The sequence below is a fragment of the Pseudorca crassidens genome, chromosome 9 (genome assembly GCF_039906515.1).
Source record: "Pseudorca crassidens isolate mPseCra1 chromosome 9, mPseCra1.hap1, whole genome shotgun sequence".
Classification (NCBI taxonomy): Eukaryota; Metazoa; Chordata; class Mammalia; order Artiodactyla; family Delphinidae; genus Pseudorca; species Pseudorca crassidens.
The window spans coordinates 13,289,341-13,719,220 of NC_090304.1; the positions used below are offsets into that span (position 1 = coordinate 13,289,341).

A 429,880-nucleotide genomic window follows, 5' to 3' on the forward strand; every position below is an offset into this window, starting at 1 on the left:
CAAACCTGGGGGAGCAAAGGCTCTGTGCTTCCCTCACCTCAGACTGGGGCAGCAAACAATAGCATTATTATAACTGCAATTTACTGAACACCTACGACGTGCCATTCACTCTGCGTGTATTGTCTCCCTGAATCCTCAGTCTGTCCCTTTGAGATGGATACTGTTAGCCCACGGTCACACAGTAGCACAGATGGCAGAAGCACGATTCAAACCTGGGTGTCCTTGAACCCAGAGCATGTGATAGCACCTCTCACTTATAGGGTCATGGGAATCTGCCTTGGCATTTACACTTTGCATTCTTCTCAGCCAGGACCATATAATACTCAGCAAGGGGCACTTGGGTACTCACTGGGGCAGAGATTGTGACAGGGTGGGAGTCTCCCAGCCTCTGACCTTTATCTGCCTCATGCGGTAATTCCTTCGTCCGTCCTGTGTCACTCTCCCTTACCAGGGGCTCTGAGGGCACAGGGCTCTCACAGGCTGCACCAGTTGCCCGATTCCACCTCACACTCCAACATCTGCCCTTCCTAGACCCCCAACTCCTACCAGGCGGGATCAGCTTTCCTCTGAAAGACCCGTGTCTGCCTCACCCGCCAGGCCCATAGGTCTACAGGGACGCCCTCCTGTTCTGCTCCCTGAGTTCTGAAGTGGAAGCCCTGTGCTGGTTACTTTGCAAAGGGAGGAAGACACTCAGGGATGCTGCTCAGGGATCTCTAAGGTGCGCCCCCCCCCATATATGCAAATCACTCCATCATATGCAAAGCACTTCACAATATACAAATGATTTCACAATAACACAGTCAGCATTCCTGCCTCTAGGAGCTGAGGGCTGCTGGCCACCAGCAAGGGGATGGGCAAGACCCAGCTAGAAACACCACTTGCTGCCTTCTCACTGCCCTTTCCTCTCACCTGGCCTGGAATTTCCACCATCAGACTCCCTAATGTATTGGGGGGTGGGGATGGGACTCTAGAGGATGACCATGAGCCGGGAGGGCCAAGTAGAAAGACAATGGGTGGACTAGTGTGTGGCCGTTAAAAACAGCGAATTAGGGGCTTCCCTGGTGGCGCAGTGGTTAAGAATCCACCTGCCAATTCAGGGAACGCGGGTTCGAGCCCTGGTCCGGGAAGACCCCACGTGCTGCGGAGCAACTTAAGCCCGTGCGCCACAACTACTGAGCCCGTGTGCTGCAACTACTGAAGCCTGTGTGCTCTAAGGCCCTGCGTGCCACAATTACTGAGCCCATGCACCACAACTACTGAAGCCTGCACACCTAGAGCCTGTGCTCTACAAGAGAAGCCACCGAAGTGAGAAGCCTGCACACCGCAACGAAGAGTAGCCCCCGCTCACCGCAACTAGAGAAAGCCCATGCACAACAACGAAGACTCAACGCAGCCATAAATAAATAAATAAATAGGTAAATAAATAAATAAAAAGAAGAGTTCTGGAGGAAAAAACAAACAAAGAAAACCAGTGAATTAGATCTGCCAGGGGCTTCCAAATATGGACGAGTGAGAAAAGAGAGATGCAGAAATTTTTTTTACTATAACCCACTAGTTTAAAATAATAACAAAAAGGAAACTTGTATAGGTACAGGTGATTATAGGTATTAGCATATATAAGTCCATTTATAATTGTGAGTAAATAAAAAATATAGAAGATCTCACGTCAGCATGGTAACATGGATTCCATGGTGGGGGGAGAAAAAAATATAAAAGGAAAATTTGTAAAAACATGTTAAAACATGTATATGATCATAATTTATGCAATTATGTAAAAAAAGTTGTAAAAGCTTTTATATATATCATATGTAAATTAAATATATGATATATATATTAATTAACTCCCTATGCCTCAGTTTCCTCATCTGTAAAATGGATTGCTATATCAAGTAGTTGTGTAAGTTGAATGAACACAGAAAACACTTAGAACAATGCCTGGCACATGGGAAGTTCTACTTAAGGATTAGATGTTATTATTATTTACATGTGTGGACACGTGTATAAAGTATTACAGTAATGAAAAGAACAGATAAAGACACAGGGTGGGGGCCACCCCTCTCCACTCCTCGCTGAGCACAGATGAATGTTTTCCAACACATTTATCAACTAGTTTGAAGGCCTCAGGGTCTTCCTGGGTCGTGGCACCGGGCAGACAAACCACAGCAGGGCAGGGTGAGCCTGGACACTGCTTGGCTCTGCGTGGTTGGGAGGCGTCTGGGATTGGAGGGGCTGCAGACCTATTTCTCTGATCTGGCCTTTCTCAGCAACCAGGTCTCAGCCCCCTATTTCTAGAAGGTGGGACTGCTTCTGGGCCTACTGACCAGGCGACGGCTGTGAGACCAGCACAGCCTGGCGTTGGCATTGCCAATGCTCTGACAACCCTCCCCCTCCTCTGGCGGTCAAGGGCTAGAGGCTCTGGGATGGGCACATTACTTCTGCTTCCAGAGTATGGCCTTCTGTGAGAAAGCAGGCCTTCATCTTCTCAGGGCTTTCTGTGGGGGTCTGCAGGTAGACTTGTAGAAGGGCATCTGAGGCTCAGGGTGCCCAAGGTCGCCCTGAGGAGGTGAGGCAGAGCTGAGTGCCCACCCAGGGCCCTGCTGCTTTTACTGTGGCCTCCAGCTCTGCCTCTCCAAACTGGATCTGCCCCTCTGGAACCCCTGACCCTAACGCTCCCTCAACTTGTTCTTCTCAGGGCAGCCTTAGCTCCCTCGTGAGTTCCTGGGGTGCTTTCTCCCCTGAATTTCCAGCCCTGGCCTGATGATGCCCCCGTGACTCCACAGCAGCCCCTTTCCCCCACCCTCAGCAACTCTTCCTTGGGCAGCCCAGCCTCACTGCTTTCTGTCCAGCCTGTCTTTACAACCCCCTTTGTAACTCCCACCCTACCCCTGGCAGGCCTGACCTGTTCGTCCCCTTCCGCCGTCTCTCTCTGTCGATTGAAATCCTGCCCGTTTACAAGGCCGCTCCCTCTCTGAAGCCTTCTGGGTCTGTCCAGGCCCTCAGTATCGTGTCTTTGGAGCCCTGAGCCCTGTACCCTGAACACAATGGGACTTCTTCACCCTCCCAACCCCCATTCCCGCTGTGGGCTTCTGGAAAGAAAGACAAGCTCTTGCCTATACCCTGAATAGAAGTCTGTCCAAATGAATTTAATATCTCCCTTTCCCCTCTCCTGTCTCAGGAGCACAAAGTGGGGTGAAATTCCTGTGCGCCGTGCACAGTAATCTGAGCCTTCGCAGGGCTTTATTTAATTTATGTTTATTCATAGATTTGCTTACTTGTTACCCCTTCCCCATCCCATCTCACTGCTTCCTTCTTGGGAGAATCAGAGTGTTAACAGTCCTTTTTTTCCCCTAAGAAACATAACAGACAATATTCTGTCCAGTTTGGCCTTTCTTTTTAAATAAGGAAAAAAGCTCTTTTAAGGTTTTCTTTTACGTTATTCAGTGATGTTTACAATTGTTCTCATATAGGTCCTGCATAACTCTTAATAAGTTTACTTTTAGGTATTTTACATTTTGTGGGTATTTAAAAGAACATATTTCCCATTACGTTTTAAATGTAGTGCACAGGAAGGCAAATTATTTTTATGTATCCCTTTGATACCTGGTAAGCCAACTACATTTTCTTACTGGTTCTAATCATTTCTCAGTATTACTCTTGAGTCTTTTAGGTGGGTAATCATGTCAGCTCCTAATAACAAAAGTATGAAAAGGAAGGAACCAACAATGTTTTTTATAGAGGTATGGTTTGGCTTGGTTTTGAACTTCATAGGAAGTATCTGTCTTCTGGGACTGGCTTTTTCACTCAACGATACGGGTACTAAGGTTCATTCATGATACGGGGTGAAACTGGTTCATTTGCTTGCACTACTGAACGATGTGCCACTGTGTGAGTGAATCCTCTGTAATTTATTTCCCCATTCTCTTGTCCGTAGGCATTTGGGTTATTCTCTAGATTTTTGCTGTTCAGAACAGTGCAGCTTTGAATGTTCTCGTTTCTGTCTCGGAGCACATGCCCAAGTTTCTCTTGATTTTAAGCCTAGAGGGGGATCTGCTTATAAGATAAGGCCAGATTGTTTTCCCCAGAGGCTGTAGGGAGTTGCACTCTGACTAACAACACACTGGAGATTCCGTGGCGCCACCTCTTCTCCAGCACTTGGTGCTGTCAGACTCGTTCATTTTTGCCCGTCAGACGGTATAAAATAGCATCTTATTGGGGCCTTCATTTGCATTTCCCTTATCACCAATGAGCTTGTGCATCCCTTACGCGTTCATTGGACAACTGTGTTTTCTTCTTCTGTAAAAAGGCCTGTTCACGTCTTTCATCTATTTTTCTGTTGGATTACTTGTTTTCTGTTTTTTCCCATGGATTTCCAAGAGTCCTTTATGTGTTTTTGATGTTTATCCATTGCGGTTGTACGTGGCAGACGTCAGACGTCTCACATCTCCTCCAGTTTGTGGCTTGCATTTCACTTTCTCAAAGGTGTCTCCACTTCTCTCTTCCCTCCCACGCTTGGGCCTGGGACGCTAGTGCGCGTGTGTGTGGATGGGGGGTGTCGCGCCCCTCAGAACGCCGTGCAGAGCAACCCCACCGCTCCTCCTGTTCCTTGGGGCTTTAAGGGACCCTCGTCTCCCTCCCAGATTTGGCTGAGGCGGCCTGGATGGGAAGCCCCTGTCTGGTCTGCTTGGGGTGGGCACGCCGCAGCAGGGAGGGCCTCGCTGCGATGGTGCCCGCCCCCCCCAGGAGTTATTTATCACTTCCGGCTCCTCACCTGGGGGCCGGGCGCCTCTCTGCTCCGCTGGGCAGCAGCCCGCGGCAGCTCGGGCGCTCCCTGGGGGCGGGCGGCCTCGGGGGAGGGGCGCTCCGGGCCGGCCCCTCCGGAGGCGGAGGCGGGGGCCAGGCCTGCGGCGGGGGCTGGGATGGGGGGGCGGAAGCTGCCCGAGCAGATAAGGGCCGAGGTCGGTCCTGCGGTGAGACTGTGCGGGACGCTGCCTCCGCCGAGCCCGCCCCCGCACCCTCTGGTCCCAGCTCCCCGAGCCACGGTCGGCGCAGCGGCCCCCTCCCTGCAACCCGGGGATCGGCATCCTGGGCGTTGATCCCAGAGAGCAGTGAGAGTTGGTGCTCCGGCCTGCTCGTTCCGTTCCAAACCTCAGTCATCGCAGCTGGAACATGGGGGTAGGAGTCTCCAGTTACCCCCCAGGGCCGTTAGGGATGGAACAGGTGCAGGCTGGTGAAATCCCTCTGTAGATTTGGGCCTTTTGTAAAGGATCGGTACCCTGAGTTCCTCGCATTGCCCCTGCTGTACCCGCTGACTCTCCAGGCTTCATCCCCGTTGTATAGATGGGAAATTGGGGGACTTGCCTTAAGTCACAGAGCCAGCCAGCAGGAGGCAAGTGGGGAGGGGAATGGAACTCCACAATCTGGGGGCCCTCTTTAAGAAAAAGATTACAAAATCACAAATACAAATTTGCTGAGGGCCTTGGAAGAAGCCCAAGTAAGTGAGAAGCGCAGGTCCAACTTCTTGGTTTCCCGGCCTCACCCTGCAGGCCCCCTGGAAGGGCTTACACCCCTCCTCCAGGAGACGGTCAGACACCAACACGGTTGCAGGGTGGGTTCAAGATAGTACAGCAGGGGCCTGGAGGAGTCCGCACTGCAGCTGGGCCCAACCCTTGCATATGCCTGGGCAGCCCTCTGGCCAGCCCAGCCCAACAGCAGGAGCAGTCAGGCATTTTGGGAGTGCGCCACCGCTGGGCAGGGCCAAGCCCTTGAGCACCAGCCAGTCAAAGTTGACTTGCCGCTCAGGGCCTCTGACCCTGTGGGCTGGCAGTGGCAGGGAAAATTCCTAGGAAAAAAGGAAGGGGGAACCTGCCCGAGGCAGTGTAAGTGCATCTGACTTGGAGTCACATGGGACTGAGGTTTAAGCCACTGCAAGGCCATGTGACCCTGGGAAGACTCCTTCATTTGGGTGTCTTCATCTGTAAAATGGGAGTAATAATAGTACCTACTTGTCAGCGCTGTAATGAGGCTTAAATGAGGCCATGCATGACGAAGCTTGGCGTTTAGAAGCAAATTTCCCTTCTGTGAAATCTCCAGGTCAGGAGAGGCATCTTTCTCTCCATATTAGGATTAAGTCACTTACCCAGGGGGTGGTCTCTTGATGGCAAAGTTGAGATTTAAACCCATGAACGTCTGGCAGCAATGCCCTGGTTCTAACCGTCAGGGAACACTGCCCCCTGGGGCCTGTCTCCCCCGGGAGTTAAGTGCCACTCCTAGGTGTGCATGTCCAGGGCAGGGAGCCAAGGGCAGCATTTGAGTCAGGAGGTTGCTCACCTTTCTGGATTTTATCATCTCTTTGCTCTCATGGGCACCTGAGGCTGGAATTTTTCTAACTCTGGCATCCTACAACCTGGACCAGGAGAAGCAGGAGACTCTGGTGATGGAGACAGGGCAGGGGAGCTGGGAATAGGCCATGACCATGAGCCTGGGCAGCAGTGGCATCCCAAAGGACTCAAAGTCTTCTTCCAAACAAAGAGGCGCTGCTTTGCCTCATGGTTTGCGTAGGATTTCTCCTGGGTTGGTGGACAAGAGAACTGAGTTCTCAGCTCAGAGCTGCCCCTCTCTAGCCAGCTGACCCCACACCAGTCACTCCTCCCCTCTGAGCCTCGGTTTCCTCGTCTGTGAAATGGGGATAAGAATACCTGCAGCTGCGAGGATTACAATATGTTGCGTACGTAGAGTGCCTAGTAAATGTTACTAGTTGTTAAAACAGGCGGTCTGAGGATGGAAGAGGGTGTCTTGGGAGGGCAGGAAGTATGCAAGCAGAAGTGGGGAGTCCTGCCAGGGCAGGAGTTTGGGCTTCTAAGGTCTCCGTCTCACAGATGGAGTGCCTTGGGGTTGGGCTGGGAACCCCAGCGCCGGTACTCTCCCAGATCAGGACAGGTCAGAGTGAGGTCAGGGGCTCTGGGGGTGCAGAGAAGAGCAGGGAGCAAAGGTTCTCAAGCAGGTGAAAGGGAAAGGAGGGAGGAAGTGGGGGCTTCTGGGAGGAGACTGGAGTGGCGGTCGCTGTGTGATGCCGGCCACACAATCACCCCGAGGCCCCGTTCCATGACCTCCTTTGTCCCTCATTGCAGACTTTCAAACTAGGCATTTCCCACATGGGGAAACCGAGGCTCAGAGAGGTGAGATCACTTGCCCAGGGTCACACACTGCAGGCTCCCCAATCTGTCTGGCTCTGCAGCCTGGACTCCAACAGTCACAGCCACTTTCTTATCTCATCTGCCTGACAAGGTTGTGAGTGAAGCAGCGTGATCTCAGAGGCTCAAAGGGATCCCAGACCCTGCCGCTGTTTCCCAGGAGCCCCAAGCTCTAGGCTGGCAGCTGTGCAGGAGACATCACCAGGAGACCCGGGACAGGGGCCCAGGAGGATTTGCTCACGGTGAGAGCAGAGAGCCCTGGAGTAAGGGAGCAAGCACGCCATCTCGGGAGGGTTCAAGTAGAGGCATCCTGTGTCTCCCCAGCAGCTGGGAATCTGGAGGCATGACTCATAATGGGGCCAAAGCTAGCCAAAATTTTTATGAAATTCCTTCTTTTTATCTTAAAAATTCATACAGATTTGTACCCTTTTAAATATGTGGGCTTCCCCCTCCCCTTTTCTTAAAATAAGTTTCCACTCTCAGTCTCTATCTGAGTGGACACTCCAGGAAGACATGGTGCCTCCACTGGCTGTGTGTATCTGTTGCCTGCACCGTGGACCCCATACCCTGGGCCTCTGGTTTGGTTTGCGAAAGTGCAGGGACAGAGTTGAGGTCAAGGCCCTGCCTGTTTTCGGTCTAGGGCCTTCCCCACCTCTGCTCCACGCTCCTGCCTCTTGCTTTGGCTCTGCCATCTCCTCTCACAGAGGTTTGTCCATCCCAGTCCAACTCTCCCACTGGGTGTTCTCAGAATGTCTCACCCCCCTCTTCATGCCCTGAGGGTCCTTGTCCGGAGGGACACTACCCGTCTTCAGCCCTCTCTGCTGGCCAGTCTGACCCTTCACCTCCCCAGAGGAGTACTCGACTTGGGGAAGTTCCATGCCCATTTGGAAGAAATGGAGGTGCAGAGCTGAGAGATGCTGGACCTCCAGGATGCACAATGAGAAGGGCTGTTGGATGCCCACGGGGATCTCTGGGCAGGTGGGGTGCCTCAGCCTGGGGAGAGGGCACCAGATCTGGGCCCCAGCCAGGGATGCAGGAGGGAGGAGGGAAGGCCATGGGGTGCCGGGGGCTGCCGCCTGGCAGGTCCCTGTGCCCAGGGTAGGGAAGTTTCTTATTTCTCCTGCTCCGACTTCCCCCTTTGATTTATTATAGCCATGAAATGCTCTACTCTCTTCTCTTTTCCTTGCTGTCCCCGGGGCTGGAGGAGCACAGGCCTCCCAGTCATGGGGCCTTGGCCTTGTTGGACTCCCATCTCCTTCCAAAGGTTGAGCCTGGGGGGCCCAGAAGTGAGAGGTGAGTCAGGGCAGGCAGGGTGGGACGAGGAGGGGCCCCGACCCCCCAAAGGCTAGCCTGGGCAGGACCGCAGGGGCCGGCACAGTCTCGGTTGGGAAGGTCTGGGGCCGGGCAGAGGCTGTGGCAGGTGTGGACTTGACAGCAGACAGCTCCCTGGGGTTGTGGAGGTGGCAGGCTCTGGGCCAATGGCCTCTCAAGTCCTGGCAGGTCTGAGGGCTGCGCACAGAGTCCTCGAACGCTACCCACCAGGTCAGAGAAATGGCTTCTCTGCAGCCCCTGACGCCATCTTCGGATTTAATGGTGGCCAGGGCAGGCCTGGCCCAGGTGCATCTGGGGATGGGGCTGACAACCCAAAGGAAGGCTTGAGGCCCCCGTGCCCAGACCTGGGGCTCCTCAAGACCACCGCTGGACCTCACCCCGTGGCCTAGTCCAGGCAGGTGAGGGCTGGAGTCTGTCTGTCCGGACCCTTGGCGGACCTGGCGGCCAGAGCGTTCCTGGCCGCTGCTGTGCAGCGCCTGTGGTAACGGGGCTGTTGGCGTTTTGCAATGGCCGGGGGTGGGGAGGCTGCACACACATGCTTCCTGTGGTGACTGGGCGCTTCCTGTTTTCTCAGGCGCCGGACTTGCTACTGCCGATGTGGAAACAGGGGCAGCTGCAGCCCGGGTGGCTCCAGGTCGGGCGCCCCGACCCTGCCCAGAGGGGCCTAAGTGGGCCCATCACCCCAGGCCCAGACCCAGGGCAGTGGATGGCCCGAGTTAACCCCCCACTGCAGGCCCCCATCCTTCCTGTCCCCAACAGCTTCCGCCAAGAGGAAGGGGCCAGGCAGGGCTATCACTCAAGGCTGAGCAGGTGGTCCAGGAGGTCAGAGGTCCAAGGGTGGGGGCTCTGGTCTCAGCTCTGTCCTTTGCTCACTGAGTGCCTTTGGCCATCCCTGACCTGATCCAGGCCTTGATTTCCTCTTTTTTGTGGTGATCATGGCACCCATCATCTAAAATCCCTCACCCATTCCTGCCCCAGTTCTGACCTCCCTTGATTTTTCCATCCCAACAGCCTCAGCTTTGGGGGCAGGGTGAGCACTGAGGCTGGGACCCCCAGAGGGGGGCTTGGCATAGGTCTTGACAGAGAGGGGCTTGGAGAGACTGGGGAGAGGGAAAGGCACGCCAGGTGGGGGAACCAGACTTAGAAGAAGGCATGGAGGTGGGAAGGCCGGGACTGGGTTTGGGAGATGGGGTGTTGATGGGACAGACGGAGAGTGGTAGGCGACAAGGTTGATCTGGAAGGATTCAAAGCAGGAGAAAGATTTTAGGATCCTCTTTATTCCTGAAAACGTTAGGAAAGTGTCTGATACCCCCTCACATTCTTCCTCAGAAGAAAGGCAAGGGGGTGGGGGGCAGGGCCAGCCCTTCCCAGCCATTCACCAAGGAGATGGGTGCCCATGTGTTGTGGTGCAAGGGCCTCAGGAGGGATCTGAACCTTTCTCCAGGTGTCAGGTGCCTGGAGTTCCACCATCAGGGCCAGGCCTTAGGATTTGGCATTGCCCTGTTCCCGAACATGTTTTGTTTTGTTTTTAAGTTGCTATTGCAAGAAGGGGAGGGGAGATGACTTGGCTTCTTGTTGAGTTTGTGGACAGCATCTGACCTCTGGAAGAAGAGTTTCTTTGCAGGAAGGCCAAGGCCTGAGCCCGCTGGGGACTGACCAGTCCACGGACCCAGTTCAGCCACACGCTTGGCCCAGGAGGTTCTGAGGTGCCCACTTCACAAGTGGCCCCTCCTAAATCTCTAGGCCTTCCCATCATGGACAGCCAAGGGCTGGTTCCAGCCAAGGAGGCCTTGAGGAGCCCGAGACCCTGAGGCCCAGCCTGAGGGGCCATCAGGCCAGCCTGGCCCCCACCATCCTGTCCCCTGCCTTGGTGCCTTGGGTCAGCCTAAGTGCTGAGTTGGCGGCTCAGCAGCTGCTTCTGCCCACGGAGGCCCAGTTATAAATAAGCCCAATGTGGCCAAGTCATCAAGTTCTGTCCCAGCTGCATTACCTCAGTGACCACAGGTTGGGGCTGCCCAGGCCCACCAGAACCTGCCTGCCCAGGCCAAAGGCTGGGCCAGCCTTGTTGCCTGCAGGGGTCCTCAAATCCAGGGTTGGGGTGTCTGCAGCTACTCAGACCTGGACCGCCCTGGACACGGGCCACGGAAGGGGCAGGGCCCATCCCGCCTGCCCAGAGCCAGCTATTTACAAACCGAAACCGGGAGGAGTGAAGCGGCTGCGGCCAAAGTGGCTCCAGGCCCCCAGCCCCCGGTCCCGCTCCATCCCCGGCAGGCCCATCCCCCTCCTCATGGCTTCCTCTTTCCTTCCCCACACAGCTCCCCGACCTCCCACTGCCCAGCCAGGTCTTTCTGGACAACGTGCCAGTACTTCATGGTGACCCCCGGCCCCATGGCCACTTGCCTGGAGGGGATCCCCTTCTACTACTCACCCCCAAGACCCCATCAGTCTGGGCTCCTAGTAGCAGCCTCCTCCCACCCGGGCCCAGCCCACCATGGCCTGCCCAAAGCACATTCCCACAGTTCTCAGTTCCCCTTCGTGGCTGGAAAAGCTCCAGCACCAGTGGCCACCGTGACGCTGCCCGGCCCTGCCTGAGGGTAGCTTCTCCAGGGGACCTTGACCTTCAAGGGGGCGCCAAGTAATCTGGGGAGCTGTGGTGGAACTTGGGGCACCTGGGGCCTTAAGGGGGCATGTTTCTGGGCAGGAGGCTCCAGCCATCACTCTCTTTGAGTTCGGTTTCGGCCCACTCATCCGGCTGGCGTGGGTCACAGGCCCTTGTGCAGGTCAGAATTGAGCTGGGACAGACGGACGCTGGGCCCGAGACCACGGCACACGCTGCTTAGGAAGTGGCAGGCAGGATGGTGCCGTAGCAGGGGCCTGTTCCAGGGAGAGACAACAGACAACATAAGTAATACTCACTTCTAATAATAGACGAACTCCCTCACGATGGTGCAGAGGATGTCAGTTCTTTCTGTCCCCCGAACAAGCCTGTCCCATTATCTCCATCATAAATGGACATGGGCTCACAGGGGAAGTCACGTGTCCCAGGCTACACAGCTAGAAAGTGTCTGGACCGAGATTCAAGATTTCCTGACATCCAGTCCCCTTCTGTCTCCGTCTGACTGCCCCTTGCTCCATCTTGTCCCTCAATCTCCTGCCCGGGAGGACAGGAGTTTCCCAGCACTGTGACAAGGCAGGAGCGGGGCTGGCCCGAAGCTTGAGGGGGAAGCAGGCCTTGGACAGCAGAGTTACCAGATGGGGTTCGTCAGTGCCCAGTGCCGCCTTCCCTGCCCCATTCCTTGCCTCCCACTAAGTCCCAGCTGAGGCACAGCCCTAGCCCCCCTCAGCCACAGTCAGCTGGCTGCCTTTCACCTAACTTCTCTGAGCCTCAGAATCCTCTTCTATGAATTGTCATTCCACAAACACAGAGCACCTACTCGATGCCAGCCCTAGGCTGGGTGCAATCTCTAGAACTAGGGTATGGCCCCTGTTCACAGTCTTGTGGAGAAGGCAGATGAGTTACAAGATCCTGAGTACTCCAAGAGGGAAGCTGCAGCTGTGAGACACCAAGAACAAGTGATGAGTGCTTCCTGGGGTGAGGAGGGTGCCATTGGGGTGGGATAGGAAAGAGTTCCCCAACAAAAGCCGGGGGACTGGCTCTCCATGCTAAGTCACACCCCTGTGCCTTGGCTCTGGTAGTTACCACGGTCCGAGTCAAGTGCCCTTCTTCCCTCTGGGCCCGGTAAACTCCTATCCATCTGTCAGGACCCATGGACACACCACAGCATGACCAGGCCTGGCCTGGCCTGATGGCTCCCCACCTCCCTCTTCCCACGCAGGACGTGAGCACACCCGGAGGTCAGGCCTCCTCAGTCACTATGCCCTCACCAGCCCCACCCAGGCAGGCATCTGCTCCCAGGCTCAAGCCCCCACCGTCCTCTGCTCCGAAAAGCACCGTTTCCCTTTTCTGGGTGACCACACGCCATACACAGGGAATTTCCATCTCAGCCTGTGGAGCTTCTGATTCACTCAGGCTCACTCAGGACTCCTTCCGGGTCCACGCCTCCTACTTCTGCACCTTGGGCTGCCCCTCACACCCACCCGGGACCCCTAGGCAGCTTCAAACTAATCTTGGCCTCCACAACCTGGAAATCAAGTCAGCCCCTCACTCACCGGCCCCCTCAGGGCCCTCCCACTCCCATCCTATGCACAGAGACCCCTGCTCCTGGCACACACGCTGGGGCAGCTTTGGGCTGAGAGCACAGGCTTTGGAGTAAGATAAGCCTGGTCCAACCCTGATTTTGGCCCTTTCTGCTTTGTGACCTGGAGCAGTTTAAGTATATGCTCTGAGCCCCATTTCTCATCTATAAAATTGAGGTGATTCCTGTCCCATAGCTTTGTTGTAAAGATCCAGTGTGCTGGGCCCATGATGGGAGCTCAATAATGATTACTTTTCCTTCTTTGAAAAGGCCCCCTCATCCTATCACAAGGTCCCTACTCCAGACCTGGGCCCCCTTTCTCTGGCTGGCTTTCCCCTCCCGAGAGCTGGTTGCTCAGGCAGGGAGAAGGAGAGAAGTATGGGCAGAGCAAAGGAGGGCGAGATGCTGCTGTCTCAAGGCTCTCCTCCGCCAGCTTCTCGACTCCTCACATTTCTCAGTTTTTCCAAGGAGGCTTTGGAGAGGCCAGGAGGCAGGAGCTCCAAGGAGCTGAGGGCTGCAGAGCTCCTGAGCTCTCGGGGACAGGGTCGAGCCTTCCTCCTCCCGAGGAATGCTGGGTGTGCACGTCACACACGAACATCTCACGTGTGGGCTCCTCTAATTCTCACGGCCCGGTGAGGTGCATCCTGTTATTGCCCCCATTTTACAGATGAGGACACCGAGGCTCTGAGAAGTGACTTGCCCTCAGCCACGCAGCAAACAAAGGGCAGGGGTAGGATCCGAGTCAAGGTCTCTGGAGCCATACTCCTAAACTCCACAAGGCTCAGTAAGCATTTGTGGAGGCCGACGAGGGAAACGTGGACTAACTGAAACCCTACTGTATACAAAGGGAAGACTGACACAGATTGTCTCTTTCTGCCTTCTGTACAATGCTGCGGTCTGGGTCTCTTTGGCCCCTCTACAGAACTGAGGCATCTGAGCTTCGGGGAGGGGAAGGAGCTTGCCCAGAGGTCACACAGCCAATCGTAAGGAAGGATCCAGGGGTACCTAGATAGAAGAGGACGGTGTCAGGGGCTTCACAGAAGAGGGGGCCTGGAGGGGGAAAGTGGCTCCTGTCCTCAGTGAGTGAACCGGCAGTGGGGGGGGTGACGCCCGTGGTGAGCAGGAGGAAGTCGCTGTGGGTGGCGGTGGGTTTGAGGTGCCGGAGGCTGAGTGATGTGGCCGGGAGGTGAGCTCCCCGTCTGCAGGTCTGGTCAGCAGGAGACAAGGGTCTGGTGGCGGGGGGGCAGCAATGGGATTCAGGGCACGCAGGAGGTCAGGCCGTTCTGGAAATCTGTGCCTACTGGCCACTGGGGCTGGGGAGTGGGGGGCAGGAGCTGGCGCAGAGTGCAAGGAGGGACTCAGCAAGGCTGGGGAGAGGTGGAGGTGAACAGGGAAGGGAGGATCTGGGGAGACAGCCTGGAGGAGGCGAGCCGTCAAAAATGGAGGGAGGTCTTAGGGTGTGGGAGCGGGTGGGACTGTGAGCAAAGGCCGTGAGACATTGAGAAAGAGGTTCTGGGAATGTTGACTAGTGTCTTCTGGCTGGGGGTGGGGGTGGGGCTGGTCCACTTGGGGTGGCGGAGGGTGGAAATGCTGGCCGGACTCCTGGGTGCTGGGGGCTCCAGCACAGGCCTCAGAGCTTTGAACTTCAGCCTGTGTACAAGCCAGGGCCAAGGGCAATTTTTAGGTGGGGAAACACCCATGGGAGAAACTCGAGATAGAGGCAGCAGCGGAAGCCCATGTCCCAGGGCCACTCAGAGTGGCAGTTACCTCCCACCCCCTGGCCAGCTGTGTGTGTCCTTGGGCAGCCCCCTCTCCAGCTGAGCCACGTGACCTTTGCCATTAAAATGGCACTGATGGTAAATTCACAGGGTCATGGGAGGTGGGGTGAGTTAATGCTGGTTGACTGCATCACCTCAGCCGATGCTGGGCCTTTCGCCTTGCCTCGTCCTGGCTCGCGGCACTTGGTGAGAGCCTGCGGTGGATACCACCGGGGTCTCCAGCAGACCTGGTTTAAGCCTCGCCTGTCCCTCGATTGGCTGAATCATGGGCCCCTTCCGATCCTCGGTTTCCTTAACTGTACCACAGGGATGATAACGGCCCCAACTTCAGATCTGAATAAGAAAATGAACTCTGCAGTGGTGGTCCTGTTTTCCCGGAATCAAAACCAAATTCCACACAACACACAACGTCCCCCAGCGCCCTACCTGACCAGACCCTCACCTCCCTCACCTCCTACCACTGGCTCTTTTCACACTGGCCCCTTGCTGGTTCCCCTGCCTGGAGCTCTTCTCCCAGGTGTCTGCTTGGCTGGCTCCTTCACTTGTTCCCAGGGTTTGTTCAGGTGTCCCCTTCCTGCCCTTCCTGCCCTCTTCACTCTGCACACGGCCCCCCCTTCCCCAGCTGGCTCATCCTCTTTCGTATAGCGTTTGCCGCCTTCTCACCTACTCTGCATATCCCCTGCCTTCCCTGCTCCAGAACAAGCCCCAGGAGGACAGAGATTTTTGCCTGTTTTGTCACCTGGCCCGTAGAGGCCCTGAGCAAATATTTGTTGGATGTCCTAATGCACTAAAGAGCCAGCCCAGCGCTCTGACCAGAGCTCGAGGAGCTCGGAGGGGCCCAAGGAGCCTCTCCCAGTGTCTCAACTGTGAGAGGAAGTTGCAAGACGGCCATTTCTGTACACGGGCTCAGCTTTTTTTGGTCAACTTGCCCAGCTCGTGCTCTGAGGCCTGAGTTTTCCCACACGTCCCGTCAAGCCCCATGGGGACCGGTGGCTAGGAAGCGGGGGTGAGGGGAATGCTGTTCCCTCCTCTTAGAGCTCTTTGGGCTGAGGTTGAGGGGTCTGTGTGTGGAGGGGTCATGTCCCCCAGGTGGACACAGCTTCGAGGACACAGTGCCCATGTTTCCTGTTGCCCATCTACCCTGTGACTGCAATAGCACCCAGCCTACCCCATCAGCCACCCAGCCCAGTGGGGGCAAAGGGCACCTGGTGCTCCACCACCCAGGCCTGCCTGACCTCCCTGTCACTCTGCAGGGCCAGCCCTACATGGTCACCCACTCGTCCAGTGGAGTGGGGAACAACACTGTCATGTGCTGCTGGTAGGAGGGTAAAGTCGATACAACTTTTATCCAGGGCAACGTGACAATATCTCTATATTTATCTACCTATCTACTTCAAAGTTTCAAATGCCGTACAGGACTTCCCTGGTGGCGCAGTGGTTAAGAATCCGCCTGTCAATGCGGGGGACATGGGTTCGAGCCCTGGTCCGGGAAGATCCCACATGCCGCGGAGCAGCTAAGCCGATGCGCCACAACTACTGAACCTGTGAGCCACAACTACTGAAACCCGTGCGCCTAGAGCCCGTGCTTGGCAACAGGAGAAGCCACCGCCATGAGAAGCCCGTGCACCGGAACGAAGAGTAGCCCCTGCTCGCCGAAACTAGAGAAAGCCTGAGTGCAGCAATGAAGACCCAGTGCAGCCAAAAATAAATAAATAAAATTTTAAAAATGCAGTACACAAAACTAATACAGTATTATATGCCATTTATACCTCAATTTTTAAAACTATGTCTCCTTTGACATTAAAAGAGGTGAGTCAAAAATTTCTGTGACCCGGCTCAGCCAAATAAATGAATAAATAATTTTAAAAATTCTGTGTATACTTCAATAAAAAAATAAAAATTTTAAAATTAAAAAAGTTTCCTGCACCTACATTAGAGCATCTAAATAATTATCTGGTCTCTTTCCCAATGAGTTAAGATCGAAAGCTATGCCATTTTCTTTTTTTTTTCCTCTGTGTATTTGTGCTTTTTTTGAATTTTATTTATTTATTTTTTATACAGCACGTTCTTATTAGTTATCTATTTTACACATATTGGTGTATATATGTCAATCCCAATCTCCCAATTCATCCGCCATTCTCCATATTACTTATAATTGAAGAATTTTTTATTTCTATTTTAGGTAACTTCTGATCCTATTCATTAGTGTCTACAGGGAGGTGCACAAGGTTTTTGACTCAGCCTGCATTTGGTTGTGGTGATTTTCTTTTCACTATCACTCTCTTAATAGTCAAAATTAGACTTGGAAAATTAAATATAGAGAAAGAATTTATAGCATTTTACTTTCTTTCCCTTTGAACATTTACTTCTGCAGAAGTAGGACTTTCTCCTACATAGTTTTCATTTAAGGTGGAAAAATATATTTTGTTCTTTACTGTTGCAGGATGTTTTCTAGAAGCAAGCAAACGTGAAAGCATGAGAACTGCCACCTGGAGCCAGCACTACAGTCCATCCAGCCCAGCAAACGACCTTTAACTCAAATCTTCCCCCAACTATTCCAGTGGACACTCCCCTCTAGTGTCCCTGGAAAAAAAAAAAAAACACAAAACCACTGCTCTTTGACCCAGTATTTCAACTTTGGGGAATTTATCCTAGACCTACACTTGCATATGTGTAAGTTAACAAATTTTATCTATTGCAGTATTATTTGTAATAGCAAAAGACTGGAAACAACCTGAATGTCCATCAGTAAGAGACTGGTTAAGTAACTTTTTAAACAATGGAATACTATACAGCAATGAAAACAGACCGTGACTACATGCAACAACATAGTGAGAAAGAAGAAGTGGGATACAAAAGAACATTTACACTATGATTCTCTTTGTATAAAGATTAAAATCTGTTAAGGTAAAAACTAAACTATATTGTTAGAGGTGTTTACATAAGTTGGAAAACTATAAAGAAAATGAGGACATAATTACTGAAAAAGTTAAGATAGTGTTACTTCTAGAGAGAGGGAAGGGATTTGGGGGATACTTCTGTAGTGCTGGCAACGTTTTATTTTTTGACCTGGTTGGTGGTTACATAAGTGTTCACTTTATAATTATTTTTTAAACTGTACATAAGTGGTTCATGCAGTCTTTTGTATGAATGAGGTCTCTCATGATGTTAAACTATCACAGTCCATCCAAACAGTGGAATACTATATAGTCATTAAAAAGAACAAAACAGCTCTATATGCATGGACATGGGATGGATTTAGGGGGAAAAAACAACCAAAGTGAAGTGCAATGTGTTTAGTATTCTACTTTCTGGGTGAAATTTAAAAAAGACCATGTCTGCCTCTATGTCTTTGTCTGCTTAGACTATCTCTAGAAAAATACCCAAGAATCAGGTAACAGGGAACTGGACAGTTGTTTCCCTTTTTGTACCTTATGGATTTCATACCATGTGTATATATTACCTATTCAAAAAATAAAGTAATTTAAAAAACTGTTTCACTTCTCATTCCCTGGAACACCTAAGATTTTTGGTCTGAAACCAATTTCTTGCCCACGAGAAATGCGAACCACAAGCCAACTTGATGCTCCTGGGGACCTCCAGCAAGTTGGGGACCCTCTCTGGTCCCGTTTCCTCTGCTGCAGAAGGAGGCCAGGCCTGTGCTCCCCTGAGGTCCTGTCGCTACCCAGTCCCTGCTGTCCTGTCTCCTCTCCCCTCCCTTATCCTCCCCTCCCACCACCCCCGCCCCGTTCGCTCTTTCATTGCCTCACTTCTCTCTACTCCCTTCTTTGACTCTTTCTCCTTTTATTTTCCTTTCTATTCCTCTCCAGTTCTGGCTGCCTTTCCCCTCTCTGCCCTTCCTTGCTCTCCCCATATTTGGCTTCTCTTCCTCTGCCTCTTTCCCCTGCCCTAGGATCCAGCCCTTCCTAGAGCCCCAGAAAGCAGGTTCATGCCCCAGCTCTCCACTCACAGGTTGTGTGACCCTGGGCGAGTCACTGACCTCTTGGGCCTCAGTGTAACAGACGGTTGTCCTGGTTACGTGAGATCACAAGGGTGGAAGCACTCAGCACAGTGCTGGGCACTCAGAAAATAATTTCCCCCCCTTTTAAAAAATTTTTTAATTTTTAAAATGTTTTATTTTTGGCTGTGTTGGGTCTTCGTTGCTGCGCGTGGGTTTTCTCTAGTTGTGGTGAGCAGGGGTTACTCTTCATTGCGGTGCGCAGGCTTCTCAATGCAGTGCAGAGCATGGGCTCTAGGTGCGCGGACTTCTGGAGTTGTGGCACGCAGGCTCAGTAGTTGTGGTGCACAGGCCTAGCTGATCTACGGCATGTGGGATCTTCCCGGACCAGGGCTCGAACCCGTGTCCCCTGCATTGGCAGGCAGATTCTTAACCACTGTGCCACCAGGGAGGTCCCTGTTGCCCCTTTTTAAGGAGCTGTTAGCCGTGGGGTTGTGGATTTTCAAACCTTCTCGGCTCTGCTCAGAATTGCTTAGAATCTGGGTCCTACTATTCCAAAGGCTTAGGATAACATCAGTTCCCTAGGAATTGGAATCTCGGGAAGAGGCCTCTGGTGTACTTTGGGAGGAGGGGCAGTGGGAGGAAGGATGGGAAGGACTTGCTGTGTGAATGGACACAGGATGCTGGAGCTGCACAGAAAGTGGGAGTCGGTTCTGCCCATTTCCATAGATTTGGGGTCCTGGGCCTTTTATGGGTTTCCTTACCCAGGCCCCTTGGGCTTGACCAGACTTGGGACAGTGGAATCTCTTTCTTCTCCTGAGGCCCCTTGAGACTTAGGGCTCAGGAACACAGAGTCGACCTGGTCTGCTCCCTGTGTCCACGGAGGGCAGCACCACACTCCCTGCTTATAACCAGCAAAGGCTCCGCAGTCCCCCCTGGATACCCACCAGGCTCCTGGGCTTGGGACTCAAGGCTCTTTGCCTTCCTGCCCTGTCTTGCTGCCAGCCACAAGGAGGGCAGCGCACTGTTCCCTCGTTCTCTCCCAACTCCTTGCCTTTGCTCAGGCTGGTCCCTCAGCCGGACATGCTCTCTCCCTCACACGCTTTCCTACCTGTGGCCCTGACCTGATTAACTGTTCACTAATGCACCTGGTGCCTCTTGTGCCCCTGCCTCCCAGAAGGACCATGCCGTCTGCACACATGTGTGTTCTCTCTGCAGGCCTGTGAGCTCCTGGAGGCCCAGGGCATGCTTCCTTCATGTCTGTGTCCCCTTGCCAGGCCAGCACATGGGAAACCCTCAATAAAAAGTTAGTGATTAGGGGCTTCCCTGGTGGCGCAGCGGTTAAGAATCCGCCTGCCAATGCAGGGGACAGGGGTTTGAGCCCTGGTCCGGGAAGATCCCACATGCTGCGGAGCAACTGAGCCCACGTGTCACAACTACCGAAGCCCACGCACCTAGAGCCCGCGCACAGCAACGAAGACCCAGTGCAGCCAAAAATAAATAAATAAATTAATTTTTTAAAAAAGATTAAATGAATGAATAAGTACATAAATAAGCATATAAACGAAACAAACCAAGATAAGAAGGAATGAGTGAAAGAATGAATGAACACATCAAGCAAGACCTGGTTCTCATGCAGTAGAGCCATCCCCACACACAGCCAGTCAGCTGGGACTAGACCTTCTTTTTCTTTTTTTTTTTAAATTAATTTATTTTATCTTTGGTTGTGTTGGGTCTTCGTTGCAGTGCGCGGGCTTCTCATTGCGGTGGCTTCTCTTGTTGCGGAGCATGGGCTCTAGGCCCATGGGCTTCAGTAGTTGTGGCACATGGGCTTCAGTAGTTGTGGCGTGTGGGCTCAGCAGTTGTCGCTCGCGGGCTCTAGAGCGCAGGCTCAGTAGTTGTGGCGCACGGGCCTAGTTGCTCTGTGGCATGTGGGATCTTCCCAGACCAGGGCTTGAACCAGTGTCCCCTGCATTGGCAGGCAGATTCTTAACCACTGTGCCACCAGGGAAGTCCCTAAGCCTTCTTGATGGGAAAGTGGGGACAGGGATGGAGCTGATGCCAAGTCAGCCCGCCTCTCCCCTCCTCTTGGGGAGGAACCTTGGTCAGGTACCTAGGGAGTCCTGAGGGCCAGTGATGTGGACCCCTTGGAGAGTCCCAAGTGTGGGTGCAAAAAATCAGTGAAGATGTAGGTGAAATAGATCTAATGGTGAACCCAGACCTGTGAATCCCTGGTCTTTGCTGCAAGTAAAGAAACACTTGGGCGTCTGGGATTCCACTGACAGGAAGGAGGCTGGCTAGTCTTAGTGGGAAGGGGATATAAAGCAAAGGGTTAGACTACACAGGGGAGGAAACTGAATGCTCAAGAAGTTCTTCCCCAAGAGAAGAGGACTCACCAGAAATCAATGGATCAAAAAATGTCTCTGGGCTTCCCTGGTGGCGCAGTGTTTGAGAGTCCGCCTGCCGATGCAGGGGACACGGGTTCGTGCCCCGGTCCGGGAAGATCCCACATGCCGCGGAGCGGCTAGGCCCGTGAGCCATGGCCGCTGAGCCTGCGCGTCCGGAGCCTGTGCTCCACAACGGGAAAGGCCACAACAGTGAGAGGCCCACGTACCACCAAAAAAAAAAAAAAAATGTCTCTATTCATCCTTCTGCCCTCCAGACTAGATCAGGAATTCCCTGAAGGCAGGGATCTTGTCCAGTATCTTTCTCTTCTCCCAGCGCTCAGCATAAAGCCTGGAACTCAATTAATATTGGCAGGATACATGGATGGATGGATGGATGAATGGATGGATGGAGAAGTGGATGGATGGATGGATGGATGGATGGATGAGTGGATGGATGGATAGGTGAATGAAAAGGACCAATGGATGAAGAGATTGATAGCTGAACATCAAGTGGATAAACAGATGGAAATATGGGTGAATAACAGATGGATGGGCTGATATACGAACATATAGATGGCTACTTGGACAAGTAGATAAACAAATGGGTGGGTGGATGACAGACTAACAGATAAATGGATGAACGAATGCACAGTTGGATAAACTGGTAGACAAATGTGTGACTGGCTTTGTGGGGGGATAGATGGATCGACAAACAGACAGATAAACAAATGGATGGGAAAATAGATGGATGGATGGACAGACAGGAAAAGTCTGTAAACTTGGAAGACTAGATTGATATTAAGGCATTGTTAAGGGGAGGGGACACTGAGAAATCTAGGCTGGGAGTAGAGCACCTAGGGGTTTGGAAGAAGCGGTGGTCCTTAGGAAGCTGGGAGGGGAGGGTGTAAGAACCCTTCTGGTGGAAGGGAAGCTGGTGGAGGGAAGGGGAAAGCGGTGCTGTGCTGAGGACCCTGCCCGGGAGCCCAGCCCCAGGCTGGATAGAACCCAGGGGTTGTGCCACCTACGGGCCCAGGAAGAGCCAGGCCTGGCACTCTGCTGGATCAGAGCCCTCAGACAACCAGGCTGACCCCAGAAAGCAGAGACCGCAAGAGGTCACCCACCCTTAACAGCTCTGACCCCAAGGAAGTGACTGTTGGCCACGTGGGGGTCTCAAGAGAAGCAGGTATTTGTGGGGTTAGGGGTTAGAGGTTAGAGAGCCTCTGCAGGGCCCGGGTGCAGGAAAGGCCTCCGGTGGTGGAGGCAGCCTTCCTCCCTCCCACTCTTCCTCCCACCCTAGCCCTCAAGGCCGCCCCTCACAGTCCCAGCTTCCTCTGGGCAGGGGGCCTGGCCCCCATGGCCTCCCAGGCCAGCCCCTGGAGCACCACCTGCCCCAGCCGGCCAGAGACTTCCTGTAGCGCAAGAGATTTATGCAAACGGGCTGGGGTGGTGATGTCACCCCAAGGGGACTATCTCCCAGCGGCAGGCCTTCGATAAAATCAGGAACTTGCGCTGGCCCTGCAATGTCAAGGGAGGGGGCTCACCCAGGGCTCCTGTAGCTCAAGGGGCAGGCCTGAGCCCTGTACCCGCCCTGAGTCCGTCCAGCCCCCGACGGGGCACCCCATCCCCAGGGGCTCCGCACTGGCCCCCACCAAGGCAGGGGACCTGACCGGCTCGGAGCTCGGCTGGATGTTACAGGCGTGCAAAATGGAAGGGTTTCCCCTCGTCCCCCCTGTGAGTATTGGGGCTCCTCCACCAGCCCAACCTGTGGCCCTCGGACGCCCACCCGCCTGCCTGCCAGCCCGCCGGCTGCCCTCCCACTATCAGTGGGAAGTTGGTGTTTCCTCCCTGGAGCTCCCGGCCTGAGACCCAGCAAGGGGGCCATTGGCTTTCTCGGAGCGTGCCCTGGCGGGCTGAGGGCTGAGCCCATGGTGGAGCTGTGATCGGTGGGGCCTGAACGGTTATTTATAGATGGGGCTCGGGTGGCAGGCCGGAGCTCCACGGCAGGGTGCAGGGCTGAGGATGGTGAGGGTGGCGGCAGGGAGGTGGTGGCGGAGGAAATGGGGAGACTGGTGTGGGGGGGGATGCCAGTCCCCAGGACGGTACGGGCTTGAGGGCAGGCGGCAAGAGGCCAGAGGTGGCCTGGGTGCTTCTGGAGACTGAGGCTGCCTTAAGCCTGGGTCCCCACCAGCCAGCCTGGGGCCTGGTACAGAGGACACGGTTGTTGCCCCAAGGGTCTGGGGCTTGGGCCCTGGGCCCTGAGTGGCAGAGGCAGGGGTCGGGGCAGGCGCTGGGCCGGAGCAGTGAGGGGAGCAGAGGCTAGCCACGCAGTTAGGGGTGGGCTCTGGCTGGGGATCAGGGAGTGGAGGGCAGGGGCTGGTGCTGGGGACACCCCGGGGCTGAGATTGGGGCTGGGGTGGGAGCTGGGGGAGGTCAAGGGGGAGCCTGGAGTGGGGGCAGGGCTGAGGCTGGAGGTGAAGAAGCAGGAGTCCCGGGGGACCCCGGGGAGGGAAGGGCAGCCGTCTGGGGCAGACCCCCTCTGCTGCTGCCCTCAGTGACAGTTGCAGCCTTCGGCAGGTGTCAGACCCGGGCCCTCTGAGAGGACCCCTCTCCCTTTTCCTACCCTGACCCAACTCAGCAGGGGTGGGGAGCCCTGGGGGGAGACGGGAAGGGCTTGGCAGGACCTGCCCACCTGACTCAGCTTTCCCGGCCTGGAGGCAGCTCCCTTCCCCCCGCCCCACCCCAGCGGGGCCTCAGAGCCTGGGGGAGGCACCCCGGGCTTGACATCCCGCTGTGGGGTTGCGCTGCCTCCAAGCCCAGTGCCAGGCTCCTCCCTGGGTCGGACTCAGAACCAGCCAGCCCTTCGGCACCTGGCCCTGGCCCACCCTCCCCCGACCTGGGGGCCAGCAGTGGTGACAGAGGTGGTCCCGAGGAGGACCAGCCCTGCCTCCAGAAAGCCACAGGCCCTGGGGTTTGGCCACCCTGTCTCTGACCCTTGACCTCTGAATCCCTGAACTCCAGCTAGAGCGGGGCAGGAGGCACATCCCCTTGGGCTCCCACACCGCGCCCCAGCCCAGGGGCTACTCAGAGTGGGTCCTTGGAGGGTGGGCTACCAAGGCAGCCCTGGTTGCCGAACCAAGCCCTGAGGGCCGGAGTTACTGTTGTGCAATCCTCGGGCTCACACTGTGTGGGCGAGGAAAGGCCTGATGACTGCTGGGAAGCCTCCGGGAGCATTCCCTATGCCAGTGGGGGGGGGGGGGGGAAGACCAGGGAGCATCCCAGGGAGCGTGTCAGGAGGAGGGGGGAGGAGGGAGAGGCCCCCAAACCTGCCCCTGCCTGGGTGAGTCCTGTAAATTCCATCAGTGTGAAAGGCCACTGCTAATGGTGGTGGCCCTGGGCACCGGCTAAGAGAGAGAGTGGGTGTCAGGGCGGGGCTGTAGCAGGACGACAAGCGTGTGTGCCGTGGCGTGAGTGTGTAGGTGGAGTGAGAGTGACCGAGGAAGGGTGTGGGTATGAGTGTGTGGGTTAATGCATTTGCAGGCAAGTGGGTGGATACGTGTGTTAATCCCAGTGACGCTGCGTGTGCCTACAGGTGGGTGCATAATGGGGTGTGTGTGTGTGACGACAAGCGTGTGTAAGTGTGAGTGACCCCCAGAGCGAGTGTGAGGGCTGTGAGTGGACGGGGGGGTGAGAGTTCGCATGTAAGAGTGTGGGTAGAAGTGTGTCACGGGGAGTATGTATGTGTTTGGGGGGTGTAGGCATATCAGTGTGACCGTGAGAGGGTGCGTGCGTGTGGCTGGGACCCGGGCACACGCTAGAATGTGAGTATGAGTATGAGTGTGAGGTGACGGGCTGTCCTCTCAGACCTGGTCCTCTTTTGACCTCTGACCTCCAGGGTCCCTGTCACCCCCTTTCTGCAGGAGCCAAGGCTCTTGCTCCCCTGGGTCCCCCTCTACCTCTCTCTATGGCCTCTCCCAGTTCCAAGCAGAGAGAGGGCTGTAAGCCTGATACAGACGGTCTCCCGGCCACATTCCCAGCCCTGACACCCTCCTCTCTCAGCAGCCATCGGAAGATCTAGTTCCCTATGACACGGATCTCTACCAACGCCAAACGCACGAATATTACCCCTATCTCAGCAGTGATGGAGAGAGCCACAGCGGTGAGTACCGGGCCCCGGCCCAGCCCCACTTCCCCAGCCTGGCCTGCGCGCCCAAGCACGGCTGGGTTCCGGGGAGAAGGGAAAGAAGCCTCATTCCCAGGGCTTCTTTGGAACTCTGAGAATCAGATCCAGTTAGCTCTTGGGGATGTGAATTCACTATCCTGACCCCCGACAGTCCTGCTTCCCAACACCCCACACCCCCAGCCTGCATTTATGGGGCACCCTTGGTGTATCCAGGCACGGGTTAGCTTCTTCTACATCTATCTTCTTGTCCAACCCTTTTGGCCTTTTTACACACGAGGAAACAAGCTAAGCAGCTACGGGACTTGTACAAGGTGGCACAGCTGGTCAGGGGGCTCCAGCTCTGTCGGTCTGCTCCAGGCCCAGTGCTTTTCCACCTTCCCCTCCCCCAATTCCCCGTCTTCCTCTCCGTTCTTGTCTCACATACACACACTAACCCCTCATCTCCTTGCTGGGGCAGCCCCGCTCCCTGCTGTGTGTGGCTAGCAGAATTTGTCTATTGACATTTGGGCTGGATAATGCTATGTTGTGAGGCCTGTCTTGTGCATTGTAGGATATCTGGCAGCATCTCTGGCTTCCACCCACTAGATGCCAGCAGTACTGCCAATCATGACAACCAAAAATGTCTCCGGCATTGCCAAGTGTCCCCTGGGGGGGCAGAACCGCTCCTATGTGAGAGCTGCTGAGCTGAAGGAAAGGCTCTGAGGACTCCCTCATTCAGTAGGGGCTGAAGACCCCAGTCTGTTCGGGGCGGGGGCGAGGATGGGGCCTGGGCCAGGGGCGTTTTCCATCTGGGCCTAACTGTGCTCCCCCAAGGCTCAGCCTTGTTCCTGAAGCAAATTCAGGGGAGGAGAGAGAGGCCTTCAACGCCTGGGACCTGGGCAGGGAGATAAGAGAGGTTACCTGAGGTGGATCTTGGTATAGCGATGAGACATCTCTGAACCAAAGGCCAGGTGGCCTAGTTAATGGGTCTTCACTGGAGGATTCTTCGGGGGGTCTGAGACCTGGGCAGGCCAGACACTGGGGTTTCTGCAGTCCCAGAGGGACAGGTGTGCTATGTGCCACAGCTGAGGAAGGTTTCACACCTGAGGGCCACACCTGGGAGCCATTCACACCTCCATTCTGCTGGCATATCTATGGCCGTTTAAACCTGACGGCCACACCCAGAGATGCCATTTGTGGTGAGTCCTTATTTAGGGCCCTCACATCCAGATGCCAAACCTTGCGAACGGTTTCAACTGGAACTCACACCTGACAACTACTATAAAGACTATACCTAGAAGCCGTGTCTTGGGAGTAGGTGGTGGATGTACTTCAAGGTCATATATGGGAACACACAGGCTTCTTTCAGAGCTCTAGGGCTAGAAAGTCTTTAAAAATACCCTTTTTCTCATCCGTTTAAGCTTGTTTATAATTCTACAAGAAATGCATCCTCTCTGTGGAAAATCCAGACAATTTAGAGAGTGTCCCTCATCCAACTCTATCCCCAGATCCCCCCGCTGCCAGGGTCAAGGGCTGGGTCTCCCTGATCCAGAAACCTGCGCACACACCCTTCCACCAAGCAGTTCGGGACCAGAGAAAGTCCCTGTTTGAGGACTGGCGCCCCCTGGTGGCTTCAGGCAGCAGGACAGCTCGGGTCCCAGCAAGCTCAGGGCTACTTCTGACCCCTTCCAGCATTAGGGATCCTTTCTCCTCTGGCCTGACCCCTTCGCGGTTTCATTGGGTTTGGGTGCATTTCTTTTGGGTCTATTGAAGCCTCATTTTCTCCTCCTGTGATATGGGTGTGCTATGGGTTTATATATCTAGAAACCAGCTAGGCCTGGGGTGGGCTGATGGAGTGAGCACTTTAGAGAAAGCCAGTGCTTTCCTGGCTCAGTGACCAGGCAGATCCCTTATATCTGGGGTGGGGCTCTAGGAGTGACTCCTAATTGGATGTGTGAGCTCCCCATTTGGGTCCTTCAGACCCAAACCCTTCATAGACTCCTTCAGTGTCCCCAGGTGTTCTGGTCCCTATTCACAACCCCCGCCTCCCCGCCACACCCCTGCCATCACGGCCCACCGGGCCATCTGTTCTGTCCCTTCTTAATATCTTTTGGAAGGTATTCTCTGAAGACTCAAGAGTAGAGACACCCGCACATTCTTCCACCTGTTCCTGCACGTCCTCTGCATCTGTATTTTTAGGTGGTGAGGCTTAGTGAAAAGGCACTGGGGCCAGACCTGGGTCTAATCCTGGCTCCATCACTCACTAGTGTGTAACCTTGGAGCAAGTGACTTAACCCCTCTAAGCCCCTGTTTCTTCATCTATAAAACTGAGGTCATGAAAACACTCCACAGAGTTGCAATGATTAAATGAGGTTAACACATGTAATATATGAGGTAATATACTGAGTACAAGGCCCAGTAAACTTTCAGGACATAGTATGTTAGCTTTACTGAATCCCCCCAGGCGGAAGGGATGAAGCAGCTGAGAGAGTAGAGAAGCACAGAAGGTTCTGTGACAGATCAAGTGGGTCATTTTCCAATGCCCCAGATGACAGCCAGCCAGGCACCCACTCATCCATCCATCCACTCCCCTCCCACCCACCAGCCACCCACCCATTCTTCCAACACTTATTGTCCAATCCACTTGTCCACTCATCCCCTCATTTGTCCATCCACCAAATAACCTCTGATTATATGCCATTCGCCAGAAACTGTTCTAGGCACTGGAGGTTCCATGATGAGCAGGCCAGGCAAGGCCACTGCCCTTGTAGAGCTTACAGTCCAGTGAGGGAGAGAGACAGTGAAAAATCAAACTAACAGACATGTACTAATAAGTCCTATGGAAAGTAGAGTAACGTGATTCGGAGTGTCTAGGTGGGGGACACTTTAACTGGGTGGTCAAGGAAGGCCTGTGAGGAGGTGGCAGCTGAGTGGAAATCTGAGTGCAGGGAAGGAACATGAATGTCAAGGCAGGTAGGGACAGGTGTTCTAGGGAGAGAGAACAGCAAGTGCAAGAGCAGGAGGGACCTCCCCCGAGGACCAGAGTGGCCAGTGAGCACAGGGGGGCAGAAACAAAATGAAGCCAGAGGGGTCTGCAGGGGGCAGATCACCCAGGGCGTGATGGCCGTGGCAGAAGTTTGGGTTTTATCCTGCATCTAATGGGAAGCCATTGGAGGGTTCTGAGCAGGGAAATGACATGATCTGAATAATCTTTGTGTGTGTGTGTGTGTGTGTGTGTGTGGTAAAAATCTAAATAAATTGTGTTTAATTTTAATTATTAAAACAAGAAATACCCATTGCAAACAATTTTAAAATACAACAGCATAGCAAGTGAAATATTAGCCTCTTCCCGTTCTTATTCTTCCCTGACAGCACCTTGGTCTATCCTTGCAGATATTTTATTTGACATGTATAATCCTGTATGTTTGTAAGTGTATACGTCCACATGTGCATATTCTATCCGTTCAAAAGTGGACTGTAGTGTCATACTGTTCTGCAATCTGCTACTTTTTACATAAACTTATCATAGTCATTCCTCCATGGCATACATAACAACCAGAGATAGATAAAAGCTATTTCTCTAGTCTTTCTATTACAGGGCTATGTAAGTGTATATATGAAGATTTGAAATAGAGACTTAGAACAGCCTTTATTTATTCATTCACATACATTTATTGAGTACTTTCTATATGCTAGGTGGAGATGAATCTAGCTTGATTTTTTACTTTGAGGCATCTGTTCACTTGTACTATGAAAGATGAGAACTTGACTTTCTAGGTATTTATAACACACACACACACACTCACACTCACACTTCTCCACATATACCAAGATACTTATAGTAACTTTTTCCCTTCTTTATCATTTTATTACTGTAATGGGCATACAACGTAAGTGTATAAGTGTAAGGTGTGACAGCATAATGACCTCACACACATGTACATTGTGAAATGATTACCACATAAGTTTAGTTAACATCCATCACCTCATATACTTACAAAAGAATTTTTTTCCCCTTGTAATGAGAACTTTTAGGCGAAACTCTCTTGACTTTCAAAGTTGCCACACAGCAGTGTTAACTATAGTCATCGTGTACACAACATCCCCACCCAACACCTGGAAGTTTGTACCTTAGACCACCATCACCCAATTTCCCCTGTCCCTCTCCCCACCACTACTTCTGGCAACCACAAATCTGATCTCTTTCTCTGAATTTAGCTTTTTCTTTAGATTCCACCTATAAGTGAGATCATACAGTGTTTGTCTTCCTCTGTATTCTAACTTTTGTTAAATCAGTATCTGAATTTTCCATTATTAGGACCATGTGAATATTACTCACAGCTGAGCCACATGGCGTACTTTGATTACCTGTACTTTCTCGTCGCTGTGTTTCTGAGGGTCAGTGTAGCAGGGAGATGGAGACCTCACGCTGCAACCAGGCTGCTGGGAGTCACACCCCAACTCCTCACTACTGGGTGGGGTGACCTGGGGCAAGACATCTCACCCCTCTGTGCCCCAACTTCTTCTTTCTTTTTATAAATTTATTTATTTATTTTTGGCTGGGTTGGGTCTTCGTTGCTGGGCGTGGGTTTTCTCTAGTTGCCACGAGGGGGGCTACTCTTCATTGCAGTGCGCAGGCTTCTCATTGCGGTGGCTTCTCTTTTTGCGGAGCTCCGGCTCAGGCACACAGGCTTCAGTAGTTGTGGCACACAGACTCAGTAGTTGTGGCTCACGGGCTCTAGGGCACAGGTTCAGTAGTTGTGGCGTACGGGCTTAGTTGCTCCGCGGCACGTGGGATCTTCCCGGACCAGGGCTCGAACCCATGTCTCCTGCGTTGGCAGGCGGATTCTTAACCACTGCGCCACCAGGGAAGTCCTTCAACTTCTTCTTAATGATACCTACTTCACAGGATTGCTGTAAGGAAGGAATGAGTTACTACAGTTAAAATGCTTAGAACAGTGAACACTATATAAGGATTTATTGCTCTTCTCATTATACTCTCCTAAGAAAGGATGTATGGGAGGTAAGGTTTTGTTCTTGTTGTTTGTTTTACCTGGTGTCTTTATGCTCTCACTTGATTAACAGTAGTTTGGCTGTGTACAGAAATCTAAGTTGAAAATCATTTTTTTTCTCACTGAAATTGAAAGCATTTCTCTACTGTCCTCTGGTTACTAGAGTTTTTCTTAGGAAATCTGATGTCATTCTATGTCCTCTTTTTGAATGTAACCATTTTTGGTGATTTTTTTGTTTTTTGGTTTTTTTTTTTTCTGTTTGGTTTTGTTTTGTCTCTCTGGAAGTTTTCAGTATCTTCTCCCAATACCTAGTGGTTCCACTGAATAAGCTTTTAAAAAGATCACTCTGGCTGCTGTGTGGAGAGTAGATGGAGAGGAGACAAGAGTAGGAACGGGGGGAAAGCACAGTAGAAAACCACTGGAATAATCCAGGCGAGAGATGACGGTGGCTTGGACAAGGGTGGTGGCGAGAGAGACAGAAAGGAGCAGACAGGGACTTCCCTGGCGGTCCAGTGGTTAGGACTCTGTGCTCTCGCTGCTGAGAGCCCAGGTTCGATCCCTGGTTGGGGAACTAAAATCCCACAAGCCACACAGCGTGGCCAAAAAAAAAGAAAAGGAAAAAAAGGAAAGGAGCAGACAGATTTAGGATAGATTCTGAAGGTAGAGCTCACAGAATTTGCTATTTATTATTATTATTTTTAAACTGTGATAAAATGCACATAATTTAAAATTTACTATCTTAACCATTTTCAAATGTACAGTTCAGTGGCATTAAGAACATTCACATTGTTGCGCAACCGTCACCACCATCCATCCCCAGAACTCTTTTCATCTTGCAAAACTGACACTCTGTACCAATTAGACAATAACTCCCCATTGCCCCCTCCCCTCAGACCCTGGCAACCACCATTCTACTTTCTGTTTCTATGAACTTGACTACAGTAACTACTTCATATTCATGGAATCATGCAGTATCTCTCTTTTTGTGACTGGCTTATTTTACTGAGCATATAATATCCTCAAGGTTCATCGACGTTGCAGCATAGGTCAGAATTTCCTTCCTTTTTAAAGCTGGATAATATTCCATCATACGTTTATACCACATTTTGTTTATCCATCCATCTCTTGATGGACACGTGACTTGCTTCTACCTTTTGGCTATTGTGAGCAATGCTGCTGTGAACATGGGTATAAAAATATCTTTTTGAGATCCTGCTTTCAGTTCTTTTGGGATATATACCCAGAAGTGGAACTGTTGGATTATAAGGTAATTCTATTTTTAATTTTTTGAGGACCCACCATACTGTTTTCCATAGTGGCTGCACCATTTTACATTCCTACCAACACTGCACAGGGATTCCATTTCTCCACATCCTTGCCAACACTTGTTATTTTCTGTTTTCTTTTGTGTGTGTGTGGTACGCGGGCTCTCACTGCTGTGGCCTCTCCCGTTGCGGAGCACAGGCTCCGGACGCGCAGGCTCAGCGGCCATGGCTCACGGGCCCAGCCGCTACGCGGCATGTGGGATCCTCCCGGACCGGGGCACGAACCCGCGTCCCCTGCATCGGCAGGCGGACTCTCAACTATTGCGCCACAGGGGAAGCCCCCTATTTTCTGTTTTTTAAACCATTTTTTAAATTGAAGTATAGATAATTTACAATGTTGTGTTAGTTTCAGATGTACAACAAAGTGATTCACTGAGTTATATATATTCTTTTTCAGATTCTTTTCCATTATAGGTTATTACAAGATATTGAATATAATTCTCTGCACTATACAGTAGGTCCTTGTTGTTCTGTTTTTTGATAGTAGCCATCCTAATGGGTGTGATAGGATTTGCTATTTGCAGTGGGATTGTTGAAGGAAATGGAGTTCCAAAGTATGACCCTTCTCTTGTCCTTCTATCTTTCCAAACACTTATTCATCTTTTCATACAATAGACCATCCACCAATTTATTCACATATTCATCTAATCATCCATTCATTCACCTTTCCAAGTGTTCTTCCTTCCCCCCACCAAACCCTCCATGCATCTCCCACTGACTTATACATCTAATAAATATATGCTAAGCATCTTTTACATGCCAGGCACATTGCTAGGTGCTGTAGAGTGAATAAAACACAGGTCCTATATCTTTGTAACAAGGGAAATAACTAAAACCTTAATAGTTAGGATACGATGTAGAAAGTAACAAGAAACATGAGACCCGGAACTCTCTGCTCTCTGGCCCTCAGTTTCCATATCTGAACAATTTGCAGGAGGGCTGGGCTTAAGGAGCCCTCGTCCACTGGTCTGTGATTTCCTGTGAAGGTTTTCTTCTCATCCCTTGCTTTCTTAATTCCTCATCTTCCTTCTCTTATCTTGATCTTACTTCTCCTTCCCTGGGGTGAGGCCTGGCTTCAGGCTGGGGTTTCTGCTCTGAGGAGAAAAGGTCAACTGAATGACACTTAAGGCTTGAATTTTGTGTGTGTGGCGGGGAGGGGGGCGGGGGGTTGTTTTAAATATCATTTTATTTTTGTCCTAGTGACATGCAGGTATTAGTGACACCAAAAAACTGAGTTAGAATAGGAATGTGTGGGCAGGACTTTGGTCCCAGATTGGGAGCTGGTTTACAGGGAGAAAGTGAAAGATTTTGGTAAATGGGTAATTGTTGGCTGGATGAATGAAGGTTCAATGATGGATGGGAAGGATGGATGGATGGATAATGGATGGATGGATTAAATGATGGATGATGAATGGGTGGATGATAGATGGATTATGGTTGGATGATGGATGGGTGGACGGATGGGTGATGGGTGGATGATGGATGGACGGATGGATGGGTGGAAGGACGGATGGATGGGTGGACGGATGGATGATGGTTGGATGATGGATGGGTGGATGGACGGATGGATGGGTGGATGGATGGATGATGGGTGGATGATGGATGGGTGGATGGATGGATGGATGGGTGGAAGGACGGATGGATGGGTGGATGATGGATGGGTGGATGGATGGATGATGGGTGGATGATGGATGGGTGGACGGATGGGTGATGGGTGGATGGATGGATGATGGGTGGATGACGGATGGGTGGATGGACGGATGATGAATAATGAATGAGGGGTAAATGACGGTAGACAGACAGATGGATAAGAGCAGCCTGTAAATTCTCTCTGTCACCAAGGGCCTTACTTAAAGCTTTCCTTAGCAGTCTTTTTCCTGAGAGGTGGTATGGCGTAGTGGTAAGAGTTTAGTTCCTGGAGTCATACATAGGTGGGTTTGGATCCTGACTCTACCAATGACTGTCTATGGACAAGGGACTTAATGCCTTTGAGTCACAGTTTCCTCATATGCAAAAGGAATATCATAATATAGTGGCCACCTTGTCAGAGCTAAGGTGAGGATTAAATGAGATAATGTGGATTAAGTACTTAGCATAGTGCCTGGTACATAAAAAACACATTAAAAGTTAACATTTATTGGTCACTTAATCAAATATTGATTGAGGCCTAGTACGTGTTGGGTGCCTAACAGGCTGTAGAAGGGAGGGTCCAGAGCTATCTCCAGATATGCAAAGCACACTACATTCTTTTGAGGAGCAGAGTTCATGCTAAAGGGGCAGAAGTTGCAGGATAGTCTGGGTGACCTCTTGAAGTGACAAAAAGGGATAAAGCAATGCATTCATGAGCAGTCATGCAGAAATGAGGTCCAAAGAGCCCAGGAGTGCTGACCTTTGCATTAGGATGGACTCCTGGCATTGTGTTCCTTCAGAGGGCCCCATCCTTGGAACGCCTCTGCCTACCAAACAGACAGCATTTATTACATAAATGCTAAGCCCTCAAATCAAGGGTAAAGGCAAGCTTTCCGTTGGGCTTTTTGAAACCTTAATTGTAGCCCAAGAGTCTCTGTTGCAGCTTTCAGGGGACCCTGGGGCAGGTTTCCAGAGCCTCAGTGAGCCAAGGAACCTCCTTAGGATCCTCTTAAAGGCCAGATTCCCAGGTCTCCTGTTGGCGCTGATGATTCCGTGGGTCTCCAGTGGGCTGGGGCTTTTCCAGCCCCCAAAGTGACTCCAACGAGGGTGTACTGAGACCTGCTATGGAAAGTGCTGGCCTCAGGCTGGGCCCACCAGAGTGAGCCCATGGGTCTCAGGAGGAGCTAGAACAGAAGTGGGGAGCAGGAGAGAAAGACAGAACACAGGGGCTCCCCAACCCAGAACTGGAGTAGGTGTGAGCATGTGGGGTTGGTGGGCAGGACACAGCATCCTATAACAATCTGGGCACTTCAGCCTGGGCAGGAGAAGGCAAAAATGGGAAGGGCCAGGAGTGGGGCCAGAGGGCAGCTCTACAGCTAAAGAGGAACCTGGATCCACTCACCAAATCCCAGGGCCCCAAAGAGCCCCTCGCTAAAAGACAAAGCGAACCCTCCCAGAGCAAGTGGAGAATTTCTGGGTCTTGTTAACTCACGGCAAGATGAAAGTACAAATTCAATGTTGCTGTGTTTTGTTTTCCCTTCAGATTTGGATAATTTTCTGAAGGAGAGTCAGAGTTCTTAAGAGGATAGGATTTACTCATTCATTCATTCATTCCAGAAATGTTTGTTCAGTGCCTACTGCGTCTAGGCACTGGGAATACAGAGGCGAACAAAACCAGTCCCTGCCCTCGGTGCAGCGCTAGGCCCCCAACTCCAGCCTCTGGGAGAAAGTGACAGCCAGGGCCCTCAAACTATTTCTCTGGGCCACAGGCTAAGGTGGCAGGGAGCAAGGGAAGATGAGGAACTCACACATATTAAAGCATCTGCTGTTTGCTCAAGTGCTGACTTAGGCTCTCTAAAGCGAGCATTAAACATTAATACTACTAATTACCATAATGACGATGATAGTTAATGTTCTACCGAGTCTTCTTTTGTGTCCTGTTCTGTTCTAAGTGCTTTACGGGCATTAGCTCATTTAATCCTCACAGCAAGCCTATGAGATGGGTGTAATTATTAGCTCCATCTCGCAACTGAGGCAACAGGCATAGAGAAGTAGAATGACCTGCCCGGTGTCGCTCAGGGCTAAGTGGCAGAGTCAGGATTCGAACCCAGCTCTGGCCAAATCATGTACTTTCTCTCTCCATGCGGCTTCACGGAGGTGGGAGCCTGGATTGTGGGTTCAAATGATTCCACACGTGGACTGGACCTCAGTAACCACTCAGTTGGGTCTCTGACTTTTGCAGTGGGGAATCAGAGGCTCAGGGAGATAAAATGTCTTGTCCAGGGTCACACAGCAAAGCCACCACAGAGCAAGATTCGAAAGTGAGTCTTCTGATAACCAGTGCAGAGCCAAAACAACACATGTCATTTCTTAGGGATGTGTGAGTATGTGTTTGTGAGAAAGAAACAGAAAGACACACACACACACACACACACACACACACACACACGTACACGCACACCAGGCAGGTGATGGTCCCCCTACGCGGCCCTGTGTTTGTCCTGGAGACGCCAACCTGGCTTAGCACCCTGTACACTCCCTCTTTGGACGCACGAGAAAATCCCTCTTGTCACTTTATCACCACATCTTCTTTTGGACCCCAGGAAGTCCTCAGACATGTGGCAGTTTTTGTTCCTGGAAATGGTGCCCAGAGAAACCGTGTTGAAGGCCGGCTCCAGTCCCAGGCAGGGCTCCCAGTGGCACGTAGCTATTCCCCAAACTCAAAGCCACCCTACCGCAGACTCTGAAAGCACCCACCAGGGAGTTTCTGGGAAAGCCTCGGGTCCCCGCATCTTTGCTGGAACACAGGTGGAGCTGCCCAAGGACATGGCCTTGAGGGAGCGGCACCGGGAGCCCAGACAAGTTCCGGCGTGTGAGGAATGTCAGCCCTGTGACTTTGCAGTCACACCTTGGCCACGTGACAAGGCTGTGAGCTGTGACGGTGGGCAGCCAGTCAGCTCAGGGACCGCGGCTGGGTCTTAAGGGGAGGAGAGGGGACTCAACATTCCCCAAGGGCTGGCTCTGGGCCTAGGAGGTTTTACAACTGTGAACTCATGTGTATCCTCCCGGTAACTATTAACCCCACTTTATAGGTGAGTCAACGGAGGCCAGAGGGGTCCATGCACGCGTTTGAGGTCACACACAAAGTAAACGGCAGAGCCAGGATTCGGACTCTTTGGCTCAAAAGCCTGCGTCCTTGTGATCGCACGCGTGGCAGGGTAGAACGGTTGTTGAGAACACAGCCTTTGCCTCGGACCTGGGTCCCAGCTCTGCCACGGATGAGGCCTTTGACTGCAGGCGTGCTATGTAGCCCCTCCAAGCCTCAGTATCCTCATCTATAGAATGGGGGTCGGAAAACAACAGGGTGGGGCGTGAGGTGATTAATGTCAACTTGCCGTCCAGCCTGGTCCGTGGCGATTATTATACGGTGACACGGGCCTGGCATTATTATTCTTTAATTAGCATAAACCTTTCCTGCCCTGCCCCCCAGACCATTACTGGGACTTCCACCCGCACCACATGCACAGCGAGTTCGAGACCTTCCCCGAGAACCACTTCACGGAGCTGCAGAGCGTGCAGGCCCCGCAGCTGCAGCAGCTCTACCGCCACATGGAGCTGGAGCAGATGCACGTGCTCGACACACCCATGGCGCCCACCCACGCCAGCCTTGGCCACCAGGTGCGTGCGGGGCCACCCGGCCTGGCCCAGCCCAGCCCGTGGCCTGCGGTGAGGCCGGCGCTTCGCAGGAAGCTGACGCGGGCTCTTACTCAACTCGGCTTCCTGCCTCACAGCGCCAACGGCGGCCAGAGCTTCAACGGCCGCCTCCTGACCCCCCGACTGACCCCGTGACCCCACACCCCTTATCTCCTCTCGCCCCACCATGGACAGAGCCCAGATCATCCCCGCGTCCCCACTGATCCTCCCGAGCCTGAAGGCCCGGCCCTGGGCACCTCCCGACCCCCATTCGCTGACCCCTCACGGATCCGGCACCCAAGTCCCTGTGCCCTGACCTCCACTGACCTCTACGGCCCCTCCTCCTCCCCAGCGACCCTAACCCCAGTCAGTGACCTCCACTGACCTTCACGACCCTCACGGACCTCCACCGCCTCTTGGTGCCCTTGCCACTCGCCTACACAACCCCGTTCGCTCCACTGCCTGACTCTCTAGCACCTCTTCCCCCCAGGGCTGCTGCCGGTCCGTGCGCTTCCTTCCCCGGGCCACGCCGCCCTGAACCAGGGAGATGCGTGGGAATTCAGGGGCCCCTTGTCCCCATAACCTGCCCCCTGTGTGGGGTGACCCCGCCTGACCTTCAAGGTGCCCAGCCTTCTCCCAAATCCCTCTGCCCCGCGCCAGCACCCCCTCTTCTCTCACGCAGTCGACCCCGACCTGGCAGCCCTGAGCTTTGAACTGCCCCTCAGTGACCTCAACCCTCCTTCCGCCGCCTTTCCAGGTCTCCTACCTGCCCCGGATGTGCCTCCCGTACCCCTCCCTGTCCCCGGCTCAGCCCAGCTCGGATGAGGAGGAGGGTGAGCGGCAGAGCCCCCCACTGGAGGTGTCTGACGGGGAGGCCGACGGCCTGGAGCCAGGGCCTGGCCTGCTGCACGGGGAGACAGGTAGGGGGCCCAGTCCCACCCCTGACCCAGCCTGGGCCCAGCCGTGACCCGGTCCGTCCGTGCGCCCCGTACCCACCGCGGCCAAGGCCGACGGACTCGGCAGTCAAGCCACAGAGCTGAGTGCGTGTGTATGGGTGTGTGTGTGTGTGTGTGTGTGTGTGTGTGTGTGCGCGCGCGCGCGCGCGCGCGCATGAGTGTTTGACGACATGTGTCTTCACGTGTGTTTAATGAGGGCGCCTGGGGCAGTCTGTCCCCGCGCACGTGTCTGAGCACGTGTGCCGAGGCCGAGCGTGGCAGTGGGTGTGCGCATGCTCGCTGGTGACCTTTCCCCAGAGACCACCCCGGGGGGTCCCACGTCAGGGGGAGGCGGACTGGGTCCCCGCGTGGGCGCTGACCACCTCCGGCCGCAGGCAGCAAGAAGAAGATCCGCCTGTACCAGTTCCTGCTGGACCTGCTGCGCAGTGGCGACATGAAGGACAGCATCTGGTGGGTGGACAAGGACAAGGGCACCTTCCAGTTCTCGTCCAAGCACAAGGAGGCGCTGGCGCACCGCTGGGGCATCCAGAAAGGCAACCGCAAGAAGATGACCTACCAGAAGATGGCCCGCGCGCTTCGCAACTACGGCAAGACGGGCGAGGTCAAGAAAGTCAAGAAGAAGCTCACCTACCAGTTCAGTGGGGAGGTGCTGGGCCGCGGGGGCCTGGCCGAGCGGCGCCACCCGCCCCACTGAGCCCAGGCCCGAGCCCGCCGGGCCGCCAGGCCTCCCCTCTGGCCATAGCATTAACCCCCCGCCCGGCCGGACACAGGGGGGAAGCTCCCAGGGGCCAGGGGCAGGACTGGGGCGGGCCAGGCCTCGCCTCCCCGCCCACCCCCTCCTCCTCCAAGCCCCGCCCACACCCCTGCTTCGCCTCCCACCAGGACTCCAGCCCCGGCTCCAGAAAGCCACCTGGGCGTCTGGCCCCAGCAAGGGTCAGCTTCCTTAGTACCAGGGGTGCTTCCTTGGGAGTTCGAAGTCATCGTATTTGTGTAAATTGAACCTTCCTCTTTAAGCATCCCTTTCTCTCCACACCTCTCCCCCATCAGCTTCCTCAGGAATACCAGTTATTAAAGTTATTCTCAGTGAGTCCTCTTGCAGCACAGAGAGTCTCTTTTAAAATTTTTTGTGCACCTTGTCTGCTCCCCGCCCCCCATCTGATCTCTCTTTTTCTCATCTGTCCATCGGGCATTTACCAAGGATACTACCCAATGCTGGTTGCTGGGGACGTGAGGAAAGATGACACTTCGTGCCTGACTAGGAGTCAGAGCCGGTGGAAAGAACGAATCCTTAGTTGTTCTTAGAGGAATAAATCATTAAAAAGCCCTCTGCGGGCTTCCCTGGTGGCGCAGTGGTTGAGAGTCCGCCTGCCGATGCAGGGGACACAGGTTCGTGCCCCGGTTCGCGAAGATCCCACATGCCGCGGAGCGGCTGGGCCCGTGAGCCATGGCCGCCGAGCCTGCGCGTCCGGAGCCTGTGCTCCGCAACAGGAGAGGCCACAGCAGTGAGAGGCCCGCGTACCGCAAAAAAAAAAAAAAAAAGCCCTCTGCGCCTGATAAATTCTCTTTTCTTAATGCCTCAATGAAGCTTAAACTCATAACCTTTAGATTATGACCCCAGTGATGGTGATATTAATTAACAATGACAACAACACTGGATTTTCGGGCCATTTATTACATGGTAACCTTGAGAAGTGGAATCTAATATCATCCCATGTTATAGACTGGGAAACTGAGGCTCATAGAGGTCAAATAACTTGTCCAAGGTCACACAACGAGGCTTCCTGGGTGGGATCCCTGATCCCACCCCATGTGGGCCACCATGGCAGTGTGAGGTGGGAAGCTTTACGTGTCCGGAAGGGGGTCACGTGCAGCTTGGTCAGGAGCAGGAATGAAGCCTCGGAGCTCCCGTTGGCCGCAGACCGTCCTCATGGCATCCATGCTGGCAGGACCCTGATGCGGGTGAACTCCTCCCACGTACCCTAGTGCCTGGTTGCTCTGGCTCCTGGCGCACAGCAGGGGAGAGCCAGAGAAGGATGAGCAGGGAAACCTGTAAGCGTCTTGCTTCCGACAGTAGCAAGAAGAGGTGGCCGACAGCCTGGGAGTGAGGGAACTTTCCTCAGCAACCTGCAGACCTCAGAGAATCCAGATTCTGGGGCCATCCGTGTTGGGGCAGACACCCACACACACCTCCTCGCCCCGAGCGCTCAGACTGGGGAAGCCCAAACATGACACCCCCTACGTGGATCTCTGAGCCCCAAGAGAGGGAAAGTGGTGCCCAGTCCCCTTTTAAAGAAGGCCCAGGAACATGAGATGAGGTTTAAATATGGTTAAAATGGAAGAAAAGAATGGATTTCGGTGTTAAAAGGGATGGTAAGTTTTGACCATGTGGACAATCCTTGGGTACAGAATTCCTCCCTCCGGACTGTGAGGGACAAATGACCTTCCCTGATATTGGGTCTTGCTTACAGTAGGTCACATGTAATTTGCTTCTTTCTGTGTAGCAACTGATGTTCCTGATGTGACCTGAGCGGGGGCAGGGGGAGGGTGTGTGGAGGCAGTCACAGGGGGCAGAAGGTCACAAGGGAACACTGACGGGGGAAGCCAGGACCCCGGGCAGCCCAGCCCAGGGCTGTGCATGTAACCACCGCCCAGCAAGGATATGTTTGACCCATCAGCCTCAGGGTTATGGGCCCCACACGCTCCCACCGCACAATTTGCCTGTCAGAAGGACGTACAGACAGGGCTTGGGGTACCCCTGAGGTTTATTGAGGGCTGGGGGGCAGAAGCTGTCATATTGGGCTGGCAGGGGAGGGGATGGGGCCAGCCAGGAACAATGGGGTCCCATGTTCTCCTGGAGAGCCCTTGATCTCTGGAATTTGTCTATATTTAGCAGGTGGCTGGGCAGGGTGCAGATAAGGAGGGCCTGGGGAGGGGGTGGCCCCTTATATAGTAGGGAGACGGATCCCTGCTCAGATTCTCTTTCGGTGGCCCGTGCGTGCTCCGTTCCTGGCGTGACCTCTCCCAAGATGCCTGAGCCAGGGAAGAAACCAGGTAGCTCCAGGCCTGGGGTTGGGGCTGAGCGTGGGGCAGGGAGGGCTGGGGACATCTGCAATTGGGGGCGGGCCTCGGAGCGAGTTCCTGAGGGGGTTGTTGAGGTCGAGGCCTCTGAGCCCCAGCACAGGGGCACCGTCCTCCTGGGTCCTTTTTTTGATTCTCAGTTTCTCCTTCTCATCCTTCTGATGAGAGTGAGAGTAAACCAGGGTCAGGGGCACAGAGTGGGAGAGAGCCAAGGCAGGAAGTGGGCCATCACCCCACTCTCAGGACGCAGAAGACCCCTTCCCTGCCTCCATGCCCATCTCCTGCAGCAAGGTTAGGCCTGGGCTTGCCTTTTGGGAAAAGGCTGCTGCAGGAAGGACCCCAGGATGACTCTAGACTTGAGCCAGGCTCCCTGAATGCTCTTGGACAAGTCCCTCCCCTTCTGGGTCTCAGTTTCCCCATCTATACAAGGAGGGGTTAGGTTGGTTCCTTCCAGCTCTGAGACTGTCTGCTTTCTGAGCCTGCACCCCTGTGGCCCGCACACCAGTCATGACCCCCGCAGTGGGGTATTGCAGCCCTTCTGCTCTGGGAGGGGATGGTCAAGAGGCCCCTGATCTCCAGCCAAGGGCAGAGAAAGTCACAGCCCAGAGTCCCAGTCCTGGCCTGTGCCCTCACCAAGGTCGTCCATGTCAGGGATCGTCCCCCCAGCCCCAGCTCCCTCCCAGGCCAGCCTTATCTCGGTTGCCGATTCTCAGCCTGAAGCTCTTAGAGGACAAATTTAGCCACGTCCAAGTAGGCAGAGTACTGGTCCCTGGCCAAGCGTCCCAGCTGGTGGGGTGAAAGGGGGATGGGCTTCCACAGGCTGAGAGGGTGGGGTATCCAGGGACACACCTAGCAAAATTCTTGTATGGAGGTTGGACCACAGGCCTGGCTCTCCTACCTACTGGCTATGTGATCTTGGGTAAGTCCCTTAACCTCTCTGAGCCTCAGAGTCCCCATCTGAGAAATGGACATAATAACTGCACCTACCTCATAGAGCCACTGGAGCATTAAACGAGGTGATGCATTAAAGCGCTTATCGTCGTATTTAATAAGAAGCGCTATAGGGGTGGTGTGCATGGGCAAGCCAGGGGCCCCTGCAGATTCCATTTGCCCCTCAGTTTCCGCCTTCAGCAAGAAGCCACGGTCAGTGGAGGCGGTCACAGGCAGCCCTGCCGTGTTCGAGGCCGAGACAGAGCGGGCAGGAGTGAAGGTGCGCTGGCAGCGGGCAGGCAGGGACATCAGTGCCAGTAACAAATATGGCCTGGCAGCCGAGGGCACGCGGCACACGCTGACAGTGAGGGACGTGGGCTCTGCCGACCAGGGGTCCTATGCAGTCATCGCTGGCTCCTCCAAGGTCAAGTTTGACCTCAAGGTCTTAGAAGCAGGTAAGACCTTGGGCAGCCTTCCCTGAAGTTGGAGCTACTGGGAGCAGGGGCAGCCCCACCACCTCTCCTTCGACCAGAGTGCAGGAGATGTTTTCTCACTTTCTTACCTTTGCTTCGGCTGTGCCCTCAGCCAGCAATGGCCTTTTCCCGTTTTCTGTAGCAAGACCTTTCTGAGTGTCCCCACGTGGCTCCCTGGCCTGTCTTGGCCGTTATGGAGTTGGGGGAAGTTCAGAGATGAATAAGACATAACCTGCCTTCCCACTGGACATGCCCACGCAGATGGAAACTTGGTGGGCTGTGTGTGCTGGCAGGGAAGCCCCATGAGCTTATGGGTGTGGAGGGAGCCCCAGCCCAGCCTGGGGGGCTGGACCAAGACCAGGGCCTGGGGAAGGAGAGGAGGGATGTTCAGGCTGAGCCCCTGGAATGTGCGCACAGACGGCCAGTGAGGGCGAGGAGAAGGTGAGAGGCAGGCTGAATGAACCTTTGTACACACTGCAAAGGCGGGAAGGACCAGGGACAAGAAGAGGGGGTCTCTGGTTAGAAGCTGCTCCACGACCCCCCATCTGATCCCCTCCAGGGAAGGCAGAGCCTGTGCCAGGCCCTGCTCCCGCCCCTGCTGAGGCTCCTGGAGCCCCTGGAGAAGCCCTGGCCTCGGCCACTGAAGTGGAAGGAGGCTCCCCAAGGCCTGAAGGTGAGAGGGGCGGGTCAGGGAGGCTGGGTCAGTGGATGGGGGTGTCCCAGGGCAGGTCTCAAAGGCCTCTGTCCACAGGGTCAAGCTCAGCAGCCCCCGATGGACCCAGTGTCCCTGACGATCCCATCGGCCTCTTTGTGATGAGGCCACAGGATGGCGAGGTGACCGCGGGTGAGTGCAGGGCTGCTGCACCCAGGGTGAAGTGGGGAGGGAGGCAGCAGGGCATCCCCGATTGTCACCCCTCTCCTGCAGGTGGCAGCATCACCTTCTCAGCCCGCGTGGCAGGGGCTAGCCTCCTGAAACCACCTGTAGTCAAGTGGTTCAAGGGCAAGTGGGTGGACCTGAGCAGCAAGGTGGGGCAACACCTGCAGCTGCACGACAGCTACGATCGGACCAGCAAGGTGGGACCTGCGGGGCACGGGGGTCACGGGGATGCATGGAAAGGGGACCTGGAGAGCCCCTGGAAGGCGTGGGGGCCACAGAGAGGCAGGGGGCACCATGAGACTTGAGGCACAGAGGAGGTGCACAGAAGGTCATGGGGAGCCTGGGAAGCTGGTTGGGGGGCCAGAGGCACACAGGGAGCATGGGGAGGCTCAGAGGAGGGTTATGGGGAGGCACAGGGGACCTGTGGGACGTAGGGGGCTCGGAGGGCATGATAGTCTCAAGGGGGCATAAATAAGACTTGGGGGGCACCAGTCAGTGAGGGTGTAAAGGCCCCAGATGGATGGATGTCAGAGCTCAAGGGACCCTCAATGATCAACCATAACAATTCTTCACAATACAGACAAGGAAACCAAAGCTTGAGAGTTTATTGTTGCTGGTCCCAGGTCACTCAGAGCCAGGCCTAGAACCTGTGCTTTGACTCTCAGCCTTTGCTCCTCCCACACTTCCACAGTTCCAGCCCAGGCAAGGGGGCGTCTGGCAGGGCAGGGTAGACATGTACAGTTGTGTGGGCTGTGCACTGAACAAAAGTGCCTCTTTTTTTTTTTGGCCGAACCACGTGGATTGCAGGATCTTAGTTCCCCAGCCAGGGATCAAACCTGGGCCCACTGCAGTGAAAGCGTGGAGTCCTAACCACTGGACCACCAGGGGATTCCCCAAAGTGCCTCATCTTAAGTGAATGCCATGTGCCTTGTAGCCACCCTTGATTTACATTGTATCACCACCCTGTGCCAGCAGATGGCAGTCAATGTATCTTGAGAAGGGGCCCCTTTTTCTATTTATACAAAACTGTATGGATTAATTTAAGCCCTGAGGGGTGAGAAGGTCGGTGGCCCTTAACCACCCACAGTCTCCTTTAGGGGTGAAGGGCCGCATCTCCTCGCTTCCAGTCTCCCTTGACACCTCACCTCCACAGGTCTACCTGTTTGAGCTACACATCACAGATGCCCAGGCCACCTTTGCTGGTGGCTACCGCTGTGAGGTGTCCACCAAGGACAAATTTGACAGCTGCAACTTCAACCTCACTGTCCATGGTAAGGGGCCCTCTGGTATCAGTTCTGGGTTTGGGCTCCACACGTGTCCTGTCCCCATACCTGCCTCCACTTCCCAATACTAAGGAGGATGCTGAGCCCTGGCCATGCAACCACTGACCACATGCCCAATACTGAAAGAAACCCATCGAGGCTTCCAGGGGTGGGGTGGGGCTTGAGCCCAGATCTCATCTGGGGTCTTAGTCATCTTGGTGTCTGGGATCCTGGCACAGGTGAACAGGTGAAGGGTAAGTTGAGAGATGGGCGGGAGATGAACCACCTCAAAGGTACTGGGAACGATAAACTGCCCCACGTCCCTGGTACCTTGACCCTGGCTGGGAAAGGCTGAGAAGATGGGGTCCTGGGGCAGATGCCCACTGTCAAGGGGTCATGGATGGGCAGGTCTGCAACACCAGGAGATCCCAGGGCAGGGCTTCTGGGATCGTCCCCTCTGAAGCCTCCTCCCCTGACTCATCCCCGTCTTTGAACCCAGAGGCCATCGGCCCCGGAGACGTGGACCTCCGATCAGCTTTCCGCCGCACGTGAGTGGCCACCTCTCGTCAGGGCCTGGGGGAAGCTGGTGCTGGGGTCTGAGGCCCCTTGGGGTTTGGGCCAGGGGTAATGTGGGGGGACCAGGACAGGGGGTGATACGGGGGTCAGGGCTTGGGGTGATGTGGAGGGCCAGGATAAAGAGGATGGGGATGGAAGAGAGTAAGCTCCCCTGGGCAGGTGAGAAACTGAGTCTAACCCCCACAGGAGCCTGGCTGGAGGAGGTCGGCGAATCAGGTACCCGTTCCTACCCACCTGTACATAGACCCTGGGGGTCTGAGATAGACAGGGAGAAGCCGTTCAGCCAGTGTCCCTTCCTCTCACGTCCATCCCCCCACCACGACCCCACCCCCTGCTCCCAAACCCCTTCTATGGCTCAACTGTGGCCTTATGGGGGTTCCTCTCCATAGTGATGGCCATGAGGATGCTGGGACTCTGGACTTCAGCTCGCTGCTGAGGAAGAGGTGAGCCCCTGGGTAGCAGCTCTCAGAGCAGGTGACGTGGCCCAGTTTCAAATTCTGGCACCGTGGTTTTCCAGCCGTGTGGCCCTGAGCAGGTCACCGCACCTCTCTGAGATGGTTTCCTTGCCTGTCAAATGGGACAATCCAGGTGTTGCGAAGAGTCAGAGGGCTCAGCAGAAGTTACATCCTGTGAACTAACATCCTCACACTGTTCCCATGACCTCCTACACTTGAGTCTGCGACAGCTCATCTCAATAGGCTCTGGGGACCCAGAAGCTGGGAGAAGGCTCCAAAGCCTCAGAAATTGCCCACCTAGCCCAGTGCAATTGAGTTGTGTCCTCAGTGTCCTGTCCCTCCCTCTCCTGGACCCTGCAGTATGGTCGATGCTGCTGCAGCCCAGAAAATGAGCATGGGGGTTAAGTGCTTTGGGGAAGCAGGGCACTGGCAGGACTCTGTAGCCGTCCCCACCAGGGCGGATGACAGATGACAGGGCTGGGGATCAGACTGACCTGGGTGAGGATCCCTGCTGACTGGGGAGAGTCTCTGAGCCTCAGGTTCTCCTGATACCCACCTGCCGGAGCTCAGGAGGAATAAACAAGGCCACATGTGCCGTGTAAACGGAGAGGTATGAGTGCAGGGAAGAGGGTGGAGGTGAGGACCCACGGGCTGCGGTCCACGGAGGGATGACCCATCCCTTCGTTACCAAGTCCAAGCTCAGACTGCTTGCCACACGACAGGCCAATAAATTGAGAGACAAGGTGTTGGGGCAAGGACTAGCGATTTTATTGGGAAAGCCAGCAAACCGAGAAGATGGTGGACTAGTGTCCCAAAGAACCATCTTCCCCAAGTTAGGATTCGGGCTTCTTTTCTACTAAAAGGGGAGGGAGTGTGGCTGGTTATTGCAGACTTCTTGGTGGAAGCCTTTGTTCTTGCAGCCGGCCATGTAGGTCTGGTCACAATGTTCCTGTAAACCTCCAACAAGACAAATGTTATTTTCTGTTCTGTATTTTTTTATCTCTATACAAATGAAAAGTGCTATATACCTTTAAAGTTCAAGCCTGGGAGGCAAAGCCTTGAGAATGGGCTATCATATATAGTTTGGGCCATAGGCAACATTCTTTTACAAAGGTGCAGAGCCAGCATGACCAAGAACAGGCAACACAGTACAAGGGTTAGAGCTAAAGGAATAGATCCAATATGGAGTCAGGTTTGTTCTTCTCTGTTACACCTCTAATGTGTCCACTGCTTTTCTTCCCCACCTGGAGCAGCAGCTTCCGGACCCCGCGGTGAGTGCCCCATGAAGCTCTGCACCTGTCACCCCTACTTCAGCCAGGAGCACCTCCCAGTCCCAGCGCCCCCCCCCCATACTGAAGCCTTAAGCCCCCTTGAGCCCCAGCACTGGCCCAGTACCCACTCCAGCTCGAGCTGTCCCACCAGAAGGGAAGAGGCAGAGGGGCAGGGGCAGCTTCCGCTTGGGAGGGGAGGAGAGGAGGCTGCAGTTTTGTCTTGGCCATGGGGACTGCCCTGAAGCCTCGCCACGTGGACCGTGTGACACAGGGACTCGAGGCTGGAGGCCCCCGCGGAGGAGGATGTGTGGGAGATCCTGCGGCAGGCACCCCCGTCAGAGTATGAGCGCATCGCCTTCCAGCACGGCATCACCGACCTGCGAGGCATGCTCAAGAGGCTCAAGGGCATGAAGCGGGAGGAGAAGAAGAGCACAGGTGAGACCCCTCCCAGGGAGAGGAGAGGGCGAGGTGAGCGCCTGCGCAGACGCGCGCGCGTGCACGCACGCGCACGTGCCCACGGAAAAAGAGCTGCGTCCAGCGTGGCCCAGAGACGCTCAGGAAAGGAGAGTCCAGGTGAAGCCCCCCTCGTGTGGGGAAAAAGCGGGAGGGCCCAGGCAGGCACCTTGCCGCACAGAAAAAGAAAAGGGCCAAGTTAGCCCAGAGACGCCACAGGAAGAGGACGGAGCCCGGACCAGCCCTCCTCCCCCAGCCAAAGCCAGGCGGCCTCTTCCTCGCCTACCCGGCTTGGGAAAAAAAAGCCTGCTTAATTCTCCCAACACCCAAAAAAGGGGAAGAAGCCAGTTTAGCCCAGAGACCCCCGACCCGCGAAGAGAAGAGCCTGGTTAATCTTCCTCACAGGCAAACAGAACAGGTGGGTGTAGGTTAGCGCCCCTCGCCCCCAGGCGGGTCCGAGGAGAGGGCTCAAGGGGTTGATGGGTTGTCAACCCATCAAGGGGTTGACAAGGAGCCCTGGAAACTGAGCTGGGACAACAGAGGCGCCTGGCAGGAGGGCATAAAACCGGGGGTTGTTGGTAAAACAGTGGAGAGGAGGCCCGTTTGTCCCATCACCCATTCTCCTGCCAAGCTTCTGTCCTTTTGGAAAGCCCCGGACCCTATCCCTGAGCTGAGCAGGTGAAGAGGACTCCAAGGAAGACAGGAAGACAAGAGACAAGGAGGTGACAGACAGGGGTAGAGAGACAGAGTCACAGCGGAGGCACAGAGAGAGACTGGGGAGGCAGGAGGAGGAGAGGGGCAGGACCTCGCCCTCCTCGCTGGGCGGCCCCGGGAGCAGGGGGCTGAGGGGTGGAAGCGCTCAGCCTTTCAGAAGAAGCTGCAGCCGGCCTACCAGGTGAGCAAGGGCCACAAGATCCGGCTGACCGTGGAGCTGGCCGACCCCGACGCCGAGGTCAAGTGGCTTAAGAACGGACAGGAGATCCAGATGAGCGGCAGGTGCGGGTGGGAGTGGGACCCGGGGACACTGCAGGGTGAGGAGGGGCCCTGGGGGGCTGCTCCCCGGCCGTGCTCTCCCTGCCTCTCCCTCCGCCCATGCTCTCTGGCCAGCTCTGGATCCCTGTCTCTCTGGGTCTAACTCCCCACCTTTCTGTTTCTTCCTGGCTCTATTCCCTGCTCATTTTCTCTTGGTCTCGCTCCTCCCATCGGGACGCTCCAATGGCCCCTTCTGCTCCACAGCAAGTAAGGCTCCTGGAAGGCTTGGGGCGTGGGCACGGGGGTCCCGACGGCAGTTTGAGGGGGGGCCCAGAGCCCAGGAGGTGCGTCCATGGCTCTCCTGCCCACACCCCGGCCCCGCCCAGGTACATCTTCGAGTCGGTCGGCGCCAAGCGCACGCTGACCATCAACCAGTGCTCGCTGGCGGACGACGCGGCTTACCAGTGCGTGGTGGGCAGCGAGAAGTGCAGCACCGAGCTCTTTGTCAAAGGTGGGCCTGGCGTCCTGAGACCCTGAGAGGGGAGGGGCCCACAGAGCGGCCCACCCATCACGCTCTCTCTGCTCGGCAGAGCCCCCCGTGCTGATCACATGTCCCCTGGAGGACCAGCTGGTGATGGTGGGACAGCGCGTGGAGTTTGAGTGTGAAGTGTCTGAGGAGGGGGCCCAGGTCAAATGGTGAGTGCCAGAGGCGGGGGGCTCGGGGCGGGGCCGGGGACCTGGAGGCATCCCCAGAGGAGGCCCTGGCACCTACTGCCCACCCTCTGGCCAGGCTGAAGGACGGGGTGGAACTGACCCGGGAGGAGACCTTCAAATACCGATTCAAGAAGGACGGCCAGAGACACCACCTGATCATCAACGAGGCAACGCTGGAGGATGCTGGGCACTATGCACTGCGCACGAGCGGGGGCCAGGCTCTGGCTGAACTCATCGTTCAGGGTGAGGCCCTGGGAGGCCCCCTCAGCACTAGCGCCCCAGCCATGTAGGAGAATTGGGCAAACCCGGGAGCGAGGCCTGCATGGCCTTGGACAAGTAACTTCGACACATCAGGCCTCACCTTTCTCATCCGTAAAATGGGGATGCTGAGGTGACCACCTGGAGGGTATTTGGAGGTTCAGATGGGCCTGGTTAGTGTCACCCACCCCGGCACACATGAGATTCCTTTTGTACACGGCACCGTCACAGGCACACATGCATTGCACTCATGTATTTTCACAAGCCCGAGGGATCTCCGCGGGGATTCACGCCCTCACACACCCTCCCCAGCTCACTGGCTCTGCCCTATGTCCCCCAGAGAAAAAGCTGGAGGTGTACCAGAGCATCGCGGACCTGACGGTAGGCTCAAAGGACCAGGCCGTGTTCAAGTGTGAGGTGTCGGATGAGAACGTGCGGGGCGTGTGGCTGAAGAACGGGAAGGAGCTGGTGCCTGACAGCCGCATAAAGGTGTCCCACATCGGGCGGTGAGTGTGCCAGAGACAGACACACAGAGAGACAGAGAGAAACAGAGACTGACAGAGACAGGGAGAGACACAGAGAGAGAGACTGAGATAGAGACACAGAGAGAGAAGAAGATGGTGACAAAGACAGACAGATGGATGGAGATAAGCAGAAAGAGACAGACACTCAGAGACAGGACCGAGACTGAGCCAGAGACAAAGTCAGACTGAGATTGAGAGACAGAGGGAGAAGCAGATGAACAGAGAGACAGACACACAGAATCAGGACAGAGACAAATAGAAAGATACAGAGAGAGACAGACAGAAGTATGGAGAGGCAGACGCATACAGAGAAGAAGGGTCCATCGGAGACGGAGAAGGAGGGAGACAGAGACAAAGACGAAGCAGTGAGAGATACAGACAGGCTGGGAGCGCCCCCCCCCCCCGCCCCGCCAACTCATGACCAGGGTAGAGTAGGAGGCCTCGGAGGATGGCTCCGGCCAGGGGCCCTCATTCTCTCCCACTCCCTTACGCATGCCCCGAGCATCTGGGCCCAAGTTCACGGAGACTAATGAGACCAGCCCCTGCCCAGTCTCCAGTGGCCCAGCCGAGGGGACACATCTACACTGCTTACCTCTGAAAGCATGCAAGGGAGCTGGAAAATTCAAACACAGAGGAAGAGAGCTAGAACACCACTGAGCTAGGGTGGGTGCGGGCCCCCTGGAGCCCTGGCTGGGGTGTCCGGTGAGCCCAGGGGTGCATGGCCCAGCAGGGCCCCTTGAGCCATCACTGCCCCGCAGGGTCCACAGACTGACCATAGACGACGTCACGCCCGCAGACGAGGCGGACTACAGCTTTGTGCCACAAGGCTTCGCCTGTAACCTGTCTGCCAAGCTCCACTTCATGGGTGAGCGGGTGCTGAGGGGCATGGGGGCCCCTGCCACTGGGCCCTGCCTTCACCCTGGTGCCACTTGCTCTTGCATCTCTTGCAGAGGTCAAGATTGACTTCGTGCCTAGGCAGGGTGAGTCTTGGGCCCCTGGGTGCTGCCTACCACGCCCTGCCCGTGTCTCCCTTCCACTCACAAGCGGAGGGAAGAAAGGAACCGGGAGTGGGGACCCTGAGGCCCAGCCCCAGCTCTGCCACTCACAACCACGGGCCACCTGCAGTCCCTCTGAGCCTCAGTTTCCTCGCCTCTAAAATGGGGATCCTGAAGTGGCTCCCCTATGGGATGGTAGGAACAATGACCTGACATGGTGTGTGTGAGCTTCCAAATGACATCACAGAGGTGAGGTTTTATTATTAAATCTGCTTTACAAGTACCTTTCCTGCTTCTAGATTAAACTGTGTAGGATCCTAATTTCAGGAGAACAGTCCAGGCTGAGGCATGCTGTAGGTCAGGGCTTTCTAAACAGGGTTCACTTAATACGATACTCCATTTTACAAGGGTTCCATGGTGAAATAAGCTTGGGAACCTCTTGTTGATTCAGAAGGTGCATTAGCATGTCAACTGCTCTAAAAAATCCTGCTTAACTTTGTTTAACCTCGGGTTTCCTAATTGTTTGTCCATGGAAATTTTTTTTTTTCTAGGAAGGCATTCCCAAACACAAGTTGAGAAATGCTACGCTAGGTGACCTGATGTTATGAACCTCCCTGGAAACTTCCTGGGGAGATGGAAATGTTTTAGATCTTGACTGGGTGGTGGTTACACAGGGTGTATACATTTGTCAAAACTCATCAAGCTGTATGTTCAAGTCTTGGCATTTTAGCGTGTGCAAACTATACCTCAGTAGAATAAAAACAAAACAGCCAGGGGCATGTGCTCCTTCTAGCTTTCCCCTCTTTCATAGGCCTTAGGCCCCTTCCTCTTTCACTGACCTGTGCCATCTCCCTGCCAGAACCTCCCAAGATCCACCTGGACTGCCCAGGTCGCGTGCCGGATACCATTGTGGTGGTGGCTGGGAACAAGCTACGCCTGGATGTTCCTATCTCCGGGGACCCTGCTCCTACTGTGATTTGGCAGAAGACCATCACAAAGGTACTGTGGATCCCTCCCCCACTTCCCCACCTGTAAAATGGGTGCATGGGACTAGTGTATGGTGGGACCTGCTCCCCCCCCTCCACATGTACACGCCCTGGCCGCTGACTAGGGGCACAGAGGCTCAGCAGGCTGAGAGGTCGGGGAGGTGGGCAAAGGAGGGACAGGGGTAGGGGTTGCTGGGCAGGGGTTCCCTCCAGGCTGAGCCAGACCCTCTCCCCTCACTTCTTCCTTCCTGCTCTGTTCCCAGAGGAATAAGGTCCCAGCCCTCGATGCATCAGGGGATACAGGTGCCAGTGACGAGTGGGTATTTGACAAGAAGGTGAGTGAGGCTGAAGGTGGCTCATTGGCCCTTAGTCATTTTCTGCCCATGTGGTATCCAAACTCAGGTGAGGTCTCTGTGAAGGTGCTCCTGCCCCTGGTAGGGTCTCCACGGGGCCCTCATGCCCCAGACAGACACACGTTCACACCTTCAACATTGCCAGGAAGTCCTCCTGACTGGGGGCGCTCCCTGGCTCTTGTCTTCCTGAGCTGACCTTGACTTTGTGCTTCTTCCCAGCAAGGGAGTGGGGTCCCTGGCACTTTTCAATAGGAGTAGCTGCAGGGGCACCAATCAGGTCAGCTTCTCGTCCTCCACTCACTCCTGGTTCCTCTACCCAGCTGAGGTCTTTCAGGATCCTCACAATAGCTCTGGGAGGTCATGTTATTCCCATTCAGCAGATAGGAAAACTGAGGCATGGAGCAGACAGGCGATTGTCTAAAGTTCCATGACAGAGCTAGAGCTAGAACCTGTGACCCTTGCCCTGGTGTCGTGCCCATGGCAGGTGATAAGGAAAGGGTCTTGGATTAGATGCTCACATGGGTGCAGTTTCCACACAGGCTGTGTCTCCCCAGCAGACCCAGCGCTGAGCTCCGTTCCCATCTCAGGGCTGTCAGCTGTTGCAGAGGCTGCAGAAGCCCCTGGGTTCTGACTTGGGTCCTTCCCCCCAACTCCTACTCCCCCACCAGCTGCTGTGTGAGACCGAGGGCCGGGTCCGAGTGGAGACCACCAAGGACCGCAGCATATTCACCGTTGAGGGAGCAGAGAAGGAAGACGAGGGCGTCTATGTTGTCACGGTGCAGAACCCCGTGGGCGAGGACCAGGTCAACCTCACAGTCAAGGTCATCGGTGAGGCAGGGGTCCAGGTGGGGAAGCCACAGGAGCAACCAGGGAGGACCCATCCATGCACACATTTAGTCTCTAAACAAACACTGTGGGCTACGTTCTTAGATCCGTAGAGGGGTCTGGGGCTAGGACCGGTGAATATGGGCAGTGCGGAGCCGTAACAGGTTGTTTGCAGGCTGGTGATGTGATCAGAACTGCATTCTGGAAAGATCGTTTTAGGCTCTGGGGGCAGTGGGGGAGGCCTGTTGGTTGGGGTGCAGTGGGGATGGGCAACGTTGGCCTCGGCCGGGCAGGGCTGATGTGGGTCCCCTCTCCCCAGATGTGCCGGATGCTCCGGCGGCCCCCAATATCAGCAACGTGGGCGAGGACTCCTGCACGGTGCGGTGGGAGCCCCCTGCCTACGATGGCGGGCAGCCAGTCCTAGGTGAGCCGAAGGCACAGGGGACATAGCCGAGGGCAGGGGGTGCGGGGGTGCCTGCGCTGTAGACCAGAGCTCCCACCTCCCCTCGCCAGGCTACATCCTGGAGCGCAAGAAGAAGAAGAGCTACCGGTGGATGCGGCTGAACTTCGACCTGCTGCGGGAGCTGAGTCACGAAGCGCGGAGCATGATCGAGGGCGTGGTCTACGAGATGCGGGTCTACGCCGTCAACGCAGTGGGCATGTCCAGGCCTAGCCCCGCCTCCCAGCCGTTCATGCCTGTTGGTGAGCCTGCCCTGCCTGCCCCGACCCACGCCCTCCTGTTCAGGGGCCCCAGTAATAGCAGCTAGTGTGTCGGTGGCGCTTACACCCGTGGTCTCCTTTAATCACCTTCATTTCACAGGTGAAGAAAGTGAGGCTCTGAGAAGTTAGATGACTTTCTCGAGGTCACCAGCTGGCAGGGGGTGGAGCTGAGAGACCTCTCCAGCCTCACTTTCCACATCTATAAAATGGGGATAATGACAGTATCTACTTCATAGAATTGTTAGGATGAAATGAGGTCATGCAGGCGGAGCATCTGGCACACAGCAGCTCAGTAAATCATTGTTCCCTCTTCCCCACTCCCTTCAGCCAGCATTTGTTAACCAGGGAAGAGGGTGAGGGCAGTTGGGTCCCTCGGAAAGGGCCCTGGACCGGGAATCAGAGATGGGGTTTGCAGAGCCAGCTCTTTCATCCCCAGGAGGGATATCTGGAGTCATCGTCTTCCCCTGTGCCTCAGTTTCCACATCTGTATAATGGAGGTTGAGAAGGTAGAACAGACACCGAGGGTGTGGCACTCTCGAGGACACCTGTCCCTGTTGGGACATGTGAGTCTCAGGGGGAGGAGGGTGGCTGTGCGTGGTGGGGCAGACACAGCGAGGGGGGCACAGTGTGGTGAGATGGCAGGAAGAGGGTGCCTGTGGGGAGAAGGGGCCAGGCCTCTCTTTAGGAAGTGACTTCCGGTTTTCTTAGCTCTTAGTCAACTCAGTTACTCATACAGGGTCAGGAAATGTCCATGTTTTAGGCCAGTTTTTTCTTGAATTACATTTAAAGAATTTCCTCCACCATCTGACAAAAGTGGCTCTTTCTAAGCATGTTGGTGTTGTTTTGGGGCGTCTTTTCCTGTTTACATCTCTTCTGTAATCGCTGATGCTGCTTGGGTGTGTGTTTGTTTGTAAGCCTGTCTAGAGACATGTCTTTTAATGGAGCTGAAATATTTCTCAAAGTGCTTGAAAGCCAGTCAAAGGGGGAGGATTTCCCTGGATTGTGGTCCTTCAGCTGCCCTGGTGGTGCAGACTCGCTCAGACCCCTCTCTGGCCTCCCCTCTGCCCAGGCCCCCCCAGTGAGCCCAGCCACCTGGCGGTGGAGGATGTCTCTGACACCACCGTCTCCCTCAAGTGGAGGCCCCCAGAGCGCATGGGAGCTGGAGGCCTCGACGGCTACAGCGTGGAGTACTGCCAGGATGGCTGTGAGTGCTGCAGCCCAGCCCTGGGCCCTCCGCCTCCCAGCACCCTTCTCTGAACTGCCCTCCAGGCCAGGCCAGATCTCTGTCACCCTGCAGGGCCCCTGTCTGCAGTGGAGGCCCCAGTCAGCCACCAGGGATGTGGGCGGCAGGATGCGGACACTGCCCATGGCCTTGCCTCTTCATCCCCACCCCCGCCCCCAGGCTCGGAGTGGGTGGCTGCCCTTCAGGGACTGACCGAGCACACATCGTTGCTGGTGAAGGACCTGCCCACGGGGGCTCGGCTGCTCTTCCGCGTGCGGGCTCACAATGTGGCGGGGCCTGGAGCCCCTGTCACCACCACGGAGCCTGTGACGGTGCAGGAGATACTGCGTGAGTGCTCCTCGTGCAGGGATGAGACCTGCCACTGGCACCCTGGCCCCTGGGGTCCAGTGGAGGTGGGGGCAGTCAGGGAGACCCTACTTGGCGGGAATAAATGCTGGGCAGGGACAGGAGGGGGTCGGTGCCTATACCCGTGCCACAGGCCAGATGTGCAGAGAGGGCCTCCCTCTTGGTTTTCCATATCAACCCCCAGTTCTGGACCAGGGAAAATGTAGGTCATTGTACCATCATCTTCGAGCTCTGTTTTGTGGGTCTCTGAGCTCCAACAGGTAGGTATTGTCCATGTGTTAAAGACTGAGCAGTGAGGTCGCTTGTCAGATTGGCCCATGTGGGATCCACTTTCCATTATTTTGCCAACAAAGAGTCAGTCCTTTAAGGATTGGTTCTTAGAGTGGCAAGAGGCAGCAAACTGGGATGGAAACAGCAGGGGGCATGGAGTCGAAAAGCCTAGGTTTGCATCGTGGCCTGCAACTGGCTAGCTGTGTGACCTCAGATAAGTTCCTCACGCTCTCTGATCCCTGCCTGTTGTAGCAGGGTGGAGAGGCTCGGGTGGAAGCAGGAGCTTTGGGGCTGGGGTTGGGGAGCTAAAGGAGAGGAGGGCCCGGCAGGCGGCATGTTTCCTAGTTGCGGCTCTCCAGGCCTTGCCTCCAGCGGAGGGCGCTGTGGCGCTCCTTGTGCCTGCGGCTGTGGGGGCCCCCGCCGAGCCCCTCACTCGTACCCACAGAGCGGCCACGGCTCCAGCTACCCAGACATCTTCGCCAGACCATCCAGAAGAAGGTTGGAGAGCCCGTGAACCTCCTCATTCCTTTCCAGGTAGGGCTGGCCCCCTTCCCTGCCACACACACACACCCCCCCGCCCCTGCCGCGTGTGTTGTCCACGCCCGGCAGACAGATGTCTCAGCGAGACTGGGGCAGTGGCCGTTAGGGAGAGCCAGGCTCGGGCGTGAGCTGTCCTCCCGCACAGGGCAAGCCCCGGCCTCAGGTGACCTGGACCAAAGAGGGACAGCCACTGGCAGGCGAGGAGGTGAGCATCCGCAACAGCCCCACGGACACCATCCTGTTCATCCGGGCCGCATGCCTCGCCCACTCGGGCACCTACCGGGTGACTCTGCGCATCGAGAGCATGGAGGACAAGGCCGAGCTGGTCCTGCAGGTCGTTGGTACGTGGCGTTGGGGCTTCCCTCTGAGTCCGAGCATTTTTAGTCCCTGCGCTGGACTGCCAGGGCCCAGGGCTCAACCTGGAGCTTCTCGTCTTCCAGGCCTGGGGCCCCTCCTCTGGGATGCCCAGAGCCCCTGCAGAAGATGGCAGGCCAGGTCCTGGCAGGGGCGAGGGGGCCCCTGGAGCCTGGTGTCCCCTACTCACACTCAGGCAATGTCAGGAGGTTTGGGCTTCCCACTGGGTCTGTCTCCTGCAGACAAGCCAGGTCCTCCCCAGGATATCCGGATCACTGAGACATGGGGTTTCAATGTGGCTCTGGAGTGGAAGCCACCCCAAGATAACGGCAACACAGAGCTCTGGGGCTACACGGTTCAGAAAGCTGACAAGAAGAGCATGGTGAGCCCAGGGGCCTGGGCCCCCCGCACGCACCCTCTCTGGGTCCAGGCAGACCTGGGCCCCAGCTGCCCCTCCCCGGTATCCTTAGACTGGTCCCCTCCACAGGGAAGGTGCTGACCCCAGGGGTACCCAAGAGAGGCCCCTGGCAGGAAGTAGGGCCTGCCCCAGAGAACCCCCTACCTTTCCTCCACACCCCAGGAGTGGTTCACTGTCGTGGAGCATTACCGCCCCACCCACTGCGTGGTGTCAGAGCTCATCATCGGCAATGGCTACTACTTCCGGGTCTTCAGCCATAACATGGTGGGGCCCAGTGACAGAGCCGCCACCACCAAGGAGCCTGTCTTCATCCCTAGACCAGGTGCTGTACCTTCACTCCCACCCCCACGGGCGGGGGCTGGGGCAGGGGGGCGAGCCTGGCTAGGTGTGGCCCTCTTGGTACCAAGTTCTGTCACCAACAGGCATCACGTATGAGCCACCCAACTACAAGGCCCTGGACTTCTCTGAGGCCCCAAGCTTCACCCGCCCCCTGGTGAACCGTTCGGTCATTGCCGGCTACAATGCTACCCTCTGCTGTGCTGTCCGGGGTAGCCCCAAGGTAGGGAGCTTTGGGCCCTGATCCAGGCCAACCCAGGAGACCTGGCTCGTAGGCCCCTGCCTCAAGCAGTCCTCCCCGCAGCCTGTCCCCCTGTTTTCTCTCCACTTTTGGGTATCAGGGCCCTCCCTGAACAGGGCCTTGGCATTCCTCATTGGCTCCCTGTTCATACTCGGCCCTGGGCATAGTTTGAGACTCCAGTGGGATCCCCAGAGTAGAAACACAAGTGCCTAGTCTCCCTAAGTTCCCTCCAGGTCCTCTCTCAACCTGAGAGATCTCCCTCCTTCCCATCTATAGCCCAAGATTTCCTGGTTCAAGAATGGCCTGGACCTGGGCAAAGACGCCCGCTTCCGTATGTTCAGCAAGCAGGGAGTGTTGACCTTGGAGATTAGGAAGCCTTGCCCCTTCGACGGGGGTGTCTATGTCTGCAGGGCCACCAACTTGCAAGGCGAGGCACAGTGTGAGTGCCGCCTGGAAGTGCGAGGTGAGGAACCCGCTGGGCTAGGGCCTGGGGTGGTGGCAAAGGCCGGGTGCCAGCTGCGACTCTGGGCTTTCGCTTTGCTGTCCTGGCCCAAGCAGCCGCTCTGGCTGAAAGAGCAATGACTCTGTCATGTCCAGATGGTGTTGGCTTCTGGACTTTGTTGCCAGAGCTGCTTGCCTGAGCCTTCCCGAAGGCTGGGGGGGTGTGTGTGGGGAAACACATGTAGTGCTGGGAGGTTCAACACATGCATGGCATGGCCTCCTCTCCTGCAGTGCCTCAGTGACCAGGCTGGCTCCCTGGGGATGGCCAGGTATGTACTCCACATCACCCTGATACCCAGGGCCCAAATCAAAGGCTGACCCCTGGCCCTTGGTCCAGGGGCAGCCAGCAGGAAATGGGGGTGGCTCTTAGTAGGATTTCAGTCCAGCTCATTCACAAGAGAGCCTGTGTCACAGGTGCAACTGGAGCCAACCCATGTACCAGGAGCCTGGAAGGAAGTTGGACAAGCCACCTTCTGCTGTTGGATGTGTGTGCAAGTGTGTGTGTTGGAGCTGGACTGGGGGAGCCCCAGTAGGGCAGCGTAGTTATGATGAGCAGGCATGGGGGGCACTCCGCACAGGCTAACCTGTCAGAGCTCCATCTGGAAGCTCCTCAGATCCTTGGGGCGAAAAGTGTGCGGGCTCAGGAATGGTGGCTGGGGACAGGTCTCTCTGGCCTGCCGTGTTTTCTCAGTGTATGAGGGCAATAAAAGATCGGTGCAGTCACAGAGACCTGACTCTTCTTGTCCAAGATGCTTGTTTTCAGAAAAAGCACGGGAAAATTTACTTGATCTTGAGAGCAAACTGAAGGCAGGTATTCTTTCTCCTAGATGAATTAAATGAGGACCATTGTGGGATCCTAAGTTCATAAAACATTAATACTAGAAGGAACCTCAGTCCTCCCCACCTTCAAATGAGGAAACTGAGGAGCTGTGACAGAGGAAAGTGTATTATTAGCAAAAGAGCCAGAATCCCCAGGCTCTCCCGTCTTTGTCCTGGTGACCCATGGTCACAGCAGCCTGGATGGGGGGCAGTGCTAGTATCAGTGTGGTTCTGTGCCCGTAAGGGCCTGGAGTGAAAGTGATCAGCTGCTTTGGGGTCCCGGTGGGCAAAAAGCCCACTGCCCATTCACACCCATATCGCACAGGAAGAGTGATCCTGTCTAGACAAGGCACTGGGAACCAGGAAGGTGTAGGGGCCAGGGCCCGACTCTGCTCTTCCTTCCCCCGTGGGGTGCCAAAATCCCATCACCAGTTTGCTTTTGGGAGGAGGAAGCCAGCAGCTCTCAGAGGTGCCCTGATAGAGTGAAAAGGGTCCTTCCTGCCCAGGGAGTGGTTTCTCCATGGCATAGAAAGAAGTTCCATGAAGGCTGGTCCAAGGTTGCTTCTCGGAGTCCTACCCAAACCAAGACACTCCTGGCCAAGAGCCCAGAGCCCTGGGCTCCAGGCCCCGTGGGAGGCTCTGGCCGAGTCACAAAACCTCTCTGGAGCACACGTGTAAGGGGCACCGGGAGCTGAGAGCCCGGGCCTTGGTTTTTCCTTTACTACTAAATGAATCTCTGCTTAGGTGTCAAGCCCTGTTTGGCTGCTCCCTCTAGCGACCAACTCATAGCACAGCAACCCTCTGATGGGGCCCTGGGAAGGCCCCTCCCATGGGGCCTCTCTGAGAGCACAGGAAGCTGGTGAGCGCCACTGGGCCAGAGGGGTGGGAAGCGGGGCCTTCAGCACACCAGATTGGATGGGCATGAGCTCACCTCCCTGATTCCTTCAGGCCAAAGGTGCCTTTTTCGAGTCCAGGGTCAGCCTTCCTCAGCCCAAGAGGAGGCGTCATTTAACGCATGGCAGCCAGGAGCCCAAGGGGAGTTAGTTAAGGACCTTTATTTCACATTCACACATCTGTACATTTTCTATAAATAATGTGGAGCTGAAATATTTACAGTCATCTCGTGCCCACTCCCAGGCTCTCGCTCCCTCTGGCAGCCAGTGCTGTGATGCTACCCGCAGACACAGAGGTGGATACTGAACTCGGCCTCTCCCCACACCACCAGGTTCCTGGGCGTGGCAGCCTGTGGTCCCTGGGACTCTCCCAGCCCCAGTCGTTTTGCTCTCCCCTGCCGAAGGCCAGGCAGACCACAAGGGAACTGCTGCTCAGCAAACAGCAGCCGGTCAGTGCAGCCCCACTGCAGTGGTGGAGACCGTGGTAGCAGCAGCCAGGTCTGTGCCCGTGGGCAGTCGCTGCCAGCTTGGGAACTGCCTGGAAGTTCCAGGGAGGAACTAAGGAAGCAGGGAGGTTGCCACTCGCTCTGCTGCCCCTTGACTCCCCCGTTCCTTTCCCCACCCACCCCTCGTCTGGGGGGACAAGCCTCAAGCTTCCCTCAACTCCCCACAGTGGGACTGCTCCAGGCACCCAGTGGTGCCGGATCACAGAGGACGGAGAGCCCAAGTCCTGCTCTGGAAGGTTATAATGTCAAGGATGAGAAACTACAACACAAATGTCTCAATGACACGTAACAGCGGGCTCGCACTTGCCTGTACTCCGAGTTCTTAGAAGCCATTGGCCCAACAGACAGACACACACGTACTTTTGAGCCCCGAGGGGACAGGAGGATGGTCTTTTGGGGGTGGAGAGGAAGAAGCTGGAAGAGACTAGCTCAGCCCTGTGAGACACACTAAGACACCGAGACACACAGAACTGGGACCCATCTGAGCCTCAGCGAGGGGGCTTGCAGAGAACACACACGCATCACCCACTTCGCAGTCACAGCAGCACGGTGCACTTGGGAACAGCGAGAGGCAAGGGACGGCCCCTGGGCTGGGGCAGCCTTAACCCCTCTCCATCAGCTAGAGACGGGCCGGGGTGGGGTTCTGAGATCTTCCTCACTGCTACGGACAGCAGCCACATATGAGAAGAGACACAACACAGAGTAGCAGATCTCGTGGGCCTGGAGGAGAGAAAACCAGCCAGATCAACGTCACGCAGATTCCTACGTCTTCACACGTGGAGATCTGCCAACTGGGAAACTCCTGCCCTAACTCTGGGCTCAGGCCTCCAGACTAAAGAGCCCCAAGCGAGGCCCCAGAGCTGGCCCGTGGGAGGGGGTCAGCATGTGTGCCTCTCCCAGGCTGAAGACCTGCTTCAGCTCCAGCTGCATCCCTGGCATCTAGACTAAATTCTCTTCTCAACCATTCGTAACTGCCCCTCGCCCTGTGCTCTCAGAAGCCCACCCCACGCCTGCTGGCACGCCCCCGGGAGCCCTTCGCAGACTGGCCTGTCGGCACACTCACCATTGGTGTCTTGTACTTGTGGCTCACCACTTCTTTAATTTCAGGAACTAAAACCGGACGGGCAAGAGACAAAACAGAAGGTTCAAAACTAAGAGCAATAGCGCCACACTCCCCCAGGCGGCAGCGCCCGGCACCAGGGTCCCCTTCCCCTGTGGGCCTCACTCAGCCCCGGCCGGGTGAGAGGACACTGGTCCCGACTCCTCAGCCTGACATCTGAGGTCTGCAGTGGCTCCTGGCTCCATGGCCACGACTCTACCGACTTTGAGAGCCCCAGCACAGGAGCAGGCTAGTCTCTCACCAGCCTGGTCGCTGCTACCATCCAGGGCCCGAGGACCACAGCTGACATTCCCAGGTTTTGGCTGGGAGGGAAGCACTGCCTCTAGCCTGTGCCTCACCTTGCTGAGACACCCGAGAACTCACCCCTGTCGCCAGCCCCATGCTCTGGTCAAGTTAAACACGTTCCCTGTACTCCCAGCCCCTGCACTGAGGGTCCTGAGGCTGGATGAAGAAATGGCATGATACTAAACCCACCAGACTCGGAAGTTTCCTTCCCTGATGGCAGGAGAGGCCCAGGCCTGCCTGTGTGAGGGAGAGCGTCAGAGGGCTCTGGAGCAGACACACCGAGCAGAAGAGACAGGTGAGTACAGCACCCGGGGAGGGAGGTGACAGGGAGCGTCAGGCAAAATACACACGTGTCCACAGCCCGGAATGCGAGCCTAAGAGTCACCCCGGCCCCAGCCATGCAGGGGTTCTGCTTGGCCAGAGGAAGGAGTAAGGTCCCCCAGCCTCAGCCATCATCATGGCCCCTGGAGACGGGGAGCAGGGGCATGGCATCCCCTGGGGGCCAGAAAAGGTAGGGTGAGAGTTGGCCACACCTTCTTCTGACCCTGGGAGGTAGAATTCAGGGGGCCCCAGGGTTAACAGGGAATAAACTCATCAAAGGTAGAGCAATGAGCCCAGGTCCTTCTCCTGAGTTGGAAGACTCCCCCAAACGTCTCTCTGGCAGGAGAGAGAAAGGAGCACACGGGAGAAAACTCGGAACCAATGAGCCAGCGCGAGGGTGGACGAGGTTGGGAAGGAAGAGGGTGGGGAGAGAAGGGAGGAGACAAGTTGGTGATGCGAGCAGCTGGCTTGGGCGAAGGGAGCCTGCCCACCCACCGCAGGGCCCAAGGCAGGGGCCTGGGGAGAGGCAGCACGGCGAGGTCACTTTACCTGCTGGAGAACGAAGGTTTTCATAGCAGCGATGAGGGGCACGAAAGAATGAAGCACAAACACAGCAGGAACTCAAAGCCCCGGGGTGAGAACCCAGACACCACTCAGTCAGCGCTTGGCTGGGGGGGGAGCCTAGCTCCCGGCTTCCAGCTACCACTGCCCTCTGCCTCTGAGGCCACTAGGCTCGCCTGCCCCCTAGAGTGAGCCTGCCTGCACCGCTGCACGCCCTCCTGCAGCCCAGAGGCTCGATGGACCCTGGCGTGGCCCCAGGGTGGCTGGACAGAGCACTGGGCTGCTAGAGGGACCGAGGCAGGCGACATGAACACAGCAGAGCTAGGGAATGGCTCGTCTGCTCTGCCCCACCAGCTGGCCAAACAAGGGAAGGTGGCGCTGCTTCGAGGAGCCTCTTCACTACCAGCGCTCATCTCTAAGCCCGGCGTCTAAGCCACTGCTCTTCGGGCCACTCTCAGGCAGCCACCGACCAACTAGCTTTCCCTTCTCCTCCCTTCTCTCAGGTCAGGACTCCCTCTTCCTCCCTATCACTCCTGCTTCTCCTGACCTCTCTGCAGAGGCTCTTCTTCTCTGTCTCTAGTCCCTCCTCTGGAGCTCCGAGGTTTGAGTTACTGCCATGTGAGTCCAGACCTAAGAGCAAAATAGTGTAATTACCAAATTCCTCCAGGACAAAGACGCCTCGAACTGTATTGCACTTTTTAATGTGATTCAGCTCTATGAAAACCTGCAAGAGAGGGAGGGAGGGAGGGAGGGAAGGGGTAAGGCCCAGAGGCTCCCCCACTGCCCCGCAAAGCCCACTCTCCCAGCTATAGCCCCACCCACACAGAAAACCTATTTCCCACAGGGAGGATGGAAGAATACACACACACACAACTCAAAAGCGCTAAGAAGCGAAGACGGCAGAAAGGGCATGTACCTTCCGCTCCTGGCCGGAGGAGAAAGCATGGGAGAGAAAGGAAGGTGTTAGTTTTAACCGTCAAAGCCAACGCAAAGGCCCCTCTGCTGGCCTGGGCTGCCTGCCCACACCCTCTGCCCAGGGCAGTGCTTGTAGGACACTGTGCCCCAGGGGCCCCCCCTCAGCCCATCAGCTCTCTACCCTTCCATGCATCCTCCTCCGGCGCAGAGGGCTGGCACGGGCGCAAAGCTCCCCTCAGACTGTCCTTGGGAGGGAGGTGTTGGCATCTTCCTTGAAACAGGATTCAGGCTCTCCCAAGAGTATGTGGTGATTGGTAGTACTAACAGCAACCACTTGTGAGCACCTGCTAGGAGTTCTACAAATACTACTTGTTTGTCCTTACGTCTACGTGGCGCAGGATATAGTATCACCCTCGTTTTACAGATGAGGACACTGTGGATCAGGAGGTTTATTTGCCCATGGATGACGAAGCTGGGCTCCAAATCCAAGTACGTCCTGACTCCAGAGACCATGCTTTTCCCATCTGTTACCCCACACTGCAGAACTCCACCGGGGGTCCAATGCTTCCTCAACTCCAGCTGACTGTTATGTGGTAGAAGACAGACCCCAAGGCCATTATCTCATCATCAGTCAGGGTTTGACTTTCTCTCTCTCTTCAGGATCTCTCTTCTGGGGCAAAGCCTTAAACTACAGACCAACTTGTACATACTTTGTAACGGTTAGACGGTAGGTCAGTCCAAAGGGGGTGTACCAAGCGGGAAGAGGGCATCTGGGTTTCATTTAATGAGATCTCTTCTTCAGAAGGTGAGGCATCAGGGGAGGCCACAGCCCTAAAGTGCAGTCAGAAGCCTGGTCCCCGAGAAGTGCTGGCACCTTCATGGTCTAGAAAAGTCCTTAAGTCAACCCCTCTTTGGGTGGACCCTAAGGTCTTATTAAGTATACTATTTAATGTATCACTGTGACTAATCGTAAATATACTACTGCAAGTATACTGCCAGGAAGCCTGGGCAGCTGTCTCCCATCACACCAAGTTGCCCAGCTGGATTCCTGAAAGAAGGAGAACTAAAATGGCAAGTGGTAGGAGGAAGCCCCAGAGTCCAGATGTTCACCGCCCCTGAGTGTCTGCTGCCTGGCCAGGGGCCGTGGTCGCATCTGGCTCAGGGCCTCAAGGAGACGAACCAGGACATCAGGGGAGGGGGAGGGAAGGCACTTGTGTGAAGACTCAGGACAGGGAGCGGACCTGGGATGACGCGCTGGCCTCAGAAAGGGATTAGCTTAAGGAATGTCCACTGAGAGAAAAAGTAATGCTGTGTTAGAACCAAGAGAAACAACAGTCAGCTCCTACGGTGGGGTCACAATGAGGGCAAGATGGGTCCTGAAGGGCTCCCCAGTCAAAAGAAGGGGAGTGGGGCCTGTGGAGCTGGGGACAGAGTGGGGACGTTCAGAGGAAGGAAGAGAATAGGAAGAAGAATCGGCAGGAAAAAAAAGGCAAATAAACACACACACTCCAGATGGGACAGACACAAGCCAGCCACACACACACACACACACACACACACACACACGCACGTGCCGCGCTTCACGCGCACCAGAAACACGCGAGGGGATCAGCCGGTATAGACTCTCAAAGCAAAACCACCAAGCAAAAGCACACCCTGGGATAAGGGAAGGCGGACACTGTGCAAAGAAGGGCCAGGTGAGACGCTCCCACTCACACTGTGCTGAGTCTAATGGGCAGGGGCAGCCGGGCCACCATGGCTCCCTCTCTCTCCCCTCCTCCCCGGCACAGGCTCCCTGCCGCACCTTCCGGGTGGTTGCCAGTGTCACTGCGCCCTCCCCTCCGATTGTTCTCTCCGATCCAGCTGCTCCAATTCTCTCACTAGCCCCGGAGGCCTCTCTCACGCTCACTGGGGAAGCACTGGGGACCTGGACACTGATCCTACTGCAGATGGAACACCGGGGCTGGGAAGCCTCATGCTGCCACTTGCACCTACCTGGTTGTGCATGAACTTGAGATTGATCCCTTCTAGGGTGACCTGCAGCAAGCCACCCTCGCCAGTCTTCATGTCCTGCACAGGGAACTCGCCACCCAGCTCCGGCCCTGTGGCGAGGGAGGAGGTCGTCAGCTAACTGGAAGGTGGGGAGTCCCGCCGCCTGACCTCCTCATCAGGCCTCCACCGCTCAGGACGGATGAAAACCAACAGAAGGCACGCGCCCAGGGAGCCGTCCTCCGCTCACCAGGTTTGATGCTCTGCTGTCGGGCGGCAGCACGCTCCATGCTGTCCTTCACGCAGTAGTACAGCTCCCGACACTGCGGCACAGTGGGGAGAGCTGTCCTGTCGTACAAGCTCTCCAGGCTCCCCACCCTCTACTCTAGAATGGCTGCTGGAGGCCTGGGCCGATGCCAGGACCTCAGAGACAGCTTTACGTGTTCCGCGCCACAGCCAGAGGCCAAAGTGGGGCTCCAGCGTGGATTCTGAACGTTAACTTCCCTGCAGGAGCTCCGCACTTTCCCTCAACGCCCAACCCCCAACGCACACCGAGTTCACGGGTACCTTCTTAGTATAGAATTTGTTGAGCTGGGTCTCAGAGCCGTTTCTACGCCACAAGCATAGCACCTTGGTCTTGGGACAGTAGGTCATGTTGATGAGCTTCTCATACCACCAGCGCTCGTACACTGTCCCGATGTTACTACGCAGCACCACGCAGTCGTCACACACCTGCAGAGGCACACGGGGCAGTCGGTGGCCCTGGTCTCTTCCCACCCCAGGCCACACTGCACGCTGCTCCCCACGGGGAAAGATGGGACAACTGGTCCTAGGAGCATCCCCAAGGTCAGGTTTTCTGTCTTATGCTCAGTCTCTCTTACGTGGAGACACAAACACTGAACTGCTGGACACATTGTCCACTAGTAGGTTTACCGACAGAGGAGGAGCCGTTGAAAGGAACTTGTGGGCAAGGAAGGAGGCTCACTTCACTTCAGTCAGTGTTCATTACTTCTTGCGTGTTCTGGACTTAAGTACGCAGAGGATATCTTATGCCTCCACCTTACAACCTTAGGAATCATCGCTATGGACAAGCACAAAGGCAGGGGATTAGGGCAGACTTAACCAAGGAGAAAAAAAATGGAACCAACACATTTTCTAATCCTGGCTCGGCTCTAGTTCTGCCTAAATCTTTTCAAAAGTTAATTACACAAGTGACACACGGACATTGCTTATTGCAAAAAAAAAAAAATTATACTACACAGGATGATATAAACTAAAAGGCAAAGTTCTCCACGTCCTCTTCTTGCTCAACATTCTCCCTCAGGTGGACATACCTGTTCGTATGCCTTCAGTTATGGTGGAGACATTATAGCACGATGGGTAAGAGCACAGGTCTAAGATCAGACTACCTGGATTTAGATTTAAGGCTGTCTCCTTACTTAGCTGTGTCACCTTAAGCAAGTTAATCTCTGTCTATATTTCCTCGTGTGTAAGATGGGGATAGTAATAACTTCATGGAGTTACTGTGAAGATTAAATAAGTTAATGTGCATAAAATTCTTAGAATCGGACTTCCCTGGTGGTGCAGTGGTTAAGAATCCACCTGCCAATGCAAGGGACATGGGTTCGAACCCTGGTCCGAGAAGATCCCACATGCCGTGGAGCAACTAAGCCCGTGCACCACAACTACTGAGCCTGAGCTCTAGAGCCCGCAAACCACAACTACTGAACCCCCATGCCACAAGTACTGAAGCCCGTGCACCTACAGCCCCGTGCTCCACAAGAGAAGCCACTGCAATGAGAAGCACGCACACTGCAATGAAGAGTAGCCCCCGCTCGCCGCAACTAGAGAAAGCCTGCACGCAGCAACGAAGACCCAATGCCAACCAAAAAATAAATAAATTAGTTAATTAAATAAATGTTTAAAAGAATTCTTAGAATAAAGCCTGGCACATAGAATGTACCCTGGAGTTAGCTGCTATAACAACAATACAACTATGATATAAGAAATATAACAATAATTATTATGACCACATTGATGATTCTCACATCTTTCTCCACATGAGACCTGTCTTCCTGAGTCCTGACCTCTCTCTATCTGGATGTTTCACTGGCAGCACTTCAAACTCATCATGTCCAAATCTGAACTCCACATCTCCTCCTGGGCAGCTCCTCCTTCTAAGTTCCCTATTTCAGTAAATGGCATCACCGTCTCCCCCCGCTGCCCAGGCCAGAAATGAAGGAGTGATGCAAGACTCCTTCCATCAAGTCCCACCATTCTACCCCAAATACCCCTGGAACACACTTCCCCTCCCCGACTCCAGCCATCAAGTCCTACTCTTCTTCAAGTCTAAGCTCAAAGGTCACTTCTGAAGGTCGCCCACGACTCCCAGACCCTCTGCTATGTATTCCCATAACACCTGCCCCCTGAACATCTCGCAATGCTCATTATATTTTATGACACTGGGTGTTTAATTATCTGACTTCCCCAATGGCTTGTCAACCCTGTTAGGACAACAGAAACTATGTCTCCCTTATTCACTGATATAACCCCAAACCCAGCAAACGAGTGCCTGGCTATGATATGCGCCCCATAAAAATTAGGTGCATGAATGAGGAATATACAAAATTACCAGTTTTAATCTACCATCTAAGACTTTACTGGGGCTCAAAAGCTTTAGGAAGAAGAGGGCCAACGTAGCTGAGTAGGAATTAGAAACTTGGATTCTAGCCCCAGTTGAACTCTGTGGTTCTCTCCATGTGGAAAATGGAGAATACCACTCCACTTTCCATAACCCTCTAAGAACACGATGGAAAGGAGAGGGACAGGTGTTTAGAAGAACATATGATTTCTAGGCTAGAGAGACGATGGTAACAATGTGTCATACCTGCCTCTGCTGCTGGTAGAGGTGTAAACTGGCATAGTCTTTGGGAAGGCAATTTGGCAAAATCTATCAAAACCGTAAATGTATATAAGCTTGACCCAGAAATTTCACACTAAGAACCTATCCTATAGAAATTCTCAAGGGAGTGTGCAAGGATTTATGTTCAAGGATAGTCAGTGAAGCGTTGTTTAAAAAAAAAAGTGGGAGGGACCAGTTAAATAATGACACTTCCATATAACACCTCATGGTTAAGCATCCATTAAAAACAATAGAGACAGATTTCTATAATATGTAGACATATTATAGGTATGCCTGTGATACATTAAGTGAAAAAAGCCAAATTATTAACAATATTTGTAGTTTGATATCACTTTTATAAACACTGAAACAAAATTCCATATAAGCTATATTTATACAAATATGCACTTTTTTAAATCTGAAAGGATTCATACCAAATTCTTTAACGGTGGTTACCTCTGAGACATGGCACGGGAAGGAAGTAAAGGAAAATTTTTACTTTTTACTTTATTTTTACTTCTATATGGTTTGAAACTTTTATGGCATATACTCTATTACTTTTGTAATTAAAATAAAAGGCAATAAAGATGATTTTTTTAAGTCTTTGCAAATTGCTATCCAATTACTCATGCAACCAGTAGGCTGTGCTGAGAACAGCTAAATCTGATAGCATCACGGTAGCCAGGCACTGATGGAATGAGCAAGGTACCCTTGCTTTGCAGTACAAGGGGGAGCATCTATGAGATGATGGACCCACCCCATGCTCCAGGGCCCTTGTATGAGGCTCCCTGTAACAGTGGTGAGAGAGAATCCTATACTTCAAGGAATCCTCTGGAGAAATTTACTGTGGTGCAGATGCCCTAAGTAGCCCTCAGTTCTGATAGGCACCTAGCCAAAGTCTAACGCTTCAAGGTGACATGAAAATGACTCCCTTCTCAGCTACATCATCATGTATGTTTCTGAGCAGAAATCCCACCCTACGTTTGACAAACTACCACTTCAAAAAGCTGTGAATGTGAAAATCAAATTCAACTAAGCCAAAAGGCAGCAGAATATTAGCTAATTTCACTACTTTATAGAGGAGCAGTACTTGGTCCCTAAAATTACTTAGAAAGAGATCCATTTGAGAATTAAAAACACAGAAATGAAGAAAACATGGCCAATTTCCTTTACAATACTGGATTAAGAAAGGGTTTTTCTAACTATGACTCAAAATCCAGAAGCCACAAAAGAAATGACTGATTAATTTAACTACACGATTAATTTTAATTAATTTAAAAAATCCTGCATGGTGAAAAATACCATAAGCTAGGGACTTTCCTTGTGGTCCAGTGGTTAAGACTCTGTGCTCCCAATGCAGGGGGCCCGGGTTTGATCCCTGATCAGGGAACTAGATCCCACATGTTGCAACTAAGATCCCGCATGCCTCAGCGAAGATCCCACATGCCTCAACAAAGACCGGGAGCAGCCAAATAAATAAATAAATATTAAAAAAAAATACCATAAGCTAAATCAGAAAACTAATGAGGAAGTTTGCAGTGGATAGGTCAGGTTGCCCACATGTGAACCCGTTGATCACTAGGACAGAGCCAACCATATGAGGCGACAGGAAGTATACAGCACCACCTCTTCTTGCCAAAATCCTGAATCTGAAACTGACCAAATCTCTAGATTGAATTACTAGCTTGTACAAATACAAGTGATAGAGAAACATGTTAAACAACACTAAGGAGATGCAATCAGCAAAAAATCTAAAATGTAATAGGGCACATTTCTTCAACAAAATAAATGGCAACGTGGGAGAGAAACTATTATATGTTAAGAGATACTTTGGAGTCATATCAACCATAATTATAAAGGCATTTTCCCTTTGACCCAGCAATTCCACTTGTGGAAATTCCTGGATAAACCTGTACATGTGGGAAATGAAGCAGGCACAGCATCACCCGGAGTCGCGCTACTGGCAACAGCAAGAATTTGGAAGAAAATCAAGGGTACGTAAATGCTGACTGGGTATATAAACTATGGTACAGTCACACGGCGGAACACTATACAGCTGTAAAAAGAAGGAGAAAGCTCTTTTTGTAGTGATACAGAAGATCTCCAGGCTAAGTTTAATGAAAAAAAAAAAGGTACAGATCAGTAGATATTATGTGCTACCTTTAGGTAAAAGAGTAGAAAAATAAGAACTTAAGCTCATATTTTATTGTGTCTGCATAGAAAACCACTGGAAGATACAAAGTGGTTATAAATAAAAGTGGTTACCTCCAAGAGGAAGGGGTGAGGTGGATGGGAAACTGAGTGGAAGGGGATAAGAATGAGAGCAAGACTTGCCAGTGTATACCATTCTATGTTGTTCTGACTTATGGACAATGTGACTATGTCATCTATGCAATCTATATATAAAAGAAATGATAGGGATGGACTTCCCTGGTAGCACAGTGGTTAAGAATCCACCTGCCAATGCAGGAGACACGGGTTTGAGCCCTGGTCTGGGAAGATCCCACATGCCGCGGAGCAACTAAGCCCGTGAGCCATAACTACTGAGCCTGCGCTCTAGAGCCCGCGAGCCACAACAAGAGAAGCCACGGCAATGAGAAGCCTGCACACAGCAACAAAGAATAGACCCCACTCACTGCAACTAGAGAAAGCCCGCGCGCAGCAACGAAGACCCAACACAGCCAAAAATAAATTAAAATTAAAAAATAAAAGAAAAGATAGGGAATCATCTATTATATTAATTTATTTGCATAAGAGCCTAACAATTTAATGATAAATGGATCATGAAGATGAATGAGATAAGTGGGAAAAATATTCTGGCATCAGTTCTAGGAGTTCCCTGTGACTCTCAAATATTGCTTTGGGCCCCTAGCATGAACCAGCACCTACCTCCATGAAAAAGATATCTCCATTTGTGTCTGTCCCCGCATGTACCACAAATGTCTGCTTCTTCATGTGCCGGCTGCCACTGGACCGGATAGAGAGATCTCGTCCATTCTGAGGAAAGAGAGATCCTTTAGGGACAGCCAAACATCCCTCTCCCACGGCCCTCTGGGCCAAGAATCCCTCATTCAGCAATTCAATTCTTATCAGCTTCCTTAGAGCGGCGCCATCTGCTGGCCACTGGCCGCCATGGATGTGTTCTCAAACTTCCTGGTCTCAGGACTCCTATCCATTTTAACTTTATTGATGACGCCCCAAGAACTTATGTCTTTGTAAGTTTTACTTATAGGTATTTACCACACTAGAAATTAAAACTGAAAAAATTTAAATGTTTATTAATTCATTTAAAAGGAATTAATAATTCATTAATAAATCCATTACATGATAACATAAATAACATATACTTTTTAAATCATCGTATCTTCCAGAACAACAAAAAAAATGTGGTGAGTGGCACTATTTTACATTTTTTGCAAATCTCTTTAATGTTTGGCTTAATGAAAAATAGCTGTATTCTCATATCTGCTTCTACATTCAATCTGCTGTGACAAGTTGCTTTGGTTGAGGTATATTAAAGAAAATCTGACCTCACAGATACGTATCTGGAAAAGGGAGGAGTATTTTACTAGGCTTTCCAGATAAATATGCACATTCTTCTTTGATGCTATACCAGAACCTCAAGAAGTTTCTTAAAGTTAGTAGCAGTGTGTAATCTGAAAACACATCAATGAACACTTTGTCCTTTGTTACATTAAAATCCATTTGTCTGCGTTACACTTGGAGTGGATCTTTTATCCACAGTTGAATTTGTAACATCACACATCAGTCATCTGGAAAATACTGGTTCGCCCAGTTATGCAGCTCTTCCAAATGTTGATGCATTTCATTACACAATATCAAAAAATCACATTCATCATCAATCTCACTGGAAAAGTCTTTAAATATTGGGAAGCTTCATGCACAAGAAGTTTGCCAAATACCCAACTCCAAATAACAGTAATGTTAGTCATTCTTTCAAGTAAAAATGATGTCCCATGACTGGCTGCAAAGCTGTCAGTTCACCTTGGAATTCAAATCGTCACAAATTCCCTTTCCTCGAAACAATCATATTTTCATTTGCAGCAATATGCTTTATGTATATTTCTCATTTTGTCACATAGAATACTAAGAAGATGTATAATCACTGATCAGATTGAATAAAACTGATGATTTTAACTGCATCATCAAGGACATTCACAAGTGAAACTGGCTTTTTGTTTTGTTTTTAACTGAGAGTGTGTGGAGGTGGGGACACCAGTACGGTTTGGTGCCACCATCTTCACCGTGTTCAGGCACTAGTGGTTTTACCCACCATTGCATTTGCACCCTTAGTGCAAATGTCAACCCAGTAAAAAAGGCAAACAACATTTTAGTATTATCATGAAAACAGTATTCACCTTGTGGATCCACAGGGGTCCACAGACCACACAAACGTTGAAATGGCTGCACGGGGATGGTTTTAGTGCAGAGAATCCTATCACAGAACAGAAGGGCAAAAGCCTCATCTAGAGTCAAAGCCCTATTTTCAGAACTAGGGATTTTGAAAACATATGAGCCAAGAAATGACCTACGCGGAAGCCTCTGCCTTAGGCCATGAGGCCCACGCCTGCGAGGCTGACTAGCGCAATGCAAGGGAGCCTAAAGGACGGCCCAGGTGTGCTCACCAGGTTTGCCAGCTGGTCAAGCACTTCGTTGATTTGCTGGCTGTACACAAGCCCAATATGCGACTTTCCCATCAGGCGCCTCACCTTCTTCCGGATATCATTCTTATTTACCTGAAAAGCCAAAACAGGATCTTAATATCTTTCCTCCTGAGAAAAGTAGAATTCTAAAAGACCACATCACTGAGGATAAAACATTCAACTGTGTGTTCTGCCAACAGTCTGAGGAGAAAAACCCTGGTTCTGTCTCCAGGTGGCTTCTGCAGAAAAGTGGCTCTTAGAGAAGTTCTGGTTTAAGTGGACGGGGACTCACGGGGACACATCCTCCCTAACCCCCCAACCAATACCATAACATTCACCTCTAAAAACCCCTGGGGCTCCTCAGAGTGTGATTCTTAGATAGTAAGACTTAAGAGTAGCAATGTTCTTCACTCAGTTGTCACCAAGACACCATCTTAGGGTTAAAGATCACCACCCTTTCCCAACCAGAGTTTAACTGGTACCCCTGGAGTTCAAGAGACCCTTAAACAGAAAAGGAAACAAACCAAGAGTGCCTGCAGGGTATTCTCTGCATTTGATCAACTAATCCCTTCACATTTAGAGAGGCTGGGAGAACAGGAGGAGGAGAAACCCAGGAGCTCATTCTCAAAACAACTCTCTTCTACCCACCAAGTCCCTTTCAGAACAGGACTCTTCTATTTGGTAACACAGTTCTCCCACAGCTGTAAAAACCAAGTATAACCAAGTCAAACTAGAACCTACCATTGCTTTTTCAATGAGTAGCTCTTTTTACATCTATGGCAAAGTCTATATGATAAAGGACTAATGCTGAAAAGTAAATTCTGGGCATTCTTTCTAAAGTTGCAGAGCCTACTATGTAAAAAAAAAACTTTTTTCCACTGTATTCTGTAGGGAGTTCTACAGGCATCCTAAAACTATTCAGCAAAGGAAGCCCATTTAAAATTCAGAATAAACAAGTGGCATGCAATCATCAATTACCTTTACAACATTCCTTAGCACAACAGCCCGGCAGCTTCAGATAAATGAATCATGTGTGAGCTGCAGAGAGGCCTCAGACTTTCAATGAAGAAGAGAGCCCCAGCAGGATGCTCTGACTGCTTCCCAACTGCCCCAAGATTTAGGCAACAGGAACAAGCCTTGCCCTCCACTATCAGCAGTAGCTGGGCGTAAGCAAAATAGACATTACCTTCATCAGCAGCATGTAGGAGATGAGGTTGTGCAAGAGCGTGGCCAGCAAACGATCTTCATCATCCTCTAGGCGCTTCCGGTCATGTTCTCCTAGGGACAGGTACCTGAGCAGGAGACCAGGACAAGTCAGCCCCCAGGTGGGAGAACACAGAATTAACTGGGAAGAGGCTGAATTTGCATTTTCCCAAGGGTTTCTAAGCCTCATACCTGTCTATCATTTCCTGGGGACCCTGGTCCATACCCATCCCTTCTCTCTCCAACATCACAGCATCTAAGAATGCATCTTCCCAGAACTGCATTTGGTCCCATAAAGTAGAACGCTCTTTGCCTGTGTGGAAGAGAGTTTTTTTAGGGGCTTATATAACATATAAAGAATATGGCTGCCGAACTAAAACAGAGTAAATTCCAGAAAAAAGGAAGTCATTACAAATTCCAGGGCAAAGGAAACACGAGGCTCTTCACCCCAGATCTAACATTCCTGCCACCAGCCCCAGCTGCCTCCAAGTGAGGCCCAATCCCTCCCGAGGAGGAGGGATGAACAGCACACAAAGAAAGGTGGTTACTTATAGAAAAGGTCTCCATAGCGGCATCCTCTAACTGGTCCCACATCGATCCTTTGTCCCTTCCTGCCGATTTGTGAGCAGGAAGGACCATGGTAGCAAGAAAGTAAAAGAAGACAGAAAGACAGAGGCTGTTGGTTAATACCAAACTTCAGTCTCTTCTAGTTTTCACCCACTGTTTTTTCCCCAGTAAGTCGCTTGCTTCAGATATAAAAATGTCCTCTAACGTCAGCACTGAGACCAGCAAAAAGCCAAGCAGCTACTTGTTCAGTGCCACCCTCTTCCCGGGCTGAGTCCAGCTTCCTTCCAGTGCAAGTGGCCTTCGCAGTCTATTTCTCACCTAGGAGTCCCTCGTAGAGATAGACTCGCTGGCTTACATCTTCAGAAAAGCGAACTGGGCTGCCCACCAGCTTCTCCTTTACACTTGGCTTCAAGCTGTGGGCTTTACCCTAGAGGGAAGAGGCAACAGGTCAGCTGCCAGAGGGAACAATGAATAGGGGCAAAGGAAACCAAGCAGCTCATTAAGAGGCTCACACACACTAGGCACCATCATTAGTCACATATATTCCAGTAGCCCTGCCTTTGCTACTCTGCTTGCCTCCATCAGAAGTCAATCTGATAATCCTGCTTTCTGTTACTGCCTCCCAAAACATGCAAGCAAGTTTTCATTTCTACTTACCTTTACCCTTTAGTCTCTGTAAGACTCTTTCCTCTTCAAAAAAAAAAAAAAATTAGGTAAATTCTCTGTAGCAGCGTGATGCCGTGAAAAGAACACTGGGTTTGAAGTCTAGACTGAGCAATGTTCAGATCCCTGACTCTTACTAGCTGTGTGATCTTAGGTACAACGCTTAGCTTCTCTGAGAGTCATTTTCCTCACCTGTAAAAGGTTATAATACCTACCCAAAAGGACTATTCTCATTTAATATGAGAAAATACATATACATCACTTACTAGTGCCTGGCACATGGTTGGTATTTGATAAATGTTAAGTCTTCTCTTCCACCATCTCTTAGAAATATCTTCCCACATAGAAATACCACTAACTTCATCTACCACTTCTGCAATATTAGACTTTCTATTAATTCAAAAAAGATCTTCGGCTGGGTGAGAGGTAGTTTTCATGCCTGCTTCACAACACATGCAACAGCATAAGCAGAGAAGCCACTGAACAAAGGTTATCACTAGGCAATACCTAATTAGTGTGTCCAAATGCCAGCTCCCTGGCTCACAGCACAAGACTTTGCTCAATGAACCATATCACCCTAAGATAGCTAATTTCTTACCAAAATAGCCCTTTTTGAGCCAAGAAATTTAGGTAACTGCTCTCAGCGACACAACTGCACAAAGAGCCTTGCCCAGAAGTACAGGAAAAGTAAGAATTTGGCCCAGGAAGGTGCCAGGAAAGGTAGCACACAGCTGAATGGCTTCTTGCGAGACTGCTACTCCATAACATCTATCTCAACCTCCAAAATGGAAGCACACTAGGAGGATTTAAAATACTCTTGGGGCTTCCCTGGTGGCGCAGTGGTTGAGAATCCGCCTGCCGATGCAGGCGACACGGGTTCAATCCCTGGTCTGGGAGGATCCCACATGCCGTGGAGCAACTAAACCCATGCGCCACAACTGTGGAGCCTGCATTCTAGAGCCCATGAGCCACAACTACTGAGCCTGTGTGCCACAACTACTGAAGCCCACGTGCCTAGAGCCCGTGCTCTGCAACAAGAGAAGCCACCACAATGAGAAGCCCGTACACCGCAACAAGAGTAGCTCCTGCTCACCGCAACTAGAGGAAGCCCGCGCGTAGCAATGAAGACCCGACTCAGCCAAAAATAAATAAATAAAATCAATAAATGTATTAAAATAATAATAATAATAAAATACTCTTAATTAAAAGGGTCTGTTTAGACTCAGGGAGAGTTAAGGTCCATTAGCTTGAATGGCTCTGCTGACTCTCAATCCTATCCCCTACCTCCACCTTGGGATGTCACTTGCTCTATTAGAAACATGTATACAGAAGGCCCTGGCGGTGGGAATGATCACCAGTGTTAAATAATTTATTTCATTTCAATTTCGTCTTCCATTCTCCCCACAGACCAAAGAGAAGAACCTATGAGTTCGTGTAGAGAATATCCATTCTCAACTCTGCCTAACCAAGTGGTGAGTGTATCAGAACTCTTAAAGCTGCCTAAAGAGGCCTGTATACACTGAAGGGCAGTGGGTCTAAAGGCAAGGACTAAAAAGAATTCATTTAATTCCAACTGATCACTGGCTTATTGTATAACCTAGGGCAAGATCTTTTCTTCCTAACGCTTTGTTTCCCTCACCTGGCAGAAGAGATTAGTTGTAGCAATATACTGAATTGCAAACTTCTTGAAAATGGGAATCATGCCTTATCATGCTTGTTTCTTTAGTACAGAATCTGGCATTTAGTAAATCACTTAATAGATGTTTATTAATGAAGGAAAGCTTCAAACATACTACATGAAATGAAGGAATATACTAAAATGAAATGCTATTTTAAGGTGCTATATAAATAAAGCAGTGACCAGAATAAAACTAGACTAGTCCATAAAAATAGGTAGACTGGTACAAAATGAGAGCTGCAACTGCCCTGACATTGCCATAAAGGCATCACTTTGCTTATTTTAAACACGGGGGTTACTACCACATAGGAGTCGAAGCCCTTATCTGACTGGGCAGGAAGCCTAACTCATCAATGATTCAGGAGAAGGTTCTAAAAGCCCCAGATCACGGAGTCAAATGACTCTGAAAAAAGCTAACTTAAGAGACATTTTCTTTAAAGTCAAATATATGAAGGTTATCCATTCCTTCCTTCCTCTTTTCCTTCTAATTGCCTCCTAACTTTTCATCCTTTTCTAACCCATCCCCATCCCACTGAAAAAAATGGTCTTCTTTTGTTAGTAAACAAACTTACAAAGATGGCACTGGTGGCAGAGTTGGTTTCAATTTCACTATCAGACAACGTGCCTCTAGAGCCTGCCAAGTGGGTGCTGCCCTCACCGCCTGGTCCATCACCTGCATTGCTGCTCAGGTCACTGTCCGCTCCAAGGGTCTCTCCAGAGCTATTACTCACCTGGAAAGGAAAAAAAGGTGGTAAGGGATATTCCCCAGGATGTGTCCCAGAAATGCCAAGCTGCTAGAGCTCTCTGCTACCATAAAAAAAGTATCCAACTGCAAAGGTGTGTCAGACAGCCTCTGGAAGTACCTTCTTTACAAGATGAGGAGAAGCCCTGGGTGAAATCTCGGGGTCTGATCCCACAAAGAAAGACCTGTGACAGGTAGACATCTCCACCAAGAGACCCAACCTGACCTGAGACTAAGGACAGCCCCCAAAGCAGAGAGCAGCCCCCTTCTCCAAAGGGGGACCCACACCCCACCCACCAAGATGCCAGCGTGGTGTTCCCCTACCACGGTGCTAACTTCGGAGTCCTGACTCGAGCTTCGGATCATAACGGCTGGACTCACACCAAGGACAGAATCTGGATCAGTCCTCTGAAACAAGACACACGGACTCAGACACATTCGGGAGGTGTCCAATCTAGTCTCAGTTTCCCTAAGAAATACTGTATCTTCTTCCTTCTCTCCATCCCCACCCTTCTATTGTCATCCCTAGATAGGTCATGAAAAATGAACATTTTTCCTGAATATAAAATATATATGACTTACAGAGCGAGAAAAATAATGAATGTTAAAGAAGTACATGCTCACTACAGAAAATACACGAAAGAATAAGGAAATAAAAATAAGCCATAAACTTACCACCTACGTTAATCTCTGTTAGGTCTTTAGCATATTTCCTTTGTCTTTTCTATGTATGTTTTAAAAATAAAATTTGAATCACACTGTATATAGCTTTGTAAACACTTTCCCATGTCACCAAATTTTTGAAAATACAGTCATTAGCGGATACTAATATTCTATTACATGGATATATTACACTTATTTCATCATTCCCCTATGACTGGATATTCATGTTGTTTCAATGCTGTGATTTTGTTCAGTTTTGATCTTAAAGAAGTATTCTGAGATAGCAAATTTTTAATGCTCGCAATCCTCAACAAGGCTGTCACAAACCTGGGGACCAGACGTCAGGCTCACACCACTGTCTGCGCTGACTTGGGACTTCTTCTCCTCTGTCTCACCAAGGTCAAAGGTGGGTTTGATTACTTCAGGCCCTGAGTAGGGGAAGACTTGTGTTACTCAGTACAAGAGGCTAGGGGCAGGCTGGCGAAGGGAGTGGGACAGCAGCACAGCCTGGCCCCAGACCAGTTCAGCATGTCCCAGTCACCTTTCCAGGGACTGCCACCCACTCAGGCCGCACTGGACGAAGTCCCCAGATGCCTTAAGAACCAAGTAGGAAAAATTAAACCTGGTCTCAAAGGGTTCTGCAGCCATTTTCTCAACCTGAGAAAATTCTGACCAAATCATCTTAAAGCAGAAAAGCTCCACAAACAAACATCGGAACCACATTCCACCGCACTCAGAATCAGAGAGCTTCACTCGTGCCTAAGACCCTTTAAGGGTCCCCAGGTCACTCTGCTTCCCAAACAAATATGTCTAAAGGGGCTAGAAAAGGAAGAGCCCAGTGAGATTAAAAAACACCAGCTGTTTCAGCGGACGCTGCCTACCCCCACCCTGCAGCTTCTGTGTTTGACATTAGAAAACCACCCCCGTATTTCCCGCCCGCCCACAATGGTATGGCAGAAGGACAGAATGACAGAAGGCAAGAAAGCGTGCCTAGGCAAGCCACCAGAGAGAGCTGGGAAGCTACAGACTCAACACGGAGGGACAGCAACCATCCCTGCCAACTGTGCCCACAGGCCTTCTCATGGGGTGAGGGAGACATCAGCCAATGAGGGGCACTGAAATAGGCAAACGTTCTCCCCACCAACTCGGAAGCAATAGAGAACCAAGCTCTGAGGGATTTTACACAGGAGATGCCCTGATTACTGCCTGATTACTACAAGGGGAGGGGCAAGAAGCAGCCTACAAGCATATACCTGTGAGTCACATACCACCTACCTGCTTTCATTCCAAATACCCGCCCCCAAGAGCAAATTTGGGGTGGGGCTGACAAACGGAGCCTGCCCCAACTGGGCCTGGGGAGTTGGCAGGTATGGGAGACTTGGGAACAGGAGGGGGCATTTGTTCCTTACTCTGTGTTTCCAAAGCTTTTTGCTTTTTCACTTCCTGGTGCTTGTTCCACAATTCTACCCCAGATGCAATGTGAGCAGGAGAGAAAGACAGAGAGAGTCAGAGGCTGGTCAGACAGACGAAATGGAAACCCACCCACCCAAGATGATTCGGTCTCAGGCACAGGATTACAAATCAAGAGATAAAAAGAGATCTTCATTGCGGGGGAGGGGGGTTAAAAAAAAATCAAGAGATCTAACGCCTTCCCCCCAGGTCAAGAACTAAATTCCTATCCTAACCTCCATGTGGCAGTAAAAATCTCACAGAATGTTAGAGCTGGCAGAGCCTTTAATCAAGCTCCTTCATTCTGGCAGGAGGAAACTGATCCCAAAGAGGCTGGAGCACGTGCTCAAGATCAGGTAGCTCAGGACCAGTTTAAACTTCCACCACAGCACACCCTCTGCCAAGTGAGCTAGGCAACAGCAAATTTTAAAGATTCCAGATAAGACAGATGATTACCTCAAGCAGCCAAAGGGTTTCAGAAGCATGAGCACAAACCTGTTTGATTCACTGGATTGGAGAGAGGCCACTCAAGGTAGGCAGTTAGCATCCCTTCTTGTTGCTACCAAAACCCCCCAACTTACCCTCAGCATCAGTGCCTGCCCTACCAAGAGACCCATCTTAGCCAGTCATCGGGAAAAAGGCTTCTGGTAGAGGTGACAGAGAACACTAAATGGTCAAGAAGAGCATCTTAGCAGGGGTTAAGAAGAGAGAGTACCGATCATAGCAATTCTCTTCCTGCAAGAACTTTAGAGTCTACTTAGTGCAATCTCCTTGTTTTCCAGATGAGGTGATAGAGACCCTGAAAGGGGAAATGATTTGCCCAAAGTCACTTTCCTAGTTGGGGGCAGATACAGGACTAAAACTCCAGACCTCCAGACTGGCAGGTCAGTACATTTTCTAGAACATCACAACAGGTAGGAGAAAAGCATGGTTGACCGCCTCTAGGACAATATTTTGCTGGTTAGAGAAACACAGCTCTCCTAAGAAGGAAACTGGTTCCTCATTACCATTTATGGGAGCAAAAGGCAACTGCTAATGGATGTGGCAAAGAGGCACCGGCTAGAAGCACATTGCCCAGGGACCTAGAACCCGAAAAAGACACAATCTAGATGACTCAAGGTCAGGCAGGGAGTGAGTCAAACAGAGGTGACACCCAGAGAGCTCACCAAGGCTCTGCCTTAGTGGGAACGGAGAAACACCAAACGTAAGCAAGGTCTTATCAAGTCCAGTAAGGACATGTTTAAAGAAAAGCTGACTCAGAACTCTGTACCTCCAAGTCCAGAACCCAGGGAAATGGGGTTGCCGGACATGCCCCAAAGGAGCAAATTTGAGGGCAGCATAATGGTTGGATGGGGGAAAACTGGCTTTAGAGACCCAGACAGTCACAATTTTATAGCCCAAAGATGCATCTATGAACTTCCTTAGAGCTTCCAGGAGCTCATGTGGCCTCTCCATTACGTGAAGAAATCCAGATGCAAATAAAAGAGAGGGACGGGGAGTACAGCTCAGACTCCTGCACTAAGCCTCGCTCGGCCCTCTAAGCAAAACTGCCATTCTTCCTCTAAGATGTAGGTGAGGGTGGCTGTAAATGAAGCATAAGGGATAGAGAAGTATAAAGAAATGCCATTAGAAAGGGACACAAACCTATTTTCCTGTCTACAGAGCAAAGCATGGGGAAGAGAAAGGCGGGATTCTGGATGAACTGAAAGGAGGGAGGGACATTAAGAAGCCAGAACTCCTCTGCCACACCCAACACAATACACACCGATAGATGCTACAAAGTTCTCCTCCTTTAGACTTCTGGTGTCCAGTTCCTTGGGACTCTTTCCTGAGGCACTTGGTGCCCGAGGTCCCAGCTGGGGGACTCTCAGCTGTGCCATGGCCTTTGGGTCCCCCCGCCAAGCCAGGCCAGGATCCTTGCCAATTGGTGTATTTACGCTCTCTGTTGGACTTCTCTTCCGCTTGTCTGGTTCTGAGGAAAAGATCAAATATAGGAAGAGGTCAAAAGGGACAGTGAGTGAGAGTCAAGGTGTGGGAATGAGGTGGGAGAAGCAAGGATAGAGGAGGATGTGGAAGGGAAGAAGTGCAAGGAAAGAAAAGCTGACATCGTTCTTTTCCGTGACAGAAAAACACCCACTACATACATACACGCACTAGAAAATAAAATCCCAAAGCCTAACAGGAAGCAGCTTGACACTGCGAAACTCATCAAGGGGCCGAGTTCATTCTTTCAGAGAAGAGTGGGAGAGCCGTGGACAGCATGCTGCCTTGCTGGTCCGATCCCTACCTTTACTATAGTAGTGGGTCTGGGCGATCTCCAGAAGCGCAAAGATGCTGGCCATGCCACCCAGACCTGCGTGGGCGTAGGACTGCTCCAGACTGAGGACCGTGCACTTGAGCAGGTCTAACATGCCCTTGTACACCTTCCGACCGATCTCCTGCAACAATAACCCAGGGGCAAGAGTTGGGACAACTGCCTCTGGCGCCCATGTCCCTCTTCCCAGTTGATTCCAACTCCCAACCCCCAGCACTGACCACATCTGGGATGATGTCCTGCTGGGCCTCGTCCTCTGACTGCACCGTGCGGCTCAGCTTGCTCAGGACAAAGACTCTAAGCTGCTCGCTCTCCAGCAGCCGTCGCACCTTCTTCGTGTTGAGCCAGCCAACTCCCTGGCCATCCAGCACGCTGTGCACCACCTCCTTCAGGAACTGCTGGTTCTCACTGGAGGGTCCACATACCACTTCTGTGGTCACTGGCTCCTTTGCAGAGCATCTCCCCCTTTCACCAGGTTAGATGTTTGCCTCCAAGGGCAAAACACAAAGCCACGTCTCCAAATATCCAAGTCCACTGCCAACCCTACCTCTCCAGGCGGCCTGGTTTGCCCGAGCGCCCACCACTGCTGGTACACTCTGCTCAGCACCATGAGCTATTCCTGCCGCATGGGGATTGCGTCAGGAGGGGAAGGGATTTCATTTACCCACTGAGAGCTTCCCTCCCTAGTGTTTGGTACAAGGATCACTACCTCTATCTGAGAACTTTTACAACAGCTCTGCCATTTATTACCTAGAATTGCTGGATCGACCCTGGGGTGACGGAGGCTCTCTTTTCACTGTTGGGCTGTGTTTAATGACCGATGACTTCTGGTCCACTAAGGCCCTCCTGTTTCCTACAGCCAGGAAGGTAGAATGAGAGATATCACAACTGTAGTCAGGTAGCTGGTGTCAGCACAGCCCTGGGTAGCCGTGTTCCACACCCACTCCCTGGCAGGGCTGGCTGAGGGCAGCACTGGGGCATCACACATAGGTAGAAAGCAGCCATGGCAATGTGGAGGAAGTGGGCATGGAGACTCAGGCCACTCCACATGCACCAGCAGCGCACCCCGTGGGCAGGCGTGGGCATCCCGGGGCACGGGGCAAGTCAGGTCACTCGAGTGATGCCGCTTGCTCCATGAGGAGGATGGCCCTCAGGCAGGCACAGGAGATGCTAGGAAAAAAGATCATGCATAGCTCACGGGCAAGACCCACCTTCACCACTCCCGGGGCCGGCTTCAGTAACAATCTCCATTAGAGTATTTAGCCCAAATACTGGGACACAAAATACACAATTAGTAGGTGCACCATGATACCACAACCCCTGTACCCCTCAGCGGAGCTGTAAGTCAGATAATCTGAGCATCCTCCCAAAGCTTAGTGCACATAACCTTAGTTCTTAGGCACCTCAGAGCTGGAAGCCAAGTGGCCACGAGACGACTGAGGCTCGAGGAAAGACCATCCTTAAGGCTATGGCCTCTCAAAGCCAGAGGCAGGGTAATAACACAAGGAGCCTTTAGGTCCTAAACAGGCACATGCGTGAAAGGGGACCATGGGTTTTCATGAAACATCTAGCACAGGGGTCCGGGGGGCTGCAGGTATGCAGAGGGAAGAGACCCAACTTGTAGATGCTGTCATGGGAAGGGGGGTGGGGGTGAGGATGGGAGCTGGATGGGAGTGATGAGTGCAGCAAATGAAGTGAAGCAACAGCATGCAATGAAAGCGTTTCAATCGCTCTCCCCTTTAACTATATCAAATGAAAGCCAGTGACGCTAACACCTTTCCATCCCTCACCTACTGAGCCTGTGTAGACTCACTCTACAGGGCTGGTTAGCTCCCTACACCTCTAGCTATGATGTCCTTTTGCCCATCTAGCCTACGTTCCCATCCCCACCAAAGAACATTCTTTAGATTCCTGACACTTTTAACACTGGGAAGAGAGGTCAGTTAAAAAATACATGAAGCTGCTTCTCATTGTGCTTCCTTCTGTGATTAAATATTTTAGCACAAAATCCAGAATAAATAAACAGAAGTCAGAGTAAATTCAGAAGAGCCCTTCAGGGCTTCCCTGGTGGCGCAGTGGTTAAGAATCTGCCTGCCAATGCAGGGGACAGGGGTTCGAGGCCTGGTCCGGGAAGATCCTACATGCCACGGAACAACTAAGCCCGTGAGCCACAACTACTGAGCCTGCGCTCTAGAGCCCGTGAGCCACAACTACTGAAGCCCGCGTGCCTAGAGTCCGTGCTCTGCAACAAGAGAAGCCACCGCAGTGAGAAGCCCACCCGCCGCAACAAAGAGTAGCCCCTGCTCTCCACAACTAGAAAAAGCCACGCACAGCAACGAAGACCCAACGCAGCCAAAAATAAATAACCAAAATAAATAAATTTATAAAAAGGAAGAACCCTTCAAACTGTCAGAGATCACAAAACGAAAATCAAATAAGGTCTTAATTGCCCCTAGAAGCCAACCAATGCTATCAGGCCCATTCATAGGGCCTAAGTTGACATGAAGCCAAAGTAAGAGGCTTCTTGACTCTATAAAACTGCCAGGCTCTTCACAACCATTCCCTGGGGGGCCAGCTCTTTAGGACGGAGTTTGTCCTAAGTTCACGCGGTAGGAACCTGGCAGATGACTGGTGGCAGCTGATGAGCCCTGTGTTAATTACGTGCCTCTGACAAAGGTTCCCCCCAGAAGCAGCAGTAATCCCCCAGTTGCCATTATCCTATATGATATAACAGGGCCTTCTCTTTAGCTACAAAAGACAGTTTTCCATCTGAAAACCAGCGAGAACTCATGATGTGCAGTGAAAGCCATGGGAAGCGATATGAGAGGCAATGGCCGGACCAAAGGATTCTTCATACATGGGGCTCCTGACAAGCACCCACAGGCCTGAAACATTTCCCAGAGGATCTTGGTTGGGCAAAAGGAGGGCTGGAGTTACCTTTCAGACTGGGGAAGGGCGTGGTTTTCTCTCGCGCTCCTTTGGTAGGCAGTGTGAGATTTGAAAGACTGAAGCTCGTACTGTGGTTCCGATACAGACTGCCTGTCAAGGGGAGCGAGGGAGAGCACTGAGTCAGAGGGATAAAGAATCAGAGCATTATGCTCCAATGACCGTATCATCCTCTTCGCCCTCCTCCTTTTCAAATGCAATCCCAGAACCTCTGACCTCGCTGAGAAAGGATCACGCCGGGGCAAACAAAGGGGGCCACTGCCAGGACTGCTCCTAACCCAGTAACAACTTTCTCTGACGGCTTCCCACGATAACATCCAAGTCTCTCCTCTACTGCTGACCCAGCATGAACGCCGGCAGTTAACGCGCTTCCGGGCTGATGTGGGTGCTGTCCCTCCTGGGCTTCTAAACTCACCATCACAATTATCCCCCATGTCGGCTTTCTCCGGTCCCTAGTCTGTCTTTAGTCTTTAACTGACACCACCCCTCATTTCTGGTAATTTTCTCTACGCACAAGTCAATGTCACATAGATTTCAAGGCGCGTTGATGAAAAAGTCCTTTCCCAGGCAAAGAAGATATTAGATATATACCCAAGTCAAATCTGACCAGAGTATTTCCACAAAATATATGTACAAGTGTATGATTTTTAATATAATGATTATTTTTCAGTTAACAGCTAGCTGTCTTACCTGAAACAGACTAAAACCTCCAGGTATAAAGATAACGACTAATCTGTCCCTGTTCTTCGTTGACCTCCCCTGAAAATACCTTATTCAGTATCACCCAAACGACCTTATCCGGAGCTCGATAATGCCAACCCAGCCCTATATCTGAAGCTCTAAGCCATACCTGCCGTGGTCAGGCCCTGCTGGAGCGAAGATGGGACAGAAGCGTGAGAGAGCTGAAGGCACTTACTGGCAAAAGACATGATGCCCCCGAAGCCCTCAGTGCTGTTGTTGGAGACGGTGGAGGTGGGCGAGCTCGCTCGAGAGTCTGACTCTGCATCTGAGTCACTTGCCAGTTTCAAGCTGTTGGGCCGCAGCAGCTTTTGAGCCCTTGAATGCACAGTGGCGCCTATAAGCCCCAGGCAGGGGTACCTCATCTTGGGCGTGTGGGCCTGATGCTACACTGCGGTCACCTCTCCCTCCCCACAGTTTCTAAATGCCTAGATCAAAGCACGACCCTCTGGGGACGCGGGACCATGAGAGCCTTCAGACTGCTCAGACTTTCTGGTTAACCCTCGCCCAGGGTCCACTGTAGTGAGGTCCTTCAGTCACCCATCTAGAAGGCAACCCCAGGCTCTCACCGACTGCCACTGACATGTTGGCTGAATCGGGGAGTGTAACCTTCCCCCTGCTCAGCATCATCTTCCTCAGGGGGAAAGCCATACTGGGGCTCGAAGTATGGATTATCATAGGTTCGCCGGCGCACTGACCCCTCTCCAGTTTCTGTCTGACGCCTGTCCACGTTCGCTTTGCCAATGCTGGGAGGCACGCTGGGGAGGGACCTGGAGACGCCTACCGCTGCCTTATCATCCATCTCCGTTGAGTCGGCAGGTTCCTAGGGGACATATTAAATAGAAAGGAGTCACCTGGTGCCCTGTGATGCCTTCCTATGTTCTCAGTTCAACCCAGGCCTGTCAGGTTGCTAGCCTAAGGGGTAGCTGTGAGAAAAGATCTTTGTTATACCCCTGTTCTCTATCTCCACAAATTATGCAAAGGGGATCTCGGCTAACCCCTGAACAAAGCTGGATGTCCTTCTGGGGTCAAACTGTATCTCACAGGCTCTAAACTATAGGATCTACGGAGAGGAAGAAGGGGGAAATGTGGAGAAAGTAGTAAATTAATTGAATAGCTTCATCCTAGCTTTCCTAACAGAGCTGAGGCCCATGTCCCAAGTAACAGTCCTCCCTTATCCACTCCTCCAAGTCCTCACGTACAGAACTGGTTCCATGGATAACGGTGCTGGGGCTACTGCTGGCGGTGGTGCTGGAGCTGGAACGCAGAGGGGGGTTTTCCTGAGAGTTCTCGCTGTCTGGGCCAGGTTCCTCTGCTTCCTTCTGGCTCTGCAGCTCATCAATAGCTACCTCACTGGCATCCCCCAGTGCCGCGTGTGTCAGAGGATCCACGTCTGCCAAAACCCAAGGATTATGTGTATGGCTGATTCACTTTGCTGTACAGTAGAAACTAATACAACATAGTAAACCAACTATACTCCAAGGACTTCCCTGGTGGCGCAGTCGTTAAGAATCCGCCTGCCAATGCAGGGGACATGGGTTCGATCCCTGGTCCGGGAAGATTCCACATGCCACGGAGCAACTAAGCCCATGCGCCCACAACTACTGAGCCTGAGCTCTAGAGCCCGCGAGCCACAACTACTAAGCCCTCGAGCCACAACTACTGAGCTCACGTGCTGCAACTACTAAAGCCTGTGCGCCTAGAGCCTGTGCTCCGCGACAAGAGAAGCCACCGCGATGAGAAGCCTGCGCACCGCAACGAAGAGCAGCCCCCGCTCGCCGTATCTAGAGAAAGCCCAGCCAACGTGGCAATGAAGACCCAATGCAGCCAAAAAGATAAAATAAAATAAAAAATAAAAAAAAGTATACTCCAATTAAAAATTCATTTAAAAAAATTTTTTTAATTAAAAAAAAACAACAACAAGGATGGCAGGTACAGACCATACCATCACAGAACCCCAAACCCTGTCCCAAGCTGGCCAATTTCTCCAAGTACACTTACTAGGAGTATCACCATTGATGTCACATTTCATCATCTCACTGACAAAGTCACCAAGGGAAGAGTAAGAAGAGCTTGAGTCATCATAATCCATACTATCACTGCCGCTGCAGAGTGAAGAGCAAAAAAATAAAACAGAAAGAAGGGGCAGGGAGGAGAATCAGCATTAGGAAAAATAAACAGAGGAGCACTCTTAACTCAAGGCCAGGGAGCAAGATAAAATAAGGAAACTAACGCAAAACAATCAACCAAAATATAACCCAAGGCTTCAAGGACTGATGTCTAAATCCTATGAAATTCTGCAATTGTGCTAAATAACGGCTAGCAAGAGCCTCTTAGACTTCAAGAACTGTCTTGCTGCCATAAGGGGCTGCTCACCTGTCATCAGTAGGGTCAGAGTCAGAGTCGTGCTCCGGCGGCACGCTCAGCGCCTCGGCCAGGTGGGAACTGCTGTCATACACTCGATAGTGGACAGGCTGCAGCTGGTGGGTGTACCACTTCGGCTTGTCGCCTATCAGGGCTGGATCGAATGTGTCTACCCATGGAGGAAAAAAGGAGAGAGTCAGCAATAAGGGAAAAAATCAAGCAAAACCTAAAAGAAAGGTGGGAAAAAGTCTAAGGCAAAATCAGAATGGCAGGGGCAGGTGGAAGATTAGAAAGGGAAAAAGCAAAGGGAAGAGCCATCAGGAGGACAAACGCAGAAGGAGGGGCAAAGCAGAGGTAGGTGGACTCACTGTTGTGAATCCGCTGAAAGGCATAGTTGGTGGGGTTGAGGATCCATTCTCCAAAGTACTCCACAGCCTGAGTCCTGGCCAGTTTCTCAGCAAAAGGAGTCTGCCGGGGACGTGAGGCTAGAAAGGAGCCAGCTTGGAAAGCCACCACGGGCCGGGGGAAGAGACGCAGGGTACGCGTGTGCATCTGAAAGCCCTGCAGCACGTTGGGGGAGTTGAAGAAACGGACCATGGCCACTCTGGGGAAGAAGGGGATGGTGAGATGACCTGAGTCCCTCGCCCTGCAGAGCAAGGAGGCCTCAGACTACCTCCCACAGTCATCCTTTCACGGGCTTCCAACAGCAAGGGGAGAGGTATCTTAAAGAATCATCAATCCCCTTCTTCACACGAGGTCCAAGAGGCCTGCGAGTATGATTATTTCTTCTGTTTGCTTTTACTGAGGTGGCAAATGTAACCAAATATTATATACATTGTATACATAAAGAACCTCTGGCTCAGGGAGGTAATCTGCCCCAAGGTCACTGAATGAGCAGAGACCCTCTTAAGAGCTTGTGACTGTGGGGATGGCTTGGCTGTACCTGGTTGCGACATCCACAGAATCCACGTCGTTGCCATAGATGAGTGGGTTGAATTCAGTGGAAGGTGTAGACTGCAGGTCATTAGAAGGCCTTCCCAAGAGAAGAGGGATCTCCTGGCCTTCGTGGAATTTCTCCAGATTGAGGATGGGCTGGGTGTTGAGACTCATGCTGGCGAGGGCCTGCGGAACAATAAGTCCCTCAGAGACGGCAGATTTCTGGGGCAGCCAGCCAATCTCAATTCCTAGAAAAGAACCTTCACCTTTGAAACAAAAATCCAAATATTTTAACCTTTAGAAAACAATCTGAATTATGAAATCTTCAGCTTAAGCCAATCTGACTCAAGGCAACGATCTAAACCTGAAGTCCGAGGCAACAGTTTTCAAATTTGTTTTAGCTACAAAATCTTGTTTTTCAATTGAAATCTACGTAGAAGTATAAACAATCGAAACATGTAAAAGTAAAGCTCCTCTGAAGGACATAAGGAACCCAGAGCCTCATATGCTCGGGGGTCCCAACCTAAATCAACCCTCAGCGGCTCCGTGGGGCAGTTTGAAAACCACTGGCCTAGCCCAGCAGTGTTTCTTAAATGTTAATGAGCATAGGAATCACCTGGGGATGTTGTTACAATGCAGATTCTGATTCAATATACTTGAGGTGATTCTGCCCTTTTAACAAGCCCAGGTGAGGCTAATGCTGCTGGTTCGTGGACCACACTTTGAGTAACAGGGGTCAGGATACAGGATCTGTGAGCCCCCAAATCTTAGCTCCTACAAACATTTAAACTCCAATATCATATATCAACCTCTCCATCTCATTAGTCATACTAAAGCAATCATCAAGAATGAAAAACACAGCAAAGGAAGACAGCTAGAGAACTTTCTGAACTTGCAATCCTCACCGGGACTCTGCAGTAACAAGATATCATATTACATCAGTAGTGATGAAGCAAGTGAAAAAGAGAGAAGGATAATACAAAAATCACCCATTTATATCCAAACAGATTTCACCTAGAGGTATTTCTTTCTTCTTTTTTTAAAAAAATTATTTATTTATTTATTTATTTATGGCTGCGTTGGGTCTTCATTGCTGCGTGCGGGCTTTCTCTAGTTGTGGTGCGCAGGCTTCTCATCGCGGTGGCTTCTCTTGTTGCTGAGCACAGGCTCTAGGCGCACAGGCTTCAGTAGCTGTGGCACGTGGGCTCAGCAGTCGTGGCTCGTGGGCTCTACAGCTCAGGCCCAGTAGGTGTGGCACACGGGCTTAGCTGCTCCGTGGCATGTGGGATCTTCCTGGACCAGGGCTCGAACCCGCATCCCCTGCACAGGCAGGCGGATTCTTAACCGCCGCACCACCAGGGAAATCCCCACCTAGAGGTATTTCTAAGAACTGAGACAACACAGACAGAGATTCCTGAAGACCCTTCAAATGACAGATTCCTAAAAAGAAATACAGAGCTATCTACTGGTGGTCCTACATAACACATACAGCAGCGCAGAGGACCAGGGCCTCATCACACTTTACCTTCAGGTACTGTGTTCAGCATGCAGAAGAAGAAGAAAATCAATTAATGAAAAATGTATTTAAGGGTTTTTACTCAGAGAAAGGAATTTTTGAAGAAATGATTCTATAGGGACCAGATCAATTCAAGAGGAAACCATAAAAGGAGCCAGATTATCCAAACTACTGACTCCCTCCTGTAACACTGAGAGAATGCTCCAAGGCCATTAAGAATGGCAGATGGGACAAGCAGCAGAAAGTGAAGGGCTGTTTTATACAGCATTACAAGGATGAGAGGGTGGGAGGGGGCACACAGGGAATTAAAAGGAATGTAAAAAGCCCTTTCTGAGATTCACCCTGCAACCCAGAAATGGGATACATCTCCTTTTAAGCCCACCCAAGGCTAAGAAAATCTACTCCACTTGAAGTCTGAAAGGAAACTGGCTCTTACAATAAGAGCTGTCTGCCTACAGCAGTCCTATAGGTGCTTGCTTTTCTTTTCTTTTCTTCCTTCTTCACCTACCTGTTTTAAATGTTTTTTCAACTCTAGTGATTCTGGTTCTGGAAGGATAGGTAGCACTTCTGCATTGGTGGGGGCAATCACCTGCACCAGAAGAAAGATAAAAGGCATGACCTTAGAATTAGCTGCTCCAAAGTTTCTCTTACATAAAGGTAAGTAACAAGAATAGGAAGTTATATATACGGTATTATTATATATATGCAAACACATATATTATATACACACATATAAAATACACACATACACACGTATATGACACCTATACACACCTGAAAGGAAATATTATACCTAAATGTTATTGGTGACTATCTCTAGATAATAGGATCATAGTTTTTACTGACTTCTTTATACTTATTTGCATTTTCTGAAGTCTTACAATGAACACATATAAGGGCTACCTACCAAAGTTTGAATGTACTCACACTGCAGAATGTTAATATACTTTTTTAAAGTCTGCCGTTTCTTACTAGAAACTACACTCCCAGAAAGCCATTAGATGACCTACACCACAGTAATGATCCTGCAACCACAACTGCCCTACTGCTCTTGGAAGATGTGGGGAAGCATTTAACTCCAGCAAAACTAAATCTTATAATTCTTTGAGTCCTAACCAAGGCTTATTAAGCCAATAAAGTAAAAGCAGTATTTTTTAAAAAGTTGTTTCAATGAGTCTCATAACAGCAATCACCCACAAACTTAGGAACTTCCTGGGAGTAATCTAGAAAAAGAGAACACAATCCTATTCTAGACCCTACAATGCCTCAGCAAAGAGCCTCACCCTACTGCTGTCCAGATCCACTAGCCACACGTCGTCAGGCATTTTGAAGTCCAGTTTGTAGAGGAAGAAGCTGGCAGGGACGCCGATGATGTACGGCGTCGGAGCCAACAGCAGCTGTGGAAAAGACAAGAAACAAAACCAAAACCAACTGAGATCACATATTGAGTCACGATTTTTCTAGATAAGGAAAACGCAGGTCCACAATCCCTCTTCCAAATCCTTGAAGGTAGACGTGTTTCAAAGTTCAGAATTTTTCAGATTTTAGAAAAGTAATAGTGCATATTCTACATATTATGTAGCACCTGCAGTGGTGTAGCCAGCAGCCTATAATCATTATATTAACTGTGATAAATAAAAAACATAAATAGCATAGGTTTTGCCACCAGATCAGTTCAGATTTTGTAGACAAATAAGTTATAACAAGGAATTCAGGACAAGTACTGATTTACAACTTCTCTGGGCATTGAGCCTTCGCCCTCAGAGCTGGACAGAGTTAGAACAGAGGTGACAAAGCCAGAAGACACCTTGAGACTCACCTGTTCTGCAGACGCCATGCAGGTGGGCAGCAGTGGAATAACAGGAAACATATACTCCAAGGGATAAATCATTGCCACAAATGCCATCACAGACATGGAGAGTGCGTTGTAGTCTCGGGACTGCAGCACCACCTGCAACGAGCCACACCACAAGGGTTACCCGACAGGAGAAGGTCTGTGAGAAAACTGCTTCCCACACTACAATTTAGTTTCTGTTTCACCAAGTCTACGGCTCTGGGAGCTTAGTTTCCACACTTATCACTGCCTCACACCCCATCCTGCCTGCCGCCTCCCAGCGCAAGCACTGCAATAATTCTCCCTTGAATCACTCCTTGTCATCCTAGTTCTTGTACCCCCAAATTCCAGGGTCACTCATTGGAACAGAACGACTGAAATTTTCAGAGAATCAGGCTGGTATAGTTAAGAAGAATTCAAATGAGTGTCAAGCCCTCTGAATATATCCCACACGATACTAGTACCTTAATTCAACCCACACCAACTGAGTACCTGTTGTATACCTGGTATCGTGTTATCTCCTGGAGACAAAATGATGCAAAAGATGTAGTCCCTATCCTCAGAGAACTCATGGGTCTAGCCTCTGCCACATTTCAAAGCCCTTTCCCTAGAACAGTCTAGAAAGCTGGCCCTCTCACCTTGTGCTCTAACAGGATGCAGGTTAGCACCTGAAGACAGGCATCCACACCCAGAAGTTCCAAGGGAAGGTGCAGTGGGAAATCCACTAGGGTGAATCGAGAGGGGTCTGGAAGCGCAAACGTCAGAGCTTGCTGGAGCTCCTGGGGCAGGACCTCAATGTCCACTCGCTTCTGCCCTGAGACGGGTACTGGGGAGTGCAGCAATCGATAGATCCAGGCCTCAATCTCTCGAAGGTCGTGCAGAAGGGCACTTGACTTCTCCTCCACTAACAACGACCCAGTAAAGATGCGCCACATGGTGTCCCTGAGCAGCAGACAGCAGGAAACAGACGCATAAGCACTAGGAGCCGACACCCCACTGCAGCCCAGCCATAGAGGGTCTAATGACAGAAACTGGAGGAGCCCACCCTTTGGTCTCAGCTAGGATCACAGGGTATACATACGAATAATGACAAGGGCAAAAATGTATACACAGCAAGACTCATCGTCCTGCCCATCATGAAACACCAAACTCCTCAGCATCACTCCAAACACGATCATGGAAGGAAGTCTAACTCTGCAGTAGTCTTCTGCTTAGCACGGACTAACACAAAGTGCTTAAGGAGGTCTGAAGGACCTCAGGCTTTAGAGGAAAATTCCTACGCCCCTCACAAGCCAATGACACCTCAACTCTAGATGCCGCCCCTCTCTTCTGAGCATCAGCAGAGAACCGTACCTTTGTATGCCTCGAGGGATGCCCAGTTTCTTGCCCAGCAGTCGCTCACTACAGCAGTCCACCAGGCGTTTGAGGGTGTACAGACACTCCCGGAAGGTGGAGAAGAAGGGGTAATGGCTGAGCACACACAGGGACGTCAGAGTGCTGTTGCGGGAACGGCTCTCCGCCTTGGCCCGGTGTTTGCCCCGAGGAGACTGGTTCACATCCGGGGTAGAGTCGGCACTGGGAGGCTGCAGGGACGGGCCACTCTCCAAGCTCTCGGTGCCAACCTCTTCTGAGATGCAGGTGGCATGGGGTCCTTCCTTCCCACGGGACCCTGCCCCGGCCTCCCCCTTTTCCTTAGGCACGCGCTTTTGGAAGGAGCGGTAGAAGTTAACACAGATGCCATAACGCGTGACTCCGGTGTCCTTGTCGGTGAGAGTGAAGACAAAAGAGGTGTCCTCGCGCAGGCTCATGCGCCGTTGTCGCACACTCAGGCAGCCCTCCGGCTGGCAGAAGAACACGACATCCGGGGGCAGGGGAAATTCGGCGTGATCCTCTAATGGGTATCGCCGTAGCAGTTCTGGAGTCTGGGCCACGCTATCACTGCTCGGGTGCCTGGAGAACAGAAAGACAAATTCAGCAGTCTGAAGGCACAGAACGCTCTTTCAAATTTTAACCACAGTCAAGAAATAAATGCTCTTTTGGATAAAGAAACCTAGCTGCCGGACCTTGGAAAACATGCCACATTTAGCTGTAGGCTAAATGAGGTCTGTGCTGCCATGAAGATGCCCACCCTGAAATAAAAGGAAAATGGCGACAATAAAATTATCACTAACACTTTGAGATGACTAGCATCTTTCAAGGTGTATTAGCTAATGAATTCCCAAAACAGCATATGTAGAGAGAGAAGGAGCACAATGTACTTTTCCTTTGTACGAAATAAGGAAACTGAAGTGTATAGAGTATATTTGCTCAAAATCACAAAAACGTTAGTTAAGAGCAGAGTTTTGCTCTGTCTCTGTTCCTCCAGGCCAACACTCTCAATCTACCTGTTTTGTTTCCCTTACTGGCAGCAAGGTTCCCATCAGGGTGAAATAATAGAAGAAGAATGAGATATGCAGGGCTTCCCTTAACCTTCCCACAGGTTAAGACTCTGTGCTTCCAATGCAGGGGGCAAGGGTTCAATCCCTGGTCAGGGAACTAAGATCCCATGTGCTACATGGTGCGGTGGGGGGGGTGGGGGGATGGGGAAGAATGAGATACGCAAAGCAACGTGGAAACGGGGAAGGGAAATCATCACAGATTTTGTGGCTATCCCGGATGACAAGACAAAAATCAGTCACTTCTTGGTTACCTGGCCCCTACGATCACTAGGTAGTCAAGTAACCGAGGACAGGACTTCTTCTTTTGCACCATGGTTCCGATTCATCAGTTCATCTCAGAGAAACTTCAAGGCACCAAGCATGGAATCAATGTTCCCAGGAGGAATTCTGATATAATCTGAAAATCCAAGTCTAATAGGAAAAAAGTACTGATAAGATCCATTGCTGTGCCTAAGGGACTCATCCCTCTCAGCTTCATCCCAGCCAGGGACATAGGTCAGAAGATCTTCCATTTTAGTACTAAAGATAGGAGAACATGACACTTTTCCTAGCCTAGAGCTCTGTCCAGGCTTATGAGCTCACAGAGTCAAATGTCAAGAAGTAGGATAAATAATGGCTCACCTCTCCGTCCCTACAAACCAGCTCATTTCCAGCCTCACCCCTGGGGCTGTTTCTGTTTCTGAAAAACAGGCCTAGTCAGTCTAATCTGGACTCAGTTATTATGATAACAAAAATTAAGTCACTTTCAGGACTGCTCCAGGGTGGATCAGAATCAAACCAGACTCTCTAATCAGAACTAATCTGCACTCCTAGCTCTAGGTGGAAACCTAATTATTCTCTGTTCCAACATTCTGCATTCAGCTTGATGTGAAATTACCACATAGTCTATACAGTTAATTGCACTCAGACAGTAACAACAGCTGGCTACTCTACCCCATGCGTTCTCAAATGAAGAATATCTATGCCCCAATTGCTTCATCTAAACCATTTTTCTCCCCTCTTCAAGCAAGAAAGGGGCCCAGTGGCTACTGCTACTAGCTCTGCCCTTGGTGCTGAATCACAGTCTTCCACTTATATTCTGGTCCCAGGATTCGAATTAGTAATACAATATACACAGATGAGGCCTTGTCCTTCTTTATCTTACAAAGATGAAGAATTAGATGCAGAAATAACAGTATTCCTGCAAGGACAGGGAGAGGTGCTCAGAGGAATTTCTAAGCCATAGTCCAAAAATTAGAAAAAGCTTACATGTCTTAACTGTAATTTATTTCCTGTTGGGTCTCCATACACTCCTCTAAATAAAATGTTTCACTCCATGACAAGGTTACTTTCAGTGCTTCCAGTATTCCCCCTCTGTGCTCCACACTAAGACCCTGTTCACTGTACACACAGAGAGAATCCCATTACACTACACACACCCTCACTCTCTTCTTTGCTGCCGTGTGCACTCCCATACATACAATGTACACACTCCCTGTATGCTTAAGGCTCTATTTGACGTAGATGAGAAGCTCTATCTTTTTTCTCTCCTACTTATTAAAAAAAAAAAAAAACTATTTACAACACCTCTCAAACCCTCAAAATACTTCTCCCTCCTTTCTCTTGCTCCCAATAGAGGACCTGCAGGTAATAGGATTCAGTTTTGTCTCCATAGCAACTCTGGCTCCAGCACTATTTATAGCAGAGTCACCGCCCCTCCCCTGCTTGGGGACCGCACAGTGCTATCAGCTGCTACTCCAGAGCTGGCCAATGCCCATAATAGGTCATCCTCCTTGAATCCAGAGACACCTCTTCCACTGATAGCACTTACTAATTGTTAGGTTATCTTCTCCCCCATGTGCCTTTAGTTTGCACTTTGTCTTAATTCTGGATTTTGAAAGAGATATCTCCTTTCTACACAACGAAAATGAAGTTCCCAGGCTTGCAAAATACTCATTTCTAGGCAACACTACCACCCCAAAAGCCCTTTGGGACTCTCCACTGCTAAGGACTCATAAGCATACTGCAGAACGTGAGGCATTGCAGTATGAACTGTTAGAGAGCAGAGTTCAGCTCCTCCCAAGCAGAATGAGAAGGGGAGGGAAACACAGAAATGAAATGGGAGATGGGTAAAAGCATAATTCATTCTCTAAAGAATTATATGGAAAATGCCTAGTGAGTGCCAAAGTATCTTAAAATAAAACAGAGTTTACAGGACCAGAGCTCAAGGCTAAGCCTTAAAATCTATGTTTATGTTGAAAACCAGGAGCCCTTTCCAAATAAAAATCTCAAAGATCACACCTGAAGCATCTTCTAATATATTAGGCATCAGGCCTCTATCCTTGGTGGGATCCCAGCCCCCTCTCCACTGAGAATCACCTGATAAAACTGAAATCATTATCATGCACTACAGTGCTCACCTCCCTCCAAAGCCACAAGGACCCAGAGATCTTGTGACTGTTCTAGCCACTAGTGATAGGATGGATTTTTAGTCTCAACTTATAGCTCATCAACAGCCACTGCCTTTGGTTTTTCAGATTGCAGAGATAACCAAGGCTTTTCTTCCCATTCTCTCCCCTCTCCCCTCCTCACGAAGACTCTAAATTCTCTCGCATTACCTATAACTCACTCTGTCTTCACATCCACCCACTCTGCCTCTTGCCTCAGCTACACTTAACTAACGTACAGCTCCTCGTTCCTAGCCCCTATATTCCAAAGGCATCAAGCTCAAAATGCATATCTATCTGCTGAAGTTCTACACGACTACCATCCACTCCATCCACAGACCTTTAAATTATCTATGTCTTTTCAGCTTACAAATGGCCACATTAACCAACCCTTTGGATTCGCCCCTCATTTTGGGCAGGATGTCATAGTAAAACCACAGGAACCAGAGAGCGATATGACATCTTTGCTGACGTGAGCACAACAGGAGGCTCTCTCCCCTCCACCGCCTCCCCAGGCAGTGACCTTGCAAGCGCATCAGCACAGACGGGTCCAGCGTGAGAGTAAAGAGGCAGGCAATAGACAGGGTTGGAGAAGAGGGGAGGGCAGGAACAGGAGGACTAATTTAGAGGTGCACGAGGATGGGGAGGGAAGCAGTTGCAGGAAAAACTGAACGGTGTCTCCACTCTCCAACAAGCCAATTTTGAAACACCAAATTAAAAAAAAAAAATTTTTTTTTTAAAGAACCAAAAGTGCTTTTCAAACCCTAACCAAAAATAAGGCGCGCGGGTGCGCGCACACAAATATACTCACGCACATACACACGCACACACACGAGCCATGTGGCTAGCACGGCTCGGGCCCCCGAGCTGGACAGCTCTGGCCGCCCCCTCACCTGCTGGACAGTTCTCCCCCGCCCCCGCCCCGGAACCAGGACCGCCCGCCAGCCCCGCAGGAATCTCGCCCTGCAGCCGCGAGCTGCGCCTAGGCTCGGAGCCCGAACCCCCTCGGCGGCCCGGACGCCCCCACCTCTAGCCCCACCCTCTTCCCTACGGACCCCTGCTGTCCCTCTCGAGACCTACGCCCCCTCACACTCCTTTAGGGCCTCCTTAGAGGCCCCTTCGCCCTAGAGCCCCTGTTTCCTCCCAGAGTCCGTTTCTCCCGGGGAGCCTCGTCCCAAACACCCTTCCGGGGCCCCCAGCGGCCCGGACCCTCCTACCTCCCGAGCCTCGGGGGACCGGCCGGGTTCGGCCAGACGTCCCCCGGCAGCCGAGCGTCAGTCGCTCCTCGGCGCGGGCGCCGCTCCGAGCGCACGCCAGTTCCGCGTCTGCACCGTGAGCCGTGTACCACTCCGACTCGGTGAAGGAGGGGGAGGCTGAGGGGCCAGGGGCCGGACCATCCACCCCCGGGGGGACAGGGCTGCACCAAGCCGAGCGCTGCAGGGTGGAGCCGGACCTCGGGAGAGAGATGGCTACGCACACACCTATGCTTGTGGGAGTGGGAACGCGATGGGGAGCGCTGGGCCAGCCCAGCGCCTCTACGTGACAAGGGGAGGACCCAAAGGAATACTTTTTGTTTGGGTTGCGCGCAAACATTTTAATTCGACACGGAAACAGAGCTCATTTCGATGAACTGCGGATGAATCTGGAATCGACGTCTCAAGATAAGCTGCCCTAGGACTTTCTCACCGTTCCCCTCACCTCATCTACCTCCCCCGCTCGCGCTTTGGAAGTGCCCAGCCGCGTGGGCAGGAAAGCCTGCGGCCGCGGCGGTGGAGCCTACCAATTCAGGGGCGGCGGGGGGACTTGAGGCCGGAAGGCGCGGCCGCGGCATCTCCTCCACCCGGTGCGCTCCAAGGCAGAGGGCGTGAGCGGTGCCGCGGTGCGCGCTGGGAGAGGGAGTCCAGCCCTTCCGCGAGGCTAAACCCCGGACACAGCAGCCTACCCCTGGCCTCAGGGAACTTTTCTCGCTGTCCCACAGGGCCTGCGGGCCAAGAGGAAGGATTGTTGTACCTTCTTAAATATCAATGGAGAAACCAAGGCATTATACCCGCGCGCACGAACACAGGTGCACGACTGAGGCGTTAGTTCCGAAAATCCAACACCCTCTCCCTCACAGAAAGGCAACACGATCCCACCGGGATCACTGAAGGGGGGCAACGGCGCGTCCCAGCCTCAGCCCTTCATTGACCCTTACATCGCAATGGGGCTGGTGAAAGGAGGTCCCCACTCACTGCCAAGGCTGTCACTTGTGACTTGTCTCCCTCCTCTGAGTTTGGAAACGGACCCGCAAGGACACAAGCTTCCCTCCTGTGTTGTCGGGCCCCACCCCCATTCCAGAAATTGGTTTCTCTCATTCTGAATTCGTTTTGGCCTTCCTGTACAAACAGTGCCAGGCCTATCGGTGAGGCAGCCCGGAGGCATTTATGGCCAAGCCGCAGGGTGACAGTGGAGAATTTATCTTGGGGCCCTATGGAGAAAACAGGAAGTGGTAGAGGCAGGATGGGCAGGGCCCTGGAGAACCTTGTGCAAAGTGGCCCCCAGGTTCATCCATTGGGCCCGGTTAGTACAGTCTTCACATGGAGCACCGTTTTACCAGGATCCCTACTACCCAGCAGCCACAAAACTCCCAACCCTTTGACTCTCCTTTAATGCCACTTGAGGATCTCCTTTGCCCAGCCCTCAGGAATGTTTGTCCTTCTCAGTCGGTTCCACCTCTAGGAGGCAGCCACCAGCCTCAGCCATCCAGCTCAGAAAACAGAAGATACAGCGGAAGATCGGTCACTCGTGCACATCCCAGATCTCAGAGAGCAGCGGGGGAAGCTTTTTATCCTGCAGACGCAGCGCAAATACTTGCTCTGAATGGACACTGCTCAGTGTCCGGAGGTTCACCAGTTTCATTAGCATCCGTGGGAACATGAGTCGGTCCTGGGAAAGAAGGACAAGTACAGCCTTTGTCTCTCCCCAGGGAAGGGGAGCAAGGGTGGGGGGTTTGTGGGAGAGGTAGAGAATTGTCTGTGCACGATGTAGTCAGGGAGGGATTCTTGAAGGGAAAGTAGTTGTGTCAGGGGATGAGCCTGTGGAGAGGAGAAAGAGGGCACAGTGGGGAGACTCACATGGGGGTGGTGGATGGAGACGTAGGCATGCAGGGCCTCCACATATGTGTGTTGCAGCCTCTCTACCTGGAGCTGGTCCTGCACGTTGGGCCGGTCTATAGGTCACCAACAGAGTTGAGTAGCAGGTCTGGCCAGGGTCTTATTTCCATACCCCAAATCACAACCAAAAAATAGGGACATGCCCTACCCAACCTCTCCCATCCCAAAGTAACACAACAAGGGCCTCCACCCCAACGATTCTTGCCCTATGGGGCCTGCAGCCCTCTTTGGTGTGAGTCTCTTGCTCGTTTTCCCTCTTGCCCCTCCTCCACACCTGCAGAGAAGATGCTGATGGCAATGAGCAAGGCAAACTCAGCATCATTTAGTTGCAGCTCATTCATGGCTCTGGAGAACTCAAAGATGGGGTTGATGAACTCCACCTGCAGCCCTGGGGAGGAAGAAGAGAGGCTGGGTTGTGTGGCACGGGCAGCACTGCTCAACTGAGGAGACTACCAGGAACTCAGTAAGAAGCCTCCAGGGCTCTGCTGTATAACCTTGGGTAAGTTTCTTAACCTCTCTAAGCCTCATCTGTGAGGCGGGAATCATATCTGAGCTTATAAAACTGTTGTGATGGTTAAATGATAAAGCATACAGACCACTTTGCACTGCACCCAGCATACAGAATGTGCTGAGTTAAATGACAATAATTCTGTTAGAATTCTTTTTAGAATGCTTGAGGGCCCCACATTACTAGAAATAGAAGCAACCCTTATGTTTGTTTATGAAAAGACTGCTTCACTGGCAATTGGCCTTACTTATTTGAATACTAGCAATACATTTCTTGTTTCACATCACAGGGGAAACAAAGCAATGTGGTTGAGGGTGTGGACTCTGGTGTCAGACTCCCTGGGTTTGAGTCCTAGCCCTACCATTTACTAGGCTGTGTGACCTTGAGTAAGTTATTTAAGCTCTCTGGGCCTTGGTTTTCCCATCTCTAGAATGGAGATAATAATAGCACCTACCTCATAATGGGTCCTTAGAATAACGAGTGGCACATATGGTAACTCCATGTAAATGTTTGTTAAATAAATAATAAATTTTAAAAATAGAACCAGCCTTCTTACTGAGGAGACCGAAGTTCAACAAACCATGACCTGAAGTGGTGACATCTAAAGAACACTTCTCCCAAACACACTGTCAAAGTCTCCCCAGCCCATGCCATCCCCTAGTTTTCTCAGATGTCTTTTAGCAACCATCTGCTAACTTCCATTCCAGGCTTCTTGATTAGTCACTTCCTGTGCTTTCACCCCGATGTTTATCAAGTGTGTGTTGATCCATTTAATGGACAAGCCCCATTTAGAAAGCATTTCTTGGTGAGGTGTCCAGCCTTGAATTGTGCTGAACAGCCCCTTCATCCAGAGAGGACGAGCAAGTTCTAGAGTTACGCCCCCTGCGAGGGTCGGCTACTGCTCGCTGAGTGGACGCCCCCAGTGTGATCGGTTCACATCGTTAGTCACACACGCGAGCAGCATATGGTAGTGGAAGTAAAGGAGGAGGGAGAACTGACCAAAGAGCAGCCCTGTCTCTTCTCCCCGCACTGAAAAAGTGAGAAATGAAAAACAAACATGATGACATAAAAACTGCTTATATAAATGAATCTATAAATAGATACAGATTCAGACAGCACAAGTCCGCAAGTGCTGAAGGAACACGCAGACATGAGAACAGGGAAGAGTTCAGAAAGGAGGATGTTATGAAGGAGAAGGCCGTGGTTAAGAAGGACTGGGGTAATAACCATCTGGGGAAAAGGTGATTGGGTAGAGAAAGGGTGCAGGACTGGGCTTTTAAAACTGGAAAAAGTCATTACATCACTCCTATTAGGTGCCTATACATTCAGGCAGCACACGGGGCACTACAGCAGGCAAGAGGTGTCAACACAGCCCTGCCGTACCCTATAGTGAAGGGAGGCCTACCTAGAAAGCTCACTGGGTGGCCTGTGATGGGACAAGAGCTGGCCTGGGTCACCGGAAACCTCTGTGAGCTCTGCACTGGAAACCAGTATTCTCCAAACCCGAGGATGGAGTCAGCATCAGCCACATTTTACAGACCCGCCCACTCAGGTGTTAAAGCACCAAGTCTCTTGTTCAGCCTCAGTCCTGTCCCTCCGAAACACCTTCCACCTTCCATCCTTTCCCAGCCCTCCTCCCACAACGCAAAGCAACCATTGAATATGAGGAAACCAAAACTGCTTAGCCTGCAAGCAAATGTCACCTAGAGAACAGCATTGTGAACTAATTCTTGGAGAAAGTACTCCAAGATACTCCAAGATGGGGATAGAAGTGTTCACTCTTATCCTAAAACTGCCTCATCTGGGCGCATCTGCCATGTTTTAATGCCAATTCCATGGCTCCTCGGAAAGCACAGCTGAAGAGGAGGAAATCAGTCCGCATGATCCTTATAGAGCACATCTGAGAAAGACTTTTCAATTTTGACTACTAAAAGGCTTGGTGAGGTTTTCAAGTTTCTTTTCCTAGCTGTAAAGTCTTTTCTTCAAGCAAAATATTATTCAGAAGCACAATATATAACGCAGATTTAAATGGAGTTTCTGGTTTGGCTGAAGTTAGGGTGAAGGACGTTTTTCCTCTAAGGAGACACTTCCACGGAAACCCCCCCTCAGGTTCCTGGTAACACAGTTTGAGAACCACTGGCCTAATGCAACAGAGGACAGGAATCTATCTGGGGCAGTTAAGGGAGACCTATCAGCATTCCAACTTTCTGTCTTGGAAAAACAAGTGGATCCTTTGTAGCCACTCAAACCCTGGGCCTGTAGCTCTGTAGTCACTATGGGCCCCACGACAAAATGCATCTGTTCATCCAACCCAGTCCCTTTGTGATCTCAGTTCTCACCTGCTTTGGCAAAGTCTTCCCGGTTATAACTGAAATCCTTGAGGAAGGTAATACTCTCACTTCCAGGGTTGTACCTCCGAGATGTCTCCAGAAGCATCACCTGCACACAAATATTGGGCTGGTCTCGGCCCAGGGCCCCTTCAAGGGAAGGTCGAGCCCCTCATCCCTACTTCCCAGTGCATGTGGCTTCCCAGCTGTCTGGCGGGGGCCCCCTCCCACAGACATCCTGCTCTGGTCCTCCCTTCACCCTCGGCCTTGCCAGCCACCTCAATTGCAGAGGTCTTCAGGAGGGCGATCTGGTCCTCCCGGCTGAGCTGCAGGAAGCCCGGCAGCTGTTTGGCAAAATCAACGATCTCCTGCACAGAGACAATGGCCAGCTCCGTGAAGTGGGCAAAGCGTTGCTGACGGGCCTCCCGACTCTGGGGATCTGGTGCCATGGGCCAAGGCTACCCCGAAAGGCAAGGAGGAAAGAAACAAACCACTCTGAGTCAGGCATCAAGAAGCCAGCTGGTGCTCTGGGCACAGCGACCTCTCCCCAGGCCCCTCCGGTACCGTGACTCGAAGCCGGTCTGAGAAGGAACGTCTGTTACACTGCTGCTGGGCAGCCACCAGCTTCTCAATCATGCCCAGCTGCTCCGGGCTGAGCTGGGGCAGGACTTGGGGCGGAGAGGAAGCCCTCGGGGGCACGGATGTGGCCTGAGCCTGTTCCTCCTCTTGCCGCTTCAGTTTCTTCAGACGGATCTGTTCTTCTGACAGAACACCTGAGAACAGAGCCAGATGTGAGGAGGGGAGAAGAGGAGGAGACAGGAAGTGGGGATGGGGCAGAGGCATAGTTTGAGCCTCCAGAAAAGCAGAGAGTGTTAAGTAAAGACAAGGAAGAGATTTTAATCCACACTTAGGGACCGTGTAGCAAGGCCCATAGGCTCAGCTGCCTTTCTGCCCCCAGACCCTGGCACCCAGACATGCCCTCTTCCCCATCGGCCTAACCACACCCCTCCCCCAGCTTCAGTCCCCAGACACTCACACTCCTCCCGCATGCCGGCCTGGCGGCATTTGCGAAGGCGGCACTCCTGGCACTTGCGACGCATGTAGGTGTCCATGGGGCAGTGGCCCCCACTGTGGCAGACGTAGCGCGCCCCTTTGATGACACTGCGGCGGAAGAATCCCTTGCAGCCCTCGCAGCTCAGCACGTTGTAGTGGAAGCCGGAAGCCTTGTCCCCACACACACTGCACAGCTCATTCCCCAGCATTTTGGGGGCTGGCCCCTTTTTCCGCTTTTGTGGACGAAGCTCTGGGTACAGGAAAGAGCCTTAGTGTTCTTCTTCAGGGAAAAGGCTAGGTGCCCAGCTGGCCACTGCCCTGAGCACTCAGTGACCTTCATTTACTTCACTGTACAAAGTCTATCCAGTCTCTCTATTCTAAGAAAGTAGCTCTCGTATGCAAAGTGCTATTTATGTCCTAGGTACCGTCTGAGCCCTTTATACGCACTGATCCTTACAACCATAAGAGATAGGTACTCTTGTTATTTCCATTTTACAAATAAGGAAACTGAGGCTCAGAAAGGCCTAAGAAACAAAAGTTACACTCGGATCACTTAGGTCTAGTTGACTCCAAAGCCTGTGGACTTAACCATGATCTTATAAGGTAAAGAGCCCTGAAGTTACCCCTCCCGGATCCAGGGAGCCCTTACCTCCTCCAAATCCAGCAGCTCCTCACCTGTGGACTCTGGAGGGGCCTCCACCCCGGGGAGCAGGGCTGTGGGCTCTGTTGCCTCCAGCCCCACCCGTGAAGTGCTCCCAGCAGATTGGGGTGTGCTAGATTCCTCCCTGAGGGTACAGCTGCTGCTTCCCAGAGGCTGGCTGCTTGCATCTCGTGCATCTGGCTCCCACAGCTCCACTGCACAGTCTGAACCCCGAAAGAGAGGCACAAGGGCGTCTCAGGGCCCCAGCATTCTCCTGGGAAACTGCAAACTTATCTCCACCCATAGAGGGCAGTAAAACGTCGGCTCCGGCTTTGGGACCCTGCGATTTGTGTGGGCTCTAGGGCTAATCACTTGTAGTCCCCCGCACCTCAATACCTTAAATAAGGATGTTAACCTTTGTCCCCTTTCGGGGCTGAAGTGCATCCATCTCAGAGGTCAGACAGAACTCTTGGAGGCCAAGCTGGATAAGCATTGGACATGCCAAGCCTCCCCAGCAGCAGGCCCGGATTGAGAAGGACGGACGAGTATCTGCAAGGGCCAGGCACCAGGACCAGGGCAGAGACAGTGTGGGCAGAAGGGGGGCAAGCAACACCAAGAGTAGCTCTGGACTGCTCTCCACGGAAGGGCAGAAGGTAGGCAGTGAAGGAGGCTGATTCCCGTGGGAGGAGAGGAGTTGGGGCCTGGGCTCAGGGGAGAGGGCTGGAGTGAAGAAGCTTACCAGGAGAAACATCAGGCACAGGGGCCTCCAGCCACAAAGACATCTCTTCCTGGAGCCCTGGACATTACCAAGGGACTGTCCTGCAGGAATGGTCCAGGTTACACTCTTCCCAAACTGGGTTCCCTCCCCTCCTGATCCTGCTTTTGGTCTGTACTCACATATCAGCTAACATTTACTTGCCATATATGTGTCAGCTGTGCTAAGGCTTTCCATGCCTTCCTCACAAAATCCCTATGAGGTCAGGGCTATTCTCAAGCCCAATTTACAGATGAGGAAACTGGGGCTCAAAGACATTAAGAAAATAGCCTATGGGCACACAGTTAGGCAGTGGCAGAGCCAAGACTCCGACTCTGGTCTCTCTGACATCGAAGTCTGATTTCTTGGCTACCATGCCACCTTCTCTCCCCAGGACACCCTCCAGGCCATCAGGGAATGTTTGGGCACAACTGCCCTGCTTCTGTCAGAGCCCCTTCCCCCGCACTCTAGCACTGGGGACCGCCAAAGTTGGGCAGAACCAGGACATGTGATCGAGGCTCCCTCCACCCAGTGAAACACACTGCTGGTTAGACAACCTCACTCCTGCCACCTTCCAGGGTCCCAAGACAAAACTCTTGCCTCCAGAAGTCACCCCAATTCACATCCAGGACCTCCTGCCCCTGACCCCCTCAGAAGTTATCATGGGACATAAACAGAATGCTGTCGCTGTCCGAGCTTCCGTCACCATCATCCTTTTCACTTCTCCCCAGAGACCCCTTTCTAAACGCACAGGACACCCCGCCGCCCCCGCCCCCACCCGCGCCCCAAACACACAGGCAGAGTCCCAGGCCAGCGCTGAAGAGCAGACCCACCGAGTGCCCAGGCCGCCAGGCTCTGGCTGGGGCAGTCTCTGGAGCCCCCTTTCTGGGAGAGGAGGATGGTGCAGTCCCTGGTCCACAGGCCTCAGCGGCCGGGGAGCCGGAGCGGAGCAAGAGAGGGTCCGGGAGCCGGGAGCCGACCGACCTAAGCCCTGGCCTCCTCGCCCCCGCCCACGGGCCGCTTCCCCACCGTGCTGACTCCGCCCCCTGCCGGCCTGCCACCCTCTCGGCCCGGCGCCACCCCCGACCCCTACCCCCAAGCCCGAAGGCCGCATTTTCCTGCAGATCTGCCCGGCTCTCCCCTTCCTCTCCTCACCCTGGCGGCTCTGAGCTGCTCTTACAGGCAGCTCCCAGGCGCCCCCACCCCACTCCCGGCAGCCTCCAGAGTCGTTTCCTCCCTTCCACAGACACCTCGCGGAGCAAAGGTCCCGGCCCGGCCCGGAATTGCGACACCGAGCCCAAGCTTGCTTTCCCGGCCTCCCTCCTCCTCCTGTACCTCTGGAAAGGGGCCAAGAAGCTCTCCCCACTAGCCCCAGGCCTCTACCAAGCTGATAGAACTACAGGGGTGGAGACAGGCAGGTGCTGGGCCTTCCAGGGAGTCTCTGAACGTGGATGCCCTGCGGAGGCCAGAGAAGGGAGGAGGCCGGAGGGGGAGGTGTGTGGGTGGTGGAAAGAAGTCGCTACAGCAATGGATGGTCTGGGACGGAAGACGGTAGATCTGGGTGCCAGTCCAGGATGGATCTGAGAGGGTATGCAGGTACCCTCATCTGGGGAAGGGTTCTGTCAGAAGTGAGGGCAGGATCTGTCCAGCATCTACTGAGACTGTAGCCGTGCCTTCTCGCCAGAACATGAGGTCCATCCCTGAAGGTAGACACCTCGTTTTACTGATTTTACCTCCCCTGAAACAGGGCCTGCCATAAAGTAGAAACAGAGTAGGTACTGTGGTTCTGTTTGTTGAATGAATAAGTAAACAAGAAAAATAGTATCATCCTCTTCTATCCCATACTTGTTGGCTCTAGTCAATTTCATCATTGCTTTAGTGCTTGGGCTCTGAGCTCAAATTTTGGGTTCAAATCCAGGCCTTGCCTCTGCCTCTTATTTGCTGTGTGATCTTGATTAAGCAAGTTACTTAATGTCTCTGAACCTCTGTTTCTCTATCTTTAAAACTGGTATAATAATAATGGTTTTTGCCACATAAGGTTGTGAGAATTAAACAATGTATCAGAGCACACAGTAAGAGTACTAGAAATGGAAGCAGTAATTAAACTCCCAATCCTTTCAGCTATGGGTCTTCCCATCACCTTGAATCTGTACACTGTTAACCTTCGTGTGCTTATTTCCATCTACAAACCCCTCACTATCTCTTCTGGTCCTTAGAGCAGCCCCAGGAGGGAGGGAGGGTACAATAACACTGAGCTCACGGGAGAGTCTTTTCCAAGACCACACACAGTCAGTGGCCAAGCTGGGATCAGAATCCAGATGTCCTCACTCGCGTCCCTGTCCTCTTTCTTTCTCCTGTGTCAGAGTCCAGGATACATCTTGTTGCCTCTCAGCTCTGCTGGACCAGTGAAGCGAGATGGACGAAGCTGGGGCTGGTGGGCTGCAGTGGGAGAGGCAAGGGGCCCTGGGGATGCTTCAGTCCAGATGTGGGAGGCAAGGAGCTGAGGTTACTGCTGGTTGTTCCCCCCCTACCCCACTCCCAGTTTCCTGCTCACAGGCTCTTCCTGTTTTGCTGTGAACTTCAGTTCCCATGGGCTCCACATGAAAGCACAGAAGGACAGGGGGCCAGGGCAAGCGGCCAGAGGTACTGAGACAGAGATGAACAGGACACCAGGGAAGAGGAGAAGAGAGCGAGTAGGGAAAGAGTGGACATGGGGTGTGGGGGAACAGGACGGGAGAAGGACAGGGAAAACAGAAATAGAAAGGAGCTCGGTGAAAGATGGGAGGAAGCACAGGGTGGGGCAGGAGGAACAGGCAGAGGTTAGGGAGCAAAACTTGAGAAGACAGCAGGCTGGATGGTGTTGCAAAATCCGTCCATGTATTCATCTCCACACTTCAGAAAAGCCCCTCTGACACCCCATCTCAAAGTTCTGCCTCCAGCTTTCGCTCTTGTTCCCTCTCATCACAAGGTCATCCCCTCACAAGGCCCCCACCCTGGTCCGGGCATCTCTGAGTCATGAGCACAAGGCTCTCCATGTCTCTTGCTTATGTTCCCTCCCTGATTTTTACAAGGCCCCAGCTGTCCTGGGAAAGTAAAAACCAGGGACCGTATCCCCTGGGAAACTAGAACTATCCTGTCTTAGCACCCACATCATCGTTCCAGCGTCCTCCTCCACCTTTCCGCATCCCCAGAAGCTCCAGCACAGAGGCAGAGTCAGCGATGTCACTGAAACACTTGGTTCAAGGAACTTGGGATGGAACATTGGTCTGGGGGCTGATATCTATCTTCTGGGAGTTGCGAGAAGACCCATTCACTCCTGATCCTCAGCTCCCTCTCCCGACACCCTGGTCTCCCCACAGGACAGGACCCAGCAGTACACACAAGCCGCATCGGGAGCCCTCTGACCCAGGCTAGAGCCAGTTGCTGAACAAGCAGGTTAGGGCGCCATCTCCCCCACACAAGGGATTCAGCCTCAGCCTAATCTCAAGTAAGGGAGGAGGAAGCATTACTGCCAGAGTTACCCCTTCAGGTTACGGGGGTTCAGGAGCCTCCCCCGCATGAAGATGGGAAGGGAGAGCAAAAGGGGTGAAGACCAAAACCTGTTGGTGGTATCTCCACAAAGGTTCTAGAGATTAATGACTGGGACTTCTTCCCCAAACCAGGGCAAGTAGTCAGGTGATCTGCAGTGGGAATCACATGTCTCATTTTGCCAGACACCCCCCACCCCCAGCCGCCACTGTGCAGTCCCACCAGCCCACTGGAGGTGTTAGGTGCAAAGCCTCCCAGCCCCATGGGGCCTTTCCTATGTTTTCTTGGCTCCTAGAAGAGGCAACATGCCTGGGAACTCCTTTTAGGGTCTTCCAGGTCACACTTCTGACCCCCAGAACCTCCAGAGGCTCCTCCTTGCAGCAAAGGGAATCTTGAAGCAAAGATAGGAGCATTCACCAGCCCACAGTTATATGCACAACTGGATGGCACTCCCATGAGGCAGGCCACAAGGTACAGTTTGCAGGGATGGACTGGGGCAACGGCTTCTTGCTGCCTCCATCACCATTCTGGAAGGCTGCGAAGTGTGGGGGTCATCTTGCATGCTGCTCAAGTGACTCCTCCCCAGCCTCCCAATCACAGGAGACAGAAGAACCCAAGAATTCCTGCTTCCCAGGTCTATGAGTTCAGAGATGATATAGACAGCAGAAAGAAGAAAAGTAACATTTATTAGGCCCTACTACATACATTTATCTTTACATGTATTATTTTATTTCTCCTCATGTATAATCCTAGAAGAGAATACTAGCAAGGGGTCAAATATCAAATTTGAATACATGTATAGCTGACTCAAAACTCAAACAAAAAATGCCCACCTCTCTGTATTACACAAAACTGCCCCCCCCAGATAGGAAAAACAGTCCACTCACCTGGATTTAGGTTTGCTTCTGCCAACACAGGGTGCAGCAGTAGTTCCCAAACCTGGCCTCATTTTCAGAGATTCTGATTTATTTGGTCTGAGGTACGCCCATGTATCCATCTATCTAACTATCCATCTACACATCTATTCTTTTTGCATCTGTAGTTAGAAACCAAGGTGTGGGGACCACAGAATCATCTGGCAGAAAACATGCAGAAGCTGGGGGTCAAGAAACCAGGGCTCAGCTCTTGGCTCTACCATGTACTTGTGGTGTAATCCTTACCCTTCCTGGGTTTATTTCTCACCATAAAAAGTGAAATAGGGGCTTCCCTGGTGGTGCAGTTGTTGAGAGTCCGCCTGCCGATGCAGCGGACACGGGTTCGTGCCCCGGTCCAGGAAGATCCCACATGCCGCGGAGCAGCTGGGCCCGTGAGCCATGGCCGCTGAGCCTGCGTGTCCGGAACCTGTGCTCCGCAACGGGAGAGGCCACAACAGTGAGAGGCCCGCGTACCGCAAAAAAAAAAAAAAAAAAAAAAAAAGTGAAATAATATCTTCTCCATCAATCCTTCCTACATCGGATGCTTGCAGGCACAACTAATATAGAAATACTTGAACAAGTGGGAAGAAAAGCAAAAGATGAATTTAAGGGATTTTTGTTCTACTTGCCAAAATTTAATAAGCTCGGGATTTACATTCTGAAATCACAATGCTCTGGCTAGTTTGCAAGGAGAGTAAGGGGCATATTAAAACAAAAGACTCAAAAAGTCCCACTAATATGTAGAATTTTGCCAATTAGCCATGTCCCATCCAACCCCACCAATGTGAAAAGGTTTCCTTTGCTAGAAATCTCTTCATTGAAAGTATCTGAGGGCCACTGAATACAGTTAAGCAATGCAGCTTGAGTAGCCTGTGAGAAATAAACCATTTTAAGGGCTATTTGACTGGAAATCAGAAAGCTTGAGTTTTAATCCATTCTCCTAAACTGCGTGACCTTGGACAAGTCACTTCCTCTCTCTGGGTTTGTTTTCTTATCTGTGAATTAAGGGGACTAGGTTAGATCAAGGATTCAGAGATGCTGATTTATGAAGCCTCATAATGGTCTTCATGAACCTCTTGGGATTGTATGCAAAATTCCATTTGTGTGTGTGGACATTTTTCTGGAGGAGAGGGGACTAAATTTTCATGATTCATAAAGGGGCCTGTAACAAAGAAGAAGTACAATTCTGCAGCTCGTGGAAGGAAAAGCACATTCACAGAAAGACAGACAAAATGAAAAGGCAGAGGACTTTGTACCAGGTGAAGGAACAAGATAAAACCCCAGAAAAACAACTAAATGAAGTGGAGAAAGGCAACCTTCCAGGAAAAGAATTCAGAATAATGATAGTGAAGATGATCCAGGACCTCGGAAAAAGAATGGAGGCAAAGATCGCGAAGATGCAAGAAATGTCTAACAAAGACCTAGAAGAATTAAAGAACAAACAAACAGAGATGAACACTACAATAACTGAAATGAAAAATATACTAGAAGGAATCAATAGCAAAATAACTGAGGCAGAGAACAGATAAGTGACCTGGAAGACAGAATGGTGGAATTCACTGCCACGGAACAGAATAAAGAAAAAAGAATTAAAAGAAATAAAGACAGCCTAAGAGACCTCTGGGACAACATTAAATGCAACAACATTCGCATTATAGGGGTCCCAGAAGAAGAAGAGAGAAAGGACTTGAGAAAATATTTGAAGAGATTATAGTCGAAAACTTCCCTAACATGGGAAAGGAAATAGCCACCCAAGTCCAGGAAGCACAGAGAGTCCCAGGCACGATAAACCCAAGGAGGAACATGCCGAGACACACAGTAATCAAACTGACAAAAATTAAAAGACAAAGAAAAATTATTGAAAGCAACAAAGGAAAAACAACAAAATAACATACAAGGGAACTCCCATAAGGTTAACACCTGATTTCTCAGCAGAAACTCTACAAGCCAGAAGGGAATGGCACGAAATATTTAAAGTGATGAAAGGGAAGAACCTACAACCAAGATTACCCTACCCTGCAAGGATCTCAATCAGATTCAAAGGAGAAATCAAAAGCTTTACAGACAAACAAAAGCTAAGAGATTCAGTACCACCAAACCAGCTCTACAACAAATGCTAAAGGAACTTCTGTAAGTGGGAAACACAAGAAAAGAAAAGGACCTACAAAAACAAACCCAAAACAATTAAGAAAATGGTAATAGGAACATACATATCAATAATTACCTTAAATGTGAATGGATTAAATGCTCTAACCAAAAGACAGAGGCTTGCTGAATGCATACAAAAACAAGACCCATATATATACTGTCTACAAGTGACCCACTTCAGACCTAAGGACACATATAGACTGAAAGTGAGAGGATGGAAAAAGATATTCCATGCAAATGGAAATCAAAAGAAAGCTGGAGTAGCAATACTCTTATCAGATAAAATAGACTTTAAAATAAAGAATGTTACAAGAGACAAGGAAAGACACTACATAATGATCAAGGGATCAATCCAAGAAGAAGATATAACAATTATAAATATATACACACCCAACATAGGAGCACCTCAGTACGTAAGGCAACTGCTAACAGCTATAAAAGAGGAAATTGACAGTAACACCATAATAGTGGGGGATTTTGACACCTCACTTACACCAATGGACAGATCTTCCAAGCAGACAATTAATAAGGAAACACATATTAACTAATATTAACAAATTAAAGAATAAAAACCATATGATCATCTCATGCAGAAAAAGCTTTTGACAAAATTCAACATCCATTTATGATAAAAACTCTCCAGAAAGTGGGAATAGAGGGAGGCTACCTCAACATAATAAAGGCCATATACAACAAACCCACAGCAAACATCATTCTCAATGGTGAAAAACTGAAAGCATTTCCTCTAAGATCAGGAACAAGACAAGGATGTCCACTCTCACCACTATTATTCAACATAGTTTTGGAAGTCCTAGCCATGGCAATCAGAGAAGAAAAAGAAATAAAAGGAATACAAATTGGAAAAGAAGAAGTAAAACTGTCACTGTTGGCAGATGACATGATACTATACATAGAGAATCCTAAAGATGCCACCAGAAAACTAGAGCTAATCAATGAATTTGGTAAAGTTGCAAGATACAAAATTAATGCACAGAAATCTCTTGCATTCCTATACACTAACAACGAAAGATCAGAAAGAGAAATTAAGGAAACAATCCCATTCACCACTGCAACAAAAAGAATAAAATACCTAGGAATAAACCTACCTAAGGAGGTAAAAGGCCTGTACTCAGAAAACTATAAGACACTGATGAAAGAAATCAAAGATGACAGCAAGAGATGGAGAGATATACCATGTCCTTGGATTGGAAGAAACAATATTGTGCAAATGACTATACTACTCAAAGCAATCTACAGATTCAATGCAATCCCTATCAATTTACCAATGGCATTTTTTACAGAACTAGAACAAAAAATCTTAAAATTTGTATGGAGACACAAAAGACCCCAAATAGCCAAAGCAGTCTTGAGGGGAAAAAACGGAGCTGGAGGAATCAGACTCCCTGACTTCAGACTATACTATAAAGCTACAGTAATCAAGACAATATGATTCTGGCACAAAAACAGAAATACAGATCAATGGAAAAGGATAGAAAGCCCAGAGATAAACCCACGCACCTATAGTCAACTTATCTATGACAAAGGAGGCAAGGATATACAATGGAGAAAAGACAGTCTCTTCAATAGGTGGTGCTGGGAAAGCTGGACAGCTACATGTAAAAGAATGAAATTAGAACACTCCCTAATACCATACACAAAAATAAACTCAAAATGGATTAGAGACCTAAATGTAAGACCGGACACTATAAAATTCTTAGAGGAAAACATAGGAAGAACACTCTTTGACATAAATCACAGCAAGATCTTTTTTGATCCACCTCCTAGAGAAATGGAAATAAAAACAAAAATAAACAAATGGGACCCAATGAAACTTAAAAGCTTTTGCAAAGCAACGGAAACTACAATCAAGACAAAAAGACAACCCTCGGAACGGGAAATATTTGCAAACGAATCAACGGACAAAGGATTAATCTCCAAAATATATGAACAGTTTATGCAGCTCAATATTAGAAAAACAAAAACCCAATCAAAAAATGGGCAGAAGACCTAAACAGACATTTCTCCAAAGAAGACATACAGATGGCCAAGAAGCACATGAAAAGCTGCTCAACATCACTAATTATTAGAGAAATGCAAATCAAAACTACAATGAGGTATCACCTCATACCAGTTAGAATGGGCATCATCAGAAAATCTACAAACAGGGCTCTCCTGGTGGCGCAGTGGTTGAGAGTCCGTTTGCCGATGCAGGGGACGCGGGTTCATGCCCCGGTCCGGGAGGATCCCACATGCCGCGGAGCGGCTGGGCCCGTGAGCCATGGCCCCTGAGCCTGTGCGTCCGGAGCCTATGCTCCACAACGGGAGAGGCCACAACAGTGAAAGGCCCGCGTACTGCAAAAAAAAGAAAAAAAAGAAAATCTACAAACAACAAACGCTGGAGAGGGAGTGGAGAAAAGGGAACCTCCTGCACTGTTGGTGGGAATGTAAATTGACACAGCCACTACAGAGGACAGTATGGAGGTTCCTTAAAAAACTAAAAATAAAATTACCATATGAGCTAGCAATCCCACTCCTGGGAATATACCCAGAGAAAACCATAATTCAGAAAGACACATGCACCCCAATGTTCATTGCAGCACTATACTTACAATAGCCAGGTCACGGAAGCAACCTAAATGCCCATCAACAGATGAACGGATAAAGATGTGGTACATATATACAATGGAATATTACTCAGCCATAAAAAGGAACGAAATTGGGTCATTTGTAGAGACGTGGATGGACCCAGAGACTGTCATACAGAGTGAAGTAAGCCAGAAAGAGAAAAACAAATATCGTATATTAACGCGTATATGTGGAACCTAGAAAAATGGTACAGATGAACTGATTTGCAGGGCAGAAATAGAGATACAGATGTAGAGAACAAACGTATGGACACCAGGGGGGAAAGTGGCGGGGGTGGGGGTGGTGATGGTGTGATGAATTGGGAGACTGGGATTGACACACACACTAATATACATAAAATAGATAACTAATAAGAACCTGCTGTATAAAAAGTAAATAAAATTCAGAAAAAAAGGGGGGGGGGCTTGTGACTAAATAAGGCTAACTTTTTGACTACCTAGTCTTCAGCTCTCAATTTCTATTCGCTTCTCCATAACAATTCTGGAAGTAATGTTTAGATCCTGAGGTATATATAAATAATTCAATCTGGAGTCATGGGGCAAGATACTGACCCTGCTTTCTTCCATATATTCTGATCACGTTTTATTTCTCCAGTGATCTGAGGTGGTTTGCTATTAGGGGGCAGATCTAAATCAAAGCATCCCAAGGGCCTACGATCTGACCTCCTGGAGCTGTGAGTCCCCCCAAGCTGAGTCACAAAGCCCTGAAGCCAACTGGCTGCACCTGTATCCTAATGGTCAGTGCCAAGAGGGCCTCTCTGATTCTGTGGAAACCCCACCTACTCCCACCGTATATGCTCCTTCCCCTTACCCCTATATATCTCCCCACTGGTCTGAAATTTCGCCCCTACGGATTCACTGCTTTGGTTTTGCAAAGTCTGAACATCCTGTGCAACCCAACTCCTTTGAGAAGAGGCATGACATCTTGATTCTAATTAACTAAAACTTGGAAGTGGACGGGTGGGAGGACAGGGAAAGGACTGGAAGGGGGAGTGAGAGGAGTCCTGAAGCTTTGCTCAGGAAATGAGCATTGGCTACACTGGGACCAACCTCAGGGACACAGGAGTCCAAAGGGCTGTTTACACGCTGTGCCCTACACCCAAAACAAGACTTCTTCCGGGGAAGAGAGCCCGTGCCAAGGCTCAAATTCCACCCGAAGGAAGGGGTGTGGAGAAAGGCGCCCTATACCACCCCTCGCCCCAATTCTGCACCCGCTCTCGCTCTAGGTCAGGCCCGGCAGCACCCCGGCCCGAGGGGGTCGCTTGCTGTGCCGGCCACGGTCCGGCCTAATACAAGAGCCACCTTGGTACTGGGTCTCCGCGGGCAGAGGCAAAACCCACGCTCAGTGTTCTCTTTACCAAGACGAGGTCTTCAAGCCCTTTCTGCAGGGCGAGGTCGCGCTACATTCCCACGCTTCTCCGCCACGGCGGGATCGCGAACCTCCTACAGGAATTCCCTACATGATTCCTCCTCCCTCCATCCCTGTCCCCACCTTTAGCAAGACGGCGGCGAGAGCACTTCCGGCGTGTGTCCTTAAGGGTGCGTCCGGGCGGCTGCTGCAAGTGCCACTCAGCGGGTTCCAGCCTCTTTGCTGCACAGACTACAGCGGTGATGGCGGGCAGACAGTTCGGCTGGAGCCGGGTGGCTCTTCTCCAGCTCTTCCTTGGTGTTAACCTGATGGTGATGCCACCTACCCAGGCCCGGCGTCTGCGTTTCGTTACCTTGGTAATGAGATGGGGTCGCCAAGGGCTCGCCAGTGCTAGGAGGGCACCGGCCTGCGGGTGGAGGGATGGGCGGGGCTTTGCTGGGGTCTGGGGTCCATTGGAGGAGGAGCTGGTTTAAGAAGAGACGACCGGCCTGCGGGGTTGGAGGCCAGGGTTCGCAGTTTTTGTGAAGCTCTGGGGTATTTGGGGGGGCAGGGTGTACGGAGTTCAGTATTAGAGGATAGGTCGGGTGAGTCTGCCTTGGGACAGGGATGTAGCTGAATGGTAAGAGGCTCGCGAAGAAAACCTTTGGTGATTTTTTTTCCAGTTTCCCCCACCATCTGCATTGCTTTTATTTCTTTTCCTTTCCCACCTGTACTTTTGATTTTCCCAGGGTCTCCAGTGACATTGCTTAGCCAAGTTAGAACCTCTGGAACCTGGAGGAAGTTACTGACTTCTGAGTTGGGGTCTTTTGCAGTTGGTAGAGTTAAGGCTTCCCAGAGTGAGTGACGGCTCCTTCTCAACATGGGGCAGAGTTTGGCTCTGTGTCCACATCGAGGGGACCCTTCTGACCTGTAGGCTAACCATTTTCTTCCCTCAGCTGTACCGACATGGAGACCGTTCGCCAGTGAAGACATACCCCAAGGACCCCTATCAGGAAGACGAATGGCCCCAGGGATTTGGTCAGCTAACCAAGGTGGGTCAGAAGCCAGCTCTCTCTCAGGATGAGCTGTAGAATGAGTGACCTCTAGAGCAGGCTGCAGAGCTTGGGGCCTCATCAAACTGCCTTTTCCCATGTGGGTGCTCATTTTGACCACATTTCTTAATCTTACTTTCATCTGTGCCTAGATTAAAATGGGCATACATAATGCCATGCACAGTCGGCCACTTAATAAATGACTCCTGGTATCAGATTAATCCACTCCTACTTTCAACCAGGAACTTAGAAAGCAATAGTGGCTAGGCCCTGTGGTAATTGTGAGCCATCCCTTCCCTGTGGGCCTCTTAACCCTTGGGTTTGCCCACAGGAGGGGATGCTACAGCACTGGGAGCTGGGCCAGGCCCTGCGACAGCGCTACCATGACTTCCTCAACACCTCTTACCACCGGCAAGAGGTAAGGCTGGGAGTTCTAGAGGCAAGGGAAATGGGAAGTGCTGTTCTCACCCTCTGCCCTCAGGGAGACTACGGGTGAGGCTGGGCACGCCTCCCTCCATGCACTTTTAGTTACAGCACAACTACAGGACAAGACATCCAAGGGCTGTCTAAAACAAAACCCTAGAGGCTGAGTTGCCCCTGCTTGGCTTGGAGAGAGGCAAAAGTGATCAAGCATCCAAGCTGACTTAAGGATCTAGCAAAGTAGTTTCTGACTCTGTGAAGTAACTCAGGCTTTCCATCCAAGACACTTACTGAGTACCTGTTATGGGGCAGGCACTATGCTAGCATTGCACATAATGGTGCGCCATACAGATCTGATCTTTATGCCTAGATGTTGTTATTGTTTCCTTGAGGGCCAGCCGTATCCTGATCTTGCCCTTTCTCACAGCTTATTCCTCCCTTTTCACAAGCAAATATCTCTGTTCCTTATTTTATTTCCTCTCCTGGTCTCTAAGACAGTTATAAAGGGAGGTGTGATTGAAGGCAGTTTCTGCCCTTAAGGACCCAGGCCTAGATAGGGAAACAGGTGTTGTAATAAACCAGGCAAGCAGACAGACCTGAGAGCCTTGTTGACTAAGCACTTTGGACTGGGAGGGGCTTTGAACTAGAGCCATTCCCACAGGAGTTCTTCACAGATGGGGGACAGCTACGCCCCCAGCTGAGTGGCCCTTGGCTGGGAAGAGGGATGAGGAAGGCCAGAGAAGGGGAGAGGGCCAGATGCATGGTTGATTTATAATTTGCTAGGTGACCATCAAGAACAGAACCACCCCTGGAGCCCCAGTGAGGGGCCAGAGCTCTCCCACCCCGCTCCCACAGATGAGACTTATGTTGTCATCTCTGCAGGTTTATGTGCGAAGTACAGACTTTGACCGGACTCTCATGAGTGCTGAGGCCAACCTGGCTGGACTCTTCCCTCCCGACGGGATGCAGCGCTTTAACCCAAACATCTCTTGGCAGCCTATCCCCGTCCACACTGTGCCCATTGCCGAGGACAGGGTAAGACCAGCCAGCTCTTCCCTAGAGGTGGTGACAGGGACAATTCTGGCCGTTGGCCTGCTGATCCCCGACTCCTTCTCTGCCTCTGCTTCCCCGCTTTGGTCTGCAGCTGCTGAAGTTCCCATTGGGCCCATGTCCCCGTTTTGAACAGCTGCAGAACGAGACCCGGCGGACACCGGAGTATCAGAATGAGAGTATTCAGAATGCAGTGAGTGGGGCTGAGGTGGAGGTCACCACACTGTCCTTTCCCCCAGGGCAGGACTGATCCCCTGATCCATTTTTCATAGCAATTTCTGGATATGGTGGCCAACGAGACAGGGCTTACGGACCTGACACTGGAGACCATCTGGAATGTCTACGACACACTTTTCTGTGAGGTGAGCCGGCTCAGGGTCCCCGGTGTGACCACTCTTCTCTCATACCTCGACAGGCCTAGGTGACCAGGCCAAGTAGAACACAGTGCCTGGACACCATGCTTACTGGGGAGGTCCAAGCAAGCCACCTCTTGTGAAACAAGGGAACTTCCCTCACGGGTGAAAAAGAACCTCAGAGTGGGAAACAGTTTATCAGTCGTCAGCAGTTCCTGCTTCTGTCCACCCAAAGCTCTCGTGGTATCTGACTCCATTCTGCTGAGTCACACTTCTCGCTCCCAAGCCTGCTTTCCTGTTCCCTGCAGCCTATGTCTCCTGGTTCCAGTCCCTCTGCCTCTCCTCTCCCTCCCCTCTCTCACACACACACACACACAGGTACTGTCCCACGTGGGAAGAGAGCTGCTCTCCGGAGAGGCTCTGGCCTAGGCTGGGGAGCTAACCTGCCCGCTGCCGTACACAGCAGACACACGGGCTGGTCCTGCCGCCCTGGGCCTCGCCCCAAACCATGCAGCGTCTGAGCCGGCTAAAGGACTTCAGCTTCCGCTTCCTCTTCGGGATCTACGAGCAGGCAGAGAAGGCCCGGCTGCAGGGGGGTGAGTGACAAAAGCAGCATGTCACTCCCCTGTCAGAACCCTACAGCATTAGACATCTGCTACTGGGGGCTTCTTACATGCTTACTTCTCTGCCTGAGGTGTTCTCTGCTCTTTCAGAACCAGATCCCCCTAGTTATCCCGTCAGCCATCCAGTCTCCCCAGTTCTGCAGATACTTAACATGTTTGTCACTGTGTGAGTGACCACAGTTAGGTTTTTGTGCTTTTCTGCCATTCATATCCTTAAGTTTCACCCATGTCAGAAGACCCTCCCTTCCCTCAAATGACTTCCTACGTCCAGAGGACCACCAGGGGCCACTCTGAAAGGACGCTGAGAGTAATACACGTCAGTTTCTTCATCTGAGCACCCAAGGGAGTGCCAGCCGCCAGACCTTTCCAACATCTAGAAAGTTTTCAGAGCCTACACATGACAGAGTTCCCCTGGCCTGGAGCCCCCATCCTGTGTGCTCTGAAGCAATCTTAAGTTTATATTTATTCCCAACTGGAGTAATTCTTCAAACATGGGCAGGGCCTCGTAGCTCCTTTATAAATAAATGGGCAGGTTTCCGCACCTGTGAGAAATATAGATATCTTGTTTTGTCTTGCTTCCTTCTGTAAATTTGGAAGTTATTAGAGAGCAGGGGCTGCTGTAGAGTTTGCGTGGTTCCCCTGAATCTAAAGCGTTCTCTGTGCTGGTGATCAGACCCAGGACTGGCAGAGGGGGAGAGGACCTCAGATAGGTCTAGTCAGAAGACGGTGATGGCTGTAGCCACTGACACTGGGGACTCTCTCCTTCAGGAGTCCTGCTGGCTCAGATACGGAAGAACCTGACCCTGATGGCAACCACCTCCCAGCTCCCTAAGCTGCTGGTCTACTCTGCGGTAAGCTTCCACGGTCCCCAGTGTGCTGACGTCACGTAGGAGCTGGATCTCTCCTCTCTTCAGCGCCTGGGGGTGTGGGGGGCAGTGCTGATGGGGAGCCCTTCTCTCTTACAGCACGACACCACCCTGGTTGCTCTGCAAATGGCGTTGGATGTCTACAATGGTGAACAAGCCCCCTATGCGTCCTGCCACATATTTGAACTGTACCAGGAAGATACTGGGTGAGTGGAGCTATGGGTCTGCCCTGAGGAGAGGTGCTCACGTGGGGACTGTGGGCAGCTCCCATCTTGTCTCCTATCAACCCTCAGGAATTTCTCAGTGGAAATGTACTTTCGGAATGAGAGTAACAAGGCCCCCTGGCCGCTGATCCTGCCTGGCTGCCCTCACCGCTGCCCGCTGCAGGACTTCCTTCGCCTCACAGAGCCTGTTGTGCCCAAGGATTGGCAGCAGGAGTGCCGGCTGGCAAGCAGTCCTGCAGACACAGGTGAGCTGCTGCCTGCCTCCATGCTGGCCGTGTCCCAGAACAGCTTACAATTCATATCCACAGGTCTCGAGAGAGCTGATGCACTTCCAGCCGTCCTGTTGCAGGGATGGCAGTCCTTTAGCCAGCTCAGACGCTGCATGGTTTGGGGCGAGGCCCATCCTATCCCTAGACAGTTAATTTCCCACCCTGAGACGTACTCCTCACCCTCAGGCAATGCCCCTCTTCTTATACTAAGAGAAAATAAAAGCAACCGGGAGAAAACTGTCTTGTCCTCCCACCACCAGGTGTTCCAGCTTACTCGCTGGTACAAGCCACCACTTGGAGCCAGCCTTTCCACTTACACTCTGGGTCCATCTCTTCTCACCTCCACACGGACCCCGGTGCTCAGTGTTACTGCTCTCCTGGATCAGTGTCATCTCAAAGCCTAAAAAAACCTCTTTGGCCCACGTCCTTCTCCAGCTGCCACTCCTTTTCTCTCTCCCCTTTTCGGGTGTAATCCTTCAAAGGGTTGCCTAGACTCTGGTGTCACTACCTCAGTGCCCATTCTCTCAGACTCACACTGGACAGTCTTATGTCACCTGCCACTCCATGGAAACCACTCTTGTCAAGGACGAATGACCTCCTCTTACCAAAGCCAGTGACCAATTCTTAGCTTCTCTCACCTCTCAGCAGCATTACAGAATCGATCACTCCTTCCTTAAACACTTCCTTGGCTTCTCTGGTTCTTCTCCTAACTCATAGGCAGCTTCCTTTACTAGCTTCTCCTCCCCACTAACCAGTGGATGGCCCAGGGCTCAGCCTCGCTCTTTCCCCATCCATGCCTGCTCCCAAGGTGAGCTTACCCAGCCTTATATTACCATCTCCATGCTAAGTTCTGTCTTTTTATGACTCACAGATTCATGACCTCTTCTCTGAGCTGCAGGTTCACATATCCAGCTGCTGACTTGAGGTCTCTACGTGGATGTCAACTAAGGCATGTCACAGTTGAAGTCTAAATCCAAATGCTCAAAAATCAATCAATCCATCCAAATGCTCTTCCCCCAAATCTGCTCTTCCTCCAGCCTTCCCCACCTTAGTAAATGGCGCATTAGCCACCTAGGTGTATAGCATAACCCAAAGCACTATTCTGAATACCCTCTTCCTCAGACCCCACCTCCAGACCACTAGCAGATCCTACCAGCCCAATCTTTGAAGTACACGCTCTTGCTCCCTAGCCCTGTCTGCCATCATCTCTTGCCTGAAGTACTGAAAAGCTTCCTAACGTTCTTTCTGATTCTGTTCTTGGCTCTACCAGTGTTTCAGCACAACAGAGTTAATTTTTTTTAAACATAAATCAGTTCACATCACTACTCTTCTCAGAATCTTCCAGTGGCTTCCCATTACATTTGGAATAAAACCCAAGTTCTTGGGCTTCCCTGGTGGCACAGTGGTTAAGAGTCCACCTGCCAATGCGGGGGACACGGGTTCGAGCCCTGGTCTGGGAAGATCCCACATGCCGCGGAGCAACTAAGCCCGTGCACCACAGCTACTTAGCCTGCGCTCTAAAGCCCGCGAGCCACAACTACTAAGCCCGTGAGCCACAACTACTGAGCCCGCGTGCCACAACTACTGAGCCCGTGTGCCTAGAGCCCGTGCTCCGCAACAAGAGAAGCCACTGCAATGAGAAGCCCGCGCACCACAACGAAGAGTAGCCCCTGCTCGCTGCAGCTAGAGAAAGCCCACATGCAGCAACAAAGACCCAACACAGCCAAAAATAAATAAGAAAAATAAATTAAAAAACAAACAAAAACAAAAAACCCAAGTTCTTTACCATGGCCTCCAGGCCCTACTTGGTCTGGTCCTCTGCCCTCATCTCCTGTGCTTGTGTATTCTGCTCTAGTGATACTGACTTTCTTGCTGGTCCTAGAACATGCCAAGCAAATTCCCTTTTGCATTTGCTTCCCGTCCACCCACCCCACCCCCTGACCCCTGGCCTCAGGACACTCTTCTCTCAGATCTTTTGTATGTCTCAGTGACTCCAGGTTCAAATGGTCACTTTCTCAGTGACACCTTCCCTGACTGACCTACCTCTCCATCATTTCCCCCTTACCCTGCTTTGTTTTCCTTTATGGCATTTGCCACTAATCCATCATGTCTATCATTTGCCTGTCATGGCATCTCCTCTCCTAGAATGTAAAATCTACAAGGGAGACTTTGTCTTGGCCCTCTGTGATATCCCCATTGTAAGAACAGCACCTGGCATGTGGTAGGCACTCAGGTATTTGCTGAATGAACACTGACATGACCTTTCTCTCGCCCTCCCTGCCCCGTGCCCAGAGGTGATCGTGGCCTTGGCTGTATGTGGCTCCATCCTCTTCCTTCTCATAGTGCTGCTCCTCACCGTCCTCTTCCGGATGCAGGCCCAGCCTCCTGGCTACCGCCACGTTCCAGACGGGGAGGACCATGCCTGACAACCACTCAGCCCCCTTCCCTCTGCCTCCTCGGGGAGGTGGGCTGGGCCTTGCTCCTGACTGTTGCTGCTCCCCAGCCCATGGACAGGAGACCCTGGGTTGGGCCTCCCTCTGGTCACCCCAGCCTAGATGAACAAGTGGGGCTCAGCTTGGCCTGTGGCACCTGTCACTCAGCATTCATGTGCCTGACGTTAACCAAGTACTATGTTGGACGCTGGCTTTCTCCAAACAGGATTTGCCTCCTGCATGCTCCCTTCTAAGGACCTGAAATGTAGACGAGTATTCAAGTTTCACTCAGGACCTAGGATAAAAAGGCTGAAGGAGTTGCCACTTGATCTACTTTGCCTCTCCATCAAGCCCTGCTCACTCTCTCTTCCAACCCAGAGTGTTTGGCAAATGGCCCAGAGGACACAGTCTTGCCTCTCAGTGCTTATTTTAGTGGGAAAAACTGCAAAACACTGGGGGTACAAACACTGGCCACCAAGGAACCAGATCACCCTAGAGCCAGCCAGCGAAGTTTTCCTTTGTCCAGCTGAAGCCACCATTAACTGGAGTCAGACATAATGCTTCCAGCATCTTTGTCACCCCTGCACCTTGAGCAGGTCGGAAGGATGTGGGTACTTGGGAGGGAGTCGGGGGAGGTGTGGGGGGGTGAGTTGTACAGAATCACGAAACTACTATCCCTCTCATCTAGGCTGGGATCTCCTGGGATCTGCCAGGGATCTCCAGCTGGCAGGTTGTGAGCTGAATAGCTCCTGACTGTGGCCCAGAATAGGGCTGAGACAGCTTCCAGAGAATGAAGGTTTTGGACTCTTAGTGCTGTTTTCTGTGCCTTTTCTTCATTTTGGGGACCTGAGAAGCCCTTTGACCAGGTCAGTGCTGGAAGACCCACTCAGAAGCTCAGTCGGGTATGGTTTTATTGGCCATGTGAATAGTGAACACAAATCGAAAACCACTACCTGATCCTCTGCCACTGCATGTCAGAGAGGAGAAAAGAGAAGCTTGGCTCCAGGCTAGATATAGCAAGGACCCTTGGGGCAGCTGGGTCGCCAACTCTGGAGTTTCTGGAGCTACATCCAGAACAGTACATGCCAGTGTCCCAGTCCCAGTGTCGCAGTCCCAGTGCCCCTGCTCCAACCCTAAGGACTCGGATACCTCTGGCCCTTTAACACAAAGCCGCCTCTTCTCGCAGAACTTGTTCCCATGGGGCTCCAAGCCCTTGCTTGGCCCCCACCTTCATTAATGTCTCTCATTTACGCTTCCCAGCTTCCTCCTGGCTCCAAATGAGAATGTGATAACCTAGGAGGAGTGAGACCAGTCTGACTCGCACCATCCATTATCAGCCTCTGAAAACTTGGGGCTGGCGTGGGGAACCTAGGACTTGGTAAGGAGATACCAGGAAACTGGGCAGCAGCCAGGCATTGCTGTGACCAAGACAAAGCAAGAGGGATGGAGGGCCTAGGCCAAAGAGCCCGCTGTCCCCTGGTCATCATCTTTACTGACTATGACCCTGGGGTGAATGGAGCAGCACTAAGCTGAGGTTAACCTGCCCTGAACCTTGGGGAGTAGGGTGGGCTTTACCAGCCTGAGATTCACTCACCCATCACAGAGGCCAGTGTGTCCCCCATGGGATTGAACTCATTGAGCTGCAGAGACAAGGGGATAAGCATGAGGAGGGAATGAGGGTACTGGGAGAAGGGCACATAAGGATTAATTTCTGGTCATTTTTGATCCAATAAGGTAAGGTGAATCCCTGCTTCCTCCCATTATTATTTGAGGGCCCAAGCCTCACCGACATGATACCAGAAGATTCTGGGTCATACAGCTGATACATCATCTTTCCTGAGCTTCCGTCAAACACATCGATCGTCCTTAATTCATGGGAGGTACAACTTTTGAAATTAGGATCTGGGTATCGGCCCACGACAATGAGGTTGTACCGAGGATGCCAGGTTGCCTAGGAGATGGAGAGGCAGGTCACAAGAGTAAACGCAGAACACTGTCAAGAGGGACATCAAAAGTATCTTTGCCACTAACAACACTTGTTCATACAACTGCCAACAATTTAATAATGGAGATAAGACCTACATGAAACAACAGGAATGGTTTTCAAGTGCGTGCGCATCTACCGTTGCAAATTTAAAATCCCCAGCTGGCCTCCCTGACCCTTAGGACACCTTCAGGCCTTCTCTCTCCTTTGCATTTCCTGAGATCATACCAACTGATAAATGTTTTAACATCAGCCCGACCCAGACATGAACCAAAGAGGTAAGCCTACAAAGCGAAAAGCCTCCGGTAAGCAAAACCAAATAGGACCTAATAAGTTCTGAAGTAATCCCACTACTCTCCCTCCTCCATCAAAGTCAATGAGTTGAGTAGAAAATGGCTAGTGACTGAAGAAGGGGAGGACACCTGTGTTCCTCAGATCACCCTGCTCAAAACAGATCTGGCAGCTGTTGGAATGACAGAACTTGATGGGATTTTCCCAAGAAAGCTTTTCAAGGAAGTTCTGAAGGAGAAAAGACATGGTTAGCAGGAAGGAAGAAGTGCTACCGGCAGTGGCTTGGAAATAAGTCACAAACAAGTCACACCTGGGATGCTGTTGGTTGGGCTGGCTGGATACCAAGTGGGAGATAAGGAAGGAAGGATCCATGGGGAACACCAACTGCTAAAGGACCCTGATGTTACTGAGAGCTTGGATTTGATCTGAGGTACGTGGGGGCCACTCTACTACCAAGTCATCACTGTTTACTGAGTACTTACTAGGCGCTAAGCATGTTGCCACGTGCTTTAAGTATAAGGATTTATCCTCACAACAACCTTGTCAGGCAGATACCATTATTCGCTTTTTATAGACCAGGAAACTGGGATCCAAAATTTGAGTAATTTGCTCAAGGATTCTAACCCCGGGGGTGTCCGCCTGCCTGAACTATGCTATACTGACTAGAGAAGTACAGGCATGAGATCTGGAGGTCTGAAGAGGGGCTGTGGTTCTAGGAAAGAATATATACTAGTAAAGCAGAAGGACTGGCAGAGTTCAGACTGCTTGGGGCATGAGCAGGAAAGAATCACAGGACTTGAAGACTGTAAGCCTTAGGGACTGAGGCCAGAGAAGCCGCTAATGAGGGCTAAGATTAGCTTGCAGATCAGCTGCACACACAGGTAACTGAAACTAAGGGCAGAACCGAGGGTTAGGATCTCAGAAAGTGCCCACAGTGAGATCTGGGCTGCGTGGAAAAAACTCAGGGAAATAAGCTTATCAAAGAGACATGAAGAAAACTCAGCAAAATGGGATCACAGAGCTGGACAAAAGGTGCAGAGAGAGCCAGAGAATAAGAGATTGCTTTGTGTCAGCACAGGAAGAGGTCTAGCATTGAAGGCTTCTGTATCTGCCCCCTTCTCCCCACCCTGGTAGACCTGATCCATCCCACGATCACAGCTCCCTTCCCTCCATTACTTACCTTGATGGGTGTCAGGTGCTGGAAGTGGCGATGAGGGTGTGGGATCAAGCTTGGGGGGCAGTCCCACTGGGAGGCAGAGTAAACACGGATCTCACTCTTCTGGTCAGTGGTCAGGAGCTGGGCACCGTCGGGACTGAAATGAGCTGGCAAAGTGAAAAGCCCCTGAGCTCAGGGAACCACGGGCCCCCTGTTGTCCTGGCCCTCACAGGCCTCTTGCAGGGGCACCCTCCCTCCCTCTCCTTTCTAGAGACAGGTGGAAGGGAGGTGAATCTGGGCTGCGAACAAAAACATCCTAGAGGCTCAGCAGCTGATACGAGCAGCTAGAGTCAGAAAGGCTTCAGGACTTCAGCTTGGCCGATGCTATCAGGGGTATAAAGGTTTGGCCTAGTGGCTTCTACACTTTGAGGGAAAACCCCTGAAGCGGTCGGGTCAGCAGGGTCTGCAGGAAGGACGAGGTCTGGTATATCACACCTGCGTTGACGGGATGCCTGTGCAGCAGCGAGTAGAGGAAGCTGGATTTCCCTCTAACCTGGCGCAGGTCCCAGATTTTCACTGTTTGATCTACGGAGGCTGTGGCCAGGAACCAATCACAGCACGGGTTCAGGGCCACGTGGGTCACTTTCTTTTTGTGCATTCTCAGATTCCAAAGCTGCAGAGAAGAGCTCGGTTCAGGTGGGGGGTGCAGAACCGAGGCTGGGGGTCAGGGAGGGAAGGGGAGGACCTAGGCTCCAGAGAACGCACCTCCCTGCCGTCCATGTTCAGCAGGATCACGTTCCCCACGTTATCTCCTGTGACCACCACTCGGCTTCTGACAGACACATCCAGGCTGCAAAACCAGAAGCTGGAGGGAGAGACTGTGCTGTAAGGTTCTTGGGGACAGAGGCAAGTTCCATTTATTCACTGTTGCAGCTCACGTATATTAGACAATAAATATTTGTTGAATGAATGAATAACTTGTCGTGGACTCCCAGTGAGGAGCACTCAGACTTGTCTACCATCCCCACAGAGGTTGTGGGGGTGGTGGGGCTCAGAAACTTGTCCAGTTACTGCCGGGCCCAGGATCCTCAGCTACTCAGAGTCCCTGAAGCAGCCAAACCCAGAGCCATAACGCAGGTCCCCAGGCGGGCTTGCCCCCTTCAGCCCTGGGTCCTGAGGAAGACTCAGGTATTGCTTTCTCCCTTCACCCTCCACCCTTGGTCGGGCCAAAGGAGATGTGACACACCAAACAGGGACTGCCCAGCTCTGTTCCTCACAGCTGGCTAGAAAGGAACTTCTGCCCCCTTCTGAGCATTCAGGGGGAAAGGCACACACAACTCAGAAGCTGTATCTTGCTCTTTTGTCCCTCAGACTACGTGATGTGAAGAGATGGGGTTGGAGGGTGCTTCAGGGATCCTGATACCCAGCCAGGAGAGCTCAGATTCACATTTTTTTCCCTCAAATCCTTGCTACACTGCCTTTTGCATCCCTTGTAAACATCTTTCAGGGGGAGGGCTTCTTGTGGAAGAGTAAGTCTATTCTATCACCTGTCCTATTGCTCCTGTATTTCTTACCCCTGTGGGGCAGCCCAGTGCTAGTTAGACCCCCACACCCCCAAATACTTAGGGAGCAGAGTCATGTCTCTGGCTAGAAATCAAAGTGACAAGCATTTTGTAATTTCTCCAGCCACTTGCTCTTGGGGAGTCCAGAGTGCTTTATGGACAGGATTATATCCATTTAAGCTTCCATCAAGGAACTGGTCAGGTCATTACATCCCAGTGAATGCAAGGAATGGAATCTTAAGTTCTTCATTCCTGGTCCAGGCTTTAAGTGGCATTCTAGACAAATGCCATGTTGACTTGTCCAGTGAGAATCAAGGTCTAGTCTAATACAGGAATGACTGACATAAGAGCTGAAGCTCCAGAACCGCTCCCTGAAGCAGTAACCCACCTGGCCCAGAGTAAGAGCAGCTAAAGAAAAAGACTGAGAAAGAGAGGGAAACGTGGAAAGGAGCTAACACCTTTCCTTTCTTCCCCGTGCCAGGTTTGGGTGAAAGAAATGGGACCTGGATGCTCTCGCCAGAACTACACCGAGAGCCTAGAAGCCCTTTCCCCTCTGAGTTAAACTACTCACTTGCAGGTGCCTGAGCTGGCAAAAACTCGGAGAGTGTTGCCTTTAAAGTCTTGCAGCCTAGTTGTTCCCTCCATTGAGGAGGTGAAAAACTGGTTGGTATTGAGAGGGTTAAACTTCAGCCCAGTGATGCTCCCTCCAGCTCCAATCTAACACAAGGAAGAAAAAAGCCAGTGAGTGACAACGGCCCAGGAAGAGGACCAGGCCTGGGTGCACATACTCCGCTCAGACACAAGAGCCAGCCAGACTGCACTTGGGGCCAGGCCAGCTTAGATGCCTAGACAGTAGGATGCTCTCCACAGTACTGTTTCTTAAGGTTTTAGTTTTAATTTCATACTTTTTAATTAACATACAATAAATTTGTTGTTTTTGGTATACAGTTCTATGAATTTTAACACACGTATAGATTTGAATAACCACCACCAAAATTAGGGTGCGGGACAGTTGTGTCACTTCCCCCAAAATCCCTTGTGCTCTCCCACTGTAGTCCCATCCTCCCCCCGACTCCTATCCCCTGGCAACCACTGATCTGTTCTCCATCACTATACAGTTGTTTTGCCTTTGACAGACTGTCATATAAATGAATTATACGGTATGCAGCCTTTTGAGACTGGCTTCTTTCATTTCCCTCAGTGTAATGCCCCTGAGTTTCATCCAACTTGCTGTCTGTATCTATAGTTCATCCCATTTTATTGCTGAGTATTCCATTGTGTGAATGTACCATAATCTGTTTATCATATAACTGCTCTTTTCAGAAGAGCTTCAGCTTGGAACAGTGGCTGGGTTAGGAGGGCTGATGTCAGATCTGAGCTCCTTCCTGTTTTTTCCAGACATCTCAGACAATGATGATGAAAATAATCATGACATCAGTAGCATAACCTTATTAAGTGTTTATTATATATCAAGCACTGTTTTACGAACTTTACATCCTCAAGGCTCTTCCTCCACTTCTCCCGTATGCTGTTGCTATCCCAGCCTTAGTTCTACAAGGCCTCTTACACAACATCCACTTAACTCAATCAGCATACTAACTGGTACTTTCCATTCCCTCTCTAAAACATTCTGATGCCCATGGTTCACCAAACCCTGCTGCTATATGATAATCTGCTCCCACTAGCTGAGTTCTATGCTTACGAAGGGTTAGTTGTGTTTGTTCTTAAACCTATGTATGCCAGTTGTAGTTTGTGTTGTAATCATGTAATTTAATTTACATGATGTGATTTATTAAACATTTAAACTTTAAACACTTAAAACATTTCATCAAACGTAATTTAATTAAACTGATGAAATATGTGCAAAAAGAAAGACTATTGTTATTTCTGTGAAATCCATATGAACACTTTGGAAAAACTAGATAAAAATGATTTGCTAAAAAAAAATGATTTGCTAAAAATAATAGTTGTTGAGTTAAGCATGGGTGAGATACTTATAAACAATTAGGGTGGGAAACAGTAATAAAAATTTAAAAAGAATCTGCAATCAGATTGCTCCACAACTAATTTTAAGTTATGTCTCCACTTTTGGGGAATGGAAACTAGACCCTATAAAAAAGGCATTATGGATATGGTTTATGTAAGACCAGGTGAACCCTAATCAGTGAACACTTACTCCAAGAAAAGGACTGGCCCTATGTCAAAGCGTTAGTAATAAACACATGTAAACAGTTTAAGGTAAAACGCATGAGCGTTCTAGCAAGGGTGGGCTAAATGGTTATGACCAGCTCTTGCACTGAGAAGGACTAACCAAACCTGGACAAAATATGAAAAAGAGATATGTTTGAGACTTCCAATTCCAGTGATGGTGGGTTAGCTGGTGTCAGGCCAACCTTCTGTCAAGAAAAACTAGAAAAGACAGAAAAAATACATGTTTTCAAAGGAAAGTCTGAAGTCAACGAAGAGCTATCAAGGCATCAAGGACTTGAAGAGAAGAGAGAGAGAAGAGAAGCAGAGAGGTACGCCTGACATTTCGATGCTGCTTTTCCTCTTGAGTCGTATGCAGATAAGAAAGTGGTGGCTGAGAAGCTGAAGAGAGGTTCTGTCCGTCTCAAGAGGGGCAAAAACTGGAGTTCAGACCTCTCAAGGAGGAGAGGTCTTGGGAAAAACCCAGCTTTTAGCTAGGATCCCCGAAACCCTAAAAATAAGAGCAAACTGGAAACAGACCATCCCTCACAAAGACTGAAGTCCAGATTCAAATCATTTCAATCGCTGATCAGATTAAGATGATCTGATTCCACCTGACCTGCCTGCCAGAGGAAAGAAATTCTTTCTGGAGGAAAATAACAGCACTCAAAACTTCAAATTATATCTCTACAAGTTTTTATATGCAATATTTGGCATCAAATCTAAAATTACCCAGAATATCAAATAACCAATAACTAAGAGAAAAAACAATAGTTGAAAGACACTCACAGGAGATCCAGGTATTGGTGCTATTAGACACAGGCTTTAAAATAATTGTAATTAGTATACATTTAAAAAATAGGCCTAATTTAAAAATGGACAAAGGGAATTCCCTCGCGGTCCAGTGGTTGGGACTTGGCGCTTTCACTCCTGTGGCCCAGGGTTCAATCTCTGGTTGGGGAAGTAAGATCTGGCAAGCTGCACAGTGCAGCCAAAAAAAAAAAAAAAAAAATGGACACAGGATTTCAACAGACATTTCTCCAAAGAAGATACACAAATAGTCAGTGGCACATGAAAAGATGCTCAACATCATTAGTCATTAGGGAATTGCAAATCAAAACCACAATGAAATACTATTTCACATCCACTAGGATGGCTATAATCAAAAAGACAATTACAAGTGTTGTAAGACAGCCTATGGAATGGGAGAAAATACTGCAAACTATATATCTGATCAGGGGTTAATATTAACAATATATAAGGAACTCAGACAGCTCAATAACAAGAAAACAATCTGATTAAAAATGGGCAAAGGATTTGAATATACATTTTTCCAAAGAATATATACAGATGGCCAACAGGTATATGAAAAGGTGCTCAACATCACTAATCATCAGGGAAATGCAAAACTACAATGAGATATCACCTCACACCTGTTAGAATGACTATTATCAAAAAGACAAGTGATAACAAGTGCTGGCCAAGATGTGGAGAAGAGGGAACTCTTGAATACTGTTGATGGGAATGTAAATTGGTAGAGGCATTATGGAAAATAGTATGGAGGTTCCTCAAAAAATTTAAAATAGAACTACCATATGATCCAGTAATTCCATTTCTGGGTGTATATCAAAAGGAAATGAAATCAGTTTCTCAAAGAGTTCTGTCCTCCTGTGTTCACTGCAGCATTATTCACAATTGCCAAGATACGGAAACAACTTAAGTGTCTGCTGATGAATGAATGGATAAAGAAAATGTGGTATGTGTGTGTGTATAATGGAATATTACTCAGCCTTAAAAAAAAGGAAATCCTGCCATTTGCAACAACATGGATGAACATGGAGGACGTCAGACACAGAAAAACAAATACTGAATGATCTCAATTTCATGTGCAATCTAAAAAAGTCAAACTCACAAAGGCAGAGAGTAGAATAGTGGTTGCCAGGGGCTGGGGTGGGGGGAGGGGAATGGGGAGATGTTTGTCAAAGGGTACAAAGTTTCAGTTATTCTTGAGATCTAATGTACAGCATGGTGACTATAGTTAATATACTGTACTGTATTCTTGAAATTTTCTGAGTAGATAAGTGTTCTCAGCACGCATGCATGCATGCACACACAAAAAACTATGTAAGGTGATGGATGTTAATTAGCTTGATGGTGTAATCATTTCACAGTACATACATGTATTAAAACATCATGTGGTACACCTTAAATATGTACAATTTTTGTCAGTTAAGTGTTGGTGAGGATGTGGAGGAACTGAAGCCCTCCTACATTGCTGGTGGGAAAGTGAAATGGAGCAGTTGCTTTGGCAAACAGGCAATTCCTCAAAAAATTAAACATAGAGTTACCATATGACCCAGGAGATATATACACCCAAGAGATATATACTCAACAGAAATGAATATGTTGATGTAAAAACTTGTATGCAGATATTCATAGGAGCATATTCATAATGATAGTTAAAAAAGCTAAATATCAATGACTCAAACATCCATCTCAAGGAGCTGTAAAACAAACAAGAAGCTAAAACCAAAGAAAGTAAAAAAAAAGAACAGAAATTAATGAAATAAAACAAATACACTGTGGAAAGAATCAACAAAGCCAAAAGTTGGTTCCATGAAAAGACTAATATAATTAAATTGATAAATCCCTGGTGAGAATGACCAAACAAGAAGGCACAAATAACCAATTTAATGAATGGAAAAGATTATCAATATACATCTTAGACATTTTAAAAGATAATAAGAGGACATCATAAACAATCTTTTGCCAATAAATTTGAAAACTTAGAGTTAATAGTCAAATTCCTAGAAAAGTACAAACTTGCCAGACTGACAGAAGATGAAAAAGAAAAATCTGAATATGCTGGTATCTATTAAAGAAACTGAGTCACAACTAAAAACTTTCTTGCAAAGTAAATTCCAGATCCTAATGGCTTCAGTGGTGAATGTACTAAATATTTAAGGAAGAAACAATCTTTTTTTTTTAAACTTTATTTTCAAACTATCTCAAACTCATAGAAGAGTTGCAAGAATAGCACAAGGAACTGTTTTTCCGGAACCATTTGATAATAAATTGCCAACATGATGTCCCATCACACTCGAATACTTTATTGTGTACTTCCTACAAGAATACTCTCTGACATAGCCACAGTAAAACCGTAAAACCACCAAAACTTAGTGGTATCTAAAGTAGTTCAAGCTCATAGAAGCAGAAAGTAGAACTGTGGTTGCCAAAGGCTGGAGGGAAGGGGAAATGGTGAGTTGTTATTCAGTGGGCACAGTTTCAGTTTCACAAGATGAAAAAGTTCTAGAACTCTGTTGCAAAACAATGTGAATATAGTGTTAGTGCACTGAAAAATGGTTCAGATGATACATTTTGTGTTATGTGCTCTTCCCACAGTTTTTAAAAGAAGCAGTATCACTTGCTAGAAATATAACTGTAAAGGTAAGAGTGAAAAAAATAACATTTAAATGAAAAAATCGACTATAACTAATAAACCAAAACAAACAAAAAACAGTGTAGTTTACCACATTAATAGAATAGAGGAAGAAAATCATTGCTGACCTCAAGAGACAAAAAAGTATTTGATGAAATTCAATTATAATTCACGATAAGAGCTTCTGGCAAACTATGAATAAAAGAGGAACTTAATCTGATAAAAAGTATTTAAAAACAAGTTTTAAAAACAAACAAGCTCTTAGGTATATACACAAAAGAACTGAAAACAGTTCTAACAAAAACTTGTACATGAACATTCATGGCAGCTGAATCGTAACAGCAAAAGGCAGAAACAATCCAAATGTCCATCAACAGATGAATGACAAAACAAAATTTGGTGTATTCATACAATTGAATATTATTCAACTACAAAAAGGATAACATGGTTGAACCCTGAAAACATTATGCTAAGTGAAAGGAGTCAGACCCCAAAGGACAAATATTTATTGTATGATTCCACTTATATGCAGTACCTAGAATAATCAAATTCAGAGACAGAAAACAGATTAGTAGGGCTGAGGGGAGGGGTAATAGAGAGTCATTGTTTAATGGGTACAGAGTTTTGGCGATGAAAAAGTTCTGGAGATGGATATTGATGATGGTTGCACAACAATGTAAATGTACTTAGTACCACTGAGTTGTATGCTTTAAAATGGTAATTTTCATGTTATGTATATCTTATCACAATAAAAAGTAGCAGAAACCTTGTTTAATGACAAAAAATAAAAGCCTTCTATAATCAAGAATAAGACAAGGGGCTTCCCTGGTGGCACAGTGGTTGAGAGTCCGCCTGCCGATGAGAGGACACAGGTTCGTGCCCTGGTCCGGGAGGATCCCACATGCTGTGGAGCGGCTGGGCCCGTGAGCCATGGCGGCTGAGCGTGTGCATCTGGAGCCTCTGCTCCACAGCGGGAGAGGCCACAACGGTGAGAGGCCCGCATACCGCAAAAAAAAAAAAAAAGAATAAGACAAGGATGTCTGTTATAGCCAACATTCAACAAAGTAGTAGAGGTCTTAGCCAATGGAATAAGGCAAAAAAAGAAGTGAAAAAATGGTAAAGTGAGAATTCAAACTCTCATTTATTTGTAGATGACAAAACTGTGTAGGAAAAAAATTTAAATCCTCAGAGAAACTATTAGAATTAGTTAAGTATGAATTTCTACTTCCAGCTATGATGGAGTGTCAGAAACCAGATATATCCTCCTGCCTTACACAACTAAAAAAAAATGAAAAAATACATGAAATGAGTTTTCAGACATTGGGCAACAGGCAGCACAAGACAAGAGGGCAAGAAATGAGGTAGCCCTGCAATTGTCCCAGCTTGCTGCTTGGAAAGAGTATCCAGGCTGCAGCACAGGGAGAGAGGACCCAAACAGCCTAATAGTCTCATTAAGCTGAGATGACAAGTTGGGAAAGCCAACAAGGCAAGAATTTGTGGGGGAAAATGCTGGAGGGGGAGATATACAGAGAGAGCATTCTGGAGATTTTCAGAGGGGTCCCCTCAGGCCTTGGAGTAAATATTGTTGGGTAAATATGTATAAGGAAACTACATAAGGCTGAGGTAAAACCACGAGAAGTGAGTAGAAGGAGAAATCGTCAGAACAGTCTGTATTCTCACCATCCAGAATGAAAAAATTCTTAATATACAGAACATTGAGTAGAGTCCTCAGAAGGGTACTGCCTCAGGGTGAGGTCAACTCACATCTAAACTACAGGCTGCCTTAGACCCATGCTAACTGGAGTAGGTTGAATAATGGTCCCCCAAGATGTCCATGCCCTGATCCCTGGAACCTGTGAATATTACTTTAGATGACAAAGGGACCATTTTTAAAGCAGCCAAAAGAAAAAATGAAAAATCACATGAAGAGGAACATAAGAATGAGAGCAAACTTTGCATCAGAAATTATCTTTAAAGTACTAAAAGAAAAAAAAAAGCCCTATGAACCTAGAATTCTATACCCAGCAAAATTACCTTCAAAAAAAAAAACACAGAGGGGAGGCAAAATAAAGACGTTCTCAGACAAACAAAAGGAAAAAAAGCATCACCAACCAACCTACATTACAGGAAATGTTAAAGGAATCTCTTCAAGCAGAAAGAAAATGGAAAATGTTACCAAAAGGAAGTCTGCATCATACAAAGGAATGAAAAGCCCTGGAGATGGCAAATATGTGGGTAAATATTGAAGTTTTTTCTCATTTAAAAAATATCTTGGGACTTCCGTGGGTCCAGTGGTAAAGCATCCACCTTCCAATGCAGGGGACACAGGTTCGATCCCTGGTTGGGGAACTAAGATCCCACATGCCACGGGGCAACTAAGCCCGTGCGCTGCAACTACAGAGCTCGTGCGCCTCAACGAGAGAGCCTGCCTGCTGAAAACTAAAGAGCCCATGTGCTCTGGAGCCTGAGCGCCACAACTAGAGAGAAGCCAACGTGCCACAAGAGAGCCCACACTGCAATGAAAGATCTCGTGTGCCTCAACGAAGATCCCGCATGCCCCAATTAAGTCCTGACGCAGCCAAAAATAATAATAATAATAAAGTAAATATTAAATAAAAGTTATAAAAATATCTTTAGGGACTTCCCTGGTGGTCCAGTGGCTAAGACTCCACGCTCCCAATGCAGGTGGCCTGCGTTCGATCCCTGGTCAAGGAACTAGATCACATGCTGCAACTAAGAGTTCGCTTGCCGCAACTAAAGATTCCACATACGGCAACAAAGATCCCATGTGCCACAACTAAAACCCAGTACAGCCAAATAAATAAATAAATATTTATAAAAATAAATTTAAAATATCTTTAAAAGATACCTGTCCTGCAATCCAGCTATTCCACAACTAGGTATTTACTCGAGAAAAACGAAAACATATATCCACACAAAGACTTGTACATGCATGTTCACAGCAGCTTTATTTGCAACAGTCAAAAACTGGAAAAAGTCCAAATGCCCTTCGACAGGTGAATGGATAAATAAACTGTGGTATATCGATACACTGGAAAACTACTCAGAAAGAAAAAAAATACTACTGATACATGCAAAAATGTAGATGAATCTCAAATATTTATACTGCATGAAAGAAGCCAAAAAAAAAAGAGTATATATTGCATGGTGCCATTTATATAAAAGCCTTGAAAATGCAAATTTATCAATAGGGATAGAAAGTGGATCAATGGTTTTCAGGTGTCAGAACAGAGGGAAGAAAGGGATGGATTTCCAAGGTGTGTGAGGAAACTTCGGGGGTGATGGATATGTTCATTATTTTAATTGTGGTGATGGTTTCATGGTTGTATACGTATGTCAAAACTCATCAAATCGTACACTTTAAACATGTGCAGTTTATCATATATTAGCTATATCTCAATAAAGATTTAACAAAAAACAGAAACAAAAAGATAATTGTGTAAAGCAAAAATAAAAATGTAGGGTTTATAACATACGTAGAAGTAAAATGTAGGACAATGACAGAAGGGAGAAAACAGAAGTAAATATATAGTTGTAAGAGTCTTACAATACATGTGAAGTGGTATAACATTATCTGAAGGTTCTGTCTTACATTAAAGATGTACATTGTGGGGAATTCCCTGGTGGTCCAGTGGTTAGGACTCCTCACTTTCACTGCCAAGGGCCCAGGTTCAATCCCTAGTCAGGGAACTAAGATCCCACAAGCTGTGTGGTCAAAACAAAGAGATGTACATTATAAACCCAAGAACAACTACTAAAAGAGAGAAAAGAGAAAGGAAAAGAAGTGTAACTAATAATCCAATAGTGGAGATAAAATGGAATCATAAAAAGTACTCAACCAAAAAGAAGACAAGAAAAAAAGAAAAATGGAGCAAAGCAATGGGACAAATAGAAATATAAGATAACAGACTTAAACCCAATCATATTTATAATCATATTAAATGTAAATGGTCAAATGCTCCAATTAAAAGGTAGAGATTTGGGGCTTCCCTGGTGGCGCAGTGGTTGAGAGTCCGCCTGCCGATGCAAGGGACACGGGTTCATGCCCTGGTCCGGGAAGATCCCACATGCCGCAGAGCAGCTAGGCCCGTGAGCCATGGCCGCTGAGCCTGTGCGTCCGGAGACTGTGCTCCGCAACAGGAGAGGCCACAGCAGTGAGACGCCTCCGTACCCCCCCCCAAAAAAAAAAAAGAAAAAAAAAAGGTAGAGATTGTCAGATTGGATTTTTTTTTTTTGGCTGTGCCACCATGTGGCTTGTGGGATCTTAGTTCCCCAACCACGGACTGAACCCAGGCCCTCAGCAGTGAAAGCACCAAGTCTTTTTTTTTTTTTTTTTACATCTTTATTGGAGTATAATTGCTTTACAATGGTGTGTTAGCTTCTGCTTTATAACAAAAAGCACCAAGTCTTAACCACTGGACCACCAGGGAACTTCCCACAGGTTAACTTTATTTTAAATGAAATTTTTAAAAAAATTACTGAGATATTGACATATAACACTGTATTAGTTTTAGGAGTCCTAACCATTGGACCACCATGGAATTCCCAGATTGGATTTTTTTTTACATGCTATCTACAGGAAACTCATTTATATACAAATACACAAATACATTAAGAATAAAAGGATGAAAAAAAGATATACAATGCAAATACTAATGATAAAAAAGCTGCAGTGGCTACATTAATATCAAACAAAGATTTCAAGACAAGAAATATTACCAGGGGTAAAGGGAGACATCACACAATGACAAAGTTGTCAATTCATCAAAATGACATAATTTTAAACGTGTAAGCACCTAATAACAGAGTTTCCAAATGCTTGAAGCAAACACTAAAGGAAAATAGACAGAACCACAATTTTATAGTTGAAGATTCCAATATTCCTCTCTCAATAATTGATGAGACATAAAATCAATAAGGATACAGAACATTAAGAAAAAAAAAGATACAAAATATTTAAACAACACTATCAACCAACTTAACCTAACTGACATTTAGAGAATAATTCACCCCAAAACAGGGACTTCCCTGGCAGTCCAGTGATTAAGACTCCATCCTTCCACTGCAGGCGGCATGGGTTCTATCCGTGGTCGGGGAACTAAGATCCCACATGCTGCACAGTGCAGCCACAGGAAAAAAAAAAAAAAATTCACCCCAAAACAGAAGAATACACTTTTTTTTTCAAATGCATATGGAAAACTCACTAACATAGTCCGTATGCTCAGCCAAAATACAAATAAAAAATGTAAAATGACTGGAAATCACGTAAAATGTCTTTTGTTCGTAACAGAATTGAACTAGAAATCAATAACAGGGAGGTATCTCAACAATGCCCAAATATTTGGAAATTAAACAAAATAATTCAGAATAACCCACAGGTCAAAGAAGAAATCATAAAGAATTTGGGGGGCTTCCCTGGTGGCGCAGTAGTTGAGAGTCCGCCTGCTGATGCAGGGGACACAGGTTCGTGCCCCGGTCCGGGAGGATCCCGCATGCTGCGGAGCGGCTGGGCCCGTGAGCCATGGCCGCTGGGCCTGTGCGTCCGGAGCCTGTGTGCTCCGCAGCGGGAGAGGCCACAACGGTGAGACGCCCACGTACCGCAAAAAAAAAAAAAGAATTTGGAAAATAATTTGAACTGAATGGAAACAAAAACACAACAAAATCTGTGAGATGCAGTTAAGAAATAGAGGGAAATGTATAGCATTAAATGGTTATATTAGAAAAGAAAGGTCTCAAATAAACAATTCAAGTTTCTGTCTTAAGAAACCAGAAAAAGAAAAGCAAATTATACCCAAAGTAAGCATAGGAAAGAAAATAATACAACAAAAGTCAACAAAAAAGAAAACAGAAAAACCACAGAGAAAAAAAATCAATGAAACTAAAAGCTGGTTCTTTGAAAATATCAACAAAATTGATAATCCTCTAACAAGACTGATTAGGGGAAAGAAAAAAAGAAGACACAAATTACCAATATTAAGAAATATGAGGGGGCTTCCCTGGTGATGCAGTGGTTGGGGTTCTGCCTGCCGATACAGGGGACGCGGGTTCGTGCCCTGGTCCGGGAGGATCCCACGTGCCCCGGAGCAGCTGGGCCCGTGAGCCATGGCCACTGAGCCTACGCGTCCGGAGCCTGTGCTCCGCAACGGGAGAGGCCACAGCGGTGAGAGCTCCGTGTACCGCAAAAAAAAAAAAAAAAGAAATATGAGGGAGGACATTACTACAGATCCTATGGATATTAAAAGGATAATAAGGGAATACTATGATCAACTTTACACCACTAAATTCAAAAATTTAGATAAAGTGGACAAATTACTTGAAAGAAACTACCAAGCTCCTTCAAGAAGAAATAGATAACCTAAATTGCCCCGTATCTATTAAGAAATTGAATATATAGTTAGAAACCCTCCAACAAAGAAAACTCCAGGCCCAGATGGCTTCACTAGTGAATGCTATTAAAAAATTTAAGAAAGGAATAGTACCAATTCTATACAAATTATTCCAGAAAATTCAAATGGAGGGAATACTTCCCAACTCTTTACATGAGGTCTACATTACCCTGATACCAAAACCAAAGGCATTACCAAAAAAAGGAAATAAGATATATATTTTTAAATTTTATTTATTTTAATTTTTTAATTAAATTTAATTTTTAATTAATTAAATTTTAATTTTAATTTTATTTATTTATTTTTGGCCCAGTAGCATGTGGGAATCTTAGTGCCCCAACCAGGGATCGAAACAGTGCCTCCTGCAGTGGAAGCATGGAGTCTTAACCACTGGACCGCCAGGGAAGTCCAGAAAATAAGATATTTTTAAGTGGTCGTCATCTGGTACAAGATGACTAAATAGGATATGATCTAATAAGTAAAATACAACAGATTCTAGGATAGAATATTTACATAAAAATATAAGTAGAAGAACGGGTGTGTATAACAGTATATACACGCACATAAAGATGCCTCAAATGGGGATTTCAGGTAATAGTTACTTTATTCTTTATACTTTTTTCTGTATTGCCTGAATTTCTTGCAATGAGCACAGGTCATTTTTACAATGAGAATAAAATAATCTTCATTTTGAAAATGTAATACATGTCCCCTTGCCAAGGGCCTGAAAGATTGAGATCAGAGCCAAGGTCAGATGACTAAAGAAATGACAAAATGAAGCACTGCTGCTCCCTCAGTCACTGGTCTCAAATCAACTTTCTGCTGTCAGTTCCTGGGAGTAAAAACAGACAGTTCTCCAGACCACCTACCCTTCTCCTGCTACAACCTAGTTCCCTACTAGTCACAGAGTTCAAATGCCCAGACCAATCTCCACAACAGTGTGTAAGGAAACTTCACTTAAATGCACATCACAATAAAGGGTGATATAAACCAAAAGCAGCTTCAGCCTGACACAAGTTCAAAGCAGTTATCATTCCCCTTTTTGTCAGGAAACTCTTCCCCTAGGACACTCTTAGGCTGTTTCTTCAAGTTCTCTATTCCCATGTCCTGGATGCCTAAGGAAAAAACCAATCTCCTCCTGCCTGAGCTCTGGGTTCTGACTTCAACTTAAAGCTACCCCTCCTGGGGGTCACCTGTCTCACCAGCTGGGTAGACAGACCACCAAGTAATCCCCTGGCTGCCTTTCTTTGGGCTTCAGGCACTTATTTTCTTGAACACTGATCTCATACCTTGAATCCTAATCTTCAAGCCTGCCTAACCTGGCCTTTTCTGATGAGCTGCTCTCCAAACCCTCCACTTAAAAGAACTCATCCTGGGTTTACCTTTGGCCTCTAAACCTGAGGTAGAAAAACAGTGAGCTAATGCAGAATCCAGTTCACAAATGTGTTTTGTTTAGCTACAGAGCATGTTCAATTTCACTTAATTCCCAACATTAAAAACCAGGATATTTTAAATTGAAACCCCTGAGTACTGTTGGCGGGAATGTAAAATGGTACAGCCTCTATGGAAAACAGTATGGTGGTTCCTCAAAAAATGAAAAATAGAGTCACAATGTGATCCAGCAATTCCACTATGGGTACATAACCAAAAGAACTGAAGGCTGGGGCTCGAAGAGATATCTGTACAACCGCGTTCACAGCAGCATTATTCACAAAAGCCAAAAGGTGGAAGCAACCCAAATGTCCATCAACAGATGAATGGATAAACAAAATGTGGTACATACATACAGTGGAATATTATTCAGCCTTAAAAGGGAAGAAAATTCTGACACGTGCTGCAACACGGATAAAACTTGAGGACACTGTGCTAAGTGAAATAAGCCTATCACAAACGTACAAATACTGTCTGATTCCACTTGTATGAGATACTTAGTCAAAATCACAGAGACAGAAAGCAGAATGTGGTTGCCAGGGTCTGGAGGGAAGGAGGAATGGGGAATTAGTGTTTAATGGCTACAGAGTTTCAGTTTTGCAAGATGAAAAAGTTCTGGAGACTGGTTACACAAGAATGTAAATGTACTTAAAGCCACTGAGCTGTAAACTTAAAAATGGTTAAGATGGTAAATTTTATATGTGTTTCATTACAATTTTTTAAAGTCAGAACATTTCAGTCTTCATTTGAAAAAGTCAGATCTGATACCTCAGGACCTAGATTCCCACCTGTCAACCATCTCCAATTTACCACTAACCACCATCCTACATCATTCTTTTATCTGTCTGGCTTCTTTACGCATGTGAATTTGTGGCTCCTGCTCTAAACCCAGAGCATCACCTTTCACAGTATAGCCCTCCAATGTCAGTCCCCAGCTGGGCAAGCTAACGGTCTTGTCTTTGGTGGAGGGGCCAATACCCTCACCCCTCAGTGACTGATGACAAACACTAGCACAATTAAGAGCACCCCTAAAAAGCTCTATGCCAAACCTTGCCCCAAACACACTCTGCCTTTCCTCCTTTTCTCTCCATTTATCTAAATATTGTTCTTCCTCACTCCTCACTCATCTATGAAACCTCTATTGACTCTAATTCACAAGAGGTTCTTCCTTCTCTCATGTTCTGTATGTAGCATTTAGCATCTGTACTGCTGTATTGTTAGTTATCTTGTCGGTAGACATCCCACCTATCCAGTTATACTCCAAGCCCCTCATTCATTCAACAAATACAAAGCAGCTATCTAGGCCAAACATTGTTTTAGGTACTGGGGTTACAGTGGTAAATCAGAAAAACAAGGTCCCTGCCATCATGGAGCTTACCTTCCAGTGGGTAAAGAAGTAAAACATTTCAGATATTGATAAACATTGTGGGGGAAAAGTGAAGCAGGATAATGAGATAGGGAGTCATCAGTGATTAGGCAGAGCGGTCAGTAATAGCCTTTTTGAAAAAATATATTGAGCCGAGACCTGAATGATAAGAGGGAGCCAGCCATGAGAAAACCATGGGAAAGAGCACTCCAGTCAAAGGGAACAGCAAGTGCAAAGACTCGGCTTCAGGAATAGAAATAGCCAGTATGGCTAAAGCATAGGGAATGAGGAAAGACAGTAGTACAAGATGAGGTCAAGGAGGTAAGAAAGGGCTTAGATTCTAGGTGATTTACGAGGGTGATCAATATTTCATACTTCCTAATATTTTAAGGGCAGGCGTTCAATAAAGAGTTGAGTATCATCACCATTGACCCGTTTGAAAATACCCACAGTTATTTTTGATCCCAATTATCTCCTTGTTACCGGATGACTTTTCATCCCTTCAACACACACTTCTTCAGCACTATCGTCTGGCACAGGGAACTGCTCACCCCTTTAATGAAGGTGGGTTTGTCCTTTATGCCAAAGTTCCAGAGCAAGATATCTCCCCCTTTGGAACCCACAGCCAGGGTGCTGGGGTGAGTTGGGTGCCACGCCAGGGATGTGGCCCTCCTGTCAAAAGGGGCAGCCTTTTGGAATATCCGGTAAGAAGCCAGAGAGTTCAAAAAGGACTGCTGGAGACCCTGATACAGAGAGAAAAAAATTAAGTTGAATTAAAACGTAAGGGTAAATTGCCAATCTCTGACTCCCGCATAGATAAGTGGGGTCAGGTCCTCCCACTAAAGGAAAAATAACTGCCTGACTCTGTGCATAAAAATATTTGCAATATACATGATCTAATCATGGAAAGCAAGGAGGCAGGGTGCATTCCTGCTGGGACGCCCTACAGCATAGGACTTCTACATGGCTGAGTGCCCAGTGGGCACTTCTACATGACTGAGTGCCCAGGAGTCAACAAGATGGGGGTGATCTGACCACTCCGCCGACCCACTGAACCAACCCAGCATCTAATTTTGGACCATCCAGCAGTAAAAAAAAAAAAAAAAGGCACCATGCAAACCCTTGAGCTCTTCAGCCAGGAAACGCCTCACCTGCTGTAGTGATGGCCAGGCAGCTGTGCCCAGCTTATGCTGGTGGAGGGCCCTGACGATGCTGCATGGTGGCGGGACCCGCAGGCTAGCCAACCCCGCCCAAAGGCAGCCTGAGTCAAATCTTCTGCTAGGACCTGCCAAGCAGAACAGACACATATTTTCCGCTCCAATCTCACTCAAAGATTTTTCTGCTGAAACATCCCCAAAAGAAAGCCTTGTTCCTTCATTCGGCATAGACAATCTCTCTTATCATCTCCTAAGGTTTTTCCACGTTCTGCTCAGTCTCACCCAGCACAACAAATAAATAGTGAGTAGGAATTCAGCCCCTTCCAAAAAACATTCCCCAAAATAGTACTTCTGAAGTGAAACTATGATCTTGCGGGGTTCCTGAGAACTGAGCCAAAGAAACACATGAGAACTGCAGAACTCTTCCCAGTTTGGGCTGGAAAACTAGCGATAGGGTTGGGTGACAATTTAAAAGTTATATATAAAGCACAATAAAAAGATTTTAGGACAGCATAGAAGTGACTTTTTGGGAAAAGCAGTTTCTTTAAATCCTATATTAAAATAATGTAGAGGTGACCAGTGGTTGGCCCTAAGTCCAATCTCTTCTCCTTAAAACCAGCAGATCCATAGGGTCCGGTGTGGCGCTAAATTCGCTAGGCTACTTTGGGGAAGGCAGATCCACCTAGAATAGGAATAAAGCAACTCTGGATTACCAACATGTATTTGAGGACCTGATCTCTATGAATCCCGCCTCGTGACAACCAATTCTTTCTTCTCATGAACAAAAAAAACACTTCATCAACAACCCCCTGTCTTTGGAGTTCCCTACATTCCTTATAGCCCCAGGTTCAAGCCCCAATAAACCCCTAAGAATGAGTTTTCGAAGGAAGGAAGGAGGGAAATGGGAGGGTTTCCGCAGTTAAACCAAGGACATACAGCTAGCAATCGTGACTAGAGAAATTAAGTACACACACCACTAGGCAAAGTAGGATTATCTTAAGCAGTCCTCAGTGTGTAAAAATTCTGGTACAAACAAGGAATTTGAAAAGTCCATTGTGTCTGTTGTAATGGAGCTCATCTGCCTCTTCCTGTCACCTGAGGGAGGTTAAGCGCAAGCTCTAAGGTGTCATAGGACCTGCAGACAAAATGCAGAGCCTGAGGCGTTCATGATTTGGGACGGCCTCAGGGACCCAGGCGCACCCACCCCCCACTCCAGCCTCCTGTGTGAGAACCCCAAATGGCGGAATTAATTAAAGCAGCAGGCGCAGGCAGTACCGGGGCCCTTCAAACAGAGCTTCTTGGCCTCGGGCTCCAGCTCCCAGGGGCTTCTGTTCCTCTTGCTCTTGGGGCGCACAACCACCTCGGGGGTCTTCTGGGTTTCTGGGCGTTTCCTGGGAGCCATGGCGTCCTCCGTGCGAAGGGGTACTATGCCTTATGCCGAGATGACCGACGAAAGATTGAGAAGCTTCTGGGGAAAAACAAGGCGGGGACCACAGAACCCGCGGAGCCACAGGTAGGCCAACTAAGCCAACTTCCCGCCAAACAGGCTCACCGGCAAGGCGGGGACGCGCGCGGAGAGATGGGAAGTGTGTGAGGGGAGGGCCTCATCCGCTCCCCAGAGAAAAGGGATACCGCCTACGTGTTGGCCCTGAGCTAGTCCAAGTCAGCTGACCTGCCAGAAATAAACATGGCCGTTGGTGTTCGGCCTCGCAACTTGAAGCCTCTTCAGACGCGGCGCTGCCAGGCCTCTGGGCCCCGCCCCCGCCCCAGACCGGATGCTAATCAAGGCTTCGGCTCCGCCTTCTCCACCTTCTACTTGGCGACCACGCCCTCTCGGGTTGTGTGATTGGCTGATCCGTGAGTAGGCTTTGTAGAAAGCAAACCGCATCCCGGCGGTGGAAACCGAGCTGATTCTGCCTGCTGGCTTTGCGGTCGATGTCAATTGCTTATACTTCTCCAGCTTTGACGAATCCCAGCGTCTCTGTGGAGAGTGGTTGAAACTCGCAGCTTTTAATTAAAGTTTCCCCAAACCTGCTTAGTGTCCTCCTAAGGAGCAACCCGGGGCAGTGATGATGGGCCGGAGAGCGTGCGGCTAACTGCCCAGGCTGAGGTCTTGTGCCAAAGACCATTGCAGTGAGCCTCATAGGCGTCCCACCCGGCCCGACAGGAGACAGCTCTGATGCACCCCGCTTTCTGCGTCGAGCCAGGCAGGAGATGGGGTTGGTCGGGAACTGCTGGTCCTTTCCTTCCACCATCTAAGTCAGGTGCCAGGTGCTTTGGGAGAGTGACAGGAGACAAAAATGCATTAATGGTAGATCCTGCATTCAAGGAGCTTTCAGACAGGTAGGGACAAGAGAGAGTGCCAAAAAAAATAATAACTCTTGGAAAGAAATGATTGCTCCTAAAGAAAAATTGGAAAAAGCTTTCTTGATGGGAAGATCAGCTCAGGGTGTTAGAAATGGCAGCCAGCAGGGGAAAGGGCAAGCTAATGGCTTCTCCCCTGCAGGCCTGTAGCTGTGTTTTCAGAGCTGTGTTACAGAAGCAAGCTGCCCTCTCCCCCTTACTCAGACCAGCCATTCGTTTCACCTCAGCGGGCGCTCATTTCTGGAGGATCCTGAAGTATGAGAAACAGCCCTGCCCCTAAATAAGGTTTACAATCTACTAAGAAGAAAAATACATGCTAGGGCTTCCCTGGTGGTGCAGTGGTTAAGAATCTGTCTGCCAATGCAAGGGACACGGGTTCGAGCCCTGGCCCGGGAGGATCCCACATGCTGCGGAGCAACTAAGCCCGTGCGCCACAACTAATGAGCCTGTGCTCAAAGGCCGCAAGCCACAACTACTGAGCCCACGTGCCACAACTACTGAAGCCTGTGCGCCTAGAGTCCGTGCTCCACAACAAGAGAAGCCACCGCAATGAGAAACCTGCGCACTGCAACAAAGAGTAGCCCCCGCTCACCGCAGCTAGAAAAAGCCCACACACAGCAAGGACGACCCAACACAGCCAAAAATAAAAACAAATAAATAAACTTATTAAAAAAATATACGTGTGAAACAAGTCAAACAATTCAGGCTAGAACACAGTTGAGTACTAAACTGTGGTATGCCAACCAAGACTTTTAGATGCATTCAGAAAAGATACTCTAATGGAGAAAGTAGTATTTAGGAAAGCCTCACGGGGAAGATGGGGTTTTGTGGAGTTTGCTGGGGAACGGAGAATAGCATCCTAAGAGGAGAAACAGATTGATGAAAGTTAGGAATGGGTGTGGGTTATGAGAAAGAGAAAAGCAGCTCCTGGCATCTGGGTGCTGGCCTGGTATTATTAGCTAGGCCTTAGTGTTCTGTAGAAATAATTTTGCAAATCATCAGCACAGACAAGGCCATTCTGTGATCACGATAGATCAACACAAAAACATAATCACTGATGTTTGAACACAGGCAAAAGTATGAACATTATTCTAACCACAGAAATGACCAAACATCCCCCTGTTATTTTGGCTAATATGAATGACTGCAGATTCTTTGTTAATCACAGCCTTAGCTTTGCTTCATTCTTACTGATAGCCAATCACAGAATCACCCCTGTTTCCTGACAGCCTCCAATACAGAGCAAAACCCCACTTCTCTGATCCGTTATACAAACCATCCAACACAAGCCAATCCTATTTTGTTTTTTGGGTTGTTTTGTTTTGTTTTGTTTTTCTGGCCGCAACGCACAGCATGTGGGATCCTAGTTCCCCGACCAGGGAATTCGGGCCCTTGGCAGTGAGACCACGGAGTCCTAACCACTGGAATGCCAGGGAATTCCCTCCTGTTTCTTTCTAATACTTTCTTCCAGAGATGTCCCACCCTTCCCCATGGTATGCATCCTCTGTTGCAATGAGCAATAGACCCAGAGTTCAACTACAGGAGTGTCCCTGATAGTATTTGGCTTGGGGGCATTTATAGGTAGATTAGGAGGCAGCTTGAAGAGGAGGAAATTGATCACATTAAGGATTTGGGCAAAGTAAGAGAGGACAGATAAAGGGGGAGGTTGAATGGCAAGCAGAAGAATTCATTCTACTGACGTTTATCAAAAACCTACACTGTTCCTGGCATTATTCCAGTCAAAAAGAATGCTGACTTTGCTGTACAGTAGAAATTAACACAACATTGTAAATCAGCCATACTTCAATAAAATTAAAAACAAAAATGCTGATATGAAAAATGTTCTTTCCCCCCATGGAGTGTGCCTTTTTTTTTTTTTTTTTTTGCGGTACGAGGGCCTCCCACTGTTGTGGCCTCTCCCATTGCGGAGCACAGGCTCCGGACATGCAGGCTCAGCGGCCATGGCGCACGTGGTGTGTGCCTTTTAACAGACAAATAAACCTAAAGCTACAGTATTGTGTGACAAGCTGGGTGAGAGAGGAAGCGTTCGATTCACGTGGGGTGGGGGTGGGGTACAGAAAAAGGATGCTTGAACTCAGCTTGGAGTGAGGTAAAGAAGGGGCAGTGTTGGGACTTCCCTGGCGGTCCAGTGGTTAAGACTCCTCACTCCCAATGTAGGGCACGCGGGTTCGATCCCTGGTCAGGGAACTAAGATTCCACATGCCATACGGGCATGGCCAAAAAATTTAAAAAAAAAACAGTCAAGGAAATGTTCCCAGAGAAGGTGACACTTAAGCTGAATCTTGAGAGAAGACTGAGGGAGGGGAGAGTGGGAGAACATTCCAGGCAGAAGGAGTAGAAAATGGAAAGGCAGGAGGGTTATAGCCGTTCATGAGCAAAGGAAATGTCCTGCTTAATGCCAGATTTTCCCACCATCCCTTTTTAGGATCGAGAAGTCTTCCATGATGGATTAAAAAACAAACAAACAAACCACTGTGAGCAGTGAAAACCTGCCTTGCACATACCAGTAAAGCGCTTTGCCTCAGGTTGTGTGTTGGGCCATTCTTACCCTGAGTTTTGCTGTTCACTGCAAAGCAGCTGCTGAGGGACTTGATGTCATCCATTCCCATCTGATGAACCGTCGGGTGCAGGGTGGATAAAAGTATTTAATACATTTTTTTTGACGCAGCTAATCTGATAATGAGGTGAATGGTACAGTATTGCTCTGGTTTCATGCCACGGAGAGGCTGTGCCATGACACCACGTTTACAGATATCTTGGTTCTAACTGTGACACTACTTTTGACATAAGGCATCACAAGGCAATTCATTCAAAAGCTGCTGGTGATAACAAATCAGGGTCTCGTGTTTGCACTGGAAGCTGGGCAGACCATGAGCGTGACCCTAAATAATGCCAGTTTCTTTGATCTGCAAAACAATATGTGGCTTAGGTGTTTTCTGGAATAAATACTATGGCACAGTGGAAAGAGCATTGTACTTAGACTGTGTATGTGATCTTGGAGTCATCATTTCACTTCTCTATGCCTTAGTTTCCTCATCATAAAATAAAGGGGAGAGAAGATGTGGTCTCTCAGATCCTTTCCAGTTTTAAAATCTGTGATTCTATGACTTGCCGTTAAAGCAGCAGAAACCAGTGACTGCTTTCAACTCTGGCCTCCCTGTGGGAAGTTTCCATCTAGTAGGAACTATTTTCCTGTTGCAGGCTGATACATGACTCTGATTCTGATCAAGCTGTCGATGGATCCAAACATTCTGCTGAGTCTGCAAAACCATCCATAATCCACACGGATGGTGTGTGCAGGCTTCCCACACACAGTTACTGCATGAAGTGGTTTGCAAATGACAGCCTCAAGGACTCTGCAGCATTTGCAGGGAACTGAAGTTTAAATTCCTCCTAAAGGTTTGGAAACAGACTGAATACAGCATCCAGGGTCCTTGTTGCTTGGCATCTCCAATACATGTTTAACTGCCCCAGTATGAATAGATTTATAATAAAGCGAAATGAAAGCATGCTTCCTGCCCTCTGGGAACAGCATCAGTTTTCAAAAATATAATTTTGGGTAGCTTTGGAAGTGTCAAACAGCTGTGTAAATACCCCAAAACCCCACCTTCTGTCTCTGCTGTGCGGGATGAGGCACCATCCACACACTAAATCAATATCCTGTCATGAAATACCACTGGTGCAGGATGCCAGGAAACTTCTCTAGGAAGCCAGAGTTACAGGGCAGTTGCCAGAGTGCTGAAATAATATACGAAAGTGCTTTGCAAACTGTAAAGTGTTCTACAAATAGAAGTTGTTATATAATCTCCCGGCAGCATGTTATTTACTGATAAGGTTTGATAAAGGTGGTGAAGAAGCTGTTCTCAAGAGTTCTCACCAGTCGCTAAGCCATCATGGAAAGAGTGGGGACCAGAGAATCAGAAATCAGGGGTTTGAGTTCTGCCAATGCCTTCTCCTCACTCTTTTCATGCCAAAGGTCTCGAGGACTGCAAAAATCCCAAGTGGCAGAAATAAAAATAATTCTCTCTGTGGTACAGCCGAGCCAGTGCTCTGCGAGCAGATGAGTCACAGGCTGGTGGGACCGGGAGAACTACATTTACATCACTTTACATTCCGCTCTTCCCACTCGCCTCTCCACTGCCCTGCTTTGGCTCCTGTCCGTAGGAGCCAATGTCCTGTTATTAGGTCATTGTAACTTCAGCAGCATGTGACAAGAAGCTCGCCCAAGGAACCTCGGCTAACATTCTCCTTGTGGAGGAAGGTGGTGAGCTGCCCAGGTAGCTGTGGTTATAGGTGAAACCGATAGCCTCGGGAAGAGGGTGTTTCTAGGTACAGATTCACACACAATCTCCCCAACACTCCACACTCTGACTGGGCATCATTGCTGGCACATTTACTGTAATTCCCTTCTGTGCTCAAATATCCCGTGTCTAAAGGCCCCAGAATCTGAGCATTTTGTCATAATTACAGGCAGTCTGGAAGAGCAAGCCACATTTGTGTTGGCAGCATTTAGGCTGCTGATCCATTCCACAAAGAGGCACATTTGTGAAATTGGATGAAGGAAGACTGAAAGGCAGCCTGTTTTTTAAGCTCAAGAAGCATTTTACTAGATTTCCAAGGCCAGCAGCTCTGGCCTCCTCTAGCCTCTTGTGGTGGGTTGAATGATGGCCCCTGAAAAGATATATCCATATCCTAATCTCCAGAACCTGTGAATGATACCTTATTTAGAAAAACAGTCTTTGCAGACGTAGTTAAGGATTTCAAAATAAGGAGATCATCTTGGATTATCCAATTAGACTGTAAATCCAGTGGCAAGTGTCCTTAGAAGAGTGAGGCAGAGGGAGATAAGACACAGAGACAGACACACAGAGAAGATGATGTGAAGAAAGAAGCAGAGACTGGAGTAATATGGCTATCAACCAAGGGATGCCAAAGAAGCTACCAGATTGCCAGCAGCCAACAGCAGCCAGCAGAAGGGCAAGGTAAGATTCTCCCCCAGAGCCTGGGGAGGGAGTGTGGCCCTACCAACACTCTGGTTTTGGACCTTTGACCTCCAGAACCGTAAGAGAAGAAATTTCTGCTGTTTTAAGTCACCAGTTTGTTCTATTTGTTATGGCAGCTCTAGGATGCTAATATACTCAGTATCTGCCATGGGTGGTCAGTATCAGCAAGAAGGAAAAATCCGCTGGCGAGCCCTCACATTCCCACTTCCTAGCTGTGTCCTAAAGCGGATCTGCACCTCTCTAAGTCTCTTTCCTCGTTTGTAAACTGGGAAGAATAAGTCCAACTGGACAGGGTTGTTACGAGGCTGAGGTGACCAAGTGCTGAGCAGCATACCTGCGATTCCACAGATACTCCACAAACTTCCCCCCGATCCCCTTTGTCCAGCCTCACCTCAGGCACAGAGCTCCCATTCTGAGGTTGAGCTGCACAGTTTCTATACCTTCTCCCAGGTCTCGGGCTCATCAGTGAGATTCAGGATAGTGCCTGGCCCTGCCTTTTTGACACATTCTCAGATCAACATCTCAAACCTAAACTGTCCAAAGTGAAGTCTGTGGACTTCCCTGGTGGTCCAGTGGTTAGGACTCTGTCCTTTCACTGCTGAGGGCCCAGGTTCAATCCCTGGCCGGGGAACTAAGATCCCACAAGCCCTGTGGTACGGCCAAAAAAAAAAAAAAAAAAAGACAAAGTGAAGTCTGATCCTCCCCTCTTCTCCTGCCTCTTTACCATTTTCCCCATCCCAGTAAATGACCTGTCTATGTAGATACTCAAGCTGAAAACCAGGGAGTCATTTTTACTTTGTTTTAATCTATTTTTATTTTTCAACTTCTCATTTTGAAATAGTTTCAGACTTACAAAGAGTTGCAAAAACGTTACAAAGAACTTTTGTTTTAATGTTTATTTATTTATTTTGGCTGCACCGGGTCTTAGTGGCGGCACGCAGGATCTTTAGTTGCAATATGTGGACTTCTTAGCTGTGGCATGCATGCAGGATCTAGTTCCCCGACAAGGGACTGAACCCCGAGCCCCCTGCATTGGGAGCGCAGAGTCTTACCCACTGGACCACCAGGGAAGTCCGAACAAAGAATTTAAATATACTCTTCCCTAATTCCCCAAATGTTACATCATACAGAACCACAATACAATGATCAAGGTGAGGAAATGAACAGGAACGACACTATTACCTAATCAACAAACTTTATTCAAATTTTGTCAAGTGCCCCACTAATGTCCTACTCTGAGTCCTCCAAACTCATGGGAGGGAGTCTTTTTTTAAATATTTATTTTATTTATCTATTTATTTATTTAGGCTGCACCAGGTCTTAGTGGTGGCACACGGGATCTTTGTCACGGCACGCAGGATCTTTAGTTGAGGCATGCGGGATCTTTTAGTTGTGGCATGCAGGCTTCTTAGTTGTGGCATGCATGTGGGATCTAGTTCCCCGACCAGGGATCGAACCCCGGCCTCCGGCATTGGGAGCCTGGAGTCTTATCCACTGGACAACCAGGGAAGTCCCTGGAGGGTGTCATTTTGAAATGTCTCTCCCCCCTACCATGCACACTTGAGCAAATTGTACCGATTCTCTCCCTCGGATACTTCAGGCCACGCACTGAGCACCTCCACGGCTACCACTTAGAACAGGTCCCTATCATCTTGCACCTGATGACTACAGCAATCTCCTAATTGGTCTTCTTCAAATCCAGGAGCCGGTGTAGTTTTTGTGTAAAGGGCTTGATAGTAGATATTTTAGGCTTTGCAGGCATGCAATCACCATTGCAACTACTCAGCTCTGCCACTGCAGTGCCAAAGGAGCCGTAGACAATTTGTAAGCAAGTGAGTGTGGCTGTGTGCCAATAAAACTTTATTGAAAATTTTAATTTCAATAAATAATTGAAATTATTGACACTGAAATTTGAATTCCTTAAAACCTTCACATAACACATAGAGTATTCTTCTTCTTTTGATTCTTTTTAACCATTTAATGATGTAAAAACCATTCTTAGGGCTTCCCTGGTGGCATAGTGGTTAAGAATCCGCCTGCCAATGCAGGGGACACGGGTTTGAGCACTGGTCTGGGAAGATTCCACATGTCGTGGAGCAACTAAGCCTGTGTGCCACAACTGCTGAGCCTGCGAACCACAACTAACGAAGCCCGCACATCTAGATCCCATGCTCCACAGCAAGAGAAGCCACAGCAATGAGAAGCCCGTGCACTGCAACAAAGAGTAACCCACGCTCGCCACAACTAGAGAAAGCCCGCACGCAGCAAAGAAGACCCAATATGGCCAAAAATAAATAAAGTAAAAAAAAAAAAAAGGATGACTTGTATCCTTCTTTAAAAAAAAATAAATAAATAAAAAACATTCTTAGCTTGTGGGCCATCCAGGCTACAGTTTGCTGATCCCCTGCTCTAATCCATTCCTCACACAACATCCAGAAAGACATTCAGATCTCTTCTGCTTAAATTCTGCACTCAGAATAAAACAAAGCCTGCAGTGTCTGGGTGCTGCCTGCCCCTCTTTACCTCACCCTGGCCCTCTCACCCTCTCACTCACCATGCCCTACCCACTCTACCCTTCTTTCCCAGGTCAAGTTCCCATTTCAGAGACTTTGCACACATCAGTCCTTCTGCCTGGAATCCTGTTTTCTAGGTTCCCTCTTTACTTAGCTAACTTCCATTTGTCTTTTGGGCCCTTATGGGGTAGAGAAGCTTAAACTTCCTGAGAGACATCTTCTCTGACCCTCTGCCAATTGAAATTATTTTCCCCTTGTTATTATTCTCTCATAGCACTTATCTTTTTTATTGCACTTTAAAACACATATCACAATTTGTAATTATGTACTCAGGCCTTTGACTTTAATAGGAAACCTCACGGAGTCAGGGACCATGTCTGCTTTGTTTGCACTGGACCAAGCACCCAGCATTGTGTCTTGCATAGTAGGTGTTCCCTGAAAGTCAGCTAAATTAATGGATCCCCCACTAGAACTCCTCTTTCACCAAAAAGGAGGTCCCCAGTGGACTTCGGGGAAGGGCCCCAATGAACTAGGGCAGGCCTGCTGAGCAGAACCCTTGCCTGTGGAGCTGAAACGTGGACTGTGCAACTGGACCTTCCAAAGAATCTGCCCGGGGCAAATTCCTGACCCTGGAGAAACTTCCTCTACGGCCCCTGCTCTGAAACCTGGTACACATTTCCACTCTAATGCCATCCGTCTGCTGTTCTTCCTGTGTTCCAACCCAGAGACAGCCTCCCCCACTAAGGTTAACCCTTCTCAATAACTCGGACAAGTTTTTCCACCTGGGGTTGCCTGAGATCTGAAAAACATAGCTGTTGAATCAGAGTACTTTACTCAGCTGCCCATCTGGAATGCTGGGGCAATGTCCAGAGGCCACAGAGACAGACAGCAGCCTTCGGAGGAGATAAACCTTGCCTGCAGCCCTCTGCCTGCCCTAATCTACACTCTGAAGGGCTGCCAGAGTTATCTTTTAAAAGGATAAATCTGATCTAGTCACTTCCATTCATACTCCTCACTGTCTATAGGATAAAACCCAAACTCCTTAGCCCATCTTGCAAATCACCGTTCAATCCCAACCCATCTTTCCAGCCACATCTTTCGTCTGCCTCTACCCCATCCTGAACTCAATGTTCTAGATATTCTAGCCGGGAACTGTCCAATACAGTTGCCACTGGCCACACGTAGCGAATACATTTTTAATTAATTAAAATTAAATTAAATTTAAAATTCAGGAACTTCCCTGGTGGTCCAGCGGGTAAAACTCCATGCTCTCAATGCAGGGGGCCCAGGTTCGATCCCTGATCGGGGAACTAGATCCCCCATGCATGCTGCAGCTAACAGTCTGCGTGCCGCAACTAAGAAGTCCGCATGCTACAACTAAAGATCTTGTATGCCGCAACGAAGTTTCCGCGTGTCGCAAGTAAGATCCGGTGTAGCCCAAATTAATTAATTAATTAATTTAATTAAAATAAATTAATAAAATTCAGTTCCTCTATCACACTAGCCACATTTCAAGTGCTCAATAACCACACGTGGCTAGTGACTACCATATTGGATAGCACAGCTATTTTCCATTAATGCAGAAAATTCTATTTGGACAGCACCGTTTCAGACAATAAGACCCATCACCATCTCCTAAAACAAAACTCTTTATCTTAATGATATATTTTACACATAAGTACATTCTCATTGTTAATTTTCAAACATTACAAAACTCTCCCTCACCAATTCTTTCTAGACAGAATCATCAAAATCAGTTTGGTGTATAGTCTCTGAATATTTTGAGTGTTCTGCTTTTTCTTCAACAGTGTCTTGGAGGTTTTCATATAAGAGCACATCTCTACCTCCCCTGTGCTTTAGTTATTGCAGAGTAATCCAAGAGCATGAATGGACTTTAGGTTATTCAACCATTGCCGCCTTTTTTTTTTTTTTTTTTTTGCGGTACGCGGGCCTCTCACTGTTGTGGCCTCTCCCGTTGCAGAGCACAGGCTCCGGACGCGCAGGCTCAGTGGCCATGGCTCACGGGCCTAGCCGCTCCGCGGCATGTGGGATCTTCCCGGACCGGGGCATGAACCCGTGTCCCCTGTATCGGCAGGCGGACTCTCAACCACTGCGCCACCAGGGAAGCCCCATTGCCTTCTTTTTTTAAAAAAATTAATTTTTTTATTTATTTACTTTTGGCTGTGTTGGGTCTTTGTTGTTTCACGCGGGCTTTCTCTAGTTGCCGCAAGCGGGGGCTACTCTTCGTTGGGGTGCGCGGGCTTCTCATTGCAGTGGCTTCTCTTGATGTGGAGCACGGGCTCTAGGTGCACAGGCTTCAGTAGCTGTGGCCCGCGGGCTCTAGAGTGCAGGCTCAGTAGTTGTGGCGCACGGGCTTAAGTTGCTCCGAGGCATGTGGGATCTTCCTGGACCAGGGATTGAACCTGTGTCCCCTGCACTGGCAGGCGAATTCTTAACCACTGTGCTACCCAGGAAGTCCCTCAACCATTGCCCTCTTGATGGACATTTGTTTCCAGTTTTTCCCTATTGCAAACAATACTATATGCAAACATCCTTGTATCCTTTTCTGGACTTGTACATGTTTGTCTACGGTAGATACCGAAAAGTGGAATTGCTGGGTCACCAGGTCATATGCTAACACCTCTGGGGCTTGGCACACCCAGGTGCTCCCGCCTAGAATGCCTCTCCACATGACTAACTCCTGCTTATCAAAACCAGTCAAGTGTCATCACCTGGTGAGAAGTGGTCTCTTCTGCTTCTGTTTTCCCATAGTACTTCCTGTCCATATCGTATCATTGTCATACCCTTAGGACTCAGCCTTATTTATCTTTGTATTCAACACCAGCATAGGGCTTAGCATAAAGCAAAAATTTAAATGTTTTCTTAACTGGATGAATGAATGAATAAATAAACACATGAAGGTACAGTGGTTAGGACATTCCAGAAACTCAAGGTGAGTGAGTCTGTGAATGTTGTGAACTTGGGCTTTGGACCAACCTGCCACCTGGTGCCCCGGGCCAAGCTACCTCTGGGTTTCTGTCTATCCAGCCCTCTGACCTTGCGCATCTCATCTTGAACTCTGTTCAAGTTGGGTACCTCACTGATGGAGCCGTGTGAGTGTGTAGGGGCTCTGGCCGCAGCACAGAAATCTGAGCACTGGGGCAGCACTAGGATGGGGTTGGCTTTCCAAGGTCAGCTCTGTCTCCTTTCACCCTTGAAACAGCTCAGTATGCTCAGGTTTTGTTGTTGGTTTTTTTTCTCTCCCTACAGTACCTTAGGGGCAATTAAGATCAGCGGCAACATTTGTGCTCTCTGCCTCCAGATTTGAATCCAAGGGAAGCCAGATGTTTTCCACTCCGCATTCCCTTCTCCTTGTGGTCTGATGAATAGCCCTGGTTTTTTTTTTGTCTCTCTGTGGCCTGGCTTCCCTAGATCCCAAAGCCTGGCTTGCAGTCTTTATTTTTAATAGGGTTTTAATAGGTGGCTCCTGTAATTAATTTCATTCTTGTGTTTTCACACTTTCTCTCCAGGTGCCTAAAGCCCCCAGGCACTTGGTGGGATGTTAACTGATTTTGAATAATACAAAACAGTATGGCTGTCATTAGATATTACCTCAGCTCCTCTCATTTGCAGTCGTTTTATAATCATTAATTGCCTGGGGCACATGCCCGTTTGGGAGGTCAGCCCAGTCACCTGTCATGTTTCATAGAGGTAGAAACAGAGAGATGCAGAAAAGGGACTTGTCCAAGCCCCAACAGAGAGTGGGTGTTGAAACTTGTTTCAGAAGCTGCACCCTGAAAGCGCCAAGTCAAGGATCCACTACTCAGGTACGATTGGCCAAACACGGCTTGTCTCGGGTGCCCCATAGGCGGTTTCACCCTCCCACAAGGACTGCGGAGCGAGTCAGCCCTCAGCGGCTAAAATTACCACCTGAAATTACCCGCCATTCTCTTCAGGGCCCCTTTCCATTTTACGAGCGGATTTATCTGCACAAAGAACGCGTCCGTGATTCCTCCCGGATTTAGAAACTACATAGTTTTGCTATTTTTAAAGCCGCCGTTTACAAATCCATACACACGTACTCACACTCCTCGGGGAGTGGGGGTGGGACGGGCTTGCGGGGAGTGAGGACGAAGAGTACGTGCTGGAAAGAGAACAGCGTGGCTCTTGGCTTCCCAGAGAGCCGCGCGGTCCCCTGGGGGCGCACTCCTCGGAGCGCGTGGCGGGGTTCGCAACCGCCAGCCATGTGCGCGGTCTAGACCCTCTGAGTGCCCCCGGCGTCGGACCAAGCACACCTGCGCTCCCTCCCTCCTGCCAGGCCGCCTGGTCACTGGGCCCAGGAGGGAGAGGGAGGGGCGGGGAGACCGAGCAGGTGGCGATTAGGTCAGCCTCAGAACATTCTTGGACCGCTCCAGCAGTGGATATAAATAACCGATGGACAGGCTCCGAAAAATCCCGGGGTGGGGGGCAAGGGGGTGAGGAAGAGGGATTTATTAAGGGGCGGGGGAGTGGCATCGTGGCGATCTGCAAAGATCTACTAACAAAGGGGGTGGAGGGGCGAAGGGATTTAAGAATGAATCGTGGTACAAAATCTGGGAATAAGAACACGGAGGGGGAGGAGCTCGTGCCGTTCTGCCCCACCTCCACTACTTGTCTGCCCAGTCCTCAGAATGGGCCCTCGGATTGGCAAGGAGGGCTGTGCGAAGAAAGGGCACGGCTTTGGAGTCCCGACCCTGCCCGACTACAGATCTTGTGCAAGCTACTAAAGGTCACTGAGCCTCAGTTTTTTCATCTATACGATGGGAGTCCTAATGCTTACAAGGAGATGATTGTGAGCCTCGTGGGAGTTAAGAAAGGTGTGCTCAGCAAAAAGAGTAAGGCAGGGTAGCCCCCAGACCTCCCTCCGAAGGGAGCCAGTGCAGGCCCGATCCCTTCGCATTTCCACCGCTCTCCCAGGCTCTGCGGAGGCCGGGGAGGGGCAAAGCCGAAATCTGACTCCCTATAGCCGCGCGGCGCCACCCTGGGGAGTCGGCCCTGGCGCTTCTCAGAGGGGAGCCGAGACCCCACGGCCCGCGCCTCGGGAAGCGCCGGTCGCTGCTATGCCGGCAGCCCCTGCCCCGGCCGCTGGCCGGTGGGGTTGCGGCCGCAGCAGCGAGGAGAGGGCGGGGCCGGGGGCTGGGCTTCCCGGGGGAGGGCCCGGCGCGCACCGGGAGGCGGCGGCCCGGGCCCGGGAGCGGCAGGACTTGGGCCGGAGCGTGGCCGGACCCCCACCCGCCGAGGCGCCCAGGGAGGACGCGGTGAGTGCTGCCCGGGCGGGGCGGGGAGGCGGCGGCGGGAGCCGCGGCTCGAGCACGCCCTCTCCTCCTCCGGCTCCTGAAGTTTGCAATGGCAGTGACTCCCTCCCCGAGCCCCCGGCCACCGCGCTCTGCGGGAGGACAGCAAGAGCTGCCGCCGAGCCGAAGGGGTCTATTACCTGCGGCGCCGCGCACCCGGCGGGGACCTGCCGGGGAGAGGGAGGCGTCGGGGCTGGCGGGCCACACCATCTCCTGGGGCCCCTAAAAGGCCCCAATCCGCCCTGGGACCCCAGTAGGGGTCTTACTCCCCAGGACCCCTCGCCCTTAGCAAAGAGCCCCAGTTCCTGGGGCCGCAGCCCCGGGCAACCATCTGCAGTTCGAGGCGGCGCCGGCCAAGGCAGGGTGCGCCCCCTCCCCTCAGCGATGACCGGCTGGCCCCACCCCCGCCGAGACCAAGTTCAACAAGTTTGCCCAAGAAGTCCTAGCTAGAGTCTCCATGGCTAGGCCTGGCCCGGCCGCTCCGCGTGGGCTCCATGGGCTCCGGGTCGTGCAGCGCCGGGCCCGCAAGAGGGCCAGGTCGAAGGGAGCCGTCCTTAAGGGTTGAGGTTAGAGACGGCAGCCCCTGGCCTCCGAGGTCTGGTGTGAGCGCTCCGGCTTTGGAGCGCGTCATCAGGGAGCAGGCACCTCAGGCGGCAGGTCGGGTTTCCAAAAGCGCCCCTTTGTTATGCCCCTCCCTGGCCCTGCCTCCTCTTCTTTCCCCGCGCTACCCCCTCCCCCAGGCTCCCGGGCCTCTCTGGCTGCTGGTTCCAGTCGCTCTTGCCTAAGTACCCCTCTCTGGACCAGTCGACCGGCCCCTTCTGTGCCTTCAAATCCTCAGGCTGCGGGCAGATCGTGAGGGGCGGCTGGGAGAAGAGGTCCTGAGGCCAAGCCCGTGCCTCAGGACAGAGGATGGGCAGGGCAGGGCAGCAGTGCTCCCTCCCAGGGGCATGCCCCCGGCTTCTGGAAAGGGTGGGGGCTGGTCTGGTTGGGGGTACATACCAGCCTCAGGTAAGGGAGTGGGTTCTTCCCTGAACTTCAAGACTCCCTACCTTGGCTTAGCAAGCTGTGAGGAGACCCTGCCAAGCCCCAGAGGACTTGTCCCAGCCCAGTAGGTGCTGGCTCCATGGGCTGGGAAGGTTCATTATCTGCTTTCTGAGCACTTGCTGGTGGTGGAGCGTGTTCTGGGGACCAATCTGGGTCTCTGCTGGGGTCAGGAGGCACAGGGTGCTGGCCCTTCTCCGCAGGGGCCAAGGCACAAGGCCCACCCCTGCTGCTAGGTCCCGTGGGGCAGTGGGGCCTGGCTGTGCCTGGGGCTTGGGCTTGTGTTTGCTCTGGGAGGCTGAAGGGAGCAGTGCCAGCCCTGCACACACAGCTTGCTCTGTTCTGGGGCCAGAGAGAGGGAACGGGTGGGGGGCAGCTCTCCCGGGAGCCAGGAGCCCAGAGGCTGGAGCAGGCAGGGGGCCCAGGCCCCTGGATGCCTGACTGGGACAGCTCTGAGGCCCTGGGATTTACAGCTGCAGCTGGGTTTCTCTCCATCTGGTTGGCAAGTCCTTTCTGGGTAAGTGGGACAGACTCAAGAGGAAGCAAGGGGAAGTGCTGAGGACCCTGGTGGGGCCAGCTGCTCTGCTCCTCTCCTGCTCTGGGCCCAGGCACCTCCACTGTAGGCCTGAGCTCTCCCTCCTGTTAGCTGAGTGGTGGAAGCCCACTCAGGCCATGCTTTCTCAAAGCTGCTATAGCCAGTGGGTTTCCTGGTCTTCAGGTGGATGTCATTTGTTTTCTCATTCAGCTACTAACTAACTCCAGTGCCTGCAGAAACACAAACTGGACCCTCAGGAAGTCTCTGCCAGTGACTGGGGACAGATCCTGTCCTGTAGTCACAACCCAATGGGATATAGCCAGGTGGGAGATGGGGATGGAGGAATGGGCGGGGGGCTGGAGAAGGTGCCTCACTCTGAGTTTTGAAGGATGGGGAGAGATTTACCAGTTTGGGGAGTACTGTGATAGAGCCCTGCTTTGGGAGCAACAAGCACACTGTCCTCCTGGGTCTGGCGGTGTCCCTTGGGCTTGCTCAGAGGAGGAAGTGATTTCCTTCTAGGGGCTTGAATTGATGCTGGGGACAGCTGAGACCCTGCCCAGAGACAGGAGGGGAGTGGCCGCATGCCACTGTGTCCTCTAGCCCCTGGGGGTGGTGGCTCTGGGGTTGGAATCTGCCTTGTCCTCCTCCGCAGTTCTGGAGCACACTGTCATAACTGGCTGATCACCTGTCTGACACCCCGTGCTGCCCCATACTCTGGGCTTTCTGAGGGTGGGGCTGAGTTACTCATTATCCACGGAGCCCTTTGGGACCTCATAGTGGATGCTGTGGAGCAGGATGTGTGTCCCTCGTGACTGTCGGGCCCCTCACATTTCTTGTTCATTGCCTGGTTTGAGTCTTGTACCGGCCCTGGCACGGAAGCAGACCAGGAGGTGGAATTTCCATCTTAGGAGGGAGCTGAAGCCCCTTAGGAGAGGACAGTCTAATGCACTTGTTCGAGCTTCATGGCCAAGATAAGACTCAGGCCTCTTGGTTCCCAGTCTGCTCTTCCCAGCACGGGGAGCTACTGCAGTGTGGCTGGGCACCCTCTGACCTGGCCTGGTCTGGTAAAGGGTCGCCTTGTTCAAGGAGAGGCCACAGAGCCCTGGCTTGGGCAGGCGTCCTCTTGTCTCATCTGCGGTTGGGGCAGTGAGAGGCTCTCTGCCCACTACCCACCCCCGCCGGCCATGTAATCCCCAGCTGGACCATGTGACCCGACTGGCATTCTCCTGGTTGGAATCTGGCGCTTCTGACAGCAGTTGCTATATTGGGGGAGCTGGGCACCGCCCTGGACACTGTCAGCTCCACCCTCACCCCCTGCTTTGCTCTTGTTAGCTCCAAGGCAGAATCACAGTGGCAGCTTTGAGAGTTGGACACCCAGGTCCCTGAAGTGAGCTCTAGGCCCCAGGTACATGGAGTGAGGTGGTGGCGAGGGCAAACCAGGGCGAGAGGAGGACCTTTGAAACTACCATCTTTGCCCCCACCCTGGGCCCTCCTGGGGACTTCCAGACCCCTGCCTGCTAAGTCCTGGCTCTTAACAGTTCCTTGGGTAGTGGGGACGGCAGTGGGGGGCAAAAGCCAGGGATAGGAGAGGGTCTTTTCCTATCCCCAAAAGTGTGCGTCTGGCTTCCCTGCTTACCCCTCTGCCCTCTACAGCTCTAATCCGCCACCATTCCGTGCTGCGGGGACACCATGGCTCCAGAGGAAGATGCTGGAGGGGAGGCCCTAGAGGGCAGTTTCTGGGAGGTGAGCAGCTAGCTGGGTCCCAGGTTTGGGGGTGGCACGGAAATGCTCACCCCTCTCTGGGCCCAGTCATCTGTCCAAGGGAGGAGCCTAGCTGTCAGCCCCGGCCCCTGCCGGGGGCTTCTCCCTGGTGACACTATCCTTCTCGTATCCTCCCCAGGCTGGCAACTACAGGCGGACGGTGCAGCGGGTGGAGGATGGGCATCGGCTGTGTGGGGACCTGGTCAGCTGCTTCCAGGAGCGCGCCCGCATTGAGAAGGCCTATGCCCAGCAGCTGGCCGAATGGGCCCGCAAGTGGAGGGGCTCCGTGGAGAAGGGTGAGCCTGTGCTCGGGCCTACTGGGAGAAGAGGGCTGCCGCGGGTGGGGTGACCAGGCAAGGCAGCTTCTTTTTGCACCTCTCGTGGAAAAGTTCGAGGCTTCCACGTCTGCCTTCCCTTTAAAGCAAGACGATCCTCCCGGTTATTCTTATAGCTGTGCTGTTAGAGTTCCCAAAGTACTGTCATGAGTCATTTTGATATTTCTAACAACCCTATAATGGAGATGGTCTTCTTCTACCCATTTTCCAGAGGAGAATGTGGCAGTTCAGAGAGGCTAAGTGACTTGCCTGAAGTCACACAGCTAAGAAGAACTAAAGCTTGAGCTCAGGCCTTCTGACTCAGGAGCTTGAGATCTTTCCATCCAAACAAGCTGCCTTCCTTGGGAACGGACACTAGTTCTTCCTTCTGAGGCAATAGAATATAGTGGATTATACCACAGTCCTGGGTTTGAATTTCAGCTCCAGTTGTAGCTATAATGCTTTGGGCAATTACTTTCACTTCTCTGGGCTGCCTTTTTGCTGGTTCCATGTTGTTTGTGACACTGTCTTCACAATGGTGGATGAGACAAGGATCCAGTGAGATCTCGTATGTCCAGGTACAGATTAGGTATTCAGTAAGCAGCAGCTGACATTATTTGTTGTTATCTTTGCATTTCTGCTCCACATCTGGCACCCAGAGCAGCACCCGACGAGAGGGGGTGGGCTCATTGCAAGTGGCATCCCCGGCCCAGCCCAAGCCCCTTCCCTCCCTGCAGGCCCTCAGTATGGCACGCTGGAGAAGGCCTGGCATGCCTTCTTCACTGCGGCCGAGCGGCTAAGCGCCCTGCACCTGGAGGTGCGGGAGAAGCTGCAGGGCCAGGACAGCGAGCGGGTGCGCGCCTGGCAGCGGGGGGCCTTCCACCGGCCTGTGCTGGGCGGCTTCCGCGAGAGCCGGGCTGCCGAGGACGGCTTCCGCAAGGCCCAGAAGCCCTGGCTAAAGAGGCTGAAGGAGGTGAGCCTGGGCGGGATGGGCAGCAGAGGCACACGCCTTCCTGGGTCAGCCTGGGGCTAGAGGGGGCCAAAGCATGGCATGCAGGGTCCAAAGTGGTCCCTGTGTGTGTGCCAGGTCGAGGCTTCCAAGAAGAGCTACCATGCGGCCCGGAAGGAGGAGAAGACAGCCCAGACTCGGGAGAGCCACGCGAAAGCGGACAGCGCTGTCTCCCAGGAGCAGCTGCGGAAGCTGCAGGAGCGGGTGGAACGCTGCTCCAAGGAGTCCGAGAAGGTACCGGCTGAGGGACTGGGCTGGCCCAGGTCAGGGCTTCCTGAGTGCCTTTTCCAGTCCCCAGCAGTTGTATTGCTCTCATCCTCACCTGCCACCTTCTCTCCAGATTATCAGTTAAGGGAGGAACCTGAGAAAGATGATGCTTTACTCAGGAGAGAAATGGTGTGGTTTCGGGCACTGGGATAATCTTCGCAGTTGCGGAGAACTTCCCAGCTCCTTTCCTTTCACAGTGTCCCACCTGGGACAAGTTCTCACGTTGTCTACCCTGCCAGAGCGCCCTTCCTCCAGCTCTGCACATCGAGCTCCTCCCTGTCCTCTGAGGTGCTGCTCGGTTTCCACCTCCTCCGGGAAGCCTTTTCTGATTTCTCCCACTGCTCCCCATAGGTTGACCTCATCTCACTCTCCACCAGACTCTTAAAGCTGCTGTGCCTGAATGCCACCTCCCTTGTTAGGCTCCTGGGGTTCCTCAAGGGCAGGAGCCAGGTTTTGGGACCCTGGTGCCTAGCCCACAGGAGGTGCTCAGTAAATACTAGCAATACAAGGTCTTGTCCTCACCAGACCCCCTCCTCTCCCACCCAGATGAAAACCCAGTACGAGCAGACACTGGTGGAGCTGCATCGTTACACCCCACGCTACATGGAGGACATGGAGCAGGCCTTCGAGACCTGCCAGGCTGCCGAGCGCCAGCGGCTTCTCTTTTTCAAGGATATGCTGCTCACCTTACACCAGCACCTCGACCTCTCCAGCAGTGAGAGGTATGGCCTGCAGGGTGGGCATGGAGATCTGGGTGATGCTGGGTCTCCTCCATCTCCCCTGGGCTCTGGCTGGGCTGAATGAGATTGGGGTGCGCAGAGGCCCAGGGCTTCCCAGCCTGAGGGTTGTGCCTGGGGCACAGGTTCCACGAACTCCACCGAGACCTGCATCAGGGCATCGAGGCAGCCAGCGACAGGGAGGATCTGCGGTGGTGGCGCAGCACCCACGGGCCGGGCATGGCCATGAACTGGCCCCAGTTTGAGGTACGTGTTCCAGGCAGGCTGGGGCTGGGAGGTGGGGTGGGCTCCCACTGGGCTCAGCCTGGACCTCAGGAGGGAGGCTGGGGCTTGGGACGAAGGAGGTCAAGGTGGTCTGGGTGGTCCTGGCGGCCACCAGAGCCTGCAGCCCCGCCTGACCCTGAACACTGCCCCCACAGGAGTGGTCCTGGGACACACAGAGGACAATCAGCCGGAAGGAGAAGGGTGGCCGGAGCCCTGACGAGGTTACTCTGACCAGCATCGTACCCACAAGAGATGGTGCTGCATCCCCACCCCAGTGCCTGGGGTCCCCAGGGTGAGAGCCAGGATTCGGGCTGTGGGAAGGAAGCAGCTCTGCCCCCTGCTCTGCCCTCCTTCCTCTGTCTCTTCCCTTCATTCCCGTCACACCTGAAGTGGGTTGAAAATCGGTGCCAGGTGCCTTAGGGGTTGTAACGCTTATGAGTTGTAATGATGCCAGTTTTTATGGTGGTTTAGACTCGCCAGGCGTTTCCCACGTTCCCTCTCATCTACTGCTCATGTCAGCTCTGTGTGGCAGAAGTGTGCCTGAGCTTGCAGGCATTCATGGCAGAGGTCAGGCTAGAATTGCAGCTTTTCCCCACCTGCCTCTCCCTGGGTTCCTCCAGGAGGTGAGCCCTTGGCCCTGAGTCCTAGGCTCTCTCGCTCATGTTCCTTGTGCCCTGAGACTGCCCCTTTGTCCTTCCCTCTCTAGCGGCGGGCAGGATGAGGAGTGGTCAGATGAGGAGAACCCCCGGAAGGTTGCTACTGGGGTCCGGGTGCGGGCACTCTATGACTACGCGGGCCAGGAAGCTGATGAGCTGAGCTTCCGAGCAGGTACCCTGGAACTCCTTTCTTGATCCCTTCCAGACTTCAGCCCCTCCACCCCTTTTCCCTGCCCCTTTACTAGCCTGAGCAGGATTGTGGAAAAGGGAAGCCAGACATCCACTTATCAAGGGCCAGTTCTCTGACTCTTAAGGCTGCTCTGGGTCCAGCCCCCAGGAGTCAGAGTGTCCGCTTGGAGTCCTCATTTGCCTCTCAAAGTCATCAGCTGCGGCCTGACTGCTGCATTCAGGGTTGGGGGTGGAGTGGCTGACTTTGACCTCCCTCTGCCTGAGCCAGGTCTCTTCTAGCTGGGCTCTCCGACTACCCCCTCCCCCTCAGTCCTTGACCCAATTGCAGGAATGGGGCTGGGCCAGGACAATTGCCAGTGACCAATCCCCCTTCTTGCAGGGGAGGAGCTGCTGAAGATGAGCGAGGAGGATGAGCAGGGCTGGTGTCAGGGCCAGCTGCAGAGTGGCAGGATTGGCCTGTACCCGGCCAACTATGTGGAGTGTGTGGGGGCCTGACCTGCCCTGGCAGCCCTTCTGCAACGTTTCTCCACCCTGGGTCAGAGCCCAGCTTGTCTGGACAGCGGGACCTGAGGGCCTTGAACCATCCTGCCCCTCTGTCCCTTGAGGAGGGAGGAAGTCCTGGGACCCAGGGAACGGGAGGGGCCTGTGTCTAAGAAGGGACTGGTAGGGAATGGCCAACTGAGGCTAGGCTGAGGGGAAGATGGGGAGGTCAGGAGGTGACAGAAGGGCCCAGGGGTGCCTGGGCCTCCCCAAGAGTCCTCCAGTCTCCCCAGGAGCTGTGGATGCAGTTCCTGATCTCTGTGTTTTGGGGTTCCTGGGGTTGGCCTGGGGTGAGTGTAGTTCTGGGCTAGCAGCACTCTTTTGTGGCTTGTTCTAGTGTGTATTAAACTTGGAAGAAAAAACAAAACAGGCTTGTGTGCATCTTTTTCGCTATTCCACCCTTGCCAGGCTGCCGAGGGCATCTGGAGAGAGGCACTGAGGAGGTCGTGGGCCTGGAGTATATTGGGGGGGCGGGGGTTGGGCGAAGGTCTGCCAGCCTGGTACCTGTTCTGGGCCTTCGGGACCCTAACCTGGGGTGGAAGGGACTCGAGATCAGAGTTGGTGTGAGCCATCCAGGCTTGGTGGAGGCTGGGTGCTGAGTTCTGAGCCAGGCGGGAGCCCAGCCAGTTTATCTTCCCGTCCAGGCCGGCGGGACTACGACTGCTTGGTAGGACTGTTAATCATTACTCACCGGTCGGCAACTGGCCTGAGCTAAGGCCGGGTGCCGGGCCTCGCAGTCCACGCTTCTGTGAGGTGGCTCCACCTTCTGGGGGTGGCGGGGCTTGCGGGCGGCTCTGCGGCGAGGTTTGGGCCTGTGGGCCGGCCGTCGCCCCGCCCCGGCTGCGGATTGGCCCCGGCGCGGCGCGGCGCGGCGCGGCGCGGCGTGGATTCGGGCGACCTCGTGGGGCCCGGGACGCTGACGTCTCGGCGCCAGCTCCGCCGGCCGCCCATTGGTCCAGATCGGGACAAATCACCCCACCCCTCGGCGGGCCGGCCCCCGTTGAGGCCCACCCAACTGTGCCGCCTTCGCGGCCGCGGATTGGCCCGTGACGGGACCCGTTGATCGCGCTGGTGTCTGGGAGGGAGAGAAAATGGCGGCCGAGCCGAGCAAGACAGAGATCCAGACCCTTTTTAAGAGGCTTCGCGCAATTCCGACCAACAAGGTGCGTGAGAGGGAGGCGCGCGGCGCCCGGCGCCGGCCGAGAGGGACTCTCCCGGCTCCCCTGGGTTCTGAGGGAGGGAGAGGGGCCGGCGCGGGCTGTTTTCCTGGGGTGTCAGCGCCCGGCCTCGACTCGGGGCCCCTGACCATTCGCTCATCTCCTTCTCCACCCAGGCCTGCTTCGACTGTGGCGCCAAGAATCCGAGTTGGGCCAGCATCACGTACGGTGTGTTCTTGTGCATTGACTGTTCCGGGGTGCATCGCTCCCTGGGCGTCCATCTCAGCTTCATCAGGTGGGGTCTCCTCGCCGTCGGTCGGGACTGGGTGCTCAGCAGGGGAGAGTGGCTGCCTGGACTTGGAGCGCCCTGAGTTTGGTGTTCGCCAGCTTCTCACGGGAGGCAGCCGCCAGTGTGGGCCCCTTGTTACACAGGCGGTTCGTTTCCGCGTCTGGGTCAAAACTCCGTTATTTCCTGGTGGTCAAACTCGACACTCCAAGCGTTAGTTTCAGGGAAAAGTTATCTGCGTTGTTCTTGTTGCTGATGCCCTGGAGCGAGACTGTGGCTGGCCTTAAGGGAAAGGCCGAGTCCAAGCTTCGACCTCCTTTCGCATCTGGGAAATAATTAGTACCTTTTGGACTAGGTGAATAAAGAGCAAAGCTTTCCTGGACAGGGTAGAGTGGAGGAAACAGGGAGGTGGCTGATGAATGTTTCTTGGGTGCCTACTGCAGCCCGAGGCCAAATGACAGGTGTGGGTCTGCCAGGGAAGCGTCTCCTGGAACCTGCTGGTAAGTGACACACGGCCCTTGCACACAGGTCCACAGAGTTGGATTCCAACTGGAACTGGTTCCAGCTGAGGTGTATGCAGGTCGGCGGGAATGCCAATGCGGTAAAGCTCCTCCTTACCATCCTCCTGCCCCCGTTCTTCTGCCTGGGTACTGACTTCACAGTGACTTCTTGGAGGCCCTCTCAGTTTCTCGTTCAGAGGATTCTCTGGTCTATGGCAACACTGTACACTATTCTCTACACTTGGAGATTGGTCGTTGTTCTTTTCCAAGGGGCTTTGGATTCGAACTAAACTGGACAGACGTTCTTGGGGGAGAGGCCAAGGGCTTGGGGCCTCCACAGTTGTCTGGGTCTCGTGGGCCTGGATGAAGGAAGGGCAGAGTGGGTACAGCATGCTGTCCTCAGGCAGAGCTGAGTGAGGTCTAGGCTTCAGTCATTCATCGTAGAGGATGGGAGGCTGTGTTTTTTGTAGGAGTTTCTGAGGAACTTTATGAAAAACTGCTGGTGTCAATAGAGCATACTGTCCTGCATAAGTAATAACCAGACTGTTAGAAGGAGGTGTCTGTTTTGCTCTGGGGAGAACCACCTGTAGCACGTTCTCCTCTCTTCTTTGCTCACCAGACAGCCTTCTTCCGCCAACATGGATGCACAGCCAGTGATGCCAACACCAAATATAATAGCCGAGCTGCCCAGATGTACCGGGAAAAGATCCGGCAGCTGGGGAGTGCGGCCCTGGCTAGGCATGGCACTGATGTAAGTGCCTGTTCTCCCGGGCTGGGGTCATGGGGTAACTGGGAATATTCAGAGTCCTGTGTTTCAGTTGTGTCTTCTTTCTAGCTTTGGATAGACAATATGAGTAGTGCTCCCAGTCACTCACCAGAGAAGAAGGACTCTGATTTCTTCTTGGAACACACTCAAGTGAGTGCGCAAAAGGAATGTTTCCCACAGTTGTTCCTGACAGGTGGTTTACTTACTGAGGCCAAGGCCCACAGTCATGGGCATGGATTCCATTCGCCTTGGTGTGATACCTCATACGGGGAATGTTTGGGGCCCACTGCTGGATAGACCCAGGTGTTTCCTCTTCCCATGAGTAGGGGTGCAATGAGGCCCTCCTTAGGAACACACCCCTATGAGCTGGGGTGTAGGGAGGACGAGAAGCTTCTTAAAGGCTCGAGGTATCAGGAACCCCAAATAACTTTTCCTGGATTCTTCCCCTATGATAAAGGCACTGTGGCTGGGGACAATGAAGGGATTCCCTCCCAAGCAACCTACCCCTGGGAGGAGGTTTCCCCTCTACCCACCCACTGGGTACTGAAGTCAGACTCTGTTTGAATCCCTGCTCCTTTACTTAGTCTTTCTAGTGTGGTGGCTAAGACACCTAATCTCAGTCTCTTAAGATGGAGAACGTATCTACCTCATAGGCTTGTTGTGATAATAAAACATATTTACATGTAAAAAGCCCTTAGACTTGTACCTGGCACATGGTGAGTGCCCGATGCAATTATTAAATTAAGGGAATGGGTTCTGGCTCTAAGTAAACAGTGAAGGGATGGAGGTGGCTGCTAGTTTTGTGCTGCTTTCTTCCGTAGTGAATAGCAACTATAATTCTGATTGCTAACCTCCAGTATTCTTTCCTCATGGGCTTGGAGTAGGGCCTTGTACCCACAAGGTATTTGGCACTCTTTGCCAGCAGGAATGGCTCATCAAGGCTTCTGTCATCTGGCTTTTCAGCCCCCTGCCTGGAATGCACCAGCCACGGACCCATCAGAGACCCAGCAGCCACCCCCATCTGCGGAGAGCAGTGGCCTGGCACGTGAGTTTAGCCCAGATTCCAACTATGTGCCTTGGTCCTGGCAAAGGACTTGGGGCTAGGAATGGGACACCTGGCCAAGGTAATGGGAGTGAGGGGTCTCCTGCTATCTCTGGGTGGGCTGGGATTCACTTAAGTCCCTCGGAGGAGGTGGTGGGCATTCTTTCTCTATTTTGGTGGCCTCAGAAAGCTGAGGAAAGTCGGTGCCCCTACTTTTACCCCATCACTTCCCTTAAGGAGAGGTCATAGGAAGTTTTGAGTCTTCCACCTGATTCCCATCATTGCATCCACAGAGCCGGAGCACGGCCCCAACATGGAGCTGCTTGGCACCTCACCCAAAGCTTCTCTGGGTCAGTATGCCAGGTGGCAGGTGTGGGGTGCCTGGGAGAGGGTCGGCCTCGGGGGTTCTTTTCAGATCTGCTGCTGCCTGGTCATGTGGACTGAGGTCCCAGGAGACTGAGCATCTGATCTCTCTGGAGTGGGGCTTGGGATTGAAGTTGTGGCTGCAACATCGACCACAAGGACTTGAGAGCAGGCCCTTGGCGGCCGGTGTCCCAGGCCTGGGGTTTGTCTCTGGGGGTGGGGCTGGGACTGGCCAGCGTGAGGCTGGACACCTAACCCTGGGGGCCGAGGCAGGATTGGCCTGTCTGGTCTATTTCACGAGAAAGGGGACAACTCTGAGCTGCTAATGGCTGGAGGCAACATTGTCCTTTCTCGGCCAGTCCCTGGCCTTTCGGCTCTTTTCTACTCTTTTCTTGATGTCCTTCAGACTTAGTTCAGTGTGAACACTCCATTTGCTGCCCTGGTTTGCTTTATCGACCTTTGGGCATTGGGGCAGGAAGCCAGCAGAATGACCGTCAGTCTGACCCCATGGGACGGCTGGCATGGCCTGGTCCGGAGTGAGGCTCTGTAGAGGCCTCTGGGCTTGGGAGCTATATGGAGGCTCTGAGGTGGGGCCCCCTGTTAGCCACAAGTCTGTTTTTCTCCGGAGTCCATGTATCTGTCACCTAAAGGGGCTCTTCCTGCCAGAGGTAACCAGCAGCTTCTTGGGGAGCCCCTTGCGCGCCCGCTCCCTCTGCTCTAGGAGCTGAGGCTGGTGTTTGGTGCTGCCCCTGCCTGGCGGTCTTCGTGTTGGGTCAGGAACTTTGTCTCTGGTGCTTCAGGTCTAGGTTCTTAGGTCCATCGGCTGGGAATCAGTAACCTCCTCTAACCTCGTCTGTCTTGGCTTGGACGTCCTGACACCATTGGTTGGAGCTGGTGGTGGCAGCTTTACCTTCCCCTGCCTGAAGCTGTTCTTTGTAGAAGCTCTTGCCAGAAAGCTGCATGATATGGACTGAGCTGCTGCCTCTGACCTCCCTTTGTCTCTGCTCACGCCCCACCCTCTTCCTTACACAGAACTGAAAACCTCCCTCATTGGCAAGAAGAAGCCAGCAGCAGCTAAGAAAGGGGTAGGTGGGGAGAGGCAGTATGGCAGAGTGGTTAGGAGCTGGAGTCAGACGCCTGGGTTCCCCCTTTTCCCTGACCACTTACTGGCTGTATGACTGGAAAGGTGCTCAGCTTCTCTGCACCTGATCTGTGAGGGGCTGTCAAGATGCTTGTCTCTAAGGGGCTCCTGGGAGGAGTCAGTGAGATTGTGCACATAAGTGCTTGGCACATCCCGGGCCTGGTAGCATTAGCTGTTGTCCTCCGGCCCCCAGGCCTCTGCTGGGGTTGTGTGGGCCACGTTATGCTCAGCTCCAGCAGAACCACTGTTCTCCCTCTCCACCATGCTGACGGGGCTCCTGTTTTTTTTACACTAAACTTTAAGAAGGAACCCTTTCCTTGTGGGTGTTTCCATGCATTGTGGTTGGCAAAGCTCTCATCACATAATTCTCCCAGCTGGGTGCCAAGAAAGGCCTAGGGGCCCAGAAGGTGAGCAGCCAGAGTTTCAGCGAGATTGAGCGGCAGGCCCAGGTGGCAGAGAAGCTCCGTGAGCAGCAGGTGGCTGATGCCAAGAAGCAGGCCGAGGAGTCCATGTGAGTGTTTGCCAGAGGGGCCCCGGCTTGTATGGGGTTGGGTGGGCAGGTAGGACAGGTCAGGATGGTGCCGGCCTCTGACACGTTTGTTCCCTCTAAGGGTTGCCTCCATGCGTCTGGCCTACCAGGAGCTTCAGATTGACCGTAAGAAGGAGGAGAAGAAGCTACAGAATCTGGAAGGGAAGAAGCGAGAGCAGGCAGAGAGGTTGGGCATGGGACTGGTATCCCGAAGGTGAGGCTCAGCTTTGGGGTGTGGCACGGAAATGCCATTGTTCCCCTGGGAACCATTGAAGGTTCTTCCCAGCAATTTGGGGTTCTAGGCTTAGTCTTCCTCCAAGGCTGAATAGATGACTTTGCTTATTGTCTTCAAGCCCCTAGTATAGTGCTTGGCACATAGGTACATGCTCGCTAAGTATTTGTTGAACGAATGAAACACAGGATCAGGTGCTCTTTCGATATGTCCAAGAGACTAGGGTGGTATTTCTTTTTCTTTTTTTTTTGATATTTATTTATTTATTTGGCCGCACTGGGTCTTAGTTGCAGCATGCGGGATCTTTAGTTGTGGCATGTGGGCTCTAAGTTGCGGCATGAGGGATCTAGTTTCCTGACCAGGGATTAAACCTGGGCCCCCTGAGTTGGGAGCGCAGAGTCTTAACCACTGGACCACCAGGGAAGTCCCTAGGGTGATGTTTCTTAAAAAGGGTGCTAACGGCACTTTGAATGGCAGGACAGTTTTCTCAAGAGCTTCCCAAGAATCGCAGGGCTTTCAGCATTCCTAATACCTGTCCACTAAATGCCATTAGTGTTACCAGATGCCATAACACCCAGAAATAACCCCAGACATTTAAATGCCCTTTGGTTGGGTGGTACCCTTCCTGTTTCAGGACCACTGGGTTTATGTTGCTGTGGTTTTCTTAAAAAAAAAAAAAAAAAAGACCAAGGGCTGCTGACCAGTTCTCTTATGCATTTTGTTTGCTTCACAATAAGAGTTAGCATCTAGAGATTTCAGTAATACTAGATTTTTTATCTCTCTTAAAAATTGGGATATCTGGCAGCGCCAGGGTGAGCAGTCCTGGCTACAGTGAGCTTGTGCTAAGTGGTGTCTGCTCCTTTCCAGGGGGCGTGAGCTTCGCCAATGGCCTTATTTACTTAAATACAGCAGTGTTATACAGGAGGTATTGTTTTCCCTTTTTACAAATGAGAAAATTGAGACTCAGAGCAATTAAGCAATTTGCCTAAAGCCCCAAAATCTAGTAATTCTTAAAACTAGATTTTGAACATAGAACTGTTTGATTTTATATTTAGTATTTGTAGCCATTATGCTCTACTTCTCTGGAAGAGAAGTACTCTACTTCTCTGGAAGCTGGGTATTTCTACTTAATCTTTCAGGACACGGCCAGTTGGATTTAAGTTATTCCCTGTTAGTCTGTGTGCTAATAGTGTAACCCACAGCTAATCAGGGAGACAAAATTTTATCCCAAAAGGACTTTCCTCTTCCCTGTTTTGTTCACAGGAATGACTGGATTAAAGGGTATATTTAAAACTTTCTTTTTCTTTTTTGTACTGCAGTAGAATCATTTAAACCCAGCCCACCTTATATAAAACCCTATTGCAAAATATTCACTTCTTGGAGTTCTGCCAACCAAAAGTGGTAGATATTTTTTAATGAATTTATTTAAATGAAATTAATCCTTAAAAGCCTCTGTGGAGCTTAACACAGGAGGGCAGAGAGGCATCACGAGTTGGTACTGGCTGCCAAATTCAATGCCTCTTCTCATTGGGAAACCAAATAGCAGATCCACGTTTTAGTGCGTAAGGCCAGACTCTACTTTGAAATGCTTTCTTCTTTTTTAAAAAAAAAAAAAAGGATGGGATAATTAAGAACTCATCCTTCGATGCCATTAGACTCACTTCCCTGGTTCTGGGGCATTTCATCTTTTTTGTTTTATGTGTCTATCTTGGTGAAGGATGTGGCTCATGGTGCAGCAAGTTGAGGACAGAAAGCACTATTATTTGGTGCACATTATCGTTAAAATTAAAACAGGCCAAACAGTCATTTGTCAGGGAAACCCTACTTTGAGAAAACAAAGCTGATGTATTGACAGGTGAGGAGTGCTCTCCAGTTTAGCACAGTTGCTAGCACTTCCTGCTGGGTCTTGCCCAGCCCTGGGCACAGTCAGGGGAAGAAGGTTCTAGGTGGTGCTCAGTGAAGGAGAACCCAGGTTTCTGCCAGCAGCTGGGCATCTTCTCTTCTCTCTCTTTTTTTTTTAATAAAGTTATTTATTTTTGGCTGCGTTGTGTCTTCGTTGCTGCGCTCAGGCTTTCTGTAGTTGCACCGAGCAGGGGCTTCTCTTCATTGTGGTGTGGGCGTCTCATCGTGGTGGCTTCTCTTGTTGCGGAGCACAGGCTCTAGTTGTGTGGGCTATAGTCGCACGGGCTTCGGTAGTTGTGGCTCATGGGCTCTAGAGTGCAGGCTTAGTAGTTGTGGTGCACGGGCTTAGTCACTCCATGGCATGTGGGATCTTCGGGGACCAGGGCTTGAATCTGTGTCCCCTGCCTTGGCAGGCAGATTCTTAACCAGTGCGTCACCAGGGAAGCCCTGAGCATCTTCTCTTGTGCAGTGACACTGATGCTCACTCCTGCTTTTCTCCACAGTTCCGTCTCCCACTCGGTGCTGTCTGAGATGCAGGTGATCGAACAGGAAACCCCAGTGAGTGCAAAATCCTCCCGCTCACAGCTGGACTTGTTTGACGATGTTGGTACTTTCGCCTCTGGACCCCCAAAGTAAGGCTATTGTTGGGGTGCAGACTGGGCTACCATGTTCCTCATCAAGCTTCTCTGAGCCACTGTACTGTCTCCCCAGGTACAAGGACAACCCCTTTTCCTTGGGGGAGAGTTTTGGTTCCCGCTGGGATACAGATGCTGCCTGGGGTATGGACGGGATGGAGGAGAAGGAGCCAGAAGTGACTGTCTCAAGCGTCCGGCCCATTTCAGAAAGGTGGAGTGCTCTAGGGCAGCGCTGTCCAGTAGGATGCTCTGTGATGCTGGCAGTGCTACTGTGTGGTGTGGTAGCCACCAAGTATGTGGCTAGCGAGTCCTTAAAAAGTGTCTAGGGTTAATTGAGGAACTGAGTTTTTAATTTAATTTGAATAAATTTGAATAGCCACATGTGGCTACTGGCTACCAGATTAGAGAGTGCAGGAATCAGGCTTTGGTTTGAGCTGTGCTCTGCCATTGCAGGAAGCCTTGTAGCCTCTTGTGCTTGAGGTCCATTTCTCTGGCAGGAGGAGTCTGATTTTGTGTCTCTGGCCTTCATCTAGTAATTTTTTAAAAGCATATTCCATGTTAATCGGGGCAGTCCTTAACTGATAAATAATCTGCAAGTAATCCATTTGTAAAATGGGGACATAACTAATGACTTCAGAGCTGCCATAAGGATTAAATGTAATGAAACTTATGAAACACCTAGCTCAGTGTCTGTGTCAGTGCTAGGTGGGAGTGACCGTATACCTTTTCAGCCACACTGGCATGCTTTTGAGCGTAAAAGGGGGGTAATACTATTAATTACACCAGGAGAGTAGGTATAAATCCAGGCAGACTGAGACATTTGATCATACTAGTGGTTTGGGGCAGAAGCGTTGGCCCCTCCAAACCCTATTTCCATGCTACCTAGTGGAGGGAACATAAGCTCTCTGTGCCTTGGCTTCAGTGTGGAGAAGAGAGGGCCCCTGGGTCCCAGAGCCGTAGTCAGATGGGGCCATGGTGAGCATCCCCAGGAGGCCACTGGTGCTTTTTTTGGCCTCCAGTAGGAATGGGATAGTAATGCTATAGTGATACTATTGCCTGGTAGCAATGGGAAGAGTCAGAGCTGTTGTCCCACATCCACCCCAGAGTCACAAACCGGAGGGAAGTGGAAAGCCGGAGGGAAGTGGAAAGCCGGAGCTCAGGCCTTGAGTCGAGTGAAGCACGACAGAAATTTGCAGGAGCCAAAGCCATCTCATCTGACATGTTCTTTGGGCGGGAAGTGGATACTGAGGTAAGTAGAGTTGTCCGCTTACCTGAGCCTGGAGGCAGCAGGTAGAAGCAGAGTTTCTTCCCTACTGTTTTGGACTTTGGCACCAGGGTGGCTGGGCCTGAATGAGTTCTTGGGTCATCGGCCCAGAGGTCCTGAGGCCTTGCCTTTTCTTCACCGCAGCATGAAGCCAGGTCCCGGCTACAGCGGCTCTCAGGCAGCAGCGCCATCAGCTCTTCGGACCTCTTTGGGGACATGGATGGTGCTCATGGAGCAGGTAGGCCCCAAGCGAAGCCTGCGAGCAGAGCTGGGGCCCCCTGGACTGGGAAGGGCTTCCTGCTGGGCTCTGGGTCACCCTTTCCCTTGCTTTGACAGGTAGTGTGTCTCTGGGGAACGTGCTGCCCACAGCTGACATTGCCCAGTTTAAGCAGGGTGTCAAGTCTGTGGCCGGGAAGATGGCCGTGCTGGCCAATGGTGTGATGAATTCTTTGCAGGTGAGGCTGGGACTGCTTGACCTGGGGTGGGAGGAGACCAAAGGGTAATGCTTGGAAGTTGGCCTTCTCCACCAGATCCAGACGTAGCTGCACGGTAGCCCTCAGCCCGAGAGAGCATTTTCTTTTCCTGAAGGGCAGCTTCCTTCCTTTGAGCTTGGTACCAGGGCTGGGCCTCTCCCTAAGACGATGCCATGTCTGCAGTGATTTTCCCCCACTCTTGTCATCTGTACTGTTTCTCCTCCCTCTCCAGCTTCTGTGAGATCAGGCAGGGCTTCCCCCTTGGGATCTGGCCACAACCCCTTTCCTGGGTCACAGTAAAATAGAAAACAATCTCTGCCAGGGTGAGATTGGTGCCTGATTCCCCCGCCTGCCAGTACCCCAGTCCCGAGGGGTGTGTTGGGGGAGGGTGTGCATGCTGGAAAGCTGATGCAGGTTAGAGACCCTGACTTTGTTTTTTCTTTCCCCATCCCCAGGATCGCTATGGTTCCTACTGATCCAGGCTCCATGGCTCAGACATATGGTGTTGACAGCAGCAAAAACCTCATGATTCCTAGGCCTGGGATGCTTGCCTTGTGGAAGCTGGGGAGGCATTGTTATTTTATACCTGTGGTGTGTGAGTGGGTGGCCTTTGAGGATCTCGGTTGAGGGATGGGCAGTATCAGCCCCTGACCTCTGCCTGGAGATTGCGCCCTTTATCCTCTTCTTCTCCCACTCCCACCCCTGTATGCTAGATTATTGTTAATCCAGTCTTGCCCCCAAAGCTGCTGCTCGCTTGTCCTGCCACACTGGGAGTGAGGGGGGAGAGTTCCCTCAGGATGGCTTATCCTGGGTCCAGGCCTTCCTGGAGTAGGGAAAGTAAAAAGTATAAGGCTTTTTTGCTGGCTCTAGGATCCTTCCAGATTGTCTGGGGGTTTGGCCCCTGTCCTCTGGAACCAGCAGGGAGGTCAGGAAAGAGTTCTGCTGTAGATCAGCCCCCAGGGGAGGGAGGCTCTGGACTAGGCTGCTGCTGTTGCTGCTCCAGTGGTCTCTTCTGGGCACCAGGACAGGGCAGGGGAGGGGAAGGACCTTCGTGTGGGCCTTACTGAGGGCTAGAAACTTTACCTGGTACCTAAAGGTTTCATTTGGGGTCAGACTGGAGGCCCGAGTGATCTTCTCCTGTCTCACTGCCCCTTTTTACAGTGATCACTTGGAGGATTACCTCTCCTCCGGGGTGTCTCGGAGTCCTCCCATACCATCCATTGTGGACCACAGGACCCTCTGTCCCCTCCCGAGACTCTGTCCCTTCTTCTCTTGCTTGGTGGCCATGGTGGGTCTCATCTGCCCTGTGCTCTGCTCTGGATGCTGAGAGTGTAAAGCTGGCCAAGAAAGCAGAGGACGTGAGGGACAGAAGCAGGCTCCTGGGGCTCAGCTTTCTTCCTCCTCATCATCTGGGTCTTGGGGCCTGGACAGCACCCCACCACTGAGAGCTTGAGGCGCCTCCAGAGCTGCAGGTCTCACCCCTCTGGGCCACACACTCATCCTTGGTGCCATCGTCCCCTGCCGTGCTGGCAGCCTGGCCCCGCCCCACCCCGTGGTTGAGGGTTGGGGTTCCAAGCAACACAGACCACTGTTCCCACCACCCCCTCACCCAAAGGGATGTGACTTTCTTTCTGGACTGTTTGTATTGAAACTAAGTGGTGTCAAATAAAGCCCCGACGGGGCCCTAGGCCTCTGTTGGTCTGAATGAAGTAGTGTCCTCTCTGGATCCTGCCTCCCTGCCCAGTGCAAGCCCCTCGCCTCACTCTCTGGGCTCCCACCAGTATGGGTAGGGCATTGGTGCTGAAGCTGAGGGCGCTCTCTCCGGGGCCTCCAGCTTGTCCCTTCTCTGAAAGCCAAAGGCCCCCGGCTCCTTGGCCCTGTGCTGCTGTGAGGTCCGGTGCAGCCTCGACCTCACCACCCCGTGGCACACGGAGGACAGAGCTGGTATTACTTGGCCCTTTAACTCACCCACTGAGCCATATGGCTGCAGGCAGGCGAGCGACTTCAGCATCGTACACCTCATCCCAGCGGCAGGCTTGATTGGGGGCGGGGGGGGGGGGGTGTCTTAGTGGAGTTAAAAAAAAAAAAGGTGTGTGTGTGTGTGTGGCAACCGTTTTCCCCTATAGGGGCTCTGGGAGATGGGTGGAGGGAGCCATGGGGGCTCTAAGCAGTGATTTCCAAACTGGGGCTCTTGGAGCTTTGGCATCTGGAGTGTTCATAATGGAGATCTCTGTGCTGGAGCTCGGTCATTTGCGTTGTAAGCAAGCTCCCCAGGTGACTGATGCATGTCAGGAGTTTTGAACTGCTCTCAGTCAGCTGGAGGCTGGAGATCACTGGTCCTGAGTCCTCACCACATGGCTTGGAACTTCCAGTCCTGGCCCGGGGCTGCAGAGCTTTGGGAGCCAGTCCCTGTAAATAACTATCCAGGGGTGCTGGTCTGGGCAGGGAGGAGCCCAGGAAAATGTGTGTGCCCAGTGGCTTCAGAGGAAGCAGCCTGCTCTGGGTCCCTAGGTGGGTGTTAACTGCCCAATTCAAGGACCCCTGCCCAATGCAGGGAAGTTGAAGACCACCTGCCTTACCTTCCAGCCTTGGCTGGAAGCTGGTACTCCTCGGCCTGTCTTGTTCACAGCTGCATCCCCCCTGGCCTAACCCCGAGCAGGTACTTGGAAAATGCTTAATGAAACTCTGGTTGAGAGGCTCTGCAACGCTAACCCTTCGCGGCCAAAGTCTCTAAAGTTACGGGAACCTGGCCTTGAACCATCTGAGCTTGTTCCCTGAAGGTCCATTCCAGCTGTGAGGCACCTTTCCCATGAAAGGCTGAGGACGTGCAGGAGGTAAGCCCCTCTTTGCCATTATCTGAGGCAGTCCTCCAGGCTTGAGTGGTCCTCTGGCCCCCACTTCCCAGTCCTGCCAGAAAAAAGCTGGAACTTGGCACCAAAAACTCAAACTTGCCCCTTCCCTTCACCCCCTCAGTCTAGTGGCTTTAGACTCACCACTTACCAGACACAAGGGACTTTATTCATTTCACATATTTAACTGTTAGACACAGAGGAGACGAAGCAGTGTTTGAAAGTGAAATTAGTCTTTTCACCCACCCTTCTCCATCTTATGGCTAGTGGCTATTCCTCCAGCAGAAGGCCACCATGGCTATATCCTCCTAATACTTGCATCACTGGGTGTCACCCTTTACCATGCAAGGTCCTGCATGGTTATGCCCGGTCTCCCTCTTCCTGGAGTTGCTGTGAGGAGATGGGGACCGTCAGCAAAAGGCTAAAGCCAAGTCACCTTTCTGGTGGCCTCAGCTCAATCTGCTGTCAGCTTGGGGGCCCGATGAAAGGCTGGCAGAGCCAGGAGAGCAGGCTGTTAACTTGCTAGGGTCACTGCTTAGCTTGGCTGATCATTAGAACCCCTCTGGCAGGTCTCTGGGCTGGGGCCGTTATTTGGCCTTTTCACCAGCAGAGGGCAGCATGGCACGGGGGTGGGAGAGGAGGTGGCCGGGAGTCCCAAGGGCTGGAGGGGAGGGGGGGGGCGGGGAGCTGGGTACTGGGCGTTGTAGACAGGACCCTTCAGACTCCTCAGGTCTCGGACTCATCTGTTTCTTCGGTGGAGCCGTCGCTCTCTGCATCCACTTTGCGGGCGTGATGCAGGGGTCTCCAGGGGGAGCCAACCCGGGGAGGGGTCCGGGCAGGCAGGCAGCTGGCCTCTGGACCGGCAGTGACCGAGTTGACCAGGCCTGGGATCTGCGCCAGCCTGAAGAAGGGAAGAAGCCCAGAGGGCAGCGAGGTGCCTCCCGTCCGGAGACCAGGACCTCCGCACTCACTCTTGCATGTGGATGAAACCATGGGCTGTATTCCCAAAGGACTCAGAGAGGATCCCTCAGGCCTCTGCTGGCCCCCAAACCCCTCCCCAACCGATGGACAAGTGCTGTGTGACCCATGACGGGGCATTACCGCGTCTGACTGAGGTTTTGTCCCCACAAGGGGGCAGCATCTTCCCACCTGACACTTACAGCCGTTCTAGTTCCTCATCCAGAGCTGGGTCGTGCATCAGGTCCCCTTTGTCAGGCAAAGCTCCTAGGAAATAATTGGGGGCACAGAGCTTAATCTGAGGATCCTTCACCCGGGCTGCAGTCACACAGCCCCGTGCCCAGCAGATGCCTATGTGCCCCTCACCTTCATGTCTGCCTATTCTGCCAACCCTGGGAGAGCTGATCTAAAAGCTTTGGGGAACAGAAGTTTAAGAGGTCTGCTAGGGGGGCAGTAAGTCCTAGGTACTGCTGGAAAAATTTAGTGAAGCCCACTGCCTACCCTTCCCAGTCATAGCTACGAGACATCCCCAAACCTCAAGGTCATTGCACAAACAGGACGATCTCCTTCCAAGACTAGATGGTGGGTTGTGAGCAGGTATTGAGGGTTTGGTCCTTTCCTGAGGCCCCAGTTACTGAGCTGAAAAGGAGCCAGAGACACAGGATACAGCCCAGGCCCCAAAGACCATAAGCTATCTAGTTTTGTGCCTCTAAATCAGAGTGACCCCACTTTGGAGACAGAATGGTCAAAAACGCTGCCTCAGCCTCTCCAGGGAGGGTCCCAGGGTGAGAAGAGAAGGCGGGGTCAGGATCAGATCAAACTCTCCTCTCCGTGGCCAGAAGCCGCGGGGAGGGGAGCTTGTCCCTTCTCTGCCACAAATCTCTTTGAGCTGGTTTCCTCAGTTATAAACCAAGGGAAGTAATTTTTGGATACTGGGGAAAGGTGAGAGGAGAGGGTCTAGGATGCTCTTTGGAGCAGTTAACAGTGGGAGGGAAGGTAAAGCTGAAGTTTGCAGATAGATTTTAACAGCAAATTGTTAGAGAAAAGAGCTTCACTGGTGGTCAGAAGCAAGATGTGGCTGCTAACAGTGCTAGTCTCTAGAAAGCCTCAAGCTTAAAATTATCCATCTGGCTCTAGTTCAATTCTTGACTTTTTCAGATGATGCCTCCTGGCCCCTTTTGTTCTAAGTGGTGTTTAAACTATGGTCCGGTGGAACCCTCTTGTTGTTTTGTGTCTGTGAGGGGGGGGGGTGCCTTGAGGAGGACTAAGGGAACAGGACAACGCCTCCACAACTGGCTGCACCTGGGGGACCTCAGGTCTCTATTTCATACACTGGAGATGCAGGTGAGGGTAGAGACCATACACTTCTTTCCATCTCCCACTTGCCCGACATTAGTGCTCTGTAAAGGAACTTAAATGAATGACTGTCCTTCTTAAAGGACCCAGAAAAAGTGAAGGCATGACGTTAGTCTACGCTGTGACCCACATGCTACTTAGCTTTTCCTTTTTCTTCCTAGTGGCTGACTTGTGGACAGGAAGGGAGGGTCAGTTACCTAGGAGTGTAAAAGAAAACCTAAGCCAATTCCCCACTCCCTGCCCCCTTACTGCTGACTCCTATTTGCCACATTTGTATTCCTCCTCCAGTTGGTGACCTTGGCTACCAACCTCATTCAGCTGAGGGGGCCCCATACCCGTGCACTGTGCCTGAGTGGACCCTCAGTCAGTCCTGCTGAGGTTTGTGCCCCTAGCAGGCTCTCTGTCCTGTAAGATCTAAAGCGTCTAGCCCAGCACTTGGGCTGCTGTGGCTGGCATTTAACGAATGTTCAATTTCCTTCTCTTGACCCCATTCCTGCAACTGGCAAAAGTCTTCTTTTGAGACTTAGGAACCTGGGATCTCAAGCACACCTGGATATCTCTTGAGGAGAGAGACTAATAATAAGAACCCCTCTCAAGCTCTGTGGCGATGACAGCCTGGTGGCCCCTCCCCTGGGAGGGCAGCAGGTGTGGGAGGGGGAAGAGGAGGGTGGGTGGGAAGGCCAACCGGTGAGAGTAAAACGATGGACAGGAAAAACTGGGTCAGTGCGGGCCTCTCTCCGCCCCCCGCCCCCCTTTTTTTCCACTCCCTTTCAGACTAATAAGATTTTTTTTCCAGATGGGAAAAAGGTCTCCCCAGACACACCTTTGCCCTGTTTACCGATGGGATTCAGGTGCCTCTGACACATAAGCTCCAGAGCCACTGATTAAATAGCCCTGTGTCTGCCCAACCTGCAGGCCACGCCCCAAAGCAGAAATGAGGGTTCCATGGGAGGGGCTGGGCGTGCCTCTGCCATGGAGAGGCTGCTTCATGTTGGGGCAGGACCTCGGGCGGGGAAGGCTCTCCCTGGCCACGGGAGGGTGAGAGGCCTCAGAGGGCACATCTTGTGTTATGCATGTTCTGGCTCCCTAGGCCTCAGAGTCTGGCCCTGAGAAGTCAAGGCAGACATGGTGAAGCTGCCTCCCCCTTGGGATTCTGTCCACCAACACGGGCCAGCTCCTATGTGGCTTTACACTGTAGGGGCAGGAGAGGCTGGCCACAGCTAGCTCTGGCTTACCTAGGGCTTGGTTGATCCCATGATGCTTTGAGAGGGCCACGAGGAATCCATAGAAGGTCAGTCTCTGAACGTTGCTTAGGACCTCTTTGACGAGTGCTGGGGGTGGGCAGCTAGAAGGGAGAATACAGATGCCAAATGCAAAGACTAGTGAGTCTGAGTGCCATCTTTTCATCCAAACCTTCAGGCTTAGGGGGATGCCCAAAGCCAAGACCGAGGGATCTGCCTACCCTGGGAGCCCTAAGACCCCGGGGAGTATAGCAGATCTCCAGAAGCAAGGCCTTGACTGTGAACAGAAAGGCTGGCATGTTCACTAACTGGTGCTTCACTGGCAGGGGTGGGAGTGGGGGAACGGGGAAATGGCGCTGGGCAAGGCCTCCTCTTGGAGGAGACCAAAACTGGCTGCTCTGTCCCCAAGGGGACTTTGTGCTACACAGGACAGCTTAACCCTCCCTTTCTGTAGGGTGAATTCCTCGCACAGTGAATATTTTTTTCCTTCTCTCTAAAAAGTCAAGACCAATCTATCTCCTGGCAAGGAGAAGGGGCCCAAGTTGGTCATCTACAGCTGCTCTTGCCCAAGTGAAAGCAATCCTTCCTGTGAGCCACCTGGGAAGACTTTCAGTCAACAGCCTGGACTGGGGGCAAATGGCACTGTTCTAATTTATACTATGACCATGAAGGGCCTAAAAGCCCTGGGCCAGTCAGAACAGCCTGCTGGAGATCTGTTCTGGGCCAGGAGCCTGCAATCCTGGGGCTGAGGTGGGGTCTGCGTGCCCATTTCTCACCTGTACTTGTGCCGGTCACACAAGTTCTCCAGGCACTGGTAGAACAGTGACGCCTCCACGCCCTCCAGCATGCTGGCCTCGCCCAAGGTAGGCCGCTGGCGGTGCTGCCCACTGGATGACGTCGGCACAATCACCGTATTGGGGTTCTTGCCTGACAGCAGGTCCTGATAGATGGCAGCCACGCTCTCCAGGAATTCTGGGTACAGGAGTAGAGGGGCACAGGTCAGGCGGGGATGACACACTTGGTCCCCTCACAGTGCCCTCCCTTCTCTGTGTGTTAGCTCAGCTCCACACCAGCCTCAGTCCTCAGCGCACAGTGTCCTGGGAGCAGGGGCCCTCGGCCTCATGTGACCACTACACTCATGAGAGATGACACTAATATGTGCTTCAGCTCAAATGTCCCCTCCTCTGGCAGTTGTTCCTAGACCAGGTGAGACCCCCTGTTACATCCTTTCATGCACCCTGTACTCCTCTGTAGTGCTTATCCAGTGAGGGGTTTTCTGTGTAACTACTTGTTCACTCTGTCTCCTTGCTGGAATGGAAGATCTTGCATAAAGGCCTGGATCATGCCTTGTCAGCCTTCCTGTCCCAGCACCTAGCACTGTGCCCGGCACATAGAAAATGCTATAAATATTTCTGAAAAATTTTGAAAGGGGCTTCCCTGGTGGCGCAGTGGTTGAGAGTCCGCCTGCCGATGCTGGGGACGCGGGTTCGTGCCCCGGTCCGGGAAGATCCCACATGCCGCGGAGCGGCTGGGCCCATGAGCCATGGCCACTGAGCCTGCGCATCCTGAGCCTGTGCTCCGCAACGGGAGAGGCCACAACAGTGAAAAGCCCGCGTACCGCAAAAAAAAAAAAAAAAAAAAAAATTTTGAACGGTGAACGTGTGCACAGTCCTGCTGGTAAGCCCATCTTGTGAGCCACACGCCTCTCTGACTCAAGAAAGCAGGTGGGAATACCAGTGTGGGAGAGAAAGCTTGCAAGCTGCTCATTTATTAAACATTTGAATTCGTTTTCAAATGCTAGTAGCTGAGCCCTCGTAGGTAAGCAGAGACTTATGGCCCATCTCCCCGCTGCTGCCCCACCCTGGGACCACTGTGAGGAGAGCCCTGACAGGCAGCCAAGGGAAGAGGGTCTCCACACGTGGCTGCACCTTCTCTAGGGCCCAAGAAACTTCAGAGAAATGGGAAATGGACACCTGGAGCTGCTAAGAGCAGGTGGTGAGACCCCAGGCTCCAGCCCCTGCCTGACCAGGCCCTTGGGCCGCCATCAGGAAAACAGAATGTGGCGCCTGAGTGAGGCCAGGGCTGGCTGGGGCCACCCGTTGGCAGGAAGGCCACGTCCAGGCTCCAAGGACAGCCTTCTGTTTACTGGAATAGCCTGTTTTAAACAAGTTTGTTTATGGACATAGCCAGCAGTTTCTAAATCCAACATTCCATTTGATGTTGCTGTGTGTGAGCTGCTGGGCACTGGCGTTCATTCATCTATTTTTATTCCACCTGAGCCCAGAAGGTATTTAAGGGCACAGCTGGTGAGCACTGGGGAGCAGGGTGGGAGTGTGAGAGAGGACTGGCGTGCGCTTATTGAAAGCTGTGTGGGTGGAAAATGTGTGCTCACGTATCTGAGTCAGGGCCCAGGGAGAGACCCCCGATCACAGTGACACAGCAGAGTGGCTGAGCGCACTGGCTGTGGAGTGGGCCCTCTGCAGGTCTGGGCTCCACCCCCAGAAGCGCGGTGTCTCTGGCAGCTTTACCTCTGTCGGCTTCTCTCCTAAAGGACCTACCTCTCAGGGGTGCTGTAAGGATTAAGGTGCTTAGTGCTGTGCCTGGCACACAGTAAGTTTTCGACAGTGAATTTATCGGGTGTTGTTCCAATAGTGTGTATTGTCGTTACTGTCATTATCACTTAAACTGATGTGTTGCGCTGCTGGCTGGAAGCACTGCAGTTTCCTATGTCTTGAGGAGGCTGAGGGAGTCGGCTCTGCAGACTGAATCTTGTGACCACCAGCAAGAACTAGACATCCTGCTGGTGGGTGACCGGCTGTGAAGCACACCACGGAGGGAGGAGGGGAGAAGTGCACGCGCCGGGCACACCGATGGAAAGGGCAACAGGGTAGGAGAGGGCACGTGGTCCTGACAGGAGCCACAGGGGTCCTGGGAGACTCTCACCTGAGTAGTAAAACTGGATCTGGAAGGCAAAAAGGAAATCTGAAAAAGACATCAAGCAGTCCATGGCGTCGTCCATGAGCACAATCCTGAGGGGGGAAGAGAGAGAAAATATGAGAGGATGCGTGTACGTGTGTGTCTGGGGGAGCATTCGAGCGAGCTGTCCCTGGGGATCCAGTCTCCCTTGGGACAGCAAGACACTGGGGAGAGGGCTCCCCCAGACAAGGTCCTCCCGGTCACGCCACTTCTCCATCGTTTGGACTCTGTCACCAAACTGAACTGAAGCGGGAGGCAGGCTCCCGCTTCAGTGTCTGTGGCACCAGCTGGAGGATGGGACGTGGGTGGGTGCTGACAAGGAGAGGGGGTGCAGCTGCAACGCAGCCAAGACCCCTTTTCATACCCTTAAGAGTAAACACTTCTGTCCTGCAGTGAGGACCATTTAGTTCAGAATAAATACAGCTGATCAGAAAAGGCAAAAAGAACAGCCAAGAGGTTTAAAGGGGTCTTGGCAAGTGGCACTGAGATTTAATAAGCTACCAAGGGCCTTCAGAACGGCTACAGGCACCTCCGTGCTGGGACACAGCTGGCACAAAGAGCAGAGGGTACCGCTTGGGGTCTGCACTTGAGAGGGTCCAAGAACACACCCCATCCTGCGGCGCTGCGGGTCCTCCACGCACGCCGTTCGCTCTCACAAGCTGGCCACCTCCTGCTGTCTGCTCTCTCTACCCCTCCGCCTGCGCGCTCACCTCGCAGGAAGAAAACCATGTGACCACTAAAGGGCTCAGACCAAGGCCACGTTCATACTCTGCTCAGGGCCTCACTGGACAGGACAGGAAGAGAAGGAAGTTAGCACTCGCTGGACTCCATCCATGTGCCAGGCAGGGTGCCAAACTCACCTGCTGATGGGAAGCTGGGCCCCCCATCTGTTTCTTTTCTTTGTTGTTTTTTGTTTTGGCTGTGCTGTGTGGCATATGGGATCTTAGCTCCCCGACCAGGGATCGAACCCGCACCCCCAGCAGTGGAAGCACAGAGTCCTAACCACTGGACCACCAGGGAAATACCCGCCCCCACCTCCCCATCTGTTTTTGACTGGGCCCTATCTTTCCTTTAAAAACAAAAAACCTTTTATTTTGCTCTCTCGTGCATTTTTCTAATTCTCTCTCCACCTCCCTGGGTCCGAGAATCCCCAGACTGGCAACTGGATCAGCTCCAGAGAGAGCAGGTATTGCTCACCTCTGGGGAAGGGGCTTTAGAGAGAATATAATGTGAGCAGTGCCCCTGGAATTGTGCCAGGCAGCTGCCCTGGTTTCAGGTCTCCCCGAAGAAAGCAATGGTTCCTACCTCTAGTCTTCAGTTGTAATAATGGTAACGATAGAAACAGGCCATATTGACTGAGTACTTACTTCATGGCAGGCACGGTATAAGGTATTTTACTTATATTAATTAAAATTTATCCCACAACAATCCTATGAGGTAGGTCTTGTTGATTATTCCCATTTTACAGGTGAAGAGATTAAGTCTCAGAGCAGTCAGCTTGCTGAGGTCGCACAGCTGGTGAATTTGCTCTACACGTCATGTACTTACTTTCTACTAGGTCTCACTGCCTCTTTTAAAATAAAGATACAGAATATGAACACTTGCACTTTAATTCTTAGTCTATTAGCTTCCTAACTTATCTTTTTTCTTCTCACCTATATCTTAGGGCCTTAACTGTTTCTCATGTATCTCCTGGGGAAGACAAAAGCTGCCTCAACTACCAGAATTCAACATTAAAATTCCAGCTGGAAAAAAATTCAAGGCCAGAGTGGGAGGACGCAATGCTGCCAACGGCCACAGGAGGGCGTCCTGGTCTCTCCGGCAGAGGCTCCTGGGCCCAAGCGTTGAGCCGTTGGCTAAGTAGTTACCCCGTTTCTCAGAACCTCAGGCAGGCGAAAGGGAAGAGAGGGGGCACAAAGCCCAGATTCTGATATCTGGATCGGGAGAGAGAGGTAGAGAGAGGGCAGGTAGTAGGGACTGGGTGACAGAGACACCCAAACTACAGAGGAAGAGTGAGCTCTCCCAGAGCCCCAGGGAGGAGGAGCCACCAGCACCTCCAAGTCGTTCCTTCCCAGGCTCACAGGGAAGGAAAGGCCCCAGAGGAGAGAAGGCAGTGACGTCTCCTTCCTGCCCCACTCACAGGACAGCTGAGAACCCGAATGGCCTGAAGTTAATTGCTAGGGAAGAGTGCCGGGCTGAGAACACCCCCAAGCAGGAAACCACGAAGGGAACCAAAGCCTTTGAAGGTGTTGCATGGCTCCTCTTGGTTTATCATCAACCGGGACCTGGTGCTCCTGTTTATAGCAGTTACGTCCATTTACAATTTCTCTCTTTACCTATTTATTCATTCATTTCATACAGATGGTCCCCGACTTACAATGGTTCAACTTAGGTTTTTTTTTTTGCGGTACGCGGGCCTCTCACTGTTGTGGCCTCTCCCGTTGCGGAGCACAGGCTCCGGACGCACAGGCTCAGCGGCCATGGCTCACGGGCCCAGCTGCTCCGCGGCATGTGGGATCTTCCCGGACCGGGGCACGAACTCGTGTCTCCTGCATCGGCAGGCAGACTCTCAACCACTGCGCCACCAGGGAAGCCCCAACTTAGGTTTTTTGACTTTACAATGGTGTGAAAGCAAGACGAATTTGGTAGAAACCATGTTTTGAATTTTAAATCTTGATCTTTCCCTGGCCTAGTGATGCGCAGGACATACTCCCTCGTGATGCTGGGCGGTGGCAGCTCCCGGTCGGCTACACGGTCACCAGGGTGGACACAGACAGCCATTCTGTACCAGACTACCATTCTGTTTCTCACTTTCAGTACAGTGTTCAATCAATTACATAAGAGATTCAACACTTTATTATAAAATAGGCTTTGTGTTAGATGATTTTGTTCAACTGTAGGCTGATGTAAGTGTTCTGAGCACATTTAAGGTAGGCTGGGCTAAGCTATGATCTTTGGTAGGTTAGGCGTAAAAACGCATTTTTGACTTTTGATATTTTCAACTTACAACAGGTTTATCAGGACATAACCCCATTGAAACTCGAGGAAGATCTGTATTGCAATATAATTCAAATACCATAAAATTCACCCTTTAAAAGTATACAGTGGGGCTTCCCTGGTGGCGCAGTGGTTGAGAGTCCGCCTGCCGATGCAGGGGACGCGGGTTCGTGCCCCGGTCCGGGAAGATCCCACATGCCGCGGAGCGGCTGGGCCCGTGAGCCATGGCCGCTGAGCCTGCGTGTCCGGAGCCTGTGCTCCGCAACGGGAGAGGCCACAACAGCGAGAGGTCCGCGTACCACACACACACACACACACACAAAAGTGTACAGTATTTTTTAGTATATTCACAGACTTGCACAATTATCACCACTGTTTAATTCCAGAAGTTGTAATTCTTGCTGATCGTCATGCTCCTGAGACAGGCCCTGCCACGCCAGGGCTTCCAGCCAATTGCCATAAGCATCTTCCTCTCCCAGCCGCAGCCAGGACTGGCAGCTGCAAGCAGGGCCCGCCCTTCCAGCCCCGGCCCGGCTGCAGCTTTCTGTGGGTAGCCATTCTTGACTAGGAACGGTAGCTCCCTCTCTTGAGAGGGTGGCAGCGGTCTCCGTGGGAGCGGGGCGACCCTGCGTGTGCTCTGGTTTTGGCCCCTGCTCCCCGGTGGGCTGAGACTCAGATTGGTCAGGAGGCACCAGCAGGCTAGCTGGGGGAGGCACACGGGCAGCAGGGGCTTTCTTTCTGAGGGACAGGTGGCTGGGATCCCGGCAGCACCTGTGCCTGGGACTGAGGGGTTTTCTTGATTGCAAGCAATGAGACTGGCTGCCCGAGAAGCCGATTGGATCTCAGCTGCCATTAACAGCAACGCTCCTCTGCTCAGCCAGAAAATGGAGTCCTCCTGACATCCTGGAAACTCCCCTCCTTGCCTGCCCCACATCAGTCAGTCACCGAGTCCTATCAGTCCTCTTCTGGACATTTCTCTTGCATCTGTCTACTTCTTTACATTTCCACAGCCCCCATCCAACGCCCACCTCCACCTCTGCTTCCTGGACAACGGAACGACCTCCTACCCAGTTTTCTGCAACACTCTTGCCTGCTTCTAATTGAGTGTCCATACTGTGGTCAGAAGGATCTTCCAAACATGAATTTGACCATCTTACAACTCTGTTTGAAACCCTTCCTGGGCTTCCCATTGCCCTTAGAGCAAAGTCTCCCATCCTTATCCTGGCTTATGAGCCTGCATGACCTGCCCTCTGCCTCCGCTCACCTTTCTAGACTCATCGGAGGCCCCAGGCAGGGTCCCTCACGATGTTCCAGCCACACAGATGCTTCAGTTCTTCCTTCCTCCTGCCCCCCATGCCCTTCTCCTCACCGACCTGATTGATGCCGCCTCACTCTTTGGGGTGCAGCCACAGAGCACTCCTTTGGGAAGGCGAGGGTAGGCCTCCCTGCTCTGGCTTCCACAGTTCTCTGTGACCCCCTCACACTGTTCGTGTCTGTCTTTGCCCCAGGACTATAAGATCCACCAAGTTACACCTCTGTCTCTCTGTTCGCTGCCTGACTCAAGCGCCAGTGTGGTGCAGGGCACACAGTAGGCACTCGGTAAGTATTTGTTGCATGAAGGAAAGCATGAACAAATGACTACGAGAGGCTGCGGTATTCCCTCTTCTCTTTCCCTGGCAAGGCGACATCTGGATCCTACATCCAGCTCTGGACAGTCCATTTAAGGGGAATAAACTAGAGTCACGGAATAGGGAGGTCAGAGTGGTGGAGTCTGCACACCAGGATATCAGACAGATGACTGCCTTTAGCTCCTTTATCCTGGAAGAGAAGATGAAGGAGGAAGTGAGGCCGAGGCCCGACTCTTGAAGGGCTGCCTCTGAGGGAGATGTCACAGGGGTCTAGAGTTTGGCTCTAGAAGACTTGAAGATGCTCATCTCTGGGATTATGGCTGCTTTGTGAGGGAGTGAGCTGCTTGTTGCTGGAGATATTCAAGCAGAATACTTCCCGAAAGTATGAAAGAGCTCCTTCTAGCCCTGAGAGAGTGTCATCCCAAGGGTGGACAGAACTAACAGCTTCTCCTGTTAATGCGGGTTCTGCTGGGGGGAAAGGTTGCTGTTCAGAGGACCATCGCTGCAGAAAAGTCTGAAAGACTTACAAAAAGGTGCTTTTAGAAACATCATATGCTGCATTGTCCATCTCCAGACTGATGCTCTGACCCATAAAAGTTCTGGGCATCTGGCATTGGAGTCTTGGCAGAACTGTGGGAAAAGGCAGGCACGGGGCTACAGGTCTGTCTTTGCCTTTGGTGACAGGGCCAACCCCAGGCTGTAGGCCCTACAACCCACCCACAGCTGCTCCACCCTGAACTCAAACTTGTCACCAGCCCCCGAGGGCTCAAGAGGAGTTTCTTGAAGACAGGTCATCCACGTGTGCTGTTTTCCAGTTGACGGCAGTTGGCTCAAAACCCCTTCCTGCCAGAGGCCTCCTGCTGGCCTGCCGGCTGCCTCTGACACCTGCAGGAGACAGGCCGCCCCTGCTTTGAAGTGGAGCCAGCAGGAAGCTGCTGCCAACGAGAGTCTGTGCACATCCACTGGATCGTGGAGGAATCCCTGCCGGCCAGGCCTCAGGGCTAGAGAGAGGAACTCCGGGGACAAGTAAAGGCACTCTAGCTCAGGTTGGCTCTGAGCAGAACCATGTGAAGGGTGGAGTCCAGGGCAGCGACTGGAATGGAGAAAGAGCACTTGGCAGGGTCTGAGCTACTCCCAAGGGGGCTGGCCGTGCTCTCACTCCCATGCTGACTTCCAACAGCTGGGATGGGCTGGCTGGCTGGAGTTAAGTGGGTGCCAAGGAAGCAAACAGCTTTCAGTCCGAACCTACTGACTTACCAGCTTCCTATTCCCCCTTAAGGGTCAGTATCTCTGGTCTAGTGGCATGAGCTGTACCTGTTTTTTTGTGTGTGTGTGCAGTTCCGGGTTAGCGGCCCTGGGATCAAATCCCAGCTCTAGAACCGACTGGCCAAGTTACCTTTTCTTGGGCGAGTTATGTTTTCTCCTGGAGTTTCCGTTTCCTTATCTGTAAAGAGGGGATGATTATAGTTCCTCTTTCACGGGATTCTTGTGAAGACTCAACATGGTGATATACTGTGCCTATTGTATTATTATATACGAGTAATCACTCAAAATAAGTGTGAGCTGCTACCAATAAGTGTTCTAGCTGGTTTCAGGTGATGGAAGGGCTCAAAATAGCAAATGAAAATATAGCTCAGAGGAAGTAGGTGCTGCCAGCGCCCGGCAGGGCAGAGGCTCTCAGGCGGGAGCTAGCTATCCTGTTTCAAGTCCACTTTTGGGGGAAGCCAGGCCAAAGCCAGGGCCAGGAGGAACGCTTCCATGACTGCACTTCCTTTGGGAGGTCACATGAGCAGCGTCTTTCATGGGTGCAGCTGAAGCGTGTCTCCGAGTCTGTCTGGGATCCCGGGACACCTCTGTGGACTATGTCTTAAAGTCAGGGCCATGAGTGAGGATGAAACTACACCCTGGCCACCTTCTCCAGGTGGTGTCAGGGTTTCCTGTGACACTTCCTCAGGGTTGCCCCTCTTCTGGACTGTGTCGGAGGCACCCCTGTGCCTCACAAGCTGCCTCCAAGTTCAGGCCCTCAGAGCAGCATGGGGTGTCCAGGTCATGGCTCTCCCTGGGCTCTGGCCTGCATCTCCAGGGGGTCCCAATCCCACCTGCCCTGTGGTGCCTGAGAAGCTGGATCCAGAGAGTGTGGGAAGCAGCAACAACTACAGCAACACGGTATTCGTTAAGGCCTTACTTGGTCAGCGCCATACATCTGTCATTGCATTTTCTTCTCACGTTAATCCTATGAGGTGAGATCGGTGGATATCTTTACCGCGAACATGGAGGTTCAGAAACCTGACCAGGTCTCAAGGCAGAAGCAAAAGAGCTGTAATTCAAACACAGGCCCCTCTGACGCTAACCACAGTTCCCAGGCCACTGCAGCTGCTTCCAGTAAGAAGTGGCAATAACACCTCCTGCCGGTGGCGCTGTCCCTCCTCCCACCCTTGGTGTAGAGCCGTGGCCCCCAGGAGGGCTGGAGGCTTAGGCCCGGATACTGCTTCTTCCCTGCAGACACCGTGAAGGCCCCGCTTGGCCACTTCAGCTCCATTATCCTTGTCTCTCCCAAGAAGCTTTACAGACGGTGGGGGTGGGGGAATGTTCCATGATCTTAGGATAAAAACCCAAATCCAGTGCATGGCCTGTGAGGCCCTCTCTTCTCCCAGTCCCCAAACTCCTCAAACTCCAGGCCCACTGACTCCCCAGTTCCCCTAGGTCCTCACTGGAGAAAGAGGGGCTTCTTTCCAGGCTGCTTACTTTCCCTAGACGGCCTTTCCCTCTCCCTGCTCCCTCCCTAAATCCTACCCACGCTTTTCACTTTATTTTTTACTTTTTTGGCTGCATTGGGTCTTTGTTGCTGTGCCCGGGCTTTCTCTAGTTGCGGTGAGTGGGGGCTACTCTTCGTTGTGGTGCACGGGCTTCTCATTGCGGTGGCTTCTCTTGTTGTGGAGCACGGGCTCTAGGCATGTGGGCTCAGTAGTTGTGGCTCGCGGGCTCTAGAGTGCAGGCTCAGTAGTTGTGGTGCACAGGCTTAGTTGCTCTGCGGCATGTGGGATCTTCCCGGACCATGGCTCGAACCTGTGTCCCCTGCATTGGCAGGAGGATTCTTAACCACTGCGCCACCAGGGAAGTCCCCTTTTCACTTTAAATAAAATATTTAAAACGTCAAAAAAATTACACAGACTAACATAACAAACATTTGTATACCCACTAGCTAACTTCATCAAAACTTCACATTTTGCCACCCTTGCTTCAATGTTTAAAAGCTTTGTAAAATATTACACATATAGATTAAAACACCTGGACACCTGGACACCCTCCCTCATCCCCTTCCTCTACCTTCCTCCTCAGAGATCGTCACTGGGGCTTGAGGGCTTAGCATTCATTCATTTAGACTTGGGCTTGGCATCCCTCCCATGTTTCCATACTATATTAACTCACACAAATGTCTACATTGTTAAAATATTATATAACTTTGTTTTGCTTGTTCTCAGACTCTATGCATCATTTGGTAACTTGACATTTTGAGATTTATCAGTGCTGATGCATATATATCTCCCTGCATTCATTTCAGCTGCTCTATAGATTTCCACAGAATGGAGATAGCACACTTTGTCCTTTCTACTGCATAGGGACGGGCAGAGGGTTCCATTGGTAGCGATTACAAATAATGCTGCATGTCTCCTTATAACCAGGCACACGTCTTGAACTTTTTAAGATGTGCCCAAATTGCTTCAAAGTGATTATACCAATTTACACGACCACTAGCAGTTTAGGAGAGTTCCCACTGTCCCACATTCTCACCAATACTTGTATTATCTCACTTTAAAATTTTTGCCCATTTGATGACTGTGAAGTGGTATCTCAATTTAATTGGCATTTCCTTGATACCAGTGAGTTTGGCCATGAAGATATGCCCAAATGTTTATTAATTGTTAGGGTTTTCTCTTCTATATATTATCTGTTTGTATCTTTGGACTGTTTTTCTACTGAGGTTCTTCATCTTTTTCTTATTAATTTGTAGGAGTTCTTCATAAGCAATTCTTTTTTTTTAATAGCTTTTAACTCTTTTTTTTAAAAAATATTTATTTAATTTATTTGTTTATTTGGCTGGGCTGCACCAGGTCTTAAACTTAGTTCCTGCACACAGGATCTTCATTGCCGCGTGCAGAATCTTCGTTGCGGCATGCGGGATCTTTGTAGTTGTGGTGTGCAGGATCTTTAGTTGTGGCATGTGGGATCTAGTTCTCTGACCAGGGATCAAACCCAGTCCCCCTGCATTGGGAGCGCGGAGTCTTAGCCACTGGACCACCAGGGAAGTCCCCCATAAACCATTCTTGAGACTAAAAAACTCTGCAGACCAATCTGTTGTTAGTTACATATGTAATAAATATCTTCTAGTCACTGGCTTGTCTTTCAACTTTGTTTACAGCATCTTTTGTTGAATAGAAAATTTTAATCTTAATTCTCCGGTAGTCCTGCGGGTTAGGGTTCAACACTTGCATCGCTGTGGCTAGGGTTCACTTTGCCATCAGGGAATTCGTGCTTCCTAGCAGATACTTCCCCTTTCTCTAGAATGTCAGCTCCACGAGGGCAGGGGCTTGGTTTTGTTCACTGCTCTGTCCTCAGCACCTGGAAGAGTGCCTGGCACAGAACAGGCACTCTCCATGAACACTGGCTGAATGATTGAATAAGTGAATGCAATTCTGCTTGTGGTCAGTTTATCAACCTTGTCCACTGGGCTTGGGCTTTAAGAATTTTTATCTTGTTTTTAGAATTTTTTAACTACCTGGTGGCCATAAAAATATTTTCTCCTAATCTCTTTTAAGAGTATTATGGTTTTGCATTTTACACTTAGGTCTGTAATCTATGTGAAATTGACTTCTGAATATGGTCTGAAGTAGGGAGCTAATTTTATTTTATCCTATGTGGATAAACTGTCGACTGAAAAAAAACATGCACAACGTGAGAGTTTTGAGTTAAGTTTTATTTGGGGCAAAATGAGGACTACGGCCTGGGAGATAGCATATCAGATAGCTCTGAGAAACTGCTCTGGAGAGGTAGGGGGGAAGGTCGGTATATATGTGATTTTGGTGAAGGGGACGTACATGCAATCCAGCACACATTTTTGCAGAAGGCTGTCGTTAGTCTTGTGAAGTTTACTGCTGGTCACGAGGAGCAGGTGTCTCCATTAATGATTTTAATGCCTTTTCAGGTATGAGGAGATGCAAGAATTGGGCTCGTAAAATCTTCCCTTGAAAATATCTAACTATCTGGGACTTCCCTGGCGGTCCAGTGGTTAAGACTCTGCGCTTCCACTGCAGGGGGCATGGGTTTGATCCCTGGTTGGGGAAGATCCCACATGCAGCATGGCCAAAAAAAAAAAAAAAATCTAACTATCTGAAGGCCTGTTCCGCCATTTTTCCCCAGAGCACAGAGCACTTCATTCCTGATCTTCACTCTGAATCCCACTCAGGGTGTGTTGAAGGTCAGCGGCTGTAGTGGCTTAATCCTTGTAAAGGCAGATGGCAAGTTCCAAATTTTTAGTTGGCATTATGATGGCCTTATAATCAGTCCTAGTAGTTGATAGGGCAAATTCATCTCTTATTAATCCTTCAGGTCTCAGGTTCAACATCTCTGTTTTATGGACAAGTTTTTCATGATTCCCCAGGTTAGGCTGGGTATCCTGTTTATATGTTCCTATAGCACTTAGCTCTTCGTTTATTTAATGTCTGCTGCTCTGTCAGTTTGTAAGTTCTTCCAGGGCTGGAGCAACATTGTCATAGCCCCTCCACAAGCACGACTGGCAATATAACAGGCACTCAATAAATATTTGGTAAATGAAAGAATGGGGAGGGAAAGGATAGTCTGTTTAGGTGAAAGACCTTTGGGGCAACAGTGACACTGTCAGATGGCAGGTCAGATCTGGGGAGGAGATCTATGCAGGATGATATTGCAGAGGAGAAGCATAAAGAAAGACATCAAGAGAGCATAAAGCTGTATCTTCAGGGCATGGCATGAGGTCTGGCAGAGGGTAGATGCTCAGTAAACATTTGAAAAATGAATATAGGAATGAAGTATCACTCCCCACTTACTAATTATAATTATATTCTTTAAAAATAGGTAAGGGAGGGATTTTCCTGGTGGTCCAGTGGCTAAGAATCCATCTTGCAATGCAGGGGACGCTGGTTTGATCCATGGTCGGGGAATGAAGATCCCACATGCCATGGGGCAGCTGAGCCCATGAGCCACAACTAGCAAGCCCACGCACCACAACTAGAGAAAGGCCTGAGTACCGCAACAAAGAGCTCGCATGCTAGAACGAAAGATCCTGCGTGCCGCAACTAAGGCCTGATGCAGCCTAAATAATGCAGCCTAAATAAATAAATAAATAAATAAATAATAGGTAAGGGAATTCCCTGGCGGTCCAGTGGTTAGGACTCTGTGCTCTCACTGCCAAGGGCACGGGTTCAATCCCTGTTTGGGGAACTAAAATCCCACAAGCCACGCAGTGCGGCCAAAAAAACAAAACAAAACAAACAAAAAAAGACTTTGTGACAGGTATTTTACATGCATTATCTCATTAAATCCTAAAAACACTCTATGAGGCAGGTGCTATTATATTTCCATTTTAAAGATGAAGAAATTGAGGCTCAGAGGAGTTGCTCAAGGTCACAAGCCTATGAGTGAAGGAAGTGAGATTTGAACCCAGGGCTGTCTGGCTCCAGCACCTGAGTCCTACACCATTAGGCCATTCAACCTTTGTGATACAGGGACCAGCTGAAAAATGACTCTCTGAAATGGAGGTGACTTGTTAGGTCTAAAACTAGATTCCTTAGAGGAGTTTATGTGCTTTTGAAGCACTATATGTAGTCAGCATATAACCATGATAAAAGAGCTTTTCCTGTTAAACATATATTACTCACTAGGAAATCTGGCTTTAAGTGAGGGAGAAGTGAGTTAGTGTTTCAGATGACAAGAGTGAGAAGGAAAAGCAATTCCTTTTAATGCAATCCATTCTAAAATGCCAGAAAGAGGTTGGCATGCAGTGCTCTAAAGTGGTTCTCAAAGTGTGGTCCCAGACCATGAGCATCACCTAAGAATCTATAAGGTATATGGATTCTTGAGCCCCACCTCAGACCCACTGAACTCTGAGCATGGGGCTGGGCCATCGCGGTTTAGTAAGTCCTGCAGGTGATTCTGATTCACACTCAAGTTGGAGAACCACTGCTTTAAATCTTCACCCTTGGAGGGAAGCTTCCCACCCCTGTGTCATTTGGGCCTTGAATGGGTTACAGGTGTGATGGTCCCCCCGGCCCAGGAGGGAGGAGACACAGGCAGTCCTGTCTTTACCCTACTTTTTGTTATATATTATTTTCTGAACTTTGTGAAGGGAAAAAAGGCCAGAAACCACTGCCTTAGGGAACCCAGGAACTTCTCACTTATTTAATTTTTTAATTGAAGTATAGTTCATTTACAGTGTTGTGCTAATTTCTGCTGTACAGCAAAGTGACTGTTATACACATACATACATTCTTTTTTAATATTTTTTTCCACTATGGTTTATCCCAGGAGGTTGGATATAGTTCCCTGCACTATACAGTAGGACCTCGTTACTTATCTATTCTAAATGTAATAGTTTGGGACTTCCCTGGTGGGTCAGTGTTTAAGAATCTGCCTGCCAATGCAGGGGACATGGGTTCGATCCCTGGTCCGGGAAGATCCCACATGCCACAGAGCAACCAAGCTCGTGTGCCACAACTACTGAGCCCACATGCCGCAACTACTGAAGGCTGTGCACTCTAGGGCCCACGTGCCACAACTACTGAGCCCGTGTGCTGCAACTACTGAAGCCTGTGCGCCTAGAGCCCGTGTTCCGCAACAAGAGAAGCCACCGGAATGAGAAGCCCACGCACCGCAATGAAGAGTAGCCCCGGGGCTTCCCTGGTGGTAGAATGGTTGAGAGTCCGCCTGCCGATGCAGGGGACGTGGGTTCGTGCCCCGGTCTGGGAAGATCCCACATGCCGCGGAGCGGCTGGGCCCGTGAGCCATGGCCGCTGAGCCTGTGCGTCCGGAGCCTGTGCTCCGCAACGGGAGAGGCCACAACAGTGAGAGGCCCGCGTACCGCAAAAAAAAAAAAAAAAGAGTAGCCCTGGCTCGCCGCAACTAGAGAAAGCCCAATGCAGAAAGCCCAAAGCCAATGAAGACCCAATGCAGCCAAAAAAATAAATAAATAAATAAAACCAACCAAACAAATAAATAAATGTGATAGTTTGCATCTACTAACCCCAATCTCCCAGTCCATCCCTCTCCCTCCCCCGCTCCCTCTTGGCAACCACAAATCTGCTCTCTATGTCTGACTTCTCACTTATTTAAAAAAATCTGGTAATAACAATAATACTAGCATTATTTTAACAGCAGAAATTATTATTTATTGGATTATATAATGTGCTAAGCAATTTACATATAATTTTTTGTTGAAATCTTACAACCACCCTGAGTTAGTTATTATTATTAGCCCCATTTTACAGATAGGGGAACAGGGCTTGTAGAAGTTAAGAGAGATCCTCAAGGTCATCCAGTTAATAGAGCACAGGTGGTGTGTACACCCAGGTCTTTCTAACCCTATGATGCCTGTGCTCTTAAAGGTCAAGGTTAATACCACTGCTTCTAACATTGCTCTGTGCCAGGCATTATTTTAAGCACATTATATGCTTCTTCGATTATTCCCACTTTACAAATGAGGAAACTGAGGCTCAAAGAAATTAAATAACTTTCCCAAGGGCACAAGCTGGTAAATTGTGGAACCAGGGTTTGCACTCAAGAATTCTGGCTCTAGTTGAATGTTCTTAACCGTCAGGAAAGCCTCCCAGTCCTTGGAGACGGAGAAGCTATGGTGACCACTTAGGGATAAAATTACTTAACGACTCCCACTGCTGCAGGAGTGTGTGCGGTGGAGGGGATCTCTGGCTGGGCGCTGTCATGGAGTCTATTTGCTCTTTGCTCTCCTGTTTCCGGCTCACACCTGCCGCTCCGGGGCCTGGCCACGGTGCTGGCCGCACATAAGTCAGGCGCATGTGGAGCTGCTCTGCCGCTGAACAGGCTCTGGCGTACAGCTGCCTGTGGATTACATTCTTTTACGTGCACAGCATCAGAGACTGGAGCCTCCTCCTGCGGCCTGTCCCCAGACCTCAGGGCCATGAATACAGTGAGACCAGCAGTGAGACAGGAGAGGGCAGTGCCTCTTCCAGCTAGAGTAACTGCCTTGGAGGCCTAACCACCCCCATTTGCAGTTCTGGTCAGAAGCGTGGGTTTGTGTGTGAGGAAGTTGGGATCCTGACCTTCAGGACAAGATGAGAATAGCTTAAACAATCAGAGGGCACTTTCTGGGATGTATGCAATTTTTCCACACACATACCAGCTGGAGTGGAGTGAGGAAAGCAGGGCACTGGGGAGGCAGGGTTGACACAAAAGCCTGAGTCCCGAGTTCATCTCTAATTTTGTAGCCAGTATCCTGAGGCTCACCTGGGGCCCTTCTGTTGTTGATACTGGCATCCCCATCATCCCCTCACATTCCCTGCTATTGACATGGACTGGTTACCTTGCTTCCTCTTCCTCAAATGGAAAGGTCTGAAGTTTCTATTGAACAGTAGGCCTCTTGAGGAGGAGGTAAGCTTCTGACACAGCTAGGGGAATGCCACTCCAGAAGCCCCTTGGTATCAATAATTGTACGAATCTGTGGATCTTAGAGGGTTCTATTCCTTCTAGTCTAATCTTGCCATGCTTACACACATCAGATTGTTTGGAAGGGTCTGGGAGATGGGTGGGGCAAATGCAAAAACGGGGCTGGTGGAGTTGAAAATCATACAGAAGGCTCACCCTCACACTCGCCCGCTACCTTTCAGGAGTGGGACAGGAGGACGGAGGCTGCTGTGCAGTGACAGAAACCAAGGTGATGTGACACAAAGTGGTGGCAGGCCGTGATCGGTACCCAAGGGATCCACTTCTAAATCAAATGGCAAGCTCCTTGAGGGGCAGGAACTATATCTTATTCATCACTGTACCCCTAATATGCAGAATAGATCCTGGCACAAAATTGGCACTCAAGAAATATTTGATGAAAGGAAGTACTGAGACCTGCTACAATGTGGATGGACCTTGAAAACATAAGGCTAAGTGAAAGAAACCAGTCACAAAGGACCACCATATATCATATGATCCCATTTATTTATTATTTTTTTTGTATGTTTGTTTGTTTTGCGGTACGGGGGCCTCTCACTGTTGTGGCCTCTCCTGTTACGGAGCACAGGCTCCGGACGCGCAGGCTCAGCGGCCATGGCTCACGGGCCCAGCCGCTCCGCGACACGTGGGATCTTCCCGGACCGGGGCACGAACCCGCGTCCCCTACATCGGCAGGAGGACCCTCAACCACTGCACCACCAGGGAAGCCCGATCCCATTTATTTTAAATGTCTAGAATAGGCAAATATATAGAGACAGAGTGTGGTTGTCTAGAGCTAGGGAGGATGGGGGGATTGGGGAGTAATGGCTAAGAGGTGCTGGATTTCTTGGTGGGGTAGTTAAAATGCTCTAAAACTGACTGTGGTGATGGACGTGAATATACAGTTGACACTTGAACAACCTGGGTTTCAACTACACAGGTCCACTTATATGTGGATTTTTTTTCAACAGCAAATATGCAATCTGCGGTTGGTTGAACCCACAGGTGCTAAACCCACGGATGCAGAGCCATGTATATGGAGGTACTGTGTATATGGAGAGCTGACTGTAAGTTATACTTGGATTTTCCACTGCACAGAGGGTCGGTGCCCCTAAGCCCCTCCCTGTTCACTAGTCAACTCTACTCTGTAAATATACTTGACTGATTTAGGGAAGCTGGGCATTTTAAAAATTATTATTTAGATTTTACTTTTTTAGAGCAGTTTTAGGTTCACAGTGAAATTGAGGGGAAGGTGCAGGGATTTCCCATATACCTCCTGCCTCCACACGTGCTCAGCCTCCCCCAGATCAACATCCCCCACCAATGGTACCTTTGTTACAATCGTTGAACCTACATTGAGACATCATCACCCAAAGTCCACAGTTTAGATTTACGATTCACTCTTGGTGTTGTACATTCTATGGATCTGGACAAATGTCCAATGACACGTATCTGTCATGTATGATATAATACAGAGTATTTTCCTAAAAATCCTCTGCTCTGGCATTTTTCAGAAAACAAGATTTTTGCTATACTTCCACTTGCTGCCTTAGCTCAGGTTTTCAGTTAAATAAGTAAAAGTTAACTGAGGCATAGCCCAACGACCTCATCTGGTTAAAAAATGTGAATGACAGTGAAACCAAACACAGAAATTAGAGGGTTCTAACTATTTCTACCAAGTCTTCCTGGTTCTGGACTAATCTTGAAAACCTTCTTTTAGCATAAGTAATACAATTTATCCCTCCCTCAATTGGGCTTTATCACCTTCATGTTTTCCAGTCTCGAACTTCAACCCCCTTTATTACAAGTCGCTGTCAAACTTGCCCCATATTTTCTCAGAATTTCCTCTAGGGATATTTCTTTGTGTACGTGCCTGTGTGTGTGTGTGTGTGTGTGTGTGTGTGTGTGTGTGTGTTTGCCTCTTCATCTCACCGCCTCCCAACTCTATCTGCAGACCATAAAACTCCCCGCAGAAACCACCAAAGATCATTTGGCTTCCATTTGGAAATGCAGAAAGTATTATGTTTTTGGGCAAATCCCAAATAGACCCCTCTCCAAATGCCAGTTTTTTCCCTGTCAGTTTCATTCTCCCCTAATGGTATGTTTGTTTGTATACAGTTCAGGTTTCTCTCAGCAGCCTGGGCCAAAGAGGGGGCTGAGTTGACTTCAAAAGCCCAGGAGACATACCTGGCTGCTTTCTGAGTGAGCTCCAGCGGGAAATCCGGGCACAGTAATTGCAGCAAGCAGTGATATTCCCTCATGGTCAGCAAATCTGGAATGGAAATGGATAGGAACACATTAGGTCTCTGCATGTGAAGTCACTGCTGTCTTTTTGATCATTTCATGGTTTTCAGACCTACTCTCAGTAGATCTGCTCTTTTAAAGGTGAGTCAGTGTTAAGGCTGCATTAGCCACTAACCCTCCAAGGGTGAGATTTTAAGATCAATATTTCTACAAAGTTTTTCCTGGATGGGAGGCACCCAGCTACAACATTTTGGCCAAAGGAGCTTCACTGGTTTGAAAGATGGTCGGGTACGAAGGGGGAATTAGAGGGGTACCTTCATTAGCCTTCTTATGTATGAAAATCCACAAGAATGAGTCATTTCAGAGCTGGCTAAGTTTGCTGAAATTCTCTGGCATGGTAACATTCACCACAACATGCCCAGAGACCATCCACAGAACATCTGCAAGCAGTATTAAGACAAATGCAGTCTTGCAACGTATGGAGGAGAAGAATACAGCACAGCAACCCACAGACCTTCTTACTCTGTCATCCAGTACTGTGCAGGCTGGCTCCTTTTGGATGGCTGCACACAAATCTGGTCATCCTATTCTAGGAAGCCAAGACCAAGGTCCAAGATATACAATCTAGGCAACCAAGTGACTCCTGATATACAGAAGCAGTGTTTTGGGAGAGATGAGCCAGGATGAGGCTCTGTGACCCAGTAGAAAACCCAGAGAGGTAAATCTCAGGGGGGTTTATAGAATGCCAAGGGAGAGGAAATACACTGGTGTTTAAAAGTTGTTTTGTTACTGCATGTCCCAAAGCCAAGAGATTTTAGATCAGTCAGGCAGCTGCCATCCACAAGTATTCCATATACCGAAGCATTTCAAATATGGAACGACGTGCTGATGGTAAAGCGAGATCAACTGGGATCCCAGATCCTAACTGGGAGCATGAGTGAGAGGAGGGAATCCAGAGGGCATGGCCACATTTGGGGAATGAAGATGATGATCACAGGCACTGGGTTTCTTTGGACCTAAGTTAGCTCAAGCCACAGGCATCCAGATCTCCTGCCCTGATAGTTTGGTTGATGCGTTTCCAAGATAAAAACCCCAAATCCCCAGGGACAGGCCTGGGTTCCTACTACTTTTTCATCAAGGCTCAATTCAAGGTGGGGGCATAGAGTTAGACTAACCACACTGCCAAAGTCAGGGACTCCAAAGCGACAGACTCAGCGTCAATGTAGGTCAAAGGATCAAGATGGCTTTTGCGGCCTTCGTCTTGGCCACAATGGGGTGTGCACTTTCCTCTCCTCACTCGCCTGACCTAGGGCACAGCCTAGTAGGAGGTTTTGTTCTTCAAGGGAAGGAGTAATAGCCACTTGTGGGCTCGCAGACTTGGGGTGAGGGACAGGAAAGACGAAAGGGAGAAAAGCCACTGAATCTAATATGTTCCCACTTTATTCTCACTTCAAAACCCCCTGTATAGAGAGAAGTGAGTTCTGGCAGGAACTAAATAAAGTAAAGTTCTATCTTTGAATCATTAATGCTTTTTTTCCTTTCTTTCTTAAAATTAATTAATTAATTAATCTATTTATTTTGGCTGCACCCAGTCTTAGCTGCAGCACGCGGGATCTTCATTGTGGCATGTGGGATCTTTAGTTGCAGCACGTGGGATCTTTAGTTGCGTCATGAGGGCTTCTTAGTTGTGGCATGCATGCGGGATCTTAGTTCCCTGACCACGGATTGAACCCAGGCCCCCTGCATTGGGAGCTTGGAGTCTTACCTACTGGACCACAAGGCAGTCCCCATTAATGCTTTTCTAGGCTAAGATTTGGTGGATGGATCTGATACCATTCTTAGGGGGGGTCAAAGTATTTCACAGTTATTCATATTTATCCCCCAAATTATCTACAAGATATCCTCGGGAAGACAAACAGGGTAAAGGAAAATGAGAAGCCAAGAGAGTTGTATGACCCCCTTATTCAATCAAGAAAGACAGTGCTGGAAATAGATCTCAGCCTCCTGGTTTCCAGACCCTCAGCTCTCCTTTAGGTTCTTGATGATATTCTAACTCATGTGCTTCAAATACTTGCTTCCTAAGCGTAGAAGAATGATTTACAAAAATAATTTTGTACTTCTCCAATGCAACAACAGTTCTTGGAAATACTAAATACATCAGAAAAACAGAATACATCCTGTTCACCACTTCTGGAACTTGACTATCCCCAATGTAAAGTGAGGAAGATAGTCAGATAAAGAGATGAACGGGAAGTGCAGGCAGATAAACAACTTTGGCCAGTTTAATTGTGGAAGACAGCAGTTCTATTAAAGTAGAAGTAGGATAATATCAAGGCCAGATAATTTCAAGGGAGAGGCATCTGCCACTTGGAGACACTCCTGGGTTGTACAGTGGGTATTTGGGAGAATGGTGAGCACTAAGTGTGGTTCCAAAATCAAAACACTGATGAACAAATGGGAGCTGTCCTCCTCCTGTCCCCCTGGCTTGGGTGCAAATCTTGGCTCTGCAATTTCCCAGGTATGCAACCTTGGGCAAACTGCTCAATCTCTCTAAATCTCAGTTTTTCATCCGTAAAATGGGAATGATGACACCCACCTTTCAGGGTTGAAGTCAAGATCAAAAAAGATGATGTCAATGAAGTACTCAGCAGAATGTCTAGAACATAGTAACACCAAACAACAGGAGCTATTTGGTTTTGTTTTTAACTCCTGGGGGCAAAGGCAGGAGAGGAGGAAGGTGCTTCTTGCTGAGTGTAAATGCTTAAACCCCTTTAAAGTTTTTCTGCCTTGAAAATTCAGTCAGATTGCTTGAGCCGAACCTGGTTTTGAAGACTCTTCTGCAGTCTGCATTCATTTAATGCCTCCTCCGTTCCCAACAAGCCAGCGGTCTCCCCAGCTCCAGAGGCTCACACTCAGGCATTGGTTAACCCTAAATGCTCCTGCCTATTTTGGGTCCTTTGGTTCTAAGAGCTCTCCAAGATCTCAAAGATCTGCCTTCCAGGCAGCCCTTGGTGCTTCAGGAATAACAGTAGTGAGACTGACTAGTCACTGAGCTCTGTGCTCAGGCTTTGAATTAGCTCACTTAACCTTCACAACAACCTCACAAAGTAGACTCTAGACTCTGGCATTCCCAGCCACATTTCACAGATGAGGGCGTGGAGGCACAGAGAGATGAAATCATCTGGTAAGTGAGGAGAGAAGGGTCCAGAGCCTGGGGGACAGGAAGGGGACTTGGCTTCCCAGAGCAAGATCCTAGGCTGGGGTCTAAGGGCTGGATGGGCTTAATTAACGATAATAATACTAACAGTTAACATTTACTGAGCACTTACTATGGGCCAGACACTGATCTTCCAAGGGTTTTACCTGTGCCATCTCATCTTATCTAATCTTCACTATGGTTATTCCCATTTCACAGACAAAAACTCAGATCATGCTTAACTGCTGGAACTGGAATTCAAACTCTGGCAGTCTGGCTCCAAAGTTTACCCAACTAACATTTTCCGCACCTTGATCTTATCAACGGTAATGTGTGAAGGCTTAATAGCTTGTTCTCCTCCCCAAACAAACTGCAGGAACTAAATAGCTCCAGGTGAACTGGATCAAGGAGACAATTCAAGTGAACTGGGATTTTTTCATGTAAGAAATTAAGTCTGAAAGGTTCTAATTACTGTCAACAGGAAAGACTGCAGCTCCAGCACCACAGCCTTTGCTGAGCCGGAGGCCATGGGAAGGTGGGGGATGAGTACACCTGTGCTGGTGGCTACATGGCCATTTCTCATCCCCGCCCACCTGCCGGTGCTCTCCATCCTGGCAGGTGCAGGGAAGGTAAGCGGTGTGTACCAACAGATGCCTTCTCTAAAGGAATCCCCCCACAATTAGGAAAGCTTCAGCCAGCAGGTCCTGAAAGTTCAAAGGCAAAGACATAAGACGACTTTGGTATAAGATCAAAATCAGAACACTCCCCACAAATTGGTGCTACTCTTTTTGTGGGTGGTCAGAGCTGTTAAATTTTCTTATTCTAAACCTTGTAATAGTCCCATTGACTGTGTGGCTCTGGACCAGAGGTTTCTACACCCTCAATCCTACCATCTCAGGAGGCAGCACAGTACAGCATTGTGGCCCATAGCATGGACTTTAGAGTTAGACTGCCTGGGTCCAAATCCAAGCTTTGCCACTGATTTCAAATTACTGACCTTTAAGTGCTCTATGCCTCAGTTTCCCCATCTATAAAGTGGGTATAATGGTGGTACCAACATCATTCAGTTGTTGTGAGCTAATGTTAAGAACTAAGAATAGGGCTTCCCTGGTGGTGCAGTGGTTGAGAGTCCGCCTGCCGATGCAGGGGACACGGGTTCGTGTCCCGGTTTGGGAAGATCCCACATGCCGCAGAGCGGCTGGGCCCGTGAGCCATGGCCGCTGAGCCTGCGCATCCGGAGCCTGTGTTCCGCAATGGGAGAGGCCACAACAGTGAGAGGCCCGTGTACCTCAAAAAAAAAAAAAAAAAGAACTAAGAATAATAGCCCATCATAAGTGCTCTGTTAGTATTTGCTGTTATTATTTTAGAAATAAAGAAACTAGGGTTTCTTTAAGGTTAATTACTTTTTCAAGGAGACAGAACTAGTAAGAGGAGGGAGGACTGAGATTCAGACATATGCCTGTCTAGCTCCAAAGGTCCTGCAAGTTCTACTCTAGCAGGTGTGATCTGGCTGGTTAGTGGGAGACTTGACTTCTGATGATAGGATTGTTTATGCCAGGCAATTGACAAACTTTACATCTAAGTTAAAGACTTATTGGGTTGACCAAAAAGTTCGTTTGGGTTTTTCTGTAACATTTTATGGAAAAACCCGAACGAACATTTTGGCCAACCCAGTATCTAAGTTAAACATACAGATACCCTCCAGTTGGGCAGGGCAGTTGTGTTAGTGCAGAGCGCAGACTATGTAATCAGATGACCTGGCTTCAAAACCTGGCCTCCACTACCTACCACCAGTATGACTTGGATAAGTTAGACAATTTTTCTGAACCTTGGTTTCCTCTTAGAAATGTGACTAATCACAGTACCTACCTAGTGTGATTGTTGTAAAAATCAAATGAGGTAATTTGTATATAAGGAACTTTTCTGAAAAATTAGCAAAATGCTCAATAAATGGGAGAATTATTTAATAATTATTAACTGGTTAAAACTTGAAGTCCTGAAATTAAGGCATCTTTGGCCTGAACGAAAGCCCTCAGCACAAGGCCTGGCATACAGTAGTAAATATCTGTTGAAGGAATGATTGAATAAAAACATGCACCGCACAGTGACCCAGATGAAAATTCGGAGGGATGAGTTTCTGGTCACTGTGTGAACACAGAGATGGGGGATCTCCAGGCACAGGAGGCATGACTGTAAGTTCAGGGCAGTGTGAGGAGGTGCCGGGAGCTGTAAAGTGCTGAAAATGGAAAACGTCCTGGTTGGTAGGTACCACAGCTCTCAGTGAACTCAATACATTATGGAAGGCGTAACTACATTCCGTGGCCTTGCTGACTCCCAGCACTTTCTTATCAAGTGCTCAGTCCAATCAACTCGAGTATTTATTTTCATTGGAATAGATCACCAATTTTACCGTGAAAATCAGAAGCCGCCTAGGGTTTACTTCTTAGTGATTCACTTTACTACTGTTACAACTCTAGCTGGAGTTTTGAATACTGGAGTTTTCAAGATAACCAATCCCTGACTCAAAGTATTCTTTTCCTGGCTAGCCCTACTCTAATCATAGAGAGTGATGGATTATTATTGGATGGATGGATTATTATTGGATGGATTATGATTGGATGGATTATAGTGAGGTTATTTGGCTAAGAAAAGTAATCTTGTCACAAATTACTGAGGCCCAATATATTCAAGGGCTAACTCGTTCTCACTTCCTCCTTTCTTGGAAAAGAAGGATTGAAGACCTTCTCTTATCTTTTCTACATCTGGTCTGCCTTCTTGCTGTGGAAATTCTGGTCTGAAGCTCTGTGGGGGTAGCCTAGTCATCTCTACATCCTCCTCTCAGACCACCACACGTGCCCACACGTTTGCTCAGAAGAACTGCGGCAGTGTGTGGTTGAAGATTCAGATGCTTCCTGCTCTTCCTAGGAAATGGTGCCTTTTCCAGGGTCAGAGTGGTGTCACTAAAAGAGACCAGTGGAGGAGAGCCAGATGGAAGGAATGAGGGCCATACCTTTGTTCCTTACTCAGAGAAGCCTTCCCCAAAGCCTGAATCAAGGGTTTTTACCTCCAAAACTCTGGAGGATGAACTGGGGTTTACTCTGAGTTCATTTGCATGACTGCCTTCATGCTGAGGGCTGAGTGAGCTAGTGCTGAGACTGGAGCTGGAGATAATGAAATGCTACCAAGCCACGGAGGATCCCAGAGGACTGGACAACCTCTAGTTGGTTGGCTGCATGATCTCAACAGGAACTACCACAGAGGCCAGAGAACACCACAGTCCATGAGTGGACTCTCCAATTTTCAGCTGCAATTGTTTTTATATTCTTTTATGCAGGGGTTGTGAAGGCTCATTCCAAATGACACTCACCCCCAGCCAGGCCGCCCTGCCAAGAGATGCTCGGAAGGACATGGATAATTCAGGGCATGACCATACCACCCCTTCCTTTCCCCAGGGCACTGAGGCTTTGGTACCAGTCCACAGCTGAGTAAATATCTCAGTGCTACTCTGCAAGGAGGGGAAGGGAGAGAGGGAGAGTTGGGGGAGGGGAGAGAAAGGCAGACATCTGACGGCTTCACTCCCCACGTGGCACTTGGTACCAAAAGTCACAGGAAGATTGCTCACATCCTAGGGCCATGTTCCTGTCAAGCAAAACCCCCAAAGAAGAGCAGACTGTGTTCTTCAATTTTATGTTCTTTGACAGCACTGTTGTTTTATATTGTAAATGGAGGAAAATGATAATTAGTTTACTGAAAGGGAAATGATTTTATAAAAGGAATGAGAAGCAATGGCTTCCAATGACACCTGTGGGGTCATTATTAACACTATCCTTTGCCAACTCATTACTCCCCAGAGTATGTGTAGTGTGTTCAAACAGGGGCAGAAAGCCAGACTCTTTAGTTTTTATATTTGATTATGACTAAGCCCAACATCAAGTGACTATTACTTTTTGGCCAGTATATATGTTCTAGGCAAAGCACTAAATCAGATATAATAACAATTTCATGGCAATTTTTAGAATGAATAAAAGAAACTCCCCAGGAACTGTTTATATTATATAAAGGTTTAAAGAAATGTGAGCATTTCTATCAGGGTCTGAAAATTCTTCCCCAGGGATGGTGTGTGGCACATAATGGCAATCTGATCGGGTTTTGGGGCTAACCATGGCCATCTCTAGCCACCACTGTGGGACTGAACCAGTGGGCTGGGCTGATATGTAAGAACCCTCTATACTGTGTATACACCTTGGGGTGTTACCCTCTCTTCTGTACATCCTGATAGGCTCCTGAGAGTTGGAGGACCAAGGCAAGGCTTGGTTCTGGGGGGAGGCACTGTCTTAGACAGCTTTGATAACATGAAACACAACAGGCTGCACATGCCCAGGGTGGGAAGCCACGTGGCATTATGGAAGGAGCCCCAGCCAGGAGGAAAGAAAGTCTCTCTTCAGTAGCAACAGGGCTAGCTACTCTGGCACAGGCACACAGTCTCCTGACAGTTTACAGAGGAATGGAGGCAGCTTTGGACACTAAAATGTAGAGCAGGATCTTGGCACCATAAGCTCCCAAAGGGCCCAGCAGCCCATCGAGGAAGTTATTTCAAGCCTAGCATTGCACTACCATTTGCACTCTGATCCAGAGACCAACTAGTCCAGCCCTATCAGGTGTTGCTCCTTCACATTTTTGTTTGGAAATGGGAGGATAGGGTGTGCGCTTTGAAGCAGAGATTTCAGAGCTAAGGTGCTGTAACAGAGCTAAGGATAATTTTTATCCAGGAAGAAGCAGGTGCTGCTGTAACCTCCTGTGACCTGCTCCTGTTCTTAACTGAACAGAAACGGCCAAACAGGCACAAGAGCTGGACAATGAACTTCATTCCCGCCTCACAGGAAGTAAAGGTGAGAGGAAAATCCTGCCCTCTCAGTGGTGGTGTATCTGGAATACCTCACTCAATTTTTGAAACAGAGGTAGCATTTTAAAAAGAACTTGGTCTGAGTTCTGCAAAGAACTACTTACATGATACTGGCCACAGGTTTTCTGGACCTCCATTTTCTCACCTATAAAATAAGGATGTCGTGGTATGTGAGGGCTGAACAAAATTTTTGAACAGGTATACTTTTTGGAAGGTTTTTTTTTTTTTTTGCTGTACCGCACGGCATGCAGGATCTTAGTTCTCCGACCATGGATAGAACCCGGGCCTCCTGCAGTGGAAGCATGGATTCTTAACCACTGGACCGCCAGGGAAGTCCCTAAACAGATATACTTTTTAAAAATGGAAATTTTATAAGGAACCTTAATGTATAACATAGATAAAAACAAACCTCTTCTTACCCAACTTTGTCCTCAATAGCCTTCACTGAGGCTAGAGGTGCGGGGATGAGGAAGCTACGGGAGAAGGCCTGAGGCACTGCTTTAAACTCTGGGCTCTATAGAGGACTGTTTAAAAACCACTGGCCCGGGACTTCCCTGGTGGCGCAGTGGTTAAGAATCCGCCTGCCAACGAAGGGTTCGATCCCTGGTCTGGGAAGGTCCCACATGCCGCAGAGCAACTAAGCCTGTGCGCCACAGCTACTGAGCCTGCGCTCTAGAGCCTGTGAGCCACAACTACTGAGCCCACGTGCCACAACTACTGAAGTCCGCATGCCTAGAGCCCATGCTCTGCAACAAGAGAAGCCACTGCAATGAGAAGCCCGCGCACCACAACGAAGAGTAGTCCCTGCTCGCCGCAACTAGAGGAAGCCCATGCACAGCAACGAAGACCCAACGCAGCCAAAAATAAATAAATAAAAAATAAATAAATTTATAAAACAAAAAACAATCCGCCTGCCAATGAAGGGGACACGGGTTTGATCCCTGGTCTGGGAAGATCCCACATGCCGCGGAGCAACTAAGCCCGTGCACCACAACTACTGAGCCTGTGCTCTAGAGCCCGCGAACCACAACTACTGAGTCCGAGCGCGCTGCAACTACTGAAGTACGTGTGCCTGGAGCCCGCGCACCACAACGAAGAGCAGCCCCCACTTGCCGCAACTAAAGTCCACGCACAGCAACGAAGACCCAACGTGGCCAAAAAAAAAGAAAAGAAAACCCCACTGGCCCTGACCCCTAAGTGGGTCTTATATAGTGCCTCACTAAGAGTGCAGGCTCCTGAATCAGCCGACGAGGATCTAAATCCTGGTTCTTAATCTAGCCAAGTGGCACTGAGCAAGCTAATTAGAAATGAAAGTGAATAATAATCATCATCACATGAATATGAATAAAGATGATACTAATACTACGAGGATCTAAATCATGGTTCTTAAACTAGCCATGTGGCATTGAGCAAGCCAATTAGAAATGAAAGTGAATAATAATCATCATCACATGAATATGAATGAAGATGACACTAATACTAATCATGAAGAGTTTTTGAGAGGGTTAAAAGAGACGATTAAAAAAAAGAGAGAGATAGTAAACTTAAAGTGCTAGAACAGGGCACAGGGCAAGCATTCAATAAAGAGTAGCCACTCCTGTTATTACTCTCCTGTGTTTGAGGCACACAGGTGCGATGGCACCTGCATAACAAAAGGCACAGTTCATGGAAGTTCTCCAGCTCCAGCCAGTGGGTGGCTAGAATAATCTTATTCCTTATCTCATAATTATTTTATCTTGCTTCCTTTGTTCTTATTGACAGGTGAATAACAGACTTCCTGCCTGAAGGCAGGTGTACACCACTTTCCTTGATAGTCAGTGCACTGCCAATCCTCTCTCTTCTCACTATTAAAAGTAATGATGAGTCATATTTATAAAGAGACTGTACAATTATGCAAACTGTTTTCATATGCATTATCACTTTTGATCTCCATAAGAAGTTTGTGGGGCAGAGAGAGGAAAATGGGAATAAAAATATTCCCATTTTTATAGACAAGGAAAATGAGTCTCAGTAAGGGATAAAATCACCAAGTAAATGTTAGAGCCAGGATCAGATCAAGCTTTCCCATTCCAGGGCAAGGCCTCTTTCTATTACACAGGCCAGTTCCCTGTGATGTCTTTTTCTTTCTTGCCATATGGTCCCTGGGACCCTGGGAACTCAGCCTGCTTTTATTTCTTCTATGGATGAAAAACACCTAGCATAGCAAATTCCATAGTGAGAATGCAGAAAATGTTAGCTGCAAATGCTATTATTATCATTACTGTTACTATTGAAATCTGCCACCAGCTATTCCACCTCTTTCTATCATCTTTCTCCTAGGCTGACTCCAGGGTCAGATGCAGTCTATCTGGCTCCCAGCTTCCTTGTTGCCCTCCAAACAAACTGACAGAGGCTTTCTATTTTTGGTGACTTGCTGCTAATCTCTATAAGAAAATAGAGAAGGGATAAGAAAAACAATAAACATTTAAAGTCATTATTAGCCTGTATCTGCAATGTTAACAGGATCAGACACAGATTAGCAAGAGAAGAGTATATTTAATGTACATAAAAAATACTTCCAGCTACCTTTTTCCTTTCCAATTTAAAATGAGGCTGAGAGTTGGCATGGAGTTTCATAAGCTATCAGCAAAACTGTCTGATGAGGACTTGTCTGAGAAAGCAAGCCACAGAAAACAAAAACCAATAAAAGTTATTATTTCTCTGGGCTTTCCACTGTCCAAAGTAGCCATAGAATAAATAAGAAGTGGAACAGATTATGCATTTGTTTTGCTTCAAATGCATTTTCCTTCTCTTCTAAATAAACATAATAAGAAGCAGTGGCTAACAGAGTTACTCACTGAGGGTGAGCTGAACCAAGACAGACTAAAAATAAAAAACAATCTAAGTTCCCTGGTCCTCAGTGATTGTGCGAGTATGGGAAGGCTGTTGCCAGCATGTAGGCGTATTTATAAAGACCACAGCCTGTTCTCTTGTCAGAATCCACTAACTTCCACCAATGATGATGGATTTATGGCTACCCATCAACTAAAAAAATAGACTTCAGAAACAAAAAACAGCAGGAACCAGATAGAGGGTTGGATGTAGATAACACATACATTTCTTCAGATGAATCCACCTTTGTCTTTCCTGCTGTCTTCTGTCATTTGTGGGCATATATAACGTAACATATCTATAATTATATGTATATGTGTGGGTAAGAGAAAGACGCAGCTAGAGACAGAGAGTGTCTGACTTTTTTGGGACTGGATGGGAAAGGAAATTGATGTTAGCAGTTTCTGTTCCTTAAAGCCATCGGCTTTGTTTTTCAAAGTATGGTTTTCCTGGTAAAAGATTCCTTGCCTGTAATGTGAGTGAATCACTCATCTTACTTTAATAAAAATGTGAACCAAATGCTAGTGGCTCTCCACCCTGGGAAATGACACAATGGTCAGGCTTTCTCAACTCGGATGCTTGTCTTTCAGTGGGACTGGCAGGCATACAAAAGGAAAGGAAAAAGATAAAAAATACCCCAGCGACATCAAAGGATAAGCCTACCCGATTTCTTTTAGGCATAAGTATTCTCGAAGACAAAGTCTGGTCTTACTCACCGGAGTTTGGATAAGGTACTTGGTTTGCCCATTGATGGGTGGCCTTCAACTGGGCACCAGCTCTTTACGCCTCGGTTTCTTCCTCTGTCATGCCTCACATACAAATGATCGGGGTCGATTAGACTAAGTTAAATATATTTTAAAGTATGTAAGATTTATACCTTTTGAATTTTGTCATGTTCATGTATAACCCATTTAAAAAATTAAGAAGACAAAAGTATGAGCAGTGGGAAGACATCAACGGGTCTTAAAAAAGTAAGACCGTTCAGAACTATAAAAAATTGCAAATTTTTTGTCTCAATAATCCTCAGGGTTCTATTTGGGTCTAACATTCTAGGATTCTCTAATTGTAATTCTCTGTGGTTAAGGCAGTAACCTAAAGAACTGGTAGGATATAATTTGCATCTAGGTAGCATATAACTTGCTAGAAGAGTGGGATGCTATGAAACCCATGTTATTGTCTGCTAGTGCAGTATACATAATAACTAAGGACATGAGATTTGGAATTCAGACAGGCCTGGGTTCACAATGCCTCCGTTGGGACTTCGCTGGTGGTGCAGTGGTTAAGAGTCCGCCTTCCAATGCAGGGGACATGGATTCGAGCACTGATCCAGGAAGATCCCACATGCTGTGGAACAACTAAGCCCGTGAACCACAACTACTGAGCCTGTGCTCTACAGCCCACGAGCCACAACTGCTGAGCCTGCATGCCACAACTACTGAAGCCTGCACGCTCTAGGGCCTGCATGCTGCAACTACTGAAGTCTGAGCACCTAGAGCCCGTGCTCCACAACAAGAGAAGCCACCACAATGAGAAGTCCGCATACCGCAACAAAGAGTAGCCCCCGCTCGCCGCAACTAGAGAAAGCCCGCACGAAGCAACGCAACTAGAGAAAAGACTCAATGCAGCCAAAAATAAATAAAATTTAAAAAAAAAAAAGCAAGCAAGGAGGCCAGCCAGCCACCCAGCCAGCAAGCAAGAAGATGCAGCCAGTCAACTCTGCATCTTCCTTCAGAAACCTATTTCCATGTCCCTCATTCTCAGTGGCTCTATCTGCCCTCTCTAAATCACCTTGTTTTGTCCATAATGAAAAGAGTTTGAAAAGCTGATAATCATCTTTTAAAATCCTTTACAGGCTTCTGGATCTTATTATAATGCCCCTTGGCCCTTCCTTATATCAGTACATGCTCACAGTTTGGGCCCAATGGGGGCACAATAAGATTATACATCCCTTCCAATGAGGGCAGGGGTGGGGGGAAAAACACCTATCAAAGTCAGGGCTAAAACTGATTAGTTACAATGCTAATCAGGCTTCATTTTTCTTTAGTCATAGTTATTGATGGTTTTCCTTCCTTTCTACAACCTAAGGTGATTCTCTGTTTCCTCCTGGGAACAGTGTGCCTGAGCAGAAGGGAAGGCTCACAGACTTGGAGCCCTGCCTTGGCTCTGCTGGACTGCCTCACTGGCGCATGCTATTTACTCTTTAGGCCTCAGTTTCTTTATCTGTAAAATGGAGATAACAATCAGTTACCTACTTGACAGCAAAAGGCCAGATCTATGATCCTGTGATTCCCAAGGCTCTTTCAAGTTATGGAGCTACAAAATGGACTAACTTCCAATGCTGAGAACAATGAAAATGGATTTTCCAGGTGTCTGTACCCTACACAATAATACCTAACGTATTTAAAACTTAACTAATAGGCAATCTCAAATATCTAAATGCCAATAAGCCTCTAAGTAGGCAAGACAGATGTCACAAAGTTCGCACATTAAAGCTTATGTGGTTAACTTACAGGCTTCTGAGAAATGCCCTGATTATGCTCACAGTTTTAATAAGCTTGGCCATCTAGTTTCTAAACCCAATACAGACTAGACAAAGTCACCTGGGAGAGGAAAAGGAACTATAAAAGGCGGGTGCAAGGACAGCAGTGAGAAATTAGGCATTAACAGCATGATAGAAACATGATAGAGAAGCCGGAAAAAATATTTAAAATACAATCGATGCTTTTAGGGTACACTTCAATAAGCTCTGACGGCAGCAGTGTTGTCCAGCATAACATAATTTATAAGTATATACTTAGATGCCAAGATAAGTTCTATTTAAGAATGCAGGGGGCTTCCCTGGGGGCACAGTGGTTGAGAGTCCGCCTGCCGATGCAGGGGACGCGGGTTCGTGCCCCGGTCCGGGAAGATCCCACGTGCCGCGGAGCGGCTGGGCCCGTGAACCTTGGCTGCTGAGCCTGCACGTCCAGAGCCTGTGCTACGCAACGGGAGAGGCCACAACAGTGAGAGGCCCGTGTACCGCAAAAAAAAAAAAAAAAAAAAGAATGCAGGGAACAGTATTTTATACCTATATCTAGATATATATAAATATATTTTGAAAAGATTTCCATGTACATTACAAACAACAAAAATTTTTGGTACTCTTAAGTATAAAACAGTAGGCTGTAAAACTGTAACTCTTCTTCTGAGTTTTTCTATATTTACTGTTTCTGAGCCATTTATTTATCCTGGTGTTGGTTATTTGTTTTTAAGCTACCTTCCTGAGTCCTAGACACCCATGACCTCATTTAATCCCTCATAACAGTCCTATTAGGTAAATATTGTTTTCATTTTACTTGCAGATGCAGGGAGGTTAAGTCATTTGCCATTCAGGCTTTGAACCGTGGGTCTGCCTGAATCTAAAGCATGTGCTTTTAAATATTCCATGATTTATTAATGATATATGTGTCTGTTTGCCCCATTATCACCAAAAGATTGAATCTTGAGAGTGAGGACTTTTATGTGCCACAGGGACTGGTACACAGTGGGCACTTAGAAAATGTCCCATGGGCTTTATCTCTGTGCCTCCTTACATAGATCGCAAGCCCTTAAAGGCAGCATAGTATATCCCAATGTACCTCCAGGGATAGCTCATGGATCATCTACATCCCAGACCTACAGAATCTGAATCAGAATCCTCAGGGTTAGGACGTGTGAATGTGCATCTAAACAAATAGCTCAGGTGACTTTTATGTATATCAAAGTTTGATGGGACTTCCCTGGCGGGCCAGTGGTTAGGACTCCATGCTCCCAATGCAGGGCGTGCGGGTTCCATCCCTGTTCTGGGAACTAAGATTCCACATGCTGCTTGGCATGGCCAAAAACTTAAAAGAAAAATGTTTTGAGAACTATTGACCTAGTGCTTGAAAGCACATTCTTTGGAGTTAAGTCAATCCTGGCTTCAGATCCCAGCTCCACTACTTAATAGCTGAGTGATGTGGGGCAAATTAGCTACTTAAATTCTTTGAGCTTCAATTCCATCATCTTTAAAATGGAAATAACAGAAACACCTACCTCACATGGTTCTTGAAGGGATGAAGTTCGCCAGGAATTATAGAACATCTACTGTGTGCCAGATACTCTGCTCTTTTAGGTGCTTGGGATATATTAGGGAACAAATAGACAAGTTCTTTGCCCTCCTGAAGCTTACCTTATATTGGAGAAGACAGATAAGCAAAATAAGTAACTATAGAGTAAGTTATTGATAAGTTTAACGTAAAAAATAGAATAGAGCAAGTCGAATAGGGAGTGTGAGGTAGTAGTGGTGGCATCATTTTATAGAAAGGAGTCTAGTTCAGTTTCATGAAGAAGGTAATGCCTAAGCAAAGACTTGAAGAAAGTTAAAAAGTAACCTAGGCAGACATCTGAGGGAAAAGCATTCCAGGCAGAGGGAATAGCCAATGCAAAGGCTATATGGAGGAAACATACCCATTGGGTAAGAAGTACAGCATAGAAGCCAGTGTAGCTACAGCCAAGAAAACAAGAGGGAAAGGACTAAGGAACAGGGTTGGAGAAATAACTGGGACCAGTTCATGTGTGGCCTTTTAGGCCTACATGTAAGGATTAAATAAGATAGTCATGTTAGGTGCTTAGAACAGTACATGGTACATAGTAAACACTTAATGGATGGTATCTACATCTGTATTTACATTAACATCTTCTGGTCCCTAAGCAGAGCTAGTCTGGAAGGTCAGGCTACAGGGACTATAGCAGGTTTTATGTACTTTGGTGGGGTTACAGAATCCTTCAATGTTTCCAAAAGTACAGAAATCAAACAGATCAAAGGCCTGGGTGATCCCCAGCAGCAAGTAGAGATGGTTAATTCTCTGCAGGTGCTCAGAACACTGAACTAACAGAGACACACAAAGTCAACATAGCATCAATAAAAGACAGGGAAAGAGTGGGGTGTGGATGGGGTGGGCTTGGCTAAAGGCTGAAACCAACAGAAGAGTCGTTAGTAATGTAAGAGGAAAAGCAGTGGAGCGTGGAAGCATCACAGCAGATGAAAAACATTCTAATATCAATGAGACCACAAACTCAGGAGAATAATGACTACAAACTGCTGGGGAGTAAGCCAGGGAGCCCAGCAACATGAATGCACTTGTATGGGGGGAAAAGCAAATTAAGAGATTCAGGCAAAACTATCCCATTTCCTGGTGGAGGAGGCTCTTTAATCTTTAATATCTCTCTCCTGACACTAGGCACTGATCTTGCCCCAACAAGACAAAGGATAGCGTCTGAGAAGCTATTACTTCTCGATTCGCCAAAGGACTTCTGAGGAGACGAGTGCCATGTGGCTGCCAGGTTAAAAGGATGTGTTCTCTCAGCCCTCCCGTTTCACAGCTGGCGATGTCGGTGCTAAGACACACCCACCCACCCTCCAGGGCTCTCCCAGTGGGAACAGCTGCCTGCAGGGCCCCGGAGCTCTGGAGAGGGGTGTGGTCTTTTTGGGAACTGGAGGCAGGCAAGAGTGTAATCAAGGCCGGATAGATACCCAGGCTGGGCTTTAAACTGCTTTACATTTCTGTGCCAGTTTCTTCTGGCACCTGCCCTCGGGAAAGCTAAGCCAGGTACTATCGAGTGGAAATCTGGAAGTGGGCATCCGTTGTGGCCTCAGTTACGCCAGCTTGCCAAGGAAGGGTGAAGTGCTTGGTCTCCATGACCCTGACCTAACCTGCTCCATAGGTAACTTAGGTGTTACTTTCAGTTTAGTCTGAGTCAGAAGAAGTGAAGAGCAACTCGCTTTATGTGATGTTCAACTCAACACATTCAGTTTGGAATTGAAATCATTATGAAAACCAGTATGAGAAACCTTGTATTTTTATTCCAGTCCTCAAAGTATTTGTCTGTCTGCTTTCACCATCTCCTGATAGTAACCATATATTTGCTTTGGGGGTTCTTAATTGCTACATTCCTACCTATTTATTCAGTTAATAAATATTCAGTGCCAACTGTGTTCCAGGGCCTATGCTAGGCTCTGCAGAAACAGCAATGCATACGACAGAAATCCCTATTTTCATGGAACTTACATTCCAGTACGTGTGTGTGGGTGAAGAGATAAACAAAATACTTGTAGAGAGTGATAAGGGCGATGACATAAGTAAAACGGGGTGGTGTGATGTGGAGTGACTGAAAGTGAGATACTAGATGGGGTGGTCAAGGATAAGCTCTTTGAGAAGGTGTCATTTGAGCTGGGGTCTAACCGGATGAGAAGAAGCCAAGCATGCGATCTGCGGAAAGAAGAGACAGCACGTGCACAGGCCGGGAGATGGGAACCAGCAGCAAGAGTGTTTTGCTTCCCATTTCCCTGCTCTGCACACACATACTACTTCTCTGTCTCTGGCACATTACAATCTGTTAAAGAAATTGCTCTATGAGGCCTGGGAAAGGAATGATATTGAACGAAACGTAATTCCAAGGTTCACTGATTACTGGAGACACATATTGGCATTGGCAGAGGACTGGGAGCTTAACTAGGTACTCTGAGCCCAGAGGAAAGATAAGGCGAGGACTCTAGAAACGGCTCTTTCCCCCTTTGCTGCCGCATTTCCCTACTATGGTTAATTGGCAAAGCAGTCCACGGGAATGAGTGCAGGATGTCCAGATTGCAGCACTGTTTCACACATCATCATTTCAAGTCACCGACTGACAGGATTTAGCACTCTGTGTCTGGCAGCAACCAGCAGTGAAGCGGAGAGAATTCCACTGGATTATCCAAAGCATCCGACCCGCAATTGAGGAGTGAGGAGAGCATTAAAAAAGCACACAACCACTCCTGAATGGTATAGTGAGCCATTTCGACATCGAACAGACACACACAAATATCCAGCCGCCTCTGAGGCCAAAGGTCAATTTCTTGTGCTTGTCCCTGATCTTCAGAATCCGTTCTTGATCTAAGCTCAGTCCCTCATTTCCAAGCAGAGTCAGGCCAGATGGGCTGCTCTAGGGCAATACTCCCTTGTCTGACTCCAGAGGAGCGTTAGAGCTGAAGTGGATGATAGCAGGGTCAGTGGGAGAGGAAGAGGGTACAGTCAGAAGGCAGGACACGTCCTCGAAAGATAAAGTTTTGATAGATTGGTTTTTCAGCGGAAGAAGCTGATCTTTATCTTCGGCAAGCCCACCACAGATCCCAGGTTTGGGATGAGGGGATAGAATAAAGCAGCAAATTTCCATCTAACAAGAAGTAGACAGTACTGAACTGCCCCTGCTTTGTGGATTTCTGAACTTTCTAATTCTCTTAGTCAAGTCCGAGACTTCCCATATGCCTCATCCTTCTCCCCTCTAAGCCCTTCTCACACAGCTGTTAGGTAAGATTTACTAGATAGAATGTGTTTGCAAAATCTGTTTTGTTCATTGGAACATGTTTATCTAGAAGGAAAAAAAAAAAAAACCTGTCCCTTCTCACTATTTACTTTTCGGTGACTGTCTTCTGGGATTTGGAACTGGATAAACAGATGGCCTTCACAGAAGGAAACAGGCGGAACGCCCGGGTGTGTATATATATCTTGATCTCAGTGTATATATCACAAATAGTCCTCATCCACACAGCTGTGCTGGTTTTGGAGGGAAGTGAGGGGACAGCATCCTCTGGATGAGAGGACTCCCACTGCCCCATGGTGTAGTGCTCCAAGGGCTCCCTCCAAGGAGCACCTCCCCGGTGGAATCTTGGGCTACAGGATGCCAGATGGTTTCTAGAGTTCCAAGCCCAGATATATGACCCCAATTTCATTTTCTGGCCTCTGGCTGTGGTAATTAGGGTTGTGCCAGATTCAGAACTGTTGCTTATGATTTGTACTGGGTTTGTTTGATATATATGGGTGCCCGCAATGTGCTGAGTGTTTGCATCGTCTATAGTGATTAGTGAGCTTCGAGCACCTCTGCAATACACTGGATGCCTCTGTGTTAAGGGCATGCCTGTGAGGGTTGTGGTTGTGTGTGTGTGTGTGTGTGTGCACGCACAAAAGTCGTGGAAGGCCTGAAATACAATTATTTTCCAGGCCATGGGAAAAGTATAACTGCTAGAGGGAACAGGGTACAGCGGTCCCTCATGTGATAGCAGGCTGCTGCTGACAAGGGGTTGGGAGGGGAGTGGAGAAGCAGTTTCCTCCTAATTTTTTGACCTTCTCCGACATAAATGTCTACTGTGCGGGTTGGTGGTGGAGGAAGTAACTCCGTAATTGATATGTTTCAATTCCAAGGTTTGAAGAAATGTCATTACATTTCAGGGGACTCTTCTAATAGCCAAAAAAAAAAAAAAAAAAATCTTCATTTGTTTCACAGAATAGGGTTCAGGTGTATGTTTTCTTCACCCCTGGCAAAAGTACTTTAAATAAACATGAAAATAAAAGATGACTGTACTGCCCAGACAGAGAACTGGTGCCAAACAGAGCCAACTCAAAACCCCCAGAAATCCCAAACAAAAAAACCTCCCTGGGCTTCCCTCGTGGCGCAGTGGTTGGGAGTCCGCCTGCCGATGCAGGGGACACGGGTCCGTGCCCCAGTCCGGGAAGATCCCACATGCCACAGAGCGGCTGGGCCCGTGAGCCATGGCCGCTGAGCCTGCGTGTCCGGAGCCTGTGCTCCGCAACGGGAGAGGCCACAACAGTGAGAGGCCCGCGTACCGCAAAAAAAAAAAAAAAAAAAAAACCTGCCTGAGATAAAGTGGTTGCATTCATCAGGTTCAGGTAGCTCAAAGACAAGAACATGAAATGATTAGACTCTAACAGACCAAGGTGCTGGAGGTAATGGGACCTCATAGAGACCGAACAAAAGATTCTGTTTCTAACAAAGGTTCTGCAGACCTTTATACTACAGTGAGCAGTGAGCGTGAGGGATGCTGCCCAGGAAATGAAAGGACTCAGTCGTTCCTCTTCAGTGAGCGGAGACCAGGAGGAGTGTTCCAGGGCACTCTCACAAACACTCTTTAATAATACCATCCAGAGCCTTTGATTCAAGGAACATGCTGAAGAATAAACAGCCTATTAATCTGAGTTTTCTGGTGCGCCTGAGTATACAAAGCAGCAATGAACTAACCCCTTGGCTCTCGCCAATGTCCCAACGGCGCCCCATCCGCTGCTCCACTGCACTGCTCTGCTCCCCCTCTCCACCGCTGCATGCAATTTGTCCCTGGAAAAGCTTCAGGTTTTGGGGGCGCTGATGGTTTCAACTAAGGATGCCCAGGCCAAACCCAGGGTTCAAAGAACTGGAAACAGCGCATCCTTGTTTGGCCATAAGTAGCATAACCATGTGACTTCAGGCTCAAATGAGAACTGTGCGGTAATGTGACTGGGTGAGGAGACAGAGTCATCAGTCTGCCTCTTTCTGAGCCAAGTTGACAGCCACAGGCCTGGGAAAGGAAGGCCCAGTTTCAATTGCTTCCCAGTCTTGGTTACCTTGGTGGCGGGAAGGGCTCCTGCATGGGTGGGCTTTGGGTGCTATTCTGTGGAAACATTCCTGGGCACTTTGCCTAAGTAAAAATTACCAAGTAAGGTCCCTGAGTTTTCAAGGAGGAAAGGAGAAGAAAGATAAGTGGCTGTTTCACTCTCAGACGCTTTCACTGTGAGTTGTTCTTTAAAAACAATCAGGTATAGCTTTTGTGATAACAACCATTTGATGAAGGATCAGGGTCTCCTTTCCGCCCTCCAGGAAATCATAGATAAAGAAGCTGATAGTATGAACATTGAGAAATAAACCAGGGTTCAGTTGTTGAAACAGTGTAACTAAGGCTAGGATCATAGGCTCAAATCAGCCTTGAGGGTCAGGCGGCTTCTTTGTGTCCCACAGTCACTGATCTCACACAAGGTATGTGCTTAATCATAAAAGGAACTGGCCTGGTGAGCTGGATAAATCAGTATCAGTGCTACCCAACACACACACACACAAAATCTCAAAGTACACATCCCACTGACCTCAAATTTATATACACAGGGAAACATATCTAGTGAAAGTTTCCTTTCTAAAAATAATTTCAAAGAAGTGCTCTGACTAAAAAAATTAATTCTGAAGTCCTCTGATTCTACTTTCAGAGAACTACTTTGTGTTTGGTCTGTTGAACTAGAGAAGAAAGGGCACGCATCATAAATTTATTTATTTTTGGCTGCACTGGGTCTTCATTGCTGCGTGCGGGCTTTCTCTAGTTGTGGTGAGCAAGGGCTACTCTTCGTTGCGGTGCGCGGGCTTCTCATTGTGGTGGCTTCTCTTGTTGTGGAGCACGGGCTCTAGGCATGCGGGCTTCAGTAGTTGTGGCACGCAGGCTCTAGAGTGCAGGCTCCGTAGTTGTAGCGCACGGGCTTAGTTGCACCAGGGCATGTGGGATCTTCCTGGACCAGCGCTCGAACCCGTGTCCCCTGTACTGGCAGACGGATTCTTTACCACTGCGCCACCAGGGAAGCCCAAGGGCACGCATCTTACAAAAGAGAAGGAACAGCACAGAAGCTCACATACTTTTCGTGATTGACTTTGAGATGCCATAGAATGCAGTGATTAGACTGGCATTTGCAGAAAGCATGGATCTTGCAGTCAGACAGATCTATTGTAGATCTGTCACTTGCTGCGTGTAATCTTAGACATGTCACATAAGATCAGTGAGCTTCAATTTCCTCACCTGTGAAATGGGAATCACCCTCATGGGATTATATGTGGATTATATAACGTACGAAAAATGTTTAGTGCAGTGCCTGGGACACAGTAAGTGCTCAATAAATTACAGCTGTACTTATTACCCTTTGAATCTTCTAAATACAGGCACAGGAATCAAACATGACTCTGGGGAGGGACCTAACTGGTAGTTGGCACATGAGCTACATGAAACACAAGTTTCTTCATCTCTCTATTGGACTGGGCTTAGAAGGTCTCCAGATCTTCCCTCAGTACACTGGAAACAAGAGTTTGAGTTTCATGGGGTTATTGATGAAAGGACCATGAGAGATTAAATCCTAGTACTCTGGGGACCTCCATTTTGACTTGCAGATGGACCTGGCATTTTCCCATCCCAGAGTCTGGCTGAGCAGATACAGCCTTCTTCCTCTAGGCTTCCACCTGTTGAGACAAACAGATGTATTCTGAACACAAGAGGGGCCTTGCAAGTACAGATCTGGTATCAGACAGCCTTTCTCTGCAGCATTCCTGGGGTTGTAAAATGACAAACATTCCAGCAGGCTGAATCTAACCCTTCCTGCCCTGTAACTGGGGGCCTTATGAAGCTGCTTCTTGTGATTAGAGCCATCAGTACCTCACTCCAAGACTGTGAGGTGGACTTCATTAATATTGATGAGTTGCAGCTCGTTAACCTCATTTGATGTTTATTTACAACCATTCTTCTCATATGCTAATGAGTGACACTGGGCTCTTCAGATAGAAAGGAGAGAACTGGACCCTCTCTGCCAGCATCTCCTTGGCAAACTCCTGTCCCTTGAAAGAGAAGTTTGCACAGAGGGAATGATGCCAAATGGAGGGAATGCAGCAGAGAGGACAAAATGATGTGAAAAGAATGTCTGCAATGTGATGCGGGAGAGAGAAGCCCAGCTGCTGGGGCCATGGTGTGACTGAGGTTTGGTTACACCCACGTAGTGGGTAACAAAAAGAAGCTGAAGGGTGGGGATCTGAGGAACTATGAAAGGGACAATATGTTAGGTTTTGGAACTGGGGTGGGAAGTGGAGATCAGTGGGCCCCCTGTGGATCAGGGGGCTTGAAGGCCTCTCTCCAATTCATTTCACTTTCTTCTAAGATCTTAAGGAAATCGACAAACAGGGGATTGGGGTAGATTTCTGTAAGACAGTTAAATGCCCACAGCAACTAATGCTTAGCAAATGCTTGGCTTGGAGAAAGAGTATTCATTGTCCAGAACATCACTGTGAAATGGGTAAGCAGGGAGGAAAAAAAAATCACTGTTTCTCTTTCCTCCAAGTTATGGTTATGTTATGTATATCGAAGAATAGTATAATCAAACAAGGAAGAGTCAGAGACTAGGGGAAAATATTTTTAGAAAATATGACCATTCTATTGTTTCAGGGATACAGAACACAGGGCCTCTTCCAAATTTCATAGTACGTAGCAAGTCAATTTTGAGACGTCCCATCCATTAAAAAGGTATGAAAGACTATATAACACATATGAGGGGGATGGAAGGATATATAAATGTTTATTAATATCAGCAGCAACATCAAACTTCAAATTTCTTAAACATTTAAACATCAATTCCCACTATATTTCTTGTCTTCACTCCTTTGCACTTTACATTGCTATTTAGACAATTATTCCCTTCCTGCCTGCGGGGTCCATACCCTCCCTTTTCTCTCAGTCTGACGTTTTCTGTGAAGCACTTTGAAGATTGTTCCTATCCTTGATGTGCCTTTCTGTAAGGCTAAAGAGACAGGAGAAAAAAGGAGTCTCTTACCTTAAGGATTTAACCACATTTAAGTACAAAGTATCGGTTCTAAAAGGGTAGATTTTATGTTTGAGTTGTTTGTGTGAGATCATTATCCCTTAGGGTACAAATTTAATCTCTTTCAAGTTTCCTATGAACTCAGTTTCTGTTGGAGTGAAGGAATCAATAGCAATCTGCATTCAGCCTGACAATGTGCAGCTCACCTATACTTAGGGACAGACATGTCCAGAAGAGTAACTGACAACTGTATGCTTGTTCTAGACTCCACCAGTGTTTCCCAACCTTTGAAAATCCTGCCCCTCCCCCAGCATTTTCATACATTTTTTTCCAAGTCCCCCCGGCCCCGCCGAGAAATTTTCCTACCATAGATATACTGTATGTCTATTTTTTTAAGTGGAGGGCCACAAACCACTGTAATATTTAATTTTTTTGCCTCTCAAAGAACCAATATTTCCCCCCTTCAGAGCAATATTGCTCCCACTGAGAATGCATGTTCCAGAGACTTTTTAAAAAGTATATCATCTGATTTCCAGGGTTGAACCCAACATTCTCCCAAAGTGAACCACAAAACACAATTATAGCACTGTTCTGATTTCAGAAAAAAGGATATCTTTGTGCCTATCTAGTGATAGTTCTTCCAAAGAAGAGAGCAAAATCCCTTTTTTCACACTGGACCTGATCTATCCACTGAATAATGGCTTACATTTTGGCTGTGGGTTAACTTTCTACAATACTTCTTTCTGAGTGCTGGAAGAGGTAGTAGATCGTCAAGTCCCTTAGGGACCGCCAAATAGTTCACTCTTCTAAACGTCAACAATACATTCCCTTGTAAGAGTAGAATTAAGTTCATTATCTCATTAAACTTCTCCCAAACTCCAGAGGAAGACAGTGATTGGTATTGCTATTCCCCTTTTACAATCAGAGAAATGATATCATCGAGAGATTAGGTAGCTTAATTCAGGTCACAGGGACTGACATTTCTTCATATAACTGTCTTATCTGTCATATAAGGTCACTCTGAGGTTTCTAGACCTCATGTCTTCTGGTTCCTACTTTAATCTAGGTACTCTGCTAGAGAAAAGTTTAAGAAGGTTGTTCTGCCTCTGACAACCCCTTTTCTCCATCTGATGACAGAAAAGCAAAAGAAGGTGCTAACAGATAAGAACTGACTGATGGGGAGAGAGGAAGAGAACTCAGGCTATTATCCTAAAGGTTTCTATTTCACAAGCAAATGGCTTAGGGAGCATAGTACACTGTATAGGAAGGTTCAAAAGTTTTCTTTTCTAAGATGAATACCATCATCTTTTGTAGGGTTCAGATGAGACAGAGTAAACCATGATACGTTCCTCAGAAGATAACAAAGACTCAAATCAAGAACTCCCACAGAGGACTTCCCTGGCGGTCCGGTGGTTAAGACTCTGCGCCTCCACAGCAGGGGGCACGGGTTCGATCCCTGGTCTAACCAAGATCCTGCGTGCCACGCGGCGCAGCCAAAAAAGAAAAAGAAAAGAAAAAAAAACAACTCCCGGGGCTTCCCTGGTGGCGCAGTGGTTGGGGGTCCGCCTGCCGATGCAGGGGATGCGGGTTCGTGCCCCGGTCCGGGAGGATTCCACGTGCCGCGGAGCAGCTGGGCCCGTGGGCCATGACCGCTGGGCCTGCGCGTCTGAAGCCTGTGCTCCACAACGGGAGAGGCCGCAGCGGTGGGAGGCCCGCGTACTGCAAAAAAAACAAAAACAAAAACAAAAAACAAACAACTCCCACAGGTAGTCTTCAAATAACACGAGAAATTCATATTTTATTTAGTAGTCGTGGAAACTGACCACAACGTAGAACTATCCATATTGAAACTCACCATAAGTGAGTGAGAGTTGGCCAATCAAATAAAAAAGTACTATCTAAAAGGGCTCTTCTCTGTAAACTAGGCTTAGGCTCATTTTAATTTTCCCAATGAAATCAGTGTTAAAATTCCCTCAAAATAATATACAACTTATTCGTTCTAAAGAATAACTGACTTCAAGAGATAAAGTCCATCTCATGACTTCAAGTAGATCTGTGTGTAATTAATTCCTCACTACCAGAGTCTACTCTATTAAAACAAAACAAAGACTTCAGGGAAGGTTATTCTGCAATATTGCTTAGGAACCTAACATGACACTGAATAACATTATCTCTAATAAATCTCCCTCATATGTGACCTCTGTCCCTCACGATGCAATAGTTCATTCCTTTTTGTTTGAAGAGGTGGAGATGAGCTAATGGTGGGTTAAATGCTTTAACTTTTATTCAGAATGCCCAGAGCCAAAAGATACACCCTACATCAATGCAAACCCATTAAGGAGAATTTCAAAGTAGTATACACATTTAGCTCAACTAGCTTCTGATACAGAAATGTTATGCTAGCCATTTCTTTTGCTATAAACCAGAACAAATTTGAGAGAGGGCCAAAAAAAATACAAAAACAAAAACGAACACAAAAAAACTTCACACTTTGCCTCAAAAAATGAAACTATAACTATTTTGGACTAAAATAAAAACTAGAGAACACAAGGTATGGAAATCTAAAAAGTGATTCTGGGACTTCCCTGGTGGCGCAGTGGTTAAGAATCCTCCTGCCAATGCAGGCGACACGGGTTCGAGCCCTGGTCCCAGAAGATCCCACATGCCGCAGAGCAACTAAGCCCGTGCACCACAACTACTGAGCCTGCGCTCTAGAACCCACGTGCCGCGACTACTGAAGCCCACGCGCCTAGAGCCCGTGCTCCGCAACGAGAGAAGCCACCGCAGTGAGAAGCCTGCGCACCGCAGCGAAGAGTAGCCCCTGCTCGCCGCAGCTAGAGAAAAGCCCGCGCACAGCAACGAAGACCCAACTCAGCACCCCCGGCAAAAAAAAAAAGTGATTCGTTTGTTACAGAAGAGGGATTTAAGTGAAAAATCATTTCCTATCGGGTACCATAAAACAGGAACGAAGAGGGGGAGGGGCAAGTCCTTTAAAGTCTTGGACATCAGAACAAAGGAACCAACTGAAAACACTCCGACTTGGAGTAGGTGAGAAGAGAAAGAGAGCCCCACCGAAATCCTGTTCCTGTTGGTTGCAGCAGCTGTCAGTGAATTGGAAAGGGCGGTGAGCAGGAATGAGCATCACTGTGCTCCAGTCTTGATTTGCTAATTTCAGAAGCATTTGTCTATCTTGTTCTACCTACATAACTAGTTAAAGAATAATCCTAGTTTCAGGAAAAGGCTAAGTTTTTTCACTGGCAGGTGACCAGAGAAAACACATTCTTCAACGCGCAGTATAATAAGGCAATAAAAACAAGACGGTACTCATCAAACATTTTTATCTGAAGTGCTCAAAACACATGCCAATGTTATACCCAGTTCCCACTTCCCCTTCACCATCTTCCCACAGCTGTGGGGGAAAAGCAAACCTTCTGTAGGAAGGATGTCTCCTCTGCCTATCGATGTAAGTCTGAATATAACTTTAGGAAAAGGACCTCCCAAAGAGGTTGTGGATGGGGACGTGTAGGATTCCTCAGGGTGCCAGATCCTCCAAGCCCTCGGTAAAGACTTTGCTCTACCACTTCAAAGGCAGTGCGGGTAAAGTCCCTCTTGGTAGCCACAGATGCTGCCAAGAAGAACAATTCTTCATTTGGGCCAGGTACCAAAGGGAGAATTCAGAAGGAAAAGTAAGAAGGCATTTTCCCATCCAGAGATAAGTAAGGAAACAGACCCAATGACTCACTAATCTCTTTTTCTAGAGGTGGTATTGTTATCCTGGTTTTATGCTCAATGAACAGTGGTGTGGAAAGTTAAGTGTTCAAGAAGTAATTCGCTCAAAGTTGCAAAGTAGGTCTGTAACAAAGAGCATTATAGGATCCAAGGGTCAACTTCAGTGATAGATGTAGGTTATCAGAAAGGCCCTTATAGGTTTGAGAATTAGAAGTTGGAATACTTTTTTCTTTTTTTTAATGGAGAACAGGAATGTGTAGGAAGACCTTAGGCCAACCATTTATCACGATACAGTGGTCCAACCCCATGGGGACAGAGATCAAAAGCAATTTTATAATGCAATTTTATAATGCAAGGTTTAAGTAATTAACAGGTAGTTCCATAGTTTTGCACAAAACACATAATTAGGTTACTATGGAACAGTGAAGGTCGTGAGTATGTCACAGATACTTGGTCTTAAAAGTTTGAGGAATATGGTTAAAATAAACATTCCGAGTAGTGGCTATTTCCTGGGCCTCTGGCACAGATGTCTGAAGTCCTGCTCTGGACAAGATGAAGAGACTTTCTCCCCAGAGTAGTATGCTGAGCACATAAGGTGTTCTTTGCTTCATTGGGATATCTAGAAGAAGCCAGTAGGGCTGCATTCAAGTACTAAATCTTGTGGACCAGATGACTTGAAATTTCAAATTTTTGATGGTTTGAAGTAGATGCCTTTTATAAAAAGAGTTTAAAAAGTCCTAATTCCTCTGTTTTTGAACTTTGGAACAATTTTAATAGTAATATTCCCCTTGTTTTTTTCTGCTGGGCCTTGATATTACAGAAAAATCTTAGAACAATGTAACTGAAAGATGCTTATTAATTTTTAGAGAAAATCAGATAAATATCACCAACTAATCAGTAACCATCTTGAATGAATAGATTTTATAATGAACACATAAGTCACAATAAAAATAATTAGGATAAAAGGAATCTACATGACTTCATGAAACCAAAGTTTATAAATATAATTTTCTATTGCTTGAGATAAATCCAATAAATCTGAATGCGACCTTGGCTTGTCATGTCAAGGCACCCAATTAATGTTTGCTTCCCCTCACTCATGCCTCCAGGCAAGAAAGCAATTAAACTTAGGTTAAAAATCAGTTATCTGTCCACTTTTATGAGGTACCTAGAAGAGGCAAATTCACAGAAAAAGAAAGTAGACTACAGGTTACTAGGGGCTGGGGGTGGGGTAGGGAGAAGCAGGGAGTTATTGGTTGATGGGCACAGAGTCTCAGTTTGGGATGATGAAAAAGTTCTGGAAATGGATAGTGGTGATGGTTGCACGATACTGTGAATGTACTTAATGGCACTGAATTGTACACTTATCAATGGTTAAAATGGTGAATTTATTATGTATATTTTACCACAATAAAAAATGATTTTTTTTTTTTTTTGCGGTACACGGGCCTCTCACTGTTGTGGCCTCTCCCCTTGGGGAGCACAGGCTCCAGACGCGCAGGCTCAGCGGCCATGGCTCACGGGCCCAGCCGCTCTGCAGCATGCGGGATCTTCCCGGACCGGGGCACGAACCCGTGTCCCCTGCATCGACAGGCAGACTCTCAACCACTGCGCCACCAGGGAAGCCCTGTTTTTGCTTTTTACAAATTTTTTTATTGTGGTAAAATACACATAACAAAAAATTCATCGTAACCATTTTTAAGCGTTCACTTCACTGATGTTAAGTACATTCACACTGTTACGCAAGGATCACCACCATCCGACTCCAGCACTCTTTTTATCTTGCAAAACTGAAACTCTATACCCATTAAACAATACCCTCCCATTCCCGCAGCCCCTGGCAACCACTATTCTACCTTCTGTCTTTATGGTTCTGATTACTCTAAGTACCTCACATAAGTGGAATCCCACAGTATTTGTGTTTTTGTGACTTGCTTATTTCACTCAGCATGGTGTCCTCAAGGTTCATCCATGTTGTAGCATGTGTCAGAATTTCCTTCCTTTTAAGGTAAGTGATATTCTATTATATGTATGTACCACTGTTTGCTTATCCATTGATCCACTGATAGTCATTTTGGTTACTTCCACGTTTTAGCTATTGTAAATAATGCTGCCATGGGCATGGGAGTACAAATATCTCTTTGAGACTCTGCTTTGGATATGTACACAGAGGTGGTAATTCTATTTTTAATTTTCTGAGGAACCACTATACTGTTTTCCATAGCAGCTGTTCCGTTGTACATTTGCACCAACAGTGCACAATGGTTCCAGTTCCAGTTTCTCCACATCCTTGCCAACACTTGTTCTTTTCTTTTCTTAATAGTAGCCCTCCTAATGGGTGTGAGGTAGTACCTCACTGTAGTTTTGATTTTCATTCCCTAATGACTAGTGATGTTGAGCATCTTTTCATTTCATTCATGGCTTATTGATCATTTGCATATCTTCTTTGGAGAAATGTCTATTGAGTCCTTTGCCAATTTTTAAATCAGGTTGTTTTTTTTTTTTATGTCCTTGTGTTTTAACGGTTGTCAGATTTATTTTACACAGAGGAAGATATGGTTTGAACTGCCAATACAGAAGTCATTTTTGAGAGATAGTATGCTGTTGTTTAACTAAGGTTAAACAGTCATTAAGAGCCCTCTCTGTACCAGGCTAGGCACTAGGATTAAAAAATTCAATAAGTTATGGTCTTTGTGCCCAAAGAACTTAAAGTCTAATAGAGAAGATAAAAACTGATTTCAAAACAATCTTGATAAAGTAGTGACAGGGAGGACAGGGTTTAGCCTCCTTGGTGGGTTGAGGTAGAGGGCTGCTGAGGGCAGGTGTTCTAGAGGAGGTGCTACCTGAGATGTGTACTGAAGCGGGAGTTTATCCAGGCGGAAAGATGGGGGTGGCAGGGCTACAGGCAGAGCCTCAACAAAGGCATCCCCATGGCAAGCAACATGTGAGATGAGAGGAACTACCAGTACTTGAATTCAGTATAATTGGAGAGTACCTTTTCAGGCAAGGAGTTGCTGGAAACAAGGCTGAAGAGAGAGGCAGAGATCAGGTCACAGAAAGTCTTGTGTGTTTCATTCTATAGATGGTGCGGGCACCTTTAAATGGTTTCAAGTAAAAGAAGAATAATAGCAGCACAGTCAGATTTTCTTCGTATATAGATAACTTGACTGTAAAGGGAGCAGAATTTCAAAGGTTCAAGCAAGAACCGGAGCAATGATAAGGGGAATCAAGAAGAAGGGTCGGGAATCAGGAACTGTTTTGAAGGGGAGAACAGTGGGACTTTTTAGCTGACTGAATGTGAGAGGAAAAGAGGAGTCTAGAATGATAGAGTATAATTTTGGGGAACCCACGAGGAGAGGCAGATTCAAGGGCGAAGGTGAGGAGTTCTGTTTCTGACATACTGAAAATTCGGTGACTGTCAGACATACCAGTAGTGATGTCTGAGGCTGATAGCACACTGCATGTGTGGGTCTGGTGCTCAGGGAGAGTTCAGGGCTAGAAAGTCATTTGCCTAAGGTAGTAGGAAAAGTCAAAGGAGACAAGACTGCTCAGTAACCATGTGTAGTGAGAAAAGTAATGAGCCAAGAATGGAACCCTGGGATATACCAACATTTAAGACGAATACAGGAGAGTAACTTTTTTTTTTTCTTGCCCACCTCCCCTCCCACTGCCGAGAGTAACTTTTTGAAAGACACTGAGGAGGACTGGTCAGAGAAGTAGGAAGAAAGAGGTAGTGGAAAGGGCATAACTTGGAAGCCAAACAGACTGTTTTGAATCTTTTCTCCACTACTTATTGTATGGCCTTGAACAAATTAGTTGTGAGCCTCTGTTTTCTTGTCTATAATATAGAGACAATACCATGCAGATTGTGATGAGGATTAAATGTGATACTGTAGGAATTATAACTTTAAAAAGTGCCTGTCACAATGCCTACCTCACTGTAGGCATTCAACAAATGTTATTTCCTTTTTTTGTTAGTCTGGCCCTTTTATGCTTCTTTCTCTGTAAGTAACAGGAAGTAGGGTATCCTTAGTTTTTATATTTTTTATATAGCTTTTAGGTTAACTAAAGGTCAAATTGGAGACAGCTTGACCTCTGTCCATCTACATTTACTCTAAACTGAAGCCACAAAGATGCAAGAAATTCAGGTTTGCAATGGTACTCTTAATGTTCCCGTAACTACTGCTAATCTACTATGTTATTTCTGTTTTTCCAGGACACTAGTCCTTGGGAGTTACTTTGCAAAGAACAGAATGGGTAAATAATAACATATTTGAAAAAGACTAGGAATTCTAACAATCGTTAGAGGTGACACCAGTTTCATCTTTGGCTCAAGGAAGATACAGGAGTTTTCTGTATAGCAGTTACTGAAAAGGTGCTGGAATGCTCCAAAGCATTAACATTAGAAAAGGAAAACTTCTACATGACTCAAAGATTAGTTTGATAGAGATTTTTTTCTACTGGAAGCTAAACACTCTGTCAGGCCTGCTTTTAATAATCTGTAAGCTTCAATGAAGCAAGTATCATTTAAAGCTTTGAAGGGAGAGAAAAAAGGGTGTTTCAAGTCCCGCAAACAATTTACTGCTCCAGTATTCCTAATAATCACATGAGTATTTTTCCTTTTGACTGGAGAGCAAAGGAAAACGGAAACCTGTGGAAACTGGAGTTGGACAAGAAACAAAGTTCATAGATGAAATCCTGTCTTAATACTGGCAAGTGAAACAAGACTCACCCCTTACATCCTTTGCAAAACTGACCCAGCTCAGTCCCTTTTTTTTCCCCTCAGTGATGTTTAAGTGTCACAAAAGGCTCTTCAGGCCAAATTAAACAATCATGGGAAAGTTCTTTCAGGAAAAAGATGCAATGATTGTTGCACTTTGTCTTGACTATGCCCTCGGTAGGCCATTTCCCGGTCAGGAATTTATTTCTCTAATTAGAGTGATGAGCTCAAAAGAAGCAATTTTAAATCAATCAGTAAAACAAAAATATCTCCAAATAACACAATAGTTTTATTTCTGTGATAATTACCTTCCTTTATTCCAAAATGAAACTGTGACTATCTCTATTTTTTACTGCACGGTTAAAAAAGATGACCTTCAAGAATCTATAAACTAGTTCCTGGGATACAGTAGGCACTCAATAAATACTTGTTGAATGAAAAATGAATAAATAGAGCAAAACAATCATCTTCTCCTTACAGCCTCTGTTATTCTTGTATTAACCTAAGGCTAATTTAGGTTCATGACAGTCACATCATCCTGTTGCCCAGTACTCAATTTAAGTCTCTTGTAGTCTTACTGTTAAGTTGCTTGTCATTATGCCTCTTTTTTTTTTTTGGGTGCGCCTTGCAGCTTGTGGGATCTTAGTCCCCCCCCTCACCAACCAGGGATCAAACCTGAGCCCCCTGCAGTGGAAGCACAGAGTCCTAACCACTGGACTGCCAGGGAATTCCCATGACTCTTGTTCTTTTCTTTCTTTCTTTTTTAAAATATTCATTTATTTGGTTGCACTAGGTCTTTTTTTTTTTTTTTTTTTTGGCCATACACGGGCCTCTCACTGTTGTGGCCTCTCCCGTTGCGGAGCACAGGCTCCGGACGCGCAGGCTCAGTGGCCATGGCTCACAGGCCCAGCCGCTCCGCGGCACGTGGGATCTTCCCAGACCGGGGCACGAACCCGTGTCCCCTGCATCGGCAGGCGGACTCTCAACCACTGCGCCACCAGGGAAGCCCAAATCAACATTTCTTAAGTGGAGCATAGGGTACCAGATATTATCTTGTTCAGCAACAGACCACAACAGAAACTGAAATAGAGATGTTTATTACGGACAGGTCCTGGAGGAAGCACAAAGCATACCTCAAGGGGCCACAGGGGGAGGTCAAGGCAGAGTGAAGACAGAGAGTGACAGGACCTGGGGCAACAAGGCTTTATTAGGGTCTGTGGGTGGAGAACTTTGGGGTTCCTGGGCTAAGGCCGGATTGGTCAATTCAAACCAAAAGAGTGGGCTTTTGGTAAACTCCCATGGGGGTCTTATCTAAGGGACAAGGTGAAAGCCCTGGGAGGCAGGGGAGACTGCTAGTGGTAAAGTCATATCAGGAACTTATATTTGTTTGTGACTTTGCAGGCTGTTATCTAAGGCATGCACTTGCTGAGGAAGCTGGTATCATTTTAAGGTCTCTGCAGGCCAAACAAAATGGATTGCAAGGCAGCAAAAGCATGGAGTAGCTTAGCTAAACTCTCAACACTCCTCAAACCTGACCTGAAATAATGCTTTTATAACTGAATTCAGAAAAGTAATATAATAATTGCAAAGTGTAGGAAAAATATAAGGACAAAGTGCGAAGGAAATAAACCGTGAAGCCAGTAATATGGGGTGTGTATTAGAATCTTATGGTTGCTTTAACAAATTACCACAAACTTGGTGGCTTGAAATTACTGAAATGTATTCTCCTATAGTTCTGGAGGCCGTAAGACCAAATTGAGTGTTAACAGGCTAACATCAAGGTGTCAGTGGCCCGATTCCTTCTGCAGATCCGGGGAGAATCTATTTCTTTGGCTTCGCAATCGACTAGAGGCTGTCCTCACTACTTGGCTTGTGGCCCCGCATCACATCACCTTCCCTTGTCCACTGCTTCCAGCTTTCACATTGCCTTCTTCCTCTTCTGTCACGAAAGTCTCCCACAGTTTGCCTCTTATAAGGATACCTGTGATTACATTTAGGTCTACCTGGATAATCCAGGAAAATCTCCCCCATCTCAAGATCCTTAACTTAATCATATCTGCAAAGTTCTTCTTGTCATATAAGATAACATTCACAGGTTCCAGGGATTAGGACCTGGGTATCTTTGGGTGCCATTATTCAGCCTACCACAGAGTGAGAGAAAATAAAGGGTCACATGAATAAGTAAGAAATAAAGGAGGCTGGGACTTACCTGGTGGTGCAGTGGTTAAGAATCCGCCTGCCAATGCAGGGGACACAGGTTCAAGCCCTGGTCCAGGAAGATCCCACATGCCGCGGAGCAACTAAGCCCGTGTGCCACAACTACTGAGCCTGCGTTCTACAGCCCGCGAACCACAACTACTGAGCCCGAGTGCTACAACTACTGAAGCCCGCGCGCCTAGAGCCCATGCACTGCAACAAGAGAAGCACTGCAATGAGAAGCCCGCGCACCACAATGAAGAGTAGCCCCCCCTCGCCACAACTAGAGAAAGCCCGCACGCAGCAACGAAGACCCAACGCAGCCAAAAATCAATACATAAATTAAAATTTATTAAAAAAAAAAAAGAAATAAAGGAGGGAATCTTCATTCATTCTTTGAAAATAAATTAGAAGGCACAATGTCATTCCTCCTCAGAAAGGATATTTCTCATCACCATAAAACACTTAGACTGAGCTGGGAAACCCGAATGGATGTATTCAGACCTTGGTTTGATTCTGTTGCACTAATTATTTAACCGCTATACCTCAATTTCCTCATCTTTAAAATGGAAATAATAATAATGCTTAAATGGTGGTTGAGAAGATTCAATATTATAATGCATGTAAAGATTTAACACAGTTCTTGACACATGGTGAGTGCTCATTAAATGATGGCTACTATTATAATTATTTTATTATTCACAGAACAGGCTGTGTGACCCTCATGAGGCTGAATCAGTACACAGTTTTTCCAGAGGCCTCTAGTGACCCCTTCTTCTATGTGCATTCTATATAAGTCAATAAGTAAAGCTTACTCAAGTGTCAAAACTTAAAAAAAATTTTTTAAACATATCTTATCTCTAACTGTATCACAGACTTCCTTGGCTTACTAAAAAGATGATAATAAACACAAGTAACCTTTTGTTTATCAACTCTGGTTCAACATTATGACTATTGCTTACTGCCCTGGCCATAATAGAAAGATACCCTCGATGAGCAAAAAGATTAATAAAGCCTTTACATGTCCCCTATATGGTTAATGACCTTAAAATACTGTTTGCTTGTTTTAAATATGGATTTTCTCTTGTTTGTCTTTAATATGGATTTTCTCTTCACTGGTTCTCTAGTGACTTTCTTTTTTGATAACATTTATCCCCACTGTCAGTGTGTGGCTAAGGCAACACTTTAGACCCTCCTCACTACTTTTTTATCTGCTGCTGCTGAACTGATCAGTACTTGAAGGTTATGCATTTATAAGTAAACGGATTCTCTGTCAAACTCTTGGGAGACTTTCTGCCTCTCCTACAAAGACACATATAAACTCTGTAAACACTGGCTCCTCAGGGGCCATTTTTACTTACTTTCAAATCAGTGACTAGGAAGTTTGATTGCTATGTTGGTGAGTTGCTAAGTAGCGTTCTACCACATCAGACATTAGCCTGAGGATCTGTCTAATGATTAATACAAATCAAAACACTAGTAAATGAACCAGTTTAGGGTGTGACAATATCTTCAATTTAATGATCTTACCTTACAAAAGTGGCCCAGTGAATTACTCTGTCCACCTGGGGTTCAAGAGATCTCATGCTTTTGTTTACAAAGAACTTTAGACAATCCTTGAGGCTGTATGGATACTATGTATCCGTATGTATATATAAACAGAGGAACTCTAGGTTACCCAGTGATTTAGCCATATTAATTCTTGTTTCTAAATTTTTACTGTCAACATCAACTCTCTGGCTTAACTGAGCCCTTTGTTGATACACTTTTTTGTTTGTTGGTTTAATTCCCCCCTAAATTACTCCTTGCCCTCAGGGAGGGTGTGTGAACTAGCAAGTCTTCTTATCTTTGCTGCAGACTGGGGCCTCTCAGTCTTTGCTGTGGCCCATTTCTAGATGGAAAGGAGAGCAGGACTCATACAAGTTGATGTACTACACAGTTAAAATTTTAAGACTTCTCATATTTGTTAAATATAAATATAGGTGTTTATATTTTATCTTAACAAAACCAAACAAAATCAATTTTTGGATTAACTGTCATTCAAACTATCCGTGTCACTGGTATTTGCAGGCTGACTCTACATTTTAAGTATGCCTACTAAGTGTTAAATTTTTTTTTATCACTTATGTTCTTAATGCAATATATGCAGTACAAAAATGGTTCATTCATTTTAGTTTACAAAACAGATATAATGAATATTGTGATATATGGTGCTTCCTTCTCTGTATTTTCCAGGAATCTAAAAAACCATGAGTTTTTCTTGTCCTGCGCACAACAGCTTTATAGTAAGGACCATGTGTATGAGGTGTATATTAGTAACAATATAAAAGCAACTGCCATTTATGGAGTACCTGCTGCGTGCTAAGCGCTATACAGAGTACTTTGTATAATGTGGTGGTTTTAAGGTCCACAAAATTCTATGATACTCCCCTCCCTTCCCCTTGAGTATGGGTTAAACTTACTGATTCACTTCTAAAGAACAGAATAAAATAAAAGTGACAGTATGTGACTTCACAGACTCGGTCATAAAAGGTACTGATGCTTCCTGTTTGCTCTCTCTCTGAGATCACTTTTTCTGGGGAAGCCACTACCATATCATGAGGAACTTACGATGAAGAACTGAGGCCTCCTGCCAACAGTGATATGAGTGAGTTTAGAAGCAGACCTCCCAGTCCTATTCAAGCCTTCAGGTGGCTGCAGCCCCGACCCAAATCTTGATTTCTACCTTATGAGGGACCTTGAGCCAGAACCATCTAAGTGAGCTGCTCCTGGATTCCTGACCCTCCGGACCTGTGTGACATACGTATTTATTGTTTTAAGCCTCCACGTTTTGGGGTAATTTATTATACACTGATAGATAACTAATACATATATATTTAACTAGTACACATATATTATCTTTTTTATTCCCTCAACCACCATGGAATAGGTGGTATTATCTTCATGCAAATTAGAAAGCAAAGGCTCAGGTGGTTAAATAATTTATTCAAGGTCATAAGCAAGTAATGGTAGACCCATGACACCAAGCCTATATTCTCTGTACTATATTATACTATGGCTTTTCAGGCCCTGTTTCTTTCAGGCAGCTTATTAGCTACCTCTCCCACCTTTGATTAACCTGCTATCAATGCTTTCATGCAAATAATGGATTAGAAAAAAAAGATAGGCTAAAGAATAGTCCAGAATCATACTTCTGGACTATTCCCTTCAGCATGACATGAACTCATTAATTAGCACATTTTGATACGACTGTTCAACCAGTTATATGTTGTTCAACCAGCCTGTATTCTTTCTGCTTCTTCACAAGGATATCATGGAGATGTTGTCAAGGTCTTGTTGAAACCCAATTAAACTATACAAATACAATAAATGTAGCTAAATATTAGAATAATTTTACGATAAGTATAGCTAAAACTAAGTACAGCTTTCTCCCAATCTGTCTGGTATTGCCTTCAAAAACAGAATAAGTTTGCATTAACTATTTCACTTGCTCCTCCTTCAGGATTATTGCCATTACCACCATTCATCTTTTATCACTCCCATCACAATCATCACTGATTTTGATAAATAAGTGCTTTACACACATTATTTGATTTACAACTCAGGACTACCCTATGAAGTAGGTTCTCTTATTATTTGTTTTACCAATAAGGAAATTTGGCTTATAGAGATAAATAATTTGCCTAATGTCATTTTACTAAGAAGTGAAACCTGGGGTTGAAATCGGGCCTTCTTTACCCACCAAGCCTGGGCTCTTTTTCTTTTCCTTTTCTTCTCTACTCTACTCATCTCTTCTCTCCACCCCTTCCTCCTTCCCTCATCCCCTCCCACCCCCTTCTTTTTCAATAAACTCTGATAGGCTTACAGTGACTACAACTTCCTTTTCTACATACCTACAATTTATTTATTTTTTTAATTCTTTTTAGAAATAGTTGAAGAATATCACCCAAGATGGATGGCAAGGTCATCAGCCTTCAATCTGCTGAAATGACCTTCTGACTCCAATCTTCTGGAACTTCTCCTCTCCACCTGCCATGCCACCCTCCCTCTGCCCATCCCCCCACCCCCTCCACACAACATGCACACTTTCTGCTTTCTCAAAGACTGCCAGCAGTGGTTCAGCCAGTTGATCGACTGGGCCTTAGCACCTCAGAATGTAAATTAGGCCCAGAAACTTGAGCTCATTAAAAGCAGTTACGTGATCTCTTATAATCTCAGCTATATTTGATTTCATTCTCTGGAACCAGTGTTTATTTTATCTTTTCCAGTCCAAAGAGCATCCTCTTTGACTGAGAAGACTAAATCAAAATAAGAGGTTTTGCTTTCTCACTTTCATTCATTAATATTATACCACCCACCTAGTCTTCATTGTTCTTTTTTGCTCTGATGCAATTTTTTAAAAGGAAGACTTTTTATATTGTCTTCAGTATTTTGTCACAATTCTCAGTGTTCCTAGTCTCTTATTTTCCCTTTAATTTAATACAATATAAATACAAACATTCATTTGTATATGTAGTTGATCTTTGAACAATGCAGGGCTTAGGGGAACCAGCCCCCCACGCAGTTGAAAATCTGCCTATAACTTCTGACTCCCCCAAAACTTAACTACTAATAGCCTACTATTGACCTGAAGCCTTACTGATAACATAAACAGTCAATTAACACATATTTTGTATGTTATATTATTATATACTGTATTCTCACAATAAAGTAAGCTAGAGAAAAGAAAACATTATTGGGCTTACCTGGTAGTGCAGTGGTTAAGAATCTGCCTGCCAATGCAGGGGACACAGGTTCGAGCCCTGGTCCGGGAAAATCCCATGTGCCACGGAGCAACTAAGCCCACGCACCACAACTACTGAGCCCGTGTGCCACAACTACTGAAGCCCACGCTCCTAGAGCCCATGCTCTACAATGAGAGAAGCCACCCCAATGAGAAGCCCGCGCACTGCAATAAAGAGTAGCCCTTGCTCGCTGCAACTAGAGAAAGCCCTCGTGCAGCAATGAAGACCCAATGCAGCCAAAAATAACATAAAATAAAATAAAAAAATTAAATAAAATTTAAAACTTTGAAAAAAATAACGCTATTTAAAATAGTAGCACAAAACATGAAATATATAGATAAATTTAATAAAATGTGTAAGATCTGTATATTAAACACTATAAAGTATTGCTGAGAGACATTAAAGAAGACCTAAGAAAAAATTTACTGTGTTCATGGATTGGAAGAGTCAATATTGCAAAGATAACAATTCTCCCCAAATTGATCTACAGATTCTTCATATCTCAATCAAATTCTTTTTTTTTGTAGTGAATTAATAACTTTATTTTAGGTAGAATTAATTCTTTACAGTTTTGAATCTGAACCTGGAACACAATACAGTATGCCTCTTCTTTCATTCAGATCTCCTAATACTTCCTTCCTTAGGTTATTTCTAGAGAAAAATCCCCAAACAAAATCTGACCAAACCGAAATTGAAAAAAAAAATATCAATCGTAATATCACAATAAGCCACAGCCGAAAATCAACCACAAACTTAGAAATGCTTTTCAATGGATATGTCAATCAAATTCTTGTTAGGCTTTCTTTTGTGTGTAGAAATTGACATTTATTCTAAAAGTTATATGGAAATTCAAGGGACCTCTAATGACCAAAACAATCGTGAAAATGCAAAAGTTGAAGGGCATACACTACCTTTCTATAAAGGTAAAGTAATCAAGACTAACATTCAACAAATAGATCAATGGAACAAAACAGAGAATCCAGAAATACACCCACACTTATGTAATCAACTGATTTCTTTTACAAAGGAACCAAAACAATTAAGTGGGAAAGGTGAAGTCTTTCAAAGAGTGGTGCTGGAACAAACAGCTAGCTATCCATATGGAAAAAAACAAAACAAAACCCTGACCTCAACTTCAAACCACACACAAAAATTAGTTCAAGATGGATTATATACCTAAGCATAAAAGCTAAATTTCTAATGCTTTTAGAAGAAAATGTAGAGTAATACTGTTACAAACTTAGTGTAGGCAAAGATTTTTTTAGAGCAGACCCAGAAGCCTAACCATAAAAGAAAAAATCGATTTTTAAAACTTCTGCTCAATAAAAGACTCCACTAAGGAAATAAATAAACAAGCCAAAGAACGGGAGAGAGATCTGCAATACACATATCTCACTTGCATCCAGAGTATATAAAGAACTGCTGCTCAATGATTAAAATAAACAACCCACTAAAAATTGGGCAAGGGACTTCCCTGGTGGTCCAGTGGTTAGGACTTCACTTTACAATGCAGGGGATACGGGTTCGATCCCTGGTCGGGGAGCTAAGGTCCCACATGCCTCGTGGCCAAAAACCCAAAACATAAAACAGAAGTAATATTGTAATAAATTCAATAAAGACTTTAAAAATTGTCCACATCAAAAAATAATTTTTAAAAAATTTTAAAAAATTAAAAATGGGCAAAAGATCTGAAGAGGCATTTCACAGAGGAAATGGTCAATAAGCAGTAAAAAAGTGTTCAACATCATTAGTCATCAGGAAAATTCAAATTAAAACCACAAGATACTAGAAAGGTTACTTTATATCCATTAGAAAAGCTAAACTTAAAAAGACTATGCTTGCTGCAGAAGCACATGTATAAAAATTGGCACAACACAGAGATTAGCATGGCCCCTGTGCAAGGATGACATACAAATTTGTGAAGCAGTCCATATTTTAAAAAATAACATTATTGTGGTAATTATTTCACAACATACACATATATCAAATCATCACATAGTACACCTTAAACCTACACAATGTTATATGTCAATTATATCTCAAAGTTGGAGGAAAAAAGAAGATTGGCAACACCAAATGTTAGCAAGGATGTGTAACAACTGGAATTTTCAGATATTGCTGATAGAAGTGTAAAACAGTACAACCAATTTGGAAAACAATTTGTAAGCAATTTCACCCTTAGATATTTACCCAAGAGAAATAAAAACATATATCCACAAAACTCAGCCTCCTTTTTTGTTTTTTAAATTTATTTATTTAATTTACTTATTTTTGGCTGTGTTGGGTCTTCCTTGCTGCTCGCGGGCTTTCTCTAGTTGCAGCGAGCGGGGGCTACTCTTTGTTGTGGTGCAAGGGCTTATTATGGTGGCTTCTCTTGTTGCAGAGCTCAGGCTCCAGGTGTGCGGGCTTCAGTAGTTGTGGCGGGTGAGCTCAGTAGTTGTGGCTCATGGGCTCAGAGCACAGGCTCAGTGGTTGTGGCACACGGGCTTAGTTGCTCCGCGGTATGTGGGATCTTCCCGGACCAGGGCTTGAACCTGTGTCCCCTGTATTGGCAGGCGGATTCTTAACCACTGTGCCACCAGGGAAGCCCCAGCCTCCTTTCATGATTAAAAACTCTGAACAATTTGGATACAGAAGGAATGCACTTCAACAAAATAAAGGCTGTATATGACAAGTTCACTGTTAACAAGATATTCAGTGGTGAAAGGGTGAAAGCTCTCCCTCTACGATCAGGAACAAGACAAGGGTGCCGATTCTCACCACCTCTATTAAACATAGTACTGGAAGTTTTAGCCACAGCAATTAGCCAAGAAAAAGAAATAAAAAGCATCAAAATCAGAAAGGAAGAAGTAAAACTGTCTCTGTTTGCACATGATATGATCTTACATATAGAAAATCCTAAAAACTACAATCCAATCCAAAAAACTGTTAGAACTAATAACTTAATCCAGTAAGGTTGCAGGACACAAAATCAACATACAAAAATCAGTTGCATTTTTATACACTAACAACAAACTCTGAAAAAGAAATAAAGAAAATAATCCCATTCACAATAGCATCAAAAACAGTAAAATACTTAGGAATAAACTTATTCAAGAAGGTGAAAGATCTGTACATTGAAAATTGCAAGACTTTGATGAAAGAAATTGAAGACACAAACAAAGGCAAAGATATGTGTTCACCAACTGCAAGAATCAATAATGTTAAAATGCTCATACTACCCAAAGCCAACATAGATTCAATGTAATCCCTTTAAAAATTCAAATGGCATTTTTCACAGAAATAGAAAAAAAAAGGATCTTAAAATTCATATGAAACCACAATAGACCCTGAAGAGCTAAGGCAATCCTGAAAAGAAAGAACAAAGCAGGAGGCATCACACATTCTGATTTCAAACTATATTACAAAGCTAAAGTGATCAAAACAGTATGGTACTGGCATAAAAACAGACAGAGCAACAGTACAAACTCGAGAGCCCAGAAAAAACCCCATACATATATGATCAACTAATATTTGACAAGATAGCCAAGAAAGAATAGTCTCTTCAATAAATGATTCTGGGAAAACTGGATACTCACATGCAAAATAATGAAATTGGACCTCTATCTTACACCATGCACAAAAATAACTTGAAATGGGTTAAAGATTAATGTAAGACTGAAATTATAAAACTCCTAAAAGAAAGCATAAGGGAAAAGCTCTTTGACACTGGTCTTGGCAACAAGTTTTTGGATATATGACACCAAAATCACAAGCAACAAAAGCAAAAAATAGACTACATCAAACTAAAAAGCTTCTCCACAGCAAAAGAAAGAATTAATAAAATGAAAATGCAACCTACAGAATGGGAGAAAATATTTGCAAATCATGTATCTGATAAAGAGTTAATATTCAATATATATGGTGAACTCATACAACTCAATAGCAGAAACCCAAATAATCCAATTAAAAAACGGGCAAAGGACCTAGATAGACATTTTTCCAAAGAAGACACACAGATGGCCAACAGACAGATGAAAAGATGTGCAACATCACTAATCATTTGAGAAATGCAAGTAAAAACCACAATGAGATGTCACCTCACACCTGTCAGAATGGCTATCATCAAAAAGACAACAAAAATGTGGAGAAAGGGAAACCTTGTGCACTATTGGTGGTTTTGTATATTGGTGCAGCCACTATGGAAAACAGTATGGAGGTTCCTCAAAAAAAAAAAAAAAAAAATAGAACTACCACATGATTCATCAATTTCACTTCTGGGTATTTACCCAAAGAAAACAAAAACACTATTTCAAAAACATATATGCACACCAATGTTCACTGCAGCATTATTTACAATATCCAAGATATGGAAGCAACCTAAGTGTCTATTGATAGATGAATGGATAAAGATGTGGTGTAGATATATAATGGAATATTAGTCACAAAAAAGAAATCTAGTCATTTGCAACAACATTGATAATCTAGGGGGAATTATGCTAAGTGAAATAAGTCAGACAAAGACAAAGTGAGATCTACATGATCTCATTTATATGTGGAATCTACAAAAAAAAAAAAGAAAACCAAACAAGCAAACAAAACAAAATGAAAACAGTCTCAATAGACACAGAGAACAAATGGGTCACTGCCAGGAAGGTGAGGGGACAAAATAGGTGAAGTGGGTTAAGAGGTACAAACCTCCAGTTATAAAATAAACAAGCCACAAGGATGTAACATACAGCATAAGGAATATGGTCAATAATACTGTAACAACTTTGTATGGGATCAGATGGATATTAGACTTATAATGGTGATTACTTCATAATGTATGCAAATGACAAATCACTATGTAGTACTCCTGAAACTAACATAACACTGTATGTCAACTATATTAAAAAAAAAAAAAGACAAGTGGTGGCAAGAACCTGCAGAAATGGTAACCCTCATACATTACTGGTGGGAATGTAAAATGGTGCAGCCATTTTGGCAGGCAGGCAGGTAGGCAGGCAGTTCCTCAAAAAGTTGAACATAGAATTATCGTATGATCCAGCATTCCACTACTAGGTATATACCCAAGAGAAGTGAAAGCATATGTTCACACAAAAATTTCTACACAAATGTTTGTCGCAGTATTACTCATAAGAGCCAAAAAAGTAGAAACAACCCAAATGTCTGTCAGTGGATGAGTAGATAAATAGCCATTGAATATCCATACAATGAAATATTATTTGGCCATAAAAAAGAAATATGGTATGGATATGATACATTCTACAACATGGATGAACCTCGAAAACATTATTCTAAGTGAAAGAAACCAAAGAAGCCCACATATTGTATGGCTCCATCTACATGAAATGTCCAGAATAGGCAAATCCATAGAGACAGAAAGTAGACTAGTGGTTGCCTAGGGCTGGAAGTGGGTGGGTGAGTAGTGGAAAGAGTAGGGGCAAGTATTTAGTAATTAGAGTTACTGCTGAGTACTTTTTTTGTGTGTGTGGGGGCAGAGAGTGGGTGATAAAAATGTTCTAAAAACGATTCTGGTGGGAATTCCCTGGTGGTCCAGGGGTTAGGGCTCCGTGCTTCCACTGCAGGGGGCACGGGTTCGATCCCTGGTGGGGGAACTAAGATCCCGCATGCCATTTGGTGCGGCCATAAATAAACAAATACAAATTATTTTTAGAAATCTAATCCTTTAAAAAAATAGAGTGAAGTAAGTCAGAAAGAGAAAAACAAATATCGTATATTAATGCATATGTGTGGAACCTAGAAAAATGGTACAGATGAATCGGTTTGCAGGGCAGAAATAGACACACAGACGTAGAGAACAAACATGGACACCAAGGGGGAAAGTGGCAGGGGATGGGGGTGGTGGTGGGATGAACTGAGCAATTGGGATTGACATATATACACTAATATGTATAAAATGGATAACTAATAAGAACTTGCTGTATATAAAAATAAAATTTTAAAATTTTAAAAAATAAAATAAAATTGATTGTGGTAATAGTTGCACAACTCTGTGAATATACTAAAAACCACTGAATTGCATGCTTTAAGTAAGTGAACTGTATGTCATGTGAATTATACCTCAATCAAGCTACTGTTAAAAAAGTATTTTTAAGAACAGTTTATACAATATTTTGCTTCAATTTTCTGTTCGTTTCCTTCATTCAGTTTTCTACTGAGTTTTTATGATTTTTATTATTGTTTTAGGAACTCCATATGTAAGGAAATTAGCCCTTCACCTGTGATATTCGTTGCAAATATTTCTCCTTGTTTGTTGTTAATCTTTTATCCTTATTTATAGGATTTTTTTGTCAAGCAGATTTTTCATCCTTTTTATCTAATGAAATGTATCAATCTTTTCTTTTATGGCTTTGATGTTCTCAGTCATATTAAGAAAGGCTTTGCTTTCTGTTGAACTATAAAAACACTTTCATGTGGTTTCTTTGAGTATGTTTATGGTTTCATTTTTTTTACACTGAAATTTTTGATCCATCTGGAATTTATTTTCATGTAAGGTGTGAGGAAGGAATCCCTTTATTTTTAAAAGATGGCTACCAGTTATGCTCATTGATTTAAAAGGTCCTCCCTCCCCCAACGCAGGTTAACTCCATTTTCATATTTGGGTCAATTTCTAGGCTTCTCATTCTGGTCCATTGATTTTTACTTATCTATTCATGTTCCTGTAATGAATGTTTGTATAGCATGGTGATGAAGAGCATGTACACTGGAGCCAGAGTACCTGAGTTTAAATTCAACCTCTGCCACTTATTAACTCTGTGAGCTTGAGCAAGTTAATCTCAATGAGCTGGTGTGAAGATTAAATGAATTATTATAGTGAAAGTGCTTAAAACAGTACCTGGCACAGAGTAAGTGTTATTAGTAGAATTATTATAGCCTTATAATAATTTCTAATATCTGGAAGAGCTACTACTCTATTATTTTTCTTTGAATTGTATTTTATTTATTTTTTTATACAGCAGGTTCTTGTCATCAGTTTTATACACATCAGTGTATACCTGTCAATCCCAATAGCCCAATTCATCACACCACCCCCCGGCCCAGCCCCCCGTCACTTTCCCGCTTGGTGCCCATACGTTTGTTCTCTGTATCTCTGTCTCAATTTCTGCCCTGCAAACCTGTTCATCTGTACCATTTTTCTAGGTTCCACATATATGCGTTAATATATGATATTTGTTTTCCTCTTTCTGACTTCCTTCACTTTGTATGACCATCTCTAGATCCATCCACGTCTCAACAAATGACCAGTTTCATTCCTTTTTATGGCTGAGTAATATTCCACTGTATATATGTCCCACATCTTCTTTACCCATTCGTCTGTTGATGGGCATTTAGGATGCTTCCATGACCTGGCTATTGCAAACAGTGCTTCAATGAACACTGGGGTGCATGGGTCTTTTTTTTTTTCTTTTTAACATCTTTATTGGAGTATAATTGCTTAACAATGGTGTGTTAGTTTCTGCTTTATAACAAAGTGAATCAGTTATACATATACATATGTTCCCATATCTCCTCCCTCTTGCGTCTCCCTCCCTCCCACCCTCCCTATACCACCCCTCTAGGTGGTCACATAGCACTGAGCTGATCTCCCTGTGCTATGTGGCTGCTTCCCACTAGCTATCTATTTTATGTTTGGTAGTGTATATATGTCCATGCCACTCTCTCACTTTGTCACAGCTTACCCTTCCCCCTCCCCATATCCTCAAGTCCATTCTCTAGTAGGTCTGTGTCTTTATTCCCATCTTGCCCCTAGGTTCTTCATGAACCTTTTTTTTTTTCTTAGATTCCATATATATGTGTTAGCATATGGTATTTGTTTTTCTCTTTCTGACTTACTTCACTCTGTATGACAGACTCTAGGTCCATCCACCTCACTACAAATAACTCAATTTCGTTTCTTTTTATGGCTGAGTAATACTCCATTGTATATATGTGCCACATCTTCTTTATCCATTCATCTGTTGATGGACACTTAGGTTGCTTCCATGTCCTGGCTATTGTAAATAGAGCTGCAATGAACATTTTGGTACATAACTCTTTTTCAATTATGGTTTTCTCAGGGTATATGCCCAGCAGTGGGTTTGCTGGGTCATATGGTAGTTCTATTTTTAGTTTTTTAAGGAACCTCCATACTGTTCTCCATAGTGGTTGTATCAATTTACATTCCCACCAACAGTGCAAGAGGGTTCCCTTTTCTCCACACCCTCTCCAGCATTTACTGTTTCTAGATTTTTTGATGATGGCCATTCTGACCGGTGTGAAATGATATCTCATTGTAGTTTTGATTTGCATTTCTCTAATGATTAATGATGTTGAGCATTCTTTCATGTGTTTGTTGGCAATCTGTATATCTTCTTTGGAGAAATGTCTATTTAGGTCTTCTGCCCATTTTTGGATTGGGTTGTTTGTTTTTTTGATATTGAGCTGCATGAGCTGCTTGTAAATTTTGGAGATTAATCCTTTGTCAGTTGCTTCATTAGCAAATATTTTCTCCCATTCTGAGGGCTGTCTTTTCATCTTGTTTATGGTTTCCTTTGCTGTTCAAAAGCTTTTAAGTTTCATTAGGTCCCATTTGTTTATTTTTGTTTTTATTTCCATTTCTCTAGGAGGTGGGTCAAAAAGCATCTTGCTGTGATTTATATCATAGAGTGTTCTGCCTATGTTTTCCTCTAAGAGTCTGATAGTGTCTGGCCTTACGTTTAGGTCTTTAATCCATTTTGAGTTTATTTTTGTGTATGGTGTTAGGGAGTGTTCTAATTTCATACTTTTATGTGCAGCTGTCCAGTTTTCCCAGCACCACTTACTGAAGAGGCTGTCTTTTCTCCACTGTATATTCTTGCCTCCTTTATCAAAGATAAGGTGACCATATGTGCATGTGTTTATCTCTGGGCTTTCTATCTTGTTCCATTGATCTATGTTTCTGTTTTTGTGCCAGTACCATATTGTCTTGATTACTGTAACTTTGTAGTATAGTCTGAAGTCATGGAGTCTGATTCCTCCAGCTCCGTTTTTTTCCCTCAAGACTGCTTTGGCTATTCAGGGTCTTTTGTGTCTCCATACAAATTTTAAGATTTTTTGTTCTAGTTCTGTAAAAAATGCCACTGGTAATTTGATAGGGATTCCATTGAATCTGTAGATTGCTTTGGGTAGTATAGTCATTTTCACAATGTTGATTCTTCCAATCCAAGAACATAGTATATCTCTCCATCTGTTGGTATCATCTTTAATTTCTTTCATCAGTGTCTTATAGTTTTCTGCATACAGGTCTTTTGTCTCCCTAGGTATGTTTATTCCTAGGTATTTTATTCTTTTTGTTGCAGTGGTAAATGGGAGTGTTTCCTTAATTTCTCTTTCAGATTTTTCATCATTAGTGTATAGGAATGCAAGAGATTTCTGTGCATTAATTTTGTATCTTGCAACTTTACCAAATTCATTGATTAGCTCTAGTAGTTTTCTGGTAGCATCTTTAGGATTCTCTATGTATAGTATCATGTCATCTGCCAACAGTGACAGTTTTACTTCTTCTTTTCCAATTTGTATCCCTTTTATTTCTTTTTCTTCTCTGATTGCCGTGGCCAGGATTTCCAAAAGTATGTTGAATAATAGTGGTGAGAGTGGACATCCTTTTCTTGTTCCTGATCTTAGAGGAAATGCTTTCAGTTTTTCAACATTGAGAATGATGGTTGCTGTGGGTTTGTTGTATATGGCCTTTATTATGTTGAGGTAGGTTCCCTCTATGCCCACTTTCTGAAGAGTTTTTTTTTTCTTTTCTTGCGGTACGCGGGCCTCTCACTGTTGTGGGCTCTCCCGTTGCGGAGCACAGGCTCCGGACGCGCAGGCTCAGTGGCCACGGCTCACGGGCCCAGCCGCTCCGTGGCATGTGGGATCTTCCCGGACCAGGGCACAAACCCGTGTCCCCTGCATCGGCAGGCAGACTCTCAACCACTGTGCCACCAGGGAAGCCCAACTGGAGTTTTTTTTTAATCATAATTGGGTGTTGAATTTTGTCAAAAGCTTTTACTGCATCTATTGAGATGATCATATGGTTTTTATTCTTCAATTTGTTAATATGGTGTATAACATTGATTGATCTGTGTATATTGAAGAATCCTTGCATCCCTGGGATAAATCTCACTTGAGCATGGTGTATGATCCTTTTAATGTTTGTTGGATTCTCTTTGCTAGTATTTTGTTGAGGATTTTTGCATCTATATTCATCAGTGATATTGGTCTGTAATTTTCTTTTTTTGTAGTATCTTTGTCTGGTTTTGGTATCAGGGTGATGCTGGAGTTTGGGAGTGCTTCTTCCTCCACAACTTTTTGGAAGAGTTTGAGAAGAATGGGTGTTAGGTCTTCTCTAAATATTTGATAGAACTCACCTGTAAAGCCATCTGGTCCTGGACTTTTGTTTTTTGGAAGATTTTTAATCACAGTTTCAATTTCATTACTTCTGATTGGTCTGTTCATATTTTCTATTTCTTCCTGGTTCAGCCTTGGAAGGTTATACCTTTCTAAGAATTTGTCTGTTTCTTCCAGGTTGTCCATTTTATTGTCATAGAGTTGCTTGTAGTAGTCTCTTAGGATGCTTTGTATTTCTGTGGTGTCTGTTGTAACTTCTCCTTTTTTATTTCTAATTTTATTGATTTGAGTCCTCTCTCTCTTTTTCTTGATGAGTCCGGCTAATGGTTTATTAATTTGGTTTATCTCAAAGAACCAGCTCTTAGTTTTACTGATCTTTGTTATTGTTTTCTTTGTTTCTATTTCATTTATTTCTGCTCTGATCTTTATGATTTCTATCCTTCTGCTAACTTTGGGTTTTGTTTGTTCTTCTTTCTCTAGTTCCTTTAGGTGTAAGGTTAGATTGTTTATTTGAGATGTTTCTTGTTTCTTGAGGTAGGCTTGTATAGCTATAAACTTCCCTCATAGAACTGCTTTTGCTGCATCCCATAGGTTTTGGATCGTCGTGTTTTCATTGCCATTTGTCTCTAGGCATTTTTAAACTTCCTCTTTGATTTCTTCAGTGATCTCTTGGTTATTTAGTAATGTATTGTTTAGTCTGCATGTGTTTGTGTTTTTTACGTTTTTTCCCCTGTAATTCATTTCTAATCTCATAGCATTGTGGTCAGAAAAGATGCTTGATATTATTTCATTTTCTTAAATTTGCTGAGGCTTGATTTGTGACCCAAGATGTGATCTATCCTGGAGAATGTTCCGTGCGCACTTGAGAAGAAAGTGTAATCTGTTTTGGGTTGGAATGTCCTATAAATATCAATTAAATCTATCTGGTCTATTGTGTCATTTAAAGCTTCTGTTTCCTTATTTATTTTCATTTTGGATGATCTTTCCATTGGTGTAAGTGAGGTGTTAAAGTCCCCCACTATTATTGTGTTATTGTCGATTTCCTCTTTTACAGCTGTTAGCAGTTGCCTTATGTATTGAGGTGCTCCTATGTTGGGTGTGTATATATTTATAATTGTTATATCTTCTTCTTGGATTGATCCCTTGATCATTATGTAGTGTCCTTCCTTGTCTCTTGTAACATTCTTTATTTTCAAGTCTATTTTGTTTGATATGAGAATTGCTGCTCTAGCTTTCTTTTGATTTCCTTTTGCATGGAATATCTTTTTCCATCCCCTCACTTTCAGTCTGTATGTGTCCCTAGGTCTGAAGTGGGTCTCTTGTAGACAGCATATATATGGGTCTTGTTTTTGTATCCATTCAGCAAGCCTGTGTCTTTTGGTTGGAGCATTTAATCCATTCATGTTTAAGGTAATTATCGATATGTATGTTCCTATGACCATTTTCTTAATTGTTTTGTGTTTCTTTTTGTAGGTCCTTTTCTTCTCTTGTGTTTCCTGCCTAGAGAAGTTCCTTTATCATTTGTTGTAGAGCTGGTTTGGTGGTGCTGAATTCTCTTAGCTTTTGCTTGTCTGTAAAGCTTTTGATTTCTCCATCGAATCTGAATGAGATCCTTGCCGGGTAGAGTAATCTTGATTGTAGGTTCTTCCCTTTTAGTACTTTAAGTATATTATGCCACTCCCTTCTGGCTTGTAGAGTTTCTGCTGAGCAATCAGCTGTTAACCTTATTGGAGTTCCCTTGTATGTTATTTGTTGTTTTTCCCTTGCTGCTTTCAATAATTTTTCTTTGTCTTTAGTTTTTGCCAATTTAATTACTATGCATCTTGGTGTGTTTCTCCTTGGGTTTATCCTGTATGGGACTCTCTGTGCTTCCTGGACTTGGGTGGCTATTTCCTTTCTCGTGTTAGGGAAGTTTTTGACTATAATCTCTTCAAATATTTTCTTGGGTCCTTTCTCTCTCTCTTCTCCTTCTGGGACGCCTATAATGCAAATGTTATTGCGTTTAGTGTTGTCCCAGAGGTCTCTTAGGCTGTCTTCATTTCTTTTCATTCTTTTTTCTTTATTCTGTTCCACAGCAGTGAATTCCACCATTCTGTCTTCCAGGTCACTTATCCGTTCTTCTGCCTCAGTTATTCTGCTATTGATTCCTTCTAATGTAGTTTTCATTTCAGTTATTGTAGTGTTCATGTCTGTTTGTTTGTTCTTTAATTCTTCTAGGTCTTTGTTAAACATTTCTTGCATCGTCTCGATCTTTGCATCCATTCTTTTTCTGAAGTCCCGGATCATCTTCACTATCATTATTCTGAATTCTTTTTCTGGAAGGTTGCCTATATCCACTTCATTTAGTTGTTTTTCTGGGGTTTTATCTTGTTCCTTCATCTGGTACATAGTCCTCTGCCTTTTCATCTTGTCTATCTTTCTGTGAATGTGGTTTTTGTTCCACAGGCTGCAGGATTGTCGTTCTTCTTTCTGCTGCTGTCTGCCCTCAGGTGGATGAGGCTATCTAAGAGGCTTGTGCAAGTTTCCTGATGGGAGGGACTGGTGGTGGGTAGAGCTGGCTGTTGTTCTGGTGGGCAGAGCTCAGTAAAACTTTAATCCGCTTGTGTGCTGATGCATGGGGCTGGGTTCCCTCCCTGTTGGTTGTTTGGCCTGAGGCAACCCAGCATTGGAGCCTACCTGGGCTCTTTGGTGCAGCTAATGGCAGACTCTGGGAGGGCTCACGCCAAGGAGTACTTCCCAGAACTTCTGCTGTCAGTGTCCTTGTCCCCATGGTGAGCCACAGCCACTGCCCGCCTCTGCAGGAGACCCTCCAACACTAGCAGGTGGGTCTGGTTCAGTCTCCTATGGGGTCACTGCTCCTTCCCCTGGGTCCTGATGCACACACTACTTTGTGTGTGCCCTCCAAGAGTGGAGTCTCTGTTTATCCCAGTCCTGTCAGAGTCCTGTAATCAAATCCCGCTGCATTTCGAAGTCTGATTCTCTAGGAATTCCTCCTTCCATTGCCGGCCCCCCAGGTTTGGAAGCTTGACGTGGGGCTCAGAACCTTCACTCCAGTGGGTGGACTTCTGTGGTATAAGTGTTCTCCAGCTTGTGAGTCACCCACCCAGCAGTTATGGGATTTGATTTTATTGTGATTGTGCCCCTCCTACTGTCTCATTGTGGCTTCGCCTCTGTCTTTGGATGTGGGGTATCTTTTTTTTTCTTTTTAGCAGTACGCAGGCCTCTCACTGTTGTGGCCTCTCCCATTGTGGAGCACAGGCTCCAGACGCACAGGCTCAGCGGCCGTGGCTCATGGGCCAAGCCACTCCGCAGCATGTGGGATCTTTCCAGACTGGGGCACGAACCTGCATCCCCTGCATCGACAGGCGGACTCTCAACCACTGCGCCACCAGGGAAGCCCTAGGGTATCTTTTTTGGTGAGTTCTAGTGTCTTCCTGTCAATAACTGTTCAGCAGTTAGTTGTGATTCTGGTGTTCTCGCAAGAGGGAGTGAGAGCACGTCCTTCTACTCCAATATCTTGGTTCAGGGCCTCCCTATTATTTCTTTTCTTTCTCAGAATATTCCTCGTTATTCTAGTATATTTAGTTTTTCTGTATAAGCTTTAGAATCAGCATGTCTCACAAAACATAAGCAAACAAAATTAAATCCTTTTGGTATTTTTTCTGAGATCGTGGTAATTATAATTAAATTAGGGAGCACTGACAGCTTTATGATTTTTAAGTCTTCCTTTCTAAGAACAGACTATGCTTTTCCATATGTCCAAGCCTTCTTTTGAGTTCTTCAGTAGTGTTTTAAGGCTTTCTTCATACAGCTCTTACATATTCTTGTTAGGTTTATTCCTAGGTATTTTATCTTCTTTCGCTATAAAAAGGGACTTTAGTTTTTGTTTGAATAAATAAAGGCTATTATTTTTAAGATTTTTTTTTATGTGGACCATTTTAAAAATTTTTTATTTATTTATTTTTTGGCTGTGTTGGGTCTTTGTTGTGGCATGTGGGATCTTTAGTTGTGGCTTAGTTGCTGGCTTGTGGGACCTAGTTCCCTGACCAGGGATCGAACCCAGGCCCCCTGCATTGGGGGCATGGAGTCTTAGCCACTGGACCACGAGGGAAGTTCCAGCAAGTGTCTCTTTAATGATTAGAAAATCATAAGCAGGAAAAAAAAAAAAAAAGAATTAATCAAGTATACTGCTTTTTGGCTGAATGTGTCTTGGAACTTATGTCCTGACGTTTGAAATCCCTGTTGCCATGCTGTCATGACTCAGGCCAGTTTTATGATCTACATCAAGAATGCTTTATCTATTTCTTCCATCTGGCTAGGTAGCCTACAGTGTAATCCCACAATGATGTCACTTCTCTTCTGCTCTTCTTTTATCTGAATCCAGATGTTCTCGAACATGGTCCCACCCTCAGATTTGTGTCTAGATATCCATGCAGCTATAGCTCTTCTTGATACCAAACTGCTTTGCTTCTCTTAAGTCTCTTAAGTATATTTCTTTTTTTTTGCCCATGATTCTCCCCACAAGACTTCTGAATGAGCCACAGAAGGAAGTATCCACAGGCAAACCTGCTCTTTGGTATTCCTAAGCATTAACTCTCCTTGAGCAAGCATTTTTCTAAAGTTTTTGAACCCTGGGATGTCTCCTAAGACACTCCAAGAAAACCCTTCTCTAGCCAAGATGATGACTTACACAACTTTTGGAGTCATAGCGCTCTTGGAGGAAGTCCAGAAACCATACTGACTGGCTTTATTACAAATTCATACATTCTAACCTCAACTGGATGCTCTTGGCTACCGGGTAATCCTTTCAGTCATCTCCTTTTAACTTTGTATTGCATTCCTTCCAGCAGCTGCCCCAGACATTTTCCATTCTCAAATTTCCAAACTAACCCTTTGCCCCAACCCCCAACTCTAAGCAGATAACTTATTTTATTAAGAAGATCGAAGCCATCTGATTTTTTAATCCTTCAATTTCCTTCCTCTACACCTTAATATTTCTTAGTGTCTTCACTTATCCTCACCTCTTCCATCCCTCTCTTAAAGAAAGAAATCTTTCCCTTCTCTTACTAAGATTAATCTCTCCATCTGTGCTCTTGAGTCCATGTTCTCTCAGTTTCTCTGGGATCTTGCTCTGTCAATTATCCCCCTTACACTTGCATCTTACCTTCTCCATTAACTTCTTGCTATCTACCCACATATGTTTAAGTGGTCCCTTAATCTAAAAAAACTTTCATAGTCTACTTACCAAAGCCAAATTTCTCAGAAGAGTGTGCTATATTCACTATCTCCTCTTTCTTACCACTCATTCATTCACTCAGTAGCCCCTTCAGTGTTGCTTCCATCACATCAAAACTGTTCTCTTGAAAGTTACAATCTCCAATCACCATAGATTCAAAGGACATTTTTTTAGTTCTCCACCTGTGACAACTGATACTGTTGCCCATCCTATCCTTGAAACTCCCCTCCTTTGGTTTATGTAATGGCATATTATTCTATTTCTCCTCCTATATTCTGTTTCTTCCCTGACTCTTTTTCCTTCTCTCACCCTTTAAATATAAGCATTCCCCAAAGTTCTGCCCTTATCTCTCTCTCTCACTACACTTTCATCCCTCGGTGATCTCATCCATTCGCATGATTTAAATTCTGACTATATCTCCACTTCCAATCTCTTTATCAGACTTGAATCCCTGCTGGACAAGTTCATTTGGAAGGTTCACTGGTTTTTCAAACTCAGTTGGTTCCAAACCAAACTACGGTAGCAACTCTTTTAACCAACTCCACTTGTCTTCTGTTTTTCATTTTTTAATAATATGCTTATGCTGCTATTTCTTGATTTTAAAATTTTACATTATCTTTGGACTCTTAGTTGAAAATGACAGATTATCTTTTTCACCACCTACACACATTTCCCATCCCTCCATCTTTCTAATATAGATACAGTAACAATTTTAGCTTAAAATATTCAGTATTTATATTTTTATACCACATAAACATTATTCACAGCCAAGCCACAAGGTATATTATTATTACATTTTCTTCCTCATACAACATTTTGTTTCTCTTGGAATTACCTCTTTCTTGGTTTGCTTGGAGTTTCTAAGTATTAATCACTATTTCTTCAACTGAAGTATTAATCTCTAATTCTCCAACTGAATGTAATCTAACACAACACTTTTATCAGTTCTATTTAAAAAATTTTCTTGCAGACATTCCTCCTGGATGTTTCTGCTGCTGCAATCTGAACTGCTTGCTATCTAACTCTCCCGCATAAATGACTGTCCTGGGACTACCCTTCATTATCATCCTAAGAATTCCTTTTACTTCTCTGTGTTGGATCCCTTTTTCTAGATCCCATAATTTCATCTTTTTAGATTTATTCCCATTTTTGGGTGAAACACATCCTCCAGTAGTTTCATGAGAAAAGCTGCATGGGAGTTAAAATTTATAAGCTCTCGCCTATCTAAAAATCTATATTCTATTCTCATTGTTGATTATTAATTTGGTTTGGTACAGAATTCTAGGTTGGAAATAATTTTACTTTTGTATTCTGAAAGCATTGCTCTATTGCTCTACTGAGTTTTAGCTTCCAGCATTGCTGTTGAGAAGCCCAGTGGCATTCTAATTCCTTTATCTCTTTCTGGAAGTCCAATTTTTTAGACGTTATACTTCTGGACTAGGCCTCTAATTTTTTTGTATTTTTCTCTTATTTTCTATTTCTTTGCCTCTTCTGGGCAATTTCCTCAACTTTACCTTTAGCCCTTCTATTGAATTTTTAATTTATGCTATTATATTTTTAATTCCAAGAACTCCTTCTTGTTCTTTAAACACACACACACACACACACACACACACACACACACACACACACACACACGGCTATATATGGCAGGCTAGTCTTTTTTTTTCTTTTTAATTTTTGGCTGCATTGGATCTTCGTTGCTGCGCGCGGTCTTTCTCTAGTTGTGGCGAGCGGGGGCTACTCTCCGTTGCAGTGTGTGGGCTTCTAATTGGGGTGGCTTGTCTTGTTGCAGAGCACAGGCTGTAGGCGTGTGGGCTTCAGTAGTTGTGGCACGTGGGCTCAGTAATTGTGGCTCGCAGGCTTTAGAGGGCAGGCTCAGTAGTTGTGGCACACGGGCTTAGCTGCTCCGCGGCATGTAGGATCTTCCCAGACCAGGGCTCGAACCCATGTCCCCTGCATTGGCAGGTGGATTCTTAACCACTGTGCCACCAGGGAAGCCTGGCAGGCTAGTCTTATTTAATGGATCCAATACCTTCTCTGTTTTCCCTGAGGCTATTAATGACAGCTTTCTTAAAGTTTTCTTCTGCTCCTTGTATTGTTACTGCTTCTTCTGAGTTCCCCCCTCCTCTACCTTGTTTGTTTGGTCTTCGTTTCTGGCTATCATGTTAGAGACTTCTCCAAATGCCTGGTGATCCTTGAATATGTCCGCTCATATTTAGAGTGAGATGTAAAAAAGCTGTTTTTCTAAATGGATGGAGCTTGCTGACATTGAGCTCCATTGCAGAATGGAGACCTGGTCATTTTACAGTGGAACTCCTAAATGTCAGGTCTGTAGGGACTTTTCCTGGGGCTATTCAAGTTTCTCCAGGAAATTTTCTAGACTTGTGCTTGGGGAGTATCCATTTGGCAGCCAGCATTGTGAGAGCTAAGCAAGGGAAGGGGGGAATGAGGTATCAACATACAGCATGTAGACGTTGGCTTATTTCCTTGTTTTCACGAGGCCATCTCACCTCTGCTCTGCACCTGGTATTCTTGAGTTAAGACTTCCTTCAGTTTAGTTGCTCCAACCTTCTACTGGACGGAGAAGGAAGTGACCTTGATGCTTAATGTGGGGAAGAGGATCTGGGGATCTAACCATTCCTTACAAGGACTTGCAGCAAATCCTCTTTTCAGCTTTCCTCACACTCCCAATTTCAGAGTACCTGACACCTCCAATTCTTGAACCCTTCTAGACCTCTGTGGCATAAAGAGATACCTTTCTCTTTTGTAAATTAGTCATCAGCTTTCTTTGCTAAATCACTCCCTACTTATCCATCTGTAGTCCACCCTGTAAAATTTAGTTGACACCTACTACTTACTGTCATCTCTTGTTCTCTTTTGGCTTTATACCTTTTCCCCCCTTTATTATAAATTTAGTGTGTTTTATAGAGAGAGTGCAAATAAATATGTGTATTTGACCTGACACTGTCTACCAGTGGTCTATAACTGTTTATTTACATGTCAATTTTCTCTCCAACTAGACTATGAGTTCATTAAGAATAGAACTATTTCCTCCTTACCCTTTTAGTTCCAGCACCTAGAATAATACCTGGCACAGAGGACACACTCAACAAATACTGTTGAATGAAAGAATAGATGAATGAATGAGTTCTCTGCTTACTTTTCATCACCTAGCAGCACAGTGCTTTGAACACTGAAAGTACTTAAAAATACATGAATTCAAAAAGGAAAGCTTTATAGTTGACATTTTGTATTTAAAATTTCAAACATATGGTTCTCTGAAAGACTTGTTTGCATGGTAAGTATAGTTTACATGGCCACAGTATTTAGAGTACATAGCACACATTTCATGTAGTCATGTTAACCAAGTAACTAGTAAAAGCAAATCCTGACTCCATTGTTTGAAAAGCCTCAATCTTAATGTCTTTTTTAAAAATAAACTTTCATTTATTTTTAAATAAACTTTTGGCCTCCATCCTTCATACCCTACTTTTTGATTTTTAATACAAGAAAGTGTAGGAATATATTAATCACAAATTAAAAGCCTATAGAAAAAGCCACTGACTGAATTGAGACATGGATAGAAACGACAGGATTATAGAGCACATGGACTGAAGTTTTCCATTCTCAATACACTAAAATAATGAAATGTTCATGGCAGTCATAGTTTTTATGTCACTTTAGAGTCAGTATTCAGAATAATTATATTTATTTTTCTAAGATCTGATTTTTAAAATGCTCAAGTATACCAAAATACAATTTGCAATGTATCAAAATAAAGATATGGAATAAACTTGGCAATAAAGCAAATTTCTCTATCACAAATCATATTTGCTTATTACTCTATATAAGCTGGTTTCCTCACTGTCTTTTCAAATACCATTATTATTGCTTCAGTGCTCAAGCTGCCTAAAATGTCCTCCTTCCCTCCTCCTAGTCAAATTCTGTCCATCTTTCAAGGTCCAACTCGAGCTTCCTCTTTCCAATGAAAACTTCCACATGACCTCTCTTCTTCCTGGTAGCCTCCAGCACTTCTTTGAACCACGTATCCTGACACCTGATTACACTCTACACTCCACCACCCTTTAGGTACCTTCCCAACTAGAATGTAAACATACTGGTGGCCAGGTTGCAGCCTTCTTTTCTAATCCTTGTAAATCCTAGTACCATTTTGGGCCCATAGCAGATGGTCAAACAAAATTTTCTTTTTTTCAAAATAAAAATAGCTTTTATTGTGATTATAAAAATGTTACACAGTCATTATAAAAAACTCAAACCATATAAAAAAGTGCGAAAAAAAAGTAAAATCCTAGCACTGAAAGAAAACCACTTATAACATTTTGGTAAACCTCTTTCCAAACATTTTTGTATGCACATAAATACATACAGACATAAAAATATATAATTTTATATAAATGGTATTATACTGTCCTGTTGTTCTGCCACTTGAGACAATAAATGCAGATTTTCAGTGTCTTCCTAAAATTGTATTACTTCCTTGCTCATCATTGCTTCCTGAAGTTAACTTTATTTTAAAAGTAGAAATGCGGGACTTCCCTGGTGGTCCAAAGGCTAAGACTCCGCACTCCCAATGCAGGGGCCCAGGTTCAAGCCCTGGTCAGGGAACTAGATCCCACATGCTGCAACTAAAGATCCCACATGCCGCAACTAAGACCAGGTACAGCCAAATAAATAAATAAATAAATTTAAAAATAATAAATAAAAGTAGAATTGTGCTTCCAAGGAATTATTGGCCAATTTGCATGACAAATAAGGTTTCGAACACTGGATTATATATTTTTCAGACTACTAATTCTTTTGTCATCAGACCCATTTTGATTATAACATGGTTAAATTCATTTATTTGCTCATGTTTTAAAAGATATTGTTACCTGGTAAACATTTTCGTGGACTACCCATTAATCTTCATATATTTTGTTACACACCTTTAATAAGGTTTCAATTAGCTAAATATATTCTTATATTCCTCCTGCAAGTGACATAGGTGGTGATAAATACTCTCAGGTATCAGTTTTATCTCACCTGTACAGCCTCTTAGCACTAAAATACCTTTAAATGACAGTGGTGATGGCAGAGCCTACTTTGTATAATTTGTTCATCTATCAATACTGGGTTTTTGAGAAATGATAATCTAAAGCTCTAAAGGTCCTTCTTGGTCCTATGTATCTAGAAAAACAGCATCTCCATGCCAGATGAGAACTTCTCGAACTGTTTTTAAAATCAGGACAAGGGGAAAAGAACAGGGCAGGGAATCCTTGGCAGCAACAGCCGGATTCAAAGAATTCAGTGTGCTGGGAACAACAGTCAACTGGGTGCGACTGCCTGCACCCTTGCACCAAAGCCAGAGAACAAAGATGAAGGGTGAGGAAATTAAGGAGACTCTTAAAGTGACTTCCCAGGAGGAATCTCAGACCAGCCACACCCAGTCCCCTCATCTTAGTAAATAATTCAGCAAAGCTGCAAATGGGTTTAGCTGAGTCCCTGCAGGAACCTCTCCCAGAGTGGGGGATTTCTTCTTCATTGCTCCTACTTGCAACTTCCCAGACCCAAGCTTGCCTGCGGGTGACATGTGTGCTCTCCCCAAGTCATGGCATGTTTACCTGAAGATGAACAAACAAACAGCAAATAGCTCTTGGAGCGTTTTCCCTACTTCCTGGCAGCAGAAGGAGAGCAGCTGTTGTATGGTTAAACTGGGGATTTAAGCTTTTTAATAAAGTTTTTAGTAGAAACCCTACTTTCTGTCTATCTCTGATGGTTAAACTGAAATTTGACTGCTTCTTCCAAGATAGACCAAACTTACTGGAAATGGAATATGAATAAGCCTGGCCCATCCAATCATCCAGCAGACATTCATTAATTTATTCTTCCAGCATTTACTGAGCACCCACAACAAGCAAAGGTACTGAATGGGGCTTCAGAGATAAACTATGCTGTCTCCCCACTCAAGGGAACTAACAATGATACCTATCACATGACACAAACAACTGGCATTGATGAAGCAGTTATTATGTGCCAAGATTAATAGATGCTTTAGTCCATTATCTCATTTAATTTTCACAATGTTGAAGTAGTATACTCTCCATTTTACAGATGAGAAAACTAAGGCCTGGAGAAAGTAACTTAACCATGGTTACACAGCTGTACCCAATTTAAAGTCTTCTCTTTAGTGCTTCACATGGAGCTTGATATTACACATTTACAAGCTGAATGGAGAGGTAGGAGAGACAAAATCGATTTATTCTTGACGCTGTGCGATATCTTAGGAAAGAGATTATATGTTTGCCAATAACTAATATAAATATGATAGAATAAGTGCCATAAGACAGATCACTTATGGAGGTAAGGGAGGGCAAGGAGGGGAGGAAGTGGGAATTACGAGGACTTTTAGAACTGGGTTTACTTGAAGATGGGCAGGAATGTGACAGACATGCAAGAAAGTGCTACACAAATAGAAAAGCAAAAACAAAGGTGTGCTAGGGGAAAAGTATAAGGAGTGTTTGGGGGAAAGTGAATGTCTGTGTGTGGTGAGAGTGTAGGCTGTGAGTAGGAAAGCAGTGGTTGGAACAGCTGAGGTTAGATCATGAGTGGCCTAAATGTAAGGTAATGGAACTCATATTTCATAAGCAGGCAATACCAATAGAACCTCTGATGTTCTAAGCAGGGGCGACAAGCCCAAGGCTATGCTTTAGAGAATTATATTTATAAAAGGTCTTGCGGTAGTTCTCAAGCTTCAATGTGCATCACAATCACCTGCAGAGCTTTTAAAATGCATGGGCCCCCAAAAAGTTCTAGAGCAACAGGAACTCTCATAAACTGCAGTTAAATGTGGAAAATGGTACGATCATTTTGGGAACATATGCTAAAGCTGAATGTATGCATTCCCAACAATTCCACTCCTAAGTACATACTTAACAGAAATCTATACACCAAGAGACATATAAAAGTATGTTTATAGTAACATTGTTTGTACTAGCTTGAAACTGAAAACAACCCAAACACCACCTACTGTAGAATGGATAAACTGTGGTTTATACATAAAATGGAATTCTGCACAACAATAAAAAAGAACAAACTGTAGCTAAACCCAACAACAAATCAGAAATATAATGTTAAGCAAAAGAAGCCAGCCCCTGAGGAGTGCATGCTCTATGATTCTAGCTACATAAAGTTCAAGATCAGGCACATCTAGTTTATGGTGATAAAAGTTAGACTAGTGGTGACCCTAGAGGGGATTCATGACTGGAAGGGGACCTGGGAGAGTATCTGGGGCGCTGGTAATATTCTCTATCTGGATGGACATTACATGAGTATGTTTATTTTGTAGAACTCCATTAAGCTGTACATTTATTATTTTGCACTTTTCTCTAAATGTTGTACTGCAATAAAACCTTTTTACTTAAAACATTAAAAAAAAAGCATAGGTCCCAACCCATAAGATTCTGATTAAATCGATCTGTTATGGGGCATGGGCATGGGTAGTTTTTAAAAGCTCCCTGAATGAACTTGACGTGCAACCAGGGTTGAAAACTGCTGATGTAGAGCAAGGACTGGAGCAAAAGAAAAAAGTTAAGAAGTTATTCAATACTTCTCACACGAGTGATTTTAAGTGTCACCTGAAATGCTTGTTAAAAAATAAATTCCCGGGCCGGGGGGGGAGTCAAGATGGCGTACTAGGAGGACGCAGAATTCGTGGCTTCTCACAACTAGGGCACCTACCAGGCACCGGTGGGGGACCACGAACACCTAAGGGGACGGAAGGAACCCCCAGCAACCAGGGACATGGGGAGTGGGGGGAGTGAGGGGGGAGGAGGAGTGAAGGCAGAATGGGACTGGCGCCCCTGAGGGGTGGCTGGGGGAGGGGAAGGGATCCCATGCCCGAAGGGGGAAACTGGGGGACCACTGGGAGGGCAGAGGATCAGAAGGGAGTGCGGCCAGGTTTCCCTGCCCACTTGGGCCCCCAGGAACCTCTTGAGATCCGGGCCTGATCCTCTGCCCACCGAGGCCCTCTCCAGCCGCGCGGGTCCTGAGGGAGTGGGAGGGAGTGAAGGGGGAGCAAAAGTAAAGGCCGGACTTACGGGACCGGCCTCCCTGAGGGACGGCTGGGGTAGGGGAGGAGTTCTACACCCAGCACAACCCACCCACGGTTAGGGGTCTGGCAGCGACACGGGAGACCCCGGGGGGAGATGGTGGGGGAGGGGCACGAAGGAACACAAGGGAACAGGACCGGGGCTTTCCCTGTCCACTTGGGCACTGAGAAGCCTGTTGGGCTCCCTGGCCTAATCTTCTGCCCTCAGAGCCTCCCTCCCGCCATGCAGAGCCAAGCCCCACCCCACACCCTCACTCAGGGCCCTACCTCCAGACTCCGCAACCCCACACTCCAGAGGCCCTCCTTTCCACATGCTGCCGCTCCCCTTCTGCGCAGGTCCTAAGCAGAGGCTCTGCCCACACTTGAACGTCGCCCCGCCTAGGCCCCACCTCACGCTCAAACGTCACCTCCCCACCAGCCTAGGTCCGGCCCCACTGTAAACACCCCGCCCCTGCCTAAGTTCCAATCCGCCGCCATAGCCAGACTTTTTTTTTTTCTTTTCTTTTTTCCTCTTTTAGATTGGGGTTCTGTTTTAGCTTGTTGATTCATTTATATTTTTATTTCTCCTAATAAATCTTCTATTTTTCTAATTTTATTTTATTCTTTATACTTTGTTAGTGATCTCTCCTTTTGGCTTGTCCCCCCCCCCCGCCTTTTTTCTTCTTTTTTTCTGTTGTTGTTTTACTGTGCCCTGTTGCAGTTATTTCAATTATAGTTTTAGTTTTCCTAACATTTTTTATCTTTCTAATTTTATTTTGTTTTTTATTATTTGATATTGTACTGCTCCTTTTTTTCTTTCTTCCTTTTTTATTTTTCAGTACGCGGGCCTCTCACTGTTGTGGCCTCTCTCGTTGCGGAGCACAGGCTCCGGAGGCGCAGGCTCAGCGGACATGTCTCACGGGCCCAGCCACTCTGTGGCACGTGGGATCCTCCCGGACCAGGGCACGATCCCGTGTCCCCTGCATCGGCAGGCGGACTCTCAACCACTGCACCACCAGGGAAGCCCCCCTCCTTTTTTTTAACTGTGCCACAAAGCTTGCAGGATCTTGCTTCCCAGGCCAGAGGCTGGGCCTGAGCTCCTGTGGTGGGAGCTCCGAGTCCAAACTGCTGGACTAACAGAGAACCTCAGACCCCAGGGAATATCAACTGGAGTGAGGCCTCCTGGAGGTCCTCATCTCAGCACCAAGACCCAGCTCTATCCAACTGCCTGTAAACTCCAGTGCTGGACATCTCAAGCCAAACAACCAGTAAGACAGGAATACAGCACCACCCACCAGAAAAAAAAAAAGAAATGACAAAAAAATTTGTTACAGATGAAGGAGCAAGGTAAAAACGTACAAGACCAAATAAATGAAGACGAAATAGGCAACCTACCTGAAAAAGAATTCAGAGTAATGATAGTAAAGATGATCCAAAATCTCAGAAACAAAATGGAGAAAATACAAGAAACATTTAAAAAGGATCTAGAAGAACTAAAGAGCAAACAAACAGGGATGAACTACACAATTACTGAAATAAAAAATACTCTAGAAGGAATCAACAGCAGAATAACTGAGGCAGAAGAACGGGTAAGTGAGCTGGAAGATAAAATTATGGAATTAACTGCCAGGGAGTAGAACAAAGAAAAAAGAAGGAAAAGAATTGAGGAAAGTCTCAGAGACCTCTGGGACAACGTTAAACGCACCAACATTCGAATTATAGAGGTCCCAGAAGAAGAAGAGAAAAACAAAGGGCCTGAGAAAATATTTGAAGAGATTATAGTCGAAAACTTTCCTAACATGGGAAAGGAAATAGTCAATCAAGTCCAGGAAGCACAAAGAGTACCATACAGGATAAACCCAAAGAGAAACACACCGAGACACATATTAATCAAACTATCAAAAATTAAATAAAAAGAAAAAATATTGAAAGCAGCAAGGGAAAAGCAACAAATAACATACAAGGGAATCCACATAAGGTTAACAGCTGATCTCTCAGTAGAAACTCTGCAAGCCAGAAGGGAGTGGCAGGACATATTTAAAGTGATAAAAGGGAAAAACCTACAACCAAGATTACTCTACCGAGCAAGGATCTCGAGCAAGGATCTCATTCAGATTCGATGGAGAAATTAAAACCTTTACAGACAAGCAAAAGTTAAGAGAATTCAGCACCAGCAAACCAGCTTTACAACAAATGCTAAAGGAACTTCTCTAGGCAGGAAACACAAAAAAATGAAAAGACCTACAATAACAAACCCAAAACAATTAGGAAAACAGTAATAGGAACATACATATTGATTATAACCTTGAGTGTAAATGGATTAAATGCTTCAACCAAAAGACACAGACTGGGTAACTGGATAAAAAAACAAGACCCATACATATGCCGTCTACAAGAGACCCACTTCAGACCTAGGGACACATACAGACTGAAAGTGAGGGGATGGAAAAAGATATTCCATGCAAACGGAAATCAAAAGAAAGCTGGAGTAGCAATTCTCATATCAGACAAAGTAGACTTTAAAATAAAGACTATTACAAGAGACAAAGAAGGACACTACATAATGATCAAGGGATCAATCCAAGAAGAAGATATAACAATTGTAAATATTTATGCACCCAACACAGGAGCACCTCAATACATAAGGCAAATGCTAACAGCCATAAAAGGGGAAATCGACAGTAACACAATAATAGTAGGGGACTTTAACACCCCACTTTCACCAATGGACAGATCATCCAAACTGAAAATGAATAAAGAAACACAAGCTTTAAATGACACATTAAACAAGATGGACTTAATTGATATATATAGGAGATTCATCCCAAAACAACAGAATATACTTTCTTCTCAAGTGATCATGGAACATTCTTCAGGATAGACCATATCTATCCATTTGGGTCACAAATCAAGCCTTGGTAAGTTTAAGAAAATTGAAATTGTAACAAGTATCTTTTCTGACCACAACACTATGAGACTAGATATCAATTACAGAAAAAAAAAACTGTAAAAAAATACAAACGCAGGAGGCTAAACAATACGCTACTAAATAACCAAGAGATCACTGAAGAAATCAAAGAGGAAATTAAAAAATACCTAGAAATAAATGACAATGAAAACATGATGACCCCAAACCTATGGGATGCAGCAAAAGCAGTCCTAAGAGGGAAGCTTATAGCAATACAATCCTACCTCAAGAAACAAGAAAATCTCAAATAAACAACCTTACCTTACACCTAAAGCAATTAGAGAAAGAAGAACAAAAGAACCCCAAAGTTAGCAGAAGGAAAGAAATCATAAAGATCAGATCAGAAATAAATGAAATAGAAATGAAAGAAACAATAGCAAAGATCAATAAAACTAAAAGCTGGTTCTTTGAGAAGATAAACAAAATTGATAAACCCTTAGCCAGACTCATCAAGAAAAAAAGGGAGAAGACTCACATCAACAGAATTAGAAATGAAAAAGGAGAAGGAACAACTGATACTGCAGAAATACAAAGGATCATGAGAGATCACTACAAGCAACTATATGCCAATAAAATGGACAACCTGGAAGAAATGGACAAATTCTTAGAAAAGCACAGCCTTCCGAGACTGAACCAGGAAGATAGAATATATCAACAGACCAATCACAAGCACTGAAATTGAAACTGTGATTAAAAATCTTCCAACAAACAAAGCCCAGGACCAGATGGCTTCACAGGCGAATTCTATCAAACATTTAGAGAAGAACTAACACCTATCCTTCTCAAACTCTTCCAAAATATAGCAGAGGGAGGAACATTCCCAAACTCATTTTATGAGGCCACCATAACCGTGATACCGAAACCAGACAACCAGACAAAGAAAAGAGAAAACGATAGGCCAATATCTCTGATGAACATAGATGCAAAAATCCTTAACAAAATACCAGCAAACAGAATCCAACAGCACATTAAAAGGATCATACCCCACAGTCTAGTGGGGTTTATCCCAGGAAATCAAGGATTCTTCAATATACACAAATCAATCAATGTGATACACCATATTAACAAATTGAAGGATAAAAACCATATGATAATCTCAATAGATGCAGAAAAAGCTTTTGACAAAATTCAACACCCATTTATGATAAAAACTCTCCAGGAAATAGGCATAGAGGGAACCTACCTCAACATAATAAAGGCCATATATGACGAACCCACAGCCAACATCATTCTCAATGGTGATAAACTGAAACCATTTCCACTAAGATCAGGAACAAGAAAAGGATGCCCACTCTCACCACTATTATTCAACATAGTTTTGGAAGTTTTAGCCACAGCAATCATAGAAGAAAAAGAAATAAAAGGAATCCAAATTGGAAAAGAAGAAGTAAAGCTGTCACTGTTTGCAGATGACGTGATACTATACTTAGAGAATCCTAAAGATGCTACCAGAAAACTACTAGAGCTAATCAATGAACTTGGTAGAGTAGCAGGATACAAAATTAATGCAGAGAAATCTCTTGCATTCCTTTACACTAATGATGAAAAATCTGAAAGAGAAATTAAGGAAACACTCCCATTTACCATTGCAACAAAAAGAATAAAATACCTAGGAATAAACTTACTGAAGGAGACAAAAGACCTGTATGCAGAAAACTATAAGACACTGATGAAAGAAATTAAAGATGATACAAACAGATGGAGAGATATACTATGTTCTTGGATTGGAAGAATCAATATTGTGAAAATAACTATACTACCCAAAGCAATCTACAGATTCAATGCAATCCCTATCAAACTACCAATGGCATTTTTTCACAGAGCTAGAACAAAAAATTGCACAATTTGTATGGAAACACAAAAGACCCTGTATAGAAAAACAATGTTGAGAAAGAAAAATAGAGCTGGAGGAATCAGGCTCCTGGACTTCAGACTATACTATAAAGCTACAATAATCAAGACAGTATGGTACTGGCACAAAAACAGAAATATAGATCAATGGAACAGGATAGAAAGCCCAGAGATAAACCTCTGTTGATAAAGGAGGCAAGAGTATACCATGGAGAAAAGACAGCCTCTTCAATAAGTGGTGCTGGGAAAACTGGACAGCTACCTGTAAAAGAATGAAATTAGAACACTTCCTAATGCCATACACAAAAATAAACTCAAAATGGATTAAAGACCTAAATGTAAGGCCAGACACTATAAAACTCTTAGAGGAAAACATAGGCAGAACACTGTATGACATAAATCACAGCAAGATCCTTTCTGACTCACCGCCTAGAGTAAAAACAAAAATAAACAAATGGGACCTAATGAAACTTAAAAGCTTTTGCACAGCAAAGGAAACTATAAACAAGATGAAAAGACAACCCTCAGAATGGGAGAAAATATTTGCCAATGAAGCAACTGACAAAGGATGAATCTCCAAAATATACAAGCAGCTTATGCAGCTCAATATCAAAAAAACAAAAATCCAATCCAAAAATGGGCAGAAGACCTAAATAGACATTTCTCTAAAGAAGATATACAGATTGCCAACAAACACATGAAAAGATGCTCAACATCATCACTCACTAGAGAAATGCAAATCAAAACTACAATGAGGTATCACGTCACACCAGTCAGAATGGCCATCATCAAAAAATCTACAAACAATAAATGCTGGAGAGGGTGTGGAGAAAAGGGAACCCTCTTGCACTGTTAGTGGGGAATGTAAATTGATACAGCCACTATGGAGAACAGTATGGAGGTTCCTTAAAAAACTAAAAATAGAATTACTATATGATCCAGAAATCCCACTACTGGGCATATACCCTGAGAAAATCATAATTCAAAAAGAGTCATGCACCACAATGTTCATTGCAGCACTATTTACAATAGCCAGGACATGGAAGCAACCTAAGTGTCCATCGACAGATGAATGGATAAAGAAGATGTGGCACATATATACAATAGAATATTACTCAGCCATAAAAAGAAATGAAATTGAGTTATTTGCAGTGAGGTGGATGGACCTAGAGACTGTCATACAGAGTGAAGTAAGTCAGAAAGAGAAAAACAAATACCGTATGCTAACACATATATATGGAATTTTAAAAAAATGGTCTGAAGAACCTAGGGGCAGGACAGGAATAAAGACACAGACGTAGAGAATGGATTTGAGGACACGGGAGAGGGAAGGGTAAGCTGGGAGGAAGTAAGAGAGTAGCACTGACATATATACACTACCAAATGTAAAATAGATAGCTAGTGGGAAGCAGCTGCATGGCACAGGGAGATCAGCTCAGTGCTTTGCGACCACCTAGAGGGGTGGGATAAGGAGGGTGGGAGGGAGATGCAAGAGGTAGGGGATATGGGGATATACGTATGCATATAGCTGATTCACTTTGTTTTACAGCAGAAAATAACACAACACTGTAAAGCAATTATACTCCAATAAAGATGTTAAAATAAATACATTCATTCATTCCCAGGTCCCTCCCTTGCTGACTCTGATTTACTTGGTTGGAGATGGGATCAAGGAATCTGTCTTTTTGACAACCTCTCCGATGTGGTTAGTTAGGGTTCTAAATTAGGGTCCAGTGGCAGCGGTGGGAATGAAGAGCAGGTTATTCCAAGCAAAATAAAACTAGAAAAGATTAAATTTTTAACACTACTTATACACTCCCAGCTTAAAACCCACCAAAACTACCAAATTTGAGTATGGTTTATTAAACTGACATTTTTAACCTAAGGTGGCTTTATTTTGACTCACAGTGTATACACTTTAATTTAGTCTTTTACTTTTGTTTTTAACTGAATCATGCGAGCAAGAAATTTCAGAAGCCTAAGAGGTACCATTCTGTTTTGGGGTACATCTGCTTTAGAGAATGGGTTTAATAACATCTCATGGTAAAGTCTCACTTTAGCCTAATTTTTGAAAAACGCTTGGTTGTATTTTCAAAGAACTTCCAAATTCTGCATGTTATGTCCTTCAAAGCATGAAATATGCAGTAAAGCAAGTACTATACTTCCCTCAGTAATAAGAATCATGATTTTTTATTTTAAATAAAAGATGGAATAACATAATGTTTTCTCTTGAAGACAGGTAGAGTGGAACTTAAACTTTCCTCCATCTGTCAAGGCAATCAAAGAAGATAGAAAATCACACACAATTGCAATACATTCTTAAACCTTAACTAATCTGATCACATTCTGGGCTAGAAAATTATACATTGATCTCAGAGGCTGAATGACATAAAATATATTGATGTGCATTAAGCGTCAGGGCAAGAGCACTTGACGCTAATAGCAAGAGCACTTGGTGAGAGTCAGAAGACTCTCTGGGAGACCTCAGGCTTCAATTTTATACCTGTGTGATGGGGAATGGGTAGAGAAACATCAGTAGTTTTCAAACCAGAAGGCTTGAGTTTTTCAGAGGCATTGGTAAGTTTCTACAAATGTTTAATATTAACAGTTTTCTTATTAAAAATATACCTTTGTTTAAAATTTATAAGAAAAACAACATGCACACTAAATAGGTTACACAGTAAATCTGAATATATAGACACTACCAACTTGTGCTCTCAGGTTAACTCATCGTGGAGCTTTTCCTGCTCACAAATATATGTATTTGAACTTGTAAATGTGTCACTGACTAGGAAGCTTTTTATCTGCTCTAGTCTTTTTCTTTTCTTTTTAATCCAGGACTATATTGGCATAAAGGCTGTGATTACATAAAATCTTTAAATTCTACTGGATGAGAGTACAGATGTTATCAACCCCTCCTTATACTTGTTCCTATACGATGTGGTTATGGAACAAAACAAAGTAGATTTATTACTCTATAAAATAACTTGATAATTACAAAATAGAAGTATTTAAGTGTTAAGATACTAACAAAGTGGTAAAAATGTAATCGTTTTTGTACTGGGACTGGAAAAGCAATGGCAGAAAAAATTGATGGAATAGTGGATCACAGAAAACACAGGCCTTAAAATGTCATTAGATGTTGTGTAGATAAACACTAGCAGTTAAGATTATGTAAGCATTTTTCAAAACACTATTGGATAATGTTATACAAATTGATACATACTGTTAATTTTATTAGGATGAGGCTTTTAAATTGTAGACCTTTCAGAGTCATTTGCAGACGTATCAGTAGTGATGCCAGAATTTATTCTTTTACACTAAAGTTTTCTGACTGATATAAGGCAGTTGTCAAAACAATAGTCAAATAAAATAAGAAATTACTATTATTTCTACCTTAAGTACATTCATTAAATGTAAGTTTATCAACTTGGAAATCTTACTGATATTTAAATAAACTGAATAGCTCAATTTAGGCTTATAACACTGCCATACTTACCACCTCAGATAAAATATTAGTGATGAATCAAAACAGGATTTGGATGCAAAATAAATGCAAAAAAAAAATAAATGCAAAATAAAATTAATTTTTCTGCGTGAAAATTATGAGCAAAAATCTGGCCTCTGTATTAGTCTGCTCAGGCTGCCATAACAAAATACCATAGACTGGGTGGCTTAAACAACAGAAATTATTTTTCTCACAGTTTGGGAGACTAGAAGTCCAAGATGGAAGAGCCAGCAGGCTCAGTGTCTGGTGAGGAGTCTTTCCTTTGTTGTAAAAGGCTGCCTTCTCACTGTGTCCTTACATGGCGAACAGAGGGGGAAGGCTCTCTGATGTCTCTTCTTTTTTTTTTTTTTTTTAATTTATTTATTTATTTTTGGCTGCGCTGCGTCTTTGTTGCTGTGCGTGGGCTTTCTCTAGTTGCAGCGAGTGGGGCTACTCTTCGTTGCAGTGCGCGGGCTTCTCATTGCGGTGGCTTCTCTTGTTGCAGAGCACAGGCTCTAGGTATGCGGGTTTCAGTAGTTGTGGCATGTGGGCTTCAGTAGTTATGGCATGTGGGCTCAGTAGTTGTGGTGCACAGGCTTACCTGCTCTGTGGCACGTGGGATCTTCCTGGACCAGGGTTCAAACCCATGTCCCCTGCATTGGCAGGAGGATTGTTAACCACTGTGCCACTAGGGAAGTCCCTGATATCTCTTTTTATAAGCACACTAATCCTACTGGAGAAGAGCCCTACCCTAATGACCTCATTGAATCTTAATTACATCCTTATAGGCCCTACCTCCAAACACAGTCACGTTGGGGGTTAGGGCTTCAATATATGAATGTGGGGGGCACACAATTCAATCCATAGCAGCCCCTGAGGTACCTGATCTTTAAAGAAATAACACTATTGAACAACTCATATGAGATATTATAAGATACATTTATTTTTCTCCAAACAATGCAGTTTTTAAACTAGCTGAGAAAACTGTTCATTGATTTCTCCAAAGTGATCACACATCAATTAGGAAAGTAACTCAGCTTTGGCACAAAAATTTACTATCACTACTTTTTTTTTTTTTGGCCTTGCTCTGTGGCTTGTAGGATCTTAGTTCCCAGACCAGGGATCAAACCCGGGGCCCTGGCAGTGAGATCACTGAGTTCTAACCACTGGACTGCCAGGGAATTCCCTATCACTACTTTTTTGAATATGTGGATCAGTATAACTAAAAAACTTTTTTTGACCAGATGTCAAGATGTTAAAAATAAATCTATTAGTATTTGCAGCTACTTGTCCATGTGAATCACAATTTTCCTGACATACTTCTATCTTAAAACCAAATACTAGAAAACTTTCCCCCCAAATCAGGAACAAGACAAGGATACCTGCTTTTGTCACTTCTGAACATAGCACAGGAAGTTCTAACCAAAGCAATTAGGCAAGAAAAAGATACAAAAGGTATCCAAATTGTAAAGGAAAAGATAAAACTATCTCTATTTAAAGATGGCATGATCTTCTATGCAGAAAACCATAAAGATCATACACATACACAAATACACAAACTATTACAGCTGATACATGAATTTTGCAAAGATGCAGGATACAAAACCAACATACAAAAACCAATTATATTTCTATAAACTAGCAATGAAAAATGTAAAAAGGAAACTAAGAAAAACAGTTCCATTTACAATAGCATGAAAAGAATAAAATACTTAGGGATAAATCTAACCAAGGAGGTGAAAGACTTGCACACTGAAAACTATAAAACACTGCTGAATGAAATTAAAGAAGACCTAAATAAATGGAAAAACTTCCCATGTTCATGGATAGGAAGACTTATCATTGTTAAGATGTCAATACTACCCAAAGCAATCTACAGATACAACACAATTCCTACCAGAATTCCAACAGGTTTTTTGCCACAGAAATAGAGAGCTGATCCTCAAATTCATATGGAATTGCAAGGGGGCCCAAATGGCCAGGACAATCTTGGAAAAGAATAAAGTTGGAGGGCTCAAACTTCCCAACTTTGAAACTCAATACAAAGCCTCAGTAATTAGAACAGTATGGAACTGGCATAAGGACAGACATATAGACCACTTGAACAGAAGAGAGGGCCCAGAAGTAAACCCTCACAGTAAGATCAATTGATTTTCAAGAAGAGGCCAAGGGTACCATTCATTGGGGAAAGGACTGCTCAAAAAGTCTTTCAGTAGTGGTGCTGCGAAAACTAGATATCCTTCTGCAAATGAAAGAAGTTGGGGGACTTCCCTGGTGGTCCAGTGGCTAGGACTCCATACTTCCACTGCACATGCCATGCAGTGGGAAAAAAAAGAAAAGAAAAGAAAGAAGTTGGATCCTTACCTCACACCTTATCTAAAAATTAACTCAAAATGGATCAAAGACCTAAACTTAAGAGCTAAAACTATAAAACTCTTAGAAGAAAACAATCCAACGGCTTCTTGACATTGGATTTGGCAATGATTTCATGGATATGACACCAAAAGCACAGGGAACAAAAGAAAAAATAGATAAATTGGACTTCATCAAAACTAAGAACTTTGGTGTATCAAAGGATACTATCAAGAAAGTGAGTAGACAACCTACAGAATAAGAGAACATATTTGCAAATCACATGTCTAATAAGGGATTCATATGCAGATTATGTAAAGATCTCCTACAACTCAACAACAACAACAACAATAAACAACACAATTCAAAAAAGTGCAAAGGGCTTAAATAGACATTTCTCCAAAGAAGATATACAAATGGCCAATAAGCACATGAAAAGATATTCAACATCATGAGTCATCAGGGAGATGCAAATCAAAACCACAATGAGATTCCACGTCACACCAATTTGAATGCCTATTATCAAAACAACAAGAAATATCACATGTCGGTGAGGATTGGGAGAAATTGTGCATTGCTGGTGAGAATGTAAAATGGTGTAGCCACTGTGGAAAACAGTATGGCAATTTCTTAAAAAGTTATACATAGAATGATCATATGATCCAGCAATTTCACTCCTAAGTACATATCCAAGAATCAAAGACAGGGACTCAAACAGATAGTTGTACACCCACGCTTACAGCTGCATTATTCACAACAGCCAAAAGGTGGAAACAACCCACGTGTCCACTGACAGATGAACGGATAAACTAAATACGATATACACAAAGTGGCATATTATTCAACTATAGAGAGGAATGAAATTCTGATACACACTACAACATGGATGAACTATGAAAACATCATGCTTAGTGGACTAAGTCAGACACAAAAAGACAAATATTGTATGATTCCACTTATATGTGGTACCTAAAATAGTCAAACGCATAGAGACAGAAAGTAAAACAGTGGTTATCAGCAGCTGGAAGGGGGGGAATGGGGAGTTATTTTTTTTAATGGGTAAAATGCTTCAATGTGGGAAGATGAAAAAAGGGAGATAGATACTGGTAATGGTTTTAAAACAATGTGCATATAGTTAATACCACTGAACTGTACACTTAAAATGGTAAATTTTATGTTATTTATATTTTACCACCAAAAAAAGATTTCTCAATTTAAAAAGTGGTTAGAATAGCAAATTTTATGTAATGTATATTTTACTGTAAAAAAGAGAATATTTTAAAAAAACCTAGATTTAGTTTCAAGATGAGAGGACTTTAAGGTCACTTCTAATTATAAAAAATTTTGAGACATCATGATAACAAGGAGAAGAGAGAAAGAGCATCTAGTTGAGGAATAAGAACCTGACTCCTTGTTCTGAATTATGAGTGTAACCTTACCTTTCAAGTGGTTATAAATGGACCAAGAAGTTCTAGCAATGACAGCAAACTCAAATGCCTATAGAGGCCAGGCAGGAAACGTAAGCAGGTGAAGCAAGGCAGCTGGGGATGGTGGTAAATCTGAGTCTACGTGCCCTGTCTAAAGAGAGCAGCTGTACCTCCGTCCTGGCGGTAAATCTGAGTCTACATACCCTGTCTAAAGAGAGCAGCTGCACTTCTGCCCTGGCAAACTGTCTTCTTGTTAGAATGTCGTCATGGTATTGGGAGGACTTTCCATTTTTAAGTGAAATTGAATTGAGATTTTTATGTTAAATGTTGGCATCAAATTAAAAATATGTATTTTTAACACCGCAAACCAAGAAAACATATCTGCAGGCCAAGGCACGTGCAGTCAGCTGACCACTAGTTTGTGATCTCTTTCATAGCATAAAGCCTGGACTGGAATACAAAAGAAGGAAAGGAAGTACTACTAATCAGATCCTCACCAATGTTTAAAGTTTGTGGGACTTCCCTGTTGGTCCAGTGGTTAAGAGTCCGCCTTCCAACACAGGGGACGTGGGTTTGATCCCTGGTCGGGGAACTAAGATCCCACATGCCATGGGGCAACTAAGCCTGCATGCCACAACTACTGAGCCCGCACCTCAACAAAGGACCCCGCATGCCGCAACGAAGATCCCACGTGCTGCAACTAAGACCCAACGAAGCCAAATAAATAAATAAAATAAATATTAAAAAAAATTAAGTTTGCATACAGATCATGATCTAAATCTTTCTAATCCTTGTTTAGAATCACCAGTGGGTATTGAATATTGTTTTAATTAGGTATCATTTAAAATAGCACAGCTTTGAATGGGTCAGTTTTTAGTGGGGCACTTAGAACATGAAGTTTAGTGCCTTGCATATAGTAGGTGGTCAATAAGTGGTAGCTACTATTATTTTCAAACAAGGCTCTTACACAATATTGAAAAGTTAGCGTAAAACAGATTTTCAAAACCAACCCTACACCCAATAGAAGAAACGATAATATAACCCATTCAAAAATCTATCCTCTTGGGTTTCCCTGGTGGCGCAGTGGTTGAGAGTCCACCTGTCGATGCAGGGGACACGGGTTCATGCCCCGGTCCGGGAAGATCCCACATGCCGCAGAGTGGCTAGGCCCGTGAGCCATGGTCGCTGAGCCTGCACGTCCGGAGCCTGTGCTCCCACGACGGGAGAGGCCACAACAGTGAGAGGCCCGCGTACCACACAAAAAAAAAATCTATCCTCTTGTAGTGATTGGGAAATGGTGAGCCTTCATATTAAATAACAAATCATTTACAGATGTTGGGTGCTAGGAATAGTTATTGGCAAAACAAGGTTCTTGCCCTCATAAAGGTTACAATTTAATAAGGGAGATGGACATTAAGTAAAGAGTCATCCCAAAAATATTTAGTCAGAAACTGTAATAAATGATGACTGAAAATTACAGGATGCTTTGAAAAGAGTAATGAAAGGATTTAATTCAGATGAGGAAGGGTCATAGGGAAGCCCCCTTTAAGGAGCTGACCTTTAAACTAAGACCTAAAAGGATAGAGAGGTCAGCAGCCTAAGGGTATTATGTATGGAGGGTGAGGAGGGTTGGGTGGGAGAGGAGGTTGTGACAAAAGCATTCCAGGAATGCTTGTGTGACACGTGTGACACCTCCAAATAACCAAAATAGAAAAAAGGAAAAATTAAATAGAGGGGGGACTTCCCTCGTGGCGCAGTGGTTAAGAATCCACCTGCCAATGAAGGGGACATTGGTTTGAGCCCTGGTCCGGGAAGATCCCACATGCCGCGGAGCAACTAAGCCCATGAGCCGCAACTACTGAGCCTGCGCTCTAGAGCCCGCGAGCCACAACTACTGAGGCTGAGAGCCACAACTACTGAAGTCCACGTGCCTAGAGTCCGTGCTTCACAACAAGAGAAGCCACCACAATGAGAAGCCCGCGCACCACAACAAAAGAGTAGCCCCCGCTCACGGCAACTAGAGAAAGCCCGCGTGCAGCAACAAAGATGCAACGCAGCCAAAAAAAAATTAAATAGAGGGAAAGATTAAAGTTATTGCAGGTAGAGAGGGGACAGATTTGAGGGGACATCAATTGTCAATGTTCTCCCTGGAGAAAAGATTCTGAAGAAAGAAGTAAAAATGAAAAAATAAGAGAAAATTAGGAATAGAGAAGAAATATGTAAAATGGGAGCTAGGAAACAGGAACTTGAGGTTGAAGAAATTATTTGTTTATTTATTTAACCTGGTCACATCAGGTTTCCGGGGAAAGTGATGAGAGGTGAAGCACTGGTGGGAACAAGTGGAGAGAACCGGCTGCTAGAGGAGACCTCAGGAGTGAAGAGATCACACTGAAGGATTTTTGTTTGTTTGTTTAAAAAATTACAAAGGAGGGCTTCCCGGGTGGCGCAGTGGTTGAGAGTCCACCTGTCGATGCAGGGGACACGGGTTCGTGCCCCGGTCCGGGAAGATCCCACATGCCGCGGAGCGGCTGGGCCCGTGAGCCATGGCCACTGAGCCTGCGCGTCCGGAGCCTGTGCTCCGCAACGGGAGAGACCACAACAGTGAGAGGCCTGCGTACAGAAAAAAAAAAAAAAATGTGGCCTTTGTGAAGACAAGTTTGAATATGAGCTGTGCTACTTATAAACTATATAGCCTGTGCAAGTCACTTAACTTCTCTCTCAGTTTCTTTATGTATAAAACAGGATAATAATCACACCAACTCATGTTTGTTGTGTGAATGAAATGAATGAATACATGTATAGCATTTTGCTCAGTGGCTGGCACAATAAGCATTCAGCATCATTTTCTGTTGCCACATTGTTCTTCTTACCATTTTCCAAAGGAACCATGACGTTTCATGTCATCATACTTTCAAAAATCTTGTTTTTTCTTTTCAGAATGTACTCCTTCTTTGCTTAACAGCTTTCTACTACTCCAAGATCCATCCTAATTGTCTTTACTTCTTTAGAGCCTTCCCCAACTTCTGCAGGAAGAACTATTTCTTTCCTTGTGCTATTACTGATTCACACAGGCTTTACTAATCACTTATACTCTAAGGAAACTACTTCTAGGCTACTCTGTTTCTTCTCCCGGAATGTGAGCTCTTTGAGGGCAAGCATTGTCATTTACTTATCTGTATTTCCAGCATTTCATACACTCTCTGATGGAGAACACATTACACACTAAAAACATAATACTGTCTCAAGTCAGCTCTCTGGCTTCTTTGTCATTCATTGGTCACACACTTATAGGTGTGTGACCTAGACCAGTTATTTAACTTTCAAAATCTCAGTTTTATTTTCTGTGCAAAGGAGATAATAAAAGTATCTACCTAATACACAGGATTAGAAAAATGAGATAATCTACACAGGAAGCACTTAATAAATATTAACTGCTATTATTATCATTATTTTCATTTCTGATGCTGTATTTTATGTCTAGAAATTCCATTTAGATTTTTCTAATATCTTCCATTTATCTCCTAATCATATTCATATTTTCCTTTACATACTTGAGCACATCTATATGACTTAAAATAACTGTCTAAAGGTCCTTGCTAGCTAATTCCCCCATCTCTGTCTTTTCTGAGTCTGTGTTTCTATTGATTTATTTTTCTCCTGGTTATGGGTCATATCTTCCTGCTTCCTGTAATTTCTAGTTGGATGCCAGACTTTGTGAATTTTATGTTGTTGAGTGCTGGATTTTGTTGAATTCCTTTAAGGAGTATTGAATTTTGTTCTGGTATATGCAGTTACTTGCAGATCAGTTTAATGCTTAAGCTACTGAGGACTCTATCCAATGCCCAGTGTATTTTGAGGTTTCTCTCAAAATAGAAGAAACTAGCCTTGTGAGTACTCCAGGAATTGTCTGGCCTACTGTTTTCTAGTGGTTCTTTTTCCAACCCACACATGTGCAGAGTTTGTAGTCAAAGACTCAAATACCTCCTTGCAGCTCTCTGGAGCTAAGTGAGCAATGCCCTTCTCTCTGGTACTTGGCCTTGTAAATACTGGCCACCTTGGCCTCCCTAAACCCCAGCCTCTGCCTCTTCAACTCAGTAAGACCACCAAGCTCTTTGATGATCTCCCTGTACTGTCACTTGGTAACTGCCTCTCAGGGACCATAGTTCCACACTGACTGTTGGTCCAATGTCTGAAACAGTTGTTTCAGATACTTTGTCTGATTTTCTAGTTGTTTATAGCAGGAGGACAATTCCCTTAGTATCATTATTTTATTAAATGAAATATATATATTCACTGGTAAAAGCACAAAGCTCAAAATTAAATTCTCATAAACTGAAAATAAACTGTGGACAAAAGCTCTTTTGAGCCAATATCCCTAAAAAGAAGTAGAGATTTACTTCAAGGGAATTTCAATCTTTGCCAACTTGGAAAATTTAGACTAATATTTCTGTATTGAAAAAAATACCAAAGTGAGAAGTTGAATTTTAAAGGCTTATTACATTTGAGTAGATCTTTTTGCTTCCAAGAGTCTAAAGTTGTCTAGATAGCAAGAGACTCACTGCAGTTTTCATGAGGTTATTTGAAATTCAGACACAGGGAAATTAGCATCATTCAATACTCAGTCATGCAGGAATGACATCGTATCTCTGTACTTGCTAAAAACTGGGATAAAAGATTTCTTGCCAGAAGGGATCAAGGTCCTTAGTTTTCTACAGGTGGCTTCACTTTTAGATATGTTACGCTGGAACCCAGCTCATCTTTTGCCTCCTCCCAGAAGAGTCAGTTTCCTCTTGATAATGCTACAATATGTACATGATGTTCTAAGGAAGTTATCTGCAGGAGAACAATATAATAGCAGGTCCACTGAGTAGGTGTCTGGTACTTGGCATTCTAATTGAAAAAATGAGACTTAATAAATACTTTCCTTTGGAATCTTGCCTCTGAGTGTTTTTGCTCATTCTGGATTAAAATTGGAGACTGACACATTCTGGGACTGAAGGTTCCTGGAGGAAACTGAGAATATATTAAAACTATTTAACCAAAGATCTTAGGATCACCTAGACGCAAATGTTGCATTTGGTATTTAAGAAATCAGAGACTGTCTGATTAAGAAGCATGACAATAAATATCCAGCATAAAATCTAGGTCCTACTGGTGGCACAGGAGAAATAGGGAGAACTTGGAGCTGCTTCCTCTCAGCAGCTGGATGAATCATTGGCAGCTGCTATAAGAAAGATAAAGAAAACCACATCTGCTTAGAGTCCACCACTATATGGATCCCTTGTGATAATAAATAAATTACTGAAGAGGCCCCACTTGTAAGTCATGAAAAGAATTAAGGATATCTGAAGATTATTTTCCACAGTTATCTCCATGTGCTATTTCACAGAAACCAGCTCTAGCTATATGCACCATTCTTTGATATAATGAGTATTTAATATATATTTGCTGACTGGTTAAGGGACAGAGAAAGGATTAGGAAAGACAGGTTCTGATGAAATAGTACAAAATTCATCTATACACTCACAGCTCCCAGTTTTGTTTTTGTGGAGACCAACAAGATAGTTTTTCTGAGCTAGTTCGCTTAAAATTGAGTTCACACTGATTTTCGACTACTAGTCATATATTTTGTAAAGAAGATGATGCTATTCTCAATACGCTTGCACAATAGTGTAATTGAGATGGATGATCTCTAGAGTTACTTGTCAGTAGTAGAAAGAGCATATTAGTAAATCTGGGTTCTATTTCCAAATTTGCTACTGTGCAATCCTTCTGCGAGTTACACAATTTTGTTATTTATAAAATGGGCACAGGGCTTCCCTGGTGGCGCAGTGGTTGAGAATCTGCCTGCTAATGCAGGGGACACGGGTTCGAGCCCTGGTCTGGGAGGATTCCACATGCCGCGGAGCAACTAGGCCCGTGAGCCACAACTACTGAGCCTGCGCATCTGGAGCCTGTGCTCCACAACAAGAGAGGCTGCGACAGTAAGAGGCCCGCGCACCGCGATGAAGAGTGGCCCCTGCTTGCCACAACTAGAGAAAGCCCTCGCACAGAAACGAAGACCCAACACAGCAAAAATTAATTAATTAATTAATAACCTCCTACCCCCAACATCTTCTTAAAATAAATAAATAAATAAATAAATAAAATAAAATAAAATGGGCACAATAATATCTACCATACCTATTTCTTAGGATAGCGAAATGATCTAATCAGAAACTAGGTAGAAGGAGTTTCAGCAAAAAAGTTTCAGTAGCTATATATAAAGTAGCAGTAGCATCAGTTAGAGCAGGGTAGGGGATCCTGCAAATTCAATGAAAGCAGGGAGCATACCTATTTTCTTACTATAACCCCAGCACCAGGTACATGGTAAGTCTACCAGATAGATTTGTTGAATGAATGAGGAAATAGTTTAGGCCTTCCTCTACTTTAAGTTAGGTTTACTATAGAAACTGTCAAAGATATTCGATACTTATTTGGAAAAACATAATATGAAGATGGGAATAAGAACAGGCCTTTGAAAACAGACGTGAACAAAAGTTTTGATGTAGAGACTCTATATCTGAAAATTTTGGAGCAATTTAATCTATTTTAATATCCTGAATGTAAGAATTTAGTGCCATTTTTTTAAAAGAAGCTCTCAGTAAGGGTCTTTCACCCTTCATATCACCAAAATAAAGTCTCAGTAAACACATTTTTGATCAGTGTATTTTTTAATATTTTCCTTGGGTTATAATCATAAGATGCTGAACCAACAATATGCAAATTGATCCTAAGTTTCATTTGTTTTAAAATGGGAATTATATTATCTACCACAGAGAGACGTTGTGAAGATTAAATGAATTACTGCACATAGATCTCAGAGTTACACTTGGATCTTAATAAGTGCTTCAGTGACGGTGATGGTGATGGTGATAATAATATTGATGGCAGTATCTCTGACACAAGACAGATAGCTCCTTAAAAGGTGTTCCTAGAGCCTTGAAGAGTATGCACTAAAACAGTATTTATACTGAGCAAAAGAAAGAAGTTTGGAGGGAATAAAGGAAGGCAAGAAAAAAATTTGGGAAGACTTACCGCCATTTTTGCCTACAGTTCGGAAGCATCTCCAGAAGGCCCGTAAGAATGATGCCCTATTGTGAGGGGTGGCTTGGATGAAGCTGAATTCCCGAAAAAGAATGTGAGTTCCCTGACATACACTGTTAAAACTGCAAAGAGAAAAATCAAGGAATTATCATTAGATGGAGAGTTACAGAAGGCTGGAATTAGAATGAAAAGTCAAGAATATATAGAACAACTGCCCAAAAGGAGAAAAATCTTTTTTTCTCCAAAAAAACTCTGAACTATAGATTAGACCAAGTCCTTCTATGAGGAATTCTCTTCACATAACTATATCTCTTTGAAAACTCTTGGAGTTCAATTCCTCTGAGTGCTTCCCACCTCCTACACACACACACAAACACACACACACACTGAGGAAGTTTTAATCAGTCATTAGAGCATCTCATATAGTGGGAAATCTTTGTCTTTAGCTGGATGACACTGGCACTCATATCTTTTTGGAGAATACTTCTCCCTCTACCCCACCTGAAATTTATGTTTCCTTAAAGATATTCTTTTTGTATTCTCTCTGACCTATATCAGCTGTCTTAAGAACAACATGGCTTATGGGAACATAACTGGATTGTCTGTTCCAGTTTGGGGGTGGTGGCGTATACCTCCTCTCTGACAATAACGTTAGAGGAAAATCCATGTGCCAAAGGATATAAAAGGTTCCAGACAGACACTAAGGGCAAGTAAGAAAAACAAGGGTAGAAAGCGGCCCCTGAATGAGAGTATGAAGTAAAGCCCTAGGGCCCAAGTGAGTCATTGTTTAAGCTGGGCTGGGGAAGGGGAAAAAATATACTCCATTGCCTTTGGGTTCTTCTGCCAAAGAAATAAAGTCTGTAGAGCCTGATGTAATCTAAAAATGGAAAATCCACCAAAGCACAGGCAATTATCCAGTAATCATCACTACCAAAGGCAGACTTCTGGTTCCAGAAAACTCCTAAAGTCCCTGACAAGTAAATCATGAGTGGAAAATATGTTAATCTTTGTAGAGAAGCAGACATTAAACTGAAGATGGCAAGCAACAGAGGGATAGTGGTAATCCCAAATGTCACTTTTCATTTGTTTAGCATTTAAAGGGGGAAAAAATTCTGAATCTCTGAATTGAACAGGAAAAAATTTCAGGAGCCATCTAATCCATTTTCCTTTTCCCTGACCAAGTTCAGAGGGAAGTGTTTAACCTGTCTTCAACATAGAGTATATTATCACTTAGGATAAAATTAGCCTCCTTCTGTCAATATTAACAACACTGCATGAAAAAGTGAATTACATACCCTTCTTCCCCCATGGAAAACTAGCATACAAATCTAAGATACTATGAGAAAGTATGAGGCAAAGAGTTAGAAGAAAGATTTTTAAAAAGCAACGAAAGTGTTAACCTAATTACGCAGTTTGCAGTGCTGTTGTGTTGAGTAAAGGAAAATGAAAAATAAAGCAAATGAGCTGTTACAGGTAAATGGAGCAGGCCACATTTCTAGCAAATGAAGTCTAGCAAATGATAACATTCTAGCCTAAATTTATGAAGCTACCCAGTAAAGAATTAGTCCCAAAGTGTGCTACACAACCCCCAGGGTAAAAATGCTGGTGTCTAGGTCATGGTCTAGGCTGTAAAGGAACTAATACTAGTGAAATTATATCCTTAGTGTAGCTTTTAAAAAATATCTTCTTTTAAGCTAGGGAGTAATTTATTCATTGAAGAATCTAGCTGAGCCTCATTGTATAGATGAATAGAATATACATAAGAATTTATAAAATAGGAATTTTATACAACAAACTGATAGGGCAAAGTCTTACAATACTGAATATAAAAAGACATAATTGTATTTACACTACTGCCTTTAGATAATTCATACCAATAAAATTCATATTTAATTAAAAATAAAAATAATTAGAAATGTTTGATTAGTATGGAGATAATCAGATGACCAGTTGATCATGTAGCTGATCAGTATGGAGATCAGAATCACTATCTAAAGAGTTAATAGACAATCTTAGTATAACCAGGGAAATTCTTTTAGATAAGATGGCTGTAAAGAAAAAGCAGAAAATGCGCTTGCTCAAAGCTTTACTGTTTCTCTTCAACCTGAAATCTCTTTTTCCTACCTCCAACTCTTAAAATTCTATCCATGTCAAATACCATGTTTTGCATGAAATCTTTTCCTGATTCCTCCCACCACAGCCCATTCCCATCATATCTCACTTATAACTCTCTAATGGTACTCACAATATTGCTGCCTTGTTTTAAAGTTACTGGATGTATTTCCTCTATTAGATTCTATACAATAATCAATTAGGCTGCACTCATCTTTGTCTCCGTTGCATTACCTAACACATAGTAGATACTGCTCCATAAATGTCTGTGGTAGTTGATTTAGAAAGAAAAGAAAAAAACAGATGAATAACACCAGGCAGAAAGTATCAGGATTTATGTTTGTAACTAGCCATACTAGTGATACTGAAAGTCAAATTTCTACCATCTTTTTAAAAGTCTAGAACTTTGGTCTGATATTAGTATTGTAATACTGCAATACCAGCTTTTTTTTTTTTAATTAGTATTTGCCTGGCATATCTTTTTCTATGCTTTTAATTTCAATCTTTTTGGGTAATTTTTAAAAGATACTTCTTGGGCTTCCCTGGTGGCGCAGTGGTTAAGAATCCGCCTGTCAATGCAGGGGACACGGGTTCGAGCCCCGATCTGGGAAGATTCCACATGCCGCGGAGCAGCTAAGCCCGTGTGCCACAACTACTGAGCCTGCGCTCTAGAGCCCATGAACCACTACTGAACCCGCATGCCACAACTACTGAAGCCTGCGTGCCTAGAGCCCATGCTCCACAAGAGAAGCCACTGAAATGAGAAGCCTGCACACCGCAACGAAGAGTGGCCCCCTCTCGCCGCAACTAGAGGAAGCCCATGTGCAGCAACGAAGACCCAACACAGCCAAAAATAAATAAATTAATTAATTAAAAAAAAAAAAAGATACTTCTCTTGTGAGTGCTGCACAGCTGGATTTGGTTTTTTACCCAATCTTACATTCTCTGTATTTTAGTAAGTTTTTTATATATTTGATTAATTTCTGCCATCTTTTGTCTTTTTATTTTTTTAATTAATTAATTAATTAATTTTTGGCTGCATTGGGTCTTTGTTGCTGCATGCGGACTTTCTCTAGTTGCGGTGAGCAGGGGCTACTCTTTGTTGTGGATGCTTCTCATCACAGTAGCTTCTCTTGTTGCAGAACACAGGCTCTAGGTGCGCAGGCTTCAGTAGTTGTGGCTCGCAGGCTCAGTAGTTGTGGCTCGGGAGCTCTAGAGTGCAGGCTCAGTAGCTGTGGCGCATGGGCTTAGTTGCTCCACGGCATGTGGGATCTTTCCAGACCGGGGCTCGAACCCGTGTTCCCTGCATTGGCAGGCGGATTCTTAACCACTGTGCCACCAGGGAAGCCCTTATTCTGTCTTTTTTAAAAAATATTTATTTATTTGGCTGTTCTGGGTCTTAGCTGCAGCACATGGGATCTTCGTTGCCGCATCTGGGATCTTTGTTGCAGCATGCAGGATCTTTAGTTGTGGCATGCAGGATCTAGTTCCCTGGGATCACACTGGACCACCAGGGAAGTCCCTTATTTTGTCTTTTCTGTGAACTGTTATTCTTTGACTTTTTTTCTCTTTTCCTACTTTTTAGTGTGTTAGTAAAGTTTTTTAAAAATATCACCCCCCCCCAAAAAAAAATATATCACCCCCCAATTAGTTTGGAAGCTATGACAGAATCTGTAAACTTTTAGTATTTCTCTTAAATTTAACATACATATTTAGCTATACATTTTATTTATTTATTTGCGGTACGCGGGCCTCTCACTGTTGTGGCCTCTCTTGTTGCGGAGCACAGGCTCTGGACACGCAGGCTCAGTGGCCATGGCTCACGGGCCTAGCCGCTCCGCGACATGTGGGATCTTCCCGGACCGGGGCACGAACCCATGTCCCCTGCATCGGCAGAAGGACTCTCAGCCACTGCGCCACCAGGGAAGCCCTAGCTATACGTTTTTAAAATGTCAAATTAATCATCTTTATCACTCTCCAAAACAAGGAACAAAGTACACTTAAATAACTTATTAGCACTCTTCTCATCTTCTGATACTATTTTCTAGAATTTGAATTCTACCTTTTTTTTAATTGAAAAACTTTTTTTTTTTTTTTTTTTTTTTGCGGTACGCGGGCCTCTCACTGTTGCGGCCTCTCCCGTTGCGGAGCACAGGCTCCGGACGCGCAGGCTCAGCAGCCATGGCTCACAGGCCCAGCCGCTCCGCGGCATGTGGGATCCTCCCAGACCGGGGCACGAACCCGTGTCCCTGCATCGGCAGGCGGACTCCCAACCACTGCGCCACCGGGGAAGCCCTGAAAAACTTTTTTTATTGTGGTAAGATATATATAATATTTATCATTTTAACCATTCATAATATTTATCATTTTAACCACTGTAAATGTCCAATTCAGTGGCATTAAACATATTCACAATCCTATATAACCATCATCACTATCTATACCCAAAACTTTTTCATCATCCCCAACAAAAACTCTGTATCTATTTAAAAAATGGCTCCCCCTTCTAGCCTCCTCCCAGACTCTGGTAACCTCTATTCTACTTTCTGTCTCAATGAATTTGCCTATTCTAGGTACCTCATTTACATGGAATCATACAATGTTTGTCCTTCTATTTCTGGATAATTCACTAAGCATAATGTCTTCAAGGTCCATCCATGTTGTGGAATACTGCAAATTTCATTCTATTTTAAGACTGAATAGCATTCCATTGCATGTATATACCACATTTTGTTTATCCATTCATTTGTCAATGGCCACTTGGGTTGTTTCTACCTTTTGACTGCTGTGAAAAATGCTATGAACTTGGGTGTACAAATATCTGTTCATGTCCCTCCTTTCAATTCCTTTTTGATACATGCCAAGGAGTAGAAATGCTGCATCAAAGAGTAGTTCTAAGTTTAATGTTTTGAGAAACCACCAAACTGTTTTCCACAGTGTCTGTACCATTTTATATCCTCACCAGCAATGCAGAATGGTTCCAATTTCTTCATGTTCTTGTCAACGTCTGTGCTTCCACCACCTCTTTTTTATTTTTGGCTGTGCTGTGCAGCATGCGGGATCTTAGTTCCCTGACCAGGGATTCAACCCATGTCCCCTATGGAAGCATGGAGTCTTTTTTTTTTTAAATAAATAAATTTATTTATTTATTTATTTTTGCCTGCGTTGGGTCTTCATTGCTGAGCGTGGGCTTTCTCTAGTTGTGGCGAGTGGGGGCTACTTTTCGTTGGGTGCGTGGGCTTCTCATTGCAGTGGCTTCTCTTGTTGAGGTGCATGGGCTCTAGGTGTGCGGGCTTCAGTAGCTGTGCTCACGGGCACTAGAGCACAGGCTCAGTAGTTGTGGCACATTGGCTTAGTCGCTCCACAGCATGTGGGATCTTCCTGGACCAGGGCTCAAACCCATGTCCCCTGCATTAGCAGGCGGATTCTTAACCACTGTGCCACCAGGGAAGCCCTGGAAGCATGGAGTCTTAACCACTGGACCGCCAAGGAAGTCCCAACCACCACGTGCTTTTTTAATAGCTCTCTTAGCAGGTGTAAAGTGGTATCTCATTGTGGTATTGATTTGCATTTCCCTAATGACTAATGATGTTGAGTATCTTTTCATGGGCTCATTAGCTATTTGTATATCTTCTTTGGAAAAATGCCCATTTAAGCCCTTTGTCCTTTTATGAATTGTGTTGTTCATTTTTTGTTGTTGCTGAGTTGTAAGAGATCTTTACATAATCTGGATATGAATCCCTTATTAGATATGTGATTTGCAAATATGTACTCTCATTCTACAGGTTGTCTTCTCACTTTCTTGATAGTATCCTTTGATGTACAAAAGTTCTTAATTTTGATGAAGTCCAATTTATCTATTTTTTCTTTTGTTCCCTGTGCTTTTGGTGTCATATCCACGAAATCATTGCCAAATCCAATGTCAAGAAGACATTGGATTGTTTTCTTCTAAGCGTTTTATAGTTTTAGCTCTAAGTTTAGGTCCTTGATGCATTTTGAGTTAATTTTTATATAAGGTGTGAGGTAAGTTTTTCTTTGCAGACAGGTATCCAGTTTTCCCAGCACCACTTGTTGAAAGACTTTTTGAGCAGTCCTTTCCCCAGTGAATGGTACCCTTGGCCCCCTTCTTAAAATCAATTGATCTTACATATGAGGGTTTACTTCTGGGTTCTCTCTTCTATTTCAGTGGTCTGTATGTCTGTCCTTAAGCCAGTTCCACACTGTTCCAATTACTGTGGCTTTGTATTGAGTTTCAGAGTTGGGAAGTTTGAGCCTTCCAACTTTATTCTTCTTTTTCAGGATTGTTCTGGCTATTTGAGGCCCTTGCAATTCCACATGAATTTGAGGATTGGTTGTTCTATTTCTGTGAAAAAAAAAAAGCTGTTGGGGCTTCCCTGGTGGCGCAGTGGTTGAGAGTCTGCCTGCCGATGCAGGGGACACGGGTTCATGCCCCAGTCCGGGAGGATCCCACGTGCCGCGGAGAGGCTGGGCCCGTGAGCCATGGCCACTGAGCCTGCGCGTCCGGAGCCTGTGCTCCACAACGGGAGAGGCCACAGCAGTGAGAGGCCCGCGTACCGCTAAAAAAAAAAAAAAAAAAAAAAAAAGCTGTTGTAATTCTGGTAGGGATTGTGTTGTATCTGTAGACTGCTTTGGGTAGTACTGACATCTTAACAATGTTAAGTCCTCCTTTCCAAGAACATGGGATGTCTTTCCATTTATTTAGGTCTTCTTTAATTTCATTCAGCAGTGTTTTACAGTTTTCACTGTGCAAGTCTTTCATCTCTTTGGTTCGATTTATTTCTAAGTACTTAATTCTTTTAGATGCTGTTGTGAGTAGAATTACTTTCTTAATGTCCTTTTTGGATTGTTGATTGCTGGAATAAAAACACAACTGATCCTGCCTCTGCGTATCCTGCATCTTTACTGAATTCATTTATTAGCTCTAGTAGCTTTTTTTGTGTGTGTGGTATGCGGGCCTCTCACTGTTGTGGCCTCTACCGTTGCAGAGCACAGGCTCCGGACGTGCAGGCACAGCAGCCATGGCTCACGGGCCCAGCCGCTCCGCGGCATGTGGGATCTTCCTGGACCGGGGCGCGAACCTGTGTCCCCTGCATCGGCAGGTGGACTCTCAACCACTGCGCCACCAGGGAAGCCCACTAGTAGCTTTTTTTGTGGATTCTTTGGGATTTTCTGTACATAGGATCATGTCATCTGCAAACAGATAATTTTACCTCTTCCCTTCCAATTTGGATGTCTTTTATTTCTTTTGACTCTACTTTTTTTTTTAATGTAAAAAAGTTATTAATTTTTAGTTAATAGCTAATTAAGTTTACCAACATTTCATACCAATTTTCATCCTCACTACTATTTTTTGCTCCTTCTCTCTTGGTTCAATTATTTTCTTGCTAAAGTTCATCTTCTAAGAAATGTCCATTTCAATTTTTTGGACTTGACACCAAAAGCAAAGGCAACAAAAGTAAAAATAAACAAGTGGGACTACATCAAATTAAAGAACTTCTGCACAGTAAAGGAAACCAGCAACAAAATGAAAAGGCAACCTACTGAATGGGAGAAAATATTTCAAATCATATTCTGATAAGGGGTTAATATCAAACTATATGAAAAACTCATACAACTCAATAGCAAACAAAAACAAAACAAAAAAACAATCTGATTAAAAAATAGGCAGAAGATCGGAATAGACATTTTCCCAAAGAAGTCATACAGATGGCCAACAGGTACATGAAAAGGTGCTCAACAGCACTAATCATTAGGAAAATGCAAATCAAAACCACAATGAGAGGGGCTTCCCTGGTGGTGCAGTGGTTGAGAGTCCGCTTGCCGATGCAGGGGACACGGGTTCGTGCCCCGGTCCGGGAAGATACCACATGCCACGGAGCGGCTAGGTCCGTGAGCCATGGCGACTGAGCCTGTGCGTCCGGAGCCTGTGCTCCGCAACGGGAGAGGCCACAACAGTGAGAGGCCTGCGTACCACACAAAAAAATAATAATAACAAAAATAGAACTATCATATGATTCAGCAATTCCACTTCTGAGTATTTATCTAAAGAACTGCTCAAAAAGATATCTGCACCCCCATGTTCATTGCAGCATTATTTATAGAAACCAAGATATAGATGCAAGCTAAGTGTTCACTGATGGATGAAGTGATGATAGAGAAAATGTGATATATATACATAATGGAATATTACTTGGCCATAAAAAAGAAGGAAATTTTGCCATTTGTGACAACAAGAATGGACCATGGGGGCATTCTGCTAAGTGAAATAAGACAGAGAAAGTCAAAACAAATACTTCATATAAGTATGATCTCACTTATATGAAGAATCTGAAAAAGAAAACAAAACAACAAAAAAACAAGCTCACAGATACAGAGAACAGACTGATGGTTGCCAGAGGCAACCATTTTGGGGGATGGGCAAAATGGGTGAGGGGGGTCAAAAGGTACAAACTTCCAGTTATAAATAAGTCATGGGGATGTAATGTACGCCATGTGACTATAGTTAATAATACTGGCACATTTAAAAGCTGCTAAGACAGTAAGTCTAAAAAATTCTCATCACAAGAAAAAAATTCTGTAACTATGTGTGGTGATGAATAATAACTAGGCTTACTGTGGTGATCATTTCACAATATATACAAATACCAAATCATTATGTTGTACACCTGAAACTAATATAACGTTGTATGTCAATTATACCTCAAGGTAAAAAAAAAAAAAAAGAAAAAAATTGAAAGAAAAAAAGAAAGGTCCATTTCACAACATACATGTATGTCAAGTCATTATGCTGTACACCTTAAATTTATATAGTGTTGTATGTCAATTATATCTCAGTAAAACTGGGGGGAAAAGTTGGAAATTATTCAAGAAAAAAAGTAAAGAAAGAATGGTCCACAATCATTATCTGAAATCCTTGGGACCTCTCTGTTTTGGAACTGACAAATTTTTGGATTTTATAAAGGCAACATGTTGGACAAACTAGCTGTGATATAACACATCCACTGGGTCTGGGGAAGCAGCCCACAGTCAAGCATATTAAAATTTCCACAGTGAAACATATAGTCACACTAGGTAGGATAAATAAAGACCAAAGACAGCCTCATAAACTAGTTCAGGTCAAATGTGCCCACAAATGAGTTTGCTGAAAACTTACCAAAAAAACCTTGTTTTTTAAGCTTTTTTGAGTTCTGAATTGTGAATTTCTGAATACTCATAGACCTGTCATTTACACAAAAGTCTGTGGGTGGTAAATACTCTTGCTTTTCATCTTCCTGAAAATATCTTTATTTTACCCTCTGGAGTTATGATTTAACCAGGTGGAGAATTCTGGATTGCCATTTATCTTCCCTCAGCACTTTAAAGATACTACTCCATTGTCATCTGGCACCTATCATTGTTGTCAAGATGCCAGCAGTCAAACTTCAGACATTCTTGATGGAGTTAATCATTCTTATCATTCATATAAGCTATTTTCTTTATTGTTAATGTTCTACAGATTCTACAATGTGTCTACCATGTAGGTTTATTTTTGTTTATCTTGCTCAGGACTTTCACCTGACTTATGTATTTTGTCAAATCTGTGAAGTTCTCAGCCAGTATCTTTTAAAATATTGCTCCTTTGCCATTTTCTCTATCCTTTTCTTCTAAATCTCCTATTAGATATACATTGTTGCCTCTCAGTGTCTCTCACCTGTCCTTTTATAGATTTTCTCTCTTGATCTTTGTGTTACACTTAGTATTATCTTCTAAATTATGAATTCTCTATTCTATTATGTCTGGTCTAGAGTTCATTCTCTCTCAGTTTTTAAAAAACTCAATTAACTTTTTTATTTCTAGAACTTTCAATTTGTCTTTTAAGGCTTATACATGGCTTTGTTTCATTTTGCCTGTTCTTGTTTCCCAATCTTTGTTCTCTCTTTATTTATTTTTTCATTGAAGTATAATTGATTTACAATGTTGTGTTAGTTTCTCATATACAGCAAAGTGATTCAGATATATATATGTATATTTTCTTTTCTATTATAGGTTATTACAAGATATTGAATACAGTTCACTGAGCTAGACAGTACAACCCTTGTTGTTTATCCATATTTTGTTCTCTTTTTATATTACTACTATTCTTTCTTTTTTCTCCCTGAGGATCCTAAACTTCATTTCAAAATCAATTTAAAATAATTAATTAACTTTATTTTCTCTGGAGTAAATTTATATTTCAATTGCTGGGTTTATTGGCTCTTTTTCTTAGCATCAGTTTTCCTTATATGTTTTGGAATTGCAGTGTGCAAACTCATCTTAAGTGGCAGGCTTTATTCTCTCTACTTGTTTATTCTCTCACTGTCTCCTGGAGACAGATCCTAGTTCAGAACTAGGTCTTATATTGGATGACTTAAGACTCCATTCCTGATGATACTGGGGATATCACAGAGACCACAGAGACTATCACTGAATCCCTGAGTAGCTTAGACCTGAGTAGCAAGACTAAGTCTTGATTACAAGGGTGTCTGCTTCCTCTTGTACTCCCAGGTTTTATATAAGCCATTTTCCAGATAGCAATAATAAGTTTTTTTATGAATCCCCTTTAAAGGGGTAGAGGAAGAAAAGTCTGGCTTTAGTCTCTTGCCCTGTGTGTGACACTTTTAGTCTTTACTATTCCATAAGAAATGAGCACTTAGTTACCTATGCTTGCTTCTGAACCCAGAGTACAGGAGGCCTAAGGTTTTAGTCCCATTAACATTGTGGTTTTGTTTAGTTCTTGGTCTATAGGTGAATTTATATTGATTTTACACATGGCTATATCCTTTAAACTTTCTCTCAGAAAATTTTATCATTACCATGTGTTTGGAATGAATAGGAGGACCAAATCACAAACACTGAAAGCCATTATGACCAGAAATCCAAAACAAACTTTCTACCTGCATAAAAATGTACCTTCTTGGGGCTTCCCTGGAGGCGCAGTGGTTGAGAGTCTGCCTGCCGATGCAGGGGACATGGGTTCGTGCCCCGGTCCGGGAAGATCCCACATGCAGCAGAGCGGCTAGGCCCGTGAGCCATTTGTGAGCCTGTGCTCCACAACGGGAGAGGCCACAACAGTGAGAGGCCTGCGTACCGTGTACCGCAAAAAAAAAAAAAAAAAAAAGTACCTTCTTATTAATTTTTCATTGTATTTAACTAAACTGAAATGTTCTTTAATAGTCATGAATCTTGAGAACAAATTAGTGGTTACCACAGGGGAGAGGGGTAGACGGAGGGGCAAAATAAGTGGAGGGAATTCAAAGGTACAAACTACTAGGTATAAAATAAATAAGTTACAAGGATGTAACGTACAACACAGGGAATATAATCAATATTTTATAATAATTTTGTATGAAGTGTAATCTATAAAATATCAAATTACTATGCTGTACATCTGAAACTAATATAATATTGTAAGTCAACTATACTTCAATAAATAAATAAAATTGGATCACAAATTTTGAAAAAAGAAGTTATCAATCCTACTTGTAAAATCAAACAAAAAAGTTCCTAAAAATATCTTAAAGGCCATACAAAAGTATATCAGATGCCTGCCTCAAACAGAGTTCTCCAAAAACCAGTATTTAAATTTCATTGAGCAAAATCTTTCATTTTCCTTAAGTTGTTGGTTTTATTCCCTTGAGATGTCAATTTTTTTTAAGTTTGAAATAATTTCAAATTTACAGAAGAGTTACAAGAATAGCACAAAGGATTCCTGCATATCCCTTACCTAGATTACCTGAATGTGAATATTTTACTACATTTGCTCTCAGTACAACATTCTTTCTCTCTCATTCTCTCTCTACTCTCTGTCACACCCATACATATATGTATAAATATAGGTATTTATATATATTATATTTCAGAACTGTTTAAGAGTAAGTTGTAGACATGATGCTCCTTCACCCCTAAACACAGTATGTATTTCCTAAAAAATAAGTAATTCTCTTATGTAACAATAGTACAATGAACAATATCAGAAATTAGAATCGATATAATACTTTTATCTAATCTACAGACCTTATTAAGATTTCACTAATTGTTCCAGTAATGTCTCCTTCATAGGAAAAGAAAATTCAAGATGATACATTGCATTCAGTTGTCATGACATTTTAGTCTCCTTTAATCTGAAACAGTTCCTGGGTCTTTCTTTGTATTTCATGACATTGACTTTTTTTTTTTTTTTTTTTGCAGTACACGGGCCTCTCACTGTTGTGGTCTCTCCTATTGCGGAGCACAGGCTCTGGACGCGCAGGCTCAGCGGCCATGGCTCAAGGGCCCAGCCGCTCCGCGGCATGTGGGATCCTCCCGGACCGGGGCACGAATCCGCGTCCCCTGCATCGGCAGGCGGACTCCCAACCACTGCGCCACCAGGGAAGCCCGACATTGACATTTTTAAAGAATACAGATTGTACTCCAATTTGGGTTTGTCTGATGTTTCCTCATGGTTAGATTCAGGTTATACTCTTTTGGCAGGATTATCACAGAAGTGATGCTTAGTTTTCCCAGTGCATCATATCAAGAGGCACTTGCTGTGGATTAGTCTAATTACTGGTGATATCAACTTTGGTCATTTAGGTAAAGCAGTGTCTGCTAGGTTCACCCACTGTAGAGCCATCCTTTGTAATTAGCAAGTATCTTGTGGGGAGATACTTTGAGGCTGTGGAAATATACTGTTACTCTTCAAACTTTCATTTGCTACTTTCAGCATCTACTGATAATTCTTGCCAGAAACAATAAAAATGATGATGGTTTGCCAAATGGTTATTTTCCCCCTAATTACATCATTTCATCTACCTTTATAAGTTGACTTTCTACAATAAAGAGAAGATACATGTAAATATTTTTATTTCTTGTTCTTTCTTATACTATAGGTAGCATAATACAGATATTCTTTTGTCCAATTCATAGGGATCTGATGATCTCTTTTTAAGCTGTCATGAATAAAAAGTTCAAGAACTCTCTGTTTGGATCCTCTGGCCACAAGAGAACCAGAGATATCAAAATTAAAATGTCTCTGTGAATTATATCATTTTTATCTTAAAAGGTATAAATAAAGTTATTAAAATGAAATTGAGAACAAATGTCTCAAATTGATTTTAACAAGAAAATAAATTATTTAAATTTCATAGTTTTCGCATTTTATTTGCTTAATAGTTGATTAACTCTAGAGTAACAGATCAAGAAAATACAGCAGAAGCTGTGCTTAAAATTAATGACTTTATAACCAGACATTTGTAAACATGTTAAGTAGTGTGAGTTCTTGATAAAATTTCATTTTCTCATTTAATAACAAAGGCTGTTTATACAGAAAAAAGTCAACAGACTTCTATTAAGTGGTATCTGTTTTCTCCTGAAAAACTAAAGAAGTTCTAAGAATTCGTTTATGGTATCAATTCCACATAAACACCTTAATGTTGGATATTAAAAAGCAAAAAGTCAGAATTGATTTAAATGACTTTGGTGAAGTGGCCAGTAACTCAAGAACTACCAAGGAAAGAATTAAATATAAATGTCATCGTAGTAGATTTACATACATAGCCATTCACATTCTAGATAAAGAAATAACAAAGAGCAAAAGGACCAGATTAAAATATTCCAGTTCATTTTCAATGTGCCAAGAGGCAAAAGTTCAAAGTTCCTATAATACTTCAAATCTTCCAGGTACTCCTTGCTCTTACTCAAAATGAAAACAGCCAATGAGTACTGACCTACACAATTAAATTGGATTGCAGCAGTTTGGTCTTCTTAGGCCAGTCTCTTGTCTCCTTTTTTCTTTCTAAAATCAGGCAAGCTCATTAGAATATACTATCTTCTGTTAGAATTGGGACTGTTTTTTGCTGTTTTGAGATGAGTTTATTTGCAAGAAATCCTAAACGGATCTACTAAGAAAGTAAAATATGAGAACAGATCACACCCAATTATGCAGCACAAACTGGCCACACAAGGTGATAAATACACAGGGTAGAGATCAACCTCTGAAAAATAAATAAGATCAAAGATCCAAAACATTTTGTAAAAAATCATGATTTAAAGTAACCTTTTATTGCTTCTGGAAGCAGAAGGAAAAAAGATATTCCATAGAGAGGGAATAGAAAAGAAAGCTTTTAGGGCATATTTCCCATTAATGGATTGGAAAAACTAGCAGATTGGCGTTTTGTGCTGCAAAAAGTCACCAAACCCTAAAGATGTATTCCTGGGGCGTGATTTGGTCCCCAGAACTAACTAAGCCTGGGTTTGTTCTTTCCTTCCTTGTGAAGTTCAGACGAAGCCTAAGCCCTTACGTGTCTTCTTTCCATTGCCTACCTGCTGTAGAATTTTGCAATGCTAACTTGATGAGAGAAATCGGTGAAGCATGTCAGCTTGGTCTATGTTGCAGAACCCCAAAGTATTATAGTTTCGGCAACACACTTGAATAGAAGTTACCTCACACCAATTTCTTTATTATAGTGCTACAAAGAAATATCTGCAGAAAAGTTTAATGCAGAATTTCTAAAACCATCTAACTCTCTACTGGGCTGTTATAATCTATTGTTCAAACATACAATACACCCATAACAGGAAAAAAATAAATGAACATCATGACCCTGTATCCAAGGAGAAATTTGACCAAGTGTGTGTGTGTGTTTTAATTAATGAATTGATTGATTGATTGATTTTTGTCTGCTTTTGGTTCTTCGTTGCTGTGCATGGCTTTCTCTAGTTGCGGAGAGCAGGGGCTACTCTTCGTTGCGACGCGCAGACTTCTCATTGCGGTGGCTTCTCTTGTTATGGAGCACGGGTTCCAGGTGCGTGGGCTCAGTAGTTGTGGCTTGCGGGCTCTAGAGCGCAGGCGCAGTAGTTGTGATGCACAGGCTTAGTTGCTCCACAGCATGTGGGATCTTCCCAGACCGGGGCTCGAACCCGTGTCCCCTGCATTGGCAGGCGGATTCTTAACCACTGTGCCACCAGGGAAGCCCACCAAGTGTGGTTTTAACATATGGGACATTTGGAATATGGTTCTGCTCATAGATATGCATTAGGTGAATCGACTGCAGGTCATCTTCTCTGTTGGCCAGGAAGATATAAGTGTAAGCAGTATAGAAAATAGAAAGCTGCCATGCTGCAGGTGGACACTCACAATCCTCTTCATCTTCTCATTCTCAGCACTGGCTAAATCAGAACTAGAATATCTGAGATCATTGGCTTCTAAAAAAAAATCTCCAATTTAGGAAGAAATCCAACAGAGACTAATCAATCTTCAGTCACTGTCTAGGGATAGGTGAACCAATTTGTGACAACTGAGCTGTCCTTGTGGTGGATGAGATTGGTAATTTCTGCAACAGTAAAACAACTAAATCAGAAGCTTATCGGTTCACTCTAATGCTTTAGCACTGGCATTTCATACCAAGGTTTTTTTCGGCCTGACTGAGTAATCCTCAGTAGCAGAGCTAGTTTTCAGACCATGACATCAGTGAGATCATATTCTACTGCATTATGAAGTGAAAAACTCACGAGACAGCCTCAGGCCCTGAGAGCTACGAAAAGCTTCTGCAATGGGAAGCATAAGCAGCACCGAGCTTTCTTTCCTTGGTTACTTCACCGAGTACTCTTCTGTCACCAAACCCCAGAAAGAATCTTCTTAAAGCAGCGGAAGAGAGCACTTGTCCCATCCTGGGCTGATGCCAAGGGGAAAGGAGAGTGTTTCCAGATAGGGTGATCACCAAGCAAATTCTCCCCAGAAGACTAAGCAAAGGACTTCGTTCTCATATGCTGCTTCTCTGAAAGTAAACTGCTCTCCTCTGGATCTTTATTCATAATTCAGTTAGGCCCCCTGCCAGAGTTAAAAAATGTTTCAAACTCCCCTTTCAAGTCTTCCAACTTCAAAACTGATTGCCGAACGCCTGGCATGCTATGGTAAACTCTCAACTGCATATCAATTCCTTACCCACTTGTATCAGTAGAAAAGCAAGATGATTCATTAACATCTGTTTATCCCTTGCAGTTTTAAGTGTTAAGGAACATCTCTTTTATATTGCTCTTTACTCCATGCCAATAGAAACAGGCAAATACATGTACCTCAGGATGGGAAATCAATGCACAGAGAGAGCACTGGGAGAAAATTTCTGCATACATACTCTTTACAGCATGTTAGAAATTTAAATTACAAAAAGACAATGTAGCAATTTAGAAAATGCTTTTCATATACTATAAAAAAAAACAGGAAATAAAATTGTGTGTACATTATAATTTTAACTACAATAAAGTAGGTCTACAATAAGGAAAATGATTTAAAAAATTTAAAAGAATTGTATTTACTCATTGAATTAGGATTGTTAGCTTCTAATTGATTTCTTTGTCTTCCATATATTCTACAATATTATTATATGTTACATTTTTGTAAGAAAAATATTTTTTAACAACAGTTACCATAAATCTCTAGTTTTTCTCATTCCTACAAGGCCTTTAAACACAGGTCTTGATAACAGAACTTCCAGGAGCTTGCCGAATTTCACTTGAAATCAAGAGTAATTGTGTTTCCATGATTTCTCTGGGGAAACATCTCCTAGCCTTACAGGAAAAATTTCTGGACAAAGAATGTTCCTCCTTAGAATGCTGTAGTATTTCTGTTATGTCTTACCTCCTGCTACATGTTACATCTCACATATTTTCTTATGTGGTCTCTAAACCTGTTATCTGTTATTTCTTTCTCTTCGGCTCTACCTTTCAACCTCTGTATCTTTTGTCAACAGGCTCATCCCACCGGTACTATTTTTTTCTGCTACTGTAGTTAAATTTAGTGCTGCAGGTAAGGCTCTCCTTAGTCATCCTCAGATACATCCTGCCGTTCCTTCCCTACAGTGTGATTACTCTCTACCTCCAGACCTCAAAACAGCTTTTGTCTGTTTTACTGCCAGATCACATATCACATTCTTATCTAATTTCTTGTCAGTTTTCTTCTTTAGCTTTTTCAGCTCAATACTAGTTTCCTTCCAGGTTTTTCCCACCCATTGCATATCTGAGCTTTGTACAACAGTAGATGACATTTTAAGGAACATTCTATTTTCTACCTACAGCTATAGCTTCTAGGATTTTTTGTATCATCCTTTTGTTCTCACTAGGATCCTCAATATGGTCCCATTAGCATCATCTGCAGATCTCATTGAAGACCCAACCCTATTTTTAGGGTCCCTTAAATGTTAAAAACCCTTTCCCTCCTACCCCCCCACCCCCATTCAGGAGCTGCAGGCATTACATTTATCAGCTCTCTCGGTTCAAAGCCAGCAAGTAATTCTCAAACCACCATCCCTTGTTCTCGTTCGAGATGATATGAATTAGGCTGAGAAAAAAAATGCTTCATACAAATGCTTTAGTCATAGGCCAAAGTCTTGGATTTGATTATAATTCAAAATGATAATAAAATTGAAGGGGTGTTGGGAACACACCAAACAGGGTTTGCTCTGTTAGAGCCACACACATCAGTCTTGCGGCTGTTGATTCCATTCTCTTCTAGGTTATTATTTCATCTTATCATGTCTTGTGTTACACTATTACCATTATCTCCAGAGTTACCTTCTTTGTGTTGTTTTTTGTTTTATCTCCAAAGTTGGTCTCACTTTTTAGAAAATAAATGCAGTTTCTTTTGGTAGCCATGCATACTTATTTATTTGAAGCTACTGGTAAATCCATTTATATTTTTAAAATACTCATTTTCCTGACTTTAGGTGAAAGCTATTTTGTTTTCTCTTACCTTTCCAAGTTCAAGTCCATTCTTTTCAATCTTTTGCATTAGTTAGGAACTCCTAAAATGAGAGAGCTCCAGGCATACGTGATTAAAGTAGCCTTAATGATTCAGCAGTCTATGATGGAAAGAAGTCAGTTTCCTCCTGATACCTTTATAAAAATCTCTTCAAACGTTCTTATTAACTCATCAGATTTCAATGTCACTTTGATTTGTTTTCTTATTTCCAGCAGAGAATTTTATTTCTAAAGATATATGAGGGAAGCACATGCCGTGGAGCAACTAAGCCCGTGCGCCACAACTACTGAGCCTGCGCTCTAGAGCCCCCGAGCCACAACTACTGAAGCCCGTGCGCCTAAAGCCCATGCTCCGCAACAAGAGAAGCCACTACGATGAGAAGCCCACACACCACAACAAAGAGTAGCCTCGGCTCACTGCAACTAGGGAAAAGCCCGCACGCAGCAACAAAGACCCAATCTAGCCAAAAATAAATAAATAAATAAATTTATTTAAAAAAAAAAAAAGATATATGAGGGAAGAACTCTAGATAGTAGGCAGGTTCTTACACAAAACTTTTGTAAACACTGAGAATCTAATGTGTTATTTGGTTAAAGACCTCAGAGAAAGAGGTGCCACAAAGTTTCTGAAGATCCTAGGATAGTTACTCCAGGAAATCTTAAAGAAAGAACATAAAAATTTAACAAGGGCCTCCCCGTTCCCCAAACACCTGTTTGTCAGGTGAAGTCTTGAATTCATTCACATAAAACTTTCTCTGTGACATAAAACTTCTTAATATTGATTTATTTTAGAACATTACCACTCTCTAATTCTTTACTTGGTGCCATTAGACTTCTAAAAAACAAAGGACATTTTTCAATACTCTTTTGTGATTGATTGAAAATCACAAAGCAGCTATAGATGACAGAACCTAATGAAAATCTATACTGAAAACTCACTTTTCCTGCCAAACCTTTAAAGATTCACTTTAAGTAAGAAATATTTTTTTCTTTTTTTTTTTTTTAAAAAGAGGGACACAAACAATAACTTGGACATAAACTTGTACCTTAGAAAGTAAGATATTGGTAGAATTACCATATAAACCAGCAATTTCATTTCCAGGTTTATTGTCAAAAGAAATGAAAGTAGGGACTCAGATATCTGTACACCCACGTTCATGGTAGTATTATCCACGATAGCCAAAAAGTGGAAGCAACCTAAGTGTCCATCGACAGGTGAATGAATAAACAAAATGTGATACATGCATACAATGAAATATTATTTAGCCTCAAAAAAGGAAGGAGATTCTGATACATGGTACAACATGGATGAACCTGGAGGACATTAAGCTAAATGAAATAAGCCAGTCACAAAAAGACAACTATTATATGATTCCACCTATATGTGGTATCCAGAGTAGTCAACTCATAGAGATAGAAAGTAGAATGGTGGTTATCAGGGCATAGGGGGAGGAGGAAATGGGGAGTTAGTGCTTAATGGGTACAGAGTCCCGGTTTGGGAAGATGAAAAAATTCTGAAGATGGATGGTGGTGACTGCTGCAAAACAATGTGAATGTACTTAATGTCACAGAAATGTAGACTTAAAAATGGTTAAAATGGTAAATTGTATGTTATGTATATTCTACCACAATAAAAATAAAGAAATGAAGATACTGGTTAAGATAATAGTAGTAACACAAAAACCCAGTATGTATATTTATAGAATTGCCTGATGGAATGAGAAATTGGAAGTTATAACCATAACATTTTTTAGAGTGGGTCCAAAGTAAGAATGTCTACAGCTTTGATACTGAAAGTGTGGACCAACGACGGCAGCATCAGTGTCCCTTAGAAGCCTCTTAGAGATCAGAATCTAGGTCCCATCCCAGACCTAATAAACCCCATTCTGCATTTTAACAAGATTTCCAGGTGATTCATATGCACATTAAAGTTTGAGAAGCGCTAGTCTGGGGCAAATCTTACCACTTTTTAGCTGTGTGACTTTGGGCCAGGTACTTAACCACTTTGTGTCTCAATTATGTTTTATCTGTAAAATGGTGATAATAGGAATGCTTACTATATAAGGTTGCCAAAGATTAAATGTGATAATAATGCCTGTGGTATAATTCTTGGCACATTCAGGGACTATTAGCTATTATTATTACTTTGATGTACAGAAAATCTGTGAAAGTGGATTTCAGGGACTTTTCTAAAAATAGTAAATTTAGGAAGTCAATATTTTCCAGAGGATATGAATGGTGCCTGGCTTTTAAGAGATAATTGTGAAAAAGGATATATGGGAGGTAATAGTTTTGACAAAGTATGAAGGGGTGGAAATGACTTTCTTCAGAAGACCCAATATAGTAGAGAAAAGGTGTCAAATTCATTCACAGTGGGGGAATTTTTTTCTTGTTAAAGTATGTGAGGACCAGACAAACATTATTTACAAAATATAAATGGACTAGAAGTAGCTTTTGATGACAATGTCATATTTGAAAAATATTTTAGGGGCTAAATGGTATGTTTTTCACATGTCTGAAATCCCCGTGTGGGAGATAATCTTTCAGCTGAAATATCACAAATATATTTGACTTATGTGATAAAGGACCAATATTTGGCTAAGGAGCAAGCTGGAAGAGAGTGAAATAGTAACAAGGTGGGGAGACAAAAAGGACAGCTACATAGGCATCCATGAACTTCTAGCACCTGGGCCACAATTCTCAGAAGATGTCATTGAGTTCCTAACCTAATTTCTCTAACTGAGGATCTTTCCTTGTCCCAGAAAAGACTTTTGAAGACAGAGAGGATTAAAAAAAATAATATTGTTAAGAAGCGAGGTTGCTGGGCTTGCACTTTACTAGCCGGAATCCCTTTATCTTTCCTGAGAGCCCCCCAGATCTCTTTTATTCTAGGTCAGTAATTTAACACTCTCAGCTCTCAATTCAAAGCCAGTAATGACCTTGCTGTGCTGAATTATTAGCTTAGGATATAGAAAGAGAGAGAGAGGGAAGGGGAAAAAAAAAAAAAACCCTAAAAACAACAGAGGCCTTTTGATCAGAGCACCAAACTGCAGTTCGCTGTAACTCAAGCTGCCCATTCTTATATGGCAGGTATTAAGGACTCCCCCTGCCAGGCAGGACCCTATTAAAAGACAATAGCTGTTTGAAAAGGGTAAGCAAGTTGATATGGATATAATAGGCCACATATGGGGTCCCTTTTCTACTCTGAAATAAAGCTCCTTCTTAAGAGTTGTGAGCTGGGAAATCCAGTATTCAGTAAGGCAGGAGGAGGAGATATAATAGAAGAGAGTGGGTAGCCATGCAGAAATGCTTGAAGGTGCTTCAGGAAAAAGGGACGAGGGCTTTGGGGAGCCTGCAGAGATGAGCATCAATCACTGAGCATAGAGGCTTTCAGAATGGCCAGGTGCTCTTAGGTCCCCAAGAGGTTTTTAGGACCAGTGACGACAAAGATTTGGCTGGAACTAATATAGTGGTTAGTTTCTCTAATGGGTTAACAACAACAACAAAAAACCAAGCAGCAAACTAGTAAGCTCTTGCCAGGAATGATGCAGCTGGCAATAAGTAATCCTTTCTGCCTTGTTTTAAACAACCTAACATGCAAACATCCTAAACTCCTGATGAGTACCATCTAGTGCCACTAAATGTTCTTGTTATCTCTAGGATGATATTTTTTAAAAAAAAAAGAAAGAAAAAAGCCCTGCAGAACAGAGATAGTGAACTCCAAAGAAATTGCCTCTTGCCTACAAACTACACACTTCCTCTGATGCAGAGAGGTAACCACGGGACCTGGGACTTCTCACTTTATTAGCTAACCGATATTTGCTTATCTATCACCAAAACACTATGCCCATTAAAGGATGATGCTTTTCGAGGATCTTAAATCCACAACAGAATTTCCCAACCACTGTTTTAGCTATCTCTTAAGTTCTTGTATGTTACAAAACAAGGAAGGATTTAAGAGTGATTCAAGTGAAGGATTTAAGTGAATTAACAATTCAAAACAATTCAATTGTTTGAATTGAATTCAAACAATTCAAGTCGTTTATGACTAAATTCTGAATCCCTAAATTCCTAAGCAAAAATATCAGAAAGGTATTTTTCTTTCATCCACCACCCTTTGCTAATTGCCAAATGAACAGCTCTCCAATTCCCAACCACTGTAATTAATGGGCTAGCTTGATGGAATTTACAACCAAAGAAAAAACACAAGGGATCTCTTAACACTTGCTTGTTCCACTGGGCGGTCAACAGGGCACAAAACTGATCTTTAGCAAATTAAAGGGTTTTGCTGATTAAAGAGAAAATCTGGATTCCTAAGAAAAAAATTCTGTCTTACCACCAGGCTTAAAACTCCAAAATAAACATACGATTTTTACAAAAAGTTATTACAGATAATTGTTTCCATAAAATATCACAATTCTAAACTACTTTCCATTATGTAGACCCATCTCAGATAGGGTCATCATGTAAGAAAGGAGGGACGAGCAAGGGAGAGCAATGAAAAGAGTAATGGGGAACATCAAACACCACGCTCATTCCCTAATTCATGCCTTAGCATATGGTGACCGTATTTTCGGAAGTTCAAATTGGGACCTAGTCTAAAAAAGTTTTTATTTGGTGTGTGGGCCACTTCCAGGTGTTCGAAACAGCCTATAGATTTTTTATATATAGATATAGGTATAATGATTATGTTTAAATGCCATGCTAATTGATAAATATTAAATGTCATATCATTTGATAAATCTTAAAAGATATACAGCCTATATAATCTGAAAAATAATATTCATTATACAGAACAGCATGAATAGTATGATACCATTGATATAAAACTACATGGGTGCATATGCAAGTAGACAAGATGTTTGAAAGAACAGAGAAAACGAAGGCAAGAAAAAAAATTGAAGAAAATTTCTCAGAACTGAAAGACATGAGTTCCCAGAACAAAAGGATCCTTAAAAGCCCAGCACAATGAATGAATATAGATGCGCACTAAGGCACATCATTGTAAAAAATTAGACTCCACCATTTTTTTCTTTAAATGAACAAGCCAGTTTCTTTTTGTTTGTTTTTCTGTTTTTTTTACTTATTTTTTGCCCGTGTTGGGTTTTCGTTGCTGCTCGCAGGCCTTCTCTAGTTGTGGCTAGTGGGGACTACTCTTCATTGTAGGGCATGGGCTTCTCACTGCAGTGGCTTCTCTTGTTGAGGAGCACAGGCTCTAGGTGTGTGGGCTTCAGTAGTTGCAGCATGCAGGCTCAGTAGTTGTGGCATGCAGGCCCTAGAGCACGCAGGCTTCAGTAGTTGTGGCATGTGGGCTCTAGGGCACACGGGCTTCAGTAGTTGTGGCACGCGGGCTCAGTAGTTGTGGCTCGTGGGCTCTAGAGCGCAGGCTCAGTAGTTGTGGTGCATGGGCTTAGTTGCTCCGCGGCATGTGGGATCTTCCCAGACCAGGGATCGAACCCTTGTTCCCCCACATCGGCAGGCAGATTCTTAACAACTGCACCACCAGGGAAGTCCTAGACTCCACTTTTTATTGGGGGTGTGGCAAGGTCACTTTGTAGAAGAACATGTAGGATAGGAGACATTGGTGCAGCTATCTTTGGAAAATATAATCTGCCACAGTTTCCCTCCCAAATTTACATTCCTCTGAGGGGGCTATGTTCTAGTTTGGTGAGAATAGAACTGAGTTGACGCCCTGCATTCAATTTGTGCTTTTCCTGGAATTTCTTTTCTGTTCTTTCCGGAGGGGAAGGGCCGAAAAAGGACCATTCCAGGGCGCAGCGCTGGGCTTGCCACATTTGGGAGCGCCGCCTGAAGTTGGGCGCACAGCCTCCCGACGCCCTGCCGTTGGGCTGGTGGAGGCCGCAGCACTGCTAGGGTTGTATCAGTCCTCCTGTTTGCACTATTTCTTTTTGCGACCATGGCCCCGCCTTAAGTATTTCTAATTAAGAAACAAAACCTCAGGAAACCGAAACTTAACCAGCCGCTCTCGCTTCTGTAATTACGCCTTCTGACCCCTCCCCCCCCCCCGCAACCGTCCAACCAATCAGACGGCGACTAGTGTCTCTATTTAAAAGTCAACCAATCGGCGACTAGTGTCTCTGTTTAAAAGTCAACCAATCGGCGACTAGTGTCTCTGTTTAAAAGTCAACCAATCGGCGACTAGTGTCTCTGTTTAAAAGTCAACCAATCGGCGACTAGTGTCTTTGTTTAAAAGTCAACCAATCGGCGACTATGTTTGTACCGGTCTATAAAAGAGCTGTACTAAACTCCGCCAGGACCTCTTAGCGTCACCGGCAACGAGTGCGCGGAGGTCCAGGTTCGAACCTGCAATAAATGACCCTTGCCGTTTGGCTTTGACTCTCGACTCTGGTGGTCTTGTGGCGGGGCCTCGCGACCTTGGGCATTTCACCTCCCAAATGCAAAATACACCCTGCTCTCCTAAACCCCTAAAGTCTAACTCCATTTCAGCATCAACCCAAACTCCAGGATCTTGTCATATAAATCAAAACCAGGTGCAGATGAAGTTCCTCAAGTACAACTTTTGGGGTACAGCTCCACAGTCTGATTACTCATCTAAACACCTGTAAACTGAGGAGATAAGTTATACGCTCCCATATGTACAATGATGATACAGGCATAGGATAAACACAATAGACTTCCATTCAAAAAGAGGGAGGATAGGAGGCAATATGTAGCCACTGGTCCATTGCAATTCTGAAATCCACACAGGCACATGTCTTATTTCCTTGATTTGGGCCCAATACCTCTTCCTGGTAATGACTTTCCATGACCTTTGACTCTATACTCTGAGCTTTTGGTTCCATCTTCTGAATCATACTTTCATTTCCATGAAACATTGCTTCAGTTTGTAGTGGAGGGGCTTTCTTGGCTTCCTGCCCATAGAAGTCTAGGGGTCCTAAGGTAACTTTTTGTTTTGTATTTATCTCTATCCTCTTTAGTCCAAACTGGTGGTACTTCCCCCAATACAATTCTCTTAAAAACATGGGTTTTTCTTCATCAGACAAAAGCTGTACACCCAAGTCTCCCTGAGACAGGCCCTATTTAGGTTTTCTTAGGCTGCAATGAGACAACACCCTTAGGATCTTTAGGTCTTTTGTCTATCTGAAAGAGTCTAAGAGGCTCCACCTTGAAATCTTTCTGAGGTTTTAACAAACGTACATCCTTACTCTAAGACCACATTTTTCTGACAGCACTCTGTATTCGATCTTTGCCTTGAGGCACTTTTTTTTTTTTTTTTTTTGTGGTACGTGGGCCTCTCACTGTTGTGGCCTCTCCCGTTAGCGGAGCACAGGCTCCGGACGCTCAGGCTCAGCGGCCATGGCTCACAGGCCTAGCCGCTCCGCGGCATGTGGGATCCTCCCGGACCGGGGCACGAACCCATGTCCCCTGCATTGGCAGGCGGACTCTCAACCACTGCGCCACCAGGGAAGCCCGAGGCACTTTCTTACTTTGAGTATTTTTTGCTGGTTAGAAAGACTGTCCCAAGCTCTCTATATTTGCTCTAAATCCTACCTGAAAACCAAATAGTTCATTTACATTTCCTATTTTTTCACATTACCAAAGGTAACAAACAGTATTGACAAACTTCCTGTCACTGTATAACCAGGGGTCCTCTTACCTCCAGCTTCCAATAACATTTTCCTCACTCTTTATTAAGGCTTCATTGATAGCCTCCTTGAGGCCCATCAGACTTCCACTAACAGTCTCCTCAAGGTCTTTCTGATTTCTGCCTGCTGCCTGGTCTCAAAGCCAATGATGCATGTTTTAGGTTTTTGTTACTGCAGCAACTCACTCCCAGGAACAAATTTTGTTCGGACCTCTACTGCTGCATAACAAACCACACCAAACTTGCTGTCATAAAAAATAAAAATTTTACTATGCTTGTGCATTCAGTAGGTTCAGGAATTATACAGAGTGCAGCAGAGACGCCCTGTCTTTACTCCATGATGTCTGGGACCTAAATTGGAAAGGCTTGAATGGCTGGGGTCGATACAAAGGGTTGGGGATAGAATCATCAGGAGGCTTCTTCACTCACATGTTGGGTGCCAGGACTGGGATGACTTGAAGACCAGGCTTGTGGCTGGGCTTCTTACACATGGCAGCTGGTTAGTAAGAGGGGTCCTGAGAGGGAATTTCTGAAAACCGAGGTCCCAGAAACAGAATCCACATGGCCTTTTGTGACCTAGCCTTGGGAAGTCACAAAGTGTTACTTTATTATATTCATATTCAAGGGGAGGGCACATAGATCCCACTTCTCTACGGCAGGAATATCAAAGAATGTGGGGTCCTTTTTTAAAACTACTACACCAGAAACAAGGAAGAAGGAAGACAGGGAATCTGAAGGGTAATGGTGAAATCCAGAGGTCCCTGATAACTGCTATATAGCATACAGAGAGATAAAATAATAAAGATAAAGCAAACCAGAAGATTCTGGAGGAGACTTCTTTAAGGAGATAAAACAGAGAGAATAAATACATACAAATATTAATGTACTTGCTTCTGTCAGAGTCCTGGCAGTTAACAGATAATGCATTTAAAAAGGATAGCTGAGGAAAGCTTTTTAGAAAAAATATTTACAAAGGTATGGACAGGGCTAAGGGAAAGTGGATTACCTAAGGGCCAGCAACAGTTAGGATCTGTTTTTTACCCCTAGGCCTGAAGAGACAAGCAGAGGGAATGCTTTCTTGAATCCAGAAAGAGTAGGGACCATTCGACTTGAGCTGTGACCTTCAGTAGAGGAACAGAGCCAATGCAGCCCACAGCAAACTGGTAGAAAGAGAAACAAGTGAATAGATATCCCAATCTCACTCTCTCTCCTCCTGCCCTTCAATCTCCTGCCAGTACCTCCCACTGGCTTTAGCCCAAATGGAAGCCACAGAACAAGGGAGCCTATGGATTAAAATCCATACAGATCAGCCCTCCAGAGCAGAGAAATGTAGAGAGTGGATCCGGAGGGGCAAGTGGAAAATAAATAGCACAGTACTAAAGGGAAATTTACTCAAGTGGGTAGAATTTGGTTCACTTGGTGATAACTCTACAGGAAATCAACCAAACAAGAAAAAAGAGGGAGCGGGGTAATCATAGGGGCGAGAAGATTGCACAACATAGTTCAGGGGTTGACACTGTTTGTATAGTTATAAAATATAAACACTGAATAATGATACAACAAAAACCTTGATATGAGTATACTGGGAGTTGTGGCGGGTGAGCAAAGGCACACATGTGCAGTAAAGGGTGTTAAAGGGCATTAGGGTTATATCTTACATAGCGGGAAGTCAATAGATAGCACCTGGATTTGAAAAAATCAAGAAGTAGCAACATAAGCTAGTCATTTAGAGGTCTAGAAATAAATGCCAAATAAATCACTCTGAGTTGAAAGTGATTATCTCTGAGGAAAGGGAAACTAAATTGAGAGAGAGTTGGAAGAATGCTTTTTTTTTTTTTTTACAATTCTTATAGAACTATTTCACTCTTTAAACTGTATGCATGTATAACTCTGATTTTAATAAATAAATAAATTAGGAAAAGAATACTCAGCTTAGAAGGCTACCTGTTCTGTGACACCTTCCCTGACTCTTCAAGTTTAATTAAGATATCTGTCCTCTGGACAGTCTTATTCTTAGCACCTTAAACCTCTAGTTAGCTCAAATCACAAGTAATTTAATCACTGGCTTATTTGACCGTGAGTACCCTCAAGGTAGGGACCATGCCTTATTAGTCATTGTTTCTCCAGCACCTGTCATAAACCAAGGCATAACAGGTATGTAAGAAATAATTCCTGAATTGAATGATCTCAGTCAATGGCACCAACACCCTACCAGTCACATAGGATAGAAAACTATCTTTCTAACCCCTCACTGAAATATCTTCCTGAGTTCTATTACCTCACTGCAATAGGCTGAATATTTGTGTCCCCTTCAAAATTCATATGTTGAAACCTAATCCCCAATGTGATTGTATTTGGAGATGGGGCCTTTGGGAGGTAGGTCACGAGGGTGGAGCTCTCATGAATGGGATTTGTGCCCTTTTTATAAGAGGCTCAGGGGAGCTTCCTCACCGCTTCCACCATGGGAGTATACAGCAAACAGATGGTCATCTATGAACCAGGATGCAGGGCTCAGCAGACATGGAATCTGTCAGCCTTGACCTTGCACTTCAAGCCTCCAGAACTGCAAGGAATAAATTTCTGTTGTTTATAAGCCACATAGTCTATGACAGTTTGTTATAGCAGCTTGAACAGACTAACTCGCTGACCACAGACCTTCTATCATTCTCTAAATACACCAAACCTCTGTGCCCTTGCTCATGCTGTTGCCTTGGCTAGAGATGCACTCCTTGCTCAGCTCCCATTCTCCATTATTCATCTTCTAAGGACCATCTGAAGCTCAAAATTCATAGTCAGAATGAATCTCTTCTTCCACTTATCCCAAAACACGAAATTCTACTTGGTACTTATTTAATAGCATCTTAATAATTATGCTTACTTCTGAATTTTCTCCTTGAGTTCATAAGCTCCTCGAGTTCAACTGGCTTATTCATCTTATATCCTTCAGTAGCATGGTGCCTAGCATATAGTGGGTCCACAAACATTGTAGAATAATAGCGTTTTTCTGGTATGTAAACTGCCATTATTTCTGCTTCACGTAAGAATGACAGTGAATTCCTTGAGGACCATGTCTGACACAGTGACTGGCATTTAGTAGGGCTTAATAAATAGTTACTGAATTTTAAAAATTAAAAGAAGACCAAAGGCTTCCCTGGTGGCACAGTGGTTAAGAATCCGCCTGCCAATGCAGGGGACATGGGTTCAACCCCTGGTCCGGGAAGATCCCACATGCCGTGGAGCAACTAAGCCCTTGTGCCACCACTACTGAGCCTGCACTCTAGAGCCCACGAGCCACAACTACTGAGCCCACGTGCCACAACTACTGAAGCCCATGTGCCTAGAGCCCGTGTTCCGTAACAAGCGAAGCCACTGCAATGAGAAGCCCTCGCACCACAACGAAAAGTAGCTCCCACTCGCCACAATTAGAGAAAGCCCATGCACAGCAACGAAGACCCAACACAGCCAAAAATAAATTTTAAAAAAAAGACCAAGCAGTGAGTTTACTTCTCAGCCTTTATAAGGTATTTTTACTTTGCCTTTCTTCTTATCTCAATATAATTGAGGCTTCCACAGACTGACCCTATCCTAATTATATATTTCTTGTTTGTTGCTTTTCAACGTGTACTGGTCCTCCACAAGTCAAGTTAGACTCCTTTATGACCCCTCCTTTATGACCCCTTTCTACTTCTGCTAATATAATTATATTCCACTAGAATGAAAGTTCCAAATACTTCCTCTTACAATAAAGGTAGACTAAGTAATTTAGACCAATCCTCCTGGCTGAGAAAAACTGGATGAACTATTAAAAGTATCTATCTGAAGTCATCAGAGAGCCACCAAGTCAAATGAAGAACGACAAGGCCACGTATAAGAGGAGAATAAAATCCAAAGAGGTAAGCCCAGTGTTTGGTGCCACTCTTCCCAGTGGGCAGGAATTCTAAACAGAAGGGTCCATGGATTGAATTCAAGGAATCTACAAACTTGGATAGGAAAAAAATTACATCTTTATTTTTTAGTAACCTTTAACTGGAATTTAGTATTTCCTTCAACTATGAATGTAAATATAGTAGAATTAGCAGTTCCTGTGATTTTTTCAACAATAGAAATCTCAGATATTTTCATATCATATTAAAGTTGTTCCAGATATCTCACAATATCATTTATAGTCATCACCACTTCAAAAATAAGGTAATATTATACCCATTAGTAGTTCCAAGGGCCTCTACTAGTCATGAAAGAGGCAGCTGATAGCCTGAGCAGGTAATAGTTTTGAATTGATGTTAAGTTCTTGAGTTTTCAAATGATTTTTAAGACTTGGCAGCCAAAAAACTGGAGTTCAGGACCCACCAAGGCTGGGGAGAGGGACTCTGGTAAATCCTTCAGGCTCTGGTTGGCACCATGAAAAGCTATACCTGGAAATATTGATAGATCAGCCCTCCCTGATACTTAAGCCCAGCTTCAAATGATTTCAACCCCTGATTGAACTGAGGTAATCCAGGATTGTGAGTGCTCAAGCCATCTGCCAAAAGCAAATGTAAATCCTCTCTGAAGAAAGATAACATCATTCTAGGCCTCATATTATCTCTATAGTTTTTCATATATTGATACAATATACAACACTCAACTAAAGGGGGGAAAAGTATACTACAAGATAAGACAATGGAGTAAAAAACCAAGAGACAGAGTAGATAATAGACAAAGACCCACAAAGAATCCAAATAATGAATGAAGGACTGTTTATAACCATGCTTTACTATGGTCAAGCAAATGAAAGATAAGATCCAGTAAAGAAACCATTAAAAAAGAAATGAATGGCAATTCTTTTTAAAAAAACTTTATTGAAGTATAGTTGATTTACAATGTTGTGTTAATTTCTGCTATACAGCAAAGTGATTCAGTTATATATATATTTTCTTTTACATATTCTTTTCTGTTATGGTATCCTGTTAGCACAGGATATTGAATATAGTCCCCTGTGCTATACAGTAGGACCTTGTTGTTTATCCATCCTTTATATAATAGTTTGCATCTGTTAACCCCAAACTCCCAATCCTTCCCTCCAACTCCCCTCCCCCTTGGCAACCACAAATCTGTTCTCTATATCTGTGAGTCTGTTTCTGTTTCATAGATATGTTCATTTGTGTCATATTTTAGATTCCACATATAAGTGATATCATATGGTATTTGTCTTTCTCTGACTTACTTCACTTAGTATGATAATCTCTAGGTCCATCCATGTTGCTGCAAATGGCATTATTTCATTCTTTTTGATGGCTGACTATATTCCATTGTATATATGTACCACATCTTCCTTTTCTCCATTCATCTGTCGATGGACATTTAGGTTGTTTCCATGTCTTGGCTATTGTAAATAGTGTTGCTATGAACATAGGGGTGCATATACCTTTTTGAATTATAGTTTTGTCTGGATATATGCTCAGGAAAGGGACTGCTGAATCATATGGCAACTCTATTTTTAGTTTTTTGAGGAACCTCCATACTGCTTTTCATAGTGGCTACACCAATTTACATTCCCACCAACAGTGTAGGAGGGTTCTCTTTTCTCCAAACACCCTCCAGCATTTGTTATTTGTAGACTTTTTAATGATGGCTGAATGGCAATTCTAGAATTAAAAAAATATAATGATCATAAAAGGCTACATATTGTATGATTCCAACTATATGACATTCTGGAAAAGGAAAAACTGTGAAGACAGTAAAAATATCAGAAATTGGAATGGAAAAAAGGGATAAACAGGTAGAGAATTTTTAGAGCAATAAAAATACTCTGTATGATACTATAATGATGGATATATCATTACACATCTGTCCAAACCCAGAGAATGTACAATACCAAGAGTGAACCCTAAGGTAGACTATGGACTTTGGGGGATAATGATGTGTCAGTGTAGGTTCATCAATTGTAACAAGTGTACCACTCTGGTGGGATGTTGGTATGAGAGAAGCATGAATTTTTAGGGGGCAGAGGGTATATAAAAAATCTCTACCTTCCTCTGAAATTTGCTGTGAACCTAACTGCTCTAAAAATAAGTCTGTAAAAAACAAACAAGAAAAGCATATTTGAACTACTATTTTAAAATGAAGGTTTTCAGAATAAACTAGAGGAATAAACTATAGAAAGTAAGCTAATTAAAATCCTCTTTGCTGCTGGAAATAAAAATAAGAAAGAATGAAGATGCACTGTAGGGGAGGCAAGACTAAGAAAAGTATGAGAAATACTAGTAAACAAATCCTAAGGTTTCTTCAAACTAACTTTCAACCATTTACAGTTTCCCCAACTTGCAATTTCTTTTTTTTTTTAAACATCTTCATTGGAGTATAATTGCTTTAAAATGGTGTATTAGTTTCTGCTTTATCACAAAGTGAATCAGCTATATGTATACATATATTCCCATATCCCCTCCCTCTTGCATCTCCCTCCCACCCTCCCTATCCCACCACTTTAGGCGGTCACAAAGCACTGAGCTGATCTCCCTGTGCTATGCAGCTGCTTCCTACTAGCTATCTATTTTACATTTGGTAGTATACATAAATCCATGCCACTCTCTCACTTCGTCCCAGCTTACCCTTCCCCCTCCCCATGTCCTCAAGTTCATTCTCTATGTCTGCATCTTTATTCCTGTCCTGCCCCTAGGTTCTTCACCATTTTTTTTTTTTTTTTTTAGATTCCATATATATGTGTTAGCATACAGTATTTGTTTTTCTGTTTCTGACTTACTCCACTCTGTATGACAGACTCTAGGTCCATCCACCTCACTACAAATAACTCAATTTCGTTTCTTTTTATGGCTGAGTAATATTCCACTGTATATATGTGCCACAACTTTTATCCATTCATCTGTCGATGGACACTTAGGTTGCTTCCATGTCCTGGCTATTGTAAACAGAGCTGCAATGAACATTGTGGTACATGACTCTTTTTGAATTATGGTTTTCTCAGGGTATATGCCCAGTAGTGGGATTGCTGGGTCGTCCAACTTGCAATTTCTTTCTTCTTTCCTTTGTATTTAAAAGACTGATTAAAAGTGCCACAGTAAGACACACACACACACACACACACACACACACATACACACACACAAACAAAAACAAAATAATAATTGGAGTTAAGAACTCAGTAGATGGGTTTAACAGCAAATTAGACATAAATGAAAGGAGAATAAATGAACTGTAAAATAGAAAAAAATATTCACAATGAAGCATGAAAGACAAAATGATGAAAAAATGCAGAAAAGTGCATAAGAGTGGATACCATGAAAAAGTCTAATGTTTGTGTCATTAGAATCCCAGGAGTGAAGATAGTGCAACAGAAGTAATTTGAAAAGCTAAAAATTGAGAACTTTCCAAAATTGATAAAAGATGTAAGTTACGTGTTCAAGAAACACTGAGAACCCCAAATAGTTTATAAATATAAAGAAAAGCAAACCTAGGCACATCATAGAAAAACTACCAAAAACCAAAGACCAAATATCCAAAAGTAGCTAGAGATTATTGTAAAAGGAAAGATTATTTTCAAAGGTGTAAGAATAAGACTGATAGCTGACTTCTCAACAGAAACAGTGTAAACAAGAAGATAAAGGAATGGTATATGCAAAGTGCTAAAGGAAAATAATTGCCAACCTAGAATTTATATAAGAGAAAACAGGCCTTCAAAAATGAAGGTGAAAATTCAAATGAGGTCTACAGATAGTTAATAGTTTTCAAGTAATAAGTCTCTGACTTTTGTAATTATACTATGGTTATAGAAGACGTTAACATTGATGGAAGCTGGGTGAAAGGGTTATAGGAACTCAATAATATTTTTGCAACTTTTTTGTAAGTCTAAAATAATTAAAAGAGAAAAAAAAGTGAAATAAAGATAGTTTGAATGATAGCTAACTTCAGAATGGAAGCTCCATGAAGGTTGAGATTTCTTGTCTGTTTTGTTCACTTCTATCCCCTAGTGTCTAGAAAACTACCAAAATGCACTCAGTAAATATTTTCGAATGAATGAACAGTAGCAGTACCTATCATTTATTCAACACGTAGTATATCTTAGGTAGAATGCCAAGCACTTTACATTCATTATCTCCTTTAAACCTTCTATCAGTCATGTAACATGGAATTTTATTTTATTATATGAGTCTCCCTATTTTATAGGTGAGGCTAAGCAACCTGCCCAGGGTCACATACTATTAAGTTAGATGGCAGGCTCTCGAACACAGATCTGATTCCAAAGTCTGTGTTGTTAACCACTACGCTACAGTGCTTTCATGTCACATAAAAATACTTCTTTCTTTTTCATTTATCCCTATTCTACTCACCTTTCCAGGTTATATTAGTCAGTGTTATTCAGAGAAACAGAACCAATAGTATATATATAAATATATATAAGAGGAGATATAGCTTATCTAATTATGGAATTGACTCATGTGATTATAGAGGCCAAGAAGTCCCATGATCTGCCACTTGCAATCCTGAGAACAAAGAAAGTTGGTTAATTCAACCAAATCTGAAGGTCTACGAGCCAGGGAAACCAATAGTATAAGTCTCAGTCTGAGTCCAAAGACCCAAGAATCAGGGGGCCAATGGTGTTAAGTTCTAGTTCAGGTTTGGAGGCCTGAGAACCAGGAGTGCAGATGTGCAAGGGCAGAAGAAAATGGAAATCCCAGCTCAAGCAAAGAGAGCAAATTTACCCTTCTTTACCTTTTTGTTCTAATCAGGCCCTCAGTGGATTAGATGATGCCCATATGCATTGGTGAGGACAATCTTCTTTATTCAGTTTACTGATTCAAATGCTAATCTTTTCTGAAAACACCTTCATAGACACATCCAGAAATAATGTTTTACCAGCTACTGGGGCACCCCTTAGCTTAGTCAGGTTGACACATAAAATTAACCATCACAGAGGTCAAAACAAACTCCTCTATGATGTAACTACTGTAGTACCCATTATTTCACCTTACTCTCAGATCTCAGAGCACAATTTAATGCCATTATATAAGGTCTTGAATTGTTCTGTAGCTGTTAATCAATAAGCATTATCTCCTCAACCAGATTACACTCCCTTAGGCATGTGACCATATCTTATATTCCTATTGATATAGGCCACATATGAAGCTCTATAACAATACCTGCTATTTCGGTAAAGGCATGAAGAAAAATATTTAGTTGGAAAAACCATGCAAGGAACAGTGTTTTGGGATGCTTTAGAGATAGGGCCTGTATGGTTTAAGATTCTAAACAACAAATTTGACTCAGAAAAATACTACCTTAAAAAGGTGGTTTGGGTGGGCTTCCCTGGTGGCGCAGTGGTTGAGAGTCCGCCTGCCGATGCAGGGGACACGGGTTCGTGCCCCGGTCCGGGAAGATCCCACATGCCGCGAAGTGGCTGGGCCTGTGAGCCATGGCCGCTGAGCCTGCGCGTCCGGAGCCTGTGCTCCTCAACGGGAGAGGCCACAACAGTGAGAGGCCCGCGTACCACACACACACAAAAAAAGGTGGTTTGGGGACTTCCCTGGCGGTCCAGTGGTTAAGACTTCGGCTTCCAATGCAGGGGTTGTGGGTTCAATCCCTGGTCAGGGAGCTAAGATCCCACATGCCTCAAGGCCAAAAAAGCAAAACATAAAACAGAAGCAATATTGTAACAAATTCAATAAAGACTTTAAAAATGGTCCAGTTAAAAAAAAAAAAAAAAAAAAGGTGGTTTTTACATCAAGTTTTCTATAATACCTTTTTTTCCTTACGGCAAGTTAGCGGATGTTCAGGGCAATTTGGACAGAGCTGCACAGTTCTCTAGGTTAAATCCCCTTGAGAGGGCACATATATTACATAGAAGGTGAAGTCTGAGAGGGTGCAGATGAGCAATTACCCCCACACATGTAAATTGCAGCTTGTGTGGTGTAAATATACTGTCTTTGCCTGGACCTGCCCGTGTAACATTCTCTCTTTGGGCTCTGTGGTTTCTCAGTGCATCCAACTGTTTGGAGGCTGGAGCTTGGCTCAGCAAGCACAGATAAACAGCTTCCTGGAGCAAGCTGCCAGTGTGACGAGCAATGACCTCAGCAGAGAATGTCTGCTTTTCATTACCCTGAGCACATCACTGTACTGCTAGAGCTAAGAGCGGGAACAATACAAGCTGCAGAGCCCCGACTAGCTCAGGTCTCCCATTACACCTTGAATTTTTAAAATCTTGGCAGCCAGAGGAAAGAGGGTATAGACAGGAAGTGAGGAAATGGCTTTTTTGTGAAGAAAAAAAAGAAAAGCTTTCTTAGGCTATTCTCTGAATAAACTAAATAATGAGTGAAGTGGCTAACACTAAATGGCTAATAGTCGTGCAGAAAATCATCAAACGTCTTTAATCTCCAAACAGTGCAGGGTAAGCAAAAAGTGTTACAGAAAACAAGACAGACTAAAAGTCCTCAAGATTTTCAACTTTGATACCATTTAAAGAGAAAGAAGAAGACTATCACTTTCCAAAAAAGCCTTGAAGTAGGAGGGAAGCAAAAATCCCAGAAAACTGGAGATAAAGGGGAATGAGACTCGATGAAAATGAATTACATATAGTCAGATATTTTATACCTGTCATTTCACTAGATTTGCATAACAACCCTATGAGACAGGTATTTTCATCCCTAGCAATTGTTTTGACTTGGAAAATACAACACAAGGACCTTAACAAAGGCATTTGTTATTAATGCTATTTAATGACAAAGGGATAAATTCAAGGCTGCTTCTATGGCCCCACCAGAAATGGCATTACCTACTGTGGCAGCCCCAGAACTCAGTAATCCTGGAATGATGAGTCTTCAAATAAATTTACATGCTCATAACATTTTCTGATAAGGTAGTTTCTACCGTGCTGCTCCGAGCTGCATTTGTTAGTTGAAAAAAGAAATCACAGTTGTAGCCTCAGACAAGAACCTGGTTGGATATGACCCCTCTTGAAGGACCCTGAGAATTTGTTTTGTGGGGAAGTCAGAATGCAAAGATGCACCTGCCATGGGGCCGGAGGCTATGGACAGACAAACATCTTAGTAAATCATAATAACAGAGAGAAGCTTCATTTGACTTTCATTTCACTTTTCTCAGGGAAGAAGGACCTTTGTGTGGCTGCCAAAAATCTAACTGTCCATCCTCCTTCCCCTTTCTCCCCTCTGGCCCCATCCCAGTTCATTAACAACCCTCTGGTTAAAGGTGCCAGATTGTGTCATTCTTTCCTGCTCTCATGCCAGGCCTGTGCTGCCAGCACCACAGATCTTCGAGAGCTCTGAGCAAATTATGGAAGAAGTTAAAAGCACTGATGAATTTAAATTGCTCAATTGTTGATGAAGTAAAGTTTCTTAACTTCTGATTAGCTATTTTACATTGCTAATAGCACTACTGACATGTTACTTCAGATTTGTGTGTGTCTACCTGATTGCCAGAGGAGTACTCAGGGAATTATCAGAGTGACAAGGAATACCAGGGCTTGGATTGGACCAAGTAAAGGTTCTTTATATTATTTATAGATTAAAATAAATCAAGTAATTTCTCTAAGGGGAAATATTTTAGTGTGGAGAATTATCCCTAAAATTTATACTAGCTAGCTGTAAAAGCAGCTCCCATGAAAACAGAAATAATATCGCTGGGTCTTGAGAATACTTCAGCCAAGGATGGAGTTCCTTCATTTCCTCTTATTGAACAAGTTTCACAACAGCTAAATTTCTCTTAAATTGTAGCAGGGAGGGGGTGGGGAAGTAAGGTGTTTCCTGACAGGGAGAATCTGGGCCCAATTATTACTTCCATAACCTTTGACTGCAACTTCTAAATGAGTCAGGGGACCAGTGGGCTGTGAAATGGCTTCCTCAGTTACCAGGTCAAGTGCTGCTGGATGGTTTCCTATAATCAAAACATGAAGGGACTGAAGAAGAGAGACGGATTCTAAGCAAATATGCAGCTTCTTATGTCCTCAATGAACCTGGATTTTTAAGTTTCAAAATAGATTTTGGTGACTCTCAACTCACCACTATGTTTCCCTGGTGTCCTTTTGCTATAAGATACCTCTGGTAATATGGAAAAGAACCAGAATCCTCTATAGATTTCACAAATGATGGCTTAACAGAAATGCCTGGGCCAATAACAGTGAGGATAGGATTGCTTCAGCTATGGCAAAATCTATTCGTGGCAATTATCTGAGTCTGAGAATCCAGATGTTGACAATGAAAAATGGATTATTTTCTGTTACAATGTGTCAACTCCAGCTAAGAACTGAACTGTGGAAAAAAGATGGGGGTGAGGGGTAGGCTGGGAGAAGTATTACACCTTTTGAAGAAGCCAATGATAGGATTAGTCACCATTCCTTCACTATACCACATTTTGACTCAATTTAACAACAATAAATTGGGAAAACAGGGAGCAGAAATGGCCCAGAGAAGTCTTAAGTCCACCCCTCATTCAAAGCTATGAGCCTGGAAATCAGTGAGTTCCTAGTTTGTTCTGATGTGTTTTTTGTTGCTCCAAATCCACTCCTCTGTTACCATGGGCACAAGAAGAACCCAAAACATTACTTAAATGGTGGGTGGTGGATAATCCTAAAAAATTTGCCAATTTTAGAACTGAAAGTTTATACCCTGACTGTTCTAGATTACTGAGGAGAGAAGTGGGTCATCTTTCATAGGGCTTAGAGCACCTGTTTTAAAAAAGAAGAAATAATACATATTTTATAATCATGCATTGTTTTCATTAAGTTATATTTTAAGTGATTTAAGAATATGCACTATTGGAATCTCCTTTTTTTCTCCAAGAGTGAATTAATGAAGTTCACATTTCATGGACTTATTCTAATTAAAACAATAAAAAAAGGAATTTGAGGCTGGTACCTTTTACTACAAGAGTATATAAAAAAGCATGCAAGTTCCCAACTGAATTCTGATAATATGTATCACAATGGAATTACTAATGTTCTTTTTCCAAAGATTGATAAATACTTCCATCTCCATATTTATACTATCTATTAGATAACACAAATAATTTTATGACTAATTATTTTATTGTTTTTACTTATTGTATATGAGCAGCGCATGAGGGAGGCCAATTACTTGTAAGATAGCTTTCTATGACTACTGCCTGTTAAGGGTATTCCACTCTGAGAAGCAGCACATAAAATCAATCAAATTATTTTTTTTGGACACAGAAAGCCTAGGTAATAAAGGTGGACAAAAAGAAGGTAGGTCACCTGAGCTGAGATAACTTATCACCTCTCAAATGGGATGAGCCAGTCATTCCATGGGATAAGCCCTCAAATGCCATCTCCTCCAAGGGGCCTTCCTGGCCATCCTATACATCACATTATCCTAGTTACTTCCTTGTTACACTTATCAGCTGTGTAACCTAGGGAATGTTACTTTTGTGTGCCTGAATTTCCTAATGTATAAAATGAAGATAATACTAATATTCCACCTCATAGTATTTTGAGAATTAAATGAGATAATACATGTTATATGCTTAGAACCATGCCCAGCACATAGCAAGTATTTATTAACTATTAGCTATTGTCGTCATTGTCAGCTTACTTGTTTATTGGCTATCTCCCTCACTAAACAGCTAGGTTCATGAGGGTAATTACCTTATTTGTCTTGTTCACCACTATATCTTCTTCATTGCCAAACACACATAGGCACACAGTAGGTGCTCAAAAATAATTACTGAATGAATGCTGTCGTATATTCTCACATATCCTTAAAAAAAACTTCCATCAATGAAGGATATCTGTATATGTACTTGTAACCAAAACAGTCATCATGAAAACTTCCCTAGAAAGGTAAAATCATCATTTAAAAAAGAACAAAAACAAGACACTTGATTATAAAAAAAGAGTCCTCCTGGGCCCACCAACCAAGACCACAGAGTATCATTCTTTTCTATATTAGTATGTGGAGGTCAAGCTCTCTGATGCCACAGTGTTGTAACTATCAATTTAGCCTGTGAAGAAGGGTTCCCAATCGTGATAGGAATTCTCAGATTTCAGCCTGTTTTTCTCTCATCATTATTTTCCAATGTCCTAAAAAAACACATTTCTCATTTTATCTTTCCCACAAGAACCTGGTCACACTCTGCTGTCGTTTCTAAGTTACAGCTACTCTAGCCTCACTTTCTTGTCTGTACTTCTTCAGAGGTCCTGACCCCGTGCCGACACTTGGTCTATTCTTAGAGCGGCACCTCTAAATATTAATTCCTTTTACCTTTCATTGGTTGAAAGATGGCATTCAGAGGTAGAGGTTGCATACAACATGAAAGAAAATCCTGTGGGATTTCGTATCCCTCTTTCAAGAGTGTCCAGAAGAATATGATCTGAAGAGCTCACAGTCTTGCAGACACACGCACACACGCACACGCACACGCACACACACACAGTACAGCTTAGCTACTCATGCTTTACAGCTTATCCAGATTTGCTGGAACAATCATGGATTTGTTGGAAAACACCAAGCACCAAGGAGTGACAGCACAGGTGAGAGGGCAAGCCGATCCATAGAAGAAAATCGGCAGAAAAACCTTCCAAAAACAATTTTGAAGAGTATTTTTATCATTGCTCAAAGGTAAATTATCCACCATTAAACGTATGAAAATCTCAATGTCTGAACTTGAAACTGAGAGATGGAAGTGCACACTTAACACATTTTAAAAAAAGTTATGTTTCCTATTGTTTCGAGACAGCTCCGATTGTATCCCCTCCAAAAGGACAACATAAAACATTTAAATGGCAATGAATGGAGGTCACCAGACAAAGCTATGTGATAAGCTGTGTGAAGTACAGCTCATAAGGGAAATTTCAAAGAATCCAGAAAACATAGCTAGAAGAGACCTCATATTATTATCTGGTTAGGCCTCCAGCAACATTAGGCATTATAGCGACTTGGAGACAGTACAGAATAAGTGGCCTTTGTAATACTGCAGATGAGGCTTGGTTCCTAATTCTGTCATTTATTAGCTTGTGAACTTAAAGAAGCTATTTTAACTTTTCTGAGCCTCAGTTTCCTCATCTATAAAATAGAGATAATAATATTACCTATTTCAAAGAATTATAGTTGCTGAAACATAGTATGAGTTTAATAAAACATTTTTATTATAATATATAATTATTACGTTATTTTTATTTATTAGCACATTAGACTTTATTATACCCATTTCACAGTTGAGGCAACTGAAGCCCAGAAAATTTCAGAGGGACTTCTCTGGTGGCACAGTGGTTAAGAATCCACCTGCCAATGCAGGGGACATGGGTTCAATCCCTGGTCCGAGAAGATCCCACATGCCACTGAGCAACTAAGCCAGTGTGCCACAACCACCGAGCCAGTGCTCTACAGCCCGCAAGCCACAACTACTGAAGCCCGCGTACTCTAGGGCCCACGTTCCACAACTACTGAGCCTGCGTGCTGCAACTACTGAAGCCTGTGAGCCTGGAGCCCAAGCTCCTCAACAAGAGAAGCCACCGCAATGAGAAGCCTGCGCACCTCAACGAAAAGTAGCCCCCGCTTACTGCAAGTAGAGAAAGTCCATGCGCAGCAACGAAGACCCAACACAGCCCAAAAAAAAAAGGAAAAAAATATCATAAATTTTCCCAAGATTATGGAGTGAGGACTTATAAGGATAGGAGCTCTTTTTCTTCCCAGGGCAGAGCTCTTTTCACTTCATTATGCTTCTATAAATCAATACAAAACTCAGGTCTGCGAAAGAAGGATTTTCAGTAGATAAATTCACAATCAAAGGAAAATCAGGAACTTCTACCATTCAGGTCTCCTTGTCTACCAAATACTACTTCCTATTCAATCATATATGAACACCTTTCAAGTTGAGTTTTGTGTTTTTTTGTTTTTGTTTTTTTTAAGGATTTTGGAGCTTTGATGCTGGCTCACCTCTTAAAATAACTTGCCTCAGGCCAATATGGTGTTTTAGAGTTATAGAAATGTCAGGTAGAATGGCCATTACCAAAAAATCTAGAAACAGTAAATGCTGGAAAGGGTGTGGTGAAAAGGGAACCCTCCTGCACTGTTGGTGGGAATGTAAATTGATACAACCACTACAGAGAACAGCATGGAGGTTCCTTAAAAAACTAAAAATAGAACTACCATATGACATAGCAATCCCACTTCTGGGCATATACCCTGACAAAACCATAATTGAAAAAGAGACATGTACCACAATGTTCATTGCAGCAGTATTTATAATAGCCAGGACATGGAAGCAACCTACGTGTCCATCAACAGATGAATGGATAAAGAAGATGAGGCACATATATACAATGGAATATTAGCCATAAAAAGAAACGAAATTGAATTATCTGTGGTGATGTGGATGGACCTAGAGTCTGTCATACAGAGTGAAGCAAGTCAGAAAGAGAAAAACAAATACCATATGCTAATGCATATATATGGAATCTAAAAAAAAAAAAGAAATGGTACTGATGCGGCAGGGCAGGAATAAAGACATAGACATAGGGAATGGACTTGAGGACACAGTTGGGGGGTGCTTGAGAGGGGAAAGCTGAGGTGAAGTGAGAGTAACATCGACATATATACACTACCAAATGTTCAATAGCTAGTGGGAAGCAGCAGCATAGCACACGGAGATCAGCCCGGTGCTTTGCGATGACCTAGAGGGGCGGGATAGGGAGGGTGGGAGGGAGGTTCAAGAGGGAGGGGATATGGAGACATATGTATGCATATGGATGATTCACTTTGTTATACAACAGAAACTAACACAGTATTGTGAAGCAGTTATACTCCAATAAAGATCTATTTTAAAAAAATGTCAGGTATGTGCCATTCACATAGATTATGTAATTTTTAGTTTTCTAAGGACAAGAAACTGCTCACTTGGCAACTAGATTTCTATCAGCACTGTGGAAAAAAGTCTTAAGATTTTTTTTTTCCAACAGTGTACTGCTAGATAAAAGCTATAGTCAATAGCATTTGGAAACAGTTATAAGCCTTACTAGAGTTCGGTATTAGTTACATACACCAGTGGGTTCACTTTTGGAGTGCTACATACATGGTATACAGCTTCTTTTTTTTTTTTTGGCCGTGCTGCGCGTCATATGGGATCTTAGTTCCTGATCAGGGACCTAACCCGTGCCCCCTATAGTGTAAGTGCGGAGTCCTAACCACTGGACCGCCAGGGAATTCCAGTAGACAGCTTCTTAAATGGCAGGATATAGAACTTTATCAAAAAGAATCAAGAAAAAAGAGAGAAAGAACAAGAGACGGTCCTTATTCATAATAAGACCAAGAATAAGAGTGGATAGTATGCAATAACCTAAAATACAGATACAGCTGTAGATTCAACATTTACCTAACACCTATCATATAATAAGCATCATGCCAGGTATTGGGAATACAGGGATGAAGAAGAAATGATGCCTATCCTCAAGGAACCAGCACAGTAGGGAAAGGACTTATAAAGGAGATGGGGGAGGGGGAATAGAGTAAAATGAAAAAAGCCAGGAAGAAGCACTGTCCCCAGAAGAATCATATTTCATTTGGCAAGGAGCCTCAAGGGTGCTCGTACAGATTAAATAGCCTAGAAACTTGACCCCTAGGCTTGTCAGTTCTGTAAAAGCAAGCAAGGCTATTCAATCTCAGTCTTTATTCCCAGTCCACCTCATTTGCTTCAGCCCATACCTCGAGAACAAGTGACATTCCTTGTTCTACTTCACCCTCCTTTAGAAGACTGGGAGAAGAGAAGGGACCAGCTCTGATCCTGGCAAGCCTGTTTTTCCCAGGAACTTGAAATTCCAATCCGTAAGAAATCTAGATTTTGTTTGCAAGACTTATAGCTCAGCAAAAGAGCTAGGGGGAGTCAAGAATTCCCCTAACAGCAACCCAAGTTAAGGCCATTAGAAGAGATGTCTGATCTTCAACGAACCTCTGGAGAACAGAAAGGAAAATAAAATTGTTTTCAAGGAGGATGGACTTGAGCTCATGATGCACCATAAGTAGAAGCCTGTAAGAGGCTATTCTTCCTTTTTTAGAATGCTTACAATAAACCAGAAAAAAAGGAAAAAGAAGACAAATGATTATATAAATATGTTGGCATTTTGGTAATAAAAATAATTTTTTGTATTTCTTTAGCATATCCTTTCATGAAGACCAAGGTATTTTAAACTGATTATTTCATTCAGCCTAAAAACAGTTCTGTGATACCAAAAAGAAAGAAATAGGTAAGAGAGATTAAGAGGTATAAACTTTCAGTTGCAAACTAAATGACTTACGGGTATGAAATGTACAGTGTGGGGAATATGGTCAATAACTATGTAATACCTAAAAAAGAAACAAAAACAAAAAACTATGTAATATCTTTGTATGGTGAACTATCACAACTAGACTTATTGCAGTGATCAGTTTCAAATGCATAGAAGTATCAAATCACTATGTTGTGTAACAGGAGCTAACAGTGTTATAGGTCAATAATTCAAAAACAAACAAACTCATAGCAAAAAAGATCAGATTTCGGGTCATCGGAGGTGGGTGGGGGATAGGAGGAATTGCATAAAGGCAGGCAAAACTTCCAGTTATAAGATAAACCAGTACTAGGGATGTAATAATGTACAAGATGATAAATATAATTAACACTGCTGCATGTTACAAATGAAAATTGTGAAGAGAGTAAATCCTAAGAGTTCTCATCAAAAGAAAAAAGTTTTTTTCTATTTCTTTAATTATCTATCTATATAAGATGATGGATGTTCACTAAACTTATTATGATAATCACTTCATGATGTGTGTAAATCAAATCATTATGCCATGCACCTTAAACTTAGTACTATACGTCAATTATATCTTGAATAAATTATAACTTGAAGAAAACAATTTTTTAATAAATTAAAAAATAATCATTTTGACTTTTACACACTCCAAGCATACTTTATAAAGAAACACTACTCCTCAAAGATATAATCTGTGAAAGATGTCCTGCCTCTAGAAATAATCTTAAATCATTAAGTGATTGACACAGCCTCCTGTAGAAAGAAAACTGCAGAGGAATATCATCCTAAGCATTTCCATGAAAAAAGCCAGCCAAGAAAAACACAGGCTAAAGGAACACTGACTAAAGGAAATCAGAGTGAATATTCTGAATAAGAGGGAAAGTTAAAAATTATAAGAGGAACCTAAAAAAACCAGATCTAATAGATCAAACAAGCAGCAGTTGAACTTTTATAGTTATCACCACTCATAAGACTTATCATTGGACAAAACTAGCTGCACCAAAGGCATGTTCCAAAACCTGTTTGGGCAGCTCTCAGTCAGTCTAAGCATTCACTGCCACTACATAATCAGCATTGCCCTGCTCTACTTTTCATGTATCTTGCCTGCTTCCAAAAGCCTCCTCTGGGCCCACGCTATAGGCAAAGCACTCATGTACTTACTATTCAGTGAAGAACCTGGCAATGCCATATTGGCTAATATCTTCCTTGTTCTCTAGCAGCTGGCATACTGCATCCTCCATGTATGTGAGGACATGGCGCTGGGCTACAAAAAACAAACAAAGACAGAAAGAGAAAGTGAGAGGGATACAAAAAAAAAAGTCCTTCCAATCCCAGTAGGCCATGAAAGTCAATCAAGGTGTTGGTTCTGTTCTAGGAAGTGGACTGGAATAGGCAAACCAAACTTGCTGGCCCTAACTGAGCTAGTCTCAATGGGCAGAATGGGAGATGCTGTAGAACATAACCTATTGCCATGTAATTGGCTGTTAGTATTAATATCAACCCTTCACTCTTCATTTCAGTGATTAGGGTGAGGAGTTTTAGCACCATTTAGCAGGTACACCTGGGAATTCTTTCTTCCTACCTCCTTCCACCTTCTTCCACTTCTGCATGTCCCAGAAATTTATCCCAGGGAGTAATGATTCTATGCTGAAACATGGATGATCTGACTGCAAGGAAAACTCAATTCTTTAATTTAAAAAAAAGTCACTGAAAAAGTTTAAGGACCATGAAGATTTCAGTAAAGTTGTCATAAGTTATTAACCTTGATAAATAATAAGACCATGAAATCTGTGTGGCCCAATTTATCAGAAATCATGTTTTCTACATTTGTTGTGACGGATAAATGTGTGACTTAATCATGGGCTTGTAATACAGGGTGTGATGAGTATTAGAATTAGACAGACCTGGGTTGGAATCATGGCTCTGTCTGATAGCTTAATCTTGGATAGTTATTTAATCTGCACCTGTTTTCTTCTTTATCAAGTGTGGAAAGAAACATTATTTAATTAAATTAATTAATTTATTTATAAATTGAAGTATAGTTGATTTACAATGTTGTGTTAGATTCTGGTGTACAACAAAGTGACAGTTATATATATATGTTCTTTTTCATATTCTTTTCCATTATAAGTTATTACAAGAGATCGAATATAGTTTTCTGTGCTATACAGTAGAACCTTGTTGTTTATCTATTTTATATATAGTAGTTTGTGTTTGCTAATTCCAAACTCCTAGTTTATCCCTTCCCCCTTCCCCTTTGGTAACTGTAAGTTTGTCATCTATGTCTGTGGGTCTGTTTCTGTTTTGTAAATAAGTTCATTTGTATCATAATTTATTTTACTTATTTTTATTTTTTTATACATTTATTTATTTATTTTTGGCCGCATTGGGTCTTCGCTGCTGCATGCGGGCTTTCTCTAGTTGTCGCGAGCGGGGGCTACTCTTCGTTGCAGTGTGCGGGCTTCTCATTGCAGTGGCTTCTCTTGTTGTGGAGCACGGGTTATAGGCGTGCGGGCTTCAGTAGTTGTGGCACGTGGGCTCAATAGTTGTGGCTTGTGAGCTGTAGAGCGCAGGCTCAGTAGTTGTGGCGCATGGGCTTAGCTGCTCCGTGGCATGTGGGATCTTCCCGGACCAGGGCTCAAACCCATGTCCCCTGCATTGGCAGGCGATTCTTAACCACTGCACCACCAGGGAAGTCCCTGTATCATATTTTAGATTCCACATATAAGTGATGAAAGAAACATAATTTAATTCTTTCTCAAAACATGGTCAATCAACTTCTTGATCTGAATCACTTGAGACACCCTGTTAAAATACAAATTGATCATCTGACAATATCTCAGACTTGGTGACCTTAAAATTCTAACTGGAGCCCAGTAATTTTTAACAGGTACCCTTGATGTTTCTGATGTAATTTAAGAATCACTGGTTAAGAACTTTGGCTTTGGAGTTCCAAGACACTTGAGTTCCATTCTCAGCCCCACCAAATGCTAGCTGTGTGACCTTGAGCAAATTATTCTGCAAGCCTATTTCCTGTGGATAATAATACCGTTACTATTCATAAACCACAATATCTGGTTTTCTTGATAATATATTTTATTAAAAGCTATGTCAAAGGGCTATTGGAGGTTTACTTCAGTAATACAGCAGAGCTTCTAATATAGCAGGTGCTCACGAAATGCTTGCTCCCCTTTCCTGAGTTTTGTCTTTAGGTATAACAGTGGTAGCCTGGCAAACTTCATATAGAAACTTCCAATTCAGTACTTCCATTTGCCATCCTATTTTTTACAAAAAAGCAAAACAAAACAACTTTCGTCTGGAACAGTAAGAACAAAAAACCCAAAAGTAATAAATATCTTGCCAAAAAGCAGTTCCACAAAGTTGCTACTGAGATGGGCATTTGCCTCTTTCACATTTTCATCCTTCAGGAAAATATGAAAGAATTACCTAAAATTTGTAAAAATAGGTACTTCAAAAAAACATTCCTGAAGTCCTGGTAGTTTAGTGAGATTATAAAGCAAATAAGTTTATCTACCCAAGCTCTACTCAAGTGAGTCTTTGACAGTGGTTACCTAAAGTTTCACCATGTTTACACCAGCCTAAAGTCCAGATGAATGACATGTTTACATTCCATGACTTATTCTATCAATATGAGTGCTTCCCAAAGCTAACAACTATCAGCTACCACAAACATTCTCTAACCCTGACCTCAGAAAAAGATGTGAAAACAAAACCAGTGCTTCAGCAACAGTTCATCCAACTGGAAAACTATTTCGCTAAGAAATGGCCAAAACTGACAGTGAAGTGAGATAATACATGACAATCTCTTGGGACTTCCCTGGCAGTCCAGTGGTTAGGACTCAGTGCTTCCACTGCTGTTGGCCCTGGGTTCAATCCCTGGTCAGGGAACTAAGATCCTGCAAGCCACGTGGCATGGCCAAAAAAAAAAAAAGATATTTCTGGCATTAATTGTTTTATAATTAAGCATATATGAAATCGGGAAGAAAAAATGGCCAAACCAACATTAAAATCAGGTATACTTTCACCTCTGAGTTTCCTTCCCTTATTCCACTCACTTATCCTGGTCTTACAAAAAGATTTCTTCCTTGGGCTATATAGGCGTTTATGACTTAGATCTACCTAAGGCTACTACAAGACTAGGGGTTTGTTTTGTTTGGTTTGATTTGGTTTGGTTTGGTTTGGTTTGGTTGTTTGTTTTGTTTTTTGATGGTAGAAATGAAAGAGCTCTACTTAGAAGCAAATCCTGCTGCTTCTCCTCCCTAGCTCCAGGGACTAAAAGTCAATGTGAAAGCTCTTTAAGGGAGAAATGTTTTCAGAGCAGTTAAAATCAAAGTACTTTCGTCCTCCTCAAAAAAAGGAGGACTTTTCTGGAAAACAGACTTTGCATGAGAAAAAAAAAAAAAAAAAAAAGCAGGGGGGGAGAGAGGAAGGAAAAAAGAAAACAAATATAAATAAAGGACTATACTTATTTAACATTCAGCTACCAATCAGACATTTAGAGTTCAATATTACACATAATAATGATAATAACAGCTCTACAAATTTTGAGGACCTGTGCAACTTACTGAACAACAATGGGCCAGAGACTGTGCTAATTGTTTTACATGCATGATTTTATTTAGTCTTCACAACAATCCTATGATAGAAATTTTGATCATGTTTCTGTTTTACAAATGGGAGAACTGAGATTTATAGAATTAAAGTAACTTGCTCAAGATCACACAGCTAGTGAGAAGAGAAGCCAAGATTCAAACCAAGGTGTGTCCTACCAAGAACCCATGCTTTTAACACTATATACCACACTGCCTCATCACTGACACTTTCTAATCAGTTTTAGAAATAAATATGATCTTCATTTTACACAGAGCACAAAAGCAGGGGTGTATGTTGATAGTAAAATCATCTGAGAGATGTGGTCCACTTGTGTCCATGTGAATTCATATGTGTGTATGTGAGTGTGTCTATATCCTGTCCCCACCTGCATAGGTATGCATGCTAATCAGCATTTGTGTGAAGTTAAAACTTGTCCCCAATTTCAAAGTTTCTTACGAAGAACCACCCCACCACAAAGTATTCACTCCACCCATTCCTAGTTCGGAAAGTAGAAACAGAAAGCCCTAGTGCTCTTTTTTCTTTTTTTTTCTTTTTTTTACATCTTTATTGCAGTATAATTGCTTTACAATGGTGTGTTAGTTTCTGCTTTATAACAAAGTGAATCAGTTATACCTATACATATGTTCCCATATCTCTTCCCTCTTGCGTCTCCCTCCCTCCCACCCTCCCTATCCCACCCCTCTAGGCGGTCACAAAGCACGGAGCTGATCTCCCTGTGCTATGCGGCTGCTTCCCACTAGCTATCTATTTTACGTTTGGTAGTGTATATATGTTCTAGGGCTCTTTTCATCTGTGCGTGAAGCGAAGGAGCTAAGAAGAGCCAGCAGAGGTAGGAAGAAGTTCCTCCCCAAGAATTTCACACAAGCCAAGTGCAAAGAGCTCTCTCTAAATTGCTGCTCCCTAGTGGTTTCCTTCCTGTGCAGCTCTTATCATTCCAATGTTCCTTCTGTGGTTAAGGGCACCACCCAGCCATGGAAAATCCTTGTACTTCACCAAACTTCAGCGAGACAGAAGTTCAAAGCTCTTGTCTGGCAATAAAACATGGAGGGTGTCACTTCATGTTATTTTTTAAATGCAAAAGAATAAGCTTTAATTTATGTGAATGATTAAAGAATAAAAACTGCACACCTGCACCCCTGGAGGGCAAAGATATCTGGGCACCTTAGCTGCCCTCTTGGAAAAGGAAAAGCATTTCAGATTGGCTTTTCTTCTTCTGCTTTGCTGTGATTTCCACAAGACCAGGATTAAGTTTTCTGACATGAACCAATATGCTCTATTGTTCTGAAATCCACACTAAGGCCCAAGAGTCCATGTTTTGCTCAGACAGCATCGCTCACAAGGTTCGTATAAAGATCATACAGTGTTTACTTATCTTTTACTTAGATATTTCAGTGCAGTGTACTGAAGCTATAAGTGCTTATCTCAGACTGCACTGCACTGAAATATCTAAGTAAAAGATAAGTAAATAGGGCTTCCCTGGTGGCGCAGTGGTTGAGAGTCCGCCTGCCGATGCAGGGGACACGGGTTCGTGCCCCGGTCCGGGAAGATCCCACATGCCGCGGAGCGGCTGGGCCCGTGAGCCATGGCCGCTGAGCCTGCGCGTCCGGAGCCTGTGCTCCGCAACGGGAGAGGCTGCAACAGTGAGAGAGACCCGCTTACCACAAAAAAAAAAAAAAAAAAAAGATAAGTAAATACTGTATGATCTTTATATGAACGTTACGAGTGAAAGCAATTGTGGATCAGAAACTTCTTGGTTCTCGGTTGAATCACCTCCTGCTGATCACTTAATCTCTATATACCACAGTCACTCTTGCTATAAAATGGGTATGACATTAAGAATATGTCTAATAGGGCTTCCCTGGTGGCGCAGTGGTTGAGAGTCTGCCCGCCGATACAGGGGACATGGGTTCGTGCCCCGGTCCGGGAAGACCCCACATGCCGCGGAGCGGCTAGGCCCGTGAGCCATGGCCGCTGAGTCTGCGCGTCCGGAGCCTGTGGTCCGCAACGGGAGAGGCCACAACAGTGAGCGGCCCGCGTACCGCAAAAAAAAAAAAAAAAAAAAAAAAAAAAGAATATGTCTAATAATAAACTGCTTCTTTAGAATACATTTGATATACACAGAAGGTAACATATTAATGATTACGTTATTATTGCTACATACTAATTTCACAGATTAAAACAACATAGCAATTTATTGCAATGGTTAAGAACATGGGCTCTGGAGTCAGGCTGACCTGGATTTGATTTCTAGCTCTGGTACTTATTAGCTGTGTGACTTGAAGCAAATTACCTAATCTCTCTGTCCTTTTCTGTAAAATTGGGAAATAATACCTACCACCTAAGGTTGTAGTGAGGAGTAAATAAAATAACTTATGTAATAATCTTAGCATAGCACTTGGCACATAGTAAATATGCAATAAACATTAGCTATTATGTTTATTATTGTTGTTTTATTACAGTTGTTACTACATATCCCTCCCAGACATCGCACCTCACAAGACATTGGGTTTCAACATTAAGGAACACCCGGAGGCCAACCCACTATAGCCCCCTACTCACCTATTTAAAGTTCTGCTCATCTAACCAAGGATGTTTACAGATTATCTTCAAGGATTCCTGGGCTATATAAAACCCTACACATATGATAATATACATAATCTATACCCATTTCAGCTATAGCCTTTAAACTTGTGGGAAGCATTCATTTATTAACTGTTAATTACTCAGGAGGCTCTAATTTATACGGGTAAAGTCCACAACTATTTCTTTTTACTCTCTTCCCCAGCATAAATACCATCAAAGCATTAGCTATTTATTTTGCCATTAAATGACAAGGGGTCCCATTTGAAAATTTTTGCTTGACAGGCTACCTACATCATTGAGACCACTCATTTTATTATATTAGTATTTTATACAGAGTCCATGTATTAGAATAAACAAGTTTCCCCAGAAGATATTCACATGAATTACAATATGTGATATTAATAGATACAAGAGCAAGAGCAGTGTAAGTGAAAAGCAGAGTACATACATATATTCAACTTTAAATCTGACTTTCTTCTCCCTTACCAGAGTCCTTTTGAGACACATTTTTGTCTTTGAAGCCTCCTGAGATTTAGATGCTGGCTGGCACAAATAAGTGCTGAATTAAATTAAGACTGTTCTCTGAGATTAGAAAAGTAACCCTGTTAACCAACGACCTGTCACGTAAACTGTTTAGAAGCTTTAAGTTTAATATCATATATAAATCACTAACATGATATAGTATTTGATCTTGTTAAGTACATATAGATAGCTTAATGGTTTAAAAAGTTAATAAACCTCTAAAACTAATTATTCACATCCTCCATCTTTACTGGTATGTCCTGATCCAGGGACACAGTATGTTCTGGTAAAATATTTTATCACCCATACAAGACCATCTTTGATCTTAGACCACACTAGACCAATTTCCTTTGACCAAAGGAGATGGGGAAATGAGGAAAACCAGCACATGCAATACTTATACAACCCAATGAGGTAGGAAATAGACTTTTTTGAAGCTCAGAGAGGTTAAGGAACCTGCTCAGTCTTAAAAAATGGCTGAGCTAGAATTCAAACTTAAGATTTAACTCCAAAGCCCATGCCCTTCCACTTCAACCCTAGCTCTCAAAAACTAAACAAAATAAGAAAAAGCTAAGAACCTACAATGTGTCCCATTTTACACTGTATTATCTAGAAAACACTGGCTCTCCATTCTTAATACTAGAAAAGAAACTTCAGTTGGTAAATAGGATAAAGTATTGGCATGATCTTTAAACTTAAAAAAAATGTTTATTTATAATTACATATTTAATTATTTTTAAAGATTCAAACAATATAGAAAAAGTAAAAAACCAATCCCAGTTCCCAATCAGTTTGGTACTCATACTTAAAAAAATATATAAACACAGTTTGTGAGCTTGGTTTTGTTTTTAAGTAAATGACATATACTTTTCTGTACCTTACTATTTTCACTCAACCATGTTTGGAAATCTTTTATGAAACAATACGGAACCAACTTATTTGCCAATGGTAAATACTCCTCTATTGATAAATAGGTTGTTCCCACATTTTCACTATAGCAAACTGTGCTGGGTTGAACATTCTTGCACTTGTTTTCCTGTGCATACGTACAAGAGTTTTCCTAAGGCAGATATCTCAAAGTTGAATGGACATGTCACAGGATGCACATATCCTCATGGTTTTTTTTTTTTTTTTAGTTTTATTGAGAAACAATTGAATACATTACTGTGTAAGTTTAAAGAATACAGCATAATGGCTTGATTTACATATACTATGAAATGATTATCGCAATAGGTTAAGCTAACATCCATCTTCAAATATAGATACAATAAAAAGAAAAGAAAGAAGAAAAGAAAAAAAGAAAAATTTCTCCTTGGATAAGAGCTCTTGGGATCTACTCTCTTAACAACTTTCCCATACATCATACAGCAGTGTTAACAACAGTCATCATGCTGTACTTAACATCCCCAGGACTCATTTACCTTATTCCTGGAAATCTGCACCCTGTCCTACCATCACCCCCACCATCCTCCTATTCTCCTTCCCCCAACCCTCTGCCTCTGGCAACCACATGTCTGATCTCTTTTTTCAGAGTTTGGTGGGTTTTTTTAGATTCCACATATAAGTGAGATCATAGAGTATCTGTCTATCTCTTTCTGACTTATTTAATTCAGCATAATGCCTTCAAGGGCCATCCATGTTGTTGCAAATGGTAGGATTTCCTTTTTTTTTTTTTTTTTGCGGTACGCGGGCCTCTCACTGTTGTGGCCTCTCCCGTTGCGGAGCACAGGCTCCGGATGCGCAGGCTCAGCGGCCATGCCTCACGGGCCCAGCCGCTCCGCGGCATGTGGAATCTTCCCGGACCGGGGTACGAACCCATGTCCTCTGCATCGGCAGGCGGACTCTCAACCACTGCGCCACCAGAGAAGCCCAATTTCCTCATTTTTAATAATATTCTGAATAATATTCAGAATATTATTAAAATAATATTCCAGTGTGTGTATTTTTTCCACAACTTCTTTATCCATTCATCCATCAATGGACACTTAGATTGTTTCCCTATCTTGGCTATTGTTAAGTATATTACTATGAACATGGGGATGTAGGTACCTTTTCCATTTTGTGCTTTTGTTTCCTTTGGATATATTCCCAGAAGTGGAATTGCTGGATCACATGGTAGTAGTTCTATTTTTAATTTTTTGAGGATTCTCTGTACTGTTTTCCATAGTTGCTGTACCAACTTACAATCATAACAACAGTACACAAGAATTCCCTTTTTTCCACATCTTCATGTTTACTAGATATACACAGTTGCTTTACAAAGGGTTATTCCAATTTATACTCCTCCCCACCATGAGAAAATCTGTTTTCACTAAAGCTTTGTGACTTTTGCCAATTTAACAGTTATAAAATAGTTTCTCACTGTTGTTTTAATAGTTTAGTCTTCTTAATTACTTAATTAAATAAAGTTAAGCATATTTTCATGGTTACTTGTATTTCTCTTCTGTGAATAATCTGCTAATATCCTTTGCCCATTTTCCTCTCTGTCTGTCTTTTTTCTTTCTTGATTTGGAGGTTTTTCTAATTCTCTATATGTGCAAATATGGGTTTTCTACCTTATGGGTTTTCTTTTCATTTGTTTATGGTACCCTTCATTGCACAGTTTAAAATGTTGATGTAATCAAAAGTATTTATCTGTGCCCTTTGTGCTTTGCGTCTTGTTCAAACAGGCCTTCTGTACTCCAAGTGTATAAACCTATTACCCTATATTTTGTTCTGGTATGATATTTAATTTAAGCTAATTACGTCCCTTGCCAAAATTGTGAGTTCACAATTAACATAGTCAGTATAATACAAAAAGAAATTTAAAACTTGCGGTGGAGAAAAATAAAGTAAAAGTGTTAACCCAAAATCAAGCTTCTCTACACACTAACTAGCTCTGAATATAAAACAGCTGCATGTCAAGTTTAACTTTGGGCCCCCAGAAAAAAACTGTAAATGAATCACAACTTGCAGATCAATATCTTGAGAAATATCCTTCATATAAATGCAGGAGGCCTCCCTCTTTTAATAGCTCTTGATCATTACAGAGTTTGCTTAATGGTAGCTAAACCTATAAATATAATAAAATGACAGCCAACATTTATTAAGCTCTATGAAAGACAGCATTCTAAGCATTTTATAGGTAATAATTCATGTACTGCTCACAACAATCCTATGAGATAGGTACTTTCATTATATTTCCATTTTACAGGTGAAAAAAGGAAGACTCAGACATGTAATTTACCTAAAGGTTAAAGGGCTGGTAAGCAGCAGAGACAGGATTTGAATCCAGGCCTTTGGTCTGCACTACACTATATTGCAGCCCTTAAAGAGCTACGGAGCATATGTATCAAATGGAATTTTCTAAGAACAAATGTACAAATTAAGGAAAGATCTTTTACATTAACAGTTATAAAACAGACAAAACTAATACATTGCATTTGGACACCCAAACCACCACAGTGCTGCTATACAGCTAGTCAAACTCAAATACTAAAAGATAAGCCAGGAGCAAAGAAAGCATTACACATATGTTAACATCACCTGTGACAACCAGAAAACAAGAGGTGACTAAAGGTCTTTATGTAAAGTAGAAGACAAAAAACTAAAGTCTACTTCCTTCAACCAATGGTGGTATTGTACAAGTTAACAGCTGAGTCCCCTGACATTCAAACAGTTTCTAGTCAACCATTAATCCTCTCCTCTCCCTTCTCCTTCCTAAAACTGGTGGGGGGGGGGGGGTTTGGCGGGGGGGGGGGGGGGGAAGAGGCAGATGTCAATTAAGGCTAAGTACTTAAATCTTATTGCTTCAGTATTTCCAGCCTAAATCTCATAATACAGAATTAGTACGTTTGAGTCTTGCAATTTCAAGTGCCAGAAACTACAGAAATCTTTTTTCTTTTTTTTTTAAGGAAGCTATTACAGAGATCCAAACTTAAAGCACTCAGAGAGCTGACCATAACAAAATGCACTGCCTAAATGCAGAGAAATCTAAAGTAGCACTTAAGTTTCCCACAGTTATGATCTATGGGATACATGAAGAATCCAAGCACTGTCATGACAAAAGCTTTGCAAAAATAGTTACTCATAGAGCAGTATAGTTATCAAATCAACTCCATAAACATTCACAATACCATTTTCCAGAAAGCACCATGAATTAAAAAAAAAAAACCTATAAACTGACAAACATGGAGAAATCATATTGTCATAATGTGCAACTCATAATGTCATGTCAGGCAGGGAAGTATTAATGTTATAGGGTGAAAATGAATTGTGCTACATAGTCATTAAAGGTTGTAGCCTTTGTGGCAAACCATGCATTTACAGATTATCAGCAATTATGTTTGGTAATATGCAATTTAACTAGGAATATACAGATTAGTGATATTAATGCAGCAAGGTACGAATGCAACAACTTATCAATTACTTGACATTTTACATTCAAACTATTTCATAAAAATTAGTTGGCACTCACAATAACTCATAAAACAGCAACAGGGTCTCATTTAATCTAGTGGCAGAAAGATACAGAAGAGTTCTAATTAAAGGCAGCTGAAAACTCATGGGCTTAGAATTCCCAATCTTCTCTCTTCTGATTGATACTGCTTCTGTATGAAGGTGGAGATTCTTTTTCAAATGAGAGTCTCACATGTCAAATCCTCACTCAGAACTATGTCTACACCCTGCTTATGGGATATGGCTACAATAATGCTCAATAATCCCTTTGAGTTTCTATTTTTGTTATGAAAGTAAAGGATGCTAACATAGATATTTATAGATGCCTAGAGGCCTAGGCCAAAGTGCACAAAAGTCATATACGGTGAATGACTGGAACAGCATAGGCTAGACAGAGAGGCCCTAGTTTAGTTTACACAGGAAATTCATGCCATCATTTAACATATCATCTAAATTAATGGTGTGGGGACTTCCCTGGTGGTCCAGTGGTTAAGGGTCCACGCTTCCACTGCAGGGGTGGCGGGTTCAATCTCTAGTCAGGGAACTAAGATCCCACATGCCACATGGCACGGCCAAAACTAAATTAATTAATTAATTAAACTTTTTTTAAATGAAAAAGAATAAATGGTGTAAAACACCAAAGTACCCTATAAAAATATGCTTTGGATCTATTTTACCAGAGCCACATAATTTTTGACTTATTACTCAAATGATTAATGGAATGTTGGCATGTTGCAATGTCCAAGCCTACCTCTCCTGCCAGGCTCCACTCAAATGCCACCTGGTCAGGAAGCTTTCCCTGATTATCTCCCAGCCAGAAACAACCTTCCTTTTCCTGAACTTCCTAAATACCTATTCTAAATATTTCCAGTGGCACTTTCTACTTTGATATAGAGTTATTTCTGTTACCCGTGTTACCTCCATTGTTAGACTTCCTGCTCCTTAAAGACAGATAGGTACCATAACTCATTTGTCTTTTATCCCCTATAACACTCAGAATCATTCAGTGTCTTCCACATACCAGTCATTCAAATATTTACTGAATGAGTACATAAAATGTATCACTATTTATAAACTGTGGTGCTATTCTTTATTCAACTCAACCATTTCAGGACTGTGCCTTCCAGGTGGGAAACACTAAGTGCCAAAACACATTCTGTTACAATATTAGGGTTCTTACAGGAAGCCATTTTTGTCCTGTTCTCAACCTTCTTTCTGTTGCCTTTTTACTGTTCTGTCTCTCTATTCCAGTGAGAAAGTACTTGTCTCTTCCATTGTTACCAAGAGCCTCATTATGTTCAAGGTAAAGTGAAAAAATGCATTCGATGCAATTACCAGTTCCTCACAAATTTGGGGGCTACTTGTCATTTCAACATTCAACACGTGAATAAAAGAAAGTCCAAATTCTTTTCACTCCTAAGAACTATTTTCTTTTTTTCTTTTAGACAAAATGGAAGCACACAGCACAGGAAGCAGTTCTCAGTAAGCCACCGTTCATAAACAGCTTTGCTCAAAGCGTAACAAAGGTTCTGTTGTGCTCTTGCATGGCAGGGCCAGTAAGCAGCAGGAGCAGATGAACTCTTTAAGAAACAAAGGTTCTGTCTTCATGCAAATGTTTGCATTAATAAAAAATGAAGGAAAAGATATAGAAAATGCAGGCTAGCTGGACATAATGGGTCTCTAAACGGGAGGTTTTTCACATTTTTCAGGCGGAGTCAGCAGGTCTTTTAAAAACTTTGTCATTCTGAACATTTCACAGACATCACAAGAAAGACATGCAAATAACAGAAGCAAATCAAAGGACATCCCGCTGCTCTACTGGCGCCTCCCTCATCCATGCCTGGTTTGTCATTTTCTGTTAACCCTAGTGCCGGCTGCTGTTTCGTTGAGGAATGGAGTCCCTAGACTATGTGGCAGTACATGTCCAGCCAGCTGGCCCCTGCACTGATGACATTACAATGCAAGCCATGTACTACCACTCAGGGACACGTGCTGCCAGGCAACAAGTCTAGTGTCTGACTTTTATACACCCAGCTTGCAAATCTACATTGGAAAGAGCCTCTAGACTAACCACTTATTATAATCTTGAGTGTAAGCATCACTGAGTAGTTCTCTGAAGATGGACTTACTAAGGACCAGCCCTCCCCAGTGAAACCTACAATAAGGACCTTAAAATAAATATAGAAAATTTAAAACCTTGTGAGGGAAAAGGTTTACCAAATACTTACTATGTGCCAAGCACTATACTATGTGCTTACCATGTGTTATCTCATTTAATCTTCATATCCACCATTTAAGGTAGATACTTACTATCCTCATTTTACAACTGAGGAAATTGAGGTTTTTGAAGGTTATTCACTTGCCCAAGGTCACACAGCTTATAATGGCAAGCCAAGACTCAAAGCTGTCTAATGACAAATTTCTCTCCATTCTTTGTATTTTTCTCACCCCTTACTTCTGTGTCTTTTGTGATTGAAATCCAACTTACTCTGAAAATATCACAATGACTATATTCATCCACTGCATGACCACTGAAGTGTATTATTACTCTTTCTCCATTTTAATCACTTGGAGTCTTTATCATTCATATTTTAAGAGTGAGTGGCTTTTTGTTAGGTCATGATAAGAATCTAATTAAAGCTGCAAATGCTTCCTCAAAGAAAAATGGATATAATTTAATATGCGTGTATAATTTTAGAACATTCAAGAACCTCCTAAGGCTCATCTATAGCTCCCCTGAGGGTTCATGGCCTACACGTTAAAAAAAAAATCCAGCACTCAAATCTCTCTTCCTAGACACACATGGTCAGTTTTCTTTCACAATGATGATCTATCAAATTCCAACCCGAAAATTCCTTGTCTTCCTCAACTTCTACTGAACACAGTATTCCTCTTCACCAGGACATGAAATCACTTATGTCCTTCCACAGATTGTTCCATTGGCCTCTCTTTTTGTACTTAATTTGGAATCAGTAGCCAGTCACTTTGTCACTATTCTCACCACTGCTCCTGAATTATAAAAGCTTAAGGAGTAGAAAGACTTTAAGATCGTATCATTCAACTCCAGTCATTTTAGAAATACAGAAATTGAAGTCATTCTTCATTCTTTTTACCCTTGATTCAGTAATAGAAAGTCTTTGGGCTTGCTCAAATGCATCCCTTAAGTTCTCCATATTTCCATCTATAACCACATTGCCAAAGTTTTTCTTTGTACAAACAAACAAAAGGAGGGGCTTCCCTGGTGACGCAGTGGTTAAGAATCCACCTGCCAATGCAGGGAACACGGGTTCGAACCCTGGTCCAGGAAGATCTCACATGCCGCAGAGCAACTAAGCCCGTGCGCCATAACTAAGCCTGCGCTCTAGAGCCCGTGAGCCACAACTACTGAGCCCTCACACCACAACTACTGAAGCCCACGCGCCTAGAGCCCACGCTCAACGAGAGGCCACTGCAATGAGAAGCCCGTGCACCGCAACGAAGAGTAGCCTCCGCTCGCCGCAACTAGAGAAAGCCCGCGTACAGCAATGAAGACTCAATGCAGCCAAAAGTAAATAAATAAATTAAAAAACAAACAAACAAAATGAATCATGGTAGCAACTGAATTATTTTCAAATATTTTTTTCATACTCCCTGAATGGACCTAACTTTTTTAAAGTAATAGTCAAATGATATTATCCAGCCTTCTTCTATCTTACTGTTAGTCCATTCAGGCCTCTGGTACCAATCATAATTCAGAAACAATTATAAAAAAACTGTTTTTGTCCTATAACGCTGGGCTGAAAGATAATCTAAGTACCGATAATCAGATTACTGAATTATACTGAACTCTTAACTGGAAGACAATCAGATGAGGTAAATTATTACATGCCTTTACGATAAAAGGCAGAAAAAGAGGGTATTCTAGAAAAAGTAAAGAAGGAGGCTATTTCAGGGGGAAAAAATGGCAAAGTTCAACAGTACTGGACACTTGGAGAACCAAAATATAATCATATCAAATGGATTTAAAAGAGCTGGTTGAAGAAAATAAAAGCAGTTGTCTACAGAACATATGAGAGGGGGAAAAGGGTAAAATGTGACAGGGTGAGAACAATTCCTCTCAATGTATGCCTTATTATATGTTTTGAACTATTACCTAGTCTATACATATACATATATAAAACATATATATAATAAACACGTATTAATACTGTGTATGTATACACACATTCTAAAAAGATTGCAGGTTGAGACAATGTTGACTCTTATAACTGATATAGTATTATTAATAAAGCATTTATACAATAGGACTTTGATTTCTTCAGAGATGAGAAAAGGCTAAAGTAAAAGGAACTAAAGACATTTATAGATAAGAGGGTTCAAAATTAAACCAGTATACCCCTTGTATTTCCTAGGGTTTTTCCTTTCTCATTTTTCTTTCCTTTTTTATTTACTTATTATATTTTTCAAAATTTAATGTTTTGACATTAGAAATATTGCTTTATACAAACATTGCCAAGTATAAAAATATATCCCTAGAATTTTCAGTTTTCCCTGCCCAAAGAACTTTGCTATCTCCCTAAGGAGATATACTCATTTTGATTCCTTGACTAATTCCTCCAATCCCCAGTGATCTCCTTTTCCTCCTGAACTCCTATTACTTCTTACATAGCACTTGATTTCATGCTGACTTAAAAGTGTTCCACTTATTTCATCTGTGAGTATCCCCAACTCACTTACAATTGAAGACATCCCTTTGTTCAATAATTATTTAATACCTAAGCATGGTCCTTGTCCTTGAGGAGTTTATTTACCATCTACTGGAGAAGCAGACATACAAATTAACAATGACAGTATAGTATGATAACTGTTATAAAGGAGATATGTAAAAAATGTAAAGAGAAAGAGTGCCTATATCTGTCTGGGAGAAAGAGTGTTTCAAAGGATCTGAAAAAATTTTCCAGGTGAATAAGTGGAGGGAGGAGGGACTTCCCTGGTGGTCCAGTGGTTAAGAATCCGCCTTCCAATGCAGGGGACCTGGGTTCAATCCCTGGTTGGGAAACTAAGATCCCACATGCCACGGGGCAACTAAGCCTATGCACTGCAACTACTGAGCCCCACATGCCACAACCAGAGAGAAGCCCGCACGCCACAACTAAAGAAGCCCCCACGCTGCAATGAAAGATCCTGTGTGCCGCAATGAAGATCCTGAGTGAAGCAACTAAGACCTGATACAGCCAAATAAATTAATTAATTAAAAAAAAAGTGGAGGGGAGATATTTAACACAGACATATCAGCACATGCAGAAGCATCAAGATGTGTAAAGCATGGTAGATCTGGAAAGCTAAGAATAGTTGAGTATTGCTAAGAGATAAGGCCAGACAGCATCATCACCATAAAGGGTCTTATAAAAGAGCACAGATTTCAGGAAACCACTGAAGGATTTTGAGCAAGAGAGTGACAATCAGATTACTATTTCTGAAAGATCACTCTGGAAGCAGTGTGGAAGAACTGAAGGGAGAAAGATTAGAGGTACAGATAAGAAGTAGGGCAGTTGTTGAAATAGTCCAGGTCAGAGAGAGTTAAGGCCTGAATTAGGGAAGTAGCAATGGGAATGACAGATAAAAGCAAAAGAGGAAAAATCAATGGAAGTTGGTAATTGGTGGGATGAGAGGTAAAGGATGGGGGAGAATTTAGGATTATTTCTGGGTTCCTTTCTTGGGCATTTGGGAATATGATGGTTCCATTCACTAAGACCAAAATACAGGAAGAAAAGTCTGTATTGTACCCCCTATGCGTATTTTGCAGCATCAAGCAAAGTGCTGAACATACACATAATCAATTCATTCCACTGGTCAACCGGCTGCCTTGAAAAAAGGCCACAGAACCTTTTGCTTAATGAGCTCAACCGGTTACTCTTCTAAAGCTGGCATCAATCACCATGCATTGACATGATTCCTGGGTACAGGATAGCTGAAATGGACTAATTCACCCAGGAAACAAGCAAAATGAAATAGGCAGCACTTACGTGAATGTGAGGTACGTGCGAGTGTGTGTGTATGTCTGTGTGTTGGGGATGGGGGGGGGCAGTTCATAACAGAAAACATCCATATATTTATATAATGCTGTGACAGAGACTGCTAGTTGCTGACTCTAGTAACCTTTTTCTTTAGAAACGTACTCCAATTTTTACCTGGGTACATGGCCACTGGCATAAAGATCACATTTCTCAGCTCCTCTTGCAACTAGGCTTTAGTCATGTGATTAAGTCATAAAATATAAGCACAATATGGTGCGGGTCTTCTAGAAAGTCCCTAAATGGAACTAATTCAGCTGAAAGATGTCCCTTATTTACCTCAGAAGATAACAGAGAGCTACTTCAGTCCTCATGGATCATGAGGATCATGAGGCAAAAGATGGAATCTATGGGTAGGATGTTGGAGTAAAAAGACCAAAACCTGAGTTCCTGATTACACCTTGGAGCATACCATATCAGCCGTGGACTGCCCATCTTCAGAATTCTTTTCCACAAAAGAGAAATAATCATATAAGTCGCTCAAACCACGTTATTTTAGGTTTTTCTATTGTATTCAGACAAACCTAATATAAACATAAAACATCCATGTATTTGCCCAAAAGTATAAATGAAGGGATCAAACTAACATACCAATCAGGAGGCTCATTGGCCTATCCATTGATTTAGGTTAGTGCATGCTAGGCTAGCATAAAGTGTTTCCAGACATTATCCTAGCATCTGAAGAGATGTACTGTTCTCTTCAATGCTGGACCATTGTTGTAAACACGGTAAGGTCTTACTGACTTTTGTGACTTGAACAGTAACATCTGTAATGCCCCTGAAAGTTTACTAAATACTTTCACATACATTATCTCATTGAACCTTGCAACCAACCTAGGAGTCAGATAAGGCTGGGATTATTCTCTCCATTTTACAAATGATGAAATTGCCCAAGGTCATTCAGTATATAAATGACAGAGCAGAAACTTAAACTTTAATCTCGTAAGTGTAAACATAACCCACTGAATCACAGTGGATAATTCTTAGAGAAATTCTTAGAGATATTCACAAAGTTTAAAATGACCATGATTAATAACAATTAATATGAACATAAATACCTTGATTGAAAAACAGATCACAAGTCAATATCTTAGTATTTCACAGAACTTACATAAAGACATTTTAAAATTAATTTTTCCATTTACTAACCGAGGAAGCATTCTGTTCAATTTTAGAACTGATGACAGCACCATTTCCTTTGATCCTGCATTTTGCACTAGAGAGGAAAATGAAATGAGGGGCGGCACATGAAGTAAGTAAGTAGCAAAGGGGAAGCAGAACTTCTCTCTAATGGCCCCTTCTCTTTGGACAGCCTAGGTCAGATTCCATCTAGTTCCACCTGTTGGTGGTATAAGCCACTTTTACAATTGCTTCCAGAAATCTCTTATCAGGAAGTTTATACTGCTCAAATAATTCAACCCTTCAAGGAAAGGTGAACTGACCTTTAGTCCAGCTCTTAAACAGTGAATTGATCCCAGCCCTGCACTGCCATCCCACAGAGAGGCCCCCAGGCTAACAGCCTGAGCAAGAGGGTCTTGTTACATGAGCCCTGGTTTCTAATCCTTGTCTTATAGATGGCTCCATGGGGCATTATGCAAGGTATTTCACCCCCCTCCAAACTGAATTTTCCTCATTAGATTATGGGGGAGAAGGATAGTCTCTAGAACTATTTGGAAGCCTGATTAAGCATTAGTGAACATTTTGCTTTTGTAACAGTTAATATAAATAGATATGGAGAATGAAATTACTGCATTCTCTTCTACTTCTCTGAATTTATACTTTGTCTTCCCAAAACAAAATGACTCAGTGCAGAGACTCATTAATGGACCTAGTTTAAGGAAAATATTAAACTAAGGAGAAAGATATGAATGGTGCTAGAGAGAGAAGGAAAAGATCAAAGAAACATGACTTTCAATGTCACTTTCTTAAGATTATAAAAGCATAGAGCTGACAGTAACCTTATTAGGCCATCTAGTTTAATACGTTTTTAAAATTAGAAATCAATATTGTTATTGCATTTTAAAACATTATTTAAACACAGAATTCCTTTATCTTAAAATAGCAAGGATTTACATATCTCTATGGTCCCTTCTCATTTTCACCAAAATCCATAGGTTTATATTTGAGTTCTACTTTTTAAAAAAAATTTGTACATGCTTTTTCACACACACACACACACGCACACACACACACACGCACACACACACACACATATAGTCTTCTTAGGAATTATTTAATGATATAATAATATAATATCCCACTGTATTAATCTACCTCAGTTTGCTTCTGGATTATTTCCAGTTTTTTATTAAAAATAATGTAGCTATAAACATTTTTACACAATTTATTTTCTCTTTTGAATTACTTCCTTACGATATCTCCCAGAAGTAGGGCTTTAGGATCAAAAGATATACTGATTTTTATGGCTCTTGTTATGTGTTGCCAAACTGCTCTCCAGAGACTATGCCACCTTCAAAAAAAGAAGACCAATTTCCTTGCAGACATCCCAGTATAAAGCTTTCTATTTTAACTAACTCAAAAATATCTTAATTTGCAAAGCTTAAATTATTGTTAATCTGAATATTTAGTTAGGTTATCTTTCCTCTTATATGGACTTTAAAATTTAATTGTAAAAGCAACACGTGAATGTAACAGACCAATACAGAAGGGTATAAAGTAAAAAGTGAGGCTTCCTCATTTGTAAGCACTTCCCTAATTCAATTTCTCAGAGTATTCACTGTCAACAGATTGTTCTACCTCCTTCCAGAACTTTTTCTATGTGTGATCATACATATATGTACAAACGTTAACTTGTTTTTTTACAAAATGTAACCACTTTGTACACATTCTGTAACTTATTTTGTCACTTAATACTTAACGTACATCTTTCCATATTAGTCTAACGCATCCTTTTCAACGGCTGCATGGTAATACCTATTATAAAAATATCATAATTTATTAACCATTCTCTTACTGATGGGCATGCAGATTGACTGTAATTTTTCACTTTAAATTTTTTTAAAGTATTTTAACACTTTAATTCAACTAGAATTCATTGAAGCACATGGTATGAAGTGTGAATCTGAATTTATTTCTTCCATATTCCTTCCAATTATCTCAACTAATGGATTTTTCACATTATTTTGTTACACTTATTTTGTCACAAATTAAATGGATATGTACTTTGGCATCTATTTCTGGGACCTCAGTTCTATTTTACTTGCGTATCTTTAGGTTAAAAACTAAGTAACATAATTTTTTAAAACTTTCTATGAAAGTATCGTAGTATACAGAAAAATATGAATTTGCACTTATAATCAGCACCCTAGAAAACCTCCTAGAGTCTCCTGCCAGCTGTAAGCCCCCCAAGGGTAAATACATAGACTAATTTTTCCTGTTTTGGAAATATGAAATCATGCAGTATGCAGTCTTTTTTGTCTGGCTTTTTTCATTCAACATCATATTTAGGAGGTTCGTCCATACAGCTGTGAGTTCATTAATTCTCATTGCAGCATAATATTCCATTATTGAATACACCACAATTTATTTATCAATTCCCTGTTGACAGCATGTTTTCAGTTTCTAGTTTGGGCCTAATATGAATGGTGTGACTATGAGCACTCTAGCATAAGTCTTTTAGTAAACTTATGTCTGCATTTCAGTTGGTTCTGTGCCTTGAAGTAAATGACTGCGCCATAGGGTATGAGTATGTTCAACTTTAGTATATACTACCAAAGAGCTTTCCTGGTTTGCAGATGACCACCTTCTTCCTCAGGGTGAAAAGAGCGATTATCTCTCTTGTTTCTCTTCATATGATCCCATGATGAAGCCTCCACCCTCATGACCTAATTACCTCCCAAAGGCCTCACTTCCAAATACCATCACATTGGGGATTAGGGCTTCAACATAGGAGCAGGGCATAAGGACATTTTCAGGTGATGAAAATGTTATATATCGTAACTGAGGTGACAATTACATGGCTATATACATATATCGAAGCTTATTAAATCTTACCCTTATAATTTGTGATTTATGGATGATAAATTACACATCCATAAAAATGACAGAAAAAAGAAAGATGAGTTTTTTCTGAGTTAATGACAAATTTTGTAATTTATGAACTATTTGTTTCTGAAAGCTCAAAAAAAATCACCAACTTGTTTGTGTACTTTTAGTTTTATTATTTAATTCTATTTTATATTTTCTTTGGTTTGCTACTTTGCTCCTTTTCTAAATTCTTTAAGCTTAATTACCTTTCTATTTCTTATTAATTTATAACAATAATTTTTCCTCAAAGTATTGCTTTTTGCCCATAGATTTTAATTGTGCTGGGATCAAAAAATAGTTTATTGTTATTTCTCAAATTTATTATCTAACATAGTTGTAAAGGAAAGTAATTTTTAAACTATCCTTGTGGTTAGGTAACTTTTAAATTATACTTTTATTATCTCTAATTTTATTTTATTATAGCTTGAGGATGCAATATATATAATTTCTACTTTTTATTAACCAAAAACTTCTTTGTATATGATAAATGTTTGTAAAAGATCCATATATTTTTTATTTCCAAATTTTCCCCTTTAGTCTTTTCCTAAATGTTCTAATTTTACCTTATTGTTTGTACATGTTGTTTGTACATACCACATGACTAATGTATACATACCATTTCCTTAGTGATGATAAACACTGAATATTAACTTAAGCAAAAATCATAGTTTTACTGGAAGGCTAGGAGGAAGGAAATTTAGAGGATATAAAAGCACTAAATCCATCATAAGAAGTCATTAGATAACATCTATAACTGAAAAATCAAGGAAAGTAGTTTAAGCATGTTACTTTAAAATATGTAGAAAAATATCAAAAGACATGGTGAAAAAATCTGTAAGTAGTCTTCTCTGAGGAGTAGGATTTAGAGGCAAGAAGTTTGGGTGGTATGGTACTATTGTGTTTTGTTAAAACTTTCATAAATCCATTTGACTGATAAAATTCTGTAGCTAATATAAATATACATTAAATTAAACAATTTTTGTTCTATTTGGATTTTCCCTCTTTACCCATTATTTGTAACATGTTGTTTTCCTAAAAGTTTTTCAATCATTTCATCTAATTATTACTTTGCAATATTTTTTTCTTTTAGAATTTACATAGTCGACTTTGTTCCTATTTACGTTCTTTGTTGCTTCTTTTTTCAAAGGATTTATTTATACATCCTTACTTCAAATGTCTTAATGCTGCTCAGAATTCTTATACTTGTCCCTAGTCAAGCTATCTTTCTTCCTTCCTACAGCAACTTGTTTCTTCTTTTCCTCAGCAATACAAATTTTCTTTGCTCTCTTTTATGCCTTTTACTTTTGTTTCCCTAACTCTTAAGGAGATAACCTTGAATCTTACTTCAAAGACAAACACAAGGTTAAGTGGTCAGGTAAAGAACATCAACTTTCAGCTCCATTTCTAAGCTTAACTCTGTCCTTCACCATTTTTTTTAATTAATTAATTAATTTATTGTTGGCTGCGTTGGGTCTTCGTTGCTGCGTGCGGGCTTTCTCTAGCTGCGGCAAGCGGGGGCTACTCCTCGTTGTGGTGCGCAGGCTTCCCGCCCTGCTGGCTTCCCCCGTTGCCGAGCACGGGCTCTAGGCGCGCGGGCTTCAGCAGTTGTGGCACGTGGGCTCGGTAGTTGCGGCACATGGGCTCTAGAGCGCAGGCTCGGCAGTTGTGGCGCACGAGCTTAGTTGCTCCGCGGCATGTGGGATCCTCCCGGACCAGGGCTTGAAACCACGTCCCCTGCATTGGCAGGCGGATTCTTAACCACTGCGCCACCAGGGAAGCCCTCCTTCACCATTTTTACTTTCTGTCTGTTGTTCAAATACAATTATTCTTTGTAGAGTCAGGGTTTCTTTCTTTTTCTTTTTTATTGATATATAATTGACATATATTAATTTCAGGTGTACAATATGACGATTCAATATTTGTATATATTGTGAAATGATCACCACAGTAAGTCTAATTAACATCCATCATCATACACAGTTACAATTTTTTTTCTTGTGATGAGAACTTGTAAGATCTACTCTCTTAGCAACTTTCAAATATACAATACAGGATTATTAACTACAGTCACCATGTTGTACATTACATCCCCAGAATTTATTTACTGTATGACTGGAAGTTTGTACCTTTTCCCCACCTTCACCCATTTCACCCACCCTCCACCCTCCACCTCTCTGGCAATCACCAATCTTTTCTCTGTATCTATGAGTCCAGGTTTTTTAAAGATATTAAATATTACATACATATAAGATCATATGGTATTTGTCTTTCTCTAACTTATTTCACTTAAAATAATGTCCTCAAGGTCCATCCATGTTGTTATAAGTGGCAGGACTTCCTTCTTCTTTATTGCTGAATAATATCCTTGTAAAGTTGTTCTAAAGCCATCTTAGGACCTGATTTCTCACTTGGGAACTCCTGCTAACTGAGAAAAATCTTACCTATAAGCTGCTTTCAAATGTAATAAAATGTTTGTCCACACTAAATATAACAATAAAAGTGACATTATACTATGTTTTATAAATGTATAATTAAACATTTACCTATAGTTCAGGGTCAATAAATATTTTATAGGCATCAAATATTTTCAAAGATCTCAGAACAGTTTATAGATTAGGCACAATGCCTATAGTGCCCAATGGATAAACATAGCCCTGATTCCCACCTCCAAAAACAAGCTTGCTCCTCTGCCCTTGATCCTGGAATTCCCTCCCACCTCTTCTGAAAAAGCGTTCCATCATTTAATTATCTTGTTCTTCTCTTGGATCCTCTCTCTCTCCTCGGCTATGGCTCCCTTTCCTTCAGCCTATAAACATACTCAAGTCTCTCTGCCATCTAAAAACTTAAAAACAACAATAAACTCTCCCTACTCTTGCTATCACCCCCCCTCCTCCTTCCCCAATCCACCGAACTTCTGGAAACAAATCCAGCCTACCTATTGTCTCTAATCCCTCACCCTTCCCATTTACTCTTCAATCCAGGAAAATCTGGCATCCTGCCACACTACTCCACTGAAACTTCGCACCTAATGCCACTAACAATCTCTTCTGCAGCTCTTATCTTATCTGACCTCTCTGCGACAAGTGCTATTACTGAACACTCCCTCCATCTTGAAACTCACTCCTCCCCCAGTTTCCGTGGCACCACATTTTCCTTGTTCTTCTAAAACTCTCACTCTCAGTATAGGAAGATAAATATCTTTATTTATTGTAAAACTAGCTCTCTGGAAACAAGATTTAAGTTCCTACAATGGGTCCAACTCCCACTCAGAGAAGTTTTATTTGGCAGCAAAGTAAGCCCCAACACCCAGCAGCCAACACAACAGTAGAGAACTAAAACGCTAACATTCCATGTGCTCACTAAAGTGTAGAAAGGGACTCTTCTGATTTGGAAGATGTTGGAAATGTTTACAAAGGACAGAGAAGTGTTCCAAGAGAAATGACAGGAGACATAGAGTTAAGAAAGAAAAAAATAATAAAAAGGGAGCAACCATGGGCTTCCCTGGTGGTGCAGTGGTTAGGAATCCACCTGCCAATGCAGGGGGCACTGGTTCGAGCCCTGGTCCGGGAAGATCCCACATGCCGCGGAGCAACTAGGCCCGTGCACCACAACTACTGAGCCTGTGTCCTAGAGCTGGAGTGCCACACTACTGAAGCCCGCGCACCTAGACCCTGTGCCCCGCAACAAGAGAAGCCACCGCAATGAGATGCCCATGCACTGCAATGAAGAGTAGCCCCTGTTCACCGCAACTGGAGAAAGCCTGCACACAGCAATGAAGACCCAATGCAGCCAAAAATAAATAAAATAAATAAATTTATTTTTTTTAAAAAAGGGAGCAACCAAGCTCAGTAGTAGCATAAGGCAGAAGAATGGAGAACACGGACAAGGGATAAAATACTCTGTACTTAACAGAGGTAGAGGTAGGGGAGGAAAAGTCAAACACCTACTGATACATCTGTGCTTCGCTTCTGAATAAGGGCAAGCACCTACTAACAATACACATACCAGGTATGGCAGGTTATTGTTTGCACACCCCAAAATATGTGCTCCTATTCTTCTTACACACAATTGTCTGGTTGGACTTCAATTCTTAAGCTCCTCTGCAGTTAGCAGGGGCCTTATATTAAGTCCTCACCTATGAAATGTGAGCACAAGTGATGTTTGCAACTTCTGCCTTACTTGCTTAAAAGGTGTTTGCCCTGGACTTGCTCCTTCCCCTTTTCCTTTCTATAACGGGAAATGGCTACAATGGAGGCATCCTCAGAAACCATGGGTTTCAAATGGCTTGGCTGCCCTGCTAACCTGAAATCCCATGATGGCTTCCTAGAGCAGATCCTGCCATCCGCATCCTGGACTCAGGTTAAGTTAGAAAGAAATAAAGTTCTCTCTTGTATGAGCCATTGCACTGGAGGGGGCAGTTGTGGTGGTGGATCTTTTTATAACAGCTGCTCAACCATCACCCTGAGATCAGTGGCACAAAAGCACCTAGAGTACAAAACCTCAGTATACCTCAACATTTTACTGACAAAGTAGGAAACATTAGTCTGGAGAGAGGGGAGTTTTGAGCATAGGGGGAAGTTCTTACCATTAATTAATAACTATAAAGTCAGATTTAACTAACATTGATTGAATGGCACCCAAAGCACTAAATTTGGAACCAGAAGTACTAGTCAAATCTTAGCTCCACCTACTGCTATCTATTACATATAAACGTTGGAAATTTTACTTAAGTTCTCTGAGTCCCCGTTTCCTAGCATCCACCCTCATGAGTAAATGTCATAACACATCTACAGTACAATATAATAAATAATGTCTCAAATAATGACACCACAACATAAAGAAATGTTAAATTATGTTCTATTATACCAGAGAATCTGGGGAATATATCATATATTCTGTAGACATTTCTGTTAAAATATTAAGTTCTAATCCTTCAATCCTTGTGAACTGAATAGGAAAGAGGGCCTTGAGAAATCAGACCTAAAAGCAAAGCAGCTAACAACACAGGCTCTAGGGTCAGATAAACTTCATTCAAGCTTCACCTCCACATTTACTAGCTTGGTGACCTTGGGCAAGTTACATAACCTAAATTTCAGTTTCCTCATGGAAAAGTGAGGATCAGGCTGGTACCTGCCTCACAAATATCTTGTAAGGACTAAATGAGATTGCTGTCCATCTCCAGTCCTCCTGTATATGAGAATGACTCCAGCTGCCATACCAAGAGCATCTATTTGAATATATTTCCCACTTAAGACAGTATTTGGGGGGCTGGACTTACTTAGAAGTTGGAATATTACCTCTGTATTTAAAAAAATGTAAGAGAAATAATCTCTGCTAAGCAGTTAGAATTTAAATGAAATAGTGTTTCCCATTTAGTGTCATCTAATAGAAAATTAAATCTGGGAAGTGAGGTTACCCAAGTGTTACTATACTTGGAAACAACAGATGAAATTTTAAACTTGAAAATTACATGAGGGGGTCTTCTCAGGTTTTGTTGCCTAAAATCTTATGAAAATACCAACAAAAATGGAAGCAGAGATATTAGCAATAATTTTGTCAATTAAAAAATATAATTTCTCTTCTGATGTCCCTTCTCCTCTAAAGATAATAACCAAAGCTGGTTTTATTACTTGGCTGAGTTTAAGAACTTTCCAGTTAGGGAACTCGATGTCAGGTCCTTCAACAATAATTATTTTCTCTTAACTACTAAGAAATATGATAAGAAAAGTTCACAATGTGAGACAAAACAATCACTTCTTTTCCTTGTGAGTTTGTTTCTTTAGAAACATGAGATCAAAACCAAATATTTACTGGAAGAACAAAGGTCAAAACAGTCTCTACCTATGTCCAGACATGGCAACAAAAATTAGCAAGATTCAGACTTCCCTGGTGGCGCAGTTGTTAAGAATCTGCCTGCCAATGCAGGGAACACGGGTTCGAGCCCTGGTCCGGGAAGATCCCACATGCCGCGGAGCAACTAAGCCCGTGTGCCACAACTACTGAGCCTGCACTCTAGAGCCCACGAGCCACAATTAGTGAGCCCTCGTGCCACAGCTACTGAAGCCCACGCGCCTAGAGCCCATGCTCCTCAACAAGAAGCCACCTCAATGAAAAGCCCACGCCCCACAATGAAGAGGAGCCCCCAATCACCGCAACTAGAGAAAGCTTCCACGTGCAGCAACGAAGACCGAATGCAGCCAAAATTAAATGAATTAATTAAAAAAAATTAGCAAGACTCCAAAGACTATTCATAGGCATAATCTGGAAAAGAAAAAAGGCAGGGCCATTCTTCCTGAAGACCTAACCTATTTTCTTCTACCTGTATATTCACTATCCTCTACCATGCCAATCCTTGAAGACAAGGCAAAAGACTGATGGCACATATAAGACTTTATAAGTTAATCATGTGTTTAAATATCAGGTTTGGTGGTCTAGAGACTATCAAGAAAGACTATCAATTTTAGGTCTCATTAAATAGTTTACTTTAAGATACTTGACATATATTAATTCATCCTCTCAACCCCCTATGAGGTAGCTTTTATCAACTCCATGTGTTGGGGAAATTTGATGAAGGACAATAATAATGCTATTTTCTATTTACAAAATACCTTTCTTATAAAGAGCTCCACATGTTTTATCTTCTCAGTCTTCTAACATTCCTGTGAAGTAGGTGGTAATATTACCTTTTCCTTTCTTATAGGTAAAATGCTAGGACTCAAGGGGCTTAATGACTTACTCACATGGTAGCTTGTATTTTAGCCACTAACTAGAACATACTGCTTGGGATTAACACTAGACCATGGACTCAAGTCTGAACTGCACATAATTCAAAAGTGTCAAGCTTCTAGTTTTCTCTACAGCCATCTTTCAACACATCACATTCCAAAAAAGAGTGGGGTCATGCTTGCTGTTTAAGCTCATGTGCTCACTGTTTATAAAGCTTATTATCATTTCTCTAAATTGCACTATTTAAGTTTTGTCTAAATGCCTGAAAGCTAAATTATTTTTTGTTTACTCTCTGTGCACTAGTATTATAAATGATGTCATCAGGAATATACAAAACTGTTAGACAAAGCTGCAGGGCCAATAAAAGCAACTCACTTGGGCAAGAGTGTGCTTCTTCTTCTCCCCCCGCCCCCCGCCCTCCTCCTTTTTTGAAGTAGGCATCACACAAAAAGATGACTCATTAAGCCCAAAAGAGTTGACTATGCCATGTAAGGGCTTCTTATGCAGCCCTCCACAAAGAGACCTGAGTGGCAGCATAAGGCCTCCTCTTCTGTGCATTTTCCTCCAGGCAGAATGTGCATTTGTGTGGCTACATACACAATTATAATCTCCCCTGAAAAGCAATTCCTTCCATATGACAGGCTGAACAGTGGCCTGAGTGCTAGCCTCATGTTGCCTGTGCAGTTAACATGCTGAAATAGCAGACACATTTAATCTCTCCTTTCTGAAAAACTAAGATAGGACAGAAGAAGCGAAGCTGGAAAGAAATCCACACAGAGAGAAAGGAAGGCAGCCCAAGCGCCCAAACTCACTTTCTCATGGGCTGAGCTTCTTTGTGTGTTGCCTACTTACGTGTCAATTTGCAGGACTTTAGGGCATGAGAACCATGGAGCCGAGTGGTTCTGGCAGCCTCTCCATTTGACAAGCAAAGCCAGAGACATGCGGCCTTTTGGTACATTTCACATTCAAAAGTGTTATTGTTTCAAACATGCTTATTTTAAAATATATAATTTTCCCATTTAGTGCACATGTTGTATGTAAGTTGGCCACAGGAGGGGTTCTGCCACATGATCTTTAAAAAGAAAAAAAAATGGCAATGGCTCTAATGTAGCCCCATCCCTGCCAGATACCTCTGTTTACTGTGGGGGGCAGTGCGCTATCCCAGGTGAGAGAAGTCTGAATTTAACAAACACCTGATATGAAGGCTAGGGCACAAACAGATTTCTGTCTTAGATTACAGAAACTGAAGCTTGTGTTTTACCACAATTACCTGTAATCTCAGGGCCAGATAATAGTATTAACAAGACCTTGAGCTACACAATAGGACAGCTGGAAAAAGGCTCTTACTCTCTCCAAAGAACAGTGCTTTTAAAAAGCTAATTCAATGAAGAAAAAGAAAGGGCTCTGAAAGTGCCTTCTCAAACAATATTTACTTTTACTGCGTTCCTGCTAATCAAACAAAACTTAGTCACAAGCTTTTATGAAAAATACATTGGATGATTTCAGCAGTAATTACTTTGTTTAAAGAAAGGTGCTTAAGAGAAAACATAGCTAATGGGATCGGTAATTTGGTAAGTTCAGATGTGTATGGGAAAATCCCTCCTCTCTTTGATAAATCATTAAAATTCTGCTCAGATAAATGTGTTTTGACTTGAAATTCCAATCATAGAATGAGCAATTTCCTAAGGCCCGTAGGGAAGTAGCGCAAGGGCATCCCAACACAGTGGACCCAGGGATTAGTTGACAAGGGTAATTCCAGTCTTAAAGCATATTACTCTGCCCAACTGAAGATGGAATCTCAAGGAGATGCCCCCAAATTGTATAAAATTTCCTTCCTTCATAAAATATCATTTAAAAAAATGAATTAAATCTTACTGTTGTGTAACCGAAACAAAGAAAATGTGTCAACCATGAAATTAAATTTACTCATTTAGCAAACATGGTATTTATGCAAATAACAGTGATCCCCAACTTTGGGACAGCATTCAGATGAAAGATTTTAATCAGTCATCCTTTTTTTTTGTCAATGGAAGAAGGAGAAAAAAGCTTAGTGTCTCTCACACAGTAGGAATTCAATAACTATTTGTTGAACTGGAGTCCCTTCTCTCATTTGAAAAAAAAAATTATTTTGCTACTTAAAGCAGACTATTCATCTAACAATTGCGCACTTAACTTGGGCCAAGCACCGTGCTAGATTTTGCAGATACTGAGAGAATAAGCCTGCCCTTATGGCTTACATTCTAGTAAGAAACAGTAACAAAATATACAGATAGATAAATAAGATAATTGTGATAAGTGCTAAGAAGGCTATAAACACGATAATGAACTAGAGATAAGCTAATGGCTCATTTTGTCTCTTCTCATCTACTATTATTAGTTTTTAAAACTTTAATTACCTACTCAGCTTCCTAAATTTACTCATTTAGCAAATGTGGTATTTATAACAAATAAAAGAGATCCCCAACTTTTGGACAGCATTTGGAGGAAAGATTTTAAGATTACTTGAATATATAAATGATAAGCAAAGTAAACAATTTACAGAACCTTAGAATTTAAACCCTAGAATAACACTGACATCACCTGCAATCAGTTACCTTGGAGAAATGGGGATGGGTAAGGGTCAACAACGTGCCTTAGAACTCACTTGCTCTTTTTTCTCCCCAGCAAAAACATTATTAGGGCTTCCCTGGTGGCACAGTGGTTAAGAATCCGCCTGCCAGTGCAGGGGACACGGGTTCGAGCCCTGGTCTGGGAGGATCCCACGTGCTGTAGAGAAACTAAGCCCGTGCGCTACAACTACAGAGATGGGAAATAAGTGTCATTATAGAGCAAGTGAACTGTATATATGCAGGTGTCTTGGCGATTTCCCAATTTTGTTGGCACTTATTAACACTGTCACTTTGTGTTACAGTCATTTATGAATATGTCTCATCTCCCATCTTTGGCATAAGTTTCCTGTAGGGAGGAACACTTCGTATTCATGCTTTGCTTTATATAGAGAAGGTATTCAGGAAGAAAGAAAGAAAGAAAGGAACAATTAGGAAGAAAAGAAAGGAAGCGGAAGGGGGGAAGAAGAAAGGAAGGAGATTGTTTTGTGAACACGTTCATTACTGTTTTTAAGTGACCAGCTTTATATATTTTAAACCTAGTTTCCAAAGATTTAGGAAGTCAGCGTAACATCTGTAATATTTCTTTTTCTTTCTGCAACAACCCAAGCATTCTAAAGTTCTAACAGTATTTCTGTTGACTTATTGTAAATAGCAATGTTTCCTAGCATAGGGTTGTGTTTGGAAGATTCACTCATTATATTCAAACAAAAATAAGTTTGCTTATCAGGATTCATCCAAAAGCAAAAAAAGAAATTGTGCCAGGCAGTAAGACAAGTAAATATCATGTGCTATGATATCAGCAAATGCAAAAAAATAAGATTAGTAACACTTAATAATCTTCAACATAGAAAGAATCATATGTCAGAACCTTTGTCAAGACTTGAAAAAACTGTATCAACCTCATGACTGGAAGGGACTATATCAGTTACTGTTGGATGTTGTCTTAGTCCAGGTACTCTGAGAAGCAGACAACAAGACAGGATCAGACATGCAAGAGATATACTGAAAAGCCCATGAGGGAAAATGGGGAGGGAGCTGGAAGAAGCTGGGAGAGCTGACAGACCACAATGCAGGGTTGACCCTTGTAAAGAAGAGCGAGGGAGTGAGAGTATTAGACTGCAGTGCAGTGGGAGTCCTCAAGCCAAAGTCACCATCAGAGGAGTCACACTTCTCATAAAAGTGGGTCTTCCCCACCCAGTCATCCGCTGGGAGCAGCCTGCGGGAAGTGTGACCTCAATGTGAACAAGGTGTTGGATTGAGAGCTGGGGTTCAGAGTTAATTACCCTCCCCTCCACATAATAGGGGATCTGAGAGGCACAATTTCATGGCTGCCACAGATGTATTACATTTTTGTTAAAATGTAGGAGTAATAATAGCAGCTAATATTTATTGAGCACTACCCAGGTGCTCTAGAAGGAAAGGTATCTTACTCATCTTTGTGTATCCTCTTTTTACAATGCAGATACAATGTAGCAGCCAGGCATTGCTCTAAAAGCTTACATGTATGAGGTAAGTACATTTTGCATACCAGGAAACTAAGGCACAGAGAGGTTGAGTAACTTCTTCAAGGTCACACAGCTACACAAAGTACATAGATTATTGTCATTAAAACTCTCCTAAATGGTTTATTTTTAGAAGTTATCTTCCTTATTGCCTGCAATTGAGAGATGAGTCCAGTGGCAAGAAGGAACTGGAATTTTACTATTCCCTGATCCATCCTGGTTCCTAGTATGCCCCCTCCTGGCAGAAATGTTAAATTAAGCTCTTGGAGTCACCTGAACTTACTCCAGAATCCATGCAACCATTATAAGCTGGTCTATGCAATAGCTGGAGCCTCATTTTTGGAGTTGCTCAAGGTATTCATTGCATGGAGTTTAACAATGTGGACTCTGGAGTCAGACTGCTAGATTAGAATTCTGCCTCTAGGACTCATTAACTAGTTATTTAATACCTTTGTGCTGTTGTTTCCTCATATGTGAAATGGAGATAAAAATTGAAACTATCTTCGTGTGCATTAATGTTTATAAAGCACATAAAATGTTACCTGGTACATAGTAAGTACTTAATAAGTCTTAGTTATTGCTGTTAGCTGCTCACATTTGGGGGACCCTAAGGTCAGATTATTCATATTCAATTTAACACACGTGTATGTATAAAGTGTCTAGATTGTGAAAGGTAGGTATACAATGATGAGAAAGATACAATTCCTGTGTTCAGGAAACTGATTTGCAACTAATGAACTGTTTAAGAACTCCATTCTTAAAAGGGAAGCAAGGATCACTACCCTTTACAGGCAATAGATATTTTGGTTTGTTTATTTTTATCTTCTTGGTAGAGAGGAAAAAACAGGCATGGAATCCGATAAACCTGGATTTGAATCCCTGCTTTTATGTATCATCACCTATGTGACTTTGTACAAATCAATTAGCCTTTCTAAGCCTCAGTTTCCTTATTTGTAAAATGAGGAGACGATATTAATAACTACTAAATAGGACTAATAATAACACCTAACTGTATGGTGGTTGTGAAGATTAAATGAGTTAAGGCACAGTGCTAAGCATAAATGAAGTGCTCAAAAACTATAGCTTAAAAATAACTGTCCAGTTTATTGTGATTCCTCTAAAACTATAGCCCTCAAAGGAGAAAGACCATCTCGGATTTCCTGGAGTTATCTATTATGCCAATCCACTACCAGTCTCAGTGAGAATAAACAGTATCCATAGAAACAGAAGAGGCAAATTGAAGCATGAGTGAAAGCAAGCACCTCACCAATTTAGGTGGGGTAAAATAATAAACCTCACACCCTCATGCTTACACTCAGGTCAGCACGTAGGTAGTGTGTTTTGCAAACCTGGGACCAGAACAGGCTGCCCTTCAGCTCTAGAGAACTCTCCACACCCAACCAGATACACAGACACACCTCAGCCTCTGGCAGAAGCTTCCAATAAGTAGCTTTCATAAAGTGGAAACCTTTCAAGGGCTCTATATTTATTTCATCTCCTTACCAGACTCTCCTCTCTCTCTATTCACGCCTGGGCATTAACATAGTTCCTATCACTCCATTCTGATGAGTGCAGGCATGAACATCATGGAGTCAGTTCTGTAATGATGATCTTAAGATCCTAAGCCATTCCAGGCCATGATTACAGGTTCCTAATCCACAAAGTCAGCAGGGAATGGATCAGTTTACCCAACAGGATGCAAGACTGTTTTCTTCACTAGTAGTCAAAAAGGCAAATATAAGCCCTGGCTAGCAGGCAGAAGGGAAAATCTATGGATATTCACTGAATAGGTATCCCTGTCGTTTATACCATAATACTAAAAAGAGGTCTCCAGAAACACTTACCAAGGGATATTGAGCTTTCACTTTTCTGATGCACTGAAAACCTAGAGCTTTTCTATCTATGCAATTTTCGTTTTTCTATGTGTATTTTCTTCTCTAGGCCTACACATGTGACTTAATAACTTATTTAAAAAAAAAAGAAGAAGAAGGAGAAGGAGGAGGAGAAGGAGAGGAGGAGGAAGAAAAGCCAAGCCAAAAATAACCCCTGGGGCTTCCCTGGTGGCGCAGTGGTTGAGAGTCCGCTTGCCGATGCAAGGGACACGGGTTCGTGCCCCGGTCCGGGAAGATCCCACATGCCATGGAGCGGCTGGGCCCGTGAGCCATGGCCGCTGAGCCTGCGCGTCCGGAGCCTGTGCTCCGCAACGGGAGAGGCCACAACAGTGAGAGGCCCGCGTACCGCAAAAAATATATAAATAAAAAAATAATAAAAAAGTTAAAAAAAAAAAAAAAAACCTCTGTAGGTATTTAAATTTTCAAATCAGAAAATATTTTATTAAATTAATCTATAAGGGGTGATTTTCAGTGGTCATTATATTGAGGGTGACTGCTTCAAAACAGCAACAGCATGCCTCTAAAAGAGACCAAACTGTAATGGGCAGGGTTGTTCTCAACTAAAGACAAATGCATTTCAGCAGAGTTGTATGGTCTGAGGAACCATGAGGAAGCCAATGAGTAGTATGACCCTGCTTAGGGCAGTATGAACGTCCAGATGGTGAATGGGACAGGAAGTTAAGGCACTTAAATATGCAACAGAACCTGAAGGAGGTTCAATAATCCAGGGTTCAATAATTAGATAAGTGGTTAGAAACTGAAGCTTTTACAACCAACCTGAAATCTTGATTCTGTTTATAGATTTATTATCAACATTGCCACTGAATTAGTGGCTGTAAAAAGCCACTTTTGGAGGGACCACCAACTTCTACTCACCAAAGCACCGGTATATTAAATATGTCAAGCCTTTGAGGCATATAATTTAAATATGTTAAGACTTTGACACAAACATCCAAGGAAGTGAACAATAGACTAGGCTTTTAAAATATTTCATAGATTAGTACTGAGTAAATAAGCTAAAATACATAAAATCCTTAGCAAAAGTCTAGGCATTGTTAGACGTTGATATTCTTATTCATTGGATGCAAAATTATCTGTGATATAACAATGCTCTCTCTCTCTCTCTCTCTCTCTCTCTCTCTCTCTCTATATATATATATATATACCCCTTTCAAAAACTACACAGCCCTTAAACCTGGTGAAAAGATGCTCAACTTCAGAAAAGAAATGCACATTAAATCTACCTGGGACTATTTGTCACTTAACAGGTTGAAAAAATCTGATGGTTTGAGTTTGATATACTTTGTTGGAAAGACTATGGGGAAACAGGCATACTCTTACATTGCTAGTGCAGTGTAAAATGGTACAACCCCTGTGAAAGACGATTTGGCAATATCTATCAATATTTAAAATGCATAGGTCCCTGACCCACCAATTTCACTTTGTGGAATTTATCCTTGCAGATATACTAGCAATGGCACAAAATTACAGGTTATTCAGTGGGGTATTTTCAGTAATAGCAAAAGGCTAAAAACAACATGTGTACCAACAGAGAATTGGTCAAATAAATTATTTAAAATACTATGTAGCTAAACATTTTTTTAAAAGAATGAGAAAGCTCTCACTGACACAGAAATCACTCCGAGATATATTGAATAAAAAAAGTGTATTCTCCCTTATATACCTAATAAACTAAACTCTGGAAGGATACACAGGAAACCAGCAATAGTGGTTACTAGTGGGAGGCTGAGGATGGTTGGAAACTGGCAGATGGGGGGAAAGGGGTTGGAAGAGACTTTTCATTATAAACTTCTTTATGTTTTTTAATCTAGTTTCCATATTACTAATTCAAAAATTTAAACTAGAATTGTTTTTCATTAAAAAATGTGTATAGGGCTTCCCTGGTGGCACAGTGGTTGAGAGTCCGCCTGCCAATGCAGGGGACAAGGGTTTGTGCCCCGGTCCGGGAAGATCCCACATGCCGCGGAGCGGCTGGGCCCATGAGCCATGGCCGCTGAGCCTGCGCGTCCGTAACCTGTGCCCCGCAACAGGAGAGGCCACAAGAGTGAGAGGCCCGCGTACTGCAAAAAAAAAAAAAAAATGTGTATAGTACATCCATACAATTGAATATTATTCAATGATAAAAAGAAATGAACTATCAAGCCAGGAAAAGACATGGAGGGACCTTAAACGCATGTTGCTCAGTGAAAAAAGCCAGTCTGAAAAGGTTACGTACTCTATGACTCCAACTATATGACATTCTGGAAATGTAAAACTTTAGAGACAGTAAAAAGATGAATGGTTGCCAGTGGTTGGGGGACCGAGGGAAGGATGAATAGACAGAGCACAGAGGATTTTCAGGGCAGTGACACTATTCTGCATAATACTATAATGGTTGATACATGACATCATGCATTTGTCAAAACTCATAAAACTGTACAACACAAAGAGTGAACCCTAATGTAAACTGTGGATTTTGGTTAATAATAATGTATCAGTATTGGTTCATCAATTGTAATGAATGTACTATATTAATGTCACATGTTAATAATGGGAAGCTCTGAGTGAGAGAGAGAGGGAGTATATGGGAACACTCTATAATATCTGCTCAATTTTCTGTAAACTTAAAATTGCTCTACAAAATAAAGTCTATTAATTTTTTAAAACGTGTGCATACATGTATGTATATACATGTATATACATACATACACACAACATACATATATCCTTTTTTCATCCAGTAAATGCCTTACACACTGAAGGTGTTACAGTGTGTGTAAAGTATTACAGCCACAGCCTTAATGGCCAAGAGCTCAAGCTCAGGAGTGGGCAAATTAGGTTCTGATCCTAGCCCTACCATTTTATAGCTGTATGGCCTTATTTGTGCAAGTCACCTCTTCGGCCTCAGTTTCGCTGTCTGCAAAATGGAAGAAAAACACAGTCTCCTCCTGGGGCTGTTATGAAGATTCAATAAAGAATGCACGTAAAATGCTTAGCATAGCGTCTGATGTAAAAGAAATGCTCAAAAATGTTAGTTGCCGCTATAACGGTTAAATGATTGTTCACAGAATGACTGATTTGGCACTTCAAGGTTCCAAGGTTACTCCACTGGCAGCATATCAGTAATACCCCCAAAGGCCCCTCAATTCTCAACTCCAACCTAGCCCACTTAGGACACAATCCACACTGTCTGAGCTCCAGCGGGTATACTTCAGCATTCTTTACTCCCAGATGGTGTTTTCCTCCTCGCTGGGCCTTACAAGTTCAGGCCCTGGACCGCCCCCACCCCGCCCCTCCCTAGCCCACCCTACTCGTTCCCACTCAGACCTCGCCCCGGCCTCCTCCCCAAACCCTGGCCTAATTCGTCTGCACTTCTTTCCTTCCCCGAAGCTGAAGGAAGCGCCTACCCAGATATTCGTAGTCCGGTAGGGCTAGGCGTTCCGGACTCAGCATCCTTTGACCAGGGTAGCTTCAGAGCTCCAGCTCTCCCGCTTCCGGAAGCCAGGTCGAGGGCTCTCTCTGTTGCCATGGCACCCACGCTGCGGCAGGAGAGGCTAGAGGCGGAGAGGGTGTCACGCAAACAGTCTCCGTATCGCAACGTCAAGCTGGCCACACTAGTTCCGGGAGCTGCCTCTTCGCGGCGGTCGTAGTTTCTTTGGCCTCCCTTTCTTGAGGCGTTGGTTTTAGAGGAATTTGAGGTGGAGAGTTCCTTTGAAACCATCATATTTCCCGGTGTCGAAAAATTATTGCCAGCCCTCTATATACCCGCAATTTCTGAATTTCATAACTACTCCTTTATACAACTGTTATCCTAAGTCACAATAATAGCTCCCACCCCTAAATTCCCATAAACATTTACTATCCCATTACCTATTTTTATCTCCTTATTATTTATCATCTTAAATTACTACAAAGTGCTTTCACGTGCGTATATCTTGGCTGCTTCTTGAGGTCAGGGATGTGTCTTTTCTGCCTGTGACAAGTCTGGGCATCCAGAAAGTGCTCATTAAATTCTCTATGACTTCATTGACATTTCCTTTCAAATTCCTCTTTATCTTTATAGCCCCTCCTTCTACTTCTATCCCTTACTATTTGGTACCCTTCCCAAGTGTCTTGTCTTTTCTTTTTTTTTTTTCTTACAAAGACACTTCACTTCTTGGGGGGATGGGATGCACAAACAAGGACACCTATTGGATTTTTTCCCTTATATCCCTAATTGCTCACTTTTCCTTTAAGAGGGGAGAGTGTTCATTGGTTTTCAAGTTCCCAGATATCTGGATATTTCTCTTTTTGCACCTCTCCACGCCCAACAACGGCTTAGTGGTGTGTACCACTCGTCACAGTTCAAACATAGTAGAAAAGGTCACTCTCTCCTCACTTTTTTAGTTAGCTCTCCCCCCACATGAGGTGAGGTTTTGTGGAAAGAAAGAAAACAAAAATCATTCTATCAAAGGAATGATTGGGAAACCAGTGGACCACCTACACTGGGAGAAAAAGGAAAGAGGAGGTTCTTCTCTTTGTGTTCTGAGTGGTCTATTCTTAGCCTTCTCCAGTAGAAGCTTCAAACCTCCTAATTCTCTGTTTCCCTTAAAATTGTATATGTGTCTCATTTCTAGGCTCCGGTGAGTCACTCTGAGTTTGGATGTGGTAAGGATAAAGGGACAGAGCCGAACTCAGAGCAGCATTTATTATCTTGAGGTAATAAGTTAACTAATTTGGTATTTGATGTGAAGTCCTGCATATCATAAAAAAATGTTTGCCTTCTACCTCCACCCTTGCCTCCCACCCCCTCCCCTACCCCATGCACCTTGAGAGTTATGGGAGTTTCATAACTTTCACACCTGTGGCTTTTTACTATATTATTAATAAAGTAATAGGATGATAATTATTAAGGATTACAATTTCATTTTATTTCCAAGCAACCTGAAGCTATTCTCAGATCATTTCATTTGTCCTCATAAAACTTTCTAATGCACTTCTCCCTTTTCTAAGTAGGGAAACCGAGGAACATGTCAGGAAAATGACTTGTCTAGCATCATCCAGCCAGTCAGTGGGAGAGCTGGAACTGGATCTCAGCGATCTCAACCTCCAGGCTAGTGGTCTGACCGCTAAACCACACAGCCTCTTTTTTTAGGGTTTGTTGGCTTGGGTTTTATTTATTTATTTTTCTTTTTGCTCTGCCCTGCCAGCAACTGGAAGCTCCCAGACAAAAGAAGAGAATTTTGAGTCCAGGCTGAACATTTGACATCCCCTTATTTGTGGGGCATTATCCTGGGACTCGGAGGGTGCTGCTGTTGGGGTCTGTGTGGTGGAGCTGGGAACCAGCCCCAAGAATATAGCTTTGTTTGGGGATTAACCCATTTGTGGTTATAATAATGATAAGTTTCAGCACCAGTGGCGCCCGACTGTTAATGACTCAAAGAAAGCTAAATAAGAACAAGATGTCATCTCTGGAGCAATTTGTAGGTTTTTCCTACAGCTCCATCCCTTCCATAAAAATCCTAAGGGCCCTTATATTTAAAGTCAGTCTTCCACTCAATGTCCTAAACAGTGTATTGAGGAGGAAGACTTAGAAAAGGGCAGGTGGTCGTTAAGCTAAGGCTTCAAGAAAATTTGGGGTTGCACAGAAATAGCAGGTAGCCTTTTTAATGGTGGTGGAATTACTGCTTACAATTTTCTTCTTTATACTTTTCCATATTGTTAAATTTTTTCTATAATAGGCATGCGCTATAACCTGAAGACAAACAAACAATAAATGAGTGGCTTAAAAATCTTTAAAAAATTTTTTAGCAGAAGTGATGACATTCCATATAGTGTTTGTTTTTCCCAAGAAGGAGCCATTACTTTTAGATTTCTCTTCTGCCAGTACATTACACAAATAAGTTTTGGCAACGGGTCAGTAGTGAAGGAAGTTTTTCAGTGAAACATACACAACATCAGGTCTTAAGAAAAGGGGAAATACACAAGAATTGTTAAAGTCAAGTGTATTTCTGTGACCCTGTTGAATGTAAGAAAAGGAAAACATGTCAGCCTTCAATTTAGATGTGCTTTTCAGGTTCTTAAATTATCATTACATACGTCTGAAATTTTTATCTAAACAATAATCATCCAGATTGACCAGTAAATCAGAAATCAACTCCACAATCCTGAAAATAAGCAAGTATTATGAAATTGGTCAAAACATAGAGAGTGCTTGAGAGGCGACAGTACTACTGCATAAGTAATGGAAACATCAAACTCAAAACAACAGGAAAAATACCCACAAAAGAGGATATGCTGAGACACCAATTTATCAGATTATAATTCCTAATTTTAAAGAGAAAATTAATAGACATCTCTGGCTCTGCTGAGGACCTATGAAGAGACTGATAGGGAAGAAAATCCTCCCTGTTATTGAAAACCACAGAAGAGCAAATATAAATGTACCAAATAGTTTTAAACGTCAAGGAAACAATAGAAAGAAAAAATGCAGTATGACTTATTCTTACAAAGCAGGTTCAAGAAACTAGGACAAGCTTTTATCAACTCATCAAGCAGAAAGATGCTAAAGGCGAAGTAGCTACTAAGAAATGCAGGTCATGAAATTCATGCTGAGCTACTAGGCTCTTCTTCAAAGACTTATCTTCCATAAAAGCAAAGCAGAAACTATGTGTGATGCCACTGTATGAGATTTACATGTTTAGTTTAAAATGCTATTTACAGACCAATCATTTTGGACTGCCACAGGTCAACAGACCAGAGCTTTGGGAGAATTTGCAAGGAAAAATAAATGTTCCCATTTCTTGGGCAGTTAAAGAAAACTAATGCATTTCGAGAGAGTGGTTAAGAGGACATGGCTTAAATTGAACTGGAGCTCAAAGACAATTACAGACTTTTACCTTCTTGTTATTTTATATTTTCAGTGCTGCAAAAAGAGTTGGGAATTACACTTTCATGTAGTGTAAAACGGAGGAGGATTTTCTGATCCTTCTTGGTAGCCCACAAAAATTAGCTGTGCCTTCCTCTGTCCTGGAGCATGCACAGCGATAACTATTTGTGTCATTTTCACTAAGGAAATAGTAGGACAACACGACTCATTTAACATATTAGGTAAAATGGAAAAATTCCTTGAAACCCAAACTAACAAGTTTCACTCAAGAATAAACAGATGGGGGGCTTCCCTGGTGACGCAGTGGTTAAGAATCTGGCTGCCAATGCAGGGGACACGGGTTCAAGCCCTGGCCTGGGACGATCCCACATGCCACGGAGCAACTAAGTCCGTGTGCCACAACTACTGAGCCTGTGCTTTAGAGCTCCGCAACAAGAGAAGCCACCGCAATGAGAAGCCCACGCACCGTAACAAAGAGTAGCCCCCGCTCGCCGCAACTAGAGAAAGCCTGCACTTAGCAACAAAGATCGACCTGAAAAGCTGTATATTTATAAAGAAATGGAATTTTTAGTTAAAAATCTTCCCATAAAAAGAACTCCAATCTTCAAAAATGTGATTTTGTACTTTTATAAACATTTAAATTTATAAACTAAAATAGAAAACATTATCTAATTTTCCTTTGGAATTCTTCATTGATCCATGGGTTATATAGAAGTGTATTATTCAAAATTTCCATATATTGGGGGATTTTCCAAAGGTGTTTCTGGTTTTTTGTTTGTTTGTTTTTGTGCAGCTTGTGGGATCTTAGTTCCCTGACCAGGGATTGAACCAGGGTCCTTGGCAGTGAAAATGTGGAGTCATAACCACTGGACCACCAGGGAAGTCCCTGATTTCTAGTTTAATTCCACTGTGGTCAGATATACCTGGAGAAAACTTATATGACTTGAATCTTTTTTGCCTTTATTGAGAATTGTTTTATGATCTGGAATATGGACTACCTTAGTAAATATGCCTTAGTAAATGTTCTGGGTGCTCTTTGAAAAGAATGTATACCCTATTGTTGGGTGGAGTGTTCTATAAATGTTAATGTACACAGGTTATGCATGTGGATAAGGACTGGAAATGAAATTGAACCAATATTTTTAAAAGTAGACTTAAAAAATATTTATGTCATTAAAAAAAAAACCCAATTTGAATTATCCTACTAGATTCTGAGTTCCTGGAGGTCAGAGACAGTCTTCATTCATCTTTAAGTTTCTAGAATCATACACAGTCCCTGACAGAATACGTGCCTGTTAAATAGACGTTTTTCCCCACTTTAGATTAAAAGTTTAGAAAATGAAAGCCATCCAATCCACAGGACTTATGGTTGCCTCACAGGAACCAGTTCATGAAACAAATTTATTAAATAAAAAGGCCAGCAAATGGCAAGGCATCATTGAGAAGGAGATTAAAAATCAATCAGAAAGCATTGGCATCACCTCCTTACACCTAAATACTATGTGTGACAGATCACCATATTAAGAAATACCCAGAAAAAAAAGCAACTAACTCAACAAAAGGCATAGAGACGATGCTGCAAGTAGACAAGCTAAGGTAACTAGCTCAGGAAGATGAGAGGGAATCTACTTGGAATCATTAAATAAACTTAGGATATGAACTGGATGAACTGGAAGTTCCCAAGCTTTAGACTCTTAGGACAAAAAGCCGCAGTCTATGTGTCTATTTTTTCTCCCCCAAGCCGTCCTCTACATTTCTCCCCCAAGCCATCCTCTACATTGTTACAAGAGTTTATTGTTCTAAATGTTAAATTTGACCATGTTACTGCCTTACTTTAAAAACATTGTTAACTCACCATTACTGGGATGAATCAAAATTCCTTAACATGCAGACTTATATATTCCTTCACAGTTGGGTCCCAACCTACTTTTCCAGCCACTGTGCCATTTATTCTTCCCTACACACTTAATTCTCTAGCTATGCCTTTCTACTCACTATTCCCAAACATACTGAGCTCTTTCACACCCTCTTGCTTTGGGATAAGCTCTTCTCTCTGCCTAGAATGTACCTCTCCCACATTTTCTGCCTAGTAAACTCTTACACATCCTCTAAGACTTTGGCAAAATGGTACCACTTCCAGGAACCCTTATCCAATCTCCTATATAAAACAGGGTAAAGGCTGAGTGAGAACAAGGCAAATGCAAGATGGTAAGCTCTGAGGCTATGATATTGAGCTGGGAGCAGCCATGGAAGGGTCTGGGGAAACAGCATTCTAAACAGAGGAGACAGCTTGTGCAAAAGTTGTAAGAAATGATAGCATGTTACAGAGCTGAAAGAAAACCAGTGTGGCTAGAGTAGAATGAGTAAGGGGAAAAGTGGTCAAAGAATTAGGCAAAGGCCAGCTCATGAAGGACCTCAAAGGACATGTAAGAAGTACAGCTATTATTCTAAGTGCAGTAGGAATCCATTGGAAGGTTTTAAGCCTGGTAATAACATGACCTGATTTGTTTTTTAGGAAGTCACTGTGACTGCTGTGTAGAAAGTGAATTATAAAGGGGCATGTGTGAAACAGACCATTTACATAGATGCTTGAGTCATGTTTGTTACTAAATGTGTATTTATTCATTGATCCATTTGTTTATCCACCGTTCTAAATTCATCTTTACTACTGAAATAAGCAAGACATACTGACATGTTTGCTGCAAAAGCTCTATTTATACGTGCCAGGTGTGTGACTATCAAGCTTCCAGGAGATTAAAAAAATATATCTAGGAAGTCCCACTTTTCAGGGTGTGTCCCAAGTTATGCCAGGGAACTGAATCAGCCATGGTACCCAGATCCTGGCTCAAATACTACTGCTGAGCTGGAACGTGAAAAGTGTTGGTACTTGAGGTGGTGGTATGGAGGGTTTGCAATTAAAGAAGCACAAAAATGCAAATCAGACTATTCCCTTATACTTTCTTTGTTTTTTCTTTTTTCCTGGTCTCCAGTAGTAGCCCCCTGAACCTAGATAAAAGCATACCATTGCTAAAAGTTAATTATATTTTTCTGTAAATCTTTCCTGGCTCAGGGCCTTTGTACATACTGTTCCTTCTGCCTAGAAGACCCACCTCATCCACACTTAGCCTGATGAATCTTACTCAGCATGCTAGTGTTAGTGCCTCTGACAGGCCTTCCCTGAACCCCCAAATCTAAATCAAGTCTATCCTTTCATAGAACCCTGTACTTTTCCTTGAACACCCCTATCATTTGTAGCTTTAAATTCATTTGTGAGATCATTCTTTTAATGTCTCTGTATACTTGTAGCCTCCCCAGCCATCAGAGTGTAAGTTCCAGGGACCCAATATATCTGTTTACTACTGCCTCTACAGTGTCTGGCACATAATATACCCATAATAAATACTTACTCCCACTAAGTGAGTTAATATTGGAAATAGGCATCCCTAGGCAGATAGGTATAGGACTCTTTTAGCTCCTTTCCTTTAGCTGTGCTTTCTCTTGTTTCTCTTGTTTTCCATTCTATAGCTTTAAGAACTCCTTCCTCCATTCACACAAGAAAGTGATCCTAGAGATGGAGCGATTCTTTTTTTAAGACTCATGTTCTTAACTTTTTAATCATGGTCTCTCAACCTCAGCACTATTAACATTTTGGGCTGAATAATTATTTGTTGTGGGGAGGGATGTCTTGCTTATTGTAGGATGTTTAGCAGCATCCATGGCCTCTACTCATTATTTGCCAGTAATACCTACTCCCCAAAATGTCTCTAGGCATTGCCCCATGTCAGCAAAAATCACTCCTGATTAAGAACCACTGTTTTAAAGTGTGGAAATGTCAAACGTTTTACTCTTTTAGAAGAATTATGTTTAGAATTCAGGTTGTTGAATGATGCCTGGGTTGTAAGAGGATTCTACCAACCCAACTGGATCAAAATAGTGCCCATTTCTATCTTGTTTCTGTAGCACCCCCAGGGTATCCTTTGAAAAGGCCATTAGTGATGGTCTAATTCAGGGCAATATTCTGATCTTAGAAATTCAGTCCCCTGGTCTGTCCTTCAAGGATGAGGAAAGGGGTGGTGTTTCTGAGGAAACGAATGTCTCTGAGACACTTCTGGAATTGGCAATCGCCTACAACTTTCCTAGGGGCATGTCCCAGGGGACAATAAAAGGGAGACAAACAGCCCATTCTGGCATGCTTTTCAGGATCTCTCACTCTAAACAAGACAGTCTGAGAGGCCTGGTAAAAATAAATATGGCTTAGCACTCCTGGCACAAGAGCAGTTTCTGACAGCCAAGACTTAACTCACCCTAGGGGGTGACCCAGCCAGGGACTATGCATGAAGTTCATTTCTCCCTATTGATATTCCCAGTGACTCACAGCAGCCTGGGATTGCTCTGTGCACCAGAACTGTGCTGAACCATGGAGGAGGAGGACTCGGGATGCACACAGAAAATTCGGTCTCTTGAGCCTGAGTCAGACAGGGACAGCCAGCTTCCCTGTTCCTCCTCAATCCCAGAAAAACAACACAAATCATGCCTTCTGGAAAGGAACCTGTCTTTTGAATACAGAGCGGAAACTGTTTATAAATTCTTAATCCCCTGACATTGAAAGTATGGTGACTGCCTGTTCTGGATTTTTTGGGGCAAATGTATTCATTATACCACACGTCCTTAGTTTTCATTGTGGGAAAAAAAAATGCTCTCCAGAATCCTAAGGTCTTCCTCAACAGGTCAAAAAGCAAGTCGTCGTAAGCAACGTATATTGAAACCTTGAGACCGACGAAGGCTGCATCAAAACGTTGTGGGGAGGAGGGATTGAGAATCAGCCTCTACTTTTTCACCCTTTTCTCCTTGGATTTTAGGCTAAGATGACATAGGCCTTAAAGGTTGACTTTTTCCTAGCAGTAAGATCAAGTAAGCCTGACCTGACTCGACTGCCGCCTTCAGTCGGCAAAAAGAACTACATACACAGAAAATGCCTCATGGTATTTGTTACCATGGTGACGTTAGTTCAACATTTCATCTGCATAAAAATTTTAGGCAAAACAGAATAGAGAAATACTGGCTAAGAAGCAGTTAACAACGCATTTTTTCCTTGCTATTGCAAAGTTAACGTTAGCTTTGGTCAAAGATGGTAATTTGAAGTGAAAGCCTTTGAAAAATTGCAGACGAGCGAGGATGAAATGGCAACCAATCCATTGGAGAAATCTCCCAATATCCTCTTTGCACTGTAACAAATTACTCTCCCCTCAGCTAACATGGCGCATTTGGGGCTTCCTCATTCTATTTACTAGTGAGAAGAAAGTGGTTTAACAAAATTGAAGATGATCCAAAGCCAGAAACTGTTGGCATACCAGCTTGGAGGGAAAAGCGATATACAGGACTCTAAGGAAGTTGGGGACTTGGACAAAAGTAGCAGGACAAGATTCAACCTAGAAAATGGCAGGTGGTAACAAAATTAATCCATATTATTAATATGCACTGGGGAGAGGCGTAGGCCACAAAGCTAAGACAAGAGAGGAATTTATAACTTTATGTACTAACCCAAAGGTTAAATATTGCTAGAAGGCCCTAGAGACTGAAGCTGGGAGGAGGCTGAGGTCTCTGAGAGAATACAACTGCAAGCGAGGGCTTACTTCCTTACCCCCTTCCTTTCTTGCCAGGATCTTAAAGTCAAAGAAGGTGAAGAGGCTAACTACGCTGATTTACAAAGACAGCCAGGAGGAACTACGTCTGGGCCAATTCTGGACGTCCGAGCGGGGGCGACAGGACCCAGACAACCACCTCAGGAAACGAGTAAACGAAAAGGGGAGGTCGTAGAATTATTTAGCTCTAGAACAACGCTGCCTAGGCGGGGGTGGGGGGAGGGGTGGAGAAAATCTCAGGAAAGGAATTTTGACAGTGAGAACGCTAGTTAAGACACAGCACTCCAGGCCCCCTGATGCCCCTTGTTTGATGTCCATAAAGACCGAGAGGATTATGCATTAGCAAGCCTTGTGTATTCTGAGACATCAATAAAGTCTGGACTTGGGGCCGGTAGGGGGGCCGGGGTCACGTCCAGGCGACTTGGGTCAGCCTGGGTGCACTTCTCTGACACAGAACTAGAGTGAGCGGGATCCAAGAGTTGCTGCTAGGATAAAACCTTTTCTAAGTTAAGGACTTTAAAGGAGTAGTACTGGGGAGAGTGAAGGGGGGCTCTCTTGAGGGCTAGGAACGTGGGGGCGGCTTGAAGAGGAGCTGGGCCAGCGCTGCAGGCGCCGGCGGCTGGGGTCTGGGGACCGGGGGGCGGGGGCCGAGGGCGGAAAGGGGCCGGGCCGGCGCTGGGGGCGGGACCAGGCGTGGTGGCCGTGGCGGGGGCTGCGGCGCTGGGGGCGGGGCAGGGCGGGGCGGGGCGGCCCGGCCCGGGACACCCCCTCCGGATCCGCTGGTGGGGCGGCTTCGGCTTCTGCAGCACTGGAGGCGGCAGCGGCCGGAGGGAGACTTGCGGGGCGCGCCCGCCACCGTGGACCGGGACGCTTCCCCTAGGGGACCCTCCGTCGACACCCTCCGCCGCGCCGTCCCGCAGGAGCCGGCGGGACCCCCGGCCGGCAGGGAGCGCCGGCGGCGGCGGCGGCACCATGAGGCGACCGTGGGGCGCGCTGCTGCTTGGCGCCCTGCTCTGCGCACACGGTAAGCGGCGCCGCCGCGCCTACGCCGACCGGCCCAGCGGGAAAGTTTTTCCCTGGGTCCGGCCGCGGCAGGAGTCACCTCCCGAGGGCGGGACGGCGCAGGCTGGGGCCTGGGACCCCTCGCCCTCACTCCAAGCAGGAGCCCAGAGGTTGTGTTCCGGGGAGGGGACCGGGAGCTCCCACAACTCCTCCAGTCCGAGACGGGACAGCGGTGGAGGAGCACTCCGGGCTCGGGTCTGGGCCAGGCTGGGGGGAAGGTCCGAGGCGCTCGCTCGCCTTCCCTCGCTGCTCTTTGAAGAGCTGGGGTGCTTCCCTTTTCAGGTTTAGACAGGGTCTCTGTGTCTGTGGTGCGAATGAATGTGGGCGAAGAAAGGGAGGCGGGGAGGGATGGTCGCTAAACCATAAATTGTAAATAGCCCTCTTTTCAGGGGCTGGGGGTCTCGGGCGGATTGCGGAGAGGCTCCAGAGGAATCTGAATACTTGAGCTCTGGGGATTCCTCCACTCGAGGAACAGTTCCTTGGACCCCGGACCATGCTCCCGCCGAGGGTCCTTGGGCACTGCCTGCTCGCAGCATCTTCACTTAGTGGTGTTTTGGGTTCCCTCTCCTGGTTGTGACCAATCAGCTTCCTGCCCTGGATCCTTCCCGGAGCGGGGGAGGGGGAAACAGGGTTGGAAAAGGGGCAGAGGAGGGACATAGGGAAGAAACTGCTGGAAGGCTCCCGCAGATCCGCCCTGGCCGGGATAGCTGGGCGGGTATCGCCGAACCTCAGAAGGCAGCCTCGCGGCCCGCGCGGTGGCCCTCGGGGAAGCTGGAGGGATGGCAGCAGGACTGCTGCTTCATCTGCTCCTTATTAATAACTTGTTTGGTACCGGTACGCAACTGGTGTGTGTGATTAGGGCTCCAGTGGAATCTGTTTCTCCGCAGCCGGCTAGGACCGTGGGTGCACTCTGTGATTTAGCAGCTGCCTCTAGTTTGTGCCCAAAGATCAAAGAACTTTGATCTTTGAATCCCAACCCTATTCACCCACCGCTGTTCAGCCGGGGGAGACACGAATCTTCCCATTCTCCCCGCTGCTGGGATGAGGCGGTGTTCAGAATAATGGGGTCTGTAGACCACGGCCTTGAGCCAGTTCTTTAACGTAAAGGGAGCTCGTGTGGAAATAATGCAAATTTCGGAACTTGCCTGGCGGGGCGTGGAGATGCCTGAGCACTTGTTTTAAAGGTGTTTACCTCCCAAATCCAAAACAGAGTTCTCTTGTCTGTTATTTAAATTCCCCGTGGGTTTTAAATGACTTTTTCCATGCCCACTCTAACCCGACCGAGCTCTTAACTCTTCCTCTCGGAGTAGTAGCCTGGGCGACCCACGTTCCTCTTTGCACCGTGCTCTCCCCCTCCCGAGCTCTCTCCTAGAAGGTTATTTGCAGCCTCTCTGGCGTGTCGGGACAGCGGCCCTACTGGGGTAGGAATGTAGCTGCTCTTCCCACCGCATGGGCCCCTTAAAGGGACAGCTATGCTTTTTGGGGGCTTTTCCCCTTCGGGCTGCAAGGGAAGAGGATGGAACTTTCCTCTCGGCCCCCTGGAGGAAGTTTTGAAAAAGATCAAGGGAAATGGCACGGCACTGAAAAAAAAAAAGGGCCAAAACGGATACCAACAAAGCCAGAGAGGAGATTGTCGCCTTCTGCCCTAGGGAAAGGGGAGCTGGAAGGTTCCGGGCTGAGACTGGCCAAGAGGATTTTATCGCTCCAGAGCTGTCAAAATTGCCTAACACTACATCTGCATTGAGAACGGGGGTAGAAAATTATGTATATTTTATGCTTCACAGAAGAAGGTTGGGAGGGTTCTGGGTAACTATTTGGGTTCTTTTTAAGGACAAAATATTTAATGGAAACTTCTAAGCATGGCAGGCTTTCTGTGCATGTGAATAAGGACACTCCATGGCACCAAGATCTAAACTTCGCCTGGCCTGATACTGAGCCATCCTCAGAGGCTTGGAGGGGACAGATTCATGGTTCATCAACCAGTGAGACTGAGCAGTCGCTCAACCAAAAATATCACCACAAGGATCCCGCACTATGTTCCAGGGGCTCAGGGAGAAGACAGTGTGTCATAGTAGATCAGTTAGGCAGATCTGACCTCCGCTAGGAATGAATTCAAGACAATAAGATATAAGGTGCTTATTTGGATGCTGCTAGTACTTGGGGCTTTTCCTAGAGCCTGTGGGATTGGCCTGAGCCTATATAATACTCCAACCTTAAAGATTTTGGAAGGGAACTTGATTGCTGGTAATAGCCCTGGGTATCTGCCTATTGAGGGTTGACGTGAGGCCTCAGACAATCCACCACCATTTGAAGAGTGGAAACCCTGTTTGTCTTGGAGATCTCTTCCAGGTAAGCTTTGGTAGATAGAGGGTTATATCTGAGGATGAGTGCAAATGAGTGGAGCTGAGACTGGTTTCTTTTCCATCTGGTGTTTTCATGGTGCTTGGTTGACCTTGTCCCTGATCTTACTGGACTTGTGAAAGATGCTTGGCTTGTCACTGACTTTGGATTTCCTCTTCTGTCCCCTGTTGCATATCAGATAACATCTTTGGGACTGGCACATGGTATTAAGAATGACAGGTGCAAGGGAACTGAGTATGACCATGTCTGATACAGAGCACGTTGGGCATGTCCATTTTCTGGGCCAACAGAGAACACAGGAAATCACAGAGGACAGGATATTTTACACGTCTTTCTCATTCTTTCTATGGATTGACTGCTAATCTTGATCCCTAAGAAGAAGGAAAATGGGAGAGACTGGCTATGTTGCTTCTCCTTTGAAGAGAAGATTCATCCTAGGGGCTTCCAAAATAGGAACAGAATTTTGGAGACTACTTTAAAAAGTAGTCTTGTCTTTTTTTGTGATTGGACACATCTCATAATTTCGAGACAGTTCCATGCCCATGGCTGACTAGGTCTGTTAGCCTGTTCCAGCCACAGTCTCTACATTCCTTGATGCAGTTTAGCCATGAGTTTTGTCACAGTTGCCTGGACATGGGGCATCTGGCCCCAGACTGTGTCTGGATTACCATCTCAGCTTCAGCATTGGAAGACCTTTTCCCCTTCTCAGCCTGGTGGGATTCAATATCCCAGGAAAGCCTTCCTGCCAACTGGTTGGCTGGCAGAGCCAGGCTTTGGCCCTATAAATAGCTCTGATGAATGCCTGTACTTGCCTCTCTCCTTCCAGCTTCGAGCTGACAGGGTCAGTTCCTTCTCCCCAGCACACTCAGGAGCATTCCCTAAACTGGGCTCTGCACCCATTCATTTGTTCATTCATTCCCCAGACACACATTTGTCAAGTGCTAATCTAATCACTGCATACATAGCTCTGTGATCAAGAAGCAGAGGCAGGCCTGGGTTTGAATCTTGGCTTCGCCACATCTTTGTGACCCTGTACAAAACACTTTATCACCCTGAACTTCGGGGTTCATATCTGTAAGTGGGGGGCGGGGGTGGAGTAGTAATAAATTATCATGTGAGGATATTGTAAAAATTAAATGAAATAATAGTATGTTCAAACCATTCGGCACAGAATCTGACAACTACTCTGTTACCACAGGTCTGGGTAAATGTTAGTTGCTTGTTAGCATGCTTGCAGAAGTGGATTAGAGACGGTTCTTGCCTTTGGACTACGGGAACCAGACAACCGTAGTTATACTACAGTGTCATGTGCTAAAATGGAGGCTCAGCCCTTCATTTCAGCTGGTTTTTTGCTTTCTTTTTTTAAAGATCTTGCCCTTTCTTTTCCCCCTTGAAAACCTAATGAAACCTAAGCATATTTCCCTCCTGTCCACACTTCAAAAAAGAGATTAAGCGATACCATGAGTCTAGGGGACCCACTCTGCCTTAGTTCTCCTGGGAGAGGGCCTGGGATGTGGGGCTTTCCTCTGAGAGCTTCCCTGTTAAAAGCCCTGTGGTCAGGGATGCAGCCAGGCATCTCACCCTAAGGTTGCTGTGACCCGGGGTGAGAGGTGCTGGCTGAGGTCTCTTGTAGCTGGAACAGTTTAGAATTCCAAGCTCTCCCTCCCACTGGCCTGGGAAAGGAGTCAGGCCCCAGAGCTCATAAGATAGTAATTGCCCCAATTTGGGGGCCGGGCATTGGGGAGCTGCCTTCCTTCATGACTACTGTCTTCAATCAGGAATCCTGTCAGCGTGCAAGGATAATTGATTCAGGTCTCAAGCCCAAGACTCGCTCCTCCCTCCCCCCACCCAGCCCCCAGCTCCTCCACCCCCAAGTTTGACCCCTGTTGTCTCTTTGTTTCTTCCATTTAAGTTGGTGCCAGAGATGTGATGGTTTTGGGGGCTGCGGCAAGTTGACCATAACCAAGAGCAGCCGTTCAAAAGAGCTGATTCTCTAGCTTCCCTGGCTGTCGTTTGACTCCATTTTCTGTTCTGCATTTTTGATTTAGCAAGAAGCAAACATCCTTGGTGCCCTTGGGCACCTCTTACGCCCTTCTGAGCAAACTTTATTCTTTCACGGCACGTAGGCATTCCCATCCTTGCTCACAGCTGAGTGGATTGCCTGCAAGCTTCCCTAATGCTCTGCTCCCCTGCCCATTCAGGTTAGAGTGAGAAGGGGAAGGGCGCTGCCTGAGCCCCAGCCGGGAAAAGCCTTGCCGGAGACTCGGGACTCGCTGCAAGCCCGGACATGGCCTACAGGAGCTCCCCCCTCACCTCTGTGCTGAGCCAGGGAGGATCGGAGTTGCGAGCAAAGCCGGAAACAAAAGACTGGGAGCAAACCTCCCATCTGGCTGAGAGGCAGCACAAAGGTGCTGCTGCATAATTTATCACCGGAGGTTTTCTGGGGCCGGGAAGCTCCTGGCTCCAGGCAGCACCTTTTTGGAGGAGAGGGTCCCTCCCCCTGTCCCATCTGGGTGTAGGGCCAGGCAGGTACAGATTAGGGTATTGGGAGAAACACCTGATTAGCACGTGAAATAAAGAAGCTTTGAGGTTGGAAGCACCTCCAGTGATCTCTCCTCGCTCTGCAGCTCCGCTTCCTGCCTGGCCTGCAGGGCAGGGGTGGGGGGGAAATGCTCCAAATGTTCCCTTCGTTGGCCCCAGCCTTGGGAACCCGACTGTCACCGTGGCATGGATGAGGACAAGAGATAGTTTCACTGTTAGGGACTACAGCCTTCTGGAAACCAAATACAGATGCCAGGTTCTAATATCCATAAGCCTAGTAAATAAGAAAGGGGATTTCCCTCCTTTTTCCACTCCCCTGCCACACTCACTGTCAGTTGAAATGAGAAATTTCAACCACAGGTTCAGAGAAGCAGTAAAAGTGAATGACTTTAAAATATACCTCCCCCAAATGAGAATTTCTGCTCCTCTGGGAGTGATCTCTGGTGACCATTTTTGCCCAACAAGCTGGGGACGTGTGGTCTAGAAATTACAAATGTATTTCTGGGGCATTTCACATTCGTGAGTCTTTTGCTGTACTGCTGGCACTCCAGGTGTTAGCGTGTTTTATCACATTTACTCCTCACCATATCCTTATAAGGTAGATTCTGTTAGATTCCTGTCTTACAGATGGGAAACTAAGGCTTAGGCCATTTGCTATCACACAGCTAGTGAGTAACTGACCTAGGATTTGAACCCAGAGCCTAAGCTGTTAACTCTCTAATCCATACTGCCTCTTAGCATAGAATCTTCTGTATCTAAGCTATACCAGAATGTCTTGGTCGGGACTGTCTGTATTTTATCTTAGATTGCCCTCTCCTCTGTGTTTTCGGTCTTCATCGTCTCAGGGAATCCCAATTCTCATAATTCTTTATGAGAATTACCTTTCAGGTGCTTCTTGATGGAGTGAGGCTTAAAAAAGCTCCCAGAAGGGGAGATATGGTTTGTTGCTCCCTGAAGCCACATGTTACTCTGTGGACCTTGGGTTTTGAGATGTAAGGGGAGAGGAAAGCAGTACTTTGAGCAGCCCCTCAGAGAGCACAGCCACATTCAATCCCTGTTGGATTTGTGAAATCTGTTGACTAAGCTTCTAGGCAGGGTAAGAAGCCTGTATGGCGAGGTAGCTACATTACTGGGTTGAGAGAGAGGACACAGATGAAGATGATGGGGTTAATAACAACAACAACAACAACAATAATAGCTGCTTATGTATTATGTATAATAGCTACTTTATATGTATTATTTCATTTAAACCTCCCAGCAACCTTATGAAATAGGTACTATTATTACCCCCGATTCATAAAAAAGGAAACTAATCCATTTCTAAATTGCTCTGTAATTTAGGTTCTAAATGCTCTTTTCTATGTTTGCCTCCTAAGAATTGGTTGATGATAAATTAGGTAAGGATAAAGGATACCATGTACTTCAAGCTCCCCCAGAGAAGGGCAGTAAAGCAGGACTCTTGCCACAAGACTCTCTCCCACCTCTTCCTGTGGTCACTCATGCCACCAGCTTAACCCATGGGAACAGCACTGCAGCTTGGCGCACAGTTGGATTTTTCGACATCTCAAGCCCTGAAATATTAGGACTTAATCATGGGGTGGATGGATAAGACAGTCTGGATGAGTCAAATTCTATAATAGCAATAGTAGGTGCTACCATTTATCAAGAGCTTAGTATATGCCAGGCATTATGCTAAGGGCTTTTTATGAATTAAGTAATTCAATTCTCATAATATCCATGGGAAGTAGGGGCTCTTATTATCTCAATTTTCCAGATGAAAAACTAAGGTATAAAGAGATTATACCTGGTCCAATGGCCAGGAATTAGCTTAGTTTTGTTTCCATGTTCTTAACACTATGCTCTTCTGCCTCATAACTTTGGAAGCTGACCATTAAGGACTTCTTTTCTGTGTTTAAAAGTGGCAAGAGAAGGCTGACCTTGTTGGGACCAATAATCATGTGATTTATGGTATCACTTTAGAGAGGGCCCACTAGGAGAAGACTTTATCAGATAGATTTTCAAACCAGGTAAGGCTGGCCTCTAGGGATCTAGGGACAGAAATAAGGAGAGTCACGGCATGTCAGTATCACAGCTTGATAATACAGCCAGTGAAAGGAACTCCTGTTGGAGAAAGGAGTGAACTTAAGCTGGATAGAACTAGGAAGCCACCTTAAAAAGAAGATTCCTGTTTTCTTGAGTATAGGGTAGGTAGGAAATAACCACTTTTATTTCTCATATTCTGGGCTTCTCTTTTCCTATGACTCCCAACTGTCACAAGATTCTAATGGAATGTGTCATTCATTCGTTTCACAAACTTATATTGATCATCACTACATACCAATCCCTGAACTGTGCACTGAAAACAAATACAAAGCTCTATATCATACAATTCCAACCATCAAGAGGCTTCTGGTCTAGTAAGTGAACAATGGTCCCACAGTGAGCTAAATGCTACCGTAAGAGGAGACACCAAGGGCCTCTGGGGCACGCAGCAGGGGCTTTCAATTCAGCTGGGGCTTTGTGGGTCCAGGTGGGGCAGCATCAAGAAAGGGTTCATGTTCTGGCCTCCTTCTACTGCCAGCCATTTACCTTGTTTGGTATTGGTTCCAATGTTTTCTGTGCAGGCTCTGTCCTCTCAAACAGTGGCTGTATAGCTACCCGAGTCTCTCCAGACTGCAGGTATCTCTTGGGTGAGACTAGATCCATTTCCATATGGCTTTTGGCTGTCACCCCTTTCAGTTGTGTCAGTCTTGTCTGGCTGCATGGGCTTCCCTTTCAGTGAGAGACGCTTACTGAGTAAGCTGCCCAAGGAGCTGAAATCAGTGGATTGGTCCCTTGATTGGCCTGGATGTAGTTCAAAGTCATTCCAAATAACTTATCCTCATTAAATAAGGTTTATATCTTCACCGTTGCTGCCAGTTGTTAGGAGAAGAGAAGAGAGCTTTGGTATGTTATGAAATAAAACATCCTTCACTTATATGAGTGATGATTCCTCCCTTTCCCATTGTAATCCCTTCCACGTTGGGGTAGCTGTCATATCCCAACACTCACAGAACACCCCTTAAGCCTTCTCATTTCTGGTTCAACTTGAAAAAGCTGCTCTGTAGCTGTGTATAGTCATTGTACACCTTGGGCCTCCAAGTGACAGGTGTGGTCCACCTTGAGCTGAGCTTTCTGTGGGGCGATCGGGAGCAGTGCCTCTCTTTTTTTTTTTTTTTTTGCCTGTGCCTCGTGACTTGTGGGATTTTGGTTCCCTGACCAGGGATCAAATCTGGGCCCTCAGCAGTGAGAGCACAGAGTCCTAACCATTGGATAGCCAGGGGAATTCCCAGCAGTGCCTCTCTAACTTGAGTGTGCATCAGTGGGAAGCTTTATTGAAAGTCCAGATTCTGAGATCATATTAAGAGAAGAATGTTGGTCTAAGGGTCCGAATGGGGCTGCCATCCTGGCTCTCCTACTCACCCCATGACCTGGGCCAAAGTAGATGATCTTACCAATTAAATGGGTAGTCCTGTAATGATTAAATGAGAACGCAAGTGTGTATGCAGACGTAGCTTGCAAACTGTCAAGAAAAACTGCAAAACATAATCATTTGTTGTCTGAAGCCCTGCCCTTTTCTGGACCAACACAGTACCAAGGCACTCTTTCGAAGGGCTAGGGTTCCATACTCTCCTTGCTTTACTACTTTACCTTAGCGCAAGGGAAATTGGTCTTTGGCCTCAGCAGTAGCCAGAAGGAGAGGTCACTGCTTGAGATCCATAAACTCACCGCACATTTGCCAATCCAGAATGCAGAAAGAAGGACCCCAAAATCCCAGTGTTATAAATCCCCTTTTTTGATCTCAGGGTATTGGAAATTCTCATAATAGCAATACCGCTTATTAGGAGGCAGTATTCATGAAGAGATTAAGAGCAGAGGATCTGGAATTGACCTGCCTGTGTGTGAATGCTGGCTCCAACCCTTAGTATCTGTGTGACCTGTCAACAGACTTCCCCTCCCTGTGTCTCAGTGTCCTCACCTGTAAGGTGGTGATAATAATAACAGTGCCACTTCCCAGGGTTGTTGAGAGCATTCAGTGATGTGGCATAAGAAAAGCACTTAGAAAAGTATTTGGAGGGCACATGGTAAGTACTCAGTAAATGATGGCTGTATTTTTATGAAGCTTTTGCTGTGTGCCAGCCCTGCGCTAAGCAGTCTACATGGATTATTTAATCTTTACAAAACCCTTTGTGGTAGAACTGTTGTTATTCCCATTTTATGGATGAGGAAACTGAGACTCAGAGGGATTAAATAACTTGTTCAAAGCTGTAGAGTTAGTGTAGAACCAGGACTTGAACTCCAGCCTCTCTGACTCAAGAATCTGTGTTCTCTCACGTATTACACTGTGTCTGGTAGTGTAAGCAGATGGGCGTTGCCCTGCTTTCCTTCCGAAGAAAGCAGTGAGAAAGTGGTCAGATGGCTGAGATTTTGGTTAACCTCCCAGGAAGGCCCTATGAGCACATTACCATGTATCCTAAAAGCTGAATAACTTGATGATCAGGGATAGTGAACACTTTGGGAGGAGGTCTTTTCCATGTTGAATTGCATTAGGTTGAAGGTTCCATGCCCTTTGAGGCCACGGTAGCTTGCAGTGTGGCTGGCAAATAGCTTTCAAGGCCAGAAGCACAGCTGAGTGTTCTAACTGAACACTTCTTAAAATGAAGACCGCGTTTTGCCACCCGCAGTCATTTGTATCCTTTCTTCACTCACCGTTCTTTTAGTTAAGAAGGGTTAAAAGCTGTCCTTTATGATCACAGCCAGGACTTGAGTGAAAAGGCAGAATTCCACCTCCCAGGATCCCAGAGGGGCAGCAGTTGTCCAGAAGAGCTGGGGTTTGGAGTATAATGTGTCTGTTTACTGTATGAACACCCAAGCCAAGAGTTTGCCTGTCGCCGGCTGCCTGACCTTCAGATGTTGCTCTGACATGCAGGAAGTCATGACTCTTCAGCAACTAACTTGATGCCCACTGGATGGAATGCTTTGTTCCTGAAGTCTGCAGGGGAAACTCAGGACCTGCTATCACTCAGCTAAAAGGGGGCTGGGGGGAGGCTAAACAAAACCCTGAAGGCTCCGCTTTTACCTTGTGGATTCCTTTTGACTTGCATGCAGCCTGAAATGCTGCTGTCCTTGATCTCCTGATCCTCGTACTGAGGTTCTTAAAGTCAAGGCCTTTCAGAAAAAGCTAGCCCCCAAATCCTCATGCCTGCACACCCCCAGCATGCATTTCTGGAGCATCCTTGGTGTTCCCAGGCAGGAGGTTAGCCTCTTTCACGTTTATCTTCATGTCCAACCCTTGCGGCTTTTTTTACACACAAGGAAACAGGCTAAGGGGCTATGGGATTCGTACAAGGGGGCACAGCTGGTCAGTGGGACCCAGCTCTGTGCGCTCCAGGTCCAGTGCTTCCTCCTCCTCTCCCCCCAGTGCCCCCTCTTCCTCTCCATTCTTGTCACCCCCTTACCCTGATCTCCTCCTTGGTGTGGCCCCGCTCCCTGCTGTGCGTGGCTAGCAGCATTTCTCAACCTCCATTGACATTCCAGGCTGGATAACTTCTTTGTTGTGGGCGCCTGCCCTGTACATGGTAGGATGTTTAGCAGCATCTGTGGCCTTTATCCTCTAGATGCTGCCGGTACCACCAATCACAACCAAAACGTCATCATGCATTGCCAAATGCCCCCAATCTTCAACTGAGGCCAGTCTTCAATGAAGGAGAAAAATCATCCCTCATTGGGATGACTTTTAGCTTTATTCTTAGCCTTATTCTTCCTCTTCACCATTCTTCCCCGAGAAAGAGGTCAGCGTGTTGGTGGTGAGCCCCATGGCATGGAGTCCTCTGGAATACTTAATCATTGCTCTTTCATCCCAGCCAGAGTTCCCTAAAGCAGTGCCTATCGCTGTGATGAGCTGGTCAAACTTACAAAAGTTCCTCAGGCTCTGGTGTCCAGGGTCTGAGTGAAAAAAGCCCTCATCCCTTCTCAGTGCTCTCAGAACAGGCCCAAGAGGATGGGACTGGGTCTTCAGTGCTTCCCTGGGAAGAATCCTCTGTCCTGTACTTGCAGAGAGATCTGGAGAGACAGGAGTGCTGGGCTTGGAGTGGGGCCTTCCTATGAAGTATAGAGATGCTGCCCCTTTCAGATGGATTCCCGTGGCTTCTGCAGGAAATCCTGCATCTTTTCTAGGGCAGCTGATTCCCTTAGCATGTGGAGGGGGAGGGCAAGGCCTCAGTTGAAGATCGGGTGAAAGCTGTGGTCCTTCACTCCAGAAACGTACACTTTGCCTGTTGTTTCAGGGGTTCACAGATACCAAAGGTTGGCCGTCCCTCCCATCCATTTGCAGGTTAGGGGCCCTTGCTTTATGCTTACACTTATCCTTGGGGTTGAAGTGGAGAGGGAGGGGTCTTTGGCTCCCCTTTTGCTTTTGGTGGGAATAACAGTCCACCCTTTCATTCTGGGCCCTAAACCCTAAGCTGGCTTGAGTAATATAATACAAGGTGAGGATGTAGTCAAGGAGATGAGCTGAGAGAGAAGCTGGGCCCTGTAAACAGGAAAGGAAGCGGGATGGCAATTCGGGAGCTGACTCCTTCCCTGTTCCAGCCCAGCCTGAGGGCAAGGCCCAGCTGAGGGGAGGAAAGGGAGGAGAAAGCAAGCGGAGGAGATGAGCAAGGGAGAGGTGACCCCCTTCTTTCCCAGCTGCAGCAGCCCAGCGGGTTAGATGAATGCTGGGAGGGGGGAGGGTGACCCTGGCAGAACCCTTTGTTCCAGCTGAGGCTGGAGCGGGGGCACCGAGCCATTCACACGCCATCCCAGGGCATCCTGCTGGGCACGCTGGGGAGGGGGCACAGCAGCCGGTCATGGGACTTGGCCAGGCAGATAGCTGGATGCTCAATAGGGAAGCCTAGCTGCGTGCTGCGGAGGCTGCGGGAGGGGCTGCTTCTGCCATCCTTCCTTCAGGCTGTGGCCGGTCCCGCAGACCAGAAGGCCCTGACTGGTCCCAGTCGCTCTGCCCTGAGGCAGCCTGGTTTCCTGGTCCCGCTTCTCCTGGTCACCCTCCTTAAAGCGAGTTCTAACTCAGGGACTCACAGCAGCGCCTGTTGCTCCCTGCTCCCTCGTGTGATTTCTTATCCCTAAAGGGGCTCCAGCATTGTAATTCCACTCTTATTTCTTGTTCTCCCTGGCCAATGTCCTGGTCCTGGATAGAGGCAAAAGCACCCATAACTCCACCTACTTTTGGAGGGAAGGATATGGAAACCTTTCTACGTCGCCCGTGCTGTCCCTGGCTCCCCTTCCTCAAGACCACCAGCCCTCTAGGTGGCATCATTTGTCCCTGGGCCTTTGGGGGTGTGTGCAAAAAAACCCTGTCATAGAAGGGATACTGGACTGTTTGTGAGCCCAAAGTCAGAGGGTATCTTCTTGACCATTTGTGCCTTGGAGGAGGGGGAAGGCACGATTATATGGTCCACACCTCCCTGCAGCATCACTGTGGCCTCCTAGGTGACGGTGCTCCTAGACATGGCTCCTCTACCTTGCCCCCCTGGAATGCTCTTTGGTTGCGTGGGAGCTGAGCCCTCACTGGTTCCTCTTCCCTCTTCCCAGGCCTAGCCAGCAGCCCCGAGTGTGCTTGTGGTCGGAGCCACTTCACGTGTGCAGTGAGTGCCCTCGGCGAGTGTACCTGCATCCCCGCCCAGTGGCAATGTGATGGAGACAACGACTGCGGGGACCACAGCGATGAGGACGGATGTAGTAAGAACCTCCCCATGGGACGCTGGGAAGTGGTAGAAGGTGTGAGGGAGCAAGGACAGGTGTGATGGCCTGTTTTGTGCATCAGCTGTGTCGGACTCAGAGTTGGACTCTCTCGAGGGTGACGGATATTAACAGATGGGTGGTTTCTTCACAATATATATGGCTTCAGCCCTCCCATATTTCCATGCATGTATGGCCAATAAAACAAATTTTGAAACAAGTACAGGAGAAAACATTTGAAATTACAGGTGGTCTCTTTAATTAAATAGATCTCTCTGTATTTATGTGAATATGTGTATCTATTGCATATTTGTGCATTTTAAAATGTGCATACTATACGTGGATGCCGAGTATTTCTGTGTTTCTTATGTTGGTATTCTTTGTAATCACACCTTTTCAAATAACATAAACTTTGTAAGAAATCAGATATTCTCATGAAATCTCCCCTTTCCCCTAGTGTCGTAACATGCACAACAGGCTAGGGTATCCTGTCTTGGATATGTAGTAATATTACTCCTGAGCCAGTTACTTGTCTGGATTCAGGGTTGCAGTCTCCACCCTGCAGCACCTATATCTGAGGGAGGCTAATTAGTCTCAGAAGAGTGAAGCTGCAACCTGGACCTTATTAACCCTAACCAGTTTAGCTAATTGTGATGATGGTAAGTGGCTCGCTTTCATGTAGCACTTTGGAGGTCTCAAAAGACCTCGCTGAGTCGATTATAATTATCCCCATTGTACAGTCAAAGAACCTGTAGCTCAGAGAGGGTAACTGGTTTGTGTGATAAGTGATGAGTTCTCGAACTTGAAGTTGAGCCCAGGTGTGTCAATCATCATTTGATAAGAGGAAATGGGGAAAAATACTTTTGTTTGTCTTTTCATGTTTTCCTTAACTGCTTTCCTAGTGGTTTTGAGCTCCTTGGGCTCTTCTGCCTTCTGAATCCCTGACCACCACTCCCTGAGAAAGCTCTGGCTTCTTAACTGCTGTTTCTGCTTGGTTCTCCATCAGCTGGGGGCAGGCGTAGGAGTCTGTGAGGAAGGACTGTAATTCAGACAGGGAGTTACCAAAGGATTTCTGGCCCGGTTGAGCCTGCCTGAGTAAGTGCGCCAGACTGACACTCGTTTCCCTTCTTTTGCGGGGACTCAGTGCTACCCACCTGCTCCCCTCTTGACTTTCACTGTGACAATGGCAAGTGCATCCGCCGCTCTTGGGTGTGTGACGGGGACAACGACTGTGAGGACGACTCCGATGAGCAGGACTGTCGTGAGTGCTGGCGGGGCTGGGCAGGTTCCATCAAGCTCTGCTGGGAAACAATTTTCAATCAGAGAATGATGCCACAGGGGCTTCCCTGGCAGTCCAGAGGTAGATACTTGGCCTTCCAATGCAGGGGGTACAGGTTCAATCCATGGTCGGGGAGCTAAGATCCCACATGCCTCGCGGCCAAAAAAACCAAAACATAAAACAGAAGCAGTATTGCAACAAATTCAATAAAGACTTGAAAATGATGCCCCAGCCCGTGGTCTTTGGCTCTTGTCCTTCCACCTCTTCTCTTGGTCAGATAAGCCCCCGGAGACAGCCACCTCCTAGGCTCCCTTGGGAAGCATCAGAACTGCTTGGCTGCTCTGCTCTGCAAGGCTCTCTGCTGGGCTCCCAGGCGCTGGCCCCACTGCCTGTAGCAGCCTGACCGCTCTGTGCCCACAGCCCCGCGGGAGTGTGAGGAAGACGAGTTCCCCTGCCAGAATGGCTACTGCATCCGGAGCCTGTGGCACTGCGATGGTGACAACGACTGTGGTGACAACAGCGATGAGCAGTGTGGTGAGCAGTGCTCCAGGGAGGCAGGCGAGGTGGCTGGTGAATGGCATGGCCATGGGGAGAAAGGGCAGCAGGGGCTCTAGCACTGCCCGAACCTTGAACTGCCCAGGTGCCTGGAGCAGCTGGAGGAGAGCAGGAGGGGCAGAGCAGCCAGACCCCCCCGGAACCACAGAATAGGAGCCTGAGGCCCAGTCTCTCCAGGGCTTCGGCTTTCCCCTTGGGAGTCTGCACCGAATCTGTGGTGTCTTGCAGGGCCTGGGTCAGACTCCCAGGGGCAGTGAGGATGGGAGTCAGGGAGGATTGCAGGAGGGTTGCCGGTGGGGCTCCTGCAGGATTGTTGTCCCATTGCGTCCCCCCAGACATGCGCAAGTGCTCCGACAAGGAATTCCGCTGCAGCGATGGAAGCTGTATCGCTGAGCACTGGTACTGCGATGGTGACACTGACTGCAAAGATGGCTCTGACGAGGAGAGCTGTCGTGAGTGGCCCCAGAACTCAGGCTCTTGGGCTGGGATGGGGCAGAGAGCTCCATGCCATGGGCTGAGGGCCAGGCTGAGGAGTGCATGAACAGTGGGCAAGGAGTGTGGGTTCTTAAGAAGCGGCTCCTCCTAGGTTGAGCCAGGGAGGGAACAGGTTCCCCAGGTGGGAAGGGAGGTCTCCCTTTGGTCCACCAGAATATGGGAGTCTATAAGGGCCATCCCAAATGAAACCTGGTTTCTTTGTCTGAGCATCTTGCTCCTTTGAGGAGTCAGGGCCCCTCTCCTCTGTCCAGGACTGAGTGTATTCCCCTCCCCGCCCCTGCCCTCCTTCCAGCCTCGGCAGTGCCAGTGCCCCCCTGCAACCTGGAGGAGTTTCAGTGTGCCTACGGCCGCTGCATCCTCGATATCTACCACTGCGATGGTGATGATGACTGCGGAGACTGGTCGGACGAGTCTGACTGCTGTGAGCGCTCTGGCCAGCTGGGTGGGGGAGGGGAGGCCAGGCTGGGAGGAACTCCTGGTGTGGCAAGGCACAGGTGCCACCTGGGTCAGGAGCTCAGGGGACAAGCTTTTGGTTTCCCTGGTCCCTACTGAGCAAAGATAGAAGAGCCTGGGTGCTGGGGCTGGGGCTTTCTGGTCTGCCATGGGACACTGGGTGCAGGGACTAGCTAGAGACAGAAGCCTATCGTGTTTCCGCAGCCTCCCACCAGCCCTGCCGCTCTGGGGAGTTCATGTGTGACAGTGGCCTGTGCATAAACGCGGGCTGGCGCTGTGATGGCGACGCGGACTGTGATGACCAATCTGATGAGCGCAACTGCAGTGAGTGGGGGCGGTGCCGACGGCCTGGGCTGGAAGTAGAGAGAGGCCACCACCGGCAAAGCTTGAAGACAGTTAGGACAGGACCACCATGTACAGTCGTGTAGGTTGGGCATGGCCCAGAGGTGCCAGGTGCAAAGGATGCCAGTCCCACAGTAGGCATATCTTCCTTGATTCTGTAGATTTATATCGTCATCATGGCAGTTTCCAGCAGATGGCAGTAAAGTGTCTTGAGGAAAAGGCACCTTTTTCCAATTCCCACAGAGATGCCATATAGACCAGCTGTGACACTGCTGTCAAGAAGAGTGGCGTGGGTGCTGGCATAAAGCGCATTTTGGGGTGTCAGCGTGGTGCTTTGGGCTGATGTGGGGCCCGGCTTTCATTAGACCTTTGCTTTGCCCAGCCACCTCGATATGTACGGCGGAACAGTTCCGCTGTCGGTCAGGCCGCTGCGTCCGTCTGTCCTGGCGTTGTGATGGGGAGGACGACTGTGCGGACAACAGCGATGAAGAGAACTGTGAGAACACAGGTAGAGTCTCCCAGGGGTACCCCAGGCCCGTTAATCCATAGGTGGGTTGGAGGATAGGGGTGGGAAGAGGGTGTTACTGCTGCCTTTCCATTTGGGCCAAGGTGATGCTTTAGTCAGATCTTGCCCATGACCTGGATTTTTCCTGCTCTTCTCAATTACCAGTGTCAAATCCAGGTGCATCTGTTGACCTGCAGTCTCATGGCCTGGAACACAGTATCAGGGCTGGGAGTTTCAATGGCCTCTCACATCTTAACTCACACATGGCTGGTGCCTAGTGCTCTGGCCTCGTGAGCAAGGACTGCTCTCTGGCTGACAGCCCCCATGCCCCCTCCCCTAGCCACACTGGTGCTGGACACATGGATGTGCTCTCTCATTCTGTCCCACACCCCTCACCATCCCACTGCGGTGTCCTGGGGAGAAAACACATGCAGACATTCAGCCAGCCCTGTCTGAGCTGTTTCCTGCCTTGGACCCCGACCCTCCCACCTTGAGTCTCATCTGTCTCCAGCTCACCCTAGAAAATGACAGGCTCCCATCCTTTTGCTGACCCAAGCCCTGCCCTGATGTGACCTGGGTCTCCCTCCCTCCTTCCCCATTTTCCTCCCTCCCTCTCCAGGAAGCCCCCACTGTGCCTCGGACCAGTTCCTGTGTTGGAATGGGCGCTGTATCGGGCAGAGGAAGCTGTGCAATGGGGTCAATGACTGTGGGGACAGCAGCGACGAAAGCCCACAGCAGAGCTGCCGTGAGTGTCCCCCCGGGCGCGCCCACCCGTGGTTTGTGGCTGAGCCCCGCCCATGTGCTTCAAAGAGAAGCCTCCCCAGTGACTCCTGCAGCCTCAGGAGCTGTTCTTCGTGGTCCAGGTGGAATGCCAAGTTGGCTGTCTGGGGGAGGATTCTGGGCTCAACTCCCATCTCTGGCCTGCCTGGCACAGGGCCCCGGACGGGTGAGGAGAACTGCAATGTTAACAATGGTGGCTGCACCCAGAAGTGCCAGATGGTGCGGGGGGCAGTGCAGTGTACCTGCCACACAGGCTACCGGCTCATCGAGGATGGACGCACGTGCCAGGGTGAGCTGGGGCCTGGGTGGGAGCAGGGCCAGGCAGCTGTGTTTCCGATGGGTCAGGCGTTTGATGGGCGTAACCTCATATCATGATCACAATAGCCTTGGGAGGTAGGGATTGTTATCCCTCCCATTTCAAAGGTGGGGGAACGGAAGCTCAGAGAGGTGAGTTAGCAGAGTTGGGATTCCAGCCCAGCTCGGAGTGAACTCAAAGCCCTTGACCGCTTGTTATATAGTCTTCCCACTAGGCCTGGAAAGTAGATGGGTATGTGGGCAGGGAAGCAGCTCATCAGCTGGGCAGTTGGGGTGGGAGGATGGCAGAACAGAGATCTCCTGACCACGTTCCGTCCTCACAGATGTGAATGAATGTGCCGAGGAGGGGTACTGTAGCCAGGGCTGCACCAACAGCGAGGGGGCTTTCCAGTGCTGGTGCGAAGCAGGCTACGAACTCCGGCCTGACCGGCGCAGCTGCAAGGCTCTGGGTAAGGGGTGTTGGCATTTGGCTGGGTGGGCAGAGGACTGAGCCTGGCAGCCAGGTGCTCCGGTGCTTGGAGATTTGCCGAGAGTTAGCTGTTTCCATTGCAGTAAAATGGAGCTATGAATTGCATCCTGAGCCCCAAGCAAAACCCTGCTGGGGTGGGATGTGCACTTTGCAGGCTCCCACCCTTCTAGCACTGATGCTAACAGCTTGGGACGTGCCCTAGAGGGCTAGGGGCCCCCTGGAGCTGGGGGTGCATGCTGATGTTGCCAGGGGCAGCTCTGGAGCCTGGCGGGGGCCCCATTTCTATGCCACGTCCCAGGGCCGGAGCCTGTGCTACTGTTCGCCAACCGCATCGACATCCGGCAGGTGCTGCCGCACCGCTCTGAGTACACACTGCTGCTCAACAACCTGGAGAACGCCATCGCCCTCGACTTCCACCACCGGCGTGAGCTTGTCTTCTGGTCCGATGTCACCCTGGACCGGATCCTCCGCGCCAACCTCAATGGCAGCAATGTGGAAGAGGTTGTGTCTACAGGGCTCGAGAGCCCAGGTAGGGAACGAGGCCCCATGGGGAAGGGCAGGGCCACACCACATGCAGAGCCATCGAGGAAAGAACAGGCGAGTGGCTACAAACCTTAGGCAGCGGAACATCTTCTTCTCGCAGTGAAATCTTGGATGGAACTCTAATATGGAAAACATTCATTAGTCTACCTTCATTTTATAGGTTCAGGTTTATAACATCTGCTGGTTGTAAAGCAAACATGAGCTCAATCAGCAAGAGTAATGAGACCGTTTTGATGAATGTAACCACCTGAAATCAGAGATGTGTGGATGACCGTTAACAGTTCTCTATCAGCCTTGCATCCAATTAAATTCTGACTTTTGATTGCTTAGTATTAGGAATATTCTGATCAACCCAGATAAATATATCCAAATGTTTGCAGATTAGAAAAACAATAGCTCACTTTGCAATCTCAGGCCATTCTACAAGCAAGGGAAGTGGGTTAGAATTTGGTATTGAGCACATTTGACTCAAATGCTTATGGGACTTCTGATGTTCCTCTGTGAACCCCTGAGCCACAATTTGTAAACCCCTGGGCCAGTGCAGTCGGGGACCCTGGGTGTGGGTCAGGGAGCCAGGATTCGTGAAGTGGAATGTGATTGGCTGCGAGGAGGAAATGCATGACCTTGGACAGTTACTTGACTTCTCTGTGCCTCAATATCCTCACCTTCATGGGCATTATAGTACCTAGCTCACACAGCTGTTGTGATGATTAAATGAGTTAGTGTGTGTAACATGGTTAGAAGAGTACCTGGCCCAAGAAGCAGCTTTGTGTAAGAGCTGCCCTTGCTTCTACGGCACAGAGGAGCCTGGGCTGAACCCCTGACATTTTCCCATGGCTTCTTTCCACTAGGGGGCCTGGCTGTGGATTGGGTCCATGACAAACTCTACTGGACCGACTCAGGGACATCAAGGATTGAGGTGGCTAACCTGGACGGGGCCCACCGGAAGGTGCTTCTATGGCAGAACCTTGAGAAGCCCAGGGCCATTGCCTTGCACCCCATGGAGGGGTGAGTGAGCTGTGGCTCAAGCTCCCAGGTTCCTCATGCAACCTCCAGGGACAGTTCCCCGCCCCCCGCCACCTGGGCCAGACTTTATTGGAAGGGGGTGGGGTGGGCGGGCATCCTCACAGGGTGATGTTAATAGCCTTGGCTGTGCACTCAGACACACCTGGATTTACAGCTCTTCAGTAATTGGCTGTATGGCCTTGGGCTAATTAATCTCTCTATGCCTCCATTTTACTCATTTCTAAACTGGTGATCGAAAATATACCTACCTCACAGCTGTGTGAAGATTAAAGATTGAATGAGATGATGCATTTTAAATGGCATAACACATTATATAAGTGGCAGATGTTTAGTATTTTTGTTATTAGTTCATAGGGTTGAGCTAATTAATAAAAATTAATAGGGGGCTTCCCCGGTGGCACAGTGGTTGAGAATCTGCCTGCCAATGCAGGGAACACAGGTTCCATCCCTGGTCAGGGAACTAGATCCCACATGCGTGCCGCAACTAAGAGTTTGCCTGCCACAACTAAGGAGCCCACCGGCTGCAACTAAAAAAAAAGCGCAAGTGCTGCAACTAAAGGAGCTGGCGAGCTGCAACTAAGACCCGGCACAACCAAAAAATAAATAAATCAGAATAAAATAACTTTAAAAAAAAAAACCTGGCAAAGTTGAATGGCAAGAAGCTGGCATTACTTTAAAAATAAAATAAAAATTAATAATTTTATTATTAGAAGAAAGGTCTCCTGAAATGCAAGTTCTTAGCCTCTGGATTTTAAAACTTAAATGCAGGGACTTCCCTAGTGGTCCAGTGGTAAATAATCCGCCTTCCAATGCAGGGGACGCAGGTTCGATCCCTGGTCAGGGAACCAAGATCCCATGTGCTGCGGGGCAGCCAAGCCCGCGCGCCACAGCTACTGAGCTTGCGTGCCTCAACTAGAGAGCCCACGTGCCACAAACTACAGAGCCCACGCGCTCTGGAGCCCATGCGCCCTGGAGCCTGTGCGCCACCACTAGAGAAGAGAAAACCTGCACACCACAACTAGGGAGAAGCCCGTGCGCCCGAACGAGTGCCACAATGAAGGCTCCCGTGTGCCGCAACGAAGACCCCACGCAGCCAAATGAATAAATATTAAAAAGAAAAATTTAAGTGCAGTCAATCAAGGGGGGTGTCCTCTAAGATCCTACAGTTGCAGGTCAGCTGTTTTAGAAACACTGTGTGTGTGTGCGCACATGCGTGCGCATGTGTGAAATTACAAAAGGCGGTGGTAGACATTATGACGAAGAAGAAAGTGCTTGTCCTAAGTCGTATCACCCTAGTATATTGTCAGTTCCACAAGGTCAGGATTTTTGTCTGTTTTGTTCACTGCTGCACTCCCAATACCCAAGATAGATATGCCCTGCTCGTAGCAGGTATTCCAAAATTTTTTTTGTTAAATGAATACATGCCCTGTCTAGAGACATTTAAATTCAAATATTGAAAAAATGCTCTGCAGACCAAACAATGTGTCTCCTAACAGTTGGAGTCACCTGGTTTAAACCAATAAAAGCCCCCTGCCTGATTACTATCCTGGGTACTTACCCACCCTCTACTGCCTTCCTCGCAATGTGCTTTTTTCTATTCCCAGTACCATTTACTGGACAGACTGGGGCAACACCCCCCGCATCGAGGCCTCCAGCATGGATGGCTCTGGACGCCGCATCATCGCCGATACCCATCTCTTCTGGCCCAACGGCCTCACCATTGACTATGCCGGGCGTCGTATGTACTGGGTGGACGCTAAGCACCACGTCATCGAGAGGGCCGATCTGGACGGGAGTCACCGCAAGGCTGTCATTAGCCAGGGTGAGGCCCTCCCTTCACTCTCCTTTATCTCTCATCCTACTTCCACTGTCCCGGCCCCCAGGAGCCGTGGCAGAGGGTGAGATTTGTACAGTTGCTGAGCCTGGGCCCAGGGGCCAGGCGGGCCATGTCTAGACTGAGGTCATCCTGGGCTTTCCCCCAGGCCTCCCGCATCCCTTTGCCATCACCGTGTTTGAAGATAGCCTGTACTGGACAGACTGGCACACCAAGAGCATCAATAGTGCTAACAAGTTTACTGGCAAGAACCAGGAGATCATTCGCAACAAACTGCACTTCCCCATGGACATCCACACCTTGCACCCCCAGCGCCAGCCTGCAGGTAAAAAACCGCCCACCTGGTGGGCCTCCAGTGCTTCTGAGAACCTTCCTTGCACCTGTCACAGTTGCCGTTGTTTCTCGCGGGGGAAATTTGAGATTAGCACTGATGTGGGCGAATCCCTCCCTCTGCTGGAAATTTAGGGTAGTACAACGTTGAGACTCATGAAGGACTTTCAATTTCACTGTCCCCATCTAATTCATGCAGACATTTCCTGTGTGTCAGGGATTCACTCTGCTTACAGGTGGGGCAGATATAAAAACTAATAAGGCATAGTTCCTCCCTTGAGGGAACTCATACCCTTGCTAAACCACTACTCACTAGTCTTGGGACCGCTTCTCCCAACCTTTGGTCTTACCCGACCTTCTTGCTCTGGGCTTTTTGAGCAGGGAAAAACCGCTGTGGGGACAACAACGGAGGCTGCACCCACCTGTGTCTTCCCAGTGGACAGAACTACACCTGTGCCTGCCCCACTGGCTTCCGCAAGATCAGCAGCCACGCCTGTGCCCAGAGTAAGTGGGTCTAGGGCACCTGCCTCAATGGACATGCCTTGTGAGGGTGGGTGGAAGGAACAAGGGATAGGAGTTCAGGGATTGCCAGTTGTGGGGAGGAGCCGGGCTCCTCAGGTAGCCCCTGGAGAGGAAGAATGTAAGAGGCTGAGGGCTCCCATGTCAAAGCTGAGGGCTGGGCTTCCCTGGTGGCGCAGTGGTTGAGAGTCCGCCTGCCGATGCAGGGGACACGCGCTCGTGTCCCGGTCCGGGAAGATCCCACATGCCGCGGAGCGGCTGGGCCCGTGAGCCATGGCCGCTGAGCCTGCGTGTCCGGAGCCTGTGCTCTGCAGTGGGAGAGGCCACAACAGTGAGAGGCCCACGTACCGCAAAAAAAAAAAAAAAAAGCTGAGGGCTGAGGGCCCAGCAGTAGTCCCTGAAGGCTCAGTGACACCACCCAGTCAAGTATGAACTCTTGCAGCCAGGCTTGTGTATCATTTCACCCAGGATGCTTTGTCTGTAGGCAGCAAGAGGGTTCCAGGCCCTTCTACAAAGCAGGGGAATGGCTTCCTAGCTCTTTACCTTTAGCCTCACCCTGTTACAGACTTTCTCTCAGCCCCTAAACCATAGAGTAAGATCAGGACTTCTGATGGTGCTCTGCATACATGAGCCCTGGATAAATAAGTGCCTAGTGAGTGAAAGATAATGGGATTCCCAGGGGGCTCCCTGAACCGCTACTCTGGCTTCCTTTGAGCTCCTGAAGGTGTATTGCCTTGAGAGGGTGGCCTTGTCTAGCTCGGTGGTGCAGGTGCTTTTTCCTAAGAATAGTCCAGAGAAGCGTGATCCAGATGTATAGCACAACCAGCAAGGGGCTGGGGTAATTCCTCACACATCACAGCTCTTCTCATTTACTGCTGTATGCCCACTGATCCTCTTATCTCTGGTTAAAATCAAATTTCTCTTGGGATCTAGGTCTTTTCCAGAGAGTGAAATTAGGAAAACTATTCAGAGGAACAGGGGCAGTGGTCATTCAACACTTTGATTGAGAACCTCATTTCCTTGCCTTCTTTTGTGCCCAGCTATTCCCAGGTTGTCTTAATGAGATGCAAGGAACTTCCCCTTAAAGGTTTCCCAGAGCTTAAAAGAAGATAGCTGATAAAGTTAGGCAGGAAGTGCCTTTCCAAGCAAAATAGTATATGGGGAAATATTCAGACAGACCAGAATAGGGGCAGGGGATGGAAAAGAGCCAGCTGGGAAGCTCTATAGAGGTGTGGCCAGAGCTCCATCTCTGGAGTCAGACCTGAGTTCAAGTCCCTGCTTCGGTGCTTTGTAGCTGTAGGATCCTGGACCAGTTACTTGGCCCCTGTTAGCCTCAGGATTGCTTATCCAGAGAATGGGAATAAAAATGGCATGAACCACAAAGTGTTGTTATGAGGGTAAAGGAGACTAGGCAAGAAAAGCACCAAGCTTGGTGCCTGGCAAGGAGTAAGTGCTCTGCAAATAGTCATTATTGGCTGAAGTCATGAAGAGCAAGAAGAAGGGATCTAGATGACGGAGTGGAGCAGAAGTCCTGAAGCGGACACGGAGGCAGAGAGGCAGGGTGGGGTTGACAGTGACCTAGCCAGTACACCAGAGGAGCCTGAGCAAAGTAACAGGAGAGGCAAGCTGAGATGAAGCTGACAGACGCTTAAACAGGATGCACCTCTGGGCCCTGGTCGAGTCTACTTCCATTGGATCTTAAAGTCTGATTGTGCCAGCACGGGCTGCCCGATGCTCAAAGGGGGCCTGAGGTGTGAAGAGTAGGGGACAAAGGGCACCAGACCCCAGGAAGTGTGATTGAACCAGATGTCACACAGGTGAGCGTCTGTGTCTGTCATTGTTATTGGATTTAGAGCATTAAAAGAAGACCCCTTTCGGCCTTTGATCAGGTCTTGACAAGTTCCTGCTTTTTGCCCGAAGGATGGACATCCGTCGGATCAGCTTCGACACAGAGGACCTGTCCGATGATGTCATCCCACTGGCTGACGTGCGCAGTGCTGTGGCCCTTGACTGGGACTCCCGGGATGACCACGTGTACTGGACGGATGTCAGCACTGACACCATCAGCAGGGCCAAGTGGGATGGAACAGGACAGGAGGTAGGGCCCAGCGTGGGCCCAGGCCCTTGGGGAGGGCAGAGATTGAGGGATGGAATTCACCTTCTCCTGGGTAAGGGCTTCCCCTACCTTTGCCAGCCTGTGAATTGGTGGAGTTTGGGCCCCCGAGCTGGGGTGTAAGTCCAGTTGGTGACAGAGCTTTGCTTCCTGCCTAGGTGGTAGTGGATACCAGTTTGGAGAGCCCGGCAGGCCTGGCCATTGATTGGGTCACCAACAAGCTGTACTGGACAGATGCAGGTATGTAGAGGGCAACTATGGCCTGGCTCTCTGGGATCCTCTTATTTAAACCCCTGGCCTCGGGTACAAAGGGCCCAGTGCCCCTCCTAGACCATTTCTGTCTTGACCTGAAGTCCTTGGTAGGTCAGGAGTGGTTGGGCTGCTGCAGAGCTGAAGTTAGCCGCTCACATCTGAGGGTTGGGCCTTTGCTATTCAAGTGGCGGCTACTTCTGCTGTGCAGCTGATGCTTGAGAATGCTTTGCGTCATTTCAGATAAGGAACCTACGCCCTGTGGTTTTCCTTCCATCGCTGTCTTGGTAAAAGAGGCATTTTCTATTAGGCAGTTAAATGTGGGAGGTAAGGGGAATGCCTTAAACCAGAGCTATCAAAGTGTGGTTCCCAGCAGAATCAGCATCAGCATTACCTGGGAACTTGGTAGAAATGCAGATTCTTGGGCCCCACGTCAGACCTGCTGAATTGGAATCTTCGGGGGTTAGGTTCAGGAATCTCTACTTTCACAAGCTCTTCTGGTTTTTGTGCACACTAAAGTTTGAGAAGCATTGCCTAAAATTGTAGGACAGAGTGGGTTGCTTGGGTTGAGGAAGCCTTACTCTTCCACGAAATGGAACTGATCACTTCCTTGAATTTCTTCTTGAAATTCAATTCACTAAATATCCATTGCGCATTTATCGCAAAGTATTGCTTGAGCATCTACGGCATGCCATGCTCTGTGCTGGGCATGGGAGGTAAGAGGGTGAATGACCAAGACTAGTTAATGTCTTTGCCCCTTACTTCTTGGTAGGGACAGACCGGATTGAAGTGGCCAACACGGATGGCAGCATGAGAACAGTACTCATCTGGGAAAACCTTGATCGTCCCCGGGACATCGTAGTGGAGCCCATGGGCGGGTGAGCACCAGCCCCTTTGGAACAAGTTCCCCCCAACCCCAGATCTGAGTACTAGGGGGGAGTCTGGAAGTTAGAGAGAGTGGCTAGATCTCACGGGCGCACCAAGGAAGCAAGAGCAGCTCTAGAAACCACAGAGCATCGTGACAACTCTGTCTCCTTCACGGACAAGGAAACCTTTTACATTTAAAATTTTTTTTCTTTTTCTGTTTTTTTGTTTGGTTGGTTGGTTGGCTTTTTGGTCTGCTTACCAAAGTAATCCATTGTGTTTTTTAAAAAAAAAAAAAAGTTTGTAGAAAGTGAAGATTCCCTATAATCTCACTCTCCAAAAATAACTGTGGTTAACAGTTTAGGGTATTTTTTCCAGATTTTCTTCTATGTGTACGCATACATGTAGCGGTGGAGGTGATGGTTTTGGTTTGACAACAATGGCATACTCTTCTGTAACTTGGGTTTTCACTTGGCTATATATCTTAGCTATCTTTCCATTTGATTATATAGATCTATTTTTTTCTTCTTGGTGGTTATATAGAATTCTGTTAAGTTGATATACCATAATTATTTAACCCATCCAGTCAAGGAAACATTTATTAAGATCCTCGGGTACTTTTTGATAGGGATGTGAGATACAAGACCAGAACCCAGAAGGGGGCTGGGAACTGAGGCAAGAGGCTGGGGTAGCTATAGCAAGCAGAAACCCTCAAACCCTAGGAACCCTGAATCCCCACTGGGTATTAACTGGAAGGCTTGTAAGACCTCCCTTGCCTGTGCCCAGGTACATGTATTGGACGGACTGGGGTGCAAGCCCCAAGATTGAACGAGCTGGCATGGATGCCTCAGGTCGTCAGGTCATCATCTCTTCTAATCTGACGTGGCCTAATGGATTAGCCATTGACTATGGGTCCCAGCGGCTATACTGGGCTGATGCCGGCATGAAGACGATTGAATTTGCCGGACTGGATGGCAGCAAAAGGAAGGTAAGGGTGGTGCTAAGGCATCCTCCCACGGCCCTGACAGCCTCCAGGGTGGCGCTTCCTGGCTGGCAGCTAACAGGACCCAGGGAAGCCTAGGGGTGATCCAGCATGGTGCATTTGCTATTTCTCTGAAACTGCGGCTGTGCTCCAGAGCCCGGGGTCCCTGCTCCTTGATGAAGAAAGGAAACTAGGGATCATGTGGCTTGTGGGCTGAGGGTATAAGTGCTTTCCCGATAACCATCAACACTAATGCTAATTAATCACCAGTTGCATATTGGGCCCATGACCTCTCTCTCTCTTTGTTTTGTTTATTTTGATATAATTTCAAACCTGCAGACAAGTTGTAAGAATAGTCAAAAGAGGGCTTCCCTGGTGGCGCAATGGTTGAGAGTCCACCTGCCGATGCAGGGGACACGGGTTCGTGCCCCGGTCCGGAAAGATCCCATATGCCGCGGAGCAGCTAGGCCCGTGAGCCATGGCCACTGAGCCTACGTGTCCGGAGCCTGTGCTCCTCAATGGGAGAGGCCACAACAGTGAGAGGCCCGCGTACCACAAAAAAAAAAAAAAAAAAGAATAGTAAAAACCAATAACTAATATTTTGCCACATTGTTTCTATTTGATAGCAACTTTGAAGATAATTTTTTATTAATTTTTATTGGAGTATAGTTAGTTGCTTTACAATGTTGTGTTAGTTTCAGCTGTACAGCAAAGTGAACCTACTGTATAGCACAGGGAACTCTACTCAGTGCTTTGCCACATTGTTATATCATTCTTATTCTCTCTCTGTCCACACACACACACCACACAATTCTTCTGAACCATCTGAGATTAAATTGGAGACATCCTGCCGTTGAACCCATAATAGTACAGTGCATATTTCCTAAGAATAAGAACATTGTCTTGCATAATCCCAATATAATGATCAATACCAGGAAATTTATCATTGATACAATATTACTATCTAATCACAGTCTATATTCAATTTCACCACCAATTGCCCCGATAATGTCCTTATAGCTTTTTTTTTTTCATTTTTCTTTTTTAGTCCAGGATCCAATCCCAGATCACAGTTGTTTTTAGTAATCATGTCTCTTTAATCTGGAACATTTCCTCAGCCTGTCTTTGTCTTTCCTGATCTTCATATCTTTAAAGAGTAAATGCCAGTTATTTTGTAGAATGTCCCTCAGTTTGTCTGATGTTTCCTTATTATTAAGTTCAGATTATGCATTTGGGGCAGAAATACTACGGTAAGTAAAGTTGTGTCCTGAGTTTTCAATGTGTCTTATCAGTAGCCACCGATGTCAGCTTGTCCCATCATTGTGATACCAACTTTGGTGGTACAGTTAAGGTGGTGTCCACTGTAAAGTTGCTATTTCTCCTTTTGTAATTAATAAGTAATTTGTGCAGAGACACTTTGAGATTATGTAAATAATACATGATCTTTTACAATCATCATGCAACCCTTGGAGCCAGGCACTGTCACGATCATATCAGATTGGCTGACCAAGGCTCAGATTTTATAACCAGCTCTAGCTCAAGGTTACACAGCAGGTGGTACTGGCAGAGCTGCATCCTGCCTCCTCACCTGAGCCCTTGACCACTGCTCTGTACTGTCAGGACTTGCTGGGGCATGACACAAGTGCTGGGTCCCTGGCAGGTACTGATTGGAAGCCAGCTGCCCCACCCATTTGGGCTGACCCTCTACGGAGAGCGCATCTATTGGACTGACTGGCAGACCAAGAGTATTCAGAGTGCCGACCGGCTGACGGGACTGGACCGGGAGACCCTGCAGGAGAACTTGGAAAACCTCATGGACATCCACGTCTTCCACCGGCGGCGACCCCCAGGTAAGCAGCCCTTGGCCCACACTTGCTTCTCCTCTGCTTCCCTCTGCAATGGTCCTTCCCATTGACCCATTCCTCTCCACCCAGTGTCCACACCATGCGCTACGGAGAATGGCGGCTGCAGCCACCTGTGTCTTCGGTCCCCAAATCCAAGTGCCTTCAGCTGTACCTGCCCCACAGGCATCAACCTGATGCCTGATGGCAAGACCTGTTCACCAGGTAGGTCTAAGCATCACAGACCTAGATAGAGCCTCTCTGGGAGGAGCAGTGGCTCTCTTTCTTCCCTGCAAGTGGACTCTGGTGTGGTCTGAGAAACCTAAGCTTCTAGAGGCTTAGGGGTGAGATGAAGCTTTTAGAAAAAAGAAGAGGTCCAGAGGAGCAGGTAGACAGGATTAGAAGCAGGATCCAACTAGGTCTCATGGTGTCTTCATGCATATTAGAAAAAGATGCTCCTTTCTCAGACACTTTACTTTTATCTGTTGGGAAATTGTCATAATATACTGGTTCGGTTAGAACAAGTCAGTTTTGTTCCTTCTGCCCAAAATCGGTATAGTAAATACTAGAACATATGATATCTACAATTTGATGGTACCTCCTTTGGAAATGGCACTTTTGTGAGTACACACAACCAGCACAACCTTCGTATAACCTTAATTGAAAGGTCTCAGAAGCAGGACCTGGCTGCCCAGATGTTGGATGTTGAGGTTTCTCCCTAGGGGCTGCTGCATGGTAGGCTGCATTTGAACCCTAACTTCCTGGGGAATTAGAGCAAGAAAGGAGCTCTGAATTGTGCTTCTCAGGTTGTGGGTAAAGCCCTCCTTCACCTAACATGAAGTTTCTTAAACTTCATGGTAAAAGGTCTTTCAAAGAGATTCATTTTCATGATACTAATAAAGTGATGACTATGTATCAGACCCAATGCTAAGGGTTTTCTGTACGTGATCTCTTTTATTCCTACAGCCACCCTGTTATTGTCCCCATTTTACAGATGATGAAAGTGAGCCTTAAACAATTTAAATAATGTGCCCAGGATCACAGAACTAGAAACTAATGGAGACAGGGCATGAACTTCAGTTTGCCTTACTCCAAATGTTCTTAATGGCTGTGCTAGGATGACTGTCCTCTTTCCTCCTCTCCCCACCTGGGCAGGCATGAACAGTTTCCTCATCTTCGCCAGGAGGATAGACATACGCATGGTCTCCTTGGACATCCCTTATTTTGCCGATGTGGTGGTACCAATCAACATTACCATGAAGAACACCATTGCCATTGGAGTGGATCCCCAGGAAGGTCTGTGTGGCCCTCCCTTCTCTCCTGGCCCACTGTCCCTGCCTTACAGCAACTGCTGCCCTTGCTTTCCCACCATCTTTGCCTCCTGGTAAGAGCCTGGGGGCTCCCCGTTCCCTCTGGCATGACCCCTGCCCCATCTCTATAGCACTTTCTCTTTGGTTATGAGGGCATGGGGTTTGGGAGCCTTCCACTTCATCTCTGCCAAGAGCTATCCTGCTATGATATTTCTATATTTCCCTTGATATCCTCTGCTCAGGGGTATAGGGCTCTCTGACATGCCCTGGTGTCTCAGGGCATGTTAGCTGTGTGTGTTCCTTTGTGGGGCGGGGTGAAAGTCCAGGCTGAGCCAAGGCTTCCCTTTCCAGGAAAAGTGTACTGGTCAGACAGCACGCTGCACAGGATCAGCCGTGCCAATCTGGATGGCTCACAGCATGAGGACATCATCACCACAGGTGGGTCTTGCTCCCAGCCCAGGGACCACCTGTCTGGCTACAGAGCTGGGGGAGATATCCCATCTGTTTTAAGGCAGGAGCCAGTGTGCTGTCTTGACTTCCTGCAGGGCTGCAGACCACAGATGGGCTCGCAGTGGATGCCGTTGGCCGGAAAGTGTACTGGACAGACACGGGAACCAACCGGATTGAAGTGGGCAACCTGGACGGGTCCATGCGGAAGGTGTTGGTGTGGCAAAACCTTGACAGCCCCCGTGCCATTGTACTGTACCACGAGATGGGGTGAGAGCAGCTCTGTGGCTCCAGGCTGCGGGATGGGCTGGCTCAGCTGGGGCGAAGGATGGGGTGAAGGGGGGCAGTGGAGAGCAAGCATGCTTCAAAGGAGCACTGAGACTGACCTCTCTGGGGCACTTCCACTTCCTTGTGACTTCTTTCAGGGTGGCAGTATAGTGTAGAGGTTAAAAGCATGAACCTCGGAATCAGAAATCCAGGATTCAAATTTCTTCACCATTTATTAGCTGCGTCTGTCACTTTGGGTCCAATATTTAACCTCCCTGGTCCTCAGCTTCCTTGCCTTTAAAATGGAGCCGACAATGAAAATGCATGCCTGTGGACCTTGTGAGGATTAAGTGGGATAATGCATGGAAAGTACTTTTTTTTTAACTGTAAAAAACATAACATTAAATTTACCATCTTAACCATTTTTAAGTGTACAGTTCAGTAGTGTTAAGTATATTCACATTATTGTGAAACAGATCTCCAGAACTTTTTCATCTTGCAAATCTGAAATTCTGTATTCATTAAGCAACAACTCCCTTTTGTGCATGTAAATACTTTTCACAGTGTTTGGCATATTGTTAAGTACTCACAGTAGACAGGAACTGTGGAAATAACCAGCTAGTATTGTTTCTTGCCCAGGTTCATGTACTGGACAGACTGGGGGGAGAATGCCAAGTTAGAGCGGTCTGGAATGGATGGCTCAGACCGTACCGTGCTCATCAGCAACAACCTAGGGTGGCCCAATGGACTGACTGTGGACAAGGCCAGCTCCCAGCTGCTCTGGGCTGATGCCCACACGGAGGTGAGGGTCCTGCTCCTGCTGCTTTGCAGAAGCCTGGGGATATGGGAGAGGCCTATTTGGAAGCTCCGCTGAGGGCTCCCAGTCTTCTGATAGCCACCCCGCACCCTCTCCTTCCTCTACAGCGAATTGAGGCTGCTGATCTGAATGGTGCCAGTCGGCACACCCTGGTGTCACCTGTGCAGCACCCATACGGCCTCACCCTGCTCGACTCCTATATCTACTGGACTGACTGGCAGACCCGTAGCATCCACCGTGCCGACAAGGGTACTGGCAGCAATGTCATCCTGGTGAGGTCCAACCTGCCAGGCCTCATGGACATCCAGGCTGTGGACAGGGCACAGCCACTGGGTGAGAAGATCCCTAGGGCTGTACGCCAGAGCCTCTGACTTCCTGGGGGTATCTCAACATCAGAGATATATCCAGAGCACAGAGATGCCTTTACAACCCGAGAGACAGGGACCTGCCTAAGCCCCCTTGCAGGATCAGGCTGTGTTCCCTCTGGGTATGGCTGGTACTGCAACAGCAGGGTGCTGTCACCTTCAAAGGACTCCTGGAGACACCCCTGGTCCTTCTGCCTCTTCCCTGCCAGGCACCGAATCCTGTTATGTAGAATAGCAGACAATCAGGCACAAAAAACTAGGACCTTTATAAGATTCAGACCATATTCCAGGCTGGGTGTCAAAACTCGTGCTTCTCTTTCTCAGGTTTTAACAAGTGCAGCTCGAGAAATGGTGGCTGCTCTCACCTCTGCCTGCCTCGGCCCTCTGGCTTTTCCTGTGCCTGCCCCACTGGCATCCAGCTGAAGGGAGATGGGAAGACCTGTGACCCCTCTCCTGAGACCTACCTGCTCTTCTCCAGCCGCGGCTCCATCCGGCGTATCTCACTGGACACCAGCGACCACACAGATGTGCACGTGCCCGTTCCCGAGCTCAACAATGTCATCTCCCTGGATTATGACAGTGTGGATGGAAAGGTCTATTACACAGATGTGTTCCTGGATGTTATCAGGTATGAGGGTCCCCGAAACCTTCAGAAGACACAGACCTGCTTCTGACCTTTGATGGGTGAGGTTATGGTCTGTGTTGACCTCTAAATGGACTAAGTGATTCCGCAACTTGGATAGTGAGTTCTGACCCTGAACTGTATGCTTTATAGTGTTATCACTTACAGCAGAGTTTCAAACTTTTGTTTTCTTTTGTTTATTTAAAGATGATGAAGTGTTTCAAGATTCTTTTTTTTTCTGGTCACGCCACTTGGCTTGTGGGATTTCCCAACCAGGGATTGTGTCCCCTGTGGTGGAAGTGCCGAGTTCTACCCACTGGACCGCCAGGGAATTTATCTATTTAAAGATTAATAGGGACTTCCCCGGTGGTCCAGTGGCTAAGACTCCACACTCCCAGTGCAGGGGGCCCAGGTTCGATCTCTGGTCGGAGAACTAGATCCCACACACATGCCGCAACTAAAAAAGATCCTGCATGCCGCAACTAAGACCCAGCGCAGCCAAATAAATAAATAAATATTAAACAAAAAAAGATTAATAGAAGCCCAGTATGTAAAACAAACAGATAAAGTCAGGCTGGGGACCCGGAGCTTTCTACCTCTACCATTGGGCTCTGCAGGAGCTCCAGTGATCCTCTAAGACTCATTGATCAGTTGGCCGTGTAGCCAAACCAAGTATCTGTATTATAATGCAGGAACGCTGGCCAAATGCCAAGGCTTATGGTTATTTACAAGGTTGTGTTGGGTTTTGTTTTTTAATATTTTTTGTTTTATTTATTATTATTCCAGTTTTTTACCCCGACACAGCTGAGGAATGTGGTACCCTGTCACTAGTTAGAGGGTTTTACCATGGCAGAGATTCTCACGTAGAAGAACAGGAGCATTCCCTTTTGTTCTCCCTGAGGGGTGTATTAGAATCTGGGAGCTAGTGGGCATATGTAGTTTACAAAAGTCCCCCGTGTATTTGTGACATGCCCCCCATTCTGAGGTTGAATTCCCTGGTGTAGGACTGCTATAAAAATGCACAGTAGATTTTGGAAAAATTTGCCCTTTCTCATAATCACTATCTAGCAATCCTTGTCTCCTCCTTAAGGTGTATGGGGTTTATTAACCTGTCTTTTGGCAAGACGTGGGCCCAGATGCCCCCTACTTACAGCAGGAAACACTCTGTCCTCCCAATAATTTATTCAGTTTGGCAGATACTTTGAATACCTACTGTGCTAGATGCTGAGGAATGTACTTATACATACTTGGTCCCTGCCCCTATGGGGCTTACAGTGTAGTGGGAATCCAATTATGGGAACATGGATGAAAGGGGTATCAGCCTATTGCTGATCTGGTCAGTCATCCAACCCTGGGCTGTTCCCCAAGGCGAGCAGATCTGAATGGCAGCAACATGGAGACGGTGATCGGGCGTGGGCTGAAGACCACCGATGGGCTGGCAGTGGACTGGGTGGCCAGGAATCTGTATTGGACAGATACAGGCCGAAATACCATTGAAGCATCGAGGCTAGATGGTTCCTGCCGCAAAGTGCTGATTAACAACAGCCTGGATGAACCTCGGGCCATTGCCGTTTTCCCCAGGAAGGGGTAAGTTTTTTGGCCAGCAGAAAAGAGACCCAGGGAAGAAGGGCCTGATGAAGAGGCTCTTGAAAGATGCCTGTATATTAATGGTATCTGGGTGTCCCTGTATTCTCTCGACCTCTGGATGCCATCTTCCCATGCCTTGCTGATGGCGCTCTTGTGTCCCAGGTACCTCTTCTGGACAGACTGGGGCCACATTGCCAAGATTGAACGGGCGAACTTGGATGGCTCTGAGCGGAAGGTCCTCATCAACACAGACCTGGGTTGGCCCAATGGCCTTACCCTGGACTATGATACCCGCAGGTGGGAATCCTGTCCCAGACAGCCTCCTGGAAATCAGGTGGGCAGAGGAGAGGATGGTTGAGATTGAAGTAGTGAAAACAAACAAGTAGAAAGCTCCTTGGTAGGTAGGGAAAAGCAAGCAGTGAGAAGTATGAGGGCACAAATTCTTGGAGCAGGTGTTGCTGAATCCAGCACTCAACCCTCAGGCGGGGATTATCTGGTTTTCATGTTTTTCATTTGAAGGCTTTAGCAGAGCAGATCCCACCACCCCCATCCAGTTAACCGATTCTTTGCATTTGTTGCTCTCCTGATCCCATCAGGTATTGGAATTTGCAACTCGTGATCTAGATTAAAAATACTGGAGGGCAGGAGAAGAGGGAGGAAGAGGCTCCAAAGCAGTCAATTCTCCTTTCTGCTCTCAGAAGAAGGGAAGGGAATCAAAGTCACCTGGAGAGTTGGACTGGAGGAGAGGAATGCCTTCTTCCGTTAACTTCACTGAGCTCTTTGTAGACTGAGTCTCTTCTTGAAGGGCATTCACAAGAATTTGGGCTTTGATTCTTGGGTAGGAGTCAAAGGGTTATCAAGTCGTTGAAGATGAGACTGGGGGCTGGCTCCTCCGAGGTCACTAGATTTCTACCCTCCGCAGAACAGCCCTGGCCTCCCCACTTATGAGTCACCAACCAAGTTCTGCTCTTCAGCTTGGGGGGATTCCCAGTGACCTCTCATCAAGTCAACTTGACTGCTCACAGCACCTGCCAGTTCAGCTCAGGAGGGGACAGCTAGCTCCCTGAGGGCAGGGCTGGGCTACCTGGCAAGTGTCTTCAGCAGCTGCCTTTTCTCCTTTCCTTTACAGGATCTACTGGGTGGATGCCCATCTGGACCGGATTGAGAGCGCCGACCTCAGTGGGAAGCTCCGGCAGGTCTTGGTCAGCCACGTGTCGCACCCCTTTGCTCTCACTCAGGTACTGGCTCAGGAGAGAGGTAACTAAACCTCCTTGACCAGGGGTGTTTCCTCGGGGTTCTGCATCAGCAGCCTCAGCCCCAGGTGCTACTGAACAGGTTTGCTATGGAAGCTCATTTTAGGGGTGATTCTTGTACACTGAAGCCTTACCACTATGTGCCCTGCTGCTCCTGCTGTCCCATGTTCTAACATTCGAAGCAGTGGCTCTCAAACAGCTGTACGGAGTCAACTGTGGAATTTGTTAAAATGCATATTCCCGGGCACTGGATATAAAGAATCTGCCTCCTGAAGGTTGGGCAAAGAATATTCATTTTAACAAGTTCCCCAGCTGATCCCAGTGCTGTGGTCCCAGCATGCAAGCTCAGGCAGCTTACTTTAGTGGGCAGAGGTGTGGAGTGGCTGAAAGCCAGAGTTTTCAGGCAGGTAGCCGGTCGGTAAGTGTTTACTGAGTGAGTACCTCCCATGAGCCAGCTCTGTGGGTTCAAGTTCTGCCTGTGTCATGAAGTAACTATGCAACTTTGACAAGACAGTGAACTTCTCTAAGCTTCACTTACTTATAAAATAAATGAGTTTAATAATAGCATCGGGCTTCCCTGGTGGCACAGTGGTTGAGAGTCCGCCTGCCGATGCAGGGGACACGGGTTCATGCCCCAGTCCGGGAAGATCCCACACGCTGCGGAGCGGCTGGGCCCGTGATCCATGGCCGCTGAGCCTGCGTGTCCGGAGCCTGTGCTCCGCAACGGGAGAGGCCACAACAATGAGAGGCCCGCGTACCGCAAAAAACAAAAAACAAAAACTAATAGTATCCTCCTGAAATATACACAAAGCATTAGCAGAGTATTTGGCACTCAGTGCGTGTTATTTCTAATCATTTTATTTAGTATTAGCTGTCACTATTTTAGAGTTCTAATCCTGTATAATAATTCAAGAAAGGAAAAAAGGTATACCAAGCCTGGGGCCAAAACAGGGATTCTCAATCATTTAAAAATCTTTGTCCCTCGGGAGGAACACTCCCAAACTCATTCTACAAGGCTACCATCACCCTGATACCAAAACCAAAGATGTCACAAAAAAAGAAAACTACAGGCCAATATCTCTAATGAACATAGATGCAAAAATCCTCAACAAAATACTAGCAAACAGAATCCAACAGCACATGAAAAGGATCATACACCATGATCAAGTGGGGTTTATCCCAGGAATGCAAGGATTCCTCAATATATGCAAATCCATCAATGTGATACAGCTACTAACAAACTGAAGGATAAAAACCATATGATAATCTCAATGGATGCAGAAAAAGCTTTTGACAAAATTCAACACCCATTTATGATAAAACTCTCCAGAAAGTAGGCATAGAGGGAACCTACCTCAACACAATAAAGGCCATATATGACAAACCCACAGCCAACATCATTCTCAATGGTGAAGAGCTGAAACCATTTCCTCTAAGATCAGGAACAAGACAAGGTTGCCCACTCTCACCACTATTATTCAACATAGTTTTGGAAGTTTTAGCCACAGCAATCAGAGAAGAAAAAGAAATAAAAGGAATCCAAATCGGAAAAGAAGAAGTAAAACTGTCACTGTTTGCAGATGACGTGATACTAAGAGAATCCTAAAGATGCTACCAGAAAACTACTAGAGCTAATCAATGAACTTGGTAGAGTTGCAGGGTACAAAATTAATGCACAGAAATCTCTTGCATTCCTATACACTAATGATGAAAAATCTGAAAGAGAAATTAAGGAAACACTCCCATTTACCACTGCAACAACAACAACAAAATACCAAGGAATAAACCTACCTAGACAAAAGACCTGTATGCAGAAAACTATGAGACACTGATGAGAGAACTTAAAGATGATACAAACAGATGTAGATATATCATGTACTTGGATTGGAAGAATCAATATTGTGAAAATGACTGTACTACCCAAAGCAATCTACAGATTCAGTGCAATCCCTATCAAACTACCAATGGCATTTTTCACAGAACTAGAACAAAAAACTTCACAATTTGTATGGAAACACAAAAGACCCTGAATAGCCAAAACAATCTTGAGAAAGAAAAATGGAGCTGGAAGAATCAGGCTCCTGGACTTCAGACTATACTACAAAGCTACAGTAATCAAGACAGTATGGTACTGGCACAAAAACAGAAATATAGATCAATGGAACAGGATAGAAAGCCCAGAGATAAACCCACGCACATATGGTCACCTTATCTTTGATAAAGGAGGCAAGAGTATACAATGGAGAAAAGACAGCCTCTTCAATAAGTGGTGCTGGGAAAACTGGACAGCTACATGTAAAAGAATGAAATTAGAACACTTCCTGGACTTCCCTGGTGGCGCAGTGGTTAAGATTCCACCTGCCAACGCAGGGGACACGGGATCAATCCCTGATCCGGGAAGATCCCACATGCCGTGGAGCAGCTAAGCCCGTGTGCCACAACTACTGAGCCTGTGCTCTACAGCCTGCGAACCACAACTACTGAAGCCCGCGCACCTAGAGCCCATGCTCTGCAACAAGAGAAGCCACCGCAATGAGAAGCCCGTGCACCGCAACGAAGAGTAGCCCCTGCTCAGCACAACTAGAGAAAGCCCATGCATAGCAACAAAGACCTAGTGCAGCCAAAAATCAATCAATAAATTAATATAAAAAAAACACTTCCTAACACCATACACAAAAATAAACTCAAAATGGATTAAAGACCTAAATGTAAGGCCAGACACTATAAAACTCTTAGAGGAAAACATAGGCAGAAAACTATGACTTAAATCAGAGCAAGATCCTTTTTGACCCACCTCCTAGAGTAAAAACAAAAATAAACAAATGGGACCTAATGTAACTTAAAAGCTTTTGCACAGCAAAGGAAACCATAAACAAGATGAAAAGACAACACTCAGAATGGGAGAAAATATTTGCAAACAAAGCAACTAACAAAGGATTAATCTCCAAAATATACAAGCAGCTCGTGCAGCTCAATATCAAAAAAACAAACAACCCAATCGAAAAATGGGTAGAAGACCTAAACAGAGATTTCTCCAAAGAAGATATACAGATTGCCAACAAACACATGAAAAGATGCTCAACATCACTAATCATTAGAGAAATTCAATTCAAAACTACAATGAGGTATCACCTCACACCCGTCAGAATGGCCATCATCAGAAAATCTACAAACAATAAATGCTGGAGAGGTTGTGGAGAAAGGGGAACCGTCTTGCACTGTTGGTGGGAATGTAAATTGATACAGCAACCATGGAGAACAGTATGGAAGTTCCTTAAAAAACTAAAAATAGAACTACCATATGACCCTGCAATCCCACTACTGGGCATATACTCTGAGAAAACCATAATTCAAAAAGAGTCATGTATCACAATGTTCCTTGCAGCACTATTTACAATAGCCAGGACATGGAAGCAACCTAAGTGTCCATCGACAGATGAATGGATAAAGAAGATGTGGTAAATACACATGATGGAATATTAACTCAGCCATAACAAGAAACGAACTTGAGTTATTTGTAGTGAGGTGGATGGACCTAGAGTCTGTCATACAGAGTGAAGTAAGTCAGAAAGAGAAAAACAAATATCGTATGCTAACACATATATATGGAATCTAAAAAAAAAAAAAAAGGTTCTGATAAACCTAGGGGCAGGACAGGAATAAAGACGCAGACATAGAGAATGGACTTGAGGACACGGGGAGGGGGAAGGGTAAACTGGGAGGAAGTAAGAGAGTAGCACTGACATACATACACTACCAAATGTAAAATAGATAGCTAGTGGGAAGCAGCTACATGGCACAGGGAGATCAGCTCAGGGCTTTGCGACCACCTAGAGGGGTGGGATAAGGAGGGTGGGAGGGAGATGCAAGAGGGAGGGGATATGTATGGGGATATACATATGCATACAGCTGATTCACTTTGTTATACAGCAGAAACTAACACAACACTGTAAAGCAATTATACTCCAATAAAGATGTTAAAAAAAAAAAAATCTTTGTCCCTCGGGCTTCCCGGGTGGCGCAGTGGTTAAGAATCTGCCTGCCAATGCGGGGGACACAGGTTTGAGCCCTGGTCCGGGAAGATCCCACATGCCGCGGAGCACCTAAGCCGGTGCACCACAACTACTGAGGCTGCGCTCTAGAGCCCGCGAGACACAACAACTGAGCCCACGTGCCACAACTACTGAAGCCCGCGTGCCTAGAGCCCATGCTTCACAAGAGAATCCACCGCAGTGAGAAGCCCACATACCGCAATGAAGAGTAGCCCCTGCTCACCTCAACTTGAGAAGGCCCACGTGCAGCAACGAAGACCCAATGCAGCCAAAAAAAAAAAGGAATAAACAAAATAAGTAAATTAAAAAAAAAATCAATTAAAAAAAATCTTTGTCCCTTTTTGACAAACATGCACTCTACCTGTATTCTGCATTGTATCCTACCGGCCAGTAAGATTTTGTCTGGCTTTACTTAATGATAGGCTTTTCCCCACCCCGTACTCCAAATGTAAAACTACAGGATTATATTGAATTTAGTTTTTCAATCTACAAGTTTCCCCTGAGGTTTCTGATGTATACTGCAGGGATGGGAGGGGAACCACCTACATTGCCCTTCCCCACGCCTGGTAGAGAATCTCAGGATCACTACATTAGAGGGCAGCTGCCTGCAGAAGTAACCAGAGGACTTGGGCCAGGGCTCTGAGTGATGGGCCCAGAAGAACAGGGACCTAGAACGACTTGCCCCCCCCCGGCCCCCGCAATTTACTCCTGTTTGCTAGGTACAGGAATTTATTTATTCACTGAGCCACTGGGTCAACTGACTGAGGACTAAGTGTTAGTGCTGGAAATTGAGAGATGAATGAACCACATTCTTGTTCTTGAAGAACTTAATCTGGCAGGACAGATAGACATGTAAACAAATGACCATAGAGCGTCGAAACTCACCTGTGGAAGTGAGGACAAGCTCAGAGCAGCATGGAGAAAATGGTGAATGCTCTATGGATTGGGGGAGATTTCCTGGATAATGTCATATTTGGGGATGCACAGGAGCTGACATGGATAAGGGAAGAAGAGGGCATTTGGACAGAGGGAACACACGGGCTGAGGCACGGAAGCTGTACCAGGGTCTGCCTATTAATAGTTACTCTTTTTGGGGTTTCCCTATTGAGTAGCACGACAGGTGGATCTACTGGACAGACTGGCAGACCAAGTCAATCCAGCGTGTTGACAAGTACTCAGGCCGGAACAAGGAGACGGTGTTGGCGAATGTGGAGGGACTCATGGATATCATCGTGGTTTCCCCTCAGCGGCAGACAGGTGGACTCCAGGGTCCTGAGCCTGCTTCCTTACCATTGGTGGGGTTGGTTGGTCACCCTGAGGACTGTTAATAACCAAGACAGAGCCACAGGAGAGCCTTTTGGTTCACATCTTAAGTTCTTAGACCTTTCAGCCCCCTGTCGTTATACCCTTCCTGCCCCACGGTCCCTGGGAGTAAGGTAGCCCCAAATCTCCTCCTTTTTGAGAAGTGTCAAATTAGGAGACTTGATTCTGCCCCAGGCCAGACATTCACATCTGCTTTGCCCCCAGGGACCAATGCCTGTGGTGTGAACAACGGCGGCTGCACCCACCTCTGCTTTGCCAGAGCCTCAGACTTTGTATGTGCCTGTCCTGACGAGCCTGATGGCCGGCCCTGCTCCCTTGGTGAGTTGGACTAATTGGCCTCCTGGAACAGCAGAGCCCTTGGAAGGGCAGGGGATCAGCAGCCTCAGCTTTGTTCTTCTGGGTGAGATTTCCCCTCAGGGGTTCTTACAGCAGAGTGACTGGGAGCAATGGGTTTGAGCTTTGGGATGGTACAGACCCAGGTTTGTCTGGCTTCTGGCATTTACTAGGATGGAAATCGGGTCTCCTGATTCCCTGATCCCTACTGTGACCTGTGCACTATCCTCTCTTTTGCCCTTTGTGGGCCAGCTAGCCCATCCGGAGCTATTAATATTGGAAACTGGGACTTCCCTGGTGGCGCGGTGGTTAAGAATCTGCCTGCCAACGCAGGGGACACGGGTTCGAGCCCTGGTCCGGGAAGATCCCACATGCCGTGGAGCACCTAAGCCCATGCATCACAACTACTGAGCCTGCGCTCTAGAGCCCGTGAAGCACAACTACTGAGCCCGTGAGGCACAACTACTGAGCCCACGTGCCACAACTACTGAAGCCCGCGTGCCTAGAGCCCATGCTCTGCAACAAGAGAAGCCACTGCAATGAGAAGCTCGCGCACCACAATGCAGAGTAGTCCCCACTCGCCACAACTAGAGAAAGCCTGTGAGCAGCAACAAAGACTCAATGCAGCCAAATAAATAAATAAAATAAATAAATTTATTAAAAAATATATATTGGAAACCAAATCCTTTTTATGTACAGTATTAAGAAGGACATCTAACAGGGGTGCCTAGGATCAGGGCAGCTAAAAAATTGCTTTATCAAGTTCTCCACATGCTACTCTTGGACCATATGTAGATATTTGTGGCTCCAGTGATCCACTCCAGTCCTTGTTTTCTCTCCAGTACCTGGCCTGGTGCCCCCAGCTCCCAGGGCTACCAGCGTAAGTGAAAGGAGCCCCGTGCTACCCAACACGCTACCGACGACCTTGCGTTCTTCTACCAGCTGGACCCGCACATCTCTGGAGGAGGTGGAAGGGAGGTAAGTGGGTCAGTATGGAATTGGGGGCTCTTTGATTCAAATCGCCATGCCCTGCCAGCAGAAGACCGTAGGCCCAGCTTGATGATTCTGGCAGATGGGAGGTAGATCACATCATTAGCCACCTGTCCCTGCTACTTGGAACTGGAGATGATATTTAGACTTGCAGGTTGTTGCAAGTAATTCTTTTTTTTAGCTCTGAAGGCAAGAAGCTTCAAGACGAGCTTTAGAGAGAAATCACTCAGGAGGAGTTTCTGCCCGGCATTCCTCCTTCTTCCTTTCTTTCAGTGACGTTTGCTCTCACAGAACAAGTTTAGCACGTGGTCTTGTCCTACAGTTTACTTAGAAGCCACTAAGTCATAGTGGTCTCTGGGCTGTGGCTTTTTAACTTGGGACATCCCCAGGGATGTGATGGCCTTAGTTTATAATGACCTGTAACACTCAAACGCACATGCATGTATGTGCATGTGTACACACACAGACACACACACACACACACACCCCGTTATTAAATAAGCAAGCATAACCATGAACGGCTCTCAAATTAAGTGTAAAACATTATATTTCATTAGACTGAAGGTGCTGTCAATTTAAAATGCATCCTGATTTGAGAGATTAAACTGAAAAAATGACCAACAGCAACTGTGAGATGCCATTAATTGTAAGACACAGTCCTATCTCAGAGATATTAGAATATAGAAAAAATGCACATCTTAAAATTGATGAAATATCATGTTATATTCCATTTAGAGAAAGTCTTATAAATATGTTTTTTATTTACACCTTGCAAAAAAATCATCTGAAAATACAGATAGGAGTAAAAAAGAAATAAGTGCTCATGTGTAATTACCTTTAGTGTTTTTTTCTGATTTGATATATGTGTATATTGTGAAATGGTTACCACAGTAAGTCCAGTTAACATCCATCACCACACATATATACTTTTTTTTTTCTTATAATGAAAACTTTTAAAATCTACTCTCTTAGCAACTTTCAGACATACAATATTGTTAACTATAGTCACTATGATGTACATTACATCCCCAGGACTTAACTTATCTTATAACTGGAAGTTTGAGCCTTTTGACCATCTTCACTCATTTTGTCCACCCCCAACCTCTGGCAACTGCCAATCTGTATGGTATCAATTTATCTATGAGTTGGTTTTTTTTTCTTTTTCAGATTCCACATATAAGTGATATCATATAGTATTTGTCTTTCTCTGTCTGACTTATTTTACTTAGCAGAATGTCCTTTTTCATGGCTGAATAATGTTCCACTGTATACCTATACCACATTTTCTTTATCCATTCATCCACTGATGGACGCCTAGGTGGTTTCCATGTTTTGGCTCTTGTAAATAATTCTACATTGAACATGGGGGTGCAGATATCTTTTTGAGACAGTGATTTCATTTCCTACTCTTACTATACTGATGTCTATCTTCCCAGGCATTCTTCTATTAGAACATTTTTCATTGTAATATTATTTTTAATATCAACAGTAGCTTAAAAGATAATTAACACGTGATTTCAATTCTGAAGGCAGAAACATAGTAATAATTCCAAATAAGACCACTAGACTCAACGTCCCTAAAATGATAAGATTTGTACATGATCAAACTTATTCTATATGCCCCATTTTCTCGTTAGAAGAGTTTATATAGAAAAGCAAACAGATATAAACGTGTACCTTTCTCACTAAATTTTAAGCACAATCATTATTAATCTGATTTTATTCAGGTTTATTTAGAAAACTTTTGAACCCTACTCAGATATTTTCTTCCTATCAGAGTTGCATCTGAAGACTCAGTACATCTTGGTTTCGGATGCTCCTGCAGGTAGCTCTTCTCTAAACTTTTAGGACATGTCTTTACTTGCCAGCTCATAACGTGCCACAAAGGAGTTACCGTCTCAGCATTTCAAGTTAGTTATCCAAGCCCTCTCTCTGGATGTCTTGCATATTCCCTTGTGAAAGAATGAAGGAAAGAAAAACAATATATTTTTTTAAGTCTCTCTAGACCTTGAGATAATCTTGATCCAATCCAAGGTTTGCTTGGCTGGTAGCTTAATAAAGTCTGCTATTGATGTCCTTAGTATTCTTTCAGCTCACTCCCAAACCTGCTTCTCCTTTTTAAAGAATCCTCTTTAAAGAGTACATATTTTAGGGAATTCCCTGGTGGTCTAGTGGTTGGGACTCCACGCTTTCACTGCCGAGGGCCTGGGTTCAATCCCTGGTCAGGGAGCTGGGATCCCACAAGCTGCACGGCCAAAAACAACAACAAAAAAGAGTACACATTTTAAAACACATTTAAACATGATATAGCATCTTGAAGACAGTGGCTCATGCTGATTTCTCTGTATTTTCTTGTCCTGCCCTCTCCTTGCTTCTGCTATCTCCTGTCTGGTATAGTCTCATATCTGAAAGCCCCACTCCCAGGCCTTTAGCCCTGTCCTTCACAGGACTGTCCCCATTTCCTGGCAGAAGGCAAGATCTTTGCTGAATATAAGTAGCCTTCACATTCAGTTTTCTCTGCCCCACAGATGCTCTGAAAAGGATGCCCGGCTGGGCCTCTGCACGTATTCCAATGAGGCCGTACCTGCTGCTTCAGGTAAGCCCTCAGTGCCCAACTGTTTTGAAAAACAAGATGTAAGGACTCTAAGTCTCCATTGATATCTTGCAGAACCTTCATGGGAACTCTTTGGGGTTGATGAACCCTTTTCTTAGACTAAATCCATAAAAAGAATAACCATAATAGCTGCCACTTATGGAGTGCTTTCTGTGTGCTAGGCACTTGTTAAGCCATATTTATGTGCGCATGCGTGTATGTATATGTATTTGTATGTACACACTCACCTTCAATCTCCACCAGCCCTATGAGCAATTTATTATTTACATTTAACTGATGAGAAAACACAGGCTTAGAAGTTAAGCATCTTGCTTTAAGTCACACAGCTAGTAAGTAGTGGAAGTGGGATTAGAGATGCTGACATAGTGATAGGTTTCTTCTCAGCCCCCTCCCCCCTCCCGCTGTGGCCTCTTCTCTGAGAAGGAGGCCCCTAGCCATCCTCAGATGGTATGGGATGCAACAGCTACAAAAGGAGCCCTCCATCTTCCCACCCCTCACACCAGCTAGAAGATTGTCGGGGGTCCCCACCTAGCGTCCCTCTGCTCTTCCTAGGGGAAGGACTTCATGTCAGCTATGTCATCGGTGGACTCCTCAGCATTCTGCTTATTCTGGTGGTGATCGCGGCTTTGATGCTGTACAGGTAACCTCAGCCCCACTGCAGTGGCTGTATGTTTGCTGTATGTGCCATCAGCACGTTTGGGACCTCCTGAAGTTGACAGCTCACTGATTCCACCTATGACCAGCCTTATTTCAAGGTTGGGTCCCTGGTCAGAGCAGCAGAAGGGAAGGGCAGAAACCTGAATGTGTACCCTTCTTCCCCAGTCACAGCCCAAGCAGTTTCCTCATTTCATGACCACAGCAACGCTTGGTATTTTCCTTATAGACTAGGATATTACTAAGGACACAGAGGGTGTTACCCAAGTTCACACAGCAAGAGGCAAAGCTGGTACTGACTCTAGCATCTTTGCTTTTACCACCACTCTACACTACCTCAAACCACTGAAGCTGGAAATGATCTTCTCTTCACACAAACACAACTCTTTACTACAATGTGGGGTGATAGATACATCATTGCTCGGTAGGGATCATCCTGGGAAGGTGGAACGTGTAGTATTCAATTTAGAATCTTCCTTTTATGACCCTCTCTGTATATATTTTCTCCTAAATGCTTTGTATGCAGCTTGCAGCAAAAATGTCAGGATTTTGCTGCTACTGCAGCAGCTTCTACTAACAACAACAACAATAATAGTAACACCTACCATTTAATGAATATGTATCAATGTCACAACAACTTTGTAATACAGGTATTATTATTCCTCACTTTACAGATGGGGATCTAAGGCTCAGAAAGTTTAGATTATGTCCACCAATACCCCAGCCAGTAAGTAACAGAAGTGGCATTGAAACGTAGGTCTGTTTTGACTCTAAAGCTCAGTGTATTTGTTATCTATTGCTGTATAACAAATTACCCTGAAACTTAGCAACTTAAAATGACAACCACTGATTATCTCACAGTTTCTGTGGATCAGAAATCTAGATGAAGGGACTTCCCTGGTGGCGCAGTGGTTAAGAATCCGCCTGCCAATGCAGGGAACACAGGTTCAAGCCCTGGTCCGGGAAGATGCCACATGCCGCGGAGCAACTAAGCCCGTGTGCCACAACTACTGAGCCTGCGAGCCACAACTGCTGAAGCCCACGCGCCACAACTACTGAAGCCCGCGCGCCTAGAGCCCGTGCTCCACAACAAGAGAAGCCACCGCCAATAAGAAGCCCATGCACCACAATGAAGAGTAGCCCCCACTCACCACAACTAGAGAAAGCCCGCATACAGCAACGAAGACCCAATGCAGCCAAAAATAATAAACAAATAAAATTAAAAAACAAAAAAAAAAGAAATCTAGATGCAGATTAGCTGGGTGCCTCTGCCTCAAGGTGTCTTACAAGGCAGCAATCCAGGTATCAGCCAGAGTTGTGGTCTTATCTCGAGGCTTGACTGGGGAAGGATTCCCTTCCAAGCACAGGATTCAGTTCCTCGCAGGATGTTGGCTAGAGGCCTCCCTCAGCAGTTTGTTGCCTTGTGGGCCTTTCCATAGGACAGCTTTCAACATGGCAGCTTGCTTCCCCCAGAGTAAGAGTAAGAGAGAGCGGAGGGAGGGAGGGAGAGAGGGCAAACTAAGATAGAAACCAGTTTCCTTGTTAGGAGTTTCCTTGTAACCTAATCTAGTATCCCTCACTTTTGCATGTTCTGTTCATTAGAAGCGAGTCACCAGAACCAGCCCACACTCACGGGTCAGGAATTCAGAAGGTGTGAGTACCAGGAGGCAGGGACCACTGGGCCCTCTTAGAGGCTGCCTGCCACAACTTGGGTTACAGCTTCCCCAGATATTATCCCCATACAGATCTGAACTAATTTCTCATCACTTTTTCTCCTAAAGACACAAAAAATCCAAGTTAACTGATCCTGCAATGGGGAACCTGACCTACAGCAACCCTTCCTACCGAACTTCCACTCAGGAAGTGAAAATTGAAGCAATCCCCAAACCAGCCATGTACAATCAACTGTGCTATAAGAAAGAGGTAAAAATTAAAATTTATATCCAAGAGTTTGTTTTTGGAGGGCGGGGGTGGATTATACTCCAGTTGCCTGAGTAGATCAGTAAGGGATGCTGGGTAGTCCATCTACCATTTTGGAAGTTATAGTGAACAGAAGAATGGGATGTGATTCGGGTTTCTGGAGAGGTCTATAACTTCTGAGGGACCAGCTTGAGGGGCCCTAGTGAGAGTAAGATTAGAAAGCAGATCCCAGAAGGTTTAGGTCTGAAGGCATGTGAGTGTGCACCTCCCTGCCAGGAGATATTTTCCCAGGCTCAGGGGTTCCTTCCCTTCTGGAGCTGTCATTCCCCAGCAGTGAGGCTGTGCCCCTCTGAAATAACCCCAAACTCCTAGGAAACACCAAAAAACCCAAGAGCTCCTGGACTCTCCCTTTCTAACCTCTGATCCAAGCTTTTGGCACCTGTGGTTGGGAATGGCTGGAGTACTGCTATTCTTCCTCTTATCACATAATCTAGAGGGATTTCTCTAGAATTCTGAAAGTTTATATGCTTTTGTTCTTTTAACTCCTTTGTTGCTGCAGTGAAAATTTATTTGCTAAATGTTTAGGCATGAAGAATAGTCCCGTTTTGACTAGGGAATATAGCCTGGGACTTAGATTTTCCTAGTCTGATATGACCCTTGTTTTTTTCTAAAATCCTGTAACCCTTCATTAGAAATTATCCCTTATGAGACCTAACCCATCTACTCTCTTGGCCTGTCTAGCACAGTCAAAGCCAGCCCTCACACCTATAGGGCATAATGAATACACTTCATACAATAATCATGTGATTTCAGAATCCATGAATTTCCCTATTAAAACAAAGCGTCCACTACAAGCCAACACAGAAGCTGCAGGGATAGCTTGCAGATTTAGGGATGGTAGACCCCTTCTCTGTGAATATCTTTGAGAGAAAGACTCTTGAAGCTTCTTGGGTTCCTGGAGTGTCTGATGCCCCAGAAAAGAACCCCAGTGAGGGCCCTAGGTTAGAAATTAAAATCATGTGACTCTTTCTCCTGTTGTATGCTTTTTCCTCAGCAGCTCTTTCACCCCTCTGATAGTCTTTCACCCTTTCTCTTCTGATTTCCTCTTGATTTCAGGTACCTGTTGCTGTGTGTTTGTAGAGGGCGTGGTATCACCCAAATTGCTAGTGCCACGTCACCCACATCTCCCTGACTTACCCCACGTGTCTCTGTGATGAAGACACTGAGTGGTCTGCATCTTATCTGACACTAATTCAGCTTGGAGGGTGTGCTGGCTGACTGGGCATGTGTGTGCGTGCCTTGATCAAGGGAGCTGTCCCTCCCAGAGGGCAGGGACCATATTTTATATTGTTTAATCATCAAAGTATCCTGCTTATTGAAGGGAAGGGGCTCAATAAATATCTGTGGAACTGAACTGTTATTGAAGTAGAGCAGCAGTCGCAGGGCTCTTGGCAGGAACACCATCCCAGGGACAGAGCCCAAGCCATGGCCCATTTTCTCTTGGCAGTGGCGGCATGTTGGTTGGTATCCCCCAGAAACCAGGAGTACGGCTACCCCTTGAGGAATCCATAAAGGGAGAAGCCTGAGTGGAACTTAAGGCTGTCCTTGGAACGATCGCAGGTTGCTTGGAAATGGCCCTGAGGCTCCTGGGAGTAGAGCCAGAATAACCTCCCACAAAAGCTTATAGGTTACAGTACCCCCAGTGGATTGACAGAACTCAAGTAAGAGGGTTTTCTAGAGCCCTCCTGTCTTACCTTCTAAAACTTTTCTTCTTAAGAAAGTTAGAAAGAAGAGAATTAAGAATAAAATAGCACATGAAACTGTATTCAGTATCTTATAATAAGCTATAATGGAAAAGAATCTGACCATATATGTATGTGTATATATATATATATATATATATATATATATATAACTGAATCACTTTGCTGTACACCAGAAACTAACATTGTAAATCAACTATACTTCAAAAAAAAAAGGAATAGCACCAAAGTAGTTTAAAATCTTGAATAAATGCACATTTAGTTGCTTTTGTCAATGCTTCTGATCATGTATATTAGCATGCTGTCCCATTAATAAACCCCATTAGCAATGTAATAATAGCTAACATGATCTAGTGCATGTTATGCGTCAGGCACCTACCAATTGCATTGCGTGGATTGCCTCATTTAACTCTCACAGCCATTGGTTATGAGGTACGGACATTGTTACTCTAAAGAGGTGAGCCTGAGTTTGGGAGATGTTCAGTAATTTGCCCGAGGTGATGTAGCCAGTGAGTGGCTCACGGAAGTCACGGTTCTCCCTCCTCCCTGTATGATAATGGTAATAATCATCACAGCTGCTCCTTTCCTTTTAGGCTCAGCCTCATACATTTGCTCTGATTAAATTTCCCCATTTGTTTGTGGGATTTTTGCGCTCTTCATGCCCACTCTTAGCCCATCCACTTCCTTTCTAAATTCGTCATGAGATCCTTTACAGAGAGCCAACCAACTGACCGTGTCTCTCCACTCCCCACCCTAGGGTGGACCTGACCATAACTACACCAAGGAGAAGGTCAAGATTGTAGAGGGGATCTGCCTCCTGTCTGGGGACGATGCTGAGTGGGATGACCTCAAGCAACTGCGCAGCTCCCGAGGGGGCCTCCTTCGGGATCATGTATGCATGAAGACAGACACCGTGTCCATCCAGGCCAGCTCTGGCTCCCTGGATGACATGGAGACGGAGCAGCTGTTGCAGGAAGAGCAGTCTGAGTGCAGCAGCGTCCATACCGCAGCCACTCCTGAAAGACGGGGCTCCCTGCCAGACACAGGCTGGAGACACGAACGCAAGCTCTCCTCAGAGAGCCAAGTCTAAACGCCCATGTTCCCTTCCCTTCCTACCTGCTCCTTCTCCTTGGTGGGCTTCAGTCCCTGAGCTCGCTTATACAGCAGGCCCCTTTCCTGTGTGCTCGTCCTGCGCCGCCTCCTCCCGCCTCGTAACTGCTCCCAAGCCCTCCACTGGAGCTGTTTCCACCTGGGTTCGTAACTACCTGTGCACAAGAAATGATGGGGCATCCTGAGAATTTAGACCTGGATTTTACCACGAACTTCACCTCATGCACGCCATCCTGAGCCCCCTTGAAACCAGGCTCAGTAATGATTCCTCGTCAGTACAGAGCTCCACCTCCCCTTTCCCTGGCACCCTCAGTGCCTGCCCCCCAAGAGCTGATGATCCAGGACTGCACTCGCTCCATCAGAGCTGGCCTGACCGCATCTCTGAGGGAACTTGCTGACCGGGGGGGCTGGGGCGGGGGGGTGGGGGGTCATGGGTAAAGAGAGAGATGAAGGATAGAGGTTGAGAGAAGGAGGAGTCAGCCCAGCTGGCATGGGCATCTGGAAAACCTCCAGCCTCGAGTGCATTGGCAACATGAAAAAGCTTTTAAGGGTGATTGGGCCTGGGTGTCCTCTCCACTGCCGGCCATGGCTATTATTCTTGCCCTGACAGTTGTTGTTTCTTCAGCTGCAGATACTGATGAGGTCTGGGTATGGCTCAAGCTGTTCTTCCTCCTGCTAGAATGTCTGGAGCCTTTTCTACCTTCAGATGACTGGGGGGTCTCTATCACACGGCCGCTGGCTAATAGGAATTCCCTCCTGCTGCCTCTAGCTTGTGAGCCGGTGTCTTGAATGCGTGTGGGACCCTCAGGGGTGGGTCTCTGCAGCGTCTGAGAAGCACTGCTTAGACCAGTCTTAGCACATCCCCTGAACTATAATGTTCTGCCACTTTCTCCTTCCTCATTCTCTGGGATTCTGAGCACAGAGATCCTGAAGCAACTCTCCAAAGCAGGGCCAGAAGTTTTCATACATGGTCAGGAAGAGTGATTGGTTTAGTGACTTGAGGCACCCAGGGCTTAAAGGGAAGTATCCATGAAGCTGAGCCTCCTGTGTTCTCTCTCAGGTGCTCAGGGATCTAAGTGAGTAGACAGAGCCTGCCGCTGTGGGTGGTGAAGTTCCCATTCCGACTCTTCCCAGCTAAGTGACTCCCTTTTCATGCTGAGGTGCCATCACTTGGTTCATGCTTATTCACACAAAAGGCATGTGTGTCACACTAGTGTCAGGGGAGTTGAGACTTTTTACTGTCCTAAAACTTCTACCTAGCTCTTCTTTTTTGGGGAGGAGGGGAGGTGCCTAATTTGCTTTTTCTGACCTAGCCTTGTAGGCACGTATGGTGAAGAGGCCTAAATAAAGATGCAGAGTGGGGGGCAAGGAGTAGGAAGGTAGAGAGAACCACTGAGGAAGCCCTTTCAGCCCAGGGCAGATCCAGACCTCTTTCACCCAGGGATCAAAAGCAACAACAGGAACTGAGAATGGAGTGGGGGTGCTTCAAGGGGAATTTTCCAGATTTGAAACACGTCCAGGGGTTCTTGGTATTGAGAAATCAGCTGCCAAACGTGAGGGAAAAGGGAAGATCAGAGCAAACCTTTTCTGGTCAGTTCTAAGACCGCTAGAGACAGGTGCCAGGCTCTCAGCCCTGCTCGCAGTAGCCAGCCCCAGGTCTAGACCCTCATAGGACAGCCAGGCCAGGCCAAGCAGGCTTTTCCAATACACAGAGTGGGAAAGGAAAGGTCCTCCTCCTGGGAGGAAAGGGGGACATTTCACACTTGATGGGGCAGTAAAAGAAGGAGCCCTTTGGGTCCTCAGACTCACGGTTGGGCATGGGGAGAAAGTAGCAAAGTGGCATTTTCTTGAACGGAAAGGGGGAAGGATCTTATTGCACTTGGGCTGTTCAGAATGTAGAAAGGACATATTTGAAGAAATATCTATTTGAGCACTGATTTACTATGTAAAAAGCAAAATCTCTCTGTCCTAAACTAATGGAAGTGACTCTCCCACGCTCATGTGTAATGGTTTTAACGTTACTCACTGGAGAGATTGGACTTTCTGGAGTTATTTAACCACTATGTTCAGTATTTTAGGACTTTATGATAATTTAATATAAATTTAGCTTTTCTTAATCACTTTGCCTGGCTTTGAGTCATGACTAATAACTGCACCTGCTCTGTCTGGCAGAAACATGCTGTGGAAGACCTGCTTGCAAACATCACCTCTAAGTCCCTTGGGGATGTGAGGACACTGAAGAGCAATAAAGGGTGGGAGGTTCCTGGCTGGAGGTTCAGCTCATCTTGAAAAGACAGGTTAAGACCAGAGTTCATTGGCTTCTGAAATCCTTATTTCCTCTAGAGGAGGGTGGCTGATAGGTTTCATCTTGAGTGCCAACTCTGGTTGGTCATGGCTGCCTGAGGTTCTGTCCAGACCCAATGGGAAAAGTGTCATGATGGTTAGTGGCGTCTCCTTTGGCCACCAAAAGGAAGTGTCATGGCATGTATACCATGTATCTTCTATTTCTGTTCTAGGTCTACGAGGACTTCAGTGTCACAGAACTTGACTTTGCCTTTCAGTGATGGTCACTGGCAAGACTGTCTGATGTCTTGAAATAAAAGTACTGGGATGGGGACAAGAAGGGCTAATTCCAGTCCTAGATCTGCCTCTAGCTCTGTTTGATCTTAGTCATGTTTCACAGTTACTCTGAGAATGGGTCAATCAACACTAAGATTCCTTTTATTTTTAAAAAGCTGTCTACTCATAGCTCATCCACTACATCTCAAGCCTAGAACAAGGCATTGGGGATCTCTTTTCAGGTATCTGGACAAATAATACCTCTCAGTGAAGATTGGGAATCATGCAAGTCTTAATGCCAGTTATAGAATTTGATGTCAAGGGTCAATAGTTGATTTTCTAAGCCATAAACCATTTATAGAACATTGCTCCCATTCATTCATTCATTCATTCATCTGCTAGGGGCTGGACACTACCCAAGCATGACCAAGAAAGATTATCACAGAGCTTAGAGTCTACCAACAACCCCACCCCCACCCCCAAAAAAGAAAAAAAGCAAGAAGGATGGAATCCTTTTGAATGTAAGTGACAAGAGATCTGAGTATAAACTGCAGTGTATAATTCTTCCAACTTTGGTGAGGGATAGATGTGCTAG

General features: G+C 46.0%; 10 protein-coding genes, 1 long non-coding RNA gene and 1 pseudogene across 89 annotated transcripts; 8 read left to right on the forward strand and 4 right to left on the reverse strand.

Moving 5' to 3' along the window:
- Positions 1 to 8,326: 8,326 nt before the first annotated feature.
- On the forward strand, positions 8,327 to 17,104 carry LOC137230214 (uncharacterized). The gene is made up of 3 exons (XR_010946042.1): positions 8,327 to 8,483; positions 15,896 to 16,305; positions 16,940 to 17,104. It is a non-coding gene; the product is annotated as an uncharacterized lncRNA (long non-coding RNA).
- Positions 17,105 to 22,328: 5,224 nt separating this feature from the next.
- On the forward strand, positions 22,329 to 38,702 carry SPI1 (Spi-1 proto-oncogene). 2 transcript variants are annotated; one of them, XM_067749072.1, is made up of 5 exons: positions 22,329 to 22,572; positions 24,898 to 24,997; positions 36,457 to 36,644; positions 37,417 to 37,579; positions 37,990 to 38,702. In XM_067749072.1, the coding sequence occupies exons 1-5, from the start codon at positions 22,528 to 22,530 to the stop codon at positions 38,307 to 38,309; spliced, it is 816 nt and encodes a 271-aa protein (XP_067605173.1). In that variant the 5' UTR covers positions 22,329 to 22,527; the 3' UTR covers positions 38,310 to 38,702. The 2 variants fall into 2 exon arrangements, with proteins under 2 accessions (XP_067605173.1, XP_067605174.1); XM_067749073.1 differs by having other exon boundaries at positions 24,901 to 24,997.
- A 1,939-nt stretch (positions 38,703 to 40,641) lies between these two features.
- MYBPC3 (myosin binding protein C3) lies at positions 40,642 to 58,319 on the forward strand. Its single transcript, XM_067751755.1, has 34 exons — positions 40,642 to 40,666; positions 41,812 to 42,078; positions 42,656 to 42,769; positions 42,848 to 42,940; positions 43,022 to 43,170; positions 44,127 to 44,244; positions 44,735 to 44,783; positions 44,998 to 45,027; positions 45,201 to 45,254; positions 46,517 to 46,537; positions 46,809 to 46,972; positions 47,854 to 47,986; positions 48,227 to 48,229; positions 48,349 to 48,473; positions 48,553 to 48,658; positions 48,753 to 48,919; positions 49,275 to 49,440; positions 50,217 to 50,323; positions 50,409 to 50,438; positions 51,313 to 51,452; positions 51,703 to 51,774; positions 52,461 to 52,620; positions 52,937 to 53,041; positions 53,131 to 53,319; positions 54,407 to 54,541; positions 54,740 to 54,907; positions 55,641 to 55,729; positions 55,881 to 56,076; positions 56,332 to 56,471; positions 56,670 to 56,829; positions 56,930 to 57,066; positions 57,361 to 57,547; positions 57,817 to 57,854; positions 58,000 to 58,319. Exons 1-33 carry the CDS (start codon positions 40,642 to 40,644, stop codon positions 57,825 to 57,827), a joined length of 3,810 nt encoding a protein of 1,269 aa, XP_067607856.1. The 3' UTR covers positions 57,828 to 57,854; positions 58,000 to 58,319.
- A 1,127-nt stretch (positions 58,320 to 59,446) lies between these two features.
- On the reverse strand, positions 59,447 to 98,394 carry MADD (MAP kinase activating death domain). Of its 50 annotated transcripts, none has more exons than XM_067749087.1 (36): positions 98,255 to 98,394; positions 94,863 to 95,022; positions 93,527 to 94,123; positions 92,812 to 93,115; positions 92,159 to 92,290; positions 91,623 to 91,736; positions 90,848 to 90,928; positions 88,831 to 89,009; positions 88,256 to 88,491; positions 87,900 to 88,056; positions 87,525 to 87,628; positions 86,726 to 86,916; positions 86,222 to 86,346; positions 85,702 to 85,841; positions 84,777 to 84,878; positions 83,051 to 83,110; positions 82,590 to 82,692; positions 82,061 to 82,247; positions 81,813 to 81,963; positions 81,291 to 81,497; positions 79,486 to 79,539; positions 78,404 to 78,504; positions 77,750 to 77,821; positions 77,244 to 77,402; positions 74,649 to 74,757; positions 74,312 to 74,374; positions 73,956 to 74,076; positions 73,747 to 73,852; positions 72,543 to 72,653; positions 70,786 to 70,893; positions 65,562 to 65,726; positions 65,245 to 65,317; positions 65,001 to 65,107; positions 62,745 to 62,814; positions 60,867 to 60,913; positions 59,447 to 60,523 (listed from the first exon to the last, which is right to left on the reverse strand). In XM_067749087.1, exons 2-36 carry the CDS (start codon positions 94,922 to 94,924, stop codon positions 60,419 to 60,421), a joined length of 4,803 nt encoding a protein of 1,600 aa, XP_067605188.1. In that variant the 5' UTR covers positions 94,925 to 95,022; positions 98,255 to 98,394; the 3' UTR covers positions 59,447 to 60,418. The 50 variants fall into 50 exon arrangements, with proteins under 50 accessions (XP_067605188.1, XP_067605177.1, XP_067605176.1 ...); XM_067749076.1 differs by having other exon boundaries at positions 86,093 to 86,346; XM_067749075.1 differs by having other exon boundaries at positions 77,741 to 77,821; positions 86,093 to 86,346.
- Positions 98,395 to 99,666: 1,272 nt separating this feature from the next.
- NR1H3 (nuclear receptor subfamily 1 group H member 3) lies at positions 99,667 to 116,217 on the reverse strand. 20 transcript variants are annotated; one of them, XM_067749129.1, is made up of 11 exons: positions 116,065 to 116,216; positions 109,887 to 110,035; positions 105,457 to 105,536; positions 104,753 to 104,941; positions 104,061 to 104,327; positions 103,589 to 103,797; positions 103,303 to 103,482; positions 103,037 to 103,136; positions 100,464 to 100,577; positions 100,151 to 100,245; positions 99,667 to 99,962 (listed from the first exon to the last, which is right to left on the reverse strand). In XM_067749129.1, the coding sequence occupies exons 3-11, from the start codon at positions 105,497 to 105,499 to the stop codon at positions 99,816 to 99,818; spliced, it is 1,344 nt and encodes a 447-aa protein (XP_067605230.1). In that variant the 5' UTR covers positions 105,500 to 105,536; positions 109,887 to 110,035; positions 116,065 to 116,216; the 3' UTR covers positions 99,667 to 99,815. The 20 variants fall into 20 exon arrangements, with proteins under 20 accessions (XP_067605230.1, XP_067605231.1, XP_067605237.1 ...); XM_067749130.1 differs by having other exon boundaries at positions 109,887 to 110,340; positions 116,065 to 116,210; XM_067749136.1 differs by lacking the exon at positions 104,753 to 104,941 and having other exon boundaries at positions 116,065 to 116,217.
- Positions 116,218 to 116,240: 23 nt separating this feature from the next.
- On the forward strand, positions 116,241 to 124,153 carry ACP2 (acid phosphatase 2, lysosomal). 2 transcript variants are annotated; one of them, XM_067749149.1, is made up of 11 exons: positions 116,241 to 116,431; positions 117,011 to 117,106; positions 117,438 to 117,524; positions 118,409 to 118,561; positions 118,671 to 118,769; positions 118,849 to 118,938; positions 119,396 to 119,525; positions 120,321 to 120,403; positions 120,518 to 120,624; positions 120,712 to 120,887; positions 123,204 to 124,153. In XM_067749149.1, exons 1-11 carry the CDS (start codon positions 116,318 to 116,320, stop codon positions 123,335 to 123,337), a joined length of 1,269 nt encoding a protein of 422 aa, XP_067605250.1. In that variant the 5' UTR covers positions 116,241 to 116,317; the 3' UTR covers positions 123,338 to 124,153. The 2 variants fall into 2 exon arrangements, with proteins under 2 accessions (XP_067605250.1, XP_067605249.1); XM_067749148.1 differs by having other exon boundaries at positions 116,245 to 116,431; positions 119,393 to 119,525.
- Positions 124,154 to 124,237: 84 nt separating this feature from the next.
- Positions 124,238 to 146,003, reverse strand: DDB2 (damage specific DNA binding protein 2). Of its 2 annotated transcripts, XM_067749127.1 has the most exons (10): positions 145,599 to 145,999; positions 144,318 to 144,451; positions 143,718 to 143,909; positions 128,908 to 129,053; positions 127,540 to 127,639; positions 127,270 to 127,447; positions 126,799 to 126,941; positions 125,130 to 125,294; positions 124,938 to 124,983; positions 124,238 to 124,636 (listed from the first exon to the last, which is right to left on the reverse strand). In XM_067749127.1, the coding sequence occupies exons 1-10, from the start codon at positions 145,723 to 145,725 to the stop codon at positions 124,587 to 124,589; spliced, it is 1,281 nt and encodes a 426-aa protein (XP_067605228.1). In that variant the 5' UTR covers positions 145,726 to 145,999; the 3' UTR covers positions 124,238 to 124,586. The 2 variants fall into 2 exon arrangements, with proteins under 2 accessions (XP_067605228.1, XP_067605227.1); XM_067749126.1 differs by having other exon boundaries at positions 124,938 to 125,294; positions 145,599 to 146,003.
- A 13,031-nt stretch (positions 146,004 to 159,034) lies between these two features.
- PACSIN3 (protein kinase C and casein kinase substrate in neurons 3) lies at positions 159,035 to 167,237 on the forward strand. Of its 3 annotated transcripts, XM_067749151.1 has the most exons (11): positions 159,289 to 159,521; positions 162,466 to 162,538; positions 162,787 to 162,876; positions 163,034 to 163,190; positions 163,946 to 164,181; positions 164,296 to 164,451; positions 165,031 to 165,206; positions 165,347 to 165,467; positions 165,641 to 165,777; positions 166,192 to 166,313; positions 166,710 to 167,237. In XM_067749151.1, the coding sequence occupies exons 3-11, from the start codon at positions 162,823 to 162,825 to the stop codon at positions 166,823 to 166,825; spliced, it is 1,275 nt and encodes a 424-aa protein (XP_067605252.1). In that variant the 5' UTR covers positions 159,289 to 159,521; positions 162,466 to 162,538; positions 162,787 to 162,822; the 3' UTR covers positions 166,826 to 167,237. The 3 variants fall into 3 exon arrangements, with proteins under 3 accessions (XP_067605253.1, XP_067605252.1, XP_067605251.1); XM_067749152.1 differs by lacking the exons at positions 159,289 to 159,521; positions 162,466 to 162,538 and adding an exon at positions 159,035 to 159,080; XM_067749150.1 differs by lacking the exon at positions 162,466 to 162,538 and having other exon boundaries at positions 159,290 to 159,521.
- Positions 167,238 to 167,829: 592 nt separating this feature from the next.
- Positions 167,830 to 178,869, forward strand: ARFGAP2 (ADP ribosylation factor GTPase activating protein 2). 5 transcript variants are annotated; one of them, XM_067749157.1, is made up of 17 exons: positions 167,839 to 168,033; positions 168,204 to 168,322; positions 168,842 to 168,914; positions 169,433 to 169,564; positions 169,649 to 169,729; positions 170,543 to 170,624; positions 170,915 to 170,971; positions 171,596 to 171,652; positions 172,017 to 172,069; positions 172,500 to 172,636; positions 172,737 to 172,868; positions 175,292 to 175,420; positions 175,500 to 175,634; positions 176,528 to 176,672; positions 176,832 to 176,925; positions 177,024 to 177,142; positions 177,616 to 178,869. In XM_067749157.1, the coding sequence occupies exons 1-17, from the start codon at positions 167,962 to 167,964 to the stop codon at positions 177,634 to 177,636; spliced, it is 1,638 nt and encodes a 545-aa protein (XP_067605258.1). In that variant the 5' UTR covers positions 167,839 to 167,961; the 3' UTR covers positions 177,637 to 178,869. The 5 variants fall into 5 exon arrangements, with proteins under 5 accessions (XP_067605257.1, XP_067605258.1, XP_067605255.1 ...); XM_067749154.1 differs by lacking the exon at positions 171,596 to 171,652 and having other exon boundaries at positions 177,028 to 177,142; XM_067749153.1 differs by lacking the exon at positions 171,596 to 171,652 and having other exon boundaries at positions 167,846 to 168,033.
- Positions 178,870 to 180,156: 1,287 nt separating this feature from the next.
- Positions 180,157 to 367,119, reverse strand: CSTPP1 (centriolar satellite-associated tubulin polyglutamylase complex regulator 1). Of its 2 annotated transcripts, XM_067749158.1 has the most exons (9): positions 366,963 to 367,119; positions 329,711 to 329,813; positions 284,787 to 284,917; positions 203,060 to 203,144; positions 186,507 to 186,592; positions 184,340 to 184,535; positions 183,558 to 183,667; positions 181,170 to 181,233; positions 180,157 to 180,910 (listed from the first exon to the last, which is right to left on the reverse strand). In XM_067749158.1, the coding sequence occupies exons 1-9, from the start codon at positions 367,006 to 367,008 to the stop codon at positions 180,736 to 180,738; spliced, it is 996 nt and encodes a 331-aa protein (XP_067605259.1). In that variant the 5' UTR covers positions 367,009 to 367,119; the 3' UTR covers positions 180,157 to 180,735. The 2 variants fall into 2 exon arrangements, with proteins under 2 accessions (XP_067605259.1, XP_067605260.1); XM_067749159.1 differs by lacking the exon at positions 284,787 to 284,917.
- Positions 243,776 to 243,875, forward strand: LOC137231400 (U6 spliceosomal RNA; annotated as a pseudogene).
- A 9,714-nt stretch (positions 367,120 to 376,833) lies between the features above and the next one.
- LRP4 (LDL receptor related protein 4) lies at positions 376,834 to 429,367 on the forward strand. Its single transcript, XM_067749160.1, has 38 exons — positions 376,834 to 377,089; positions 389,659 to 389,805; positions 390,950 to 391,066; positions 391,505 to 391,618; positions 391,975 to 392,091; positions 392,427 to 392,555; positions 392,792 to 392,911; positions 393,312 to 393,437; positions 394,054 to 394,179; positions 394,369 to 394,503; positions 394,853 to 394,978; positions 395,297 to 395,527; positions 396,393 to 396,549; positions 398,172 to 398,389; positions 398,550 to 398,726; positions 399,113 to 399,235; positions 401,140 to 401,348; positions 401,522 to 401,603; positions 402,385 to 402,490; positions 403,263 to 403,464; positions 405,119 to 405,308; positions 405,393 to 405,524; positions 406,455 to 406,595; positions 406,961 to 407,047; positions 407,155 to 407,326; positions 407,963 to 408,125; positions 408,248 to 408,473; positions 408,830 to 409,133; positions 410,496 to 410,714; positions 410,877 to 411,011; positions 411,844 to 411,952; positions 417,132 to 417,276; positions 417,547 to 417,660; positions 418,518 to 418,653; positions 421,194 to 421,261; positions 421,832 to 421,919; positions 423,715 to 423,856; positions 426,374 to 429,367. Exons 1-38 carry the CDS (start codon positions 377,038 to 377,040, stop codon positions 426,704 to 426,706), a joined length of 5,718 nt encoding a protein of 1,905 aa, XP_067605261.1. The 5' UTR covers positions 376,834 to 377,037; the 3' UTR covers positions 426,707 to 429,367.
- The last annotated feature ends 513 nt before the right edge of the window (positions 429,368 to 429,880 follow it).

Coding starts and splice junctions, on each gene's coding strand:
- SPI1 (XM_067749072.1), top strand. CDS start 22,528: ATGTTACAGGCGTGCAAAATGGAAGGGTTTCCCCTCGTCCCCCCT. Junction 22,573..24,897: donor GGTTTCCCCTCGTCCCCCCT/GTGAGTATTGGG, acceptor CTCCTCTCTCAG/CAGCCATCGGAAGATCTAGT. Junction 24,998..36,456: donor TGATGGAGAGAGCCACAGCG/GTGAGTACCGGG, acceptor CCTGCCCCCCAG/ACCATTACTGGGACTTCCAC.
- MYBPC3 (XM_067751755.1), top strand. CDS start 40,642: ATGCCTGAGCCAGGGAAGAAACCAG. Junction 43,171..44,126: donor GCTACGATCGGACCAGCAAG/GTGGGACCTGCG, acceptor TCACCTCCACAG/GTCTACCTGTTTGAGCTACA. Junction 44,784..44,997: donor CGATCAGCTTTCCGCCGCAC/GTGAGTGGCCAC, acceptor TAACCCCCACAG/GAGCCTGGCTGGAGGAGGTC.
- MADD (XM_067749074.1), bottom strand. CDS start 94,924: ATGGTGCAAAAGAAGAAGTCCTGTCCTCGGTTACTTGACTACCTAGTG. Junction 79,540..81,290: donor GAACTTTGTAGCATCTATCG/GTGTGTATTGTG, acceptor CATCTGGGGTAG/AATTGTGGAACAAGCACCAG. Junction 73,853..73,955: donor CCCCAGGAAATGATAGACAG/GTATGAGGCTTA, acceptor TCTCCTGCTCAG/GTACCTGTCCCTAGGAGAAC.
- NR1H3 (XM_067749129.1), bottom strand. CDS start 105,499: ATGTCTTTGTGGCTGGAGGCCCCTGTGCCTGATGTTTCTCCTG. Junction 103,798..104,060: donor GGCCGGCATGCGGGAGGAGT/GTGAGTGTCTGG, acceptor CTCTGTTCTCAG/GTGTTCTGTCAGAAGAACAG. Junction 100,578..103,036: donor GGAAGACTTTGCCAAAGCAG/GTGAGAACTGAG, acceptor CTTCCTCCCCAG/GGCTGCAGGTGGAGTTCATC.
- ACP2 (XM_067749148.1), top strand. CDS start 116,318: ATGGCGGGCAGACAGTTCGGCTGGAGCCGGGTGGCTCTTCTCCAGCTC. Junction 117,525..118,408: donor CCTCTTACCACCGGCAAGAG/GTAAGGCTGGGA, acceptor TCATCTCTGCAG/GTTTATGTGCGAAGTACAGA. Junction 119,526..120,320: donor GAAGGCCCGGCTGCAGGGGG/GTGAGTGACAAA, acceptor TCTCTCCTTCAG/GAGTCCTGCTGGCTCAGATA.
- DDB2 (XM_067749126.1), bottom strand. CDS start 145,725: ATGGCTCCCAGGAAACGCCCAGAAACCCAGAAGACCCCCGAGGTGGTT. Junction 127,640..128,907: donor GCCAGCTCAGGCACCTGCAA/GTGAGTAGTTTA, acceptor CTCTCCCTCCAG/CTTCTGGTTTTGCAGCCTGG. Junction 126,942..127,269: donor CAGGCATCCCGTCAACGCAG/GTGTGATATACC, acceptor TCACTTTGCCAG/CTCATTTCAGTCCCGACGGT.
- PACSIN3 (XM_067749152.1), top strand. CDS start 162,823: ATGGCTCCAGAGGAAGATGCTGGAGGGGAGGCCCTAGAGGGCAGTTTC. Junction 164,452..165,030: donor GCTCCAAGGAGTCCGAGAAG/GTACCGGCTGAG, acceptor TCTCCCACCCAG/ATGAAAACCCAGTACGAGCA. Junction 165,468..165,640: donor TGAACTGGCCCCAGTTTGAG/GTACGTGTTCCA, acceptor CTGCCCCCACAG/GAGTGGTCCTGGGACACACA.
- ARFGAP2 (XM_067749157.1), top strand. CDS start 167,962: ATGGCGGCCGAGCCGAGCAAGACAGAGATCCAGACCCTTTTTAAGAGG. Junction 170,625..170,914: donor GGAGAGCAGTGGCCTGGCAC/GTGAGTTTAGCC, acceptor TTGCATCCACAG/AGCCGGAGCACGGCCCCAAC. Junction 172,869..175,291: donor ATGGGACTGGTATCCCGAAG/GTGAGGCTCAGC, acceptor TTTTCTCCACAG/TTCCGTCTCCCACTCGGTGC.
- CSTPP1 (XM_067749158.1), bottom strand. CDS start 367,008: ATGCTGAGTCCGGAACGCCTAGCCCTACCGGACTACGAATATCTGG. Junction 203,145..284,786: donor AACTGTAGGCAAAAATGGCG/GTAAGTCTTCCC, acceptor TTTCCATTCCAG/ATTTGCTGACCATGAGGGAA. Junction 184,536..186,506: donor GATCCAGTTTTACTACTCAG/GTGAGAGTCTCC, acceptor TCCTGTACCCAG/AATTCCTGGAGAGCGTGGCT.
- LRP4 (XM_067749160.1), top strand. CDS start 377,038: ATGAGGCGACCGTGGGGCGCGCTGCTGCTTGGCGCCCTGCTCTGCGCA. Junction 399,236..401,139: donor CAGCCACGCCTGTGCCCAGA/GTAAGTGGGTCT, acceptor GCCTTTGATCAG/GTCTTGACAAGTTCCTGCTT. Junction 405,309..405,392: donor CCACCGGCGGCGACCCCCAG/GTAAGCAGCCCT, acceptor CTCTCCACCCAG/TGTCCACACCATGCGCTACG.